At 47.8% G+C, this 491,408-nt stretch overlaps 1 protein-coding gene, 2 long non-coding RNA genes and 1 pseudogene across 13 annotated transcripts; 2 read left to right on the forward strand and 2 right to left on the reverse strand.

Annotated features, from left to right (window-relative positions):
* The first annotated feature begins 205,244 nt into the window (after positions 1 to 205,244).
* Klhl29 (kelch like family member 29) lies at positions 205,245 to 487,353 on the forward strand. Of its 9 annotated transcripts, none has more exons than XM_026391300.2 (14): positions 205,245 to 205,517; positions 282,843 to 282,950; positions 358,691 to 359,020; positions 426,137 to 426,278; positions 429,287 to 429,796; positions 465,721 to 465,859; positions 473,083 to 473,285; positions 474,481 to 474,740; positions 477,023 to 477,221; positions 477,385 to 477,567; positions 477,763 to 477,943; positions 483,795 to 483,988; positions 484,328 to 484,472; positions 485,247 to 487,353. In XM_026391300.2, the coding sequence occupies exons 3-14, from the start codon at positions 358,736 to 358,738 to the stop codon at positions 485,428 to 485,430; spliced, it is 2,625 nt and encodes an 874-aa protein (XP_026247085.2). In that variant the 5' UTR covers positions 205,245 to 205,517; positions 282,843 to 282,950; positions 358,691 to 358,735; the 3' UTR covers positions 485,431 to 487,353. The 9 variants fall into 9 exon arrangements, with proteins under 9 accessions (XP_026247085.2, XP_026247289.2, XP_026247366.2 ...); XM_026391504.2 differs by lacking the exon at positions 205,245 to 205,517 and adding an exon at positions 237,772 to 237,825; XM_026391432.2 differs by lacking the exons at positions 205,245 to 205,517; positions 282,843 to 282,950 and adding exons at positions 326,015 to 326,102; positions 346,867 to 347,023.
* LOC113184845 (uncharacterized) lies at positions 303,190 to 325,836 on the reverse strand. 3 transcript variants are annotated; one of them, XR_013342276.1, is made up of 4 exons: positions 325,748 to 325,836; positions 323,318 to 323,579; positions 321,974 to 322,177; positions 317,151 to 320,072 (listed from the first exon to the last, which is right to left on the reverse strand). It is a non-coding gene; the product is annotated as an uncharacterized LOC113184845 (long non-coding RNA). The 3 variants fall into 3 exon arrangements; XR_013342275.1 differs by lacking the exons at positions 317,151 to 320,072; positions 321,974 to 322,177 and adding an exon at positions 303,190 to 303,957; XR_013342277.1 differs by lacking the exon at positions 321,974 to 322,177.
* Positions 340,923 to 348,759, reverse strand: LOC113184913 (uncharacterized). Its single transcript, XR_003301078.2, has 3 exons — positions 348,561 to 348,759; positions 346,431 to 346,499; positions 340,923 to 345,531 (listed from the first exon to the last, which is right to left on the reverse strand). It is a non-coding gene; the product is annotated as an uncharacterized LOC113184913 (long non-coding RNA).
* On the forward strand, positions 402,306 to 402,868 carry LOC144249826 (DPY30 domain-containing protein 1-like; annotated as a pseudogene).
* Positions 487,354 to 491,408: the final 4,055 nt, after the last annotated feature.

Below are 491,408 nucleotides of genomic sequence, written 5' to 3' on the forward strand. Positions count from 1 at the left end.
TCACAGGGGACCTGGAGGAAGGGGCCACAGGGAGGGCTAGAGAGCGATGGAGGAAGCAGGCTGGCCTGAGGATGCAGCAGGAGGTGACACGTCTCATAGGCCTGTTGCTTGCTGACATGGTGACCTCATGCAAATTAGAAAAGTCAGGCCTTGCTTTCCCAAGACCCTTTATGGCCATCTGCTGGAAATTCTTATAATGGTGACATAAATTTCAGATGACTATGTGACTATTGCTCCCTGGGGTTGTACAGGTAACATTGCAAGATCAAGTGTGGAGCCCTGCCACACGGTGCCCAGAGCAGCACCAGTCAGGGGTGAGCCACCAGGCCAAGGGACATCACCCAGAACCTGAGGAAGTTCAGACTCTCCCTCTAGATTTCCCTCCACTACTTGAGCAGATACCTTGTCCCACATCAAAGAAAAGGAAGGGGTGTCAGGACAATGACCCGGGACCTGGAATTCTGTGGTCCTTGCCTTGTCTCTGCCCACATAGGTTCTTGCCAGCCTCTCTGCCCCAGCCTGGTCTGCGGTTGCAGACCATCCCCCCAGGCTTGCTCTGATGTCCAGAGCCTCCATTGCAAACGCACAGTACAGAGGTGCTCAGAGGACAGGACACACTTCATCTGAACAGCAGGTGCTGGGGGATCTGAGGGTCCTCTGGTCCAGTCCCTGACTTACAGGGGTGAATGAAGGTACACTGGGGTGAAGAACCTTGCACCATTCCTTGTTTTCTGTTAATAGGGAGCCAATATTACCTCAGGGCTCTTAACTCACTGATCAAGGTTCACCCCTGAAATCTGCATTTGGGGACTTCAAGGTGCACCAGGAAGCATTCCAGCAGAGACATAAACTGCTTGAAGGTTCACAGACGCCATGAGCAGGACCTGACTAATTAAGAATCAGAGCTCTAGACCTGAAGCACCCACCAACACTCACACACACACATGCACATAAAACCCACACATAACAGAAACTGACCAGCCAGACCCTAGCAGTGGGCAGGCACATACATATATACACTATACATGGTTGCACAAGCTGGCTAAAATAGTAACAGCTCCCACTCATTGAGAAATTTATATTCACTATCTAATTATCCTCCCAACAATTGCACTTGATAGTCCCATGACACAGACAGAAAACCCAGGCTTGGAGAAATAAGTAACACACCGAAAATCACACAAATACAGAGTGAGGTCTCAAATGGCCTGATCCCAAAGTCTATGTTCTCTCAATTGCACCATGATGTCTCATAAAGTGGATATGTCACCATGATGATTCTATGCAATGTTAGTAGAGATAATGATCATAGGGTTGAAATGATGACGATGATGATAGCTAACTTTTAAAGATACTGGGTTCCAAGCCAGATGTTGTTCAAAGACATTCTCATGAACTAACTCATTCTTTCAGTAATGCCATGAATTAGGCACCATTTTAAAGATGAGAAAGCAGCCAACTGAGAAGGGAGGTGAATTTCCCAAGGCCCCATGGCCAGTAGGTGGAAGAGCCTCGAATGTGAACTCAGTCACGTGGTCTCGTGTGGATCTGGGTCAGGAGGAAGCTGTAGTCAGCCCAGCCAAGCTCTGGATCGAGCCCTAAGGGTGACCCCTTCCATCCTTCCAGGTGGGCTCTCTTGGGAGGAGTGGTCCTCAAGGCCTCTGTCCTTGGCCTCTGCTCACCTTTGCTGAATGTGCACTTCCATTTGGCCTGTTCAAAAGCCTAGCTGCGGGTCTTCCGAGAAGGGAGAAGCAAAGGCAGCTGGCAACACTGGCCCCAGCAGCTCAATATCCCTGGGGAAAGGAGGAGAGTCGACCCTGCTTGCTCAACACCCAAGAGCTTCGTCTATCCAAAGCCCAAAGGACAAGGCCATTTTCCAGGTGGCTGAGCTCCAGGTCTCAGGAAAGCAAGGCAGCTGTCCCCACACCTCACAGAACTGCTGGATCCTCCTCCCACCAAGTCTTTGCACCAGGCCTCCCAGGCTCTTTGTCTTCACACCCCCCCACTTTCCTCCGGGAACAGCCCCTCTCCTAGCCCCTCTCTTTCAGCAGATCAGTCCATTTTGTATGAGCAGAAGAGTGAGGAAGAGATCAAGCTACAGACTGAATGCACAGCCCCGATAAGAGAAGCAAGAAGAACCATCTGTGGCACAAGGGGCCGAGGAGGGGATAATAGCCCAGACCCTCTGCTCTGTTCGGCCACACAATGGGCTGCATTCAGCAGGCGCCCTTCTGGTCTCTAATCTAGCGGGAAGGGCATATGTGCAGTCTATTAGCATTTATTTTCCCTTTCTGCATTGTACTGATAACCCAGTTTCTGACCCAACCTCTTGCTTTTCTTTTCACTCCACATTATAATTCTGCTTTCTTAAAATCCTATTCAGCTATAAAAAAAAAGAAAGAAAAAAAAAAAAAAACCTCAAACTCTTACCTTTTCAAAGCACATCAGTAATTTTTTTTCCCAACTGAACCAAGGTGACTTCTACAAAGACTTCACCATTCTGGATCCTAATGATGGTTCAAGAGCTGAGGGACAGGTAGCATTCCTGGGGCTGTATTTATAAATTCACTAATAGAAATCAACACAAAGAATGAGCCTCAGCAGTGAAACAAACAGCTGTCACAGAAACCAGGTACCCGGGATGGGCAAATGCTCCCCATGGGCTCTGTTTTCCAAAAAGCCTGAAATTGAAAACAACGCAGACTGACTGAGGCTGGGCCACCCTATGATCACCCAGTGGTCAGCACCATCATTCACCCCACCATTTGTTTTTAACAGAACTTGCCCAAAGGAAAATAGGGAGTTTAGTCAATAATTAATGATTCTGAAAGCAGACATTTCACGAAATCCTCTTAAGCTCCTCTTCTGAGAAAACTAGCAAATTGCTTGTAATCATAGAAAGTGGCATCCTCTGTAGCCAATGTCCTTTGTTCATTACAGGAGTCTTCCAGACAGGAGTTAAACACATTGATCATTGGAACATTCTAGAACAACAACTGCATGAACAAGAACATAACTGAGAGTGACCACTGAGTGAAATGTGGAGGTTACCATCAGAACCTGAACTTTATGCTATGCCTGTGCTGGTTTTGTGTTGTCTATTTGTATTCCTTCTATGACTTAACAATCACCTACCAACATAACAAAATGAATAGGCATTTCCAGCCCAAGGGAAATCTCCTGGACCCTACAGCTATGCGGTAAGGCTGTGTAAACATTAAGAGAAATTCTGATTCACAGCTTCATCTTCAGGGGTAACTTCTTATACAGTATGACCTCCCACCACCCTTGAGAAATGTAAAAATCTCCAGGAAATTGGCCACATAGCTTTATAAGGAAGAACAAGAACACAGGAAGAATAACACCTCATTTCTGATCTGGGTAGGCTTTTGCTTTTCCTGGAAGGGTTCCAACTTCTCAAGACCACCGCTAAGGGGGTAAAGGATTGATTTCAAAGACCAATATACCTGGTGCTAATTCTGTGTTGGTCCAGGGAATTGGAGGAGAAAATGTTCTGGCTATACGTGCCCAAGAAAGGCATGGGACTGGGGCCATGATTTCTTTTAGTCTATATAGTCCTCAGCAGATGACCTAAAAAAGCAGGACTTGAATGTGGAGTCATTTCTCTAAGAGTGGAGGCTGTGGTTAGTTAACATTAGCCATTCACTCTTTGTTCAACAATTCCCAATAATTCTCTGGGAATGACTGGAACACAAAAGATACTGGGTTGTGGATAGGACATGGCTGGGCCCAAATAGGAACCAAGCACTAGCTCTCAAATCTCCATGTGCCCATTTAGAGCTGGAGATGGAGCCGAGGCTGGTGGTAAATGAAGCACCTGCCTGCTCCTAAGGATGGTCTGCAGAAATCCATACTGGCCAGGATCTATATCTCAGAGGCCCATTGGAGCCAGGCAGATAATGTAAATAAGTGAAATGGGCTGAGAAAGGCCCTTCTCTGGCCAACTGGAGAGCAGGGCCCAGCTGGAAGGCAGCATGTTAGTATGTTCCTAGATAGGGATGCAAGTCCCCTGTCGCCAGACAATTCAGACTTTCAGGAGATACAGAAAATCTATTTTGTTTTATGTTGTCAAGTAATTCAAAATTTTTAAAATACTGTACAGGCCAGATAAGGACTATGGGTTATCGGTAGACAAACTTGGTCCAAAGAATGTTAAATTCATGATCTTTATCATTACCAGACATCTCTCCAGTATCTGTTTGAACCAAGAACTTATTTCTCCAGTGAAATTAAGTAAATAATTCTGCCTCTCAGAAGCGTGGTGCCACCTGTGTAGAAGATATTTAATTCCCAGCTGCAGTTTCAGATGTTTTCTTTCAAAGTTCTTTGAGCTAGTCAAAGTGCTCTAAGCAAGTAGGGATACAAAACTGATAGACAAGGCCCTTGCTCTCACGGAACTCACATTCTAGTGGGATGGGCAGAGAGAGGCATAAAACACATATTCATACATACATACATACATGCTGCTGGAGTTTGGATCTAGAAAAATCTCTCAAGGTCCACATGGTAAAGGCTGATTCCCCCGAATGTTGCTACTGAACTTTCATGGAACCATTAAGAGGTGGGGCCTAGTGAAGGTCTTTGGGTCACTGGAGCTGTACTCTTGAAGGAGACACTGGGAAACCACCCTCTTTTTCTTTCTCTTTTGCATCCCGACCATAAGACAAGCAGTTTCACTGTATCCCACAATTCCACCACGATATGCTGCCTCACCCTAGGCACAAAGCAACAGGGCCAACCGATCATAGCTTCCAAACCTATGAACAAAAATAAACTTTTTCGGGCTGAGATTGTGGGCTCAGCAGTAGAGTGCTCAGCACGTGTGAGGCACTGGGTTCTATCCTCAGCACCACATACAAAATAAATTAAATAAAGGTATAAAATAAACATTATTATAAAAAAACATTTCTCTTTGTAAGATGATTATCTCAGGAATTTGTTATAGTGACAGAAAACTGACTAACACATACATACTTAGATTATATTATACATGCACAGATATGTACGTGCATCACACACCCATGGATTCACATCATAGGTGGATTGATGTATGTGACATGGATAAAGCCAATAGTAGTGGGAAATTGAATATGGAAAATAAAAGAAAAAAACATTAAAAAATGGTGCTGAGACTGGTAGCTTTAATTCAGGTGAAAAAAAGGAAAGTAGAGGTGTGAGAAGGTTTGGGGAAGAATCAACAGTCTTATATTCATTGTGTATTAGACATGCAAGTGACAACAAGAACAACTCTTTAAGACCATATCTATTGAAAAGAAACATCAACTGATGGACATTATTAGGACTTTTTTCAGGTTTTGGCTATTACCAAGAAAGAATCTCTGAATAAAAACAAATAAAATAGAAACATACTTGATTGTTTCCTCAAGACTTCCTAAATATTCAGGAAAAGTAAAAATCTACAACTTCTTGTAATAACATTGATAATCACTTGATCCAGTAGAAAAATCAACACAGGAATCAGAGTTCATGCTCTATATCAGAATGTTGTATTAATAATTCCAGAACAATTATGATTTTATGGAAAAGTTGTGGGAAATCTGATTCATTTTTAACTTTTATAGTTCTGTTTAGACATCTTACTAAAAGCAAATGAACTAAAGAAAAGAATATTTCTGTCCCTTCACTAGAAATAGGCCCTGCGGTCAGCTTTTCCTGCTTCATTATCATAGGCACCAAGGGTAGCTTTGACATTAAGAGCCAAAGAACAGGGGAGCACAATGTGGTGGCCTCTTCAGCCTGCTTGGGTCCCAACACACATCCTCCTGAGTGCATGGTCATATCTGTGAGTGTGAAGATCTACATCCTGAACTTTATTGATTAAAATTACTCTAAACTGGGCTGGGGTTGTGGTTCAGTGATAGAGTGCTCACCTTGCATGTGCAAGGCCCTGGGTTTGGTCCTCAGCACCACTTAAATAAATAAAAATAAATAATGCTACTTTAAAAAACATTACTATAAACTGAACATTATAGTTTAAAGCTGAAATATCCCTAAAGGCTCTTTGTTGAAGGCTTGGTCTGTCTCCACCTGGTGATATTACTGGGAGGTGGCAGATCACTGGGGATGTGCTTTTGAAGGGCACCCTTTCTCTCTGTCTGTCTCAGCTTCTTGGCTTCTACGAGGTGAGCAGCTTTGTTCTGCCACACACTGCAGCCATGATGTTCTGCTTATTTCAGGTCCAGAGCAATGGAGCCAGCTGACCATGAACTGAAATCTCGAAACCTGTGAGCCAAAATGAATCTTTCCTTCTTTAAGTTAATTTCTTAGGTATTTTGTCACAGCAAAAGAAATCTGCCCAAGACACTATACCATAAGAACAGACACATAAGCTTTAGTATGGTGACCATACCCACCTAATAAAACTCGGAGGTTCATAGTAACTGCGGTACTCTGCAGTAGCTGTGACTTTTGACAGGGTGCACATTGCCACCACCTTCTTATTTACTGAGCCCTTTTGCCCCACTCCCAAGGCAGTTTGTCAAGGCATAGGGCTTTTTTAACACTCCTTGCAAAGAACAATATGTGATGTCGAGATACTAGGAAGAGAAATAGGGCCCTAAACTCAAAAATAAGCAGATTGATTCTTTAAAAAAAAAAAAAAAAACTTCAAACTGAGTAGAAGGTGTTCTTATGTCAAAGGGGTAAATAATGTTGGGGATCATCCACTCCAGTTGTCACTGACCACAGAAGTAATAATAAAAAGATGGCCTCAAGAGTGCCCTATACTTTGTGAAACTGTGCTCCTCCTCTCTCCAGAGACTGCCTCACCTTAGCAGAAAGGCATCAGCAGAATTCCTTGGCCTCTACTGTGCTGCAGAACTGGTTCAAACCACTGCTCCCAGTCAGGGAGAAATTCTTGCTATATTAAATGCCCCATAGCCAAAAAAATCAACCCATTCAAATTAATATGCCTCTCAATATTGCTTTCCAAATGGTAGGAGCAATGATCTGGAAAAGTGAAAACCTTTATTTAAGAAGGTTGATGTCTGCCTCTATATAGACGGATTTTCAGATGTCAGAAGAACAAAACGACCATTGGTTTGAGTTAAGTAATCTTTCACTTTTCAGACATGAAACTCGCTATTGCCCCAGTGAAGTCTTCTAGAGAGCAGATGGATGAAATATGAATGTCTGTTTAGGATGTAGAGTCACAAGGGAGCATCACTCCCATCCTGACATTATAAGACAGATAAGCTATAAAATTATAGTTTTTAAGTCCATCAGAGAGCTGAGGATGTCAATAAGCCTAAATGAATTAAATTCCAGAAAGCGATAAGCCCTTTCCTAGAAAGTAGAGATCCACAGCTACTCTCATTCTTTGTGGAGTGGCAGGAGGAAGAATTCAGCACAGACAAATAAGAAGAAACCAACCAAGCATTTTAGAGCCCTGTGTGAGCTGATGACACAGAGGTCCATGATGTCCCTTCCACTGAACAACTCAGCACACATGGCTCAAATCTGTCCCACTGACCTATACCAAGTGGACAGAAGTAGTGTCTTAAATGTTGGGGCCAGGAAGAGAAAGAGATCCCTCTCAAGGCTTGTGGGGCCTTCCCAAAGAACAAGACAGTGTGACCTACTGCAAATTGGGAAGAGTAAGTAAAGAGAGCCGATAAAAATCTCCCTGAGACACCATAGGTGCCCAGAGTCATGGACTGAAAGCTGGAACCAGACAGGAAGCAGAGCTGGAGGAAATCCCTTCAAGTCTCTGAGGGTCTTCACACGGTACACAGCAGCAGCTCTCCAAGGCTGGGAGGGGAGTACCTTGACAGAAAGGGAATCCGCAAAGAATAGAAAGGTAGAAACAGGACCAGAAAGATTAGACAATTCTTTACAGTGACCCCAGAAGTTGGAAGGGGGCTATCAATAGGGCAATCTCCCACTGTTTAAAAAAAAAACTGTATAACATTTGAAGAGTGCTCCAGAATGTCAGCTCCTCTCAGCTCTCTGGCACTGCTACAGGGAGAACCTTAATCACATCCCCAAAACATTTAAAACTGAACATGAAGGCAATCTACCCAAAGTTGCAACAGTTCAGGCCCATATCAACTATTAACTCATCCTTCTACATAACAAACATGATGGTAAAAGGGGCTTGCCCTTTTCTGGGGACAAAATTTCTTGCACTTCATATGTATATGGGCTAGAAAAATATATATATATAAAATTAGGAGACACCTAAAGAAGCAAGAAAATGTAATCAGAGTCAAAGAACAGAGCAATGGAATCAGATCCAGAGAAAGTCCAGAGATTAGATTTATCATAGATTGAATTTGAAAAAAAATTAGACTATAATAAATATGCCAAGGGATCTGTAAGAAATTGTGGATAATAAGTGAAAGAATAAATAATTGATTAGGGAGACAGAAGCTATAAAAAAGAATACAGTGGAAATAAGAAATATAATCTCCTAAATGAATGACTAATTTGATAGGGTTACAAAGTGGATATAGTGAAAAAGAAGATTAGTGAACTTGAAAACAAGACAATAGAAATTATCAAAACTAAAATGTATAGAGAAAAGATTGAAGATAGCAAATGATGAGAGCATCTGAGATCTCTGGAACAACACTGAATGAATGATGATGAAATTACAGTCCCAGAAGAAGTTAAAAGATGGAATGGAGCAAAAGCAATATTCTAAAAGACATTGGCCCAGAATTTTATGACAATTTTAAAGAGATCAACTCAAAATTCCAAAAAGCTCAGCAACCACTTGCAGGTAAAAAAAAAAAAAAAAAAAAAAAACAAAGATAACCATCATCTTGGCAACCAGTTAAATGCTGAAAATCAGTCAACAAGAAGAGCTTAAAAGGACCTAGAGAGGGCCTCTTACATACAGGAAACCCAGTATGTGCATCCATCACGAATAGTGGCTAATCAGTAGAAAACAATGTCATGACTTATGTAAAGGATAAAAAAAAAAAAAAGGAACACTGCCAGCCTGGAATTCTATATTCAGCAAAAAATTACTAGAAAATGAATGTAAAATACAGACTTTTCCAGGTTGGCAAAATCAGAGAATTTTTTGCCAGCAAACATGCAGTTTTAAGAAATTTAAGAGAAATACCACAGGCTGTGGGATATGTTATCAGAAAAAAATATGCATCTTTTCAGAAGGAAAAAAAGGGATAATAAAACATAAAAATATGTGTGAATAGTTTTAATTGTTTCCTAAATTCTCTCATTCTCCCATCTCTTCTATCTTTCCTTCCCCATTTAAACACACACACACACACACACACACACACACACACACAGAATTTTTAGCAATCTATAGACCATATTAAAATGTATTATGAGATGTATAACATGCATAGTAAAAATATAGAAAACAAAGAGCAAGAAGGATTTATGGAAAATAATCTTGTAAATTTCTTACATTAATGAAATTATATATGATTTGAAAGTAAACAGTGATATGGTAAAGATGAATAGTGTTATATCTGGACCAATCTTTCCTGAAATAACACAAGTATAACTAAAAGGACAATAGAAAAGATAGAGTACTAAAATGCCTCTCTGTTCATACAAACCAATGAAGAAAGAAAAGGAGAAAAATGCACACACAAAAATAGAAAAATACAAAATAATAGCATCATGATAGAATTAAAAAAAAAACCATATCAATAAGTATATTAATTAAACACTCTTATTAAAAAGGATACAATCTTTATTTTGCCTACAGTATACATACTTTAAACATAAAGACACAGATAAATTGAAAGTAAAAATATGGAAAACTGTATGCCATAAAAATACTAAGCATAGAAAATCTAGCATAACTGAATTAATAGAAGATAAAGTAGACTTCAAGACACAGTGTTTTCCTGGATATATAAGAGGACATTTTATAATTATAAAAGGTTCAATTAAATCTTAAATGTGAAAGATCCAAAAATAGCTTCAAAACATCTGGAGCCAAGGTAACTGTACAACAAGAATAAATAGACAAATCCTCAAAAAATAAATGAAAATTTTAAATTCACCCCTCTCAAAAAATGATAGATTAAATTGAAGAAAAAAACAACGAACACATAGAACCTATAAACAATCCAATCAACGAACTTGACAGAAGCAACTTTTATAAAACAGTGTGCCAAAAACTCTGCAATACACATTTTGCAAGTATGCAAGGTATGTTCCAAAAAATCATATAGTAGGCCATGAAAACAGTGTCAGTTAATTTCAAAGACTCAATGGTATAAAGAGTATTTTCTCTAATGACCATGGCATTAAGTTGTATTCTAAAACAAGAGCATATCAAGAAAATCTCCCAACATTTAGAACCTATATGGCATCTACTAAATAGCTCAGGCATCAAAGAAGAAATTACAAATTATGAAATGTTTCAAAAGGAGTGACAATGATTTCAAGTTTGTAGGATACACATGAAGCAGTGCTTGGAGGGATATGCATAGCTTTGAGAATTGTACTAGTAAAAGATGGAAGACAGTAAAACAGGGATCTAAGCCATCACCTTAAGAAGCTAGGAAAAGAATGAATTAAAATCCAAGTAGGCAAACGAAATGAAATAATAAACAAGGACACAAATAGTCCAATGGAAATTATCAATAAAAAAATCAACAATGCCGAAAGTTAGGTTTTGAAAACATTAATACTTATATTATGTTCCTCAGTCTAACTGATCAAGAAATAAAGGAGAAAACAAATGGCAAACTACCAATATAAGAAATAACATAGGAGATATCTCCATAAATCATACAGACAACAAAATAGATAAAGGTACAACTTTATGTTAATAAATTTAATGAGCTAGCTAAAAGGGAAAACTGTTGAAAATTCAACCTAAAATGTACACAAGGAGAATTAGAAAATATAAATAGGCCCATATCTATAAAACATACTGAATTCATCACAAATTTTTTTTCACATGTGAATTTTATTAAACATTTAAGAAAAAAGTAATAAACTTTAACACTTAGAAAAATGAAGTAAGAGGGAGAAAAATACCAACTCATTTTTCTAAAGCCAGCATGACACTGATATCAAACCACTGCAAAGATATTTCAGGAAGAAAGATGTTACAATAGTATATTAGTCATGAACACACATATTCTTTAAGATAAATAAACAAATTGAATTTGGCCATAAATATAATTCATCAAGACAAAGTGGGATTTATCCCATGTTTTTAAATTTTACATCCAAAACTCAAACAGCATTAATTCACCACATCCAAAACTCAAACAGCATTAATTCACCACATTCAAATAAATGAGAAAATCATTATAATTTCAATAAATGTAGGAAAGGTGACAACATTTAGATCCATTGATAATAATTCTCAGCAATCAAGGAATCAAAGAGAACTTCCTCAACCTCATGAAGGACATTTGCAAAAAAAAAAAATCATATATATATATGGTGTTAAAATCATACTTATAAATGAAACATGGATTTGATTTTTCCCTAAGATCAGGATAAAGCAAAAATGCCCTCTCTTACTACTCTTGGACATTGTTCGAAAAGCCTCAACCAATATAATAAGGCAAGATGATCAGATAAGTAGATAGATAAATAGATGATAATGATTGGAAAACAGGTAAATCTGTTATTATTTGCAAGCATCATGCTTATGCATACAGAAAACCCCATGGCATCAACAAAAACTGTTAGAACTAAAAGCAAATTTAGAAAAATTTTAATATATGGTACTAATATATAATAATATGTTGTTTTGTCCTTATTTACCATTTTATTTCTTTAGTAATAAAATATTTAAAATAATATCAAAAACAATAAATAACTAGGAATAAATCAAACAACGATGTACAGGAATATTTCACTAAAAACTACAATTCTTGGCTAGAAACAGTATTATAAGACTAAAACAAATGAAAAGATATATACCGTGTTCATAGATTGGAAGCCTCAGTATGGTTGGAGAAAATGGCAAGCTGAATATGAGATGGCATAGAAAGGCAAGGGCTTTTAAAACAATATTTTTAAAGTAGCACTAAGAGGACTTATACTACCTGATTACAAAACTTATTATAAAGCTAAAATATGAAAGAATATAGTATTAATATGAAGATAGAAACAGAACAATGATACTAAATACAGAGCTTAGAAATCAACCCACACTGATATACTCATTGGATTTTTATAATCAAAATCAATTCAATGGAGAAGGAAAATCTGAAACAACTATGTAGCTAAATTGTAAAAGGAAAAAGGATCTCACCCCTTACCTCTTTTAATCATAGAATTTAATTCAAGAAAGATCCATAGAGCCAAACACAAAAGCTAGAACTATCAAGCTCCAAGAAGAAAAAAAACACAGAAAAATATTTCTGAGAGTTTGGGTCAGAAAAGGTACAAGTTACCAATACACACAATAACACGGATGCTTCTCAAAACCATGAGGCTAAGTAAAGTAGTCCAGAAACAAAAGAATATCTACTGCATAATTTTATTTATGTGAAGTTCAAGAACAGGTAAAATTGATCTAAGATGATAGAATTATGAAGAGGTTGCCTTGGGCAGATAATACTGAAATGGGAGAAGGAGAAGTTTCTGGAATGATAGAAAACCTTTATGTGTTGTTTTCAGTGGCAATTACACAAGGAGACACAATTGTCAAAATTCATCAAATTGAACCCTTAAGACCTTAAGCATTTCATATTATGTAAATTAAATATCAATAAAATATGGGTGGATGAAAATATGAAAAGATATTATCCAACTCATTTTTTGAACATTTCCATGTGGCAGATGGAGATACTGCTAAATTGGGGGGGGGGGGGACAGGTTCAGGAAATGGAGAAACTGTTGGATCTCTTTGGTGTGTCTCCCAGCAGCTCTCAGGAAGGGCTGGATAATACAATCTAGAAATTCCAGGAAAACCAATGCCCTAGGGATACAATTTTGATCAATAAAAGACAGGAATGGGTGGGGGGTGGGGGGGGACTATAGACGAATTTCTTTCCCTTCCTCCCTTCCCATTTCCCCCAGAGGACTATTGGAAGGTGCCCTCATTCCACAAGAGCCCTCTGAAGAAATCAGAGACAGAGATGCAGGCTGTGTTTCTCACCCTGGCCACCCTGGGGATTGACCCTCAGAAGCTTGGTCTAGGCTCTGACTCCTAGGCCCCTGGGCTCATGCTAACACTAGACTGCTTTTGAACAGAATAACAAGAGTACTTTTTCATAGCTATTGTTTTTTGCCATGTGTTTCTCTAAGTGCTTTATCTAAATTAACTTTATCTAATCCTCAGAGTAGCTGTGAGGAGTAAATGTTTATTATTATCCTCATCTTGCAGGTGAGAAAAAGGGAGGACAGAGAGGTTAGTAACCTGCCCAAGGCTCCATAGTTACTAGGTGGCAGCGTGACAAGACTAATTCCAGCAGCCTGCTTCTCAATTCCACTTCCTAACCACCATGCTGTATTTTCCCCTTAATATTAAATGAGATCAAAACATTGAGCATGCCCGGCACAATGCCTGTGATAGCATAAGCTTGTTAAAGAAACTGAACACCCAGGAAGAGGCTGGAAATACAAATCTGAGGCTCAAACTGGACCTACACATTGCAGGTACAGGCCTGCAATCTCCCCACCTCGTTCCTTACTACAGCTTCATCTGACCCAGTGCATGGGTGAGCATGAGCACCTGGAAGCACACTCACCTGAGGCAGGCCACAATCAGGAAAGTCACACCTACCACTATCACACTGGAAATGGGAACGGAAGGCAACCTCTCTACTCCTCTCTCTCCATCCCTCCCCCATCCCCACAGTCCTTGCCAAGGCACTAAGAGACTTGTCACAGGATAATGAAAAACTGAAATGTGACGGATTCAATTACGATTTATATTTTCACTTAACAATCAATTACATTCCCCTTATTGGTGGAACATCATTAAGTTATGATAACCAGCTCTGGAGAGAAATCCTCTTGGGGAGGGGAGCAGCTGGTCCAAAGAGAGCTGAATGGGGTGTTTAGTCTCCCCGGAATCTGGGGAAAGGGAGAACAGGTGTGGAGCAAGAAGACTGGATAAGGAAGGGTCAGCTGCCCGGGACTGCCCGGGAATGAGAGAGGGGTGTTTGTCCTCTGCCTGTCTGTGTGGTGAAGGGGCAAAGGGACTTCTCCTCCTCCTGCCCCTGTTCATGTGTTTGTGGTACAGCCCCCGGCTCTAATATGAACAACAAAGGTGAAGTGTCTATTGCAGCCCAAGCAGCAACATTCACAGAGCAGAGACAAGGACCCTGGAAGCAGTGCTCAGCCAACAGGCCTCGGAGGACTGGCAAGAGCTCACAAAGCAGAGGCAGCTTCTTGCAGCATCCTCTGCTGAGATCCATGGAGAGGTTCCAAGAAGGGGCTGCACTCACCCCCAGGTGGGCTTTGAAGAGCTCAGAGCCTCTGGGAGGCCACATCTGGGAAGCCACAGTGATAAACCCCGCACAGATGGAGCTGCCTCCCAACAGCAGCAGCCCAGGAGGAGGAAAATTGAAATCCCCAATTTCCTTCAGGAGGATGGGAAGAAGGGAGGGAATCCCAGCGCAGGATCCCCCCCCCCCTCTCTCTCTCTGGTTTTATTCTTCACAAGGTGGAGCCCAGATGGGTCAGCCTCTTGCTTCCATATCTCCCCTTCTCCACCTTTTCCAGCTGCACCTAGAATGAGTTTTCACACACACGAATCTGACCAGGTCACTTAAGGGTTAAAACACTTCATTGATGTTAAGTAAAACCCAAATTCCTTAGCATGGCACTTGAAGGGGATCAGAATTTTCCACACCAAAATATGCCACTTTGGCAAAAGGATTATTTGAGCTGAAAACCACTGGGAATCTACAGATGCAGGAGAGGAGTTCTTTCTCTTGCCCTTACCTGCCTGGAGGCAGGGCACAAATTTCCCTTGGGGAAGGGGTTTCACTCTGGTGCAGGGAAAGGGCCAGTGCTCCTCACTAGAGGGGGAAGTTGATGGGAAAATGAGTTTCCAGAAACAGATCTTACTAAGTTAACCCTTATCTTACACTCCTTTTCTAGTCGTTTCCTCACAACCTATCTTTGGGAACCCCAATCCTTTTTCCTTCGTTAAAATTATTTGAGTTTCACTTCTTTTCTGCAAATTCCTGCTTACATCACTGTCAATCAAAATGGTGTGCCTTGTCTCCGGTTAATCTGCCTCTTGTTAGTTTAATATACAAGACACCACCCACTGAACCTAAGAGGACAGAGGTAAAGTTTTTCCTCCCTGACACATTGAAAGTCCTTCCCCAAATTGCTTTTATCTCACACACTGCACTTGTCTCCATTCCCTAACCAGTCTTAGCTCTTAAGTATCACCTGGATTTTAGGCACAATCTTGCACCTTTCCACTTTCTCTACTTGATCCAACTCCTATTGAACCTTTGAAGTCCCTTCTAGTATTTCCTCTCCTGAAACTTTCCTTCAACATCCCTAGACAGTTGATGGTTCCTCTACTTTGCTCATACGCTATTATAATACTGATCACACAACCACTAGAACACAGTGAGGGGGGAAATCCCAAAAGCCCTCAGGATGGACTGCCTGGATTCAAATCCCCAGTTCTTCCCCTTCCTAGCTTCATGCGCTCCAACAGCTTATCCATCCAGGACCTCAAGTTCATCTGCTATAAAATGGGGTTGATCTGGCCTACATCTTAGGTTGGTTGGGAAGGATTTAATAAGTTGCTGCATGACAATCCTTTGGCTCAATGCCTGACACATAGTAAGTGTTCAATAAATGCTGGTTAGTGGTTATTTGACTTTTGATGAACTAAGAGTTTTATGAAAATGTCAGTTAAATCTTAATTATCTTTGTCCTCAGGGTCAAAAAAGCCTATCACAGCATCTGATGTCTCCTAAATTCTCAAAAGAAAATGGAAATTGTGCCAAATGAATGAGCAGCCACTGTGTGCGGATGTTGTGGGAACAGAAGCTGCTGGTGTTTGGAACTGTGAATGAACAGTTTTGTGGAACATTTCAACTGCTGATCTTGTCAGATGTGCTTACATGTTAGTATTGTGAAAACATTTTAAAGGCTGATACTGCCAAATGCATTGAGGAACCACTGTGAAGGCTGACATTGTCAAATGGGGTGTCAAATATGTTTATATGAAAACAATGTCACAGCAATGTATGTGACATATGGATCTATATTAGAGCTACTGTACCAAAGGACAAGGTTAAAGCAAAGCGTGGTCCAAATAAAACTCAAAGGTTTACCTTTTTGCTCATTAACTTAAAACTTCAATGAATCCAGAAATTAGGCACATGTTAATTCTTTGCAAAACACCGTTGGTGCTGGATGGGAGGGTAGAAGTTCAGATCAAGCATCCCAGGAAGAGAAGCAAAGGTGTCTGCCACCCACAGTGAGGAAGGCCCTCCTACATGAGGCCTCTGCACACTTTATATACCCTGCCTTCACAGAGCCAGCAACTGTGCGGGTGATGAGAAGTGAGGCCCAGGAGCTCAGAGGGCAATGCCAGTCTGTGGTCGCAAGCGCTGGGATCTGCCACTACTCAGGCCAGTCCCAGTGAGGATCAGACATGAACCACACTCTGTCTCCTGCACAGGGGTCCTGAGCTGGCCGTGGCAGCAGGTTCCTGCATGATACAACCCAAGCCCACACCTTACCCAGAGCTCCACTGTGGTGCCCATCCAACTTCCAGGGCTCTGGAATTATCTCTTGCACATTGTATCACTTTTTGTTTCTGAAAGGTGGCCATTACCATCCAGCTTAAAATCAACATAAACACAAAAGACAAAAATCCCCTTCTGTTTGTACTGCATTAACTCGTCTATTGTATCAGGTCAGAGAAATTATAGTGTTGTTTTAACTCTGCTGGTCACATCCTATCTGAAATCAAGGGTCTGGGTTAGAAAAAGAAAGACTCAAAACTTTTGCCAATGTATATTAAATAATGACGATTTTTTCCCTGTGTTTACAATGTTTAAATCCTCTGTCACATTAATTCCAAATCTGGGAATTACCTCTTGGGAAATTATCCATGATGTGATAAAGATAGCTATAAAAGATCTTCACTGCAGTGTCATTTAAAATAGGAAAAATGCCTAAGCCGGACAGAATAAATATCCAATAATGCTAGAAAAATTAAGTAAGTTAAGAACATATAATATGACATGATATGATATCTGATATGTATCCATTGAAGTTTGGGAGAAGGTCTTGATATGGGACACAAATTTTACACACAACATGCATATTGGTGTAATTAGGCTGATGATATGAAACAATACAATGGTCCTAGCTGGTTTCATGTCTGATTTTGATGCTTCAACTTTGTATGTTTTATTCTCCCCTGTGTTTTCTATATTTTCTTAGTTTTCTACATTTTTTACTGATGCTAATATACATCCTTGAATTTATACAGTGTTTCCTCTTTTTTTTCCTCTCCCAAATTACTATTAAAGCAAAGATACATCTTAAATGAATTATAGTAGTCTGCAGGGGCAGCTGCCAAAACCAAATGTCATGGACTGGGAAGCTTACACACAAATTGGTTTTCTATCAGTTCCAGAGGCTGGAAGTCTAAGGTCAAGGTGCAGGCAGGGCTCACTTCTCCCGAGGCCCTTCTCCTTGGTTGTCACTGTGACCTCACATGGCCTTTCCTCTATGGGTGCATAGCCCTGGCATCTCTTCCTCTTCTAAGGACACCAGTGCTGTTAGATCAGGCACCATCCTGATGAGCTCATTTAACCTTGCTTACCTCCTTAAAAGCCTGTCTTCAAACATAGTCACATTTGAGGTTAGGGTTTTAACATAAGAATTTGGAGAGGACACAAGTTGGTACATAAGATAGATGGAATCTTAGAATAAGAAAATGCAGTGAACTTCGATACCATAACAAGTGTTCATTGAAAGAAACAGGAGACATGGCTGAACTTTCCCCATTGCTGGAGTGCTTTGAGAGCCTGCCTGACCACCCCAGAGACTGGAGCATAGTCGAGTGTGAAGTTAGGCCCAGAATCCCTCCTCATCCACATGCCTCTCCCAGCTCAGAAGGACTTCACCATATTCTTATATCTCAGCAATAATGAGTCCCCATTCTCTCACAGCAACACCTCTGAGTGCCTGGGGCCCCCATCTGTCTCCACGAAGTGAGTCCTGTAAAGGAATTTAGTCTTTCCTGGGTAATCCTTTTCTCTCTAATCACAAAGTAACCTTCTCCTACTTACTCCTCTTCCTCCTTAAAAATCAGCTGTCCTCTTCTCTTCTGGAGAACCCTCATTGACTACTCTCTCCTCAATCAAATCCAGGGCGGGTGCTCCCTCTGAGCTCCCAGTGCCATTATCAGATTTGCTTTATCTATCTATTCATGAACCTTACACACACACACACACACACACACACACACACACACACACACACAGCCACTTAGTGCCAGAAGCTCAGTCTTGGTCAACTTTCTACCTCCTTGGCCCCAAACAGCCACATATTAGCTATGCGTCCTTGGGCAAGTTACTGAGTACTTTACCTGGGTGCCTCCCATTCCTCCTCTGTCAATCACACCACCTCAAAGGATTGTTGTGAAAGTTAAATGGGATGATGAAATTTACAAAGTGCCTGGCTCACATCAATGCTCAGGAGTGTCTGACTACCACTATGCAGCTCAAGAGGGCACCAGAAAGGTCGTCTAAGCAGGAGCTCATCATCCTCCACCACTGCCTCAACCCCGTGAGACGTCCCACAGGTCCAGTCACAGGAGTCACTTCTGAAAGAAGATTTAAAGTGAGTGAGTGACTTGGGTCTTTCACCAAGGGGGCACTGGATTTTATGTGATAAATAATAAGAGAGCTCCTAAGAGCTTAACCATAGATAATCATGGATGGAAGAAAGAGATGTCTAATGCCTATATTGAAGATGGAAAGTCAACCCTGTTCAACTCCAGATCCTTAGACCCAAATGGTCTCTTCAAAGCACTTGTCCTGCTCAACAAATTGCCTGCAAATATTCAAGCACCTCCTTGTGCAGAGCACTGAGGAATCATCACAAAGCATTCAACCCACACCTCCAGGAGTGTTCCTGCCCCAGGGCACACAGGGTAGATAAGAGCCACCACAGGGAAGGGCCACCATGGACAGCAACAGCCACCCATCCTGACTCTGGAACCCCTCTCTGGAAAGGATCTCCATAAGACTATTCAGAAGGAGGAAACCCATGTGAATGACGACACTCACTGCAGCACCACATATAACCTTAAGAATGAAATAACCACGTGAGGTCCGCTTAGCGTGCCTGGAATTTACAATAGAATATCCTATAGTCAAGAGGAGTCATTGCCAATCTATCATAGTTAAAGAAGAGACCAAAATTTCATCTGCAACTATACTTATGTTCGTGTGAAAATATATATGCTGTGGCCAGAACACAAAATAGGCCAAGAATCCAGTTATTCTGGGAGGAAGGAAGGGAACTGAGGAACTTGGAATGTGTTTTCCATCTTAAAAAAAAAAAAAAATTCCTCAAAGCTTTTATAGGAAGGGCTATCTGCTGAGATCTTCAGGGCCTGTCCCTGCTGCTTGGGAATGCCTTCTGACAGCAGAGGTCTGGGCATCTGGCCGCCTCCGCTGGCTGTCATCATTCTACATATTCTATAAAATTCACAATCAAAAGGGTTCCCCAGGAAACTCTCCCAAGTGGATGAGGCCCATGTCAGATGGACACTGCCTACTCCCCTCCTTAGAGAGTTTACCAATTTTAAGCTGCTTCCGAAAGCTTTGCTTTGGCTTTCTCCTTGATACTTTATTAATTCAACTAATCGATGTGTGCACTCTCCGTGTTTTTGAAGAGCTTCTCCAGTTGGTTCCTGCGCCATGGCAGGAGGTACTCCAGGTCCAGGGCGGCCCCTACCATGAAGCAATCCAGGCATATTTGCTGGTGATGCCGGTCAGAGCAGGGTTGGTTGGAACGATGGCTAGTTTCCTTAGTTCCATTTCAATAATTAGAAAATGTTTCTCAATGTGGCAGGATATGAGCCCTGAAGCAAGCCTCACCTCCTCTTCCGTTCCCATCCCTTAACAGGTCCTTCGCCAAATGTCATAGCTACCTGCTACTTCTGGTTATTAAAAGTCACATAAGTTTAAATCTTCACTATCAAACTGAATTTAAATCTCTTCTGTCCCTCCCCACTCCCAGCAAGGATGACAGGGACCCATGGCTGCTCAGAGTTCTGGGGAACTCTGGTCCCTCAAACTTCCAGCCCCTTCCAGGCCCAGTTACTCTGGTTCGGGAGTAAAAAAAGCAGAGAGCAGAAATGCCAGCTTTGCCACTCAACTCTGCTGATGGTCTCAGCTCCCACCGAGGAGGCTCTGGACAGGGCCACTCCCCTCCCCAGCACACTTCCCTGAGATGGGGGACCACCTCCAGCTCTTGTCACCACCATGCTCTCTAGTCCACCCCCCACCACCAGCAGGTTGTAACAGCAGACACCTCATGTCCACCCACCTGCTACATCACCCACCAGCCCTGGGGAAACTCATGCCCCCAAACAGCAAAACCCAGACATCTAGTCTCCTCTGTGGGAACCCTGTGTTCCCACCACCCTCCCTGATGACGTCCCTCCTCTCCTGCCCTTTTAGGCACAGAGCCAGTCTGTGGATCCGCAGGTGTTTAAGGTGGAAGAACACAAGCTGCTGCCGCTTCCAGGTGCAGGCACGTCCATTCTCTTGAGGCCCTTCACCTGAGGTGGGGACTTGAAAGTGGAAGGTGAGGGATTCTCCTCTCCTGATGAGGGAGGCACTATAACAACATCAGCGCATGCTCTCTCTCTCTCCTCTGGTCCCCTCATACAGAAACTAGGGAGGGGCTCGGGACAGACCTGGTGACAGCAGGACTAGGACTGCACCCAGTGTTGGCCATTCTTATCACACAAGCACAAGGTTTAGAACCTTGTTCTGGGTCAACAGGAAAATCTGCTCCACTTTCTGTCACATGTATGCTTTCAGATGTGGATCCAAATCGGCCTTCATTTTTTTGGACTTAGTCCACTTTGTCACAAAAGGACTTAAAGGCTTTGGTTGAAGTGTGAAGTTCCAAGGCCAGCTGAAAACAAAGTAGGACCCAGAGGAGCCTGCTCAAGGCCCAGCTGCAGAGCCCGGGCATAGCTCGGGTCAGGTGGGGACAGAAAGAAGCACCAGGAGAGCCCTGATCTATGGCTCCGCCCAGCACGTGGACACACCGAGAGACCTCCAAGGCTCCATCTGGGCTCCGTCCTCGGACCCGCCTTAGTGAGTCACATCTGACCTCATCCAGGCAAAGCATCTGCGTCTTTCTCTGGAACTAGAAACTACTAAACCTTCCTCAGCTTGGGTGAGGGCGAGGAGTCTGGTGCAATGGGGGCCTCACTCCTGCCATTCATAAGCTATGTGTGCCAGTCAGTCACTTCTTGGGGCTTCAATTTCTGTAGAAGGAGAAAATCCAACTCTACCTCAACAGGATGCCAGAGGACTAACTGGGTTGACACTGTCTGCTCTGAGGCACAGGAAGGTGCTGGGCACAGAGAGGACAGAATACATTCCAAACCTACCTATCTACCCCCTAGAAAGACCACAGTGAGTCAGACACACACAGTCCCTCTGCCACCATATCTATCCATCATCCAGCCACTTCTCCCAGTGACCACTGCACCCCTGTGGCCCAAGCTGTCCTTGTCACCTACCTGGCCCAATGCAATACATTCCACTGGACCCCTGCTTCCGGTCTGGGCCCCACCAGTGGGTCAGAATGATCCTAATGAAAGGTGAGCCAGGTCACAGCACACCTCACTTGAAACCCTGACATGGCTCTTGTGTTCTTCGGAACAGAAACCCAAATCACACATCTCAAGGCCTACGTGGTCCTCCCCAGGGGCTCTCCAGCCTAGTACTCTCCCCTTCCCTTTCTCCATCCTACTGGCCTATTCAGACCCAGCATAGCAGACTTATTCCTGCCTCCGGGCTTCTGCCCTGTATCACCCCTGTGCCCAGAATTCCCCTGCCCAATATCTGCACTACTATCCCTTACTTCTTTCAGGGCCTGGGTTCAATGTCACCTTCATGAGGTCTTTCTTGAGCATCCTGTTTACAATCACAAATTCCCTACCAGCCCCATAGCAAGTGCCTCTCCCACTCCCATTGCCTTTATCTTCCAACTTACCACATAACTTGATAATTTATTTTATTGCTCCCCTCTTTTTCCTCCCTGCATATATATTAAAATTTGAGTTCCCTGGGGGCAAGAATTTGTGCTTGTTTTATTCACTACTGTTCATCTCCAGCATCTAGGACAATGTCTGGCACACAGTAGGCGCTCGATACACACCTGTTTCATGACTGAATGAATAACAGGACGGGAGGATCGATGAGCAGGAAGTGGAAGGCCCAGTTAACTGCTCAGAAGGCCGCCTCCCGTCTCCCTCCAGCTGAGAAGAAAGTTGAGAGTGAATCAGAGGAAGGATGAAGTCAGCTTGGAAGAGAATCTCCGGGCTGAGTAATTGGTCTCCGCCCCGGCCTCATCTCAATTTAGACCCAACACTGGAAATTCATTTTGAAAGCATCCTCTTTAGTCATTCCAATCACTTATTTCCTCTAAACTCCAACTTGTCTGGGGACCTAAGTCCAAAGCCCTGGCAAATAGAAGCTGCATCAAGCACAAGCAGAAGTTCAATGGCTCTTTAACCATTCTGACTTCAGAGAGCAAACGTGCTGCCTGCAAGCCTCCCGGCTTCTCCCTGCGGCGCTCTCTGGCACCTGCCGTCTCAGGCACGCTTTGCCTAGAGCCTTGGCTGACACCTTGAATGGAAGGGACGCAACTCTTTCATATATATGGGTCTCTTCTCCTCACACAAATGGCAAGCAAGGAACAGCTGAGTGTAAGATGACTATGATTAACTGACAAGTGCTCGCTCCATCTAAAGGCATTTAGACTAAAATAAATAAATAAATTGCACCGTTCAAGTCAAACAAAACACTCTACACCTGAAAACTGCCAGTTTGCGGCTCCAGTCTTGATTGCCAGCTTAGCTCTACAGCAATGTGGAAATATAGTAGGCACTTAATGAATACCTCTTAACTGATGGCTGACTTGATATGAAGTACTCACCCAGGTCACAGAAAGCAGCCTAGGACAAATACTAAGGAGTCCTGTTTCAGGGAGGGATGCTCTCGTTTTGCAGACGCAGTGTGTAGAACACTGTTTCTCACTCCTCTCTGCCTGATCTCTGGTCCTGAGGGCATGAGGGGTATCTGTGAAGTGCACGGGGCTGAGCACAGACTATGTCTGACTATGGCAGTGATGCAAAGGGCCACAAAGGCAAGAACTGGGGTGAAGAGGAAAGAGGCAGCAGCTCCTGTGCCCAGCATAGCCTCTCTCCCAGGGTGGGTCTCAACTGGTGTTCAGAGTACTCCCATCAAGTCTGTACAATTGAGACTTCCCGGTCACAGCAGTGGGGACACACCCACCAACCCCACCAACCACACACCAGCCTTCCTTCTCCCTTTTCCTAACTCCACCTTTGCTTAACCTACTCAGTAGCCTTTAGAAATCCTCAGGACATTTGCAGCATTAAAACAAGTGTATTTCCATTTTATTGCATCTGTATTTCTTGTAAAGAGCAATTTCATTTTGTGTCTCCATTGTATTCAATCTGACTTTTGCACTCTGAAACTTCTTCAAACAAAGCTCTGCTTGTGAAGCAAGAACCGCAGCTGACAGCCTCCTGATCCCCAGTGCTTTTTGCTTTGTTTTGTTGCTTTTTTTTTTTTTAAGAATGAGAAAAATGCAAGGCTCTACCCTAAGCAGGCCAATCCAATAGCTTCTTTATCCTAGTGAAAGATGGAGCAGTCCCACCAGCTCTGGTAGTTTCCCTCTGTCCACTCCAGAGAAGACAAATCCAGAGAGGACACTCAGGAGCTGGTGAGTAAGTGAACATCTGGATTCACAACTCCTTGAAACATCTTTTGATCTAATCTATAACCTCCATCCCATTCATTCTCCACATTATTTCCAGAGGCGTCTTCTGTCTCACTCTCAGACTCAAGACCCTTCAATGCTCTCAGGGTGAAGCTGGTCTTGTCAGCTGACAGGGGGCCAAATATTTACTCACTTCATCTCCTGCATTCACTCCCTTTCACTCCACCCTCCAGCCAGACCCACCTTCTTTCATTTTGGGTATATGACACATTTTCTACCACCCGTGACTCCTTGACCCTTTGTCTCTTTGTCCAGAACATTCTTCTCTCCCCCAATCCACCCACTTCTTGGCCAGTCTTGATCTTGGATGAGTGAAGAAATGGGTGAATAAACAATGAGATCAAACAGAAATTCCATTCTGGGAGTTCAGGAGAAATATTTAGTCTCTCATGGAACTTGGGGAGTCACCAGGTGGCCCCTAAGTCTTTCAGCCTGTGATGGAAAAAGTACATCTGCTAATGGGTAGGGGAGAGCTGGAGGGTCTGCCAAGGCCTCAAATATGTGTACCTGAAAGAGGTGGCACTGGGATGACATGCCCAAGAGAAACAGGACCAGAGAGCTAAGCAATTCCCCTTCCTTTCCTGGTTTCCACCAGCATCACCCTCTGCCAAATCTTCCCCTCCGTCCTCTAAGTAGCCACACCCCACCTAAGTCTTTGGGAGTGTTCGGCAGTGGGACCACGCCCCCTTGAGCGGGGATTCTGACCATCCAATCAGCAACGGTCACTGGTCCTACGTTTGCAGGCTGACTAAATCACTTCATCTGGGCTGAGTGATTATGGAATATTTGGATCAGTAGAACCAAAATAAAACCCACTGAAGAAGAAAACCCCAGGTTCTTTTCCTTCCCCCATTATCCGGCTTGGCTAATGGGGGAAGGAAAAGCTTTGCCCATACACGTGGTATCCCTCCACCCCCAGGGACTGGGCCTGAGAAAGCTCCTAGGTGTCTGAGGAGGTCACACCTGCGTGTGTCAGTAAGGAGACAGGAATCTGTTCAGATATGAGAACACGTAGCTGCCTAGTTTTGATCAGAATTTGCAGTGTAGAAAAAGACAAGAAATGGGAGAAAACAAAGATTTTACTTAAATGGTTTTTCTCAGTTTGAGAGCTAATAGGAACAACCCCGTCAAGGGTTGAACTGTGTTTAAAATCCATTGTTGAAAGCCTAACTCCCAGGACCTCAGAATGTGACCTTATTTGGAAATGGGGTCGTTGAAGATTCAATAATTAAGATAAAATCATTAGGGTGGCCCTAATTCAGTATTACTGGTGTGTGTCCTTATAAAAAAGGGGAAATTTAGACTCAGATTCATGTACACAGGGAGAGAAAGCCATGGGAGATGAAAGCAGAGATTAGAGCGATACTTTAAAAGTCGAGGGATGCCGAAGAGGGCCCACAGAACACGGGAAGCTAAGGGAGGGGCCTGAACAGTCTTGCTCACAGCCCTCAGAAGGAACCAACCCCGTGGGTACATCAGTATTACACTTCTGGATTCCAGAACTGACAGACACCAATTTCTGTTATCTTAAGTTCCCCAGTTTGTGTGACTTTGTTACAACTGCCTAAGACACTAATACAGACTGCCAGCAATTATCTAGAAACTATTTCTCCTACTTGGTGTCCATCTTGACCACAGCAAAATCAACCTTGAAACTTCAGTGGACCACCACAACCCGCTGGTCTCTGAGGGCTTTCAAAACTGCAAGTTTAGAGTGAGTCAGATGCTCTGCCTCGCTCCTGACCTCGTGGCATCTCCTTTTTGAGGGTGGGGCGAAGGAGCTGTCATAGAATAAAGAGTCTGAGCTTTGAAACCAACCAGACCTGTGCTGGAACCCTTTCTCACCACTGAGCAGCTGTACACAGCCGCCCGATGTTCCTTCTCTGCAAAATGGAACCAACAGGAAAGCCTGCTTCATGGGTCCTTGTGACAAGCACACTTGAGACAATGCTCCCTGGTGACCATGCCCCTACAGGTCCATCACCCCTCTGAAGCACGGTGAGCACCCCAAAATGGGAGTTAGTGTTACATGCTCGCCAAAGAAGATGAAGTTAAACTAGGGGCATCCCTTAGACCAACTAAGCCCTTAAAGTTAATAAATAAATAAATAAATAAATAAATAAATAAATAAATGCAACAAATGCCAGTTACTGACACAGCCCAGTGGGCTCCTGGGCAACGTATGCTGGCCCAGCAGAGGGCCCGCCCTGAGAGCAAGGAAGAGGAGTGAGCAGATGGCAGTGATCAGCTACAGGGCTGGGTGGAGAATACAGGTGTGAGGGAAGAGGAACAAGGGAAGCTGGAGGTCAGACCAGCTTTGCACGTGTCTGACAAGCAGCACCAAGAGGCATAGCAGCCATCACCTGAAGGTCGATCGGTCTCTCCCCTAATTGAAAGGACACAGAATTCCCACCCTGCAGGGCAGACCATGGCAGCCTGCTGCACACCTGCCAGAGCAGAAAAAAAAAAGGAGAACTTAGGTAGGTCACACCAAAACTGGAAGTTGACAGGAAGTATGGGAATGTACATCTTAGGAACATTGGAGATTTCTAGTGTGGAGCTAAGAAAAATCCACCTTTGGAGCAAATCTACATAATACTATGCTGGTAACTGTTCAACAGCTGGTTTCTGGTGGCATTGCCAATGTTCATGGTGCAAATATCCTCACCACGGCCAGTCAAAGGCTACTAAGGAAACATCAATCAGTTCATCAAATTCCTGAAAACTTAATCAGATCTTGTAAGCCTAGGAACTGGCAACAGAACATGCTGAATCTAAGTACGTGTGCAGACCCTTTATCCTAGTTGAGGGGGTCAAAAACATGCTACTCCCTACCCTGCCTTCTGTGCCTACCCTCTCTATCCATAGAAGATTAGCAACAGACTTTGTCCTCTGCTCAGTTCTTGGCCTGCTCTGGTACCTGTTCATGCTGCTTAATAACTCCCTTCCATCTACTCCCAGAAGATGACTTGGTAGTTTAGTAAGTGACACTCACTTGAGGCATGAAACTGAGTCCCAGCAGTCACTCTGCAGGTGAGAAGGTGCCTCAGGAAGCCTGACCCAGTGCAGGAATACACAAGCTGTCCCAGGAAGTCTATCAGGGTTGGGCAAGAGAACCCCTGAGGCACCCTTAGTCATGCTCCTACAAACTTAGGGCCAGTCCCAAGGTTGCCATGTGCTCATCAGCTCCTGTTCCACTGGGTGTCCCCAGGAATGGGTCCATGTTTTCCAGCTCCTCCTTATTCATCACCAAGTCCTCTGCCACACTGACTACAGCTTAGAAGGTGCAATTCTCATGGTTGGTGAGAAACCGGCAGAACTGGTGTTCTAGACCCATGCAGTCAGCATTAGGTCATGACACAGTGGGCCATTCACACTTGGTCTTTTCTTTCCTTGGCAAGGCCCATTCTGGGCTGACATCTGCCTGTAGGCTACTTAGAGGGCAGTTCAATGGATTTACAGTGGAGTGTTCTTTTCTTCTCAGGTAATTAGATCCAGAGGAAAATGTGATCACCAGCCAGCCTGCCCAGATAGTGAATGATGTAAGCCTTCAGCCCTGATAATCTCAGTGAGCGTGTAGCTGCCTGCAGCCCACCCACCAGTGAACACTGCTCACAGGTGAGTGAGAGGGCCCCAGACCCAGGTCAGGGAAGCTTCTGAACCCAAAGCTAACTGAGGTGCTCAAGACTATGCCAAGCAGGGCCAGAGCCCAAAAGTGTCTAATCTGCCCCCAACAAACTCTCTGTGACCTAACCTAAGTCAACTTAATCCTTGGGGCTTCAGCATCTGCACTGGCCCACTGATTCCTTCTTGTCTCTGTGCAAAATTATTAGGAGGAACACACAGTGCAAGTGGTGTAAAGGTGCATCAGAGGTGATTTACAATCAGCATTCCTTAAGATGTTGTTTACAAAGGCAAAGTAACGCTGGGAATTTGCTGGAGGCAGAAATGGAGTTTTCACTGAAATGCTTTATTGATCACCCAACCATTGCTGACCTCAGTGAATCCCCAGCTTGTTTAGATGTAGCCAAAATGTTGAAGTGGCAGACACTTCCCCTAGTGCAACTCCCAGCTCGATACTACTGTTAGGATACTACAAATTCCCCCAGAGCACTGGAAATATTCAGATGGGAAAATGGTAGTGCGTGAAAAGGAGCTGAGACAGGCCACAATACCTGCGTCCCCAGCAGGCAGCCCTCCCCGGCTCGACCCGCTAGAACAAAACTGCAAATAGAGAAGCAGGCCGAGCTAGAAAGGAGCAGCCATTGATTGGGGGCCCGTCGGTCACTCCTTCAGTTCTAGGAGTGAACTTAGCAAGGGCCCACAGCCTGATGCCTCCATGTTACCAAGTAAAGAAGCCAGATGAAGGCCAGCAACTCTCAATTCTATGGCAACTGGAATCCAAGAACAATTATATAACCCCAGACCCATGGCTCACCTGTATTTTCCTTAAGCCCAACTGTATACCAGCTAGGCCCTAGCCCTTGTCTTGACACCGTGATCTCCCTTGGAGCATCTGTGGGCCTGGGCTTCTCTGGAGTTAGTACTTTAACTCTTTGACTCTCACACTGAAATGCTTCCAATTTTGAGAATTCGGAAGAGGAAACTAAAGTCTTTGTCAATCCAAAAGAACTTATCCAGTTTCCAGAAGTCCAAGACATCGCTGTGTCATATGACTACCCTCTTAAGTAGATTCTTGGAGCAGATAAATCACAAAAGGGCAGAATATGATATGCTAGTGAATTAACTCTGACATCTCATGCTCATGCCTTTGCACAGAAAGATTTCTCTCTATATATCACAATCCCATGGAATCATAAGAGTCTGTTTTTTAAGCAGTGATTCAGCTCTGAAAAACTGGTTCCACCCATGGACTTGTATCTGGTTGCATTGTCATCTGCACTGTCAAGTCATAGAAAACGAGAGAAGAGAGCACATTGCTCATTATGGCCACTCCTGGAAATACTTACATGCCATTGGTCAGAAGAAGTCACATGGTCTCATCTAACTGCAAGAGAGTCTGGGAAATGTAGTCCAACTATAAGCAGATAAGCAAGTGAACACTGGTCAGCACTAGCCACATGAACACTGATATGGTCCTCTTCCTAGTCACCACTACCAAGGCCACCCTCAGGACACAGGCCTGACCCAAGCCTATTGGTGTATTCCTAAGAGAACCCTTAATAAAAGCCTGTGGACATTGGCAAGTCACCATGATGGAGCAGGGAAACAGCAGAGCACACCTATCCATTGTCTTTGCCTCCTCGGTCACCTACACAAGGGACTCGTTACTCTCTGATTCAGGAAAATAACCGGAAACTTTCCCTACAACCACAGGCCCAAATCAGGGCAAGCTCTAGTAACTGGAAGTACCTCTTGTCAGACATACTTGATTATAGTTTTGTCTCTCAATGCTCAATTCCACATGAAAGACTTTTTAACTTCACATATTTTTCCAAAATGAGAAGCAAATCTGGAAGTTACTTGTAACATCGCCTTCACAGTCATTTACACCCTCAGCACTAGAACATTGGGTAGTGCCTTCCTTCTCTGCTCAGGAGGAGATGTGTCTGAGCCACATGAGTGCTGGAAGCTTAGTCATTTGATAAATAGGAAAGCCTCTGACAGTGTGAGTTGCAGATAAAAATGGGAACTCAACCACGCACTATTTATATACATCATTTTGAATAGATATTTCATTAAAGACTTTTCAGAGATAGTGTGTATATCTGATTTAAAGCAGTTAAGTAAATACAGCATTTGAGGGTTAAAAAATGTAGGTAGTTCAATTTGACATGTATGCCCCAAATGGAATCAACTCATATCAACCCAGTTCTTCTCAGACTCCATTCAGGAAGCTCAAATCCCATTTGTTTCCCCTTGCTTTCCTCAGCCCAGAGAAGCTGCCCTCCCTGTGGCTGTCAGCCCTGTGGGTGTGCTCTGTAATCCTATAGTGCATGCTGGAATGCAGTTTGAATGCAAGATGCTTCAGGTAATAAAGTTTATCAGAATGGCTTGTCATTATTTTTGCATCATTATACAATTACTGTGGCTTTAGAAGGTAATAAATCATTGCACAGGTGACAGATTGAAAGGCTAAGAAGGACAGTTATTCTCACAGATAAAATAAATGCTGCTACTAACGAGATGTGGTGACTTGGTGGTCAACCTTTTAAACAATGTCCTGTGGTCCTGCAAGGGCCAGTGGTAAAGCCATCTGCTTCTGAAAGTGTGCCAAACCATGGCCAAGACCACAGAGGAGCTGAAACTCCAACAGCTCCAAGAATGACACTGCAAAAAGTGTCCCAGTTTCACTCCTTGATGGCCCAGAGGGAACATTATAACATCAATAACCAAATTCAGGTGAGTCCAAGTTTTACTGACTCCATTATCAATGCCCAGAAGGCCCATTACTCACTCAACCTGACTCAGAGATGTCACTAAAGAAAGCTATGTCATTTGTGTTTGCATGGGTATACATGTGTATCATGTGTGTTTGCATGTGTATGGGTGTGAGTCATGTATGTGTGTGTTTGCATGGGACTGGGTGGTGTATCATATGTGTTTGCATGGATGTGTGTGCCATGGTGTGTTTATGTGGAACTGGGTGTGTGCATCCTGTGTGTTTGCATGTCGTGTGTGTGTGTGTGTGTGTGTGTGTGACTGGTGTGTGTTTCATGTGTATTTGCATGGGTGTGTGTGTTGTGTGTGTGTTTGTATGGTTGTGGGTGTGTGCCATGTGTGTTTGCATCAGTGTGGGTGTGTTTTAGTTGTCTGAGTACTAATCTGCTTCAGCACAATCTCCTATCACACTGAGTTTTATATTTTATATTTTTTACACTTAACAAAAAAATATCAGAGCTTATTTTCTGCAGACTATAAAAAAATAGCTCTCTAGACTAAAATCAAGCAGGAGATGTTTCAGTCCAAGAAGCAATATTCTGGTAGAGAATGAAAGAAGGACCTAAGGGGTTTGAAGCAAGAAAACCAGTTCCACTCCACTCTGTGCTGCTTGAGATGCTACAGACTCTCCACATTCATCACTGGGATCCTGGAGTATGGGGAACTGCTAAGAAAAGGGCTAGAGAGAACCTCTTCCAGAAAGTTTCAGTGAAGCCATATATTCAAGACCAACCTGTACCACAAAATGGTAAAACATCCTCGGTTTTGATGAGCAAGCCAAGCAGCTAGTGCATGGAAGTAGAACATTGAGTCAGTTCATTAGTCTCCAGAGACATGGTTCTCAAAATGTAGCTCCCAGACCAAGAACCATCAGCACCACTTTGGAACTTAGAAATATAAATTCTTAGACCCCACCTCAGATCTACCAAATCAGAACTCTGTGATTAGGAGCTAGCAATCAGTGTTTGAACAATCCCTCCAGATGATTCTGGTACATGGTAAGATTAAGAAGCACTGCATGAGAAATATGGAAAATTAATCTCAAGATCCAAAGAACTCAGTAGGACAGGCATCCAGGACCACCTGCTCCAAAGCACTGATTCAGCCTAATATTATGAATTTTTCCCTCATACAGGGCTGCCACATCTCGTTATGCAAGCTGGGCATTGTATAAATTTTCTCTGGCCAGGAAATGTTTAAAAGGGTAAAATACAGGCCTTACTTACTCCTAAGTAATGAGCCTAATGGGCTACCCAAGCCCTGAAGGGGTGCTTTTTTCTAATACAAGCCAAGGCATCATATAGAATGGCAGTTCATTTTACTTTAACTCTTTCTTCAAATAAATCTTAACCTTCATGGTGAGAAAAAATATGGTGGACAGCAGGTGGAAATCAGAATCTTCCCTTTCAGATAGACAGACAAGGAGCTTAACCACAAATGGTGATCTCATCCCCCACAGTGACTTGAGTCCACTAAAGCCAGGTTCCTATGGATCCTGATTCCCAGGAAAAGTGAATTACAAAACAGAGCTCAATAGCTTCTGGCCTACAATGCACCCTCCAGCCTGCACCTATCCTGTGGTCAGAGTTCTCCAAAAATGGAAGTAATTTTTGTCCCTATTAAATTCTGCTAAGGTCCAGAGCCAGGAAACCAGCCCTAATGACAACAGTATCATGTGGGGCCAGAGACTACTCAAAAAGATCCTTCCTCATCTGGGGAGAGGCATCAGTGTATGTTTCATAAGTCTTGGTGGCATTCTATAAAACCTGAATCCCTTCATCCACGCAACTTTGCAAGGTTCCAGCATCTCCCAAGACAGGCAGAGTCCTTTACAAATTAAATAAGGCAGTTACACACACTGAAAGAATGTCCTGGTTTTTCTCTGCCACCAACCCCTCCAGAGGCTTCCAAAAGGCGGCCTGGATTGTGTCTGTTCACACCATGACTTCATTCCATCAAGGAGAAAATACATGGAATTAAGGGGGGTGGGATAGAGAGGACTTCCAACCCTCTACTACATTCCCATCTCTCAGCACATGCAGAAAAATGATCATTTTGTGTGTTACACTCTGGGTAATCAATTCCAATCCCCTGGAGATTTCCTGGGTCTGCTAAGTACATTCATTCTCCTGTTTCTAATCTATTCCTTTGATTTGCACAACTTGAACATACTGTCATCATTTTAAAGGAGGGAAGAGAGGAGGAAATGAGAAAACAAGGGCACAGGGAACAGAAGGGAGGGAGGGAGCAGGAGCTTGATCCTGCCGTTCTCCAGCTTTAAAAACTCGCCTTTGTCTGTAGGAGAAAATGCCCATGCCCCACCCTGCCCCACTCAAGGCCTCAACAGCCTGGCCCCAGAACTTGCCCGCACTTGTCTGTGCCAAGTTTTCAAGGGCAAGTGTAATGACAATGATAATATATAACAATATCATCATTATCCTCAGAGCTGGGCTGCCCTACACTAAACACTAGAATGTTCCTAACGCTTCAGCTTGAAGACTCACAATAATCACACGAGTTCAGTTACTATTATTATCACTGTTTCACTGACGAGGAAATGGTGACCCAAAGAGGTTAAATAACTTGCCCCCAAATTAATTAGCTAATAAGTAGAAAATCTGGGATTTGGGCCCCACCTTCAGCCCCTACAGCCCCAAGCTGCTAATCACTGGGCCAAACTTTTCCTGACATGGAACTCCTGGGCCCTCTAGGCCCTTTGCTTCCTGCATGTTTTGCAATTAGAGTCCAGAGAAAGTCATCAGTCTGGAAGGAAAATTCCTCCCCCAAGCATGACTCTGCCCTGGTCCTCAGCCTCAGGTTGGAGGAGGCCTTGTATGCACTGCAAGTAGATATAAAATAATCAAGAAACACAGACAATCTCTGGTCCTAAGAACTTCCAAAGTCCCAGCACCTAGCCCAAGATTTCACAAACTATTTGCTCAATAAATACGTGTGGAATGAACATGTTCTCAGAGTCACATTCGATAAATCGTTGGGCCCTTACATACCAGGCAATGTGACAGGTGATTTCTTGAATGTGACCTCGTGTGAGCCTCACAGAACTCAGGAGGTATTTATAGCCCTGTCTTCAGATGCGGGCACTGGATTCAGAAAGGGAAGTGACTGTCATCTTGCCAGTGGAAAGCAGGAGGAAGTTAGACTCTTAGTCACAGCCAATCAGACCACTTTATACCCCCCCCCATCTCTAATATCTTTCCCCCATCCCCCAAATTTTTACTTTACTGCTGAATTTTGATCCCTCAAATAGAAATAGCTCCAGGAGGTTTATGAAGTGTTCTGGTAATGTTGCTGCATAACAAATCCCCTCAGAATGTAATGGCTTCAAATAACCACTACATTTTACTCACCATCTTGTGGCACAGGAATTTGGAAAGAGATTGGACAGTTCTTATTTGGGGGTCTCTTGTATACTTGTAGGGAGATGTCAGCTGGACCTGCACCATATGAAAGCTCAAAGGGACTGGATATTCAAAGTGGCCTCTTCACTTAAAGGAAGCGGACGCTGGGTACTGGCTGGAGGTCAGCTGCCTCTCTCCAGCAAGGAGGCCCATGGTGGACTGAACTCTGAAAACTCTTCCTATGAGGACCAGGAAGAAACTGTGGCTCTCAATAACCTGAGGCACCCAGAGTCATTTCCACTGCATTCTAGTAAACACCCATACACCAACCAGAGTCCAAGGAGAAAGGATCACTCTTCTTTGGAAGGAGTGTTAAAGAATTTGCAGATTTTTTTAATATCTATTGATCATTCATCCTGGTATAAATTGAAATCAGCCTGTATCCTTTGTGGGAAAGACCGTCTCCAAAGATGGCCATCATCCATTGCTTCTCCTACTGTGACATACACAACACTATAACCAGTAGGTGACATTTCTTTCCCTTTCCTTGGATGTGGGTTGGCCACAGGACCTGCCTTGATCTACATAGCATATAGCAGAGTGACTCTGCCTCTGCCGTTATTGGTCTAAACTGTACAAGGACCGGCAGCTTCATTCCCCCTGGGAGAAGGCAGACATCACATAGTAAGTCCAAATACCCTGAGACTACCTGCTGTGAGGAAGCCAAGCTCTAGCCTCATAAAGAGACCATGTGGACCAGAACTAGAAAACCCAAGTAGATGACCCCCTTGAGCTGCCCCAGCCAGCCCCTGACCACATGAGACTTTCCAGTCAAAATCAGACATGAAGAAGCATCTGGCTTCCTCCACTTTGCTCTATCCAAGTTCCTGGCCCACAGAAACACAAGGAAAGGAAGTGATGGTTATTTACACCACTAAGTTTTAGGATATTTTACTGAGTGTCAATAGATAATGGGAACACTTTCTAACCATTCCCCAAGACCAGCTATTGTGATTTTGAAGGGGGAGAACCTTGAAGGCACTACATTCAGAGTACTGACTGATGGGTGGGACTGGGTGCTGGGAGAGGATGGAACTGTCACTTGGACCAGACAGGGCAGCAGGTGGGGTGGGAGCTGGGTGAGATTGCAGAAGGGAACATGGGAGGAAGCCAAGAACATATCTGCCCTGGGGAAGGAGAGTTCTCCTTCTTTAACTTCTCCTTCTTTAACTTCTCCTCTCTCATGTCCACAGACTCCCCCTACCAAGCAGAGAAGTCAGAAGCTCATATATCAAACTGATTGGCTAATTTATTTTATTTTTACATGTGATATATTTCAAACACACTGAAATAAGAGAAAACAATTTAACAAACACTCTTGTACTTACCACCCAAAACTTAAATAGACTTTTGAGGAGAAGTGGAGAATCCTAATCAGCTTTTATAGCATTGCTATTTACAGGAAACTATGTCCCACCTTCTGAAAAACTGACCTGGCAATGAACCCCTAGGAGACTTCTAGCAGTCAGCAATGGGTTTGAGTATCTGCCTCTGGTAAGTCCCACAGCAAAACCAGTCAGTCCATCTTCCATTCCATAGCCTTCACCTTCTCCCCACCACTTTGGTGGCCAGAACAGTTACACAAAGAGCCCAGAGCAGGATGCCTTCCTGCTTAATCACTCCAATCTGGGTCATTGCTACTATTGTCTACCTTACCCATGACTGTACCTGTCCTGGGTTCCATCCCTGAGACAGGTGTTAGCCGGTCAACTTGGTGGACCATCCCAGACCTTTAACTAATAGTTAAGTGAGTCATGTTCCCAATGTTGACGTTTGCAAGTTAATAAAAGCCTTCTGGAAACAGAGCAGTGCAGGACACTGATTCTGGGCACAACTGTTTGAAGGGTGTTTATGGGGTGTACTGTAATCTTTCATTTGGACCTCCAGGTCCCCTCTCCACTCCTCTCTCCCTAGGAGGTAACCTATATGGATTAGATCATGGATTCCCTTGCTTCTAGCTTTCTAATGGGTTCAGGCAATGGGAGAAACTGCAAGAGATGGAAAGAGAGAGGAGAGTACGTCAGGGTATTTGTCCTCCTGGTTCCCTACTTGTACGGTCACCATGGACTACCCCAAACTGAAGTCTAAGCTCCTGCTAAGCAACCAGTCTACACAGCCTTTTCTTTCCAGAACTCCCTACCTTTGAAAGCTAGCAGAGGTAAGGAGGCCTGCATTATCCTGTGAGGACTTCATTCATCCTGCTACATTTCTGATAGGAGTCTATTAAACTTCCTTCAAATTCTTTTTTTAAATTTTTTTTTATTTATATATGACAGCAGAATGCATTACAATTCTTATAACACATATAGAGCACAATTTTTCGTATCTCTGGTTGTATACATAGTATATTCACACCAATTCATGACTTCATACCTGTACTTTGGATAATAATGATCATCACATTCCACCATCATTAATAGCCCCATGCCCCATCCCTTCCCCTCCAACTCCTCAGCCCTATATAGAGTTCATCTATTCCACCCATATTCCCACTCCCTATCCAACTATGAATCAGACTCCTTATATCAAAGAAAACATTCAGCATTTGTTTTTTTGGGATTGGCTAACTTCGCTTAGCATTATCTTCTCTAACTCCATCCATTTACCTGCAAATGCCATGATTTTATTCTCTTTTATTGCTGAGTAATATTCCATTGTGTATATATGCCACATTTTTAATCCATTCATCTATTGAAGGTAACCTAGGTTGGTTCCACAGTTTAGCTACTGTGAATTGTGCTGCTATAAACATTGATGTGGCTCTGTCCCTGTAGTATGTTGTTTTTAAGTCCTTTGGCTATAGACCGAGGAGAGGGACAGCTGGGTCAAATGGTGGTTTCATTCCCAATTTTTCAAGAAATCTCCAGCTTTCCATACTGGCTGCACAAATTTGCAGTCCCACCAGCAATGTATGAATGTACCTTTTTCCCCACATCCTCACCAACATTTATTGTTGTTTGTATGCATAATAGCCGCCATTCTGACTGGAGTGAGATGAAATCTTAGAGTGGTTTTGATTTGCATTTCTCTAATTGCTAAAGATGTTGAACATTTACAAGTAACCCAATCAATAAATGGGCCAAGGACCAGAAGAGACACTTCTCAGAAGATGATGTAAATCAATCAACAAATACATGAAAAACTGTTCCTTCAAATTCTTAATTGGAGTGTGCTATTCTTTTAGGAAAAGAATACTGATCCTGCAACAAGAAGTGAAACCCCTTGGTAGTCCTCAAATTTTACCCCCATCCTCTTTCTTAGATGGGTGACCCATCCGGAAGCCACCAATATACAGGCAGAGTAGCCTATCCAACATCCTGCAGGCTTTCAGCCACGTGTACCCCCAGCACTTCTGCTCTTAGCTCACCCAGGTACCTAGTAGTATGAAATTGCAGATGAATATATTGCTGTATTCCTGCTCCCACAAAATAAAGTCACCCCTAATTCTTACAGCTCTCTTATGTTTTATGCGTCTTCATAAAAGGATGGGACATATTATAAGCAAAGTAGGTTTTCTAAATATAGTCTACTCAGCATAGGGAAGGCTAAATTATTCATAAACAGACCAGAATATACAAGGCACACTAAACCCAAATCCATTTTTTGATTTTGGAATTTTTTCTGGGGTCTGTGCATTCAGTGTCCCTACATTGATCTATAACTGCCCCCTGATGCCTGCATTTGCTCAGGATGAAGATCTCAGGATCAGGGCCAATTACCAAGCTGTGATAACCTGGGTCCCACCCTCTGCAGGACACCAGCCACCACAAGGTCATCAGTTGTCTGTCCTGTGTATGGTGGTGCTCGAGGCATTTGCATCTCGTGAAAAGATCATCAGCTCCCTGCAGAGCACCAAGGATAAGCAAGCCCTAAAAAAGACATCATCCAAGCCCAAGCCAGAACAGCTCAGCATCCATTGCACCAGGAATAGCGAGATGAGACAGTGTGACAGTGACAATTAAAGCCACCTCTGAGTCCTAGATATGATCAATGCCAAGGAAACAACGTGTGAATCCCCTCCAAAATGGAAGTCTAAGACTGGATAGTTCATTTCAAGTTATTTTCAACCCAAGCTCTCTTCACACAGAAGCTGCTGATTGGATTTTTTTCTATAGTATGAGAATCACTGTTGAAAGTACAGATGTCTCTGAGACACTCACTACTGGTATTTTCCAAATAAGACAAAATACAGCCATGAAATAAAACATAGATCTCGGTTTTTCTCTTCTTCCTGAGTGTCACTCCAGGATCTGAAAACTTGGCAGCTACCATGACCTGGGGGGTTATGGGCACCTCAGAAAGTTCCATGAAAATTTGTTGGGAAAGAATATAATGGAGGAAAGCCTGCCAAGGATGGCGTTTCTATCCTAATAGTACAGAGAAATCTGTTACAAACAGACTATCTCACTACAAAAATGAATACCAATTTTAGTGAACAGTAGTTAGAAAGAAAGAGGTAAGAATGAGATGTGCAGGTGGAAATGGACAGTGAGATCAATAACATCTTTGTCCCCTCTGTTCCCTGAGGCCTTTGGAGATTGGGGTAACCTGCACTTCCTGGACCTGGGCACAGGCTGTGCAGATTTAGAGCACAAATCTCCTGCTGCTCCACTCATGTGAATTATTTGAGCAGCAGCTCTGGATCTTCCAGAACCTGAGGTCAGAGAGACCTCACTGCATAGATCCTCTAAATGAGGACCAGTGAGCAATAGCACAACTCAGTGTGCCTTGCGTGTCCTGATGACGAAGCTGCTAACAGCACGGGAGATGGGCCCAAACTTGAGGGTGCTTCATCTTGCAAATTATTGCCTGGCTTCCTTTCCAGTGAGGGAAGAGTGTGCTTTATCGATCAAAGAAAAGAGCCTACAATGATGGATTCTGCAGCACCCATGGAGCAATCAACCCTCCTGGAAGCTATTGAACATTTTGTTCCATTGCCTGCATCATTGGATGAAGAGCTCCCTGGGAAATTCAAGCCAGCAGCACAAGCTTCATCCAAAAAGAACAAAACTCTGGAGTGGCTCGAGGAGGCAGTGGGCCATGGTGGAAAGGGACCCGGTCCCCAGCCCCAGCTCCCCAGCTTGTCAGCTGGGGGGTCTTGGGCAAGTCTCTCAACCTCTAGACAAGAATGTTGTAAACAGCATTCAACAAGCAGCCTGTAAATAGCAAAATGCTACACAGCTGTAAGAGATAACTATTATTTTCACGTTGGAAACCATCAGTCTTGAAACTATGCTCTTAGGATTTTTCTTTAAACCCGTGGTTCTCAAAGTTTAGTCCCCTCATCAGCCCTGCCTAGAAACTTGTTCATCAGGCAAATTATCAAGGCCTGGTTTTCCCAAATCAGAGTTCTAGGGGCATGGGAGAGAGGGAAGGTGAGAAATCGGTGTTTAACCAGCCCTGTAGCAGACTCTGTTTCTGTACCCTCTCAACTATGAGAACCACTGCCTGAGGGAACTTGCCACTTATTGTAATAGGTGTGTCTCCTTCCCATGATGACCTCTGACTGCCTTTTTTAACCCACTAGGCCCTCAGCCAGGGACAAACAGCAGGTTGAGCAAGATGCAGGGAAGAGAAACCATGCCCTGTCCCTGCCTCTGGAGGAGTGCAGGCTAAATGGAAGCAAAGATGGCATCGATAGACAATTTGGCAATGACCAGAGGTCACCAGATTGTGTGTTCATCTGTCCTGCAGGGACAAGCACAATGATGGGAGCTGGTGGTTACGGGAGGAACAGTGGCTCTCCAGAGACATTACTGCATGAGGAAAAGCAGAGAAGAGGAAGGAGCTCCTCGTGTGTGTTTTGGGGGACAGGCGATACTGGGGGAGGCAGCAGGCATGAGGGTTCAAGCTGGAAGCGGGGGAGGTGGGATGCAGGAGAAGAACCAGCACACAGGGTCCAAATATTTCCCTTAAAGGCACCCCCAGGCTCGAGGCTGCTTTTCAGTTCAGATGCAGTCTCTCTTAAATTAGTAAACCACGCAGGCCCTTCCGAGTCTCATACTGTGCTTAATCTTCAAGCCCCCCACCAAATCTATCTTCTCCCCCCTGCCAACCACATCAGGCCTATAAATAGAGAAGTTTCAGGGGAAGGAGTGGCTGAAATGGCATGTTTTATTAGGATGATTATATATTATTTATGTAATAATTACATACATGATTATAGAGCATTATAATCATGACTATAGTCTAGCTTTATTAACCATAAAATACCATTTTTTGTTTTTAAGGTTTTTATGGTTTTTTCCAAAAGATTTTAATTATTTGTAATTTTATTCGAATGCACCCTGAGGTTTTAGGATGAAGGATGCTGCTCTAAAAATCTAATGGATAAATAAACATTTGACATCCACTATCATTTCAAGAAATTTAGTCTGCTATTACAAGTATGAAAAGGTTTGGCTCTCCTAAAGTGTGGTAGAGAAGGATGTCGTCGGGTTTGAAACCATCGTGGGTAAAATCGTTCACCAATTCATTCTTTCAATCAGCAAAAATGTACTGAGTGCCAGCCGTATGCCAGGCACTTCTCGAGGAGCACCAAGGAATGGACTTTGTCTATGCTAATGAGAGACTGAGCAGGTCCCCAAGTCCTGGACCCCATCACCAATTCACTGTAGACTGTATTTATTGATATCCCTCTAAAATAAGGATGAGAGTCAGGGTAGAACGCTCTCTGATAGCACTGTATCTTTAACAGGTATTCTGATGTGAGTCACTAAAAATGAAATAAAAAGAGAAAGACAACACCAAGGGGTTTGCTTCCTCTGGACCCAAACTGTGAAGGACAGGACCACAGCCTCAGAGCTCTGAAATGCAGGGGCCAGAGACCAACAGGGAAGTTCTCAGTGCTCCTCTGGATGCTTATCTGTCTCAGTTAACTCCCCCTCACACCTCATAGTCTGGATGGAGAACCCATTAGCCACTGTAAGACATAATCAGAAGCACCAAAATAAGTATTTGAAATACTTTAAAAACCATGCAAGCAATCATCGTGGAAGAAATGAGAATTTTGGGGAACTTCTTATACTTATTTTAAGATTTAATATTACTTTTTGTTTTGAATTACCCATCGAGGGCTCCTTTTTCTATCTACCAGTTGGTCCCCTAAAGTTTGTCTGAACAGGAAAAAAAGAATTCCTAATCACACTTGGTGTTCATTACTCACCCCAGTCTAGACCTCTATCAGGGACAATTCTACTAAAAAAAATAATGCCTATGTTGTTGGGTTTGGGGATGTTTGCAGAAAATCCATAATAAAGATCCTTTTAATAGGAAGTCTATCAGAATTCCTCCCAAACCATAACTTGAGTGGTAACTTCCCATCCTGTGCACCTAGGAGCAAAGAAGGATGACTGTGTCCATAACTCTGTGCAGTGGAGAATTGTTCAGATCTCCTCAACCTCCATCCAAATTCAGGGCTGACTGGAACTCCTGGCCCTGCCACAGCATAACTAAAGACCGTGCAAACCAGGGGAGACAACAAATCCATTTCTTAATCCCACAGCCAACAGCTAGGGCAGACATTTTGCTGATCACTTACTGAGTAAAGGATATTATGCTAGTTCTGCCTGGACGAGGAACCAGTGCGGTAGTTGCAGTTGATAAAGACACAACATAAATGTGACCCTGAGAAATTACATTTGAGGAAGCCAAGGAGTCTCAGAACGATTTTTCTGGCACAGACTAGCACAGAACATGGAGCAGCATGAAGCCGGAAGATGATGTCTCATGGGATAGAAATAAAACCATGGCAGTGAAAGACAAAGAAGGGGCAGACTTCCCTGAGTCAGATGTTTCTAAGAGATTCCTCAATTCCACTCCAAAAAAGCGACTGGAAATTAAATCAGACCCTGAAATGGGCAGTGAATAGAGTTACTTGCACATCTTCATGCTTAGGTTGACTTGGCTAGTAAACACTGCTCAATTCTTATTTCACAGTGTGAATGTCCTTAGTCATCCTGTGGCCATTCCACCCAGCTTGCCCTGAAGAGCCAGTTCCGGAGTTCTTGTGGATGACCGTCTCAATGAGGGAACTCCAACTGGCAACAATGGTCAGGATAACAAAGCCTCAGTTAGGCAGTCAGCTCACTTCTCTTCCAGAATAGGATGAAGAAGGCCCCATTCCTGACAAGGTATGCTTCCTTTTACACCATCCCAGATCTGAAGAGGGAATGGATGTTCCAAAGGAAACTTACTCCATCATTTTCAGGACATGTTACCAAAAGATATTTATCCTAAGAAGATACACAGCACGTCTTTCCAGGTCTCGGGCCCATCAGGTTTCTAAGATTTGATGCCAGCTCAAGGTCAGCCTTCATCCTTCCAGCCTTCCCTATTACCCTCTCCATCCGTGTGTGTCAGAGAATTCAGGCCAATAGTACTGTCCAATCGCAAAAGAATGGGAGCCACAGAGAATTTGACACTTTCTACTTAACCTTTACAAAAAAGTAAAATGAAACAAGTGAAGTCTATTTTAAAGTATATTTTGTTTAACCCAATATATTTAAAATACTATCATTTAGTGTATCATCAATATAAAAAAATAATATGTTTCAGACCTAAATCTTTCTATTGTACTAGATCCTTGAAATCCGGTGTGTATATTTGCAGGTGCAGCACAACTCCATTGGGATCTGCAGCATTTCATATGCTTTATGGCTTCATGCTCCATACCTGCCGGTAGCATTTGCCAGTGTGTCACTCCTGTGCTTCCAAAATGGCACAGAGAAAGGTGGGCCTCTGTAACCACAGACCTGGATGGGAGCCAATGCTCACGCCCTTGGCCCAGCATGTTAAATCTCTCTTCCCACCTAGGATCTGCCCCATCTGAGTTCTGCTGAAACAGTTAAATCCTTTTTAAAAATATCCAAGTGGCTGTCTTATTCTTCATATGAATTAGAAAAGACTATTTTTGAAATCAAAGAACAACCTTTAGGGGAAAGCAGGTCCTCATCAGTGACCTGCGGTTGCACTCTGCACCTAGGGAGCACCGGCCTCTACAAGGAGCGCTCGGCACGTATGGAGAAGGTGAATGTCGGGCCCTCCTCTGGCCAGCTAGCCAGTGCAGGTCAGGGGAGGAGACTCCAGAGCACAGGGAGATGAAAGTGGGCTCCTGGAGGGCTGAGCGTGGAAACGTGCTTGAGACGTTTCTTCAAAAATCAAATCGAGGGTTTGTAGGAAGATCAGAACCTTCGGCACCTGCAAGCAGTAACTAGATAACCATAAAATGATTCGGTGGCCTCTATCACCTCCGTGCAGGGCATGACGATTCCATCATTAGCACTCCTACCTGAAACAGCACTCCTACCTGAAACGTAAAGACAATGCCCCCAGGAGAAGTCAGACATTGCCACCCCAGAGAGAAGAAGGAACCTAGGCACAGGTTCTACAACAGCAAGTCCAGAAAGGAAGAATGGCAAACAGCCTGGGTGCCCTCTCAGGACAGGCATGGTGCTCAGGACGAGTAGGCATGCAGGAAAGGAACCAACGGCTAGGGCAATGACACTGAGAATCCCATGTTGTGGGATTCTGCAGGCTCTCTCAGGGCAGGTGGAAAGCCAGCACCCACCTCCATAAGGACAGGGTCAACTCCGGCTGACCTGAGTGAGACAGGAACAGGGTCTGGTTCATCATCCTACTTTTTCAAATGTTTAACAAACACATATTGAACACCAAGGTCCTAATTTAACTCCTTAAGATGCTCATCCATCCCCCTGCAAATAACCGTTTGAACTGTTATTTGGATTCCTTAATCTGTGAACCCTTTTTCTCCTGTCCCTGCTCAACCTGAGTCACTTGAGAGCTCCTGGTATTATCAAAGTTATGTGGGAACACAGAGCAGAGAGCAACCAACCCTCCTGGAGCTGCTGGGCCAGGCTTCCCAGCAGAGACATAAAAGCCAGGTCTTAAAGGTCGAGTGAGTTTGCCTTGTGGAAAAAATGAGAGAAGTGCATCCCGGGCAAGACACAATAGTTGTAACACAACAGAGAGGAGAGCAGGATGAGCAAGGTGGAATCCAACTGTAAAGTCCAACATGTGGCCCAATGCCAGCTCAGAGAATGGTTCTACACTGAGGGCCTCCTGGGTTGTGTAGATTTCTTTAGGTCCGTGTCAGAGATGGAATGTTTGACCTCCTGTAATGTCACTGCAAAAAAATCTGATGTCATATCACTTGTTTTTTTTTTTTCTAAACTGCCATGGAAATAATCCCCAAATTTGACATATCCAGACCTTCCAAACAGTCTCAAGTCTGGGAGCTATTCTCACAAACACCATAAGTAACTTCGACATTTTCCACCAACACAGCTGTGGCACTTTTAATGTTTACAATCCTGTGTCACCCTGGGTCTGAGATGTTCTTCCAATTAAACCCTGGTTACACTTCTCTTTCCAAGTGCAAAAGAATCCAATTAAAGTTAATGAAAGCAATCAGTCTGCAAGTCTTGGGGTGTTCTGCCCCATTTGTGAATACAGGTAATAACAGCACTGACCTCATGGAGAGAAAGGAGGCACCATCGTTCTCTGCAAATGAGCCAGACCTGAGCCAGCCATGGAAACCTGGAATTTAGAAGGTGGCTATGTTTGGATGCCCCCACAAAGCTTAGGATCCCATTAAGCAATAACTATGGGAGTTGGTCCTCTAAGGAGCTTCAGACTCATTTGGTTGCCATCTGGCTTGAGCTTGGCAGTGCCTCTTTTCCCATAAACCTGAAATCCTGCGACACCCTACACTAGTTTTCAGAAAGTCCTTCATTACATTATCTTTGATTTCTTAACTGGTGTCAATGAGGCAACTCTTATTCCCAAAGAATAGTACCCTGAGATCCTGACAGCCCCCAAGGCTGAATGATCATTTCCATCCCTCCCGCTATGTCTCGGGGTCGACCTACTGGGGTTCGGCTACAAAGATCAGCCTAGGGCCCTTCGGGAAGTCTCTATGAGGTCTACAGCTCTATCACAGGGTAGCTCCTGGGACATTCCCCTTACTGTACACAGATGTCCCAGAGTTATGAATGTTACTGTCCCATTCATTCCCAAGCTCCGTTGGTTCCTCACTGTTGTGTATTTATTCCAACGACCGACTCCACCGACTCACCCGACATTCATCTCTTGTCAGAATCATGCTGTTTTGACCCCAAAGCCATTTTCCCCACAACTTCTGCTTCCTCAGTTCACTGCCCTTCCGTGTGGGAATGTGACCCCAGCCCCGTCTGACACCGATGGATGAGCCAGTCCCTGTTCTCAGGGAGCTTGGGCTCTGACTGGGGAAACAGAGCCAACACTCGTGAGCAGTTGGAAAACTGAACAAGGCAGTAAATAATTAAGTGCTACTCAATTACATAATTGATTAATTATAACTAATTGCTACTTAAATGAACTGCTCTAGCCCACATTGATCTTCCTCAGCTCTGACCTCCTCCTGCAGCAGCTCTGGTCTGAGCTGCCAACTTACCCACTCGCACATTGTCCAGAAACCTGAGCCCAGCCTCTGCTGGGCAAGTCTCCCCTCCAGTGACTGGAAACCCAGGTGGCCAGAGCCATCTAAGGATAAGCCTTGGTTTCTTACTTCTCTGACTGTCCCAGCAGAACCAGGACATTCAAGCACAGACTTTTTTTGTTTTTTGTTTTGTTTTTGGTACCAGGGATTGAACTCCGGAACACTCAACCACCAAGCCACATTCTCAGCCCTTTTTGGTATTTTATTTAGAGACAGGGTCTCACTGAGTTGCTTAGGGCCTCGCCATTGCTGAGGCTGGCTTTGAACTTGCAATCCTCCTTCCTCAGCCTCCCGAGCTACTGGGATTATAGGTGAAGCATGAGACTCTGGTAATGTCAGGAACATCCCTGAATCACGGATCATATAGCCAACGTGCCCAGCCTTACATGCCTGTGAGTATAAACTAGAGTCACACATTGTCATTGCTTTCCCCCCTAGCATGTCACCAGATGGTCCCTGCGAGTCCTTTGGAAATGCCCAGGGGTGTACTTATATTCCTCTGTTGCTGAGCCACCAGGAGAATCCATTTACAGCCACATAGTCACTCTGTCCTGAGGGGTCTATCCTGGGGCCTCCAGCTGATAGTCATGCAGCCAGTATCTGAGATACTAGGGGTTAGAACCTCATGCTTTGCTGAATGATTGGCAGGAAAAACAAGTCAGGGAGTCACCTATCAACCAAAGTTGCCTGTACTTCTTAAGGTTAAGGGTCCCTCACTAGGCTTTGCTCATCCCTAAGAAACTGAAAGAGTCCACTATGTTAGATTTTCTAGGGCTGCCATAACTAAGTACCACGGATTGGGTGGCCTAAATAACAGAAATTTAACTTCTCACAGTTCTAGAGGCTGGAAGGCCAACATCAAGGGCTCAGCAGATTTGATTTCATTCTAAGGCCTCGCTTTCTGGCTTGTATGTGGCCACCTTCCTTCCATGTCTTCATACATGTCTTTTTTTCCATGAATGTCTCTATCCTAATCTTCTCTTCTTAGATTAGGGACCAACCAGTTGATCTCATTTATGTTAACCTTCTTTTAAAGGTCTTACCTTTATATATAGCCACATTCTGAGATAATGAGGATTAGAACTTCAACACAGGAATTTGAGGAAGAATGTAATTGAGGTGTAACATCACTAATAGTCTGAGTGCCTAATAAATGTGTGGGCTGAGGAATGGGGGGATGGACACACAGCAAGACACATGGATAGAAAAACAGGCCTAAAAGGAGTCTGGATATAGAGCGGAAGGTAAGAAGAGCAGGTTGGGAGAAACTCAGCCTATCCCGGGCCCTTCATACCCAGCCACACCCTTTTCCTTCTCCCTGGAAGGGGCTTGCTTTTTAAGATGACCTTTTCTTCTTCACAGGCCAAGGACAGAAGCATAATGTTGGTAAACTTGTGGAGAGCAATGATAAAGGACAGGCACCTGAGATGAACCTGTCTGTGGGTGCTGCTGTCCCCACAGCTTCTGGGTGGCCCTATTCTCTTGGACACAAAGGAAGAAGGGGATGGAAGACACAGGTAAGCACTGAGTGCTGCACAGGTGAATGAATGCCGCACTGCTGAGCACCCACAGGTGCCACCTCCACCATTTCCCACGGGACACCAGGATACGCTCTCCGACTCAATACTCTGAAGCAAACTTTTTAAGTAACCAACATCTGAAAGGGAGACAAAGCCCTAGAATGGGGGCCTTTTTCTCTTCATGTGCAGCAAAATCATTACTGTGGTTGAACGCGCGACACTCCCAGTGGCAGGAGAGGCCGGTAATTACGGTGGGGCCGAGAGAGCGCTCAGGGTCAGCAAAACAAAGAGGAGGAAATTGCTGCACAGATTGGCTCAAATATCAGACTCAACGAAGAAGAAAACACAATTTGTTCATTTGGAAAATGACTCCGGTGGTGTGAATACCCATGCATGGTTGGAATTCAGGGCATGACAGAGTGACAGACAGCCTATAGGGCAGGGTGTCTTCTGGGAGAAAAGGCTATGTGCTCCTTTTAGGCCAGAGATGAATTTGGTGAGCAGGGCAGTGGACAGCAGAGGGGACCCCTGATTGTAAGTTATAAGGCACGCAGGAGTTGCAGCATTTATAATTTGAGGCCCAGGCTCTAAGGGGCTCACAACTCTTTGTGGGGCCAGTGTCTCCGGGGCATCATATCTGACCTGAGATTCCAGAACATGCCATGCTGCACACATAGCATACCACCAGGGCACCAAGACTTTGGAAGGAGCACTGGTGGGCCATGGAGGTGGGTGCACATCTATGACCATCCAGGACACTATTTGCAAGCCCTCCTTCCATCTCCTCTTCCATACCATGGGACATGTGAACCTGTAGGGTCCAGTACAGAGGACAGCAGCAGGGTTGGCTGTAGATGAGAGAGACCTGACAGCTATGGACCATCATTGCAAGAGATTGCTTCTGGGTCAGGTGATCATCTACCTAGTTTGCCCAGGATAACCCAGGTTTACATTTATGGTTACAGCTAATCCTTTAACATACAATGTGTCCCCATATATCCTAATGCTTTGGAATATTCTAGAACACAATCCCCACCCACCCTTCTGTGTCTTAGCCATGACATTTACCAAGACGGGCCCAAGTCTGCCTGGAAAAGGTACTGTGGACCAGGGCCTCTGTACAGTGCATGAGGCTCCTCCCTTTAGGATTACAAATATAAGGCCAACTACAGGAGGATCACTTGGCCCCAGGTTGCTGTTCCAATACTGACCACTGTTTGTGGATGTTCCATGGACTGAGGCCCACTGAACAAGCCACTAGGGCTTGGCCAGATTCCTGCTAATGTGCCCCCTCCCCCCCTCCTTACTTTTGCACTTTAACCCCATCCTCAAATGTCACCTACACAGGTCTCTATCTTCACGTCCTGTCTGGGCTGAGATCCCAGAACAGCTGATACTAGAGAGAGCTATCTTCAGACAGAGAGACAAACAGCTATTTCCAAAACATAACTGGAGTTCTTGTCATCACTGGGCACTGGGAAAGCAGGCAATGAGAGGTGGCTTTGTGAATAAAGTGCTAAGTTGGGACTTGAAGCGCAGGGAAGGTTTAAGGCCTGCAATGGGTTCACAGCAAGAGGAAGGACTTGTGGGCAGTGGTGGCACCAATGAGGAAAAGGGTAAGAAACTGAACACCACAACTAACAGGGGAGGGTAGCAAGGCAGGCCACTGGACACCAGGCCCCGGACTCTTCCCCAGGGTCAGGAGGCCTGGCACCCACTTGCCAGCTCCTGGGGAGCCCGTCATCTGCATCCATCCTTTAGTGACCCTGCCTGGAATTTAACTGATTCCTAAATGTAATGCTGCTATCAGGGACAAAGTTTAGTCTTAGGTACTTAAGTCATTGAAATTTGGAAATAAAGAGCAAAGATTAAAATGCTCACAGTTTTTTAGTGAAATGGAACAACTTCATCATCTGCAGGAAACATAGGACATCCTTGGTCTCCTCCCAGGAGTTTCTAGCCAGGCTGCCCAGTGAGTGGGCAGGTGGGCTTGGCAGCTCCCAGGGAGGTCACAGTTCCCTGAACCAAGATCCTTCACTCACTTATGTGGTTTCTACTGGTTCCTATTGCACAAGAGCTGTCCTTGTGGTGTTAGGTCTTTAAAATTCCAAATTTGCTTGAATTCTTCCAGTTCTGTTAATGAAAGGATGCTCAGCAGCATGGAGGATGAAGTTAGGTAAGACCACTGGTGATTCTTTAGACCACCCGGATAAAGCACTAGAAAGTGGGTAATACCTACCACTTTAAAAATAGAAAGCAAATATGAAGGATTTTTTTTTTAATCTCAGCAGCTATTTAAAAGATAAACAGTAAATACAAGTGGAATTATACCAACTAACCGTATTACCAGCAGTCAATTGCTGTAGAATAAACATTCTTATTTCCAGGGCATTCTAATATATTCAAAGACATGGAGAATGGTACCAGAAGAATTTATCACTGACATTTGCTAAATTAGATATTCACGAGGTTTGCCTATATGGATGACAACATTTTTAGCACTTCAAGGTCCTTGGAATAAAAAGTCTGTATAAAAATTCAGGATGGTATTGTTATCATCAACACTTTAAAATTGACTGTGATTGTTACAGCACTTTTAAAATCAAAGAGACCTAAAAAGAAGGGGGGAAATTATATGTGTACTCTATATTTGAATTTTTATACATGAGATTTAAAACATAATATTGTGATGTTTACTTCAGATAAATTTGTTTTCACCAGACATTTCTTCTAAGCTAAAGTCAATGCACAGCTTAGCAAGACCCACCAGCCAAATAATCTCCATCAACAACCTGCCAATTAGCCAAGGCATCATGTTTGACAGTTCAGCTCTCAACCTGTTCAACCATGCATTCCATTTTGGCTGCTGTCCTAATTAATGACTAATTTATAAAAAGGGGATAATAATACATACCTCACACATGCCATATACATAATTGCAAGGATTGAACCAGAGCACACACACAGTACCTGGCATGGCGGGTGCTTGGTAAACGCTTAGATTTTCTGTTTTCTGTCCTTTGCAGACATTCTATCAACTCTTACAGTCTTTGTTCTTGTATTTCCAAGGCTGTTTAGAAATAAATAATAACAAAAATTAAAAGATTTTTTGTATGATCATATCTCCTAATATGAACATTTTGCAAAATCCACCAAAGGAATCAGAGGTCATAAGGCCACCATTCCACAATATATTAAGACCTTCTCTCCTCTCTTTTCTCCCATGACCACTCAGCTAGATTTATCCCTCTACTAATTCTGTTTACTAAAGCTATGTAATATGTTTTTAAGTCCACAGCAACCTCCAGAATTCACAGCCAGTGAATTCCTTAGGGCAAGGGCAATGACTTGCGTCTGTTTGAAATCCTCTATAGGCATCGTCATAGCTATCTCTCTGAAGGAAATTTAATGCTGTGCTACCCAAAGATATTAACAATGCCATGATATGGATTCTGGGCATCATGTTGGTGCCTCAAGTTGAGCTGGTTTTCTGAAAAATAAGGCTTATCTGGACTACCTCAGTCTAGACAGAAATGGCCCTTCCTCATCCACATGCAAACATGGGCCTGGGGCAAAGGATGTGTACCTTCAGCCAGAGACCCTGCAATGTTCAACACCAGCTGTTAAGAATGGCAAACTGAAATCTGTAATCCAGCTATTCAGTATAAATAAAGACTTCAACCTTGTTTTCTAAATTTTATTATATTTTAACTTATAGTATATATAATACTGTATAATATATATACATATATATATATATATATACATATATGTGTGTGTGTGTGTGTGTGTTACATGTATGCATACCAACTTATAGTAGCTAACACTTTATGGACACATGGAACCAGATTGCATGTAAATTTTCACTATTTTATTGTATATAGCATCATATACCAAGTACAGACATGGTCGTGTAATAACATGCAATGAAATGTATCAGAAAGTGGGCCATGCAAGACAAGATAATACAAATGGAAGAAATGATTTACAGTAGAAGGGGTAGAGAGAGAAAAGGGGAGGAGAGGGGAGGGGAGGGGAGGGGAGGGGGGATAGTAGAGAATAGGACAGACAGCAGAATACATCAGACACTAGAAAGGCAATATGTCAATCAATGGAAGGGAAACTGATGTGATACAGCAATTTGTATACGGGGTAAAAGCGGGAGTTCATAATCCACGTGAATCAACCGTGTAATATGATGTATTAAGAACTATGTAATGTTATGAACGACCAATAAAAAAAATAAATAAATAAATTTAAAAAAAAAGAATTTTAACATTTATTTTTTTTTAGTTTTCGGTGGACACAACATCTTTGTTTGTATGTGGTGCTGAGGATCCACATTCGGTGGACACAACATCTTTGTTGGTATGTGGTGCTGAGGATCGAACCCGGGCCGCACGCATGCCAGGCGAACACGCTACCACTTGAACCACATCCCCAGCCCCTCTAGACCTCTTCTTAATAAAAAAAAAAAAAAAAGAAAGAAAGTGGGCCATGTCCATCAAAGCCCCATTTGGTTACCGTAGCAAGACACAAGGGAATTTGAATCATCAGTTAATGTTCTCATCTGTGGGCAATTCCTAACCACAATTTAAGTTTAACCAACCCCATAACTTCGTTGGCTTTCTTCAGCAGAGGACCCACAATGCATAAAAATAAAGAACCTCATCCCAGTTTCTCTCCTCTAGGGAGATCTTTCTGTGAGGAGACATTACATGCTCAGATCCATGAAAAGTACTTGAATTAGATTTCTGTGATCATTTTTATGGGCTGAGGCCTTCTATGCATCCTGAGAGGCCAAACTTTCTCTTGGCAGAAACTGGAACCCTGTTTACTGCAGCTTGCTTTTGTCTTTGACCTTGTCCATCTTTCTTGTGATGTCATCCTGCCTGCAGATCAGGCATCGAATATGAAATTCTCTGTATGCTGTGGGTACTCAGCCCAGAGTATACTTTCATAATTTCCATTTATAAGCCAGTCCTCTCAATAGAAAACAAAACACACACATCATACACCCCACCCCCACATTCCCTTGGACACCCAGCTCTAAGTTTGACCCATCGTACCAAAGTGATGTGTATCTTGCTGTGATTCACATCCCCATGGATGATCTTTGAATAAAACTGTGATGAAAAAACATGAATGAAAGAATTAAGTATCTCAATTAGGGTTTTGTGAGTCACAAGTCTTATACCCAGAAGAGACTTTGGAGGTAACCCCCGGGTTAACCCCCCTCAATTTACAATCAAGGATACTAAGCAATAAGAGGTTAAGAGACTTAGCCAAAGGTCCCACTCACCAAACGCCAAACAGGAGCCCAGCCTCTGCCCCAGTCCTGCTCCCTAGACACTGTGCTGTGACCTCCATCCCCCACACAGCCCATCTCCAGGGTCAGTCACCTACTTCATCAATATTTGCCCAAACCTCTAATGTGCCATGGTGGTTTTTAACCATAAGTCTGTTTTGCCCAACTTCTTTGATAAGCAGCCTCAGGTCAGAATTCTACATTAATAATTTCATAAACAAATGTCTTTGTTAGCACCTTCAAAATTTGTGCCAGAAAAATAAACCTGAGTAACACTCCACACTGCACAGACCTCTAGTTACAATGCACTTTCGCTGGCCTCATAACATTGGTCAAGTAAGTCAATGAAGGGTTCATTTGCTGAGAGAGCCAAGCACAGGAAAGGAAGAGAGAGAGGAGAAAAGAAAGATCCCCCAGAGAAAGAGAAAAAGAAAAAGATTTTTTTAAAATATGGATGGGACTGCCAGGAAAACGTCTTTCTCCTTTGGGGGGCTGGGAGCTGAAAAGTCTTTGCTCACTTCTCTTTCATGATCTCCCTTCTGAGGAGCTCAAGCCTGAGCACCTGCCTGAGACAATCACCTGACCCTTCCGTGTTCTGACCTCAGAGTCTCCAAGTCCTCGTGCTGGAGTTTACAAATCTCACTCCAAGGACCTGCAGTGCCTGTGGCAGGGCTGGCCAGGGCAGGCTCCTTGTATTAGGCAGAAAATAGACTTCACAGAGGTGAAATCCAAGGAGAGGTTGCCTCTGGCCAGGGCCAGCCCCCTGTCTTCTGACCCAAATGGACTGACTGTGCTTGGAGAGCCAGTTGGAGCTCATGAATCTGAAGGCCAAGGTGCCTTTGATTCATCTATGATGAAAATGTAGCTATAATATCAGTAAAAATAACAGCACCCAAAATCCCACCACCTATTCACATCAGGCTTGCACTTCTCCTTCACCTGTATCCCCCCTTATCCATCCGTGGACAATTTTTACAGCTGTGAGAAAGTTCTACATGAAATAGGCTATCCTTTATTCATGAATTATCTGTTTCTTATTTCTTTTCCAAATTTATACAGTTTTCATGTGATAATGGTCTACATTTTTATAATCTTTATAAAGTAAGGGGGTCAGATTAACCTTAATTTTTTTAAAGAGAGAGAGAATTTTTTAATATTTATTTTTCAGTTTTTGGTGGACACAACATCTTTATTTTATTTGTATGTGGTGCTGAGGATCAAACCCAGCGCCCCGCACATGCCAAGCGAGCGCATTACCGCTTGAGCCACATCCCCAGCCCTATCCTTAATTTTGCAATTATAAATAAGGGGAACTTCCTGGTACAAACCAAATGAGTCATTTCACCAGGAAGAGCTAAAGGAAGCCATGATCTGTCAGCTGGAGGTTGAGATGCTGAAGACTCCAGCAATCGGGTAGCCTCAGGAAGCCAGGGCTAAGCATGACAGCTCAGAAACCCACCGTGTGCTTGAGGAGAGGGTCAGAGCATCTGTGGACACAAACCAGGCAGTTTCTCTGCTCTGTGAGCTGGGTATGGTTTATTACACTCAGCCAGGGCCCAGATAGTCTCTCCCTTGGCTCTGAACTTCTTGGTTATCAAGCAGATTTGGGTGATTACCCATCCTTCCAGAAGCATTGTCCAGAGAAGGGACTGCCCTGGGTGGTGAGCCCAAGCACTGCAGTAACCATGTAGGAATTTGCCACCGTACACATACAATCTGGCCTCTACTTACATGGGCATAGCCAGGATACTCCCCCTGAAGACCTGGCTTACTCTTCGTATCAAGACATCGTCAAGTTTGAGGTCACACATAACTGAACAGCAGTGACCATATCATGCTGTGTAACATCATGTAGGACCTGCCCAAGGGCAAGATGACATCCCTCTAGGGCTCAGCCTTCTCTCTTCCTAAAACATGTAACACTCCGTGGACATGGAGTAACTTGACCAGGTTTGTGGTTGTGGTTCCTTGGGGCTGCTTACGTTGCTTGGTCATAAATTTATGCTCTTCTAAATAAAGTTGATATAAATACCCTTGAGCCTCTGGCTTTTGTGTTTAAGGAATGCTATCATTCCCACATGACATCTTTTGCTCATAAGGCTGAAAAGTTCCAGAGCAGTGATTCACAATATGTCTGAGGAATCTCAAAGTGAATACACAGAGGTTGCTTTTATAATTTGGAGACTCAAACTCTGACATGTGCAGGCCCTAGGAGTTCCAGGGGCAGTGTCTGTGGTACCAGGCACCAGCTTCCCCACCTAGTGTGTCATGGAGCCACATTCCACCTTCCCCTGTCAGCAGACAGGCCTGGCCATAGCCCATAAAGTTTCAGCTGCTCTACATCACATTTTGGCAATGTCCCTCTCATCTCCAAATTCCCATCCCCTGTTAAATTTAAACTTGAATTATGTATTTTGCCTTCCCTCCAGATAACATTGTCTTCTTCAATATGAAATTAGATTGAGGTAAGAGAAATGATTGCTGAGTTGTTTGAATTTCAATCATGAAACTCAGAAGAAATGGTAACTCAACTCTTATTAAAAGTACTATATTCCATCCGAGATGGAACATACCAGAATAAAAATTCATGGGCATGTTTTATAGTATCTGTTCTTAAGACCCTGTAAAATCCAATGACATTTATTTTCTCAAGTATATTTCAGTTTTTAATAAGATTAAAATTAATATGACTGATTGTCTCAAGGAAAAATTCATCTTTTTATATAGCGGAGGCCAGTAGCCATGATCAGCCTGCCAAAGATGACCTGCATGGGGATTCAGAGTGATGCCAAGGAACTCATTGATTTCCCTGACTTGACTCTCAGCATTACTAAAGACTTTGGCTTGGGATCATTACGCTGGCTTCTTCTCCTGGCTAACTCACAGAAGAAGCTAGAGTCTCTGAGGAGCAACTCTCAATCTATAACTCCCTTGGCTGGAGCCTAAACCACATCTTCCCTGGCTCAAGGGAGGGTTTGGATTGCCTGTGCTTACACTGTAAGCTATCCAAAACAACTGTCATCTCCCTGGTCACCTACACACACACACACACACACACACACACACACACACACTTATGCAGAACATACACACCCTCCTTTTCCTAAATTTTCTATCTTAATGGATGATGTCTATATCCTCCTATCAACTTAAGCCCAAATCTGGATGATTCTAGACTTTCCCTTCCTCCATTCCTCAGTATCCATGAACTGTGAGCACTCTCTGTGCTGCCCTCTAAGTATCTTCTCCTCTACTTCATGACCAGCATTCTCATTATCTCTCATCTGAACTATTGCAATATGAGAAAAGTCTATAATTAAATGAAGGGGATTCCAAAATCCTTTAAAGATTCAAGCCATCAAAGCCATCCGTGGATACACTGAGCTGGGTTACCGGGAGCACTTGTGACCTTGAGCACTTCAGGCCTACCTAGACATATTCACCTGCCCATGAAAGAAGCCAACGAAGGAAGCCGTGTAATAATAAAGTTATGATCAGGTGAAATAACATCCCCAACTTAGTGCTCTAGAAAGGAAAATGCTGAAGGGCAGGAGGAGTTACCAGGAAGGCTTCCTGGAAGAAGCAGAAATTTGAGCCAAGATACCAAGGAAGAGCAGGACCAGAATACACAAAGGGAAAAGAACAGTGGAGCAGTTTTGGGAACCAGAAGGACCACGGGCTATTCAGAGAGTGAGGAGGGGGAAAATAGGATTAACCAAAATAAAAAGAGTCTCAACACAGACCAAGGCAGTTACAGTTACAGAAAGACTGAGGTTCCTAGAGGAAGCAGTCAATGAGTGTGGTCCTTCCCTATGCTGAGTTCAGAAAAGGGAAAATGGTGAGCAGCCAGTAAAACTCACCCTGTAATTAAAACATCTGCTTCTGGCTGGAGCTATCTCCTTGGCCGAAGCCCCAGTGCCTTTCCTTGGCCACTACCAGCTTGTCCAGTCTTCTAGGGTAAGTACAAGAAGCATCTTTCTCTCTCTCTCTCTCTCTCTCTCTCTCTCTCTCTCTCTCTCTCTCTCTCACACACACACACACACACACACACACACACACACCACTTGAAAAAGCACCCACTTAAGCTCTAAAGTTGATTAACTCCAATGTGTGCCGCCACATTGGACAATGTGTGGGATTAACAGTGGAAGGTTCATGAAGGAACTTGCAATAGGAAAGCTCTTTATTCATTGAAGAGAAGAGAGGGAGGGCCTCACCCTGCCCAGGATACCTACACACCCCCTGACTCAGGCACGAGCTAAACAGACCCATGGCGTTCAAGTCAGTACCCCAGCAATGGCAAAGAGACATTCAGAACTCACTTCCTGGGGCCCAGAGACAAGTCAATGGCAGAAGCCATGCTTATTCTTCAAGAACAGGTGCACGCTTGGTGTCTCCTAATCCACTGAGAAAATAAACCCTCAGGGCAGCACAGCTGGCCTCCAAGGTCAGGTGTACACCTCCAAGCCAAAGGAAGAGCAGCCAAAGACAGCTGGGCCAGAAGCTGAATCAGACAAGGGAAGGGAAGGACAGGAGGCTCAGCCTGGGAACTGGAGCTTCCCTTAACCTTCATGACTATCCCCTCAGCCTTTACAGAAAAGAGCCATGGCTGGCACTCGGGACATTTGTCTTCTAACCCCTTGCTAGTTGCTGTATTCAGGGAAGCTGCTTCCCAACCTAGGCATCAGTACACTTCCCAGGGAAACAGGAGCAAGAAGACCTGCCCTCCCCTGTCACTACCACCATCGTGTGTAGGGCTTGCTGAAGAGGAGAAGGGAGCAAAACACAAGAACAAGGTTTTGGGGGGTTTTTTGGGTTTTTTACTATGTAGTCCTTAGGGAGGGATCATTGTTATCACGTGTGCTCAATATAACACCAGACTAGAGAACAGAGGGCACGATCATGTGGAGTCTGACACTGCCCACATCGAGTTCACAATCTGACATGGAATAGAAGAACACCATTCAGAGACCATCATTAGACCAATTTAAATGATGCAATCCAGACTATTATGAGCTGCTGAGGTCAGAAAAATGGAGGACTCCCTGAAGAGTTTGAATCACAATGAACTGGACCACAAAAGGTGGAATAAAATTTTAAAAGATAGAAAAGAAAAAGAAGTCTACAAACACCAAAAGTGTAGGCCAGCCAGGCGTGGTGGTGAAAACCTGTAATCCCAGTGGCTCAGGAGGCTGAGGTTGGAGGATAACCAGCTCAAAGCTAGCCTCAGCAAAAGCGAGGCACTAAGCAACTCAGAAAGACTCTGTCTATAAATAAAACACAAAATAGGGCTTGGGATGTGGCTCAGTGGTCAAGTGCCCCTGAGTTCAATTCCTGGTACCCCCCAAAAAATAAAAATAAAAAATGTAGGCCAAAAGCCCAGCTTCTAGAACTCATTCATGGCTAATTTTCATGGAAGCACCCAGGGCTACCATCCTCTTTGTATATAATTTGTTTTTCTTTATGTACAAAGTTAAGAAATCTGAAAACTATAAGGAAGGAAAAAAAGAAGAAAATTAAGCTTTCTTGTGATTTCATCACTAGGGATAACCAGTGTTGGTTTATGATACATCTTAAAGTCTTTTTCAAATATTCTTCTACATCATTTTTAAATGCTTGCATAAATTTATCACATAAATGTAAACTAGAAAAATTGTCTGTCTATTGTTGGAATTTTAAGATGTTTCTAAATGATATAAACAATACTTCAAAGTTTGTGATTGAAAATGTGGATTCTAGATTAGAGTGTTTTGACTCAAATTCTCTCTCTCGTTTATTATCTCGTTTATTGGAGTGAGTTGCATAAACTCTGTAAACTGAGTTTTCTTTTTTAAAACATGGGGGTGAAAATAATGCCTAATACAGATAGTAGATACTTCATTTAGATACTTCATGCAAAACACAAAAAGTTTCCAGTACATGATAGAATCCACAAAAACAAATGTTATTATTATCATCATTATTATTCCCATATTTTATCTTTCAGCACATCTATGATTATATTACTGGGATAATTCCAAGTACTGAAGTCACTGGGAAAGATTCTGTCCACATTGGAGCTTTTTAAAATGTAATTCTAAATTGTAAACCAAAAAGATATGTACTAGAATTGGAATTATGCCTTCAGTCAATATGGAGTAACAAGGACTATCTGTACCCTCCTATCAGAAACAAGGGGGCAAAAAAAACTGTGAAAATGCAGTCATCATGTGTTCATCCCTGGGATAGGTTCTAAGAAACGTGCCATCAAGTGCTTTTGTCATTGTGTGAATATCGGAGGGAACTTGCACAAATCTAGAAGGTGCAGACTACCACTCACCTAGCCTACATGGTACAGGCTTTCAATCCTAGGCTACAACCTGTACAACATGTTACTGTACTGAATACCACGAGCTATTATAACCATGGTAGTGTCTATGGCATCACTAGGCAACAGGATCATTTTAGTTCCATTATCATCTGATGGACCACATTGGAATAGGAGTCCATCACTGACAAAAACAACCTACATGACTATAAATACAAAATGACGGTTTTCCTACAGTGGACATGAGGAAGAGCAGGACAGTGGCCTTAGAGAGAAAGGAAATTAGATAAGCCCTCTAGTTACCCTAGATAAAGCTTCCGAACAGTAGCACAGGGAAAAATAAACCCAAGAGAGTCCATCATGCAATGCCACCTGAATTGAAGAAACAAAGCAAGTAAGCAAAACTTGGTCACAGAAGGCCACAGAAACTAAAGTTTGCAGGGTAGAGGACTGAAGAGAGATACACAGAAAAAGAGGTCTGTTGAGTACCTCCCTTCAGCTCAGTGAAGATCAGACGTGGGAAACTACCCAAGACTGGAGAGAGAACCACCCCCAAAAAGCAGAGGGAACAATGGGAGGAGTTCATACAAAGTCAGAAGCACTCTGTGTTTCTACATGGGGAAACTGAAACCACTGGTGCCGGGAGCAGAGTGTTCACATTGAGATTGCCTCATTCATAGGGCAAAAATCAGGCCTGGATGAAGCCTACACTGATTTGCCTCAGTCCATTTCAAGCTGCTATAACAGAATGGTTCTGGAAGCTAGGAAGCCCAAGATCAAGGGGCTGCTTTTGTTGAGGGCCTTTTGCTGCATTATAATGTGGCAGAAGGCATCACATGGCAAGAGAAAGCAAGAAAAGATGGAGCTCATCTTTATAACAACTGCATTCTTGAGATAATGAACCCATTCCCAAGATAGTGACATGAATCCATTAGGGAAGGCAGAGGTCTCATGACCTAATCACATTAAAAAAAAAAAAAAAAAAAAAAAAAAAAAGCCTCACTTCTCAACACTATTGCATTGCTGATTCAGTTTCCAAAACATAAACTTTCAGGGACACATTCAAACCATAACATGGATTTACCTTTAAAAGATTTATAAAAACCAAAATGGTCAAACTATTTCCAAGTAATTTTATTGTGTCCCAGAATTTAAACATTTTTATAGAAATACAAAATGGCCAGCATAGAATAAGGTAAAAATAAATAGTGTCTGGGATAAAATTAAAAATTGCTAGAAAAAAGGAGAAAAAAATCAGATGAAAACATCCAGTAATGACACAGATGATAGAATTAGAGGGCAAGGATATTAAAACAATTGTTTTAACCATGTTCAATATGTTTAAGAAAGCACAGAAAGTCTGAGCTTAGTACAGCCATGGAAGATATTTTAAAAGATCAAAGTTGAACTCCTATAGATGAACAATATAATTTATGAAATAAAAAATTTTCTGGATGGGATTAACAGAAGACTAAAAATTACAGGGGGGAAAAAAAATTCTGAATGTGTAAAAAAGCCAAAGAAACTAACTAAATGAAACAGAAAAACAATGAAAAAATGTTAAAGAATTCGTTTTAGTAAAATTTTAAGTAACCTAACCTATTTTTTTTCCCTTAGGAAAAAAATGGTAGACTGGGGTTGTGGCTCAGTGGTAGAGTACTCACCTAGCACACGTGAGGCACTGGGTTCGATCCTCAGCACCACATAAAAATAAAGAAAAGTATTGTGTCCACCTATAACTAAAAATATATTTTTTTAAAAAAACTATTTTTTCCTTAGGAAAAAAAATGGGGGAGATACTATTTGGGGAGTTATTTATTTCTTCCTACTTTCTATGTTATAATTCAACTTGAAACTTTCTTAATAGGAAAGTCAACTTTTTTGTTTTAATTGGTTCTGCTTAGTTATACGTGACAATAGAATATACTATGGCATCATTATAAAAGCATGAAATATAATTTCTTCTAATTCAATCCCCAGTATTTTCCATTCTCCCATCCCCTGTTTTCTTTCCTCTACTGATCTTTCTACTATTTACTTGTACTTTATTTTTAATTAGCGTGTCAAGGATGCACTGTGGTATATTCATATATGCACATAGGAAAGTTAGGTCAGATTCATTCCACTGTCTTTCCCTATCCCATTCCTACAACCTTCCCTTCATTCCCTTTTATCTTCTCCTCTTATCTTTTATTCTTTTTTATCCCTCCCCCCCCTTATTTTTGATTAGCTTCCACATATCAGAGAAAATATTTAACCTTTGACATTTTGGGATTGGCTTATTTCAAATATAATGACAGTCTCCAGTTCCATTCATTTACCAGCAAATGCCATAAAATAATTCTTCTTTATAGCTGAGGAATATTCCATTGTGTATATATACTACATTTTTAAATCCATTCATCTGTTGATGGGCACCTAGGTTAGCTCCATTGCTTAGCTATTGTAAATTGTGCTGCTATAAACATTGATGTGGCTGTGTCACTGTAGTATGCTGATTTTAAGCCCTTTTGGTACAAACCAACGAGTGGGTTATCTGGGTCAAATGGTGGGATGAATCCCACTTGTGCAGTCTCTTTGTAATGTGTTTTTGTGTGCAGTTTGCCAATATTTTCAGAGTTTTTGCATCTATGTTCATCAGGGCTATTGGTCTGAAGTTTTATTTCCTTGATGTGTCTTTGTCTGGTTTTGGTATCTGGGTGATACTAGCTTCAGAGAAAAAGTTTGGCAGAGTTTCCTGTTTTTTGTTTCATGGAATAATTTGAGGAGGATTGGTATTAGTTCTTCTTTAAAGGTTTGGTAGAACTTGAGAATCCTTCCTCTCCTGGGTTTTTATTTGTTGGAAGGCTTTTTATAGCTGCTTCAATTTCATTACTAGAAACCTATGTTTAATCTTTCTATGTCCTCCTTGTTCAGTTTGGATGTATCATATGTCTCTATGAATTTGTTCCTATCTTTAAGATTTTCTATTTTTTCAGAGTATAAATTTTCAAAACAGTTTCTGATTCTCCTTTGGATTTTAGTAGCATCTGTGATGATATTTCCTCTTTCCTCTTGGATTTTGATAATATGAGGCTTTTTTTCTCTCTTTTAGTTAGCTTTGCTAAGGGTTTATCAATTTTGTTTATCATTTCATAAAACCAACTCTTTGTTTCATTGATCTTTCATATTTTTATCTCAATTGAAATCAAGATTAGTTCACCCTAAGTGTGATCAGTCATTTTTCTCTTACAGCTTTTAAAATTCTATCCTTAATCTGTATGTGAGGAATTTTCATAATTATGTGTCTTGTAGTGGATCTGTTGTGATTTTGTATAATTGGAGTCCTATAGACCTACTGCATTTGAATTTCCATTCCATTCTTAAAGTTTGGAAATTTTCTGATATTATTTCATTTAAAATTTGTGCATTCTTTGGTTTCAGAGGATTCATCTATCTCAATGAAACTTACATTTGGCCTTTTAATGTTATCTCAGATTTCTTGAATATTCTATTTATGGTCTCTTAGCATCTTTTCTCCATGGTCAACTTCATTTTCCAGATTACACATTTTGTCTTTATTACCTGAACTCTGTCTTCCATGGGGTCTAGTCTGCTGGTGATGCTTTCCATTGAGCTTTAATTTGTTTTATTGATTCCTTCATTTCAAGGATCTGTTTGATTCATTTTCAGAATCTCTTTCTATTGAAGTGATCTTTCCCATTTCCTGTATTCTCTCTCTGGTTTTACTCCTGACATCATCTTTTAGCTCTTAGAACACTTTAACTAAGAATTTTCTAAACTCTTTCTCTGACATTTTCTCCACTATGGTGTTGATGAATTCTGTTGTTGAAGCATTATGGGGTGTTTGGGATGGTTTGTTCACTGTCTTTTTCATAATGTTTGTATGTTCCCATCTGTCTGTATAATTCTGACTTCTTATAAGTGAAGGACTAGTATGTGAGCTTGTTTTTTGTTAAAGCCCTGGGTTGGATGGATATCTAGATAATGATATTTAATTCTATGTGTGACCTCTGCTGATCCCAATATCAGCTACACTTTAAGGGATATCACTGAGCCAATTTACTGTAATTATTTCTGAGCCAACCTTCATACTGTTGAAGCTTGTAGGAACAAAAACTTGTTGTGATTGTTCTCTGCAGTTTCTCAAATTCTGGTATAAACCTTTAATAAAATTATTGAATGGGTCAAAAAATTAGTAGTTATCCAAGTAATCTCCATACTGCTTTCCATATTGGCTGCAGAACACAGCCACATCAACATTTACAGCAGCACAATTCACAATAGCAAAATTGTGGAGCCAAGCTAGATGCCCTTCAGTGGATAAATGGATAAAAAAAAAATGTGGCATATAAACACAATGGAATTTTATTCAGTATTAAAAAAAAGAATAAAATCATGGCATTTGCAAGTAAATGGGTGGTGCTGGAGAAGATAATGCTAAGTGAAGTTAGCCAATCCCCCCCCCAAAAAAAAAACAAATGCCAAATGTTTTCTCTGATATAAGGAGGCTGACTCATAGTGGGATAGGGAGGGGGAGCATGGGAGGAATAGATGAATTCTAGATAGGGCAGAGAGGTGGGAGGGAAAGGGAGGGGGCAGGGGATTAGCAAGGATGGTGGAATGTGATAGACATCATCATCCAAAGTACATGTATGAAGACACGAATTGGTGTCAACATACTTTATATACAAACCAGAGATATGAAAAATTGTGCTGTATACATGTAATAAGAATTGTAATGGGGCTGGGGATGTGGCTCAAGCGGTAGCGCGCTCGCCTGTCATGCGTGCGGCCTGGGTTCGATCCTCAGCACCACATACAAAAACAAAGATGTTGTGTCCAGTGAAAACTGAAAAATAAATATTGAAATTCTCTCTCTCTCTCTCTCTCTCTCTCTCTCTCTCTCTCTCTCTCTTTCTCTCTTAAGAAAAAGAATTGTAATGCATTCTGTTGTCATTTATTTTTTAAATCAATAAAAAATAAAATAAAAAGAATACCATATAGTTAATTTGAAGCACTTATTTTGAGTAAAATACCCTTTGAGTTTTTCCATTTCCTTTAAACCAAAGATTGTTAAAGACATTTTAAATATATATATGTATATATATATATATATATATATAATTCTGCTTTAAGAAATAATGCTTTATACTAAAAAAATTAGTAGTTAAATTTAGTAAATTTACTATATCCTTAAGTGAGTGCTAAAAGGAGGAGGAAGAAAGCTTGAGCAAACAGGATAAGGAAAAAAGGAAAAAGTGAAAGAGAAGCTATAAAAGGGTAATGTACACTAAGATAGAAAGGAGAAATATATGAATAGGTGTTATTTAAGGTAGTAGTGAGTAGTGCAAGGGTATGAGTGGGGGGAAGAGAAGTAGGTATAAACTAGAACTAAGAAAACAGATATATGAAGATTGATTCCAATTAATGCTTTAAGTTATTAGATGAAATACATTCAAATAGGTTAGAGGTACAATGTTGGCTACTGGGCTAATGATTATCATTAAGTGAAGGAGTTTATTTACTGGGCTAATGATTATCATGATGGAAGGAGTTATTTGGATGATCTAAGTTGACATTAGAGTTGTTTATAGTCTTGGAGGGTGTGGTATTTCGAGTTGGCTGATTCTAATGTTGCAGAAGTTCAGGCTGTAGACTCTGAAGTGCCCCTGTTTTGCTGTGGGTCACTGGTGTACCTGTTCCCCTCTTCTAGATTCTTCTTGTGGTCGTGAAGGTCCTAGTAGCTGTCTGTGTGAGCCAGAACATTGGTTGTGGATTTTCTACAGGTGTTCTGTGGTGCAGTAGTATTCCACCTGCTGCCTCTGCTCTCTGAGATGCTGTAGTAAAGAGTCTCTGGTGGTTCATCTAGACTCCAGTTTCCACTACCCCAGGATGTGAATGGTGGGCATTGATTCCCTCTGCTTAATAAGTCTGGTACAAGGTCCTACAAGTATCCAAATAATGCCCTGTCACTTTCCAGTTGGAACAACAGTTCAGGCTGTGCACCTAATATGGCTGGTATCTGGGCCTTTCTGCTATGCAGCCTCTGGCAATTTCCTGCTGGTTCTGTATGCCACTGGATATTCAGGCAGCTTCCCTCTGGTATGTGCTGAAATCCTGGGGACTGTCCCTAGGCTTTCCACAGTGCTCACCCTACTCCCAACCCGTGCCAGTGGTAAGAGCCTGGTGAATGAACTTGCCTTTGTTCAGGGGCAAAGCTGTTTCATCATAGTCTCTGTCAGAGCCAAGCAAGCCTGCACTGAGCTTCTCATCCTTGCTTGGGTCACAGAGGCTGAGCCAGAATAGATGGCAGCACTTCCCTGGCCCAAGTCCCCACCAGTGTCTATTCCCATTGTTTACCCCCAAGAAGCAGGGGAGGGGATTTCTGAGCTCTAGGGCTAGTAGGGATCCTTCCAGAAGTTCTTTCTGACTGGATTCTTAACAGGACCACCTGCAGCAGGCTTCTCTCTGGTTCAATTTGATAGGATGCCCTGCTAATTTAAAAGGGTGACTGGTCAGTGGCAGGTTCCACAAGATGGCTGCAGGGGTAGAGGTGGGGAGGGCGTTCAGCTTTCTTTTCACAATTTGTTTTTAAGTGCTCTGTGCTGTTTTAAGGAGCTTTCTGCATTTTAATTTTTTTCCTGTCTTTTCAACACTTTTCCAATGGGCAAGCTTAAGAGAATGCCCACACACCCCCAACTTGTGTCTCTGATGCCCGCCCTCCATCTGCAGGTTCAGGTGAGGGTTTCTTGTTTTCTCCTCTGGTAACCTATCTTCCAGTCTCTCCCAGCTCAGACTATGCAGTACGGAGTCTTAAAGCACTTATTTTGTCACCCTCAATTCTGCTTGTATTCGCTATCTCCTTCCCGAGCTGTGAGGATATGGGGACTCTCTGCCTAGTTCATCTCCGCCATCTTCCTGATATGTGTTTAATTGCAAAATAAAAGAAAATGAGTCAGTAGAGTCTAAAATTTTAAAAAAAAATGCTCCAAGTTTTTCATAATGATGTAACTACAAAGGACGAACCTAAGCTAAGATCCAAAACAATCAACAAAGGCCAAAAATAAGAACAATGAAAACAGCTAGACCAAAGCATATCGTAATCAAGTTACTTAAAACAGACATAAGTGAAAACTTTAATAACATCCAGATGACTCACATTACATGCAGTAGAACAGGATTAGGAGGATGGTAGGCGTCTTCTTAGAAAAAAATGAAAGCCAGAAGACAACAGTGAAAAAGTCTACCTCACATTCTATAATCAGTTAAAATACCTTTCAAAAGTAAAAACAAAATACTTTGTGACACACACACACAAAAAAAAAAACTAAAAGAATTCATCATCCACAAACCTTTAGTACAAAATATGTTAAAGAAATATCTTTAGGCAGAAGAAAAATAAAACTAATGAAAATCTGTACCTACACAAAAGTATTAAGAGCCTGGTAAATGGTAAAGATAGCAGGCAACATTTAAAAATTATTCTTTATATCACATTTTTAAAAATCCTTTGCTGACTATAAAGCAATAACAATAATGCTCTATCATGGAATTTATAACATAGGGGTAAAATAATAATAGTGCAAAGACTAGGAAAGGGATATGGAGGTATACTATTGTAAGATTCTTATATAAGAATTGATTGATTTGTTCTAAGTAGACTGTGAAATTTTAGGAACGTGTACTATATACAAGAGTCTGCAAACTACAGCTCATGAGCCAAATATAACCTGCCACCTGTTTTTGTATAGCATTTTATTAGAAAATATACCCATTTATTTACATCTGTGTATTTTCTTACCCCTATTTATCTATGCTATGTCCATTCTACAGAGTAGTCGTAATGGAGAACATTAAGCCTACAAAGCTTGAAATATTTACTCTCTCTCTCTCTCTCTCTCTCTCTCTTTACAGTAATTTCTTATCTATTCCTATTGTAAAGCCTAAAACAACTACAAAAAATTAAGAAGTTATAACTAATAAGTCATCAAATGAAATAAAATAGGATCATGTGGAAAAATCAAATTAATACAAAAGAGAGAAGAAAAAAGAAAGCTGGAAGAAAGAATAGATGATATAAATAATAAACAAAAATAAGATTATAGAATTAACCTAACCACAATAATCATATTAAATATAAATGGTCTAACATTGCAAGTAAAAGCAGAGATTCTGTGATTGAATAAAAAAGGATGACACCTTGTATGTAGTTCTCAAGAATTTCCCTTTAAATACAAACATACAAAAGATTAAAACTCAAAGGAGAGCAACAAACATACCATGCTGACATTAATTAAAAGAAAGCTGGAGAGGCTATATTAATATCATACAAAGTAGATTTTTAAAACAAAGGAATGGTTATACATAAAAAGACTCCATTTATGAACCTAATAATGGAGCATCAGAATGCATGAAGAAAGCTTTGACAAAGGTTAATTAGAAATAGACAAATCAGCAATTATGTTGGAGGTTTAAGCACTCCTCTCTCAATAACTGATGTTATAACAATATACTATATATATGTGTAAATATACATACACACCACACACACACACACACACACACACACGTGTATATACACATATGTAGGTCAGGCACAGTGATACATGCCTATAATCCCAGCTACTTGGGAGGATTGCAAATTTGAGGCCAGTCTGAAAAATTTAGAAATTTAGTAAGATTTTTTAAAATCAGAAACAAGAAGACCTGAGGATATAGCTCAGCAGTAGAGCGTCCCAGGTTCAATTCCCAATTCTGGGGGGAAAAAAAGTATAAGAAAAGAATATTGTAAACAACCTGTGCTAAAAATGTTGACAACATAGATAAAATAAGATGAACATTTTTTTTTATAAAACACAAACCATCAAGGCTTATTCAAGGTGAATAGCCCCATATCTGTTAAAGAAATAGAATTTATCATTGATAACCTTTCACAATTTCTCCCCGTCAAAATGCTTAAACCCAGATGAATATAAAGGTGAATTGTATTCAATATTTAAAGTTGAAATAATATCAATTTCACACAAAGTCTTGCAGATCAGTGAATGTCTTGCCTCTATGAGATCAGTTTTACCTTGTTTCCAAGACCAGGTATAAATATTATAATAAGGAAAATTATAGATGAGTATCTCTCATGACATTGATACAAATCTTTTAATTTTTTAGAAAATTGAACTTAAGAAAATATTTTAAAATCACATTAAGTGATTAAGTAAACTTTATCACCAAATTGCAAGTTTGGCTTACATTAGAAATTAATCTTTACAATTTATTGTGTGATTAATAAAAAAAGAAAAACAATATGATCATTTCAAAAGATTCAGAAAAAGGATTTGACAAAATCTAACATCTATTATTATAAAAGCAAACAAATACTCAAAACCTAAGCAAAAAAAAAAAAAGAGAGAGAGAGAGACTAGAATTTCATCAACTATGAAGGATATGTAAGGAAAAACTACAGTTAAGATCATATTTAATGGTCAAAAGCTAAATGTTCTTGCCCTAAGATGAGAAAAAGAAAAAAGAATGTCTGCTTTCTGCACTTCTATTCAATGCTTTAACAAAGATTTTGTACGGTGAATTCAGGCAAGAAAAAGAAATCCGAATTTTAAAAAAAGAAAAGTTTCTGTTCTGACTGATGACATCTATGTAGCAAACTCTATAGACTAAACAAAAGAATTCCTGGAACAAAGAAATGAGTTTAACAAGGTTGAAAAATACAAGATCAATAAATAAAAGTGAATTTTATTTATGTATAATAACAGCAATCAGAAATAGAAATGTTAAAATAATATAATTTGGCCACGTGCCGTGGCACACACCTGTAATCCCAATGGCTCAGGAGGCTTAAGGCAGGAGGATCACAAGTTTAAAGCCAGCCTCAGCAACAGCAAGGAACTGAGCAATTCAATAAGACCTTGTCCTTAAGTAAAATACAAAATAGGGCTGGGGACGTGGCTCAGTGAGTTCAATCCCCAGTAACAATAATAACAATAATAATAATATCAATTATAGCATCAAAAATATGAAAGTTATAGTATCAGAAATATGAAATTCATAATAAGTTCAGCAAAAGGTTTTCAAAACACATGTACTAAAAACTACAAAACATTACTGACAGACATTTAAAAGGCATAAATGAATGGAAATATAAAACATTTTCAAGGGTCAGAAGACACAATACTGTTAAGATGTTAATTTTCCCAAAATTGAAGTATAAATTCAGCCCATTCTCAATGAAACCATAAGTCTTGAAACCACCTCATGAAGGTAGTTCTAAAATTTATACAGGAATCAAAAAATCTAGAATAGCCAAAACAACTTTTAAAAAGAGGAACAATCAATGCTGATTATAAAGCTACAATAATCAGTTCAGTATAGTGTGGGCATAAAGACAGAAACTTAAATAAGTAGATAAATTTAGATAAGTAGAGAATACAGGGGTAGCTATGCAAGTATATGGCCAATTGTTTTTCTACAAAGTTTCCAAAGCAATTCAATTGGGAAATTAATATTTTTCAATACATTATATTGAATAAATAAATAGCAATATGCTAAAAAGAACTCAACTCTTACAAAAATTAATTCCAAATAGATCATACATCTAAATGTAAATGCTAAAACCACTAAACCATAAGGAGAAAATGTTAGTACCCCCAGGTTTGGAAAAGTTTTGTTAAATGTGTCCCAAAATATATAATATATAAATATAAAACTCAGCAAATCAGATTTCATACAAATAAAAACTTCAAAAGTCATTGTGATGAGAATGAAAAGGCAGGTCACAAACTGGGAGAACATATTTACAAAACATATCTCAGAAATGACATATGAAAATTATATTAATTCTATAATAATAATGAGACAAATAACTTGATTTTTAAATGAGCTACGAAAATGATTTTTACTGAAAAAAGATACACAGATGGCAAATCAGCAACTCAAACTGTGGTCAATATCATTAGTTATTAGGGAAATAGAAATTCTGATTGTGAAGCACTTTGGATATCCCATTTTTTTTTTTTTTTTTTTTTTGGTATTGGGGATTGAACTCAGGGCCTCTTAACCACAGGGCCACATCTTCAGTCCATTTTTTGTATTTTTTTTAGAGACAGGGTCTTGCTGACTTGCTAAGTGCCTCACTAAGTTGCTGAGACTGGCTTTGAACTTGAGATCCTCCTGCCTCAGCCTCCCAAGTCTCTAGGATCACAGGTGTGCACTACCACACCAGGCTCCCACTTTTTAATAAGAATTTGGTACAAGTGGAATGCTGGCAGGAATATACAATGATGCCATCACTTTGAAAAACAGTTGGGGGATATCTTCATAACTTAAAAACACCTTCCATGTGCCCTACCTATTCTCCTCTTAGGAGTTGTCCAAAGAAAAAAATTAAAGCATATTTCCACCAAAGAGACTTGTACACAAATGTCCATAACAGCTTAATCTGTAATAGTGAAAAACTGGAAATCACCCAAATCCCTATCAACAGTTGATCAGATTGTGGTAATATCCATATGGTGGAGAACTTGTCAGCTACACAGAGAAATGACCTAGAGGCACATGCAGTCACATGGATGGATCTGGAGATAATCATGCAGAATGAAAGAAATCGAACAGAAGAGAGGGGGCTTGTGGCATAATGTTGCATTTATAAAGTGCTAGAAAATACTCTCTAATCCATAATGACTGAAAGCCCATCTGTGGTTGCCGGGATAGAGGGTGAGATGTGAAGGTGAGTGAAGGAAGAATTTCAAAGGGCAGCAGGAAGCTCTTGAGGACGCCAGGCAGCATTCGGAGTCTTTGTTGCCATGGCCTCATGAGTGAATATGCAGAGTAAATTTAAGGTGCCTATACCTCATATGCACTGTGCAGAGTGTCTCATCTTCAGGTTTCCCTGTGTTGATTATACCTCAGAGGGCTTTGAAAATATGTATGTTTTTATTTATTCTAAATTGTTATATATGACAGCAGAATGCATTTCAATTCATATTACACATATACAGCACAGTTTTTCAAATCTTTGGTTGTTGTACACAAAGTGGAGTCACACCATTCATGTCTTCATGCATGTATTTAGAGCAATGGTGTCCATCTCATTCCACCACTTTTCCCACTCCCATGCCCCCTCCCTTCCCCTCCCTCCCCTTTTCCCTATCTAGAGTTTGTCTAATTCCTCCCATGCTCCCCCCTATCCCCATTATGAATTAGCATCCGCTTATCAGAGAACATTCAGCCTTTGGTTTTTCTGGATTGGCTTACTTTGCTTAGCATGATATTCTCCAGCTCCATCCATTTACCTGCAAGTGCCATGATTTTATTCTCTTTTAATGTTGAGTAATATTCCATTGTGTATGTATACCACATTTTCTTTATCCATTCATCTACTGAAGAGCATCTAGGTTGGTTCCACAGTTTAGCTATTGTGAATTGAAAGTATGTACCGAACACATTGCCACCAAGTGTGTTTAGACATGCCTTTTGTCTTCTCCTTCACCAATCCTGGATATGCCTTTATTTTAAGCATTTTTGCCAAACTAATATGCAAAAGTAAAAGTATCTCGTTATCATTTTAAGCTGTTTCTGTGATTACAAGTGAATTTTAAAATATTCCCTTATTTTTTGCATTTTCACTTCTTTTATGAATTGTTTGCATGCTTTGCTCATTCTTGTTGGTGTATCTTCTTTGTTATTTCTTATTGTGATTATGCAAGTGTGTCTTTCCAGACTTTTCCTATTAAACAAAAATAAGATCATACTTTATATCCTATTTTGTAACCCACTTTTTACCCTAACATAATGCGGCTATCTCTCCATGTCAATAAATGTGCAGCTACATCATAGTGTTAATGGCTCAAGCTGCAATTCTTAATGCTGCTTCTTAGCTTAAATCATATTTCAGTTTCAGAAAATGGAATAAGGCTCTCCCTCATTTCGAAGGAAGTTGAAAGTAACTTCACAAATCACTTTTTTATTTGCTGCAACATCACAGAATTATAGCAGATTCTTCTCTGAGTGACAACTAGAAATCCTCCCCAGCCTGAAAGGGAATTTTATGAAACTGACTTTTGCTAACTTTTTTTTTAACAGTTCCTCCAGAACGATGCTGATAATGAAATTTGCAGCTAGCCACACTTTGCCTGACAAATTATAAAGAGATCAATTTGTTCCCATTAGTCTCCACTTCATTACTATCCAAGATGAGGTCTACTCCAGGAGATAGTGAGCAACCTTTGGCTCTACTAGAAAGGTCTCTTTGTGAAGATCTTAAGAAGAGCAAATCAGCAACCTTTCCTTTAAGTTCAAAGGGAAATAGTTTGATTAAAATTAAAAGCTATTCTTCTCAAAGGTCAGGCAAAAATTTGGTAATGTCCTATGAGAAATAAAATTACCATTTATTCAATGCAATACATTGCAGTGACATGGGGGCTGAGAATTTCCAAGTGGCACAGCTTTAAAATGAAAAGTTACGGTTTATCTAGCAATAGTAATCTATCTTCTTTGCAAGTTACCTTTGAGTGACACTTAATATCCCAGGCTCTGTCATCCAGTGGTCTGAAAGGCCTTCTCAAATTGGGATCAGCAGAACCTTACATAAAATCCTCATTCCATTCCCTTTTGGACTGCGCTTCAAACAAGCCAACCATACAAAGGAGGAAATATTCAGTCTGAAGGTCAGACTGCCTGACCGACCACACTGGCTGAGATTTTTATGTTTTGAAACCACTGATCAGAAACAAAGCTTTGTTTTTCGAAGGGAAAAGCATCAGGAATTGGGTTGAAGTAACCCGTCCGTGGCAGCCTGAGCATTTCAAGAGGATTCCCCACCCCCTGGACTTTTTTTTTCTTTTTTCCCTGATGATTAAAAAGCCATTGAGCATTCACCAAACATCAGGAGCTCTTCTGTGCCCTACATAATTCTGGGTGCTGGTAAGAATATGAAATTAGGCACAGGTGTCCACCCGTCATCAGCCGAGTGGATGGAGAGACAGGCACATGAACAGCTCACTCCCTGGTGAGGACGATGGGGTTGGGAATAGTGAGAAAACCAAGAATTCACTGCACCATCAAAACACAGGGGCTGACTGACAGGAGATGGAGAAGGCTCCTTCCGTGAAAGAGGCGCATTTCAGCTTGAGAGAAGGAAGTGCAGCTATTGAAGTCCACCCACCCTCTCTACTCCTTGATGCATAACGCCAATGCTAGAAATCACTATTGTGAGGGATATTTTAAAATCCCAATGATCCTTAAAATAAATCAAAGGGGGAAAGTACATTTCAAGTAGCTAGACTGATGATCCCTTTTTCCATAAAGGTGATAAAAGCAATTATACCTCAACAGGAAAGCTCTCAGTGTGTCTATGGGTGTTTCCTTCCCCAATTTAACACTTTATCAAGCACCATACAAATGTTAGAGGTTTCCAATAAACTAGAAACTCACAGCTCATTTCAAAGTGAGAGGAGTCATCTGCACAGCAGGAACTTTTCCTGTGAGGAAACTCAGAAGGAGAAGAAGAAGGGCACCCTCTAGGGCAGGCAAGGGGCATGGACCCCTAGGAGGTAGAGCAGCTCTCCTGCGGCCCTTTCTTGGAGGTCAAGGACAGGAATTTTGCAGGAATCGGAGCCTGTTATGGTTTAGATAAGACATATCCCCCAAAAGTTCACGTGTGAGACAATGCAAAAAGATTTAAAGGTGAAATGATTGGACTATGAGAGCCTCAACCCAACAGTGAATTAATCCCCTGACAGGAAGTAGCTGGGTATCAACTGCAGGCTGATGGGGTGTGGATAGAGGACGCAGGTCTCTGGGGGCATATATTTGATATGTTGAATTTAGGCTCTCTCTGCCTCTTGGTGTAATGTCTTGAGCCCTTCCTTTTACCACACTCTTCTGCCATGATGTTCAGCCTCCCCTCAGTCCTTGAAGAAGGAACCTGATGTTTATGGACTGAGATCTCTGAAACTGTGATCACCAAATCATATTTTCCTCCTCTAAAATTGTTCTTGTCAGGTCTTTTAGTCACAGCAGTGAAAAAACTGAATATAACAGAGCCACAGAGGTTGAGGCTGAGAGGTGAAGGAGGCTGAGTGGTTAGTGTAGCCATTCAATTTGTGGGTACCATCAGGGATTCAAGAAAACCTCTCAGTTACCATAGCTTTTTTGAGGTCTACAACCCAAGGGAGGACTTAGGCTTAGAGAATTAGAGCCCTGAACTAGGAGAGGAGACTTGGTGAGCAATGTCAGATCCCTTTGAGATTTGAGTTTGTTAAGAAGGCAGAAAGGATGTGTGGGGGGAAGTGGAACTAAAACCACAGGCTGAGAGACAAAGGAAAACCTGGCTGTCCCACAGTTATTATGCTGCCTCTGGAAGGCTAGTCTTGGAGCGCAGGCTGGGTCCCTGGGGCAGGGGCAGGAACTATCTATAAATAATATGGTGATGTCCTGGCCTTATCTTATAATCCTAGATTATTTGCAAGATCTCCTGTCAGACACTCTGGAGCTCACAATATGGGAGAAGGAGAGAGAGCTGGCCCCCTGTTTTTGGGACAAATATGTTAAAATAATTGAAAGATAAAAGATATCATCCCCATAATAATAACAGAATGAGGGGTAACTGGCATCCCTCAAGTAGAGACCAAGGTGGTACAAAATAATTAAAGCTATATTAGGAAAAAATATTTCTTTAAATAAAGGCAGAATTGAATCTGTACATTGGAAGAACATTCCACATATATCAAGTTGTAGGAAATTGGATGCAGAACCAGCACCACCAAGGGAGATCCTGATAAGTTGCTGAATAGAAAAAAAATAGAATTCCTTAGACATTTGAAAAAGAAGCAATAACAAAAAAATTATTTAAAAGGCAGATGAATAAGGTCAGCCTCCTGTTTCTTTATAGCAACATTAAAATCTAGAAAATGAAATAGAACACTGTGAATTTCTGTGGGGGGAAAAAAACCTGTGATCTGAACATTGTAGGCCTCAGCAAGGTGTTGCTCAAGTAGAAAGGTGTCAGACATGCATTCACAGGCCTGCAAGACTTCAGAGAATACAAGGCCCATTAGTCCCTTACGAAAAAGAAAAACTTTTTTTGATCACAAAAATTTGATGAATGGAGTTGTGACTAGTGGACCATCGTGAGCACTGAGCTTGCATGCTTAAATGGATCCTGCAGTAGTTGATTCTGTCAACTGGACGGAATACCCATATGAAGCATTATTTCCAGGTGTGTCTGTCAGGGTGTTTCCATATTGATGAGCATTTGAATCTGTGGACTCAGTAGATTGTCCTATACAATGTGGTGGGCATCCTCCAATCCCTGGAGCACCTGGATAGAACAAAAGGCAGAAGAAGGGCAATTTCACTTCTTCTGGCTCCTACCTGCACTCTGGAGCTGGGACATCTCAGCTCATCTCCTGCTCTTAGACTGGGATTTACACCCTCAGCTCCCTTGGTTCTCAGGCCTTGAGGCTCAGACTGAATTATACCACTGGCTCTCCCGGGAGTCCAGCTTGCAGAGGAAGATCACAGGGCTCCTCAGCATCCATAGTCACATGTGTCAATTCCTTATAATCTCAGTGTCTCTCCTCTGCCTCTTTTTCTCTCATTATCTCTCTCCCCATATATGCATACATATGATGTATATGAATATGTAGAGGTTGATACATATATACATATATATGTGCTACACACACACACACACACACACACACACATCCAATTGGTTGTTTTGTCTGAAGACCCCTAATACAGGAGCCAGACAAAGAGATAGTTAGATAGACAGACACACATACATATATATGTGTGTGTCTGTACACATACCAATTAGGAGAAGATTTATAAAAGAAAGAAATAATATAAGCTGTATGGTTAATAGTGGTTATCTTTGAAGATGAAGGTCATCAAAGGAGATGGAAAAAGCAATTTATTTTTTAAATTGGGGTGTGGTTTACATGTCATAAAGTATATTTAAGTATATTTAATTAATCATTTGATTAATTTTGATCTATTTTGACAAATGTGTAAGCCCATGTAATCATTATTAAAAAAAAAACAGTGAAAAAATATAGAATGTTTTCACTACGCCCTGAAATTTCCCTCATTTCTCCTTCAGTCAATTCTCCAGACACCAGAAGCAACCATTGTTTGATTTCGCCAGCTGCTTAGACATTTTTGAAAATGATTCATAGGTGTTTTGTTTCCTTCAATTTGTTTTAAAGATTTGTCTGTGTTGCATATATTATACTTTTTATTGTTGAATAGTATTCCATGGATATCCCACAATGTGTTTATATATATATTCTCCTGTTGACTTTTGTCTATTATAAATGAAGTTACCATGCACACGTTTTAAAAAAAATATTTATTTTTTAGTTCTAAGTGGAAACAATATCTTTATTTTACATTTATGGTGTTGAGAATCAAACCCAGTGCCTCACACATGCTAGGCAAGTAACTCTACCACTGAGCCACAACCCCAGCACATTATTATACATGCTCTTCCCTCTTGGATAAATACCTAATGACAGATTGGTATATAACGTAGTTGATATATGTTATCTCCATAAGAAAAGGCTTTTCAGTTTTCCTAGTGGTCACATCATTTTGACAGTCTCAAGATTCAGCATTCTCTCCAACATTGTTAGACTTTTAAATCTTAATCAAGCTAGTGATTGTTAGGTGGTAACTCTTTACAATTTTAACTTGTGCTTTTCTGATAACTACTAATTCTGAGCTTTTTCTTTTTCTTTTTAATGTGCTTACTAGCAATTCCCACACCTTCCCTTGGAAACGATCTGTTCAAAACTGTTTTGCAAATATTTTCTCCAAGTTTGTGACTTTCCTTTGAACTGTCTGAAGAATTTCTTCGGAAGAGCAGATGTTTTTAATTTTAATGAAGTCCAATTTATCGATTTTTTTTCTCACTTTAGGTAGTTCTTCGAAGAAAATTTGCTTACTATGAAGTCAAGAAAATATCCTCTATCTTCTAGAAGCTAGGTAGTATTCACCTGTGCTTCTAGGTGTGGACACATCTTGAATAGCTTTTTGAGTGTAGCATGAGTTAGGCTTAAGGTTTACAAATTGTTTTTAATGTACAAATTAATTGTCCACCCTTGTGTAAAAAACAGAATTTCCCCTTCTCGTTAAATTACATCATCGTTATTAATGAAAGTCAATTTGCTACATGTATATGGATTATTACAAGATTTGACAATCTGTACCACCAATTCTTTTATCTACCCTAAGAAGAAAAGCAAAAGCAAAAAATGAAAACAAACAAAAAATACATGACTCTGATAACTAAAGCTTTATCAGTCCTAAAATTAAGTAGGATGTCTTCTAACTTTGTTCTAATTTTTTGAAAGGTTTTATCTACTCTAAATCCTTAGCATTTTCATGTAATTTTAAAATCAGCTTGTCATATTTTTTTTTAAAAAAAGTGAGGAGTATGATTTGATTGGGATTATATTCAAGTTATAGATCAATTTAAGAACAAACATTTTGGGGGTTTTTTTGAAATTACCAATTTTTTGAAATATTTATTTTTTTGAAATTGTACACAATAACTTTTATTTATTTTTATGTGGTGCTGAGGATCGAGCCCAGGGCCTTGCACATGTAAGGCGAGCACTCTACTGCTGAGCCATAACCTCAGCCCCTGAAATTATCAATTTAAAAAAAATTATTTTTTATTAATTCTAATCAGTTATACATGGCAGCAGAATGCATTTTGATTCATTGTACACAAATGGAGCACAACTTTTCATTTCTCTGATTGTACCCAACGTAGAGTCACACAACATGTGCAATCCTACATACCTGGAGTAATGATGTTCTTCTCACTCCACCATCTTTCCTATCCCCAAACCCCTTCCCCTTCCCTCCCTCCCCTTGACCCAATCAAACTTCCTCCATTCTCCCCACCCCACCCCACTCCCATTATGGATAAGCAACTCCTTATCAGAAAGAACATTCAGCCTTTGGTTTTTTTGGGATTGGCTTACTTCACTTAGCATGATATTCTCCAACTCCATCCATTTACCTGCAAATGCCATAATTTTATTCTCTTTTAATGCTGTGTAATATTCCATTGTCTGTGTGTGTGTGTGTGTGTGTGTATATATATATATATCACAGTTTCTTTATCCATTCATCTATTGAAGGGCATATAGGTTGCTTCTGCAGTTTAGCTATTATTAATTGAGTTTCTATAAACATTGATGTGGCTGCATTACTATAGTAGGCTAATTTTAAGTTCTTTGGGTATAGACCAAGGAGTGGGATAGCTGGGTCAAATGGTGGTTCCATTCCAAGTTTTCTAAGGAATCTCCATACTGCTTTCTAGAGTGGATGCACCAATTTGAAGAACCAACAGCAATGTATGAGTGTGCCATTTTCTCCACATCCTCACCAACACTTATTGTTGTTTGTATTCTTGATGACTGCCATTCTGACTGGCATGAGATGAATGATCTTAGAGTAGTTTTGATTTGCATTTCTCTAATTACCAGAGATGTTGAACCTTTTTTCATATATTTGTTGATCAATTGTGTACCTTCTTCTAAGAAATGTCTGTTCAGCTCCTTAGCCCATTTATTGATTAGGTTGTTTTGGGTTTTTTGTGTGTGTGTGTGTGAGTGTGTTAAGTTTTTTGAGCTCTTTATATATCCTGGAGATTAGTTCTCTATCTGATGTGCATGTGGCAAAAATTTTCTCCCATTCTGTAGGCTCTCTCTTCACTTCATTGAGTGTTTCTTTTTCTGAGAGGAAGCTTGATTTTGTTTCTTGTGCTTTAGGAGTCTTATTAGGGAAGTCGGGGCCTAATCATATGTGATGAAAATTTGGGCCTACTTTTTCTTTTATTAAGCACAGGGTCTCTGGTCTAATTCACAGATCCTTATTCTACTTTGAGTTGAGTTTTGTGCATGGTGACAGATAGGGGTTTACTTTCATTTTGTTGCATATGGATTTCCAGTTTTCCCAGCACCATTTGTTGAAGAAGCTCTCTTTTCTCCAATGTATGCTTTTGGTGCCTTTGTCTAGTATGAGACAACTGTATTTATGTGGGTTTGTCTCTGTGTGTTCTCTTCTGTACCATTGATCTACATGTCAATTTTGGTGCCAATTCCATACCATTTTTGTTACTATAGCTTTGTAGCATAGTTTAAGGTCTGGTATTGTGATGCCTGCTGCTTCACTCTTCTTGCTAAGGATTGCTTTGGCTATTCTGGGTCTCTTATTATTCCAAATGAATTTCATGATTGCTTTCTCTTTTCTATAAGGAAAGATGTTGGGATTTTAATTGGAATTGCATTGGATCTGTATAGAGATTTGGGTAGTATGGGTGGTATAATTGTGATAATATTAATTCTTCCTATCCAAGAGCATGAGCAATCTTTCCATATTCTTAGGTCTTCTTCTATTTCTTTCTTCAGTATTCTGTAGCTTTCATTGTAGAGATCTTTCACCTCTTTTGGTAAATAGATTCCCAAGTATATTTTTTGAAGTTATTGTGAATGTGTTAGTCGTCCTAATTATCCTTTCAGAGGATTCATCACTGATGTATAAAAATGCACTTGATATATGGGTATTTATTTTATATACTGCTACTTTGCTGAATTCACTTATTAGTTCTAGAAGTTTTCTGGTGGAGTTTTTTGGATCCTCTAAATATAGAATCATGTCATCAGAAAATAATGATAGTTTGAGTTCTTCTTTTCCTATTCATATCCCTTTAACTTCTTTCATCTAATTGCTCTAGCTAGAGTTTCAAAAATTATGTCAAATAGAAGTGGTGAAAGAGGGCATATCCCTGTCTTGTTCTAGTTTTTGGAGGGAATGTTTCCAATTTTTCTCTATTTACAATGATGTTGTCCTTGGGTTTAGCATAGATAGCTTTTACAATGTTGCGGTATGTTCCTATGATCCCTAGTTTTTCTAGTGATTTGAACCTGAAAGGGTGCTGTATTTTGTCAAATGCTTTTTCTGCATCAATTGATATAATAGTATGATTCTTTAAGCCTGTTGATGTGATATGACATTTATTGATTTCCATATGTTGAACCAACCTTGCATCCCTGGAATGAACCCCAATTGATTATGGTGCACTATTCTTTTTAGTATGTTTTTGTATGCAATTTGTCATTATTGAGAATTTTTGCATCTATGTTCATCAGGGATATTGGTGTGAAATTTTCTTTCCTTGATGTGTTTATGCCTAGTTTGGGTATCAGGGTGATACTAGCTTCACAGAATGAGTTTGGAAGGGTACTCTCCTTTTCTATTTCATGGAATAATTTGAGGAGTTAGTGGTATTATTTCTTCTTTGTAGGTTTTGTAGAACTTGGCTGTGAATCTGTCTGGTCCCTGGCTTTTCTTAGTTGGTAGACTTTTGATGGCATCTTCTTTTTCCTTCCTTGAAATTTAGCTGTTTGAATTGTGTAGGTCCTCCTGACTCAGTTTGGATTGATCCTATGCCTCTAGAAATTTGCTGGTGTCTTTGAGGTTTTCTATTTTACTGGAGTATAAATTTTCAATATAGTTTCTAGTTGTCTTCTGTATTTCAATAATGTCTGCTATGATATTTCTTTTTTCATCACAAATTTTAGTAATTTTTCTCTCTCCTTTTTTATTAGAGTGGCTAAGGATTTGTCAATTTTATTTATTTTTTTCATAAAACCACCTTTTTGTTTTGTCAATTTTTTGAATTGTTTCTTTTGTTTCAACTTTATTGATTTCTGCCCTGATTTTAATTATTTTCTGTTTTCTACTACTTTGGGTGTTTGTTTGTTCTTCTTTTTCTAAGGCTTTGAGATGTAATCACAGGTTGTTTATTTGTTGACTTTTTATTCTTTTAGTGAATGAGCTTAATGCAATGAACTTCCCTCTCAGCATTGCCTTCAAAGTGTCCCAGAAATTCTGATACATTTCATCAGAGTTCTCATTTACCTCTAAGATATTTTTAATCTCTTCCCTGATGTCTTCTGTTATCTATGTGTCATTAAATAGCATATTATTTTGTCTCCAGCTGTTCAAGTAGCTTCCTTTTTTGTTTTTTATCATTGGTTTCTAATTTCATTCTATTATGGTCAGATAGAATGCAGGGTAGTATCTCTATTTTTTGTATTTGCTAAGACTTGCTTTGTGGCATAATATATGATCTATTTTGGAGAAGAATCCATATGCTGCTGAAAAGAAAGTATATTTGCTCGCTGATGGATGAAATATTCTATATATGTCTGTTAAGTCTAAATTATTGATTGTTTTATTGAGTTCTATAGTTTCTTTGTTTAGTTTTTGTTTGGAAGATATGGTGAAAGAGGTGTATTAAAGGCACCCAGTATTATTGTGTTGTGGTCTATTTGATTCTTGTAGTCAAGAAGGTTTTATTTGATATACATAGATGCCCCATTGTTTGGGGCATAGACAATTATGATTGTTATGTCTTGTTGGTATATGATTCCCTTAAGCAGTATGAAATGTCCTCTTTATCCCTTTTCTCTAGCTTTGGTTTGAAGTCCACTTTATCTTATATGAGGTTGGAAACCCCTATTTGTTTACGCAGTCCATGTGAGTGATATGTTTTTTCCCACTCTTTCACCTTCAATCTGTGGATGTCTTTTCCTGTGAGATGAGTCTTTTGAAGGCAGAATATTATTGGGTCTTTTTTCTTTAATCCAATCTGTCAGTCTATGTCTTTTAATTGATGAATTTAGGCCATTCACATTCAGGGTTATTAAATATGATTTGTATTCCTGGTCATTTTGGCTTATTTTTGGTTTTTAACTTGACTTGGTTTCTCTTTTGATTGGCCTGTCCTTCAGTGTAGTTTCTCCCTTTGCAGATTTTCATTGTTGTTTTTCATTTCCTCCTCATGTTTTTCATTTCCTCCTCATGGAATATTTTGCTGAGAATGTTCTGTAGTGCAGGCTTTCTCACTGTAAATTCTTTTAACTTTTGTTTATCATGAAAGATTTTTATTTCATCATCAACTATGAAGCTTAATTTTGCTGGATATAAAATTCTTGGTTGGCATCCATTTTCTTTCAGAGCTTGGTATACATTATTCCAGGATCTCCTGGCTTTGAGGATCTGGGTTGAAAAATCTGCTGAGATACAAATTTGTCTCCCCCTATATGTAATCTTACTCCTCTTTCTGTGGCCTTTAAGATTTTATCATTATTCTGTATGCTAGCCATTTTCATTATAATGTGCCTTGATATAGATCTGCTGTAATTTTTACATTTGGTGTCCTGTAAGCTTTTTGTATTGGATTTTCCAATTCATTTTTCACATTTGGAAAATTTTCTGATATTATTTCATGGAAGAGATTGTGCATTCCTTCGGTTTGAATCTCTGTGCCTTCCTCTATCCTGATTAATCTTAGATTTTGTCTTTTGATGCTATCCCATATTTCTCGGATGTTCTGGTCATGGGTTCTTACCATCTTCACAGTGTGGTCAACTTTATTTTCAAGATTGTATATTTTGTCTTCATTATCTGAGGTTCTGTCTTCCAAGTGATCTAGTCTGTTGGTGATGCTTTCTATTGAGATTTTTATTTGGTTTATTGTTTTCTTCATTTCAAGGATTTCTGGGTTTTTTTTTTCAGAATCTCTCTTTCTTGACGTACTCTCTTGCTACCGTATTTTCTCCCTTATCTCTTTGTTGGTATGAGCAATGGTTGCCTGTATTTGTCTCTTATCTCTTTGTTAGAATGATTAATTTTTGCCTGTATTTGCTCTCGTATGGCATTCTTTAATTTGCACATCATTTTAATTACGTACATCCTGAACTCCTTCTCTGATATTTCATCTACTATGCTTTCAATGGATTCTATTATTGTAATACCTTGGTTTGTTTGGGGCACTTTCTTCCCTTTTTTATTCATGTTGTCTATGTGTCTTCCTTTCTTGCAGTGTGGATCTGAGGTATAGCAGTTTTTACCCTACAATCTTGTAGGGTCCCTGAAGATTATCTGTGCCTTACGTTGGTGTTGGGCTTCCAGCCCTCGGCTGGTGTCCCAAGATGGATGCTACTATAACTAAAGATGGTGATAGCAGTAGTGGAAGTAACTCAAGATAGCAGTGGGGTGACTCAAGATGGATGGGGCTGAAAGGGCAGGACTTACAATGGCTTTGGGCTGCCTGTTCAGAGATGCAGTGCTGTGGTATGCCATGCTGCAGCAGGCAGCTGCCTCCAGACCCTGTCTGTTCTCCCAAGGTGGAGGTTACAACCTGGGGAAGACTATGGCAATGTTCCAAGATGGAGGCTGGGGGAACTACGCCTTAGTAAATGGGGAACCTCAGCGTAATTGTCCACCCTGGGTAGGGAGGTCCTGGGCCTGACCTGGGTCTGGGCTCCTACACGGGTCTGTAGGGGTAGTCCTGGGCCTGACCTGGGTCTAGGCTCCCTTATGGGTTGGCAGGGGTGGTTCTGGGCCTGGGTTCAGGCCAGAACAAACATTTTAATACAACTGGGTCTTTTAATGTATTAACATGGCCTATTTCTCCATTTATTAGGTCTTCTTTCATTTATCTGCTCCATGTCTTTTATTAGGCAGTGTAAAGACCTAGCACACCTTATATTAAACATATTTCCATGTACTATATCTCTTAAGTTTAATTTTAGGTAAAATGATAGTTTCATTCCTTTTAATTTTATTATTTTTTTGCTAAAATACAGAGGTAAAATTAATTTTTTACCTATGGAATAGCTAAATTCATTCATTTGCTCTAGTTTCTTTTTTTTTCCTCAAATGGATTTCTAGGACTTTTCCACATATATTATCACATCTTCTCAACAGTTTTACTTCTTCCTCTCCAATTCTTTTCATTTTTTCATACCTTATTGTACTAACTAGGACCAATGTAATAAAGAAGAATAGAAGGAAGGGGGTGGGTGTCTTTGCCTTGCTCCTTAGAGAAAAGGAAGTATTTGATCTTTCAGTATATAATGTCCAATGTTTAATGTATGGTTTTGCTATCAGTTTTTCATAAATTCCTTTTAACAGACCACAAAGTTCCCTTTAATTTCTAGTTTGTCAACAGTTTTTATCATGAATAGATGTTCATTTTCTACATCCTTTGGTAAGACAATGTGGGAATTTATTAGTCTGATGACCCTGTGCCCAACATTGATTTCTAATGTTAAAAAAAACTATGTATTCTTGGGACTAATCATAATTGGTCCTTTTTATGTATTATTAGATTTTATTTGCAGAAAACTTGCTGATGATTTTTGTGCCTTTGTATGTAAGGTTATTGGCCTATAGGCTTTTGTTTGTTTGTTGTTTGTTTTTTGTCTTTTGTGGGGTTTTTTGTTTTTGTTTTTGTTTTTTGTCCTTAATAGGTTTGGCTCTTTGGGTTGTCTTTATTGCTTGCTTTCTATTTTCTTGATTTCTGCTTTAATCTCTTTTATGTCCTTCCATCTTAGTTTGATGTTAATTTAGTCTTTATTTTCTAGCTTCTTTAGGTAGAAGCTTAAATCATTGATTTTAAACACTTCTTCATTCCCAACGTAAGCATTCAAAGGTACAAATTCCCTTTACAAATTAGTTTAGCTACATCCTACACATTTTGTTTATTTATAATTTAGTGGTCATTTTGCTTGAAATATTTTCTCATTTTTCTTGTAATTTCTTCTTTGACCAATCAGTTTCTTATAAGTATAATCTTGTTTCCAAAAACTAGGGGATTTTCTATACATTTAATTTCAAACCCTTGCTATTTACTGAGTCCTGTTTTTTCATCCAGAATGGCTTAGGGACTATTCCATTTGCAATCAGAGGATGTGGAAGAATTTTTCTAAAGCTGTCAAATAGGGTCAATTTGGATGACATTGTTGTTCAAGCATTCTACATCCTTACTGACTGTTCCATCAATAACTAAGCTATGGATGTTAAAAATCTCAATTTATGGCTATTGATTTCTCTACATTTCTCTGTAGTTTTCTCAATTTTGGTTCAGGTATTTTTGTTTTCAGTTTAACAGTAGCAATTTGCTTCTTTTACAGTTTACTGTGGTAAATCTGGTGTACCATAAGCAGAACATATTTAAGGTGTGCAATTTGATAACTTTCCACATATGTATGTACGTTAGAAACCATTGCCAAAATCAAGATAATTAATGCCTCCATTATTCAAAAAAGTTTCTTCATGCCTTTTGTGCCAGGCTTTCTTCATTCTTTCCCCACCTCCAGTTATTTTCTCTCTCTCTCTCTCTCTCTCTCTCTCTCTCTCTCTCCACACACACACACAAAACACAGTTTTCATTTTCTATAATTTTGCATACATGGAAACATATAGCATATACTCATTCTTGTCTGGAATCTTCTACTCTGGAAAATTAGAGATTCATTCATGTTGTTTTATGTACCAGTCATTTATTCCTTTGTGTTGTTGAGTTTGTAGTCTATTACGTAGATATACTTATTTAGCTATTCATCTACTGATGGATATTTTGGTTGTTTCTCTTTTTTCTTTTTTTTTTGAGGGGGTACATAATAGTTATATAGAATAGTGGGTTTCATCTTGGAATATTTTCACGTGCATAAAAAATATTTTAATCAATTTTCTTCCCCACTTGATCATCTCAACAGATGCAGAAAAAGCCTTCTACAAAATTCAACACCCATTCATGATGTTAAAAAGAAAGAAAAGCTAGGCATGGTGGTGCACGTCTGTGATTCCAGCAACTCAGGAAGCTAACGCAGAATAGTCACAAATTCAGAGCTGGCCTCAGTAACTCAGTGAGGCCCTAAGCAACTTAGCACAACCCTGTATCAAAAAATAAAAAGGGGGCTGGGGCTCATCAGTAGTGCACTTGCCTGGCAGGTGTGAGGCACTGGGTTCAATTCTCAGCACCACATATAAATAAATACATACATAAAATAAAGGTCTATCAACAACTAAAAAATATTTTCAAGAAATAAATAAATAAAAAGGGTTGAGGAGTTGGCTCAGTGGTTAAGTCGCCTGGGTTCAATTCCCAGTACCAAAATTAAAATAAAAAATAAAAATTTTTAAAGTTTTAAAATATTTTAAAACGAAGAAACTAGGATACAAGGAACTTGCCTTAACATCTTGAAGGCTATAGATAACAAACCCAGAAGCCAACATCAGGCCGAATAGGTAAAAACTGAAATTGTTTCCTCTAAAATCAAGAATAAGACAAGGATGCCCATTCTCACTAGTCTTATTTAATACAGTATTTGAAACATTAGCCAGAGCAATTAGGCAAGAGAAGGAAATTAAAAGAATACATATAGGAAAGGAATAAGTCAAATTGTCAAAACATCCCTGTATGCAGATGATATAATCATACTTAAAAGATCCTAAAACCTCCACCAGAAGATTTATATAACTAATAAACAGATTCATTGAAGTGGCAGGATATAACATCGACATGCAAAAATCTATATGCAATAATGCATCTGCTGAGAAATAAAAACAATTCCATTCACAATAGCTTTAAAAAAATAGAGTAATTAGGAATACATGTAACCAAAGAAGTGAAAGATCTCTACTAGGAAAATCACTGGATGTTGAAAAAAAGAAATCAAAGAAGACACCAGAAGATGGAAAGACCTTCCATGTTCATGGATAGGCAGAATTAATATTATTAAAACAGGAATACTACCCAAAAGCAATCTACAGATTCAGTGAAATTCCCATCAAAATACTAATGATATTCTTCTCAGAACTAAGGGGGAAAATTCTAAAATGTATACAGAAGAATAAAATACCTAGAAAAAAAAGAAATTCTGAGCAAAAAGAGTTAAGCTGGTGGCATCATAATACCCAATTTCAAGTTATACTACAGAGCCAGAATAACAAAACATCTTGTTACTGGCATAAAATTAGACATGTAGGCCAATGGAGTGGTATAAAAGTCACAAACATAAATTCACAAAGCTACAACTATCTGATTCTTGACAAAGTCGCCAAAAATTTATGTTAGAAAAAAGACAGCCTCTTCAATAACTGGGACTGGGAAAACTGGATATGTGATATAAAGATTGAAAATAGATCCCTATCTCCCAACCTGCAAAAGTGTCTACTCAAAATAGATCAAAGGACTTGTAATAAGGCCAGAAATTTTTCAATTAGTACAAAAGGATATAAGAGAAACACTCCAACATGTAGGCATAGACAATGAATTCCTCAAAGGACTCCAATAATCAGGAAATAATATCAAGAATCTTTTGGGTTGTTCCTAGTAGTGTTGCTATAGACATTTCTGGACAAGTATTTGTGTGGATATGTACCTTCATATCTCTTGGATAAGAAGCTAGGAATGGAATAGGTGGGTTGCATGATAGATGTCCACATATTACAAAATCATCAAATTCGCAAGGCCCTGGACTTGATCCCCAGCATTGCCAAATTTTTCAAAAATGACTATAACATTTTACATTCTTTCCAGTAGTTAGGAAGAGTCCAGTTGCTCCTTATCCTTGCCAACAATTAATAGTCTTTTTTATTTTTAGCCATTGCAGTGGGTGTGTTGTGATATGTCACTGTGGCTTTAATTGCATTTCTTTAATGACTGATGATGTGAAGCGTCTTTTCATGTACTCATGGGCCATCCATATATCTTCTTTGGTAAAGAGTTTGCACAAATTCTTTGCCTGTTTTTTTAATTAGGACATTTGTCTTTTATAATTGAGTTGGAGGATTTTTCACATGTTCTTCATAAAAATTATTTGTAAGAATGTATTTTGCAAACTTTTTCTTAAAGTCTCATTTGGCTTGCCTTTCTTTTTTAAAAATAAAAGCTTTTCCTTTTAAAAATTTATGATTTTTATGTCTATAATTTTTTATTTGGAGGACACATCTAGAAATCCTGGCCAGCCCCAAAAGTACTAAGATTTTTCTCTTATGTTTTCTCTCCAAAATATTATAGTTTATGTGTTGCATTTAGGTCTATAATCCACTTCAAATTTATTTTTGTATATCATAAGCAGAAAGGGTCAAAATCCATTTTCCACATACTGTGCTTATTCTGTCACCATCTGTTGAAAAAAATAGTCATTTCCCCCTCATATTACTAGCCATTTCCCCATGGAGTGCTTGAGCCGTTATTTTAAAAAATCAATTGATCAAGTACAGGGACATGTATTTATCTGCTGTCCATTCTGTTCCATGTATTTAAATGCATATATTTATGTCATTATTATACTTTTTGATTACTATAGCTTTTTAATGTTTTTAATCAAACTTGCTTCTAGTTTTCAAAATTTTTGAGTATTCTAAATCCTATGCATTTCTGTATAAATTTTAGAATCAGCTCATAAATTAATAGAAGATTAAGACTTCTGGGATTTCATTGGACTTTTATGTTGAATCTGCACATCAAATTGAGGAGAACTGTCATCTTAAAACTACTGTGTCTTTGATTCATTACTGGACACCCTTGGTCTCCATTTATTTATTTCCTCTTTAATGCTTTCAACAATGCTCTATAATTTCAATATACAGTTTGCACAACTTTTGTCAAATTTATCCCTATGTGTTTCAAATTTTTAAACTACCATAATGGAATAATATTTTAAAATTTTTCAAGTAGGTGAACAGTACACTTTACTACTTTCTTTCAAATTTTCAAATTTCTTTTTCTTGCTTAATACACTAACCAGCTCCTCTAATGCAATGCCAAGGGCATATAAGAACAGACATTTCTGCTTTGTTTCCAATCTCTGGTGGAAAGTATTAATTCTTCTAGGATTAAGCATATTTGCTGTAGGTTACTTCTATTTCCAGTGTTTCATAGTTTTTACCATGAATATCATTAATGATATCATTAATGTATTAATTTAGATGTTCAGAGTTTTTTGTTGTTTTTATTCTCTTAATATGATGAATTACATTTATTGATTTTCAAATATTGAATGAACATTACATTTTGTAGTTCAACTTCATTTGGTCACAGAACATAATTCTTTGTTGAGTCAGCTAGCTAAAATTCAGAATTTTTCATCCATTTTTATGAAGGATATTGGTTTGCCAATTTCTTTCCATATAAATATCTATCTCTCATTTTGTTGTCAGCGTGATGATACTGGGCACATAGATTTAGTGGGGATGTGCTCCCTCTTCTATAATTTCTTAGAAGGATTTGTGCAAAATTGGTATTGTTATCTTTTCTTGGACTATTGGGGATGGTGGCACACACCTCTGGTCTCTGTTACTCAGGAGGCTAAGGCAAAAGGGTCACAAGTTCAGGTTGCAGCCTTGTTAACTTAGTGATACTTTGTCTCAAAATTAAGAAAAAGAAGGACTGAAGGTGTAGCTTAATGGTAGAGCACCCCTGGAATCACCAATGAAGCGATTTTGACCATTTTTTAAGGGAATTCTGGGAATTCCCTTAATATAAGTATTGACTTTCTTTACTAGATAAATAGCTTTTTAGATTATCTACTTCTTCTAGAATAAACTTTGGTAGTTTGTCTTTTGAGGAGTCTGCACATTTTATCTAAATTGTGACACTTACGAGCATAAAGTTGTTCTTACTATTCCTGTGTTACAGTTTAATATTTGTAGAATCTTTAAAGATGTTCACCCTCTCCTTTGAATTAGTGGCAATTTGTACTTTTTATATTTTATTATAGCTCCATATGGCTTCAGAATTGTCATTTTCATTGATCTTCTTACAGAACCACTGTTTAATTTCATTGATTATTATTTTTCATTCTATTTCATTTATTTCTGCTCTTATCTTCAGACTTCCTTTTGTCTGATTATTTTGGCTTTCATTTTCTGTTCTTTTTCCAGATTTCAATATATAAGCTTAAATCAAGGGTCATCCAGTCTTTTCATAAAGGAATAGAGAGTCATTATTTTAGGCTTTGAGATTCATACCTCTAATCACCTCTATTGTAGCATGAAAGCATCCACAATACATAAATGAATGACATGAATGGGTTCCAATAAAACTTTATTCACAAATAAAACAGGCAGTAGGCTGGATTTGACCCATCTGCTACAGTTTGACAGTCTCCAGTTTAGGTTGTTGATTTGAAGTTTTTCTTCTTTTCCAATATTCACAGTACTATAAATTCCCCTCTAAGTTTTGTTTTAGGTGCACTCCAAAAATTTTTAAATCATATTTTCATTTTCATTCAGTTCAAAATATTTTCTAATTAATTTTATTTCTTCTTTGACTTAAGGAATGTTTTAAAATGTGTTATTCAGTTTCTCAATATTTGGGGATTTTCCAGATGTCTTACTGTGATTGAGTTCTAATTTAAATCAGATCTGGTCATAGAACATGCTTGGCATAATTTGAATTATTTTTAATATAATAAGACTTGTTTTATGGCCCAGAATATAAATTTGGTGAAATTAAATGGATTTTATGGCCCATATTATAGTTTTTCTTGGAAAATGTTCGAAGTGCACCTGAAATGACTTTCTATGCTGCTTTCTTTGAGTGAAATGTTCTATAAATGTCAATCAGGTAGTTGACAGTGTTATTTAATCCCTCTATATCATTTCTGATTTTATGTCTACTTCTTAATCAAGTACCAAAAGGGGGAGTAATCTCAAACTATTGTAATAATTTATTGACTTATTTTGCTTCTATTAATTTTTGCTTCCTGTATTTTAAAGCTCAACTTTAGAAGCATAAACATTTTTTGTTATTTTCTATTGATACCATTTCCTATTTTTCAATAGGAAATGATCCCATTTACCATCAATACCTTGCTTATTCTAGTTTATATTACACAAAATAGCCACTTCCTTTTCCTTTTGATTATTGTTAGTTCCTATGGAATATCTTTTCTCTATTTTTTGCTATTAATGTATTTGTGAATTTTTTATAAAAAGTATCTTTGAGATTTTATTTTGTCTCTCATAGTTATAGTTATTTCCTTTCATTATCATAGTTAGCTGTGACCCTCATCTGGTTTTTAGGGGTTGTTTTCTATTTTTATAGCATGTATCCTAAGTTTATCACAGTTGTCAAGTAGAGTATTACCACTTCAAGTAATATATTATCACTTCATACATAACATAAGAATATTCCCCTTCCCTCCCAGGATCTGTACTATTTTATTTCTATATGTTATAAACCCCCAAATAAGATTTTATTACTTTTATTCTAAACAATAAAATTACCTTTTAAGGAGTTTTCTTAAATAAGAGAAAGTCTTTACATCTTGCCCACATAATTTTCATTTCCCATGTTCTTCATGCCTTTGAGTAGATTCAGATTTTCATCATGTTCCTTCTGCCTGAAGGACTTGTTTTTGTTTTTGTTTTTTAACTTATCCTGTAGTTCAGATCTGCCAGCAATAACTTCCTTAAGCATTTGTATGCCTGCAAAAGTATTTTTGCTGTGTATATAAAAATCAGCTATGTTTTTTCCTTTCCGTAATTTGAACACTTTGATCTACTATCTGTTGGATTGCATTTTTTTCCAATGAGGAGTCTGTTATCAGCCTGATTGGTGTGCCTGAGACTCTCTTGCTACTTTGAGATGTTCTTCATCACTGCTCTGGAGTACTTTGATTTTTATTCACTGTAGTATAGTTTTCTTTATGTGCTTGTACTTGGGATTTTTTTGAGAATCTTGAAACTATGGACTTAATCTTTTTGATCAAATAAAAAGAATTGTTTTTTTCATTATTTCTCCAAATATTTTTCTGAGCCCCCCTGTTTCAGGAACTCCAATGATGTGATGGACTCCTTCAAATCCTCCCACATTTTGCTGGTGCTCTGAGTCTACTTTCAGCCTCTGTATTTCTGTGTTGAATTATAAATGGTCTGCATGACTCTATCTTCAAATTCAGTTGTCTTTTTTTCTGAAATGTGATATCTGCTGTTATTCCCACCCAGTATCTTTTTATATCAAATACTGTATTTTGCATCTTTACAAGTTTAACTTGGGTCTTTTTCATGTTTTTCTTTTCCAATCTGGTATTCACAGCAGTCAGAAAACTTGTTCTTTAAGAGGTCAGATAGTAAATATGTTAAGCTTTGTGGGCCATAAATGCTGTGTTTCCTGCAAGGAAGGATGGAAGGAAGACAGAGGAAGGAAAGGGGAAGGGTGGTCTGTGGGTGGGAGGAAGAGAGAGAAAGAATTGATTCCTGGCCCTCAGATCACACAAAAACGGGCTCCAGACTGGACTTGGCCCAGAGGTCTTGCTTGAAAATACTTGCTCTTTCTTCCTGAACACAGGAGCACATTTCTAACAACCATCCTTGACTGTTCATTCAAACATCTGTGTCATTTCCAGGTCTGTTTAGATTGATTGATTCTCTCATTATGGCTATATTTTCCTGATTCTTTGCATACCTGGTAATTTTGGTATTGAGTTGCAAAAACCGTGAATTTTACTTTGTTTTGTACTTGATATTTTTGTATTTCTTTAAATATTCTTGAGCATTGCCCTGGGACCCAGTTAAATTGCTTGGAAACAGCTTGATCCTTTCAAGAATTTCTTTTAAGATTATTTTAGGCAGGACTAAGGTAGCCTTTAACCAAGGGCTAATTTTGGCCCACCACGGAAGCAATAACTGGATACTTAACAAGCTGAACACTTTGCCTGATGCCTGACCCTGCCATGAATTTTTCCCTGGTTGGAGGATGCAGTCCATTCTGGACCCCATGTGATCTAGCATTGGTCCTCTTGCTCCTTTCTGGTGGTCTTTTCTGGGCCTTGGGATGTTTCCTTGCAGGCATATGTTGACCATTACTAGGCTGAACCCCCAGAAGAACCCCCAAGAAATCTCGGGCTCTCTCTCCATGAAACTGTCCTTTCCCTACTATTTACCATTTCACATTTAAGATTACCTAGAAGAACTGACTTGACTTTCATTTCCAACTTTCCCTGCTACTTGTCATACATGTGTGGCTTTTCCTTTTTAAAATTTAGCAAGGTTTGCCTGGCTGGTGGTATTGCAGGTGGGATTTTCAGCATTTAAAAAAAAAATTAAGGGCTGATACTATATTTCAAATTAAAGTGTGAGCCATCTCAAAGAGAGTTATGTCCAATTATTCCAAATCATTTTGTCATTTGAACTAAACACAAATAGGTGAGAGTCGAATGGGAAGTCACGAAGTGGACACTGTGCTGCTGGCTGCTTCCTGCTCTACCCTCAGCCCTGAGTCAAGCTGTCCCTTGCATTATTTGGGGGTACATCAGTTGAAAAGTTTGAGAAGAAATGTCTCACAATACCCTTCTAGGACTCACCTGAAGACAGGCCCAGCCCCATCTGTGCTCTGATGAGCCCCCAAGTTCCATTTGGGGAGACTGACCCCTGGTCCTTCCATGCCTTTTCTACACACATAGGCAATGACGTCCAGGAGCCAGCCTAGGTAAAGTCCTCAGTCAGTCAGTGTTCGGGGACTTGACTTCTACTCTCAGTCTCCAAGAACCATTCTCTTCCTTGATTTAACTTCCTCCCACAAAGCAGTACAGCGCCATTGCCATCCCACCGTTCACACATTTGGCTACAAATTCCTGCCTCAGTCCCTACTTCCTAGCCATGCTTGAAGAACCTGTTCTGGTAACCACGTACGTGCTCAGTCAGGACTTCTAGAACACTTAGATCTAAGAAACGTAATATTACTTTATCTTTCCACGTCGTGTTTAACTGACTCTCGTTCTCAACTAACCAGGATGGGAGCTAACCCAGCCTATCATTTTAAGAGCTTCCCTCCCCTTTGCGAAGTATGTTTGTTCTTAAATGCTTGGAGCTTCTGCTGTGCTTGGAAAAGGAAGGGCGTTTTATTTGCTGATCTATGATTCTGGTCCTTACTCTTTTCATTCATCACCACATATGTGCTCAGGTCACTCCTCACCGTGATTTTATAAATGAATACAGGCCAGGCCACAGACACTCCTGCTGCTGGTATTAAGGCCTCTGTACCTCCCCTCCTTGGGCTGGCATGGGCGGCAATGTCAATTTCTACATTTTTCATAGACACCAAAACCCAAGGCCCCTTTCCAGTCCCCCCTTCTCCAACACTGCCTCCTCCACCTCTTGAACAGATGCTCCATCCCTAACACCATTAACCTGAAGCATAAAAGTCATTTACTCATTCCTGAGGACAGTGAGGGGTAGTGCATTCATTTAGGTTCTTGAAAAGCAGATATCAAAACAGACTTGGAAAGAGAGAGCAGAAGAATGAGGGGGAGATCTTCAGCCCATTAAATAGATCTGACATCTCCAAAAGGACAGAAGGGAGGAGGATTAAGAAAGAAAGAGCCTTGGACTGAGGCGCTGTCTCAAGAAAAGTTAGGCAAGGTCATTGGAAAGCCTTGGACCCAAGCCATCTACTGGAGCAGTCCTGCCTCTTGCTGGGGTGAGCTGCCTTGGTCTCTGAGTCATGCTCAGTCATGAGCTGGGAGCAGCCTTCACGAAGTGTAGACTTTGTGTCAGTGCAGAATAGATCCAAAAAGACCTTGAAAATAATTCCCAGATTGACTGTAGCTTCTTAATTCCATCTCCTATTAGTCATAGAAGTGAGCACCCATTGATTATCACCTGTGATTTATCCCTTCCACAATGACCAAGACACAGATCTCACCACTCTCACCATGAGCCACCCGGCCAGTGACCTCACACACCATTAAAAGCCCTCCCACACACTGGCTGTGCCTGTCTTCCATGGGAATGACAACTGTCACACAATACTTGACAGGCAAAACTCTTTGTTTGAATTGCATGAACCACAGAAAACCATACCTGCTATGATTAAAAACAAGTCCAGTGTTGTTATAAAGACCACTAAATACACTACCAGACACATTAACAGCAGAATATAGCTGCAGAAATGTCTGCAGTTGTGGGCATCATGGCTCTGGGTTTCCTGACAGCTGCCCAGCAGTAAGAGACTATGGAGCATTAAAGGATGTAAGCTTGCCCGGATGGGTGAGCATAGGTTCTATGCCTACTTAGATGGATCTCTGAGGGTGCTATTGTCTGAATAGTTGTGTTCTCACAAAACTCATGTGTTGAATCCTCACTCCCAAGTGGTGGTATTATGAAGTTGGGACTTTAAGAGATGGTTAGATCTGAGAGCAGAGCCTTCATGAGTCAGATTAGTGTTCTCATAAAACAGAACTCAAGAGAACTAGCTAGTCCCTTCCACCACAGGAGGATGCACTGAGAAGGTTCCATTTAGGAAGCAGAGAATGGGCCCTCATCAGACACTGAATCTGCTGGTGCCTTAATCTTAGACTTTCCTGCCTCTCTAACTGTAAGATATAAATGTCTGTTGTTTATAGTTACTGTTTTGTTGTTGTGTTTTGTTGTTGTTGTTGTTGTTATAACCACCCAAATGGACTCAGAAAGCAAAGCCGAATTAGCTCAATGGACCTTTCGGACTACATGAATAATTAACAAAGCCAAAATGGCAGAGACTATACCACCAGAACTTGGGCAACTTCACACATCCTCAGGAAACCTCCTAGAGGACCACACCTCATTGGGTAAACCCAGACAGAGAAGTAAAGCCAAAACCAAACTCCATTCTTTCTAGACACCCTCTCCTCTGTGTGTGTGTGTGTGTGTGTGTGTGTGTGTGATCTCTTGGGTCAGATATCTTGCTCTTTCAGCAAAGCTGTCATTATCTAAATCTGGCACGTAATAAATACCACGGAAGACCTAATTGGCTTTTGTTTCTGGTAATAAACTCTGCCTCCCGGTCATTCAAATGCCTTAGAAACAGCTTTCCACCAATGAAGTCTCTGTGGCCCTCCAGCTGTGCATCTGCCACCTGCAGCTGGACTCTCCCAAGGTGAAAGCAGGGCAGCGCCCACCCAGAGAGATCAGCCCAAGGCTCTGATGACCTCCTACATGAGGCCAGAATTCAGAATTAATGAAATAATTCCCAAGGATATTTATCAGTGGTATATCTGGGAGGCACTTTAGCTTGCAGAAGGAACAACTGGCTACTTTCAAAACTGTTTCCTACTTATTCAGTAAGTTGATTTATTCATCATCTACCTATTGAGGCCAAGCTCTGTGCCAAGCCCTCTACTGGGCATCTGAGGTATAAGATCAAGGATGAACAACGGACTGTGGAAACAGTCTTAGGGAGGAACCTGGAGCTGGATTCTGGTCATGGTAGTGAAAAGGAAGGGACAGGGGTGGATTCGAGAGATATTTAAGAGGATTAAAACTCAACTACCTTTGAGCATATACCATATACCAGGCAGAGCTCACTATATAATTTGCAGGACTTGTAGCATCATGAAAATCTAGGGTCACTTTTCCAAAAGTAGAAAATGCTTCTTTCTTCTTTGCTCTGTCTCTTGATCTCTCTGGATCACAACATAATTCCAGCAGGTTCAGCAAGGCTAACAGAAGTTTTTAAGCCAAAGCCAAGTAACAGAGAAAACTTGCTTTTTACTGGAATGGACACACATTGGGGGTATTCAGGGGGAAGTGTAGACCCTCACAGGTACCTGGGCCCCCACCAGGTGGCTCAGTATCACATTCCAACAAGCTCTCACTGGGCACAGAGGGTAGCAGAAATTTCTGAGTCAAGAGAATCCATGCTTCGGGTATGATGGAAAGGTGGGACCCCTAGTGCATGTACCATTGTAACAGTGGACTTCTGTGTCACTGCAAAACACAAGTTCAAAGATGGTATTATTAAAACATTCAAGTCAGCAACCACATAGCATCAAATCCCAGGGGCAGGGTCCATCTGAGCACAGGGCCTTTATTGCTGCACTGCTCCCAGGCCTGCAAAGCCAGCTCTGATGCTATTAGACTTTATGATACAAGAATGAGTGAGGCTCAGTTCCCACCCTACCTACTACCATGACAAGGCAAGGAAATATGGGGGACACTCTTGACACATCAAGGGAAGTTTGACAGAGCTAGTGAGATCTAATTGAAGTGTAAACTCTTATTAATGTTGGTGGAAAGGGGAAGTGGAGCAAAGGTACTTGCTGCAGAAGGAATAGCACTTGTAAAGTTCTCGAGATGAGGCAAGAGAGAGCAAGATACATCTGGGCAGCTGTAACTGCTACAGCTTGGAGAAAAGTAATGAGCAGAAATGAGACCAGAGGGGCAAATGGCATAGATCAGAAAGGGCCACAAAAAAAACATATTACAGATTTTTAAAAATTTATTCCAAAAATAAGGTGGGGAAAACTGTAAGAAATTTCAAGATAAGGTTATAGGCAAATTTCACTATGGAAAGCTTTCTTTATCATGCATCCTACTGGACTGCAACTGAGCAGAACTGGAGTCAAGGAGGCCACTTAGAAGACTGGCCCAGTACCCCTGGTGGACAGGACTAGCAAAGTTGCCATAGGATTGGAGAGAGATTGAGAGGGAAAAACTACAGGACATAATGGACCGTTGAACATACATAACAGGCAAGAGTCAGGAGAGATCACAGTGGAGGTCCATATTCCTGAGCTTGGACCCTGTGACTGGTGGGAGAGCCAGAGATTACAGGGAAGGGGGCAGACTACAGGTGAAGAGGGCAAGATATCAATTTTTCTATGTTCTGCTGTGGATGCTCAGAGTAGATCCAAGAGGGATGACTGTCGAGCACTGGGATAAAGAGCTCTGGCTACAGAGAGGATTCAGGCTTAGGCAGCATGCGATTATTTCCTGCTTGTCTTTGGTAATTATTGTGTGGTGAATTATGTCCCCCCAAATGATGTTGAAATCCTGTCTCCCAGGATCTATGAATGTGACCTTACTTGGAAATAGAGTCTTTGCAAATGAGAAAGTTAAGATGAGGTAATTAAGGTAGGCCTGAATCCATAGGTGTGTGTCCTTGTACAGAAGTAAATTTGCACATAAAGACAGACCCAGGCACAGGGGAGAAGGCCTTGTGAACAGGAAGGCAGAGATTGGGGTGATATATTCACAAGCCAAGGAGCACCATGTGGCCAGAAAACTGCCAGAAGCCAGAAGAACCCCCCCGAAACTAACACAATAAGGAATAAATGGGGAGGGGGGTCTTTGCAACAGTCCCAACATCCACAAGGGAGCACTTGCCTCTCTGGACAAGTAGCACCACCCCTCATGCTTTGCAGGGGCTGCCAGGATTGCACAGCAAGGAGTCTGGTCTGCAAGACCCAAAAAACTCCCAGGGAAGCGGGCTTGTTATCTGCCTTCTTTACCCACGGTCTAATTTTTATTTTCCTTCTCACATCAAGAGAAAGTTCAGACTCTCTAGTGCTAAGGCATCAGAAAGACAGTTTCTAGAAGACCACATGCTATCTCATGCTAGGTGCCAGCATTTCTCCTCTTGGAGTCCCTCATCCCTTTCTGCTGCAGATGTACCCCAAATCTGCTTCTTTGTACCCCAAAATCCTGATCTCCCAGCTGCTTCCTCCCTTCCCCCAGCATGGCTGCCCTCCTTCCTGCCTGCCCTGGTAATTCCCATCATATATCTCTGTGACTGATGAATAGGAAGTTAATCAGAGTGCAGTCGGCTGTGCCTTCGACTCATGGACTCATTTTGAGGTGTCTTAATTGAACCGTCTCCCTGGGAAAGATGAACTGTAGATAACAATCAGGAAGGCTTGTGCGAAAGGTAAAGAGATGATCCTTCTAAAACGAATATATGTCAGAGTCAGATGACAGGAACCTTAGGTTCACCCAAATCATTCAGTCAGCCAGTCATTCACTCAACAAATATTTACTGTGGATCCCACACCATGCTGGGAGCTGGAGGGCATGTGCTTGTCCTTAGGTCTCCAGGAATTCAGGCTTGGGGGGGGGGGGGGGTCACTGCCCTCAAGCTACTTCCTCTGCCTTTATGTCCTTCAGAAAGCTGAAGGATTCCCTAAGACACCAAAGAGCGGATAGGCTGAGAAAGTGACCATGTGTAAAAGTACTCTATGCATTAGTGTCTTCACCCTCTAGAAAGAACCTAAGGAGACTCCAGCAGACACTGGCAAGTTATTTTCCCAACTGATTCTCTTTTTTCCAAGACAGAGCTATCCGGTTACATTCCTGCCCTTCCTTGCAATTGGGTCTGCCAGCTCTGGCCGGTGGGAATAAGAGCAGAATTTATGGATGCTTCTCCATCCTAGGCCCAACCTAGAGAACGTTCCAAACAGTCTTTCCCCTCTTTCCCCACTCTACAAGCAAGGCCACAGACAAAACTTGGGAAGGCTCCAAAGCCCCAGGAAATAGAAGAGGTACAAGAAGGAAGGATCCTCGGAGCAGAGCCCCCACTGAGACAGCCATGGATGACCAATACACTGAATGTGAGATACTAAGTCTCTGAGATTTGGGGGTACTTGTTACAATGATTTACTTTCCCAGGTTACACAGGGCATGGGAGGAAAGGGATACTCCCTTGAGCATGCCCCTGAATCCAGAAACTCAGTTCCATTAGCACCAGGTACATTCAGCCCAACGCTCAGCAGTTAGCACACATCTGCAAAAGGCATGACCCCTTCAGAGAGGGCATCAAAAAGCAATGACTTCCTCTCACTGGCAAAAGCTATGCCCAGGTGAAGCCAAGCTCTGAGATGCAAATCTCACTCCCAATTATCTCAAAGAGCAAATGAGCCCATTCTACTCCCCCTGATCAAGGGAAATTAAAAGCTAGGTCTGCAGTCACTGGAGCCAGGGGACTTCTCAGACTCTCTCTAACTTCTGCTCAGACGTCTCTGGTCATTCAAAATCAGATAAGGACAAAGGCCAATTTTAACTAAAGGTAAATTCCATCCAGTGTCTGTGCTCAGGAAGAATAATTAGTGAAGGCAATCAGTTCTGTTTATTCTTCTGTCACAAGGACAAATCACTCGTTACCTTCAGCAATCTATGTATCACCATTCTAGATGTCAGGTCCAGAAAGTACTCATTTAGCCTGGGCCCCTACTATGAAATGCAACCCAGCTGATATTCAAACATGCATAAACATCATCATTTGCTAATAGTGGCTAATGGCTTTAATCACAGAATAAAACAAATCAATAATTAACCTTAGCAGTAGAAGTGCTACTGGATTCAAAAATAATGAATTCGCTAATGGCTCTTGCTACCATTAGTACATATATGTCAAGGTAAATATGCACAAGTATGCCCATTTGCAAGTAGCAAACCTATTCATAAATGATCAGATTATGATTCAAATTGGGCTATGTCTTGAAGGAGAGTAAAAAGTAACACATCCATCAAGTTATCACTAATTTATGAAGAAAACCCTAAGCTGATATTTAAAATCATTTATTTACCACTCCAAACTCCATTATGTGCCTGGTTTATGTAAGAACCAGGCAGCAAAGAATAGCAGAGTCGCCCCTCCAGTTTAGTGAGCCCAGGTTCCAGGAGAGAAGGTAGTTACAGCAAAACATGATCATGGCTCTAACCCAGGAAGGCTTGAAGCTGGGGCACACACGGACAGAGACACAGACCTGCAAGGGGTGGGGGCTAGAAAAGATCATTCTTCTGATAAAGATGATACTTGACTTAGGGCTCAAAGGACAAGTCAGGTTGACAGATGGACAAAGAGCAGAAAGCCCAAAGAAAAATAAAAGAACATGATGTGTCCAATACATGGCAAGTATATCCATGTGGCTACAAAGCTGGGTGGCTATAGGAAGTGAGGGTGCCAGGCTGGAGAGTCACAAGAAGTCCAATCAGAAGGCCTTGGTGTTTTGCTGAGTTTTTAATTTTTTTTTTTTTTTGCTTTGTTTTTCTTATAAACAATGAAAGCTATTGAAGGATTGACACATAAGTAATTTTAAGATACACCCGGCTTAAGAATTTTGTTTCTATGCCCTGTATAGTCAGTAGAAAGACGTTTTGGGTTTTACTTTTGTTGTTGTTTTGGTGGGGGTTTTTGTTTTTGTTTGGTAGCAGGGATTGAACTCAGGGGTACTTGGCCACTGAGCCACATCCCCGCCCTTATTTTGTATTTTATTTAGAGACAGGGTCTTAGTTCCTTGCTGTTGCTGAGGCTGGCTTTGAACTGATGAACCTCCTGCCTCAGCTTCCCAAGCTGCTGGAATTACAGGCATGCACCACCTCGACCAGCCCAGTTTGGGGGTTTTGTTTGGTTGGTTTTTACTTACTTTTTGAGACAGGATCTTGGTGTGTTACCAAGTTGGCCTTGAACTTCTGGACTCAAGCAATCCTGCTTCAGCCTCCTGAGCAGTTGGGGCTATAGTCATGTGCCAAAATAGGTTTTATTTGAGGAAATGTATGTCTATCTTGCTTATCTCAGCTCATAAGCAATTACCCAGAAGGCTCAAATGACTGAATGATTTTCACAATTTAGGAATTATTGAGCCAGACAACCTCTAGATTAATGCAGAGATTGCCACCCAAAGGCTGACCGGACCCATACTTGGATCATATTTACATGTGAATATGAGATATTTTGTTTTTAGCATAAAATTTGAATAGGCACAACATCTTTTTCAGTAATGTAGCAGAGATATGGCAGATGTTATGGTTGCCGACCCAGCAGCCAATGTCCTGTTCTTCCATGATGGGCAAGATTTTGTTCCAGTGACTCATTCCTTCTCTTCCTGACTTGGATAAATTCTGACTGGTTGAAGCCAACATGAAGTGGCAAAATTCTGACCAATGACAGGAAGATGAGATCTGCTAGGGTTTCTGGGTAAAGTTTTTCTTTCAGATATAAAGAAGTGCACCCTCTCTTGTTCTGTCTCAAGAACTGCTAAGAGGCAGTCATCAGGGGAACAGGGTGAAGCCGATTCCACTTTCTAACGACAGCTAACAGGAAAATAAAAAGAGCTGGGTCCTCCACTGTCTAGTTAAGTTACCTAAGTAGCTAACTTGGAGTGATCTTACCTTCAAAGTTCTTATTTGGGATAGTGAGTCCCTTCCTGCTTAAAGCAGTTAAGTCAGAGTTCTCGTTTATAGCCCAGAGCACGCTCCCCAGCTGGCACATACCAGGGCTGCCATCTTGGTTGTTTACACCAGCATTCATTCCTGCTGTTTAGCACATCATCCCTCCTTGTCTGGGGGACCTATGGGAGTCTCTGCACATGCCCTGAACTTCTGAGTTGCATGTTTCCAGTTAATCCAAAAGTTTGAGTCTATAATTTCAATGATAAGAAGCAACCAATCATAGATTGACTTGTTAATATTCATTTCTCACTTACTCTGTGCTAATCATTGTTCTGGATGCTGAATAAAACACCTAAAAGATATTTTTTTACTTCTAATACCTCAGAGTTTATGAGTCAATATGACAATAACAATAAAATAAGGCCAAAGTGTGACAAATGCATGAGAGCAGCTCTATTCAACGTCTGGCTTGAGTCTTTAGAAAATATTTGATAAAGGATATTCAGGAAGACTTCATTTATTCTAGATAGAGCCAGGAGGATTAAAAAGAATAATAATAACTAACAAGTGAGTAGTTGGTAGGGGTCAGGCAGGTTTCTAAGTTTTCTATATGAATTCACTTATTTAATCTTCATTTTCTATATGAATTAACTTATTTAATATTCATTACAACCTATAGTTTATCTTGTTTTTCCCATTATGGATGAAGAAACTGAGGTAAGAGGTTAAGTAATCTACCAAGATCACAAATGTCTTGGACTGTGGGGCCAGTATTCATGTTCATGCAACCTGGTACCAAAACCTACATTTTTCACCATCACAGAGGGACTCATGGTTAAGAGTGGCATGAACAAAGGGCCACACAGTGAAAAGCTTTCAAAGGAAAGTGCTGAGAGTAAAGGAATAAAAACTGGTTGGAACCAAATCCCACAGAACCTAGGACTGTGAGGTTTTACTGTATTTGGAAAAGATAAATTGTGATTGCTGACTTTCAGCTCTTGGAAAAGAGGGCTAACATTATTTATCTGCATTAAACAATCCGAACATAAGATTGAGAATGAAATTTCCAAGGGTCCCTCTGGAGGCAGGAAGGCCAAGGGCATAGACCTTGCAGAGTAGAGGGATGAAGAGGACGGAGCAGGTTAGGGGACGGCTAGAAAGTGATGCCATAAGACTTGGTGATTCATTGCGTATATGGAATTAGAAGAGAGGCACATCTCACTTGAGATTGGAGTGAGAATATGATGAGCTACTTTCTGAGTCAAAAAGAGAAGACTCAGCAGATGAGAAGGAGAAAACTCAGTTCAGGAACATTTCAAATATTTGGAACACTGGCTGATTAGAGAAGACAACCTACAAGGTGGTAGTCATAAACTACACAGAACTGACCAGGAGCTAATCTATGGAGCCACTGAGAAACCAAACATATAAAATAAAGCACTAGGAGCCCTGTGCTATTGGGACAGCCAGATACATCCTATCACCAGCATCAGTAGGTGCACCATACCATTACACATGGTAAGTCCCTGGTGTCACAGCGACAGACAGGTACACTCTGGTACTAATAGGCACACATGGTCACCATAACAGACCATCTGTGTTATAATGGGTAAATACGACAATGATATCTTGACAGACAGATACCCTGTGCCAAAATGACAGTACCATCTATCATGATGACACCCAAGCATATCAAGCATATACATAAGTATATCAACTTTTATGGTAAGTTCACCAAGTCATAGGACAAACACAGCAATTTTGAGTTGTCTTTATAGACAGCCTACCATCACATGACCTTGGTACCGTATTTATGCTGCCATAATGACATAAAGTTAGCACAAGAGAGAGTCTGTTGTATGTCAGACAAACAATATCAGAGCAAGCAAAAGACAGCACTGGTGTGACAAACTTACTGTGCCATTGTTATAAGGGAGCTTAATAGCTGCCACTCTTGATGAAAGTGATATTACTCATGTACATAGTTATAAAGCTCCTTGATGGCTTTAAGTGAAAGCAAAGATTTGCATTTTGCTCAGGCAGCCCTTACAATAAGTGCTAAGAACTCTTTACTCAGATTAGAGGTCCCTGTGATGATTGGCACAGTCACTATCTGGTCCCATCCCTACATGGAGGTAGCTGCCAGAGGGAAACTGCAAGCTCCTCTAGAGCAAGTGTTTTTCACCATTTTATTCCCTCTTTTTAAAAAGTTATGTGGCACTTGCTATGTGCCAGGTACTTTTTTGAGTGCTTTCATATTCTAACTTTGTCCTTATAACCATCCAATGAGGTAGAAATATTATACCCACTTCACTGGCAAAGAAACTGAAGCACCAGGGGTCCATACAGCTAGTGGGCAATGAAGTTGGGATTCAAATCCAAGAAATCTGGTCCCAGATCCATGCTCCTTATTTTATTCCAGGACCCAAGCTCTTAACTTCTATACAAATACAGACTCTTCATCTGTTAAAACATTCTCAGCTATATGTAACAGAACACAACTTGAACTGGCTTGAACATTAAAAGGAATTTATTGGCCTCCATAACTGAATGAGGTGTGGCTTCAGCCAAAGCTTGATTCAAAGGCTTGAGGAATGGCAGCAGGACTTAAACTTTCTTAGTATTGGCTCTGAATTCTGCAGGCTCTCCCTGATTGTTGCCAGATGGTAGCCCATAGCTATGGGCATTTTTCTTGTTTCTAATACAGAGGAAGAACAAGGTCCATAGGTCTAATCTCAAACAAGACATTGGGATGTCTCCTGCTGATTCTTATTTTTTGATTTATTTATTTTAATTAGGTATATGTGACAGCAGAATGCATTTTGATTCATCGTACACAATTGCAGTGCAATTTTTCATTTCTCTGGTTGTACACAATTTAGCATCCACCATATATGCAGCCATACATGTACCTAGGGTAATGATGTCCATCTCATTACACCATCTTTCCTGTACCCATGCACCCTCCCCATCTTTTCCTCCCCTTTGCCCAAAGTTCCTCCATTCTTCCCATGCTCCCACTCCCCTGTTATGGATCAGCATCCACTTATCAGAGAGAACATTCAGCCTTTGGTTTGGGGGAATTGGCTTACGTCACTTAACATGATATTCTCCAACTTCATCCATTTACCTGCAAATGCCATAATTTTATTTTCTTTTACTTCTGAGTAATATTTCATTGTGTATATATACCACATTTTCTTTATCTGTTTACCTACTGAAGGGCATCTAGATTGCTTCCACTGTTTAGCCACTGATGTGGCTACATTATTATAGTTTGCTGATTTTAAGCCCTTTGGGTATAGACCAAGGACTGGGACAGCTGGGACAAATGGTGGCTCCATTCAAAGTTTTCTAAGGAATCTTCATACTGCTTTCCAGAGTGGTTGCACCAATTTGAAGCCCCACCAGCAATGTATGAGTGTGCCTTTCCTTCACATCCTCGTCAACAATTATTGTTGTCTGTATTCTTGATAACTGCCATTCTGACTGACATAAGATGAAATCTGAGAGTAGTTTTGACTTTCATTTCTCTAATTACCAGAGATATTGAACTTTTTTCATATATTTATTGATCAATCATATATCTTCTTCTGAGAAGTGTCTGTTCGGGTCCTTAGCCCATTTATTAATTAGGTTGCTTGGGATTTTTTGATGTTAAATTTTATGAGCTCTTTCTATATCCTAGAGATTAGTGCTCTATCTGATGTGCATGTGGCAAAAATTTTCTCCCATTCTGTAGGCTCTCTATTCACCTCACTGATTGTTTCTTTTGCTAATAAGAAGCTTTTTCAATTGAGTCCATCCCATTTATTAATTCTTGATTTTATTTCTTACGCTTTAGGTGATTACTACTGATTCTAATTGGCCTGAATTAAGTCACCAGACTTTCACCAACTGAATCATATAACCAACTGCTGGAAGGATGGTCCATGTCAAGGCCTACACCTCCAGCTGGAGTAAGAGGAATTCCCTTCTAAACCACAGCCATCAGAAATTTCCTTTTGGCAGAGGAAAGAGGGGAATAAATCCTGAGTAGGAAACCTACAAATGTCCATTTTGCCATCTTATCCCTACCACCTAGATTAGTACCTAGCACAGAGTAAATGCTCAGGATGTTTTTACTATTTGGATACATGAATGGATGGAAAATTCCTAGTTAGGATAGAACTGCAATGGGTCAATTTCAAACTTTAGAAACTCCAAATTAGTTCCCAGGAAGAGTTGTTGGCCATAGAACCAGAGGAAGGAGGCACTGACTGAGAGGCCTGGCCTGAATGAGACGCTTCCCCCTAGGACTCACAAGTTTGCCTACAAAACATCTTTAGTGGTTAAAATTAGGTCGTCAGTTTGGATGACTGTTCTTGAGTCTCAGAGAGGAAGGTTGATTTACACCTCCTCAGTGAGCATAGTGAGTTCACCTGAGAGTGGGCCTCCAGATTAGAATTACATAAGGTTCAACTGCCTCTACCTTGAGCCCGCCTTGGTCCCTGGGAACTTCCTATGGAAACTATTGTGTCCCCACCTTTATTTGAAAGCCTCTAAGGTTTGGTTCAAGCATATTTTAAATGTTTCATTTTGGATTTGATTTGAGTATGTTTCATTCTGGAGCACTTAGAAGGTCACTAGGGAAGAAGAATATACTGTCCATTAAAGGGAAATGTGCTTTCTTCCTTTGCAGTATGGAACATAAAAGGCCAAATGCACTCAACCCTACCCTTCTTAAATGAATTGCCCACCTGTACAAATTGGACCAAGAATAATTGAAGGACCCTGCAGGCATGTGCATTATAGTGGCCCTGGTTCCTTCATGTCCCTCAACCATGTCTCAGCCCAATGAGGTTCTGCATGCTGGGTCCCACAGGTTCCTTGGAGCTGATTGATGAACAGCATATTTTGATTCAATTTTCAACTTTGGCTCCAATAGCCCTTGCAAGGCATGACTTGCCACAGTGGAACTTAAGATCTGTTCCATGTCAAACTCTAGTCCCTGCCTCATCATATCAAAAGAGACCAATAAGATGGAAAGAGAGATTCTTTGAATCATGGAAAACTCTGAGAAAGTGTAGTGTCAAACACTTAATAGTAAAATTGAGAAACATAAAATGCAAAAGCAGAAATAACTTGCCCAGAGCCACACTGGGATAAAAACCTAAACCAGAACAGAAACCTCCCAAACCCAGACCAAGTCTTCACCACAGTTCTGCATAAGCCTTCCAAGCATGATTTTGCAAAATGTCCATCACATTCCTTATGTTGCACCCCTGAAGGTGTTTTTGTGTCTGTGTGTATGTGCACACATGTGCAGGGGAAAGGCATAAGAAAGAGAGAAGATATGAATTCCTTCAGAGGACATTCATGGGACATAACCGAGTGGCCCTGCAACCTGGAGATTTCCACTTATCTAGAGAGATCAGAGAGAACTAAAGCTATGACAGCCCACTCTGAGCATCAGAACACAAAGCCATTCCTACTGAAAACCCAAAGGAGCTCAAGGCTCAGACTCTGTAATGCAATTTCCTAACATCTTTTCCCGCCTCCTGCAGAGGTGCCTCCCTTCCCCCAGGAGTGCTCCAGTGGTCAGACAAGCAAGGACTAGTGGCTAATGGCTAGGGAAATAAGGTGAAAATCTGTCATGCCCTCTTTTTCAGTGTCTCTGCCCTTGTTTAAAAGCTATTTCATTTCATTAAAAGACCCAAGACACTTGTAACTATATTGAAAATCAAAGTCACTTAGGAACAGAGAAAGCAGAGATGGCTAGAATCTGGTTTGGAGAGTGGTACAAGTACAGAAAGTGGTCACCAAAGTCACGGTGATAGCCAGCTTTTCTTGGTCATCCCTGCCAAGTGTGGCTGGAAATGGAGACTCTCTAGAACCTTCCTAACTCCCAAGGATCATCACTCCTCCACGTCATGGGAGCAGATAACTGATGGCTTGCTGTACAATGATAGCCAGACACACCTCAAAGTCTCTGGAATATGTCTCTCTCTGGACAAGTATTCACCATGTTCTGCATAGGGCTCTGCTCTTCCCTTTTGTTTTAAAGTCCCTTGAGGCTACAGAGAGAGAAGGCATCATCTTTCTATGCCCTCCAGGCCCTGCAGAAGGCTCTGCCCAGGATCAGGGCTCAGGTGACAAGGCATATGTGTTGTTTAACCTTCTGAGAAAGAATGCATTCAGTGATTATGATGTTGTGTGGGCATCGTCGAGTGTGCCTACCCAAACCAAGATGGCTACAGCATCATTGGGCAACATTACCTCACAGGGTCATCAAATATGCAGTTCGACAATAACCAAACTGTCAGTATGTGGAACACAACTGCATTTGAACCACATTTGCTTCATTCTCATCACACCTCCTTCTTAAGAGTCCAGACATTCAGCTCATGATACCTTTGTCCTGCTGGGTTGTAACTTGACTGTGAGTACGAACATCTTACCTCCACTGGGATTGAAACCCCCCAAAGGTAAAGCTATCCTTCCTTAGCACTTCCTGGTCTACTGCAGTGCCAGGAGGTAGAATACCCCAGCAAATGACTGAGAAAAGAAGCTTCTGTCTCAGTGGAGGCTCCACTGTCTACGTCCACCCTAGCAGATATCCAATGGATAGTCATCTATGGAAATGTCTGCTCAACCCTTCCTTTCAGAAAGCCACGGGAGGAATCAATTCATCCTCTGCACAGACGCACATAGTCTGTCTACAGAAATCTAGGACAAGAGTTAAACAAATCTGGTTAGAAACTCCTTGTCTATAGAAGTCACAGTGTGTTTTTCCAAGTTCAAGGAAAGAGAAGAGACAATTTCTGGTCAAATCTCAAGTCACATTAGGCAATTAAACTCAGGGGGCCTGTTATAAGGTCAGAAGTGAGCAGAGCCAACTTTCCAAACAAAGTTGGCATACATTTAAAGGAACAATGCTTAGAGTATCCAAAGATGAAAATAAATAACTGAAGAATGATGTTTCAGGAACTCAGATTTAACTCAGCAAGTGACAGTTTAGCAAGATGAACTGTGAGCTGGGCAACGGGACAGAGCGTGAGCTCATCCTTCAGCCACCCACAGCTTGACCCAGCCTGCTGTGGGTGAGGGAGGTGGAGCTCGGATCAGCTTTTTAAAAGGTGGAGAGAAAATGGATATGACTGGGCTGGCCCCAGGGTCCCGAGGAAAGACGTACTGGGATACCTAATGTTGCTGGTTCCGGATAAGACATGATTTTGAGGTGGGAGTTGTGGGGGAGGAGGCTACAGAAGAAGGATAGAAATACAATTTGTCAAGTTTTTTAATTGTGCTAAAAATCCAGTACAGTTTGGTTGAGTAAGGGCTTGAAGTTTCATCAGTCCTATGAACCATCCCCAGAGTGGAAAGGAAGGGGCTGGGGGTGATCATGTCAAGAAGTCAGCAATTTAAAAAATACTGTCCCGCAGCTGGACACAGCCAAGCTCGCATTTCAGTGCAAACTGCATTCCTTTTAAGGGCCAGGATTTTAAAGAATGTGCTTTCCAGCCTCTCCCACAAGCTCACACAGGCAAAGCAGGGCAGAAGGAGCAGTATGCAGCGAGATGTGTTTTTCTCATTACTCTCAGATGCTTTCAGAGGCTGGCTCACCACTCCTCCTTCTTGGCACCTTTCCCAGGCAAGAAGGCTTGGCTGGAGGGCTGCAGAGGGGAACACACAGTGGAAGGAGGGTGAAAGGAAAGGTGTTCTGTTCTGGTCTGGCTAGCCTGAGGATTCACTGAATAGCATCCGATCAGGTTCACAAGGAGTGTGGAAATCAAGGGGAGTCTGCTGCCCTGACTCAGAAATCCACCTATCTGCCCTCAAATGTTAGAAAGACTCAAATCTGAACATTGCTGGAGGTGGCTTGGCCTGCATTCATTCACTCACTCACTCATTCCTTTAACAAATGCCTCTCAAAACCTCTTTACCCAAGCACACGTAAAGGAAATTGTGTCAGCCCTGAAACCACATCTCCCAGGATCACAAAGCAATCACTTGTAATGATTTTCTGGTCATGGGCTATGATGCTTTGCTGAACTCTGCCATGTCTCTTCCTGGAGTTGAAAGGAGGGGACTGAGCATCTGAAAGACTAGGGATGTCCTTGGCCATATTTTATGCTTTCTGACACTCAAGCAGTAAATGCAGATGGAACAAAATTACGCAGAGCTCTGCACGCTGGGAAATGTCTGGCTAAACTGGAAATCCAGGTTCAGTATATGAAATTCCACTTTACACATATGCTTGACAGGGTGTCCCTATCCAGAATACTGATGATCAAATAGCCAAAGTCATGCAGAATAATGATTCCTAGGGTTTGGAAAAAGTGAGGAGGGAACCAGGAATGAATAAAAGGAAACTGCTTTGATAAGTGTGCACCATATGTGTGTGCGTGATGCAATATCACACTGAACCCCATTCATAGGTACAATTAATACATGTTAATCAAAAACGAACTTTAAAAAAAAAAGCTGAAGTCATTCCAACCTTTCATACACAATAGATCCTTCTGAATAAGTTTATTGGTGAGCATTTATTTGTTATTGTTCAGTTAAAGCTGAACTTTTTCATTATAACAATAGGGGTCCTTTGTGCTGGGAGCTTTGCAATATTCAGCTACTGAGATGAAAACATCTCCAGGTAATTTGACAAGTGATTTCTGCATTGGTACCAAAATTAATATAAAACTAAAGCATCAGAACTGTCTTAGGTGTCTTAGAAGCCCTTATCCTTACCCACTAGATGTACTCCCTGGTCACGGAGTCCAGTGTGCATGTCTTTTTTCAGTCTCTAAATTATTTCATAAGCATCATTTGCACCTCACAAGTGTAATTAATAATAGTCGTCACTCCCATTCAACTTACATGACTTTTGAGGCAGAAGCTATATATATATATATTGGGGGGGGTGTTTGTTAAGAGAATTTTGGATACTGAAAGACACAATCCATGTGACACCAATGACGAAAATCAGAGCGAATAACAGCAGAAATCCACAGTATCGAAAGGACTTCAAGACCCTTTATCTTCAGATGAACCTCCACCCAAATCAGGCCATCACCTCATCACCTGTGCTTCCTGAACTATGATGTTAAGATGTTAGTAGGTGTGAGATATTAGTAGGTGTTAAGATATCAACCTGTTAATAGATTTTCTGCCATAAAGGGTCAGCTGGTCAACTAAGTTTGGAAAATGGTAGATTAAACAAGACAAATAAATTGGGGTTTGCTGTTTTCTTGCTCCTGCTGCTTGTTCTCAATATGTCTTTATCATGGTGGCAGAAACCATGCATTCCCTGTGTTGGATCATTTCCATGCCCCTTTGTTGGGGACACCATTCTTCTGTGGGAACTATTTGTATAGAGCACGATTATCTCTGCTGTGGTCATGGATACTTTAAGAACCACCTTGGGGGCTGGGGATGTGGCTCAAGCGGTAGCGTGCCCATGCCTGGCATGCATGCTGCCTGGGTTCGATCCTCAGCACCACATACAAACAAAGATGTTGTGTCCGCCAATAACTAAATGAAATAAATATTTTAAAAATTCTCTCTCTCTCTCTCTCTCTCTCTCTCTCTCTCTCTCTTTCTCCTCTCTCTTTAAAAAAAAAGTATCTAAGAACCACCTTGGCCATATGGAATTTCCTTCGACTCACTCATGTAAAAGAACATCACTCTCTCCTTTGTATGTCCAAACTGCTCTAAATATAACACCCCAAACCCCAGATATTTTTGTCCTACATATAATTTACTTATTTACATATCCACATTTCCATCTGTAGCTAGGAACAGAACTGTCTCTCCTATGACACTGCTGTCTCCTTCTAAGTACTATGCACTCTTCATTCCATGTGTCCTCAATGCCTGGTACATGGTCATTAGTCATTAATCTTAGTGGGAACTTTGAATGAATGAATGAATGAATGAATGAATGAATGAATGCCACTGTGAACAGCAACCTGCTTTACTGAAAGTGTCAGGTGTAGCAGATTTTCTACTTGGATAACCTCATCTTGTATATGGTTAATAGTGACCAATTCATTTGGCCACATTGTCATCTGTTACTCAACATCCAAGTTAGATCACACACAGGTGCTCTGAAATAAGTCTTTGCCAAGTTCTGTGTGGTAAGTAAGTCCCCTCTGTAGTCCTCAAGTCTCTTCATGGCCTGGCACCAGCCTTCCCTCGTGTTCCAACTTTCCATTGCTTCCTTCCATAACCCTCCGTCTCAGCCAAACAGCACAATTGCATCACCTTTAAATCTGGCTGACATTTCCCTGCCCCTGAGCACTTCCTTCCCTGTTCTCTCCATCCTCTGTCTTTAATCAAATGTTCACCTCAAATCTACTAAAGTCTAGGCATTGCACAATGCACTGAGGTCACAATGATGAATAAGATGTGGTTGCTACTCTCCAGGAGATCCTGATAGCACACGAATAGAGACCATGCCATAGAGTGTGGAATGTGCTGTGACAGAGCTAAGAACTAGGTACTGGGTTAGCACAGCTATGGTGCTAGGTAAGAATTTCTGGAGGGGAGCAATTTAAGTCTGATGATTTCTTAAACCACATTTTGCTACTTGTTGGGTACAGTTATTAATCCCCAAAGACAAAAATCTTCTTCTCTTTTCCATGGGATAAACACACAGGATTTAGTCATTAGGCTATCAGGCATCCTTATCCAAGTATCTCACTGGACGAGTTAAACCTCAGACTGTTCTGCAGATAGTGACCATCTGAGACTAGAGAGGAAGTAATTAGGAAGTGGCTTACCAGGTAGCCGAGTGGTGCTGGTGTTGGCATCCTGAATCATCATCAAGCAGAGCAGAGGTCATGACATTGTTCTTGCCCACATGCGAGCACTCCGGGTGTTGTTCTAGCAGGAAGGTGAGACAATTAATTGCAAACCTTGGTCTTCTGGAGAAATTAATGAGTTCTGAGTTCTTACTTGCTCATAAGATCAAGAAAGCACCAGCCATAGAGCAAGTAAATGGGTGTCAGGGACTGAAGTCAAAACCCCAGATCAAGAGTGTAGTGATGGGGGAGGGAATGGTCACTGTCACTGCTATTGGTGTCATAGAGGCCAGGAAAGTACCATACAGACTACCAGACACCAGCTACTCATTTGGAAGAACTGTCCTGTGAAAACAGTTTAAAATATTGCAACCAATCCGTTTCACTTATATTTTCTAGTTTAATATATGCACAACTGTCTAAATAAGCATTAAAGAATTTTTCAATAAGTATAAATTAATAATTTGAAATTATAGAGCACTGTGACCACAGTAATTGGCAGCCTTTTTTTATTAAAGGTGTGTAGAATGATGATACATCTTAGAATCAATAGCATCTCAGATGCTATGAAATAAGGAGGCTCCTGTTTATCCAGTTAACCCACTGAATCCTGACCATAATTAAGTTTTCTCTTTGAGTTGAGTTGAAAAGCTTCTCCAGTCCATTAGCTATCCACCTGAGCTCTGGAAAATATGTCAGTTTTCTTTGTGTTCTCTGGAAGAGAACAGCAAAAGGTGAAAAAAAAAGTTAATATTTAATACTGACCTGTTATCCTTATTTCTGGCTTTAGGAATTAGATGGGAATGACTTCATTGCTCTGTAGGCAACGGTATTGATGAAATAGGTTCCACTCTGTGTAACAGATGTGCTCCTGGAGAATAGGGGTTTCATTTAGATTTTTTTTTAAATTCAATTGTGTTCCCACAGAAAAAGAGTTTGCTTAAGACATCACACACACACACACACACACACACACACACACACACACACAATTTTGCCTGAGAAGGCTACAAATAAGGATCACACGACTGTTAGAAGCAGAGCCCAGGTCTCCATGCCAGGTTTCCTGCCCCTGGTTTCCACCCCTGCTGTTTTGAAGGACAATTACCTCTTTAGATTTACAAACCCAGAAAAATTGCAAACCCTTTCCAGGTTACCTCTTGAACACGGAGCCACACAGTGTTACTAACAAGTATGTAATTCATGTATCTACAAGCCTTTGCTATAGGCTTTTGTGTCAAGAAATAGGAATGTAAAAAGCAGATACTCGGCCTCAAGGAGGGATTGCAATTGATGGGATTTTAAAAAATGAGAAAACGGTCCAGGTTCAAGGAAATGGTGTTCAGTCACAGTGTCCTAAGAGTGTTCACTGGGAGGATTTTCTCCTCCTGTCATTCTGAAAATCTTAATGGGTTTGAATTGATTCACTGAGCCATGCCATTGGAAAGGAAGGGAAGGTGTCAAGACCCCACATTTCCAGCCATGCATTTGGGGGCCAAACCAAAATGCACTTAGAACTCCGAGGTTTAAAAGTGTTTACACCAAAAAAAAAAAAAAAATCATTTGACAAGTCTTTCCATGAAACTACAGTGTTCACTGTCTTGCCCCAGTTCCCTCCCTATGGGATGCAGAGGACGGAGCTGACCTTGTCTTCAGGCTCAAGGAGTTGCTCCTGGAGATGCAGGGATCCGCTGTACACTAAGGGCAAGGGAGAGCCACCCTGCAGCTTTACAATTCCAAGGGTCCTGGCTGTAGTTGCTTTGGGATCTGTGTGTCGAATGCCATCCCACATCATCTACAAACACCTTCACTATGCTGAGGGATGGAGGCCAGTTGGCAAAAAAATAAAAATATGCCCAAGGAGAGGAGCACCCAGCACCCGCTGCAAAGTCAACCTGACCTCCTAGGGCAGCTCTCCCTGTGCCTGGAGCTGCAGGAGCCCTCCCCCCAGGGGCTTTCTGCTGCCTGGCAGGGATCACCTGGCTGCTCACTCTCTCTCTCCTTCCCTCCCTCCCTCCCTCTCTCTCTCCACTTACTACATAACTTGCACCACCATCCCAGAGGCTTTGATTGCTACTGGTCACTGTTGAAAGCACATAAGCAATGGTCTGAATCAGGGAATCAGAGAAGTGAGTAGGGAAGGGCACTGCTCTGTGAGACGAGGCATCGTGTTGCTGAGAACCCATGACAGTTCTGGCGGGGGAGGAAAACATTGGGGATACTGGAATGAGGCACCCGGCCCTTCAGTGAGCCTCAGTGCCAAGCTGGAGGAGACCCCCTTCTTGAACCTCCCTACATACAACTCCAAGAGTGGTCTTTTTCCCTCTCAAGCAGGCTTTTGTCTAAATAACCAGAAGGATCTCACTGTCGGGAGGGACCATGGCCCAAGGACAGGAGAAATGCTAGTGATTTAGAGGGGAAAAGGGATTGGAAATCAGTGAGGTGCTCTCCTAAGGACTGGACCAAGAGCTCACGTCCTCATCAACTAATAAGGATGTCACTTCCTGTGTGCCCCAGAGCAGTCGGCACTGCTCAGTGATATTGCTGCAGGCCCACCTCCCAACAGGAGGGTGCAGGGACAGAGAAAGGTGTGGAGTATCCAAGAATACAACTCTCCAACCCAAATCTCTTCTCCCACCTTTCTGGGCACATCTTTGTGGGCCTTCCAAAGTCCACGCCCACACGTTCTCACCCTGGTGAACCCCAGAGAGGTACATGGTTCAAGCTCAAAGTGGCCTCTGCCGTCAGCTGTAGACTCTCCCTGAGCCACACAGATCTCTTACCCCGAGCTGGCTCATGTCTGTCCTGACAGAAGAAAAAGGAGGCAGCCTCCCTCTCATTTCTGGCTTACAGGTTGCCCAGGGAGTGTCTCAAGGCCACAAGGCCAAGCTCCATAATCCCTTCCTTGGTCTGAAGCCAAACTATCAGGCACCAACACTTCCTTCTGGAGTCTTCCAACATAGAATTACTTATTCATGAAGTTATTTGGACCTAACTACTATACAAGCTTTCTCAATTCCTTGCCTCCCCTAATAATCTATCATTGGAATTATATATTTGATTCCCAACTATAAGCTAAGATTTACCTCCAGGGCCCTGATATTGTCTTAGTAAGTGCAGAGTGGAACTCAAAACAAAGCCAATAAAGGAGGCATCTAAAATTCCTTGGCACCACTCTGCAGTTGGAGTCTTATTTAAAACAACTATTCATTTTAATGACTGTTCAAGTTTATTTTCATAAAAATGTGTTTTACATAAGCCCCAAAGTTTCATATACAATTAATTCCCTTCACAAAGAAATTGTGTTTCAAACCCAGAACAGTCATGCTGGTCTCCAGGACCGTGGAGCTTGTTCCTTTCAAGTTGTAGTTGCCTTTTTAACACTGTAATTAAGCTTGGGGAAAAAGCATAATGCTAACCAAATAAATCCTGCCCTTCATACAATTATGTATGGTATGTGGGGAGAAAAAAAATGATCTAGGCTTTGTTCATCTTAAAATATACTTGGCAACCACTTCACTTAATAAGCGCCTTTCTCTTTCTGAGAACAAGAAAGTTGGGAAGTCCAAGCTCTAATGGAGAAATGCTGGCAGCCCCAGAGGGCGGCGACTGTCCCAGAGCGGAGACCCACACGCAAGGGCTCAGGATGCTGCTCTGGCGGGCTTCTCCAGGATGGAGTCTGTCTTGTCTTGAAGTGTCTCTCTATTAGTCTTCTTTTCTTGTTTCCACCTTCAGTGGAACCTAATTTTGACAAGATGAAGCAAGGCCCAACAGAGAGACTCAGAAACCCTGGTTCTCCTGCGGAACCTCGTGAACCCTCAGGGCCAGCAGACCAGCTTAGGTCTCCACCTGCCTAGTCCCATCCTAGAGGATCTGGCATGAGCTCCTGCCCTGCTAGCACCCCACCGCCATCTCTCAGCAGAGCCTGCCCTTCACGCCCATGCGCTTCCTCTGCATCTGCCTGACCAGTCCCAATGGTGATGAGTGAGACCCCCCTTGTTTCTCCCCCTCCTGTTCACAGGCCTCAGAGCACTGCTGGGTACAGACCTGCAATAGGGCCAGCCCCTAGGTTCTACCCACCCCATCCACCCTGGCTCCCACTGCGGGTGATCGAACCTCTCACCTGGACTATCCAAGGTCTGCTCCCCACAACCCAAACAGCAATACAATCAGAGTGATTGTTCCAAAAATATTCATCTGATCAAGTCATCTCCAGCTTAGCAACTTTCACAATTACCATTGTTACCCAGAGTGTTGTAGATGGACTATTATATCGACTTTCTTTTTTTTTTTACACATTTCTTAATTGGTTCATAATAGTTATACATAAGGATTTTTTTGCAAGTTGAGGTGGGTAATCAGGGATTGAACTCAGGAGCACTCAACCACTGATCCATATCCCTAGCCCTATTTTGTATTTTTTTTATTTTGAGACAGGGTCTCACTGAGTTACTTAGCACCTCACCATTGCTGAGGCTGGCTTTGAACTCATGATCCTCCTGTCTCAGCCTCCCAACTCACTGGGACTACAGGTGCACACCACCATGCCCAGCGTTAGGATTTATTTTGACATAATTATAAATGCATGGAGTATAGTTTGTTCCAATTAAGTCCCCAGTACTTACCTTGGCCCTTCCCCTCTTCACTCCCTCTGTTCCCTTTCCTCTCCTCTACTATCTATTTATTTACATTTTTAAAAAAATTAATGTCTTCTGCATATACATAATGATAAGAGTCCCTGTAGTATAGTCATATACATACGTTGGAAAGTTAGTTCAGATTCATTCCATTGTTTTTCCCTTTTCCAGTCCATCCTCCCTCTCCCTCAATCCCTTCTTCCACTCCCCTGATTCTCCTTTTACTTTAATGAAATTCCCTCATTTCTTTTATTTTTTCCTCGCTCTCCTTTCCCCTAAATTTAGACTAGCTTCCACATATCAGGGAAAGCATTCAACCTTTGACTTTCTGAATCTGACTTATTTCACTTAACATTATAGCCTCCAGTTGAATCCGTTTACCACCAAATGACATAATTTCATCCTTCTTCAGAGCTGAGTAATATTCCATTGTGTATATATACACCAAATTTTCTTTATTCATTCTTCTGTTAAAGGACACCTAGGATGGTTACATAATATGATTATTGTGAACTGTACTGATGCAGCTGTGTCCAAATAGTATGCTGATTTTCGATGTTTGGGATATAAAATGATAAGTGGGATAGCTGGATCATCTGGTGGTTCCATTCCTAGTTTTTTTGAGGAATCTCCATACTGCCTTCTAGAGTGGTTGCACTAATTTGCAACATGAATGGACCTTTTCTCCCACATCTTCACCAACACTTATTATTATCTGTATTCTTGATAATTGCCATTCTGACTGAAGAAGGTGAAATCTCCATGTGATTTGGATTCACCTTTCCCTAATTGCTACAGATGTTGAACATTTTTTTCGGATTTTTGTTGGCCATTTGTATTTCATCTTTTGAGAAGTGTCTGTTTAGTTCTTTTGCCCATTTATTTATGGGTATTTGCTTCTTTGGTCTTAAGGTTTTTGTGCTCTTTTATACTCTGGATATGAATGCTCTGAGGAGCAGGTGGCAGAGGACCTTCTCCCATCCTGCAGGCTGTCTCTTCACACTCTGAGCTGTTTCCTTTGCTCTGCAGAAGCTTTCTAGTCTGCCGGTGTCCCACCTATCGCCTGGACCTCGCCTCTTTTTCAAAGCTGACTTTCTAACACCTTCTTATATAAGACAAACTGAACCGCTCACTGATCCTGACAAAATCCTGAGAATTCCTTCTTCATATTGTTCCTTCTACTGGGAAGGCCAGGGCCCTGTTGTTGGTTTGTAGCCTACTTGCCATTCAAGGCTTGGCTCAAATGCCACTTCCTCCCTTTAACGAGAAGTTTTTCTTCCCCATACGAACCCTATAAAAGCCTGACATAGCTCACTTAGAGCTCTTGCCTGCTTCCACAGCAAGTAACAATCCCTTCTTACTGCTATTTCTGAGCGGAACTCGCCTGGCATACTGATCTACATGCTCCTTGAGGGCAGAAGCCACCTCCTGTCAATCTTTATTTCTCCCACCTAGTAAAGTGGCTTTCATCTAAGAGGCGTTAAACATATATTTGTTGACAGAATAACTGAGTGAAAGACTTCCCTGGAATTTTGTTTTATACAGAAGAAGGTTAGAGACAGAAGGAGAGAAATTAGTGTGCTTAATTTGTTCTAGATTTTTTTTAATCACATCAAGGTAAGTAGCAATCTTTGAAGTGTCCAACGAAATATCACTTCCGGTGCATGAGGAGAAGCCTTCTTTTTATCCCTATACTAGGTTGGGTCTCTCTTCTGTGCATGTACTCTGCTCTCTTATCTCACTCATACACACACACACACACACACACACACACACACACACTTCTGTTGTGAGTGGTGGTGCACCGGGAGGCTCTGGAGGAGCTACTCCTTCCCCACGCCTATTTTCTTCTAATGAAGTATGCCTCAACCAGCCTCGGGCTCGGGGCCTCTCACTCAACCGATACTGCAAAAAAGGCCCATTCTGCACACGGCTGCTCTTCCTGGCTGTGGGTTTTACCCAGGTGCAGGCTCTCCTGCTGCAAGTGGGACGCCTGCCTGGCCCAGCCTGCCTGGGACTGGTAGGGCAGCTGGACAGACTCAGAGCCAGAGCCCACATCCCTCAAGATATAAGCTACAGCCAGGCATGTGTGATCCAGCAGCTCGGGAGGCTGAGGCAGGAGGATCATGAGTTCAAAGCCAGCCTTGGCAACTTAGCAAGGCCCTGAGCAACTTAGCAAGATTCAGACTCTAAACAAAACATAAAAGGGCTGGGGATGTGGCAACCCTGGGTTCAATCCCTGTTATCAAAAAAAAATTTTTAATTATATATATATATATATATATATATATATATATATATATATATATATATTACATTGTCAAATAGGAGCTATTTGAGGGCTATTTTGTTTTCCATCTGCCTTGCCCTTTTATCTTGTTTCTCAGGCCTGAGTGAGAATGAGAAGGTCACTCCCTGAACCTCCTGCAGACCCTGTGCGCCCATCCTCTGGTGACCGTGGACTTCACGGGAGTTCCCTGCAGAGCCTGGGCTCTGTGAGGACGGTGCACCTCTCTTATGCCTCCCCAGAGCCTAGCCATGGCCCGAGGCGCATGCTAACCCTTCAGAGAAGGAAACATCCATACCATTGAGAAAAAGTCTGCAGAAGAAAAGAATGGAAAGGGGGATGGATAGAGAGAAGAGAGAAGGAAAGAGGGGCGCTACATAAGAAAGACTGGCGAGGAAGGGAGGACGAGAGCCAAGAGGCAGTGACTGAAGAGGGAGAGAGGGAAGGAGAGGAGCACTGGAGAAGGAAGCGGAGAGGAGGAAGGGCAGACCAAGACAGGAAGCCGGAGGCGCCCGAGGCGCTCTGGGCACTCCCCTCTGGAGAGCCAGCAGGAAGGGCCTTGAGGCCCCGGGCCCTCATCCTTCCTCACCCCCCACCTGGGCTGCACTCATCCTCTGAGACAGTGGGCAGCCACCGTCCCGCCTCTGTCCAGGGGGCTGCAGAGCGGGGAAACTGGGGTGGCAGAGGGGGGTGTTTGGGAAGGAGGGCGCTTCACCCATGAGAGGGGTTGTTCAGAAGCCGCCCCCAGGAACTCCAGCCTTTCGTGCAAGCCCAGGGGTGTCAGAAACCAACCTTGGAGAATAACTCCTAAAAAGCTTGGAGAACAACTCTCCTCAATCAAGTGACAGCCACCGCACCTCCTGCCTCACCTTCCCCAAGGCCACCCCGTGTTCTCCCCCACTGCCCCCCACCCGTTCCCTCCTCATTATCCTTCTGCTAATCGAGTAGAGCTGGGCCCTGGATCAAGACGATTGGTTCTGTAACTCACCCAGACGCATCTGAAGCTGAGCCATTTATGACTGCCCCTGGACGTATATCTGCATGATCTGTCTCCTCCTGGGCGGGCTCCCTGGCTGCCCCTGGAGTCCACACACACATCTCATTTTCAAGTGTGTTTGGAAGAAGGAACCTGAGGCCTGTTGTAGGTCTTCCTTCCACCACTTCACTCCCGGAGGCCAAAGGCTAAGGACAAGGGTCACACACATTTCCCAGGAAATGAGCGGGTGAATGAAGGCTGATCCTTTTGTATTCCTGTGATCTCTCCGAGAACTCAGGTCGTCAGGCAGCGCTTGTTGGTGAATGTTCTCTGGGACTCCACAGTGGTGGGGATTCTAAAAGGAAAGGCAGCTCTGCTGATAAGAAGCCCGTCACCTTGTTCATGTCCAAGGTGCCAGACCTACAAAAATGGCCTCTTGACACTGACAACATCAAGGTGCGTTGATGATGATTAGCATGGTCCTCATCAAGACTTAAGGGTTCTGCTCTGAGCTTCAGACAACATGAACAACGTGCATTAGTTTCCTAGGGCTGCGATCACCACGTAACACAGATTGAGGGGCTTAAGCCACAGAACTCATTTTCTCATGGTCCCGAAGGTTGAAAGTCCAAGGTCAAGGGATCAACAAGCTTGGCTCCTTCTGAGGCCCTAATGGTTGTGTTCGCCTGCATCCTGACACCGTCTCCCTGCTGTGTGTGCCTCTGTCCTCATCTCCCCTGAGAAGGATGTGGGTCATACTGAACTAAGGCCCACCCTAGTGGCCCCCTTTTATCTAAATCACATCTCTAAAGAACCTAACTCCAAAGGAGGCCACATTCTGAGGTACTGTGGTTTAGGCTTCAGCATGTGAATTGGGTGGGGGCACAAGTCAGCCCATAACTCACCCTGCCCCAGATTCTTTCCTCAACCCAGACCAGAGTTGCTAGCACAGAAAACTAAAGGCCTGGCTTCCAGTCTCTACCGAGAACATGGAAATCATTCCTGCATCTCAGGAACACAGCAATGGCCCAGCACCTCCCCCTTCACAGCCACAGCCCCCCCCCCCCAGGACGACTGATTGGAACCAACTGTCCACCCCATCGTGGGGCTCCCCGTCCTGAGGTGCTGAGACCCCTGAAAACATCTCCCCCAGAGAAACTGGCTCAGCAATCCAGGGCATGGGGAAACTGCAGGATCTGCATCGCTCTGCGCAGCAGAGTAACCTGAGGGGAAAAGGCTTCAGAAACTCAAGCAGTTGCTCCAGGGTTTCCCTGAAGCTCAGTCTCTGCTCAGCTGTGAATGGAAGAGATCATGGGCTCTACCTCCTCTAACCAGATGATCCTTAAGTGAAAACACCTTAACACATGTGGAAACAGGCCTGGCACCTAGTGGGTGCTCCACCCCTCAGGCACAGCAGCAGTGGTGGCCGCACGGGGCATCAGGGAGGGACTGCTCCAGCTTCACCTGCGTCCACTTTGAGCTCAGACCTTCCCGTCTGCACCATGTGGACGCCTCCCTCCTCTCTCCCGCACGTCACTGAGGACCAGCCCCAGCCTTATCTTCCCCCAGATGGCTTTCCAGAACTCTCTAGCACACTGCCTCCCTGTCTCTGAGCTCCAGTGCCTCGCACCAGCACTGTGCCCACCTGGCCCTGCACACCATCTCGGCCGTTCATCCTTCTGTGCCCTCCTCCTCTTCCCTGGAACCTCCCAGGGCATGGAAGCTCCCCTCCTGCCAGGCTCCCCCTTGGCCTTGGCCTTGGCCTTCCCACGGGCTCTGCCTGTGCACCCTCTGTGTCCTTGCTCCAACCGTGCCTCCCCCAGGGCGTCTCCTACCACAGAGCACCTGCTGCAAGTCCTGGTGGTCACCTGCACTGACATTCTGAAAATAAAGGGGGCTTCTGGCCTCTGTGTCCCCAGGCAGCAGTCACAAAATCCTCATCCCTCTGTAATCGTGGCTGCCACTCACTGAATGCCTACTATGTGCCAGGCACTGTGGCAGTGACTTTACACACACGGACTCCTGTCCCTACACTATGAGGTAAGCATAATGACCCCATTCTGCAAGAGAAACTAAGGCTCCAGGTTAAATGACTTCCTCTAGGTCATGTGCTTGTAAGGAAAACAAATTGTGACTTTCTGTATCTGGCTCCAAAGCCAGGTATTTTCTACCACACCAACAATCTCCAGTGAGTAAAATGGATATATAAATAATGATGGAGGGTGTCATGTGGTGGAATACTACACAGCTGAACAAAAAGACAAACTGTAAATTGTCCACTATGTTTAATGGTTGGACTCACAGTTTTATTTATTTTATGATGGTGCAAAAGTGATCTGCATTCAGCAGAAACTATACTTCAAGTTCCAATCTTTGCCTGGACTATGGATATCTGGAATAATTCTCTTTCTCCACACTGGGTAGTGGCAGGAAGCCATAGCTCCTAGTCAGCCACATGATCACAAGGGGGAAAATGGAAGTCTGCAGTTGCTGTGTGGCTACACTGTGATATATGCTAAAGCAAGTGTACTAAATGCATTTCTGACTTGCAGTATTTTGAACATACAAAGGAGTGAACTTCGCATGTTTCTGCAGGTGGCACACCTCAAACATGATTTTTCCTTTGCTTTCTTACTTTGCTGGTGCTCCTTTCTTGGCTTTACGTAGCTCCTCTAATCTCTGCTGTCTCTCCAAAGCCTGCCAGCCCCATCCCAGCTCCCCCTTGAAGCCGTCTGTCTTCGTGGGCTGCACTCATCAGACTCCCAGCATCTTCCCGTCTGTTCCACTTGGTCAAACTCTTAATCCCAGTTTTCTTCCGTTCTCTGTTATTTCACTGAATGTCTCTACTCCACTTGACCGTGTGCTCCTCAAGGACACAAGCCATGGTCTGCATTCACATCGACATCTATTTGGTGTCAGGCACATGGCTGGTGGTAAATAATTTTGTTGGTTGATTAGAAACTGCCTGGCATGGCCCAGGAGGGGCTCCTTAACTGCCGAAGCCCATCCTCCTTCGGTGGGAGGAGGAGCGCTGTCATCCCTGAGAAGCTCAAGGAGCCCCTGGCATAGGTATTTTCACTTTAAGAGGCAATGAATTCAGGGACCTGGGAAAGGTTTAAACATGAGTCTTAAATTATTTGCTCAGCTTTGATTTTTATTTTACAAGATGCCGGGGCAGTGCTGGGAGCTATTTGCAGAAGGGGTGCGTAAGAGAGATGAAGAGAGACTAGAAGTGGATTTACCCAGATGTTGCCTCATAGAAAAAAAAAAACGTGTGCGCTGGGCAGGGGCTTCTGTGATGCGGAGGCACCAGGAACTACAGGTTCTGCCCCTGGGCTCACTGGAGGGAGATCTGAATTCTGCTCCTGTGTTTTTGTCCCTCTGCTGGGATGTGTTGAGCTAAGCCACTACTGAGAACGGCCCCTCGGAGGAAGAGAAGGAAGACCAGCTATTTATAGGCTGAAGTCAGACGCGACCCACCTTTTCAGCCTGTAATTTACAGTATATGATGAGAAAATGAACTTCTATTGCCGCGGGAATGTGAAAAGACAGGAGACAGATTTTCAGCAGCTTGGGGTTTGGCTTAGGTGCTTAGGAAATGTCTGAAAACGGCCACTTTGCTTTGCCAGAGGATTGCTTTCCTTGGTCTGTTGTCACTGATGCAAAAGGTGCCCGGGCCCCGTCTCTCTCAAGTACTGATGGCATCTTCGCAGCTGTGGGGTGGAGGACGGAGGGGAGTTTCTGCACTTAAAATGGGGGAAGTGAGGTAGGTCCAGGAAAGAGTGGGCAGGGATATGGTGCCTGTTGACTTAAGACAGAGCTCTGGTTCCACACAGCAGTAAACGTGGTGTCTAAGAAGGGCATTAGGGGAAGCGGTGGCTTTTGTTGGGGGCAGAGCACATGGCCTGAGTCAGAAGCCCCTGATGACACTCAGAGACTGAAGGTAACTTTCCACCAATGGACACTACTCCTGGAGCTCTCTAGAGGACAGGCAAAACTCGGTGTGTGCTCAGCCAGGCAACCAACATCCGTGACAGGCTGGGCATGGAGTGGGGTATAAAGATGAGGAGTGTAACATGGTTCCTGCCCTGAATCTGGGATGAGACCGTCACCATTCCAGGCCTCTTAACCTCTATCCATCTCCAGTCCCCCACACCCACCAGGATGCTTCCTGAGGCGGTCTGTGGACTGTACCTGCATCTATGCTAGCTCCTGAGTGAGACTTTTGCCTTCTCCATTTATGCAGCTGGTATAAACTCCTGGTGTGAGACAGGTTTGCAGGGGAGGTGTGGGGAATGGGATGAGAAGAGATGGGGACAGAAGCTTGGTGAACACCAGTAGATGCAGCTAAACACCAGAAGGGAATCCTAAATGAACAGAGACAGACAGACGGATGGACATAGTCATTGAGGGTCATAGAAGGCAAGTGATCAGAGAGTTTCTAAGAGTTTTCAAAGCAGAATAAGGATTTGGCCAAGGGGAGGGCATTTCCTAGGGGTGAGTGGGGGTGGTTGGTGGTAGTGTGGACGGGAGATGGGAAAGCGTGATGGAGTGACGCTCGAGAGCTCTCTCCATATGTTCATTAGATCAGCTTTCAATCAGGTCGTCCAAATCGCCTATGACTTCACTAACTTTGTTCTTTTAGTTAGTTCCTTATTGAGAGAGTGGCTGAAACCTCCTATTGTGATTGCTGGTTTGTCAATTTAGGTTGATAATTCTCATCTTTGCTTTATGTCTTCTGTGATTTTACTGTTAGGTGCAAATGAGCATAGATTTATGAGATCCTCCGGAGGAACATTTTCTTTTGCTCTTTTGGTAGCGAACATCCTCTCTAATAATACTTTTCCCCTGCAACTCCAATTTAGTCAGGCTTCTTTTGGTTGGCATTATCTGGTATATCTATGTTCCATCTTTTTACATACTGTAATTGTCCTTTCGTTTGGAATACACCTCTTGTAAACAGCACATGACTAGATTTAGTTTTCCTCTGCAACCTGACAATCTGGGTTTTAATGACTGAACTTAATCCATTTAATTTCTTGTGTTCACTGGTATATTTAGATTTATGCTGTCATTTTTTCTTTGTTTTGATTTTCTCCCCTCCTTTCTTACTTTTATGTAGCATTTTCTTTATTCTTCCTTATCTCTTCTACTGACCTAATTTTAATGGTTACTTGAAAATCTCTTTCATGTATGCTTTACCCAACTAAGTTGATCAGTAGCTCTATAATTCTCATGAGAAAAGTAAAGAATTTAGAAAGCTTTAATAGTTCCATATCACAAGTTTCTTTGGTCCAATATTTTTGGTTTCATCTTAATTTTTAGGACCTCTGAATTCATTGTGAGTTTTCTTTTTTGGGGGGTGGTTCTGGGGATTGAACTCAGGGGCACTCGACCACTGAGCCACATCCCCAGAGCTATTTTGTATTTTATTTAGAGACAGGATCTCACTGATTGCTTAGTGCCTCACTGTTGCTGAAGCTGGCTTTGAACTGGCAATCCTCCTGTCTCAACCTCCCGAGCTGCTGGGATTACAGGCATGTACCAACCATGCCTGGCTCATTATGAGTTTTAATATTCACATTCTTATTGTTTAGGTTTATACCCAGTGAATATCAGAAAACTTCTTAACAGTTCCAATAGAAGTCAGAAGCAACTCTCTCAATAAGTGACAAATTAAAGAGAACAAAAACTAGTAAAGATACAAATGACTTGAATGACCTGATTAAAAGCTGATCTAATGAACATATGAAGAGACCTCTTGCGCCTCATTCCATCACGCTTTCCCATCTCCCGTCCACTCTCCCACCAACCACCCCCACTCTCAATACCCCTGTGAAATGCTCTCCCCTTGGCCAAATCCTTACTCTGCTTTTAAAACTCTTGGAAACTCTCTGGTAACTTGTCTTCCACAATCCCACATTTCTGTGTCTAGCTCACTGCTCAGGTCTCTCTCTCCCTTTCTTACATTTCACAATTCCGGCTTCAATTTCCTTTTTCTTAACTTTTACTCTTTATGTGTGAAGGAAGAAAATTATTCTTTTAACAAAGGTTGGCTAGTGGAAACTTCTTTCAGTCTTGACACTTATTCGGTGATAACTTAGCAAGGTATAGAATTCTAAGTGGATGATTACTTTTTATTTTTATCAGCTCTTTGAAAATAACAATCTGTTGCCTTCTGGCATCTATTGGCACTATTAATAAGTTTACAGCCGGAAGCAGTGGTGCATGCCTGTAATCCCAGCAGCTTGGGAGGCTGAGGCAGGAGGATCAAAGGTTCAAAGCTACCCTCAGGAACTTAGCAAAGCCCTAAGCAACTTAGTGAGACCCTATCTCAAAAAATAAAATAAAAAATAATAAAACGAGCTTGGAATGTGGCTCAGTAGGTAAGTGCCTCTGGGTTCAATCTCTGGTAAAAAAAAAAAAAAAAAAAAAAAGTTTGCAGATATTCTTTGCAGGTAACACATCTTTTCATCAAGTACTATCATCGTTGGTAATAGTACAAATTGAGTCTAAAATGCTGTTTTTCATTAACCTCACAAGAACATCACCCTGGATTTTACATGAATGAATTTTTTGGTTTTGGACTCTACTTTTGAATTATGATGGAGCGTTACTGAATAATTTTACTTACATATTTTTAGTTAAAATAAATAAAAGTTAAGATTTGAATATTTTATTCCCACCCCAAAGGCTCATCTTATGGTGAACCCTGTTTAAGAGTGGAGTGTGAACCGAATCATCCATTTTAAGAGATTTGCTGTCATTTTCAGTAGCTTGCCTGTGGGGAAAAAAAAAGGGTGGGAGGGGTGGGAAGTTATATAAATCTGATGTTTAAAATATAAGTGATAGACTTGACTATTGGTGATATCAGGAGAAAGAACCAGAAGAGAGAAAGGAGTCTGAATATTTTAAGAGAGAAGGATAAACTGATGAGTAGACATCATGAAGAGCTTTCCCCCTCTGAGGTGGGAATTCTGTGTTTTCTGCCTTTGATTCTTAAGCTTCCAGATCTTTCTTCTGAAGGTGAAGCTCACTCAGGTCACCCTTACCCTCTGCCCCCGGCCCTCATTTATGTTCCTTGATAGCTTCCTATTGCCTACAGCTTCCGGCATGGCCTTCAAGGTCCTCTTGTCTTATGATAGATCATTTCATTGATGGTCCTGTCTTCCATTTCTCCTTTCCACATGTTTTGGCTAGTGAAATAAATCTCTTTGCTGTTTTCTGAACATGTCCTACAGTTTCTCATCTCCTTATTTTTGGTTCACACTCCTCTTGTCCCAGGAGGCTGGTTCCATCTTATCTTCTCATATATCCAGATGTCTTCTGCTTAAGAGGAATTTCCCTCTTATGTATCCTCATGGAGATTGGGCCCTTCTTGGCAACAGTCCCCAAAGTCTTCTTGTATTTGGTTATCAGGTACAGCTTCTACTGCCAGACTAAGGACTTTTGAGGGTAGAGAATATGTCGTTTCACCTCTGTAACCCATCTGCTAGAGATGCCTCTGTATGGTCATGAAGGAATGCAAACGGGAGTTGTAATTACAGCAATATGAACATTGCAATCAACAGTTATGAAAGCTGTCTCTGCTTGCTGGGTGGCCTGCAGGTCTCATGGCAGAAGGGGCCTCTTCTGTAGAGTGTCGGTGAGCCCAAGCATGAAAGTTGGCCTCACACTGAGCTTCCCACTGATGTCTGCAGAAGAGATGCAGAGTTCATTCTGAAAACTATGTAACAGAGAAGGAGTGACATAGACCTAATTGCTTCCCTGTAGCTTTATTCCAAGAAGGAGATACTCCTGAGTTTGGCTACTAACTTTGGCTTGGAGTAAGACTGAGCCAGCCCACTCCTCCCTAAGATCTCTACCCTTCTCTGGGATATCTATAAATATGGGGGAGAAAGGGTGGGCTGGAAGATCTCCAGGGATTCTGTACTCTGACAGTCTTTGAACCTCTCCAGACAGGTTCTTCTTGCCTGCCATCTTCCTTTCCTTCCAAGCCTGATCAGTTGATCACATATGGCCCCTGCTGTAATCATGGAGGAGGCTCTGTCCTCCTGGTCTTAATGGAAAGCTATCAAGGGTCCTCATAGGCTTGACATTCGTGAGCCTCTGCCTGGTTTCTGAAGTTTCTTAAGGTTCTTTAAAAAGAGTGACACAAAAGTAACAAGTAGAAACCTTAGAATGTTCCAGAATTTGACAAAGATAAGGTAGGTCTCTTTGTGAAGGCAAGAGTCTGTACTATCCAGGGGGCACATGGAACCTGAGCGTGCTTTGTTTTTCATCTGTGATTCAAAATTGATGGCTGGGCAGGAAATTTCTAGGAGTTTCTCTGAGATTGGATACAAAATACTGACTGCAGGCAGGGGCCACACACTCATACTTTACTCCATGAAAAGACAGCAAAATAGCTTCTGAATTTCCTCTTCAGTGGTCAGCATGACATGGCTCCTCAACAGGCTTGGCATTATCCCCCACCAAAGATACTTCATCTTCTTGATAACCCCAAGGCCTACAGTTTGTTTTCTAGAAAAAAATCAGTGCCTTGGCTGGCTAGTGATGCCAAATCCTGTGCAGTCAATCTTTTTCATCTCTCCCAGGAGAGAGGGGGAGTGAACTTACCAGTGTGCACCCCCTGAGCCCTAGGACTTGTGCTGGGGCCTTTACATGCAGGGGAGAACACAGACGGTTCAGGCCCACCCTCGCCCCCTGGAGCTCATGATGGGAATCACAGTGTGAATAAGTTAAACTTCTGCAGCACAAATTAAAGGCTTTGTTCTAAGAACAGCAAAGGCCCTTGCCTGCAAGAGCAACTTCCAGCAGCTTCTCAGTGCTAGGAGTCAGCCTGCAGAGGGAACTGCCAGCAGGGGGCAGAGGCACCGGCTGGGGAGATTGTAGATAATTACTGGGGTGGAATCAGACCCTGAGCAGCTCAGTGCCCAGTCAGGCCAGCTGAGCCGTCACCCCTGGTTTCAGAGCAGGGCTTTCTACAGTGGCTGCTGTCTTCTTTTTCTGAATTGCAGAATGTGGCTGCATGAAGAACAAGATTGGGAAGAACATTCTGGAACTAGATTTCTTTGTTCCTTCACTACAATATGAGTTCTAGGGCAGAGATGGCCAGTTTCTGGGATCCATTTGAGCATCACTTACCAGACCCTTCCTGAGTGTTAAGCAGGCCCCATGCTGTGGCCACACAGAGATGGCACCTTGCCTCAAAGATGCCTGAGACTAGCACTGTAGCCAGAGGAACGTGAGAAACTGGGGCAGAATGTGATCGGTGGAGTACAGTGTGTCTCAGTCTTTTAAACATATGTCTCCTTTGGAGAAACATATACATCTTGAAAATTCTTTGAAAGTTTGTGTTTCAAAAGGAATAGAGTAGTTTTTTTTTTTGGTTTCCAAATATGAAATTATAATATTGAATATACTTTAAAAAATTACATATGTCCTCCCTGAGATGTTTTTAAATTTTTTATTGAGGTATACATATATGCTGCAGTCAATGAATTTTTACACACACAAGTGCCTGGATGAATACCACCCAGATGTAGAAGAAATATTTCCAGCATCCCAAAAGCCTCCCTCATGTTCCTTTCAAGTCAACCCTCCCCATCACTAATCCAGAAGTAACCAATTCTGACTTATATCAGCGTAGGTTATCTTTGCTGCTCTTGGACTTCATATGCACTGACTTCTCTGCTGACCAGTTCTGTCTGACTTCCTTTGCTCACCTTAGTAACAGTGCAGACATTCTTCAATTTATGATAAGCTTACTTCCTGTTAACTCCTTTATAAGTTCAAAATACTGCAAGTCAGAAATGCATTTAGTACACTTGCTTTAGCATATTTCACAGCGTAGCCACACAGCAACTGCAGACTTCCATTTTCCCCCTTGTGATCATGTAGTTGACTAGGAGTTACAGCTCACTGCCACTACCCAGTGTGGAGAAAGAGAATTATTCCAGATATCCATAGTCCAGGAAAAGATTGGAATTTGAAGTATAGTTTCTACTGAATGTGGATCACTTTTGCACCATCATAAACTCAAAAAACTGTGAGTCCAACCATTAAACATAGTGGACAATTTGCAGTTTGTCTTTTTGTTCAGCTGTGTAGTATTCCACCACATGACACCCTCCATCATTATTTATATATCCATTTTACTCACTGGAGATTGTTGGTGTGGTAGAAAATACCTGGCTTTGGAGCCAGATACAGAAAGTCACAATTTGTTTTCCTTACAAGCACATGACCTAGAGGAAGTCATTTAACCTTAGTTTCTCTTTCAGAATGGGGTCATTATGCTTACCTTATATTCTAGGGACAGGAGTCTTATAGTCTAGGGACAGGAGTCCGTGTGTGTAAAGTCACTGCCACAGTGCCTGGCACATAGTAGGCATTCAGTGAGTGGCAGCCACGATTACAGAGGGATGAGGATTTTGTGACTGCTGCCTGGGGACCCAGAGGCCAGAAGCCCCCTTTATTTTCAGAATGTCAGTGCAGGTGACCACCAGGACTTGCAGCAGGTGCTCTGGGCCAGGTGGGCACAGTGCTGGTGCGAGGCACTGGAGCTCGGAGACAGGGAGGCAGTGTGCTAGAGAGTTCTGGAAAGCCATCTGGGGGAAGGTGAGGCTGGGGCTGGTCCTCAGTGACGTGCGGGGAAGAGGAGGGAGGCGTCCACATGGCCCAGACGGGAAGTCGGCTGAATTGTGCATCCCCACGCCCCACACAGGAAACATTCATGTTGAAGTCCAAAGCCCCAGCTCCACAGACTGCGACCTCATTTGGAGACAGGGACTTTAAAGAGGTGGCCGAGGTAAAACAAGGCCTAGTCCCACGTGAATGGTGTCTTTGAGAAGAGGAGATGGGGACACTGACGCACACAGAGGGAAGACCGCCTGGGGACTCAGAGAAGAGGACCATCTGGGGGCCAAGGAGAGAGGTCCCAGAAGGACCTCCCTTCCTGTGCCTTGATCTTGGGCTTCCAACCTACAAGACTGCAGGAAAATAAATCTCTATAATTAAGCCCCCCATGTATGGTGCTTTGCTGGGGGAACCCTAGCAAACAGATATGTCCAGGTGCTATAGGAAAGAGCTATGGAGGCAGCCAGGGTTGTCCAAGAGTCCAGGCACAAGGCCATCTGGGTCTGAACAAGGCAGAGGTTGGGAGAATGCAGAAGCCAACGCGGATGGGAGGGAATTAGCGGTAACAGAGACCAGTCTGGGCGCAGGCCACAGACAGGTGAAATGAATGTCTCTGAAACCTGAGGAAGGACTCCGGGAAGGAGGGCTGCCATTTCAGTTCCATGAGTGGCTTCCACAGGAATAGGGTGCCCTCTTCCCATCCTTTCCCAACCCCTAGTCTCAGTGCAGCATGAGATGCATCAGGGAATAAGACGTTGATGAGCTGTCCTCTGACACCCTGTGCTCAGTGCTGATTGGAGCTCGGAGACTCTTATTAGAAAAAAGCCCTAAATCATAACTCCACATCTGCTCCAGTCCTTCTCGGCCCAGCTCTGAGCTGGGTGGGAATGCAGGAAGGAATACTTCTGGGTAAACCAGTCCTTAGGAAAATATATCTGCCTCTTCACCCAATCACTCGGTTCTGAGCACCTCGGCTTCAATCACTCACCACTCTAAGCCCCAGATGTCACAGCTAAACTGGAAGTGGGGGTCCGCCAATGGATTTGTAACTCATTGAGGGGAGGTGGCCCCCAGGAACATTCTGATCTCCCAGGATTCCAGTAAGCTAACAGTGTCACAGTGCTCACTCTGTGCAGGTACTAAGTGCTTTTCATATATTGACATACTCAATTCTCCAAACACCTCCACAGTGGCAGTGTAAATGGTGTCCCCAATGCAGCACCACTCTGCACAGAAGAGCTACAATGAAAACAAAAAATCTCAAGTGTTGGTGTGGACATGAGCAGCTGAAAAACCCCCTCACTGATGATTTGCAACCCCTGTGGAAAACAGCCCAGCAACATCTACTAACACTGAATACATACGTGTCTGTGACCCAGGGATGGAATGGAATATACCCAACACAGTGGGTGCAGAAGAGCACCAAAGGCATTTACAATGGCAGCAGTATGAAACTGGAATGTTCCCAGATTAAATGGGAATGAATAGGTACAATTATGCACAACAATCTGGAGGAATCTCACAAACATGATGTTGAAAAAACAGAAATTAAACACAAAAGACTACCTATTGTCTGACTCTATCTATAAAAAGTTCATAAACAGACAAAACTAACCCTCTATGAATTTGGAAGTCAGGTTGGTAGTAACCTTGGGGATGGGAAGGCATGAGGGAGGTTTAGGGGTGCCAGTGACCATCTGTTTCTTGGACTAGGTGTTGTTTGTCTGGGTGTGTTCACACAATGAAAATTCAATCAGTCAAAGACTTATCTGCGCACTCTTTTGAATGTCTATTATAGTTCAATAAAAAGTTGTTAAAAATTAAACCCCCACATGATAAGAAAATGAGTCTACAACACAGAAAACAGGGCGGGAAGGGTTAAAGTCACTTCCCCAAGGTCAGTGCCAGGATTTGAACCCCACTCTGGCTCTCGAGCCTCGGAGTTCAGTCATTATTCTATGCCATCTCTCACAAGCAGGTGTCCAAGCACATGTCCTGCCTTGACTCTTGGGAAGCCCCACAGAGCCTGGAGCACACTGCTCGCTATTTAATAGGTGCCCTGTGTATGTCTTATGTGGAATAAATCCCCCTGGGAAGCACTTCCAATGGGTAATGATTTCCACAAGTCACAACATGGCCACTGTAGAAGAGCCAGATCATCAGGACAGATAACTACATTTATATCATGGACATCAGACATTTTTCTTTAGGCCCAGAAGCCATTTTTCACCTCCCCATCCCATCCTTTGCAGAAGGCTCAGAATGGTCAGGCCCAGCCTGGGTTTCCTCTGGGTTGTGTACTTTGGTCTGCAGCTAATGATGGACTCTCCCTCCAGGGGTCCTGGAAAAGCTATTTCATCCTGGCATTTAGAAAGATATCTCCAGGCCTCAGGGACCAACTCACAGGTCAGGAGGCTGCTTGAAGGATTTTGAACACAGAATACGGGATGTAAAAACCAGGTGAAATTAAATTGGACTATCTTTTCTCTCACGAGGGGCAGGTGCCTGACTTCAGTCCATCCACTCACTAGCTCAGTCATTCACCAGGCCAGAGGCTCCAGGCCCTGACACCCAGAGGTAGATGAGACACAGCCTGTGCCTGCCATGGATTCAGATGGTGCAGAGAAATCAGATTTGGAAATCAGCATACTGACCTCTGTAAGCCTCAGCCAGTTCCCAACTCCCCGCATCACTGAGAGCTCAAGGAGGCAGGAGAGGGAGAGATTAGCACATTGGGAGACCTTTCTAGTGCTCAGCCACTTTTACTCTTTGCAGAAACATGCCACAGAGTGTGTGAGGGTTGCAGTGAGGGGTTCACATCAATGGCACAGGGTGACCCGGGAATGCCTTATAGATTTGATGCTCCAGCAGGTCACCCATGTCAAGGGCATAGGCAGGTAGGAAAGTGGAGTCCTGCCTAAAGGCCTTTCCCTACTACCGCTTCAGGCCTCACACCTGCCCAATCGACAGAAAACAAGGGACTCCAAGGCTACTTAGGACACCTCTGTCCATTTATCAGAGGCTCAAACCACAACGGCCCTGCTCTTCAGAGAGCACGGCTGCCCACTGTCCACTCCTCCATTTCACACTGCCAAGCAGAGCCTGCCCCCTGCCACCAGAGGCTCAGATCACAGATTTCCTCTCCTTCTATCACCACCTTGACTTTGCAGTCAGACTGGGATTACTGGTGAGAAACTGATACTGACCACCTCCTTCCCCAGAAAGACCCCTGCCTCTGCTTACTCCCCAATGTCTGGACATAGCCCTGGGCATATGCAGAGTATCCAGGGAGCCAGTATCCTTCCTCCTAATTTTCCAGGAGAGAAAAAAAAAACTGTTCCTGTCAGAAATGTGATAGAATTGTCAAAAGTACATCGAAATGGCTATATACATTGTGATCTCTAAGTCACAGTTCCATTTGTTCTGTGACAGTGTAAAAAATAACGAAATTTCCATCAAGATGGAAAATAAAATGAAGAAAGCACTTCAACAGTATTTGAAAACAATGTCTAAACAAAGTCCCTTTATTTCCTCCCTGGCAGTCTCCTGGTGGTGGCTCCTACTCATAGTTATGTCTCTCTCTATCTCTCCCCACCCCTCTCTCTCTCTCTCTCTCTCTCTCTCTCTCTCTCTCTCTCTCTCTCTCTTTCCCCTCTCTCAGCCAACTTGGTCCTTGTCATCTCATCTCCCTCTCCTCTTGTTCTTCTACCTGGGCCTTTTCCACACCCACCACAAACAGGGGTCAAGAGACCAAAACTCTCTGAATCTGAGAATGGCTCCACGCGGTGCCAAGAAGTGCCCAGTGTCTCCCTCAACCAACTCTGCTCAGGCAAATGCACAAGACACTAACCCAGGCAGAAGCCAGACCCTCCAACCAGGGGAATTTCACATTCAAGTTGACACGAAAAAAAGACTGGGGTGGACCTACACCTCTGGAAGCCACTATGAAAAAAATTCCCCAGAGCTGGTGGCTCCATTCCCTGAGCTCACATCGATCGTAGCCCTGACTGTCCAGGGCTCTGTGATTAAACCTCACAGTATGTGAAGGCCACAATCCACCTCTCCATCCCCCACCCCTGCCCAACTTCTTCCCAAGAAGAGAAAGAAGCTCAAGAAATATTTATTTAGTAACTGAACAAATGAATAAAGACTGACATGCTGCATGAATAAGTGAACACAGAGATCACAGGGAGAAAAGTGGTTATAATATTTATTTTTAACAGAAGCTGATGTATCTGAATAATACATGCACATGGTCCATATGAAGCTTATGTAGAACTAATGCATAGGAAGACAAAAGTCTCCTTCCACACCGCTCCTCATCCACCAGTCCTGCCTCAAGAGACAACGCTGCCGTCTCTCACCGCTTGCTTCTGATGTGAATCTTCAAATATATTTTTTCTTTTTTTAAATTTTTCTTAGTTGTAGATGAACACAATACCTTTATTTTATTTATTTATTTTTATGCAGTGCTAAGGATCAAACCCAGTGCCCCACATGGTGCTGGGCAAGAGTTCTACCACTGAGCATACCCGAGCCCTCTTCAAATATTTTGATGTCTTAATTTTAGACATCATACACTAATTTTCCATTATATTATATGAGGATTTAATGCCCAGATGCCACCAGATTCTCATCTCTCCTTCTCCCATTCTCCAGTGAAATTTATGTTATATGTTATTAAATCAATAATCAGTCACTTTATTTTGACAGTGTTACCTTATTTGTCAATATCCTCTGTTGCTAAGACAGCAAGTGGCTCGTGGTTGTATGAGGGAGAAACAATGGTCCTGGGCTCCAACCCCTTCATAGATGGCTGTCAACCAACCTCTATTTTCAGATCCCCAGCTCATCCCTCTCCTCCCTGAGGCCCTTCATCTCAGCTCCTAAACCATTTCTCCTAAAGAGTAAACTGGTGCACTTCTCATTGGCATCGCCCCCTGCAGACACTTAAATTCTAATTCCCCTCCTTATTTAACTCAGCTGCCACTCTGTTCAATTTCTGTTTTCCAAGTGTTTGTTGTAATTACCCATCCACTACTGTCTCCATTTCTATTTGCTTTCTCCCCATAGCTTTATAATAACCCTTTTATTCCCTTAGTGTCATTTTAGCAGTGTTTCAAAAGGGAGAAAAGGAAAATATATATTACATTCACATTAAAGTTGAACGACCTGCTATGGAAATGGGTAGCTGCACGGTCAGAAGCGAGTAGCTCAAATCTTTTCCAAGATAGCTCTGGCTGCCTTTCCAAGGTGAAGGGTTACAGAACATACTGTGGCATGCCACCCAGATCCTCTTCCTATGACAGAAGCACTCACTCCCCAAGCAGCTTGGAATGGGATCAGCTGAGACCTCTGTGTTCTGGGGGATAAAACAGATAAGAATATTGCTTAATTTATTCAATCAAAAGAATATAAGGCTAGATGATCAAGAGGGTGGAGGAAGTTGCCCTGATGAAAATTCAGGGTCCCTTAACCAATTTCTACACCTGGATTGACTCTTAGGCCCAAAGACCACTGAATAATGAAAAATCCCCAGAAGGAAGGACCCTGAAACTTTATGATGAGCTTATTTAGTAAGAATTCCCTAAAAAGAAGGATTGGCAAGGAAGCCATGCTCTGGAGAAAGGGGAATACCCAGACATTTCAAAGACCATGAACACAGTCCAAATTGATACTGATATATAGGGACCTGACATGGATTCATGGGTCACCATTAGAATAGAAGGAAAAACAGCATGTGAAATTTGATGCAGGTTCCAATAAGACAATCACAGTGTGAGCCCTGGAGTTCTCAAGCAGGGCATTCCAACTCACCCAGGATGTACACCACTAAAAACCTAGTTCTGGCATGATAGCGGGCTCTGACTGAGTCAAAGAATGTGACCATGGGACATCAAGAAGACCATGAGAGCAGGACCATGCATGATAAACGGGGTTCTGTCAGACCTCCCAAGTCAGGCAGGACCAGCAGCAACCCACAGTGAGATCAAGGCAGTACACCTGGGCTCAGTGCAAACAGAGCCCTAGGCCACAAGCAGGCTGCCTGGCAGATGACTCCAAGTCCCACCATCCACCACTGTTACTTTGGTACTTTTCCATCAGCCCCCACCTATGACCCACGAAGGGCACTTTACGACCTATTCATGAAGGCAGAAGTCTGAGCTCTCTATACAGAAATACCAGCTTGTTTTGTGGGTACCAAGCACAAATGGGCTGCCATAGTCAGGCATGGTGGCACACGCCTATAATCCAAGCAGCTCAGGAGACTGAGGCAGGAGGATCAAAGGTTTCAAGCCAGCCTTTGCAATTTATCAAGACAGTAAGCAACCTAGGGAGACTCTGTCTCAAAAAAAAAATGGGGGTTTGGGGTTGTGGCACAGTGTTTAAGCACCCCTACGTTTAATCACTGGTACCAAAAAATAAAAAAATGAAATGCCACTACAGTGTACTTTCCCTCAGGGTGGTCCCCACTAAAATCCACCTCTCCTGGGCTGCACAGATGTCTAAATGATAGAAAATGAAAGGTAAGTAGTATCCTCTTAGGTACTAGAAGACTCAAAGTCACCAAATAATAACCAAACAACCCCATTTTCATTTCAGAGTGGTCTGAGCAGACAGCTATAATGCATCCACCTTGGACAATAAACAAGGATGTGTTACAATAACCATTTATTCATTTATATTACCAGGAAGAAAGGACTTTTCATTCTCACCCATAGGAAGACTGATTGGTAAATGCTTGTTCAATATTTCAATTACATAAGAAAACTTAAGCTCAAAGATAAGGTCTGACAATTCCACTGAATCCTTTAGAAACTAAAATGGAGTTTAAATAGCATACCAGGGCACTAATTCCCCCAAAGGAAGCACAGGAAATCTTAACCCCACTCATGCTGCAGGCAAAGCCAAATCCAGCAAGACTGCAGACCCCACACTCTTGGTAGTTTTTAGACTGACACTTTGCAGGCTCACAATAGGGTAAAGGTGAAAAACAGGTCAAATTGTATCCATGAGAAAAAAAGAAAAAAAACTGAGGCTAAAGGAGAGGTATGAGTAGGGTTTATGTGCAATAGACCCTTCTATCTCTTTTCTACCTCAGTCAAAAGCAGCCCTCAACCTCTGTCCCAGAAACTCAGAGCAAAAAACCTTGGAGTGTTCTCTCACTGCACCACACCAACATCCAATCAATCCCACAACCAGCAGATTTCACTTCAGATAGGCAACTACACAAGGATTGCTTCAAAAAGCACTGTGGTATCTATCTCAACACTAGATCTAATAATAGACAGCCTCTGAATGAGTAATGGATGGGTAATATATACAATGCAGATACACTGAACAAAGGACCTTCACATTCTGGGTGAGATGGAGTGGGACAGCACAAGATTTCACTATGGTACTCAGAACACACACAATTTAAAACTTATAAGTTGTTATATCTGTGACCTTCCATTTAATGTTTTTGGACTACAGCTGATGGCAGGTAATTAAAACTGCGGGAAGTAAAAACACAAATAAGAGGGGACTGCTGCACAAGGCTTGCATTCTTGGCCATAAAACCCCCTACACAATTGCCCATCCTCTCTCTTCCCTTTCTCCAGTGTCCCTGGAAGCCATGTGGTGAAGGTGGCAGTACTATAAGAAGTCAGCTCCTTAGTTAGTACTTGAGGCAGAGCTGACAGAAGAGCTCTCACCCCTCAGTGGACTGTGACTGAATGAGAAATAGAACTGTTTTAGGGTAAGTCACTTGGACAGGGGACTCGATGCCACAGCATAGCACAGCTTGTCCTGACCAATGCAAATCTCTCCACCTCGCCCAGGTAGCTCTAGTCAACAAACATTCCATCTCAGCAGGATTTGGAGGTTGGCTGGTTAAACTAAGTGGACTCAAGAAGATATTAAATTCTACCATAAGGCTAGACCTTACCAGACACCCTTCTCGCCTAACTATAAAATGTCAACACCGAACATTTTCATGTGAATATACCCCTGCTTCATTTAGCAACGGGTGGTCCATAATAAAACATAGAATATAAATGTCTTATTTTATATTAAGTGGCATTATATCCATTGAACTGGACACACTCAGAATTTACTTTTTAAAAGGTTAATACTATTGTGTACCATATGACATACAAAGTGAGCACCACCTGATTTCACTCTAAGAGCAGCTGCTGCAACCTGTCCCCTTATGAATGTGCTTCCAGGACTAATGTTAAAATCAATCGGTCCCCATGGAAATGCAGTCAGTCAGAATTGGGCTGTCTGAACTGCTCACACACGGTCTTTGTCTACACTCATGTTCAGAACTCAATATTTAACTGTAGTATTAATTAATGATGCGCCTTGTAAACAACAAAGATCAATTGAAAAATTGCCCATAATCTGTGGCTAATAACAAAATGACACTCATCAGAAAAGCTCTCAGAGCATTTGAGAGATCACAATAAGCCAAGAAACTTGGATTCAGAGGATCCCCAGGCAAGAGATATGGCTGTAGTCTGGGGAGGTCAGGAACAGTGACATAGAGCATGCCCACTTAGCTTGGACCCACACACACAAATGCAAATAAGTGTTGTGCCACCATAGTGAAAATAAAATCTATGTGCTATCCTCCCAGTGACGGGACAGCAGAGGGTAAAGCAATAGATGTCAGAGGTTGGAATGATGGAGACCCTCGTTATGCATCAGTTAAACTCTCAGAACTGTCATCTGCCACGACGGAGAGGTAGGTCATGTGCCTGTTGAGTATATGGCTTAGGGAATGTGGCTGGAAAGAGCCAGAATTTAACAAGGGAATAAAAAAAATGTGAACTTAGGAAAAACAGTGGGTAGTTTACAACAAAAATGAAAGGCAACAGAGAGAGTCTAAGAAAGTAGCCCAACAGCTGAACCCGACAGTGAAAGATAAGACTGGAAGTGCTTTGAGTAACTGAGGCCTGTTGAGATTTCTCAATTAAGCAGAAGGACTCGATCCCACAGCAAAGAGTAAATTAAGGATGCTCTCTTCCCACCCAAGCCTGTTTCAGATGATCTCAAGATAGCTGCCTTTAAACTGAAAGACAGAGGGAAGAAGACAAATAAGCCAATAAATAAGGCTGGCTTAATCACATGATTATTTAGGCAAGAACTATGGATGAAGTTAAGGACACATGCAGTTATATACATGCAAGTAGATCAGATGCTTGTTGAGTTTTTGACAAAATCATATTGCTGAAAAAACTATAATCCTGGCCTTAAAAAAAGAAAAAAAAAAGCTTATAGATCTTAACTAACCTTAACCCTTCCATTTACACCACAAGGAAGCAAGCAAGAAGGGAATACTACCAGCTTCAGAGATGCCCAAAAAAGGGAAATAGACAAGGAAAATTATTCCAGAGAATGAAGCCAGGACAATGGGGATAGTGGACAAAGTGTTCCTCCCAGAGAACAGAATCGGGGCTCATGGAAGAACTTCCCTTGCTGGGCGGAAGTTCCCACGATGGACCTGTGGCGGCCGTGTCTTCCACTCCTCTCCTCTGTGATTGTAGCTTTGGTTGTGTTGACTCTGCCTCTGCTCCATCACTCTCAGTGACAGGCCGGGACAGGGCAAGGTGTGTGACTTCTGGGTCACACTGAGCCACACTCAGAACTGATGGTTCAAACTCTAGGAATTAGAGCTGATGCATGCATTGGACTTTGGAAAGAGAAGTAAGGATGGCCAAGTGTAGGACAAAGGGTGTGCAGAGATTTTGAGTGTCCATGGGGTGAGATTGTGGCAGAGGCAAGCAGCAGCCCACCAATTCAAGCTGCTTCCTCCATAATGCTGAGCAGCCACTGGGAGGCAGCTATCAGGTCAGGGACTGCACTTCCCAGCTTCCCTCTTGCATTTGGGTATTTCTACTCTTGCACTTAGGTGTATTTGCAACTTCGTTAGGAATATACAGAGAAGAGATGTGCAAAACTTCCAAGCTGGGGCGATAAAGAGTGGATGTTTTCACTTTCGCTCTCCTTTACCTCTTCTACCACTGGAAGACCCCAAGGTCTTAGGCAATGATGGAGCCTAAGATGGAAAATTGAACCATCACTTGAAGGAATTTACCTGCCAACCTGGTGCACCCAAAATAGACTGTTCTGTAGTGAGAAATATGCCAACTGTGTTAATCCATTGACATTTGGACAGTATCTGCCAAGAGCTAGAGGTACCCAACCAATATACTGACAGAGTATTTGAAGCAGAGTCTGTTCTCTGATTTGGCATTTACAGCAAACTTTCTAATGTGAGAATTTTTGCCAGCACAATTGAAGGGACCACATATCATACAAATTATCACACTACTCACTATAGCCTTTGATTCACTTCTTGAGTGGGTCATTTACTTGCCCTTTTATACATGAAGGAGGCAAAGTTTTGCATTTTACAGTGAACACATGTGATGATGCTGTCACTCTTACAACAGTTTCTATCACCTCTATACTGTGTCATCTGTCCCAAGCAGTTCATCAGAGCAGCCTGTCACAAAAGGTTAATTTTATGCTGGCTGCTCACCTGTGAGTATGGACAATTCCCTCTCGAGGGCCCTAGGGCACACTAATTGAGAACCACTTGGTGCCATGTTGGAAATATCCAGGCATCCCTCATAAGTTTCTCCAAGACAGAAAACGGGATCTCCATGAATAAATTGCCACTAGGGCAATTCTAGCTTTCACTTGCACAGGAAAGGAGTTCTTCAAAGGTCAAATTTGACTTTATGGCTCAAGGTGAAGAACTGCTGAAGTTGCTGTTTGCATTTCAGAGCGTTAGGTGTCCCTGGGGTTGGGAGGGGAAGTCACTGCTACACTAACAACTAGGACAAAACAGGAAGCAGCCTGTGGTGATGGAAGGACAAAAATCAGTAAATATAAAAAGATGAATAAAAATAATTAACAGCATAAATAAACAATTACATACATACGAAGAATCAAACCATCCAGTTCATATTAACAAGAGTTGACTTTTCAGGAAATTCTTGCCCAGGGAGGAAAAGTTGTTGAAACTACGAACTTGCCAGAAGATTCATCAATTCTTGAACGGGAAATATCAAATGGCAGCTCATACCCCAGGACCTTTGGTACCCTTCTCCTCCAACTCCTCCAATATGAATACTGATCCTTGTTATGGCCACCAGTTCTGAACTATCAGATCGTAACTCTTACCTAGTCCTAACAGAGATTGCAATTCCAGTGCAATCCAGATTCACAGTCTCAGTGGACATTCCAACTTGCCCTTCTCTGAGATGCGGCAAGACCATATCCTGCTGTTGCTCTCTTATCATGGTGCTATGAGCTGAATGTCTGCATCCCCTTAAAATTCTCAGTGTGCTGTATCTGAGGGTGATACCTGTGGGAGGTGAGTAGGTCATGAGGTCGGAGCCCTCCTGAGTGGAATCAGTGTCTTCATAAGAAGAGAGCAGCAAGAGCTCGCCTCCTCTCTCTGCCCACTGCCATGTGAGGACACAATGAAAAGATATCCATCTGCAAGCCCAAGAGAGGACCCTCACCAGACCCTGGATCTGCTGGCACCTTGATCTTGGACATGCAGCCTTCAGACTGCCTGTTGTTTAAGCCACCCAGTATGGTATAATTGTTATAGCCACCCAACTAAGACACACACACAGTAAATAATTAACTCAGCTTTGCTGATCAGTAGGTCCTTAGTGTGATTTGGGGGGAGTCGGCGCTTGTCAACATGTACAAACATACACTCTCTTCCTCCTTCCAAAACTAATTCACTGGGTACCTCAGGAAAAAAGTTTCTAAGCCTCTCTGTTCACTCAAAAGAAATCCAGACGCCTACATAAACACATCCTCCCAGTTATTTCAGACAGGACTAAGCCTGACATAGTGTGGCCTGAAGCAAAATAATAATAATAATAACCTGTCAAAAACACAGTCTCTTGTATCATTGAGACCCATCACTACAACTTTTGAAGATTCTTGAACACATCATTACAAAACAGACAAATGCATTCACTCTGGTCAATTAGGGGGGAAAAACCCACTTAAACAGAAAGAGTCAAAATGGGGAATAGGTGTGAAAGACAGGAAATCAAAAATTAAGAGTTAGGCTAAGAAGAGAAATCCAGAATATTAGAGCTATAGAGAATTTTTTGGACATTTTTATAAACTGAGAAATCATTTCTCTTCCTCCAATGGCCTGTATATTGAAGCTAATGCTAAAAGCATTAATTTATCATGAGATTTTAAAGATCTCTCTCTTGTCAGTAATGAAATAAGCACGTGACAGGGTAGCCAGACAGTTATTGTTTATAGGAAGATTATTATAATAATTAAGATTAATAGCAATTATTTGTCATGTTTGTGGATTTTTTTTTCTTGGGAAATAACTGAAGCCATATTAAATAACTAATTAACACATCTCCGTGTCTGGGTAAGAATGCATGGATTCACACGATCCTGTGTATTCTCCCGTGCTCCATAAGCAGATAAATAAATAAATAAATAAGGACGGTAAAGCAGCCAGTGAATGTTTTGAAAAGAAACTTCGGAATTAAACTGGTCTCTGAATGGGTGATGGTGCCTAAGACGGAGATCAAGGTCCACGTGCCCTCCTTCGTCACCACCTTGCTAATCCCACTAACGGGTGACCAAAGGCAGATTCCAGACCTCACAGCCTGCTTGTCTGCTTCTGTGTGTATTCAAACATAAAAACACATCTTGAGTTTAATACATATTATATGCTAACTTGAATAATTTTATCTTCATACAAAATGGGATTTTTTTACTCCTTGGTCACAGCACTCTAGGAGAAATCTTAACGCCTTAAGTATTAAAGCTGTAAAGCTATTATTATTGAATGTTTTCCAGAGCAACATGAAAATGGATAGGAAAATAATATTTCTTCCTATTGGAATTCTTTTTTTTTTTTAAAGGGGCCTTGCCATTTACACAGCTCAACACTGAAGGAGGAAAGTGGGGGTGGGGGGTGGGGTCAAGGAAATCTCCTTTTTCAAAGAATGCGGACTTGTGGTCATGGGCAGTGTCTTCACAAAGCAGGCAGGGCCACCCATGACACAGTGGGCCACCCTGAGCCTGTCACTAAGCAGAAACAGAACATGTCACTGGAGACAGGCTGGGCAGTTCCCTCTCCCAAAGCACCCCCTCCCAACAGTGGGCCTGGGGACCAATGAGAGAAGAAAGTCCAAGACAAACCAGAGGGTGAGCGGAGGGCTTTGTCCCTCCCAGCCTGGTCACGGAACTCACCCCTCAGGCACGTGTTTCCTGCTCTCATCACACACACACACACACACACACACACACACACACACACACACACACGGCCATCACCTGCCAAAGGGCAGAGACCTCCCTTTCCCTCGGGACCCTCATTTTCAACCTGGGAAATTATGTTCACTCCACAATGAGTGTGTGTTCATGCAGATGGAGGGTGGAGAGGAAGGGAGGTAGAAGAGGAGGAAAGGTGTTTATGGAGGCTGCTGAGACAGGCTGGGGCCCCAGCTCTGGGCTCAGAGAGGCAGCCCGGCCTCCGAGACTCCACAGGGAGTGCGGGGGCCAGGCGCGGAGGCTACCACCTGGGGAAAGCACACTGTGACGGAAAGACCCAACCCCAACAGTCAGAGGAGGAGAAGTGCATCGAAGGGCTCACGGTTTCAGAGGTAGGTCGCTGGCTCCTGCCTCAGGGCTCGAGGGGAGGCTGAACCTCACGGCGGCAGAGCGTGGCAGAGGGAGGCCGAGGGCGTGAGGCCACAGATCCAGAAGACAGACCCGTAGCCACGCCCCCCAGGAACCACTTCCGCCAGCCCCCCCACGCCCCCACCCCCAGCCCCCCAGCCCGCCTCCAGTTCCCACTCAGTTAATCCCAACAGGGATTAATTCACTGACTAGGTGAAGGCTGGGACCCCATCATTTCTCCTCCAAACCTTCTTGCCGTTGTCTCACACTGAGCTTTTGGGGGGACACCTCACACCCAAACATAACAAACACCCAGCCTTTGTCGAGTTCTGCTCTAAGCAAGAGCCAAGAGGGCACCCATGGGAGGAGGGACCAGCCTCCAACTTGGCCTTCCTCCAGGACCACTCCCTCAGCCCCACCACATGTGTGGCCAGGGCGGTTAATATTCCCCTTGGCTTCTCTAAGCCCAGACTTGAGTTTGCAACCACCCTACTATAGTTTAACAGAACAAAGGAAGTAGATATGGAGGGAGTCAAAGGGAACCTAAGACCCAAAATCCAACATACCCAGGAAGGAGATCCTCTCCTCACCCCTGGTAACTCTCTCGCAAGCACAGAAACCCTGGGCCACACCAGGTCTCTCTCCTCAGCCTGGCACACCCGGAACCACAGGCCCCGTCTGGATCTGCTGCTTCCCACTTCCTGGCCTGCCTGCCGGTATGCAGCATTCTGCTTCCTACCCTTATAGCGTCATTGGTTCTTTCTGCCTCAAAACTAGAACGATCCCATTCTGTAGGCCTAGGGGTTCCCTCTGGGTTTGAGAGTCTTACCTCATAGGATCATGATGTGCATTGGACATGACCACCACTTGATAAAAATCCATTCCTTATATATGGGAGATGGTCTGGTCTCCAAAGGGCCACGCTGTCTGTCCTAAAGCCTTAACCAACACCCACCCTGGAGAAGAGACAGGCAAGGGAACAGGTCTATTCCAGGTACTTGCCCTCCCCTGTAACTGATCAAGACAAAACCAGTGAATTGAGATCAGCTTCTGGGAAGAGTTGACATTTACCCCTGCTTTGGGGCCTAACAGGGGTGTCTATGGGCAGAAAGGGAAAGGGGGACAAATAAGATGAAATAGGATGAAAGGGATGGTGATAGAAATGCAAGACGTACTAAGAATTCAAAAGGAAAGGGAAAGAGAACAGAGGAGGAGCAAAGATGGGGCACCTTCTAAACCGGAGTGAGTTTGTCATCATCTTAAGCACTGAACCCTCCAAGGCCGCTTGCAGGCGTGGACTCTCTGCTTCTGCCAGAGAGGCTCCTCCAGGAGACATGGGCCAGATAGATGTGCAGTTGGGGACAGAGAACTGGTGCTCAGAAGAGGACGTGGGCAAGAGAGGAGGAGCTCACCTCGACAGCACAGGAAGGGGCATGTGACTCAGAGTGGGTGAGGCCACCAGGGAGAGGGAGCAGAGTGAGATGGATGCTCCTCAGAGGATGAGCCTGGAGAACACTAATTTTTAGGGCCAGGCAGAGAAAGAATGACAAAGGGCATGAGTGACAGAGGTAGAAAGAACGCAGAAGGCTGAGGGACTCAGAGACTACGTCAGGAGAAAGCTCAAGAACCAGAAGTCGCACTGGACAGAACCGGTTCCTGTGCCTCTCCTCGGTCCATCTTCAACCTGATGTCTCATTAATCCTCTGAAAATGCCATGTGGCCATGATGTCTGCTTACTAAGAATGCCTCAAACTTTTCACTTGAGACTGGCAGAAAGGGTCCCTCATGAACTGGTCCTTGCAAAACTCTCTTCCTCCTGTAATCCTCCCCTGAGCTCCCCTGCTCTAGCTAGATCACACTCCACCGTGGGCTCCACATCCCCTTTGCTTTCTCCCACCATCCTTTTATCCATGCTCTTCCACCTGCTAGAATAGCCTTCCTGTCTCACTGTCTTGCATGCCAGAGAAGTTAGTGAGCATGCTCCCTTTGGTCTGTCCTATGACTCCATCCATGCTGTCACCAGAAGCTAACACCTCTGTACTTCATACCATGATGGGGTCAGGCACGGGTAGATGGACCAGCCTCTCCTCTGACCACCTTGGTTAGATATTGGCCGTTTGATGGCAACAGCCATGACATGAAATAGCACAGAGACACACGAATATGTGAGTGTGAGATTTTGCTCGACAACTGCGGTAATCTATGTGCTCAGTTCAGGCCCAGAACTATGGTTCCCCAGCAGCTATTAAAAATCCTGTTGGCTTCTCTCTGGGTCTTCATTGTCGCTCTGGGTAGACGAAGACTATCTGGCATTTGCTGTAGCTGGCTTGTGGCTCCTCTGGCTACTGCCTGGAGAAAGCAGAGGCCTCCTTCGGAGCATTTAGAGCTCTCCCAGGGCGAGGCCCAGTATCAGAATTAATAAAAAGCAAGTTAGACTGCGTTGCCTTCGCCTCTGACACAGCCTGGGAATCCTCATCAAACAAACACCAGCGTGGGAGGAGAGGTCACTGTGGATATTCCAGTGCTAACATTCGAACGTTAATAACTTTACCGCGTAGATTAATTTTAAATGTCAGCCCACGTCGCTGTGTAAAGCTAAGGAGCTCGGGAAATAAGGTACGTTTTCAGGTTTCCTGACAACCCCAGCGTATTCCATGTTTGATCAGTAGCAGGGTGGGCAGGACCCGGGGAGAGGAGGGTGTTTCTTGAACAGTTGCTGCCCCTGCAATGCAAACATGAGGACGAAGCGGCATGTGAACCCATTCCCTGCCTAGTTTCTCAACCAGGAAAATGGCTGAGCTGACAGTAATGAGATTTCACACAGCACCGCAAGGCTGCGCGGTCTGAGACCTTGCCCAGAAGGCCAGGTTCCAAGCCCAAACAAATGTGTATGATTTGGTTAGGAGCCTCTGGAAAATAGCATTGGTAATGGAAACACTGGTAATGCACAGCTGCTGATCCTGCCCTGGGGCAGGAGGCAGAGCTGGGTCCCCTGCTGCTGGGGGAAGCTCTGCACAGGGAGGAGGGAGGAAAACGGGGGCAACCCTAGTCCAGGAAAGGGCTCCAAAGGAAAAGGCACACAAGGCAGAAGCTCCAGAGGGACAGGGTAAAAGGAACAGATGCTACACACAAAACCCACCCAGGGCTGCCAAGACTGCAATTAAAAATTCACATATTTTGGATTGAAATTCTCATATTTTAAGAGAACTTGGGCAAAACCCTCCTCCTACCAATATTAGCAATGCAAAACCAGCAGTCAAGACAGACCCAAATTATCATCCATTTTGCAAAAAGGATGAAAATTGTATAGCATGGAGTCCAAAATTCTTCATTGAAAACAATCATTAGAGTGCACCTGGCAGCCCTTGGTCCCACCCTGCCCCCCAGTCTCCAGGGACCCTGGACAAAGCAGCTGCCCATTCCTGGAAGAGCCCCAGGTGCCAAATCTGGGACTGTCAAAGTGACCACCAGTCACCAGGGGTTCCTCGGGACTCTCTTCCAGTTTGAGAAGCCACCCTTATGTGGACACATGTGCATACTGAATTCAAGAGGCCACCAATCCTGGGGTCAAACACAGTGAAGGGACAAACAGGTAGTGAGCCAAGTCTCCCAACCCAAGCACAGTCCCAAGTCTAATGCACCTGGACTGGGTTTCTGATTTTTAAACCATCAAATGGAGTGGGAGAGACAGGAGAAGAAGGGGTGAAGAAGGAGAACCACAGACTCTCAGAATCCAAAGTAAAATTAAACCCTCCATAGCCAGCCCAGCGTGAGTGTGCACTAACAGTAAGTCTCCAAGGAAGGATGCCTCGGACCTGAGCACTTCTGCCTCCAAAGTGAGTCTCAAATCCATCTCCCTGCCTCTTCCCTTCTGTTGCTGTCCCTATTCCAGTCTCTTCCTCTCAACCCCCAGAGTGATCATCCATAAGTGCCCATACTTAAAAGTCTCCATGGCCCCCACCACCAACAGAATTAACTTCCAGCCAGGCTCTCTGGGGGGCTGGTCCAGGTGGCAGCCCCTGCAGGGCAGACTGGGACTGAAAAGGAGAGAAGGCACAAGAAGGAACCAGTCCTGCCAGATAATAAAAAGATATTTATAAGAACGACTGTTACACTGATTCAAGGAATACAAGTGCAAATGTAATATTAATACAAATGGATTCCGAATTCCAGATAGCATGTTGTAAAGGCTAAGTGGAGTCTTTTACTTACAGATATAAGTAAAGATGGGCCTTTATTTGTGTGTCTGACTTAAAGCATAGGAGTTGCCATGATAGTGTCAGAACTTGCAACAATTGCCTGTCTCTCTTACCAGGTTGGCAGGGCTCCTGAAGGGTAGCTGAAGAGGCAGGAGAGAGGAGAGCTTCTGAGTGTTGGCACTAACTCTTGTATCTTAGGCTGAAACCTAGCCTGTTACTTCCCGGCTGTACAAAACTCAGTCATATCACTTAATGTCTCTGAGCCTCGGTTTCCTCATCTACCGAATGGTATAATAATAGAACCTACAGCACAGGTTTGTTAGGAGATTTCCATGAGATAATCTACATAAAACATTTCATCCACTGCCCCAAGACTCCATCCATGTCCTTTATGTTTTGGGAATTAAGAGATCAGGATTAAAAGGAAGAAAATCCCACCTGAGGTCACCTAGGGAGCTGGTGACAGAGGGAGGGCTGCACGTCTGAGCTCCAGATTCCCCACCCAGGTTCCTTCCCTTTGCTGCAGAGGCTGCGGCAGAAACATTACATCAGGAGCCAGAAGATAATAAACCTAATTGGGCCATTAGGACCAGTCACTTCCCTCCACATTGAGCCTTTGGGGGATGTTATGGGTGATCAATATAATAAATAACACTGCATAGTCTGAGGCACCTCTCAAGGGAACATCTTGGAAACCAAGAGGAGAAAAAGACTGAGATCATCACAAGAGATTCAGCTGAGAAGAATGAGTGCTGAGGATTCCTGGGGTTCTCCTCGCCTACTTGGCGTCACTCTGTGCCAGAGACAGAGGACACAGGGGGATGCCAAGGATGGAGGACAGGGAACCCAGCTGCCTCAGGTTCTTCAGCTCAGAGAGTTTGTCATCTGAGGTCCGCCTCCCAGTCATGCCATCCCTGCTGGGACCTGGTCCACAGGTAAGTGAGGTAGGCAAAGGTTTTCTTCCCTCTGGACTGGACCTAAAATGCCTGAGAAAGTCCCACAGGACACGGCCACCTTCAGTGACATGCTCACGGCATTCACTGGCTCACCAACACTAGAACCTGTCTGGGATAAATATTCCTCTGATTCCTTAGAAAAGCTCCGGGTTCAAAGGGCATTGTTGTTAGAACTTATAGAACCCGTGTACAGGGAGAACGAAGGGTCCTCTGGGAAACCCTAGCTATTCCTGCCTTGCTGTGCTGACCAATGCACAGAAAGGCACAAGTCCCCACTGTTCCCCTGGGATTCTTCTGCAAGTCAGGTCGTGACTTCAGATTATAGAAAAGACATTCTGAGAAGCTTATATTCTTCTTATATTCACAGATGACCCTCGTGGACACGAATCCAGACAGTGTTGGAAGTGAAAGGGTTGAACTGGAAGACTTTGATGGTGTCACTCTAGTGGAAGATAATCATGGCATGTATAAAGAATTGCTATGATGACCTATTGGCCTAAGGACTATACCATGGGCTTAGATGCCAATCTGTAGCTTTTGCATGCAGGCATTCATCCGATGGACACAGAGTCCTCATGTGTGAAATGTTTCGATGTTGCACCAACAAGGCAGAGAAGTCCAACACCAAAAAGGGCTGATTACAACTGTGTGCAGAGGGGGCCCCAGGAATACAAAGCTCCTCAGCAGTATAAGGACAAAGATTTGGTACCCAGGACCTCTACGCACATGCAGAAACAGGAATACAGAATTTTCTCCAAGTCAAAATACTAAAATCCAGAGCTATCAGGATAAGAAAAGTATGGGGGCGTTCCGGAGAAACCAAGAATCTTAACTGGAGCAGAACAGAGGGGGTTGTCTAAGCGAGAGGAAGTTAGATATGAGCAACGGAACCCAGGACGTTTTATTTGCTGCACTAGTTGTGCCTACCTTCCCTGCTGGATAGCCAGGCCAGATCTCTCTCACTGCGCTCTGCTCTCCCATCTCTATTAATGCCTCCACAGACATCCCTCAAGCCAGGACTGGGCTTGTGGCTCAGTGGTAGAGCGCTTGCCTAGCATGTGTAGGTTCAATTCTCAGCACTGCATATAAACAAATAAAATCAAAACTAAAAAATATGTATTGAAAAGAAAGAAAAGAAATCCCTCAAGGCCCTGGCCTGGGTGAGCCCTGACATCTCTTCAGGACACCAGGAATGGCTCTGTGGAGAAGCCCTTCAGTGCGGTGGCTTCTGCCTGAGAGCCCTCCATTACCCACTCACAGGGAGCCTGCACACACATCCATGAGTGATGTGTGACAAGGACACCACACCAAGGACAGCAAGGCCCCTGCCTACCCACATCTCACCTTGGGCCTCCTGCCCCTCCACAGAGGGCCTAAGGCAGGAAGGAACCCCGTATCTCAGCTTCTTCGCTGCTGCAATCATTTTCCCTCTGCATCCTCTCACATTGTCTTACACATGAGCTTTTGGGGGACACCTCACATGCAAACCACAACACCCCACAAACTTCAGTCCACACTGGTAGGCACGAACATGCTGGCATCTCAGAATTAGGCTGGTTAGGGAGGTGGGACAAGCAGCTCTGGGTTTCCTTTGTTGTCTCCCCGAACCTCTGAAATACCTTCTCCCGAAAGCATCAGGCCGGCAGGTCTGGTTTCTGTCTCTGAGACTGGCTGAGCTGCATGTGTCAGAGTCTGAGGCTTTGTCTGTGCTGTTCCTAGTGACTTTGGGACCCATCCAGATGTGCACCTGCCCCTACCCCTCTGCTTCACCTCCAGAGCCTGCAACTTTGCTGCTGAGCTAGTGTTCTGAGCTAAGAGCTGCTCAAGTCTGACCATTTCTATGATCCTGTCCCATGACTTCCCAGGTCCGGAGCTTGTCTGTGAATAATTACTACCTCTTCCTGGAATTATGATTGTTTGATTATACTTGTGGTTGCTTCTATTTTAACTGTCTTGGTGAATGTTTCCTGCCATCACGATTATACCTGTCTACAGGGGTGATGGTCAGAATATTTAACAACTGATGCAGCACCAACCAATCAGAACAGGTGCCTGCTGTGAACATCTGTTGCACCCACACCAGAACATTTCAGCGGGTTCCTACCGTTAGTTGAGCAGTTTTTATTTATTTTCGTATAATCACAAAAGTTTGTGGGGTGTTTTTTTCCGTCACCACCTTTAACTCTGCTCTGTCAAAAGCCTTGCCTGTCATTTAAAGACATCCTGAGTGACTGCTCTCTGTTCACTCTTAGTTACTGGGAGTCTGGTCCATTCCAGAGGCCCTCATCTGATTCAAAGACCCCAGTAGATAGGCTGATGGCTCCCAGAGCGGGTGCGCGCCTGGGCCTCTCTCTCACCCTCCCTGCCTCTGTCTCTTCTAGAGCAGAAGAGGAGGTGGCGGGTGGGGAGGAAGGTGTCTCCTCACACGGTCTCTGGTCTTGTCCTCCTCCATCTGTTTTTTTTGGCCTCTGGTTGTGGCTGTCATACATGTGTCCAGGGACAGGTGGTGCTTGTGTACAGGGTCACCTCAGCTCCCTCGTTACTGAATACAGCTCCCTCTGTCCCTATCAGCAGGCCCATACCCCACCTCTACTTCAGACAGCATCACTGAAGCACATGAGAGGCACACCTGGGCAGCCCAAAGGCCCAGGCATCCTTCCCAGGGAGACACACAAGCCATCCTACCCTCAGAAGACCCCCAGGAAACAGCCCCCATCCTCATTCTCCTCATCCTCTTCCTACGGACCACTTTTCTAGGCCCCATCCTTGAGCCCTGGCCTCAGAGATCTCCAGGGCAGAATCAGGAGCCAGCCCCTGTGTCAGGTAGACCCTAAAACTCGACAGGTCATGTGACAAGTTCTTCCAAGATGTGTCTGGCTGCCCTCTGCAGTCCTGAGCTCTGAGGACCAAGACATCAGCACCCACCCTCCCACCCACAACCCGCTTGGAGACCATCTCCTTTGGCTTCTGGGACACAGACCCTGTACTCTTTGTCAACTTGAGCAAAAGTTCCAAGAGAGAGAGAAAGAGAAAGAGAGAGAGAGAGAGAGAGAGAGAGAGAGAGAGAGGTGTGTGTATGTGTGTGTGTATCTTTCCTGCCTCCGCTGAGGCAGAGGGTCTTATGAGGGTAAGGAGGGTGCTGACTATTGGGATGAGGGTGTGTTCCCCTCTGAGGGAGACATCTGGTCCCCCATTGCTGGCAATCTCCATCTTAGACTGCAGGGTACTCAACCTCAGCTTTGGGCTGAGCCGATGATTGAAGGACATCTGGGAAAATCCCATTTCCCATCCAGGCCCCTCTATCTACGATTGTGTTTTGCCTCCAAAGAGGAATCAGCATGTGGAGTGGCAAAAGGAGAGGAGAGTTAAAACCGTGGGGTCCAGTTTGGTTGGGGACTACGGCAGTGACAGGCAAGAGCGGGCAGACCCGGGACACAGAAGGTCTGGGCTTCCCTGTGAATGCTCACCCTTAACCCTGGAAAGGACAGGGAGCCACTCAGGAGGCTAAGCAAAGGAGAGGTGCCTGGAACAGACGCTTGGAGGCTGAGGATGCGAGGAGGTGAGGCAACAGGTGGTGCTGGGCTGAGCCAGTGTGTGCGCAGGGAAGCCTGGAAGAGATGGAGACCAAGATCCCCGCACAGGGCCACACCTCCTACTGTGCAAAGGCTGCTCCTCCCTCTGGTGTCAGTCTCACGTCACCCACCTCTGCACCCTGCCTCTGATGTTCCCACATGGAATGCCTTCCCTTATTCCCCACATTTATTTTAACCCTCCTTATCAAAGCTCAATTCAGAAGCAGGACTTTCTGACTCCTATATCCTTCCTGGCTGTCCCCTCTCTAGACTTGGACCCTTACATTATAAAAGTAGACCTCAAGATGCCCTAGTTGCCTCTCCCAACCTAGGATCCTAGACTATTCTTGACTGTGTGTGGCTGCATGTGTATGCACACATATGCATAGCCACATGTGTACGTACAGGTGCGTGTGCTCCCTGGGTGACCTTCCTGTGTGCTCCAGTGGGCAGGGGGCTTTGGTACACAAGCACGTGCACAAGCTGAAGGTTCTCTGTCAATACTTGTCAATATATGGGATCCAGGACGACTCTGTGTCAGTGTCCTTGGTCAGTTCAAGATTTTTATCAGGAATAACTCATGTGGATACAGCAGGGGACAGTGATGGTCTGTGGGTTACAGAGTGCATTAGCGGCTGGGCTACTGAGGAAGCACCCAGATCCCTGCCATTCCTCTGGTCTCTAACTCACAGACCATGGGGAAAGCTGAGCAAGATCAGCTCCATGAGAGATTTTTCTCCCTTTTGTTGCTTTCCTTTTTTTTTTTTTTCTAGAGAAGGTAATATGGCCCTTCCCTTTCTTTAGTTTACAAAGATTTTATTCCTAAATGAATTATGAATAATTAAAACTCCACTCCATTTGTTCTATATTGTTGTTAATTGAAAAAATTAAAGATGCATGTGCTGCAACCTCCAAGGTGGCCCTGGGAGAATCCAGTGGACAGCTCAGGGGGGTGGTGGGGACATGTGCTGACACCTCCCAGGCCTGCTGCCAGCACTACCTCTAGCAGGGTCCCCAGCTGACCACCGGGAACACTTCCCTTGCCTGCCCTTACCACTTCCCATCAAGCACGCTGAGGATATAATGTCATTTCTTTCCTTAATGCACATTTCTCTCTCTTGCCCATGTAAAAGCCACGAGGTGAAACGAGGGTATTCATCATTTGAGAAATGGAGAAAGCTGCCCTCCTTTCTCTCCAGCAGCCTCTCAGGATGATCCAATACCCCAGAAGCCAGAGCGACCTGCTGGGTGTGGGATGTGACGTCTTCCAAGGACACCGTGTGAAGTCTGAAGTCTGATGGTCAGACTGTCACTCTGCCCAGCCCTGATCGCCCACAGCTGACAAGTACAGACCTGGAGCTGCACAAAGCAAGGTCAATGTCTTTCTCTTCAAATCTGTAGCAGGAGCGTGGTCACCTAACTTGGCAGGTCTTCTTCCCCATCCCCACGGCCCTCCCCCTTTCCTCTGAATGACTGTCTACCACTGTTTGGCTCAGCAGGCTGGCCCCACTGCCTGCTTAGCACCCAACTGTTGTTAAATCAATGAATGATATCCACAGGCCAGATTATCACCTCTAAATTCAGACGCAGAGTAAGCACTATCTTAGGCAGGGTAAGCTAACAGTTGTAAACAGCCACTCAGAATCCCAGGGACTCAGCACTTGTTTCTTCATTTTCCTCATGTAGCAGTCCTTTGCTCTCCTGGCTGGTTCTCCCCAAACAGCAACTCAGAGTTCCAGGGCCCTCCCTTCTGGCAGCCCACCCACTCCCCACTAGTTCCCCCAAGGATTCTCCATTGACTGGTGGGTGAGGAGAGAGAATGGAGGGCAGCTGCCACACTGTGCCACCATTTCCTCTTGTCCCCCTGGTGAGATGCAAGGACTTGCCAGGCTCACCCAGACTCCCGGGACTCTGGTCTCCAGGTCTTCTCCTGCTGACCGGCCTGGATGCTTTCATTGCCTCGTCTCCATGGAGTCCTGAACAATGATCTCACACCCTCAGAAGGGCTTCTCCAGCCTTCCCAAGCTCCCCCTGGCACAAGAAGAGCTATTGCAGCTGACAAGACCTCTAGCTCTGAGGAGAGAATGTGGCTGGGGCTCAGGGTCCCCATCCTTTAGGCTGGTGTCCTTTTACTTTCCTGGACAAAAAGCCCTTCCCCAGCTGCTCTGCCACCAGGGCCAGGCTAAGTGTCACTGCAAACATGAGTAGCCCATTCCCAGGCTGGCACACAACAGGTGAGGGCTGTGGACGCGGCTAGTCCCCAGGACATCTGCCCGCTGGGAGTTTTGTTTCCCTTTTCATTTTTGGAGATCCTGTGAGGGAAGGAGTTGGAAGGCACATCCAGGAACCCAGGGAGAGCCACATTTTAATTAGCTGCTTTTCTCCTTGGCTTGTGAGCAGCTCTTGCTCAAGGCTGTGCCTTGCTGGGAGTTCGGCTTTATGCGCTTCACTCCTCCACCTTTAATGTTCCCACGATCCAATTTCCTTTGCAATAAATAAATAAATAAAATTAAATGTTTTAGTTGAATACAAACCCACTCACTGCAAGAGGCCTGGGTGGCACATCAACTAGGAAACATTCGTTTTCTTCATTAAAGGAGTCAGTCCTTAATCTCCACATTTTCTTCTTCCCTGCAGTCTAGCCTGATCATATGGAAATGAAACTCCAGCCTCCTCTTGGGGGTAGTTCAGCCCCAGAAGCTCAGATGACCATAAACCTCAGCACTGGAGGAAGCAGAGGACATCAAGCATGGCAGAGCCAACCCAGGGCCTGCAGGAGAGCCAGCAGCAAGAGCTGTGAGGACAGGAACAGACTCCAGGCAGCCTCCCCTGGAGTTTGATTTCCTCTGCATCTCAGCAGCCCAGAAAGGCACCTTTGAGGTGCTCCACAGCACACACAGTGCACTCCTATGACAGCTTCTATACCGCTTCTAGAACAGCCTGTGTGACCTTGTGATGCCACCGTGAGCAAGGCCCCACATGAAGCCTACCTCCAGTATTTCTTCCACAGCTCCCAGGATGTCCCATACAGGTTCCTGGGAGGCAGTGGCTGTACCCCAAAGTCCTTTTCCCGCCTTCCACACTGGCAGTGCCAACAGCTGCCACCAGTCTGACTGGTTGGCGGGTGCACAGTTTGGAATCAGTGCTTTTCAGGAGAGTCCAGAAGGACTCCTACCTTCTTAAGGGAATTGGCTTCTACCTTCGAGTCTTTTCAAGATCATCTGGCGAGAGAAGAAGTGGTTTGGTTAATAATCCCTGTCCCACACAGTGCAAACCCACCAAGTTTGGCTAATCAAGGCTGAATCTGAACTATTTGCAAGGCTGCCTTAATTGGACCATTTATGGAGCCAGGGTTTTCTTATTCAACCACCCGCTGATGAGAACAAATGATGCACCCAGCCCTCCTAAGGGTAATGGAGTAAGAACAACCACAAAGCTGTTGGCCTCCTCTCCGAGAGCTCAGTCTAGCAAATGGACCAGACACACACGTGAAAAATTAGATGCAATATGAGCAATGTAGAGCAAAATGAGAAGTGTAAAGGAGGCAGAAGGTAAAACAAGAGCTATTTCCAAATGCACGCCCACCCTGTGCCACCAAGATCTTTAATTTTCACAACAACCTTTTGGAAAAAGGTTATTAGCCCCAACAGCAAGAAAACCCATGATTAGAGAAGGTAAGTGATTTTCCTGAGGTCACACAGCTAGTGAATGAGAGTAGAAATTTCGACCCCACTCAACAGACTCCAAAGCCTATGCTCCTAACCACTATGCAATCCCAGAGGACAAGTCAGGGCAAGAAGACTCAGAGGCAGCTCTCAGCTCCACGTAAGCATGGCTAATGGCCTGGGTTTCCCAACAATGGAATGGGCTATGTTTCAAGTAAATGAGGGTCCCGAGGCTGGAATTCCCCTGCTAAGTAAAAGAAAAATCAGGCCTGAAAGGAGGTTGGACAAATCCACTCCAGATGAGAGAGGCTCTCATTGTTAGGGAAGTGGGATTTGACAGGCCTGTAATTTGATAAAGTAGGAAGGTCAGAAAGGTTGCAACACATTGGCAAAGATGCAGAGTAAGGATCACAGGTGTGTTTGGAGAAGTAAAAAAAGCCATTTGGCTGACATAAAGAAGCTATGTTGGCCAAATCTCCCCTTGCAATAGACAAGCTAGAGTACGGTGCTTGAGTTGAGTTAGGGGGCTGGTATTGGCAATTGCCGGGAAGAGTTGTTCTAGAGTGAGCCAGAGTTCAGAGGTAGAGAACTCAGCCTTCAAGACCCTGGAGTCAGCCACCTCCACCCAGAAACAAGAAATCAAGTCACCGTGGAATAAGAAACTGAGGAACAAAAACCAGGCCCAGGCCGTGGTCTCTTGGAAGTGCCTCTGGCCACAATGTCAATGTTGTAGGTGTCCTTCCTGTAGCCACGTGGTTTAAAAGTGCAGGGGATGGAGGCAAGTGTCGGGCTCACTTCTATGCAGTGGGGCTGGCCTCACAACCACAGGAGACAGGTGACCCCAGAGGTGCCCCATCACAGCACAGCCAAACCCTGGGAGATGAATAGACAATCAGACCCTGAGACCAGGCTGCCCGGTACAGTCCAGAGCACAGTGACATGGCTGCTGTCCCAGAACATCCATCTGGGCAGAGACAAGGAAATTGCAGGCCTGAATCTGCTCTTTGCCATTTTCTAGAAAATGGCTTCACTGGTTCACTTAGAAAAAGAAGGAGAGGAAGGAATATGGGCCAATTCTGAGGGCTAATTGCCTTTGCTATCAACGACAGCCCTTGCTTTTTCCGGCAAACATTCTCTCCTGTCACTGCACTGCCAGGCCCACTCTCCGTTTCCAATCAGCCCTGAAAATAGCCCTTGATAGAGATAATAGGAAGAACAAAAAGAAATTTGGAGGAGCAGAGAGAGGAAAGCAAAGCCATGCCTAACCGGCGCCCAAGAGTTGTTTTCATAAGCACCCTCCAGTTAGTCCCTTATTTGTCTCCAACAGTAAGGTGTTAAATAAATCCCAGAAGCTGACATGGACCAAAATCAAGGATTCTTTGGCCTTCTAAGGTCATAGACTCCTTCCACAATCTAGAAAAGTCAAAGACCCCCACTCTTACCAGGAAAATGTCCAAACATAGGAATTCTGCATGTTAACTCAGGGCTCACAGATGCCCCTGGAAGCCCAACCACAGATTCTTTTTAAGGGATCGTGTATAATCCCCACCACCACCATCATGTGTGTGTGTGTGTGTTTGTGAGTGCGTGTGTGAATGCATGTCTACAAGGGAAGAGCAGAGCTGCATCTCTTCAGCCTTAGTCAGATCAGCATAGAGCCTCACAAGCCTTCCTGCAAATGAGTGTGAAAGTCCCACACCCGCCAAACTCAGCAAAGACAGGCGCAGAGGGAGTCAGCGCCAGCCCTGGCATCTAAGAAGAGCCTGGAGACGTGAACATCTCACCTACAGCCTTCAGCAAGGACAAGCGCATCACCTGAAAGGGAAACAGTGGCCATGGTCTGTGGAGGGGCTGTTGGAGCCTTGAGCCTCAGGCCTGGGGAGAGGGGCCTATCCAGGGCTTGGAAGCTGTTGGTGTACATGTGCATGTGGTTAAAGTGCAGGTTCTGACTCAGCAGGCCTGGGTTGGGGGCTGAGATTTTGCATTTCTAACCAGCTCTGAGATCCTGATCACTTTGGTCAATTTGAATAATTATCTGGTCCAGTCTGAAGCCATAGAGAGACCTCAAACCTCTGCCCTAGCAGACCTCTATCAAGATGCCCCAGGATACAAAAGTATCCTGAATTGAGAGGAGGCTTCCAAAGTGCCCCATGGGCAAGGGCTGGTGGACTGGGACTTCCTCCTAGGTAAAGCAGGGGTGGTGACTGGTGGATGGTCCCTCTCTCATCTCTGCCATCTCAGAGTCCAACCATTGGGGGCCATGTTCAAAGTCAGCATGCCTCATAGGATTGAATGAACTGGGTCAGTTTTCTGGGGAGGATGGGGCAGTGATGTGCACCCTACTATCCTGGACTTCTGGAAGGCAGGAGGGACGTCTGAAGGCATATTTGTGCTCAGAGGTCCAGGTAGAGGCATAATGCTGGTCAGTGGGCCTTTTTTTTTTAATCAACTATATAATTAATTTCATGCTGGATTCTGTGAGCAGGAGCCAGAGAAATGCTACTGGGTGAGAAGGAACTAGAATGTCAGAGAGAAGAACCCTTGCAAATTTTATAGCCCAAGCCTCTTATTTTACATATGGGGATGTTGAGGCCCAGAAGGACATTCAAGGCCACATGGTTAGCTGACAGCATGGGTCAGGACCAGAAAGCAGGTCTCCAGACCCCTGCCAATCCCCATCCTCTCCTGGGCCCAGCTAGAGCACACACTGGTTCTTAAGGAAGGTTGACGGACAGCTTGAGCCCAGTGAGCCTGCGGGAGCTGGGGACATGGGTTGGGTGCCCCCAGTGAAACCTTCCCAGGGTAGCCTATGGCAGAAAGGTTGGAACCAAGGGAGCCCAGCAGCCCAGGATGCAGCGGAGTCCCTTCTGTTTGGAATTAGAGTCCTCTGGGACTGGCCAGGCCTCCTCCCTAGATTCAGAGGTCATTGAGGACAGTCCCAGCCTCAGTCCTGCCAGCCAAGTGGCCTCCGCTCAAACTGGCACAGGTCAGCATATTGTGGGCGTCAGGGAGCACCCAGAATACAGCAGATGAGGGGCTGAAGAAAGGCTGGCCAGGGAGCAGCCTGACATGGGCCTCTCCTGACACATTACAGACTGTCAGCCTAATAGGCCTGGCGCCAAGCGCCTGGGGGAAGATCAGTTCCAATCAGGCCGCGATCTGTGGCCGTCAGACAAACCCAGGGCGAAGGCAGGAAATCTGGCCTCGGAAAGAGTCGGCCTGGCCCTCCTGCTGCCTGAAACGAACTACTCCTGGAAACAAGGGGAAGAGGGAGAGCTGTATTTTCCCCTCAGCCAGCAAAAGGGCCACTTTTCAATATTTTTTACCAAAAAACTCATTAAAGAAGATGCTGAAGGTTTGACTCGCTTGAGATGGTGAGATGCTCAGAGCATCTGCGAAGCTTTGGCCAATGTATCCCAGCCTCAAACTCCTGTCCTCAGTGTCCAGGGGCCTCAGGCCTGCAGTGACAGCCTCTGAGTAAACAGGTCCCTTATGAAATCAGAACCCACTCATGCAGCCCTACTGATCCCAGATCATAAACACCTGCTTAAAAGGAGTATCTGGGATATTACGGATGCCAGGCCATGACTGAGACAGAGCTACTGACCTTTCGGAAACACACACAGGAGCAGATGTACATCCCTAAGTAGTGGCTCGAATGATTGTCACTAATACTTAAGCACCTACTGCATGCTTCCCTGGGTCCTATGCAGTTCTAGGGCTCAAGCAGCCTGAGCTGCTGTTCTCTCATACTAACTTAAAGAAAGTAAAGTTTGTCCCCCTTTCTACATCCAAAACACTGCAGGGATTTGGGGATGGTGTGACTAAGTTTAAAAACAAGTGTTTTCATCAGTCTTTCAAAAAATGTGCAAGAATTCTTTGGAAATCTTTAGGTTGCCGCTCTGTATCAGCCGCCGGGCAAGCACTCCACAGCACTGAGCTACATCCCCAACCCCTCTCTCCCCCTTGTAGCATTTTTACCATATCCTCTTGCTCCCAACTTTAAAGCTGTGAAAGAAATCAGCATCCCACTTCGAGCTCACTGACACAGACCTCACTGCCCCTCCACATGTGCAGGAGTGGCTAACTCCCCCTCGGGCTCCTCTAGAAGCCTCAGTTTCCTCAGATGTTATTTGTACCTCTGATTTAGGATTGGTCTAAAAGTCGCTGGGCACAGGGCCAGCACCAAGGGAGCCCTCAATAAATGGAGCTATGTTGTCAAAAAGATGAAAGATAACAAAGCGTGGGTGAGGATATGGAGAAAAGGGAACCCTTGCACACTGTTGGTGGGAGTGTAAATTAGCACAGCCATTATGAACATCAGTACAGAGGTTTCTCGAAAAACTAAAAACTACCGTATGATCCAGCCATCCCATTTCTGGGTATTTTTCCAACAGAATTGAAGTCAGTGTGTCACAGAGACATCTGCACCCCCCTGGTCACTGCAGCATTACCCACAATAGGCAAGACGTGGAAACCACTTAAGTGCCCATCAACAGGCGAATGGGATTTAAAAAAAGAAATATGTACATACACATAATGGACTACTATTCCTTCTTTAAAAAAAATAAATTATGCCATTTGCAACAACATGGAAGTATCTAAAAGACAGTGTTCCAAGTGAAATAAACCAGGCACAGAAAAACAAATACCATGTGATCACATTTATTCTTTGCTATAATTTGAATATGTCCCTCCAAAATTCAGGTGTTGCCAATGTGACAGTATTAACAGGTGGAGCCTTTAAGAGGTGAATAGGCCCCAAGAGCTCCTCCCTCATGAATGGGATTAAGACCCTCATGAAACAAGAGTTTGAGAAGAAAATTGATTCTCTGCTTCTATTGGCTGATGGGGTCTTCGCAAGCTGCAAGTCTGCAGTGAAGGAAGCCCAGTTTAGTGTAAGCAGCTAATCATAGCCGGGAATGCCTACCAGCATCGACTCCAAGGGTTGCTTCCAGTAAGCTGGATGCTTCTCCACTATAATCAAGTGGCACTTTGCAACTTTGTTGGGGGCTGGGAGTGGGGGCAGCGGCGGTGGTACCAGGGATTGAACTCAGGGGCACTTGACTACTGAGCCACATCCCCAGCTCTATGTTGTATTTTTTTAATATTTATTTTTTAGTTTTCAGTGGACACAACATCTTTTTATTTATTTATTTATTTTTTTATGTGATGCTGAGGATCAAACCCAGCGCACCCTACGTGCCAGGCGAGCGCATTACCGCTTGAGCCACATTCCCAGCCTCCCTATGTTGTATTTTATTTAGAGACAGGGTCTCACTGAGTTGCTTAGCACCTCACTTTTCCTGAAGCTGGCTTTGAACTTGCAATCCTCCATCCTCAAGCTGCTGGGATTACAGGCGAGTGCCACCGCACCCGGCTTGCACTGTGCTCTCAATGACGGGCCATGCCCTCCAGTGTGTTGTAACAGGATCCAGCGGCTCACCGCCAACTTCTTCTCAGGTTCTCGTGTTGGAAATCTGAAGAATGAAATTCACAGGACAATGGAATGCAAGAGTGAAAAGAGTAGAATTTTTTTAAGTGTGAAAAACAGAAACAGAACTCTAACAAGGGTTACTGCTTGTGTGTGCCAGGCTAAAAGTTTATATAGCACTTGGATTGATGCTATTCTGCCAAATTTATGCTAATTGGGGTTTGGAAAAGCACTACTGGTTAGCCCTGCAGTCTGAACTTCCATTCAGGTCCACTCCACTTCCGTTTTCTCACTGCTTGTCAGGAATTAGGAGGTTAAGGTCATCGGATAGTGAATGCTCTGGGTTCGGGGCTGCAGAGCTGTGTGGAGCAGGTGTCTGTGCCAGCTGTGACTCGTGCTTGCCAAACCCACACTCCAGCTCACCCTGGCTTCCTCTCCACAGCTCTGGGAAAAAGGCTTGGCTTCACTTATTTAAAAATTTTTTTTAAAAAAGATTTCAAGCAGTGTTAGATCAGATTGCCCTTCTGCATCCCTCCATGTAAGAACACAGTGATCCTCCTCTCCAAAAGATGCAGCAATAAGGTGCCATCTTAGAAGCAGAGAGCAGGTCTCAGCAGACAAGCAAACATGCTAGTGTCTTGTTCTTGGATTTCCCAACCTCCACAAGTGTGAGAAAATAAATTTCTTTTTTTTAATAAATCACCCAGCCTCAGGTATTTTGTTATAGCAGCACCAAATAGACACATATGGAATCTAAAAAGGGGCATGTGGAATGTGGAATGTAAAAGTCAAACTTATAGAGGTAGAGGGAAGAATGGTGGTTTCCAGGGACTGAGGGGATAGGAAATGGTCTGGGAAAGAGGATATATCATTTGAGTGAAGGGGAATAAGCTCTGGTGATCAACTGCACAGTGACTAAAGTTAATAATGATGTAGTGTGTATTTCAAAATTGCTTAAAGATTGGATTTTAAATGTTCATACCCCAAAGAAATGATAAGTATGTGAGTTGATGATAGCCTGATTTGATCATTCTACAATGTACACATATAACATCACAATGTACCCCATAAATATATACAATTATTATTTGTCAATTATAAATAAATAAAATGGTAGCTATGACTGTGGTCCTAGTGGAGAGAGAGTTTAATGTGGACTCAGGCACCCAGTTTCCCTGGCTGAATCCTCTCTGCTCCTACCTCCATCAGGCATGGATGATCATAATAAACGTAGAACTGGAGACCACTGGGTTCCAGGTGTTCTTTGCTGATCAAGAATCGCCCTTGTTTTTGGACTCTACCATCCTAAAAATGACCCAGTGAGAGATGACATCCCAGTGCACGGTCTGGGTAGAAGGCCTTGGACCATGCCTGAGCTCTGTTATTGGACTGCAAAGGCTCACTGCTGTGTGTGATTGCTGGGTTTATTAAAGCACAACAGAAAATGACTTTGTCAATCATCTCCAAGGGAAGGGGGTCTGGCAGAATTTTAAGACTTCATTGGTGCTGCCATCGGGGCCCCATCGTTGGTACAGCCTATTTTTAGCATACATTATAGACACTCTCTTGCATTGTCAAAACTGACAGATGAGCATGCTCCTGGCCCCCACAGAACCACTCGCTCCATTGTGAATATGCTAGAAAATATTAAACGAGCTTCTCCAGAGCGCCACAGTCTCTAAACTCCATGGCTTGTGCCTCCATCCTCGGAACTCTGAGACAAAGGTGACTTGACCTCTGAACTCCATGGCAGAGGCCATCGTAATGGAAGACTCATCCAGGCAAAACTAAGTCTGGGGAGTCCACTTAGGTAAAACACTGGTAACACTGCCTATTATAAGAGGGACAGGATGAGATCACCCCTGGTCATGGTGGCCTGGAAAGCCACCCAAAAGTCCCCACCATCCTCTCTCATCCCTGTGTGCCCGCTCCTTGATCTCATCCCACTACAGCCATAACCTGGGGCCAGCTAGGGAGTTGGAAGCTCAGTTAAAGATGAAGATGAGCCCACTCCTCAGGAGCTGAGGTTTTCCTTGTCGGTTTAGTTCATTTGCCACTTTCGTTGTGGATCCCCGCCACTAGCTATGCCATATCTGACTATACTTGCTTCATAGCACCCAGTAGGTTATATTCTGCCCAAAGTGTTTTTTTCCTTCTCATCACCTGGCTAATTCCACCTTTTAGAGCTCTACAGGAATATCACGGCTACAGCCAGACTATCTATCCCTGGCCACTTAACCTAATATAGTCCTTCTCGTATTGGCTCCCAGAGCACGTTGATCTTTTCCTGCAAAAAATTATTGTTTGCATTTATTGCTCATTAATTTCCTTCATTAACTTGCAAGTTCTCCACCAGCAGGGACATGATCGTTGTGTTCACCACTGTCTACCAGCCCCTGGCACAGGCTGGCACAGGGTCCAGCACAGAGCAGGCATTCATTAAGTGATATTCTCTGAGTCAAATGAATGAATGCATGAGTGAATGAATGAAAGAATACAGGGGCCTGTGAAAGTCTAAGGAGAAACTTTTATCACCTGGAACAGGTAAAACACATGCTCTTCATGGAAATAACTGAGTAATGCAATTATCTGTCCTTTAGGATGACTGAGGAAGGGTCTAGCGATGGAAAGGAAGTCCAAAAATATGTCTTCAGACATTGAGGAGTGCAAGCAGGTCCACCATTCAAGGCCACCATAAGTCTTTCTACCCTAAAGAAGCAAATATCTAATCAAATTCAGGGATTTCCAGTCTGCTATCAACCAATGCTTGGTGGACCCAACACAAGCCTCCCTCTTCTTGGGAGGCCTCCCCTGGCCTCCCCAGCTGATTTAAATGTTGGATTTTAAGTGTTCTCACTCCAACAAAATTATAAGTTTGTGAGATGATGACCTCTTCTCTTCTGGGCTCCTCTGATACCTCATTGTGTCACTGTGAGGGCCTGTCTCATTTCACCTTTTCCCCTTGCTTCCCTAAAATGTGGGCTCTGAGAATCATCCAATGTCACTGTAACTAGGTCCATAACTAGTCGATTTATGAGCCATGATTACAGGAATAGTGTTTGTCAACCGAAACAGCCGATAAGAGCCCATGTGACACAGAAGAATAGGAATGTAGGGTAAAAATAAAGAAGAAACTAGCAAGCGGCGTTCTAGCCACCCACTCCAGAATAGCTTTGGATCTGGTTCCATTTCACTTGGTCATCTGAGCCACCGTGTGTCCCCAGTGTGTGCCAAGCACAGTGCTGGGGACTGGGTGGAGGATGGCAGAGGCAGGTGAGAGTAGGCAGGTCCACCAGGCTCTGCCTGGCAGAAGCTCCCACTCTAATTAGCATGAAAGACAGGCACTCAGGCACTGAAGCAGGCCAGAAAGAGAACTGAGAGGAACCTGAATGTACCTTATGCCTGGCAGGGTCCCCAGGGAGTCAGCACCTAGTGCTGGAATCCCTGGAACATTCTTCTCTTCCTGGGAGCAGGAGTGAATCCAAAATCCAAAACATGATGAATAAGAGGTAGAGCAGGCACAAGAGAAAGTGGCCCATCCAGATGAATGGGAAAGAAGAAAAGACGCACTGGGCCATCCCTCCCGAGGGGAGGAGAGCCGGGAAGGAGTCAGACCCAGGAATCCTTTTGCAAAGTATTCCTTGTAGAGCAGAGGCTTCCAGAGCACGTTGGAACCCAGAGACCCCACCCCAGGCAAAAGGAGGAGACATAAAACTCCTGGTCACCTCACAATCCTAAAAAGAAGAGGAAAGGAGGGGGTCCAGAGAGAGGAGTCGGCAACAGAGAGCATGTGAGAGCTCCCGAGAGAAAGGCACAACAGTAGCCTCCTACAAAATAGGTCCAGCCTTGCTCTCAATCCAGGGCAGCTGCTAGTCTTCTTTGGAGAGGAGTTCACTGTCCACAGCTGTGGAAGGTTCTAGATTTTTGTCCCACTTGCAAGTTAATCAGGTAGCTTGCTGCAGTGTTATGGATGTTGGCAAAAGACATGAGACTCCTGGGTCCGAAACAAAGCACTTCATTTCTCAGAATATAGCAAATAGCACAAATATCACATTTTCATGGACCCCTTGTGCCTGCCAGGATGGCCATGGGGAGGGTCCTAGATAGATGCGATACAACAGCCGGTTCCCTTCACATCTGAGGGATGTCAAGCTTCGAAAACCCAAACCCTTTGAAATGGTGGGAGATATTATCTGGTGGGAAATATTATCTGCACTGATCTGGATGATAAAAAATACCTCTTACCTCCAGAGGGAGGCACTATATCTCCCAAAGTTGTACATTATACAAATATCCCCAAAGGAAGAGTCTAGAACAAAGGCCATCAGGGCCTCTGTGCACAGGTGTGCAGACATGCCAGAAGCCCATAGAGAACTGTCTCACAACACTCAGAAGCTGCAACGTGAGAGCTCTACCCTCCCTTGACAGCTGCTATCTCATCTCTGGGGAGAGCTCAACAAGGAGAAGCAGGGGTGCTTGGAGAAGAGAAAGTTCTTGAGCCTGACCTCAGGAAGGAGTGACAGAGACAACCTCACACTAGGCGCTGGCTGTTCTCAGAAATGCCTCCTCTGAGTTCTACTGTAGAGCACGGGTCAGCCGGTGCGCAGGGAAGCAAGGAACTGCGCATGAGCAAATGGAATCCACCTGCCCTCCCCGGGGGGAAAGATGGTCAAAGGTTTATTTTAGGACTACCTAGAATCTGAGTCACATTTGAGGTGTTCCACGGCCGCTCATTACAAACCCTAATGTGTTTCCAATCCGTCTGTGTCACACCCTGCGCACACTCTCCCCGCCCCCACCCCCAATACTGGCATTCCAAAGGATCCCCGCCTCCCCCCCTCACGTCCTGAGCACATGTAGGGGGATGGGTACCCGGGAAGGTGCCCCTTTGCATGACACATGAGTAGTGATGAGAAAGTTCACCCTGGGCCATCAGTTTCGTCTTCCAGGTGCACTTGGATGGCAGGAGGATGGCCATTTTGGTGACTCTTGGCACCCTTCTGCCTTCTCCTCTTGGGGCCTCCCAGCAACCAGAACCACCAGGTTCACTCTTCTGACTTCCAGCACCCAGGCTGCCCTTTCTCAGAGAATTTACAGCAGGGAGTGCTCATGTATTGTCGCAGGAGTTCCTGCCTGAGCAGTCATTTCCCAGGATGTCTGCAGAGATTTCTGCAGGCCCCTATCTTCTCCCCCTCTCCCCAGGATCTCTTAAATAAATGTTATGTGATCAGTTACGGCATTGCCCCATTTAATTGATTTATATGCACTTTAAGAAGCTTTACACTGCACAGGAAACACATCTATCATAATGCTTGATTGGATTGCAGAAAGGAGAAGGGAAATTAAAATTTATTGAGCACTTATTTTGTGCCAGGTAATGCACAAGGCACTTTACATACCTTGTGGACTTGAATTCTCACCACATCCCTGCAAGACGGGTATTTCTCCCTATTTAGTGGATGGGGACACTGAAACCTAGTGACAAGAATGGACTTGGCCAAGGTGACAAAGCCATTGGCTGGAAGAAGCAGGATTCGCCTTCATGTCTATCCGACTCCAACCACGATGTACTGCAGGCGTTAAATATCAAATGTCTCTACGAAATGTATGAATAAGGAATATACTCCTTGTCGGAACATTGCTCCAATGAGGGAGTGAGATGTGATTTGCATTGTGTCCTTGCACCCCATCTTTTCCTATGACAGAATGCTCCCATGTGCACCACTTAACCCTGGAGGGGAAGGGGGGATCTGGGAGGATGAGTTATGCATGTTCACAAAGCCTGAACTTTCTCTCCTAATATTAGCACTTTCAGAAAAATTTAGCTATTTAAAAAAAAAAAAACTCTCTGAAATTATTTCTGTTCAACACCAAAGAGTAAAGAAAACATCCATCCATTCAATCTGTATTGATAAGAGACAATGTGTCAAGCGTGGACACCAAGAGACAGCAAGAACCAAGGTCCCTCAGAACTCAACTGCTGGAGGCCAGAGAGATGTTCTAAATCTGCAGCCAGCAATTAGGCCTGGTCCCAGGCAGGTGACAGGCAGGGAGCTCGGTGCCAGGCAGGGTCCAGAGCGAGGCATCACTGACAGAGCTGAGGAGCCCTGATCTTCTCTCACCCTGTGGAGGTCCAAGACCAAAGAACTTATCCCTTAACTAAGTAGAACTACACTGCCTCTATAAAATGTTATGTGTTGAAAATACACCCCTTATCATAACATTGTTTCATTTAGGAAATGCAATTTTCATTCAGGAAATGCAATTTGTTCCTCTTACCGAACACAACTTGAGTTCTTCCCTGTTTTATAGTGTTTCTTCTGCTGATTATCAGACTGTCACTTCTGGTGGTCATTGCCCCCACCCACAGAAGGACCTCGCCTTGCTTCTAATTCACTCTGGGTTTTAAAACAAGAGTGACACGCTTGTTGGAATTGAAGAGTCTGAGGTAAGTCCCCAAGCCTGGAGGTTAAATGATTAAATCCCTGGGATGCAGGGTTAATACTTTGTGACATCTCTTTCTGTCTTCTAGGGGAACATCTTGCTTCCAACCTGAGCCTTAGAGCTGTGATCTAGGCAAGGGAATTTACCAGATAATATGAAGGCTTTCTGCATCAGGATGAATCAAAACAAAATTGAAATAATCATGTGAGGGCGACTTTTAGGTGGGCATATTTTCACAACTTCAGGGGGGGCAATTGGATATTCAAGAATTAGAAGACAGAGCAAATGTGAAAACAAGTAGAACTCAACAGAACTGGCCTCCCAGCTTTTGCGTTTATTTAAATTATCCTAGAAAGAAATCATCTGTTCTACAGCCAACTGAAGGAAACTTCACTGTGGTTCTGCAGGCAGCAAGCTGCTCAGGTCTCACCAAAGAGTTTCCAAAACACAATGAGTTTTTACTTTTAAAAATGATCAGAACATTCAGTACACAACGAAAAAAAGGTAGCAACCACCCTGCTTGGCACCCTTTTCTCAAGTGTGAGTGTCAAATTCTTTAAAGCTTGAAATTAACAACGAGGAGCTGTGATTTTTGTGTTTGTTTGTTTAAAAGACCAGCCGAGATTTTTCTTTTTGCTTGTTTAAGCTTCATTTAATTCAAGCTCCAATCTGCCCCTCTTTGATTGCATTTCCAAATCCTAAATAAAAGTGATAACTCTTTCTGCCAATTGTAACAAACTGCTGGTGCCAGTTATTGCTTTTCGGAACAAAAAAAAAAAAAGCAAAAAAAAAAAAAATCTTTTAATACTTAGCTGACAGCTTTATCCAAAAGCGGGAGAAAACCCTGGCCTTTCAAAACCATCCGATATATTTGTAACAACCTCTTTACTGAGTTCATGTATCTTCTTTATTGTTCTTCATAAACAGGCTATTGGATCTCTGTAGCTTGCAATGTGAAAAATGAAAGAATTTCCTCCCATCCATGCCTCTCTTATCTCATAATTGTTTTGTTCTGAGAGGTAGGGGAGCCCCGTATAAATGTCTCTGCTATTTTATTTTGTCCTCTCCAAGCCCATTCATGCTTTTCTCCAGGGCTTTTGACTCCTTCTGTTCTGTTTCTGCCTGAACCTATATCTGCTTACTGTTCTCTGCATCAAACCCCACTCAGTTGTTTGAGATCTCATTTCAGAGGGAGAGGCAAGAGAGATAAGAGTCAAAGGCATTTTAGAAGGCCACTTGCCAGCATGTCTGTGCTGGGTGGGTGGGAGGTAGAGGTGCTTAAGTATGGCTCACCTGACATCACAGAGAACATCCCAGTTTGGGTCTGCAACACCCTCCCGATGCACGAGCTCTCAGCCTCTCCTCTTCTCCGTGCTTGCTGGAGGGCCCTGCCGGCTGAGCCTTCTCCCCGTCTGCTGCAGCTTCAAAAGCTCCTGGCCTCCCTGAACTCCATCTTCTCAGTCCTCCTCCTAAACCTGACATCTTCCCAGCACAGAAACATCCCTTGTTAGCAACAGACAAGACTGAGAGTGTGTAGAAGTAGCCTACTGTGAGGAGGTGGAATTTTGTTTTAAATAGGGAAGATTGTCCTGCAAACATGGAAGATGCACACTCCAGGAAGAGGCCGTAGAAAGGAGTGTGGAGGGGAAAAATTGGAAACTGTTTACTTGATTCCTGTTTATCTGATTCCCCTTCAAAAGGCCTGAGCAATGGAGTAGTTACATGGAAAGAATACCATGAACGTCCAGGAGTCAGGTTTTGCTGTGATAAGGCTGTGTAACAATAATCTCCAAATCTCAGTGGCTTAAAATAACAGGCATTTATTTCTTTTCACTCACGGTCTGCAGCTTGGCTGGGGTTAGCTGAACCCAGATGACCTCTATGTGTCTAAGGCCAGTTCCTCTCTATGTGGCTCTTCAATCTGGAGCCATGGCTATGCAGGGTAGTCGTCCTGTGATGGGAATGAGAGCCCCAGAGGACAAACGGGATCAATCTAGGCCATGGGACACTCTCACTTCTGTACACTGGTTTGTTCCCAGACCAAGTGTCTGAGGAAGTTAAGTGTCCAGTTTCCTGAAGTGGAAGAAAGAGTAAATATTGAGTGAATATCTGTTCAATAATAATCCAGTTTGCCACAATTGCCAGAGAGGGAAGGGAGGCACAGAAGGAGAGAGACTTACAGGGCCAGGAAAACTGCTTCAAGGAGGCAAGAAGTAATAGGCCCTTTGGACTAAAAATCACCGGCTTTTCCTACCTGACCTGAGTAGCTGGAGCTACCCTACAAGGACATTTAAAAGTCACTTTTAGATGTGTGAGCATTTCAGGGCGAGAACAACTTTAAATGCCATCTAGTCCCATATCCTCCTCCTCAAGGGGAGTTTCTAGTAGCATCACCAGGGATGGGGAGGTCACTTCCTCTGAGGAAACTCTACACACACAAAGTCAGTCTTTTCCTAGCCCAGATGGCAATGCCTCAGGTACCCACACCAGCTCTTGGGGGTTCCCAAGCCTTCCCCTGCTCCAAGTGAAAGGCCAACACCGAGTTTCAATTCCTTAAAACCCATGGTTTCAAGTACCATGTTCACCAAGCACGTTTACCATTTTGTGATTGGGTTACTATTCTGAGGACCCAGTACTGTGCCCAGAGCTTCGGGACATCAATCAAAGACTGACAGGTTATATCTGACTCAGGTGGACTTAAAGTTGCCTGCAGTCGAGAGCATTCTTACACATGGGGCTAAACTGTCATCAACCCACTCTTTCTGGGACACTTATTACTCACCTTGCATCCCAGTAGGTACCGTGGTGAATAAATTTGACATGATCCCAGCTCCTGTGAAGGCTACTTGTAGAGACAGATAGTAAATAAATCAAAATAAAGGCCAAAAATATTGGGGCAGGGGAACTACTTCAGATATGGTGGCCAGGGAAGGTCTCTCCTAGGAGGTAACATCTCACCTGGGACCTGAAGCACAGGAAAGAGATTGACCAAGGAGGTGGGGGTGGGGGCACTCAAGGAACTCCGACTGGGCAGGGGTTGAGGATGAACCTGGGATGTTCACCAAGCTGAAGCACAAGGAGACGGTGGAGGATCAGAGACTCTGGCTGGTTGTGAAAGGAACACAGAGGTTATTCTAAGTATGGCAGGAAGCCATTGGCGTCCTTGGCAGGTAATGGCAGGATACCTTTGCCCACTGTGTGGGCCTGGATGATATAGAGAGGATTCATGGAAGTGGGCAGTCCTTAAGGCACAGCTCAATGGTGAAGTCTCAGTATTGAGATGTCACTTGGATCCTGAGCCATGTCTCTGGCATTCCTGTGCACGTATGAGTGCAGGTCTAGTGGAGGGAAGGCCTAACTGAAGAACTTTACATCTGTCCCAATCCAGTTTCTCTTGATCCAACCTGACAGCCAACTGGCCAGCTTTCCTTCCAGAAAAAAAAAACATGGCTGCAGCATTTGTACCATGATTTTATCCAAGCCGAGAGAAACTGTGACTTAAACCATAAGTCACTTAAACAATAGCCCTTGGGGAGATCTCCTAAGGTAGAGAAAGTATTAAAATTCAACAGTAGAGTCTTCAGGGGCCATAAGTTTCAAAGCCAGTTTATTTTCCAAAGCAGCCAGTCCAATAGCTAGGAATAGAGCCTGGATGATGAGTAGCAGGTGTGCAAAGCCACACTTTAGGGAACTAAATGCCATCCTAGTGGGCATTGCAGAGCTGCCACCTGCCTGCAGTCTAACACCCCTCGAATATGACCTCATCCAACCCAGAAGGTCAAGGTCCATGTCCTGCTTCTGCAAGATCTCATCGGCATGTTGTTCAAGACCACCTGCTTGGTGGACTAGGGCCACACCAGGATCACTTTGCTTCTGTCTTCTCCCCGCTTAGTACCAGAGCAGCACGGGCCACTGTGGGGCCTGGATGATATGGAGAGGATGGGTGGAAGTGGGCAGTCCCGAAGGCACAGCCTAATGGCGAAGTCTCAGTATTGAGATAAGAGGGAACTGTCAGCACAGACAAGGCCGGCCAAGGAAGTGCCGTGGACAATTAGAGCCCTGGAGTGGTATACACTTGGATGCACAAGGAGACACCAGGAAACCTGGGGAAGCTCACCTGACAGGTATAAATATAGATGTGGATACAGATTTAGACGTAGATATGGATATAGATACAAATATAGATCTTCCCCAATAGGTAGTGGGTGATCTGCCTTGAGGCACAAGGAACTCTGGGAAATGGCAGCAATGATTTGGAACCACACCAAGGTGCAAGCCTGGCCTTTGCAGAGGGCAGAGGTAAGGAGAGCCTCGTGTCACTCTATGCCTTTCTTTGCCTCTTCTCCTGCCCGGCCTCAAAGGGGCTCTGTCTTTGCCTCAAGCCATGAACCTTCCCCTCCGTGACTTGGTCTCCTGACTTAGCTGAATGACATGCAGACTTCAGAGGATCAAAGGAGCCATTCAACTTACCAATCCCATTATTGTATTTCAGGAGGGGCAAACAAGGTTTAAGTCAATATGCTTAGTATAATCCTATATTTAAAAATATGTATGTATCTAATGGGAGAGTATTATTGGTGTGCAGATGGGGGAAATGTGTGGCACCTATTTGTAAGTTCATGGTCTCTAAGTGTGTCCATTCCCTTTTATGCTCATGGAGACCTTCTACATGAGACACTGTACAAAAACGAAGTGTCCAAGTTTTATCAATGTAATGGAACTGATTTGACTTTTTTCTTCATTCTCTCTTTTTTTTTAGCATCTGTATTCTCTCATTTTTATTTTATTTTTTGGGAGGGGGTACCAGGGATACTCAGGGGCACTCAACCCCTGAGCCACATCCCAGCCCTATTTTGTATTTTATTTAGAGACAGGGTCTCACTGAATTGCTTAGCACCTCACTTTTGCTGAGGCTGGCTTTGAACTTGTGATCCTCCGGTCTCAGCCTCCGGAGCCGCTGGGATTTCAGGCACGTGCCACAGCGCCCAGATGTATTCTCTCATTTTTAAAGTGAACACCTAAGAATTATGTATAAAAAAAAAAAAGTACGTCCACCCACTTGCTCCTCAGTTTCTCTTGCTGCAGTGAGGAACCCCGTTTGAGAACCAACCTTCAGGCTTTTACAGTAACGTTAGGACGTGAAGTTCCTGCTCCACCACTCCCCCTCTGGACCCAGTTTCCCCTCAGTGCTCAGATGAAGCCCCCTGGCCTTTCCAGGCCCCCAGGAACCTCCAGGGCCAGGACTGGGCAGCTCGGCAGCCCCACCCCCAGCCCACGGAGATAATGTGACTCTCCATTCATGAAGCCCTGGAGAGATAGCAAAGGAGGGAAATGGAATTTCCACTCAATTAGTTGGTGATAATAATAAATGAGATCTTTCCTCCAAAGACTTGAAATCCATTGGGTCATTTCAATATGCAAAATTGTTCATTTCAAAAATCCTCTTAAACGATGTGAGTAGGTGGGGGATTAGTAATCAGTAACCCCATTTTACAGATGGGGAAACCAGCACCCAAAAGAGAGCGGGAATTCCTAACCCCTCATAGAGCAGGCATCCTGGCTCCCCAGCCAACACTGTGTTTGGAGAGGGGGCAGTCACAGCCTAATGGCACCATAAGCACAAGACCAGAGAGCCACACAGGTCCTCAGGGGCCTGCGCTGAAGGCACCACTGTGCTCTCCAAACACATCTCTCTTCTTGCTCGGAGTTCTGAGGACCAGCCTGATACCTGTTCCTCCTTTACTGCCTTCTCAAGACAGAGCAGAGTGGGGACAGGGTCCAGATGACCTTCTGCTCCCCTCACTGAATGTGCTCAAGACAGGGTGCCCCCAAACCTCCCCACACTTGGCAGTGGATGATGAGTAGATGTGCTGAACCTGGCGGAATGGCTTCCCTGGTCCAAGCTCTTACATTCGCCAGGAGAATGTGCCCACCGGGAAGGCTGCAAGGCCATCCTTCTCCTGCTCTGCCTCTGACTGTCAGAGCTCCCAGCCTCCAGGTAACCATGGTAATCACCAGCATTAACCGCAGCAGTGACAGGAGCCTCAGCAGGCCCACTCTGACCCACTCCCGCTGCAGATGGGGCACCATCTTCCTGCAGCTTCTGGGGGGAGCTGTGGGCAGGCCCTGGTGCACAGCCCTGCACCCCTACTACCCACACCTGGTGTTTGTGAAGGGGTCCAGCTTCCTGAACCCAGAGTCACTACTGGAGAAAGAAAATGGGCTTCAAGCTTGCTTCCACCCATTGCAGGACCTGGGTCAAAAGAGGTCTAGGATATGGTCCAAGAACTTGGTGGCCATGTCAGTGGAGGCCAATGACCAGGGCTTGTTCTCTTTATACCGTACATTTCCAGTTTTAGCCCTGAGCCCAAAAGGAGCTGCCACCTCAGGAGGCCAGTACAGCTAGAATCAGAGATAGCCTCTCATGCCAGGAATCAGGGGCATCCACAAGTCATCTTCTTCTGCCTTTATCTAATGTCTTGCCAAGAATCCACAGCAGAGCCTGTCTTGACAAATCCCAGCGCTGGCCCCCAACTCACCACCCTCCATGCCCCTCAGCTCCACTCGTCCCACATTCAAGCCAGCTCTCCCACTTTCCATGTCTCTAACTCTGGCAGCACATCCTACCAGCCTGCCCTGTCCTCACCCCTCTGTCCCCTTTCTTCCTATTACGCACTAAACTGCTTTTCCAGGGTGGCACCGAACTGAACCATTGCTCAAAACCAAGGGACCTGTCCCTTGCAGCCCTGAAACTGTACACAGGGAAACATGACCTCCTCCATTTTTGTGGTCCTTGTGTACTGGAAGCAAAGGTCAGCTTCTCTTCATGGAGTCCCTGCCCTGCCCAGCACCCCCTCCTCACCCCACCCCCAGGGTTGCACAGGCCTGAGACTGCCTCCCAAATTCCTGGCCCCCCCACCCCCCCCCCAAAAAAAAAGAGTTCTGCAAATTGTGCCAAGCAGTGCTAAGGATTCTTGGGTCCAGCTTCTTCTGAGAAATCTTTAAATGGAAAGGGCAAAAGCAAAGGAAACCAGTTTCCCAGGAACCCCCAAAGCCCTGGCATCGGCCCAAGCTTTGCGGCCCCGAGAGCCCAGCGCTGGTGACGAGGACGACGCGGTGCTCCCTCTAGTGGTGAACGTCCCGCACAGAGCCCAGCGTCTGTCAGGAGCCTGGCCTGCAAGTCGCTCTCCTGCCAGGACCAGGCAGCCTGGGAGGAGGGTAACTGCTCAGCATCTTCCTTGTGCCAGATGGGAGAGGTCCCCTCACCCCAGTCTCAAAGTCACTCTCAGCCAGCAGTCACAGCCAGATTCCCCTGGACTGGGAGAGGCCACCACACTGCACTCTGCCCTGGTTAGGCCGATGACAGGTCAAGAAAGCTTCCTGGCTTGCCCCAAATCAAGCTGTGTACAAAACACAGACCTCTGAGCTGCTTTGCAGAGCTGGGCCGTGTCTCATTTTTTCCAGCTTTAGCTTCCCAGGAGGCTTTGCCTGAGCAGCCCTCCCCTGCACCCCACAGCTTCCCAGCCTCCAGCACCTGCCCTGCTGGGCTACCATAGTTGAGGCCTATGCCCCGACCTTAACCCCGTGGGGACTTAGTCGCTTATTCATTTCTGCACCCCCAGCATCCCACAGAGTAATTATCCACTGAAGTCATTCGGGAAGGAAAAAATAAAACACTTATTTGCTGTGGCAGAAGAGGTTTCTCCTCCCTAAGACATTCTCACCAAAGCCTTGTGATACCCAGTCAGTGTCCAGTGAGCCACTTGCAGTCCCCTTTATGCCTGTCCCTTTACACACCTCTTTTCTACCTGCTCCACCTAAGCATGGCCCATCGAGGATAAAGGCCACAAGTAATTCATCTCTGGGTCAGGGTTCCAGAAGAATGCTGAGAAAAGGTTTCAGCATGGGAGGCAGAGCGGGAAGGAGAGAGGGAGGGAGGAAGGATCCAGCTCTAATCAAAGTTGGCATTTGATACAAAGCCCCTCTCACCGCTTGCTCAGTCATGCTATCACCAGAGAGCCAGGGGTGCTCTTAGTTTAATTTAATTAATTTATTAATTTTAACAGCTTTATTGAAATATAATTCATATACCATTAGAATTCACCCATTGAAAATATAATTCAATGCTTTTTCGTGTATTTGAAAAGTTGTACATCCATCACCGCCATCCATTTTAGCGCATTTTCATTACCCCAAATAGAAACTCCACATCCATTAGCCAGCACTCTCCATTCCCTCCAAACCTGGGAGCCCGAAGCAGCCAATAATCTTTCGGTCTCTATGAATTCACTTATCCTGAGCATGTCATAAAATGGGATCATACAACACACTCTTACAAGACCAGCTTCTTTCACTTAGCATGATATTTCCAAGGTTCATCTATGTTGTAGTATATATCTGTAGTCGTCTTTTTTTGCTGAATAATATTCCATTGTATGAATATATATGCATATTATTTATCCATTTATCAGTTGATAGGCAATTGGGTTATATCCATACTTTTAGCTATCATAAATAATTTTACTTTTAAAATATTAAAAATCAAAACTGTTTGATACTTTCCTTGTACCCTAAGAGAGTAAAAGGTTGTGTAACAAAAAATGGCAAAGATACAATAAAATCTAAGGACGTTCTTATTTTGGGGGGCCTTATTTATGTTGGGCTGTATGCTAGGTATTTTCAACATAACATGATCTATTTTTTCATATTTTTAACTATAGATTGACACAATACCTTTATTTCATTTATTTATTTTCATATGGTGCTGAGGATCAAATCCAGTGCCTCACACGTACTAGGCAAGCACTTTACCACTGAGCTATAACTCCCACCCCACATTATCTATTTTTAACCAAAAAAAAAAAAAGAGCTAATTTTTGCACAACCAGTTGAATCCCATGTTCATCTTTAAGCTTCTTACAGCCAAGGCCAAAAAAAACAGTACAAAGAAACATATATTGCATAGTTGGCCCACTGTCACTACTGTTGGGTTGGAGACTTCTAAAATCAGGAGAGCTGCTCTTTTGCTTTTGATCAAGCTTAGCACCTTCCTCGGCATCCTTGTTTCTGTACCCAGTTAACCTCTGACATCACTGATATAATTCTCTAGGAGGCACATGATCTACACAGCACTTTCTCCCCAGGAGCTCTTTGAACCCAGGATGGTAAACTGAGCAGTATTGGTAACCCCGTCTCGTGTGTCTTCAGTTTCCATATCACAGGTCATATACAGCAGGCCCAGAACTCTGCAGGCCTGGGGACACCACGGGGAACAAGCCGGATCAGACATTCCTCTACAGACCTCATGGGCCAGGCAGAGCCGGGCCATACTCAAGTGGACCACTAAATAATTCTAAGATGCAGAGTGCTGTGAGCAGAACTAAGACAGAGCTGGGATGGAAAATATCCAAGAGGACAGAGAGCATCCCCATGTGGAGTGGCCAAAGAAGTCCTCACTCTAGAGGTGGCTTCGAAACTGAGACCCTGAGAAGGAGCCAGTCACGTGGTCAGAGGGAAGGTGCGGTTCATGGCACCTTCACCCGGGAATGACATGGGCAGGAGCTTTGGGGTGGAAAAGAACCTAGTGTGGCCCAGGAACAGGGAAAGCTGCTGAGGGTGGAAAGGGGAGGAGGCACAAGACAGAGTCACAGAGCCATCAGGCTGTAGAGATCAAGATATGCTCAGATTTTATTCCAAGTACAATAAGAATTCAGTGACAAGTCTTGGCAAGAAGAGTGATGGAGTCCAATTTCAGTTTTAAGAAGACTGCTAGGGAGAGAATGAGTCAAAGAACAAGAGGTGAAGCAAGAAGCCCAAATGAGATAGGGGCTGCCTGTCAAGCCAAGGGTGATGGGACCAAGGTAGACAGAAGCAAGGAGACTCGACATCTGCTCTGGAGTAGAGTCGATAGGAATGGTTACGAATTCATTAGAGGGCAAGAGGAGGGCAGGAAGAGGGAAGAGTCACAGGAGGGAAGAATCTCCTAGGTTTGGGTTTGTTGGAGCAGATAAATGAGAGCGCCACCTACTGAGGTGGGAGAGTGGAGAAGGAGTGATTCAGGAAACAGCCAGGGGTGTGTGTCCACACAAAGCCTGCATGGTCCCTGACCTTATGGTCACAATGAAGGAGACTTAGGCAGCTGGCCTGACACTAGAGAGCAAGTGGGCTAAGTCTCAAGGTGGGGAAAAGTGTTCCCATCCAACAGTGAGACTGGATGGCCCCAGGTGACTGTGATATGACCCACCAGCAAAGAGACTGGGGTGACACTAGGGTCTAGGACAAGGCAGGAGACTGAAGCGTCCATGCGTTCACACTCAGTTACAAGGGAGAAGGAAGCATTTCCAACCAGCTTTGACCACGCCCATCGTCTTCGTCCAGCGGTCGTCATGGTCATCATCTTTAACATCATCCTGCTAATAGAAGAAACTTGTTTTGCCCCCAAAATAATAATAATAACTACAGAATAATTCCCAATTTTTATTTTATTTTTTTTGAAAAATCATCATTTACTAAAGAATTTGCCCTGGGTCCACTGAGGAAAGATGGCAGGCATATGGCCACTTTCTGAGATATGATCACATTCTTTCCATGATTTTACCAGAAAACCTGGGTAAAAATAAAAGACTTCTGAAAAATCCCAGAGATGAAAGAGGTAAAGAGAGCTGAAACCTTTGCTGATTCTGAGCAGGGTGACTCACCCTCTTCTCTCGGCCTCAGGGACCCTGTCTTAGAGGGAGAGTGGGCAGTGAGCATGGGCTCTGCTCAGAGAGGAGGAATTCACCAGGTTTTGCTCCAAGGATTGGCCAAAGGTCCAATCATTTGTGAATGATGAGGACGATTCAGATATCAACCAAGTGGTGTCAGTTGGGCTTTAGTTTATGGAGGGAAAGAAAGATCCCATCCATCACCCAGTTGTCAGTCATTGATCGCAATGATGGCCTGCGACCCAAGGTGGACCACGTGAGAACAGAGACGCCAGGAACTCCCAGGCCTCCTCTCAAGAAAACCAAAAAGCAACGGAGGCTAAGGCAAGGGCGCACGTGGCGAGAGCAGCAGAGCCAGGCTGTGCGCACCAAGGGCCAAATCCTCCCATCCCGCATGGCAGGGCATGGAGGGGAAGGATGCCCCGTGCAGGGCAGGGAGGGCAACCACAGAGCAGGGCACAGAGTCCAGAGTTGAGAGGATCCCCCAGGACTCAGAGGATGGGATGTGGGGTGGGGCAGAGGGAGGGGGCCTGCGCCTGACACCACAGCAGAAGGCTGGGTGTTGGAGGGCAGCAGCGAGAGCCGTGTAGACAAGATGCAGGAGGAAGGGGGACCCAGTAGGCTATGCAGTGAGAGGAGCATGGGGAGGAGGGCAGAGAAGAGCAAAGGCTCTGCACTTGGGTGGGATCTGATCTGACTACAGCCTGTGTCTACACCTTTCCATCCTGCACCCCCAGGAGCCTCTCAACAGACCCGGCTGAGCTCTGTCCGTACTCCACGTTCCCTCTCCAAACCCAAGGGTCCCCATAGGGTTCCCTTTTCAGCTGGTTGAGCTGAAATGCCATTCACTGGACTCATACTTCACCCTCCTGTGCCAAGTGTTGGGTCTGGAGGTATGGGGAAAGGGCAGGTTCACAGATTCTGAATTTCTATTCCAAAATAAAACATATGCCCCTCCTCCAGCCCCAAATCCAATTCCCCAGGATAACTGCTTCTCATAAAACCTTGGCATTTATACCAGTCACTTATTTATATTTATTTTAAAAGACCATAAGGAGTGCACAAACCACCTTGTGGCTTATCCATTTACTGAAGGGTTGGCCCCAAATTAACAAAAATTTGTTATTTTATTTAAAAATATTCCTAAAGGGTGCACTTCAGGATACCCTTGTTTGAGGGCATGTAAAAAGATTCAGAAATTAAGATAGTAAATGTAAATGTGCAACCTTATCCACTTGCCAAAATTCTATTGGGAGTACTCACCAGGCCAATTTTTGGCAAATAGTTCTGTTTAAGTGGGCTCACAAGGAAGCTCCGTGGCCTGAGGCCTTGGGGTCACTCATGTAGCTTGGCTGCAAGACCTGCTTGGACACACAGAGAGGGCAGGAGGCCCAACCTAACAGGGCTGGGCCTCTAGGGACCTCGCTCCAGGAAGGTGACTGAGTTACTGTGACCCAGGGGCTCTTTGCCAACACTGATGTCATCGAGTACCATGGTCTTTGGGAAATGACATGGAAAAATTAGAATTATACTCTGGAAATGTAATTTGACCAATCCAGTTTTCTGTTTGTTTGTTTTCCTTTTTCTTTGCCCTGTATCCATCCCTTCTGCCAGGCTGGACCAAAAAGTTTACTGTCCACCGAAAGTGGAGGAAGGCATCAAAGGAAGTCACAGAGCATAGAAGCAGAATATGATGTAAATATGCTCCCAATTAACTGAAAAATGAAAGAGAACATCCTTCTATGGCAAATGAAGGAGACAGGAGAGAGGAAAAATTAAGGTAAAGAGGTCAGATATGAATTTCTGGTTCTCTCTAGGGGTTGCAACCTCTGGAGGTAAGATAGAAATTGATAGGGTCAGCCAGACAAGTTCACAAGGAAATCCTAGCAGACTGCCCATAATTCCTGGCTTCTCAGGCATATCCCAGGAAAATAAGAGGGTCCTCAGAAAAATCATCTTTGGGGAAAGATGTCCTGCATGGTGCAAGGTGGTAAGTTAGAAATGGCCACCACCTCCTCATCTCCTCTTATGCTAAGTAAGAATGCCACAAAGAAACCAAGAAGCTACCTAATGCTAAGCCCCCAGGGTCATTCACCATGCCTGCCCTGGGCCAAGGAAATAGATTACAAGTTACCAGCTGGAGTGCATATTTCAGCAATGCCACCAGGGAGGACCGAGTTGCCCTGGGGACAAGTCGGGACGAGCTCAGTACATGAAGCAGGCGAGCCCATCAAAGCCAGGAGACATCAAGTTGTCTTGAGCCCAGAAAGTCTCTTGGGGAAAACGTGCCAGAAGGGCAGGGGAGTGTGGAAACCTACTTGAAGAAGGAGTCAGAGACCTCAAAAGGAGTGTGGATTTTCACTGATTCATTATTTCCTAGAGTGTGGGGTACAGGGAGCTCTTCTAAAGTAGAAGAAATCAGGCTACCTTCCATTGTCAAGGTTAAAAACTGGCTTTGGTGGTGGGCGTGGGGGGGGTGGTATTTGTGCTTTTGTTATCAATGCTATTTTCCCTGCCATCAGCAAGGAAGCAAGATCAAACCAGTTCTGGAAAATTCAAAAAGCTTTATTTTCCTGCACACACCAATATTTGACTGTTAGATTTCAGCCCCTCCACAGTTGCAGGTCTGTTCTGAATAGGCACACCCAGCAGCAGATTCTCAGGCTTATGGCAGTTCCCTAAGTCCACTCGGGGGCAGCAGCTTTGTTCCACTGGGGGCAGGGTCAGCTCTGTCGAAGGAGGACTGGCAGCAGCCACAGGTGCAAGGACAAAACCTGGTCCTTAGCAGAGTGACCTGCAAGGATCAGTCAACTATTCAATCCAAGAGAAACGAAGTCCCAGGCAGGAAAACCAGGGTAGACCACCCAGTTTATGGTCCAGAGAAAATTGCTAAAGATTTCAAGGGAAGACAGCAACTGGGGAGGGTTGATCTCTGCTGGACATTTCTCAGCAAAAATAACGTCAGCATCACCCTCTGCAACAGCGCCCACCCACCTTTGCAGACTTGACTCCTAGAGAAACAAAGACATCTAATTCCCCAAAGAAGCCAGCCCCATTGTTCTCCCGCTTCTCCCTTCTCATGCAGCACAGGATGAGAAGAGATAATGGATTCGAAAGCACATCGTAAACTGCAAAGTGCTATACAAAAGCTGGCATAATTATTAATATTAGCGGTGGGTTTTTTTCCAAGAGAGAAAGAGAGATGCCAGCGTGTGTGTGTTGATAAATCATGAAAAGGCTTCCTGCCTGGGCTGCCTTCCCTTTCTCTCTTCCTTTGACCTGGGAACTTCTCCATATACCAAATGGGTCACTCCGATGGGGGCATTGTTCATGAGAGCAGATGAATATTCTGTGCTCCTCTGGGTGCCTGGGACACAGGAGGCCTTTGCTTAGGACCTGTGGAAGAGCTGAAGAGACCTGGAAGGGACCCCCCTACACTGACATGGGAGTGCCTGGGTGGGTGGGATTAGGACCATGGCAAATCCTGGGAAGGCTGCATCTCATCATCTATCATCTGGGGGGTGCACCACATCCCAGATGTCACAGGGCAGACACAGAACTAAAGGGCAGGGGCCACCACTCCAGTCCTTAGCTGCCACGATTCAATGTGTGACTTGGGATGAGTCCCCTCCCTTCTTCAGGCTTTAGTTTATTCATCTGTAAATTCTGGAAAGTGGATAAAAATGTGTTTTTGAATGGGTGGATCCATATCCCATGATTCCAAACACTCCCCTACTCTCCTGGGCAATGCAAACAAAACAAAAGCAGACAAAATAATCTTTAATGATTTAGTGAAAAAGAGCAGCCCTATTCTTAATGAGATTCCAATGAGGTTAAGACTGGTTTTTATTAGATTCTGCAATTGTTTAATGTTATTAGAATATTGTTTGCAGAATGATTAAAAATTATGAATAAAATACAGGTAAATGATTCATTTACATCTGAATCCAAAGAGGTGACAGAGCCACCAGAGGATGCAGAATGGAGTCAAGCAGTAAGAGAGTGACAGGAAATGGGTCCAGAGCATACGATGCTGTGTCAACAGACTTGCCACCTACAGCCTCAAGAATGGGAATAAAGAGCAGGTGATGAATCTGTGCCCTTTGAACTCTGACTAGGGCCAACATAGGTATCTCCTACTTCATGTGGAATCACAACTTGCAAAAAAAAATTAAAACACAATCATTGCTAAAATCATACTCAGCATAGCTTAATCTTGAATCTTTTTTTAATATTTTTTGTTGTAGGTGGACACAATATCTCTGTTTACTGGTTTATTACATGGTGTTGAGGATCCAACCCAGTGCCTCGCATGTGCTAGGCAAGTGCTCTCCCTACCACTGAGCCACAACCCCAGCCCAATCTTGATTCTTTGACAATTTTAGATCATTAAAGTTTAAAATATACACACAGGCTTAGACGCACACACACACACACATACGACTTAAAGAACTATTAGAAGTTTGGGTCTTGATGTGGAAAAATTTAATAAGCTCCCAGACTTGAGCTGCTCCCCAGAACCTGAGGGTGTCAATGAATGTTAGGAGGAGGAGGAAGGGGGTGATGGCAGTGATCACAGTAATGGCAGGTAATGGCGGAAGGCAGGCTAGGGGAAGACCAGACCCGGACTGCAAGCCAGTGAGCCCTCCCTGAGCAGAGGGACATTTGGGCCGAGCAAAGAAGGGACAAGGGCTCCACAGGGTGCCTCCTCCTGACCACAGCGTCGTAACCCTAACCTGGTGGTTGAATGCTGTCCTAGCAACCATCTCTGTCCAGGCCTGGACCTCAGCCCTTCTTGTCCCATTTCCAGGCTGCCCTCAACTTTACCACCTGACTCTCGGCAGCGCTGAGTGGTGCTCCCCTGGGAGCTGCTTTTAAAAATAAACCTTTGATTTGAGTCTGTTCCCTGGGCAGCTGTCCCTTTACCTACTAACAACGCCTTTCACCATAAACAATTCTGAGAAGCGAGCAACACTAGCCTCTTCACAGACGGATCAAGCGGTTGCGGGTAAAATGAGTAGGACAGCTGAGTCCTCCTCTAAAGGAGAGGAAACTGAGGCACTGTGAGTAAAGTACCCTGTCAGTATTCACGAGGCCTCCAGTAAGCCACAGGGCTGAGGAGAAGACCAACTCTGTCTCTTTCTCAGCCCGCTTCAGCCAGGATTTGAGGCTGTGTGGCCCACAGAGCTGTGAGCTCCACAAGGTCAGCGACGTTGGCTGTTTTGTTCACGGTTGTGTTCCTTAGAACTGCACTCACCTACAGTATTGGCCAGCGTCTCAGGAAATCTTACTGGATGAGAAATCATGCTATCTTGGGAGGTAATAAAGGAAATGGAGGCAAATGTGTTTCAATGCTGCTTAAATCGTGTATGTTTGATAGTAAAGCATGTTCAAAGAGCAATGTTCACCAGTTAAATCAGCCAAGATGTAAACGGTAAAGCAGGAGAACTCAGACGGAGGGTATTGAATAGCGGTTATTGGTGCTGCACTTGATGAGAAAGGTAGAAGACAGCAGGGGGCGCCAGGTGCCCTGGAGAGGAGCACAGCAGGAAGCTACTGCCGCCTGTTTGGCTGGAGAAGCAAAGAAAAGCCAGAGTCGCCTGGGCCCAGGTTTGGGATCTCCCAGCAGAGGCCGACACCACGGCCAGTCCATCCAGGAGGAGATGGGACCTTGGAAGGTACAGCCTGGCCAAAGACTCCATCCAAGGCCAAGAGGAAGGGTGAGAAATACACTGGCTTCTTTCTCCCTCTTGCCCTTCTCCTTCCAGAGCTGCTGGTTGGGCAAACCCAGCCAGGAGCCAACTGACAGCAGACCTGGACGTTCAGGCTGAATGTGTGGCCCGGGACACAGAGTTGAGCAAGGGAGAGGGAGAAAACAGGCCCCAGAACAGCAGAGACAGATTCTGAACCCAAGACTCGAACTTGGGCAAAGGAGGAGTCTGTTCCTTCAGACTTTTCTTATGTGACAGTATTTTTAGGCACATCAAGAGGGTGTTTTGGATAAACTTGAGAAGTAGCCACCTCTAGACTTGAAATTCCCATTTGAACTAGTTGGATGATGCAGGTTTAGGGGGGAAAGTGCAACAGGAAATGTTTGCACTCATTTTCATTTAACACTGGTGTGCAGGTCCTGGGAGGCCCAGTGCCTAGGGCTCCTGCCTGTGCAAGGACACAGTTCCAATCTAGTCCCCTGCTCACTGAGCACTGGCCCCACAGATGCAAGACTGGTCATCATAGAAGAGGTTCTGCAGCCCCAAGTAGAGACGCATTGCTCAAGTAGGCTAAAGTGTCTGACCGTGCCACCCAGAGTCCTCGATACAAGTCATCAGGAACAGATGGCCTTCAGAGCCACAGGACCCCATAAACCTGCCTGGTCCTGCTTCTCCCCACCCCTACATCCTATTTCAAATGAAGATGCTAGAACCAGGGACTGAAAGATGTTTAACCACAGTCATCAGTCCCAAAGCAGGGGGGTCAGAATACACTCAGATCCAGGGGAAGGAGAAAGAAAGAGAGAAAGCGAGAGAAAGAGTGTGTGTGTGTGTGTGTGTGCGTGTGCGTGTGTTGTGTGTTATGTATTTGAAACTAAATGTATCACAACAATATAAGGTAAATAGACTTTATTTCATAGAGTTAGCATTATAGTAAACAGTGATCTGATTAAGAATGATTATATTTGGCATAACAGTCTCGATTTTAAGACACTTGTAGTTACTACTTACAAATCTTACTCAGCAGAGCTTACTAACATATTTTTGATTATGCTGAAGACACCAAAAGACCCTCCCCCCACACACACTGGGGATGCCTCCAAGAGCTGTAGGATATACAGCTGAGTGTGCGATGGCCTCAGGACATGTCCTGGAAACCACTTTTAAAAATAAATCTCTGGGGACTTTGCCTTCTGTCTGTGACAGAGTAGCTTGTGTCAGGTTAACTGTCCTGCAGAGAACAACTATAAAAGCTAAATATATTGCAGAAAACAGCTGCTAGGAGTCATCAGAGAGTCGTAAAGACAGCCAGGACTTTAGGGGCCAAGATCCCAGAGAAGAGCGCAATGCAGGGAGTAAACCCATCATTTCCATCACGGCTTCCCTTTGGGGTGGTTGCCAGTCCCCAAGAGGAGCACTGGTCTAGAACCACGGCAGTCTTGCTAGTCTTCGCAGACAAAATCTAGAGTTCAAGACTCCCAAGGCAACTGATGTGATTCCGCAATCTGTATTTGGGGTAAAAATGGGAGTTCATAACCCACTTGAATCTAATGTATGAAATATGATATGTCAAGAGCTTTGTAATGTTTTGAACAACCAATAAATAAATAAATAAATAAATAAATAAATAAAATGAAAAAAAAAGAAGATGTAGAGATAATTTAAAAAAAAAGACTATCAAGGCATCCAGAATCCTGGGGACCCTTATCCTGGAGAAAGAGACCATGTCAAACTAAGCTAGTTGCTCTGCGTGTGGCTTCTCCTTGAGGGATTTTCTGATTCCTAAACACTGTAGGTGACAGACAGGAAGCCAAGACACTAAGCCGTGAGCAGCTCCTAAAGGGCTGGGAAGCGGGTCCGAGTCGGGGGCAAGCTCAAAGTGACGGGGAGGAAAATGCTGATGTTGAATTCCCTCCAAGGACAGTCTTGGTACCTAGCCCAGGTTTTCAGTGGAGCAGTGGAGGGATTATGCACTAAGAGGAAAGAGTAGTCAATGCCTCAAATCCAGTCTCCAAATAGCTCAGTTCTTAGCTCAAGGTGATCTGCCCCCTCTTCACCTTCCTGCTAGGAACAGAAAAGTCCTCTGTAAAGGAAGGCCACATTGTCCAGAGCCTCAACACGTTTTCATTCCCAATATCTGGTGTTCACTAGAGCCTTACCTGCCACACCAGGAAACACAAAATGAAACAAACCGGCTTTAAAAAAGACTTTTAAAAAGAGATAAATAGGTGTTCCTGATTACCAAAGACTTTAAATACCTAAAATCAATTAATATTTTAACTTTGATTAATAATTTATCGCTATTCATAAATATTTTCAAAAATAGATAAAAGGTGGAGAATTAGGATCTATTTAAAAAGAAATAAATAGAAACGCCAGAACTAAGACTGACCACAACAATTAACGGATGGGTTGGAGAGCAGAAGAAAGGAGAAGCAAACTACAAGAGAGGTCCACAGAAAATCGAGCAGAGGAGGAAGGATTGAACGTGGCAGGTGGTGCGCACAGAGGGAGGGAGACAGAGAGGGTGGGGGGCGCCTAGGAGAGATGAGGCCACAGTGGAAACCAGCACATGCTGACCTTGAATCCCAGCCGGGGAGCAGAGAGGAAATGTAGCAAGAAAGAATAAAAAGACTAAGAATGGCATTGACACACAGATTCGGGAGCTCAACAAATCAGACACATAAAAACAAAGGAAGCCATTCCCAAGCTCATTATAGTAAGGCTCCAAAAAAAAAAAAAAAAAAAAAAAAAAAAAAAACAAAGACAAGAGAAAATTTTTAAATAGCTAGAGAAGAGAAAAAAAGATCCATTAAAGAGCTACCAGAAGACCCACTCCACACAGGCAACAGAAGCCAGAAGACAACAGAAAGACAAGCTCAAATGCAGAAATAAAACAACTCCTCATCTAGAAGTCTCTACCCAGTGAAAAATAAAAGCAGATACGTCAGCAAATAAAAACTAAGAAAATGTGCTGTTGACTTATACACACTAAAAGAAACAGTAAAGGAAGTTGTTGAGACAAAATGATCCCAGTTAGAAGATCAGTAATGCGGAAAGCAACAGAGTGCCGAAAATCACAAACGTGAGACTAAATCTTAATGAGTGGAGACTGCATAAAACAATAAAAATACTATTGTCTTGTGGGACATCAAATACATAGAGACATAAAGTGGAGAACCAAAATAGCATGACAGGAAGAGAATTGGGTAAATGGAATTAAAGTTTTGCTGGGTGCATATATTATCCGGGGATATTAAATTATTAATGGAAAGGTAGATGCTCTTAAGACATATGGCAAATCTCTAGCAGAGGTCAGTAAACTATCACCAATGCCCAAATTAGGTACATAGCCTGTTTTGTACATCTTGGGGGCTAAGAATGGTTCCTACATTTTTTTTTAACTAGTGAGAAAAGGAGGAAGAGCAGGGTGGGGGAGAGGAAGGAAGAACAGGAGGGAAAGTTGGAGACGTAGGTGACCCTCAAAGACGACAGTATTTGTTATCTAACCCTTTGCAGAAAAAAAGTTCCACAATCCCTGCTCTAGGGTAGCACTGAACAAATAATAAAACAATGTATTACTACACCAAGTGCAGTGGCGCCTGCCTATAATCCCAGTGACTCAGGAGGCTGAGGCAGGAGGATTGCAAGTTCAAGGCCAGCCTCAGCAATTTAGCAAGGTGTTAAGCAACTTAGTGCGATGCTGTCTCAAAATAAAAAAATAAAAATAAAAAGGATGGGGATGTGGTTCTGTGGTAGAGTACCTTTAGGTTTAATCTCCAGTGGAGGGGGGGGCAGATGGGGGGAGAAGAGGAAGAAGAGGAAGAGGAGGAGAAGAAAGAATGATTTAAAACTAACAAACTAATAGAAGGAAAACACTTTATTAAAAGAAGGCAGCAAAAGCAAAAGGGGGGGCCAAAACCAAATCGAGCAAATATGAAGCAAATAAGAGGATGATAGAATCACACTAAAATACCAGGAATTTTTTTCTAAATTGAATGGATTCAATTTCCAATTAAAATAAAAAAGATTGTCAAACAAGAAAAAACACGGCAACACAATCCAACTACACATTGTTTCATACAGACAGAGAAACTGAACGTGAAAGGATATAGGACCACATTCCATGGAAACACCCTGAGCTGACTACCAGGAAAAGCCCGGCCTGGGGTGGGACGTCCTCCCAGGACAAAGACGAACACTTCCAGAGGACCAGAGTAGCGGGAAGATTGGCTAATCTGAAGTTCTTAAAACCAAAGCCTCAAACACACGAAGCAAAGGCCAATCCAACTAAAAAGAAGAGCCCATCCGCGATGGTGGCAGACATCCTTGGGTACATCGTCGGGCAACTGATAGAACAAATCTTTGGACAATAAACCAGGAAAGATGAAGAATTGGATAACACGATCAATAGAGAGACTCAACTCCAGTGACATATACAGAATGTGGAGCCCAAAGACAGCAGAATTACGTAATCATGATATTTTCAAGAGTGCAAGGAACATTTAATAGAATAAGTGAGCAAGTTTGAAGTCATATGAAGTAGGTCCTGTTGGAGAATGAAATACACTAGAAATCAATAGGAAACGCATTTAAGATACCCAAGTGTTTGAAAACTACTGAACACTTTTACATCAGCCATGTTTTGGGAGAAAAAATAAAACAAAAATAAAAATTAGAAATTTCAGTGGAAATTAGAAAATATTCTGAACTGAATAATAATGAAGAATCAACATGTTAAAACTTGGAGAATAGAACCTATACAAGGCTCAGAAGAAAAGTTTATACATCTGAATGTATATTTTAGGGGGGAAAATGTCAGAAAATCAAGGAGCTAGAAGAAAACATCATATTTAAAGTAGATGGGAATAAATAATAATGATATAAGTAAATACATGAAATAGAAAAATATACAACAGAGAAAAAATCAACAAAAAACTTGATTCTTTGAAGACTAATAAAATTCACATATCCTTACAAAGACTGATCAAGAAAAGAGAAGGAGCAAACTACTAATATAAAGATTGAAAAAAAATGTTGTCACTAGAACATCAGAGAGACAATGAGATGATGTTATGAACAATTTTGTGCCAATAAATTTTACAATTTTGGATGAAATAGGCAAATTCTTCAAAATACGCATATGCACACAAACTTGCAATGACTGGTACAAGAATTAGAAAGACCTAATGGTGGAATCCTTTAAAGCTGAATATTGCATTCCCATGATCCAGCTATTCTACCACAGTACAGAGGTCTGTCTATGCACTGGAAAGTTCAAGGGGACACTCTCACTAACAGATAAAAATTTGGAAGATACCCAAGTGCTCATCAATAATAACAAGCCAAAATAGAACAGGTATGCTCACACAATGGATTATTATACAACAATGTAAAAACTGAACGACCCTTACAGTCAACCACAAGGACAGGGTTCACAGATGACTAAGATGGAGTGGGAAAGGGTGCATACGGTGTGTTTCCATTTAGATGGCAAAGCTAATCAATTTTGATAGGTGACAGATGTTGGTCATTTTGTGGAGGTAACACATTGGAGGCATCTACGAGAAGCCTGGGGGTTGTAAGGCACTGTATTCTATCTTGATCCAAGTTTTTGCACTGTGTAAAAATGTAAATCAGGCGGTGCTCTTATGCTCCTGCACTTTTCTGACTGTATGATAACTTCAACTTTGTTTAAACTTACAAATAAATACTAAATCAGTCGGTGTTGCGTGTTTGTTTCTGGGTATCTGTCTCTTTCTCATTAAAGGAGATAGCAGCACAATCTTTACCCCTTGTATGCTCTTCCAAACAGAACTTGAGAACATTCTAAGCTTCCGACCTAAGAGCATGCTTTTTCCTATACCTTGACTGCAAGGAGGATTTCCCTCTTGCATGGGAATGAACAATTATCTTATTGCCCTACAGCCTAGGAGGACAGTGTAAGATGAAGAGGAAGGGGATTTGACCTCACCCAAAAGCCACATCCAAGATATCCACCCAAGGTCGCCTGACTTGCTCAACAGTGGAACTTTAAGACCCGGGGTTTTCTAGAATGGTGTTTGCAACAAGAACCACAGGAAAAGCCATTACTGAATTTCCTCTTCACCTCTCAGGTCTTGCATGAGTAAATGGGACCTTCCGTACCAGGCCAGGCACACACGTCCTTCCCCCAAACAGAGAATTCAGGAAGGAAAATCTGACTGGAAATAAATAAATTAAATTAAAAAGATAAAGAAGGTAAAGCTGTTTTGCCATGGTAACTAAGGTTTGCCCATACCTAGATGTACTTCGTTGACTGAAGTGGTGTTGTGGGTGTAAGTGATTTTGAAGAGCAAATTAAAAAGATTTTTTTATGTGTCCCAATAGACAAAAACATGGCATTAGCTAATGGCATTTGCCATCTCTAAAATAATTACTTTTGTAATAATCCATTTATTAATGAAGTTATCCACAAAATAGATAATGATTTTTTTTTAAGATTTCAAGCACTGAGGTTCTTCCTTCTGCTTCATTTTGCTTTTTTTTTTTTTTTTGCAAAAGCATACCATGAAGCAAAATTTGCTGACAGATTTTTCTTAAGTACAACAGTTTCAGAAATGCATGCTCATGTAGGTTGAATAAACCCACATTCATTGTGCTGTGCCCTTAAATTATTCTCTCTGATAATGGAAATGTTCTAAAACTGGTTGTGATAACAGTTGCACACCTGGGTAAATTTACTAAAAATTCATTGAGTTGCACACTTAAAATGGATGAATTTGGTGGTATGTAAACTATAACTTAGTAAAACTTTGTTTTTTTTATTTTTAAAAAATCAATTGAACACTTTAGAAAGTTTTTTTTTTTCTGTTTCTCCCATCTTGTCAGAGAGATGCTGAGTGTTGAGAAGAGAGCATTCCAGGGAATAATGGCAACTATACAAAAGCTAATTAGCTCCAAGTATGGGAAAAGAAGATTCAAGAGTCTTAGTGAACCACAAGTTGAACAATGAAAAATGGTCAGCAGTCAGATGTTAGTTTTAAGAAATAACATCCCCTTCCAGGACATGTTCTAAAAGTGGCACCTCTCATACCCTAACACCAGAGTTCTGGCATAAAAGTAGTGGCTAGGTACTCCCAGATTTGTACTTTCTCACTTGAAACTGATTACTCTTAAGACTTCCTCTTGTCTTCACCGATTACCACCCTGTCTGTGTCCAGACTGAACCCACAGGCACATGACCCTTCCCCTCTCTGAGGACTGGGTCAGTGTCTGGCATCGAACAGGAGCTCAGTAAGCTCTGCTTTCCCAGCCCAGCACCTGCAGTACAGAAGGTTCTCAAATATGGGACTCCCCTTCCCTTCTAGAACTTTAGGTGCTCCATCAACACCAACCCTATGACAGACTTGATCAACTCTGCCATGGTGCTGCTGGGTGAACCTTCTAGAAATCACTCATTCAGGAGGGTCAGCGGGTTGAATGGGACATGAACCCAGTGGGTGGGAGCCCCTGCACTGCTCTGTGGCCACCCCTGACCACCACGGTGGGTTCAGAGCCCCTACTGCCGGGTGAGCCCTTCCCCTACCCCGTGGACTCTCGCCCACTCCCGGGGGCCCACAAATACTTCCTAGTGCCACGGTGACCCGTCCAGCCGACCACATCCCACACACAGCTCAGCTTTGTCCCAGGACCCAGCAAGGCAAAGCCACAGGCATTGAGAACTGAGCTGCAGAGGGTGGGAAGGCCACAGGGCCACCTGTGGCTTCAGACAAGGTGACGCAGGCAGGAAGGAGGACCAGAGACAGATGCGCACTCTGTCCCAGACCCACTAGTGGCAGAGCCAGAAGAGAACCCAAGTCTCTCGACTTGGCTCAGTTTCTTTCCCGGGTTGGCTGGTGACCCTGACCAGTCTCTGAGGCTCAGAGTCTCCATCCACAGAATGAGGCCCTGGCCTTGCTCTCTCTCTCTCTGCCCTGCATTGGGGCAGACGAGGACACAGACATTCCAACTGGGAAGGAATGTTCCAGCACAAGGGTCTGACCTGGAGACCTGGACAGGCAGTGCGGGCCACAAGGACTCCAGCCAGGCCCGGCGCTCCTGGTCCCCCAAGCCAAAGGCCATCGTCACAGACTGTGCTGCCGCCGCTGCGTTACAGAATCACTGGGTTTTTAACCTGCATTTCTGGAATCCTTTTGCACTCTCCCTGACAACTCTGTTACTTTGGGTTAAAAACAAACTTTTGCAGCTGTGTAACCTTTAGTCTGCAAAGATTGTCAGATCTGAATTCAGAAAATAACACTGCTCCAAACTCCCGTAGCTGAGAAGGCCCAAGGTGACAAAATCCGGGAGGGGAAAAAGCTGTTAGCTGAAGATGCTAAGGAGAGAGCAAGGGCGGGGAGACCAGTTAAATTTAATATTAGCCAGACACGTCGGACTTCTGTTCCATTTTAGAAAAAAATAAACTACAATAGGGTCACCAGTAAATTAACACCATTAAAGGAAAGCAATTATTTGGCTCTAAGAATAATGACAACATGCACAGTGCAGACTCACAGGGATTCAGGGCCAGGCTTTTAGGTCAGAACAAGGTTCTAATCCCAGTCCCACCTTCTCGTGGCAATGCTGTGTGTTTACTCAACTTCTCTGTGCTGTTTCTTCATTTAAGTGGAAAGGATGCCAAACTCTTCCAAACAGTCAGGGATTAGGTTAAATGAAGCAATAAAGGGCTGATGGTATACAGAATAGTGGATGCCCTGAAGATGTCATCACCAAATTCCCCCAAACTGGACTAGATCACCTTAACTGGCAAAAGAAACTTCCACAGGTGTGATTAAGGACCTTGACATGGAAAGATGAACCCTGACTGTGCAGGTGGACCCAGTGCAATCACGGGAGTCCTTCTGCAAGGGCGCAGGAGGGTCAGAGTCAGAGATGGCGACGTGATGGCAGCAACAGAGGCCAGAGGAGGATTCTGAGATGCTTTGCCACTGGCTTTGCAGACAGAGGAAGGGGTCAAGGGCACATAGGATGGGGGCATCCTCTTGAGGCTGGAAAAGTGAGAGAAAGGATTCCCCCTGCAGCCACCTTGATTTTTGGGTTTCCTTCATGCAGAACTGCAAGGCAGTCCTTGATTTCATCGAGATGTACTGCGGCAGCCAAGGCAAATCAAGCAGGGCTTTCAAGTCTGCTTGAGCACCAAGCCGGGCACATTTTTAGTTCTCACAAATGGCAGCCAGTTAGTAATAGCAGCTACTGCTCTCTGGAGGGTCCTTAGTGGTCCTTTTGTCCCCTCTCTTCTGTCCATTCCATGAGGGATTGTCTTCCCCTGACTCTGTCACCTCCATTGACAGGTGCCCCTGCCCTCCCAGCAGCCCACCCATTCTGGACTGCCGGGAGATGGTAACAGAGAGTTCATTCTCAGGGGGATATGAAATCTGGGGCCTTTTCCTAAGCCTGGGCCCTAGATAACTTCTGACACCCCTTCAGATTACAGCATACAGCTCTCAGCTAACCTTGGAGGCTTCTCAGGCTGAACTCTGAGTTTCCCAACCACCAGACCTTTCTCAGTTCTTTAAATATTTTTCAAATGACAGGACTCTGTATTCCCTCCCGGTGACAGGCTGATCATCGTCCTCTGGACACCTTCAGGCATCTCACAAAAGGGAATTCAAAACCAAATACCACCTTCCAGGTGGGGAAATCCTGGGGGGCCTGGAGAGCACCCCCATTCTGCTTCCCTCAGTTCAGCCTGAGATCACGTTGGGCCTCGAGCAGCCACACAGCACTGCTGACTGGTACTGCGCTGCTGGGCACTCCATCTCCTCTCTTTCTCAGAATGCAGCCAATGCCTCTCAGCCCTGACCTCCATGGGGTCTGTTAGGACGTGGGTGTCTGATCCTACTGCTTCTTTTTCATCTCACATCAGGACATTTAGCTTAGCACTGCACTCTGTTCTTTGGGCCTGGTCATGTCAACCAAAGTATTTTCTATGTGCCATCTCAAAATCTGCTAAGTATTAACTAAATCATCTATGTCTGCAACCCTAGTAAAAATCTCAAGTGGGACTTCAACTGTGGCCTTTAATTAGAAATTTACTTTCACAATGACTTTGATCAGCATCTTTGAGTACCGCCATAAAACAATTCCAAATTCTCTGACTAGACATACTAGTTTCCAACTGAAATTACAGTCATCCCTCAGTGTCCTTAGGGGATTTTTTTCCAGGACCCCTGCAAATTCCAAAATGCACAGATACTCAAGTCCTTTATATAAAATGAAATAGCATTTGCATATAACCTATATACATCCTCCTGTATTAGTTAAACCATATCAAGATGACTGATAGTACCTAATGTGATGCAAATGCTGTGTAAATTGTAAATCATTGTTATGCTCTATTGTTTAGGGAATAATGACCAAAAAGACAGACATACATGTTCAGTACATATGCCATTTTTTTCCCAAAATATTTTCAATCTTCAGTCTGTTGAATCTGCAGGTGTGGAGAGCCCACTGTACTTCCCTTTCTGCACAAATCTACCAAGAGATTTCCTGATAAATACCAAGATGAGGTGTGCTTTTCCTCTACCATAGCTACACAATTCCCTGACATAATAATCTAGCAAGCCTACCACAAAACTGGGAATATAGTTATCCAGTTGTGACTTGCTCTTAAAAAACCCACACAGGCTTCTAGAGAATTCTACTCTATTTTTCGTATGCTCACAAATCGGCGTTAACTATTCTGATCAGGGAACTTAATGAGAATGGATAGGACATCCCCACTTCTGCGGTTGCAGAGTCTTTCCCCCTCTTCACTAATCAGAGCTATATTTTGCCATGTCTGCCATTCCAGTTCTCTTCACAGCCTCCATGTTCCTTAAGCCTTATCAGTAGAGGCTCTACAGCTTCAGCGTCAAGTTCTCTTTACTCCCTGGAGTGTAATTTGTCCTGGCCAAGAGTCTTGTGTGCATTTACAGCAGCTTGGTGCTGTTAGAAACTCTTTATTCATCCTGAACTTCAATTTTCCTTTCCCAGGTTTTCTTTTTCTTTTTAGTCAGTTGAGTATTCACCTTGGTGAAGATGAAGAAGGCAAAGTTCTGCTTCCCCTCATTCCCATTTTAAAATGCAAAGAGCATCAAGGTACTCAGTCTGCCTCATGCCCACGAGTGGCTGGATCCCCTTTGCCTCCATCGGTGATTCTCAAACTTGCTTCTTAAAAGAAGGCAGATTCTCCAAAGCTCTTCCCAAAGGCTGAGTCAGTGGCTATGTTAGGAAAAGACTAGATGGTAAAACAAGTCCAAAAATCTACTGTGGCTCATTTATGGAATTTATGAAGCCCCCACGTGAGTGTCCAGATCGGTGCATGACCATCTCCAAATAATAATTCAGAGTCCCAAAATTCCTCAATTTTCATGATCTGCCATCTACAACATGGGACTTTTAGCATCCCTATTTGTCTGCAGCAACATGAGAAGGTATAGAGAAGGTGAAGGGAAATTTTTAATGGGTCAGATCTGGAAATGGCACAGGTTACTTCCATACATATTCCACTGTGCTAGAACTCAGTCATGGGAGTGTACCTAACTGTGAAGGAGGATAGAAAACACTATAGTCCAAAGGATGGTGGGAAATGTAGTCTGGCTGCAAAGGATGTTGGGGAATGTAGTCTAGTTGCAAAGGGCCCTGGGAAATGTAGTATATCCCAAGAAGAAGAGAGAATGTCATGGTGAAAAATCGTCAATGTGGATATAGGGTTGGACTAAGAAATCTACATTTTCAGAAGCCTCCCAAATGAGGTTGGGGCCCTGCTTTGAGCAACAGTGCTCTGTTCACCTCTGGTGCAGACACCTACAGTTCCTTGCCAAGTAGCCCCTGTAGTCCTCACTATGATACCTCTCTGCCTTGCTGTAATCATATAAAGCACCAGGAGCTTCCCCAGCCCTCGTGCTCTTCCACACCCCTGGGTTGGGAGATTCTTGTCTTCTCCGTCCTTTCTCCTGTTGCTAACTTGGCAAATCTCCATTCTTCCTTCATGATTCAGTGTGAGTGTAAAGCTTCCCCTGACCCACCTGCTCCCAGGTAGCACTGATGGTACCTTACCCAATGTTTCTCTTCTACCTGGGCTGAACCTCCTATGCTGAATGGTGGATCAGTTACATGCTTGCCTTCCCATTAGAGTGGGAGATCCTCAAGGACAGTGACCTTTTCTTAATTATCTTTCTAACCTTGGCACCTGGAATCTTGCCTGATACCTGGTAGCACTAAGTTAGCATCCACCCCACAGAAGCCCTTAGTGTCAGACAGCTTACCACAATCACTAATCAATGACTTCCTTGACTTTCTGTTCAGCCTAAATAAGAATAGCTTTTTGTTGTTATCCTTACAATGTTGCTGCCTTGATTCATGGAACCTAATTAGCAAACTAGAGTTGGGTGATGCTACTGTATTTTGGTCCCTTTGCCACTGTACTCCAAGATGGACTTCCTCAGTGACCACTCTGATTCCATCTTACTTTTCTTCTCTAGGGGCACTGTCAGTGATCGATTAAGAATTCTAGCAAGAAAAGATCTCCCACCTTCTTGAGCCATCTTCTCTTGAAATCTCATCTCCCCTGATTTTCCAGGGACATCCAAAAGCTTAAATTTCTGAAGTCCTGGAAAGACAATCAACTGTGTCAATTCCTCCACTCTCTGTAATTCATGCAATCTAAGATGATGTGTCCAGTGATGCCCCTTCCTGGTATTCACAGTGTGTGTGTGTGTGTGTGTGTGTGTGTGTGTGTGTGTCCCTTCTCACAGGAAATTGAAGTTCGACTCTGTGGTCTCACAAGATTGGGTTGGCGCTCTCACACACGCTCTCCCCCCGACCCTCACCACTTGCTACTCAAGCAGAAACCAGCTGCCATGTTTTGAAGGAGCCCTATAAAGAGACTCACACAGCGAGAAAATGAAGTCTATAGCCAACAGCCCCGTGAATGACCTTGCAAGTGAATCCTTTAGCCCCAGCTGAGCCTTGAGCTCATTGTAGCCTCAGTTAATGTCTCACTGATGCCTCATGAGAATCCCTGAGCCACAACCACCCAGCTACACTGCCCATGGATTCCTGATACTGTATTAAAAAAAAGGATGTCTTTTGTTTTAAGCTGCTAAATTTGGGGAAAATTGCTTCTGCAGCAATAAATGGCTAATCCCATCCAGTTCCTGTCATTCATTCTAATCTTTGCTGCCAGTCCCCTTAAGGTCTGACTTCAGTAGCATGAGAGATGCAACTGACAGCCAGGAATGCCCAGAGCTAACTAGTGTGAGATACTGCCCAACTTCCATTCTGGTTTGGAAACGTGACAGCAATAAGCCAGCCTTATCTTCCATCCAGTCAAATGAATCAGACCCTCTAGTGATCAAGGGCATCTGCCCTTCCCCCTATGTCTGCATTGAAATTTTATATTCTCGAGATTCACAGATTTCCACATCTTTGGTTATAAGGATTAAAAGAAATGATTTAAACTGTACCTGTCATATGCTAAATGCTAAATGAATATCTATTATTGACATTTTTTATAATTAGCACATCATTTAATGTACTGTCACCCCAACTCACAGTTCTCTGATTTTGAACAACACATACACATTGACTGCCACATGTCATTCTTGATTCCCAGTAAAAACAGCCTTGATGATAATGATTAGGTCATATCTGACACCATTTTTAAATCTTACATTCAGTTTAATTGGATTTACTTTGTTGATTGGTATATAAATATCTCAGATTCCAAACATTGTTCTGATTATTTCCAAGTCTTTCCTCCCAAGCTTTTCCAACCCTGCCTATTCTAATATTTCAATTCTGATTGTTTCTAGTGAAATTTTACATTAGCCAGAACTCTAGCTAATTTGAAATTGTCCTGAAGCTATGGCTTAGACATTGGTGAGATGATACCTGTTGCTGTCAAGCAATTTCACAACCATCTCAAGGAAATGTGTCTGCTTTGCCACCCTTTTCCTGAATCTGCAATAAGCAAATCTATAAAGGATCGAGGTGTTGATTTATATTTTTTTAAATGAAAATCTTCTGGTAAATATTTTTCAAAGATTTGAGAGTAGTGAGGAATGTTAACGTACAGGCCTATGGTAAGTAGCTTTTCACTTTTCCATATTTAGTAGCATTTGTTTCCAAAATTCTAGAGCTGAAACCTTTCATCTCAACAACAGTATATTCCTCTTCTTGTAAGGGTTCAACATGTAAGCAGTTCCTATTCAAAGTACTTTGTTAAATGACAAAAACGGTGCTTCCTTTATACAGTTGTGACCTGGAGCATCTTTCTCATCTCCCTTTGGTTGTTGTCTGTTCTGTTTCAATCCTAACGTCCTTCTTTTGCCCCATATCTCAGCCTGTAGGTTGCCAGAGACTTCTTGGAAGTAGATAATTGACAGGCCTGGAAAAAAAATCATAATATGTTTCTGAGCAGTTGTATGTAAATGGAATTTCTAGCAAATCAGCCACAGATTTAAACATCCAAGAGAAGAGTTTCACTTAGGGGAAGCCCAGGCCTCCTTTTGGGATGCAAACTAGCAATGCCTTCTGTTTTGTAATTTTGAATTTTCATCTCATATTTTCTTACAGCAAGGTACTCCTGGACCAGATGGTGGCTTGTATCGCAGACTTTGGGCTATTTTAAGACCCTCAGTAAATATTCAGCAGGCGCCCTGAGTGGAGGCCCTGTTGCTTTTCGGTAGCTGGTTAAGTCATCAAGTACCTTGTCACCCTGGTTTCCTTGGGTGGAGCCTCCACACAATGTTGTTGGCATTCCTGCATCCACTGCCTGCAGCTTCACGCATCCTAGTGGGGATCAACATGAACATGCCACACAGGCTTCCATATTCACAGGGACCCTAAATAGCTGAAATCAGTGGATATGACACATTGAAAGCTGAGATTTATCTCAAACCCTGTTGGCTGGGGGAAGTTCGACTCTCAACACTTCCATCTGTGGGGAGAGTAGAGAATGTGTTCCCTCAGGAGGGCAGCCTTTTGCCTGTGAACGTGACAGGCTACCTTCACTTTGGGAGCATGGGGACACACTCCTGAGATGGAGCCCTGGACTTAGCTCTGACCATTAAATAGCTGGTGGATATGAGATCTGTTGCCCAAGTCTCCTCACTGTTGTCCCCTTGCCTCCTGCTGTTCTCCCTCCACAGTCCATGGAGACGTGACACATAGGAGCCAGAGTCCAGATGAAGAGCAGAGGGCTGCAGGGGACCCTCTCCTAGAGATCAAGGCAAAGTAGTCATTTACCCTGGGTAGACAGTCACTGTCCTGCCTCTGTTCCAGAGCTTCAGAGTGACCACACTCAGGACATGATCCAGCCCTTGGTCCTGCTGAAAACTCAGAGGGAAATGGAAAACCGTGGCCCCAATAGGTTCTGGAGATGAGTGAGGAGAGACAAGCCCCTTACCTCTTTATTCTTCAAAACAGCTCATAAATGCCAAGAACTATCAGGGCTCAATCTTCTCTCGACAGAATTTTATCCTTAATGAACCTTTCTCAGTCAGTGAAAGAACTCTCCAAAATGCAATTAGATTTTCCCTACCATCTCTGCTACCAATCACTTGGGTCTTATTTTTATACTTTCTTATTTAAAGTAAAGTGGACATTTGATCACTATAAACAAATCATCGACCAATAAATATGTACTGAGCAACCACGGAATCCATTCCTCCAACCCCCTGTGGATGAAGAGTCACATTATCAATGGAAAGAGTAGAAGTCACTCTCTTAAAACACCCATGCAGTGTCTCCTGCCAGTTTGGGAGTCAGAACCACCCAGGAAAATTGTTAGTGGCTCTGTCTAATTAGCACTCCTGCCACCTGCAAACAAGTGGTACTAAAAAAAGGTGCTGAATTCCTGCCATTGAGAATGCCAAAAAAAGACACCAATAGTTTCATTCTGAGTCTCAGAATCTAATATTTCACTGATTCAGGCAAAGAGAGGGATTACACTTTCGTTTTCACCCCAGAGAAATGACTGTTAAAAACAAGTCATGTTTTAGAAACTACCTTATGGTGATGGGTCCCCCAATCCAGTGGTCCTATCTCCCCTAACCTCTCGGCCCTGCCTGCCTCTTGGTCTGGACTGGGCCCTTCTGCCTGCCATAGAAAGCTCTTCCTCGTCTTTATCTGAGACCTGCCCCCTCCAGGAAGCCATCCTGAACAGTCTACCTCTTGTGGATGTCCCCTGACCCTCCAACACTTGGAGTCCTTTCCTCATAAGTGAGCACTAAGTTATAGTTCTCTATGGCTCGGCTGTTACCTTAACCCCTGTCAAAAACAAGAACCAAGTATTTCCTTCAGAGGCCTCGACCCCTTCTGGGGGAATAAGCAGAGTAAAAATGATCAGAGTATAAACCACCTGATACTGTCCCTTGTCTTCCTGAGAATCCCCAGCACAGGGTGAACACAAAGGAAGATTTCAGTAAATGGCTGATTAAATGATTGGCATGTGCCTTTGTACACATCACAGAGCAGAGTGGTCCTGGTGAAAATTCAGCTGCTGTGACTTCTTCCTATTTTAACAATGTCACAGGGTTGAAATGCTGGACACACAGTAGGTGCTAAATCGATTTTTATGGATTGATTAGCCACTGGAGGGACAGTGGGTCACGTAGGAGTTATTAATGTTTTTGATGCCAAATGGGGATGGTTTTAGCAGAACAAAATATTAGAAAAACAAAGCAGGAAGCACAAAACCCCAACCAGCACAGAGGCAGGTCGCCGCTCTGTTTATATCCACCATGCTCCCAGAAACAGATGTCCTGTCAACCTGAGGGTTTCTGACGAGGCTTCCACTCTTCCAAGTGACCTGTACATTCAGCAATCAAAGGTATGCTTGCCCCTCTTCTGCGTGAGTCCTCTGTAGTCTAAGACTGACTCCCAGTTCTGGGTCCAGGACTGGCTGCTGATAAAGGCATAATCAGTATCTGCTATGTCCATTGCAAGGGGACAGAGCTGGCCTAACGACTAAAGACACTGCATCTGTATGTTGACTGTGATGAACAAAGAGAAGTCTTAGAATTAACCAGGCCCAAATTCCTGCTCCACCACCTGCTTGATATTGATTGTAGGAGCTCATTGACCATCTCTGAGACTCAATTTGATAATAGCTGTTTTACAGGTTGCTCCATCCTTGACCAGACATGATGAATAAGAGCACCAGATACAGTGCCTGGCATGCAGTAGCCACTGAGAAAGTGATCACGTTGCTGCGATTATTGCTATGAATATAAAATCGGGGGGAAAGTCCATCTTGGCCAGGACAGACATGTATGTCACCCTCAGGCAGTCCTGATGTGGTTTCCTCTAGATGACAGTAGGGCTTTCCCAGCACAAAGTCTTCGTCCACTTGAGGGCACAAACAATGGCCCATATTCTGAGCAGGAAATAATGCTGTGGAGCACCCCAATCTTCATCTCTGCTTACTATGAATCCACTCCTTCATAACCGATCCCCTTGGAGTGTACACTTCAATCCTGATCCTAAAGCCCATCTTGGGACTTACAACAGGGAGTGGTGGCTTTTGAAGTGCACCCTACAGAACCGATCGTGTATTTCATGGAGAACCGATCGGGTATTGCATGGCATATGCAATACCCAACATGACCCATGTAGCATGAGACACATGGATGCCAAACATGGAATATATCCCATGGGCACAGAGCAGGGAGTGAATAACCCAGAAAAGATCCAGACACCACAAGATCTCTGCAGAGAGAAAGGAGATCCTTCATGCAACACAGATCTGGTTTATGTTAGCAAACCCCTAGGTGCATTGAGATGGATGTGAACTACTATGCTCCAGGTGAAATGGAGCTCACTTGAAGACGGTAGTAGACCTTTTATAAACAGCAATGTTCACATCAAACAGCTCCTAGCTGGGCAGAACCCCATGGAAAAGGAAGACCTGGTTTTGACATTAGAAATCCTATTTGCCTGCAGGCTCTTGGGATGAAAAGAGGGTAGGGTGAGGAGAGGGTAGACAAGCCCACAGTGATTCTAATTCAGTTTTTCTCTTTCTCCCTGATAAGCTGATACCCCCATGAGCAATTAACAAGCTTTAAACCTGGAGATTTTGCAAACTCCAGATTCTGACCCTATGCATCACTGTAACCAAACAAAGTCCTCCCTCTGGATGAGGATTCTGCACCTTGTCTCTTCTCTGATAATGCCAGCATGGCGACTGAGAGAATCCTTCTACCTTCACCTAGAGAGGAACCCATGAAGGATTGTCTTCTTTCTCTTGATTTTCTTCTTTCTCTTTTCTCTTGACCAAGCTTTAAAATTATCCTAAGACATTATGATTATCCCAAACTGCCAGATCTTAAACTATTTTATGTCTCAAATAATCCCTACCCTTCCAGTGTACTATCCATCCTCTCTTCTTTCACCTCTCACTCACCATTTTATAAGCTTAGTATTCAAGCCACATCTATCATTTAGTTCAGGTGTTGTACCCTTGGGAGTCATCCTCCCCACCCCCACCCTATCCCCCTTTGAGAAGCCTCTGCCCCCCTCTTAATGACAGTCTGGGAGGGTGGGTTCCTCCTGAAGGGCTCTGCTCTGTGCCCTCCCCACCCCCAAGCCTCACACACCATCTGATTTTTTCCCAGGAAATGCAGTTACTCTAACACCAAAGGGCCATTTCCCTGGTGTCCTCATTCCTTTTCACTGACAGTCTTCCTGCTACCCTCAGTAGATTATTATTATTTATTATTTATCAGTCACGACACTGTACTGTGCTTCCTACAAGATATTAAAGGAGACACAACCCCTGCTCTGGGTTTACAGCCAAGGACAGCAGAGCTCTGGATCAGACATCACAGGATGGAGTTGAGAGCAGGGGTTCATGGCAAGTTCTCCCTCTGCGTCCTTCCCCAGACCTGCCCTCTCAGTTCAGGCCCATCTTACTGAATCTCCCATCCCCAGTTTCTAACAGACCTGGGGGCTCAGAGACTTTCCCTGGGGAAGTGGAGGCAGGGTATGGGAATGAGGATGAGGCCCACAGGCCTTTACTTTCCAGCTGAGGGTGGAAGGTGGGAGGGGGAAGTAGGAGGGGAACCAGGGACCTTTCCTCTGAAACTCAAAACCAAGTGGGGGCGGGGCATGCGAGGAGAGGGGCAAGACCTAGAAGGGGAAAAAAAAAGAAAGAAAGAAAAGAAAAGAAAAACAGACCTAGACAGTTAGCAGGGAGGAAAGTCTGGTGCGGAAAGGAAATGTTCTCTCTTAGTGGAAAATCCCTTAGCGGGGGTGGCCACAGGCCTCCAACCAAACTTTCCTCTTAGGATTGAGCAGCATGTGTAGAGGGACAGGTAAAAGGCGGTGGAGACAGACAGAGAGCCAGCTCGGGTGGGTGGAGTGTCAGTGTAGGCAGGAGACACTAGTGGGCCTGAGTGGAGCTGTGGCCCTGCAGGAGGGTCGATGTGAACAGGAAAGTTCTTGTACACTGAGGAGTCCGGGCTGACACCCAGGGCTGGGGGACAGGACTGGCGAGCCTAGCTGTGGTCCTTCAGAGATAAACGGTTCCTGCTCCTTCCCTCGGCTGCGGTGTCACAGGGAGGGAGGAAGCGGAAAGAAGATTGGACTTTTCTTTCTCAAACTTTTCTGCCGGTTTCCTCAGGTGTTGAGAGCAGACCGGGAGCTCGCTTTGGTCCCGGTCCTCCAACCCTGGGCCGGGGGAGCCCGAGGCCCGGGCCCAGCAGTCGCGGCCACGCGCTGTGCGTCTGTCGGGCGCGGCCGCGGAGCCCGGCGAGCCGGGAGCCACCGCAGGGGGCGGGAGCGGCGGACGGACTGATGGACACACCCGCTGGCACTCCGCCCCGGCCCGGCGCGCCGCTGCCGGGGATCCCTGGGGCCCGGGGAGCCGCGCGCGGTGCCTGGCCGGGGGCGCCCCGCCTCCCCCACCCTCCGCCCCCGCCCACTCGGGCGCCCGTGATTGGCTCCGCCCGCCCCTGGCTGCGCGCCGAAGCCCGCCTCCCTCGCAGCTAAAGCAGACGGTACCCGGAGCGGAGCGAGCCAGAAGGGAGCATGGTCCCCGCGCCGCGGCCGCGCCAACCCCCGCGCCGCCGCCGCCGTCCCCGCCACCGCGGATCTCGCCGCAGCTCCAGCCCCGGCCCCGGCTCCGCAGCGCCCGCCCGCAGCCCCGGCGATCGCCGCGCCTGAGCGCAGCCCCCGCCCGGAGCCCGAGCCCCGAGCCCGGAGCCAGCCCCAGCCCCGCGGCCGCCGCGGCTGCGGGGAGAGGGCGGGGGCGATGCTGCCGGAGCCGCCGCCGCCGCCGCCGCCTCGATGAGAGCCGCGCCGCACCGCGCATAGCCGCACAGGCTGACAGGCAGAAGGACCGACTTCCCTCTCCCAGGCATCCTCCCTGGGCTGCCGGGAGGCGGCGGCGGAGGAGGAGGAGGAAAAGGGAGAGAAGAAGGAGAGCAGGAACGCGAGGAGGTGGACCTGGATCCGTTTCTTTCGGCCAGGACGCGAGCGGCCCCAGCTACCGCTACCCGCCGGCGCCGTCCCCTATCCATCAGCCCTCCTGCGCCCACCCGCGACCCCGGGATCTCTGCTCGTCGGGCCGGGGCCGGAGCGGCGCGGCCGCAGGTAAGAGTCGGGCCAGACTGGGGCTCCAAGGATGCGGCGCGGGGCCCCAGGGTCCTGGCGGTTGCTCGGGCCGGGTCGGGCTTGGGAACGGGGCCCCGGAACCCGGAACGCTTGGCTGGGCTCTGGCAGCGGCGGCAGGAGCCTCCCGCGTCTGGACTCTCAAGGCTGCAGGAGCCCTTGCGCCTGCGCTGCTCCAGAGGGGAAAAAAGGGGGGAAAAACTTCCTGCCCCCGGGTGTGTATGCAGGGGGCTGCCTGGGGGTACTGTCTCGGCAGTGGGAGATACTGGAAGGGAGTGGGACCCCCGGCCCCGGCAGCCCCCGGCTGGGCCCGGCAGCGCGCGCCCCTCTCTTGGCCACCTCCCCCTGCACGGCCCTGGGCCCCGGCCGGGCTGGGGGCCAAGAGACAGTGGAGGGCTGGTCCCTGGGGTGGCCGCGCGTTCTGCCCTTTGGGGAGATTCGCGCCGCTGTGCAGCGAGAAGACAGGTGGGGGTTTCTGCCCCCTCGCGTCCTCAGACCTCACATTGGGGAACCGGGTTTCTTCACTGGATCCCAAGTAACTTTGGAGGTAGAAGAGCTTGAAAACCGTGGAGAGGGAACCCGCACAGATTTTGTTGTAACCCCTTCCACACACACACACAGATACACTTCCCCCGACACCTTGCCAGCGTGTTGCGGGGGGTGGGGGTCGTGCGGAAAGGATAGCTTCGGGGGTGGCGAGGGGCGAGAAGGTGGTGTCGGGTAGGGAGGGGTTGTTTATGTATGGGATAGTGGACCAGGAGATGCGTAGTGTGGGAGTGTGGACCCGTGCCCCGACTGCAGCGGGGGATGCGGGCTGGCCACAGGCTCACGTCCCGATCTCCGTCGCCTGGAGCAGGCAGAGAGCTCGAGGGTTATTTGCGGTCGCGCGCCGGTGGCCGCGCTGGGCAGCATCGGCCCCGGGCCCCAAGGGAGAGGCATGCTCGCCTCTAGCCCGAGCGCGGAGCCAAGAGCTGGGGAGGTCCGAGGCGGCTACCAGAGCAGGTCGGGTCTGCGTTGGCTGGGGAAGGCGGGGACGCGCTGCCTGCCTGCGGCCAGCCGTCTCCGCGGAGGGGGTGGTGGCAAAGCGCGAGTCTCAGATGCCTAGGTCCTCCTGCTGAGAAGCCAGTTGTCGTCCCTGGGCTCTGGAACTGAACGGCAGACGCGGTCAGTTGGCAGGTTCTCCTGTGGGTCCCCAGGGATGCTGATGGGTGAAGAGCTGCCGCTGCTGCCAGCCGTGACACTCTTCGAACATTCTCCTCTCTCCCTGTGGTGCTTGCGCCGTGGCGCGCCCCAGGCAAATCGTGGAAGCAGGTATTTATGTAGCATTAGACGAGACCTCATCGCTGGAGGGACTAGACGTTGAGGACACCGAGCTGCCAAGCTGCCGCTGCCCTCGAAACTTCCACGCATCAGCTCGGGGGACATTCATGCTCCACTGCTGCAGGCTCAAGATCCTTATCAACTGAGCAACGCTGGGATTCGGACTCCTCTTGCAGTGACAGATCTGTCCTGATTACAGCTGTATTTATCCTAATTTCGGTCTCTTTAAAGTCATTTGTCTAGTCACTATAGAGTTCTTTCCTAAGCCGTGTGGTCGTCTTAGCCTTGGGAGGGCAGATTGGAGGAATTATTTCAGTTTAGAATGAATAACCGGAGATTTAATTAGCCCACCTCATTCCTGATTATTTTAATTAAAGCGGAATTGTAAAGCTAACTTTTTAATTTTTTAAGTGGGAGAGTGTTGAACAATTTTGTAGATTGTTCTTCCTGACACTTATAGAAAATGTGTTCCCTATTCATAGGTGAATACTTAAAGGGCTGGTTGGAATGCATGTATTTGATTAATCACACCATATAGGTGTTTATAAAGATATGGAACTGTGTGCTGCCAAAGAATATAGTCTCAGTCCCATACATTGTTCTGGAGTGCATTTGATGTATCACCTTGCTGTAAATCAGGGAATTTCTCACATATGTACCCTCAAACCCTATATGAATTTGGTGATGTTTAAATTGGTTTATAGGTTGATGCATTGGACCAATTTTAATAACTTTTTTGCACAAGCATCTTATAAACCATATTTGTCCATGATCAAGAAACATTTTAATCTGTTCAGTCTCTCCATTTCTAGTGCAGTTATGAGAATTTATAGGTCTCCAACTTTCATTTGTGAGCAACAATCCAAATGAAATACCTAGAGTTTTACTGAAATAAAATATCCTATGGTAGCCATGGTAACAAATAGATTAAGGGTTATTGGTTTTCAACAGTATGTAATGGGGAGTGGGAACTCAGTGTTGTGTCTCTTTAATTATGTTTCTAAATGAGGGGTGGTCATACTTCTAGCACTCAGTGTGGGAGATAAGCCAGACCAGAATTCAGTTTTGTGAGAGGTTTATTGGAACAAAGACTAGTAGAGCCCAAGAGGATGACTTCTGCTAACTGCAGCTCCTCATATCCGGGAACAAAATGGATAAAATCTTTTTTGTTTTTTTCAAGTAGATGAGAATTGAATCAGTCCCTTTAAGATTAGAAATTGTATTTCACTTATAAGCTATTACCAAAGGAACCTTTAAATCTAGCCCCTGTTTTCTAGGAATAAACATGTTAGAAGTGTGGATGGAGTGTCACAGTTGTTATCAACACCTGTCAGTCTAAGTGAGGCATATCATTAGTCTATTCAAATCTTGCCTATTTCAATATTCATGCATTTCCATGGTGATCCATTCCGTTTTTGTTTACTTAGTCAACCTTATAAATCTTTGGCATCAATTTCAGTTGTGCCATCTTTTTTTTCCTTTCGTTTATCAATTGATTTGGCTGTGAATCATTCCTAGTTTAAAGTGTTTCCTCCCCCCCCCCCCGGGCCCCCAGGGTTTCTAAAAGTTTACAACATTCCCAGATACACACAGATATAAAGGGGTTAAATTTTTTTCTGATAGTCAAATAATACCACCAATGCTAATGTAGTTTTTTAGCATCTTGTTTTATGTGTGTGTGTGTGTGTGTGTGCGCGCGCGCGCGCGTGCGCGAGCGCTCGCATGGGTTATTATTTTTTTTTCTTCCTGCAGGTTTACTGTAAAACCTTCTTGCTTTATGGACCGGTGACGTCAATTCAATCCAGCAGAATGGAATAATGGAATAAGTTTTTCCTTCTTCTTTTTTTTTCCTCTTAACCCCATTATAGTTCAAGGATTCTTTGTGTCCTCTACTCTGTCTGGCTTGGTGAGACTTCAAGGCTGTGTATTAGAGTAGGCCTTACCTTCTAGGATATTTTCTCTTCTAGTAGGACCAACGCCAGAAGGTTCAGGGATATCAGAAGGTTTTCCAAATGTAATATACATTTCGTCACAGCACATATTGTCCCTAGGATCTCAGGAACATTATATGTCCATGGAACAGACAGTTTTACTTAAATGCAAGTGATAATTTTGCTCATCTGCTTTCAACTTGGCTTTCTAATGATGCAATCCCATGCTAATCACAGCCTGTATGTTTCAGAAATATCAAGGCAAGCATTAGCACGCTACTGACTTATTAGGATCGGGCAAAGTAATTGGAACACTTAAGTTCAAAGTCAGATGGAGAAATGGAATTATAACCAACCTTGTGATTCTATAATCAGTCAACTAAGTGCCTACTTGGGGGTGGGAGAAGGAAGAAACACCGTGAATGAGAAATCCAGTCCTTGGTTGCTGTGGATAAGGACAAATCAAGCAGTTACCACATAAGACAACTAGAGAAAAAGAAATCTCTTTGTGGACAGATTAAACAGATATTCCCAGGCCTTTCTTATTAGCTTTTACTGTGTTAGGTACATACAGTCGTAAATGTTTAGAAGTGGGAAGATATTTCTACTTTGTACAGAAGATCTGGTCATTTGATTATTGCTCAAAAAAATCTAGGCTCATCTCCTAATATGCAAAAAAAAAAATGGGTGCATAATCATACTTTCATTTGCAGCAAATTCAATTGAGAAATGGTCTTAATAATTTTTGTTAAGAATCAAAAGTGTGTCAGAATTCTTTACCTAAACCTTGGATCAGAAGTGATGAGATCTGGACCATCCTGAAATCAAAGTCTTTAGTTCTTCCTACAACAGATACACACTTAGTTTCCCAAAGTGTGAGGTCAGAAAATAGCAAAATTGAGGCTGCAAATTAAGAGGAGGCAAGTTTATCGCTGGAAGTAGAAACAGAATTCTTTTGAGAAATGAACCTCACTGTTTGGAGATATTTCCTTCAGGGTGGAAAGGTGGGGAATTCTTGTTTCTTACGGGACCAGTTAGCTGCTGCATAAAATTCAAATGGTTCAGACAACTGTGGAGCTCTTGAGCTGTAGGGGTAGATGATGACTCAGAAGCTGGAACAAGAACCATGGAGCATGGGTACAGCCAGGGATCTGGTTTAAGCTGAGAGGACAGTTCCCCCGATGTTGAAAGGCTACCACTGGCCCCACAGGTGGCCATTGTTATAATTTCTATTACAGACATTTGAAATTTTTAAATCAGTGACCCATTTTAGGACACACGAAGCATACATGTGCATATTCATAGGTACTCTGCCACTTTCTTTTTTTAATTCTCATTAAAAAAAAAAACAAAGTTTACCATCTTAATCATTTTTCCTCCTACAGTTCAGCAGTACTATTCACATTGCCATGCAATGCGTCTCTAGAATTTTTCCCTCTTGCAGTACTTAAAGTAGACTCCATAAACATCAACTCCCATTCTCCTCTCCCCCTAACCTGGCAACTACTGTTCGCTTTTCTGTTTCTATAAATTCGTCTGAAATAGATACCCCGCGTAAGTGGAATCACACCTTATTTGTCTTTTTTGTGACTGGCTTATTTCACTTAGCATCTTGTGTTCAAGGTTCGTCACATGCTATTGCATATAATGGGATCTTCCTCCTTTTAAAGGCTGAATAATATTTCATTGTGTGTATGTACCACACTTTGTTCATTCATTCATCCATGGATGGACATTTAGGTTGCTTACACCTCTCAGCTATTGTGAGTAATGTTGCTTTCAGTTCTTTTAGATATCTACCCAGAAGGGGGATCGCTATATTCTGACTTTTAACACCAACAAATGCTGGTCTTTTGTTGTAAGAGACTTGGTAGGAATGCAGTCAAACAGGACATCAAATGATGAATGCAGTGGATGTTACTGGAATTTGTTCTTCCTTTTCTGTGTGTGCATTGCCTTGCAAGTCTCTCCAGTCACTTATGCTTTGCTTCGGGACTTTCCTGTGTTGCAGTAATATCACAGAATGGGTGACAGCAGGGTCTTCTGGTCAGAGTTGAGGTCCGGTTACTGGTGCCTAGTAACTTTTTTTTTTAATATTTATTTTTAGTTATAGTTGGACACAATACCTTTATTTGTTTTTATGTGGTGCTAAGGATCGAACCCAGGGCCTGGCGCTTGCTAGGTGAGTGCGCTACCAATGAGCTACAACACCAGCCCTGGTGCCTAGTAACTTTGACCTTGGAAATATCTTTTTCTCACTAGGCCTTGGTTTTGTGAAAATGAAGTTGATAATAGTACTGTCCAGGGTGGTTGTGAGGATAGAAGGAGGAACCCCAGTAAAGCCTGCATCCCAGAGAAGGGCATTAGGAAGGAGAGCTTAGGGGAGCATCAGTGGAGGGGGAAGCAGCAACCCCTAGAGATCTCAGCAGCAGTGGGCACCTAGCCTGCCAAATGTTTTATGGTATGCCAGGGTATGTATACATATTGTCTTCAATGAGTCTCATTATCACTGCTTATTCTGGAAAGCATAGGAGGTTTGCATCACAATTCCAACCATTAAAACTATCCTTCAGTTGATTTGATGTATGAACTTTTTAATTCTTTTTTAGTATCATAATTTTAGAATTGTCATGGATTTTAGAGGTCAGCTAATCTACCTATTATTCAATCACCAAACCTTTATCAAGCCCCAATAATATAATAATAATAGCTTCCAGTTATGGCTGCCCACTATATTTTAGTACTTTACATATATTATCTCTAATCCTCATATCTATGCGGCGAGGTAGGGATTATCCACACTTTACAAATGAAGATGAGGCTCAGAGGTAATCAACTGGCCCAAGGCCACAAATTTAGCCACATTGTACAGCTGGGTTTGAACACAGATCCGTCAGTTTTATCAAACTGTGTGTGTGTGTGTGTGTGTGTGTGTGTGTGTGTGTGTGTTTCTCTGATACTCCAGACTGGGTCTCAGTGCATCTACCACTTTACACTGCCTGTTATGTACGAGATACTTTGTTATCAGTGCTAATTAACACTTTATATAAAATAATTCCGAGAGGGAATGTGAACTTTAGAATATTAACCAGGTCTGACCAGCATTCATGGTACTTTTTGGATTGACCCAGCTGCTTCCATTTATTCTGGTTCCTGGAAGACTAAAGAGGAAAAACCTTTAAATGCTTGAATGGCATCTGTTTCTGTACTGAGCCAACACAGTAAATAAATAGCAAATCCAAGAGTTAAAAACAATGTAGAAAGGGTAAAGCTGCATTCAGACCTACCCAAACTGACCTGGACTTGTTTGGTTTTACATGTCAGGTCCCAGAATTCTTTAGTAAAAATGTTAGCCTGGAAACATTTATGCCTAGAGAAGGTATCAAGTAATAAACATCAAAGCTTACTGAATGGATTTTTGTTTTCACTGAGTAGCTGTGTAGTTACATGTTCTGGGTTTGTCATGGTGTGGAATTTTAGATGCTATATTTGGGGCTCCCTCTATTAAATATGCTTGTTGATGAATTCTAACTAATCTAAATGGAATCTTCTAGGATTTATGACTTGAGACTTTGAAGACTAATTTTTCTCTTGGAGCCGCGCCATTCCAGTGATAACTTGGATCCATGTGGCACTTTGGGGAATCGACACCAAGTCCGTCTTTAGAACATGCTTACTTATAAGGTGTCATTCTCCAAGTAGATTTTAAAATTTGTGGTATTTCACAGAAGCATCATTTTAAAGAAAAATAAAACACTTGGAAATCACAAAGACAGCTACCGAGGGGCAGTAACACTATATTTGCCAACCTTTTCTGTCCCGTTTTCACTCTTGACATTAGTTGTTTCTGGAGACAGGTAGAGAGTATGAACTGAGCCTGGAGCACACACCACAGGAACACTCTCTGTTTTAATCCTTGCAACCCAGGTCCAGCCAGACTCAGCGGCAGAAAGGCACCATGACGGTGTGGCCAAGCAATTGCACAGGAAGTACCCGGGGAGGGCTGGTGGCTGCAGAAGGCTGCTGTCCCTGAGCAGGCCCAGGCCTCTCCTGTGGACCTGTCCATCCAGCTACACCCCCTCCCCTTTCTTCCTCCCTGGCTTATTTCTACAGGAAAGTAAAATCAAACACGAGGCTTCCTTGTCCTTAAGGCATCCCTGCGAGGCTCTGAGAAGCAGTTTGAGGAGCAGAGGCCGTGAGGGAAGACCTGCAGGAAGACTCTGCCTTTCTGTTTTGTGAAGAGCAAACGCTAGTCAAAGGCTTAGACCAGATTAGAGACTCAGGTGTTAGAACATTCATGCTTTCCTTATGGTCATTTAGTAATATTAAGTGGTGATGGGGAATAGAGGAAATTTGGATTTTTAAAAAAGAAACAATTTTACTTTTCTCTTTTACCATCTCTTTTCAAATCTTGCAGCTGTAGGCACTCACTTTGGGATCAAAACCATAGCTGCACTTCACTTCCCGGGGACCCTTAATGATACATATCCAGCCCCTGGAGCTTCTAAATGAATATAGATTCAATACACGTTGACGGAGAAGACACCGTGGAAAGAGCACTCCCTTTCTTGTGACATCTTGTCTGTGGCTCACCCTGTGACCTGGGCGGCATCGTTCCCATTTTGTGGATGACAAAGCATTTGCTCAAGTTCAGACCCACTAACATGGGTGATGGGCCGGGGATGTAAAAGTCTATCCTTCACACTGCCCATGGAGGAAGGAGAAAACCAGATGCCCTTTTATGTGGTGTATAAATTGCTTATTAGAATAACAGAGTAATCCCAGGGTTCGCCACATGGCTCACTATCACAGGTGACAATAGGAAGTCAAGGTCCATCTAATCTTCTCTGAAGGTGTGAAATACATGCAAAGAAACAGAGACCTGTCAGTGTGATGCCAAATACCTTCACACTAGAACTTACTGCCATCGTCTTTGTAAACTGAGCAGAAGCTCAATTCTGAGTTTCTCGACAAGTCTTAGTTCTAACTGACTTTTTTCTTCGTGGTAGTCAGAAAGTTCCCAAGGCTGTGCTCACTTGAATATAAGACAGTTGAATATTTGAAGATTAAATTCAGTTCCTGCTTGCAAAGTGATTAAAACGATGCCAGCACATGCCGAATTGTGGGAACCAGTGGTTATTTCTGGACTATCTCCGGAGTTGTGATCCATGAGGGCAAGGACTGTCTTTATCTTTAGCCTTGGGCCTGGCACATGTCAGGTATTTATTAACAGGATCCTCTGGGGACTGCCCAGTCTAACCAGGAAACCCATGGATAATAATAGGTCAGAAATTTCCTGAGAAATTATAAGACAGTTCAGAACAAAGAGAACTGCATTGTGAACACTGCTGCGGCTACAGCCCCTTGGGCCAGTCTCTCCAAGCCAGCAGAGAGGAGTAGAAAACGGTGGTACTCCAGGCACAGTCCCACACGGGTGCCAGTCCACACTGTTCCAGTCTGGGCCAAGATAAATTGAGAGTGAGCATTTAGAAACTAGGATTGCCTTTAACATTGCCTTGGCAGCCAAGAGCATGGTCCAGGGCTCCTCTTGGTGAACAAGGCATAGACCGGGCAGTGTCGAGCTCACGTGGTAAGTTACCAAGAAAGCTGTACACAGTGTGAGCTGTGCCTTACCCATGCATGGCGAGGCCCTCACTTCAGTTCTTGAGAGATTGCAAATAAATAAAAACCCCAAACTGGAACCTTCATCAAAGATAGGGGTAGAGAGCCCAGTGGAAACATAGATGCAGTTGTCTTCACAAAGCCTGGCCAGGGATTTTAGAATACCAGGGACTGGAATCCCTCATCAGTGAGGGTGACTTTGCCACCACTGGGGGAACAGGTGGGCAGACTCCTGTCTAATCCACTGGTTGCAGGGCTAGCTGCCTGGTGTCTGCTGCCCAGAACATGATTGCCATTTTGGTTCTTCACTTTGTTTTAACCCTTGCAACCCAGGGTCTTCACTCAGAAACCTTGCAGTGTACCCACCCACGTCCATCTAAAGGCCATTTTGTTGCAATACTGCACTGTTCTGGCCTCTTGGGACAAAGCTAGGTTATTTTATCATTGAACTAGCTTATTGGAGTGATTTGAAGAAATATCAAATAACCTTCCTCAGAAAACCACACACAGGTTTTCTGAACAAAAACAAAGTGCCACAAAATTTGGGAAGTGCGAGTGCCACATTTGGAAGCTGGGCTGGTCAGACCAGGAAGCTGCCTGCAGTGTGAGTGGCTGGCTGGTCCCTCTAGTGAAGAGACTGCTGTAATCTACTCGGTTCATGCTGTTCCAACCAGCTTTAATCATCAAAACTGAAATCATATTCAAACTGTGAAACGAACGTAGCTCTTGGTGAAGCCTCCATGTGCCGAGGAAAAGCGTCAGAGCGTCTGGATCTACCAGGCAACACGCTGGGGAGAAGGAGCTCCTGGACTGTGTCTCAAGACGTGGGCCTCTTTCCACCAAGATGTGATTCTTCTTTCTTCCCTCAGGGGAGAAAAAATGATTTTCATGAAAACCTTGTTTCATGGAAGTCAGTTTGGCTCTCTCTGTATAGTTGCCACCTCCCTGTGACACCCCTAGGTTTAGAGGTCCGGTGATGCAGGGGATGGGGCTGTCTGGAGAGAGGGGACGTGGTGGTGAGACCTGGAAGGACCAGGGACTGGGACACAGGAGGGGAAGGTTGCAGGCAGAGCCACATCCAGAGGGCAGCTTGTGCTGCTGCTGTGTGGCCACATCCGAGGGCAGGGCCACAGCCCTGGTTTCCAGAGGAGGGCTGCGATGAGCACCCTGCGGCTCCTTTTGTGCTGTCCCTCACATCTCTGAGTGACAAGGGGATTTCAGAAGGATGGCCCTGCTCAGATTTCCGCCTAGGAATTTAGAGCTTCCATCTGATTCTGCAGAAAACACTCTCAACACACACCAAAACAAAATGAAACAAAACAGAAAAATGGGGTTTGTGTTTCTGAGGAGTCCTGGGGGAGGCTGCAGGAGGGGATGGACACTCACCGAACGATGAAGTCACAATTTGAGAGCTGTAACTGTCGCCGTTTTTATTCCTGCTTGCCTCCCAGAATGCCTGCTCTCCAGAAGCATTTTTTGATTTCTGAAGTAAACACCTGGGCCGGGTCTGGGCTCCTTGGTCCTAGGAGAAGCAGGAGATGGTTGCCTGTCTAGCCCTTGCTTCTGTGCTGGGTGTGACCCATGAGCCACTGGGGGTGGAGCGGAGAAGAAGGGACATCAGATTTATATCTTGGGACTGAATGTGTGAGGGAGAGCCGGACTTGGTTCCCAGACCTTCACAGTTACAATGAAAACCATTGACTCAGCAACATATGAACCAATTAAAAAATGGCCAAAAAACTTGAATAGATATTTCTCCAAAGACGATATGAATGGTTAATAAACACTTGAATAAGATGCTCAACATTACTAATTATTAGGAAAACGCAAATCAAGACCACAATAAGCTGTCACTTCATACCCGTTGGAATGACTATTTGAAAATGAATGGAGCAAAAAAACAAAACCAGGAAATAGTGAGTGTTGGTAGGGACATGGGGAAGCAGGAAACTTTGTGCTCTGCTCGTGGAGATGCAAGCTGGTGCAGCCCTCTATGGGAAATACTATTGCAGTTTTCAAAAAAACTAAACAGAGTTACCACATGATCCAGGTACACCCCAAAGAAGTGAAAGGTGGGACTGAAAGAAGTCCGGGTGGCTTGTAGCACAGTATTCACGATAGCCCAAAGGTGGAAGCCACTTAAGTGTCCATCAATGGTTGAGCAGAGAACCAAAGTGCAGTCTATACATACATGCATTAGAATATTATCCAGCCTTGTAAAGGAAGAAACCTCTACATTTCTGAACCTTGAGGATATAAGGATAAGTGAAATACACCAGGCACAAAAGGGCAACTCCTGTATGATTTCACTCCTGTGAGGTACTTAGCGTAGTCAAGTTCATAGAAACCGAAGCTAGATGGCGGTTGCCAGGGGCTGCAGGAAAGAGTTTGTGTTTAATGGCTACAGTGTTTCAGTTTGGGAAGAAGATGGTCTGGAGATGGAGGGTGGTGATGGCTACACAACAGTGTAAGTGTACTTAATGCCACTGAATCATACATTTAAGAGTGGCTAAAATGGTAAATTTTATAGTAGGTGTATTTTATCACAATAAAAAGATAATACATTTCCAAACATATCCCCAACTGATTTTTCTTTGTAAAATTCACTTAGGACAAAAAAAAAAATGCATTCAACAATTCAACAGTTCTTATAGGGCCCTTGCTGTATATCTCACCCCCATGCTGGGCATTTATTCATCTATTTATTTATTTATTTAAGTTATAATAGTTGAGGTAGTACAATGAAATCCACAGACTTAAATGTTCAGTTCACAAAAGATTTGTAATAATTACATGTACCTGTGTAACCAAAACAAGAGAGAAAGCATTTTCATCATTCCAGAAAGTTCCCTGAGCCCCTTTCTAATCAATCCCCCTTCTCTTCACCCCAACTACTTTCTTATTCGACTCATTGGATGACGGCAAACCCAGAGGTGAATGGTCTCCAGATAAAGGCATTTCGTTGATTTTCATGGGAAGAATGACAACCAGTAGACCAGACACTTGTTTTGCCATTAAGCAGATTTCTTCCCTGAAGGCCATCCTGCAGGAAGCTAAATCACCATCAGGAGGCTGCTTGCTGACTTTGCACTGGGGACAGGGAGTTGGCAGATGGCTGTAGAGGTCACTGTCCCTGAGAGATGATAGCCTGCTGCACCCATCCATCCCAAGCTCAGAAGGTCACCTGCAGAACTAACCAGATACCTGGGCAGGGGAGGGTAGAGCAGCCTCTCTGGGTTACAAATACATCCCCAGCTCTGCTTCTCCCTTTCTGGTTTGGAGCCTTGGGGCTGGATGACATGTTATTTAGTCATTTTGGTGACTTTAGTCTGGAACTGAAGCTCAAGGGCCCAGCTCAGCAAGTCGGGGCCTTATGAGTCCTGCCCACCTACCTATGGGCACAGGAGACCTGGGATGGAGAAAAGACCTGCTCTCTAAGTGAATCATCTCCCTAAAGTGGCTGGACTGGCAGGATGGTGCACTGCTAAGCAGAAGGACTGCCCACTAATTCCAAGCAACTCCTTTCTGGTGGCCAATGTCACCCTCAGTTCCCCTCTTTCCTTTTCCTGCTCTAGAATTTTTCTACCCAGTTCAGATCCTGCCGGTCCTCCTAGCTTCCTAGGTGGCAGTCCCCTTGCTCCTTGGGATTTCCTGGCACCGTTGGGGCTCCCGATGTCACGGCCTCACAGCTGCCTGGAAGTCCCAGCTGACCTGACCGTGAGCTCCCGGGGGAAGTGATTGCCTCACCTTTTGTTTATATTCCTTTGCTGGTTTTCCTATAAAGATCTAGGCCAACGCTGGGCGCATTTTACAGTTTGAACCTGTGAGGCACAGAGAAGAGGATGCCATGTCTAGGCAGAGCTGGAATTGGACCCCAACCACCCAGCACATGAAAGAGTGTCAGGGAACGGTGCAAGGACAGTCTGGGTGAGGGACTGTCTCTGGAGAGTCCAGTGCTGCTTCCAGCTGTTCTGGGTGGAAGAGTGCCAACCCCATAGCATTTTCTCTCTGGCCCTGTTGGCTATTGTCACATGCAAATAGTGATGATTTCCTAAAATGTGTGACCTGATAAGGGATCCCTGCACCAGGGCGTGAAATGACTGTGCATCTGAATCTGAGCCAGGAAAGATAAACTTTGCTTCATTTTCCCACACCGGATAAGAGTCTTTCCAGGACACTAACCTCATGTTGTTAAAACCTTGGGGTCCCTGATGAAAGCCCAGCCTCTGTTTGGCTCCCAGGCCCCTCCCCCTCCCCCTCCCTCTCCTAGGTTACCTTCTGTCTCCCCCATCCCCACCAATGGCTGACCGCCATTGAACCCCCACAGCCTGGCTTGTGTCAGGGAGAGCCTGTTCTCTGATATGTGCTTGGCCACAGGGACACTGGCCTCAACATCGTTCTTTGGTGGTTCTGTTGATCAGGAAACCATAGGAAAATTATTAAAAAAAAAAAAAAACCTTCTTTGGAGGTTGAGAATAAAGTTTCTAAAGTGACTTTATCATAAGTTTGGTCATTTGAGGTAATGATTTTTAATTAAGAAGGAAACTTGGTTAACTAAAAGAAAGTAGAGACAAAAATATATGTTATATGATGTCAAGCATATAAAAACAGAGGACATAGAGAAAAGGCTGAAAATACACCATAATGTTAACTAACAGTGGTCATCTTTGTACTCTTAAATTTTCCAGTTTTTAAAAAATAATCAGTGTGTTTTTCATTTTTGGAAAATAAAATTTACCTAATCAGGGAAAGAAACCTAATATTAATAGCAAGGTTAATTCTGCTACTTCTTTCCCCTCCCAGAGAGAGCAATATGTGTTTGCATACATGCCCACATTAATACTAACAGAAATAGAAAAAGGGTAGGTTGTAACATAGAAGAAATTTTAAACAACCAGTTTTTAAAAGGGGGAGAAGAGCAAAATGGTTTTCACATAATCCCCTATACAAAATGTCCCTCACAAACTTTGATGGGGCAAAGAGGAGGGAGGGGTGGGAAGGGGGCAGGGGAGCAGGAAAGATGGTGGAATGAGATGGACATCAGTAGGTACATGTGTGACTGCACATATGGTGCGACGCTACATCATGTCCAACCATAGAACTGAAAAGTTGTGCTGCAGTTGTGCACAATGAATCAAAATGCATTCTGCTGTCATATATACCTAATTAAAATAAATTAACTAATAAAGAAAGAATTTTAAAAGATGTCCCTCACAATGAATCTCAGACTGCCCTTAAAAAAACATTCTCGGAAATCTGCCCCAACTTGGGCTTCTTGGAGTTTTTTAAGTCTAATTCTATAATTAATATGTTCTAAGATATTGTTTGTATCTGATATTTTCTAAAATTTCTTACACTGAGAAACTATTATTAGCTCTGATAGAAAATTTTTGTACTATTCCTACTTTGAAATACAATTTTGATTTCTTTTTTTTTTTAAAAAAAAAAAAGTGGCTAAACCAGGCTTCAAATGTAAAAGCCTGCCGGGTGAAACACCATTCTCAAATAACTGTGCCCCCAAGTGGTCGCATGTACCTGTAAATTACATCCAGTAAAAAGGCCACAATTAACCAGGCCCTGGACTTCAGAGTGTGAAATTTAATAATACTGATGAAAATAATAATACACTTTTAAAAAGACAGAAGTCAGGGAAAGATGAAACTCTGTGTGTGTGTGTGTGTGTGTGTGTGTGTGTGTGTGTATGTGTGTGTGTGTGCAAAGACAAGGAAGAATTTTCTTGATGTTTACCTTCCTGGTGCCCCTCCCAGAAAGTGGAGGGGTGCATGCGCATGAGTGTGCACGTCTGTATATGTTTTTATTTGCAAAGGGGCCAGGCCAGAAGAACTGGGAGAAGGTGTGGGCAGAGCCCTCCCAAGAATTCGGAAGCCTTGGCATCGTCTTTCTCAGGAGCATCCTCGATGCCTTTGATGGCCTGCTCCTCTGCAGCAATAGCTCCATGATAGTCCCCTTGGCAGTCTGCCAGAGGCTGTAAGCGTACAGAGAATTGTGTTTTAATAGAAGGCTTTACCTCTGATACAGATTTAAAATGAGGAAGAAACTTTCTGTACCTCCGCCAGAGCGAAATGCATTTTGCTTCCTGTGAAATGCAGGTGATTACAAGCTCATCTTACATAATTTTATTATTTTCAATTGCTGCCCGTCAATCTCAGGTGATGGGTTCCTGGGAGCAGAAAGGAGGCAGATTCTGGGTGATGATTAGGGGGGGAAAAAAGTCACCCAGTCATTATCAAATTGCACAGAAGTTTAGAAAAGAGAATAATTATCTTTCTGACGATGCTGTTGAAGATCTTCAGAACCCGCTAACTTAGACGTGCAGGAGTGAATTGAGGACTGCTTAGCGGTCTCTTGGAAAACGCATTTTCACTTTAACAAAGGGTTGAGGTTTGAGACTTTAAAAAGAATCTTTAAATCTAATAAAGGGATTCTCTTGTATAACCACATTTTCAGATGACTGTGATACTACTGAGGTGGTCCACTGTCACGCCCACAAGAGGGCATTTTCTCATCAACTACTGCAAAAATGATTTGTTTTTAAAGGGAAGCTAAGAAGCCTGGGGAGAGGAGAGTGTTAATGGGAAGGGAAGGAGGAGATGGAGAGCTGCTTGCTATTGAGTCCTTGTCGTCTGCTTCCACTTAACGTGTCCTGCCGATGGGGGAGCCAACGATAGCGGCCAGGCCAGGAATTTTGCTCTGTGTTTACTTACTGGGTTTTTAATGTCTTATCCCCACAATGACTGCGGACCAATGGAATCCTTTACAAGAGTTGTCTCCAGGCACAAGATACCCCATGCCAGTATAGAGCTGCCCCCATCCATGACTTGGAGGCCAAATTTGATTTTCTAAGATTTTTAAGACCCACCAGAGCCCAACAGCACAATGAGCCCATCAATTCTCTAGATCCAAGTTCCTTCCTTTATACCCACTGAGTACCTACCCTCTGTCCACATTGAGCCAAACTAAGCCTGTCCTCAAGGAACACGCATCCTCCATCAGGAGACTTGACAGAAAAAAAGGGAAACAAATGCATTCTAGAGGGCAATTTACGTCATGGTAAATGCTCCGCAGAAAGACAATGGTGATAAGGAAAAGAATAGCCATGTTGGATTGAGCAGTTAGGCCCGCTTCTCTGATGAGTGACAAATGATACTCTGATTTCAACTGGAATCAGCATGATTTGTTACTAAGGTAATAAATCCTTCAAATTCTCTTTTTCTCCAGAATTCATAATGTCCTCTATTTTATGGACCTGGGAACCATGAAAACAAAGGAAGCAACATGCAGTTGCCTGTTACTCGTGTGTTAAATGACACTAAAGAATTACCATCTACTAAAAAACAACACATATGTATCACCAGATTAGGAAGGATATAACCTCAGAATATTGGAGAGGGAAATTAATTTTGTGTTTGGGTCAATTGGCTACATTGTCTGGAGTTTTCTGGGTTCTGGTGGACTATGAGGATTTCTTATTGAGTTGGTTCTGGTCAGAGGCCAGCAGGCCCTATTCCACAAGTCCTGCTCATGATACCTTCAGATTTGTACCCAGCCGCCAGGTATCTCTGGGGGCACCAATTCTGCCAACCTGCCCAGTTGACAGCCACAGCCTAGGAGACCTGAGAGCAGGAGGAGGCATGCCGTCCCCCCAGGGTTCTGCAACCCCAGCCCAAGTCCTTAGAGCCCTATGTGAGAGTTTCTGAAGCCAAGAGTCAAAGCTTTTCTTTGAACACTTGCTTTGAGAGATTGAGCAGTATGGCCTGGGCAAATCAAGGAGTGCTTCACAGGGGAGATAAGCCTTGAACTTGGCTTTAAAGAACTGGTGGGTATGGAGCTAGGGTTGTAGCTCAGTGGTAAAGTGCTTGCCTAGGGCGTGTGAGGTACTGGGTTCGATCCCCAGCACCACATTAAAAAAAAAAAAAGAAAAGAAAAGAAAGCTATCTTGTCCTTCTACAACTAAAAAGAAATATATATATAAAAGAACTGGTAGGTATTAGAGGAGCTTGGATTAGAATAGGTGATACATTCATTTTTTTAAAGTTAATATGGAATATATTTTGGTAACTGAAGCAGTATCCCCATATAAAGATTTTAGACATAACCAAGTAATAATATCTAATAACCTATCATCTAGAGATGACTATTGTTAATATTTTATTGTACTTTTTTCCAATCTTCTTCTGGCTTTGCATTTTTGTAATAGTTAGGAACAGGCTACCCATGAAATTTTGCATCTTGCTTTTTTTACTTGAGTGTATGATGAATATTATCCTGTGTTATTAAAAATCATTCTTAACCATCGCAGTCGAATGGCTGTGTGGTATCCCCTGGTGCACTCCCGTGGCTGCAAATTTTTCTTCCTGTAACACTCTTGTGGTTATTCTTCTATATCATTTTGTTCACAATTTTGGTATCAGACAGATCTGCCAAGACACAGCTCTGAGGGTAATAGTGGGCATGTCACACTATGTACCCAGTTCTCTGTCTATACATGTCAAATGAAAATAAGACTACCAAGCTCATAGGCTGGTGGTGAAAGTTGCATGATGTCATGTTTCAATAGAGTTCTGGAAACAGAATTACCAAGGCTTTAATATTCTTTTCAGTTGTAGATGGACAAGATACCTACCATTTTTTTTAATATTCTTTTTAGTTGTAGATGGTCAAGATAGCTTTATTTTCTTTATCTGTTTTTATTTGGTGCTGGGGATCGAACCCAGTGCCTCACATGCCCTAGGCAAGTGCTTTCCCATGAGCTACAACCCCAGCCCCATTTTTAAAAATTATATAACTATCCAATTATAAAAGTAATGTTCTTTATGAAAAAAAATTTTTAAAAGAAAACCATGTATAATCTCATTACTCAGAGTTGAAAAACAATTAACATTTTAGAATCTATTATTTGTCACTTTAGCAGAATTGGGATCACGTTACATATACACATATATCATTTGTCTCCGGCTCCCCCACCCTTAATCTTGTATTGATTTTCCCTTGTCATTACTTATGCAGAAACATTATCTTAGAAAGTTGTGTTTCATTATATTCTGTTATATTAATGTGTCATATATTATTTAACTAATTCCTGTGGTTGGATATTTAGATAATTCAGTTATTTGCTAGTATAAAATAACATGGCAGCAAGATGTTGTTGAACAAATGTCTATGGACATTTTGGATGATTTCTTTAGAATTAATTCCTGGAGCTGGTTATTACCACACAAGAGCTGGACATATACTGAAGATATTGGTCTGTGTTGTCCCTGAGAGACTCTGCTATTTTACTCTCCCACAAATGGCATGGAAACACCCATTTTACCCGACTTCTGCCTATAGAATTTTTTTCCTTAAGTTGTAGCCCGTTGGGGAGGTGAGTGATGGTATTTTGTGGCCTCAATTTGTGCTTCCTTGATTACCAGTGGACCACAGCATTTGTTTCTTGTATATCCTGTCCTTTGCCTCTTCTTCTATTTATATTTATCTTTTTTCTTATTGATTTGTAAGAGCTCTTTATGCATAAGAGGATATTAACCTTTTGGTGTAATGTTGGAAATATCTTCCCAGGTTCGCCATTTGTCTTTTAAATTCACTTATGGTTTCTTGGCTACGTAGAAGCCGTTATTCTGCACGTCCTGTTCATTGGTTGTGTTTGGTTTTTGTTTTATTTTATTTTTTCCCACTTTGATGTTTCCTCTTGTTTTTAATGCTTTAAAAAATCCTTCCCATTCCTGGCTTTAGATATCTGTTCATTTGCATTTTCTTCTGCTTGTTCCACGATTCATTTTGTAGATTCGACTTTTTATCCTGTTCTCTCATTTTGTTCTGAGATACAAGAGGAATTTAACTTTTTCTTAATAGCTCATTCTTCTAGTTCTGTTTAGTGAATGATCTTTCTTTCCCTACTGATTTGAAACGCTATCTCTCATGCACTAAATTCTCGTAAACTAGAGCATGTTTTCAGGCTATTTATTCTGCTTCATTCTGACCTAGTACTAAACCACCTTGTTTTAATTACAGACACTTTACTTTTGTGTTTTAAAATCCGGTAGTACAGGTCATCTCTGTTATTATTTTCTAGGACATTTTTTGACTACTATCTCTGGCACATCTAGCATCCCAGATGAACTTTGGAATCATTTTTGCCAAGTTAAAAAAATACCATGTTGAGTTCACTTTACACAATATCTGCCTGAATTAGATGATAGCTATAAATTGATTATTTATAAAGAATTGACATCCTGCCTACAATATTGAGTCTTCTCATTCAGGAATGTGTTCTTCATTTACTCACTCTGTTTATTTGAGTTTACGTTCATATCTCTTTGTAAACATCTGTGGTTTTCTTCCTGAGAGCTCTGCACTGTTCTTAAAGACGCCATTCCTAGTTGTTGCAGGGAGAAAGAGATCTGTCTGTCCCACTTTCCTTTCTAATGAGTTATTAATGATAAGAAAGCTGTTAATTTTTGTATTTTTATTTTATTTTTTAAAAATACTTATTTTCTAGTTTCAGGTGGACACAATATCTTTATTTTACATTTATGTGGTGCTGAGGATTGAACCCAGTGCCTCGTGCATGCTAGGCGAGCGCGCTACCACTGAGCCACAACCCCAGCCCCTGTGTATTTATTTTACATCTTGCCAGGTTACTGACCTTTCTTATGGATGGAACTGTTTTTCGAGGCTTTCAAAACTTGCAGATTATTTTACTCAATGATTGTATGTTCAGCCCATAGTATCCAGGAAAGTTTATATTATTTTCAAGAATCTTCATTGATTGGGAGGAGAATGGCATCTCGTTATGTCTTATATGCCATTTCAATGAAATTTCTTCCTGACTCTAAATGTGAGTCCTGATGATATAATTTACTTGGAACTACAGTCTCGGCATCCATAATGCTTGCTTTTAGGCCTCTTCGGAAGCAAGAGACAGGCCTGGTGGCTCCCAAGGGCTGAGGAGAGCAATCTTCATTTAAGTGTTTGGGGTTCACAGCCCTGCCTTGTGGGTGGAGTGAGAAGAACTGATCATAAAGAATAATTTGAGCACTAACTGGAGACATAGGCCCCAGACTGATTGGGGAGAACCTTGAGCTTCACTTCGCCCAGCTGTACACCAACAGCCAAACTTGAGTGTGAAGAAACAATTCGACATTACCTGCCCCACTGTTGCTCCTGGAGGACACCCAAGATTTCCGGGTACAGTACAAAGATAACCCCACAAAGTGAGCAAGGGAGAAGAGAAAGGCCAACCAGAAAAACAACTGGAGTGTCGAGATACTTCAGTCTCACAGCTGTACCCAGCTCCCATCACGTTGTCATCTTCTCCAAATGCAGGCCTTCTCGCTCAGTGGTGGGGAAGGGAAGGATTTCTCCTACCCCGGTTCTCTCTAGCATATGGCTGGAGGTGGGGGCGGAATCTCCCCACGTCCCCACACAGACGGCTTGTGAATGTACCGATCTTGTGCATTTCCTCTGTTGGACGAACAACTCATCTTTTACTCTTTGCTTTTTATGCCAGTTTGAGAAAGTTGTTTTTCTCCCGTTTGAAAAAATCTTCCTCGGAAGGAATATGTTGCCATCAGCAATTCCTCGGTGTTGTAACCGTCTCCTGTGAAACCAGACTGGAAGGCAGCCTGTCGTCCCTCCATAAAACTCCAACCCATTACTCATGGTTCAACGAATACCTGAGTGCTGCCCGCGTGCTGGGCACTGTACATGGTGCTAGAACTGGACAGTGAGTGAGAATGGGCCTGGTTCTTCCCCTCATGGAGTTTCCAATCTGGTGGGAGAGACAGATGTTTATCAGAGAGTCCGGGAACCATGAAGGAAGCTAGGCTGTGCTGTTGCAGGGAACCTTGTCTCATCTTCCATTCAGAGAGTAGGTGGTGACTGATCTGGGATTTAAAAGAATTGTTAACTCTCAGATTTAAAAGGAAGGGCGGGGCAGGAATGGTGGGTTCCACGAGGAAGGGAAAATGGGTAGGAGAGAGTATGGTGCTTTCAAGGGAAGTTAAGAAGGCCAGGGAGGCTGGAACTGAGGAAGCCAGAAAGAAACCAGAGAACGAGGCAGGGAGACGCCATGCAGGGTCTTGTCGGTGACATAAGGACTCTTTGTCTTTATTGCAAAAGTACAGATTGACTTTGGTGGTTTTGTAAAGATGGCTTTTGCTACCATATGGATACACCTGAAGAGCGCTAAGGGAGAATATGGGGTGTAGCTAGTGAGGACTACATGAACCCAGGCCACAGTTAGTAGCAGCTGTGGGACCAAGGTCATGGTGCAGACAGACAGGCCGTCGAGCAGGGAAAGGACCTCTGGGCAGCCAGGGCGGAGGGGTGTTGAAGGTGGGGAAACAAAGGAAAGGATGTGTCCAGAGTGGAGGGGTTGCAATTAAAGGCATTGGAGATGCTGGGGATGGGTCAGGTACGTTGGAGAAGATGGAGTTTTGTTTGGAACCAGGTGTAAGGGTCCCAAGACATGGTGAAGGTAGCAGGTAGCCAGTTACGTGTGTGGCTCTTGTTTAAAGGCGAGATCGGGGTCAGAAATGCACATTTTAAGGAATCATTCACGTTAGTTCCAGGGAGAAAAATGTTGGTGGTTAGGGACAAGCTATTGGCCCCTGTCCTCTTGGGACCCCTTGTCAATTCTGGCCACCACTCCTCTCTTTCCCAGGTATGGAGGAGGGGACTTCTTGTGTGTCCTGCACCATGTGCCGCCACAGTCAAAGCTGAAGGCAATTGAAGGGGCATAAACACAGAGGCCGCATGTCTGAATGGTCCCATCGACACACGCTTGCTCACTCTGGCAGGTCCCCTTGAGGGGCGTCACTGAGTGCAGAGAGGGAACAAGGCAGTCTCTCCCACCCCTCCCCTCCTTCCCCTGGAGCCCTGCCTTCCTCCCCACGGTCCCTCAGTGCTGAACCATGAGCTTTCAGAGGCATTGTCCCATCATTTTGTTCCTTGGGCCAAGAAGAAAATTGTTTTCTTTTTCTTTTTTTTTTTTAAAGTATTCTCTTTTTTTTAACATTTATTTTCTTTATTTATTTTTGTGTGGTGCTAAGGCTCGAACCCAGTGCCTCACACGAGCTAGGCAAGGGCTGTACCACTGAGCCCCAGCCCCAGCCCCGAAAATTGTTTTCCTAAACTCGAGATAATTCATGTACTGATTCATTGACTAAATATGTTTCACACTGCTGCTGTGCGCCGGGTACTGCAGCATCGGTAACAGTGGTGAGGGAAACGTGGCCTTCGGCCTCCCGAGGACCTCTAGCGTAGAAGGAGAAAAAGATAAAACAGATGGGATTATAATGTTGGCGTGACGAAGACTGAAAAAGAGGCATGTAGAAGATTCCTGTGAGGTCAGGTGAAGGAGGCCTGTTCAGTGGAGTGGGGAGAGGGCTGGGCATGGGCCAGGTAGCCTTGGGTGGGGGCAGGGCAGTGGGGGAATTGGGGCACAAGCAGCAGGAGGTATTTGAAGAGTCTATGTGGTTTCCACAACTGGAATATAGTGTGTGTGTGTGTGTGTGTGTGTGTGTGTGTGTGTGTGTGTTGGAAAGGTGTGTGCATTTGTGGGATCAGAGTCAGGTGGAGGGGCCAGGTGAAGAGTCATGGGGGTCTGTACATGGGAGGGGGCGCCAAGATGAGCAGTGTCCAGATAAAGCGGGGCCTCCAGAAGAGAGTGTGAGGTCGGCCAGATTTCCTTCTGCTGTGTGTGCCAGAAGAGTTTTCTCAGCCCCATCCCTTCCTGCTGTCAGGAGATGAAATGAGACAAAAATATCCTTATTCTTCTTGCATTGGGAAATGAAGACTCGGACTGGGATTTTAACAGGTACCGCTGGTTCTGCCTTCTCCGCTTCCCAGATGGGAAAATGGCAACTCCCAACATCAGCAGTGTTGGATGGTGGGTTCTGAGGGTCTCCCTGGGCTCTTTTGGCAAAATGGAACCCAGATCTTGATCTGAGTCATTTAGGCCAGTGCTTGGGTCCAATCTAATAACCTTTGGAGGAGCCAACATTTTTGTTATGACTCTTTTCTATTCATTTCTCTTGGCCTGACCTCTGGGTCTATTTCTATTTCTGTTGGCATGACCTCTGGTTCTCTTCAGGTGTGTCTCACTTCCGGGCTCCTCAGGAAATGTCACAGGGCTCTGACCTAAGACAGGTAGGCTGGGCTTCCTCAAGCACCTCTGCATGGTTCCAGGCTCTAGGACACCATGGGGCTGTTGAGTGACCAGTCACCCACACCTGGATTTCCTCATAGTTTATCAATAGTGGAGACATTTCAGAGGATGAATACAAACAAGTCCATGCCATTGTTCTGAATTCAGATCCCAACCCTGTTGGTGATCCCAAGACCTGTACCCCATCAGCTCTTTCTTGGATACCCAGCCCAGTTATCTGTCAGCACTGAGGGACAGCCGATGAGGAGAGGAGTCAGCCTGACCCATGCTTATAAGTGGGCCTGTGTTGCTGTTTGGACCGAGTCTTTCTGCAAAGTTGAGGAGAGGACATGGGACATGAGGATCAACGAGGGAAAGGGGCCCTGGACACCCTCTCCACTGCCCAATCCCTACAATGGGGATGGAGCTTTGAGAATGGGAAGAAGTTGCCATGGACCAGAAGCATCTTGAAAGGTTTTCCAAGCAGCAGGGCCTGGACAAAGGAGTTTCACAGGTTCTTTCAGAAGCAGATCAGCTTGCATTTGTTTGGTAGTTGAAGAAGATGGTGGATACCATTGTCAGGCCAGTGCTGCAGGAAGCCTTCACCAAGCCTGATGTGGCTGGCAGGTGTTCACGTGAGGTTCTGAGCCTCACTTATCTCCTCCTCAAGGGGTTCACAGCCTGGTGCCCTTTCACAAATGGAAAAATGGCTGGTGTTGGGCCTGTCGAGGGAGATGGCTGGGTTGGGCTGACTCGGGCACCCTTCTCTCTCTCTGCTTCTGACTGTTTGACTGTTTCCAAGTCACCTTTAATGTCGTAAACCACTGCTTGTCACTTTGCCAAATTCCTGTGCTCTTACTTAAGCGTGATTCACGCACTGGATGTTTTTGACATTTGAAGATTACTTGGTTCTTTGGGCAATTTTCTTGTTTGCCTTCAAGAAAATGCCTGCAGTTCTCTATTTCATTTGGGGAAAAGGTGAGGCCTAGGATGCATGTAATGAACTGGTTGAACACTATGAGGCTTTGGGCCCAGTGACTTGTGGGATGTGTCTAAGATGTGAGGCTTTTGCTACCCACAGGATCTAGGCTGCTCCTCAGCCTCACATTGGGGTTCATTTTTAAGTAAATATAATTCATCTGAAAAGTCACAGGGGCATTGAGTTGGCCAGAGGAGGCCCATCTCAGTGCAGAAGCCAACCGGGGGGCCAGCCTATGAGTGTGGAGATGCTTGAGTGGGACCAGGCCTTCCATTTCTGTCCTAACGATGCCCATATGCTGTACAATTTTTTTTTTCTTTGTGGCAAAGGGCTGGTCATTCCAGATCCATAGACGTGGTTGTCACAATATTGTCCTTTCCACTCAGTTGAGCTAGGACTGCCATTACCAGGGACAGGTTAATTAAGATTTCATATAATCATCCACTCGTTTGATAAGATCCGTCTCTCTCTCCCGCTCTCTGTTCCCTCTCCAATGCCAGACTGAGCTAACACCACTACGGAAACAAAGAATGACCTGGTGCCTACCTTGAAAGAGACCATTAACCTCATAGAGAGGACCCTAGGTTCATGGCTGGGTAGTATTTGTCTCGAAATATTTGTTCCTTTTCCCCCTTATTTAAACTGTCCATCTCTCCCCGCCGAAACCCAGTGCTGACCTTGGCATTAGTTTGTCCTGGGCATGAGGCTCTTAGTTTGTCCCTGGCCACACCTCCCTCCCTTTACATGGTCTCTCCTTCTTTCCTCACCGTTTTGGTGGGAAGATTAGATTATTTGGGGGTAAGATGGCACCAGGCAAGGAGGTGGTGAGCTGAGGTGGTCTTTGGTCAACAGCAAAGTAATTTCACATGGTGAATGATCTGAGAAGAGGCTGCTGTTCCACAGCCATCTGTGAGTCCCTCCGCCCTCCCAGCTGTGTTGTTCCCGGGATGGAGTCCACTCCACTAAAGGACCGGAAAACAGAACTCTTGAAGAAAAGATAAAGGATTAGGGATAATTTCATTTTGCAAGAAAGAGGCCTAGGAGGGACTTAATTGTCTTTGAAGGATCCTCCTGTGAAGGACAGAGATGAGTTGTTCTTCATCTCACCGAGAAAGGGAAGGCAAAGTGGATCTCAAATGAATGAGCAAAATTTCCAGTTAGTTAGGGCCAGTCCCCCATGTGGAGGGCTGGGGAGACTGGGAGGGCAACGTGGGTGGTTCTGGAAGGAGTTTTCTGGGAAAGAAAAAAATTTAAAGTAAGGAATTAACACGGACAGCAAGACTATAAGACCTCGGAAGGAGGAGAGGTCACCATTGGCCGAGGAAGCAGGAGTGGACAGCAGTTGAGTGACAGTGAGAAGTGGGTCTGTGCTGACTGTCCTTCTGGTGGGGTGGAAGCATCTCAGCTGAAGGGCAGGGTTCAAGGAGGCGGAGCAACACAGTGAATGGGGCAGGAGGGGACAGCTCTAGCCTTTCCTAATGGGCATGGGGAGCCATTGGTGAGGCTTCATCCTTTATCAGGGGCTCCTGATTCTGTTTTATGGTCCCCTAGAGGAGCAGAACAGTGCAGTCCCAAACTCCAGTCTGCAGAACCTTGCCTGTCTCCGACTGGTCTGCAGCCAAATGGCAAAAATACAGACACTGTGAGTTTTTCATAGAACTAAATGCATTCCATTTGAAGTTGTCCTTTATTCTAAGATTATGATCTATCCATAAGGATTCTTCGAAGCAAGCGATAGAAACCAATCCTGGCTAATGGAAGCAGACAAAAGAGATTATTTAAAGGACAATAGGCAGCTCAGGGCCTCCAGGAGGGTGGAGAACCAGGCTCGAAATCCACATGGCCAAGAATGACTACCAGTCGTGCCCAATCTGACCTAGGGAAGACCCTGCTACTGCCCTGCTGGTCAGACCTCCAGCTTGTGCCACCAAAACAACAGCCACAGATGGTGGGTACTGCTGCCTCAATGATGCTGCTCCACCACCCTCCTCTGTGTCACAGGACACAGTGTGTGTCCTCAAGTCCAGGGGTGAGACAAGGGAGGCAAGCAGGCTGCCATTTTTAACTTGTAGTGGAAGGTCGGCTTTACCTCTGGGGGAAGGGCATTCCTGGACCCCGGGCAGGTGACAAGAGCCAAATAGAACCACTGAGCGTTCTGGGTCTGCCCTCTTTGAGAGAGTGTATGAGTGTGTGTGTATGTGTGTGTGTGTGAGTGTGTGTATGTGTGTGTCTGACCATGTGGGAAGGTGTTAAAAATGTTCTTTCTTCCATGAAGCAAAGGTGACTAGTTGTTTGTTGTGTAACATGTTATTGTTACTTTGCAGACTATGAACCCAGCCACCGATCATTTGTCCCCAGATGTTTTGGAAGTTTAGTAGTCCATGACATCCAAAAGACGGGGACTTTCACGCCAGACCACCTGGGATCAAGTCTCAGGGCTGCCACTTACTAGGCAAATAGACTCATAGGAGTGACATTAGCATTCTAGGCTTCCATTTCTGGGTAATAAAAATATGTGCAATAAAGATAATAATACTCCTCGGGGTTGTGGTAAGCAGTGAATAAGAAAACATGGATAAAATGCCTAATCAGCAGTCAATAAGAGATTAGTGACGCTGTTGGGCTGAAGATCGAAATTGATCAAAACTGCTTTCCAGGGCTAGGGGCGGTGGCATGTGCCTATAATCCTAGAGACTGGGCAGGAGGGCAAGTTTAAGGTGAGCCTCAGCGACTTAACAAGACCCTGTATCCAAATAAAAAGGGCTGATAGAGTGCCCCTGGGTTCAAGCCCCAATACCACAAACAAACAAACTAAAAACTAAAAACAGCTTTTTTGAGGCAGATCCAAAATTACCCAGGGCACCTTGGAATCCGTTCTTGGCCTGCTGGAGGCACACAACAGCAGTAATCGGCCCCTGGGGATATCCAGAGTCCCTGGGGAGCCACGCTTATTTCTTCTCTGTTTACACCTGTAGGCTGGAAGGAAGGTGGCGTCTTCCCAAACACTGATGGGTCCCATATTCCGAAGCCCTCACCCCGCAGAGCCCCACTTCCAGAAGCCCCACCACCTGGAGGGATTTGGTCTGCTGAGCACCCGCTCCTCACCCCTGACCTTTGTCATGACAGGCTGCTACACTGTCCTCTCCAGCTCTAAGCCTCGTTATCCTCACCTGGAAATGGCAAATGACTGACCAGAGTTACTTGGGTGGTGAGTTGGTGGCAGAGACCAGTGTCCAGTCCAGGGTCTGCTCACGCAGACACAAGGGATGCTGCCAAGTTACGGTCCAGGGAGAGACTCCAGGGCCCTTCTCCCTGTGGGGTTCATGTCCTGTCTTTCATGATGTTCCCAACTCTGCATCAGTAGTGCCTCATAGATCCATGGTCCATGAATTTTTTTGGAACTCTTCCTGGAAGATCTGGGGGTTTTGGTTTTTGAATGCACTGCTGCCTATTGGCCATGCCGAGTGTCTCAGGATATTGGCAACTAAATATGCCTCATGGCTCCAGGGCTCCCAGCCTGGGTCACTTTTCCTCCCCCTCAGGGTTTCATCCTTGTTCTCTCTCTGCATATTTTCTCTTGAGCAATGTTCTGTTCTTAATAAAGTGGTTCCCAAATCCACATGTTCTACTGGCCGTAAGATCCAGAGGGTCATCTCCCCTGGACATCCCACAGGCACCTCCACTTCAGTCTCCTAAATGCATCTCAGCCCGTCTTCCCGCTCCATCCCGTCTCTTCCTCCACCTGTGCTCCTATCTCATGGCTAAGCCAGAAGCCTGAGAGGCTTCTGGAACCCTCCTCCCTCTGCCCCCAACATCCAGTGCTCCCCAGGCCATGGCCCCTCTTCCTGACGCTGCACCTGACCTCTCCTCTCCAATTCCCGTCAAGACCCCCGGCTGGGTTCAGGCTCCATCTTCTTGGATTTGTCAACAACCCCCCCACTACACACGCCTCTGAACCTGTCCTTTCCCATTCATTTTCCATCTGTAGGCAGGATGATTCATCCAGAGTATAACCAGCTCTCTGCTAGAGCCCCCCTTTGAAGACGTGCATTTGTTGTGGCATGCCACGTACAGTGGTGCAGAGAAGTGACAGTGGAAAATCTGCCTGCAGGGGTCGCCCTCAGGTGAGGACAAGTCAGACCCATCTTTTCCTCCGTTAGACCGTGAGTGCCCGGAGGGCAAGGTTCCCGTGTGCAGCCCTGTAAGCCCAGTGGCCAGCCCCAGTCTGCCTCAGTCACACCACGAGTGTCCGGGGAAGGGGAGAAGGAACCCACCTCCTCCACAGTGTGGCCCTGCCTGGAAGGGCCTCGCCCCTCCAGCCCACCCTCTCTCTGGCTCCCCTTCCCACCCCACTGGGAGACCTCAGCAGGGCCAGGCCCTGAGTGCCAAATGGGATGGATGGGGCAGGGACACTGTTAGAAGCCCCCTTGAGAGGGTATGTCCCAAGGCTGGCAGTCCTCAACTGGATCTAGAGGTAGATCTCGTCCCCCTTCTGCCCCTGTGTCCTCTAGAGGGCCCTCACGGGGAGTGGCAAGGGGCAGCCAATCGAATGCTTTGGTTTCAAAATATTAGGCTTCAGTATGATTAAGTGCCTTGGCATTTCTGAGCTAGTTTACAGTAATCAGGCATTTGTTAATGTTCACTTTCTCCTCCATGGGCTGTTGCTGACACAGGAGCTTTCTTTGTTGATTAGATTTTAGCCTGCGCTAAACAGTAACCAGTGTGGGGTGGTGGGGAAGCGAGGACTCCAGCAGCTACAGTAATGTGCAGAACAGAACAGGGAGGCCAGCTCTGCTCCTTCGAGACTCTGTTAGCAGCCTAACCCCTGAGTCTCAGCTATTTCATCTGTGAGACAGGGACAGCCATGTCTCCTACTTGAGAGTCATTGTGAGGATTACAAAGGAAAGCAAGGAAAGCCGAGGGTTGGCCTCATGGTCTGTGCTTAATAATTACTAATCCCTGTGTCCCTGCCCCTTAGTGCCCAGGTGAGGTCTGACTTGTTGGAACGTCATTCTCACAAGGGGCCTGTGTTGGGCAGCTTGCCATCACCATGACAAATACCTGAAATCATCAACTTGTAAAGAGAAAAGCGTTATTTTGGCTCATGGTTTCAGACTTTCCAGTCCATAGCCAGTTGACATTGGCCTAGGACAGGTTGCTCATTATGGCGGGGGGCACATGGTAGAGCAAAACTGCTCATCTTGAGACTGAGAAGTTGAAAAGAGAAGAAGAGAGGCGTGGGTCCCAGTATCCCCTTCAAGGTCATGGCCAATAGACCTCCCACTAGGCTCTGCCTCTGGAAGTTTCCACCACCTCCCACAGACACCACGCAGGGGACGAAGCCTTGAATACCTGGGCCTTTGAGGGGCCACTTAGGATCTAAGCTCTAGCAGGGCCTAATGGCATTTTTCAGGGTAAAGGAATCTACAGGTAGTAAGTGGACTTTCCTTTTCTCTGGTCTTGGAGACTATGAACACTAGCAGACTGTCCTATTGGCTAAATTAAAATGGATGGAGTCAGAAAACTAGCTACTAGAGTCCCAGGCTGGTATGGTTCACCCAAAAAGCGCAGCTTCACAAAGTGCAGTTTGTGACTTGGAAGTCCGAGCTCAGCAGACCCAGGGCCGGCTGCACCCCCCTCAGAACTGTCCCTGCTTCCCTGTCTACTGTCACCCTCTCGCACCATTTTTGCCCTGTCTGGAGCCAGTGAAGGCAGAGGCCAGATGAAGCACCATCCCGCTGCTCCCCTCAGCTGGAGGGACCCGGGTCCGGTGGGGACAGCCACAGGTCAGTCGGCTGGCTGCTCTCCATGCCCACACTCTATGCGGCCCCAGCCTGGGCCAGAGCGACTGCACGAGGCTCCCTCTGCTCTATCCCTGCCGCCCTGTGCTCGGTTCGTCTCCCTCTGGTCACTCTGGACTTGGGGTTTCATGTTATTTTCAGGACATCTTCTCAATTTCCTTCTAGAAGCATGTCTTTGCTCTATTCAGAATAGATTTCTATTTGCCCTTTCCCAGAAAAACGTTGAGCAAACCGAGTGTTGAGGAGAGCAGTGGCCTTAATGAGAAGTCCAGCTCCGGGTTCAGCACATTCCGGGCGGCTGAGCTGGGCCAGGCTGCTCTTTGGGGAGCGACCGGTTTCTCCTCCTCGTGGTCTGCTTCCTCCTCCCTGCAGGAGATCCTGTGACTGGCTCCTAGGTAGTTTGAGGAGAGGAAAGGACTAGGAGTTCCTGTCCCCACTCGGCTGTTGACTGCCTGGGTGACTTTTCGCAAGTTCTTTCTCGCCGCAGGAACTCGGAGGCGTCATCTATAATGCATCACAGGGGCTAGATCACACTCTTCAATCTTTTCACCTCATGGAACATGTGCAGAAAGCACATTTTTCCACACACAGAGATGCAGGCTCCTCGCGTGACCAGCCTGGGTTCTGTGTCTATCCAGGCACGGTCGGGGGCTCACAGGTCATCCCATGGCATCCATTGCCTCGCCCCCAGTGGGAACCCTTGGGACTTGATGCCCACTACATGGTCATGGACCCCTCCCCCCAGCATCTGTCACATAAAGCCAATTCTTCAGCCAGTTCAAAGCCGTCCACGGCTCGAACTCACCCAGCACGACTCTCAGTACCCAGGTCCCGCGCTGTCTTCAAACTCGCATCAGGACCATCTCTCACCTGAAATTCTTGCTGCCAGAGGCCCCTTTTTAGCAAATGGGTCAGAGACTCACATAAGCTATGTCAAAGAACAAGGGCTGTTCTGTGCACTGCAGAATCCCACAGGAACTCAGGTCTGGCCTCTCCAAGGACAGATCATCCTGTTGGTATCCCTCTGCCGCCTGTGGGCATTCATGCGTCTTTATCCCAGGGCTCTGCGGACGAGGTGACAGCTGCTCTCAGCCCCAGCTTTTCCTTTCATGTCTTAGTTATGTTGTTGCTGCTGCCCACTGATGGTTAATGTGTAGTATTTGGAAAAAAATTCCAAAGGAAGAGAGAACAGTGGGCTTCGCTAATGGTCGCTGCCCCACTGGGGCAGATTTCTTTGTGCCCAAGGGTCTCCTTGAGTGCTTATGGGACTGTGGGCTGACCACTCTGGGGTCAGGCCCACCTCTGGTCCCACCTGTGTCTACCCCTTGTTGGGGCCCTTCTCCAGTAAGGGGCTCTGGGTGGGGCAGACACCATGAGCTCTAGCGTAAGACTCATCCTCTGGCCATCCCCACCCCTAAATCTCCCCAACCTCCAATTCCCAGCATGAATCCCATGCCCAAGAAGACCCGCCTGGTCTCTCCTTCTCCTGTGACCATAGTGAGGCTGGACCAAGCCCCAGGCCAGATACCTCTGCTCACATTTCTCCTTTAATTCAGTCCTCACCACAGCCTTCTGGGAAGTGGGTATCCTCCCACTCTGTCTTTACACATAGGGCAGCTGAGACTTGGAAAGGTTTTGGTGACTCTCAGGGGTGCAACCCAGGCTTGAGCACACCCTGTGACTCTGTCCCGGGTTCTTTCCATCCTCTGCCAGGTCCTTGGAACTGCTCAGCCTTCGCGCTCCGCTCTTTGCTAGACACTTGCTGGAGCTGTCTTGTGGCACCACCTGGGGCCCTGGATCTTGGCCTGTGGTTTATTCATTGCTGACGGGTTGCTGACGGTGTGTGCTCCCCCTCCAGACACGCAGTGCATGGGGCCAGGCAGGGCAGGCGGCCTCGGGCTTACCTGGAGGGTGGAGGGAGATGGAGATCAGGTTCTTACAGTCCCTGCCTCCTCTTGCCCTCTGCCTGGCTCCCTGCTCCTCAAGGGAGAATACAAATAATTTCTGGTACAAAGCATATTCTGCTTGGCCTGAATGTTAGGGAGGAGGTTTTTACACAACAATGAATGTCTGTAGTGTGTCTGAGTGTGCCTGAGCATGCCTGTGTGGGTGTGTGTGTATGAATGTGTCCCTGTGTCTTTCTGTCTGAGTGTGTGTGTGTGTGTGTGTGTGTGTGTGGGCAGGCAGGGGCTGTGCCCTGAGCCCCTGACAGATGACGCCGTGCTCCTCCAGAAGCCTCTCATTTCCCATTTGTTTTGTGCCAGGAACGAGGGATCCAGTCCCTCGCCCACACCTCTGTCGGTAAAATGCCAACGAGCCATTTATGTCCCTGTTTCTTAGAAAATGAAAAACTCAAGTCATTCAACAAAAGCAGCCTATGAATGGGCCTGGCTGACTGGCCTTTCAGGACCTTGGGGCTGGCATCTGAGAGAGGAGGCTCCACCAGGCCCCAGCCACCCGCAGAGGGGTAAGCCGAGTGCACCGGGGGCCTCAGGCCTGTGGGCTCCAGAAGTGGCTGCATGTCCAGAGAGGAGTGTCGCTGCTCATGGTGCCCAGCCTGGGCCTGGGGAGGTATGGGAGAGCTGGGGACAGGAAGGCCCAGCCTGGGATGGGCTCGTTCTGTTGGGTCAGAGGTGGGTGGGAGCCGGCACCGGGGCCTGGAAGGGGAGGGCCCACGCTGAAAGCCCCAGGGGTGAGAACGTGTTGGAGGCTGATGATGAGGGGCTCTTCTACAGGGGACGCTGACACTCCCCTCCAGCTCTGCCCAGGGTCAGGGCCTCCTGGGTATAGGTGGAGTAGGCAGGGTGTGTGGGTGGGGTTGTAGGCCTCAGCAGAGGTCCTGGGTTTGACTGGGCCTGAAGGTGGGCCCTGGGGAAGCTGCTTGGTCTTGGGAGGGGTTTTGGCCCACCTACTTATTATTTCTTTTCTCTGGAATGTAAGAGGCTGTGTGAGTTTCCTAAACGGCCTTGCTGGGCAGGGGTGGGTAGGCCTCCTCTGGGGCCTTGAGGCACCTGCCTGCCGCCGCAGGCGCTGTCCGCAGCATGCTCAGCTTGACCGACTGACCTCCTGGGCCAGTTCCTCATGCTCCAGGCACCTCTCTTCACACGAGGGGCTCCTGCCCTGGCCCACAGCTGCTCCTTGGCTCTTATATTCACGTGCTCTGGGAGAACTTCCTAAGCAGATGCACAGTGGATGCTTTTTCCTCTCAGATTCTCAAAGGACTTAAAGAACAACTCTGGACTCATGTTTCCCTCCGAGGGAAATGGCCTCCATGACTTCTGCAGTGTTTGATTCCTCGACATCTTGGGAGTCTATTGCTCTAGGGGTTGGTCAAAGAGACCCAGGCTCAGAGTAGGCTGGGGGGGTGGTCCATAGGCACTCCATTAAAACTCATCTGTCGTGAGCGGGAGTATGTGACCAGCCCCTCTGGAGCTATGGCTCGAACTCAGGGGGCCTCCTCCACCGAGAGCATCCGAGCCAGGTAGCCCCCCAGGTAGCGTGGGGCCCCAGGACCGAGGCTGCTTCAGATGCATATGAAACAACAGCAGGACATCTTCCCCCAACCTGTCACAGGTTGTCTGGGTTGCAGTGGATCCCAGAGATCACATTCCCAAAGTGCATCCTTCAAGTCCTATTTAGAGGCTCTCACCTTCTAGAAACTTCTGAGATAGATCACTGCTCAGACCTTTCCCCTGCCCTGCTTACCATTCGTACTCCACGGATGGGTCCCCCTCTCCCCTCACTCCCTGCCTGTGCAGCCCTCCACCCCTCACAGCCACCACAATCCTGACACTCTGCCTGCTCCCTGAAGGACAAAGTCACTCTCGATGCTTTTCTATTGATGACAGCACTATTTCTTCTTCAGGATGGGTCGTCCCAACCAATACTTCTAGAATAAGTTCTTGGGGGTTAATATTGTCAAAGTAGGAAATGCGTCCTATTTGAAGTACATATTTTAACATTCAGTAAATTTAGTTTCCCCTGAAATGGAACTTAGGGAGCCTCTGGGTGCCCGTGCACTTGCGTATGTGTGCGTGTTCGTGAGCAAATGCACAGGTAATGGGAATCACACTCAGTCACCAGGCAGTCTATCACTTTGTTTCACTTTGACTGCTATGTGCTGTTCAGAGTCTTTATTATTTTGACATATATAATTTTATTTATAACTATAGTGAACCACTTTGGCTTTACAAAGAGACAAAGACAGGAAACATTAAGAACGTTGATGTTAAGACACTCTGTGTTAATAGAAGCCTAAGAATGATAATTCTGCAAATTCACCTCAAGCTTATTTTTACCAGATCCATAAGTTTCTGTCACCTGATTCGGGTTCTTATATAGGTCATCTAAATGTCTTTAGTACATCAAATGAGAGAAATAGGGAAAGGGGTACAGGAGGGGAGTGGATAATAATAGAGGTAACCAGCTTGCCTTTTTATTAATTGGAAAAAATTACAACCCAGCAATGTGTTATTGGGAAAAAGAACTTTCAAATCTCTGAATTCTGCTTTAATCTTATAACTAAGATAACATATGAACATTGCAAAAATTCTGCAGTTGCTGGGTGCGGTGGCACACGCCTGTAATCCCAGCGTTTGAGGCAGGAGGCTGAGGCAGAAGGATCGCAAGTTCAAAGCCAGCCTCAGCAAAAGCGAGGCCCTAAGCAACTCAGTGAGAACCTATCTCTAAATAAAATACAAAATAGGGCTGAGGATGTGGCTCAGTGGCTAAGTGCCCCTCAGTTCAATCCCCGGAACTCACCCACCAAAAAAAAAAAAATTCTGCAGTTGATTTTTCTGAAGCTCAAAATGCTTGGATTCTAAAGATCAGGTCACAACAAAGCAGTTTTGCCTATTTTTTGAAGCTGATGCACCTAATTAAGTTTCAATTATATTTTAAATATATGTTGATCCCAGAATCAAAGTGTCATTTTTTTTTATTTGTCAACTAATCTGTCTTTCCTTGCATAACTGGCTTAAAGGAAATGAAATGTTATATGCCACTTGTTAAGAGGGAAAAATGTTGAAACATGTCCTTCTGTATAATGAACATTATTAAAAATTGTCTTTTAATGCTCATTTAATATAATCTTTGAATAATATACTCATATAAAATATTTAACTTAAAATCTTTTTTTACCGTAAGCCATGCAAAAATGATAAAATGACTTTTTTAATTGTAGGGGCTTTATGAAATTATAGATTACTGTGAAAGGAGTTCATTAGTCAAAACCAGGATTAGAAATACTGATCTAGAAACACAAACCCCGGGGGCTCACAGTAGGGAGCAGGTCAAGTGAAGAGAGGAAGGGAGAGAAGGGAGCACAGGGACAGGATACTGGCATGGGCGGGTGTCGGGGGGTATGGCTTCCTTATTGGACTCTAGCAGATAACCCTGTGGCCCACCACCTGCCAGACCCAGACCCTGCTTCACATGCCCAAAGCTCACTAGATGTGAAAACACCTACTGAGGCTGCTTCCTCAAACACACTCCCAATGAAAAGTGCATCCCACAAAGAACACCACCCCGACCCCTGTCCTGTGTCTGTCCTGTTGTAGGGGCCAAGCGAGCGGAAGCTATTGACGGGAGGAAGCGGTGTCTCCCCACACAGTGGCTCTGAGAGGGGCATCCTTCAGCCGAACCCCAGCTCCGCGGCTTTGCCAATTTGCCTTAGATGAGATCTGGTGTACTGGGTGCAGGCGAAGTCATTTCTGAGAACTGGCTGTCACATGACTTGGCAAGACAGTCACAGCCGGGCAGGATTTCATCCCCTGCACCATTTGTGAGAGTGGGAAGGACCCAGCACACTGGTCACCCGGGGCCAGCTGTCTCCCTTTTATAGGGGATAAATCAAGGGCTCGAGGTGGGAAGAGCTTGCTGGGGGCCTCAAAGCATCCCAGGAGCGACCCAAGTGTGCCGCCTTCTTCTGGGAATCTTTGAGAGGGGTGTAGGTCAAGTATGTGTGCATTTAAGAGGAAACTAATCACAGAGGATGATGGCACCCTCTTGGGCCCTGGAAAATTCCTTTGAGCATGGGGAGATGGCCTCCGGGTCATGGGAAAGGCTCTTGCGAGGGACAGCCAGGCTGTGGGAGACAGCCTGGAAGCAGGACCAAGGGTATGTTTGGAGCAGAGGATTAGCTTAGCAATAGCAGAAACTCCTGTGGTCAGGGCTCTGTAGGTGTTTTGTGACCCATCCTGTGGGAACATTTATTTGTATCTATTCCAGCTGGTTGACCTGCCACAGCCCATCCTCAAATGTATCAATCCAAGGTACTATTATTTATAGAATCATTTTCTCCGGAACTCCCCACAGGCTCCCCTGCCAAGTGACTTCTTGGCCAACGCTGGTCACCTCCAGGGGCAGGACCACACTGTCAATTCCAGCAGGTGCAGCCTGGTGGTGGGGAAGCCTCCACTCCACTGAGTTCTGCCCCCCAGTTCTGTTTCTTTCTGTCTCTTGGCCCACCTGCCACAGGCCAGCCTTTCAGACGTGCGGACAAGGGTGCCCTCCCCGTTACTGTGAATAGCCGCCAAGGCAGCGACTGTGTCTCCTTCCCCTGGTCTTCACTCGAGAGTATTCATATCCTCTTGGCATCTCAGTCACGCATCTCCAAATGGGCTGCAGTTTGTTGACATCCCACAGAAAGCACCGCCTGAGACAGCAAAGGGCAGGGCTGCCAGCTCTGTGTGCCAAGATCTTGGTGCACAGCAGGTCCCAGCTACCGCTGACGGCTCTTCTGGAAACTTCTGTGTTGTAGCAGGGGTGATACAGTTTGCCATGAGGGCGAGGGTGCCCATGAGGGGCCAGGAAATCTCACTTCTAAAAGGACCATATTCAGAACATTCAGAAAGAACATGTCTTCCAAGGTCATCTGTGATTCTACCCAGAAAAGTAGCATCACATTTTTACAGAGCAATAGGGACTGGAGTCATTACCATGATCATACCTGTGCCTTTTGAGCTAGGGTTTCATACCCAGAGGACCCCACTCTCTCTTCCAAACCAAGAACCTCATTGGAGTTCAGGTTCCCTGAAACTTCACAGGAAGGTGCCAATGAAGGACACAGCAGAAAACTGGAGGACCCAGTTCCAAAAGGGGTAGCACATTTAGAGGTTCATTCGGGGCTGAACTCTCTATAGTTATAGCTCTCTCTAGTTACACCAAAATGGAGGAGAACGTGACAATATGGCCGTTGTCACAGGAAATGAATAAATCTGTCCAAAGTCACTCTGAACCGAATGCCTTCTTTAACCTGAGCTGCCAGCAAAACCTATCCCGGTGGGAAGTCGTGCTTTTGAATGATGTGTCTTGATGAAAAATTGATATGGGTGGAAGTAACATTTTTTAAACTTCGGGGTATTAGCAGTAACTTTGCGTTCCTGGCGAAGCTTGTGGGGGCGGTGTGTTCTGCATGCCCACATCATGTTTATTAGTTTATAACCGTCTGCTGTGGCCCTCCATCATCGCCGCAAAATTGCAACCTTTCAGCCCCTGCGGACAGTCACATTAAAATGGCTTTGAGGGAAAGATGGCTCATGCGGTCAGGCATTTTGATGTCACACTCAATTGGCTAAACATAGTCATTTTGGGTTCTATTATTGACTAATTTGGGTAATTCACCTACTGGGAAATATTTAAAGATAAAAATGTAAAATCCTGTCAGCGTATGAGCGAGGTCCTTGATGTCAGTTTTGTGACATATTTTTAAACACTGGAAGCTGTTCTGAGGAATATTCTGGCATGTTGTAGTTAAGTGAAACAATGTTGGAAGCCCATCAGCTGTCTGTCTGCCCTTCTTCCCCTGCTCACAGAGGTTCCGATCAGGGTAGCTATTTTACACCTGGGCGGCTCCAGTTTAATGGAGAATGCCATTAACGAGCGAGCCAGAGTGTGTCCCCGTCTGCAGCCTTGATTAGCCATCAGCACGCTCGCAAGCTCATTTCTTGATTGGTGTTGAAATATGTCACACCCTGATGGAGCGTGGCAGGCTGTCACTGCTGATGGATTAATGACAGAGCACCTGCCGCACGTCCTGCTCCACGGCCACAGCCCCAGAGCAGTGCTTGGGTGGTGAGGCCTCACGGCGCTGTGGGACTGCTTCTCTGTGGCTCTCCAAGTAACGCAACTGCCATTCTGAAAGTTGAGGAGACAGAAATGAGGGGCAGGGAATCGCCACCAAGGCCACCTCCCCCACCGTCCTGCTGTGGAGTCATACATTTCCTTCTGGTGACTTTTCAGTGTATATCCTGCAGTATTTTCTTCCACACTTAGCTCCGTCGCAGATGCTTTGTCTCTGTTAACTGCCTCGTCTCCATCCTCTTTCTGGATAGGCGTCAATGAACCCATTTTATAGGGGGAAAAACCCACTGGAGGTTAACTGAGTTGCGGGGTGGGTTCGGTGGCTGGAGCTGGGATTCCAAGCCGTGCTGTGCTGTGGGGCTCCAGAGCCTCCCCTTCTTCTGCTCTGCCGAGGTGCTGGAGTTTCATCTGTTTAAAATCCGTTGGCTGAGCCACCTCCTGCTGGGCCTCACCTCCAGGGCTTCTGACTTGGTAGATAGACGTGGGTGGGGTCTGGGAGTTTGCTCTTCCGACAGACTCCCAGCAACACCAACACTGTTGGTGTGGGGACCTCACATCGAGAACCGCCACCGCAGACAGTGTAGGCCTGTGTAGGCCCGGTGCTGTATCCTGATTTCCCTGCACATCCTAAAAGAATTCCCCTGCGTTGCCATTTGGCTTCCTGGACATCATTTCCAGTGGCTACCTGATATGATGAATGCTCTTTAAGTCTGTTTGATGCTGGTACTCACAAACCTGCCATCAGCCCAGAGCCCTGGAGAATCACCCAGTTATTTTCCTCCCTAAGAGGAACTCCGGACCACATCAGTGCCAAATACTATTCCCAGTTACCTAAGCCCACCATTCTTCAAGGCCTAGTTCAGCCGTCACCTCCCCCAGGAAGCCCACCTGCCTAGCCAGCCTGCAGGGGTTTGTTCTTTGCTGAGCTCCTGATAACCTGTGCTACTGTGGCTGATGGGATAATTTACCTGGGAAGTAATATAGTCTCTTCTGCAGAATAATCCTTAGGTTCCAAAGCCACCGTCTGTCAGCCCTACTAGACCTTGGGAGACATTTTATCTAATAGTTTTATTTCACAGTCGATGAAACTGAAGCCCAGAGACAAAGAGAATTGTTTTTGGTCACACAGCACTTTGTCCCTATAAACTCCATTTTGAATTGATTCATGAAAGCCATAGGTTTGCTTTCTTTTTGTTTGCCTTATAGTTGATTCACATTCACTGCTGAAAATGGCTTCCCAGCTATCCCTACACTGAGCAAATGCAGACTTGATATGAGCAGATGCAGCACCGTGCAGCCCAGGACTGTCCCCCGCAGGCATCCACTGAGGCCAAGGACCCACCAGCTCTTAGGACTCTCTGGGACTGAAGCTAAGTTTGCAGGTGCCCAGAGTTGGCGGGCGGGTCCTTCATCGACATGTAGGACCCTGCATTCAGAGCTCAGGGTGGACAACCGTGGTGGAGTGAGCATGGTGGAAGGAAGCCCCCGTCCACAGGGAGGAAACGTGCCTGGGGGCCTCTGTTTTTATCACCTAACAAGGGTCTTTTCTCCAAAGTGGGCTCAAAACAGGGAGAGAATGATTACTCCCAACAGCTCTCTAGTTCAGGGCTGACTGCTTGAGGGGCTCTTGGCCACCCCCACCCTGAGCCTCCCCACCTGCAGCTCTCCCTCTGTCCTTGATGTGAATGTGGGTGAGATTATTCTTCATTTCAAACATACTCTTATTTTTTTCTTATTATGAAAGCAATATATATATGTTCATTATTTAAAAATCAGAAAATATGAACAAAAGAGAAATAAATGGAAATAACTCATAATAACACCTGCCTTGGAGATAACCACAGTTTCAAACTTTGGGGATCCATTCCAGATCACTCTTTCTTGAATTTTCCTCTCTCTCTCTCTCATTTAAGGTTTTATGCACATGTAAACACTCTATTTAGTGTTATAGGGCTTTTTTTTTTTGTCGCCATAAATGAAACCATGCTTATGCATATTGCAACCTGCTTTTGTCATTTAGAGTGTCTTAGGCACCTTTCCACATCAGTGCCTGAAGATCTAACTCATCCGTGTTAAATAGCATTCAATAATTAATCATGCCAAAGCACTGATTGACACAATCCTCTTTTGTTGGCTATTTAAATTATTTTCAAATTTTGCCCTGTGAACAATGCACGTATCTGTGCCCTTGCCCAGTTACCTCCAGTTATTTCGCAGGTTATTTTTCAAATGGCAAAGCGTATTTATTCATTTGTTAAAGCAAATATTTACTGAGCACCTGCTACGTGCCAGCCACGGTGCCACATGCTGGGGATTCAGTGGTGCACTAGACAAGATCCCTGTCCTTGCATTTCTGGAAAGGAGACGTGGTTCCTAAATAAGAAACATGTAAATTTGAAAAATCATTGCAGATTGTGATAAGCACTATAAAAATCCACAGGGTGGTGTGATGGGGTGATGGAGGAAGGAAGTGGGGAGCCACTGGGCTGGGAGTCCTGCAAGCCTCTCTGAGAGGCGTGTGTGAGCTGAGGCTGCAGCGGAAAAAACCAGGGCCGGACAAGGTGAGCGAGTGCTGAGAGGCAGGAGGGGCTGGTGTGGCCAGGGATGGGGAGGAGGCAGTGGGGGGGGAGGGGGGAGTCTGGGGCACTGGCCTAAGAAGAGGTTAAAGTTTGCTGGAGCCAGGGCACTCAGGACCCCTCAGGCTGCAGTCACTCTGCAATTTCCTTCCAAGAGCAATCGGGAGTGGGGGGATGTGGAGACAGGAACGGATTGGGGATTTATTTTGGGCATGGTGAGGGAGGTTGGGTTCCTCCGTAAGGGGCTTGGGGCTGATCCCCTGCTGATTTCCAGTGTGTGGCCTAATGAAGGCAGAGAAGGCCTGCTGCCCTTTGGCCAGTGCCTACTGTAGGTGGGTCTCAGGGTCTGCGAGCACCTGTCTGCCCCTGCAGTGGATCCACAGCCTCCCTGCTCTGGGCAGAGGCTGCAAAGCACATCCCAGAGTCCTTCTACACAGTGACCAGTGCACCTGCATTAGGGTGGCTGCAGAGCCATTTGGTGTCTCCCTGATGGGGGTGGGTGGGAAAGAGGACAAGCTAGGTCCATTGTTCTGACTGCTCTGCACCATGGCTCCCAGGAGGGAGTGCGGCTTAGGGGAGGGGGCAGCACTAAGCACAGAGGCCATGGACCCCCATTTTACCTGGCACTGCTGTCCAGGTGTCCTGGCAACTATGGGACATGGGACAGGGAATAAACTGCAGTCCCAGCAGCAGATGGCAGGAGAGGAGCCCTGAAAGGGCCCTCTGTGGAGGTGAACAGATTCCCTAGTCAGGTTTTACAAAAAAGCAATAACGGTGCCTTTAAAAAGACAGACAATACCAGTGCTCCCACCAGTGGGTTCCAGCTGCCTTCGAGGGGTGTGTCTGCGGTGTGTGTGAGTATGTAGCACTTAGAAGACAGTGGGTCATCGTCCAGGGCCAGGACCCCCATGCGGAGATAAAGCTGGGAGCCAGAGTTTTGTGGGAGAGAAAGGCCTCATCTGAACCCTCCCCTCATCCGGGCGCCATTCAAGAACGCAGCCCTAATTAAAACCCAGGTGGTTGGAGACACTAATTCAGAGTGGACCCAAGTCCTCCCGATTTCATGCCTTTTAGACAGGAAGAAAGAAAGAAATGGAGAGACTGAGACTCTTTCCTCCAGGCTGTTTCTAGTGAACCAGTTACTGGGATTTTATACACATTCTCTACAAAAGGACAAATATTTGGGTCAGATGAAGTGGTTTTGCAGGGGGGCAGGTTTTGACATACTGTAAATAGTCACCCATGATGGGGTGAGCCTGGCTGGGCTGGGCCCTTACTGTGATTAAGTCCCCGTCCCCCTCAGGCCACTGGCTGTCAGTCCAGCTGTGACCTGAGCACTGCGTCCTGGCACCGTGTGGAAGAGGCAGGCTGTGCCCACCAAGGCCTGGGGGAGGGCGGCGCGCGTCGGTGGCTCTGTACCGCCTGTCTGCAGGAGGTTCTGGGAAGCAGGGAGAAGGTCTAACCGGGACTGGCCGGTGACAATGACATTAACAAGAGCCATCTGCGCTCTCTCAGAGCTGGCGGAAGCATCACCGTAGCTCCCTGTTACTCGGGAACTTGTCGAGGCCACACTATGCCTTGAAGCTAGCGAGGGGCTTCAGCTGGGTGTGACAGAAGGACGAGGCACCTGTGGTGACTCACTGGGGAAAGCACCTTGAGAGGTGCAGCATTTGAGTGTGGTCTTTGGAAGGGGACACATCAGCATCTGTGATGGGCAGGTGCTCTGAGGAGTGGCAACAGAGTGACCAATGACATAGATAGAGACATGGGTGCTGCTGGGAGGCTGGGGGTGTTAGGAGGTGACACTGGAAGGCAGAGTCCGACTTGGAGTGACCTTGAAGGCCATCCTGAGATGCAGCTCTTCCAGGTTAGCAGGAGCCATTTGGGGGTTCTGGGCACCTGAGCGATGGATCACAAGCACTCTGGGAAAGATAGTTCTGTCAAGTTGAGGATGGACTGGGCTGGCCAGGCCATCGGGAGCCACGATGTCCAGGTGGATATGACCGTCCTTAACCAGACAGTCATCGTGAGCATGACAAAGAACCACTAGGCCTTGGGAATCAGCGTGGGTGACATGGTGAAGGAGAAGTCAAGTTCAAATCCCAAGTTTGGGAAATGAGTTGCTGTTGCACGTAAATCAATTTTCTACTCCACTAGGTTTATTCATTTAAGTGCCCAAACTTAAATTAACTCTTTTTGGATGGAAAGCTTTCTAAATAGTGACCACCGAACATCACCCTCTGCCTTTTTAAGCAGTGGAAGTAGAACATGTTGGAACCAGAGTTTGATAGGACGTGGCTTTGAAGAGCTGTAAGTCTCCCTCAGCCTCTGGTCCCTCGAGGCTGGTGAAGGTGTTCAGGTCCATTTGCCCCCACACCGAATGGCCCCCAGGCTGTTCTACTTGGCTAGTTCTGGGTCTCCTCCTTTAGAAGGAAGGAAGAAAGCGGTTGCTTCGGTCCCTGCCCTTCCCTTCTTTGCTATCAGCTGTTGTCCCTCAGTTGTGGAGTTTTTAGGAATCTCCTCCTCCTGCTATTTCTAAGCAGGAGGTTAGAAACCTACAACTTCTCAAAATAAAGCACAGAGCCACTGTGATGGCCCCTTCCTTAGTCCACGGGTGGGTTTCTCCTAGGTCTTTCCACTTGGTCACTTTATTTCAGACGGCTGAGCTCTGAGTGCACAGTGACCTTCCTGCACTCCCTTGGGGTGAGTATGGACCGAGCGTCTAGTATGGACCGAGCACCTATGGATTTAAGGGATGTAACAGCTGTGTTTATTTTCCTCCTCATCAAAGGAGTTTACCATTAGTCCTTGAGAGCTGGGGTTGGAGAGCCACAGTCCAGAGCCAGCTTTTCCTCCGGTGAACATGCTGCTTATTGTGTGGCAATAGCCTGGGACACTGAGCGGCAGCCTGTGCTCCAGCATCAGAATAACTCTGCCTTTCCTCGTTGTCTGTGGATCGAGGCAGGGAGCGCAGTGCAGATAAAAGCAGATGAGTCACAGGTGCGGATCCGCTGGGTGGCTTTCGTTGTTGGCAGTATAAAGCCACAGGTGTGCGTGCGGCGCTGGGGAGCAAGAGGAGGAGCCTGGCTGATTGTGAGGGTCTCAGGTCAAGTTCGTTACATGGAAACTTGAAAAAGCTTCGGAGATGCAGCCAGGTTTCTGCAGCCATAGAGAAAATGAAAATGATTTCGCTGTTTGCTGTCAGGGCACCATTTAAGCCCATGTCTTGCTAGGTCAATGTTTTCATGCCTGGAGCGATAAATTAAAAAGATGCCTTAAACTTGGGTGCTGTTTCTCCGACTAGAAGCTGGGTCTGTTTATTCCCTCACAGTTGCTAGGAGCATTGTAGACCAGAAAGAAGGGAATGTAGGATGAGTGATTTTTAAGCATATTTTCCAAGAATAATGAAACCACAAACACAAATTCCCACAGAGCAGAAAGTAACTGGTTTCCAGCCGGTGTAGCAAAAGCTCATGGCAAGATCAAGACTCTGAAAATCAATCCCCTGTGCTATGGTTCAGCCGGGCTGCTGGTTGATTGAAAGCCTGGTTTGGTGGAATGTGTGGGCATGGTGTGTAGTAAATGGGCCAAGTCTATGCAAACCAGCACCTGAATCAGATGCCACCAGAATTAATGCCAGGAGATTGATGTTGATTTCTTGATATATGAGATTGCAACTGCCTGCAGTCTTCTGGCACCTCCTTCATTTTAATGTAGGCTGTGTTGATTTAATCCCCCTTTTAGATGAACTCGGGGTATCTGTTTTGCTAGGAAGACAAGGAAGAAATCTTTGTCTTTTATGTGGATGATCTTGTTTTGTTTTCACAAATTCAAAAACAGAGGCTTAAGAGACAATAGGCTCCGCTGTCTGCTACCATAAACAAGGGTTGCTGGATAATTTGGTTAAACCAAAGTCTACACTTTTGGTCTATATGCCTAGCATTTAACGGGCTTATAGCAAACAACCTGTCTCAGGTTATATATTGCTATACAAAAATCCTCACCAATACTTAGCAGCTTAAAAAGAAACATTTATTCGAATGCTCAGGATTCTGTAGGTTGGGTTTAGCAAAGCTTCATCTGTCCTGACGTCATCTAGAAGTGGCTTGACTGAGGCTGAAAGATCCGTTCCAACCTAGCTCCCTCACATGGTGGGCAGGTTGGAGCTGGCTATTGGCTGGAGCTCAACAGGAGCTTTGACCAGAGCTTCAGTTCCTCTCCATGTGACCTCCCGCGTTGTTTTGGGGTTTTCAGAGCCTGGTGATTGAGTTCTGAGAAAAAAGATCCTAAGAGGACAATCCCTACATGCACTTACCAAGTCTCTGCATGCTTGATGCTCATGGGCCAGCACAGTCTCACGGTGTGCCCCCCAAAGATGCCCACTCCCTCATCCCCCAAAACTATGGCTAATTACCTTACCGGGCAATGGAGATTTTGCATCACAAGAGTCCTTGTGGAAAAGACACGGGAGTCAGAGGAAAAGATGTGATGAAAGAAGCAGAGGTTAGAATAATGCAGCATTTGGCTTTTTGAAAATGGTGGAATACAGAATATACAAAGAACTCAAAAAATTAGACAATAAGATAACAAATAACCCAATCAATAAATGGGCCAAGGACCTGAACAGACACTTCTCAGAGGAGGACATACAATCAATCAACACGTACATGAAAAAATGCTCACCATCGCTAGCAGTCAGAGAAATGCAAATCAAAACTACCCTAAGATACCATCTCACTCCAGTAAGACTGGCAGCCATTAGGAAGTCAAACAACAATAAGTGCTGGAGAGGATGCGGGGAAAAGGGCACTCTTGTTCATTGCTGGTGGGACTGCAAATTGGTGCAGCCAATTTGGAAAGCAGTATGGAGATTTCTCGGAAAGCTGGGAATGGAACCACCATTCGACCCAGCTATTCCCCTTCTCGGTCTATTCCCTAAAGCCCTAACAAGAGCATGCTACAGGGACACTGCTACATCGATGTTCATAGCAGCTCAATTCACGATAGCAAGACTGTGGAACCAGCCTAGATGCCCTTCAATAGATGAATGGATAAAAAAATGTGGCATTTATATACTATGGAGTATTATTCTGCATTAAAAAATGACAAAATCATAGAATTTGGAGGGAAATGGATGGCATTAGAGCAGATTATGCTAAGTGAAGCTAGTCAATCTTTAAAAAACAAATACCAAATGACTCCTTTGATATAAGGGGAGTAAACAAGGACAGGGTAGGGACGAAGAGCTTGAGAAGAAGATTTACATTAAACAGGGATGAGAGGTGGGAGGGAAAGGGAGTGAGAAGGGAAATTGCATGGAAATGGAAGGCGATCCTCAGGGATATACAAAATGTCATACAAGAGGAAAGGAGGGGTAAGACAAGATAATACAAATGGAAGAAATGATTTACAGTAGAAGGGGTAGAGAGAGAAAAGGGAAGGGGAGGGGAGGGGAGGGGAGGGGGGATAGTAGAGAATAGGACAGACATCAGAATACATCAGACACTAGAAAGGCAATATGTCAATCAATGGAAGGGAAACTGATGTGATACAGCAATTTGTATACGGGGTAAAAGCGGGAGTTCATAATCCACTTGAATCAAACCGTGTAATATGATGTATTAAGAACTATGTAATGTTATGAACGACCAATAAAAAAAAAAAAAAAAAAAAAAGAAAATGGTGGAATAGACCACAAGCAAAGGAATGCAGGTAGACTTTAGAGACTGGAATAAAAAAGAAAACACGCTTTTCCCTGGATTCCCCAGAAGAAAAAACTTTGCCAGTGCTCTGATTTTAGCCCCATGAGACACATTTCAGACTTCTGATTTCCAGAACCGTAAGATAGTAAATTAGCATTTTATAAGGCACTAAGGTTGTAGTATTTTGTTAGTAGCAGCAGAAAACTCATGCACGTGCCCAACCCCAGTGTTAGTGTGTGGGGAGGGTCACATGCAAATTCATGAACACAGAGCCTTGTTTCACTGGGAGTCACCAAAGTCACCATTTACCATCCAAGCCAGAATAACACTAGGGTTTCTTCAAAAGTTTTTTTTTTTTTTAAACCCAACATTATATATTTTGTGGATGCCTTGGAATTTTTTTGGTCAAAGTGGACTTGTAGCTATCTCTGCTTTATAGTTCTTCCAAGCTAAAATGGGGCACTGCCTGTGGAATGTAATACTGCTCCAGGATTCTTGTGTTACCGCTGCTCTAACGTTCCTTATCCTTTCCCTCTTTTTTTTTTTATGAAAACATTTAAACATAAGAAAAGTTTAAAGAATAATATAGTGCATTCCTATATTTAATAATTGTTAACATCTTTCTATATTTGCTCAAATGTGTATGTGCATACCTGTAAATTAGGAAAGTGTGTGTGTGTGTGTGTGTGTGTGTGTGTGTTTGCTGAAGAACTGTTCAAAAGACACCTCACCCCTAAATTCTTTAGCCTACATGTCATAAATATAAGGACAATGCTGTCATCACACCTAAGAATATTAATAACTCCCAACAATCATCTGATGTTTAATCAACATTCAAATTTCCCCATGACCAAAACAATTTTCATAATGTTTTTGATCTGTTCATCTCTTGCATTTAGTTGTTATGGTCTTTTATAACAACCCTCCGCCCTTTTTTTCTCTTTTCCTGACATTGGCTTTTTGTAAGCCATCAGGCCAGTTGTCTTGTAGAGTGTGCCACCTCCTAGATGGGCCCAGTTCTCTCCTTGCAGTAGTGTCTGACTGGTCCTCTATTCTCCTGTCTCCTGTAAATTGGAACTTTTGTCCAAACACTGGGCAGAGTCAGCTTGTACACGTTCAGCAAGAAACTTTAATAGATGTCCTGCATATGACGTCACATCCAGATGCACAGAGAGGCAAGCGCCCCTTTGGTGAAGTTGATTAAACTGATGATCATGAAGTCATGTCATTGTGATGCTCAGTATAGCAGCAAGTATCTGGGGGGGGGGGGTTCATATTTTTGTCACGTGGGGCAAATGCTGTTTCCCAGTAACTTTTCACCTGATGGCCTTTGCAGACCTTGATAACCTTCTGTGGAGGTAAAATGGTGAGACTTTTTTCTAATCCTATTATTCTTTCTACCTTTGTTAGTTAAAATTTTTGTGCAAAGAAAAGGCCGTGTATCCTTTGAGCTCTCCGTTGCTTTTAGGCACAATATTCCCAGATGGACCTCTGTGTTGGCACTGTTTTGGATTTAGAATCAGTCGTTTTCCTGAGGAACCCCATTTCTTTTTAGTGCAGAATTTACAGCCAGATCTAAGCACCAGAGATTCTCATTCTAGGACCTTTGAGTGGCTAGAACTAGGAAATATATTTATTTAATAAATTATGTGTCAAAATAGATACTCCAGTTCAAACTTCACCTACGAAAAGAGATACCCCAGTTCAAACTTCACATACACCTTTTCCTTACCTTTTAGGACTTTTTTAAAAAAAAAAAAAAAATATATATATGTATTTTCTCAAACTGAAATTTGGATTAATTTTGTTTTCTGCACAATGTGAACCTTGTGCATGTTTTGAAGGTCAAAATTACCTGATAAGGTAACCTCGTAGGAATCTGAACCCCAGCGTCTGTCACATCCATCCTGCTCCCCTACAGAGGTAACTGGTTTGCCAGTGTTCCTCTCTCCAGTGCAGCCTTTTGTAAAACAGCAGGTTGCATATTCACAGACATCTCTCCTCCTCCACAGAGAGGAGTGGCGGGCTCTGCGTGCTGTACCTTACACGGTCGTCTTCCTCCTCTGTGGGTAACACTCCACTGGGGGGCTGCACAGAGTGGCTTCAGCCTGTCCCCTATTGACTGGCACTTGGGTTACTTCCTGTCTTTCGTGTGACCCACAGTGCTGCCGTGAGTAATCTCTAGTGTCACACTGTTCCATCCATGTGGAGGTGAGCCTTCCAGTGAGATTGATAGGTGGAAAGATAAAAACAGATGTAATGTTGTCAGGCCTTGCTTCGTTCTCCTCTCTGGGGGTTATGCCATTTAGCATTCCCGTCTCCGCAGCCCAACCACAAAACACTTGTCAGATTTTTGGCTCTTTGTCAATATGATGAGTTTGAGAAGTGGTATTCCAACTTAGTTTTGTATTTATCTTATGACGAGTAAAGCTGTGCATTTTATCACAGGTCTAAGGGCCATTTCTCTTTCTCTTCCTGTAAACTGTATATGTCTTTTGTTCATTTTCCCCAATTAGGTGTTTGGCTTTTTTCCTTCCCAGTTATGAGACCTTTTCCTTGTTTTCCAAGAGATTAGGTCTTTGTCTCTGATTTAAGTTGCAGATGATTTCCTGTGTCGTTTGTCTCTTAACTATTCTTAAATGTTTTTTTTTTTTTTGCCACGTATCCATCTTATTTTACTTTGATAGAGACAGATTTATCAATTTTGTAAGCAAATTTATCAATCCTGTATTTTGAATCATAATTAGAAAGGTGTTTCCTCTCCTTTGTTATCAAGAGATTCATGTATGTTCTCATCTAGCACATGTATAATTTATTGTTCAATGGATGTCTTATCCAATTGGAGGTTTTTTCATGAACTCTATAAAATATGGATTCAATGTGATGTTTTTCCAAAAGGCCATCCATCCCCCCCTACCCTGAAAAGATTTGAGGGCCACCTTTATCATATAACAAATTTCCACATGTACCTAGGTCTGTTTACCAAATTCCATTTCTGTTTCATTGATCTATCAGACCTGAAATTCTTTTTTAAAAAAAATATTTTTTAGTTGTAGTTGGATACAAAACGTTTATTTTATTTATCTTTATGTGGTGCTAAGGATGGAACCCAGGGCCTCACACGTGTTAGGCAAGCGTTCTACCGCTGAGCCACAACTCCAACCCCAGACCTGAAATTCTTGAAGGTCACTTTGACCTACCTCTGGGGACAGGGCATCCCTGTCAAGTTCTTCCACTGCCCAGAGCCAGCCCAACCAAGATGCAGAAAACCTGTAACTGCACACTTTGCCTGCAAGAAAGAGTAGCTGCGATCCATGCCACAAGATCTGTCATTGACAACATATCAGACTCTCTGCAACCCAAACCCTACCAACAGCTTTATTAGGGGCAACAGCATCTTCAGGAATGGGTCTGGGGACAGCAAGTATATCTCTTCCTCGGAGGTCCATGCTGTCAGAGCCTTTCCTGGGTGGCTCAGGACTCGAAGGGTACCATGAGCCAGTCTATACTATTTTGGCTCCCTGTGAAATTGCTTTTGATGAGCAACACTGTAGTGACAGGTCAGGGGTCCTTTATTGAGACATAAGCTAAGAAAAAAAGCCCTGTGAAACTCAAAGGTGTTGAGAATTCATTAGATCATTCTTTCACTTCTGGTTTTATCTCACTTTTCCCGTATTTACCTTGATTTCCTGACACTACTTTTCTTTTTTATTTGTATGCATCTCTGCAAGTTGTTTTGGAGTAGAGAGAGATATTGAGGGAGGAGGGGAGGAAGGAAGGAAGGGTACCACAGGAGACCGATGGCTTTGTGTGGTTTAAATATGTAAACAAGGCACAGTCCTTGGTTTCAGGCTGGAGTGACTGCACTCTTCAAATTAACTACTCATGAGCAAGTTTATCTGCTGCAGAAAAACACCTTTGCTTCCAGGTCAAGTAGGTTTCATTCTTTAAATTCTATCATTCTAGATGCAGATGGATATTTATTAAGAGGAGTTCAGACAAGGGTTTCGGTGACCACATTCGGCCTGAGGCATTGGTGTCTGACTTTGCTAAACACGTCCACCCCTCACTCCTCTTTGCCGTCATGGGTGTGTGTTGGAGTGAGTGCTACATCACCCCTGGGACCAGATGCCCAGCCCACTCTGGCGTTCACTGAACTCCAGCTGGTCTCTTGCTTTTGCACGCGATGCATGCCTCACTCCCCTCTGGGTTCCCTGGAGGTCCAGCAACCCTTCCAACCGTGCCACATCACCCGGAGGAAGAAGCCTGGCCTGCCTTTTGCCCCTTAAGTCTCCTTTGCTCCTGTCTCCCATCCCTGGGCCCTGCCTGTGCCTAAGGTGGCTAAATTGCCCGCATAGCCCCCTATTTATCCCAGTATCTCTGAATGTCTGTACCTTTTGACATAGAAATGTTACTGTGACTGATGTGGGGTATTGAATAGCATTGGAAATCTGAATTCCTTATTGATCTGGTCCCAAAGTCTAGGTTAGGAGATTATATGCCTGGAGAAAACCAGAGGCTCAAGGTCTGTAAATTCACCCCACATGACAGTGGGGATAGCTCCTACTTACACAAGGCCCACACCTGGGGAGCAGATGATAGGAAGTGCAAGCCTTTGAAAATACTCAGGCCCAATTAGTACACTAAGGGCTCCCCCATTCCTGGAAGATCCACAAGAGAGGTACAAAGCCTAGAAAACATGTCCCCAAATCAGAATGTAACTGGATATCCCATAGTCCTGAGTCTTTTGACTCTGGGTGGCTTGACACCAGCAGGTGTCTGGATTTACAAATCTAAAAGAATAAAATTAAAACTTTCTGTACATCAGGCACTGTTCTAAGTGCTTAATTTGGGTAAACTGGTCAAACCCTTGTGCAGCCCCTTGAGGCAATTGCTGTCCGTATCCCTTTGCAGATGAGGAAACTGAGGCCCATGGAGATAAATGTATTCATGTATCCACTGCAGTTCAGATGCCAGGAAGCAGAAAACTGCCCGCCTATTTAAGCAGAGATTAATGGAAAGGACTGGAAGCTTCCAAAATTGTTAGAATAGACTGAAAATCTGGATCAAGACTCAGCCTCTCTCTTGCCTTCCCCATCGGTTGAGTTCATGCCAGGGCTGACCGAGTACCCGTGACATACATGTATTCTCTATGTTGTCTTCCCTCAGCAGGTCTACAGCCAGTCCAAATATGTGTATTGTAGAGTCTATAGCTAGACTCTGAAGCCCTTGGAGGCTGGGATCAACAATCTCCACCTAACATCTTCTGACTGAGTGCATCAGTTAGCTATTGATACAGCCGTGCTGCATAACAAGACACCCAAAGCTCACTGACTTAAACAACAAACACGTAGTACTGCTCATCTTGCCTGTAAGTTGGCTGGTTCTTCTGTTCTTAGCATCCATGATCATCTGTGGGTCACTTGGTGGCTCACTTATCTTAACTGGGGTGTCTTACCTGTGTGGAGTCAGCTGGCTGATCTCTTATGGATAAGCCAGCAAGCCTGGCCATTATGTTCTGATAGCAATTCCTAAGAAACAAAAGAGAGAGTTAAAAAATGCACATGCATTTTCTCAGGGCCAATAAGATGGTCATGCTCAGGGTTACCTTGGAAAGGATACTACAGAGTCACGAGACAGAGGGCTTGGGGCAGGGAGGCCATGGATATAAGTATTCTCCCTTATAAGGGGCCTTTGGCACAATATGCAACCTCTCAAATGAGCCTGTGTACTTAGGACCATACCTTAGAAGTCATTGGCTGGGTGGAGGGTGGACAGAGGGCCATGCCCTCTGGAAGCTCACAGGTCCAATCTACTGCAGAATTCAGCCACCAGGGGCTACCTAGCAAGATTCTGCATAAAGGAAATCGCCTGTTGCTTTGGCTGGCTGGGTTCTGTGCCCGTCAGGCCTCCCCAGCTGACTCAGGGACACAGCCATTAACTTGCGGGGCCTCTACTTAACAGAGCCGCTTCTCAACAAAGACAGTCTTTTGACATCTCAAGCAGCACGCTCCGTGGCCAATTAAAAGCCTCATGTCCTCAATGTGACAAATACCAGGGAAAACAATTCTGCAATTCAGAACACAAGTGGGGGAACATGCAGCAGCGAGTTGCTCGCGACTCCGAGGCTGGCCTTGTACCGGAGCTTTCATCTGCTTCTCGCGGAGGCAGAACACGACTCTCCCAAGATTTCCTGGGTCGCCGTGCTGCGCCACTGAGCCAGACGTGCCGCCACCGGTCCAGGATGTCCGCCCAGCTTCACAGGATGGTGTGAAGGGTCAGGCGTGTTTTCCTGTAGCTGAGATTTCGGCCTGCACGTCTTACGCCTTCTTAATTCATACTTAATAGCCTGACCGACACCCCCGTAGCGGCGCTGTGAGACAGATCAGGAGGCCACGGTGCCTCGCTCAGCCCGGATCCTGGTGTCTTGGGGCCTCAGCCCTTCTGTGCCGAGCATGAGGGGCTGTCCCCCAGGCTCCAGGCCTCAGGGGTCAGTTAGCAGCTCTGATAATGGAAAACTCTATAAAGAAAACGGATATTCCTCCCAGTGTCTCGTTTGTATCCATTTCCCTTTGAAGCAAAGCTGCGTTTTCTCCAGGGGCCTTCAGGGAGCTGAGCTGTGTATTCTCTGGGTGGCTTCTCAGGAGGTTTGTTTTAAATAAGTAGGGAATTATAACAATTGTTTTATTGAGATATTATTCATATACCACAATTCACCCGCTTAAGGTGAACGATTCACTGGTTTTTAATATATTCACAGGTGTGTCCAACGTCATCACCACCAATATTAGAACATTTTCATCACTTCGACCCTGTACCCATTAGCAGTCATTCTCCATTTCTCCCTCCCTAACCCCTGGCAACCGCTACTCCCGGTCTACAGATTTCCCTATTCTACATAATTCATGAGTGGAATCATATAATATGTGGTCTTTTGTGATTGGGTTGTTTCCCTTAGCATACTTTTTTTTTTTTTTTAAAGTTTAGTATTTGAAGACAGATGCCTTGGTTTGAATCCTGGATTCCCAGCCAGGTAGCTGTGAGGTTTTAGGCAAATGATTTAACCTCTCTGTGCTTGTTTTCCCATCCTAATATGGAAACAGTTCTAATGCTCATTCTGCTCATGGGTCACTGGGGCTAGTGCAGGGAAAGGCTTTGAGCTGTGCCTGGGATATAGTAAGGGCCCAGGAAATGCGAGTTCTTTTCATCTTTCTGGCGTGGCCTCCCCGGGAGCCCTTTGTAGCTCTGTTTGGGGGACCCTGCCTCTCCCTTTTCATCTCCTCAGCACACATTTCCTGCGGTTCGCTCAACTCTCCCCATATGGGCTGCACCGTGTCCTGGACACTAGGGAGCCCTGCCTGTGCCTTGCAATTTCCCACCAAGTCTAGAAGCTCCTGCATCCACCCCTTTTCCCAGGGTAGTCCTATATATCCTCTTTGGGGCTGAAGTTGTGCCTTTAAGGGAGGAAGAAATTTTGCCCCCACACCCCCGTCTCCCAGTGGCAGCGGCTGTGCCACTGCCTTGGCCCCTGAGCTGCTCTTGATAGCAATGCATTGCCCTGAGTGTCCATTTGTGACCTCCAGCTTGGGGCCTGGCACATTAGTCCATTTTCCTCCTTGGGCTGTTGACCCAGAAAAAAATTTCCTGCTTGCCTGGGCCGCTATTGGGTAGGAAGTTGAGCATCACCTGGAGGGTGCGTCTGGCCCACCCGTGCTCTCAGCCACCCCCCGGCACCCTTAATATTTTTACTCAGAGTTTGGAAGGAAAGTGAGTGTGACCACAGCCCTCGTGGATGGAGGCATTATCCACCCCACTCCTGTTTTTAGAAGTGTCTCTTACGTACCATTGTGTAGCAAAGCGTTTCACATTATCAACTCGAAAAATGATGCAGACACATTCAGGAAGGTCACAGGATAGACCTCTTACTGGCTTCCTTTTGGAGCATCCTTCTGCCCACCACCAGAGGAACAGAACTTTGCAAGAATAAGTGGACGCTTGGCGGACCCCGAAGGCTGATCCCACACGCGCACCCCATGCGCTGGAGCTGGGCTTCCGAGTAACCGCTCCATTTATACTGGGACTGTGGTTTCTTTGTGCATTTTTATGTCTTTTCCATGTCTGGGTTTCCATGTCCCCTGAGAGGCTGTAAAATTCTGCAGAACAAGAGCTATGTTGTCTCCTTTTACAGGAGTGTGCATTTTGTAAAAAAAAAAAAAAAAAAAAAAAAAAAAAAAAAAAAAAAAAAAAAAAAAAAAAAAAAAAAAAAAAAGTAAAAGTAAAATTTTTAAAAATGTTTATGCCTGCAGTGTTCTTTTATTGACTTGTGGGTCCAGACAGTGTCTCTGGAAATTGTCTGGCAAACACTCCCAGCCCACCGTTATCAGCTGGTTGAGAAAACCCTCAGCAGCTCAGTCCTCGTGTTGGGGAGCCATCTTTTGTCTCCAAAGCTCCCTGTGCTGTATGATGACAGAAAAATGTCACATTGGCCAGCCTAGGGCTGAGGGGCAGGATCTCCCTGAAACTTCAAGACTTGTCTGAGAGTGGGTATCCCACGTTGAGGTTTTTCAGAAATACTATTGAAAATGGGGATTCTCCAATTTATAGCATTCTCCTCTTTGCCCTGTGGAAACTCGGGAGTAAGATCCTACCTGGAAGAGGCATCCCTGCCTGGAATGTGGAGGCCCTTTCCCCACTGAGAAATGGAAACCAGCGTCCCGGACTCACGGCAAAGACCCTGTTTCAATTAAGCTAGAGAAACGCCATTTATTACAAGCATGTTTCCATTCCAGGCTGTGCCTTGAAAAGGTCAGCCTGTATGAATATTTAGAAAAAGCAACATCATAAAATAAGAAGGACTTGGGATTTGGGTGTTTTTTTTTTTTTCTTTCTTTGAAGAAAAAAAAAATCAGCCTCATTGGTAACTTATACTCGGCAAACAACGGCACTTTCATTTAACCTGCATTTAGTCTTTTTAAAAGAAGCTATTTTGGAATTGCAGGAGAGGAGAACTCCTATGTCGACAGAATTTCACAGCATTCGAAACCAGAGGGATGCGCCCTACTACACCTGGGACCAAGGTCCATCTGCTGTCTTCTGTCCATGGAAGAGGGCACGTTGGAGGACTAGGCCTGCTTTGAAGAGTTCATTTAGTGTCCAGTAGTTTCATGGTTTTTTGTCTGTGTGTTTGTTTGAGCGGATGGCTACTTTTTTTGTTAGGGTCTCTTAACCTGTGACACATCTTTTAAATCAGTTCTTCCTTTAAGGTTTCTATTGCCCTCCCAACCCGGGCCACAAAGTCCAGCATCCCTAACCTCACTCCAGGGCCTTCATGCTCTACCAGCTGCAGCCTTTCATATTAGCCTCCCAGCTCAGCCTCCCTCCTATCCCATCCCCATAGTAGGGAGACTTAGTGGATTATGTTGTAGGATGAGCTTAGGAAAGGATTAAACTAGTATGTTTGTTCTTTATTTCATATAGTAATTGTTTTTTTTTAAAGAATCTTATTGTTATGCTTAGTAGGATGGATTTTATTTAAACCTCCAGGCAGACTCCATTGAAATTTGTCTAGAAAATGTAGAGTCTTGATGTTTTGTATAACCTCGCTCTACTTCCTTTACAAAATCCTGGTCTTATTTTTTTAAAAGATGCAGATTATACATTTTAGAGTAGTTATTTAGTCAGCCTTTTCTGTTTCCTCATATAATCATATCAGAAAATGGAATAATGATTCCGTTATTTCATTTACACAATCTCTCTCGAAGGCTGGGAGGCTCTGCTCCTAGGTTTCTCTGTGATTTTTTTGCAATTTCTCTGTTCTTGCATTTCCTTCTACTCTCCTGGCTTGCCCAGGTCTCTTCTATAGTGAAGTGGGGTTTTTTTGTTTTGTTTTGTTTTGTTTTAACTCCAATAAATATTTCGAAGTGCCTCCTGCTCACATCCCACCAGTGCCCAGTGTCCAGTGCGGCCGCGCGCGGCTGCTCCCCTGGGTACTTGGAATCAACTTGCATGGAGCCTTTCAATTAAAGAGTCAGAGGGCTTTGTTTTGAGTTTGACAACTTGTAAAAACAGAAGCTGGGAAGGGACCCATGTGTTTTTATTGTTTTTTTTTCCCTCATGTCTGAAATCTCTGCAGTTGTAGTCTCATTATTGGGAATTAAATAAGATCCTCTGTTGATACTTCGTGAAAGTTTGCTCTTCTGGGTCCTGATCCTGGCAGAGCTGTTGACGTCAGTCTCTTACATAATCAGTCACAAAGTTTGGGTTCCCTCATAAAATTGGACCGCTCGGTGTGTGGCCTCTTGGGGCTGATTTATAAAGCTCTATAAAAAAGTTAGCTAAAAATATATTTTATGACTGTTCTGCATTATAATTCAGAGTTACAGTTCACGTCGAAAACAATATTTTTCAACTGGAACCGAGTTTAAGTTAAAATTGCCGTTGTGTTGGTTTGGTAGTTCGCTGGCTGGTTGATTATCGCTGTTATATTGTCCTTGTTGTTGACTTGTCCTACTGGTTTTGGTGAAGGCCTTTGTTAAAAATAATTAAGTGGCTATCCATGAATGTAAGATATGTGGGGTAATGAATTGGGCTCAACTTTCTGCTCAAGAACTTTCTCTGAGGACAGGTGGAAAATTTTACCATGGAGGGATTGAAAACGGTGTCAACAGGGGGTGGCCTCCTGGCCCCCTCAATTCTCTGACTCATTTGCCAATCGGATACTGTTATGAACCACACTGTAACCCCCAAATTCCTATGCTGAAGCCCTCAGAAAGTGACCCAGTACCTCAGGAAGTGACATCTTTAGAGATGGGGTCTTTAAAAGGTGACTAAGGTTAAATGAGTCAAAGGGGAGGGCCCCAATCCAATCTGTGTCCTTATAAAAAGAGGACACATAGAGGGACACTAGGGATTCGAGTACATAGAACAAAGACCAGGCAAGAACACAAGAGGGTAGCCACCTTGCAAGACATGAGAGAGGCCCCCAAAGAAACCCAACCTGCTCACACTTTGATCTTGGACTTGCAGCCTCCAGAACCGTGAAAAAAAAAAAAAAAAATCAATTTCTGTTGTTTAAACCATGGAGCCTGTAGTATTTTGTTACAGCAGCCCTAGCAAACTAATACAGCCTAATCCAAGCCTGTGTTAAAAGAGCCTCTTCTAAGCAGATTTGTGTGTGTTTTCAGGGACCAGCATCCTCCCAGTTCTTGTAGCTAAAGAGGCCGAAGCAGAGAAGCCCCAGACCCCAAGCCTCTGGCACAGTGGGACAATGACAGCAGCAAGACTGAGCAGGGGCAACCTCCCAAGAAGGCCCTGCTGCAGACCCCCACCCCACAGCCAGTGTTCATGGAGCTGTGCCAGGCATCTGGGGAGACCCAGGTGGAAGAGTGTGTTCAGGGGTCCTCAGGGCAGTGGCTTGGCCTTGCTCTGGAGGGTTCTTTCTCTCTCCCATGGCACCTAACAAAACATCTGAGCACTAAATCTGAAACTCCTTCCCCAGTGAAGCCACGTGACGTGCGTCTAGCACCCGCGCGAGCGAGGAGCCGGAAGCCTTCCCGCGCCAGCTCCGCGGGTTGCTGGCGATTTGTGCTTTGCTGTAAATGCACAGGCTGCGATTTCTGTTCCTGCCACATTGAACGCTTCAGCCTGATGCAGCTCTGCCGCTGCTGAGGGAATATTTGACAACTTATTTATGAGCACTGAGAATCTGGAGTCTTCCCTCATCCAAAAAAAAAAAAAAAAACGGGGGGGGGGGGGCGGGGCAGGCAGCCTCTTCCTAACTTTGAAAATTCCCCAGGATGCAGCTCCAGAAGTGTCCCTCGCAGAGGTCAGGATCCCTGGATGGGTGCTGCGTTCCTCGTGCTCCTGGGCTGGCTCAGAATGTGCTGATGCGACAGAGAGCAGGCAGAGGGAGAAGGCAGCAAGGTCAGCCCAGGTCACCCGAAGGCCGCTGCAGAAGCAGGCCTGCGTGGAACACAGCAGGGTGGCCATCAGCATCTTGGGTGTCCAGGGCAGGGTGGCAGGAGTGTTGGTGTAGTCCAAGGCCCTTCCCCTGGCTTCTGCCGAGATCCCCTTGTGTGCCTGCTCCTGTCCCTTCCTGTCACCAGGGGGCTTGTGACAGAGACAGGAGGAGGAAAAAGTAGGCCCTGCCCTCGGGGAGCATAAGGGACAGAATGTCCCTTGTGTGTACACAGTGACCAGTGTGGACCAAGTTGCCTTGGCTGAGCTCACATGGGCTCTGCACAGGTCTGAGTGGGGGCGTGGAGCTGGAGGGACCTAGGGGAGGGACAGTGAGGGATTCTTAGCTCCTCCCCTTTGATTCTCCTTTGACTGGAGGGAGCCTGGTATGGTGGGGGGCTCCTTCCCCACCCAGCACTCTGCTGTGTGGTTGTGATTTCTTTGGATCCCTGAATTCACACTGGTTCCCTAAGTTAGAGGTGGCTCTGAAATTCCCTTTTCTTTAGGGCTTTAGGGCAGTCCTGAGGATTGGGACAGGGCCCCACACCAGCCGCTCCCAACAGGAATTTCCCAGGGCCTGAAACAGGAAGAAGGAGGTTCTTATAGTCAGATGAAAGGCGCTCTCCTGGCCTGGAATGTCCCATGGGCTGAGAACCCAAAGAAAAATTTCAGAATTCCCACTCCTGGGGAAGAGCATGAGGGTTGACGTGTTGAGAGCTGCTGTGGGGACTCCAGTGTGGGTCTTCAGGCGGCCAGTGTTACCCCAGAGAGGGCCCAGGTGAGCCGCTGGCCCAGCAGACTGCAGGGATCTGTAGAAGCCTGTCCCCTAACTCGTTCATTTAACATATCCATGTGAAATTTCTGCTAGGCACTGGTGCTCTGGACTAGAGTTGGGTTGGAAGACATTTTGCAAAGTTAATGTTTTAGACTTTCAGGGTTGTATCATTCCTGTTGTAACTATCCAGCTCTGGTAGGGTGAATGCAGCTATAAATAACACATTAACACATGGATATGGATATAGCTTTGTTCTAAAAAAAAAAAAATTAGCAAGAAATAGGTGGATTTGGCCCAGTGGCCATGGTGTGCTAGCCCCTGGACTCATACACCATGCTAAACTCAACTGGTCCTTATACTCCAGGCAAGGAAGGCAGAAACTAGTCACGTAGTCACATTTGTGGACACTTCTTATGGCTCTCTGGAGAGGTATGGCGTATGTTCAGGTCAAGCAAGGCTCTCTCGGGAGTTGATGTTTGAGTTAGGATCTGAACCAGCATTAACCAGGTGAAGAGAAAGAGGAAACAGCATGTGGAAGGGGCCTGTGGCGTGAGAATGGAACATCTGGGAACTGAAAGAAAGCCAGTAGGTGTAGCATAGAGGAGAACAGTGACATGAGAATAGGAGAAGAAAGTGGTGGCCAGTCCCTGCAGTGGTGGCCAGTTCCTCAGGCCATGGGTGGCTCCTGCCTTTATCTGAGACTCATAAGGGATTAAAGCAGAGCATAAATGGGGTCAAATTTGTATTTTGGAAAAAAAAAAATCTCTCTGGCTGCAACATGCCAGCAGATGGGGGAAGAGCAGATTCAGGGGGACCAAGTAAAAGCGCTTGCAAGAGGGGGAAGTGGCAGTCGATGCAGCAGAAAGAGGATATGTCAGAGGGGTGATGGTGGAGGCGGGCGCAGGGTGAGAGCCTGTAGGTGGCTCCGAGGTGTAGGGGTTGGCAGCTCTGTGATTAGTAGAGCCATCTACGCAGACAGGAAGCTCCGGGGAAGCCCATGTGTCTTTGTTTTGATCTGTCTGGGTCAGAGAAAGGGCCGTGATGGGTTGAGTTCCCTTTAAGACATCAAATTAGAGGTGTCAGATAAGCTAGTGAGATGTACAGATCTGAGCTCCCAGGAAAAGTGGGTTCGGAGATAAGATGTTTTGAGGAGTCATCAGCATATGGAGGGGAGGGAATTGAAGCCTTGAGAAGGGATCCAATCACCTCGGGGAACAGAATAGAGTTTTAAAAAGAGGGAAAAAAAATTCTAGGGAAACATCCTCAGGAGCTGCGTTGTTGAATAGCCAGGGAGAGAAGGGTGTTCCCAGAAAGTAGACTAAGAAATAGCAGGGAAATGGGAGACGGCTCTGTCATGGAAGCCGGGGAAGAGCGTGTTTCAAGCAAAGCCTGTACCCAGCCTGCTTACCCAGGTGTGGTGGGACTTGTCCCAGCAGCTGTTCTGATGAGCCAGTGCATCCACTGTGATTGGTTGATTCCCAGGACATACTAATCCTTATATATCTTGATTAAGATTCCTGCTTTCAAGGGATGACCACCAGTGTGGAAGGGTTCTGGTTTAGCAAACAAGATATCAAACATAGCAACATTTGCAAAATAGCAAACAAGGGTTCTGGGATAGCCAGCCAACGACTAGAATAGGTCCCAGAGATAGAGAGTAAGGTATAGTAGTCTGTAGGTTCAATGGGTTTATAGTTTGGTCTAGAGCAGTGCTTCTGAACAATACATGATTTTATCCCCGTCCTCATCCTTCAGAGACATTGGGAAATGTCAGGAGATATTTTTGATTGTCTTGGCTTAACAGAGAAGAGGTACCACTGGCATCTAGAGGCCAGAAACCCTGCCAAACATTCTGTGTGGCACAGGATACCCACAACAGAAATTATCTGGTCCAAAGCATCCCTAGGATGCAAAGTGCCTTGATAAATGTGTGTATATTGTAACTACCGGAGCTCAGAGGATGGGCAACTGAACACACATGGTAGAGTGGCCAAGCAGAAGCTGAGGGCAGACAGGACACATAGAGGCCACAGTGTGGACAGGCATGGAGGTAGAAGGCATATGGTGCTCGGTTCAGGAGCCTCCAGTACTTTAGAGCAGAGGCACCATGGCCGTAAGGGCAGAAGTTGCTCTAGTAGGGCTGCGGCCATAGAACCCATGCCAAGCGTCTTGGATTTTACCTATTCAATGGGAAACCACTAAAGGATTCAAATAAGAGGAAACCAGATTTGCGTTTTAGGAAGACCATTTTCATGGCAGACAAAATCAGACAATCATCACCACCGCTGACTAACGACCTACTGTGCGCTGGGTGCTTTTCTGAATACTTTCTTGCATTACCTCATTCAGTCTCCCAACAACCCTATGGTGAGAGACCTTGTTATCCCATTTTATAGCTGAGGAACTGAGGCAGAGAGGTCAAGTAGCTTGCCTCACATCTTACGACTAGTAACTGGAGGCGCTAGGACTTCCTTCTAGGACAGCACATAAACAAGTCTGAGACAGCCTTTGGATCTGGCCTCTGGGATCAGGGCTGAACATCCACAGAATCTCAATCATTATTCCGGAACTTCCCGTGACTGCTCCAGAAATTCTCCACCTCCAATTTTAAGGGGTATGGCCTTGAGGCCAGCCACTTAGCTCTCCCTGTCTCGAAGTTCTCCTGTAGCTGTTAATTTTTCAGGCCGCTCTGGCTACAAAGGCCCATCCACAGGGAAGCACTTGAGGGAAGGTGCTAGTGGGAAATGAAGTTCACTGTGGCCTGCCTGGGACCTCCAAGGGCACTGATGACTTCTTTTCACTTCCTACCCCGTATGACCCTTTGCCTTCTCCGGGAGGACACACCATCTTACTAGCAAATGCACCCCTTCTCCTTCCTTTTTGCTGGTGGGGAGGGGATAGTTTTGCCTGACAAATAAAATTTAAAGGAAGTCTTTACTCCAAAGCTGCTTCATTAGCCAGCCCAGATCCTGCTTTCCAGGGTCTTCCTTACAGCATCTGCCCCTCCTATTTGTTAGGAGGCCCTGGTTGGATGTGACAGCCCCTCCCTGCCCAGGACTGACAAGCCCTAAAGTGGGGGAGACCTGATCAGCGCCAACAAGGGAAAAGAGATTTTTGCTGAGATCTGTTGCTCCAGGAGGCCAGGAGTGATTGACAAGTGGGGCTGGATGATCCCATCTGGCAAATTTCAGCAGTGCTCCTCCTGTTTAGAATGAAGAGCCGAGGCACGTTTTTGGGTCTATGTAGGCTTCTAAATAAATGCGTCTTAATTCTTTTTACAGCAGGGTTGGGCTTCTGGCAGGGCTGAAGTCATGATACCTGCTCACTGTGATCTGGAGGGAGCACCTTCCCAAAGAGAAGGCAGGCACCTTTAGCACACCGTGGCTAGCAGGGCCCACTGCAGGTGGGTACTTTGAGGGTGGTTCATCACCTGTTGGGTTCACAGCCCCAAATTACCCCCACTTGACAGATACAGAGCCCTAGGTCTTGACCTCCGTCACAGAGGAGTCTGTGGAGTAGCCAGCTCTGATTTCTTTTTTTTAAATTTTGATTTGTTATATGTGACAACAGAATGCATTACAATTCGTATTACACATACACAGCACAATTTCCTACCTCTGGTTGTACACAAAGTAGAGTCACATCCTTTGTGTCTTCTTTCATGTACTTAGGATAATGATGACCATCGCATTCCACCATCTTTCCGACCCCTATGTCCCCTCCCTTCTCCTCCCTCCCCTTTCCCCTTTGCCCTAGCTAGAGTTCATTTAATCCTCCCGTCCCCCACACACAGCATATTGTGGATCAGCATCCTTAAGTCAGAGAAACCATTTGGTTTTTTAGTTTCTCTGCATTCTTCTCTGTTTTTCTTCTTTCTCTGGACTTCATTTCTTCCATCTGCAAAATGAAGGGATTGGTGGACTAAAGACGGTCCAGTGTCCCTAGCAGCCTTGATCTGTGGATTAATGAGGCCTCTGCCAGAATGGCAAAAAACTGCCCACCCAAGAAAATTAATTTCATGCCTAAACACAAAGCAGTTCCCCACTTTCCCAAAGAAAAGGTCTTTAAAATATTTTTTAGCCAACCCAAATACATGAATTTTGGAATATAGATGCAATACAAACATTGTGTATTTGTACTATTTAATTAATTACTTACATATGTTTAAAATCACAGACGTAAAGTGCTAATTTATAAATTTGTCTTTTCTGCTTCTCTTTCATGAGTCATGATTCACACTTGTCCTATGTAGTTTCACCTCCATTGTGTGTGTTTATTTCTCTGTATGTTTTTGTTTTTGTTTTCTTTTTTTTATCACCACTAGAGCAGTTTTCTGAGTCTTCTGACAATTTTTCAGAGCTTCATGATCCTCACTTCCTTCCAAGAGACGCACTTTTCAAGTCGGAGGATTAGGCCTTGCCTGAAAATTTTATTCCAAGCCACAGGTCCCAATTCCCACAAGTTGAAGCAGTTGTTTTCTGTTTTTTTTTTTTTTTTTTTTTTTAACTTCTTTCCATTTTCCTCATAGGTGAATATTCGCCATCTCTTGCCGCAATTAACCATTGGTGGGGTTGGTTTTAAAGTGTTTCTAACAACATCCAAACACTAAAATTGTGAACTTATAATCCCAAGAATAATGCCACATCTATGTTCACTAAACTGATGCCTTTCTCAACAGTGGAGAGTCTATTAATTGATGTAGTAGATATGTTGAATAGGAGGCAGCCTTGTTTTTGAGGGATGATGGGGAATAGGAGAGAGATGGCTATGCATCTTGCATAGACAAAAATATTTAATATGCAAAATTCTCACTTAAAAACCTATCAGCTGCTGGGAACTATGGGACATACCTGTAGTCCCCGCTACTTGAGAAGCTGAGGTGGGCAGATCACTTGAGTCCAGGACCTTTGGTGACATAGTAAGACCTCATCTGAAAAAACACACAAAAAAAAATGTTTTGTAAATCCGTGGGCTGGGGGGTGTAGCTCAATGATAAAGTGCTTGCCTAGCTTGTGTGAGGCCCTGGGTTCAATCCCCAGCACTGCAAGAAATTAATTAATTAATTAAAATTAAACCCATTCGATTGTTATGTTATACACAGGAACATTTCTTACTGGCTACTGGGTTGCCAGTGTCTGTGAATACAGACAGGGGTCCCCAAGGGACCCAGGTGACAGAGATGAGGCTGGGTCTGCTGGATCCCAACCCCCCAAGAGAACTCTGGCCCACCTTTCCCCACATTCCCAACACCAGGAACCATGAGCCCCTTCTGACCACCTTTCTCCTGACCTGCTGCTGGGCTTTTGTATAGTTTAATGAGCAGAGAGTCATTTGGAAATACGCGCTGTGCTCCACAAAAGGAAATAGTAATATAATCAGAAATGATTATATTTCAGCACTTCAGCACTATTGCTACTATTAATGTCCATTATCACTATATTACCTGAAATGTGTTTAACAATCACAGTCACTAATCAAGGTGCCTGTCCTGGAAAACGTGCATTCTCTCCATCTGGGTCATACTAGGCATTGTGCCGCTCCTGTTTTAAATGTTTTCCAGATAATTGGAACCTGCTACTTCATACTTTGAAAAGGAATGTGGCCGGTGAAGCCCCGAGAGGTTCGAAGCCTATGTTTCCATCAGGGAAATAATGCAATTTCCATGCAAAATGATTATAATATTATTCAGTGATTACACGGGGGTGGGGGGTCGTCTGTTTGTGTTAGACTTTTGAAGGTGGCAAATTGAATCCCATCCAGGTAATCAGAGGTTATGAGTCTCCAGCACAGTGTGTTTGCACTTGGAAGGGGCTCATTTCCCCACATTCCTCTGAGCCTTTGCTGACCCCTTGGGGTGGACCTGCAGGACCAGGGAGTTCATTCCCTACCAGCAGCCCTCAGCCAGTGACAAATGGGCATTGGAAGAAAACAGTCCCGCATCCCTGCCCCTCTGGTAGGACAACTCTGCAATGTGCTTCTCCCTGCCTCCCGGAGCCCCCCCCAGTGGGATTGGCCTGCTTGCTCATGCTAGTAACCTGCTCCCTCTAAGGTCCATCCAGGTTGGCTTCCTTCCCATACTGTCTCATGTCCCCAGGCCCCTACCTGAGCTTCCAAAATCACTGTCCAAATAAGTCACCTTCCTCAAACCACAACCAGGTTCCACTTGACAAGAGAGGCACACTGGCCACTCCCAATCTCCCATCTCCCTTTTTTTTTTTTTTTTTGTATTGGGGATTGAGCTCAGGGGCACTCACCACTGAGCCCCATCCCCAGTCCTATTTTGTATTTTATTTAGAGACAGGGTCTCACTGAGTTGCTTAGCACCTCACCATAGCTGAGGCTGGTTTTGAACTCACAATCTGCCTGCCTCAGCCTCCTAAACTGCTGGGATTACAGGCATGTGCCACGGTGCCCAGCTTCCTATCTCCCTTTCTGAGGGTGTCTGGGTTCCTATGTCCTATAACCCATTTGTAGAGAACCTTGACAACACCCAGAAGTCTTAGTGTTTTCAGGTGAAAAAAAAAATGAGAAGTCTGAGTGTTTCTTTTGGTCAGGAAGTTGACAGGCATAATTTCTTTTTTCCCACCTCTCTTCTTAAATATCAGCCCTCCATTCAAGTGAGACAAGATGACTTAATCCAGGCTGTATTTTGAAATGCCCATAATCAGTGCCCTCATTCTGAACATGTATGTATGGGCCCTGAGATAATTTATGCATAATTTTAATAGATTTGTCAACAGCAGGCCTTCCTCGTCTAAGCAGGCTGCTTGCAGACAGATCACTTCATTTGCTCCTCAGTGTTATTTTTCATATGGGGTTGCTGCTCCGCCGACAGAGAGCAGATGAGCCCATGACAAACACGTTTGACGGGGCATCTACTGTGGGCCCGGGCCAACTCCAGGTTTCCGACTGTGGCAAGCAGCGTGTGTCTCCTGCTCCCTCCGAAGGGTCAGGACATGCACTGAAGTTGCCGTCCCCCGCAGTACTCCAGTGCTCCTGGGAGCCCTGGCTTCCTGCTGTCACTGAAGGGTCACCTGCCACCAGTTCCCACTTCCTGCCTCTGTGGGTATGTGTGGGGGTACCTCGCCCACCCAGAGGGCAGGCTGGAGATGTGGGGAGTTAAGACCCCCAGAGCACCCCCGACCAATTAAAGGTCTGAAGGGATGAATAAAAAAATACCCAGCTTCCTTATTCTTGGTGGTCAGTCTAAGGATGCGCTACATGGACTCCAGGGTCCCCAGCAGGACTGAATCCTGGGTTCCCACGATGGCATCCACTCATTGATGTACCCTCCATGGCTCTTCTCCTTCCTCCCAGTCCGACTCCCTCACTGTGCTTCCTGGATCAATTCCCAAGGAGACCACTTGCATCCAAATCCTGATTTCAGGCTCTGCTGGGGGAGGACCCAAACTAAGACACGTACCCCTCTGAATATCTTCCTGTTGGTCTTCCAGGTGCCGCGGTCCTCCAGGTCCTAGCTTCAGCCCTGACAGGAAGCCTTCCTGGCCCCTCCAGCCCAGAGCTCTCTCTCCCTGGGCCACCATCCGACCCATCAGCAGAGTTAACTCTGCCCTTTGTGCAGCCCATTGTTCTGGGGGTGGGGGGATGGGGCAGAGGCTCGCTTGAGTGTTTGGCTCAGATCTGAAGGTGTCTCTCCAGGTCCTCAACTGGGAGTGAGGACCAGCAGAGGCATCGAGCAGAGCGGAGGATGGGTAGGTAGACAATGCCAAGAGTACACTCTCTAAGGGGGGTAAAAAAAAAAAAATACCCCTCCTTCCAAAGATTAATGCAAGCCCTGATGGATGACTTGGGCCATTTCCGTCCATTGTGGTAATTGCAAGGAGAGTACATTGTGTTCCAAAGGGAAAATGTTCTCTGGATGTGGTGATCTTCGCCACACCGGCTTGTGACAGAGAGAACCACATCAACTTCTAAATTTTCTCAATGGAATGCAATGTGTAATAAAATATAAATAGGCCTTTAAGAAGCATCTATGTGTTTCCTTTTATCAACCTTTAGATGCATTCAAGCCAAGTACAATTTTATATGAATTCTAGATGATATGTAGTATTTTTATTTGCTACTTCATTGCTAAATGTTTCATATAAAACTGAAGAGGGAAAAAAAATACACAGTCCCACATATAAAAGAAGGAGCAGATGGCTGAATGTGACCATGGGAAGAAGCAGAGAATGGAGAAGGATCCAAACGGAGGCCCTCATGTACTGGGCGAGGACCTGAGATGGAGTGGAGGGAAACTGGTACCTGTGGTTACCTGTGCTCATTAGCCATTTGCTTCCACTGTGTTTTGAGGAGGCCATTAGTATTCACAAGAATCCACAGGTACCTTTGTTATGTTTTTTTTTTTTTTATCTTTTAAATGTACATATAAATGAGTATGTATTATTTATAGACGTCTTTGGATTTAGAAACATCAGGCTTGAAAAGTAATGCAGCAAGGAATATTTGATTTAATGCTCACTAGAGAGGGGAGGGGGGGGACTTTCTGCAGGAGGGAAGCCTGGGCTGGGAGAAGTTACCTAACCTTTCTGGGGAGCTTTCCTAGAAGCTGTTTGGTGACAGTTCATGTGTGGAAACATCATCAGGTGAAAGACAGGACCGTATCCAGGGAGCTATGGAACTCAAGTTCTCACCCTGGCTCTCCTAGTGACACGCCCTGTGACCTTGAGCTTGCCAGGCACCCTCATTTTTACTGGCTTCCCTGCCTGCATCTGGACCAGAGGTCATGCCAGCCAATGGCCTTGGATGCACTCACACCGATTGCTCTGGACTGGGGCCTCTGTTACTGCTTTATTTTGCAAAATAGCCGTGAGGTTGGTGATCCATAGTTTCGTGGGTTATTGGGGAGGTGGGGTGTTTCATTTTTGCAGTGCTGGGGATGACACCCAAGGTCTTGAATATGCCAGGCAAGTGCCCTGTCACTAAGCGGCACCCCGACCTGCACAGGTTGGTGGTGTTCAGGTGGCACAGGAAACCAGGGCACCACCAAGCCACTCACCTACACATGTCGGTAGAGATCAGGGAAACGGAGTTAGCTTCTCCTTCTATTTTCAGTTCCTAGGTTGTTTCTACATTGGCCAAGAAAAGCAGAGTACTTACAGAAATTCCTGGTAATAACTGCTTTCTGCTTGGGTATGGAGAAACATGCCTGTCTGTGGTTTATTTTTAAATGGATAACTCATCAGATGTGGGGAAAATGTCCTATAATCTCCACAGACTTTCTTTCACAAAATTTTTTCCTCAGAGTGTGCACAGACAGCCTCGGATCCATTCAAAGAAAATAGCTCTTCCCTGGGTGAGGAAGCAGGGCCTCCAGACCCACTTGGGGCCAAGAAAGGGATTTCAGCTGCTGGCCCGGAAGACTTGGGTTGAGAGGAGAGGTGGCCCTGGGAATCCAGCCTCAGAAGCCTCCGCTGTTGACTCTGGACTTTGGTTTGCTGCTGGCTGGGGAGCAGGTGAAGCTGGGGGCCTGGTGGCGGCTGCAGGAAGACTCAGCACTGAAGACTAAGCACTCTTCTTACCCTGGAGCATTGAACTCTTGGAAGAACCCTGAATATTTAGTGATACTTTCCCCATGGTGCGGAGGAGGAGGCTGAGGCAGGGGAGGCAGTGAGGGAGACAGGTGCGGTCAGTGCCATTAAATGGCAGAGCTGATGGAGACCCAGGTCTCTCGGGTTATGTCTCCCAGGCTCGTGCCACTGCACAGCTCGATCCAAGCCCTGTGCCGGGGTCAGACACAGAGGGAAACTCAGAATGAAGCTCCGATTGTGCATGGAGGCCACAAGCCCAGCTCTGGAATTCAGACTTAGGAAAACGGATTCGCAGGCCTCTCTGCATCTCTGTGAAGGCCAAAAAGCACAGAGAGGCCCACAGCCCACCTGATGTTCCCCCGTGAAGCCACTTCCCCCCATCACTTCTCTTCACAGCTGTCAAGAGGTAAAGGCCCCAACAGGCAAGGGATGGCGAAGGACCCTGAGCATTAGCAGCTACAGTTACGGCCAGACTGGCTCATTCCAGACCCTGGGAATGGGCTGGAGGGGTGGCTGTCCCTTCTGCCACCATGAACATCTCCAGCTCCGTGACATGTACAGCTGTGGTTTGGATAGAGGGCTCTTCTGATGTGGGGTACAGGTCGTGGGACCAGCAAAAAAGACAGACCTCAGGCAAGAAACCCAAACAGGGAAGAGAAGTCCTACTCTCTCTGGGCTCTGCTTGTGAGATCCAGACCTGAAGCAGGCTCTTGGCTAGGCATGCATTCCCGATGCTGAGGTGATATCTGCCCCATGGAGTGGGGAGGGCCTAGCCAGGGTCCGAAGCCGGCCTGGAGAACAGGCTGGGACCCTCTTGCCCAGCTACGTGTTGCTTTCTTTCCTCCACCTCCTGGCCTGTTGTTTGGTTTTACTCCCCAAGACTCTCTGCAAGTCTTGTTTAAATGTTAGAGCCTGGCCCCAGGAGGGTCAGGGAGAATCCAGGGAAGAGACTTGTCCACATTTCAGAGTTTTAAAGGGGCAGCACCCATGAGGCCCACACGGTGGTGGGAGCAGGCCATGGGAATCACCCCACGTGGAGAACCGGGTGGACTGGAGAAGGGGACCCTGCCTACCTCTCCACACCAGAAAGAGAAGCCATACCCACCCTGGCCCTGCTTGGCAGAGCAGCAGCTGGCCTGCCTGTCAGAGAATTAGGGACGTCAGCGCTGCCCCAACCCCCGGGACTCGCCAGGCGGTCTAATGAGGCAGAGTAGATGCAGAAGAGCTGCGAACGGCCCGCAGCTTCAGGCAAATGTGAAGCGTCATCATGAAAAGCTTAAATTTATGGGTCTGAAGGAGAAGCAACATCTGGGAAGGAATTATTGCAATTTAAAGGGAGGATGCAGGCCTGTTTATAAGAGCGAAATCTGGAAGCAATGTCTGATTTTTTTTTTTAACTAGTTTGTATTCCAGTCATGAAACTATAGTGTGGATATCTGCCAGATGTTCAAAGAAAAATTGTAGAAGATGAGTTGCATCTTGTAGCCATTTGCCTTCATTCAGCAGAGCTTTACTGAACATCTACTACATGCCAGCTGCATGCTCTCTGGTGACATCTTCACTGCCTCCGTGGGCGGGTCAGGCTAGAGGAGATTGATTTGGCACCTTCGGCATCATGAAGCTTTCAAGAAAACACAAGGGCCATCCCAGATCTGATCCGGGAACAGGCAGATCTGAACTAACCAGTGGTGGGGACATGCACTGGCACTGAGTAGCACAACCAGGTTGGGGGGGGGGGGTCTTAGTTAATTTAATTCCTGAGGAGTCTGCTGTGCAAAAGGAAAATGGTTTGGGGGCTTTCATTTGCAATTTTGTTTCTGAAATGTTTCAATCTGGGTTTCTGGACTTCCTCAGGCTGCAGGCACCCCATTTTCCTTATTTACATGTTCTCCTTGCCCCAAATCAGTGAGAGGATTAGGAGAGCAAGGCTGGCCCATCTAGATGGCCCCGTGGGTGACACATGTGCCCCTGTTGTGACAGTCTCCACGAGTTTGCCTAAAGAGTCTCCCGACTCCAGAGAGAGACAGGGAAACTTCCAAAGAGACCTTTGGAGGAGGAGAAGCCCTGAAGGTAGGTGAGGGGGGGGGGTGAGGCTGGTGTGCGGCATGTCGAGGAAGAGCTGGGGTATCTGGGCCACAGGACACGGGGAAGAGTGCAATTTGCCTGGATTCTCCAGGATTCAGGACCACGAGTGCATCTTGGTTGGGGAGCACTGTGACCATTCTTAGGGTTTAGCACAATCCCTCTAGTGACAGTGAAGCCACTTGGGGAACTGTCACCTTTGTAAAGTCTGCCATCGTCCTTTCCTGCCGCTAGACAGTATGACTTAGCTCAGGCTGCCATCACTAGATACCACGAGACTGAGTGCTTCGCCACAGAAATGTGTTCACAGGTCCGGAGATGGGAAGTCCCCAGTCAGGGTCCATCACGGCAGGTTCCGATGCAGACTCTTCCTGGCCTGCAGAGGGACACCCCCGTGACCTCAAAAGGAGGCCAAGGGGGTGGGGGGCAGCCGTCTGATGTCTCTTCCTCTTTCATGAGGACATCAGCTTGAACCTTCTGTAGAGCCAGGGCTCCATCCTTATGACCTGTTGACCTTGGTAACTGCCATGAAGTCCCTACCTTCAAATACAGCCATGTTAGGAGTTAGGGCTTCAGCACAGGAATTTTGGGGTGCACAGTTTTGTCCATAGCAAGGTGAGGAACCAGGAGGCCTCCCCCAAGGCATCAGTAGTTGACAATAGAGAGAACTGATAAATCAGCTCCGTTTTCTGAGTAATGCTGTGCGTTTGGCAGGAGTGAGAGGGAGAAGGAAAAATTGGGTTTTTGTGGTCGGGGGAAGGGTACCAGAGATTGAACTTGGGAGCACTTGACCACTGAACCACATCCCCAGGCCTGTTTTGTATTTTATTTCGAGACAGGGTCTCACTGAGTTGCTTAGCAGCCTCCTCGCCACTGTTGAGGCTGGCTTTGAACTTGCTGTCCTCCTGTCTCAGCCTCCCAAGCCGCTGGCGTTACAAGCATGCACCACTGTACCTGGCTAGAATTGGGGCTTTAATGACAGAAAGTCAGCAGTGCCATTCCCTGAGATAAGGGTTTAGAACTAGCAGATTTTGGAGAAAGCCGATCAGTTCATGCATGCAGTCTCAATGGAGCAGGTAGGGCAGAGAATTGCCCCCAAAGAAAGTGAAAATTGGTCCCTAGAGTTTGGGTGAAGGGTGGAGAATCTTAGCTATCACCATCATTTGTAGCTCTCCAAAGTGCTCCAACAAAATCTTGGTGCCTAGAACTTAATTTCTCTTGTTGGGGAGAATCGAAATGTCATTGAACTTAATTTTTCTTGTGTGGGCTGAAGGGGGCAATAATCAAATAAAATTGAGAAACACTGAGTTGTTAATTGTGGAGAATTTGGGAGCAGGGCCCACTGCTGGCAGAGGTCTGTGGCGGGTAGGAGCGAGGGGTGTGTTGAAGTGTCTCTGCTGTCAGGGGTTCTGTGCAGGGTGAGGGGTCACTTGGTAACCTGGATCCCACCAGGACATCTTGTTGCTAAGAAACGGGGAGGGTCACTAGGAACCTACTGGGATGAGGTGCCTTTATTCAGCTCAGCGTGGTGACTACGAATGAACACAGGACAGCTCTCATTTCTTCACCACGGGGTCCCCAGGAACAGAGCGTCCTGAGAATCCAGACCAAAAGCATGGAATGGAGGCTCAAAATCGGGAATCCCAGTTGAGCCTCCCTCATTGACTTTGTCTGGACAGCTTATTGGCCGTGGACCTCTGTTTCCTCATCTATAAAATGGGGATACTAAAAGGAACCAAATCCCAGATTGGTTAGAAAGGGTGAGTGAGCACATGGTAAACTCTGAGCCTGACCAAAATTCCACTGTGGTTTCTGTGTCAGGCGCCGTGGCCTCTGCCAACGTGGTCTTGCTTTGATGAATACGGGCCACGGTACACTTGCCAGGCGGTGCATCCCTGGCAGTTGAAAACAAGTAATGGATCTCAGCAGAGACCACTTCTGGCCCTTAATGGAAATGGGAAACCTGCACTGTGCTGGGTGGGCTCTCCTCCTTTAAAAGCAGTGCCTTCCGGACCCCTAAGTCCATGAACTGTCATGAACCTGATGGATAAACCTTCGAAGCACGTTTGTTTTTGTGTTGGCAAGATGCCTGCAGGCTTCGGTGAACCCAGAGTTGATATTATTAATGGATGGACGGTTTTTCTGTCTTAAAAGAGAGTATGGATAAGTGTTCCTCTTGCAGGATGCATTGAGAACAGACCCTGAAGCCCAGGGCCAAGGCCGCTAGGGAACCCTGCAATGGAAGGGCCTGAGGACTAGGCTTGGGCTATAGCTTGTGGCCTCCAGTTCCTTTGCTTTTATTTTGCAAGGAAGAAAGAGCCTGTTTCCCAGTTTGCTGAGGGGTGCTCAGCCGCTGGGCGCTGGAATCATAATTGAGCAGTGTGGTTGAGTCAGGCAGGGCTGCTTTCTGATCCTGTATCAAACTGGAGACTGCACTAATTGGTTTCTTCTCTGTAGACAGTTTCTCTCCAAAAAAAAAAAAAAAAAAAAAAATCTGGAGTCTTTTATAGAGACATAAAAAATCCTGGGACCCTTGTTTATAATTCTCTAATCAATTTGGTTCCTGTCAGGAACCATCTTTACTTACACTGAGTTAGAACGGATCTCAAAATTTTTCTTTGAGTTCAGTTTTGAAGATTTCCCAGCATTTAACCCAAACAGCCCATTCAGTCTTACTTACACGTGGGTCTTAATGCCTTGTCAAGGTCAATCAGCATCTCTTCAGTGCCTTGGGAAGGTAAAGGTCATAAGACCCCTTTCACACTTAGTGACTGATTACAAACTGCTTTTTTAAAAAATAGAGTCCTCTATCCTTTGGCTTTTGAAATTTATCTTTCTTAAGGTGTAAGCTGCCCTTTGATGACAAAATTAATGGAAGGGAAAAGGTCAGTTTGATCAGAGATGTCAAAAATCAAGACCCACCAGGTGCAACTTGGGAGGCTGAGGCAGGAGGATTGCAAGTTCAAGGCCAATCGCAGCAGCTTAGTGAGGCCCTAAGCAGTTTAGTGAGACCCTGTCTCAAAATAAAATATCAAAAGGGCTGGAGACGTGGCTCAGTGGTAAAGCGCCCTGGGTTCAATATCCAGTACCAAAAAAAAAAAAAAAAGTCCCAAGGTCTTGTCATCTCACCTGGAGATGGAAGATCCTACTTACCCACCTGCTGTGATTTCTTAGGCTTGTTCCTGAGATTCCTTTTCCCAGACCATAGTCATTAGAAACATAAGGGTTTTATAACACTAACCTGGAAACCAAATTATTACTAGAAACAGGGTTCTAGTAATTTAAAAATCACTTTAAGTGCCAAGCATCTTGCTAGAGAAGAATGCATTTAGGTGAGTGGAGGTAGCTTCTAGGCTCCTAAGAAGAAAAAGATTGAATCATGGATCTACTACTGTCCACCGCCATGCGACGGGTGCCCAGGAGGCCGTGGAATCCCCAGGAAGCCCCAGAGGATCTAACTGCAAGAATTGGAGGTTGAGAGGATGCAAAAAGAGCAAGAAAGGAAGATGTGGAAAAATAAATAAATAAAGTCTGAACATTCGCTAAAAACTGGTAGATACCCTCCAGGGAGGAGTTTCTGGTTGGTGTGGACCAAGGTGTCACCACACAGGAGTGCCGGGTGACAGTACCAAGGTGGTGATGCTGCTGAGGAGAAGCAAGGGGAGGATTCATGGACCCGGTTCTCTAGTTTGAAAAATGGGAAGCAGAGATTCCTAAGAATTAAATAGTTTGCCTGGTGTCATAAAACTAAGTGACGGTGTTACAGAATTCCAGTTCCTGTCTGCTTGGTTCCAGAGTCCTGCATTCAGCCCTCTCTACATTTGTATCCATTTGGGGGTCTTAAAAGGAAATAGACATATTCCTTAAAAATACGTCATTCAAAGAGAATTAAATTAAAGAACTAGTTACAAAAGTGCAGGTACAGTATAAAGAAGCCACAATGGTCAGGACCCTGAGGCTGATAAATGGAGATGGGGGTGATTTCTGCCTCAGCCTAAGCAGGTAAGGGGAGGAAGCTATGACTGAACCCAGAGAGAAAGGCAAATGGAGCCGCCTGTGCCCATGACCTTCAGTGGAGGGACTTAGCCAGGCTGACACAGCAGGGAGGAAGGCAAGGAGGACAATGTGTAGCCAGCCCCCACCACTAGCCCCCACTGTGTGGACTGACCCTAACCAGAAGTCAGAGAGCTTCAGAGCTGCGTGATGCCCTCCATGCAGGTCAGGTGAGCCTCCCAGAACCCAGGACAGGGTTGGAGCCCCGGAAGCAGACCTGGATAAATAGAATCGATCCAGCAAGCCTACAGTGGCCCACGTGTCCATGCGTGTCGGGATCTTTGCATTAGCACATTTGAAGAAGGTCCCAAAGAACCCAGCTTTGCATGTGGTTTGTTTTTGTTTCAGTGATCTCTAGAACTTGCCTCTGGGCCTCAGAGGAGGAAGGAAGGCTGCTGTCCCCACAGCAGGCTGTAAACTGCCCTGTGGTCCTTCCGCAGCGCTGTCCCCACAAGCTCCCACTGGCCTGTACTGGGTTCATTCAGCACAGTCGGGCTCCAATCTGAGATGCAGGCATTAGCTGGCCAGAGGGGGGTGAGGAGAAGGAACACAGATTAACCTGATACTGACCTCTGAGAATTTGGTCCCGAGAGATTGAGAGCCCCTTGTGAAGCTTGGTAACCAGGAACTTCTGCTCTCAGTTAACAGGCCCCACGGTGGCCTCCATGGCCCTCTGCAGACTGGGTACGCAGGTCTTGGCTTCATGTCCACTGGAAGCTCCCTGGCCCAGCCACAGTGGCCTCCTTGCTGATGCTGGAACACACAGTCGTGCTCCCCTGAGGCATCTGCCCCAAACACCTGCATGACCCAAATTTTTTAAGAAGCCAGGGGAATTGGGGGAGAGGGACACTTACCAAGCTCGGACCAGTTGGGAGAATTCCCTTATTTCTATTCTACATGCAAGGACCCCCCAGCCACTGAGATTCTCTATTTAATGAAAATTATGGAAGTAATCTTTGTGGTGATTCTTCAGAAGAGTTAATAGGGGTTTTTTTTCAGCTTATTTTGGTTATAGTTTCCAGTTTGTAAATATGTTTATGCAATCTTTTCCACCTTCCCCAAATTCTCTTATTGATTCATTAGATTGAATCAATGCTTTCTTCTGTCTCAGTTCTTCCTATACGCATTCTTCTCAGAAATGTAACAAAACCCTTCAAAGAAAGAGTGGGTGCAATTGTCATGACTCGGGAGGCTGACCCTAACCCTGTTTAGCCTGCACCCCAAGCCCCCAAATGCATTGCCCATCCTGCTCTGTTTCATCTCTACAATTAGTGCTTACAGCCTTCTCATGTGCACTAGAATTTTCACTGATCCTAAGTTCCCCATTCTTTGTATGTTTTCACCCACTAGGATATGAGCTCATCAGGGGCGGGAATATTTTCATTCATGCATGCATTCCCAGTGTGAACCTGGCCGAACATACAGCAGGCACTCAATAAGTGCTTATTGAATGAATGAATGAATGAGATTCACAAGAACCTAAAAATGGTTTGACCACCCTCTTCCAGACCTCTCTCTTCACCAACACCCATCTGCTGAAGATCTTTCCCAGAAATATATTGATCTTCTCATCGCCGGCATTGCCAATACCTTGTGGCCAAAGCGATCTATGTCCCTGAATGCATCACACAGGCTTGGCGCAGGAAATGAACTTGGGACTTTGGCTTCGTGTCAGAATTAAATGGTGACCTTGGCTTACTTTGCCTCCCCACAGAGGTTATTTCTTAATCATAAAGAGAACACTCTGTCCTTGGGAAAAGTAATATTTTTGCCACCTCCAGCTTTCAAATGGCTATTTGATATGGCTCACGGGTGTCCCTGTCAGTAGCAGCTGAAAGAGCTCCGGTGGAGAGGACCTGAGAGAGACCCGTGTGGCGTTGTCAGAGAGAAGCTGGCCATGAGGTGGAATTAGTTTACAATAACTTACTTACCTGTCCAAATCCTTCATATCACATTAAAGCTTTCCCCTGCTACCCAGGACCCTGGAGGGCTAAGAGGAAAAAGGAAAATCAATTGATAATGATACATTCCGTTTAAAAAAATATATATTGATTCCCAGGTAATGACAGTGGCGTGTTTTTGCAGGGGAGGATGCCATTTCCCAGCCTGGCGATGGCTTTCTCATATATTACATTTGAAAGAGCAGACGTGGAATGGCCCTGCCTCCCCATAATAGATAGCCCCTTTCTACTAGGTATTAAATCTATATATATATTTTTAAATTCTCTCTAAGGAACCCATCCTTCGCCTCCTCAAGGTCTTCTTGCCCATTGTCTAAAAGAAGTAATGATTTGTTTTTGTAATTCTCAAGTTTGTGTCCTTTTCAGCATTAACGACCTGAATTTCTTATTTTTCCCTGTGGCTGGAGTTTCTTTGTTTGGATTAGGTGGAAGGCAATGCCATTGTTCTCCCTCTTATCCAGTGATAATGGCTCAGTGATGGGGATCAGGGCTGGCTGGCTGGGGGACAGAAGAGGGACACCTCTCCTCTCAGGTGCTGCTTGTGCCTGTTGTGCCCCCTTATCTTGAGGGTACAGCAGTAGAGATGATCCCCAGGAGGTGGCCCAGCATCTGGGAAAAACCCGAGGTGGAGACTAGCATCCATTTAGGGTGGGGACATCCAAGACACTGGAATTCAAAACAGGTCTTTTTGCAAAAAGTGACTCCTGTTCCCCACCCCAACCCCACTCTCTTTCCCTCTCTTTCCAGACCGTCTGGCTTCCCCGTGATGCTCGCACTTGGCTGAGTGTTGGTGGCCGTCCAGGTTTTTGCATCCTGGGGACGAATCCTGAGCTTGCCAGAGACGGGCGGCGCAAGGTAGGTCTCTGCTCAGCTCACGTGGAATAAGAAAAGCGCCCAACCTGGGCTCAGCTGCCTGTTTCCTCGCACACTGAGTGTCTGGGGAAGAGGAGAAATACAGCAGGGCCTCACTCTTTGGGTTGGTAAGATTTTTTACCACCGGTGTATGATCCACTTATTATTTGTTCATCGTTAAAAGGTTTTTAAGATATTATTTGTTCATTGTCAAAAGATAACAGCTTCCTAAGGGCAGGGGGTACAGCTCAGTGTTAGAAGGAGTACTTAGTATACATGAGACCCGGGGTTCAAGCCTCAGTGTGCGCACACACAAAAGAAGTACCTAAAATTTCATAAATGTCTTATATTCCCCAGATATAATCATCTTAGTGTGTACACAGGCCTATATGTACATGCATACATGGATCAGACTGTATGTGCTACTCAGAAAAATGTTATTTTGACTCAACCATACACGTGAAAACACCTTTTTATAGTAGTGAATCGTGATCTATGTCATTATTTTTCAAGGCTTCATATTATATGGATACAATAATATGCATAATTTACTTGATGCCCAAATGATGGACATTTTGCATGTTTTGAATATTTTGCTGTAGCAAATAATACCACAAGAAACATTTTTGCCCATGTGCTTTGCATAATCATTTGATTATTTTCTTGGGTTAAATCTGGCCTAATAGTTTTACTGTGAATTCTGAAATTCAAGATCAGGCAACCACTCCTGGTTGGAGAATCTGGCCTACCTTGTAAGGGTGTGAATCTTACGTAAAGAATGTGCTTTGCTCTAACACCAGAAGGCCAGGAATGTGCCCACAGAAGCAGCGGAGCCTGCAGCTGGAGTTGCCAATGCTCACTCCATTTACTGCCAAAGGGGGAGGAGCTGGAATGAACCAAGATAGTGGGGGAATGGACAGAGGGACTTAAGACAGCTGAGGCTCAGCTGGCCCAGCCTCACATTTCCTTGCAGCACTTGAGCATTTAGAAGTCTATGGATCCCAAGCCAGTTGAGGTGGCACATGCCTGTAATCCTAGCAGCTCAGGGAAGCTGAGGCAGGAGGATCGTGAGTTCAAAGCCAGCCTCAGCAAAAGTGAGGCACTAACCAACTCAAATAAAATACAAAATAGGGCTGGGGTTGTGGCTCAGTGGTCAATGGTCAAGTGTCCCTGAGTTCAATCCCCAGTACCAAAAAAAAAAAAAAAAAAAAAGGAAGATATCTGTGGATCCTAGCAGCCCAGGAGGCTGAGGCAGGAGGATCGCAAGTTCAAAGCCAGCCTCAGCAACTTAGCAAGGACCTAAGCAACTTAGTGAAACCCTGTCTCAAAATAAAAAATAAAAAGGGCTGAGGATGTGGCTCAGTGGTAAATTGTCCCTGGGTTAAATCCCCAATATATTAAAAAAAAAAAAAAAGGAAGAAGTCCATGGGCCAAAGCCACTTCTGCAGGAATACAAGGGCCCAGTGCTGGGTGGCACAGGCCATAGTGGCTCCAGGACTGCTGCATGCTGACAGGAAGTGTCTTGGCATCTGCCTGTGGCCGGCTTGTGACCTACGCCCCAGCTTTCCTCTGCATCAGAGCAGAGCAGAAAGTCAGTAGGGGTCTTCTATGTGCCGGTTCTCTGCTGATCAGAGAGCCTCCTCTTTGGACTCAGAGACGGTGAGGCTGAGGGTAGCCCATCTCTCCCAGAACCTTGTACAGAAAGGAGACAGTGCAGCTCTGGGATCCAGCTGGGGGTAGCCGAGGCTGTCAGCAGGAAGTGGAAGGAGGCTCCAGACTGGGACCAGATCAGCTGCCAAAAGGGAAAAGCCCCCACCACCCAACTGTGCCTCCTGCCAGCTGCCACCCAGAAGCCCAGTGGGGGCAGCCAGGGGAGGACAGATGGCTTCCTGACCTAGGGATCTGGTGGGCTGTTGGCACAAGCCTAATGGCACCACGGACTAGGGGCAGCTGGGCTCATGCATTATCCCTGGCCCTGGAGACTGTGAGGTCAGAGAAGGGGAGTTGGAAACATGACAGTGAAGCCTGAGTTTGGTGACAGTAGCCCTCCCAGCTCCAAGAGGGCAGAGATGAGCAAGCATCTGAGAAAAGGTTTGGGAGTTGTGCTTCCTGGGGGACCGGCTGTGACTGTGGCAGGGAGGAAGGGGATAGGAGGCCCCAGGGCAATGAGCTTTGGTTCCTTAAACGACAACTCTTAGTTTGGGGCCTTCTGTTCCCTGATGCCCACGCAGAGTGACACATGGCTCTCATTCATCCCAACCTTGGATGAGAATAGGTTTCTGATGGGGGGGTCCTGAAGGTGGTCTCAGCGGGCATGCCTGATAGGGTGTACTCTGTGAGCATCAGACGGAGGTCCCCGCTGCAGATTCCCGTCTGTCTTCCCTACCGCCTGGCCACGTCCTGGAGGGTGGGTTCTGTGTTCTGCCCTCCATACTTCCCCCAGTGTCCTCTGGACTTTGAGAAAACCTACCCCTGCAGGCAGGCAGGACTGTCCTGAGAGCACCCAGGCCCCATGGCCTAGTGCAAGGTGCGCTCTTCCCTCCTGAGCAGGACTTCCACTGATTTCTGGGAGGACAAAAAGGTGCTGTGGCCCACTGTGGCCCCTGGTGACCAGTGGAAGCAGCTACCGCTTCACTGTGGAAACTGGGCCAGCTCACTGGTTCCTGTGCACCCTGCTACAAAACAGGCCAGTCCAGGCAAAAGCATGGTGGGAGCTATCTGCCTTTCAGAAATGTCTGATGAACGAAAATCACCCAAGTAACCAAGGGCCCCAGAACCAGTCAGCAGGGGTGACATCTAACTCTGCACCACAGGGGACAATAAGCAGAGGACTCAGGGCAGAACCAAAGGCTGCTCCCAGGATGGTACCAGCAGACCCCCAGCCCCCGGAACAGATGGAAGACGGGTGCCAGGCTCCTTGGCTCTGAGGAGTCGCCAGGTGCAGCCTCCCCTGCCTCCGTCACTGGGACTGTGGGACCATCTCGGTCCTGCCTGTCCAGACCCCTTGCCCCTACCCTCAGCAAACAAAATGCCCTGTGTGTCCTGCATCCTCGGAGGACATTGCCATGTCTCCAGAGACAGCAGGACTTGGAGCTGTTCCCTGTGCCGCGCCTTGGGCTTCCTCCAAATCGATCTGCAGGTGTCCTCTCTGACCACACTCCTGTCCTCTGCGACACTTCACTCCCGACCAGGACAGCCTTGCTTCATTGAGACCTCCAGCCTTCTTCCTCTCTGTGGCCTTCTTCGTCTCTGCTGCCACCTTGTCCATCTCCATCCTGCTGCTTGTCCATCTCCATCCTGCTGCCGTGGCTCCCACCCCAGGACAGGCCTCAGTGCACGTGGCCACCAGACCTCCCAGTGCGGCTCTGAACACCATGTACATTCAGTTGCCCGCTTATCCTCAGACTGTTGCTGCCTTTCCTGGCCTGCCCTGGGGACCTCTGCAGTCCCCTCCTCTGCTGAGCCTCTGGGCTTTCTGGCACCTTAGAAGTCCATGCGTCCACGCCCATTGGCAGGGCACAGTCCCTCAGCTGGACTGAGCCAGGTGGCAGCCCTGGCCAGGCAGCTTCTGTGGCCGCTGCCTGCTTGCTGCCCTTTACCTCTTTCCATTGAAGGGTCCCTGAGACCCCAGGGCCCTGAATACCTCCACATGGACAAATTGCTTCTCTCCTAGTTTCCTGGGTATGTGGACCTCCGGCCACTGTCACTGTCCTCATGGGGACTTCGCGCTCTGGCTCCCATGAGTGTGAGAGTGTGCCTGCTTCAAGGTCTTCCTCCACTTTCCATTCTGCCATTGTTCTTACTCCTTCTTCCTTAGCTGTCCCCAGCCTTGACTCCCAGATGGCATCTCGGTCCCTATGCACCTGTCACCTGCCCGTCCAATTCCATGCTAGACTCAGCCTGTCCAAAACAAAGCTGCATCGTTGCTGTCTGTGAATCCCTTCACCAGGGAGGCCTCTGCCCTCTGCCTGCTGTGACTGAGTCTCTGTCTCCTTTCCTCAGGGGGCTTCTCTTCCTTCCCAGACCTTCAGCTCCTTGAGGACAAGGACTGCCCTTTGTCCTCCACAGGCCCTCAGCAGGGCCAGGAACCTGCATGCATGCATTGTAAGATCAGATGATCGTTCTCCTTCCAGAGATCACAGAACTGCAGGGTGCTCACGGACAGTGGGGCGGAGGGGACTCTGGAATAGGAGGCAGGCCCCTGGCTTCTAGTCCCAAATCCACCCAGAACTCTGTGCAAGCCCCATAAAACCTTCCTCAGCCTTCTCATCTGTAAAATGGGAATAACCAGGACCCTCCTACCACTCAGGAGGAGACTGAGAGATTGAGTGGAGGCCAGCATTGAGCAAGTAGCAGAGCCTCCTGGGCCCGCCAGCAGAGCAGTGCTTGGCCCTCTGTGCACCAGGAACTGGGTGGGTCCTCCCCCTGGTATTCCCCTTAGTGTTCTCACGAGGAGGAAGGGTTGTTGACTCAACTCAAGGTGTGACCAAGTTCCTCTGCTCTCCACCTTGAGGAACTGAGGTAGAAGTTACAGAGATTTTCCTGGGTGATGTGTGATTCCCTCTACTCTGTCAGCTACTCTCAAGTCTGGCCCCTGAATCAAGTCATCCCCAAGCTGGGTACCTGGAGAGTGCTGTGCTGTCAGCCCTGTCTCTGACCCCACTGCAGCTCTGTGGGCTGTTGGGGCACCTGCTGCCCGGCAGATCTCAGTGCTGGGCCCGCACGGAGGGTTTCCTGGCAGCTCATGTTTATCCTGTCGCTTTTTAGAGCTCCAGCAGAAGTGTCTCTCATTTCACCACATTCTCTTCTCCCAAGCAACCATCCTGGCATCTCCTACATTGAGGATCATAATGGATCAGCTTTCTGTTTGCCCCTTCTGAGTCCTCCGAACATTAACCCTCAACCACACATCTGTGTTAAAGTCACTAAGGGAGACCCCCCCCAAAAAAATCCTCCCACCCGGCTGCATACCAGCCCCATTAGACCAAGATCTCGGGGAGGGGGGCCCAGGCATTTGTATTTTTGTGAAGCTCCCCAGACGATTCCAAGGGGTGGCCAAGGTCAGAAGCATGGCCGAGCCTGGAGGCAGATTTGTGGCCTGCCTGTAGCTCAGGTGTGGGACTTTCTAGATGTGATTTCATGTAGGCGACACTCCCTGCTCCATTTCCGAGCCTGCACTTGTTCTTGCTCCTACTTTGATTTACGATGTCTTCAAGTATCCTTTTAAGTCCCCTGCAGTCCTCTTTGGAGCTCTGCTGGGTGAAAACACACAGAATGGAAACCTTGCACTCTTCCCTGGGACCTGGGCCCAGCTCCTGCCCCAGTGGCCACCTGCCAGCTTTCCCAAGTCCTAGGAGCTGGGTCAGTAGCCTCTGTTCCGGGAATCCCACTTTGGGGAATTGCAGCCAGTTCTGCCAAGAGCCCTCCAGGGCCTCATAGCTGAGGTTTGGTGGGTTCACAGCATCTATGTGCTGAGGTGGGACTGGGAGGAGGCTGGTGATGGCCGGAGAAGGCTGTCAGAGTGTCACTTGCCCGTGGCTGACCATGCTACCCTTCTGTGCCCTCCTGATCTGCTCCACTCAGCCCCGCACCCAACAGCAAGTGGAGCTAGTGGTTGGAAGGCAGGAGATGCACAGGGTGAAACTTTCCCCCCTTCCGGAAGCCAGGAGCCGAGGACCAGTGTGCACAGGAGCAGTTCCACCTAGCTGCTGGCAGGGTGAGTGGAGGGCATGCGGCAGTTCATTCTGCCTGCAGAACCTCATTTGGCACCTGGGCCAGAAATAGCTTATCCACAAACCTCTGAGTTTATTTTTGTGGCAAAGTTTGATTTTCCAAGCAGACTGTCTCCTTCCTTACCTTGCACCTGCCCCAGTGGCCAGAGCCGCCAGGAACAGTTGGGAGTTTGTCCCCTACTAAAGACACCTGGCAGGGGAGGCACGGGGGCTGACTCCCAGCCTGGGCTCTGTGAGCTTTGTCCAGGAGGGGCATCTCTTTCTGATTTGCACAAAACAATGAATAGGCTAATAATAGCAGCCTTGCCAGCATTCTGCTCAGGGAAAGGACCACGGGTGCATTTTTTGAGTGGCCATGCTCCTAAAACTTGTGGACTTCTGTCTCTTGTAGATGATCTCATTTACTGATGCTTAAAGGCCGCTTGAAAATACTTTGAGCTTTTGTCTTCTGATCATAAGTTTCTCTCCCCTTCCTCTCCTCCCTCCCCCTCCCTCAGACATATAGTACTAGGACTCGGGGGCTGTTGTAGGATAGCCAGCACCTAGGGAACCCAGGCTGTCTCAACATTCATTCATTCCTTGTAATGTTTACTGGCAGCCACGTTGTGTATTATTCCAGATCTGGGGGCCAGAGAATTCAGACAAAAGCTCTGTCTTCCAGAAACTTCTATTCCAGTTGGGAGACCTGAAACGAAACATTCTTATAATAATGTATGATCAATCTAACAGGAAGACTTTATACAAAGTGCTATGGAAGAATCACTCATTTGCTCAACAAATATTTCTTAAGCATCTACTATAACGCTAGGCACTGGGATGAGCGCAGTGACCATGTGAGGGAAAAATCCCTGACCCAGAGCTTACATCTGAAGGACCTGGGACCAAATTGCCGTGTCAGGCTGGAGACCACTCGGCTCACTCCCGATTTCATCTCGGCCACTCGGAGGCTCATCGGTTACAGCTGCCAGTAGGCATTTTCATGTGAACTGGATGCCAAGATGAGGGGGCAGATTTAAGCCTCCCTCATGGAACTCAAGTTCACCCACATAAGACAAGACGCAGCCTAGCAACCCTGTGGGTCCTTCCTTTGATTTGTAGCAACTCATTTAAATATAAGCATCTGGTTCATAAGGTACAACAACAACAAAAATCATTAAAAGCATATTTCTGCTTTTAAAAAACAGTGTAATAACAGCACAGGCGGCAACAATTAACCTGCCCCCCATCCTCCCCCAGGTACCCAGGCAGGTGCTGAATGTGGGAAATGGAAATCAAAGCAGGTTCTTCCAAGTTCCCTTCTGCAGTCAGTGCTCAGGATGTGCTTGAAGCAACCCTGTCAACCAGCTGAGAACCTCGCCCCGCCACCCCAGCGCGCAGAGGAGGTTTGCTGCCTCTCCATCCCAGAATAAACAGTGCGATTATTTATTTAGGACCAGTTCAAGGCTTTCTGACACGTCTTTGGAGTGTTCTGCCATCTTGTGCAGGTGTGCACTGAGCTGAAGCCACTGTTGTGTGTGGATCAGAGAAGAAAATCTGCCCCAGGCCAGCGGGGCTTGCCTGGCCTCTGCTCCCATCCAGACTCAGCTAACACTCTCCAATCAGCAGGTTGTCTTGTTAAGCGGAGTCTCGAAGAAAAGCCTCCCCCAGCTCTGTCTCCTGGAAGAGTACTCCCGTGGGAAATCTTCCTCCTGCAGGGACTCCCTGACACTGTTACTCTCCCAGCACCACTTGGCACTGAGTTTTGGTGCTGTCCTTTTAGCCTCCAGGGTACACCGGACTCAGCCCCCAACTCCTGGGCACACCCCAGGGCCAGGAAAGCAGCCTTACAAAGCTGAGCAGAGCTCACGCAGCAACGTCAGTTCAGTTCAGTTCGGGAGCCCTGGCTGTGCTCCCAGCCCTCCACCCACTCCCCTCCTGTCACAGAACACTCTGGAGGGCAGCGACTAGGACTCAGTCTCTGGGCCCCTCCCCAAGGCTTGGCACAAAGAAGGCTTGCAAATGTTCCTGGGATGGACGAATGGTGGGAAGCAGTTCATTCAGCCTGTCTAACGTGTATGCCCAGGGGGCTGCCACACCGGGAGAGCAGCTCGCAACGCCCACTTTAGAGCAGTAGGGGTGGGTGACGCACTAACCCTGCCCTTCCAAGGCCACCACCCCCTGGGGACACCATGTACCCAGCCAGGGCTCTCTTTTAAACTGTTCCAGCACAGTCTGTAGTTTAAGAGGAAAACAGCCTCCCCAGACCTTGCTAGAACCATGGTCTCACTATGCTCAATTTCACATTCCACCATGTTTAAAAAGTGCATTCCACATTCCAAGGGACCTCACGGCCTTCACACACACATTCATTCATTCATTCATTCATCCTGGAAATATTTCTAGTGAGCTACAGAGGGCGGTGGTCAGGAGCTCAGTTGCTGGAACCAGACTTCCTGGATCCTCTTCCCAGTGCTGCCCCTTCTCAGCCACTCGACAGCAGCACAGCATCTAGCCCTCTGGGCCTCAGTTTCTTCATCTGCAAAATAAGGGTTAATGATAATGGCTACCTCACACGGTGGTCATGGGGATGAGAGTTAGCATAGGATAGCACCTGGAGGAGCACCCCCAGTGTGGCCAGTACAGGGTTGCCGTTGTTATCCTCATGGGCAAGGACCCCAGCAGACCCATGGACTTAATTCTTGCCCTCTTCAGAACCAAATGCACTTCCCAAGAGAGATGTCCATGTGTCCACCTCCTGCCCTCCATAGTCAGAATGTGTTCTGTCAGCAGGGGACTTCTGCTCCCAGGTAGGTGGCCCCTTTCATCCTGAACAGCCACTGGACTTTATCCTGTTCCAATTTCCTAGAGGCCACCCTGGCTAGGGTCCTACTCTTGTCTGGAGAGGAATCTCCAAGCACCTATCACACCCCATTTTCTCTGCCCCACAACCCCTAAGAGGGCCTGAACTGCTCAGCCCATAGAGTGACCCAGAAGCCTAAACCCAGACAGTGACAGATGGCCATCAGGTGGCAGCCCCATCCCATCTGGGGCTGCCACCAACACCTTTGAGACCTGGAATGTGTACTGCCCCTCACTGGGTTCCCTCTTATTTATCTGTATCATGAGGGGGTTAGATCATGACCAATCCCAGAGAGCCCGTCAGGCTCTGTCCCTAAGAGTGACACTCTGGATATGACCACATGGGAGCTTCTGGGACTCCACAATTAGCACTGTGGCTTCAGAAGGTATGTCAGCACGTCCTTGGGGCATCTCTCATTAACAATTATGAAGTCATTATCTGGTAAATAATTCATAACCCGAGAGATGGGATAAGCCGCCAATAAACAATAATCCATTTAGAATGAGGCTTGGCGGGGGCCAGGGCCTCACAATGATCAGCTCTGGCCTGAAAGGCAGCTCCTCCTGGCCTCTGGTGTTGCTTTGCCTCCACTCTGAAGCTGTCCCCCACCAGCTGGCCCAAAGGCATTGGCAAGCTCCCAAGCTCAGAGCTCAGGCACAGTGTCTGTGACAAGGGCCAAGCATCAATGGCTGTGCTGAGCAATCTGCAAATGTGCCTTCTCCTGGGTCCTCCCCGCAACCCTGCCAACATAGATACGTTGCTGTCCCATTTACAGGGGAGTAAACTGAGGCTTAGATGGGCTAAATGATTTGCCAGGATCTTTTCATCAGAAAACCCTGGGTGTGGAAGTAAGGCTCGTATGATATGACAGCTGTCACTCTTGCCAATGTGTCCCACTCCCCCTACTATGATCCACAGCGTTTTTTCACTTTTCCAGCCCTTGTCTATATGACTGTGCCTCCCCAGGGTGACGGTGAGCACGGGAAGCCTGTGTCCCCCTCTGACCTCCTTTACCCAGACAGGCTCACAAAGGCACAGCCACAGCTTCATCTGTCTGACCGGCCAATTAGCTAAGTCAGTAGACTTCTTAGTGGTGTTCGGAGGCCAAACCAAAGGCATTGGGGAGGGTCAGGAGAGGCTCAGTGTCTTCAAGATGCTAACCCTGAATTTCCGTCTTCCGGCGGACCTGTGGATTTCTGCTTGCCACGGAGAGACTGCAGTCTCTGGTCATGCTCTCTTGGGGAACTCCATCCTGGCCAAGGGGCTCTTGACCCAGATGCCCTGAGCCCTGGCTGCAGGCTGAGAGCACCCCTTCTTCCACTCACACCGTCACCCCACCAGCAAGGCCAGCACTACTCCAGAGACCTCCTCTGAGGTCCCCCCAGGGGCTCCAGACTTGGAGAATGACAGGGCGTACTCCACCCTCATCTTCTTTCTCCCAGGTGGGGGCCCAGCAGACACGCTGGGCATCCATGCTACAGCAATCTTGCCAGGCCTGGAGTCTCAAAGGGTCTCCGTACTCCTTTGTAGGCAACCAGAGCTGCTCTGAGTTGAGACTTTAAGGAACAGGGTGGGGTTGCTGGATGCATGGCCCCATGATTGTCACAATCTGGAATGTAGCACAAACCACTGCGGCTGGGCCATGTGCTAGAAGTGGCCACAGTGGTTCTCAGGAATGCTCATTTCTCAATAACTGCGGTAGCCAGCCCGAGGTGAGGCCCCTTCTGGCCTTTTAACCTCCCCTCCCACAGTCAGCAGAGTGGTCAGGACTGGCCAAGGCATGGGCAGGTGAATGGGTCACTTGCTGCTTTCTAGAACAGCTGGAATCCTCCTGTCCCTTCGAACAAACTCACCTCTCGGGAGGTCTGGCCCTGACTTATTGGCAGCCTTCCACAATGACATATCCCCTGCCCTGGTCCTAAGCTCCTTGCATCCAGGATGGGGGGACCTTCCACCCTGAGCATCCCCTGCCTTCTGCCCTCCAGCTCTGCATGCTATTTGGTGCAGAGCTAAATGGAGTAGATCAGGAGGGCACAGAAGGGTAGCATGGCCATCCATGGGCAAATGACACTGACAGCCTTCTCTGGCCATCACCAGCCTCCTTCCAGCACATAGATGCTGTGAACTCACCAAACCTCTGCTATGAGGCCCTGGAGAGCTCTTGGCAGAACTGGCTGCAATTCCCCCAAATGGGATTCCCAGAACATAGGCCATTGACCCAGCTCCTGGGGCCAGGGAAGAGGGGTAGGTACTGGGGCAGAAGCTGGGCCCAGGGAAGGGAACAGCATAAGTTTTCTGTTCTGTTTAATCTAGCAGAGTTCCAGAAAGGACTGCAGGTGATTTAAAAGGACACATTAAGACACCATAAATCAAAGTAAGAGCGAGAACAACAAGTGTAGGAGAGGAAATGGAGCAGGGAGTGTCGCCTGCAAGAAACCACATCTAGAAAGTCCCACACCTGAGCTACAGGCAGGCCACAAATCTGCCTCCAGGCTTGGCAGTGCTTCTGACCTTGCCTGCCTGTGGAAATCGCCTGGGGACTGATAGAAACCTTCTACCTCTTGCAAAGAAGAGGGAGGAGCATGTCCCCAAATCCACCAGCAGGGTCTTGCTCCAGGTGCTGGTACTTTCTCTTCCTCTAGGGCTCAGCAGCTCCTGCCTATCAGGTCAGGATTTGAATGCTTTGGTTGCAGACTGACAGAGAACGAAACTATGATTTAAACAGGGGTAAGGGTAGTTCTCAGCGCCGGCCATAGGAGTGAATCTTGTGTCACAGAGCAGAGAGCATGGCATTTCTGTGAGTTATAACCGAAAGTACGACCTCTGACAGCCCCAAGAAAAGATGCAGGATGACGCACGTGTTCACAAGCACTGCGTCTTCGCCTGCTCAGGGAGGGTGCTGCGGGCGCTAAGTGATGCTCTTGGAAGAGAAGTCATGGCAGGCTTGGAGTCAGGGAGAGGGGAGGGAGGACTTGTGAGGCCGGCTGCCTTCCTCCTCCTTCCACAGTAAGCCCTGGGGATGAATCGTCCCTGTCACTAAAGCCTCTTCCCAAAGATCTCCAGGGAAAGAAATTCCATCAGCTCCCAGAGTCCTGCAGGCTTTCCTTCTATCTGACCTAAATCTCCCTTGCTGCAATTTAAGCCCATTTTCCCTTGTTTTGTTTTGAGTGGAAATGGAGAACAGCTAGTCCCCAGCCGCCTCCAAAGGCAGGGTGAGTCACAAGTCCCAGTGTACCTCCTGCCATGCTGAAGCGTTCTCAGAATCCTGTCCTGTTGAATCTGTCCCCAAGGAAGCCTCTCTCCTCCCTCCTAAGCACAGCTTTCAGGCGAATGCACGAGACAAGACTCCATTCCAGGGGGCCATGCTGGTGGCAGTAGCCCTTCTACAAGCACAGCACCAACGTGGCCCCTGAGGGGCTAGGGACGAGGGCATGTGTTGGAGCAGCACAGTTGAAAATGGCAAGGCTAGGGTCTGGCCAGGGAGCCAGCGCGTCACAAGGAGGGGCTGTCTAGTCCTAAAGGAAGGAGTGACTCACCGAGGAAAAGAGGGAGGCCTTTCAGGTGGTGTCAGAGTGCTCATCCACGCCAGGTCCCACGTTTGGGCTTGAAAGGACAGTGCCCTTAGTTATCCACCCCTGTGCACATGACTTACGCTGGATTTCCCAGCCTGCCTCAGCTGGTGGTGAATCAGGAATTCCCATCCCTAGTCCATGCACTCACTTCGTAAGCAGCCATGGGAAGGGGGACCGCCCCCTAGCAAGGCACCTGTGCAGGTTCATATTTGCTTTGGAAGTTTCCAATGGCTTCTTGATCTCCTGGACCAGTCAGCTTTTGTCTTGTTTTGTCCTTTTTTACTTCTGGGAATAGAAACCCCCACACACATACTTCTTTCTGTTAAAGGTTGACTATTTTGTAGACCATTGAAGCCAGTTCCTGGAAGATTTGGATTCGTGGCTTAAAAAAAATCTGACTGGGAAGCGGTAGATCTCGACAGCTAGGTCACTGAGTTTAAAAAGCAGTGATGCTGAGTGACCCTGACAGCATTGGGACAGCACATAATGAATGCAAGAGAAGGATTTTTATTTTTCTTAGGCCATCGGAATTAAAACCTTCCTACTCTGGAGGAGAAATGGAGAGAAACCAAATCCTTTTTCCTAAGCAGTTATCTAATGTAATACTGAGATGTGACCAAGGTCATTGGACTTTTTTTTTTCCATCACTTGGTCAAACCCCCTCACCACCACCACCACCTCCCCCGCGGAAACTACTTGGCTCCCATACGGTGGGGGGGAGGGGTGCTTCATTGATTGGATTTAAATAATGGAATTGCCATTAATAACTTCCATAAAAGATGATTGATTCTGACTTGGATTTATGGGAAGTTGGGACTTATGAAAGTAAACACAGCGGCAGGCGTTCAATATTAATGCTAGTTTATGCGCCACCTTCCTTTCAGGACTGGTTAAATGGACGGGCTCCCAGCCTAAACCCCTCACGCCAGAACTGGGTCACAGGGATACCTGTAGGGTCAGGAGGGCCACCATGGGCTGGCCCAGGAGGCCTCACCCTCCCACCTTCTTCACATCAGATCCAAGGGTGAAATGCATTGCCCAGCTTCTGGGGAGACCAGCAGCCCCCATCCCTGCTTTATGGAAGCCCATTGCCCTTAAGAGGACAGAAGATTCCAATGATCAGACAGTGTCTTCCTGTCCCTGCACCCTGCAGGTGGGCATGTGGGTGCCAGCAGCCCCTGAGCTTGTTCTCAGACCTGCAATCACAGACGGACGGGCAGGGATCTTCAGGGCAGCCTGGGGGCCAGGCGGATTTTCTCCAGCTGTTCTTTACTCCTGCTGGGAGAAGGCAGAGAGGAGGCAGAGGCCCTCCAGGAAAGGAATAGCAGGGTCCACAGTGGCCTCAGGAAACTGAAGGGGCTGGGGATGTCAGTCTTAGTCCCAGAGCTGATAGCGCCCACTGGTCAAGGCGCCCACCAGCTGGGCCCTCAGCCAGCTCCTAATCCGCTTACTCTCAGGTGGCTGCTTTTCATCCCAGCAGAGCAGTTGAATCCCTTATCACTCTCTTACAGCCCTTCAGGTGCTATTGATCTCCTGTCCCTCACCTATAAACTGGTGACTCCCAGATCTGTCCCCAGGGTTCTGTCCAACATGTCCACCCGCCCCTCCACCATGATGCCCCTCAGATGCTATGAGATCTCATCCTCTGTCCTCAACCCACTCCTCTTCCTGCCCACTCTCCACCTCTGGAATGGCAACACCCCCTACCCCGTCTCTAGTCACCTGTCCGTCTCCACCCCTCAGGCTTTGTCTGCTAATCGTCCCTCCCTGTCCTTCCCCTCCGTCCCTGCTGCTCTTGGATTCCTTCAGCAAGCTCTCCCCAATTCCGACCTGGATAACTGCCGAGGTCTCCCAGCCTCCAACTTTCCCCCTCCTGTCCACTCTGCAGACTCTCCCCACCCCCAGTCACATGGCCAGTCTCCCCAGTCCTTGCAGGCTAAGTACAGACCCTCCTGGGCCTCCCCTGTGCTGAAAGCACACCACACGAGCACACACTAGTACTTCAGACCTCTTCACTGTGCTGTTTCTTCTGCCTGGAATGATGTTCCCGTCACCCTCTCTGGACTTGCCCACCAGGTCTCCTCCCTTTGCTCCCTGCTGTGCTGTCTACACTGCTAGTGCAGGAGAGGAAATGAACCTTTGAGGGCCTCCTGTGTTAGACATGACTGGGGTTGCCAGCCTTGCCCACCCCACCTGCTGAAAATACCTGCAGCTCACCCACCACCCTGATGTCTGATGGTAGGACACGTGACCCAGCCCTCCAGCCTCAGCTGACTATAGCAGGACAGAAACCGGAAGCCAAGGATGTGCTTCCCTTGGCTGGCCAGCAACACAGGATCCACTGGTTCTGACTTTAAGAAATTAGCTGAAATAATCATATTTCTCTCCTCTGGAGTGGGAACTAGGAAACTAAGAAAACAAGACAGGTCCACCTGGGGCTGGCCCTTTAACCCCATGGTAATGCAGATGCAAAACTCTAGCAATTATTCTGGGCCTCTGTGCATCCCAGAGTTGAGTTTCAAAGACTGATTGGAAAGGCAGGAAGAAGGGAGATGATGTCCCAAGGAAAGGGGTACATGGAGCAAGAGGGACAGAGCAACTCATGGTGAGTCCCTGGGGCTCTCTCGATGCTCCTGACCGCTTCCAGCATTCCTCCTTTCACATGAGCTGGTGTCAAAGAAAAGAACTCTAACTAGCACAACCTCTTGAGTGCCTTGCAGTAACCCTGCCACGCAGGAGTTATTCACAGTTTTACAGATGAATCAATTAAGGTTCAAAAATATTAAGTAACATGCTCAAGGTCCCGTAGCAAGGAGATGATAGAGCCAAGTGCAGACCAGCCTTCCTCATTCAAAGTAATCACTCCTTCCAGCACGGCATCTCATCTCCCACTGTCTCAGAGCTGGGGACCATTTCATTGGTCAATGTGCCTGTCCCCTCTGCCCATGCAGCTGCTGGCACATGACAGGCACTCAGGTAACCAGTACGTATATTTCATCTTGATGCCGTCTGCAGAAACAGCATTGAATTCTGGACCCCAAAGCCAGAATTCAAGTCCAGCCCCTCCCAGACGTAGTGTGTAACCTTCGGGGAATCACGTTCATCTTTCCCTGGTCTTCAACCATGGAAATAGTCCAGGGCGTAATGGGCAGTTGGATGAGATGATCTCCAAGGTCCTTTCTTGCTGCAACATTTCGAGGCTCCATCGCCCTTGCCCTGCCTCCCTCGTGGAATGGCACGAAGTAGAGCGCTTGTGCAAGCACCAGGCTGTGTTTGCCCCAACCCAATCTTGCAAATAATGCTGCCCTTTCCCGCCAGCTCAGCTCCCAGGAGGGCCCAGGCTGGGGGCTGTTCTTTCTCTGCTGCTTGCTGCTTAAGAGGGATTTGTGCCATGGCTAGGCGGGCCACGATTTTCATATAGCCCCGATGGCGGCTTTATCTAATGAGAATGAGATGCTTACACATATTTTCATTTTTAAAAAATCGGCTATTAATTTGTCAGAATTATTCATATTTTACTGATGATATTTTCCATGTATCTAATCAGGGAGCTCATGAATAGAAATGAAACTATTTAAATACAGAGATGGTGTACATTGTAAGATCTTGTTTTCTCAAGCTGTTTCATAATGTAGTGAATACATTTATTTCTTCTAAAAACAGGTTTTGCAACCATCGAGAAACATTTTTGAAATCTTAGTTTAAATATGACTCTATTCAAACATGCTAAATTGGCGTGCGCGGTGTGCGTGTGTGTGCGCGTGCACATGTGTGCGTCTGTCTGGGTGGTCACTTGAAGCATGTGCACTGTTCTCTGGCCTTCTCTGGAGGGAAGGAGATCATTTTTTGTTGAGAAAACTGGAAAACCCATTTGGGGTCAAATTTTCAGGATAGATAGATGAAGAAGTAGAAGTACAAATTGAAATTGGGCTGAATAATATTCAAGATAATTATTTGTACAGTGTAGACTTTTAAACTGCTCAAAATTCCAGCAGCACTTACCTACATTGAAAGAGGTTTAGAATCATTAAACAAAGCCAGATATTAAATATACTACTGCTATCTCTCGAAACATTAGCAAGTAATGTAAAACACATGGCATCTACTCAATGGAAAATCTGAGAATACAAATTATAATAGTTGTCTTATAAGACCTCTGGGAAGCTTGAACTAAATTGCTTAATTCCATTAATAACAAACTATTACTCTAGCTATTAAAGTAACATAAGGTAATAGAGATCATGTCGAGAGATTGTGCCGAGGCTCTTTCTTCACCTAGCACAAATTTATTCAGGGGCATTGATAGATTTTAATTGACTATGGCAACTGAATAGCAACAAAGGAAATTGAATGTCTTTTGAAAAGCTCCACATTTTGTAGAAGCAAATAGCAACACCAAAATGAGGGTTTAGGGGAGCTCGGAGAGGCGAAGAAGGACTTCGGGAACATCTGTCCCCGTCGCTCCTCCGCAGGAATGCTTCCCTGTGACCTTAAGGAGAAGCTTCTTGGGAACAGCAGCGCCACAGGCTGAGCATCTTTTCCAGCTCCGTGCATGCCAAATCTAAATGAGCCCAGTCGGCTGCTGCGAGAACCGTGCTTTGTCATGAATATCCATCAGGCACCTGTCCAAGACCCAGGACGGGAGGGACCTCCTTGCAGACTGCTGAGTCTTCTCCGGAGAGGGCTGAGAACGGAGTCTCTTTCACCTGAAGGCCTGGCAGTAGAGTGGGTGACTCCTTGTCGTGACTCTGGAGCTGGGGATCTCCCTCTGCTCCCATCTAGTCCATGATGGCTTCTGGTGACCTGTCACCTACTTTTCTTCTCCACCTCCTTCCACTCCCAGCTCTATGAGGGTCCCACTCATGTTGGTCTCACACTGGCCTGGCTCTGGCCTGGTTCTGGGAGACAGGAGGCTTGTTTCATCTCCTCGGATGCCTTCCCATCTCAGCCCCAGGTCCAAGTCCCTGGGGCTCTTGTGCTCTGAGAACTGCTATTGGAAGGAGGCCACGGTGAGAGGCTACTGCTCAAGGTGGAAGCACGTGGCAGTGTGCTGCAGAGGGGTGCCACTCTCTTCCGTTGTCTGTCTGGGCTTCAATCTTTGCTTTTGTGAAGTCCTGAACAGCATCTCACGTAAACCCATAAAGTACATGCTCATTCTCTTCTGCCCTGGGCAGCATCGAGTGCACCTGTCAACTCTGCTATATCCCCTGGGACCAGGGACATTCTCTCTCCCACTCCCCATTGGTCCCGGCTTCTCCCAGGACATCGCCAAGGAGCTCTGGCAGCATGGCCCGGCATACCACCTCCACGGCACCCACGGCTCCCACAGGGTGATGGCCTTTCTCAGGTTGTGTCGGTGGAACTGGGGCTCCCGGTGTGTTGCCCAGGAATGGGCTCTGGCTTGTGGCTGTGGGCACCTACTTCATTGGCACTGGGAGAGCCTAATCCTGCCGCGACTGCTACACACGCATGTGTTTGAAAACCTCCTTGGCAGGCAGGACCTCCTAATTTTTTCCACTTCTTGTGATTAGCGTTGCAGACTAATCCCAGCACCAGACTCAACACCAGCTGTTCTTCCCCCACTGCTTGTTTTTACTTATAAACTAAATCCAGGAGCTGCTGCTGATTCTGCTGGCCCCACTCTTCCTTCTGCCCAAGCTGCAGCCAGTCACCTAGGACATGACCTCAGGTGAGTGATCTTTCCACCTGGCTGCTTGTGTCCCGCTGCCTGGGCTTTGCTGCTGGTCTTGGGGCAGTGAGCTGCACACCTGATGCTAAGCAGCTCTTCAGCTTACCCTATCTGCTATGATGTCTGCATAGCAGCAGTCCCCACAGCCAGAATGATCTTAGAAATTTGATTTCACAGCCCTGGATACCTCAAACAATTTGGTACATCATTAGAGAAATTCAAAATATATACGAAACATTTAGATCTGTTTTCTAACCTAACAATGAGACAAACACCCGTGATCCCATTCTACCTCTGAATCTAAGGCCTAGAACATCATCAAACTGTTGAAACAACCAGTTTTCCTGCTCAGTTCATTGCAAGAACTTAAATTTGGAAAGAGGTATGCAGGAAGCACACAGCCACAACACCTCCCCCTTCAAGAGGCAGCAAGCAAGGGCTCAGGGGGCTTCCGACATGCAGAGAGGGCCAGAGCTGCCCCAGGGCATCCAGAGCCCAGACCAGGGAGCTCTCTGCTTTGTGCATTTCTTTCCGTCTCTCCCTCTTCCCCTGACTTCCCTGGCAGGGCTGCCAGGAAGGTTATTGACTGAATGCAAACCCAGGGGCTCGGGCTTCTGCCTTCCTACATGCTGCCATTTGCATTTCTATGAGAGTGTCTTTCATACCTGGAAGGTCCTACACATGGGGCGTATGGCAGATGGGACATTTGCCCTCCAAACACCACACAGTATCTAAAAGAATTGTGATTGTCAGAAATATCATATTCCTGTTGAAAGCACATGAAATCAGCTCCGTAAATTGGGAAACATAAGTCACAGTTATATTTGTTCTGCAGCCATAGAAGAATCATGAGGCCCTCGTAGGGCAGGGAAAGAAACACCATGAGCCCTTTAGAAATGACTTCATGTCCAATCATAGCCACCTCTGCCCAGCCGCGCTGTCGCTCTTGGTACGAAATTCCTGACTCCCTTTAGCCTTGCACATTCCAGCTGGGTTGGTTTCTTTCTTAGCAGCTGTAATTACTTGAACACAAGATGAAAGTAAGTCACCTCTTACTAGGGAGGTGACTTACTAGGACTAGGGAGGGAGCCAGATTTCCTGGAGCCAGCAGTTACCCAGCCCTGCCCCTTGGATGAAGCAGAGAGCTTGAGCTCCCTCTACCGTGACCCCCAGAGCGTTTCCAGGTCCACAGGCTGTGGGGTGTCCAGCATTAATCCCTCACCTGCGATGAGCCTCCTGTGTGCCCAGGTTACAGAGGTAAACAGGAATCACCTGATAGGACCAGTCAGGTGCTGTAGGGGCTGTGAAGGGAGAGGCATGGAGGGCTGGGCAGTCAGGGAAGGTTCCCTGGCCCCAGAGCACCTTCTGCTGGGTCCTACAGACATGTAGCCTGAAACTCTGTGGAGAAGGAAACTGTGGGCCAAGAAAGAGGCTGGACAAAGGCTGAGGCTTTGTAGATGACATGAGGGGACCCTGAGCTGAGAGCACAAGGTAGTTACTAGTGGGTTGTTTGCTCTGCACTGAGATCTAGGGAGCCAACCATGGAGGTGCCTGCATTCTGGAGCACTGAATGAAGAGCATTCTGGGACAAAGATTGGTCCAGAACTCAGGATTTCAGGCCAGAATCCCAGGATTTTTTTTTTTTTAACTTTACAGGTATATGGTATGTGTACGTAGTGAAAGGGTTATTGTAGTCAAGTCAACTAACATATCCATCATCTCACATAATTACCCTTTGTGCGAGTGTGAGTGTGTGTGTGTGTTAAAAACACCTAAAATCTACTCTCGTAGCAAATTTCTAGTATTCAATATAAAAATTACACACTGATAGTGATCAAGATCCTGTGGGTTCTCAAACACTGAGCAGGATAGGTTGGTTGGTTGGTTTTGGGATGCAAAAGTCATCCCTGGGTTAAGGAGGCCAGAATTTCCACGAAAACCAGAACGTCTGGAATTGGGCAACCGTATATCTCCCTGCCTGGTGCTTCCCCTGCCTGCCCTGCAAAGCAGCAAGTTGGGGCTAAATCCCCTGGTGCAGAGGAGGCCCCTCCTCTAGGGCTCAGGAAGGGCTACACAGTTGGAGAGCAAAGTGGAAGGACTTGGCCCTGCTCTGGCCAATACCTGGTTTGCTCAGTGCCTCCTCCGTTGGGAAATTCAGAAAGGTCAGAGACATCCTGGAACAGCCCTGTCATGGAACAGCCCTGTCCACAGCCCAGAACCTCCTCAGTAATGGAGATGTCCTATACTGTGCTGTCAAGTGCTATCGAGTGCTTAGGATGTGGCTCATGTGACTGGGGAAGTAAATTTTTAATGCCATTTAAGTTAAATTAATTTTAATTGAAACAGTCACATTGGCTAGTAGGTGTTGTATTAAGCGGAATAACCCTAGAAGACTCCAGGCAGAGCCCGAGTGAGCCTGCTCTGTGCCTCCCAAGACTCTAGATCTTTCATTTTGTCCCTTTCTATTGCTCAAAGTGACAGAGCATACAGAACTCTCAGAGAGAAATTATCCTGAAAATCAGACTGAATGGGCTGAATGCCTACAGAAGTCCCTGCGACCAAGCATGTTCCCTTTAGTGCTTGTGAGAATTGCATTAGACTTAGGAGGAGGTCACACCAGGGTTCCCCCAAAGCCCTTTTCTCTCCTGCAGCATGAGGTTTCCTCTACTGCAACTGCCCAAGGAAATGGTTTCGCAAGGTTTTATTATTTTTGGATTTGGGGGACATATTCACTGACACCCTGCCTGGCTACCCACTTTCCATTCCATTTCTTGCTGCTATAGGCTCACTCCAGCCCAGTGTGGTGGGGTTTCTTGTAGCTGGAGAGTAGCATATTGAACGTGCCCTCTGACTCCCTTCCATGGGATGATTGGGAGGGAATTGTGGGGCCCCTGGCCACCACTCACAGGAAGTGGGCAAACTGGGGCAATTTGATGTTTATTAAATTCCTTTGAAAATGCCTTTCTCCTTTTGATGGAAGTCAAGACGACTGGGATGTATATTTATTCTCTTACTTCAGAGCTGGCAGACCCAAGCAATGGCTGGGTGTTCAGGGGCTGGAGGAGGTATCCTGGCTCTGGGTAACCATAATCTCCATCCCATCTGAGCAATCAAACTTCTTTCTGGGAGTTGGGCAAGGATGCCAGGAAAGAGAGAGGCGGTTGGAGCAAGTCAGAGCCTGGAAGAGAAAAACAGAACCTCAGCCCCTGGGAGCTTAAAGCAGCTTGCCTGTCCCCAGTCCTGGAGAAGTCAGATACGACTCTGAGATCCAGAGTCTCCAGGCCCTTTGACTCCTGGGGGATGAGAGCGGGGGTGAGGACCGCACAGCCATCACGGTGTTTGTGAGGATCTTTGCAGTGCTTTGGGTTCTTGAACTTTAATCCTTGAGGCTCATTCTCAGGAAATAGACTCCTTGTCCACTGAGATGGGGGAACACATGAGCAGGAGGTGTTCACTTTTGCTAGGGTAGACAGGTTATCAGTGCGTTGAAGTTCATTTGCCTTGGGTTTAGCACTGCAAGAGTCATTGGTTTAAACGACACTCCCCATGCACCTGGGAATACTTGCCCACTTGGACAGCAGGTCCCGAGCCCTCCCCGAGCCAGGTTACAGTGACCGAGAATCTCCCTGCCTTGAAGGGAAGGCTCTTCCCAACAATTCTCAGCATGGCCAGGGAGGGACAGAGGAGTGAGGTTTTCAGAGCATCCCCGGGGAAGGGGACAGGGTCAAGGAAGGTCGCTAGGTCAAGAAAGGGCACAGGGTGGTGTGTTCTTAGCAAAGGTAAGCAGAGGCAGGGAGTCCAGCAGGGCTTTGTGGGAAAGGAGAAACATGAGACAAGCAGAGGACTTCAGAAGTCTGGAAAGAGTACAGAGGGATCTTCGAGAGTCAAACCAAAAAAAAAAAATGGGAAGGGAAAAAAAAAAACACAGGTAAATGATCAGAGCCCTGGAGAACATTTGACTGCCACGCTTTCACTTAATTTGGTATAACCTTGTTGTGTTTAAATCTCACGAATTTGTGCTGCCCACCAGTTTCATTTTATTAGATCCTACTTTTGTGGTTTTGACAATCAGGACTAATGTTAGGAAAACCGTCCTCAATACACAGAGACCCCTTGACCACCAACCACCTGCCCTCCCCCAGCAGACAGGTGGGGAAACAGGCTCTCTGACAGCAACAGGAATACTTAGGTGCTGGACAATGACTGTGACTCAGAAGCCACTTTAAACACAATTTTCTCTAATTTAAAAACTTATTGGGTGCTTTGAAAGTTGATGTCTAGGTTTAGTTTTAAAAATAAAATAAACTGGACATGAATTTGGAAACATAGTTTAGTTTTTCTAAAAAAAAAAAAAAAAAAAAGAAGAAGAAGCCTCTTAAAACCTGGTTGCTTTTCCCAACTTCACATGCTCTTCAATTAAAAAAATAAAATAATCGGGATTTCAAATCATGCACATGGAGTGAGTCGCTTTTTCAAGTTCAGTTCACGAGGTTGCACTTTGCCATGCTTTTCAAGATTTGAATATTTTGATAAATCATGATTCTGCTACTGTTTAATGAGAACAGAAGTGGAAATAGCATCTGTTTGTCTGCCGAGCGGCGTCTCCAGGCCCGGGCGTGCTGTCTGTGAGAGCGGTGGCCAGCCTGGGGAGAGCTGATGAGCGTCCTGATGAGCTGAAATTGCTTCCTGCAGTCGTTTGGGGCGGCAGTCCTGGGATGAACTGGGTCATGGTGAAGATCTGGGACAAAGGAGTCACTTGGAGATTCTGAGTGGCCGATGGTCAAGTCAGAAATCTCCAGCTCTTCCCAGCACGATCTTTCAGGCCAGCTTCTCCCCGTTCAGATTGGGATCTCAGGGTCTGTTCCTTGCTAGACCGTGTGCTGCAGCAGGGTGTAGTAGGGGCTCATCCAAGTTGAATCCAACCTAACTGTAGCCACCGCTGAAGGTGGTGTGGACACAGGCAGATCCTCTGGGTGGGGAATGGAGACAGCCATAGACAACCAGGGCCATGGCTCTGCAGTGTGGGCACCCAGGGCAGGACTTCTGGGTTAAAATGCTTGATCCATTTATCACTCAGTCCAATCACTGATGTTCAGGTTTAAAGAGTTTAAAATAATTGAGTGTTCTTTATTTACTGAAGCTTTAAAGTGCTATAGTATCTAAGTTTTCTTTCAAACTAGTAAAACGGAAAATGTTTTGCATTTTAAACTGTTGCTGTCCTTATCTGGAAAGGCAATTGATCGGGCATTCTTCACCAGCGCTGACTGCCTGAAGCTTCTCTCTAGTAGCGTTTTTAACATAACTCCTGTACAACGAAGCGTCCGGGTCTTAGGCATACAACCAGTCTTAGGGTTCAACCAGTTTTGCAGGGACTAGTGCAGGCCTTTGTAACCCACGTCCCTCTCAGGAACAAGAAGACCACCACCACCACCCTCCCAGCAAGCCCCATCCAGAGGCCGCCACTGAATGGTTTGTTTTAACATGCATTTTAATGTGGTGAGGTCTTTTAAAATACCACCTGCATTTTGAAACTGAAAAGGGCTGCCTCCTCCCGGAGGGACTGCAGTCGCCAGGCCAGGGAAACGTCCCAGGCTGTGGGGCCCTGGTTCAGAGTGAGAGCTTGGGAAGTCGCGTCCCCTGCTTCGCCCCACCCCTGGAATTCAGACATTCGCCAGACCCCGAGAACCATGGGTGACAAGAAGCTCACTCCGGGACTTTTCCAGGATGGCTGGCTTGGTTGTGTCTGCTGAGAGAGGCCCACTCATCGCCTGCTTCATCAGCCCCAAACACAATTCTGCCCCCAAACAAAGAGAGCAGTGTGTTCCTGAGGTGCTGCGGGCAGCTCTGGGGCTCCCAGGTGGGCGCTGCTCCTGGGAGGGAGGTGGATTTTTTCAGCAGCTCCCCCACACCCACCACCTCCCTTTTCCTTGACCCCAGACTTCCTGGCTCCTCAGGAGGGCACCACTCACTGGGGGAGAGCACAGGGATGGCTTTGGCTTCTGTGTCCCTTCATCTCCTGACCCCCAAGAAATAAGACTGCAAACCCATCATCTGACCCGTTGTTCCCCGTCTGTGTTCAGCCCTTCCTGGGGTCTCCAGCCTCAGGCGTCAGTGGTATTCAGACCACCGTTTGGCCCCTTTGCTCATCTCTTTGGATGATGTGCGTCGTGTCTCCACGATGCTGCTGACCACTGCGTGTTCTTACTCTGGCTGCGCCAGGCTCCCACCTGCACCCTCTCACCTGTTGGCCTGTCCAGCTCATCTGCCAGGGGCACTGTGCTAGCCACCGTGGACACTTCCCCATGGAGCAGCCAGGCTGCAGGCTGAGCTCCTCCTGGGTCTCTCCCCTGTGACCCTCCGCAGCTGACGGCTTTGATTTGGTTCAAATCCCACCAGGGCTTAGGTGTGAAGTGGCTGACCTTATCATTCCTTTCTTCCTTTTTCTCTTTCTTTTCTTCCCTCTTTCTTCCATTCTTCCTTCCTTTTTTTTTTCTGTGCTTCTCTTTTTCACAATTTTATTTTCCTCTTTCACCAGAAGGATTTTAATCAGAAAAAAAAATAACTTTAAACTGTGTGTGCTTTGTTTGAATGTCACAGTTGTACCCTTTATTAAATTACCCCAGGGCATACGAAGGAAAGATGTAGCAATTAAAACACGTCGGACCGCAGCAGGGAAGGGCAGAGGCAGGTGGGCGGATGCAGGGTTCTGCCCTGGGCTGGGGCTTGCAGGACACAGATACTCCTCGCTCTGTCTCTGATGTGGCTCTGACCTTTGATAGGTCATTCTCTTGCCTGTGCCTCAGTCACTTCATCTGAGCCAGGGGGTTGGAGTAAATGGCCACTAAGGTCACTTCCAGCGTGACCACCTGTGGCTCCATTGGTCCTTGTCTATTTGCCATGATCACTGCTGATCGGACTGGAAACCCTTCGTGGGTTTCAGACACTTGGACTGGAAGATGTAGAAAAGCCCAGCGATGTTGGTGCTGTTCTGTCAGTTGTGTGTGGCTCACCTACACCTATCAATGTTGCTGCCACCGTCTGACAAGCAAGACTGCCACAGCCTGGGTTATCCAGGATGCAGAACCCTGGCCTGGAGTCCCCTTCACAGTTTGGTAGAAGCTGCCCTCCATCTGGTCTCTGGCTCCCACCCAGCCCCTGGGGGATAAAATAAGGCCACGGGGGAGAAAGGAAGCCCCAGACCCTAAGCAAAAGCAGCTGCTAGCCAAAGACCAAGGAAAAGGACAGAAGATCTCTGACCCAGCTCACAGTCCACTGCCCACTGGCCGTCTCTGCTTACACCGAGGAGGGGCCAGCCTCCAGGCCCTATGAATTATAGAACGCGTGCTGTGTCTTCCCTTCCTCTGCAGGGAGCCTCTCCTTCCAGCCCCCATGAGTCCACGGGCTGGCAAGACCACAAAAAAGCACTCTCACAGGCTGAGAGCAGAGGCCAAACTGCATTCTAGGTGTTTCCTGAGGGCCTAGTCAGGCTGTTCAAGGAAGCACTGGGATACCCTGCAGGAGCCAGGCAGCTCAAGCCAGGACAGTGTCCTTTAGAACAATTCCAGGTCATCAGGGGCGATGAAGGCATGTTCCAAAACCTCTGTGCGGGGGACAGACAAGGCCTGATGCATTTCAGAAGTGATTTGCATCCAGAATTGTTTTTTTCCATGCTAAGGACTGAATTCAGGGGCGCTCCATCACTAAGCTACATCCCCAGCCCTTTTTATTTTTTATTTTGAGATAGTCTTGCTAAGTTGCCGAGGCTGGACTCAAACTCCTGCCTCAGCCTCCTAAGTCACACTGGGAATACAGGCATGTGCCACCACACCCAGGGCCCCTCACACACAAATATACATGTAATGTTTTTAAAAAGTAAAGACACAAATGTTACACATCTGGAATTTTCGCATTTGGACAAAGGTCAAGCAGAGGTGAGGACTCCGGAGGCTTATGAGCCACATCTTTTCACAGCAGGACCTCGAGGCACAAGGAGGAGCTCCTGGGAAGGGGACAGTGACCTGGGCATCTACACTGGCCTTCCCACTACCCACTGGGGGCTCCTTCTTCCATCCTTGTCCTAGCCCCGGGGGTGAGGAGCCTGGAGCTCCAGGCAGGACACTGTGATCTCACCAGCAGTGAAGATGGCCCAGCAGCCACCCCTAGGGTGGCCACAGTGTCTCCATCCAGGGAGACTGGAGCTGGGAGTCTAAGTGGCTGGAGTGAGGCCCAGCTGTTCCTGTGAGGGCCATGGCTTCTGGGTACACTCCAGGAGGGAGAGCTGTCCTTGGGCTGGCACATGGCTGGAAACCTGGTGGTGGCCATGACCTGGTCTCCTCCCAGGCAGCCCACCCACAGCTCCCCGGGCGAGCTCTGGGCAGCTGATGTGCTACCTACCACCACGAGGACATGGTCATTTCCAGAACACCCTTTTGCCTTTCCTCTTTGCTGGGAACAAATGCCCTTGGTCTCCTCCCCTCTGCCAGGACGCCTTGTCTTCCCTCGGGTGGACTGTCATGTGTGGTGGTTGAGCATTTCCGGCCCTTTGAGGTTAAGTGTAGTTCACACTGTTGTCTACCTACTGCTGCTGCAGGCACCTTTGCAAGTGGGGAAACTGAGGCTCCTGGCCCTGAGGAGAGAATTCGGGCTCCATAACTCAGAGTATCCAAGGACCCTGCCCCAGAGTGTCCACAGCCCCCGTGATGCTCCCATCACCCCCGAGGAGGTGTGCCCCCAGGGTTGTGCTCAGAGGTTCCGTCCCCTGGATGGGATACAGGGCTCAGCTGGCATCTTTCCTGCAGACTCCTCAGTGCTTCTCAGTCCCTCTCCCCTCCCCAGCGAGGGTGCTGCTCCTCCCTGCCATTGATCTCCTCCCCTTGCTTCTCCAGGTAGCCCTGCAGTTGGGTTGCCTGGGTGGCTCTCAGTGCAACTGGCACAAGGATGCCCCATCTCACACCCACAGAGGGCTCCCCAAAACCCAACCCAGGTCTGTTACCCAAGTCCCCCCAGATATCTCCAGAAAAGCCACCTACAGAAAGTTCCAGAGAACAAAACGAAAGCTTCTGGGTGCTCTGAGGGCATGTGTCCACGGGTGGCACATTCGCACTCCCAGGACAGACGTGAGAGAGCGGCCGTGCGGGGTTGAGGAGGGAGGCCAGGGAGCCCGGGCAGTCGGGGCCTGTGTGTGCTGTAGGTCTGCGTCCTAAACACCTGGGCTTCCGAGGACACCTGACCCAGTTCCAGAACAACTTCTCGGGCCTGGAGGTCTCAGAAGAGGATGTTCCGTCTGTCACTGCCAGTGCCAGGCAGCTCCTGGCCTGGCTAATTAGGTCAGCCTCCCCCTCCTCACACAGCCGGCCGCCGGCCGCCAGGACCAGGCTCGGGCTGAGGAAGGGCTTCATTATGCAGCTCCGTGCCAGCCTCGCCGCAGCAACAGGAGCACTTTGGGCTGAGAATCCCTGGAATCCTTTCATCTTCTCTTTTAAGAAAATGATGAGAAAACAGGCAAACTTCCCTGGGAGTGGTGGGCGGGTCCAGAAGTACTCCAGATGGACATGATTGGGCTGGTTTTCCTACAGACCCGCAGCTTCGCCTTTGTTCACAGGCCCCATCCCACAGTCAGCAGCGGCCTGTGGGAAGGCTGCGTCCCGACCTTCCGCCACGAGCTAGATGCAGACCCGTCACAGGCCGGTATTGCACACCGAGAGCTGCTTGCAGAGAGCAGGGGACCTCTGCATGGGGAGAGACAGTGGGACATTTGCCCTCCTCGAAAGCCACCACTCCTGAAGCAGTCCCTCGTTATTTTTTGTCACTCTACCCCTTGTCAAGGACAAGGACCTGACGCTCTTGTCTTGACCACTCTGGCCTAAGTGTGGGTCCTCTAGGCCATTTCCTTCTCTGTGGCTGCTGAGACGATGCTAGTGCTAGACGTGGCACTAGAGGCCACGGAGGGCAGCAGAAAGCTGAATGCAAAGAACAGCACAGAACTGAGCATCTGACCCCCGCGCACACTCTCCTCTCCTCTGGGAACCGCCGGCTGCTGCTTTCTTGGGTCCAGCTGGATAGTGGGCTTAAAGACCCAGGAGAGCTGCAGAGAGGCCGAGCACCTCAAGCCTGCCTTCTGGGTCCAGCCCTGCCAGGCCCTGGCCTCCAGCCCTTGTGGGGTGGAAGACATCTCCCTTCCAGGACTTCCCAGAACAGGATTTAGGGAAGGGAGAACACCGAGCTGATGCTAGAGAATCTTCTACGTTCAAGTCTTTGACATTCTTTTTGTGGAATGGGGGGAAGCTGTGACTGAAGCCAGCGGAGGACTGACTCCGAGGTCCTGGGCAAAGTCACGTGAGGCTGTGTGGGTGGCCGGCACAGGGCACACCGCTGCTCTTACTTCTGTGCAGGAGATCAGCTTTCTTGGTACAGGGCCTTGCCTGTGAGCACGGTGAGTGTCAGAATCCCATGGCATAAGGGGCAGGAAGATAGCAGAGACCCGCAGGATGGTTCAGGTGAAGAAGAAACCGGCTGCAGGGGAGCAGTCTCCATCCCAGGGCCTGTTCGTAGGACTGACCCACCAGATCATAGGTTGCCCTCTCTCAGCTCCACCTGGGGGCTCTGTGCCAGCCCCAGACTCCAAGCTGTGTGACAGCAGGACACACATCTATCTGTCCTTCCTGCTTTTCCTTTACAAGCGTAACAGCAGCAACTTGCTTTGGGAGATCCCACAGCACCAGGGACTCGGCCTTGCTGACTTCACAGAGCACAGGGTTGAGGCTGCCTTCCTTACGTCACATTTTCCAAGTCTGATCTGAGTGTGACTTCACCCAGCACTGGGCTCAAGAAACCCAGACTGAGGACCCAGGACGTGGCTCTGTGGGCGGCTTGGAGGGGCCAGCGCACTTGGGCCAACCTTCGGGAATTTAGAGATTCATCCAGAGCAGCAGGCCGCATTCTGCAGCACTGTCCGTCTGTCTGTCCGATCTCTCTTGGACCTGACTTTCAGCTTCCCACCTAATTCTCAGCTCTGGGCTGGGACAGCCATGCAGAAGACAAGTTGAAAGCCACCAGTAGCCGGCACCAGGGACACCGTGCATGGTTCAGCACCCAGTCCAGCTGTTGCCAAGTTGAGGGGTGCAAGGAACCATTTCATATGGTCCCAGATTCTGTGGGTCAGAACTTCGGGTGGAACACAGTGGGGACAGTCCATTTCCACTGGAACCTCAGCTGGGAACGCTGGAGGCGGGGGTCTGCCTGCAGAGGTCCAGGACCTGCAGAGGTCTCTTCACTCGTGTGGCCGGACAATGCTGGCCTTCCAACAGAGCTATGCTGCCGGGGGTCCTGGCGGGCAGGTGGGGCTGTTCGCCTCTGAGGACCTGGCATCAGAAGCACACCTGTCACTTACACTCTATTCTGTCAGTTACAAGAGAATCAAGCCCACCTCAAGTCAAGAGGAGGGAATGAGACTCGCCCCTTGCTTAGAAGCAGTGAGGTTCTAGAAGAACCTAAAATTACAACCTGACCACAAGGCCTCTGCCGCAGGTCCCTCCACCTTGAAGGTGAAACCCGAAGCATTGACAGAATGCCTCTTGGGTGATTGTGCTCCATGCAGACCCCTGGGGTGTGACCACTTGAGGATCCCATCCTGGGTTCCCATGGTCCATGGACTCAAAATAAGTCATCCAGAAAATCATTTCCCAGCAGCTGTCACTTTTTGCAGGGACAGTTAACATAAAGCACAGCCTAGTGCAGTGAAAGCCCCTTCCCAGTTGTGCAAACAGCAGCATGCCGGAGCTGGTTCTACTCTTGGCTCCGCCCCTCCCTGTGTGTCTTTGGTTAAGTTACTTAAACTCTCTGTGCCTCTCTTCTCTCATCTGTTCCATACAGGTGATGAAAAGTTAACCTCTGTCCCTCCACCGTGAGAATCACATGAACTGCTGTCCTGGACATGCCTGGTATGGTGCTAGGCACATGGTTTCTGCTGTAGAAATAAAGGGCCTCTCAGCTCCTTCAGGCCTGGAATGTGTGATAATGGGTGCTTCTGACTCTCCAGCCAAGGAGAGGGCAAGGGCAGGAAGCAGCTACTCTGGGTCCAGGGGGACAGGAGCTGGTGGAGTCCTGGGGACATCGTCATTTCTGGTTGTGTTGCAAGGACTCTCGTCTGTGGTGAGAACGGCAAGTCACACCCACATGGGCTGCAGTGTGCCGATGTGGGTGGGGCCATGGGGCTGGTGGCAGGGTCCAGAGTCTGCAATGGCTTTGCCCTTCCCCTACCTTTGTGTGTGGGTTTTTTTTTTTTTTAATAAGTTCATAACTTATTCTGATCCACGGATTTGGGAGAGCGCGGGAGAGGAGCCCGATGATGTCTTTAATTAAATATTGCCACTCCCTCCTCCTTAAGGTCATTACAGTCAATAAGGGGGAGGAGAAATCTCTCTTTAGAAGGCCTTTCAAAGGAAAAAGAAAATGAACTACTGAATGCAAAAACATCCTTATCTAGCCAGCATCCTTCCCTCGGTTGTGATTTAATACGTGCACCGTGCTATACAGAAATACAAAGCAGCTTGGGAAGAAGTCTCAGCCCTAAGAATCTTATGGTATTAAAACTCTAGTAATCCCACACAAGAGAAAAATACAGCAAAGCCTGAGCTTGGCCCCTGCAAACCAGCGCTCTCCGCCCCCTGTGACCCAGGGGCTGTGGGGCGTCTCCAGAGAGCCCCGCACACTGCTTTTGACAGCTGAATTTTATTAACTGTTTTTTCATTACTCCTGACGGACTTGGCAATGAACTCTTATCAGTGTATTGTGGCGAGTACAAGTCAATTAATTTCTTTTAAATAACTTCAACTGAAATCCTATTTGATTTATATTCCAAAAATGATTTCCATTCTGCTCCTTCCTGAGATTATAGTCCCGGTGGAGTTAATCACATGGCTGCACAGTCACCCATACCCCTGGGAGAAAACAGGATCAAGGAGTTGGGGGGAATGAGAAGAAGGTGGAGCTGAGAGCATCCCAAACACCTTTTATCCAAGGGAGGCCACGTTTACATCCTGCCTTCGGAATAGCGCCTTCCTACTAGTTGTGATGGGGAGAGCTGAAGAGCACCGCACTGTCCAGAAGGTGGGGAGTCTTGACCAAGAACCATGACCGACCGGGGCCGCTGGTTGCTCTGGTCAATGCTGAGCTGCCCGCTGTCTGGTACCCAGAGGTTTGGGGGCTGGTGCCCAGAGCTGTCACTGTGAATGGGTAGGGCGGTCACACCTTCCCAGAGGAGGTAGTGTGAGCTGAGTGGCATCGGGCACAGAGGGCAGAGCTTAGTGAGCAGCCGATGACAGTGTCAGGGGTTGGAGCTCCAGAAGGAGAGTGGCACGGACGAGGGTCTGAACAGCAAGTGCATCTTCTCACAATCCCAGGGGTTAGATTGTCCAAGGTCAGAGGTCCACAGGGTTGGTTCCTTCCCAGGGCTGACAAGTCGACTGGCCTCAGAAGCTTCTAGAGCATTTGATAAAACATGTGAATTCCTAAACCACCAAAGCAAAACCTTTAGAAGTGCAGCCCAGGACTTGTCATTTACATAACTACGTGAGTTCTGCAGGAGACTCTGGTGCCCACCAGGCTCTGCTGTGCACAGAACACCACGGCCTCAGTTCAAGGCCCTGTGATGGAGGAAACAAGCCCACACGAGACAAGCAGGAAAACATCAGGCAGAGCGTGATCAAGGGCCCAGCCAGTTGGAGGGCAGAGGCTTAGGTACCTGGAGGGGGAAGGAGGTTACCATGTGGGGAGAGGGGGGGGGAGAGAGTTCCCGAGGGCCATGTTCGCACGTCTCCTCTACACGGAAAGCATCCGGGCCAAGCGTTACAAACACGCAAGGGCAAGATTCTGGAAGATGCTGCCACCTGTGTAAAAATGTATCTTGGTGTTGAGAGCGTCTTTGAGCCGTATCGCTTTTGTCTTTATCAAAAAATGCATTCTGTGTTTTCTGAAGTGTCTGTTGGCTGTCTGGGCATGCATACCGGTGCCTGACACCTTGACATCCACAAAGGCCTGCGGCTGGGAGATTTGGAAGTTCTGTTGGTTGGGGGCTGAGCGGGCCCTGTCTCGGGAGGGAGGAGCGGAGGAGGGAGGAGGTGGGCAGACCAGCAGGTGAACTGCAGCTGAGCAGGGCCTGGGCGCCACTGGTGACTTCTGACTCCACAGGTGAGTGTTGCTGCTGTTGTTTTAAGTGGCATTCATCCTACCCCTCTTCCTATACATGTATTGATCCTGGCCAACACAGACATGACAGGAGACCGGACGGCAAGAAATATGTCAGGACTCACGGTGGAAAAGAACGTGCATGGAGATGGCAGACGCCCGAGTGCGTCCTGTGAATCTGGAGGTGCTCTCCACACACCGGCTGGGTGACCTGGGCAAATGAGCTGCCTTCTCTGTGCCTCAGTTTCCCCATCTTTCAAAGAAGGATAATAAGAATAGCGAACACACAGTACGGCAGGGGATTAAATAGATTAATTATGAAAGGAGTTTAGCATAGTGCCTGGAATATGCAATAAATGTTAGCAATCAATATATATTTTTTCCACCTGGATGAGTGATGTTCTGCGCATTTACTTCAATCAAGATATCATGGCTGCTCTCGGAGGACTGAGTAGTCACTAACAAATCCATTTTCCTTATCGCAATCTGTATAGCTCAGTGAGCTTTCTGCTCTCTGCTCCAAGCCAAGAACAGAGAGCTTTGCCTCCCAGACTGAAATGATACCTCCGCAGGCACAGGGCTCTGCGGACTTCTCTCAATCCAGAGGGGTTGCATGTTAGTTAAAGGGTGTCTCTTCCAGCCCCTGGAGATTCCAGGAACTAACAGCCTGCTCTGCTCTGGTGACAACGGTGACGGTGACTTGCTGTGCTTTTCTGTCTGCTCAGCAGGGGCTTTGCTTCCTGTGAGGAAACACTCCTGATGCACACTCTTTACTCTGCCACAATTTCCCTTAAACCAGGTCCCTGGAGGCACAGGACCTAGGGCCAGAGAGCATGGCCAGAGTGGCATGGTGCCGGCCACGTCGGTTACCCTTGATGGGCCTCACACGTCAAGGTTTCCAGGAGAGTGGGTGACACCTCCGGAGAGCACGTCTCTTCTCAGGGATCCCGCGTTGCACCCTGTTGGAGTGGGCTCAGCTTCAGCCTGCACTGCTAAAATCATGGTGCGTGTTGAATCAGGGAGAGGGGGAAAGGTCAGAGGCAGAACTTGCTGAGTCCTATTTGTGGATTAGTTCTTTAATCCAATTTCCTTTTCCTAAACAATTGTATAGAAACCTGACAGCAACAATTTAACAAAAGCAGGACTCCCTGGTTGGAGCAGAAGTGGCCCCTTCAGGAGCCCCTAAAACACCCACCTGAAATCCTAGGATTTCTCTGAACCCAACTTGAAAACTCCTGCTCTCATCTGGGAATCATCCTTCCCTTCTACGTCGGTACCTGGCTTCCAGCTGTGCCCTGCACAGGGAACAGGGTGCAGGGGAGAAGGGACCACGTAGGTCAGAACAAGGCAGGTTTCATTCTGAATGATCCCTGCAGACCTCTGGGCTCAGATGCACTGTGTGAACTCGCTTGTCTGCACTCCCCCATGTCTGACTCCCAGAGCTACCTGAGGCCTGAGTGGGTACGTTGAACAGCTTGATGGGTTAACGCAGACTATCTCTCGGCCCACTCTGGTTACAAGTCTCCTCCTCCCTCCCACGTCACTCAGGGGACAGGAGGACAGAGGGACGAATCGGAAGCACCGGGCCTTAGAAAGTGGCAACAGGAGAGGAGCCGGGGGCAGGACCCACGGAGGATACCTGGGTTTGTTTTGCCAGGGGAACCTACAAATCCCCAAAGGCCTCATCTGTAGACTTTTGCTTGTAGTCCACAGCCACCCAATTTTCTATTATTATTATCTTAACACCACATTGGCCCTATTTTTAAAATCTGCTGCACTTGGGCAATTTTGTCTGACGTCAGCTAGCTGCCGGCAACGCTGCTTGAAAACAAGAATAACCAAATCTTCTAAGGAGTAATGCTGAACCTGCTTCAAACGCAATAAATCACAAAAACCATTGTTTACGATAAGTGGTATCTGATTGCTGTTAGAACCTGTGTTTATTGCTTTTGTGCGTTATGGTCTCTTGTAATTTGGACAGCCAGAAATTGTATTCCTTTATGCAGCGCGTAGGAAGGGTTGGTAAGGAGGGAGACATGTGTAATTATGCTGCCAGGGAGTGGGGCTGGGGAGCCTCCAAGGAGCATGAAATGCAGTTGCCTGTTTCTCGTGTGGGGAGCGGTACATCAGGCTCTCCGTGTTCCTTGTTCCTGGAACCCTCCTGGCACCTTCCGAGACCTGGGCAGGGGAGGACAAACAGGAGGCAGACTTGGAGCCACCGTGCTCCATCAGAGAGCCCTTAAATGGCCTCGGGGAGCCAAGTGCGGGTTGGGCAGGCAGCCATGAGCCCAGCTGGGCTGATGGTTTTCCCTAGAAATTGCCTTGGACGCCCCTGCAAGTGTCTTCCCTTATTCTAGCCCATTCTGACAAGTGCCCACTGGGCTTCATGGGTACGGGCTGACAGCAGAGGTGCAAGGACAGCTGATGGAGGGATTCTCTGGCACCTCTGTTGCAAAACTTGAGAAGAAACTATTTGACCATGCAGCCTGGGTCTCAGCAGAGCGTCAGGTAGTCAGTTGAGGACGTCGTCTCTTGGTTTCTTTGAGGTGCTGTTGCCAAGAGGGGTAACGACTGGGCATGGGGCTCTGTCATTCTCATAACTCAGAACCTCTGGCCTCTGAGAAGAGGATCTTTGGTGTCTTTGACATCGGCCCTGCTCCATCCGTCCTGGCTACTTTGCTTCAGGGCTCCCCCGACTTGGAATGCTCACTCTCGTGTCGATTTTACCTGGGCAAGACCCGCCGATCCTTCAAATTCCTGCACTGCCATCAAAGACGGTCCCTGAATTCCCTCCTCTAATATTCTCAATCTCCACAGAATTTCTCCACCAGCTCCTGCCCCACCACCACCCCCAATCCCACAAGCTCAAAACTCGAGTCCCTGCAACTCATGGTTCATCCTGGACAGGCCTCTTTCCCTGACCCCAGCACTAGCTCAGCACACAGAGGCCCTCAGAACTATTTATTGAATGAATGAACTCGAGAGTCACTCAACTGTCAACACTTCACCTTCTGCATGTTTCTCCAAGTCATCCCTCTTCCCTGTTCCTACCATCCTGGCCCCTGGGAGGGTCCTTATTGATTCTCAGTAGGCCCTTTCTGAACTGCCCATCAACATCCGCCACCATCCTCACACTCTAGGAGCTGGTGTCTGGGGCCATGTCTTGGTCTCTCCCTGCCCCCACCTCTTCCACTCACCTCTGCCTGTTTTGCTTTATTTGCCCAAGTCCCTCCCCATTCCTAAGCACACCTCTACTACCTGTTTTTAATCACAAAAGATGTGTTCTACACACACACACACACAACACACACACACACACACACACACACACACACACACACATCCTTACCCTTCTTTACCTGGCTTTCCCTCTTTGGACTTGACTTAGTCCCCATCAGCCTCCAAAAGCCGATTCTGACTGTGCCTACAGGCCTTGCAGGGGCTGGGGGAGTGTCTCTCCTCCCACAGCTCCTGTGTTTCTCTGTAATAACTCCTCTGTTTCCTCCTAAAGGCAGGAATACTGCATAGTCTGTCTTAATAGCCCCAGCACCCAGCACAATGCCTGGCCTGTAGATCGTCCATGAATGAGGCTCCAAATGGAACTGACACTAATACTCAAATAGCACAAGAGGATCAGAGAGTTTATTTCAGCACCAAATCGCACGCAATTGTGTGTTGGCTTAAAGCAAGTTCAAAGATGGCTCCCCAATGGACGTGCACTATAGGGGACACGCCATCCATCAGTGCCTCCCCAGCCATCCTGTCTCCCCAAGGACCTGAGTCCTCACTCAGAACAAAGTCTCAGCCTGAGGGGTTATAGCCTTCCACGGTGTCTGAGCCCAGAGCACTCACTCCTCAGTGGCGGCTCCCTGCGCGAGCACAGGAGGAGCCCGGATGACATGCTGACGGGTAGTTACCCCACAAAGCCTGGGACTGGCGAGTCTGCTTTATTAAGGAGATGAAGGGGTCATTCGTGATTCCAAAGCTACGGGTTCTAGTCTGACCACCCAGATCCTAGCATTAATTAGACACTGAGCTGGATGGCAGCATCCCCCATGCCCCTTAGTGCTTAGAAGGGTTGTCTGAGACTCCTGGGCTGCAACCTGAGTGTGACCTTGGATCCCCCTCTCCAGCCCTCCCAGGGCTCCACTTTCAGGAGACCCTGACTTCAGGTCCAAGAGCACCTACTGGGCGGCTGATCTGCCCCACGGGACCCACTGAACTACTGCGCAGGGCCAAGTGTCAGGATTTCCAGATCTATTTTAACAAGCCTCTCTCTCTCCCTCTCTATCTTCTCTCTCTCTCTCTTTCTCTCTCTCTCTCTCTCTCTCTCTCTCTCTCTCTCTCACACACACACACACACACACACACACACACACACACACGTCAAGCTCACTGTCAACACCTACAAACAGGTGCTTCCTACCCAAACTGCAGAACCTCAGGGGACAATGAACACAATTTGGGTTTTTGTGCCACGGCTCAGCAAGCTAGATTATGATTGTGTTGGCTGCCACGGTCTGGCTGGGCGCCCCACGATTGGGGGCAGCTTTGTCTGTGCAGGAAAGTACCCTCTCAGACAGCCAACTGCATGGCAGACTTTTGGGAATTCACGCTGCTCATGAACAAGGGGGATGTGGACCCTCAGGTCGGTTGGCCAATCAGCAGGTCCTCTAGGGCTCTAGTTTAGGCCCAGGCTAGGCCTTGGGAGGCTGAAGAGGGTCTAGTGGACATGCCCCGGCTCCCCAAGCAGGGGTAGAGGGTCCCTGTGCAGACAAGACCAAGTTTTGTGTACAGCGTCCACTCAAGAGGATCGAAGGCCATAGACAGCTGACTCGAGGGAACGAGAAGCAGCACGGGCTTTGTTGGGCTGGTGACCAGCATACCAGGAGCAGAAGCCTGGCTGCCAAGCTGTGGCACAGAAACTACGGAGCTGGCTTCTGTCAGCTGCTTCACAGCACGGAGGCCACAAAGCCCAGAGAGAAGGCACGTGCAGAAAACGTGTGCTTCTCAGGCCACTGTCGAGGTGAACGGCAGAGTCGGATCCTTGCTCAGTCGCTCTCCTCTAGCCCGGGGGCCTCCCATCTGCTGACTTCTTTTTTCTTGAAACTTCGACACATAGCAATTTGACAGAAAAAAAATTTAAATGAACCTAGTTAATATGAAATTAGAAATCATCAGTCTTTCCAAAATCTCTTTCCTTCTCTTCAGCAGAGCAGATACAGGACTGTCATGGGTTTTCTACTTTTCTCCCAAGGGGATTCCATGTCTGAGTCTCTGTGCGTCATCAGAGCCCATACCAGGTGTCCAGCTGACCACCCAGGGGCCCTGGTTCCTAGGCCTGAGTGGACACACCAGCTCCCCACTCCCTCCATTGGAAGAGCACATCAGTGCAACATCTTATTCCTCTGGAGAGACTTTGGCTTTCCAGGCGCTGAGCCCTGGGAGGAGACTGAGATGCGAGAGTGAGGGGAGTGATTTTGTTTCCCTCAGACCCTGTAGGCTTCTGTCAGCAACTACGTGGATAGTTTACTTTTTACCTCTATCTCAGTTTTCTCATCTATAAAATGGAGACAATAGGAATTTGTATTTTGCAGGGTTATTGTGGGAATTAAATAAGATAATGCGTGGCTCATAATAAATGATCAATAAAGGGTAGCCTAGAAGTAGGAATTACAAATACTATTTTAACTATTACTCTTGAAGAGCAGGTGCCATGTGTCTCTTTACCAGCACACCCATGACTTTGAGGAGCATCCATTTAGCTTCTGCAAGCTCTGGCCTCAAGTCAGAAAATTCCTTCCTCAGCCCCGCTGTGAGGATCCAGAATGGAGGAGCTATGAGAGATGGCCCCTAACCCTTTTCTCACATGACCTTGACCTTGAGTTGTACAACATTCTCAGGGGCTTTTCCTATGGCCCGTTTTTATTTTTCTTACTTGGAGTAAGGCATAAAAGCTGAGCCCACCTGGCAGACGGGGACCAGATAGAGCAAGTGGCCCTCTGGGGCAGGCCAGCATCTGGGCCAAAGAAATTAGATGGCACAGCTGTGAGAGGCGGAAACCCCACTGCTACATCGGAGGCCCCAACGCTCAGGCCTGACTGCCTGTCGGCTGAGCCCAGCACTCCGACTCTGGCCCTTGTTTCTGCCACTTCCTTAGCCCCGAAAGACAACCCAGAAATCCTGCCAAGATAGGTCCAGGCCCTGCCATCTCTCTGGGGAGCCTCTGTGTGTCCTCTATCCTGGTGTGGGCTTTCTCTCCTCCCAATCCCCAACACTGTCTCTCCTGGGGTGCATCCTGGCACCCTCTGGCCTGCACCAAGGCCTGGGACACTTCTCAGCCATCCCCAAAGTCTATCTGTGCTCAGCTCTCATCCTCATTGGGCCCAGCTCACAGCTGCCCACCCAACATGTCCATGGTCCTGGGTCACAGCCATACTCTGCCCTCCATAGTAACTCCTATCTCCTGACCCCATATCATAAATCAGGTGACCATCCCCCCAAGAAAGTGGCTCTGGATGCCCTGACCAGGCATCAAATGCAGCCAGAGTTCTGTGTCCTTTGAGCTCTTGGAGAAATACTTTCTTTGCAGTAGTGACTTGCCCCAGGCAGTCCCCAGGCCAGATAAAGGGCCTGGTCCATGGGCTTTGGGAAGGCTACTGCTACATGTGGAGACCGTGCTCGCCTTTGGGATCCTGCACAGACAGACTGTGGCCTGAGGTGCACCTTCCAGGCTCAGCACTGTTCTAGGGCTCCCTGGAGCCTATACCCAGAGGCGGCGGCAGGAGCTGCAGTCACTAAACAGGCCTGGACCTCCCTGGGGATACTGACCCTGACCGCCTGACCTGTTCCTCCTCTGCCCTCAGGCCAGTGCCCACCCACTTGCTGGGCCCCTGCCCAGGACACGTTTGCAACTAGCTCCAGCTCCCCCTTGCCAGCCTTGGAGACCCCTCCAGGGCCCTGGCCACAGCTCCCACCCCATCGCATCCACTCCTCCTGAGCATTCTCACCTGCTAGCTTGGCCCCAGAATGCCGCTGTCTCTAGTACCCCGTTGGCCAGTGCACCATGGTCTCCAGGCAACTGCTGCCACCCCTCCTAGCCCAGGCCTGTCCACAACAGAACCTGACCCTAGTCCAGAACGGGGTGACACTCCAAGTGGGGACTTTCAGCAGGGGGGGGGTGTCAGCATAAATCCCTTTGGGGTGTCATCCACCTATGAAGGAAGCCAGGTACACAGTTGCAGGCAGAGCAGGGTGAAGCTCAAGACCTCTCAACCTCATTGCATGTAGTCAGGGACCAGCTCCAGGGTGGTAAAGCCCTTGCTAAACAAACTGTAGTCCAGGCAAGGCTAGAAGTGGGGTGCTGGTGGGATGTATGCTGAGTCGTTTTGTCAGGTTTGACATCTGTAGTTTTGCAGGATCTGGAGCAAGTCCCCAAGCTTCCCAGGACCTCAGTTGCCTGACCTGGGCAAGGGAGGGCTGCAGGGAAAGGAGCCTGAGGGGGCCCTTCCATCTGGCTTTCTGAATTCTGACTACTGAAAGCAAAAGCAAGGCCCTCAGAGCAGGGTGCAAGGGAAGAGGGAGAATAAAACATGCAGCCATTTGCTTGTGCCGGAATCCAGGAGCAGACTCCTAGAATTCCCCACCCCTGGCCAGAAGCCGAGGTCAGACTACTGCATGATTGATACCTTGTGCCTGAGACCACCAGAACCCACAGGGAAGGGTGGGTGCTGGTGATGAATCGCACAAGCCTTTTCATCCCGTGCACTACTTACACACCCAATACTTCAGGAGGGGAGGGGACTACTCCTGTTTCATAGCATATTCAAGTTTAAGGTCACTTTTTCATACGTTTCTTCTTAGTACGACACAAATCCTCATTATGGATATTTCTGTGTTTTAGCAAAAGGACCCATAGTCACAGTGCTGCGATCCTCAAATAAAGTTCAATTCATTTTCATCTCTCTTTCCTTCCGAATATTATTGCCGGAAATGTTACATTATCATAAACCAGAGTTCAGGATGCGTGTAGGGTTTCAACAATTGTCACTTTTCTCTGTTTACAAATTCTGATTGCTGCCCACATTTTACAAAGGCAGAGTATTTCCATATTTGTAGATAGTTTTTCTTTGGCTATCCCTAGCTCAGACACAGCCCTGATGGTTAGGATGTCCTGGGTGATTCTGTCCCATTTCTGCCTGGCATGAAGGGCAAAGAGCCTGGGTGAGATGTTTGTAGGGAGTGGGGTGAGGTGGGACTGCTTCAGGGGGGCTCCCCCAGGGGACTCTCCCTTTGACAAGCCTGAAGGACCCGGGGAGCAGGCTCTGGGCCCAAACCCTGATGGCTAGCCTTACCTGCACATGGAAGGACAGATTGCTCCCACACAGACGTTCATGCATTAGAAGTCTCCAGGTAGTTTTTCTTTTCTATTATCCATGTCACACACCTCTGGTAGAATGGATGCCCCTTCCCAAAAGGATCTCAGAGTCCAGTGTGCTGGAGTGTGCTGAAGCCACAGGTGTGGCCTGCCCTTAGGCCCATCTGCTGGCATCAGGGCCAGCTGGGTAGGCGTGAGCTCTGAGGTTACTCAGGCCAGGCTGCTCTCTTGTATCCTACCTGGAGAAAGAACCCTGCTTTGGAGCAGACAATTTGTGACTGAATAGCACTTATGAACTATGTCAGCTTGGAAGAGGGTCTTTATTCCTGTGCAAGATCTATCCTCTGCAAATGGAGTTTATAATAACTGCAGCCAAGCCAGGAGGGCAAAGCTAGATCAAACACACCAAGCCCCTCCCCGTACTTGGCACCTGGGAAGTGTTTGTAGGGATGGTGGGCTGTGCTTGCCTGCATTCCTCACCTTCATAGTTGCTTCCTTTGGCTTCTCCTCTAGGTCTTCCTCTCTTTGGCTTTTAATCCCATTAAACCCTAACCTTCTTTTCTTTCAACTGTGTTGGATAAATCTGTCTGGAGGGAGCCACTTACTCTCGCCCTTCTCCCAAGGCATGTTGGATGAAGGGTGCATCCTCCGCACAGCCCAGGCACTAAAAACCTTCTAGACATCCTTCCCATAGCTAAGAGGAGGAATCACTTGTTTCCCCATTTCTTGGAAGGGATTAGACCCAAAAAGTTTAAGCAGATTGTTTGAGGACATGCAGATGATAAATATCAGAGCCAAGATAAAAGGCACAGTTGGGTTCCAAAGCCTGTGCTTTAAACTGACCTGAGCCCTGAGGGTAGTGTTTGTTCTGCAGCTACAGGTCAGTGCTCTGGTCTCATAGAGCTAGTTAGGCCATTGGCCCCTGAACAAAATGACCAAAGCTCCTGGTTCTGGCTGAGGTTATGCACCTGCTTTTCAGTCTTTCTGCCTCCCCTCATTCTCATCCACTAAACTTTCCTGAAACAACAGCACCTCTACATACACACACACACACACACACACACACACACACACACACACCCGACATGCTTGTTAGAATTGTGTGCAAAGGAGCACTCATAGGCCATGAAATAGACTGCTGGGGCTCCTCTGTGAACAATGAGCTTCTGCACTGTGATGCCTCAGGTTTGTTCTAAGGCTTTGTTTGATTGCTACTTGAATTTTGGTTATATTTTGGAATAAAGGAAGGATGGTTGTTTAGGGGTTTTTTGTTGCTTTTTCTTTCTTTCTTTTCTTTCTTTTTTTTTTTTTTTTTTTTTTGTTTTCAGCACTGGGGGTCAAACCCAGGGCCTATGAGAGTTAGGCAAGCACTTTATCACTGACTACACCCTCGGCCCCAGGATGTCTATTCTTATTTCTGGGAAGATTTGAGGAAAAACTTTTACCTATTCTGAAGTCTAATCAGAAAAAAAGGGAGGCAGGAAGGTGGGGTTCTCTTCCCACGGAGTGGGCTAGTAGCACCAAAAGCACCCAAGGTCTTGAAGGACCAGATTAGAAACTCAAGATCCAGCCCCTGGGGAGGGAACCCACACCCTGGGTCCAGACATCTAGTTCTTATTCCTAAGTCCAGTGTCAACATGCTTCAGATGAAGTAAAGTCATCTACCATCTTGAAGCCAAATCTGCCATCAAATGGTTCCATCTGCCATCAGATGGACATGCAGCATTCTCCCCAGCCACCCACAGAGGTGACAAGTGCCCTTGTGAACATGTGGACTTTTGTGGACTCAACTTTGCCATGCTAACTGCAGGCCCCAAGGATCTGTCCACATGAACAAGTGCTGCAGCTGGATCTGGAGGGCTGGGTCAGAACCCTAGCATCTGCCTGCAGGCGGCTCTGGGCATCTGGGGGAAGGGGCATGGCTTCCGGAACTGCAGGAGGTAGGAAGGCAGAGGCATTGTGACTTCCACTGGGTCCTTTTCCAGCACCAGTTTACACTTTATTCAGCAAATTTCCAGCTCCCAACACATGCCCCCTGGGTGCCAGTCAATGGTAACTCAGTGCATGTAGGCTGGGGCAGAGGGGAGAACAATAACGGAGCTCAGGTATTTGCCCCAGAGAGTTTCCCAACCTCCCAGGATCCAGCCTCCATTCTAAAGCGAAGGACATAAATGCTAAACTAGGGGGTTCTTGTCAGTGCTGATAAGGAAAACCAGAGAATGCTGGAGTCTCATGAAGAAAACCCTAAGATTGTAGGCTTATCGCTGCTGTAGCATAACACAGGAAGTGTGTTAATTCTAACCTCCGTGGGTTCCCCCTAAATCCCTTTCAGCTGAGGCTGGCAGGGTGAGCTGCCATCCTGCAGAGACTGGAGCTTGGACTGACTGGTTTGGATTTCTTCCCTTACCTGGGCTTCACATATCCAATCTCCAATTTGAGGGGGGACACAGCTTTGTCCCCTTCACCTGCCCAGCTGCCTTCTCAGTTATTCGGTCCACCAAACAATGGCCAAAAGCCTACTGTGTGCAGAGCCCAGTCGTAGGAGCTATGAAACGTCCGAGTCCAGCCAAGTTCATCTCTGCAGAGCCAATACGCCAAGGAGAGCATAGTGATTTATAGGCCAAGCCTGCCAGCCGACCTTGTCCCCAGCAAAGTCTCATTTCAACAGGCTTCTCTTCTAAGCGATTATTCACTGTTTGTCCTGCTCGGGCCTGGCACGCTTCTACAATTCCTTTTACCAAAGAGGAAGCCGGAAGCTTGAAGTAAGTACTTATCTTATAAAGAGAAGGTCCGTGGGGCAGGCTCGTGCCTCTTTTGGGGGCTTGCCTGGACACCTCGGTGTGGCTCTGTAACAAGAATGGATTTGTTACAAGATTGACTTTTCTGCAGCTCCTCCCCATCCGGGGCTTTTTTTTGATCCCCAACCACCCCTTTGAGGCCGATGAGGGAAGGCCAAGCTCAGGGGGAGGTGGCATGTTGGGTCTGTGCTGGAAAGTGTCAGAGCCCGCCCTGCCCCAAGTGCCCAGCTCTCGTCTGCATCGCTTTCCACTACACCAAACCCAGAGCTGGAGGGAGGGCAGAAGAGATGTCAGGGGCGCGGTCCCCACGGGGCCTTCCTCCCTGGCTCCGAGTGCTGAAGAAGGCTCAGGAGGCGATGCTGTGCCGACCTGCCCTGGACTCCAGAGGTGCCGAGGAGAGAAGCAGCTGCAAGTCATGGTGACGGATGTTCGCAGCTCACGGGTGGGTGACTGTGTGGGCACTGGTGCCAGGGTGGCCACATGGCTGGCAGGAGGGAGCAGAGCGTCACATTTCAGCAACATGATCTCGGCCCAGTCCCAGGAGGAATGTGTGCACAGGTGTTTGTGGTCTTCAGTTCAGAGAGGGGCTGGGGACAGTGGAAGGACCAGGCGGCAGGGGGGACCTCCCTGTCTCCGTGGGTTCTCTTCACTGCCTTCGCCAGCCCTTTGGGGACAAGCAGTGCTGTGTGTTCTTTCCAAGTCTCTAATAAGAAAGCCGGGTTTAAAAGTCCAAAAGTTGCTGAAGGACTTCGCAGGGAGAGGAGGGCATTTGGTATAAAAATGTTGCGGAAAACAAAAGCCTTGCAGTTCTCTTCTCAGCAGAATGGGAGTCTTGCTCTAAGTGGGAAGGGAGGCCACCGACGTTTGCTGGAGATCTTACTTGAAAGTAGGTTTTCTTCCTGTAACTGTTTATCCAAACTCTCTTAGACGTTGGTTCTCAGCTGGGTGTCTGAGTGATCTCCAGAATTTGATGACATTCTGGCTCATAAGAATACAGACTGTGGCTTTTGATTAATGTGATTTATTTTTAAACGATTTCTCTGAGCCAGTTGAGCAACCCAGGTAAGCCATGGTGCTGGTGCCGGGAAGGGAGGCCAAAGGCATGACTTCAAGGTGCTGGGAGCTAAGTATTCCTGCCTAGACACGTAGGAGGGAGGAAAAAGAAAAAAAAAACAAAGACGACCCAGGCTCTGAGGATACCGGCTAGGGCCAGGCCTGTGCCTGGAAGAGAAGAACTTTCCCTTTGTTCCGTGGCCCACTGCTTGTCCCGAGGCTGCATGGTCGGGAGGGCAAAGGCGACTTTTGGGGCTTGGCCCAGAAGATCTATTTCCTCTTTTCTTGTTTTCTGCTCCACCACGTGGCTACAGACCGTGACATTTCTGTTCAATGCTGTCAGAGCCTTGGTCTGAGAAGAATGTCTGTGTACTCGGGTCCCTTGGCCAAGAAGGAGCTGTGCCCAGGGCCCTCTGGCATCTGCTCAGGCCCCAACTCCTTTCCTCTCCCACATGACCAGCAGCCAATGGACAGTTCCTCCCAGCCAGGCTTGGGACAGAGCTGAAGGGGTATCGACACTCAGCCAGAACCCGGACCCTGTCTGGGTCTTGCATGTCCAGCTGAGGCAGGGCATTGGCTTTGTCTAGGAAGGGTCAGGTATGGAACCAGGACTTGCCTCCCTTCTCTGAAACTTAGTGGGCAAATAGCCATGAGCCCCAGCCCCTGCCCTACCCAAAGAGATCCTGCAGAGCCAGCCACCGGCCAGCTATTTTTAGAAAGCTATCAGGTGCACAGGATGCCCAGTTGCCTTTTCCACCTGTTGGGCTCAGTACAGTGATCAGTGTCTCGGCCCCAAAGTCTGACTGCAGCCTGGGGCCAGCACAAAGCTCCCTCCCAGTGCAACTTCGCCATGGTTCTGGCCTGGCCTGACCATGGCAAGTGACGTCTCCATGATCCTTGGGCCCTGGGCCATTTTGTCCTTGGAAGCACAGATATTGGACACTAAAGCTTGCCCTCCTCTGCTTCCTTGAAAGGCAGGGAAAGGCCTGTAGGAAAGACAAGTCAGGAAGAATCTTGAATTGTGAGCTCCTCATGAGGAGTCTAGAAAGTTCTGGAGTCGTCCTTCTACCAGGAAGGTGCACAGAGTGTGCAATGAGTCTGGGGCATGCCCATGTGCACTTAGTAGTGCATCACCCACAGATGCAGGGTGGCCAGGACATGCCCAGGAGAAGTCATAGAGGAGGAGATACAGGGACCAACCTTGAGGGACACACAGGTGCGGCCAGGGACTGCCGAGGGCAGCAGAGGGGCTTCGAGATTTTCACTCAGCTGGAAAGAGGGACAATCCACACTGTACCCAGGAACCTAGAAGAGGCATGAGGCTGGTGCAGAGGGCTCTGCAGGGACACGGGAGGTCAGCCCGGAGGGTGCCAGGTAGCACTAGGTGTGAAAAACCACGAGTGTCAGGGGAGGTGTCTGATGATCAGAGCAGAGACAGAGGAGCGTGGTGATCTGATGGCCAGTCACCCTGCTCTCTGCCCAGCAGAACATCGTGGGGTCTCCTGATCATAGAGCAGCAGCAACAACAGGTTCACAGCAGCATCTTCATCCCCCAGTTCACAGGTGAACCGCTCAGGTGAGATGAGCGGGGGCTGGGACTGGCCCGGCCCAGCATCGGGAGCCTGTTGTTAGTGTCTCTTTCCAGTCCCACGTTTGGTGGCATCGTGAAAATGGTTGCAGCGGGAGGATCTATACAGCCGAGTCTGGCGAGCACTGCTCATCAGGGTCTGGGTGTTTTTGATTCCGTCTCCCGGGGCCCAGCCACCAAGCCAGGCGTTAAACACTTACCAGCACAGCTCTGGGTACTGGGGAGTCCCTGCAGGGTTTTATGCTGAGGTCTACGCCAGTCAGATTAGCAGTGACCACGCACACGGTGCCTTTGCGGACATGTGTGATGCCTTCTTCCCTGGGGAGGAGCCTGGAGACCGGGAGCGGGGATGGGGCCTTGGACCTTGGTCGGCCTGTTCTGAAACCACTCTCCTTTGGACTCCCAGGCCTTGGACGCTCCTCACCCAGAGCAAACTTGCTTCCTTCCTGCCTTCTGCTTCATCGCCTGAGTAGACTTGGCACCAGCCACACAGAACTTCTTTCAGCTCCTTAAATAGGACCCATTTCTCCTCTCTTCCAAGGTTGGCTCACGCTTATGCCTCCCGTGGTACAGAGGAGTCCCCCGAGCACACCCCTGGAGGTGGCCCTTGGTTCATCAAGTAGTGGCTGAGGGCAGGCGCTGGGGTGCCACCCGGTCCTGTGCACGCATGTGTCGGCAACTCCGTGGCCTGCTAGCAGGCTCTCTGTGGCCTAGAGAGCATCTGAGTGGCTCTCAGAGGCTGCTGAGACAAAAGCTGCTTAGTCCCGACTGGTGAGAGCGGCAGCACTGTTCAATGCTTTGGAGCTACAGAATAGCCCACAGCAACCTTGTAAAACCAGTAGCACTCCCATTGTAGAGAGGAGGAAACTGAGGGCCCCGTTGGTGAACTCACATCCCGAGGTTCCATAGAGCCCAGGCCTTGAGTCTGAGCCCCAGGACCATAAATCCCAAGCCGGCTCTGAGGGCCTCAGTGGTTGATACAAAGTGAACTCAGACACCAAGAGTGGAGCAGGCCCCTCTGGGAGAAAGGGGTGCCAGGCCTCTGTGCCGCAGGCCCACTTGACTCCAGAAACTTGTCCGCACACCCCGTCACTACTGTCTCTCCAGGACTGGCTTCTCAAAAATGGACATTAACCGTGGCCATGAATACAATGCTGCCTTTGTTGCTCTTTTGGAAAAAGAAAGAGCTGGCTTCTTAGAGCTGTTGTACTTTATTTTTCTGTAAAGAGGAAATTAATTTTAGTCTTTCTTTTTGGTTTAAAATGTTGTTCTTTGCTTTTCCGCCCTACAATTTAAAAGGAAACATTTGTCTGTTGAGAAAAGAAATGATAATTATAGACTAAAAATTGTTTCTATTCTGATTTGAAAAAGTGACAAAATTTTTTTTTTTTCCATTGCACAGATGGGGCCCTGCTGACAGAGGGTGTTTAACAATGAGGCCCCGGGCTAGTTGGGGGCTCGGAATGGCACTGGAGGTGTCTTTGGGTGTCTTGAGTGTCACGGGGGCAAAGTGCTGTTTCCAAGGCTGGTCTTCATTTCCAGAACTGGTTAGTGGCTCACTGCATGAGATTGGGACACACCGGGCCCTCCTGAGGTTCACCTGCGGGAGACAGAGGGGGCCTCTGAGTGTCATGGCCCGTGTCAAGTGAGCTGTTTGGAAGACGAGGCCAGGGGCTCCCTTGTGTGGCCCCTGAGTTCAGAGAGTCACCTGGCTTTATTTCCTTAGCTGACAGTTTTGCCTTTCAGCCTCACAAAATTACAATTGCTCCAAGTCCTTCGATCAATAAAGCAGGAAACTGATTAGACTGTGAAATTAAACTAATAATGCCATGCTATTAACCCTCAATCAATGGGGAATGAGCTTGAAGTGAAGGCTATTTCCTAAACCGTATTACCCCTGGATACATGTATTTACTTTCTGGAAGAAATCCTAGGGGCGCGCATCCCCAGACCATCCTTTTCTGCAAAAGTAGTGTGATTTGCAGTGCTGTCGTTGACCACTGAGAAAGGGCTGTCTGCAAGTGTGGTGTGGTAACCAGAATATTCAGGGAGAGCTGAGTCTGCAGGCTGGCTGAGGCAGGGCAGGTACTTGAGCCTTGGAGTGACTGAGTGGACCTCAAAGTGTCTGATGTGGACGTGATTCCCATGGGCCTCTAACCCGTGCCTGCCTGTTGTCTCTAAGAACTTTTCTTTGGAGTTAATACCTAGTGTCTTAGTTTGTTTTGTGCTGATATAACAAAACACCACAGACTGGTTGTTTGGTAAACAATAGAAATTTAATTCTTAAGATTCCAGAGACTGAAAAGTCAAATGCCGAGGTGCTGGCACTTGCCATATCATCCCATGGCAGAAGGCACCGGAGCAAAAAGCATGCAAGAGAGAGGGGAGGGAGCGAAACCCATCTTTTTCCAGGAGCTCGCTCACTCAGTGACCTCCTTGTCTCACGATGACATTAATCCATTTGAGAGGGTGGAGCCCTTGTAACCTCAACACCTTCCAATACATCCCCTCCTCCCACCACTGTTGGGAGATAAATACCTAACATATGGATTTTGGATCCCCTGTGGCTGGATCAGGGACCCAAGTACATAGAACTAGGGTGGAGAGCTCCTTTTAGTCTCAAATGGCTTTAGGGTTCATGCTACCACTGTGGACACCACCATGTGGTTTTGCAGAATCCCTGTATGTTTGACCCATGAGAAAGGGGTCAGTCTGCTCATTTTCCTCCCCTTCTCGTCCCTCCAATGTTATCGCCCCCAAGCATAGGCTCAGGATGAGCACACTTGAGAGTAAGGGCAGATGTTGGAGCTGTTTTCTTGTATATCTTGACCATCGTCAGGGCCCAGTTTCAGGAACAGTGTAGTTCTAATCTAGAGACACACAGTGTCTAGCTTGGACTAGCACCACCTGGGAGCCTGATTCTGGGGTCATGGAGTCTGGGCCAGGCCTCCCATTCCTAAACTGACCTCTGGGCCTGTCCATCAGGACAGCCTCCTGAGGCCACCTGGGTAGCCAGCATTTGCAGACTGGGCTCTGGTCACAGTATAAGGAAGGCTCATTTGTCACATCCCAGGCACTGCATCTCAGGTGTGTCCAAGTCCTGAGAGGCCACTGCCTGTCTCTTACCCAAGTGGTGAGCATGGGTTAAGCTGGACCTCAAATAACTCTCAGGACCAGTTCACCGCAGAGCATAGACCTGGCCCTTTTCCGTGTGCTCCTGACTGCGTAACCCCAACCCTGCAGAGCACTGAGGGCTGTGGCTGTTTCCCCGTTTAAGGGATGAACAAATCAAGGCTGGGTGATCAAGGACCTCAGGTGGTCACACAGCTAAGAGGCTGAACCAGCTCCGGAACCCTGGTGCAGAGCTCTTTGGCCGCCAGGGCTCTCTCCAGGGAGTTGTTCAGGAATTAGCATAGGCTTGTCCTCCTCTGCCTTTGCCACTGAGACGAGGAACTAGCATGCCCTGCCGTGGACCCTCCCCAGGCTCTGCCTCCCACCCAGCCTGTCAGTTCCATCGCAGTGGAATGTTGCCAAAGATCAGACCCCCTCTCTAAAAGTGGTGATGGTATTTAATAACTAATTACTCTAATGATCCTGCAGAAATGCTGGAGACCTGTTTTAGGAGAGATGTCAATTAGAGCCATCTGCACGGTGAATAAAGGAGCCCTACCCCAGCTGTACTGTTGAAACATGTTAGCGTTTTCCTACCAGCGGCCATATGGTACTTAACGAAAGTGAATTGTTCACACTGCACAGCCCGCGCCTCCTGATGAATACTAGCATTTTGTTTTGGAAAATAGTTCCTCCATCGTGTGGAATATTTTTCAATGCAGTAAGCAGCAAGTTGGAAGCCAGTGAGCCCTAGAATACAAAAAGATTCCCATCACCTTAAGAAGCCCTTCCCTCGGCCCCGCCCAGCCCTGCCCTGCCCGCTCAGCTGCCCACCTGGGCCCAGTTCTTAGCATCTGTTTCTGAATCTGCTCTGGGAGCCAGGGCCACCTCTGCTTTTCTGGCAGGAAGTTAGAAGTCAGAGGTCTGAAGCTATGCAGACAGGGCACTGAGCTCTGTCTGGAAAGGCACAGGCATCGGCAAAAGTCCCCCAAGAGTTTAGTACAAAGTGTTTCACTGGGTGTGTGGCTTCTAAGAAGGGGGGATTTTCTATCTGGGGTCTGTTCATTTGAACAAGTGTAATGTACAGATTGCCACCAGGATGCTCAGTGAGGTGCAGAAAGAGCTGGGACTGTCTCAGGACCCGGTAGAAGCCTGGCTGAAAGCCTTTCTGCTCCTTGTTACCAGTACAGACAAACCTCCTATAAGTTGTGACCCAATGCCATGGACACATGGGAGCCAGACCTCTGGGGCCAAAGCCCAGCCACTGGGGGCTCTCTGAACTAAAAACGTGTGTGTTGGGCTTTTTGCCTTGGATATTGCACAAGCAGACAAACTCAGGCCTGTCTTATCCTGAGGCTCAACACTGCCGTCCCTCATCAGGACAAAAGCCAGCCATGGTGTTCTTCCAGATGGTGCCAGGCAAGGGACCCTTCAACACTGGGGCTCTATGGCTCTAGTGAGCTGAAGGCCCTGCCATCAAAGCCACCAGGAAAGAGCTGCTTTATTGCAGCCTGCTCTGGGACCAATAAGATTTCACTAGCCAGCAATAACTGTTCCGGAACTTTCCCTAGAACTGAGGACACTCATTAAAGCTTAATAGAAAGGAAATAGAAAGGACTGCAGTTGGCTATAGGGACGATCTGGTACAAGTCCTGACACCCGAGACATTCTTCACAAAGCTGAGGTCCCATAAATCTCACTTATTTCCAATTTGGCAGCAACTGATCCCAAGTTACAATAATGATCCTAAGTTCAGCCGAACACGTCCTTAAAGGAAATCCTTCTGGGGAAAAAAATAGCAGAAATGAGCTCACGGGCGTCCCTCATCCCCGGGCTGTGCTGTTCACCTTCACTTTTCTGCAGGGGCATTTCCCCATGTCCCATAACAGACGTGGACCTGACAGAACCAAGTCATGGTGACTCCCTGGTAGCACCCCAAAAAGGGACCTCAGCAAGGTGACAAAACAGGCCAGAAGCCGTTCCATTTGGTAAGCCGGGTACTTAGCTGAAGGGTTAACCTTTCCTTTGGAGTAGGGTGGAGTCGACCAGGGCCAGTGTGGCATGTGCCTCCTGGTCTGAACAGGAGTGCTGTGCTCAGACACTGAATTTGATCAATTGCATTATAAAATTTAAAAACAAATTTAAAACCCTATTAGCTCCCTGTAATGGCCTCCGCCTGCAGAACCCAGAGAGCAGCGGCTCCCTGGCAGGCAGGCAGGCAGAGTAACTCGGGTTGCGGTGTGCTTGGCTCACAGCGGAACGGAGACTGGGGAGCCTGCGCAGCATGTGGCGGGCCCACACACCCTCTGTGTCACAAGCTGCTTCCTGCGCCCCGGGCGAGACCCAGGCCATTGCCAGCGGGTGTTGGAGGGATCACATCACCAGGGTTAGCCTCGGTCTCGTTCCAATGTTCAAATCTCCATTTCATTTTCTTTCAAGGCTGAATGAGACTCTCCTTTCAAGAATGAGCCACAGTAGTGACGAGACCATAGGATCATCTTAATTTGGAACTGAGGCCTGGGGGCAGGGAAGCCCAACAAGTCTAGAGGTTCTGTGGGTGGCCCCGAGAAGCAGAAGGAGGCGTGTGCCCAGTGTCAGCCATCCCACCCCTGCTCAGGGAGGAGGCTCTGGGCTGGGAGGCTGTTTGCGTAGGCCTTTGCAAATGGAGGAGCCCTGGGAGGGAAAGAGGAGCGTTGGCCTGGTTCCAGGTGCCAACTGCAGAGAGCTGAACTTTTGCTGAGAAGGGAGACAGCCCTGCAGCTGTGTGTGCACGTGGGCAGAGGCGGGACCCAGCTGGCAGTGAGAAGGTCCCGGGAGCAAGGGAGGGCCCCTCTCTGTGTCTGCAGCTCAGAGACCCCTGAGCCCAGGAAGCGAGGTGCTACATGGCAGGTCTTCTGGCAGCTCAGGAGGTTTTCTGCCAACCAGCGGCCAGTCCTTCCCAGGCACAGAGTGGTTTGGAGATACTTGGGCAGAAGACAAACACCCGCCGCAGGCATGGCTGTCCAAAGGCGGCAGAGAAACCGTGTGTGTACGTGAGTGTGTGTAGGGTGAGTGTGTAAGAGGGCACATGGGTGTGGGTGCGGTGGCACACACATGTGTACAATGCTGTCCCTTCTGCTGTGGCTGCCCACTGGCCATTCCAGTGTCCGTGGGGTGATGTGGACCCTTGGATCCAGGGGTATCCATCTTCCAGAGAGCTCCTTTCAAGAGAGTAGGAAAATGAAAACTCACTTAAAAAGGGGGCTGGGGTTCCCCCCACTTTGGGGAGCCAGTCAGCAGGTTCTGGGCCAGGGTACTAAGGAGACTTGAAGCTCCCCGCCCAGCAGGACACGTGGCCTTTGGTGTCAGAGAATATGTGAGCTTCTCCCAGGAGTTAGGCAGCAGGCCAGGGAGTCCCGAGCATGGGCACAGCTTCTGTGTCCCTCTTGGGTACCTGTGCCCTGGCCAGCAGGTAGTAGCCAGAGAGACCTGGGTGCTCCCTGTGGGGAGGTGCGTTTGGGCCTGGCTGGGTAAAGGCAAAGGAGACAACGTGTGTGATAGTCTGAGGACTCCCCTGTCTCGAGAGGCCAGCTGTATAGATAAGAATTGAGGGCATTTACAGAAATGGAAAGAACAGAATCTCCTTTTGATCACCCGCTGTCCACACTCATGGGCAGTCAGGATACTAACTACAAACCAACTCTGCTTTCAACCTTTGTGAACCTAGTTTAGGCTATTTTATATAAATAAGACTGCTTTTAGGAGAAAAAAAAAACAATTTTCCTAATTAACTTTATTTTAAATACATGAGATTTTCCTAGGGCATTAAAGAAAAGAGAAATCTGTGTGTACACAAGGCAGCATTTTCAAAGGTCTTTTTGGGTGTATAATACTGCTCCTGCTATTTTAATTAAAATTTGAACAAACTGAGAAAGCACCCGTCACTGAAAGACCTCAGTTTTTGGAATGCCACCAGGATAGCCATAAGACCCTTCCACTTCCCCACTGGACAGCACCTAATTCTTCCGTTTTAGCGCACTTCTCCCCCCAGTACGGTACACAGGACAACATGGAATGGGACTTGGCCACCATCCAGACCTCAGGTCAAACCCAGGTGTGAGGCTTTCTGAACCTGGGATGTCACTGGCCACACTGTGCTAGTAGGACTTCTCTGTCGGGTCCACATCATCAGCATCCCCTGTGGATTCAACAAAGCCGTGTACCCACAACATCTAGCCCAATGCCTGATACTTGATAGGCATTCGGGAAATCATTGTTCTTATTCCTAGTGTCTTTCTTGACACACCATGTCTCCCCAGTCTTCTGTCGAAATCTTGTGCGTGCTTTTTAAATGGCCAGCTGGAAACCCCATCTCCAAGACACCTTGTTTATCAGCCTCAGCCAGAGCACGGGTTTCTTTGAGGCATCCCAAGATGCTAACTTGTGTTCCAGCCTGGATGTTGTTCTCCCTTCTATTCTGCTCAGAATCTCCCCTGCTGCACAGAACCTCTTACCTTTAGGAACCACTTCTTTACCCCCTTTTTTTTTCCAGGGCATTTCCCAGCCCCAGGCGTGGCCCAGAAAGAGAGTTTGAGCCCAACTTGTAGAGTAAATGTGTTTTGAGTTACTGAGTGGAGCTGAGGTCACCTCATCTGCTTTGGGATCCAGGGCTTCAAGCCTTCCCTTGCCAGGCTACTGTGGGTGGCTAATCAGTTGCAGAAGTAGAAATTAAAAAGTGTCTTTTGTGGCTAACTTGGAGATGAAGGCATCTTGGATTTCACAGCTTTGAACCGCCAACAGGTTTCTTCAGCCCTTCAGCCCTTGGGAACTGCAGCGCCATCAGCCAGCTATAAGAGAGGCTATGGAAATGCAGTCTGGCACAAAGGAACCTTCTGGAAACAGTCTGTATCTTTCTTAATCGGGGTGGTGGGTACATATGTTTGTTAGAACTCATCAACTGTGCTCCAGATCTGAACAGTCACCTTATACAGATTATACCTCCATAAAATTAATTATTTAAAAAGAGAAAGAAAAAAAAGTGCAGTCTAAGCAGATAAACTGGGCACCGGGGCCTGTTCTGGTCTTCCTGTGGTCTTGCCTCTTTAGTGGGAGAAGGGGCACTAAGAAGTGTGGCTAAAGCCAGGAAAGGACAGGACAGCCCCTGTAATCCCTTCGGTCCTGAGCTGGGCCTGGTGCATAAGGTACCTCCCAGTCTTCCCCTGAGACCCCGCCCTGGCCTGCCGCTTAAGACGTCAGAGTCAAGCCTCGAGGGGTTGAAGTGGGGTCTCCTCCCACCAGAGGGGCTGAGCTTTAAATCAGTGTGAAACTCAAAGCCACTCTGAGATTGGTGCACCCATCCGAGAAGCCAATAGGGAGAAAGAGCCGGTTTTCCATCAATATAGGAATGGATGGATAAACGCACGTGGCACAGAGACACCTCGGAATATCATCCCGCCTCAGCAGGGAAGGATAAATATTCATGGATAAACATCATAACAGAAATGACCCGTGTGACCTTAGGCTAAAGTGACATAAGCAGGAAAAATGTTGTCTGATCTCACTGACATGGGGCACGTGGAAAAATCAAATTCATGGAGATGGGAGCAGAGTGGTGGTGGCCAGGGCCTGGGGAGGGAGGGAGGGACAGTCTACTAAGCGAGGACATTCAGCTCCAGAAGATGCAAAGTCTCCAGAAATGGGTAACGGTGATGGTTGCCCGGTATTGAGAACTGTGCCCGGGATTGAGTGCCCCTGACATGAACGTTTAAAATGGCTAGGATGGTGACATTCCCCATATATATATTCCACCCCAGTGAAGATCCACGTCTTGAGCCTGCCTTCCGGCCCCCTATAAAATTTGGCATCATGTGCCCTGTCGGGCCAAGGATTTAGTGTCTGATCCTTAAGACAAAGGTTTAGAAAAGAGGCTGTCTCTGAGTGCCGATCCCTTTCTTGGAATCCGAGTGACGCCCCTTTCAGTGACAAGTGTCCTTCCTGAATGCCCAGGGTCCTTTTGTCGAGACAAAGGCACAGTCACTCCACTGGTTAATGTGATTTCCTCTTGTTGGCTCTCAGGCAGCGGCTGGCCTCCACCTGACGACCGAGGGGTGAATCTTGCTTTATCGCTCCGGCAACTCCCAGCATCATAATTGGGGTGACCCTGTCCTCGAGACCCAAGGGGCTCAGAGCTGCAGAAATTAGAGCACATTCTATGGATGGCAGCCTGGCTGTCAGGGTGGGTTGGCTCTTGGCCTGTAATTCAGAGTGACACACGGGCACTTGTCACAGCAGGGAGCCGGGTACCCGTGCTGTCAGAGCCATGCTGGGCCCCGTTGAGCACAGGGTGGAGGGGTTAAAAGAGGCTGCTCTGCCACCTTCACGTGGGGCCCATGTTTGTTGTGTTCTTTGAATGAACGACCTTGCCCCTCACCGGGGGTAGCGCTTTGCACAGAGGAAGGCAGGCCTTGGGGGCAGCAGGCTGAAGGGGGCTGGGTGGCCTTTGTGTTGGCAAAACAAAACCTGATTTTTGAGTCCCAATATCACTCCATCAAGGTTTATGGCATTCAGGCCTTTAGGAGAACAAAGAGGACCTGTCTAAAATGCCTGCGCCCGTGTTCTGGAAAGGACTGCACACTGTTTACCCCAAGGCTGGTGTCAATCAATACATGCCACACACACGGTACGGAAAGACAGTGACGTTCTCAGACAAATCTCTTGCTTCTCCTCTTACCTAATGAAATTGTGAAAAAGAGCGCGCGCGCACACACACACACACACACCACACCACCCCACACACCACCCTTCTCCCTGCTCTGGGGAAAGCACGGCTGAGCTACACCAGGCTGGTTCCTTCTGTCTCTGTTCTCCACAGAGGCTTGTTCGGACGGTGCTCCTGTCCCACACCAGTCCACCTCTGGTGTCACCTTCCTGCGATCTGGCCTCAGAATCTCTGCTTTTGTCTTTGTTCTGAGCTTCCTCTTAGAGCTGTAGGTGGCTCTCAGGTTCAGCTGGTGACTGCTGCTGCCACCACTCCCATGAGCAAACGCTGCAGCCTCCTGGAGGCTCTGGCCTTCAAGGAGGGGTCTGCTCTCCCGACGTGCCTTCCCCATGGTACCGCCACACAATCATGCCACTATGGAGAAGGAAAAGGCATTTACAGGCCTTTGGGAAGGACAAGGGACTTCTTTTTTGTTTTCCTTGAAAAGCTGGGGGTTGAACCCAGAGCCTGGCACACCCTAGGCAAACACTCCACCACTGAGCCCCAGCTCTTTATTTTATTCTGGGATGGGTCTTGCCAAAGTTCCCAGGCGGCTCTTGAATTTTGGATCCCCCTGCCTCCACCTCCCAAGTGGCTGGGGTTTCAGGCAGGAGCCAGTGTCATTCCTTGATGGGGTTTGTGCTGTAAGTTCCTGCAGTGGGCAGAACCGGGCACTGGACCACAGAACAGGACAACCTGTTCTGTGGAACACAGTCAGACGTCTCCAGCAGACCCAGAGCAGGCGTCCCGTTGAGCCACTCGCAGCCAGCAGCATGGCAGCTGCATTAGCCTCAGAATACAGAAACACAGCCATATGATACACCAGGAGTCAGCTGTGGGCCAAATTTGGAGCACAGAACTGTGGGGCTGAAGGAAGCAGGAGGTCTCGGCTGAGCATTTGGGAAGGGTTGCTTCATAGGCTCTTGGCTGAGGTCTGGGGCATTTGGAGTTTGGCTGCTTGCAAGAAGCTACAATTCTGATACCCTCTGGGCATGTGACACTGGGGCCAACAGAGGCTAGAGAGGAGAAATGACACCTCCAAATTCACACCACCAGTCGTGACAGAACAAGGCTAAAACCCAGGTTTCTTCCAACACCTGGCCCAGGAGTCTTTCCCCCACCCCCTTTTTTTTGGGGGGGGGCACCAGGGATTGAACTTGGGGTCACTCAAACACTGAGCCACACCCCCAGCCCTATTTTCTATTTTATTTAGAGACAGGGTCTCACTGAGTTGCTTAGCACCTTGCCGTTGCTGAGACTGGCTTTGAACTCGCGATCCTCCTGCTTCCAGCATCCTGAGCCCCTGGGATTACAGGCGTGTGCCACCATGCCCGGCCCAGGAGTCTTTTGGCCGTCCTGAAACAGAATGGTGGAGTGGGGAAGGAAGCACGGCCCCGCGGACTCTGCATTGCTAACCACCTCTCAAGAGCTGCTGCTGCGGCAGCTGCTGGGCCTGGAACCCCACTTTGAGAAAGATGCAAGCCGTCAGCTTCACCTGCAAGGAGGCCCAGTGACCTTGGTGCAAAGTTGGATTCCTGATTCCACTTGGTCCACTGCTGTTCTGTGTATCTTTACCTAGATATCTAAAAGCAGTTGACCTAGACCCTCAGCAAGGAAATTATCTGTCACCCTTTGTCAACTCCTTGCTATCCAGATCCCAGGTGCTCTCTGGCATGCAGGAGGCTGGAGCACAACTGAAATGTGTATTTCAGATACTAAGAGGGTGTGTTCATGGCTGTGAGGAGGGTGAACATGAGGAATGATCTTTGGTTGTGAAGGGGGACATTGTGTTACTTGTCTGGGCTGCAGCCAGGCTACCTCTAGTATAGAGTTGGTCCTCAGAATTTGTGACAAGGGGACAATTTGTATCATTTCTCTCTTTCAAAATAAGAGGCCCTCGGTGGCAAGATTATCTGGGCACTGCCTTTTCCACCTTGCTCACCGATCTAGAGTCAAATCTCCCAAAGTTTCAGAGCCCAGATTGAGAAAAGAGCAGATAATACCTCTGAAAGATTGACAGCATAAGTAGGGAACCCCACATGCATACACCCCAAATCCTCTTCTATCTTCACCATTTCTCAGACTTTAATTCAGAATTGTTCTTTTAATTTATTTTTTTTAAAAAAAGCGCAAATTGACTGTAAGATTGATGATCTGGGTTATAAATTCTGCAAATTTCTGACCTGGCAGGGGTAAGGAGAAGGGCTGGGAAGGATAATAACAGTAAGAAACTCTTGCTAGAAGCTTGTCCTGGCCCATTTTCTGATGCTTTAACAAAATACCAGAGACTAGGTAATTGATAAAGAAATGAGGTTTATTTTGGCTCATGATTCTGGAGGTAGGAAAAGTCCAAGAGGATGGCACTGGTGTTTTCTCAGCTTCTGGTGAGGGCGTCTGTGTCACTGCATGGTAGATAAGCAGAAGAGACAAAATACAGGGCTCAGACTTGCTTTATAACAGCCTGTTCCCGAGGTAAGGAGTCTGGTCCCACAGGGAAGGAAGGCACAACCTTAAAGGCTCCACCTCCCAACGCTGCCACAGTCGCAGTCAGATTCCAACATGAGACTCAGAGGGAAAAAACCATATTCAGATCCGAGTGAAGCTGATCAGAGGTGACACCTGCTAAACTCTAAGTCGCTTACACACTTAGAAAGCACAGCAGCCCGAGGCCCAGGAGTATCGGGACCCTGACTCCTTCGGTCCTGGGGACCAAGCTGTTGGACAGCCCGGGTGTCTCTGTGACGTCACATTCTATTCAGCATTTTGCGAATTTTGCTTCAGAGTATTTTGTCTTTTAAATGGCTGAAATATTTTTGTTCTGTTTAAGATTGGACATTGAGAGATATAATATCTTTATCTCAAAAACTTCTCTGTACATGAGAAAAACGAGGCCTTTATGGATGATCCTAGCCATGACACCGCACTGTCCTCAACTGCCTCTTCCTGAATCCTTCCCGGGTGCGTTGCCTCTCGTTTTCCTCTTCTTCCAGCGTCTTCATGGTCGTATTCTGCACAGTTCGAGCCTCGCCTTACTTTTTCCTTACTTTGACTGATTCTCCACTCAACCCCAATGATTCCAAAACCTCGTGTGTCCAACTCCCAGCTTCCCATGAAACGTTTGTCCTGACGTCCTCCTGCCTCGACTTCCCTATACCCAAAAACAAATCTTCCATTTTCTTCTGGAACCTACATCCTTTTCTGCATTCCCTACTTCCGCGGGTGGTCACACCAGCCCCCCAGCCCTATCTTCTCATTTCCGGCTCTTTCTGTTCTCTTCTGCCACAGAGCAGACCGTTCAGGAAAGTTTTCTGAGTTCCTATCAGATCCCAGGGATCTGGATCTGTTTGGATCCCTCATTTTGTCCAGGGGGACAGAACACACTGACTTGTCTGAACTGGTCATGTCCTTGCCCTATTGGTGGGTCAGAACCCCCCAGCCATATCGCATGGGTCCACATGGGGGAGATCCTATCATCAAATGAAAGGGTGATGGATATCAGACAGGCCACCGATTTCACAACTGGATTCTGTTGGCTCTTTCTCACCCTTTTCTTCTGTCAGTAATTGACCATGTGCTTGGCAAAGTATCCAATCAGGTGCTCGACAGCATTTGGTGTGTTAATGATGAGGAGTGAACCAATGGGGGGGAGAGGGGCGGGGAGCCAATGGTTGAAAGATGGAAATCTTTCCACCCAGCTTCAGGGAAGGCAAGATGGGGGAACCAGGCCCCAGATCTCAGGGGACTCACACCCCTGCTCAGCAGAAGCCGATGACTGTCTGTGGTCCAATGTCCCCTTGAGGATGGTCCAGCCCTCAAGGGCAGTGTTTGGCCAAGCGCACCTGTGCAGCCCCTCCCAGCCCCTGGCACAAAGTTGAGTGCCAGGCAGGCCTGGCTGGTGGGCTGCGTGTGAGTCAGACAGCAGCTCTGTTCATCCCCTTTTTAGCCAGACAGTAGGAGCTGGTCAGTAACAGTTAATACTTCTGGGTGACTGAGGTCGCAGCTCTCCTGGGTTCCTGGTTTCAGGAATAGCACACCCACCCTTCTTACTCAAGCCATTTACAATTGAAGACACATCAGACTTGTAAAAAATTAAAGCCACAACCAAACACACACACACACACACACACACACACACCAAAGGAAAAAGGTCCAAGCCAAAGGACTGGTGCCTTCTTTTCGTGCAAAAGGATTTGTGGATTTTGGCCCCCCATCCAGAGCCTGGAAACATCTTCCAGAAGCTCCTGTTTCTGGCGGTGACCACGGTGGTCGGCTGCTGGAACTGACTCGCAAACTGAAGAATTCATCCTGGGAGGGGCTGGGGCACAGACTGCCTGGTATGATATTGTCCTACACCGTGGTCTTGGGAGGCAGCAGTAAGGCGTCCAAGGGCTCAGGCAGGGAACCAGGGCAGTGTTTTCTTTTCCATCCCTGTCATCTCTTGTCTAAAACAGCCTCTCAGAGTTTGGCAATCATCTTTCTTCCTTGGTTGTTCCTTTCCTCATCCTTGCTTTAATTGCTTCTTTCTCTATGCATGTGTTTATTAAGGAACAAAAATGAGCTGGGCATTTAGAGGACTTATTTCAATCCCATTAGACCCGCCCGACTGGAAGATTGGATGCCCGGGGCGGCTTCTGCGGATGAGAGGGCGCAGTCCATGCAGGGATTAGCCCGTTGGCTGTCCCCAGGTCTGACGGGAGGCCCTCCTCCTGGGTCTCTGGCTCTCTCTGCTGGACTCTTGTTCATTTTCCGTGGAGCCTGTGAGTTCTGATGGAGGCGGCCTGCACTCAGGGTTGGGCTATTCAGGGAATTGCTGAGTCTCCTGCTTTCTGGACCTGACCTTTTCTGCAAAGCACGTGCTGTTCTTAGGGCTTGTCAGCATTTGGAAGGAGGCAGTCCCCTGGGAATCAGTGTCCCTCTTGATTCTCTCCCCAGGAAGGAGGCAGGGAAAAACCCCATCCTGTGGTGACAATTTCCCTCCTGAATCCTCACCTCGCCAAGATATAAGTTGTTAGGACCTGAGGAGTTGAACCTGGAAGATGGACTCAGAACAGCTGCCTGAGCTTTGCACCTTGGAGGAACCATGTCTAGTTACCACTCAGACAGTGCTCTCTTGGATGAATCTAGGCTCAGACAGTGCTCTCTTGGATGGATCTAGGCTCAGACAGTGCTCTCTTGGATGGATCTAGGCTCAGACAGTGCTCTCTTGGATGGATCTAAGCTCAGACAATACCCTCTTGGATGGATCTAGGCTCAGACAGTACCCTCTTAGATGGATCTAGGCTCAGACAGTGCTCTCTTGGATGGATCTAGGCTCAGATAATACTCTCTTGGATGGACCTAGGGTCAGACAGTACCCTGTTGGATGGATCTAGGGTCATTGTGACCTGGGGCAAGTCACTTTCAACTCTTGGTCTGTATTTCCTCATCTAAAAAATTAAGATTGCCTAAATCAGGGTAGGCTAACTCTGGAGCAAAGAATCCCAAATTGTAATGGCTTCATCCAAAATAGGAGCTTCTGTCTTTCTCAGTTTACAGTTTGGGGTGGCCCAATGGGAAAGAGCTGGGCTCCCTCCGAGAGCCCAACAGGGACCAAGGCTCTTTCCGTGGTGTCGTCCTTGAGGCAGGCAGGGAAAAGACAGGGTGAAGAGGACACCCCTGCTCTAACCAGGCAGGCTTGGAAGGATCCAAGTCGCGTGTGCACCCATTCTGTGCACACTGACAAGAACATGGCCCCTGGTGGAACCAAAGGACTCCATCAAGTTGTCCAGCTATGGTCCCCAAGGAAGAGGAGGACACGGACACGGGAGCTCCAGTCTTCTCTGCCTCAGAGATGAGATGCAGGGCCCCTCCCTGGGCAGCGTGCTAGGTGCAGTCACCCTCCAAGCCCCACGCCCTGCCCCCGGGAGGCTCAGACACGGCCATTTTTCTTCTCTTTCCCCCACTTGAGGTTTATGCAAATAACAGGCCAAGGCAAGAAATTAAATGTATGTCCCTCACCTCTGAAGTTCCTTATTTCCGTGTTCCTCATAGTGTAACATTTCATTAGACCTTCCAGATGGGGAAAGAACAAGCAGATTAAAAGTCAGATAGTGCCTAGAAGCCTGCTTCATTGGTTTCGGGGACGGCTGGAGCTTCAAAGCTATTTGGTATTTCCACTGCCGAAAGGCTCCTCGGGAGCAGTTGTGTTTTAATAAATGGCTGCTTGAGTAATTTTCCTCGAAGGAATTGCATTGCGGATATGTGCGCTCCTGGGTGGGGGGCAGTCCCTCCTGGCGCTCCTGGTGCTGATACGTTGCAGATTGGATGCTTGGGGCCGCAGGAGCCTGTCGAGTCTGCCCACCCTGTGCTGGTGGGGTGGGCTCGGCTCTGGGCCCCTCTAGACTCTCCGGGACTCTGTGGAGGTGCTGGACAGGGAGAGTGGGAGCCTGGCCACACCACATGTGGGTCTTGACCACGTTCAGAAGGAGCTGATTTGCCCAACCAGCCCCACCTAACCCTCCCTGAGAGCCACCGGCAAAAGGAACCACTTGAAAACCCAGGGAGAATTCATTCTGAACTATTGCTGCCCCCACCACAAGTGGGCAGCCTGGTGGGCATGGCAGGTAGCAGGGCAACAGAAGGCCAGTCCAGCATTCTCCCCCTGTGTGAGTGAAGCTGGGCTCGGGAACTACGCTGCGGTGGGTCTCGGTGTTCATTCACTCACTCGGTCTGTGCTGAGCTCCCCAAGAGGTCAAGGACTGTCTGAGCTGAGACACAGCAGAGAGCAGAAGCAGCAGAGATGGTGGTGGCAGGCGAGAGCGGGACTCGAGAGCCACGTGGCCCAGACCCAAATTCTGTCTCTACCACTTTCTAGCTGGGTGACTTTGGGCAAGTTGCTTGACCTTTCTGTGCCTCAGTTTCACCATCTGGAAAATAGAGATCGTCACCATAAGAGCTGCCTCCTAGAGTCATCATGCAGATTAAATGAATGTCAGGGTTCATAGGATGGCCCAGCACCATGGCAAGAAAAGGGAGGGTGTCTTCTCTGATCACAGCGGAATCCACCAGGCGCCTTCTTTAAGGCCAGGAAGTCCTGGCACAGCACAGTGGGGAGGCCTGGCATGCTGCTCCTGGGCATGGGTCACTTCCTGTGTGACCAGAGAAAAGAATCCAGGCTGGTCCCCTCCTGTGACAGGAGGAACACTGAGCTCCTTTTATCCTAGCCCAGAAGGACCTCCAATGGTACCAGGCTGGCATCTGACACCAGAGTCCCCCCAGCCCCAGGCAGGGGACATGGCTTTATCTGGTCTCCCCTCCTCCCTCCCACCCGAGGTCAGATCTCTGCAGCACTCTTTGTGGAACCCCAGACAGTGGGATCAGTCCTGCTGTGGGCCCGCCACGGGGCCCGCCCTCTGTAAATGGACAGCTTGTGCCTGCAGACTGGGCTGGGCTGAGCCAGAACAGATGGTCATCTCCCCCGCTCTCCCAGGGGCTGCTGGGGCCGAGACCTGGCCTATTCACCGCTCTCATTCGGAGGCCCTGACCTGTCCTCCCAGTCCTCCAGAGGGCTCCCTCCCCTGTTCCCTGGGGAGAACCCTGGGGCTGAACTCTGTGTAGCCAGGACCGCACAAGTGTCTGTGGGAAGTGGATGTGACTGACGGCTGTGAGTAGGACTTCCACCCAGGAAACCGTGGGGTTGGCTAGTGCTGTGTTTTCCGAGCTTGGTATGTGATCAGGCACACAGGAGCCTGCAGGATGAGGGCTGGAAGGGATGGGGGCCTGGGGACACCAGGAAGGCTTCTTGGAGGAGGATCCACTCACTTACAGCAGAAGGTCAAATGCCATGTTCTTGTTGCCCAAGAGTCTCGGATGAGGCCTTAAAGAAGCTGCCAGCCTGTGGGGTTGAAGATAAAAATGACATAATGACATAATGTCAAGAGAGTGTGCCGATTGCTGAGCTGGCGGGTACCACAGAGTTCAGAGGAGGGTTCGGCCCAGCTCAGGGATCCTGAAAGACACACACAAACACACACACACACACACACACACACACACACACACACACCTCCCTCTTCTCCCCTAAACCATTTCTCCTTCTGGGCACCTGATAGGGTCTCTCTTCCCTATATGTTCAAAGTTAGGTGTCGCCACGGGACACACTTTCACCAGTGACATGAGGGCAGAAGGGATGGGCACCCATTCCAAGGGAAATCCTTAGGAATCAGTGTGTGAGCCCCTAAGCCTAGTTTCCCTTTCCACAGTGGCCAGCAGTGCCCGGGGGTGACCACGCCGGCAGCTGGGGTCTTGAAGAGAGAATGCCCAGGAGCAGGACTGCCTTTGACCAGCTGTGCACAAACAGCAAGAACGAAAGCAATGTCATTGCCGAAGCCACTGAGACCCAGGGGCTAGTTCATCAAGGTAGCACCACCCACCCGTCTAGGCTGAGGCAACCATGATGGGGTCAAGTGTCCAAAATAGAAAACTGGCCCTGCTGGAATCTCTGAGCCATTGGCCCTTGTTTGTTGGGGCCCCCAGCCCCAGGAATGGAGATCTAGGCTCTGGCTCACCTCCGCTCTGGCGCTCACTGGCTGGGTTGTCCCTGCGGTGGAAGGGGTAGCTGATGACTGCCCAGCCTGCCTCCCGGGCTGCCCTGAGGGTCCCGCAGGTGGGGAGAGGGAAGTCTCCCAAAACCCAGAAACTGGGGAGCAGCCTGCTTCCCTCAGCTTCCCTGTCTTGGGCCCTGGGGGTCATGGCAAAGGTCCCCCTTGTTCAGAGCCAGGTGGAGGCAGGACAGTCCGGGAAGGGAGGACCCAAGGAAACGGTGCTGATTCCTGCTGGTGTGCCTGGGGCCCGCGGTCCCAGGCTGCTCGTCAGGGGTGGAAGTGGCAGCCTGGAAGCAAAGTATCCCTGCTTGGTTAATCTAAAAATAAACAGAAAGGCAACAAAAATCTATGTTTCAATTACTGCACACAAGCTGTTCAAACAGCCAGCTCTGCACTGGAGATGTGAACTTGTCAACAGAGGCTGCCTCGTTTGCATGCTTGGGTGGTGACAAAGCACGCAGCCTCGCAACAGGCTGCCCTCTGGTCTGGGCTGCCTTTTTTTTTTTTTTTTAATTAAATTAAAAACACGGACATGGAATCAAGACAATGAAAATGTGAAGCAAGTACATCAAGATAGACACAAAGACAAAGAAGCCCCTGTGGTCTCGAGACAGCCTGGCACTGGGTACTGAGGTCAGCAAGAGTGTGGGCAAAACAAGAGGCTCATGGCCAAGACAGGGGACAAAAGTCTGTCTCCCAAGTGGCCCAAAGCACTCTTCCCCTGGGACTCACTGCTCCTCCTAGAGGAAGCCCCTACAAGCAGTGTGGGTCTTTGGTTCCCAAAGCCAAAATGACAGTTTGGGAGGGGTGGGGACGCTTCCTCTGTGGAAGGGAGATGTCTCTGCACGCTGCATGCCTGGCCCCAGAGCTGGGACTTCCCTCCCTCTGCATTTCCTCTCACTAAACACAATCTCCTCTCTAAAATTAATGCAGCCTCAGGAAGCTGCACAGCCTTAGGGCTCCAGAGCCACCCTGACCCTCCCTGCCTACTCCAGCCACACTGGCTGCTCCCTCCCCAGCAGCTCCATGTTCCTCGTACCCTATATTGATCCCTGTGCACTGTCCTCCTGAGCAGCTGGGTCCCCGAAGGCAGGAACCAGCCGTGCCCTGTTCGTACTTGCCCCTCAGTGTCTAGCACTGAGCTGGGTCACGATGGGGAAGGACGTAGTCATTGCACTTGCTGTGATTTAGCAAACGTGAATTAACTCAAGGGCATGCCTAAGGATTTGCGTGGGTGGGAAAGGCGGGTGTGAATTCCCCACGCAAGGAGGTAGGGTCTCAGAAGAGGAAGTCAGAAGTTGTGATTTCCCAGGCAGAGATTTGGATCAGCAAGAAGCCCCCCCAGGTCTCACCAGAGAGCAGACGAAAGCTGGATGCTAGCACTTAATGCGGGCGATGGTTCCACAAATCCTGCGTGCTGAAGTGGCTGTCGGTTCCGCATTTGCTCTGGACAGGGATTTTAATGTCCCCAGCCCTGCGAGCAATTCTGCAGCCATCAGCCCAGACGCTAGTTACTTGGTGAAATAAAAGAGCGGTCGAGTCTCTCCCAAGGAAGATAATATCCTGTCACAGGCAGTATGATCTGCCGGCCATGTGACGGCCGTTCCCTAATGTTTCCAAATAGACTTTTGAATAGACTCTTGTCTAGAAGAAAGCAAATTGCAAGAGCATTTTGGCAGCCAAATAGAGAGCACGCATCAGTCTTTCTTCTTTGCAGCTCTTGCTGCTGGGTCTGGCTCCAGGCACCGGGTAGGATTCATTCATCAGCTTGGGTCACTGACGAACACCATTTCCTGTGAAGCGGGAGCTCGTTGAATTAGTCAATTCTGCAAGATTCAGAATAATCAGGCATGTCTGCGAGGCAGCCCCGAGCCACTGGGAGGCCCACTTGGAGGAGGGAAGTAACTGCAAAATTCAGCTCCAAAGACTTTGATCCAGGGTTTGCAGGACTGTCGGGACACAGGGCTCCAATTTCAGGGTCTCCATCCTCCATGGAGCCACAAGAACAAGGAATCGGAAGGAGCCAACCATGGTTATTCATAATGATAACTCTGGCTAATTCTCATCTAAATGATCAAACCCTACCCGGCGTAACTCCCTCATCGATCCTGTTGTTTACAAGTCCCTAATTTATACACGCCTCCCCTCTTCCCTCAGTTTATGCTGATATTATGTTGCCAACTGTCATTTCCAATATCTTTTTTATTTTTCATTATCACCATTATAATGATTTACACCAGGAGCAATAGCACAAATGCCTAGTCAATTAGTCCCGTGAGAAAAGTCTCTGAATCGTGTGCTTTTTTGAAAAAAAAAAAAAAATCACTACATCGAAACCCACAGCCAGAAAGTCTCAAAGCAAAGGTGCTCATGGGAAGGAGGGATCTGGGAGCCTTGTTCTTTTAATATTGCTCATCTCAAACAGGTATCGGATACCACCTTTGTGAAGCAGGGAGATTGCTTTTTGTGAGAGAAATTGGGCCCAGAAAAGGAATCGGTGACATCTTTCCTGCAACCTATCATCAGAAAAGCATTTTGAACATTTGTCATTTTAGGTCATGTATTAAGCCCTGTAATTATAGAATATGAGTTTTCCAAAAAAATACCCTGACCCCCAGGGCCATCCAACATATTGGAATGCCTGATTCTGGGTGGACCCCCGACCGCATCTCAGACTGTGTTCAAACGACAACCTGTTAAAAATGCAGATTCTGACTTGAGGGTGCTGGGGTGAGGCCTGAGATCTGCATTGATAACAAGCACCCAGGTAGTAGGAACTGCTGGCCCACCCACCACAAATTGAGGACGCAGGACTAGATCATTGTCCCCGTCCCTGAGCTTCCTTTTGTCCCTCCTCCTTACTTACAAAATTCCATGTTTCCCTGCCTACACCATTGGGATGCTGTCAAACAAACGTGTGGTGGCTTCGAAAGACACCCATGTGGATGAGCACTTCCCGTGGGCGCTCGCCTCTGAGCACGTGGAGAAGCGCATATGGCAAATGCCCAGTGGTTATCTTGGTCCTGTCTTGGGGTAGATCCCCAGAAGTTGATTCTTTTACGTAACTGAAACTTTGTAGCCTTTTTCTATCCCTCCCTATTTAAGTGTTCTTACTGTAAAAGGGAAAAAAAAAAAAAAAAAAAGAAGGCAGAGGGAATTTTTGAATGTGACAGGTATGTTGGTGGCCTGGATAGCGATGGGTAGATGGTTTTGAGCATGCACATTGATCTCTGAACACATCAAGTTGTGTACATTAAGTATCTACTGCTCTTTGTGTGCCAATCAAACCTCAATAAAGCAGCTAAAATAAATAAATTAATAAGAACCGTGTGGAGGAGAAGAGCTATGGCCCCCTAAGGCCAGACAGCTGTCATAAATCACCACTGCTGGACGTGTGACACAGGGGCTCCCTTCGCACTCCCTGGGGGCCAGTCTATTGAGTGAGATCTCGGTTTGCTGGGTTATTTCCCTCCAAGTCCAAGGACAGACTCAGGCCGGGCAACTCTGCAGTTAGCTGGCATTGGAGAAAGAAAGCTCCCTGTCTTTTTCAAGCAATGAAGATGACACCCTAAAGCCTCTGTTACAAAACCTTGGGTCACCTCCCTTGGGTCCCGGGGTGGAAGCAGAGGTCAGAGGGATGGCTCGGGTTCCTCACTGCATCTGTGACATCCCTGGCTCCCCTCTTCTCCCAGCCTGGGGAAGGCTGCTTGGCTGGTTCCACACCCTGGAGCCTGTAGCAGGTCTTGACGGAAACTTCTGGCTACTAAGCCAAGGGCTGGGCTGAGCCACTCCAGCCTGGCACCCAGATTGGACAGTTTCCCACTGGCCTTGATGGTGGGGTGGTCCTGATGATGATGACGGGGGAGAGTCACACAAGGTCCCTTGTGGCTGGACAGGGTGATATGGAGGCAGAGGGCCCTTTCAGAGCAGCGCTCTGCCCCCCTAAGGCCAGACAGGTGTCATAAATCACCACTGCTGGACGAGTGACACAGGGGCTCCCTCCCCACTCCCTGGGGACCAGTCCACTGAGTGAGATCTCAGTTTGCTGGGTTATTTCCCTTGATATGTTAAGGAAGGGAACTAAAGATAGCCACCCCACAGGTTACTCACCCCAGCAGAGGGACAGGTGAGCTGGCACTAGCCTGTGGTACCCCAGAGCTTCCTTGGCTTCTGCTGCCACCAAAGAATTTAAACATGGGGCCTAGCCAAAGCAGGCACCTGTGTGTGACCCACACATTTCACATCCACTTGGAGGCCTCCCCCTGCCTGGAGAATAGCTCACTCGTTCTTAAGGCAGTGTGTAGGGCCAGGACTCCCAGGCAGGTATATCAGAATTCAGGAGTGGCTCCTGTCAGGGCTGTGCGAGTGCAGGTGGGCCCCAAGGACAAGCCTTTCCTAAATCTTGACACCATACTCCTCACTCACTTCAGCCTCATCCCGCCATGCCACGCGCTCTGTGCCGCAAAGGGCTAGTCCCCTTGGTCTGGCCAGCCCTGTGCTCTGTCTGCTGCAGTGGAGGAAGCAGAGGGAGAGAGCTGACCCTGACATTAGGAGCAGAGTCCAGTCTTACATGGGAAGTGGAATATGCCAGTCCATCGCTGAGACTGGCTTCTGGCGCAGGGAAGAGAGGGTCGGTCAGAGAAGGCCTCCCGTGAAGAGGCCAGGTGGAGCCCACCTCAGCCTCAGCGGGAGGGAGTCTTCTGAGTTACTGGGGGCTCTGCAGGGATGAGGGTCAGGGAGGGCTAACCAGCCCCTGAAAGCAAGGGGCATCCCCCAGGGGCATCCCCAGCTCCCACCGACAGCCACAGCAGGCCGGCTTCTCCAGAGGCACGCCGAGAGTTCCTTTGTGTTGCATTTGCCAAGATGGTGTTCTGGCCTCTGCGTAATGTTTTGTTCCAGAAGAAAAGCTAAAAGATGCAGAGAGGGAAACGAAAATAATAAAGATGGGCACAGGCTGTTCCAATTGACTTGGCAGCACGTCTCCCCCAAATGAGGCAATCATCCATTTTCCAGCCAGGCCCGGACTCCGCGGCTCATTCCTCAGCCAGCCTCCTCGGCTCCCCTGTCTGGAGGCAGCGCGGGCTCCCCTGCCTTCCTGTGGATTAATCACGCCTTCGGGGCCTCACAGCCGGCAGCCCACTCCTTCGGCATGTCTTAATGATAAGAACGAGGAAAGGGTCATTAGCCACCTGTGATCCTGTGTGCAGCGCATACACATGGCGCATGTTAATACGCATGGGCATCGCCCGCATCCCCAACACACAGCACGTCGCTGGACCCAGACCACAGTCACTCTGCTCACACGTTCAGGTGGACACAGCAGCCTGTTCGTGGGCAGGGCCTCTCAGGGCCAGTGCCCTGGACTCCTGGACACTGTCCCCGGGCTCCAGCCCCACATGGACGACACAAACACTCTGTGATTCATAATTATTTATTGATGAATTATTCATGTTGAAGGTTTTCCAGGCAAATCTGTAAAGCAGGGCTGCTGATGGGGTGTCTAGCAAGTGTCCAGGAGACAGAGCCCTGCGGCCAGCTGGTAAGACATCAGAGATGTTGCTGGGTGCTGGGGCTGAGCCTGGAAGTCAGCTGATTACCCTCGCGTGGCTGTCCTCAGGCCCGGGGAGCCCAGACCTTCCCCAGACCTGAGCCGGGGCCATGGTGATGTCCCTGAGCTGCTGGATGAGGCCCATCCGTCAAGGCTGGCTCCGGGGTTAATGACACGAGGTCCCATGTCATGGATATTTAGCTGGGGCTGACCTTCCTCCTGCTATCTGGCGTCTCCTAGTGACTCGGTGAAACCATCCGACGAGGTCTCTGGCTGCCTAGCACAGGGGCTCTCAGTAGCTCTGTGTGTGCCTGCAGATACCAGACAGAATCATGCCTCCTGGTCGACAGTCCCCTGGATGCTCATTGTGGGAGGGCCCATTCCTGCTGGCCTTGGGACTGCCGCCTGTCCTTTTCGCCTGAGCGGGAGGATAGGACCATTAGCCAATGACAGCTCTTCAGCCCGGGCAGAGGGTTCACAGCAGGCATTGCTTGATCCCAACAGTGATCCCGGGGTAAGACAGTGTTGTGGATCCCATTTTCCAGATGAAGTAGAGCAACAGGGACATCAGGGGTTAGGGATAGACCGTGGGTGAAATCTTGGGAAGGCTAGAGGTCAGGGACCAAGGCTACTTTGTCTTCTCCATTCGATTCTCCTTAATGAGCTGTTTCCTCCAAGAGAATAGAAGAGTGTCTAGGGACAGGTGGCCCTTCCTTCCTTCCTGCACATCCCAGGTACTGGCTTCTAGTGTTGCTGGCCACAGGGACAGCTTGGCTCTCCCTGCCAACAGAAGGGAAGCCACTGGCTTTCATCCGCTCCTGGTGAATGGAGTGCACCGCTCCTCAGGAGGGGAGGAAGCAGCAAGAACAGGCCCTTCACCCTCCCCAGAGGCCAGCATTGGAAGTGGAAAAGACCCTTCCCACAGGGGACTGGGATGCTAATAGATTCACCCACATAGTGGCCTCTGGGACACTTCTGAGAGATGACCTGAATTTTCAGGTAGTTGGGCTTCTTTTCTTCAGAGCTAGTCAGTGTGGCGCTTTGCATTTTAGGGTACTGGGGAACTTGATCCTTAGGTCTGGGCGTGGGCCTGTGCTTGTTGAGGCCTCTGTAGGTAGCTGTGAGCTGGGAGCTGGATCGCAGTAGGATCGATGTCTAAATATTCAGGGAGGCACTTTGGCCCATCGGGAATGCATCACAGTGACGTGCTGACCCCCACTCTTTATATAGGCCCCAATTCTGTAAGGAAGAAAGGTGCATCCAAAGAAAAGGAAGTGGAGAATCCAAGGCCTGACCCGGCTTCCCAGCTGTGTGCAGGACCCAACCTCCGGCCTCTCCTGGCACATCCTGGGAACATCCTGGGGATGTCCCGGCACAGGCTGCTGCAAGGATGAGCATGTGTGATCATGGGCACATGCCCATTCTGCACTGGTGGGCCCTACACATATGAGACTCCAGGAAGCAGAAGAGGAGGTTCCACCCTCCCCGGGAAGGACTCAGTCTTCCTCCCCTTTCTCCCGTAGACCAGCATTCCTGGGACAGTTCACAGGACAGATTGCAGTGGAGAAACGGTTTTCTGAAAAGAGGATCCTACAACCCAGAGCCGGGTTGCCCTGATAAAATACTGATCTCTGGAGGCCTTTCAGCGTCCCCCCAGGACCTGCACAACCATCTCTACCCGTTGGTACCCAAGGCCACGCCGGCCTCCGTCCCAACACCAGAGTTTCTGGATTCCGGGGCTCTTTCTCTCCACAAGTGCATGTCAGGTACAAAGGCCCTGGCGGGGCGCCACCCACACAGAGGCAAAGCCTGGGTTCTCTAACTGTCCTCTCCACACCGAGGGACAGCTGCTGCCCGCACCCCTCCCTTCTTGCACAGGCAGCCCGCCAGGGGAAGGTGCTCACCTTGACAAGGGGGCATTTTTCTGTGTTTTAGTCTCTAATTGCCTCCCCCGTCTGGTTGGAGGCACCGCGTCCACTCAGGGCTTCCTTCCACCGCACGTGCGCTCCCTCTGCCTCCCCCGGCACCACCCGGGGCACACGTGTGCGCACACTGGACCTCTGTGACACGCTGGCTCTGCGCCCGGCAGGAAATACTTAGGTTGCCACCTCTGGAGCTGGCGCTCTGCCGTCTCGCTCAGAGTAAACCGTGCAACACATTTCTTTCATTCGTTTGAAAGGGAAAATTAAACTGAGGAATGAAGTCTGACCCGAGCACTGGCATGCAAGCCGTTGACCTTTGTTTTGAATACGTTTAATGAGACTGAAACCAGATTGTGTGGCCTCCAGCTGCCAGAGGCTTCACCTCCTCCCTGGCATTTGAAGGAGATGGAAGAGATGGCAGTGGGCTGAGCGGGGAGGGCCATGTGGGTTGCCAGGGCTGGGCTGTACCTTGAGCACTGGAATAGAGCCGAGGAAGTAAAGCCATGGAGATGTCCAGAAGGTGGTCCCCAGTAGCCACCGAGAGGGTTATTGGCACCTGAGGTTTTATTGGGGCCAGGGGACCTGATCCCAAGCACACCGGGCTGCGTCTAGCATGTCTCGGGACAGACACAGCCACCCTGAATGCAGCCCAGCATCACCAGCTGGGAGGAGAGGGGTTCACCTGTGAGGCTATGTTGTAGGAATGAAGGGACCGATGGAGCGTCAGACCAGACGAGGCAGTGCTGAGGGTACAGACTTCCATCTCGGTGCCTCATAGAGTGAAGACCCATGTCCCAACTTGGCAAAGCCTGAAGTGGGAGGCAGACCTCTTCTGAGAGATAACAGCTCTACCTGGAAGGTGTGGCCTTCAAGGTCCCTGTGGCAGGCAAACAAGCTACAGCACTATAGAATGTTTGTAAAAAGCCAGATCTGGAAGCCACCCCCAGGGTCCTCACTCATTATCTGCCAGATCCAGGTGGATTAGCCCAGCCTGCCTGCAAGTGCTGGGAGTGGTCTTCCTGATGACTCAGACAGACTTCGTGTGGTGGATACGTAACATCAACTTTGTCCATTTAGGATCTAACCTAGGGAAGCAGAGTCCTTGACACAGTGACAGTTAACACGAGTTGTGCCTTGGTGGTGAATCTTGGGAGATAACCCAAGCTGTAAGGTCCAGCAGACACTCAACGTGCAGAAATTCTCCTCCAGGGCCATCCTTGGAGGCTCAATTACTAGTTTCCTAGGAAGACAGGACATCTTCCCACTCTGGTGCCTATGAGGAATCGTGAGTCAGAAGCTTCAAGGTTTCCGTGTCTGAGGTCTTCCCATGTTCGCTCTTTCTGGAAATGTTCAGCAATTAAGAAACAATAAATGTTTGATCACAACTGTGCTGGGCACCCTTCTAGGCCAGATACCCACTGTGTGCTGAGTTGCAAAGACAGTAAGGACCCGGACCTGTTGTCAAGGTGGCACATACAGTAGGCATAGATGCTGGGATGATGGTGGGCGCCGAACCCTCAGTGGCTAAGAGAAGGGCCTCTCACTTGACCAGAGTGGACAGGGTCAGCACCTGGAAGACCTGGTGCTGAGCTGTTTTAGAACAGGTCTTAGCCAGGGGGAGGGAGCAAAGGAGTAGCATGGACACGGACCCTGAGCGGAGACAGGGTGTTCGGACTGCAGGATCCCTCAGGCATTCTGGGTGGGCGGGCATCGCCTCTGGGCTGGGAGAGTAAGAGGGTGTGTAGAAAAATGAACCGGCCCCATCTTCTGGGTCTCAGGAAGACCGAGAGCCTTGTCCTGAAGGGTGGGAAAGTAAATCCTCATCAGACTTGTGATTGTAAAAACTCAGACAGGCAGCGGGTGGAGAACGGATAAGAAGCGCCAGCAGGAGAGTCGAATCAGTCCATGTGGGAGACAGTGTACGAGGGATTGGTGGGCAGAGTTGAGGGCCACCGGGGCAGTGGAACCCAAGACCTATTGACAAATAGGGGATGGAGATGGGGAGACAGTTTGGCCTCTCTGAAACAGGGAATTCCTGCGGCTGGGTGTCTGGGCCAAAAATCAATGAGTTCTTGGGGGGACACGTGTTTGTGTGCCTGAGGAACAGCCAGGTGAAGCTGTGCCGGCTGCAGGATCGCGGGGGGGGGGGGGGGGGTGTAGGAGGAGAGCTGGAAGCGTAGCCCTGGGAGTCCTAGGTAAGGAAGGGGTGCTGCATGAGCTCAGCCCAGAGGAGAACCGAGGGGAATGTGTTACCCGAGGAGCCCTGACTTTCTGGGAAGAAGCAGGATGCCATAGAAACCACAGAAGAGGGTTTCAGGAAGAGAGAGATCAGCTACAGCACATGAAGAGAGCCAAGGGGGACAAGGGCATGAACGGCCACTGGATTCAGCAAGCAGGTGGCTCATGCCCTCAGAAAGCACAATTGTCCTGGAGTGGCCAGAGTGAGAGGCACATCACAGCAGTGTCCATTCAGAACAGGAGGAAGAAAACTCAAACCAAATTTAGACAACTCTCTCAAGAAGTTCCCCTGAAAAAGTATGTCAGGGGTGGTCAAAGGAGGAGTTGATTTAATTTTTTTTTAAGATTTTTTGTGACATCGTGTGGGCCAGGAAGCACAACACTGGACTAAATGGTGAGCCCGCATTTAGCTTCACAGGTGATGATCAGCTCCGCCTCAGGTGGGCTGCAGGCTCAGCCCAGGCTGCAGGTTAGATTCGGGTCTGCCTCATGTGCGTGGGAGAGCTGGGCCCACCCCACGAGTAAAGTATGGTCGCAGGTGACCTAGGCCAGGCCCTGGCTTCATGGCCCTAGTAATGGGCAACTAGGGATGTGCAAAGGCAGAGGAGGATCAGGTTTTATAGACACTTAAAAAGTAAAGTGGCCTGTCCACCCACTAGCCAACAATTCCAGAGCTTGATTGGCAGGACAGGAAAGGAGCCAAGAGATCTGATCTCCAGGAGCTCAAACCCACCACAGACTGGAAGTGGTTGGAAAATGAAACCAAGGAGAACCGGGTTGTACCTGAGCCCTGGCCAGGGCTGGGCGTGCGACATTCAGGGCAGATCCCAACTCTAAGCCACTGTCTATGCCCTTTCATGCCTTCCCCCCTCCACCACTGTCGCTCTGTGATCAAGACAGCCTCCCCGTGTCTTTCCCTCTCTCTTGACCAGGGTGGCATGGGCAGGAGCCAGCCAAGTCATGGTAACGCTGAGCAGGACGCAATCTCGGTGACGCAGATGGCCCTTCCGATGCCGTGGTGTGTCTAGGTCTCCATGACAACGCTGAAGGGCCTTCTGTTCAGACACTCGGAAGCCGCGTAGGAGATGATCTGGTGAACAGGGGCCAGGGTGCATGGGCCCAGGTGCCCTGGGTGGTGGTTTTAAAGGAAAACTCAGCTCCTGGAGGGTCAACTTCTCAGAGGCATTGAGCCAAGGTCCTGGCCTCTTCTCAATTTCTAGTTCCCTGACCTCAGGGGATCACTTATCCTCAGCTCCCTCGTCCACAAATTGGGAACCATCTGTGTCCTGCCACCTCATAGGATCAAATAAGGCTTCTGTCCAGGGCTTTTTGCACTATGAAGTGAGTCTACAGACGTGGGTCACATTACCTGTGGTAGAGGAATGTGTGGCCCGAGGGGTCTTCCAGATCTTTTTGCACAGTGGGAAGGGGAGGGATAAAATCCCAATCCCAATTAAGATGCGCACACTGTGTCATTCAGAGCAGTGTGAACTGCAGTGAAAAAAGCGTCACTTTAAATCATGGCTGGGTTCAAACCCTGCCTACCATGCTTGCGCCACGTGATCTGGACAAATCATTTCCTTGTTAGTGAAGTGGGGCTAATGAACGGCCCGGCTTTATGGACTCGCTGTGATTCTGAAATGAGCTATGTTTGAAAACCCGTCATTGAACCCAAAGCAGGGGCTGAATAGATGCTTCGGTGCTGGCTGCCTCCCTGCCTCAGAGCAGGGCCGCTGTTGGTCTAAACCGCCTTCCTCTCCACTCTGTCCCCTAGGTCCGGGCTCTGTTTCCCTGCGAGAAGCCGCTGCGGCCCACCGAGATGTCCCGGCACCACAGCCGCTTCGAAAGAGATTACCGGGTGGGCTGGGACCGCCGCGAGTGGAGTGTCAACGGGACCCATGGGACCACCAGCATCTGCAGTGTCACCTCAGGGGCCGGTGGCGGCACAGCCAGCAGCCTCAGCGCCCGGCCGGGCCTCCTGCCGCTGCCCGTGGTGCCCTCCCGGCTGCCCACGCCAGCCACCGCCCCGGCTCCCTGCACCACCGGCAACAGCGAGGCCATCACCAGCCTCGTGGCCAGCTCTGCCTCCGCGGTCACCACCAAGGTAAGACCTGGTGTCCTCTCTGGACATGAGCCCGGCACAGGGGTCCCTGCCTCCCTGCAGGCCCAGGACAGCCCTGCAGTTCCCCCAAGTCTGCATTCCCCAAAGTCATGGCCTCCCTGGAGGGGCCTGCTGTGGCTCCTGAGATGCCATGCACTTTATTTTCTATTGAAGTCGCTCTCCATGACTGACTTGTAGGAAAACAGGCAGGTGCTGAGAGCGCCCATTGTCCTGCGCTCAGGCTATTGAGTGAGTAAAATAGCACTGGAACTCCAGGGTGGCGTTGCAGGTTCCCTAAACAGGAGAACCGGGCCCTGCAAGTCCCCACGGGGCCTCGGTGGCTGGGGTTTGCAAACAGACCCCGAGCAGCAGGAAGAGTCACCCAGGGTCACAGCGTGACATTGGTTTGCCATGTCCCTGGGCATCCTCACACCCAGGGTCTCCTCCGAGCCTCACCACTGGCCCGTGAGGTCAGGCTCCTGTCACACCCGCCCTGCTGTGGAGGATCCTGAGGCACACCATGCTATGAGAGCTGCTCCAAGGATCCAGGACTCACCCCAGAAGTTGCCTCAGGGGTATTGGCTCCGGGTTCTGTTTTTTTCTGGAAGAGACAGCTCCAGCCTCGGGAATGGCCGCAGAAGCCAGTCTGGGCACTAAACGAAATGTGGACCCGGATGTTGCCAAGGCTCTTCCCCCTCTTGCTCTCTGCTCAAAGCCCCTTAGGCTGCCTGAGTCCCAGAGGGACAGCTGGTGGCCAGCACAGGAAGCCCATTCATCCACCCCACCCCTTCAGCTGAGCAGGGGCTCCACAGGCCAACTTTGCCTCTGCCAGCCATTCAGAGCCACCTCGCAGGAACCCTCTCAGGGCGTGTGTGTGTGTGTGTGTGTGTGTGTGTGTGTGTGTGTGTGTGTGTCTGGTCTTTTCTTTTTCTGCTTTCACAAAAGTTGTGGGGGAAATTAAAGGCGGGAAACCCCGGGCCCAGCCATTGTGAGGTGGCTGTGGTGGTGGACGGATGCGCCCCAGGTGTGCTGCGCCTTTGTCTCTGTGATTTTCAAAACCCCTTTCAGCCCTGCTTCCCATTAATAACTAGAGTGCTGCTGGCTGCAGCGCCCGGCGGAGGCCAGAGACAATGGAGCCGTTGGAGGGCGGCTGGCGGTGCTGACATCTTGCTGCGGTGCCTTATTGATTTTATTTTCCTGTTATGAAAACACCACCCCACTGAGGCGGGGAGGGAGGAATGTCGGACAGGAGAGGAGATGAACGAGTATTTGGGTACTCTGCCCCCAGGCCAGCCAAACACCTTCTCCCCTGGGCGCCAGGCCCCGGCCTGCTCCAGACTGGTGACCTCTGCCCAGCTGCCGGCCCAGCCACCACATCTGGCAGGCACTCTGCAAGGCCAGCTGTTGGCCATATGGAGAAGGGCAGCCTCTGGAGCTACCAGCCCAAGGGCTCCGGGGGAGAGCGGCTGGACACAGCAGCCTACTTAAAGGCTTCTGTCCCCTCCAGATGGGTGCCTCTTTGGGGACAGTGTAAGAGTATCCTGAGGCAGGGGTTGAGGCTCTGCCAGGCAAGGGTCAGGGCTGACCGCTCTCTGCAGGGCTGCCCGCTCTCTGCAGGGCTGCCCTGCCCTGCCCACGTGGCTCCTGGTTGGCTCCAGAGCAGCTCAATATCCACCCTCCCTGAAAGACCAGGTCCCTGACACAGACAGAAAACAACAGCTTGGACAAAGACTGAGCCCTGTGACCAGGAAGGGCAGAGAGGGCAAAAGTTCAGGCCTGTGAGGATGGCCAGAGGTGACCACAGAGGAATCAATTCCATCTCCCTGGGTAACCATCTGCAGCCCAGTTTCATTCCTGCAGGGGCTTGTTTGTGCCTGATTATGCCTGGATTCTTCAGGGCACTGGGGGGGACTGCGTGCAGGGCCAGAGGAGGCCATTGGGCGGCTTCCCCCAGGGCACTGCCATGTGATGTGCGCTGTGAGGCCTCCCGCCATTCTGGCCTTGCTGCTGCCCACGCAGAGTCCTGTCCTCCTAGTCTATATGTCTAATGCCGTGCCAAGACCACCTTATATGACAAGCAGGCCCAAGCCCCGGTTTGGGTCATTTCCCTGGTCAACCAGCCAATGGCTGGCTCTTGCCCTCAGGGTGCTCCCTGGCGAATAGCGTAAAAGCCATCTGTGGCCTGGATGGTGTGAACTGGATGACTGACAGTGCCTCTTCTATTGGAGTTATTGACAGAGGTGGCCAAGTGGGATGCAGGAAGCCAAACTTTGAAGACAGACTTCCCGGATTTTCATTCTATTGCTTGTTTGCTGTGTAACCCCAGAAAAGTTACCTAACCTCTCCAGGCCTCACTCCTGTAAAATGGGAACAGGTGGCAGTGCCTGATTGCCTGAGTTGTTGTGAGGACTGTGTGAGTGGAGGTGCTCAGAACAGAACAGGACCTGGCAGGTGGTGAGTCTTCTCCAGGTGCCAAGATCACCATTATCACCAGGTGTGGTCCATGGGACCAAACTGTGAGGACAGTGTTCCCGTCTAGCCTCACCAAGAGGAAAAGGTCAGTCTTCAGATAAGAAGCAGGAGCCTGACCCCACACAGGTGGGGAGGAAACTTGTGTCTGAGTGGCTGGGACTCAAGGTGACTTGTAAGCAAGAAGGAGCGGAAGGGAAGAGGGCAGCTCAGGGGCCACAGCTGCAGCTGAGTCAGACACCTGGTAGCCAGGTGAGCCAGGGAGATTTGCAAGCTTTTTTCAGCCATGAGGCCCTTGTCTCAAGGCAAATCCCAGGAGGCATGCAGGATGGAACCCCACTCTAGCAGAGGGTAGGTGGGAGGGAGCCACGTGGAAGCTGGGAGCAGAGCTGTATCCCTGCTGCCCGGAGCATGTCAAGGCTACTTGAGAGACCAGCCTGGCTTCCCTGGTGAAGGCTCCCATGCCCTGAGGAGCCAGGACCACCCCAGGACTCAGGTCCCCAAGAAAGCTGATTCAGGGACAGGGATTAGTGCTGTTGGGCTTTGGCATCCCTCTTCCTTTGCTTGGGCAAGGAATAGGATGAACTGCAAATGCCCTGGTGTTCGGGAGCATCCCCTGGCACCCTGCACCATCAGCCTCCCCCGCCAGCCCTGGGCCTGGTTGCCTGCTCCTTCCCGGCACTGGGGTGTGTGCTGCCAATCCAGCTCTCTGGAATGGAGAAGACTGGCCACGCTCCCAGAGGCTGGTTAGTAAGGTGAGGACAATTCTTTTTGGCACTGCTGCCCTCAGGCCTGAGTTGATTTTTCGGTTTCTTCATTTCTCTTTGGCCTAAACATTTCTTGCATGTTTTGATGAAAGGCCAGTTGGAGAAGCACAGACTTCTGGGCCACTAAGACACCAGGAGGGTTAAAAGAGCTACCAGGACCTCCATGACACAAGTTCCCAGAGCCCAAGAAGAACAGAGGGAACCACACGTCCAGACCCCAATTTTGCAGATCAGAAGAGTGAGGCCCAGAGAAAAAAGCAAGTTACCTATTTACCAAGGCCACCCAGTGAGTTAGAAGCAGAACCAGCCTGGGCCAGCTCTCCCCACCCCAGGCTGCCTGGCAGCATGCATTCACCATGGTAACCATGATTGCAGCATTATTATGGTGGCTTTGCCATCTCTCATCCACCTAGCTGAGCGCAAACTCAGAATTTCAGGCCAGAAAATAGATACATTTGCCTCTCCTAGTAAAGGAGGGAAAATTTAAACCAAAGATTATGTCAACTCACACTTTGCAGCTGGTGAGAGCTTCAAACTCCTGAGCCAGACAGAACTGGGACTGAATCCTGGCTCTGCCACATAAAAGCTGAGCTTCAGTTTCTTTGTCTATAAAATGGGAAGAGTAACAGTATCCTCAGAAGGATGATTTAATAGGTATAGAAAAGTCTAAAACAGTATCTGCCGCTTGGCAAGAACTCAGTCAACCAAAGTTAATTTTAAAAAGTTAAGCTAGAGGTTGAGTCTATCCAAGGGTCTATGAATTTGGGAAAAACCAGCCCCCTGACCCAGTGATTGGTGCTAGCAGGCCAAAGAGAGGCTCCCTGAGAGATCCCCATGCCCTTCTAATGTGGCAGGAGGTAATGCTGAGGAGCTGGGACAGCTCCCGGTTCCTGGCTCCCCGCTGGCTCTCTAGACTCCAAGCCTGAAGTCCCCAAGGGTGGGTGCTGCCAAGAGGCAGAAGCAAGACTCCGTGGCCAGGCCTGTTTGTGGATGGAAGGAGGCACCAGTGCCCCGCAGTTGCTGCTGCATGAAATTTAAATTATTCTCAGCAAACCCGCTTGACAGATGAAACAGAAAAGGGACGGCTTCATAAAATGCAATTTTGTTCCTGAAAGAATGGACTCTGCAGATTCCTCGCAGATGCCTGTGAAATGTATGGGGGGCCTTTCCTCTTCGTGGTCAGGAGCACTCAAGCTGAAACATTCCCATCGGCCCTCAGAGCTAAGCCCTGGGAAATAAATCTGGCTGGGAAGCAGAACAACAGAGAGGGGCGGGGAAAGCCGCTGGCTCCATCCACAGAGCAACCAACACCCGGGGGGTTGACACTTATGAGCACTGGGGGCTACTTGTGGATACTTGTCCTCGGGAGACAGCGATTCTCCCGTGCACCTCAGCTTCTCAGGGAAGGTGATCTGGGACCTCCAGGGGGTTCTTGTGACTCAGTACACGGCCCAGTGCATAGCGCCCCCTGCTGTCCCAGGATTCTGGGGTCCGTGAATGGATAAAGGAGTTTTGCCAACCCCCGGTTCCTCTTGCATTCACAGTGAAAATCCAAGGCTGCTGACTGAGCTTGGTTGGGAGAATGATTCCAACCCTGTTGCGTGAATTTCCAGACTGAGAGCGATTTTATCCAGAAGGCTGAGATTTGCTCCATGAACAAGTATTTGTGATTTCCCTTGTGATAAATTATCCCTTGCGATAAAACATCGTGAGACAACTTGTACCTGTTAGCACTGAGCTAATGGCTTTTGCCTGTACTTTAAGTAGCAGTTACACTTTGGATTGTATCTTCATTGACTTAAAACTCATCTGTCAGTCGCAAAGTTATGTACGAAACTGAGAAATGTCACATCTACAAAGCACCCATTTCAGAGCCTACAGTTGGAGGAGGATAGACCTGAGCAGTTGGAACTTCAATTTCTGATTAAGGAGGGGCGTCAAGGGGAGAAGACTATGTATTTTTCTACTTTCATAAGAGATAAACCATAATCTAGACAAAAGACAGCAAAGAATTACAAAGCAAAGATGTCAGAAGGCATCCTGGACCGGAGCTGGCTGGGTATATAAGTGGCTTTGCTGCATAACAATCGCCCCAAAGCTTTGCGGCTATCTACATCACAACTCTCAGTGGGTTGGCTGGTCACTTCTGGTCTGGGCCGGCTCAGCTGGTGTCTGCTGGGTTCTCTCATTTGTCTGTGGTCATCTCTGTGCTGGCTAGTGGCCTAATGATTGGGGACAGTCTCACTCACACATCTGTGGTTGGCTGGCAGTCAGCTGTGGCGCCTGGGTTCTCAGGGTGGCCTGCCATTCTGCATCTGGCTAGCTCCAGTTCATTCGCGTGGCAGCTCAGGGTTCCAAGAGCAGCAAGAGAGCAAGGTCGATGCACAAATGCTTTTCTAACCTTGGCTTGAAGCTTGTTTGCTGAAATCCCATTGGCCAAAGCAAGTGGCAAAGCCAAGTCAGATTTAAGGAGACTTGGCCTCTGGATGGGAGAGGCTGCAACACCACGGTGAGAAGGGGAAGCAGCTAAGAACAGGAAGGATGGTGGTCATTTTTCCAGTGTGCCCTCCAGTGTTTCCACCACACTTACTTAGACACAGTTATTCCCCTGCAGCTTTCAGCCAAGGCTCACACGTCCCAGGCAGAAGGGATAGGATCCACCCACTACTTTGGCCAGCCAGCCAGGTACAGGGAATCAATCGGTACACACCGCTGTGTTACACACGTCCCATCTGCACAGAGCACCGTGAGGGAGGTTTCCAAGAGGACACCTGGCAAGGGCTGTGGGGCTGGGGAGCAGGCTGGCCAGCGAGCTCTGGGAGACCTCAAAAGTGCCTTTGTTTTCCAGAACCTACTGTTGGTCAGGACTTGTCCCTCAATCCTAAGGCTACACTTGACCCTCTCATCGCCCCAGAGTTGGAGGAACTAGAACACCACTGTTTCCCATAAATACAAAGAGATATCTGCCAACTTACAGATTTAGAATCAAAACTCACTCCTCCAAGGAGACCACCTTCGTGGCCCCTGGCCAGTGAATCTCTCCCTGTGAGGACACACATGGGAATATGAAATCTGGTTACCGAAGAGCCTGAAATCAGGAAAAGGGAGCCAGTGATGTGACACAAATGTTTAGTTAGCCACAAATTCAGATGGTCTGCCGCCTCTTTCTCCCTAATAGGATAAATCCCATGCAGTTTCCAAAAACACCCTCAGAAGGGCCCCTTCTTCAATTAAACTAGGTTTTCCGCAAACAGCATCATTCAAGATCAACATAAATCTACTTCTTATTCTGTTGTAATGGTTTTCTCTGTTTCATTTAATTACTCATGTTGAAATTAAACAATTTTTTTTCATTGTAGAAGGACAGTGTTTTAGCTACATTATGGGTTAAAGAGGCTTTGGAGAACTAGTCTGGAAGTCTCATCACCATTTATAACGTCATTTTTTATACGGAAAGTAGACTCCAAAATCTAAACAGCCAAATTACAAATGAACTTGCAGTACCCAACCCATTTGTTAGAGGAGCTATCTGTAGTGCTAAAAATAACTTGGGGAAATAAACACCAAAATAGAAAAACTTCATGCACCTCACTATTTATTACCATCAATCCCATAGTTGGCTTCATGCTAGCAAGGGGAATGTCATTCAAACCCAGACTGACCCGTCCCTGTTCCACTCACTCCATCTCACTGGCCTGAGCCCCCTCTCCCAAGGCACAATGCCACCAAGAGACACTGCAGAAGTCCTTGCCGAGAGGAACTGATAGTTTAGCAGATTACCCATTGGTTTCACCACTCTATTCGCTGCCATAAAAGAAAGGGTTTGGGAGGATTCCATGCACTACTTGGGCTGCAGTCTCAACCAGTGGTGGCATGTTGATGCATGCTGTGAATTTGCCTCTCTAGAACCCATCAGCCAGACACCCCGTTTTTCTCTGGTAAATAAAGAGCCCTGAGAACTCAGCAAAGCGTGGGGGCAGCACATCTGTACTCACTCAGAGACTGCTGCGGCTGCACACCTGTCTGTTGATGGGAGGAGAATTCCTGCTTCCCAGGAGAAGGTGGCTGAATACCTCGCACCCCTCTAGCACCAGGCAAAGGGCACTGGGGAAGGAGCAAGGTGCAGGTGCTGGCCAGTGGCCGAACTGTTGGCTGCTGTCTGCCACAAGCCCTGAGGAAAACACTCCTGTTGGCCATCGAGACCTGCTCCTGATGCTCAAGTGTCTCAGGTTAAATTTGCTGTCCCCTACTCCGACCCTCTTTTGTCCTCAGAGAGCCACCGGTAGGCTCCATTTCCCACTGACTGTGATGAGTGGGCTGGCACCTCCCACTCCAGAGGGGTCCTTCCTTGGCCAAGAGTGGACTTTCCAGCTCTCCCAGTCCATGGCCAGCCCTGGGCAGCTCCACTGATGTCTCCGGGGTCATCCCTGCAGTCCTAGAACAGCATCTGTCTTGAGAAGCTTCTCTGGCAGAACGTGGGAACCCTCTAAGCACAGAGTCACCTTTTTCCAGATTAAGCCAACTCAGGGCCAGACTGACATTGAACATGATCCAGATTCTTGACGGTCTAGTTAAAGAATTCCTGCTGTGAGTCAGAAGCAGCCCTCGACTGGCAGTTGGTACAGGGTAGGCCTGGGGAGGTGAGATGACCATGGCTGCCGGCAGTTAGTACAGGGTAGGCCTGGGGAGGTGAGATGACCATGGCTGCTGGCAGTTGGTACAGGGTAGGCCTGGGGAGGTGAGATGACCATGGCTGCCGCGAGTCACGAGCCCTCAGTGGGGGAGTAGAGCTAGAGAATGGGCCAGGCCTATGAAGCCACCTTCAAGCCTATGGCAGGTGTTGCTGGCTATCTGCCCAGGTCCATTCTCTCCCTCTTCCTTCCTCTTGGAACTCCTTTTCTGTTCAAGTATCTACCAGCTCCCAGGCGTCTGTTTCTGTCCCCCATCACTGTGTGGACCTGAGCCACGAGTTCACTGGGGAGCTTCACCCCCGTTCGCACTCTGGTCAAGCCACAATTCCCCAAACACGTGAGGACCTCTCAGGCCCCGGGGCCTTTGTACTCACTACTCCTTTTTCCTAAAATTTGCATTCCCTTTCTCATCTCTCCAGGGGGAAAAAAAATCCTATTCATCCAACACTTGACAACCCCAACATTACCTGATCTTTGGTGGGAAAAATTTTTCTTTGCTATTATTTCTCTTATTCCAATAACACTTCCATTTATGTCCCTACTATAAAAACTATAATACTCTATGATACTTAAGCAATTATTCATTTGTCTCCTTACTAGGCAGTGAATTCCATATGAATAAGCACCAAGTGATGCCCAGCTTACGGAGGTTCTCCGTACCTGTTTGAGGACAGAATGAATGATTTCATTCAGATGAATATTTCGTTATTCACTTAGCCGCTTCTGTTGGGTTAGGGAAGATGGATGCTTTTGACATCATCTTTACCTGCCTGCGACTGAGGGAACAGGTGGAGAGCTGCCAAGTGAGGCATTGCTGGGGCTGCCCGTGGTGAGGATGACGGAGACAGAGCCCACAGGGTGAGCCTGAGTAGAGCCCCATTGGGCTCACTGTTGGGACCTGTGTCTAGATGACAACACGTGAGGTTGGCAGGACAGATTTTATATCACCAAAGCCTTTGCTATATTTAGGCCCTAGACCCCTTCCCATAGCATTTGGGGTCTTGGTATCACAAAATTATCCTTCAAAGATCTGCATTCCAGATTTTTCTCCAACTTGCCTATGAGCATCTCTGCAGCTTTTTGCTTGTGTTGATTTTATTTAAGGTGCACATGCAGTCATCACAAAGCACCTTGTCAACACTCCCTTCTTGAACCCCTGGTGCCATTATTTTTACTCCCCTTGCTTGAAACATGAGATGCAGTACCTTACCCAGAACCACCCAGCAGGGGTGGCTGCACCCCTGGGCAGTCTTGTTCCAGCACCCAGGGGTATATGGCTCTGTGAAGACCCAGTCCAGAAGAGCCCTGGGGAAAACCTATTGAATGAGCAATGAACAAACTTTCAATAGCCACCCCCCCCATGCTGGTGACATCACCGAAGGGCACAGTTACAGGCTTCCCCACACCCATCAGCAGTGTGAAACAACTGCACACGTGAGAACCAAAAGGTGTGTGGTACACAATTACAGCACAACTTTTCATTTCTCTGGTTGTGATGTAGCGTCGTACCCTATGTGCAGTCACACGTATACCTAGGGTGATGATGTCCATCTCATTCCACAGGATGCACAGGAGATTATAATTATTCATTAATTAATAAATAATTATTTTTTTAAAAAGATGCTATAGGACATGGTCCCGCCCCCACCTCCTAGATACCGGCTACAGGTCTCCTGGCCGATAACTTTTTTCCTTAAAAGACAACCTTTGTGGAGCGGCACAGACTCTGCTCAGGTGCAGGATCCTGGGAGCGCTGAGCTGGGGCCTCACCCCTCTTCTTCTCGAGGGCCTCTTCTTTTGCTCCAAGACACAGTGCAGGGCTGACCACTGAGCTTTAGCAGCTGCTTTCACCTGCTTTGACCTGGTTCCGTCCCAAGGGCAGCCCAAGTGACCCAAACTCACCAGGTATGGCCAGGGTGGCTTGGACCCCCCCGACTCCAGGGAGCAGCTCCCTCTTGTTTGTCTCTGAGCCATTCTCAGTGGGTTGACGCCTGCGCTGGGAAGTGGGGGTGTCAGGTCAGAGCTCCTCCCGTTTCCTGCCATCTCCCCTGTGATCTCTGCACTGCTTGGGGCAGCTGGAAGAAGGAGCACTGCGGTTCTGGCTTTTATGTCCACACACCCCCTTCCTAGGGGCATGTCTTCCTGGGCTTCCTGGGAGGTGGAGGCCTTATTTGAAAAGGTTACTTTGGGTGGCAAACTGGAGATTGGGGTTCAGGGCCCATTTGCACACCACACCTGCTGAGCCACCTGAAGGCTGAACACATAAGTCCTCTCCGACTCATGTCCTTGACCTATCAGCTGGATGTGAGAGTGCCCGCTGTCCTGGGTCTTGTGAAGCATGAAGCAGGAGCACTCTGTAGCCATAACTGCCCTGACCCATGGAGACGGACTGGAGATTCGAGACTCCAGAGGCTGGGGCAGCCAGGGGAACTTATTGCTTAGTGGGTAGAGTTTCTATTTGGCGTGATGAACCAGCCTTGGAAATAGACAGAAGTGATGGTCACATGACACGTTGAATGTAATGCGTGCCACCGACTTGTACGCTTAAACATGGTGAAAATGGCAGACTTCTAGGCTCTGTATATTTTACCATGGTGAAAAAAATTAGAAATCAAACATGAATTTAAAAACAAATGCTCTGCTATGGAAAGAAAGAGAAGGAATATCTGTGTAAATTCGGGGAGAGTTGACGCATCAAGAAATTTCCTGTTAAAAGAAAAGGCAGTGCCAGTCACAGGAACAAGAATGGAGGCCAGCCAAATAATGGCACTTCACACGGACCCACATGTGCTTGATGGGAATGTGGGGGAAAGTGACGAATGGCCCTGCCCAGGGAGGCACTCTGGGTACCTGTGGGATTAGTGTCGCTGAGGGAGGAAGCCCCAACAGAACTCCTCAGGTAGCAGACGGTGGAGAAAGGCTCTGCCATTTGTCCTTCCCCTTGTGACAGCAGCTCCACAAGGCACTGGGCCACCTAGGCCCATGGTCCTGCCAAGCACAGTGGGAAGCCCAGCCCTGAGCAGGAGGGTTCTGGTGAATGCTGAGGCCACCCCCCGGGAACTCTGAAGCTAGAACTGTGGGTCTCCCTGCCACGGGAGCCTGGGAACCCCCTGCCCTCAGCAGCCATCATAGCCCTCATGGCTCTCGTCATCACTGAAACTAGTGCTTACTGAACGCTCAGCAAGAGGCAGCCCCAGTTCTAAGTGTTTTTACCTGCTCACCCACTTCGTCCTCATATAATCCCCAGGAGGTGACACGACATCCAGCAAAGGGCTGTCTAGCTCTGGAGTTGGGCTGGGGACCTCTTCAGGGTGAGGCTGGAAATGTGGGGAGGAGGCCTGCCTAGTTTGGGCTGGAGACTGCCGTGGCTTGGGAGTCCGGTCAGATTCTGAGAAAGCAATGGAGGAAGGCACACTGGTGGTCCAGGGCTCTGCCCACCACCCCAGGACCCCTGACCCCAGTCAGGAGCACCTGGCAGAGGACCCACTCCTGTGCCACCACCACCTCTTCCATCAGAAATATGCTGAGGGTGTGATTTTATCCCCTCACAATATTAGGCTGAGGAGATGATATTGGGCAAAATATATTGTACCAATAATTCATATTAATGGGAATTCAATAGTGGCAACTTGTCATGTGCTGAGATTAGAAGGGAATATTGTGAATATTGTGTTACAAAGGCATTAAAGAGACGTTATGAATTAGATTTCTTTGTACCACATCGTGTTCCTTGTAAATAATTGAGGAAGAAGCTGGTGCTCAGGATTTGGGATGATCCATTTTTGAGATTGCAGCAGTCCGCTCACCGGACTCATGGGCCCTGTCGACCTGACGTGCCCTGGGGAAGGTCCGTACCTGGCAGGTCTGGAGGCTCCACAAGCATTATGCTTCCTCCTGCTGAAATCAGTAACTGCCACATCAACACTAGACTGTGATGTTCTTGCAAAACCTTCCCAAGTCTAGCTATTCTGTGTCCCTCACCTCCCACCCCTGGAACCTCTCTTCACAGCTGGAGCCCAGGCAGGCTCTGGTGGCACCACCGTGTGGCAGCAGCCTTCCCAGCACTGCTTGCACTCACCTCTGATCCCCTGGGGGGCAAAGACTTGAGCACCAGCAAACCCAGGATCAAGCACAGCAGCCTATCCCCGGCACAAGAGCCCTGGCTAGATGACACTCAGCTTCAGCTGGGCTTCTCAGCCCTGGTGTCCTGTCCTGAAGGACTCTGTCACCTGGTGCTGGGGGTTGAGCTCCTCTAGGCTGCAGGATGGAGGATTCGCAGGATGGCCTGCTGTGGTTCCTTCCTGTAGTGCAGACACTGTCGTCACCACATGGCCCCTGCAAAAGACAAACAGAATTTCCTGGCTGGAGCCAGGTCCTGTCTCCTGTTACAAATTCAAGAACTTGGCTTGGAGCAAAGGAATGGCTGCCCTTAAGGAAAATCTGAAAGGAGAGCAGGGGAAGAAGCACGGAGTAACCGCCCATCCTGCAGGTTCAGGCAGAACAGGGCAACCCACCTCCCGTCTCTGGCTTTGACCGTTCAGAATCTCCTCCATATCTGACCCTGCCCCTCTAAGGATTCTGCAAGCTGAAGAAATGCTCCTGTGACCAGGGCCAACTTCAGGGACCGCTCTGAAGGAACTGGTCATTGGTAATTGGCACGATTCTCCCTTGTCACTTGGCTGTGTCTGTTCAGGATTTCCCATTGACTTCTGTCCTATGACATGCCTGAGGGCGACAAGACAAGAGGCCGCTGGGGTCGGAGAGGCAGGCAGAAGTTTCTTCACACGCAGGGTGAAACCATCAGTCGGCTAGTCGGCCACATTAACCCATCCCAGCTGGGTACTGAGTGCACACCAGACTCAGGAGTACTTAGCACACTCCTTGGCCAGCACAGTGATGGGATTATGAGCCCAGACTAATCGGATGACCCAGATTTGAATTCTGACTCTTCCACTTTTTAGCTATGTGATCTCTACCAAGTTACATACCCCCTCTTCTATAAAATGGGATAATAATGCCATGTATTTCCTTGAGTCATGGAAGAGATTAAATGAATTAACAATGCAAAGCACTTAGAGTGACACCTGACATCTAGGATATACTCCGGGAGCGTGATCTGTTGTTACTTTGACCATGACCTTCCTTGCATGGCCTTCTTCTCTCTACTGACTGTCTTCTCCCTGGAATGTGGTCCTGGAGACAAAAGACCTTGTCTTCTTAGGTTTTAAACCGCTAGCACCTCACACTTGCCTGTTATATGTTCAGTAAATATGTGTTGAATTATCAAATTGAATTGTGGGTAGAAGGTGTAGTCATGGAAATCCACTAAAAACTAGCTGTGCGCTGTTGAAAATCACATTCCGCTTTGCCACGGTGGTGTATTCTCATTTCAGAGCAGCTCTGTGGCTGCCTCTTGTTCTCCATGTGGCATCTCAGTGACAGTAGTCAACTGTCTACAAACAAATTAGATGTATATTGAAATGCATGTAGCACCTCACTGATTAAAGGAATCCCAAAGTAAGGCGTTTTGCAAAGCACTCGCTGCACTTGCATGAAATGAGAAATCACCTACTCCATCTCACGATCCCAAACCCAGAGCCCAAGCCCTGAATAGTCCTGGGCTCCGACCCACATTCTGTTTATTGGCGGCTGTGGTTATAGTTGTGTTTTTATTGTCCTTTTCTTGTTTTGTTTTGTAAACCATTTATGGAGGGCCAGGCACTGTGCCAAGAGCTTTACACATTTTGTCTGAGTTCTTTCAACAACTCCATGTGGTGAGCCGACATTGTCCCCGTTTACACATGAGGAAAGTGAGTCCCCATGGACTTTGGAGAAGGTCGCTCAAACTCTAGCTCCTAAGTGGCAGGAAATGAGATCTGAACTCAGACTCATTCCTTCCAAGTCCACGCCTCTAGCTCCCAATTCTCTTCCCTGGACGTCTGCCCTTATATATCCACCAGGCGCTTGCAATGCAAAAGGCCAGAACCAAGCTCTGTAGCTTCAGCCCCAAACCTGCTGCTCACCCTGCATGCCCGGCTCAGGGGCCAGGCCACCAGCTGTGTCCACCAGAAGATGCCGCCCACCGAGACTCTTCCCTCTCCCTCACATCCTCATCACGGCCCATCTGTATCCAAGGTCCACCTGCAGGTGTTTCTGGAGTCAATCCTTTTTCCCTCCATTTCTCCTTCTGCCACAGTCCGGGCCCCCATTGTATCTCACCTAGGAACAGAGACAGCCTCCCTGCCCAGGTTCCCCCCACCCCCACCCCCAACAATCTGCTCACTCCCTGACTTCAAAAAAAATATTTTTTAAAAAAACATATAGGTCATTCCATATTGGCCCTGAAGATGGAGTGACTCGAGGCCCTTGGTGATCCCCCCTCCACTGACCTCCAAGCCTTATCTCTCACTTCTGCCCTCCTGCCCCCTCTGGTCCTGCATTCTGGCCACACCCAGTCTGACACAGGTGAGTCCAGCTGGAGCAGGCGTGTGGCCCTAGGGTACTGTTGGAGGTAGACCATGGCTTGGAAAGAACACAGACCTTCAAAACAGGTACCTGGGGTTTACATCCTTGGCATTCTGTGGCTTCATTTTCCTTATCTGTAAAATGGGGACAGCAACAATACTATCTCACGGGAGTTAAATATGAATTAAGGAAATTCCAGGGGGTGGGAATCTAGTGCAGTATTGGGCAAACAGTAAGAGCTCAATAAGCTCTGGTGATGGTGGCAACAGGAAATGAAATACAAGTTTTGATGTGGACACATATCTTAGAAAACAGAAGGCATAAGCATTTGAGCAATGACGACTCTGGTTTCTTCCCAGATGTCGGACACCTCCTGCATTGTGGCCCTGCCAGCATCAGCTCTGGCCTTTTAGGGTGCATGGCTGGTCCTTCCTTCTAGTCCCCACCACCCTGCCCACACCCCTCTCTCCACCACCTGGCAGAGCTTGGGTTCTCTTTTATTTAGTCATTCAACGAATATTCATACTTTGTTAATTTAGAAAGTCCCCTCTGGTTTGTATTGCGATTCTGTGACCCTGTTGATGATGAAGGATACACCCAGACCTGGGCAGTAGCTGTGCATGTGCCTCATGCTGGGCCCGCACGTGTAGGGCTGCGCTGTGGTGCCAGCAGACCCCTGGGGCTGCTTCCTAGTGCCAGGACTTGCCATCTGAGCTCCACCTTTAAAATGCTCCTAAGTAGGTTGAGTCCTGATTACCTTCAGGGAAGCGTGTCCTCCACCCTCCTCCACCCTCCTCCAGCCTCCTCCAGCCTCCTCCAGCCTCCCCCAGCCCTCTGCTGCTGCCCTGGTGCCAGGCCAGGGCCAAGGAACCAGAGCCTCGCTCAGCGGGAGCTCACTTGCTCCAGCCTCTGCCTCCAGTGCCTCCTTCTCCAGGAGCTTGCCGGTCGGAGCAGGCCACAAAACAAGGAAGAAAAATCTTTTTAGACTGGAAAAATAGGGCTGCCACTGTTTTATGGTGGGGTGGTTTATGGTTTTCAAACATTTTAATTAGTTTCATTTTTTAATACAAATGCACCCTGATGTTTTGTGCAGGAAGGGCACCGTTCTTAAAAGCTCAGAAATAAAGTAGGAAAATGACAGATGGCCTATTAAAGCGTCACGTTCCGATGTGTTATTATTATTATTGTTATTTAACATTTCTAAGCTCCAGCACTTTGCCAGGAGTGGGGTGGTGGTGAGAGGGCCCAAAGTCCCTATAGCTCAGGGAGGTGGCATGAAGGGGAAGAGGGGGTGCTTCGAGGATTGGCCTGCAGTTTCCTGCCTCACGGGGGAATCAGGATGCCAGTCACCTGGTCTGTAGACTGAAGGCACAATGGATGGTCCAGGCTCAGTGCTCCAACCCTGCCCTTGACTGGCCCAGGAACTTGGGAGCTTTCCCAGCTCCCCCATGCCACCCAGCTGTGTTTTAGAATAGGCCACTTCCACAGGAATCACTCTTCTTTGAAACATTCTGTTTTAGTTAAATTTCTCACTGCTGGGACCAAAAGACCCAAGAACAATTTTAGAGGAGGAAAAGTTTACTTGGGGCTCACAGTTCCAGAGCTCTTGGTCCTCAGATGACAACTGTTTTGCTTTATGTCTGAGGGGAGGCAGAACATCAGGGCAGAAGGTGCAGAATAGTCACCAGGAAGCAGAGAGAGACTAGGCTTGACTCACCAGGGACAAAATGTCTACCCCCAAAGGCACAGCCCAGTGACCCACCTCCTCCAGCCACACCCCACCTGCCTACAGTCTCACCCCGTTAATCCCTGTCATCGGATCAGTGCACCGATTAGGGTAAAGCTCTCATAACCCAATCATTTCACCTCTAAACCGTCTTGCATTGTCTACACACATGAGCTTTTGGGGGACACTTCACATGGAAACCATGGCACATTCCAGTCAATGAGAAGGCAGGGTTTTACTCTGGGGGTACTCTCCATGTGGTAGGATAATAGTAACCCGCCCCCCCACACATACACACAAACCCCACCCTGGCCATATGCATCCACCTGGGATCTCTAAATAGGACCTTGTTTGGAAATAGGGTCTTGGCAGATATAATGAAGAGAACGCTGGAGATGAAGTTGTCCTGAGTTGGGGTGGGGCCTAGGGTGGGGTCTTTGTTAGAGAAAGGTGAGAGAGTTTCATAGACACACAGAGAAGAGTACACGTGAAGAGGCAGGGACCCGGTGCTGCCATAAGCCAAGGAGATAGTGGCACCAGAAGCTGCCAGAGGCAGGGGTAGATTGTTCCGTAGGGACTTGGGAGAAACGCCACCTGGACAACACCTTGGTTTTACCTTGGTTTTTACCTCTGGTCACGGGGGCACACCTGTCCCCTCAGAACATGAAGGGGCCTCGTCTCCATGCGTGGCGACCACAGAGACCCTCCGCACGCCCTCATTTAAAGGGAGCCCACAGTGGGCCTCTTGTTTTGCTGGAGGGAGAAGTTGAGGAGGGATGTTCTCTACTGGTTTTTCCCTCTCCAAGAAGGGAACTCCAAGAACCAGGAAGGAAATTTCTTTTTTTTTTTTAATCGATTTTATATTTTTAAATACACGACAGCAGAATGCATTACAATTCTTATTACCCATACAGAGCACAATTTTTCATATCTTTATATATAAAGTATGTTCATGCCAATTCATGTCTTTATACATGTACTTTTTCTGCATTACAGTTCTTATTTCTCATCTATACCACAATTTTTCATATCAGGAAATTCCTTAAATCAAAACACCACACAGGCCCCACGAAAGCTCCCCGCGGAGGCCACACCCCTCTTCTCACTGTCGTTCATTCAGAAGAAAACTCTCTTGGCTGCCATCTGTGCTCTTCTCCGTCTCACTGGAGCTGAAAGAGGGAAGATGTGTCCATCTATGGACTGGGTCACTCTTCCTCCTCCAGGACCGTGCTTGGCGGGCTCCTTTGCAGCAGGTCCTTTCAGAGTTACCAGGACAACCCCTGTGGTCCAGGGCCGGGCCTCCTCTGCGGGCAGAAGGCCTCAGCACACCCACACACCCGCCAACAGGAAACTGTACCCAAATGTCAGCAGGGCCTGGGAGCCTCTTTTGAAGCCCCGGCATCCCAGGCCGACTCAGTCGGCCTTCCAGGTCTGCGCTGTTTTTCCCCAGCGCTCCCTGGAGGCTGGGCATGAAATTAGCCTGCGGCCCACTTGTTTACCCAGCTGCTGCTGCTGCAGCCCAGCCCCATTCTGGGGCAGGCCTCAGCACTGCTCAAAGGATATTGACTCTTGGAGCACTCAAGGACGGGAAGCAATGCTGTGTACCCTTCCCCTGGAGAAAGACACCCCCTCCCAGGTTTGCCCTCTGGGGTTTAGAATGTAGGAACACAGATGCAGGGACAGCTTCGCTTGGAAAGCATTGGCCCTGCCCAAGATCATGCTGGTCACTTACATCCTGGAAATGATTTAACCACTTGGATTTCATTTCTTTGGAGGAATATGTGAACAGTTTGGGCCCCCTGTGGCCTTTGGCTACGTTGTCACCCTAAACTGGCCATGCTAGAGGGCGTCCTCAGGTTTACTCTGAGCCTAGAGGCAGGGTGGCAGGGATCACTAAGGAGGGCAAAGTCGGAAGGCAGCAGCTTTGGTCTAAAGTTACACTCAGCCTGGGAAACAAGGAGATTAAGCAACAGACGTTGTCTGTGGTACCACGCCCCATCAAGGAAGCCGCCTTGAGGGGGACACACGCCCAGAGGACGCTGAGCAGGCCCTGCGCGGAGACCAAAGGGAGGAAAGAAGGACCGGGCTGGATCCTTCTAACGGGCAAGGGGCTGCTTGGGGAGGCGGCCCGTGAGGTCAGGGTGGTTCTCCCGAGTGTTCTGCAACATGGCAGCTGAAATCGGTATAAGAAAGGAGAGAGGTGACAGGAGGTGGAATCCGTTACTGAAAGATTCTTGGAGTCTGGCGGTGATAGCTGCAGCTCACTGCTAACCGGGAGATTTATGTGACAAGATTATCGATGGTATTAAGCACATTTAGAAGAGAGGATTATACCTACTTCTGGGTCACTTCTGTGCCACCAAGCCCCGGTCTGGCCAGCATGCTAACAGATGGACGGCCGGCTGCACGGCTGTGCAGAGGTGAAGCTAAACCTTCGGACAGTCCCAGGAAGGGGGAGGCTCAGAGGAGGAGTTCCAGCCTGGGTGGCTAAGTTCAAATCCAAGGGAGGGATCGGGCTTTGGGTCTCTGCCCGATCCTAGGAAAGCTCTTTCTATTTCCACCTCCTCCCTTTCTGCTTTCCAGTCTCCCCACCCCCGCCCCTACCCCTGCCAGCCTCCCCAGATTTTTGGCTTGGTGAACTCCCTCACCAAGAAGAGGGACCCATATGTAACTGGAAGCAAGAGGAAGGTTTCGGGAGGCTTCGAGGGGTGACAGGAAGGAGACGATGCCAAGCCCACCAGCCACCCTGTCAGAAATGAACTTCAAAGCAATAGCAAGAAGGGGTGGCATTTTAGTGGCTCTGCCCCAGGAAAGAGTTTCATATTAGACCAGGCAAAGCCCGGGGGAACAGGCTGTGGCGAGCCATTCCTGGTGACCTTTGGAGGGGACAGCTGGAATGTGGCCTGATGGACTTTGTCTCCAACTGAAGTTCATTGGGGAGCCAGGACCATGCAGAACCCAAGTGGGTGACCAGCCTCCAGGGAGGCTTACCTCTAGGGGACCCCCACCCAGGGCTCAGGAAATGTTGTAGAACCCTTGATGTTGAGGAAACTGTCACTTAAAAAAAAAAATTGTGGTAGACGGTACTTCACATAAAATGCACTGTTTTAAACGTACAGTTTAGTGCATTTCAGAACATTCATGAGATGGTGCGACCGTCACCACTACCCAGTTCCAGAACATTTCGTCACCCCCAACGGAAATTCTGTACCCATTAAGCAGTCACTCCCTATCCTCCAAGTCCCTAAAAGCCTGGCTTTTTAAAAGGATAAGTGGATGTCCACTTTGCCAATGTGGTGGGAGAGAAAAGCACCCTGTGCTTGGGATATCTGTCCCCTGGGTGTCCCGCAGCCTTTGCCCAAGGGGTGGTCCTCTCTCTCAGCACACAGGACGCTGGGCTTAGTTGTCTGAGCCTCTCTGTGACCCCCGCGCCTACCACAGCAGCTGGCACCCGGCAAGTCTTGGCCACAGCTGTCCCGCAGAAGGGTACAAAAGCCACTGGATCAGTAACAGCTATGCTACTTCCTGTTGTTTTGGGGGGTAGCTCCGTCCTCACACTGCCGTACTTTTGATCCCTGCACAGAAAGAAGCAAAACCCAGAGCAGGAAGAAAAGGCCTTTCGAGTTCCTCCTTTTAATTAGACGCCGGTTAAATTGCAGCAATTTTTGCACCGTGCCTTCCTCTCAGCACGGCTCTTCGAGGAGCTCCGAGGACACTGCTCACCGAGGAAGCCAGGAGTTCATTTTATTCTTTTCCTCCTTATTTTTCTTTTGAAGGCCAATTTACTATTTTTTTAGACCTTCTTTTGCTTTCTGCCCGTGCCGTTTGTAGAGATTTGTGTACGTAACAATGCTGCGTTCACAAAGCCGGTTAGCGGGGCGGAGTGGGTTCCCCCCACCCCACCCCCTGGGCCCCCCACTAATCACTTCTGATGGAGGAAGACTTGGAGAATCAATGATTCCGCCTCAGAGTCTGAACAGATTCGCGTTCTTGCGCCCTCTTACAGGGAGACAGAAGCCACCCGGGGGAACGCAGCCCCGGCCCCCCCTGCAGCCTCCCCACCCCGCCTCCTGCTCCCTGGCGGGACCTGGAAAGATCAAAGGGACAGATGACAGTGCTTGGCGCCCATTTGTCACTCCATTGGAGGGAACCATTGCAGTGTTAACAGTCAGGCCTGGTCCCATGTTTCATGAATATTTTAGAATGTTTGCTGGCAGAATTCTAACTGTGCTGTGTCCTCTACGGTGTACGTGCCACCCATGTTCCAGGGTTTAATCGGAGCTCTGGGGGAGGGAAGAGCCACTTCTCCATTAGATTCCTTTATTATCCTAAAACACGCCGGCTAAGCTGCTCCGTGTTCGGGGTCTAAAGTCAGCCGAGTCCTTATCCCTGCTCCTGCCGGAATCCTGACTCGTGCGCAGGGAAAGTGGTTTTGTTTCCAGTGACTGACAATTCGGGGGCTCCAGAAGGAACAGCCTGCGTTACACGTCTTTATTGGATTTCTCTGTGGGAGGTTGTCTAAAATGGGTTCCCACCCACCCTCTGTCCTCCTCGTCCCCTGGTGGCCCAGCCATCCCACCAATGCCGCAAACCATTGCAGTTCCGGAAGGCCTGGTCCCTGCGGGGCACTTTGGGCTGGCCCATGCACCTCTAGAATGTTCTGAGGATTCCCTTATGTGCCCCGTGGGCGGTGGCAGGATCTGTTCCCTGTGGCCCGCCACCGCTCACCTGGGAAAGGTGAATACCAAGTGGACTTCCGGAAGGAGGCAGAATTGGTAAGAGGCTGAATGAGGCCTGACTTCTCCTTTGCCCAGTGGGAAAGGACCACCCCCCCAACTTGGGAGCTGGCAACAGACACCTCCTCATCCCGCTCAGTTCCCATGGTGCCTCCCACCTCCCTGGGCCTGCCCTGGCCTCCCCGTGGGACCTGGGCCTTGGAGACACACACTGCAGATACAGAGGAGCCTTTTCCTTTCTGGGTGGTTTTTTCCCTTCACACCAAGACAGTCCTTCTTCTGGGCTGTCCTGGCCTCTGCCCCAGGGGCCCACAGCCAGAGTCCAGCTTCTTAGCCTGTGGTCAGGGAACTCCTGCTTCCTAAGCCCCTAAGGTGCTTGCCTCACAAGCAGGTTCCCAGACATGGCCTCTCCCACCAGCGCTTATTGATTCCCAGTCTCCAGGGCTCAGCCTGGATTTGCATTTTTAACTAGCTCCCCCGGGACTTTTCCTGCACTGAGGCTTAAGGCTGAGCTTGTTCCAGGCTGGACTGCCAGGTGGACTGGAGACCAGAGAAGAAGCAAAGAAAAATTGTGCTGGCCGGGAGCCCACACCAGGCCCTGGGTGGGGATGCCCCTCCCCGGGAACACGGGTCAGGCCTGGTGATCGAGAGGGCTGGGCCTGGAGGTCCACATTCTCAGCCACTGGCCCTCCTGGCCTCGCCCCAACTGTCCCACTTACACATCATCCTGTAGCCCCGGGTTTTCGTCTGTCGCTGGCTACACGTGTTTTCCCCGAGGCCCAGGAAGCATCCTATTCCCTCCTTCTCTCCTGCCGCCTGCCGGCTCTGACGTGTTGACGGTGCTCAGTGAAGGTCTGCTGGTCTCATATAATCAAATTGCCGGGTGGAGGCCTGGAAGGCCCCGTGACCTCGGTGCCCCTTTCCTGGGCGTGGGCCTGGCCAGCGGGAGTGGAGGAGGGCCTGGCCTGCTGTCTGCAGACCTCCCCTGGTGAAGGAAATATTGATTCTGCTGTTTGTTTTGCAAGGAAGCTGTCCCCACAGGGACAGCCAGATCTAGTGCAAGTGACATGGAAACTCGGGAAGAGGCAGCGCTGGCAGCCGCTCTATTAATAGGGCAGCCCGAAAGGTCCAGGTGGAGGAGCCGGCCTGCGCAGCCCCTGGAGCTGGGGCCTTGGGGTCCAGGGTTACTTTGGAACCCCACACACCTGCCCACCAGCTCTGCCCTGCTGCATACTGCCATGGAGATGGGAAATGTGGTGGTATCATTGACAGGAACCTTTTCAGTGGAGCAGCCCTGGCCAGAACTCCTGTCGTAGCACAAGGGTCAGCAGACAGAAGGCACATTTGGGACCTGCAGGGAAGGAGTCTTTTCCTCTTTGCCTCGGAGGAAACTTTGAATGAGCAAAGATGGGCCAAGCCAAGCAGCCTTCTAGATGTTACATAGTCTAGAAGCCAAATCCAGCTCCCCAGTTACCCAGAATAATTTTCTGAGGGCCCTTCCCAAATTTAAGACTCAACAGCTCTTAAGGGAGTGATGGTGTCTATAAAGGAAGGAGAAGTGAAGTTGCCACATTCAGCTATCTAAGCTGTGCACTGAACAACAATCAACATCCTGGTTCCTGCCATTTGATGACAGCCTACAAAGTCATGCAGCTGGCAACCAGGGAAAGCCCAGCTAGCCCTTCTAAAGAGAGTCTGCCTGTTGAAACCCCTCCTTTATGAACAAACCAGAAACCCTGAGGGGGCAGGAGCATGTCCAAGCCATAGCATCTAGGGCAGGGCTAACTGCACGACTGGCCCAGCTCCTTTCTACTCCTTGTGGCCCTTTCTCTTCTATCCTCTATATTTTCCTTGCCCTGGGACCAGCAAGGGGTGTAGCCTCGAAGAAAGCCCACATTCTGCAGTTTCTGCGTCTTCTCAAGCAGCATTCTGAACCGACCTGTCTGGTTGGGCTGGCCCTGGTCCACGCTGTTTCTTCAGGCTGTGGCCCATGTGTTTTGTCCATTTCATGCCCCACCTCCAGCTCTCCCCAGATTGTTTCCTGCAGGCTTGGGTTTGACTTTGGGGGTTTTTTTGTTGTTGTTTCAGGGAGTTTTTTTTGCATCTGCCCTCGCCAAAGTCCGTGGGTTGCTATTCAAGACCTTAAAACTCAGAGACTCTTTGGTGCCATAAATTCCATCCACACTCCAGGCGGGCTGCCCAGACTCTGCATCCCTCTCCAGATCTATGCGAGAGCCCTGGGTGGCCAACTGTGTCTGAGATCCCCACCCACGGGGAGGCTGTAGCCCCTGGATTTCAGGGGCCGTGTCTGAAGTTGTCGAAGGCCCCAGATAACCTTTCTAGGACCCAGTGATTTTGATGGCCCAGGCCTGCCAGGTAGAAAGATATGCCCTGAGTTAGCAGCAAACTGAATTGTCCTTATTCCCCAGAGACGGAGGTGAGGCCACTCATTTATTCATTCATTCACTATATATTTATTTAGAACCTACTGTGTGCTAGATACGAAAGGAGAGAGGGAATCCAAACAAATCTCTGTGACTTGATGGAGCCTACCGTGCTCATGGGTGGAGACAGATAATAAACAAGTAAAGGTCAGATGGGGAAAGGGGCCTGAGAGATAAAGGAGAGAGTGGAAGGTGGGTGTGTTGGGTTTTCAAGCAACGTGCTTAGGTGATGTTTGAGCAAAGACTTGAAGAGGTGATAGGGAGCTGCATGGATATCTGGATGTCTTAGTCTATTGCTGCTGCTGTAACAAAATGCCTTAGGCTGGGGTCACTTATAAATGGCATAAACTTACTGCTCACAGTTCTGGAGCCTGGGAAGTCCCAGATCAGGCCCTGGTGGATTCAGTGTCTGGTGAGGGCTACTCTCTGCTTCCAGCATGGCCCCTTCTCACTCTGTCCTCACATGGCAGAGGCCAGAAGGGCCAAGCAGGGTCCTTCAGGGCTCTTTTATAAAGGCCCTGATCCCACTCAGGGCCTCTTCCCTGTGACTTGACCACCTCAAGCCCCACCCCTCGTAATCCCATCCCCTTGGTTAGGTTTCAACATGGGAGCTGGAGGGCATGCTCAGATCATAGCACTGCCCAGAGCATCACAGGATGTCCCAGGCTTTCCGTGTAGACTGAAAGGGGCGAGGACGGAGCCAGGACTCCGTTCACAGCCCTCACATCCTGTCCCTCTCACTTCCTGCACCAAGCTCTGTCTGCTGTGGGCACCTGACGCCCTTCACCTCTCCCATGGCTTGTCACTCCTCAGTCTTCCTGGGTGTGCTATCTCAGAACCCACGTCCCAAACCAGTGTCATTCCTGTACACCCCGCACACACACAGCCCATGACTAACCCAAGTCCGTCCCATCTACTCACTCATTCCTCCAGGTTCACGCTGGCCTGCTGGTCTGGGAACTCTGATCTTGACCTGAAAGTCTTTGCTAGGAAGGTTTTCACCATTCAGCTCTGGAGGGTTGGGTTGGGTTGGAGTAGTGGAGACTGAACCCAGGGCCTCACGACCACGCCCTACTGCTGAACTACACCCCGAGCCCAGTTTTGTAGGTGAAGACTGTTTTCTGGACCACTCGGCTGGTCTTCTCGGAGCTCTGCTGACCTCCACCCTAGCACTGGGAGACTTTGTCTCTGTGTCTGCCATGAGCTCACACAGAAATGAGCAAGCCGGAGAAGGAAGGACACTCAGCACCTCGTAGAGCTGGAGTGGACTAGAGCTTTCTGGCAGGAGGGGTGCTGCCCACGCTCCTGGAGTCCAGGGCTGGAGACGGTCAGACACAAGCTAGTTACTGAGGAGGGGGCAGCCGTCCTAGGTGGGAGCAACATGCTCTCATCAGGGTGACTCTCTTGGGGGCTACTGACTGTTCGGTGGTGTCTGGTGTCAGATTCAAGGTGAGGAGTCCTTCCAACCGCTAGGGACATGGGTGGGTTTCTCCACTCTTTTCTACCTGGGAGAGCCGAGGGTCATGTCCCGAGAGTGAACATGAAGTGGGTTCAGTAGGTTCCCAGGCCTTTCACTCTCCCTAAGATACAGGAGACCCAGGGTCCCCTTGGGTAGCAGACTGTAGGAGACCATTTTTCTCATGGTGGCACCTCCCAGCCCTGCTTTGGGCCCGTGGTGAAGGGCAGAGGTGAGAGAAGGACATCAGATTCCTCAGGGGATATGGGGTCAGGACCACAGTGAGCCAGGAAACCTGTCCCCATCTACTGTTCCTTTGGCACTTAAAACCCAGACTCTGAAACAGTGTCACACCCAGGCAATGTCCCCCACGGGCGTAGATATCTCAGTCTGTGCTGCTCAGAAGCACTGAATTCCAAGAGAGGAAACTCATTTTAAACATAAGGGACAAAGAGAATCAGGGCACACTGTGGCCCGGAGTGTCAACAGGTGCCCGTGGCCCACAAGCTCTCTTTTAGGGCCCCCTCCCCACTGAGAGGTACCAGGAGCGGGGTTCTGACCCTTTCCTGCCTCTTCTTCACCTGAGCCCTGGTGCCTCAGTTTCCCACCTGCCCAGCCACCACACAAGCCAGTTACAGGACTGGAATGGGAGGCAAGGTGCGCCGTCCTAGGTGGGAGGGAGAAAGTGGAAGGTCAGCTGATGAGTGTATCAGGCAGAGCAGTGGACGGCACCTGGTTTTCCTGCAGGACACATGGCCCTGTCGTCTACCTAACTGGCCTTGTTCAGGGAGCCCAGGGGAGCCGCAGGCTTCAGGGAACACGTAGTGATTTCTTGGTCAAGCCGGGCGCTCAGCTGTCCAGGGGTGGAGGTGTCCCCATCTGGAACTGATTGGCATTTTCCTGAAGTCAAGGCCACCTGCAGATTTCCTGCCGGGCTCCTCTGGGCCCTGGACCGGCTCCCACCTGGACCTAAGACCAGGGACATTTCGTTCCCCCTGGATGGCTCCCACTGCAGACACTCAAGAGCCCCCCCCCGCCCAAGGCCAAGGCCAGCCGGCTTCCCATCCTCTTTCTGTAAACATGTTAGAAACTGCCTTCCCGGGTTTCCGTTCTCCGCCTCTCCTGCCATTTTCTGGCCTCCCCTGATTCAGCCTCCAGGATTGACGTTCTTCTCCGGTCTCCATGAGGAATTGGTGAGACAGAAAAGGCAGGAAATTAACGTCCCAGCCTCAAGGCTCCACACAGCATTAGACGGAATTAAAGTAGAATAATGAGTCGATCCACATACAATTCTGTTGTTCTTTGATTTTCCTTTCAAAATTCATGTAGTGAACGCTCCCGCCATTCCATACCGTCTTGGGCCGGGAGACGCGCTGGCGTCCTGAATGCATTTACATACCAAATGGGTTTTAATTTCATATTTTTGCTTAAGGTCAGGACATTTATTTATTATCATTATTTATTACTGAAGCGCGAGTGGTTTTAATTATTTTAGTGTTCCTCCTACAAAGCAGGATAGCTGCTAGCTACGGAACATTTTCCGTTTCCGCTCACATAAATAATATAGTTTTTAATTTCATGAAGATTTAGTATTCATCTGCTTTGTAAATTAAAGTCATCGTTTACCACAACAGAGATGGAGCGTTCGGAACGTCCTGGTGGACTTTCCCCATCAGCTTTTTCTCGTGATCACTTTTCCCTAAGTTTAGTTCCCTGACAAGATGCGCCAGGCCTGGGAAGGGGTCAGGTACCTGCTCTACCCAGGGCTGGTGCCAGAGGCTGCAGGGGTGTGACCAACTGTGGAGCACACAGAAGCACAAGGAGGAGCAGGCAGGAGGGCAGTGGCCACCAACCACTGAGGTGTGACCGTGGACATGCAAATGGAGGAGGGGTATCCTGATCTCTTGGGGGAAAGAGTCCTCATAAGAAGCAATGTCCCCCAGTACAGCCAGGTGACTCGCCCAGAGTCAATCCAGCCTGGAACTGCATGGAATCCTCTCCCCAGAGTCTCTCCCATCCATTCCCACTTTTCCTTCTGACCTCCTTGCTCCCAGGGAGGCTGACCGGTCAGTAAATGGGGAGCTCCTGGGGTTAGGGAGCATGCCTACACCATGGCTGCCTGTCTGGAAACCCCTCTCCCTGCCTCCCCGAGGCCCTCCCCTGGCCATCCCTGGGCTGGCTTCATCCTCGGAAGCAGCAACCAGATGTTTTCACACTTCCATTGTTTGTCACGAGGACACCGTTTCATGGCACCAAGTCCACATTCGCTGCCAACGTAGCCTCTGGAATGTTCAGGCTGTTTGGGGTTGCCATGGAGAAGCTGGGCCTGTTCGTGGTTTGAACTGTGCTGCATATGCTAGAACACCCCTGCCCACCAGCCAGGCAGCAGCCTGGGACAGGGCAGGGCAGCCGCCTCACACACGGGTGCCCTTCCTGAGCCACAGGCACCCTCGACTGGGACCCAGCTGAGCAGCTGCATCCCATCCCTAGGGCTATTAGCAGATTAAAAACATTAGATTTAAATGACACCAGCTTCATTCTGTGCAGGTTCTGCTCCAGACTCCAGCTACCAATCAGCCCTTGTGAGACTCGGTCTCCAAGCAGAGGACTTGTGTCCTGGTGACTATGACCCAAGGGAGAGCAAGGAGCCTGTATCATAATGGCACTCGTGTTGGAGCAGAGCCGCTGAAGCTGCTGGCAGACACACGGGTCTATCAGGGGCCGTGGCACACTGTCCTTAGCACACTGTGGCTTAAGTTTAAACAGAAAAAAGACCTCACGTTGAGTCATCCTTCTCCATAACAGAAGAAGAGATTGTGTTAGCAGGAACACAGCTCTTTTGGGAAGTACACCCCCATTGTGGGAATGTGCCTCTTTAGCACGTCTCTGATCCCCGGCATCTCCCTCTAAATGAGGGAGGCAGAGAGACTGATGCGGGGACAAAGCCGTCTCTCGCGCACAAAGGCAATTTTTTTTTCTTTGTCTCAGAACCAGTCTCCCGCAGGAGGACACAAATAAATAGGAAATTCCTGGTACGAACTTTACCCATTTTTCAGATTTTTCTTCCTTCTTACTCCTGGCACTACTATGAGAGCTACTTCTGGATTGTACCAGCCAGATAGGTGCCTGGGGATGCAGGGAATCTCTGCGCTGTCTTTAGAATCAAAGAGAGATAATGGCGAAGTCTCTTCCCACTGAAACAGGAAGTAAAACACCCTTTAGAGTTACATTGCTCTCTGCTTTGTACAGGGGCCTGCTTTTAGGAGATGGGCTGACCCTAAAATCCAGACCCACATAAAATAAAAAGTCTCCAGGGGAAGCTTCCTGTACCAAGGTGCAATTTGGCATCTGTTTACCATTTTCCCTGCAGCACAGATGAGGAGGTTGAGGTCACGTAGCTGGGGAGAGGCAGCAACTCCTGCTGCCCTCCCTGATGAAAGTATCCTTTCTTCTGCTCAACCCAGCACATGCCCCCAAGGACCCTGTGATCTGGCCACAGACAGAACTAGGCAAAGGAAAGGTCAGGGAACAAGATAAGGCCATCTGTGATTACACTTCCTGTTCCAGCAAACATGGTGGCCATCCTAAAGGAGGCTGGGAGGACAGAGACTGGTACGGACAGACAGAGGGAGTGAGGGGCAGTAGGATGGCTTAAAGACCAGCATGCAGGATCAGAAGGTGCCCAGCCAAGAGTGGGGAGGGCAGAGCTGCAGAAGGGAATGGGAGGAAAGGGCAGGGGCTCGAATACCTGGGGGACATTACAAGGGGGAGTCCACAGGTCTGGGACTCCTCCAGATGCCATTGTAAACTTGCTGTGCATCCATGCATCCATCTTTAAAATGAACATCCAGCCCTAACATGCTGACCATGCTGGGCAGGAAGTGGGGAGCCCTCGTAGGCTCTTCTATAAAGCAAGTGCATCTTCCTACCCCATTCCCCCAGCCTTCTGTAGGACCCTGGGCCTGTTCCCCTCTCTGGGATGGCTCCTCCTCTAGGTGCAGGGGTGGGCATGAGCAGTCTCTGGACCTGGTACTAGAAATAAGTCTCCTTTCCCATCCTGGGAGCACTTGGTTCTGCAGGACTCAGAGGCATCAGAAGACAGCAAGAGATGAGGCTGGGCCCCTCTGCGGTTCGAGGTTTGGAAATGGCATCGCAAGCAGCAACAGTCACCAGACTGAGCCATGAGAGATTGGTAATAAGAGCAGCAGTAAAGATGGTTGGCATTTATTGAATCTTTACTACCTGCCAGGCATGAGTGAGTGCCTTGCACACATTTTGTATCAAATCCTGTGGTGCAAGTATTATTATCCCAATTTTATGATGAAAAAAAAAAATGAGGGGTAGGGATATTCATTTACCAAGACCACTTGCAAAGTGAGTGACCTTACAAGATTTTGTAGGCAGGACTATTGTATTCCAACACAAATTGTAGCAGTTTAACATCCTCGTGTTTGCCTCAAACAAAAGAGAAAATTCAGTTGGCATTCATTGTCCATGCGTGCATGCACATACACTCACACATGCTGTGCACAAGCATGCACACCTCTCCTACCTGTGCCCACTTTCCCTGATGCACAGAGCTCCCTGCAACCAGAGATGGCTACATAGGAGCCATCTCTACACAGTCACAGAAAAAGCCAATTGCCCCTCTCCAAGGACAGAGCACAAACTTGCAAGCCCAGCAGGGTCTACCATTGAGCCAACTTGCAGTCAGTCCATGCAGAGCCAAGGCGGCCAAGGCCAAGGCTCACTGGGTTGTGCTGGCAGCTTGGGTTTTCCATCATAGTGGGCTTCCCTCCCTCCAAAATTGGAATGGGGGACTGGATGGCTCAAAATGACCAATATTGCGACTAGGATTGAGGGTATAGAAGTGGAGTGCCTATGTCTGCCGTATCATGGGAACGGGGGCAGAGAACCTGGGCACGGGGAAGCCAGACCTGGCATGGAGCTTGCTTGGAGGTGGGTCACAGGAAACCCCTGGTTTCCTGTTCCAGGAACTCTTTCCTATTTAAGGAGTGCTGTTACTGAAGCAGCCACATTGGTGCAGGCAGAGGCAGAGAAGCAGGCAATGTTGGTTTCCAACTTCAGAGAACAGTGAGTTTAAAAGTGCATCCTGCCCAATCTTCAGAAGCTTCCGGCAAGGATGCTGGGCTGGCTTCACGCATGACCCACATGTGCCGCACCCTTGCCTAAGTCTCCAGGCATGCCTTGGTCCCCATTTCCTCTTCTATTAAGTAGAGAAAATAAAATAATCCTCACAGGGGGGTGTAGAAAATGCCCACTGTTTTCCCAAATGAGGGAACTAGTCTTTTCTCATCAGTGATAACAAGAAAAAAGTCATGGAAGGAAATGTATATTTCCTTAGCTGCCTTTTCAGTTATCATTGACTCCCAAAGTCAATGATATATTTAAATCATATCGATTTTATCTTTAAATATTTCAAGATAAAATCAATATAATTTAAATATATCACATATTTAACATTAAAAATATGAATGTTTATATCTTACATACAAATATGTATATTTAGTAAATTATTATTGACCTATATTATAAATATTTAGTCTTAAGTACTTTTATGTACAGGGGCTCAGTCACAGAACGCATGTGTTTTGGAGAAATCAGAACAAGAGAAATTACAAATGAGGGTACAGTACTCACTCTTAATAGCACACATGAAAAAGCTGGGCGTGGTGGCCTGTAGTCCCAGCTACTTCAAGCCCACTTGAGCCCAGGAATTCAAGGCCAGCTGGGTAACATAGAAAAACCCCATCGAAACAACAGCAAAAATAGCATACATGATTTTTTTCCTCTCTCACATTTCTGCTCTGAGGTTAGGGAGTGTGGGTGTTACTGTCTGTGATTTTAAAACAGGGGATACGCGAGCCCTGCCTCTTTGCTGGGCACCTGGGTTCCATGTCCCTCCTCCGTGCTCCTTCCAAGTTACCGTCGCATAGAACATCTCCGGGTCCCCTGCAGCTGCCCAGGTTCTTCATCCCATGGCCTCCCAGGGTGTCCCAAAGACACTACCCTCCCCTGCATTTTGCAGCGTGTGTACATGCATGTCAATCAAGGGACTGCACCACATTTACCAAAAGGTTCCTTTTCATTTTAAGCAGGGTTGGGGTAGGACCAAGAGGGGAATTTGTCCTCACACATTAGCTGGAACGCAGCCCAAGCTGGAGGTCGGTGACATCGAAATAATTGGAGGTAAGAGCTGTGAGGCCATTAAGATAAATTTTTGACATAAAAATGTAGGCTGGTTCATAAAAGGTTGCAGTGACAATAGGTTATAGTGACAACTTTTCAACAACTGTATAAGCTTCCAGATGGAGACGGATTCAGCATAATGAATTACGGGCCGTCAGGATAACACCATGTTCTTTTGTAGGCACAGATCTAAGGGGAAAGACGGGCCTGTGCTAAATAACATCATTGGAGAAAGAGCAAAAGGATTTGAGACTTAGGGACTCAGGCTCTGAGGCTGAGACCTGGGTCTCCCAACCTGGGTGCCGGGTGCTGGTGGCTCTACTCTGGTCTAAGAAGCATCTTCGTTGCTGGATTCCAAGCTGACCTCCTGGCAGGACTCCCAGGCCTTCCCGAGAAGGGGGCCTTGTTCCTCCGCCAACTCTGCTGTTGGTGCAGTTCTGCCCCTTTTGGTTAAATGGCCCCCAGATGAGAAATGTGAGACCTTGTTAAGTAAGATATTCTCCTGAAACTGCACTAAACACTTTACATCTCTTATTTAAACCTCACAGCAACTCAGTGGAGCAGATATTTTTTCCCATTTTACAGATAAGAAAACTGAGGTCTAGAGAAGTTAACTCTATAGCTAGCACATGTTCAAACAGTTTGGAGTCCAGATTGGGATCTCTGTGACCCCCAAGTCAGGGCTCCTAACCGCTCACTGAGCCATACTGACCATGAACACACCCACACTCAACATAAAAAGCAATGATGGAAAATGGAGATGGGGGTGTGAACACCTTCCAAAGCCTCGAGGGGCTCAGCAAGTGAGGATGCAAGATTTGTTCAACTGCTGACATTCACTCTAAATGGGCTTTGGTTGGGAGTAAAGCATCCTTGATAGTAAAGTATCTACATTCAGTGACTGCACTCTGGGCCTGGGAATTGATATGAATTATTTGCTAATGGCAGTTAGAAGAGATGAAGTCATTTACAGGGCTGTAAAGGAGCAAATCCCACCCTGGAGCAGGAGATATATTCCAGCCTCCCCTCTTCAGTGGTCTGTCATGCAAAAGCATGCAGGTTTGGGGTCTTACAAAACCATAGTTGTGATTGTGAGTGACCCCTTTAGGTCCCTGCCTAAGATGACAGCAGAGCCTTCAGGGACCACCTTGGGCCCCAGGGGGAGAATCAGGACCCAGCCAGACTCGCAGCACAGCTATGTTCCCCACAAGCTGGGATTTCCTTACAGCTTCCGCGGTTCTGGAACAAGAACCAGTTCCTTTAGGTGAGACCACTAGAGGGAGGGTGGGAGGGATACTCTTGGCTCTGTGCCAGTAAAGAGCATGCGTGCACCTCCCCCACCAGGTAGTGCAGCTGGGTGGTTAGGTTCTTAGGCTAGCCCACCACGATGGCTGACTTGGTGTAGCCCAGTGAGACCCAGGGTTTTCCAACCCCTACCCTAGCAAGTTATTTTTTGATGTCCTTCTCATGGGGCACTGCCCACATGCACACCAAGACTTCCAAGGTCCTGGGAACAACATAGGCTCAGTTAATAGCTGCTGTTTCCATGTTGAGAAGCAAATGGCCCAGGACTGAGGCGGGGTAGAAAGAGCAGAGCGTGGTAGCCGTGGCAGTCACAGCCACGAAGAAACTCACTCACCCAGGGACTGGGGCAACAGCAAGGGCCCCCAACTGTGTCCCTGGCCCTCCTGTGTCTTGCTAAGCAGAATGATCGCTGCTCTAGGGTCCCCAGAGGCTTGCCAGGCTGTGTCCAACTTCCCCAGAATTGAAAACAACCAGAGCTCAGGGACTTTTTATACTAACAAATCAGGGGGCACTGCAGAGCGGCCAGCCAGTGGGACTTGACGTGGTCCCTGTGTCTCCTGAGTCATGCCCCCTCCCCCCACACCCAGCCCCAGGCTCAGCAGGCGTGTGTGATCTTTCTCCTTGGGCTTTTCTTAGTAACAGCACTGGCTGCTGCTGATCACAGAGCCTCCTGAAGACATTCTGTCCTGGCTGACCCCAAAGGCTGCCCCTGAGTCAGCGAGTCCACTCCCACCCAGCAAGCTCCTCCCTCCTCCTGCCCTGGATCCTGCGGAGGTCAGGGGGTACCTTTAGGGAGCCACGAGAGGGTCAGGAAGGCCGTGACTTAAAAGCAAATAAAAGTCCTGTCCAGCCAAGGACAGCTCCAGGATGTTGTCCTAAGTGAAAATGTTTATTCAGACGCTGGGTCCTTCTGTCTCAAGGATCTAGTTCCTGGGTTGAGGAAGGGAAGAGTATGAGGCTGGTCTCAGGGACTGCCCAGGCTCAGCTGGAGGTCGGGGCTGAGGGTACCAGTTGGCTCAAAGAGACCCGGAAGCTGGAGGGATCTGCTCAGCCTGGGTCAGCTTCCACCTGCCCCCAATTCCGCAGCCTCTGGAGCCGTCTGATTTCTTGGGAAAGATATTGCAGCTCCGGCCCTGAAAAATCACTGAGGAGGAACCAGCAGTCCCCGTGCCTGGCCATAGGGTGGGCAGTCAGGAGTGAGGTCCCAGGCAAGACTGGACTTCTCAACTGGGTGACTCCCCTCCCCCAGGGCTTCAGTAAGAGCTTGAGGGAGCAGACCCCAGGTCTAGATAAAGCAAAAGGCTCAGGACCTTGGAGCCATGGGACACCCCCAGGCTGTGGGAGATGCAAGGGCTACTGGGGCCTCAACCTATAAACACTGATCGTCCCCTTGGGTTTGGCCAGAGCCTCTCCTCCAACCAGCAATCAAGGAGTTTCCTGGGTCAGATGCTGAAGACCAGGATGGAAGGGGGTCTGGACCCCAACTGCATGACAGGCCCATTGGCCCTGAGGGTCAGCCTGACCCTGGGCAGCTGAATTCTCAGGACCTCTGGCTCGTCTTGATTCTGCGTCTCAGGATAAACACCTTGGATCCCAGAACTGAAGGGCCTTTGGGGGGTCTCACACCCAGGCACTTGCATGGCAGGTGGGGTCTGAGACCCAGGCCTTTTCAATGACTCTGGGACATTTGGAACAAGAATTCTGAGAACTGAACTTCTGAAAGAGGGAGGTGGAGGAGGCGCAGCCAGGACGACTATCCTTTCTGTGGTTCTGGCACAAGAAAAGCCATAGCACACCGAGTCCCCTCCCTACTGCCTCCCTTTCCCAGGCCAGCCTCACTTTGTGCCTACCCTGGGGAGCAGCCACCTGGCCAGGAGCCTGCGGGCTCAATGTCAGACGCCCTAGTGCAGCTTCACACACAGTCCACAGAGAAAGAACGCCTGCAAGCAACTCCTCACATAGCTTAGCCCAGGAGCCATTCGATGGGGTCCCCATGGTCACCCAACATTGTCACTGTCCTTTCTCCTCCTGGGGAACCATGCTCAGAGGAGGTGCCCAGAGGATTTGTGGCGAGATGGAAACAACACAATGAAGTCGGTTCCATGAGGTCAGGCCTGAGTGCCTGGTGGACAGCCCTCGTGTGGGCCTGATCCTCAGTACCCAGGGGCTAGAACAGCCCCAGAGGAGCCCCTGATGCTGTCCAGCATGAAGTATCTACAGAAAAGACCACTGGACAATTGGAAGCGAATTCCTCTTCTCCAAAACTGAGGCAGGTGTTGCCGCTAACAGTGCTTGCTGATAAGTGGTCCCATTGGGACACAAGTGTCACCGAAGGAAAGAATTGACACGATAAAAGTGGCCGATTTCTTGGGAGACGATGTCCCTTCCAGGTAGTAGCAGGAACCCTGGAGGTGGACACTGGGAGCTTTTCCCTTCTGGACATGCCCTGAGATCTCAGGCCCCTGGAGTCCCGGGTGCCCATCTAAAATGGGAAGACTAAGTCACCGTGGGTCATTTTAGGGCAATTGGCAAGAATGAGAAGAGAAAGGAGGGCATTAATGGATGTGCACTTTCCACGCCACCCCTCTGAAGCTTGAGGGGACCCCTTCCTAGAACGCTGCCTCCCCCTTCTCTGCCTGGCTGCCTCCTCTCTGCTCCCTGGCTGGCTCCTGGCCTGAGGACCCATCCTGACTGGTGCCCTCTGCCTCCACCTTGGGCTGCAGCCAAGGCCTGGTAAGCATCTCTGCAGAACTGGCACCTCCGATGCAGACACAGGAAGAGCCTCCCTGGTGGTCAGCTCACCTCACCCAGCCCCACCTGCTTGAAGGAGGCCTGGCCCAGACTGACCTGCCCCCGATACCATCACCCATGGTCTTACTAGACCCTGCAGTAAGTCCTCAAGCACTGAGAGGACAGCAGGGCCCTGTCCCTTGTTGGGTGACTTCTGCCCCATGTTTGAATCCCTGCTGGAGAGGCCTCAAGGGGTCCAGACACGGCCTCCACGGCAGGGGGTCCCTGGCTCCCTGGGGATTGCTGTGTGGTGAGGGACAGGAGGGAGGGAGGAGTCCCTTGCCCTTTGGTTACCTTAACCAAAACCAAGATTGGGTCACGTTTTCCGAACATGTAAATCCTTACTGACGGAACTGTCAGTGAAAATTGACACGGATCCCAGCCTCTGGGCCTGAAAGAAAGAGGATTATCATAAAAGCAGGAAAGTTATCCAAACCTTTCGTCTTCTCAGGTACTTTGGCATTGCAAAGACTTTCCAAATCTTCAAGAAAATGTTCTGTAAAGGACAAGTTAGAAAATATGGGAGTGAGGGGTCAACCTGTGATAGCGTGTGATGTGTGTGTGTGTGTGTGTGTGTGTGTGAGAGAGAGAGAGAGAGAGAGAGAAGGAAACAGTGAGCAATTGATTCCAGAACATTCCTTAGAGGCCCGTGAAGGTGGTGGAAGCAGAAGCTACTTCCTCTGCATTACAGCCTTGCACACAGTAGGTGTCGGTGCTGAGGAAGGCTAGAAAGCCTGTTCCCTGGCTTTGTGGAGGTGCAGGGGTCTCTGAGGTCTTTGGTTGGGGTCTCCTCGTGTGATTTCCTGTGGTTCCCTCTGATTGCCTTTCCGTTAGCCAACTTTAATTCCCTAGAGCCAGAGGATCTAAGGCATGGTGTGGGGCGCTGCCCCAAAGCATCTAAGGGATATGCCCAAAATTCTGTGTTCGTCGTGACCAATTTAACAATTAAAGCTTCACTTTATGAAATTCCTTTTCTTATAAAATGCAATTAGCAGTTTTAACCTCCTGAGGGAACAATCATTTGCTGCTTGATGTGAGTCGGTTTTAGCACAGTTTTTCTCCTAAAGCTAGACTGAAGTAAGAGAGGAGGGGAAGAGGAGAGTCACTCCATGAGGGGCTGTGTGGCCACAGAGTGGGCACTTGTGGGCATGTAAGGGAGGGGAGGAGGGATCACAAAACCCACTGAGCTGATGCCACATGGCAGACTCTGTGCCAGTATCTCAGAGGCCCAAGAAGTCGTTAGGGCTTGTCTTAGTCCCTGCTGTGACAGAACGCCATGAACTGGGGGCTTTTAAACAACAGAAATTTATCACAATTCTGGGTGCCGGGAAGTGGGGACCCATCTCCTACTTCATGGACAGCCCCGTCTCACGGTGCCCTCACTTGGTAAAGGGGTCAATTCTGGTCTCTTCAGCACCTTGTGAAGGGGCTTTGTCCTCCTCTTTTCATGAGGTCTCCACCCTCATGAGCGAGTCACCTCCCAGAGGTGACCTCCTAATACCATCACGTAGGGGATCAGGTTTTGACATGGATTTTGAGGGGGCTGCAAACATTCTGATCGTCGCAGGGCTTCACCACTCTCCAGACAAGGAGCCAGTGGCCCGGAGACGGGCCACACACTGACGGCCACACGCTGCCCCAACACACAGGAAGTTGGGATGAAGATTTAAAGAAGGTCACTCTGACCCCCCCAGGAGAATTTCTGCCTTCTGCCCCTGTAGGTCGGCCGAGAGGCATCAGATAGGAAACCACTGGAAAGGATAGGGAAATGCCAAAAAGGAGGCGGAAGACAACCTGGGATCCACTTCACTTTTTCAGTCTTGGGCCAAATGGAAAAGTTACTTTTAATCAAATATCTGAGACCAAATCATATCCTATTCTGCACAGGCTTGCTATCTAATTCTTTAGAGGGCTTTGGATTTCTTTTGTGAACAAGGTTTTCTCACCCCACAATTTATGTGTTTGGTCAGTTTAGACTCTCACACACTCTTCTCCTTCCAGGTCCCCTTGAATTGACCCAGGATGGGGAGGAAGAAGGATGTCCCAGCCTAGATGTTATCTCTAGTAGTTGACAGTTGGCTCAAAGCATCACCTTTTGGTGTCCACCCAAAGACAATAAAATCCATCTCCATTCCTGGTGTGATGGGGAATAAAAAGCCAGGCCCAGAAATCTCTTGGAAGGTGTTCCTGTGTGCAGACGGGAGTGTAATGGTGTCTGTAAACATTAGAAAAGCAGTATCTGCGTGGGGAGTTTTAGTCTTTTGCTTTGTTTCCTCCTGGACATATCTATAGCGTACCATCTGTACCAGGAACTCACGCACATCCCGCGAGGTCTCTTACCCACTGCCCTGAATCACAGCTGAATGCTTGGGTTTTGTGTACATCCTTCTTCCCCAGCAAGACTGCCGTCTCCTTGGAGGTAGGGTCCAATCTTCTTCCTCTTTGTCTTATCTTCAATGCCTGGAATATCATAGGCGCTCAGAAATGTTTGTTGTTTTGTTTTCATTCAAAGTTCAAGCTATAATTCACAAAATACACACCTCACATTTGCTCTGGTAAATACATCCGCTAATTGAAATGCATTCGTTTGGAGAAAGCAATGCTGATAGGAACCAGATAACTGGAGAATTGATGATTTTCTAAGTGCTGTGAACCCCTTAGGATGTAAATTACAATATGCAGCATTTAGATACCAAAGCCATTGGGGGTGGCACCGAGGCCCATCCATTCTCACACACAGCACTCGGTGCAAACCCCAACTCATATTAATTAAAAATTCTAAATCACACAATTTTTTTCCTGCAAATACTTTTATGCTTTGTTTTATTTATCACCATTAATAATAACAATAATGATAACAATAATAATAAAACTACTATGTGATTAAGGTGCAGATAAGCAATTAGGAAACAAAATATTTACAGGATTTTAGGGAGCTCTGTGCTACAAATGGAAATAGAATAATTACAAAGGAGGTTTGTACAAGCACTGGTTCCGGAAGATTCTCCAACTGGGAGTTGAAGTCAGTCACCGGGTTCTATTTTGTCTGTAATTCTGTTGACCTGTTCCCATGACATCGGTCATTAATCATTCATTCATTTGACAAATGGAGTCCCACTCTGGTGGTCTGGGAGTGGTTATAGACAGGTAATACATCCATTACGGCGGGGTGGGCTCTGGCCAGCAATGGCATTGGCGGACAGTGTATGCTTTGGGGCAACTTTCCCTGTGGATATTTTGTCTAAGCCAAGACCTGTAGAGTAAACTGGAAATATCTAGGTGGAAATGGACAAATGGAGGACAGAGAGTTCCCTAGAGAGACCCAGTGAGGAAACTGAGCTTGGTACTTATTTTTTTCCTTGGGTACTAGCAGCCGAACTCAGGGTCTCACGCATGCTCACATCCCCAACCCAAGGTTGATACTTTGGAAAACTGGAAAGTAGTTGGATCCTTTTACCGGAGAAGGTAGCCATTAGACAGGAGGAGTTGGAGATGCCAGTTGGGAGCACATCTTGAGGGCAGTGGGGAACCATGGAAAGATTTTCATGAAATAGCGATCAAGTGTATGCTTCAAAATCCTCCACTGGCCAGTTGTGGGAAGAGGAGGCAGGAAGCAGGGGGTACAGTATAGAACCCAAGGCAGATGGTGGCTTAGATACCAGCAATGGCAGTGGGAAAAAGGGAAATGGAAAGATTTGAGAAATCCAGGACAGGTAATAACAGGCATGACAACAAATACTTAGTAAGATCTACACTATGTTCCAGGACCTCTAGCAAGCACTTGGCATGTTTATTGGGTCAGTCTCTAAACAAAACCAGTGAGGTAGTGTCTATCATCCCAATATAAAGGTGATAAAACTGAGACCCAAAGAAGTTAAAGTAGCCCAAGACTGTGCCACTAATCTTAGTGGCAAATGTCAGTCAGACTCCATTTGGCTTCTGTTTCATTCTAGAGCTCACAGTCTGAACTACTGCATTCTGTGACTTGGGGATGCAGGTTCTGCAAAGGAGAGTGGACTGAGCATCAGGCTGTTTGTGTGACAAGTAAACCTCGGGATTCACATGTGTTGGATGCAGTGGAAAGTCCTCATCCCTTGCTGGCCCTCTCCCTGCCCAAGAAGCCACTATAATGGAAAACTGGAGATCATTAGTTTACAAAGAGAAATGGTTTGGTTTTGCTCATGGTTTGGAGGTTCCTGTCCATGATCAAGCAGACCCATTGCTTGGGCCCATTGTCAGGGTGCTGGTGGCCACAGCAGGGAGCACATGGCAAGGCAAACTGCTCACCAGTCACCAGGAAGGAAAAGAGAGTACGGGAAAGGCTGGAGTCCCACGGCCCCCTCCGGGGAACGCTTCCCATGATCTAAGGACCTTCCAGAAAGCCCCTCCTCCTAATGGTCCCAGCACCTTCCCAAAGCACCGCCCCAGAGACCAAGCCTTTAATACTTGGGCCTTTAGGGGACACTTATCCAAACCATAGCGAAGGGCTCTCTCACACATTTGGAAATGCAAGCCTTCTACTGGATGCTAGGGATCAGAGTCTGGCCTGGGCTGGGGGTGAGCAGATGCAGTTGCTGGGCCTACTGGACCCATGGCCTGACCTGAGTGCCAGGCCCGATTCCCACTGCCCTCCCAGTGCTGAATTGCACCCTGATGTATTTGCTCTGGTATGGTTTGGAGAAACAAGTGACTTCCCCGCTTCCTCTCTTGTCCCAAACTGTGTGAGCTATTGTGCAGAGTCTGCTGCTGTCCGAACAGCTTCGTGGATGTCTTCTCCATCTTTCACCTAGAATGCCATTCAGAGCTTGAAACTTCAGAAGGTTACAGAATGAACTGCACAAACAGATAGTTTGCAAATATGGTCATCTCCTCAATTTCCTACTTCCCCTCAGCCCCCTTCTGATCCTGGAATTCTCAGCTGCATCAGTCATATCATGAGAAGATTGTTCTTTGTCACCACTCCAGCTTTGGCTTATGCAGGGCTTGGTCCTCTTGATCCTAGGCCAGGAAAGGAGCTTTGTGGAGTAGAGACAAGAGCCCTGGAGTGCTATACAGAAGCCCTGACTCTGTCCCAACTCACCACGGAGATGTGGCCCAAGTCCCCTTCCTTTTTGAACCTCAAAATGCCCCTACAAAGGCAGAAATTCCAAATCTTTCTTGTTGGATAAATCTTTGTAGCAGTGGAGTCAAAAACTAGATTCATGCACTCGTTCACCAGCTATTTATTGAGCATCTAGGATGTGCCAAGTACACTTTCATATGCTTTGGAAAGACCAGTAAATAAAACACAAAAATTACCGCCCTTGTAGAGCTTACCTTCTAAGGGATAGCCAGACAATGAAGAAAATACTTAACAAAAATATATAGTATGTTAGTTGGTAATAAGTGTTAGTGAGTTCTGTGTTCAAAATAGTCAATGAAGGAATTCAGCCCACGCCTTCCACTGAAAATAAGAAAAGTTGGCAATGTGTAATGGCCACCATCTTGACGGCACTGGAGAACTAATGAGATGGTGAAATGCTACCGAGTTAGGATCTGGGGAAGGAAAGCGACCCATGGAGGTAAGCTTCAAGTTTACAGCCAGTTATCCCCTAGGATTATTTTCTACTTCTGAAGGGGCAGTGGCAAGCTGAGCAGGACTCCTTGCAGCAGCCTTGCAGTGTCAAAAGGCCCAGATTGGGATCCAGAGTCAGCCAAGAGGCCAGTAGGTACAGTGACTCCTTCACTTGCTTTGGGTTGGGGGCTCTGAATGCTGCATGTTGGCTTTCTCTGGAGCTGCCTGTCTGTATCAAGTCACTCTGAATTAAGATGATCCCGTATTGTTAACGTATCCAACAGAAGTAAACAAATAATCCTAGGAGGAAGATAACATCATGCGAAGCATAAAATTATTTTAAAACAATGTGATGGGGCTGGGGTTGTGGCTCAGTGGTAGAGCACTTGCCTTGCATGTGTGGGGCACTGGGTTCGATCCTTAGCACCACATAAATTAATAAAATAAAGATATTGTGCCCATCTACAACTAAAAAATTTAAAAACAATGTGATGACAGAATGTGGAACACAACAGAAAATAACCAGACACAAGACGGCAATGTTAACAACCACCCCTAGATACAACCAACAGGGCTTCAGATATATTAGAGTTTTCAGATTATTTTAAAATAGCTACATTTTACCATGTTTAAGGGATTAAAACACAAAATTGGAGTTTTCAGCAGAAAACCAGAAACTATTTTTTTTAAAGAACCAAGTGTCAATCATCTCACAATACTCCTTAGCAACTCAACAGTAGTTTTAGCAAATGCAGCTGAAGAGAGAATCACAAACTGAAAGACGGATAAGAAAAACATCCAGCATTAAGTACACAAAGACAAGAAAAATACAGAAAAAAGAAGCTAAGAGACACTAGAGTCATGACAAGAAGCTCTGAAATACGTGTAATAGAAGTCCAGATAAACAGGAAAAAGAAAATTAGCAAAAAGCTATGATTCTAAGGACAATAGCTGTTAAATAAATACATCAAGACCAACCTGTTAAATAAGACATCAAGTCACAGATTCAAGAAGCATTAAAACTCCAAGTAGGCCAAATTAAAAGAAATCTACATCAGGGTTTTCACAGAAAGGTGAATGAAAACGAAAGACAAAGAGAAAAAAATTAAAAAGTGGAGGAGAAACACAGATTACTTTAAAGATACAGTAACTAGATACATTACTGACTCCTCCGCAGAAACATCGGTCATCCAAAGACAATGGAGGGACAATTTTAACGTGCTTAAGGAAATTTCCAGCTTACAATTTTATACCATGTGAAAACAGCCTTAGAACAATAGCAAAAAAAAAAAAAAAAAAAAGGTTTAAAAAAAAATGATCGGACAGGGGCTAAGGCTATAGCTCAGTAGCACAGTGCTTGCCTAGCACATGTGAAGCACTGCGTTTGGTCCTTAGCACTGCATTAAAAAAATAAAATAAAGGCATGCCATCTACAGCTACAAAAAATATATATATTTATTTAAAAAAAAAAGATGTTCAGACAAACACACACTGAGATAATTGGTCAACAGACATTCTACACTAAAGGAAATACTAAAATGTATCCTTAAGGCAGAGGGAAACTAATTCAAAGGAGGAAAAGTTGTAGTTTAGGGAAGGAATTAAGAACAATAAAAATATAAAAATAAGGCTGTTCGTAATTGTATGAAGCAATGCAAAATAGACTCTACACAACAACATGGAGAAAAGTAAATGCAAAGTAGCAAAGAAATGAGGGGGTGGTAAATGACGTTTGATTACTTCAAGGCCCTTGAGTTGACAAAGAAGCAAGTTTAAGCATTATTAGGTTTCAATAAGTCAAGGTTGAGAGTTATTATGTCTACGGATATTACAATGAAATAACATAAAATACTTAATCCAAAAGAAGGCAGATTTTTAAAGGGAAGCATGGAACAAGTGAGGCAAACAGAAAGTAAAAGGATAAACTTAAACCTGACTGTACTAATCATTACATCAGATTCTATGCTCTAACCAAAAGAAAAATTTTAAAATTCTAACTGTACGCTATTTAGAGGGGGAAAAACATTAAAAGCAAAAATATACAGAAAGATTAAAAGTAGAAGAATAGAAAAGAGGATATAACATGCAAAAAATCAGATGTCGCTAGCTACATGAATATCAAAGAAAATTGACTTTAAGACAAAAGAATATTCCATAATTATTTTTAACAACCCACCTCAGTTCACCTGGAAGATATAGCAATTACCAGCATCTGGGAACATAGCACATAACCTCAAAATAGATGAAGTAAAATTGATAGAATTACAGGAGGAAAAAAATTTTAACTCCACAATCATAGTAGAAGACTTTTAACACATTCTCTAAATAAGAGAACAAAAAGTAAGTAAAAGTAATAAGGAAAAGCAGACAAGATTTTAAAATATAATATGACTTAATGGATACATACAGGAAACTCTACACAAAACATAGAGAAGGCACATTCTTTGGAATCACACACCTTAATATTTATAAGCACAATAAAGAATGTTGGGTGTGCTCTGCTTCTTGATCACCATGATGTAAGCTGCTTCCCTCGGCCACACATTCTACCATGATGTTCAGCCTCATCTAAAGACCCTAGAAATGGAGCCAGCCTTCTATGGATGAAGACCTCTGAAACAGTAATGCTACACCCATAAATTAAAACAGAACCCGGGAAGTTGGCCTGGTCATGCATGCCTGTAAACTCAGACACTACGGAGGAGGCTGAGGCAGGAGGATCACAAGGTGGAGGTCTTGCAGAAGTAGCAAGAGTTCACCCAGCGGATCCAATAGAATATTTAGCATTGTGTATTTACAAGTATAAGGAAAATTTAACCATGGAACAATTGAGGCAACAAGAAATGGTGGACTTGGAGCATGAAAGAGAATTGGCTCAGAGGGAGCAGGAAATTATGGAGTGGCTCAAGGCAGAGGAACTCTTGTTGCAGCAGCAACAACTGGCATTACAAATGGAGTTGGAAATGCAAAAAAAAAAAAAGAGAGAGAGAAAGAGAGACTAGAAGAACTTCAGAGAACTCAAGAACAATTAGAGAAGGAGATGAGAACAAGTGTGGAAAGTATGCCTAAGAGTGAGGATACTTTTTATTCAGAGGAAGGATTTCTAGACACAAGCAAAGCACTTGCTGAAATTAGTGATAGATATGGAGCACCTAACTTGAGCAGAGTAGAAGAACTTGATGAATCAATGTTTTCTGATGTCGCATTAAACATTGATCAAGATTTGCAGGATCAATAAATCTAAGAACAATAAAAATTGTCTGCTTATTTTAAGTTCAAAAAAAAAAAGAATGTTGGGTGTGCAGTTTTAAATAATAGGATCAGGAACAAGGTCACTGAGGTGACCTTTGAACAGAGACCTAAGGAGATAAGAAAGGATGACTCGCATGTAGCAGAAGAAAGGACCTTGCAGACTCAGGCTGAGGCAGGCATGGGCTGGTGATGGAGCAAGTAGCAAGTAGCCACGTGACTGCAGCAGAGCCAGCCAGGTGAGAAGCTATGACAGTGCACCTGCACAGTTGAGGGGCCCCTGGGCCCAGGCACTGAAGACTGGAATCAGGGGTCCATTGCTGCATGCAGATGCAGGCCAACGGCGCCTCCATCAAAACAGATTCCTCCAAAATTCTGCTTAGGCCATCAGGTCCTTTCTGACCCTGTTGCTAAGCCCTGGAATATGCACTTCCTTTCTCAGCTCAGCTCTTCCTCGGGGTCCCCTCCAGTCACTTTTCTGAGACTGGTAGGCGTTGGTAGGGTAAGCACTGCGGGCCTGCGGGGCGCCAGGCCTTCTCAGGTACTAAAGCTCGCCTTCACCGCCTGAGCAGCATCATTCCCATCTCACAGAGGACAGGAATTCATCTGGGACTCTTGCTCTTTTTGTAAACACACTCCACGCTCTCTGAAACTGGACTCTCTGTGTGTGACCCTGATTCGGGAGCAGGCAGCTGTGCCCCGTCCTGCCCTCCCTGTAGCTCTGGGCCCATGTCTGTCTGCTGTGCTAGGCTGTGAGAGGTACCTAGAGAAAGCGGCTTTGGTCATTGCCTGGGAGGTGCTGGGCTCCTACCAGCAGCCAGGCAACCCCTGGAAGGGGCACACGAGCCTCGTCTGGACCAGGGGTTCTGGGCGGAGGGAAGTTGCTGCGGCAGCAGCTCCTGAGGGCCCTCTGAGAAAACCCATTATTCTGGTCTAGGTGGCTTCACGCCCGTAGGCCGCTGCACGCTGCACGCTCGCTCCTCGTTCGCAGTCGGATGGTCACCCACTTGTTAGGGTCACTGCACCAACAGGGCTTGTGCTGAAGACACTGGATTAAAATGACCACATCAGTGTGACTGGGCCCACCCACCAGCCCTGGGGCGCTGTGACGTCACTGTTCCCCTGGGTGGCAAGCCTCTGCTCCTTTCTGTCCTATAAGCAAATATTCCCACCCCTGCTGCTGGGTCCCACAGGATCCCCGCTGCTTCTCGTTTGGGAATTGGGTTCCTGGTGACCTCTGCTTTTCCAGGCTTGGTGCCCTTTGTTCCTTCTCTTTAGGGATTGCAAGGGTCAGTCCCCCTGGGCAAGAATGGGCCTCTTATCGTGTGTCACACATGCACACCCCCACGCTACCCTTCTCCCTCCCAGCTGCAGCCCACACAGTGGCTCCCCACCCTCTGCCTGGCCGCCCCAGGACCAGACGGCTCTGTCTCCTGGTGAGCCCTACAGAAGCTCACACCCCGCCTGGCGTTCATGCTACTCTCCAGTTCCAGGATAGAGAGGCTGCCTAGGTTGCTAACTCCCATTTTACCCAAACTAACCTTCTTACAGCAGGAGCCAGGGTAAGATGAGAGGGAAAAGGCAATCATAGCCACGTAAACTAAAGAATGAGAGATTTAATGAGTCCCTAAATATTGTCCTCGACACACTCCCTGTTCCACTGGATAAAGAAAACAGAGGTGCCCGCAGGCCTTTTTAAATCAAGATTTTATTAAAAAGAAACATGGTTTTAATCATCAAGCAAACAACTCACAAAGACATTTTCTAGAATAACGAGAATAATAAAAGCTATCACTTTTGGAGGTGGGTCTGTGCCAGGCATGTGGTTTTAGCGTCCATCATCCTTATTGATCCCATGAACTATTTACGATGGGCACTGTCAGGAAACAGGTTCAGAGAAGTCTAGCAACCTGCCTATGGACACAGAGCACATGAGGGGATGGTTCCCTGGTTTGCATCAGGTCAGTATGACTCTGGAACCTGTTCCCAGGGTCACTCATGGTAAGGCCCACCCAGATCTGGGCAGGCAGCACATAGGAACTTCTGTTTTCCAAAGCTAAGGGGAGACTCTCTCTTGTTCCTGTTCTCCTTTTCTGTCTTGGTAGGGCATTGACCGAGTCACAGCATGTTTGCCAGCCCCCTCTGAACTGGAAGCTGGCGAAACAGAACTATCCTGTGAAAACAGGAACACAGTTTTATTTACCAAAGGTAAAGGAAACTTCACTTCTTGGAAGGCTTCAGTTTCCTATCTTTGTCCCCTCCTCTCAGCTCTCTGTGATTGCCCACAACATTAACCTTCAGAGAGAAACGAGGATGAATAACGGGCCAATGCATGTTATCCGATCTCCTGACGCCTCGGCCTGGGCCAGGCAGCAGCACCTGATTCAGACCCTTGGTGGGCGTCACAGGACACAGAGGTCTCCGCCAGCCTCGAGACGCCTGCTGCTTGTGCCGGCTGGCTTTAGGTCATCGGAAGCCCTCGTTCTTAACAATTCATTTAGCTGTCCCTCGGCCCAGCTGGCTTTGCAAAGCTCCTTGCTCGCGGCTGTATTAGGAAAAAAGGCAGGCAGACGCATTCCGGGCAGGGCTGGTTATTGCTTCAGAGACAGGCGGTGTTATTTTCAGGGCTACTGTGTTAATGGGGGAAGGCTGTTTCTTGGAAAATATTGCCTTCAAGTCCTGGGACTCTTTTCAGGTTATATAAAAGAGCATTAGGAAAATACTTGGAAATGCAACAGCTTCCTCACTTGGGAGTGTGGACGGTGGGGGGACGGACGGGCCCTGCACCTCCAAGCAGCAGCCACGCAGAATAAGAATTGTCTGCAGTACCTTCCTCGCCAGCCCGCAGCCTGGATAGCATCAGCAACACTAAAGGTTACAGCTTTTCCTGTGATATATTGCTTCTTCAGAGAGTATGAAAGATGTTTTGAATCTATTTTTTGAGGAATCTTGAAACCGCCAGTGGAACATTTTTGATGTTGTGGGTAATACGTAAAACAGCAGCGTGGGAAGGCTGGGCCTCCAGAGGCACCCGGGGGCTGGAGGCAAGGAAGACACTGCCCGGTGTGGTTTTAGCAGTTAGGAAGCAAGCTAGGCAGAGCAGATACCTAGGTGTGGGAGCAGCTGTGCCTGGGGAGGGAGCGATTTCTTTTATTTGCTGGGGGGGTGGGGGGGCAGGGAAGAGGCAGACACTGCATCTCCAGGGAGTGGGCAGGATATATGGGAAGGGAGAGCCAGAGTCAAAGTTCTGTCGTGATGGAAGGAATGCTCCAGTCCTGCTTAACATTCTTATTGTTTTGGCTCCCCGTGCCCCGGCCCCCGCCTGCCTGGACTCTCCCTGCCCTGACCACAGATTCACATAAAAATTGCCACAGGAGGCCATGTAATTGTAAGACTTGTACTACATGGTGTGGTGGTTCCTTTGATGTGTCCACTTGACTGGGCTACCAGAGTCTGCGCCCTGATATCTGGCCAAACATTATTCCGAGGGTGTCTGCAAGTGTCTGAGGTTGAGATTAACAGAGTAAAGTAGGTTGCTGTCCCCAGGCCTGTCATCAGACGGCCCTCACAGAACATAAAGTGACCCCTGGGGAGGGGAAACTCCGCCCGCTGAACTGTGAAGCTGAGGTGCGGGTCCCTCCCTGCCAGGAACGGAGCTGAACCAGCAGCCCCTGGGTTTGGCCCTTCCTGTTTTCATACAGGAGTTTACACCTTGGTTCTCCTGGGTCTTGGGCCCTTGGACCTGCACCATCAACTGTTCTTAGGACTTCTCAGTCTCCAATTCCTTATAATAAACATCCAGAGATGATATCAACTAAGGCAGGAATTGAGATCTTTCCTGAACCCGTAGCTTGACCAGATCAGCCTCGTCCTCTCTGAAAGGAGAGGGTCACTGAATCCCCAGGTGCTCAGAAGGAGGCCAGCGTCTCCAGAAAGCTCTGCAGACTCTACTAAGAAAGTCAGAGGCTGTGGACTGTGTGAATGCAAATGAGGATGCTTTACACGACAGTCCCCTTCACAGGCCAGTGCTGACCCTTCCCCTCCAGGGCACCAGGACTTGGGACCCCTCAGTCTCTCCCCCAAGCACAAACCTTTCAGCCACAGGCTCCGCAGGGGAAGGTTCCAGCCACAGCCTCTGCCCCTTGCTCCCTCTCTGCTTACCCTCTGCTAGAAAGTGAAGGAAAACATGAAAAAATGTTTATCAATATCAAGTCTGTGACTGTCCCCACATCAGGCGAGGCTGTGAGTCTAATATGTCCCCCGGGGGGCACCTGCAGCGCTGGGCTGAGAGCTGGCTTCTCCTGTAGTGTTAGGAGCTTGCTTCCCATCTGGGGCCTCTGAGTGATCCGGGCTTGGGTAGAAACAGATCAGGGAAATGGGTCCCATCAAATAGGCCCCAGCCATGACTCCTCTGGAGTCCGAGCACCCAGTGATGAGGACTGAGGCTGCTTTTAGACCAGGGCCCAGCGGAACTCAAGTAGGGGGTGGTCTGTGATGACAGAGATTAAGATCTAGAAATACAAACTGCAGGGAGGGAGAATGCAGGGGCGGCCTCCTCCCCTCCATGAAAAATCCATCCTTGGTGTCAGGACTCCCTAACGACAGCTTCATTAGGAAGGACTCAAAATTTGCTTCGCCCTAGAACCACACCAGGAAGAGAGGCGGAGGCACAGCCGGGGTATGGGTGAGGCCCACAACTGCGCAGTCCAGACTGGCCGGCCACCCTCTCAGAACCCGCAGAGAGGCTTCCCTGTCACGGCCCTGAGTTCACACCCTAAACGTTTACTTCCCACCTGCTATGTGCTAGGCCCTACCGTGGAGCTAAGGCACCATCTCTATTTCAAGGACTTCAGTGTCATGGAGGGACAGATGAACAAGCAGGAATCAGCATCCCGAAATGCCCGTGCAGTGTACTGAGTGGCCAGAGATGTGTGGGACCTGGCTGAGAAGAAAGCCACCCAGGAAAGGCTTCCCAGGGGATGACACCTCAACTGAGCCCTCAGGAACCAGAGGGATGAGCCACATGCCGCAGACAAGTCCTGACCTTGCAGACAAGACGTGGCAAGCTGCATGGGTGTGTTGGAAGAGACACTGTGCCAAGCTGGAGTGGCAAGAGGTGACACCAGGGAAGCCTGCAGGTCACATCAGGGAGTTCAGACTTGACCTCTTAGATTAGGGGATCCTCCAATGCTGTGGTCATATTTACCTTTTAGAAAAATAATAATCATAGAAAAATGATTTTTGCAACACGCAGAATAGTTTAAGGTGGAGCCCACAGGTGATACGGGGGGACCCAGAAAGCAGATGTGACAGGCAGGGTGGCCACAGCTGCTAGAAGGCATGCAGGCATCAGCAGGGTGACTGGGGGGGAGGGTAGTTAAAGCTGAGTCCGGGGTTCCTGCTTGGGGCCAGGCAGGAGCGGCTCTGGGACAGACGGTGCAGCACAGGGAGCAGTTCTGACATGGAGAGGGAGAGATCAGAACCCAGTTGAGGACACACTGAGCTGAGGTACAGGCAGAACATCAGAGTGGAGATGCCACTAGCTGTTTGGATATGTGAGTCTAGAATGTCAAAGTGACAGCTAAAAATCAGCAGTAAATCCAGCAGCATGAGCAGGATCCCATCCCAGGGTGGGAGAAGGGGCAAGAGAACGTCCAGAACTCTGAGAAAAGCCAGTACTTAAGCACAGAGGGCACACCACCTAGACGGCTGTATGACCTGGCCAAACGAGCCCCGTGGACGGTGAGCACTGCAGCTTCCTGCAGGCCCAGCGCTGCCACTGCCTTCCACCCACGTGGTAAGCCAGAGTCCTAGAACAAAACCTGCCTTCGGGGAGCCAGCAGGACCCTGTTCCGCCACGCCCAGGCTAGCTGCTGGAGGCACACGCTCCCAGGGTAGGAGCAGCCTTGGCGGGGTCCAAGCACTGCCAGCCCTGTTCCCCCCCCCCCCCAGGAAGGACCAGTGTTTACCAGTGAGGGAGCTGGTCTTGCAAAACAGCCAATTCATGGTCTCAGCCCGCTCTCACCCGACAGCAGCAGCAGGAGCTGAAGAACCTGAGGTCTTGTCCAGATTAGGCCGGGCTTCCAGAATCCCAGGCTCTTGCCCTCTGGGGAAGCTTGGCAGGGGTGAGAAGCAGCAGCTGTGAGTGTGTGGGGCTCCTGGGAGGAGGAGGAGGAGGAGGAGGAGGAGGAGGAGGAGGAGGAGGAGGAGGAGGAGGAGGAGGAAGGAAGGAAGGAAGGAAGAGCGTGCTCAGCTCTGATGCTCACAGGACAGACTCCTCCAGGTGGGGAAATGTGAAGATGCTGAGCCCCCCAAGAGAACAAGCAGGGGCGTCAATATGCTTTAAGCTGAACAGAGGGAGCTGCCAAAACAGTGCACAGCAGAACGCCACCCCTCTCCACTTTAGGGAGCACTTCCAGACAAGCTGGTGGTGGTGCACCCCTGGAGGGGTGAGGAGGGGGATAAAGCACAGCCCGCTCTCCTTGTCTTGGGCCTGCTTGATGAACCCAGAATGCTGTCCCTTTATGGCAGCCACAGCACATCCCCAGGGGATGGGGGGCTCTGCAGAGGGCCTGGGGTTGGAGCAGTAGAGACGGGTGCTAGCCTCTGTCAGGGTGCATAAGAAGACAAGGGGTGTGAACCGGTGGGGACGCCTGTGTGAGGATATGGTGGCCTCAGGTGTGCAGGGCTCTGTTTCTGCTGTTATGCAAATGTGTCTAAGACTCACCCACCTGCAGAATAGCCCTTCCAAAAGGCAGGCACACAGCAGCCTCCTGCAGTGCAGGAGGCACTGGGCTGTGCTAGGAGCCACATCCTTCCAAGACCCTCATCAGGCCTGGGATATAGAGGATCATAACTGCCTGAGTGAAGATGAGGAGCCTGAGCCTGGAGACCTCAGACATGGTAATGAAGGAACAGGACTCCGGCCCCTCACTCCCTGGGCCTGTGGTTCTGACTCGCTGACCCGCAGAGGCACTTTGCTCCTATGCCTAGAACAGCACATGGTCCCCTCCTCTCAAGCTCACACCCCTCATCCTGACGATCTGCACTTTGCCCCACCATGGACCACATGGCTGGGTAGGATACTTTCCTATCATGGCACTTGGGCTCCCTGGGTTGCACCCAATTTCTTGCCTGACGCTCCACCACCTGATCTGCTGGAGAGCAGAGCCTCATCCCACTCCAACCATAAAGATGGACATACGACGGCAAGTCCAGGAGGATGGAGCATAGCAAACTGCAGCTCAGGACCCTGCATCCTGCCTGCCTGCCTGTCCCTCAAATCTCCCACCCCCAACATGGCTTATCCTCTCAGCACTGGTTCGGTGGATGGCACCTGTACCTGGAATGGCCCGTGCATCCTTCCTGGGCAGCTGAAGGCTGCCTCCCAACCCTTCACTCATCAGGCCTTTAAGGAGCACCAGGCAAGAAGCCAGCCATCCACGTGGGCAGGAGCAACCACTGGAGGTTCTACACGCAGCACCCACCATGCTCTGGGCTTGGTGCTGAGTCCTCTGCACATACCAGTCGATGGTCCATGGTGTGGGTATTAGAATTGTCTCTGTTTGGGGAGGTGAGACAAGGAGGGCACACATAGGTCCTTTGCCTCACCCCAGCTCTCCCCACTTGTCAGTGGCAGAGCTTGGACCTGAACCAACAACCTAGCTCCAGAACCAGCTCACAATTGGCCCCCAGACTGATGAGCCATGCCCTGCCCTCAAGAGCTTGCAGTCTAGTGGATGAGACGGGCTTCCGCACAGTACTGTGAGGTGGCCAGAGCTGGTCACAGTTGGTCCCGAACACAGGGAGGAAGCTGATCTCAGGTCTCTAATGGCATGGTGGGGACAGGCCCTGGGAGCCTCCCCCCCAGGTTTACCCAGGAGTGGCCTGGGGAAGAACCACTGTTGGGGGAACAACTTGTTTGCCTGCCCCTTCTCGAGGCAGCGGGCTCTGTTTTCTCCCGCCTGTAATTGTTACCATCTGTTTCCCTGCATCGTGTTTGTTGATGTTTTCTTGTTTTAAAACTGAAATGAGTCAGATTGGAAGCTGATTTAGGAAAAAGTGTCTGGGAGGGAAGCTCACAGTGGCCTTGGGGGACTCCATGTTTTGGAGCCGTTGGAGAAGAAAAGATTCCACGGGGCAGGCAAGGGGTCCGCCAGCTACCCTGCCCTGCAGGGTGCGCTCTCCTGCAGCCACGGCAGGCAGGGGGCTCGGTGGGCCTGTGTGCAGTGTGCGTGGGGGAGCGCACGTGGCACCTACGTGCACGTGTGTGCACCTTGAAGGAACGCGTGCGTCATTTGGGGGCGGGCTGTAGAGCAGGGTGGAGTGGGGGTGTTGTTCAGAGAAGGCAGCAGCTGGAGAAAGAGCTGCAGGCTGGCCAGGCCCAGGTGGAGGTGGGGGAAGCTGCCGTCTCTGCTGCTGCTTAAATGTGATCTCAACTAGATCCACAGACTAGCTCCCGGGAGCGATAGAAAGGGGTCGTGATGCAGGTGCATCACTTACTCAGGGGTGTTTATAGACAAGTATGTGGGGACAGTAGCCCCCAGAGTGATCCCCAAGCTCTGCAAAGGGGTCCTTGGTATTCCAGGTGAGCTGCGTGTGCTGGGTTCTAACAGCGACGGCCTGTGCTGGCCGTCTCTGGGGCATTCATGGACCAGAGCATGTAGGTCTTCAGCCTCCTGCCCACCCCTACTCCCTTAGCTGAGCTCAGGGGCTCTCTAGAGGCAGGGAGGCTTCCGTGTACTGGAAGGACCAGGTACAGAGCAGAATAAGACAGGAACAGGCTTCCCGAGCCAAACAAAACGAAGGCCCTTGGTGCATGTCTTTGTCAGAGATTTAAGTCAGTGCCTGGGCCACCACACTCCCAGTTCCACATCAATATCTACCTGTGACTTGTACTCTTGCATCTTAAATGTGGTAATTTAAGCAAAAGGAAGATGCCCTGAGACATTGACCCTGGACATCCGGGTCAGCAAACCCACCACTGACCCTGAACATCCAGGTCAGCAAACCCACCACTGTGCAGATACTTGATCTACAATTCAGCCCAGCCACCACCAGAAGGTGCAATGACCTAGTTTTTGGCCCCATCGAGGACCATCCTGTTTCTGAATGGGGATCCAACCTGCTTTCCACCTCTTTGTCCTTTCTTGATAACCCACTGCCTATGGGAGATTCTCTGGTGGCAGCAACCAGAGAAACTTTTAGATTTAGTCTTCAGCACGATGGCCTTCTTGACAAGGCTCCTTAGTTTGTCCATGTTCTTGGATCCCCCCAAAAACAACTGCCCCTTGCTGAGCCCCCTGACTTTTGCCAGGTGCTGTGCAAAGCCCTGGAAGGAAGAGATTTCCGCTCTTCACTGAAACCCATCTTTCAAAGGAGGAAATACTGTGCCTGTTTTATAGAAGAAGGAGAGAAGCAGGGGCTCAGAGAGGTAAAATGACTTGTGCAAGGTCACAAGGCCAGTTAGTGGTAGAATGAGCTTCAGAGCCAAAACTTTTGCTCAGAGCACTATACAGGGTGAGGCAGCTCTGGGAAACCGGTGATTGTCACCAGGTTACGAGCATCCTGGATGTAGGGGCATCCAGGTTGCCTGGGTTTTCACCAAAACTTCTTGGATTCTGTTCATGCCCTTGAACATTTACTCGGAACGTCTTCCTGAGAAGCCACATGATCTGGGCTCGGCCTCACAGCATGAGGCAGGGTGTGGAACCCTCTCCACTTACTGTGATGTTTAGGAGCAAGCAAAGGAAACTTCTCTTGTCTGCATATTTAAGCGCTTTTATTAAGTGGAACAAGCTATTTCTGAACACGAGAGTGGCCAACAGCCTTAGAGGAAATTAAAATGAACCATGACAATGGAAAATTGCACAGGGGCACGGCGGATTCTCCGGAGATAAATACAACAAGCCTTTCAACAGCATTCGAGAAAGACTAGAGATCATGGAGATTATGTTGTGAGGGGGGGAAAAAAGCAAACCATCCGCAAATTAGAGTTCAGGCTGGTGGGAGAGCTGATCAGTATGCTAGTCAGGTCTATGGGTGTCTCTCCGCACTAAACACACCCCCAGGGTCTGGTGGACAAGAAGGAGCCGGAGAAACCTCAAGCAGATAGATCAATTCAGGCAGCGCTTCAGAACACCCACAGCGTGCATGGACTGAATCCTGCCCCCCGAAACTCCACAGGTTGAAGTCCTCATCCCCTAACGTGATGGTATTTGGAGATGGGGTCTTTAGGAGATAGTGAGGTTTAGATCATAAGGGTGGGGTCCTCGTGATGGTATTAGTGCCCCTCTAAGAAGTCTCTGTCTCTTTTTGCCGTGTGAACACACGGTCAGAAGGCAACCAGCCACCTGCCAGCCAGGAGGAGGGGTCTCACCAGACCCGGCCATGCTGACCCTTGATCTCAGGTGCCCCAGCCTCTAGAAGTGTGAGAAGCATGTTTCTGTTGCTTAAGCCACCCGGTATGTTATTTTGTTATGGGAGCAGAAATAAACACCCAGGCCTTGGCCTCAAAGAACTCGCAGGCCCTGAGGGGTTGTAAACTGGCCCATCTGAAGGTTCAATCGATATCAGTTATTAAGATTATGATTGGAATTCCTCCATAGCCTGTGCACTCCCTGAGGCCAGAGAGTACTCACGACTGTATCTCCAGCACAGGAAAGCTTCTCCATGTGCCCGGGGTGAGGGGTGGGTGGGTGGGTGGGTGGGTGGATGATTCAACTGAAGGTGACGAGCCCCACAGAGAAGATGAAGCTTGAGTGGCCAGGTGGCACTGCCCTTGCAAGTGAGGAGATTGACGCCTGCTAAGGGGGGGTTGTCAGTGGATCCCTCTCCTGGACCCTGGAATCCACAGCAAGCAGCCTCAGACAGGAAGCCCACGTGCCGTCTCTCAGCAGTCTCCAGGGTTCAGCCAGGTCTCACTGCAGGAGTCGGCAGAGAGGCTTCCTCTTGCAGAGCAGAACCAGAGTCTTGCAGTGACTTAGACACTACAGTGGCACGTGTGTGCCTACTCCCTCCTGCTCTTCCTCAGTGTCACTCCCAAGGAATCCAAGTCCATCTGTCTATCCAACAGGGCCTGCTTCTCCTGCCCTACCCATTGCCTTTTAAGATTTTTACATAGTCCCTCTTGCCCCTGGGCCTCCTGCAAGTGTGGATAGACGCTCTCTGCCTCGCACGCTTCCCAAAGCCCAAAGAGATAGGCTGGTGCTGAACGATGCCATTTCTTTAAAAAAAAAAAAAAAAAAAAAAAATCATTTAACCACCTCAACTCAGACCCAGGGATCCGCAGCTGAGCTGGACCAGCCAGAGGGAGCCGTTCTCCCTCAGCACCTGCCTGGCCACACATTGCTCTCTTTATGGAGAGACTGGGAAATCAGAAAGCAGAGTGAGTGTCCAGGAGCCAGGAAATGTCAACTGAGCCCTTCCTTGCATGCCTCTGGAGTATTCCATGGCAAGGCTGGTCGGTGCATCCAGTTACAAGCCCCACACTGCAACGGAACCCAGACTTGGGCCCTGAGACTCACGCTGGGACCCTGACTTGCTTCGGGGAGTCTTTAAGTCCCTGCAATAAAACTGTCTCCGCTGCCTGGCTCCTTCGGCTGTGCCGCTCTGTCTGAGGAGCTGCCTCACAAGGACATTTGTGCTGCATTGTTTGTCTCTTTGTCCTGCCTGCCCCTCGGTGTGACTCTGCCACAGTCCCCTCTCTTGTGAGGCCTCTAATGAGGTCGCTGAGGATGTCTGTGTCAGGATTGAGCTGCTGGGCGTTGGAGTTGCTTTCAGCTGACTTCCTGCTCGAGGAGCCAGTGCTGTGGAGTCACACACAGAGGGCTGAGAGCTGAGGACCGGTCCCTCTCCCCGGCGAGTCTTTGTTTGTAATAAAAAAATAATAATAATTACGTTCTGTGGAGGCCCACCACTAGGAAAGGGGGACTTCAGGAGGTTTGATAGTGGGTGGACTCAAGCTTGGAATTCCTCCTCGCTAGGAAGTCTCCTAGGCACCAGGGCGGCTTAGTGGATCCAGGCTTGGCACCTGGCAGGGGACCGAGGAACCCCTGCGGGGGACAGGAGGCCAGGTCAGCCCTCCCACCCTCACCAAGCCATTCTAGAGGGCTGCCTCCCCAAGGTGCTTGGGCGCTGTCTCCAGGAAGGCCTCAGAAACCCGGTTCAGAATTAATACTGGGTCCAGGCCTCTGCGAGCCAGACCCCGTCAGTGGTCAGTGGGTGGCTGGGTCAGGGAATTAGCCCAGCTGCCCGGGACAGGGCTTTTCCTCCGCAGATTCACTGCGGATTTCAAATGTGAACACGACAAAGGATCCCGGAAGCGGGTGCTGTCAAATGTGTGACTGAGAGGCGGAGGCTGACCCTGGGGAGGGCGAGGGGTGTTCTCAGAGTCACCGCCTGCAGGGCCGGCATTGGGGAAATGTCCCATCAAAGGCCGGAACAGGAGCTGCCCTGGCCGCGCCTACCTACACGCCCACTTTGGGGACAAGAATGAAACCGTGGCCAGGATAGAGAGGAGCTAGCTGTGTGTCACCGTGGCTGAGTTGAACGGGAACAGGCAGGTGGCGGGCCTCTGAGCAGGACAGGCAGGTTGCTGTTGGGGGCACCGCGAGGGCTGATTGAAGGGGGATGAAAGGCCCGGCCCGGCTCGCAGGGCTCGCAGCAGCTGCCCGGCACTCTCCCCTCATCCCGTGTGTCCGTCTGGCCACTCCCTCCCACATCACAGGCGGCTCCTGAGGGCCAGGCCTGCCCTGCACCTTCCACAGAATGAAAGGAAAACGTATCAGAGGGGAACTGAAGCCCAGGAAAGGGCCTCTTTCTTTTCAAAGACTTTCGTTTGTGATGGGCTTTTTTTTATATATAGGTGATCTTATTTCAAAGCCCCTTTGAAAAATTTGTGGGTTTTGTAATGGATGAAAAGTTACTTGGAAATAGGACTAAGAAGTTTTCGGTTGAAAGTTGTTAGAGGAAAGTTGAAAGCGTGGAGTTGTAAGGTTCTGCCGGATTTATCATTTCTTTTGTCCACGGGGCCCCTCCACGGGGAGAGTGCTTATAGGAAGGGACCGGGGGCCTGGACAGGGCACGTGCCAGAGAGCGGCGCAAAAGCCAGCCTCATCCGTGGCTGGCGCACGTCTGCAGCGAAGGCCATCTGTGCTCAACTTTGAGCATAAACGTCTCCGAGGAATAGGCTTTGATGTTGGACAAGGGAAAAGCAAATATACTTCCAGAATACTGTAGAAAGCCGGGTTCTATCAAAGACAGTGGCTACCGCACTGGTGTTTCGTATCAGGAAAATAATTATGAAAGAAGATAGGGCCCCCGCAGGCCTGAGAGAGGGAGGGGGCCCAGTGGGAGCCCCGAGGCCTGTCCATGTTTGGCAGGAGGAACCAGCCGGGAGAACAAGGAAGGAGCCCGGACATTTGGGTGAAGAACCAGGAAAAGCTTGGAGAAAACAGAAACAGCAGGAAGGAGGAAGCTCAGAGTGAGCGGGTGGGAGAGGTACCTGGGGACGGCCTGAGACAGAGCTTGGTCATCTGAAGAGGGTGGGCCCACTGAAACGCAGGGTAAGGAAGAAGTGGGCAGAGGCGAATGCCCAGGCGCCCAGGCTCAGGGAGGGGTGGCCACGGAGGAAGGGGTAGAGGCTGACAGATTCTGGAACGGCAGGTGAAGGGGTCAAAGACTTTTCTCAGCCCCCATGGTGGGAAATCAAAAGAAGCTCACAAGAGAAAGAAAGAGAGGAATCAAATGCTAAAGAAAGAGAGGGATAAAAAGAGTGGGCCCTGCAGTGTGCCACCAGCCCAGGAGGGGGTAAGGTGTCAGATTGTGCAACTCCGGATTGAGACTGAGGGACTGGCCCCACCAGAGAGAGCCCAGATCAGGGGAGCACATCGGTGGTGGCTCAGAGTTTGGGGTCTGAGGGAGCAAGATAATGGAGGACCCGAGCCGGTTCCCGGCTCCAGTGTGCCATCCGGGTCAGCGCAGGTGACCCAGTTGGGCTGGACACAGTAAAGGAAAGGAAGCAGTGTCCAGTGTCCCTGTGGGCACCCATGGGAGGGTTCTAAGTGTTGATCCAACAGGGTGGTGTGGACACTGCCTTGATGTGAAGCCCACTTATGGAACGGTCAGCCACAGGAGGAGCAGGCTGAGGAGGTGTAGCTTGCGCATTTCTGAGGGTCTTAGTAGTGCTATGGCTTGGACATGGTTTGTCCCCCAAAAGTCACATGCTGGAAGCTGAGTCCCAGTGTGGGGTAGTGAGGTCGGGAACTCCGAAGAGGGGGACCCAGTGGAAGGCTTTTAAGTCATGGGACTCCTCTTCTTGAGTGGAGTCATGCTATCTCAAGGGATTGGGTCAGGAAGGAGTAGATTCGTTCCCTGGAGAGTCACAGAGTGAGCTGACCCCTCCCCAGTCCCTGGCTTCCTGTCTTGCCATGTGATATCTTCCACATGCACTCCTGCCGTTATGATGCCGTCACCATGAGGCCTTCACGAGAGCTGAGCAGATTGCAGACACCATGCTCCTGAACTAGAGAACTGTGAGCTAAATCAATGTCTTTTTTTTTTTTTAATGTATCCAGGCCCAGATATTTTGTTATAGCAACACAAAAGAGAACTAAGACAGAAGAGACATGGGTCAGAGTCCCAATCTGGCAGACCCTAAGTATCACTGAACCTCTCTGAGCCTTCTTACTCTCATCTGTCAAATGAAAGGATGAACACAGAATTCCTTGTGGAAGGAAATCCATTCATGCCCACGCCTGACATGTGGCAGACAGTGGATAAATTTGAGCTTTAGGACGATGGCTGTCTAGGTAGCCCCATTACATCTATCCTGGCACCCACTTATAGCTGGGGTCCTCATGGTGTTCTAGGCACAGGAAATGGTTGGAGGTTTCACCTTAAAGTATCTACAGATTCCCTAAGGGCTGTCCCCAAAGCCTGGGGTCCCAGGGTAGGGTTAGAGCTGGGAGGAACCCTGGAGAGTTCTGTATCCCACCCTAGCCAAGGCTGTCCCTGGGGGTCTTTCCCTCCTTACCCAGCCACTCCCTTAGCCCCATTATATCCTTTACCCCCACCCAGGCTCCCAGCAGGATCATTTACCCTCCAGAGACATCATCATATTCCCTAATATGATTGGAATCTGAATATATATTTAAAATGACAAGATTGAAATTAAAATTTAAATAAAGAATTACTTTCCTATAAGTTGCTCTGAAAGCAGTAATTTAGCAGCAAATTGATAGAGAAAGGTAAGCACTGGTCCTTTAAACCATCATGCCGTTTCCGGCGTACGAGCCAGAAGTGTCTCAATTTAACACATCATTGGTCAGTATTATTAGAAATTTCACCAGGCTCCGGAGCACATTATGGAGGGGCTCCAAAGGGGAGGCCAAGGGTGCCAGCCTGGGGCCAGGGTCCCGAGAGGGCAGCCTGGTTAATGAGGACAAGAGGGGCTCCTGAAACTCTCCCTCTGCACCTAGTGGGGTTTAACTGCAATTCTCCTCTTGATTGCAGTTCAGTTTCCACAGTGAAATAGGAATGGCGAGACCCTAAGAGGTCATTTGCTCTTACCGGAGACCATAGATTTGGAACATTGTTGTCTGTCAATACATCCTTCTGACCCCTCCAAACCTAGGTGCAGAATAAGAATCTTTTTCTCCCCAAGGCGCTGGCTCCCATGAGCCACTAAGCAAGACTCCAAAATCTGCCCCAGTCAGAACCTGTTGAGCAGCTACAACCTCTAGGGACCCCAGACTTGAACTTGGCTTAAAGACTGTCATTGCTCTACAGATTAAGGCCATGGGCTCCCTGCATCAGCATCACTATAGGCTTGTCAAAGAAGCACATTTGAGGTCCCCCTGTCCTGGACCAGCTGAATCGGAGCCTCTAGGAGTAGGGTCCAGACACCTGCATTCCTGACACGTCCCCCAGATGCACTTTTGTGCACTCGCATTGGAAGTGCCTGCGGTGGTGGTGGTGGTGGTCGGATGCTGTACCTGCACTCAGCGACCAGCTGCCACCTCCAAAAAGTCCAGCAGTCCAGGTATAAACCCATGGCCTATCAAAATGTCCTAGACGCCAAAAGATCTCCCAGGCCAGAGCTCCACCAGGGGAATGCCATTCCTTTACAATAAGAATTGCCTTGGGCTGGGGTTGTGGCTCAGCAGTAGAGCGCTCGCCTGGCACATGTGAGGCCCTGGGTTCAATCCTCAGCACCACATAAAAATAAATAAATTAAATAAAGGTATTGTGTCCAACTACAACTAAAAATAAAATATTAAAAAAAAATTAATAACATAAGAATTGCCTTTCCAGGCTTCACCTTTGTGAAGAGGCCCCACACTCCACCTGAATATGACTGCATTTACCAAAATCTGGCCTCCACCATCCCCCACAGGTGGACCTGGGTACCAGGAGGACCCTAAGTTCCTTGCAGGGGAAGAGACGCTAAAATAAAGGGAAAGGTCCACCCTCTGCAGGGGAAGGCCTGCCCGCTATGCAGGGCTGGCACTGGCAACCGCTGTGATGTGATTCCCCGGGGCAGCCCAAGGCCTGGTGGGTAGAGGGGCCTGAGCCCTATTCCCTTCTGCCAGGTACAAGCACCTGTTCTGGGATTCTCAGAAGAGCTGTGGGAATGGTCACCCTCCAGAGAAAGAAGAAAAAGTAAATGACAGCACTCGCCTTTCATGCTGGGCTGAGGACAGCAGAGCCCCCCATCCACGTGCTCCTGACTCCGTGGGCCTCTGCCACCAACCTCTGCAGGGCATAGGTTCAGAGATTGCTTGACCTCCAGGCTGCTATCTCACCCAAGTGTGTTTGAGTGGCAGGTCACATGCCTGTGCCTCGGCTGCAAGGAAAGCTGCAGAGCGAGTTTTCTGACGGAGTGTTTAAAATGTGCCGGGCAATCAGAAAACGAGGCAAAGATTCGCAGCAGGGCCCAGGCCAGATCAGCGTCCCTTATCCCTAGGAGGCTGCTGAATCCAGAGATCCAGAGCAGGGGTGTCGGGGTGGGCGGGGCAAAGCTAGGATTGCCCAAGCTGAGCGGATATTGCAGGGAGTCTTGAGACCAAAATGAGGCTGTGGAGCGAGGTCAGGGTGCAGTGAGCTCCGGTTCCCCGCTGGTGCTGTCTCTGCCGCAGCCTGAGCTTCCCGGCCTTTCCTCCAAGGCCACTCCACTCCCACCACCCCCTCTGGAGGATGTGCTTACTCTCAGCATTTACGCAATTACAGTCCCTCCAGTACCTATGCTACTCTCGCAGAACACAGAGGGACGCAGACAGAACGGCAGAGCGTCTGCCAAGAGCCACACACCAATGACTTCTTGATCTTTTGCTATTTTACAATATACACAATAGACTGCATATCCTACTGCCCCCTCCCCCCCCCGATTTTTTTCTTTTTTTTTTTCTCCTTCTCTAGTGACTTTAAACAACAACATTTTCAAATATCTCACAAATTTGTGCATGGAAGCTCAGAGAACTTGTGGTGCTGGTGGTGTTGATGACAGTCACTTGGTAGCGATCACTAATAATTAGTCTGGTCTCCAGGGTCCAAGAGACCAATGCAAAAGCTCTGAAAAGGATAGGCCAGAGATGGGGATGTGGCTCAGGGGTAGAGCACTTGCCTTGCAAGTACAAATCCCCCAGGTTCAATTCCCAGCATTCACCAAAAATGTGTGTGTGTGTGTGTGTGTGTGTGTGTGTGTGTGTGACATAGAGGCACATCTGCCTGTCAAGATAGTCACAGGCCTGAATACCCACATTTTTATTTGATTGCTCGGAAGCTCAGTACTATGCTAACGGCTAAGAGCCCCTTGGCCTGCATGTCTGCAATTTTCTTCTGCGCAGCAGTAACTCTTCGCTTTCCCTGGTCTCGTCTTCCTTTGCATTTCATCATGATTTTATTGTACCTATTCTTGTCTGTGGCCCCAGTCCCTCTATTATCCAGGTGGGAGTGAGACAGCACTGTGGGTCTGTTCCCTGCCATCTCTTTCAGTGTGGTCCTCGTGCGTCCCTGGTGTCGGAGTCTGATTGTGCTTGCTGTGAATCCCTCCAGGGCAGGACTTTATGACTATCACTGATCCCAAGTGTCTGACAGCGCTTCTGGCCCAGAATAAGAATGGAAATAAACTGAGGCAAGGGCAGAGAGGACTCTGGGAGCCCTGATGGGGAGGGGTCTCACAGCTGTGAGGGATGAAGCTAGCAGGGTGACTGTCATGCTCAGTGGCACTCAGCAGGGGCAGCCTCTGCCTACTCTGACACTCACACAGTGTCAGGGCCTCAAAGCCGACAGATCCAGTCTGGAAGGCAGGCTGATGGCTGGTAGAGGATCATGAGCACAGGCACCATTGTCCACCCATGTGACCCCAGAAGTGGAGCCCGGAGCTGGACCCTGTCAGATGTATGTAGGCTGGAAATGTACAAGTGGCTTCAGGACCCTTTGGTGCTGACCTCAGCCCCAGGCTGTCTGCCTTTCTGAATCTTGCTTAGCTTTCATGGCCCAACACCAGCCCATCTCTTCTGGAGGCTTCTCTCTGACCTCCAGGCTCTGTTAATTCACACTTCTCTGATTTCTTGGGAAAACAGTGGAAGACGCTGTGCTTTGTCCCCTCCCCCCTCCTCTGCCTTTCAGCATCTCACACCTTTACCATACCAGGCGCACAGGAGGGGGCCATAGGTTCTGGGCATCAGTCAGTGGATTGGGTCAGCTAGGCCTCCAAGCAGCTTCCAGAAACATCCAGGGAAGTAGTGTTAGGGGTCCCAGCACAGTCTGGAAACTTCACATCCCTAAGGAAGGGAGTCATACTATGTTATGTCTCTGCTCCGTGACCTGCGCACTTCCCTCCTCCCAAAGTGAGGAGCATTCACCAAGCAGCAGTGCTGAGCACTGAGATGATCATGGGCACATGGAGTGGAGGGTGAATCAGCAAGGCCTGGAGGGCCCCAGGAGTCTATATCCCTGTCATCTTTCCAACCTCCCTGATCACCTCGATGCCACTAGCCTATATAGCACTGTGTGCAAACTAGGGAAAAGTGCTCCCTCTGGGTCGACAAATTAGCAAGAGCCTTCCCCTGTGGGGTATTGCACACTTGTGGGTGCAGGGTGGAGCACGTGCCTCCCTGGCCAGGGGTCAGCCCTCACAACCCCCTCTGCCAGCATCTTTGCATGTGGTCCATGTGTAACTGGTTCCCCCAAACTGGTAAAATGCCACCCGTATGTCCTGTGAGACTGCTGCAGGTGGGTGGTCCCCTGCCCCCAAGACCAGCAGACACCTTCAGCCTGTGCCACCGCCTCACAGGGAGCTTCAGCCGTAAAGGACCTGGGTCTTTAGTGTTCATCAGTCGCTGAAAGAAGCAGGATGCTGTCAGCCACCGTAAAAATGTGACCTTTGAAAATTTACAAGAGCTTGGGTTTAAAAAGCTGCTGCGTTAATGATGCATCCCATTAGCATCTCATTAAAGAGAAGCCGAGAGAACTGTTCAGGCCTGATGATGGGCAGATAGGGCCACTCTGTGGGACTGGGCAGGGGGAGGGTCTGCCTCTGCTCTGCCAAGCACCACCAAGTCACAGGAGCAGAAGCCATGCCAGGGATGCTAGGGAAAGGTACAGTCTGAGTGGCTTCCCAGGAAGCAAGGTGAGGCCTGCTCAGCCCCACCTTCTTCCCCCTGCCCAGGGCTACCTTGTCCTGGTTGGGTTTTGTGGCTTTTGTGTAGGGGAGCCCTCCTCTCGGGAGATCTGGCACTCAGGCTGGGGTGGAGTCTGGATCCACTTGTGGGGATTCTGAACCATTGGAGAGAACAGGTAGCAGGACTTGAGTTCAGAGCTGGAGCCACGGACCCATTCTTCATCCCAGAAACCTCCAGAATCTGAGGTCTGGTTTGTTTTACTTTGGGCCTGGAGCCCTTGGCAGGAAGAGGGGCCTGCCTTGGACAACATGCACCAGTCGGTGTATTGCCCACCGGGAAGCCAGGCTCCTCATAGGACATACCCCTGTGCCCAGGCCTTTTCTGGAAGAAGTGGAAGGAATGTCCATTTCATTATTTTAATAAAATTAAATCCCCGAACTGCAAGTTGCTTGCAGTTTCAGATGTTGCTAGCGCAGTGTGGAATGTGAGTAGTCTTATTTATCTTTCCTAAAAAAAAAAAAAAAAAAAAGACTGTTTTTCTTCTCACTGCAGAACTGCTTTCTTGTACATAAGAAATCGCTTGTAGAGTGAAGGAACTCTGGATTGTTCAGAGGGGAGCCAGGGGAGGAGAGGGGCTGTGGGGATGGGAAGGATGGCAGAATGAGACAGACATTATTACCCTATATACATGTATGATACACTACGGGTGTGACTCTGCACCATGCACAGCCAGAGGAATGAGAAGTTGTGCTCCATTTGTGTATAATGTGCCAAAATTCATTCTATCGTCACCTATAACTAATTAGAACAAATTATATATATATATATATATATATATATATATATATATAAATAGAAAGGGATCAGGGGAAGGGAGGGGAGGAATAGGGGAGGTACTGGGGAATTAAATTGATCAAATTATACTGTTTTATTGTATGCAGGTATGGACAGATTATAACAAATTTTAAAAAGAGAGAAAAAATATATACATATATACACACATATACATTTAAAGAAAGAAACCGCTCACAGTATTCATGAAAGACACGGCCATGCAGGCCCCTCGAAGCCCCTGCGATCTCCTCCCAGCCACTCTAGGCCCACCTCTGCCCCCAAGAGCTCCTGGCCTCTGTCCAAGCTGTCACACGTTCCTACCATTTGTGCACCGGAGTTCTCTGCTCCACTGGTGCAGCCGCTTGAGGGCAGAGCTGAGTCTCAGTCACCTAGGTCCCCACTGCCCTGGCCAGTGCGTGACACAGAACCAGAGTCCAGTGCCGAAGGAACAGACCAAGACACAAAATGAGCAAGTGAGCAAACTGGCAGGAGTGTTTTGGAACCACAGGCTTGAGTGATGTGTGCCGACGGAAAAGTGCTCAATTTTTCCAGTTCAGAAACTCCCCTGATTTTAAGGCAAACATGGGAGCGAGAAATTTAAGAGGGCAAAACCTGGTGACCCAAACTCGAGAAGACCCCAGCCTCCTCTCCTGGTAGCAATGGCCATTCCTGGGTGAGTTTCTGGCACCCCCACCCCCACCCCAAGTTGCCATGCGAACCTGCAGGGCAGAAATGGTGGCCGAGGGAGGATTCTAAAAACCTGAGCTGCCTCTTGCCTGGGAGGCCTAAGGGATCCCGACAGCAAAGACAGGCTGCAGCACCCCCTTCTGGTAGGCGGGGGTTCTGAATTGTCAGCGAAGCGGAAAGGAGGCTGGGGTCTCAGCATTCAAACTGGACCCAAAATCGGGCCCCAGGGTAGGGGGTGCTTCTTCCCCTTCCTATGCCTCTGGTTGCAGGAGAAGCAATCTTTGTGCTTCTGAATCCCCAGGACCTCGGAGCCTGGAAATACAGGCTGCAGAGGGAGTAAGCTGGCTTCCCTTGTCAGGGAACACATTGGAAGCTGTCTGGGAATGCTGGGAGAGCCACACTGTGTTCCCTAACGCTGCTGGCGAGCATGGCTAAATCCCCAGTCCCATCTCACACCCCGGCCCCCAGCTCCCACAGACAGAACCGGGGCAGAGGCCCCTGGTGAGGACGCTTGTCCAAGGAATTGTTCTTTCCTCAGAAGAATCTCTCCTCCTTTGTTTCTTGCTCTGTTCACAGAAGCGGAGAATCTGAAATGCAGGCCAGAGATAAAGTGCAGCTTAATGCAATCAGCTCGGCACAGCCTCAGGTCCTACCGGGATGTGGCTCCTGCTCCTCCCAGCAGGCCCTAATGCAGTCACTGTGTGCCATCTGCATTATTCAGCAAAGCCCTAAGAAGTGTGGCCGCGGCCTCCTGGCTCATAGCCCCTGACCTGGGACACAGGAGTCACTCAGTCAGGGGCCCAGCAGGGAGCTGAACCTCCTACCATACATCACTGGGCCTAGTGCCATCAGAAGCCACCACAAGAACTGTAGCCCTCACCTACAGATGTCCCTCGGGGCTTCTTTGCTGTCTGGGACTGTCTCTGGTTGGCAGCCACCTCTGCCCATCACCCCCCCTCATGCTCCACCCCATGCCTGGGTGGGCTCTGGTTACCCTCCTGGGAGCCACAGTTGTTCTTCCCAAAGCCACCTCCACAGAGACCCACGGCTCCTCACATTCAGGTACACCATCCTGGCCGCTCCAGCATGTTTTTAGTATTTTTTTTTTTTTGGCTAATAAATAATGGCCATAGTAGAAAACTTGGTAAATACAGCACAGTCCAGAGACAGAACAGAAGTTACCCATTATCCCTACTCAAGGACAACAGCCCTGCTGACATTTTGGCCATTCCCCTCCTGCACATGTTGTTTGACGCGGAGACATTCACGTAGGGAGGTCATGTGTGTGTCATTTTGTGGCCTGTTTTTCTCATTGAACATTGCAGTATGAACATTTTGTCACCTCATTAAGAATGATTCTTAGTGACTACGAGATTCTTGGTGACTCAGTCATCTCCCATTGTGAGGCTCTCACTCAGGGAGGCCAGTGCTACCCTAATTTTGGAATCCACTCCAAGGCTCATTTTCACTTTAAACTATGGCTTTCCATTATGCAGGAGCCAGGGGTCCCACTGCCTGGGGAGGGTCTGAACTGTGTCCCAACAGGCCTCAGCTCCCACCCTCCCCACCCTCCTGGGTGGGATTTGCACCTCAGTGGCTGGTGTCGGGGCAGGAAGGGAATGTACAGTGACCCTCACTTTCCACCTGATGGTGGCACTTTGCAGAGAGAGCAGTTGGCCATCGCATTATGAATTCTGAGGAAGTGGACACCTGTCAAAAGGTGGGCACTTGGTGGCTCTGGGGCTGGGCTGGGTACACAGTAGGTGCTCAGCACAGGCCCTGGTAAGTCAATAACAGTTGTGTTGTGATGGTTTCTCGATGACAGAGCCTGGGGTTTCATGGCCCAGAACACACTCAGCTATGGTAGCGCAGGTGGAGCAGGTGGCTGCTGCGGGGCCGCGGGGGCCCTGGCCTGGGGCTTCTGGAGCAGTGGCCTCAGCTGCTGCGATTCTACCAAGATAACCTGCAATTCCCTGTGGGGCTGGAAAGCTGGACCAGGGCTCTGCCTCTGGCCCCAAGTTCAGTCGACAGCCGGGGTATGTTCAGGAGAACAGGTCCCAGGCCAGCAACCCAAGCCAGACTGCGCTCACCCTCCTCATCTGTTTCCGCAGGCTCCTGGCATCTCCAAAGCGGACAATCAGTCCCAGGGACTCGCGACCAGCATCCGGTGGGGGCAGACGCCCATCAATCAGTCCACACCCTGGGACACTGACGAGCCGCCCTCCAAACAGATGAGGGAGAGCGACAATCCAGGTGTGTACTTTGTCAGCAAGCAGGGACACCTGCCTGCTGGGTGCCCGCCTCTCCCAATGGGTCCTGCGAGCTCAGGGGGTGGGGTCCCTGGAGGTGTTCTCTCTGCTCTTGCTGTTCTTCTGCTCCTTTCTCTGCTACTCAAGAAAGCAGGTGGGAGAGCAAGGGTGTGCGAGAAACACCACAGAGGTGACTTGGATCAGCTCCAGTTATTTTGATTAGTCATTCCCAAACCTTAGTACTGTGATTCCTCACGCGGCACCTTCCAGGGAGGTCTTGGCATGTCCATGGTAAGTGGAACTGGGATGGCACAGCCCCAGGGACTGGGAGCTCCCCACGTCCTACTGCATCCCAGTCCTCCTTTGGACAGCTGTGACCAGAACAGATGCCCTCCATTTCACCTCCCACTCGCCCCAGAGCTCCCCGTCAGGAGTCACAGAACATCATCCCTCTGTGCAACAGCCCACAGATCTCTGAAGACCCCTTTCCTCCCCCCTCCAAGTCTTCCGCAGGGTAAACACACCAAACCCTCCAGCCATGCCCCAGAACCCATGGATTCCAGTCCCTTTACCTCTGGGCAATTGCTCCTCGCTGCATCCTCCTTGAGCACAGAGAACACAATGAGGACCGCCCACAGGGGCACCTCCTTCCTTCCGTGTCCCCTCCACTCTAGTCATTGCAGCCTTGGATTGCATCTGCTCAACCCACAGCCACATCACAGGCCGCCTCAGCAACAAAACCCCAAGACTGTCCTGAGGCCACTGCTGTTCACCTCCTCACAATCAGCTGAGGCAGCTGGGTTTGGAGACCCAAGGGCAGGCCCTGTCAATCTCTCCCCAAGCAGCTCCTTGGGTCTGTAGGACCCCTGCTTTCCTGGCTGCCCTGTTCCCAGTCCTCATGATATTGTATCCTCTGTAGACCCAGTCATGGTGGATTTCAAGCCGCCATTTAAGTCATAAAAAGTGGTGATCAGGACCTGCTGCATGGGACCAGAGACCTAAAGGGAAGAGCATTCACCCTTCATCAATGAATCCTGCAGGGACTCCCCCTCTGTCTTCACCACAGAGCTGCCTGGGCCTCACCAGCTGGGCTCTGAAGGTCTAAGGCACTTTTCCAGGCAGAAGTGAGCTTCGGCTGACATGCCTGGGCCTTGAGACACCTAGGCTGACTCACTGTGATGCCACCTCCTCTGCTTCAGCTTGGGGACAGTCCCCCTTAGCGATCCATTCTTTAGAATCTTGCCAGCACGACTTCGCCAATGTTTTTTGGCTTCCAGTTTTCCCCAACCTCTCTCATTATCAAAATCATAAATATTTCCTGCATATTTATGATGTGCCTGGCTCTGTGTGCCGTCTCAATGCTTGCAGCAGTCCTAGGATGTTGTGTTATCGTGCCTGCTGCCGATGAGCAGAGTGACTCAGGAATGGCTTGTCCCCAGGTCACCTAGCTAGGAAAGGGTGGAGCCAGGGCTAGGCCCTGCTCTGAGTCCCCCAGCCTCACCATGCACCATCACACTGACAGCACCCTCTGGTGTTTGGGAGTCACCCCACCATCTGGGCACCTGCCCGGCCTCACCATCCTGTTTCTGGGATGGAATTTCCCAGTCCTGCTTTCAACCCTCCAGGACCCCTCCTCTCCAGCCTCAGTCTGCACTGCCATGCCAGAGGAACCAGGGAAACCAAGAGAGCGACTGGGCGACCGAGACCCAGACCTGCTCTCCTTCCGTCAGAGGCAACCAGACTGGCCTTCCCTGTCCCTGTGCCCAACAGCTTCACTTGCAAGCCCCAGGGTCACCTCATATCAGCCCTGCTCTGCCTGAGCTGGGCACAGCTGACCTTCCTTTTGTATCACATCTCAAAAGGTGTGTCTGGACCCTTGTGTTCAGCCAGAATTTCCCGAAGAGACAGAGTGGGCTCCTCTTGTTTCCCCAGGGGCCGGCTGTGCCTAGCAGCCTTTCCACGTGCCCCACCCCGAGACCCTCCTGGGAGCACCTGGCCCTGCTCAAAGCTCTGGTGTCCTCCCTCAAGGCCCAGCACACACTGTCCCCACCATGTAGCTTTCTCCCCACCTCCCTCCCCCGGGGGTTCTCCAGAAAGGGGGAAGAAGCACCAACATTTATAGAGCATTTACCACGTGCCAGACACTCAGCTGGTTTTATTTTTTTTATACATTTTCCTCCTTCAGTCCTTCCCGTAGCCCTAGAAGGTAGGCGTTGCCAGTTTGACTTAACCGAGAAGGACGAAGCTCAGAGAACAAAGGCAACTGCTGGGTGGTTGGCCGGTCAGTGGTAGAGCCGAGATTGGAACTCGGGTCTCTTGGAAGGCCTCTGCTTTCTTCCTCTCTGCTCGGTCGCTTGCTGCTCACCTCTCCCAAGCAGCTCTTCTTCCTTCTCTGAGCCCCACAGCCATCAGTGCATATCCCCGTTTTAGTTAGCGCTTTTGTTGCTGTGACCAAAAGACTTGACCAGAACAACACAGAGGAAGAAAAATTTACTTTGGCTCACAGTTTCCAAGGGTCAGTCCATGGTCAGTTGAGTCCATGGCTCTGGGCCCAAGATGAGGCAGAACATCACAGAGGAAGGATGTGGCCAAGGCAAGCAGCTCAGGACATGAACCAGGAAGCAGAGAGATCTCTTCACCAGGGGCAAAATATAAATCCCAAAAGCACATGCCCAGTGACCCGCCTCCTCCAGCCACACCCTACCACCCAGTTAATCCCTATCAGTGGATTCATCCACTGATGATGTTAAAGCTGTCTAATCATCTCACCTCTGAACCTTCTTGCACTGTCTCACACTTGAGCTTTGGGGGAGCACCTCCTATCCAAACCATAACCCCCCTGAAAGCCCAGGGCCTGGATCCGTAATCACAGATTCTTAGCTTGTGAGTCTCTGGACCCAGGTATCTCATCCACTGCTGTGGCCCCAGCCCCCAGCTCAGGGCCTGAGGCAGTCGGTGTTTGTTGAGTGAATGTGTCACCAGCAGATAACGTTTCTTTTATCTCCCTTGCAGGCACGGGGCCATGGGTGACCACGGTGGCCGCCGGGAGCCAGCCTGCCCTGATCGCACACTCCTATGGAGTGGCCCAGCCTCCCACCTTCAGCCCAGCTGTGAACGTCCAGGCCCCCGTCATCGGGGTGACCCCCTCACTGCCTCCCCATGTGGGGCCCCAGCTCCCGCTGATGGCGGGCCACTACTCGCTCCCACAGCCACCCTCCCAGCCGCTGAGCAGCGTGGTGGTGAACATGCCTGCCCAGGCCCTCTATGCCAGCCCTCAGCCCCTGGCAGTGCCCACGCTGCCTGGTGTGGGGCAGGTGGCCCGTCCAGGACCCTCCGCTGTGGGCAACGGCCATATGGCAGGGCCGCTGCTGCCTCCGCCGCCGGCCCAGCCGTCCGCTACTCTCCCCAACAGTGCCCCCGCCACCAACGGGCCCCCCACAACCGACTCGGCCCACGGGCTGCAGATGCTGCGGACCATTGGCGTGGGGAAATATGAGTTCACCGACCCGGGGCACCCCAAAGGTAAGTCCTGCTGCCCACACACCTCTCTGTGTGCCTGTGTCTGTAGCTCCCTGCCTGGTCACCCCAACCTAGCCAGGACAGGAGCGTTTGTGGCAGCTTCTTCACTGGCCTCCCCAAGCTGGAGGCTGCAGTGGGGCCTCCCCCTGCCCAGGAGGGCCAAGCCTCAGACAGAGGCCAGGCGAAGGGCAAGTGTGGAGGGCAGGAAGGAAGGGGGGCATCGCATGGGCAAATGAGGAAAACAGGAGGAGGAAGGAAGGGAGAGCCTGCAGAGTCCAGAGCCCTGGGCCTCTCTCCCCTCTGACCCCAGGGCCAGGCCAAGATGCAGACTGAGCAGGAATCACGGCTCCTCTGGGGGCCCATGGAACAGACATTCAGAACACGGACTCTCTGAGACCCTCCAGGGCGCGCTCCCTCCACACAGCCCCCGGATGACAGCAGCACCCAAGACTTTTAGACAGGCCAGGCGCCACCCCAGACCACCCAAGCCACTTGAACTTGGGGGTTCAAGGACCTGTGGGTGGCTCTGTGAGACCCTGGGAAAGAGCAGCTCCTGTTGGCCTTCAGTGAACCCTCTTCCCACAAGCCCAGGGGGGGTCCTCCTAGGGAGCTCAGAGGTAGATAGATCCTTGGGAAGGGAGCACAATGGCATCATGGTCCTCAGTGCAAGCCCCAGCCGCAGGGTCAGAGCACCCGGCCTCAGAAGCAGGCCTCGCTCTTGCTGCCTGTGGAGGGTTCCATCCAGGCTGAGTGTGTGGGAGGACAGAGGACCGGGCACCAGAGGGATGCCTTCAGGGTTCATCGGCCCTGGATTTGTACCCCAGAGAGGCCAGGTCCTTGTTCTTGCTCCAGGCAGAGGGGAAGCTGTCAGCCCTCAGCCAGGTACACACCCTCTGGGGGCAGGAGGAGGCAGAAGAGTGCACAGTGGCCGCCTGCCCAACTGGGGCCACCAAGCTGCCTGAGAAAAGGCCCCTGGGGGTCCTGGACGTGGTCCTGTCCCTGTCTGGACACAGCATCTCTGCCTCCTGTTAGAGAGCACATCTCGGGGGCCCTGCTTCTCAGCAGAACCACCAATCCAGTTAGCCACTCTCCTTCGCCCGCTCTCCCAGGTCTTGTCAGGTGTCCCCACCACAAAGCCACGTCTAGATCTCTGTTGGGTTTCACTCCCAAGCTGATTGAACCTTGACTGCCTTTGTTTTGGAAATCAGCGCTAGTTTTAAATGACAAAATTATGGAAAATTACATCTAAATTCTGGTAAACTTGCTTTGTTTAAGATCTTAAAAAAAAAAAAAAACAACAGTAAATCAATTTTTTGTTTGAATTGTTTTGGTTAAAATCCCTCTCCCTTTAAAAAGAATCCCCTCTCCCCGCCCCCACCAAAAAAATAAAAGCAGCTCTCAGTTCCTAAGCCACCAGGTCTGACACACTGAGTCACGGGAGTCCTGGCTGTCCCCAAGGCTGTGCCCAAGTCACTGGGTGGCTCTCCCCACACTGCATGGGAGGCCTCCCAAGGTTGGCAAAGGATCTTGCTGGCTCGCCATGTTCCAGGCACGCACTGAGGAATGGAGTTGTTCTATGTAACTGGTAACTGGCCCAGATGGCAATAGAGTCCCCCATTGGGGCTCAGCCCTGAGCTGCCATCCGCCTCGCCAAAGCTGCTGGGCACAGGTTTATCTGAACGTCCCCGTCCTGGCCATGTGAGATGGGGAAGACACCGGGGTAGGGATAGGGCTGGGCTGCTGGTGCTGGGGCCCCCTGGCTCAGCAAACCCTTGCAGAGGTGCTCAGTGGCAACTGTGCAGGGCCTGAGGGTGTGGCCTGTCCCCTGCGGTCCCAAGCCTTACAAAGAGCAGAGAAGAAAGAGGGGCCCAGTGGGATCTGCTTCACCAGGCCCCATGGGCAGAGTGAGTCTGAGTGAGGGTGGGAAGGAAGGGGGCCCAGAAGTGGCCATGGCCCCACCTTCTGGTCACCATCCTCCAGCTCCGGCCAGTGAGAATGAGTGACCCATCCATGGCACTGATTTTCGTCGGTTGCCAACAAGCCGGCTGTTTGGCCCTCCAGGGCAGACAGATGCCCTCACTCTGCAGGAGGAAGGACCAGGAAGCCCGCGCGCTAGACAACCTCCAAACTGGAGCCTCAGTGGGCTTTCTATTTTTTTTAAGTAATTTCTCCTTTCATTGCTAGTCTTAAAAGCCTTTATTGCTGAAGCTATAATTTGTCTGTCAGATCTAATGTCAAACAACTCCATATTTTTTAAAATAAGAAGCCCAAATTTTGAAACCAAATCTTTGAAACTTGCCATGGGAGAGTCAGAATCCTGACGGGACCACGTGGGTTTGGATTTGGGTCACTTTTAATTTTGCCCCTAGGGATTTTACATCTCTGAAACCCAATTGATTTCACACTCCTAAATGACAGACAGCTGGCTCCAGGCGGGAACAGGAGGCGCTGCATGGTGGCATCAACACAAGTTAGAATTCCACTTTAAAAAAAAAAAAAATAAGTCTCCCCTTCTCCGGTTCTTCATTTGAAACCTTGCCCAGCATTATAATAAGATCCACCGGAGAACGCCTCTCGATCTAGCTCATTACGGCCCGGCGATTTCTGCCTACCATTGTTTGACGTGACAACCTGGCCTCTCACGGGGTTGAGTAATTACGGAGAGATCCCCCTCCATGAAGAACAGGTCCTGCCAGCCAGAGGGATGGGCCACTGGTATTTTTAGACTTCATTAGTGCCTTGATTTAAAATTTCACATTTTGTTTCTTGTAATTATCTTTCAATCGACTGAGCGAAAATTTCAGTCAGGGCTCTATTAGTCTGCTTTCCCAAAAAGGGCGTTGGGACTTTAATTTAAAACTTAACCAATTGAAAAATAAAGGTGGTGTGCAAAATGCCTTTTGATTTGCAATAGGTCAGGCGATTGTCTCTCATCTGTGACTGGAGAAGTTGGCTTGCGCGCGCCGTTCACTTTAATGAGTGTTATTTAAATGCATTGAGCACATATAGATTTTCTTAAGAAACTTACAAGATAAATCTTTCTCTAAGAACAATTTGGGGGTGGGAGCAAGCTGTGGGACTTTTTTTTTTAGATGATATATTGAAAGCTAATTAAAAATAGATTTCATGTGTGCAAAGTGATAAGGGAGGAAAACAGAATTAGTTTGGTTTGAATCTTATTATGAAATACCTGAGATGTCGGTCTAGTTGGATTCAGACCCCAGAGCTAATCCTTGGGGAGAGATGGGGCCAAACTCAGGCCTCCCAGGAGAACCTGAGATCTGATGTCACTGCTCCTGGGGACCCTTGAACCCAAAAGAGTCCCTGGGAATCACAGCAAGGGTGGAAGCCAGGCGTGTGGTGATCTGTGACCCTTGCCTTCTTCCATGAAGGATTGTTGGTGGCTTAGAGGGAGCTGGAGACCTCTGAAAGCCCAGACCCTGGGCCTAGAGGTGAGGGCAGAAAGGCTGGTGTGCTTTACCTGCACGTCTCGGGAGAGGGGCTGGGCTGCACCTGTTCTCATTTGCTTCGGCACCAAAAAGCTAAGTCCAAGCTGACCCAGGTGGGAGACGTGTCTCTTCTGACTCAAGATTTCGCAGGCCTGGGTTAAGGGCCGTGAAGATCCATTTTCAGGACTTCGTCTCCCTGCCCAGGGGCTGGGGAGCCATAAGTCCTTCTTGTGGTTCCAGTTTCTGCTTTCCTGTTCCTGTCCCTGGACCTCCACCCCACAGAGCTCTGTCCATCCCCAGTCCTGCTGGCAGGGTGCTGCTCCTGATCCCACAAGTGGCCAAGACAGGACCTTGTTAAAAAAAAAAAATGCTTTTGAGGCATAAGGAATAGTTGGATGACCGGGGAAGTCCTGACCTCTTTGAGCTTCCCTTTCCTCATCTTTAAAATGGGGGTGACAAACCACCCTCCTTGGGCCTCTAGAGGATTAAACGAAATTATGACCTGGCCATGCACAGCACTGAGCTTGCTCATGCCAAAAAACAGCTGCCACCACGGCTGATGACACTGGCCCCGGGTCTGGAAGGTCAGCAAAGAGGGCAGCTGAGTGGGGTGGGAAGGCAGGGCCCTCCCCAGTGCCGCGTTCCCAGGCTGGCAGCCCCGACGAAGCCACTGAACAGGAGAGAGGTGTGTCACCTCTCCGGCAGGTGAATTCTGGACTGCTCTTCCCAGGCATGGAGGCCAACACAGACCTCCTCTCTCCTGGCCCATCCTCTGACCTGTCCAGAGCACACAGCTTTGGGAAGGAGCTGACTGCACCATCAAGCTGTTTGCCCCCACCTGTGAGGCCACACTGAAATCGCCCTCCCACAGACCTGTCTTTCTGTGCCTGCGTCCTAGAAGTGCCATCATGAATCTATCCAGGATTCAGAATCAAAGTCACTGAACAGCCTTTAACTGGCCCACGGTGTATCCCTTCAGCCCAGGCTCCTAGGTGCAGCCAGAGTGGTCTTTTATAAATGCAGGCTTGGTCCTACCATGTCCCCATAGAATGTCTCCAACAGTCCCCACCTCTTTGTTCCCCAGTGCCCACCATTGCAGTGGAGCGGCGGAACCCAGCTCCTGCCCGCCTCCTACCTCATCGTCTGCTGTTCTGTGCACAGGCTGCCCAGGAGCCACACCAAGCCTTGGGTTCTCTCCATCTTTACCCATGTTCTGTGCCTTGAATAGTGGCACCCCTCAGACAGCTTGTCCATTGCTCTGCCCTCCCCGATTATACTGTGAAGCCCCGGATGGTTCAGGCAAGGACTTCATACAATTCCCACTTCACCCCAACAGCCAACCCAGCACCCGGCTAGATGCACAGGGAGGGTGTGTTGGGTGAGGCTGCAAAACACTGGGCGAGGAATTGGCGGTGCGGCATCCCGGAGGCCCAGGCATTCCAGTTTGCCAAGTGCAGTCCCCTTGCCCGTCCCCCCCTCTAGGAACATAAGTCCACCAGAGCACATCGGATCTGGAATTCTACCTCTGTCTCCTCATATATAAAAGGGAGATCATGATTAGAATCTGATTTTTACCGTCATGAGGATCGAGTTATTTTGTATAAACCTCTTAGAGTAGTTCTTAGAGTGAGATGATCACTATAAAGTTGTTCACTGTTAGTTCTACCACCAGTATGAGGGTCATCCTTCAGTGCCCGTGGTCTTTTAGGGGCCCAGGTTAATGTGACAAATCGTAGACCAATTTGCCTTCCAGAGTCTTAGGAGAGTACCTTATGATATTTAAAGAACCTAGTTCCCAGGGGTCCACTCTGAACAGAAGAAAATCCCCCTTTCCAATTGTAAGGTCCTCCACCATCACCATAACAACCAGAAGGAACCAGCCTGCTGCAGGAGCCTTCCTCATAATTCCAGGAGCTGTATGTACATCCACCCTGTGACCTTCAACTTGATATTAGAGTACAAGGACACACAACAGGTGGGTCTTGCTCCATGGCAGCATCAACATATCAGGTGATTGGAATTCTCTGATTTCTACAGACCAACCTACCCAGGCAGGGTGAGCTGGTCAGGAGCATATAGCTGGCAGCATAGAAGGCGGTCAGGAGCCCAGAGTCGGCAACTGTCTCCTTGGATAGAACTCAAGTTCCGCTGCCCACTAACCCAACAGACTCGTGCCAGAAATATTGGTGTCTCTAAGTTTCCACATCTATAACATAGGGCCATTCCACAGACCTGCTGTGAGTAATAGATAATTTACGTCGTCTTAACACAGTGCCTGGCACACAGTAGGCTCACTATCATGTTACCCGTCATTATTGCTACGGCTACTGTAAATCCTAAAGAATGCTAGGGAATAACGATGGTCCAGAGAGCACAGGGCTCCGGACCTCCCGGGGAGCCCAGCCCACCATCGCCCTAACTCTCCCTCCCAGCCCCACACCAGCCCGAGCACCCTCCCAGGGGTAGGCACGTCCGAGCCTGGGCACTGCAAATGCCCGTGGAGTGTCTCCTCCTCACCTGCCCAGCCCTGCTCAGGAGCCCTCCCCGCTTCCATCGCTCTGTCCTCAGGGTTTTGTTCCTCATTAATTGGAGAGTTGTCCAGGGCTTAACGGTTAGGTTAACAGATCATTTAACTGTGAGCGAACCAGGAAAGCAGCAAGATGCGGTGCAGGCAGCCAGACCACCCAGAGACAGGCCATCCTGGGAACAGGAGGAACCCCAGCCACCCCACTCAGTGACGCCCAGGCCGAGCGAGGCGCCCAGGCCGAGCGAGGCGCCCAGGCCTCTTCTCACAGTGCTGCAGGTGCACACAGCTCTCAGCCTCCAACCGCTGCTGAGAATCCTTGAGGTGACAGATCCTGCTCTGGCCCCCGTCTAGTTTTCTTTTCTTTCTTTTGGTTCCACAGATTGAACCCAGGGACATTTAACCACTGAGCCACATACCCACCCCTTTTTTTATGTTTTTATTTTGAGGCAGGGTCTTGCTAAGTTGCTTAGGCCTCATTAAGTTACGAAGGCTGGCTTGAACTTGTGATCCTCCTGTCTCAGCCTCCGGAGCCACTGGGATGACAGGCCTGTGCCAATGCACCTGGCTATGAAAGGGATCTTCAGACAGGAGCAAGGGGGGGGGGGGACATGTCCAGGTATTAACCCATGGTAGGACCTGCTACCCTGGTCCCAAGCTCTGCCATCTCTAACCAGAAGTGACAGGCTAGGTTCGTGGTCATTGGCACTCAGAGGCCACAAAAGAGCTTGAGTCCTGTTACCTCCCTCCCTGCTGCACCACCAAGTATTTATTGAGCAACCAATGTATGTAGTCTGAGGCACCTACTGTGTGCAGAGCCCACACTTGGCTTCTCCCATGAGTCGGGCAAAAGGGACAGCCAGCGTTCCAGCTGAGCGCCCCAAATGGGTCATGGTCCTACTGGGCAGGGGTCCCTGAGGCAATGCCCAGGGTTCCAGACATTTGCCAGGCCCTGGGAGAGAGGTAGGAGTCGGCCCTGGAGGAGCCTGCACTGCACTGGGGAGACGAGAAGGTCCGAGTGATTAGAACTTCAGGGACTGGAGAAGATCAAGAGCATGTGGACGGGCCTCTGAAGGCAGCCCCGGTGACACAGGAGGCGAGGGGAAGGAGGTGGATCTACAAAGGCCGGGTCTTAGGGAAGAACGCTCGGGCGAAGCACCAGAGACCCTGGACTTTTTCAGTGGATTGGTCCATCGTGGAGTCGCACACACACTCCACTCAGATGGCCCACGGCCTGTCCTGATTTCACACAGGGTCCGCGAGCGATTTTAGCCCGTGACTTCAAGTCCCTGTCTCCGAGAGCTTGGCAAAACCCAGGAGCTGGCCTGGGCTACGGGGCTGCCTCCTTTGCCTCCCGTCAGTGGGTAGTGACCCGGGGTCTTGGGCCAGAGTCCATCTGTCTCCAGGGCCATCCTGGTCTTGCAGGGTGAAGACCTTCTTGATCATCAGGGGCTTTGCCTGGGTAGGAGACCTGGTGGCCATTGACCCCTGACAGGGAAATCAGGGCACATCCAGGGCCCAGAAGTTTTTTGTACACCTTTCTTTCTCCTTGTGTGTGTGTGTGTGTGTGTGTGTGTGTGTGTGATGATGAGTTTCCAGCTGCCTAACTACTGTCCAATCAGCCAGCGTCCGGCCCCTGTGAGGGGAAGGCAGGCTCAGCAGGCTGCCCCCCGAGTTCTCAGCACATGGGGGGGGGGGTAAATTCTGAAGGCAGGATCCCCGGGCAAGGGTGTGGCCTACCTGCTCCCTGTCCCTGCACGATGGGGACTGGGAGGACACATCGTGCCCCAAACCATGAAGCAAAAGTGAAGAAAGCAAGGCACAAAACCCAGTTTAATGAGAAACAATTTGGTGGAAATTACATTTCATTCAGGAGGACACTCACTATTCTAGAAATGTAAAAGCTAAAAATAATGCGAGAGCGATATTTTAGGAACATAAGACATTATATAAATTGCTTGAAGAATAAATGGCCAAAAACTTGTCATCTATTGAAATAGTTGTCATTGACTGCTTCCTTAGCGTAACTCTCTTCTTAAAAAAAAAAAAAGAAATATGTATTTTATGCACATGCACGCACCCATGCACGTGCACACATGCACACACACACACACACACACACATTATATCACACACACCCCTCCCTACCTTAGAGGGAAGCCCATGTATTTCAGTACATCACCATGTAAAAATGTTCTTTCCTTTTTTATTTATTTACTTATTTATTTTTAGTATTGGGGATTGAACCCAGGGGCACTCTACCACTGAGCCACCCCGGCTAAGTTGTTTTTTTTTTGTTTTGTTTTTTTCAGTCAGGGTCTCACTAAGTTGCTTAGGGCCTTGCTAAATTGCTGAGGCTGGCCTCAAACTTGCAATTCTCTTGCCTCAGCCTCCCAAGGCTCTGGGATGACAGGCGTGCGCCACCGTTCTCAGCTTACTTTCTAAATCTCCCAACAGTTGGGTGATGACCAAGCGCAGTCCTGTGAACTGTCTGGTTTTGCCCAATGGTCTCTGCCTGCCTTGACCTCCCCTCTTCCAAAAGAAGTCTCAGCTGTCATGGCCCAGTGCCTCAGACCTGGGTCTACACACCAGGCAAGCAGATTATATTTCACCAACTTCCAAAAAGTCCATGTTGGGACTGTCTACTAAGCTGCTGGGGCGGCTGCCACCACGAGATGCCACAGATTGGGCCAGGTAAACTACAGAAATATATTTGCTCCTGGTTCTGGAGGTTGGGGGACCAAGATCAAGGCAAAGGCAAGGTTGGCTTCTCCTGAGGACCGTCTCCTTGGCTTCTCTCAGTATCTTCTCGTGGCCCTTCCTCTGTGCGGGTGCCTCCCTGAGGTCTCTTCCTCCTCCTGTAAGGACAGCAGTCCTGTGACCAGGGCCCATCCCAGGACCCCCTCCCCCAATTACCCCGGGAAAGGCCAGCTCCAAATACAGCCACACTGGAGGTCGGGCATCAGCATATGAATTTGAGGAGACGCAATTCATAAGTCCACCCCATTGGCAGCGTCCCTTGACCCCCGCGCAGGGACTGTGTACTTACGGCGTATGACTTACCCTCACTGATGTCACCATGGTTTACCTGCAAACCGCTCACTCTGCTCCCTGCTCACCACGCACCATTAGAATCGTTTATATGTGAAGTTCATTTTTACTTCCTACCTCCTTGTGTGGTGCTGGGGATGAATCCAGGGCCTCGAGTGTGCCAGGCGAGGGCTCTCCCACTGCGCTGTACCCCGGCCCTGGAGCTTCGTGGTGAGAGAGCTCTCAGAAGTCAGCTAGGAGAAGCAGGAATCTGCCCTCATTGTTGGGGACACAGCAAGAGCCACCAATTGCCAGACAGTCTGTCCTCTTAAATGGTCCAGAGCTGTCCTCCTGTAACTTCCATGGGGCTGCCGTCTGGGGCCCTCCGGAGCCCAACTGGCCCCTGTTTCACATGACGGCACTTGAGACTCTTGAAGAGGCAGCATTTCCTTTTCTGCAGACCAAACATCTCTGGGCTGCTCACTCTGGAAAGTCCCCTTCACCATGTGGGTATGCTCCCTGGTCATGTTCCTGCTTGTCGAGTACCTACTAAAGGGACACCAGGTGACAGGATGGGTGGCCCAGGGAAAAGCAACTGTCGCTTTCTTGGACCTGAGCACTGCAGATACTCTAACTTTCCTACAGTGGTTGTGGATTATCTGTTTGAAACACACACTCCTCTACACATGGGCACATGCAGACCCTCAGGCTTCAAAGTGAAGGAAAGAAAAAAAAGAAAAAAAAAACCTCTCAGGACTCCTACTGTCCACTGAGCTGGTTTTTTGGGATCCCCCTCTCAGAACTGAGATTGCTGGGCATTCCTTTTTATACGGCACCATCTTAGCTCATTCCCCTGCCTTTGGCCAAGTTAACTGTTCCACTGAGATGGCTCTCTTTGGTTGTTGAGGGTTTTTTTGTTGTCTATTTTTATTTGTTTGTTTGTAGCACTAGGGATTGAACCCAGGAGCACTCTACCACTGAGCCACATCCTCAGCCTTTTTTATTTTTCTTTTGAGACAGAGTCTCCCTAAGTTGCCCAGGTTGGCCTTGAACTTGAAGTACTCCTTCATCAGCTTCCCAATAACTGGGATGATAGGCCATTATACCCAGCATCTCCACCAAGTTATTTGTTTAAGTTGTTTGCTTTTGAAGTCTGGGAGTTAGGGATATCTCGGCCCGACCTACCGGGCCCCATGCCCCTGCCGTGCTCTCTGAAGCAGCTCCCCACCTGCCTCTCTGGGAATGGGAACTGACTCCCAGGCAGCAACCCATCCCTCCAGCCCCTCCACCCTCCCGCCACACAGGGAATGTCAGAAGAGGATGTTGCCTAAAAGGTCATTTAGCAAAAGCTCAGAGGTTCAGAGGCATCCCTAAAATATCACATCCCCCCAAAACTGTCACTAGAAATTCCCCATGAAACCACCCTCAATCCCCAGGTGCCCTGAGTAATTACTTCATCTGCTGCTAGGAATTTTCCATCCTAGAAGCCTTCCGTCCTTCTTGAGATGAGGATCACATAGAGACAAGCCCAGTGTCTATGTGACTGGGCTGGGCCCACTCACGTGCCTCTGCACCCCATGCAGTGTGCCACCAGGTCACTGGGGTCAGAGAACCCCACCCCCCACCCCCTCCCCCACCAGGAGCCCTCTGTGCTCAGGAGCAGCTCCATAAGAAATGGCTGCATGGAAGGAAGAGTGGAGACAAGACACACACATTCACAGAGGAGCCAAGTCCTTCTTGGTGTCACATGGGCAGGACCAGCAATGGCCCAGAGCACGATTTGACTAGGAGACATTGTCCCCAAAGGAGAGAGAAAGATGACAAGGGCAAACTCTAACTGGATGATGCCCCCTGGCCCCATTACTTCCCATAGCCAGGGGCTTCTCTGGGAAGGCCTGCTTAGTGAACTGTCCTGAGCTGTCCTGCCCCCTAGGTCCCTACAAATAATGGCTGAGTAGCCATCGATGCTTGTTCGTTAGAGTCCAGAGCCTTTCAAGAGCCAAGCCCTATGGCCCAGTAAGCATGCATCCCTTGCTCTCTATTCAAACCTGGCAGAACCTGTTGCCAAGGGCATCAGAGGCATCTAATGGGGAGTGCCTTGTGACAATTCAGAAAGCTCCCGATTCTTCTGGCCATGGAAATAGGCAGGTTTCAGAAATTCTGATTCATGCGGAAATAATTCCTATATTTTCCATCTTTCTTGTACATGGAGATATTCCTTACCATCAGGATTCCCAATTTAATGCCACTGGGGTCCCAGAAAGCAGAGAAGGAGACATGTGGCCTCAACCTGGGTCTTTGTAGTAAGGATACCACCCACGAATATAAAGTTGACCCTGGTGAGAGGCATCCGGCTGTTGGTCAGGGATGGCTGGTTCAGGGAAGATGGCAGACAGAGCCAGAAGATGCAGCCTTGCCTTCCAGGACACAGAGGTGGGGAGTGGGTGTCTCGTAGGTACCTGCCTCTTCGGATTCAATATATATTTATTCTGCATTTATGTATTCCTGGGAAACTGCCCTGCCAGGCAGAGTCATTGGGTGGAAATGCACTTGCCCAGATACAAGTGGTAAAATGAGAGTCAATGTCAAATCTACCTGCCTCAAATTTCCTACCCTTTCCACCACGTCACCCCTTGATGCTTCCTATTGTGTGGTCTGTATTGTCACTAGGCATGTTGGGCTAAGAATGGGCAAGTCCCAAAGTGGCTGTTTTATGTCTCCTAGACTCATGTGTCTATAGTTCTCAATATAAGTAGGTGATTCTTGGGTTCTTACCTTATCTCCAAAACTGTTATGGGATGGATGGATGGATGGATGGACGGATGGATTACAGGAAGGAAGGAAGGAAGGAAGGAAGGAAGGAAGGAAGGAAGGAAGGAAGGAAGGAAGGAAGGAAGGAAGGAATTCCCAAAGTAAACCCGCAGGGGCACTGGGCCCTCTGAGGAGGTTGCAGGCAGAGCAGCGGCCACTACAGAAGCTGCTGGAGCTTGGGAGGCAGGCAGCCTGGGGATTCTTTCCTGTTGCTACACCTCCCACGCCTTCTTCAAAGTATTGCCAATGCAATAAAGTTAATGGAGCCAGTCATCCTATGAAGAAGCCAATTCCGAGCAAAGATGATACATCTTTGAAGTTAATGAGGTCTATTAATTGAGCTTATGCCCTTTTAAATGAATGAAATTCTTGAAATCTACCCAACAGCCGCACATCCATTTAGGAGTAGTTATTGACGCCTCGTGTCTCTGTCACCAGTGGATGAGGAGCCACCAGCGTGGAGCTGCAGAAACTGGCTTCCTGCCAACACGTAGTACAGCCTTCAGCTCCTGGGCAGCTCACCAGATGTCACATCTGGCCAGCCATTCTTGTCCTTAGTGAGAACAGGCCTTGGTCCTCGAATTAGTCAGTAGAGCCAGGAACTGGATGACCCCGTGATACATAACTTGGGGAGAAAGGGATCCGATGGATTCAGGAATCTTTTGAGGAACATCCACCTGAGCCCTCAGCCTCCAGACAGGGGGCTCAGGATTAGCCGGAGAGTACAGCACTTCCGAAGTGGCCACTTCACACTAGGGTGGGTGGTGCCTGGGCTCAGGAAATGAGCCGCCATGGTTTCCAGGAAGCGTGCAGACGTCGAGACACAAGGCCTTCTGCAGTCTGCCCAGGAGCTCTCACCACGTGGCCCCCAGGCCCTCTGCACACACACCCAGGCGCTGCCCAGTTTCTGTCTCCTCCCCAGCTCACAGGGCTCACGGTTGCTTTAGAGCACAAAGTGGCACTTGTTGTGCCCACAGAACATCTGCTGAAGACAAACTTGTGTTTATAGCTCTTCATTTCAAAGGACTGGCCGCGTTATAAAAAGAAAGGGACCATCTGTCCCTCTTCTGGACCCCAGCGCCTCTTGGAAGAGATTTCTGTGCAAGAAGGTAGTGAGAAGTCAGCGTCTACTTCAGGGAACTATTTTGGGGCCGGAAAAGAATAATGCCTCTCCGCAGAGGGAACAGGGCCCACGGAGGGAGGACAGCTCTGAGGAGGACCTGCCGTGGCAGACGCTGACAAGGAGGAGGCCAGCTGTGGTCTAACGGAGCTGCCCAGATGTTCCTCAGTGCAGAGATCCTGAAAGAGAGGACAGTGGGATGCGAAGTCTCCAAGGAAGGGCCAGGAGGTAGCACATCCCCGGGGTGACGTGAGCGGTGTCCTGGGCAGTCTGCTACTGCACACAGCCAGATGTCCTCGGTGGGTGTCCCTCCCCCTCCCCCAGCCTTTCTTATCTGCAGAGGCCCTTGCCACAGTTCCATGTCTTATGACAACTCAGGCTGAGTGATGGCCTGGTGGTGACTTCTCCCAGAGGGCCAGCTTTCCCACACGTCTTTGAAGTCTTTTGGGGATTTGTCTGTCCCGAACCCTTCAGCACAAGATACAAAAAAAAAAATGTCACCTGAAAGTCCAGGAGAAGCCTGTGGAAGTTGAGGTGCAGCTGAGGTTAACATGGGTGGAACTTCCAGAGGGGAGGAATTTCCCAGGCTTCCTGGCCCAAATCTTTAAGCAAAGCCATCCCCGGGCTGGAACTCCCCAAGAAGGGCTGGTCTTTCCCTGTCTTCCCACTGCCATTTCAGATCATGGCTTCTGAACAGCTACGTCCCTCTCAAACAGCAAAAACTTGGACTTGTTCCAGAATCTGTGAAGATTCCAGAAATCTGTGGTCTGTGAAACTCTAGGTTTATTTTATTTCAGATCAAAACCTGTTTCTAGCCAGGCATGTTGGTGCACTCCTGTAATCCCAGTAGCTCAGGAGGCTGAGGCAGGAGGACCACAAGTTCGAGGCCAGTCTCAGCAACTCAGCAAGACCCTAAGCAACTTAGTGAGATCCTGTCTCAAACTAAAAAATAAAAAGGACTGGGAATGTAGCTGAGCGGTAAAGTGCCCCTGGGTTCTACAGGACACCCCTGCTGGCTCATCCTGGACCCAGTGAATTGACAGCTTTGCCTCATCCTGGGGAAGATTCACAAGTTTTCCTCACATCCTTAAATGCACTGAATTCCCCCCATGGCGCACATGCATTTCAATTTTGAGAACAAAGACGGCTCCTAGAGTAGTGTATTCAGGACTCTCAGAATCCTAAAAGGTCACACTCCTTTTCTTCTTGCCTCTTTTCAGTTCTTTTCTGTTCTTATTGATTTCTTTGGGCACATCAGAAAACACAGTAGGCAAAGCCCACCACATCCATAGAAATAAAATATTCTGCAGTCAAACCACACACCATAAAGAAATAATTGCAGTCTGTATATATTGCTAATGGACATCTCTCAGCAATTCCCTGTCTCATAAGCTTTAAACACAGACATTAGTATAAATATGCAGAAATCCCCATTCGGGCAAATTGCTCTGCATTTCTGAAGGAAAGGAAGATTAACCATGTGCTGATATCTCTGAAGGCGCTCAGCAGAGCAGGAAAATCTTCTGGCCTTCTCTGGGAAGGAGGCTTGGGACTCCAGGAGACCTGGGGTGAGAGCTGGAGGCCCTACTGGCATCCCCTCCCTCCGCAGGAGGGTCACCTCCCAAATTGCCATCACTGTCCCCTGAGAAGCCTAGTTGGTCACACTGAATCCTGCCTCCTGAGCCTTCCACCTCCTGAGGAATGACAGGCGCCAGGGGTGGTCCAGGCCTCTGAGGTACAAGGTGTTGGGGAGCCTGGGGCAGTGCAGAGTCCGCTGGGCTCCAGGCCACCTTCCTCCGGCCTCTCCCCACCCCCCTCCTCCTCCCCCTCATCTGTCTCCTCCCACCCTTTCTCCCTCCTCCTCCCCCATTAGCCTCTCCTACCCTGCGCATGCCCACTGAGGGCCCCATGTCCCCCCACCGAGGCCAGCAAGGGTTGGGGTCCTCGTCTTCCAGGGCTCCGCAGCCACAGCCAACTCCAGCCTGTTGGTGCGGGAAGGCCCCTCCCTTTCCAAAAACACCCTTGGCCCCGGACACCAGAGAGGGAGGACACCGCCCGTCAGCACAGGTTGCCGCGGGGGCCTGACCGGTTGCTGATGGGAGCAGAGGCATCAGAGGCAGAGGGGCAGACTCCAGGCCCCTGCAGCTCAGGAAGCCTCCGTCCCCTCCCGTGGGCTCTGCTCAGGCCACGGGTTGCCTTCGTGGTCTCTGGCCTCTGCTCCTCCCCTTAGAGACCAGGGCCTCGGAAGCAGCTGCCCCAGAGGAGGTTGGCACGAGGGGCCCGGACCGCGGCTGAGCGGAGGGAGCCTGGCGCAGAGGTCTCTGGTCCTTCATTCTGTGTCCCCCTGCCTGGCCCGTGGCGTAGTGAAAGCAGGGGCACAGGGACGCAGCACCCACACTCTTGGGGCGGAGGGAAGGGAGTCCGGCCTCTCTGAGCTGGAGCTGCAGCCTCGTGGCCATGCCGTCTTGGACTGGGCACCCCGTGGAGGGCCTGGGGGCCAGGTCCTCGGGAGAGACCCAGGAGGCCCCGGGGCCTGTGACATGGTTTTCCAGAGGGAGTTCTGAGGCCGCAGGAGAGTGAGCCCTCACCTCAGCTAACCCTGGCGCACGGGAAGCCTTCACTCATCCTCCTCCCTGCTGGCATCTTGATGGGCTATTTTCATGTCTGTCTCCCCCACCCGACTGTGAGTGACTTTAGAACACCCCCGCCTCTGGCCGATTTAGCAACTTCATGTGAAATGTAAAAACGTACCCTTTTCTCAAGACCTGTGCCTACCACCTACCAGAAAACTGTCGGAGTAACTCGAGAAAACTGTGATGCCTGTGGGGTGAGTGGCGCCCCCTGGAGTTGTGCAGTGTGCAACTTGAGCAATCTGTACCTGACAGCCCTGGGGGACTGTTGAGGTTATTTCCCTCCAGGTGTACTTCTAAGCAGGTCATATGCATTGGCCCATTTAACCCTCGAAATTTCAAAATCGGTGCCATCATGACCCCCACTTACAGATAAGAAAGTGTTGGCTCAGAAACATGAAGTTCCTTTCTCATGTGTACCCAACCAGTCAGGACAGAGTGGGGATGGACACCAGGCAGTCCTTACCCAAGTCTAATTCTTGGTCCTACCTTCACTTTGCATCCTCAACGCCTTGCTTCCGATCTGGCCACATGAATGCTCAGCAAGTGTACGTTCCATGTGAGGACACAGGGGGGCCTGGTTTAGCCGGGGTCAACCTCCCCCCATGTCCCCACCACTGAATCTCTACTTCCCTGTTTGGAAAATGAGCAGTTGGCCCCTGATCAGAGGAGATGCCCTCACACACACTCAAACTGCCCAGCGCTGAGGAACCCCGAGGAGCCCTGAGGAGCTGTGAGCTGGAGGCCTGTGAGCTGTTCTTCACCATGACCCTTCAGCTCAGCCCATCAAAACCAGCCTCCTCCCAGCCCCAGGCCCCACACCTCGTCTAGTCAGGCTCTCTGTGGTCTCAGGACTCCCCAGGTGACCCCCTCACCCCCCGTGGCCCCCTGGCCACTCTCCACTCTGCACACAGCAGTCTTTCCAAAGTGCCATTTGACCAGAACCTCCCTACCCAAAACCCTACAGGGGTCCTGTTCACTGCCCCCAAATCACTCCAGCCCCTGGGGCCGCTGCATGACAGCTCTGCGCCTGCCCGTCAGGCCCCCACCACACCCCTGCTCAGACCTGCCTTCAGTCCACACCTCTCCCAGAAAACCTCTGCCACCTCCTTCCCGGGCCAGCTCCTTAGCTACTCATTCTTCTTCCAAAACCGGGGGTCCTGGGGACAGGGCCGACACCAGAGCCCAGCGGGTGAGGCCCCACCATGACTGAGAGGGCGCTGGACACCCACTCAGTCTAGCCAAGGGACTGTTCTGCCCAGCCCCAGCTCCCTCCCACCTCCCGCTCTGCCCACCGGCCCCATTCTCCATAGGGAGGCCTCATCAGGGTCCCCCAACTACCATCGAAGACCCCCTGCAGCTGCCAAGAGGAAAAGAGTGACCTCCCAAGGAGCGGCAGGAACGGGTGTGGATGTGCCCTGGGCAGAGGCCCGTGAGGCAGGACCATTTCAGAAAAGAAGGACATTCTGTCCAACAAGAACTGGTTCTCACAGCCAAAGTGGGAGACGTAGCCGCCCCCAGCCCCCAAGATATGAAGCTCAGAACCCTGAGAACCCAGCTCCTCCCAGGGGCGGGTGGTGGCTAGGGCCCACAGAGGAGCTGAGGGTTGAGACCCGAGGCTAGCCTTCCCCCACCCACACCCAGGCAGAGAGAAGGAGAAAAACCCACACTGGGCAGTCCCCAGCACCCAGGAAAGCCAGTGCATCCCAGGCACAGAAGGCACCTGCACCCTTTGTGCACCCCCTCCTTCCACTCAGGGCTGGCCTACCCTGCTGAGCTCTGGTTGGGGGTTGCCTTGGTGCCCCCTCCAGACATGGGGGCCGTGGGGAGGAACATGAGGGCAGAGTCTCTCTCCCAGATGAGGTCATTTACTGGAAGGATACGGCCTTACCCACTGGGGAGTAGAGGTGCCCTGACTGACGCCTGTCCTGGGAAGGACCTCAGGGACCATGAGCAACCCTGGCCTCTAAGAGCAGGGAGGGGAGGTGATGAGTCACTGTGCCGAGGCTCTGGAAAGCTGTCTGCTGGGAGCTCTGGGAGTGGCCAAAGCATAAGTGAGGCCCTCTCTGCATGACTGCCCAGTTCTTATGCACCTGCTGAGATGCACCTGCCCTTGAGAAGGACGAGACACCTGGCAAGTCACTAGACACCCTCTATCTCCACCAGGGCAGGGCTTCCGGTCTGTTTTGATCATTACCTATTCCCAGTGCTCAGCACACAGTGGGCGCTCAATAAGTACTTGTTGGATGCATCAGTGTGAATGAATGAGCCAATGACTGAGCACAGCTGAGAGTGATCCATGCTGTGGGCAGAACTGAAGCATAAACCCCACAGCGCCATAGGCACATCAGAGAGTGGGGCCCTGGGGGACCAGACAGTTTGAGCAAAGGCCAGTATTAGAGATGGCTCCCAGCTAAGCGTGGGGGCGCATGCCTGTAATTCCAGCCACTCGGGAGGCTGAGGCAGGAGGATCGTGAGTTCAAAGCCAGCCTTTCAGCAACACTGAGGTGCTCAGTAACTCAGTGAGACCCTGTCTCTAAATAGAATACAGAATAGGGCTGGGGATGTGGCTCAGTGGTGAGTGCCCCTGAGTTCAATCCCTGGTACCAAAAAAAAAAAAAAAAAGGAAAAGAAAAGAAAAGAAATAGAGATGACTCCCACGTTAGGGCGTCTTTAGGCAAAAGTCACCCTGAAGAAATTTGTCTTCTTTCATTCATTGGCTTTATGGGTTTGTGTAATTTAATACTCTGCCCTCTCACATCCTCTGTGGTCCAGATAATTTTTGCAGGTCTTAACCTTATTACCTTCCTATTGCCCACTGACCATAGGTCATTCACCTTTTGATGGATCCTCACTCTGTGCAGGGTCACCCCATGCTCTTGAGCAACGATCAAGTGCGCCTCTTTCTCCTGAAGGGGTTTATAGAGATTGTGGGTTTGGGCCAAGATAAGCCCCGGGCCGCAGGCCTTGGCAGTTTCCAGCACTGCAGCTTCTGGGGTCTGGAAGTTGAGCTCACCAGCCCTGTCTGGGGTGTCAGCCCCTTACCCCCCAGTGGGTCCATCTTGCCTTGATCCCTTCCAAAGACCTGAGGTCCCTCAGTGCCTCAAGTGTGAAGCCCAGACCCTCTGACTGGCTCCAGACACCCCTGGATTTTGCCTCGGCCCCTCCCCCTGGGCCTGTGCCCAACCTCACCACTTGCAACCCCTCCTCTGTCTACATTACCACTATTTACTGTGCTGTGAGGGGCTGGGCCTCTCAAGTGACCCCTAAATCTTCCTGGGCCAACCCCTAAAAAGGAGTCCAGGATAAACAAGAAGCTGCAGAATAAAGTTAAACTCTGAAAGCAGAAATTTGAATTAAGAAGAGCTTGATTCCCAGCAGTTCGTGAGGCTGAGACAGGAGGACAGTGAGTTCAAAGCCAGCCTCAGCATCGTTCAGGCACTAAGCAACTCAGTGAGACCCTGTCTCTAAATAAAATACAAAACAGGGCTGGGGATGTGGCTCAGTGGTGAGTGCCTCTGCGTTCAGTCCCCGGTACCCACCCCCCAACAAAAAAAAAGAAGAAGAAGAAGAGCTTGATTCTGCTCAGTTTTGTGCTATCTGTATGGCTTCAAACAATCACTTTCTCTGAATCTCATTGTCCTCATCTGTACAATGGGTACGATCCCTCATAGAGATTGCCCTGAGGATTAGGGGAGTCAAGGGTTTGTGGGGGGAAGCACGCACCATGGGGCAGGCTTTTGGAGGTGCTGGTATCCACCCACCCCTTAACCCCAGCTGAGGACCATTAGGGAGGAGCCACGGGGCACAGATGACCGCTGTGGAGTCAAAGGGATGGCTGTCATTTAAAGTGGCCTCTTTTGTTTCGGGGGTTTTTGTGCCAGGCCTCTGTCCTTTGATTGACACAAGCCCCAGTCCAGCACGTCTCTGATGACAGCTGGGAGGAGGTGGCTGCGCAGGCGCAGAGGCAGGGTGCCCATCCCCGAGCGCAGAAGCCCCCGGCCGCTGACGCGCGCGAGGCCGCCCTCCCCCCGCCCCGCCCCGCCCCGCCCCGCCCCTCCGGGCCCCGCCCCTGGCGCCGCCGTCACGTGGCGGTCGGGCCCCGCCGGGAGGTTCCCGCGCGCGGAGGTGGCGCGTCTGCGAACGTCTATTTGCATCTGCGCACGCCGGGTATTTATAACTTCTCTTCAGCCAGTTCCAAGTTATTGATGTCTTAAAGTGACTTTAATCTGAGCCTTCTTTTCTTCAAATGGGCTTTTGATTTCCGGAGTGATATTATACATGGCTGTAAGCTATTGACTGAGCGATTGCCGTTGTGTTCTCAATGTGCTGATGCTGAAAATCTGCGATATAAATAAACTTCCTCTGGTAGAATCATTATAAAGCACAAGCAGCAGAAATTTATGGAAAGAACAGATTAAATGCTTAGACTTAAATTCTTCAGCGTGCGGCTTGCCCTAAACTGCTGTGTCTGGAATTTGGGCTGCTGATTCAGGTGGAAAAAATCAAACGGACACATCGCTTGTCGGTGCATTTTTACTATGATCTATTGTGTTGCCAAAAGAGAAAGCTCAAAAGCTGCCATTGATAATCCTGGTTAAAACTTGGAGCATAAATTATTGAGACGTGTAGTTTCTTTTCCGAGTGGTTGGGGATTGGGGCGGTGGCATAGTAAAGAAATACAACATCAATATGTGCTTATGCATTGTAATGTGGGACATTTTTATGTCCATAATAAAACATTCCGCCTACAACTATGTTTATGAAAGCAACAGATAGGAAGATCCATAATGCCACTTAATAGAGTTAATCACCTCCCATGGGAACGTTTTAAAAGGCTTTTTATTGCATGCTGAAAAGCCCTGACCATAATTAATACTCGGCACACTGTCAGGTGCCAGTCAGAGGGCTGGAGGCAGCGAAGGGAACTTTCTAGATGCTGGGGTTGAGAGGATTCTCAGGACTCTACCCAGCTGTCAGAGCTCCAAGGTTTAAATTCAGGACTCTAGCCACTGGGCTGGACTGTGTCAAATGCTGGGCTCTCTGGCTGGGACTTGGGGCTCTGAATTATAAGCTCTGGGCCCAAGATGTAAATTCTGAGCTTAGCCTGGTGTCTAGGGTTTTGGCTTTGGGCTGTCAACTCTAGACTCTCGGTGACCCTCTAAGTAAGATGGCCTCACTGCCGGAAGCCAGAAAAATGGAGTAGGTTAGTCTTCTGTGAGCGAGGTGAATCCTGTTGACCACAGAAGTGCCCCCAGTGTGCTCTCTCGGCACCCCTCACCATTCCAACCAGTTTTCTACCAGGGAGAGGGAAGCACTGAGCATGCCCACAGCTGGCCTGCCCTGTGGTCAGTATGAGAGCTGCTCCCTCAAACCAGTAGCCTGCCATGGGACAGACCCCATTGTCAGGGCCCACAGCCGATCAGCCTGGAGGCTCCGGGGCTAAGGACGCACCCTTCTCTTCCCAAAGAGGTGCTTTTATCTCCTTGACCCTCATCCCACACAGCTGAAAGACTAGAACACAGGGAATCTCCCAGACAGCTCAGGGAAGCTGAGGAGGTGAAGGGTCAGCCTGAAATAATTAAAGAATACATCGCCCTTTCATATCGTATTCAAGCCAGCAAGGGAGAAGCGGGCAGGAGGGAGCTGGTGCTCTCCCAGGCCTCGGGCCTCACTGAAACCTAGGCAGTGATTCTGGAGCATCTGTTCTGGAGTTCCGGAGCCAGCCCGTCCTGTGGGGGAGGGGGACTTCCTGGATGTGAAAACTCTTTGTCTTCTTGGAAAGTTGGGCAAACCGAGAGTGGCCTGTGAGGGCAGGGAGGCCGAGCCCTGTCTCCCAGAACTACACGGTAGACTTCTTTCGCTCTCTGGGCCTGGAACCCCAGCGTGTGTTAGGGCTGGGATGGGTGGGTTGTCACCAGGGACTCAGAGAGTTTTGTGCTTCAGAGGTTACTGTAACAGGTCTCTGCTGAGTCAGAATCACACCTGAACTGAATTCTGGTACCCAACTGAGACTGGCACTGAATTTCCATTGTGGCCTGAAAGGGTTGAAAGCCCTCTGCCTCCTTCCCACCCCCAGCATGGCCAACAGTGAGAGCGATGCTTAGTGAATTTGCTTTTTCTCAATATGGGCTGCATTTGGGGTCCAGTGGGGACACTGTCTACCCTTGCCCTCCCGAAGACGAGTGCCTGGTAAATACAGGCCTCTCCCACTCTAGGTTGAACAAAGTCACAGGGTAATTGGGAAATAGTGAAGCGTGGGTAATATGGAGGAAACACTCAGTCCTTCCATTAGTCAAAAAAAATGCATTGTCACCTACTGGGTAGAACAAACCAGACCCTGCCCTCGCATTCCAGCATCCTGCAGCATCGCAAAGGGTTATGGTGTCTCCCTTCCAGAAGCAGCAACTATTAAGAAATACCGATTCTCCCAGGGCGGAGACAGGTTGAGCTAGGATCCCCACAACTCTGAGCACAGTTCTCAGGTGGATCTTCCCAACCACCTGGAGTCACTTCCTAACCGCGCTCTTTCCCTAGCAAGCTCCCTCCACCCCCCACAACACCTGGGGGAGTGTGCCAACCTCAGGAAGGACACAGTGAGGGGAGTCCTCAGGAAGGGAGAAGCTCCAGGCTTTTCCAGGGAGCAGAGCAGGGAGCAGCCAGCTGCAGAACTGGCTTACTTCCCCTTGAGCAACACAGCAAGGGCGTCCGGGAGTGGCGGAGACTGTGGCTGCTCAGCAAGGCCTGGGATGCACAAACCATGGCAGAGACATGAGAATGCCAGTCTCTGATCTAGGCCAGCTTTCTTCTGAATTCCACTGTGTTCTGATTAGGTAAATGAGCTGTAGGCTGTGGTCAGGCAGACAGCATGGGTGGGGCACCCTGTCTAAGCAGAACAAGTGCCCAGCTATGTGCCAGCCCACCCAGACTGGCACAAGGCTAAAAGCCCTTGGTGATCATAACTGTCCCCTCAGCAGCTTTCAGGCACCTGCCACAGCCCCTCTCCCTGCTCTCAATGCTGGTGGCATTGGAGTACCCACTGGGCAGCTGGCTCTGACCCCTCCTGGCCTGTGGCCGGGAGGAAGCCCTGAGGCCTGAGTGCATGGGGGGAAGGGGACTTCAGTGGGCAGAGCCAGGCTTAGTGAGGTCACCTGGGGGACTTCTGGGGTAAGTTTGCTAATAGAGATGTTGTTCTGGGAGGTCATGATACCACCTGTCATTAACCCAGGCACCCTGCCTGGGGTTCTCACCAAGAAATCATAGGTGGCTGCTTGCAGGCAAGTGAGTGATTTGCAAGGACCATGAGAATATTTGCATAAACATATGTATGGAAGTGTGTATTTATTTGCATTCATTTGCATAAATTGCTGGCTCTCGGAGCTGTCGAGCTGTCGTTCCTTAATTTTATTTTATTTTTTTCGGTAAATGTCCTTGCGCTCTGAGTGCAGATCTGGACACTTCAGGAGTGAGAACAAAAAGGCAAAAACAACAACAGTACAGAGATTGGAGGCCAGAGGTTTTCAAACTTTGCTACGCATTAAAATCTCCTGGGAGCCTTTAGAAATCCTGGTGTCTGGATCCCTGCCACCCCTCATGCTGTCAAATCAGAGCCTCTGGGGATGGAGCCTGGGCATCAGCATTTTTTAAAAGCTTCCAGGGGGATTAAATGCACAGGCCAAGATTGAGAAGCAATGCGCTAGCTCAGGCCTATGTCAGATCAGACCAGCCTCGGATTCCTGCCAGTGGCACCAAGCACCTCAAGCCACCTTTCCAAGCCTTCATGTGCACAAACACTTGAAAACATACATGCATTGAGGGGTGTGAAGTGCTGATTCCAACTAGCACACAGTGGGCTCTCAAACGGGCACCTTGCCCTTCTGCATCATCACTGCCACTGCAATGTCCTCCTCTAAAGACCTGAGGATCCAGAGTCCTGGCTGCTCCTTCTGGCCCTGCCACCTAGCTGCTCTGAACTAAGTAAGCCTCAGGCTCCAACCAGCCCCAAGAAAGCTGAGAGCCCGGGACTGCTCTGTCTGTTCTCCAGGGTGACTATCAGGCTGGTGAGTCCATCACTGCCCAGGTGCACAGGAAGTGTGTGCCTGCAACTGGGAGACCTGGGATTCTGGAGCAAGCCCACCCAGCCCTGCCAGCCTCCCTGTGTTTCCCTCTCCAGGCCAACAGAGAGCCAAGCACAAGGTCTGAAGGCTTAGCTTCTTCTCTGCCTGGTAGGCGCTGCCTGGGGGAAGAGGGATGCTGGATTTCTGGAAATGACTAAAGTCCTTCAAGGTGGTTTTCGCCAACTATCACATTTTTCTCACTGTTTGGTGCCTTCACCGCCAATCGGTGATCGTCGCCGCCCAGCCAGCTTCCCCAGACCGTGTGCTTTCCTTCCCTGCCTTTGCTTGGGACAGCTCTTCCTTCATGACCGATGGCCCAGATTCACCCACCCGAGACCCAGCTCGGTGCCTTCCACTGCGCAGCACCCCTCTGCAACCCAGGAGCATGTCTCTCCTCCCTGGGTCTCTCGTTCAAACTTGACCTGAAACTTGTTTGAGGCCAGAGCTATGCCAGGCCCTGAGGACAGTTGGATATGGGCCCTGCTTTTAAGAGCTCTCCCCTTCCCCAGCACCACAGAAACAGAAGGCAAACAGAAGGCCTTGGTCTCCTGCTGGGTAGGTGCCCCCATTGCAGGGTGCTGCCCAGGGCTGTGCTGCAGATTTAGTAATGGGACACCTGGGCCATCACCTGACTGCACAAGTTCAGGAGGGAGGGTAGTGTGGGTTTCAGAAGCTCCAGGAGCAGAGGGGAGCAGATGGGAATTTAGAGGGCAGCTTCAGTGTCAGCTAAGGTGGCTGAGTTCACTTCTCACCTGGATCCACCTTTGCTGGGGCAGGTGGGCTCCTATCTAGGACCTTGGCCAGCCTGATAGCCTGGTTTGCAGATGCTCCCAAACCCTCTGGCCTGGAAAATCCTGCCCCATAGTCTGGTTGTAATCCCCACTCACCTGGACCAGAGGGCCTGCCCCATTCCCTCAGCACATTCCACTCACTTCCACCCACCGAAAGCAGCATTTGCCCTGAGAAGGAACCAGTCTGGACCTCACAGTAGAGCGGTAGAATCTCTAGGGAGCCTAGAAATGGCTTCCTTTCCAATAAAGAGCTTCGACACAACACCTACACCACTATTCACCACCAAGGCAGAGTTGGCAGGAGGGCCCTAACTGAAGCTGGCAGGGACACTCCAGGTCAGGCCAAGCAGCGTCTGACCCATCTCGGGGCCTTGGTCGGGTGCTGTGACTACAGTGTGAGGGAACCCTCTGTGAGTTTCTGTGTGCCACAGAGGACTGTGGACGCAGCTGGTCAGGAGCCCCCATGTAGCTGTAGTGCCTCAAGGCCCCCAGGGCCAGAAGGAGTCCTGGCTCTTTCCTTTTTGGTCAGGGTTGTTCACTCATTAAACAGGCATTCCTCTGCCTCACCTGGTGCTTGGTGTGGGGGCCCCTGCCCTTGAGCATCTTCTGATGTGGAGATAAGTAAGTGGACTTGGAAGAGTGGTAAGCCAAGGGTAGTGGCTCATGCTCAGTGACAGACGGTGGCTCTGATCTTGCAGAACGGATTGGTATTTTGGGGAGGGGTACCAGGGATTAAACTCAGGGCACTCGACCACTGAGCCCCATCCCCAGCCCTGTGTTGTATTTTATTTAGAGACAGGGTCTCACTGAGTTGCTTAGTGCCTCACTTTTGCTGAGGCTGGCTTTGAACTCTTGATCTTCCTACCTCAGCCTCCCTAGCCACTGAGATGACAGGCCCGTGCCACCACACCCGGCTAGATAGGTATTTTCTGAAGAAGGAATTCCAGGCCGTGGGGGTGGCCATGGAGAGGTCTTACTAGTTCCAACCCTCTTGTGACCATGCTCCAGTGTGGGTACTCCTTTCCGTCATGACAAGAAAACTGCATGAGGACAGGGATTCAAGCTGTGAGGACCCTTCTGTCTCCCCACTAATACAGAACCCAGCATACTGTGGTGCTCTGTAAGTGTTGATGCCTTCACTGCCTATCTGTCACCTATGGTCACTGTGACCCATGCTAGACACAGACTGGCCCAGCAAGATGGGGCTCAGCTTTCCAGCATATGTGTCCAAGCAGGGAGTGGTCCCCACCACAATGTGCCCACCCCAACCAGCCTTGGCCCAGGGGCCAGTGACCAGCGAGGCTTCCCCAGGTGTTCAGTCCACCCCAGGCCGAGGCCCCCAGAACCAGGCGCACAGTCAAATACACAGGCCTGGCCCCACCAGCAAACCACAGCAACTATTGGGTCACTACATCCAACGTGTTTATAAAAGTAGAACTGGGCATTTATAATAGGGTCTGGTAGATTCCTTGTGTAAATAGCTCCTGGTTGCTATGACCAAAATACCTGACAAGAACAATTTAGAGGAGGAAAATTTATTTGGGGCTTACAGTTTCAGAGGCCCAGTCCATGGTCAGCCTACTCAATTGCTTTGGGTCTGAGGTGAGTCAGAACAACATGGCGGAAGGGCATGGTAGAGAGTAGTTCACCTCAGCCAGGAAGTAGAGAGAAAGGGAGGGGCCCAGGGACAAGATATAATCCCCAAAGACATTATTTAAGTTTCTTTCATTCACACTCCACCTTCCTACAGTTACCACCTAATATTCCATTCGAATTATTAATCACCAAATGGATTAATCCACTGATTCGTTTACAGCTCTCAGAATCTAGCATAATCTAATCATTTCACCTCTGAACATTCCTACATTGTCTCACACATGAACTTATTGGGGAATATCTCATATACAAACCATAGCATTCAGCTTACCAGGAAAAACAGACTGTCAAGCTAAATACCTGTAGGGAAGTGACCCAGGCAGAGAGGGGTATCATTAAATCCAGGAGCTTAGCTGAGATAACAGGGACAGCATGAAAAGTCCCATGACAGGGAAATCAATCTAGAAGGTCACGGAGTGCAGGCCCGTGTGCCCAAACAGCCCTCCCTACCTGGACCTGAGGTCTCTGATTGTAGATCATCAGTTGGAGCCACAGTGTCCATGGCTGCACCCCGGACCACTCCTGGTGTGCACCAGCGGCTGCACCAGGGCTCTGGAGATGTAGGCTGTGACAAAAGATGTTTCTACACATCAGAAAATAGAATTTTGCAGGCAAAGAACATATACATGGAAGAAAGAATTGACACAGGAAGCTGGGATTTCAGGAGGTATAATATGAAGGAGAGAGTGGGGTCCTGCCAGTAGAACCCACCTGTCAATCCTTCCTAGACCAATTTTGGGGTGCTTCCTCATAGGCTGGGGCACCACACATGCCCATATGATAGGCAGAGCAGGTGTGTGGCACACCATGCCTTGTTCACAGGGGCACCAAAACAGTGGTCCACCCCAGCTGGATGAGGGGGTGGCTTCTCCCCAGTAGCCATGGGTTTCCCCCTGGGCCTGCACAGAACCTTGAACCCCCCACACTGTGCAGGGCTGGAAACTGAGTACCAAAGGACACAATCCACTTTCTCTATTTTTTTGTGCTTTGTAGGATTTTTCTACTTTTCCTATAATGATTATAGAGATTACTTGTATGATAATAAAAGATTACTAGTTGTATGAAAACCCAGAAATTACTCCCAGGCTTTCACCTGCTCTGAAATAGCAGGAGGCAGGTGTGTTGCCCAAGCCAGACCCAGTCAGGAAGGCTGGGTCAGAGAATAGGGACAAATGTTCTTTGAGTAGACTATGGAGGGCACAAGGTGGGCAGAGAAACATACACACACAGATGTACACACACTCGCTCTCCTCCCCTGCCTCCTCACCCCGCATCCTCCCAGGCCACAAATTCCCCCTCAGTGGGATTCAAAGTGTTCTGAGCTGATATTAGCCCCCAGCATCTGGGGTTTCCGTTTCATTTCCCTCTTTACCTGGGTAACTGAATTGATTGTGCTCCCAGCTCCAGTTCACTAATTCTTGCAAATCCTTTAAAACTATTGATTTATTTGCTGGGACTGTGGTTCACAGAATTCTTGGGAAATAATGGCTTTTGCTAAGGCAGGCGGAGGAGACCCGTAGCTTTCCCCTTCTGCTGGTGTCTCTCTCCTGCCAGTTCCCCCTCCACCCCTGACAGAACTTCCTCCCACCTCGTCTCTGAGTTGTCCTGACAACTGTCTTTCATTGAATTGCCAGCTCCCCCATCCTGGGAACACATTCCCAGAATGCACCAAGTGCCCAGCATAGAGAAGATGAGATCACCTGAAGTTCTCACAATCTGCCACTGAATAGACTTGGTCAACTGCTCCATGGCACCCCCTAACCTCTGTAGTGCTCTCCCTACTTCCTGGGGACTTGGCGCTCTCCAGGGTGCTGAATGTGGCTCCCTTGTCTGGCCGCAACTATCTCCTGGCTCCAAAGGGCCTTGACCTCATTTATCACCAAATTCTTCCAAGATCTATCCTTCTCCTGAGATCTCTCAGCCCAGAGCTCCCTCCCCATGCTATTTTTATCCTCTTCTGCTCAGAGTATCACTACTACACCACTGCAGGCTCCATCCTCCAAACAGGGGAAAGAATTAAATGGAAGCTTCTTCACTGGTCACAGGAAGGACCAGTTGATGCTCATGTTGATCTGGTCAGGGCACTTGCTCCAACTGCAGCCTCAGAGTTTGCCCCATGACCTTCCCTACTCAGCCAAGGGGTTTGCCCCACCCTGACCACCCTCTGGCTCTTAGAGCCGGTGCAAGGATCCGGACTCTGCCCCCACCACCCCCATTTCTACTCAAAGACCAAGAGGCCATTGCCTTTGACTCCTACCCTCTAGGCAAGGTCTGTCAATGAATGTGACTAGTATTGGCTTGCGTTTGGGAAGATCCTACCACCTAGGCACCTTCAGAACCTGGAGCACTGAGAGGACTGACTTTCTCTGGCCACCAGGTGTGAAGGTCCCTGTTCCACAGAGACCCCCAGGGACTCCGTGCTAAACCTGTGCTCAGTGACTGCTGAAGTGGTCACCAAAGCCATTTAAGGCTCTTCAAAGCTATTGGAGCTGAACAGAATAATTAAATCTCTCCTCAAAACAGACCTAAAAAATGAATGTGACAATGCATTGACAACTGTAGATTGTCCTTCAATTGTGGGATTATCACTGCTGTTACTAGCACAGATGTCTCCTGACGTCCAAAGGGGCTTGACTTTTACATTCTGCCCCTCTGACTCCATACAACTATGACATTTCAAATTGTTCAGCTGGATCTTGTTTAGGGGAAGGTGTTCTCACCATCTCTCACACCTCTGCATGTGGTCTGCAACCCACCCTGAATTCCAATCAGAGAGGAACTTTTTGTACAAGACGTGATGCCAGAGGCTCCGGAGGCCAGAGAGGCAAGCCCTCCAGGGGCTCACAGCGCAGAGAGGAGACAGGAAGACAGAGGGATGGATGGGGCCTAAGAAACAAGTGGAGGGGAAGATTTTGACCAAAGGGCAGGAAGAGAGAAGCAAAGCAGAGGAACAGGATATACTGGGCATGCAGTTAGAGAATGGGGACGTGAAGAGAAGACGAAGCTACACACAAAGGGAAAAACAGGTCACAGGGCAGGGTTGTAGCTCAGTGGTACAGTGAGTACAGTGGTACAGTGTTTGCCTACCATGTAGGACGCCCTGGGCTCAACTCTCAATACAGGAGTAGGGGGGTGGAGTGGCTTCATGAGCCATAGTGAAGAGTTCAGAAATAAGGGATCGAGACCTTCCTTGACTGGTGGACCCTAGAGGAGGAAAGGGCTCTGGAGGTCACAGAGGGACTGTGGTGACTCTACTACTAGGTTTAGGCTTCCCAGTCCTGCTTTCCCCAAGCCCAAGCTGGCAGCTGTCTCTGGTCAATCTCTGGACGTAAGGGACACAAGCACAAATCCAGGGAAAGATCAAGGGAGGTTTCTGTTCATCTTATGAAAGTTTTAAACAATTCTAAGGAGAAAAATGCAAGTGACTTTTATGTCATCTTAGAGGGCATAAGAATGTTCCAACTGGAGGGTACACTTCAGTTCCAGCCAGAAAACACCTATGGAGCACCCAGTGTGTACAGCCCTGGGTCAAGGCTGTAGATGCAAAGATGACTTTTGTTGCCACATTTTGCTGCTAACGAACCAGGTCTTGTCCCCCAGTGTTGTACGACGTTAAGAGGTACACGGGTGAGGCTATGGCAGGAGTTTCCATCTGGACAACAGGACAACGGAAGGTGTCCTCATCAATACTCTAAGTCCAAGCAAGAAGTCAGTCTTTCATGTTTCCCCTCCCTAAAGGAGGGTCTGCCTGCACGGGACCTTTGACATCACCCAGCCCAGCAACGGGATCAGGGCCAAGGCTGGTACAATATCCCTCCAGCTCAGGCTGAGCATTCAGCTTGCAGGCAGTTTGATTCTGTCTTACCTGGAAGCTGGCACCCACCTGGCCCTCAAGGTCAATTCTCAGGCCAACTCTTCTTTGGAGAAGAACTTGGGAGAGAAATGCATACCTGATCAAGTCAGGAATAAGGGAGGAGGAGGAGAGCAGCATTCAGCATGGGAAGCGATCCCTGAGACTCCCAGTGCTCCCAGATTGGTCTGGCCATGCTGAGCATCCGCTGCAGGAGGCTCTGTTTGTGCAAAGCCCCCATTTGTCCCCACAATGTCAGCCCACGTCGGCTCCTCTGCTCCTGGATGAATTACCCTCTGGGAATTCATGACAGAGTCTTCGCTGGGCTTTCTCAGTATATTTCCCAACTGCTCTGAGTTTATAATTTTTTCAGGTCCTTTATCAAATATGTGTCATAAATACCAATGGGACTGGGAACATTTATCACCTCGCTGGATTCCTACTTGAGCTCTGAAAAAAATTATTTGGCCACACAACCTTTCTCAGGGCTCTGATTTAATGGACTTCTCTGCTGCAAAGCCACTGGAATTCTTTGCCTTTTAATATTTGACATCTCTTCCTCTTTATTACCACCTCGAACAGCCCTTCTAGTCCCGCTGGAACGGGCCCATTAGTCTCTGACAAATAACTTGTGTCATTTGGTGAAAAATATGCAGAAGTTTGGCTGCAACTTCATCTCCAGTCTTGGTTCTGTCAGGGGCCTTGTTCTCTTCTAAACAAAGCATCTGACCCCAGGCAGACCCTCCTCGGTGTCCCTGGTCCTTCTCATGTCCCCTGCTTCTGGGTCCACAGAGCCATTTCACACCAACCACTTACAATGGGGTTGGAAACTGGGGTGGCTAGAGATGCCCGTAACTAGGTGAAAGAATTAGCCTCAGAAGCATCACACACAACAGCTAAAGAGTGGTAGGGACCCAAGTGTCCATCCACGGGTGAGTGGATAACACAATGTGCTGTCTGCATACAATGGAATAGTAGTCAGACTTTTGGAAAAGGAAACTCTGATGTGTGCTACAACATGCATGAACCTTGAGGGAAATCCCCTAAGTAAAGTAAGACAGTCACAAATGGATAAAATGCTATAGGATTCCAGGTCGGAGGCATGCAGAGCCGAGACAGAATGGTGGCCAGGGGCTAGAGGGAGCAGGGAATGGGAAGTCGTATGTTTAGTTGGGAAAGATGAAAAGAGTTCCAGAAGTCTGTCTGCACAACAGCATGAATGGACTTAATACCACTGAACTGTACACTTTAAGATGGTTAAGATCGGACATTCTAACACAGTTTTTAAAAAATTAGCCTGAAATCGAACTAGCAAAGAAGAAACTGACACCAGGAAAATTCTGGGAGCACTTGAATCCTTCATTTATTTGGGTCCTCTGTATCAGGCTCTCGCCACATGACAGACAATTCTGAAACTTAGTGGCTTCAAATAATAACCATGTTATTTCAGTGATGATTCTGGTTTGGTGATTTGGGCTCAGCTCAGCTGATCTTGGTCAGGCTGGGCTGGTGTTGGCAGGGGGTAGCTAGTCTAAATGACCTGTCCAGGATGACTCATCTCTGCTCTAGCCAACAGGCCGTCCCCAGTTCGTTCACACAGTGGCGATGGCAGGGGCCTCCAGAGACTGAGCAAAAGCCAGCAAAGCTTCTTGAGGCTGTGGCTCACACTCACACAAGGTCATTTCTACCACCTTGTATGGTCCAAAGCAAATCACAAGGCCAGCCAAGGTTGAAAGGGTGGGGAAATGACCTCCACCCCTTAATGGGGAAAACTGAAAGAATTTTTGCAATCGACCACAAGGGCTCTATATATGCCAGTCCCTGAGCTGAGTGATGCAGATAAAAACATAAATAAAACACAGTCTAGTGCCAGAGGCAGGCATGTAAATAAATAATCACAACACACAGCGTGCTATATAGAAGGCAACCCAGGAATCTATGGGAGAGTGGGGGGAGGCAGGGGGCAGGCGGGGGGAGGAAAGAGTCAAACAGGCCTGGGCAAAATCCTGGCAGTAAAGGACCAAGAAAGATCTGCACAGGGGAACACAGGCTCAGTGAGGGCACCTGTCTGGACTTAGGGAGGCTTCACTGGGGAGTAAAGGGCCCCGGGAAGTGAGGAGGATCTGGGGTGGCAGGAGGCCTTACAGGTGCCTTGCTGTCCCCAACCCCCTCAGCCTTGCTGGGCTCGTGTATGCAGAAGCTGATGGCCAGGTTCTGTGGAGGTGGCTTGGCAGGGACAGGTAGAAACAGGAGCATCCTCCAGGACAGCTGCAGAGACTCCAGTCCAGAGTACGACAGTCAATCAAGTGCTCTCTGTCAGGTGGTCTAGCAGGGACAGAGCTCCCCACTATGTGGCAGGGCTCATGGCAGCCACTTCATGGGAAAGGCCAGGGCATGGGATCCTGCAGGCACGGCAGGGACATCCCCACCCAAAGCCAAGGGGACCAGAAAATAGTCTCTGATGGCAGTCATGGGTGGGGGGGATCTTGAGGCCAAGGGTACGGTCCCCAGGTGAGCCCAAGCTGACAGACCCATCACTCATGGTGCCCAACTGAGCCTTCTCCTGAGGAGGACCAAAGGTCCCTGGGCTGTCCTCTCCTCCAAATTCTGGAGCCATTGACTTCTGCAGGAGCAGGGAGCCTGCTTTGAAGACCCAGCCCTCCCCCACCAAGACTTGCTTGTTGGAGGGTTTCTCACCAGGCACCGGGGAGGTTAAGATGCATGTGAGGCCAGCAGGTCCTGGCTTCCTCCTGGGGGGGTTCTGCTCCCTCTGACAAGCACAGCCGGACGTGGCCCCTCCGGGCCGGCGCAGCAGGCTGCAGCGGCACATACCAACTGATCGATACTTTGAATGCACAGGGGCCTGCTGTGAGAAGGAATCCCCTGGTGAGCACTTTCATAAATTGAAAGATTCTTCTGGAAGTGAATGATCTTCCCCCGCTATTAAATCCAGATTCCTGAAAGGGACTCAGAGAGAACAGAAAGCACCCCCATGTAGGACAGTGGCACCTGGATCTCCAGGCACCTGACTGGCCCCAGGATTTCTGGGGCAGCAGGTGGGCTGTGGACAGAGTCATTGCTGGGACCTTGACCCGAAGGGAAGATCTTGAAAACATCAGAACATGTGGGTCCAGCAACAGGAGCACCAAGTGCACCGTTGGTTTGCCTGGCCCCCGACGCACCACCTCATTCCTCAGACATGGGGCCATGCCTGGCCCTCACTGCAGCATGGAGACCAGGGGACCACAGAGCAAGAGTCTCTGCCCCTTTGTGCATAAAGCGATAGGAGCCCAGCCGGCTCGGGCAACCTGCCCAGGGTCACATAATCACTTAGTGAAGAGGCCAGACAAGAACCAGGATCCAGGTTTTTGGAATCCCAGCCTGGAATTCTTTCCCCCATACACAGGGTTCATGGTTTGGGAATTAATTTGATTGGGGGCTGTTTTTGGAGTCCACATGTATGAACAGAGCCCTCCCTGAGCCGTCCCTTCCCTGTCCTGCCTCTGTTCACACCACTGTTCCCATGGCCTCAACTGTAGCCCAGCCTCTAGCCTCCCCGTCCTGCCTCTCCGCCTCCTCCCACAGGCCCACAACTAGACTCAGCCTCCACTCCCTCCCTCCCTCCCTAGATGTCCCAGGCTTCCTCTCACAGTCCCCTCCCACAGCACAGCAGCCTAAACACCCTTCTCTGTCCTTCAGTTAGTGTTGCACTGAGGACCTCCCCTTCACACCTGGAGCCAGGCGGGCATCACCATCAACAAGAGCTCCCCGTAGCTCCCGCAGTGAGCCAGGAACGCTGCTAACCACCTACCAAGCGCCATCTCGTTAACCATCAATAAATGAGGGGACCAAGGCCCTGGGTGTCTGTTCTCCTTCCCAAGGCCACACAGCTGGCTGGAGGCCGAGTTCTGGTTCGCCCTCAGGTCTGGCTCTAAGGCCAAAGTCACCATGTGGGTCCTTCCTGCCTCCCATCCTGCCTCTGTGTAGGATCACTGGACACCCATATCTAACCTCGCCACGACCCCTGCACAAGACCCCCGTGCTCCCGCAGGCCCCAAGATTAACCTGGATTACGCCCTTGGAACCTGGCAACCTGGTAGCATGTCTCATTGTTCCCCAAGCTATTCACTGCCTGTGTCCCACATGCCACACATCCTTGACTTTGGTCTCTGTACCTTGCCAGCCTCTGTCTGGAGTGTCTGCCCCCTGCTCCAGGTCCAAGCATGCCCCAGGTGGAGACCCCAGTAGGGGCCCCCCCACATGCCCCTGTGGGCACTCTGCCAAGGCCCCAGGTCAGCCTGTAATGGCGGGAGTCTGAGGTCTGGCACTGCCTGGGGCACTCTGAGAGCACATTCACTACCTCAGTCCCCGCGTGCAGCTTGTTCTCTGGGGCCCGGCTTCCTCGGCCTTCCTCCTTAGCGCGTGTGCTTGCTAAGACCGCCTGCCTGACCGCCAAGGCCCAAAGCCCGGGAGCGGCCCGTCATGATTTTCACCAGTCTCTGCAGGCAGAAGCTGAGGCCTCGGTCCCCACCTCACAGGTCTAGAAGCAGAGGCCCAGAGATGCCCAGGGGCTCATCCAGGGACATGCGAGCTCATGGCATGTGGGACAGACTGGGCCCAGGGGGAGTCTCAGCAGGTGGCCAGTGTTTGCCCCTTGAACAGCAACAGAAGCAAGGTGCACCAGAGCGAGATTCTTGAATACAAAACAGGGTTCAGCATAGTCCTGGAAGGCTGGGGGAGGGGGTGCAGGGGGACTTGTAGAGTGGGGCTTGGCTGCCATAGGCTGTCATCTCCCGTTTGCTTGCACAATGACATCTAGGTTGTTCTGACCCAAGGACCAGGCCTCTGAAGCAGCTGTTAGCCACGCCAAGGGCAGGCTTTGTTCAGGGGTCCTGTGGCAAGCAGGTGGGGAGAGGGTCACCTGAAGGCCCTCACTTTTGCAGAGGAAAAAGTATAAAATAAATAAATCAAATGGGGCAGCCGGCAGGCTCTTCCCTCCTTCTCCCTCCTAAGCCTTGGGTGGGTCTGGGAGAAGCGTCCAACACCCCCAGGTCTGGAGCCCATGGCCTGGGCTCCGTCTGTGCCAACCCCAGGTGGCCAAGATTCCAGGCAAAGGTAGGTGTACACCTGGGTGGGAAGACCCCAGAGGCTACTTCCTGGGACCTGCAGGGGCTGCAAACCAGCTTCCCAACGTTGAACCCCCAAGCAAGAGCGGGAGTCCTAAGAGGCTGGCCCAGAAAATGGGGGGTGCGGAGAGCCCCTGTCCCTTGCTTGCTCAAGAGTCCCTCTAAGTGTGACTGGATGGAGGTGCCTGCCAGGCCCTCATTGGCTTGCTCGGGGATCCCTCCCCAGGAGGCTCACCCTCCACCCCGGCTGTGAGTGTCTAACAGAAGGGAAACCGTTTTTGCAGGTTTTGTGGTTTTTTTCCTTTGAACCATGTCCAGCCCATCTTACATCACAATGCCATGCTTTACTTGGTCTCCAAGACATCGGCACCCATTGGCATTTGGAGAGCTTGTTCCGTAGTTAAATAATAGTACGGAGTCGTCTGTGATGATGTATTTTCTATGTTTCCAATCGTCAGTATGGGAATCTTTCCCCCCAAACTCTCAATTTCTGGGGTTGATTTTCTTTACTCATATTTGGTTTGTTTTTTTCTTTTTCTTTTTGTTTGTTGTTCTGTTTTGTTTGGGGTTTTTTGTTTTTGTTTTGCTTTTTAAAGTTGTTATTCCCTTGGTTACGTAGCCCCTCCCAGTGGCTGCTTGTTGACGCATATGTTCGTGACTTCTGACTGTCAGTGTTGAACCAGTCTTGCCAAGAAACAATATCAAGTATTTTCTGTTTCTCTACTTCTTGAAAAAAATATTTTAATTTAAAAATTAAAAATTAAAATTAAAAAAAAAAACTCTTAATGGGAACGTGGCCCTGTCTGTCTTCTCTGTTCTGCAGAAATGTTGAAGGAATTGAACCAGCAACGCAGAGCGAAAGCGTTTACAGACCTGAAAATTGTTGTTGAAGGCAGAGAGTTTGAAGTCCACCAAAATGTTCTAGCTTCCTGCAGCTTGTATTTCAAGGACCTGATTCAAAGGTTTGCCTTCCTTCCAGCTGTGGTCGGGTCTGTTCCTTTGTAGGACGCTTTTGTGTCGCTTTTCTCCTCCCCTCTCTTGCAGGTTCCTGAAGCGTGACTCCCTGTCACAGAGCCAGTAGCCATCTCTCCTCCTCCTTCCCAGTGTCCTCTCACACACAGCCTCAGAGCAGCCACTGCCCTAGCCCCCACACACAGCCTTGCTGGTCACCAGGGGCCTGCCAGCAGTAGACAACTCCCCTCCTTGCCCCAGGATCCCATGCTCCTAGTGGCTCACAAGCCCTCCCTGAGATTAGGAGGACAATAGACTCCATTTAAAGGACCATTACACACTGCCCCCCCCACTGGGCGAGCTCAGGGTCCTCAGAGCCATCGTCACTGCTGTCGATGGCAAACTTAATGCCAGGAGAGCACATCGACCAGACCAAACCATCCCTACCGGGGAGCATGAGGCGCCCAAGGGGCTGCTTTTGCCCAGCTCGAGTAGGGGAGAAGAGACCTATAGCGGAAGCCTCATCCACGCCGCATGTCTTGCTACCTGCACACTGAGCCTAAACCGGCGCTGTCTGAGCACAGACCAGGTGTGTCCTAAACACGGTCTCTCAGTCTCTGCCCTCCCTTGCCCAGCCCCAGCCCCTCCTGGCTATTTCTCCCTGGATGAGTCTTCACAGGTGCGTGAGCATCTTTTTTGGTTTTCTTTATTTTTTTTTCTTTTTCATTATGTTGATTTTTAAAAAACTTGTCTGCTTCATACCCTTGCAAAGAAGTCAGGCCCCTCCTAGCTCCTGGGCGAGGGAGAGCAGCCGGGGCCAGCCCAGCGTCACGCCACGTTTCTCTCACCCATCAGCAGATTAATGCCGCTGCTCATTTTGCCTTGCAGCCTCTCCGGGGCGGACGCTGAGCCGGGACAGTGCTCAGAGGGGGAGGACAGACCTCTGCTTGCTTCCCAACGCTGTCTTGGACTTGCCAACTAACCCCAGAGCGACTGTGTTTTGTTTCAGGACGGCACACTGGCTGGCATCTCCTTTCCAACCCATGTGTCCTTTGGCGTAGATCCGGGTGGGCTGCCCGGGTTCGAGGCCTGTCCAGCCACGCTGGCCCTCAGCCACACAGGAGGGGCAGGCTCTCTGTGACGTCCTATCTCATGGGCAACTCGGTCTCCTGCCCCCAGTTCTTGGGTTCTCTCTGTCCAAGCACAAGAGCTAGAGGCACGAGTCTGGGGTGAAGGGCCACATCCAGTGGCTTCTTCAGGCCAGGGAGGTCTTTGTGCGCCACTCTTGACTCATCTGGTCTCTGGGTCACAGATGAGCATCCTGGGGCCTTGGCCTTGCTCCATGGGCTGGGGAGCACAGAGGGGGCAGGCTGGTACCATCCCTGGGCTGGTTATGGGGTGTCTTTCACTTCCTTCAAAGACCGCACGTTAAAGCCAGCTTCTGCCACGCAGCAGAGAAGAGGACCCTGGTAGGCGGGAACCTTTTTGGAGAGAAAGAGCCTTCTAGATAAGGACGGTGGGGACAGAGATGAGCCTGAGCTAGGGACAGGGGAGGTGGCCTCCCCAGAAGTTGCTACAGTGGGCAGGCCTGACCCCATGCTAGCTCTGACCTCCTGGCCTGGGTCCAAGGTGGGAGCCCTCAGGGACAGTGGGGACAGGATGCCCACCTGGAAGCAGGAGAACACCTCCGCAGCCCTGAAGGGAAAGGACAGGTGTTCCGGGCCACTGGAGGACAGAGGGCACCCTTTGGGAGCTAGGAGACCTGGGTTCTACCTTTGTTCTGCCGTGGTCCCATGACCTCAGGCTAGTCATGTCCTCTCGGGCCGCAGCTTTTCTCATCTGTAAACAAGGATGTTGGCCAAGTGATGTCCAAGTCTGACCCTAGGGTGACAGTCATGAGGTGGGCAGGCCAGCCTGGAGAGGCTTCCCAAGCATAAGTTTCTGGACATGAGAGGGCGAAGTGTCAGGGGCATCAGAGCAACGAGGGCAGGTCCACAGACCAGAGTCGGAGCTGAGCTGGGGAAGGTGACCAACTGAGCATCCAGCAGGTGCAGCTTCAGCAGCCAGGAGACCACCTGAGTGGTCCAATTGAGGAGCATGGGAGGTGACCAGATAGATGGATCCGAACCCAGACAGGGCCCAGGGCTGGAGAGTAGGGCTCAGCACCCAGGTCCCGTCACTCAGAGGGGAGGCTGAATCTAGCCCTGAGGCTGGGCTCTCGGTGTGAGTGTGTGGCCATTCTAAACTTGACCCTTGTCTGGCCAGGGGCAAAGGTTGGTGGCCAACCACAGCCTCCTGAGGGAGGGAAGCGGAGTCTTCCCTGGAAGCCCATTTCCTTCCAGAGCCTCATAAAGTCATGGCAATGTCACGCTGTCTGTGGTCAGAGCAGCTGATGTCACCTTGTTGCTTTAGTCCCCTTTGTGCTTGGAATAGCCTTGAGGGGCATTAGCTCTGTCCTTGGCACTGTACCAGGGGTCCCCTCTCAGGGAGCTATGTTCTTGAGAGGGGAAGGAGTAGGGACAATATGTGGGACACAGTGTCCTGGGGCTTATCTTTTTTTTAATATTGATTTTTTTTAACAGAGAGAGAGGGAATTTTTTAATATTTATTTTTTAGTTGTAGCTGGACACAGTACCTTTATTTTATTTATTTATGTTTATGTGGTGCTGAGGATCGAACCCAGGGCCTTGCATGTGCTAGGCGAGCGCTCTCCCACTGAGCCGCAGCCCCAGCCCTTGGGGCTTATCTTTGGGGGTCATGCTGGCCTGCCCTGGTGAGCACTGACAGGGCAGGTGATCCCCGCAACTCTGCTGTCCCAGGCCTCCCACCCTGCCCAGGCTTCTCCTCACATGTCCATGCCCACAGTGAGGCCATGGCACCTTCCCTCCCTTTGTCTCCCTCCTCTGACAAGGGAGCCCTGTAGAGAGGCCAGGACTATCAGGATCCCCACTTTACAGATAAGGAGATTGAGGACAGAGTTAAGTTACCAGTCGATCTATACTTCAAACTGAGGTCTGATGCCAAAGCTCTCATCAACCACTTGCTACTCCAGAGAGCAAGAACATAGCTGCAAAGTCTGAGAAGAAGGAAAGCGAAACCCCCGGGCTGACCATGCCAACAGGGACTCAGGAAGAAGGAATGCAGACTGTGTGCGTGCCTGCGTGTGTGTGTGTGTGTGTGTGTGTGTGTGTGTGTGTTCCAAACACTTGTAAACTAGCCACATGACCTCCCCAAGGAAGACAGAACCCTCCCTGGAGACAGGTCCCCTCAGACTAGGGTGAGGTCCCAGTGAGGGTGGAGGCTGGGGACCCTCCAAGAGGAGAGATGTCAGGAGCTCAGTGCAAAGCTGAGAACCCTAGGCTTGCCCACGTCCCTTCGTAGACTCATCTGAGTCCCTGAGACATTAGGGGTAAAAACCCTGAGGGGCAAGCTGCTGAGCCCTTAACTCTGGACCATGAGGAGGGAAATTGTGAATCCAGCCCTCCTTTAGCCTTGGACAGGCCCTGTTGTGGCCTCCCCAGATCTAGGGCTTCTCACTCCCAAAGAGCAGGCTGCAGGTCTGCCCTGGCTTTTCTTTTCTGACCCATGATGGAGAAGTCCTTCATTTATCCTCTGAGGACCAGAAAGGATGGCACCATTCTTCAGCAATAGCACAGTCCCTCCTTCTGCCCTCACCGACACTTCCCAGCACGCTCCCCGGGTAGAGCTGTGGGAGAATGTGCACAGCCATGGCACAGAGGAAGGCTCCCGCAACACACGAGTGGGGACAGAGACCTGAATCAGGCAAACTGAAACCTGGCAACGGAAATCCTCACCCACAAAGCTGTTGGCATATTTGACATTTGAATTCTATTCCCACTTCCTACTGAATGAAAATGGATAAACAAATTAGCCATTTTTCTAAGCTGATTTTCCCAAAGCCCTGTGTCTAGGATCTGGGCTTCTCGTTCCCGCTCCAGCCATGACAAGGGAAGGGAGGGCAGACACTGGCTCGAGGCCCCACATGTGGAGTGGTACAGAAACAGATATAAACCTACCAGCCAGGATGCTCACCCTGAACCTCCTCCCCCAGGAAGCTGGGTGTTTGTGGGTAGCAGCACCTGCCCTCTTTCTCTGGTAGAAGAGACAAGAGTGGCTTAAAAATCAAATACCAAGAAGAGGGATTCACACCTCTCATGCTAGAAGAACGAGGGAAGCCAGACCCATCACCACCTCCCAAAGGGTGAGCCAGGGCCTGCTTGAAGTCCCCAGAACCCAGTGCGACTTGGGCATGCCTTCTGTGTTTGTGCCCTGGAGCTCAGAACAGGGTGCAGGATGGGAATCACATCAGAGGGCAGAACAGTCGTGTCCCTCACCTGCCCATCTCCCCTCCTCCGACTCACAACTGCCCCACAGTTCCCTCTCCCAGTTCCAATGTGCAAAGTGTAAGCATCTGACCACTGAGCTGTGTGAGGGTGGATGCGGGACGCCACCCCAAGGTCTGGAAAGGGCAACTTCTATTCCAGGGGAGTCCACTGCTAGCGGTGGGATTTCCAACATCCTGCTAATTAGAACTAGGCATTCCTGGCCCTTCCTCGGACCCAGCTCTGCCAAGAAGGGGCTGTGTCCAGCACCCTGGGTTCTCCTGGGCCAGGGACAGACAGCTCTCTGGGCCACACACCAATGCCTGTGTAGACATAATGTGCATGCCAGGGAGATGCTCAAACCTTGTCTCCTCCAGGCCTTGAGCTAAGCTGCGGACAAAGCCTCCCCCTCACTGCAAAGGGACCCTCTGTGGCTGAGTGGGATGATCCACACTTCTGGCCTGGGGCCTCCAGCCACTCCCTGCAGATCCTTTGCCCAGTGGCCTGCCACTCTCCATAGGAGCAGAGCCTTGGCATGCACCCCATGGCCAGGATCCCCCACCTGACAGTACCAGTGACAGCCTTCAGCTCCCGCACTCCCTGTGACAAGCCCAATGCTCCCCAGCTGTGCAATTGCCTCCCTGTCCCAGAATCCCTATACCTGGCTCAGACTGTGGGTGACACAGGCAGTGCCACTCAGTGCAGTCATGCTAGCCCCATCCCAGCCAGCCTCAGGGCCACGGGCTATTTATCTGCCCAGCGCCCTTCCTCTCTGGGTCAGCCAGGGTCATGTGTGTTTCAGAGAGTGTGTGTGTGTGTGTGTGTGTGTGTGTGTGTGTGTGCACGCACACATCCTGAAGTCCCAACTCGTCACTGAGTTGAGCTCCTGCCTGGGGACTCCTATGCAGACAGCTGGGCTGGCCAGTGGTAGAGGCAGCAGTGACTCTGGGCCTCGAGAGAAGATGAGCTTTGGCCTCATCAGCCCTGCTGGGCTGTGGCCCAGAGTGACCTCCACAGAACATGGAAGGTGGTAGAGGAAAGGCCAGGCAGGGCTTGGAGGAATGAAGGCAGAGGCAGCAAAGACTGGGAGCAAGAAGTTGACCAGATGGCCTCTGAGGCCTGGGGCAGTCAGGAGTTCTGTGATTTCAAGTGAGCATATCATCAGCTATTTTTATACCTCGAGAAGCCAGCCAGGCAGGGGATACACCCCAACAGCAGAAGACTGGGTGTGAGAAGTCACTTCAGGAGTCACTGTGTATATCCGGGCGTGGGAGGGCCTCTGCCCATTCTCTATGTGGCCTGCACCTTGCCTACTCAGCTTCCCAGGCTTGCCCAGGACTCAGAAGCAGAAAGGCCCCTGGAGCCCCTGATCGATGAGCCATTCTATGGGAGGGCCCAGTACAGTACCCCTAGGAGGGATCCCCGACACTGGCTCAGGCAGCAGGGCTGCAGTGTAACCTTCTCTCTGCTGGGCGGTGTCTGGGTTTTTAAGTCCTAACCTGAGAGAATGTGCACTAGCTGTAGAAATGCAGGAACTGTCAGGTAGAGAAGAGACACATGGGAAGGGTGTCACCCAGCCTCTGTCATCTTAGTTCAGTCCTCTCGTTTTACAGAAGAGAAGGCTGAGGGCCTGAGAGGCCCATGGCTGCCTGCCTGTCCATGGCAAAGCAGGGTACCCAGGTCCCCTTACTCCCCACCAGTGCTACCCACCCACCCAGGCTCACAGCCTCCAGCTTCTCTGTGGCCAGCCGGCTCTCTTGCCAGACACTCCTCCACCCCCACCGTCAGCCACAGGTGCACCAAGGGACCAGTCACAAGAGTCTTGACCCCAGGCCTCCTGGGAAGTGAGTGGGTGGGCCACAGAAGTCATTGCCAGCCACAGCCCCAGGCAGGACCTGGCCTGGTGAGAGCAGCCAAGGCGGGTGGCTGAGCCATGGCCTCTGCGACACCTGCTCCTGACCTAACGTTGGGGGTGTTCTTCCTCCGGCCTCCCTCTGTGTCGGTGTCGTTTTGCTTCATCTTATCTGTTTCCTTCCAGGTCCGGCTTTAGGTTTTGTATTTCTGTAGACACCAGATATAAACATACTGATATATTTGTGTCCCTCCCCTGCTCCCCCAGTTCACAAGCCCGATGCACACTCTACACGCAGGCCACTCTGACCTCTGACCCCGTGTTCCATGTGGCAGGAGGGCCCCGCCCCGGGCCAGGCCCCAGGTCATGGCTGCTGGCTGTCTGTGGCGGAAGTCCTTGGTTGTTCCCTCTCCCCCTCCCAGCTCTAACCATTCTGTCCGTCTATCTCGTCTCGTCTTCAGTTTCAAAGCAATGTCATGAAGGGCTTCCTTTCCATGCCTAAAAGGAAACAATATGTTTTCGGAAAGCGCTGGGGTTGGAGGGGCTTCGGGGACCGCTTGGGGCCCCGGTCTTTGGGCTCTCGGAGGGAGCCTCCGGATTGGTGGGATGCCAGCCAATCAGGAGCCTCCCGAGCCTCTGCCGCAGGCCAGCCGCCACCTAGGTGTTGTTGCAGGCGGTGGAGCTGGTCAGCCTGGTGCAGACGCCAGGGCCAGCAGGGGCTGAACGTATTGTTTCCCTTTGAGGCCAGTCCTGGTCCTCGTCCCCATCCACAGCTCATGCTTTTTGATTTGCATCTTTTTTTGCATGGACATGCCGAGTAGTGATAAGCAGGGTTTTCTGTTCTTTTGGGCGCCTCTGGTCAGACTCTTCTCTTTCAGATCCCGTGTCAGGTCATTAGGTTCAGGTGTGTCATTTGCTGTGTCCTTTGAGTCCTAAAACGAAGGGCGTGACCGAGGTATGCAGGGAGATCTGACCCTGTAAGGAAGCGGCGCATTAGCCGCAGGCTGGCAGGTGAGGACACCCTGGTCTCTGTGCCTAGGTCGGTGCAGGATGGCAGCCAGGGCGGCCGGGAGAAGCTGGAGCTGGTGCTGTCCAATCTGCAGGCAGATGTGCTGGAGCTGCTGCTGGAGTTCGTCTACACGGGCTCCCTGGTCATCGACTCGGCCAACGCCAAGACTCTCCTGGAGGCAGCCAGCAAGTTCCAGTTCCACACCTTCTGCAAAGTCTGTGTGTCCTTTCTCGGTGAGCCTGCAGGGGGGCATATGTGTACTTTGGGGGCGAAGAGGGCAGATGTGAGAAATCCCCAGAATCAGCGATTATTGAGAGGGAATGGCTGAGTGTGCCCCCAAATCACTCTAGCTGTGGGAGAATTTTGCCAAACAATTTTTACATGAGCATTTGGATAACCTGACAGGGACTGAGGGGCACTCTGTGTCACTTCCTGTAAGCAGCAAAAGGTCCCTGTCCCCCAACAGGTCCTGCGAGAACCAGTGATCCAAGAAGCCATGCAAACAATCTGTTCTTGAGGAAAGCCTGTCCTCTCTGCCCTGACCGCTAAGCCCAGAACAAAGCAGCCACAAAGCCCTTGCTTTCCCTTAAATGTATTAATGCCTGGGCCACCCCAAATGCCCGGACAGTCCTAGACAACTGAACTGTCCCCTCAGTGCTCAGGACAGGCATCTAGGTGTCAGGGGCTGCCCCAGGCCACTGTCCCAGAGCATGCTCACTTTGAAGCTTGGTGCTGCCTGGCTGAACTGAGAGCAGGGAGAGGGAGGGACGAGGACAAGTGCCACAAAGAACCTGTGATTTTGTGCCCAGCCAGACTTCGGCAGCCTGGGGTGTGGCATGCAGAGAGAAAGCTAGGGACTGGACTCAAATGGGAGCAGGTTAGGTGAAGACAGCTAGGGGAACCCAGCAATCTAGAAAGGTCAAGAGCCACAGCCAAAGAGTGAGGCTCACACACTAAGGGGCCTCCTGGGACCCAGACACATCTAGACTGGAGGAGCCATTAGCCAGATCTCAGAAGAAAAGGCAGGACTCACTCCAGATTCTAGGGAGTCAAACTCGGGGAGGCTTAGGCCCAATGGTGGCTTGTGAGGGAGATGGTGGGTGGTTTGTGACGTGACTTAGGAAGCAGTCTGTGACCTCAGGAATACTGTCAGGGTCACAGAAGACACCATGCCCAGGCCAGAGCCAGGCTTCGCAGCCCTGACCCTCCCTCCACACGCAGTGAGGAGGGACGCCCCACCCCCAAAACCTCGCTCCTTCTGCCAGGACCTGGGAAATGAATCTAAGGCTCAGGGACACAGGAAGCGGTCTTCTGGGGACTCTGGGTGCTGGAGACCTGGGCTCAGAGAGAGACACAGTGATGGGGTTGAGAATAAGAGGCAACGTTTCCAGGGCCGTGGGGTCAGTGGTTGTGCACTCTCATCCCCAGAGAAGCAGCTGACTGCCAGCAACTGCCTGGGTGTGCTGGCCATGGCTGAGGCCATGCAGTGCAGCGAGCTCTACCACATGGCCAAGGCCTTTGCGCTGCAGATCTTCCCTGAGGTGGCGGCCCAGGAGGAGATCCTCAGCATCTCCAAGGACGACTTCATCGCCTACGTCTCCAATGACAGCCTTAACACCAAGGCTGAGGAGCTGGTGTACGAGACGGTCATCAAGTGGATCAAGAAGGACCCTGCGTCACGTGCACAGGTGGGTCTGCCCATCCCTGCACTTTCTCTCTGGGTTTGGGGGGCTCTGCAGTGACGGGGCCTTCAGCAAGGAGGAAAGAAGGTGAGAGCCAGGATCACCTGCGTGACCAGCAGGGGGTGGAAGTGAGCCGGAAGATTAAGGTTGGCCCTGTCCTCCCGCACACATACCAGCCGCAGAGAAAGAAAGGTTTAGAGATGAACATGAGTCATCAGAGGGTCCTTCAGAACTGCCATTCCACCTTGAAGGAGACCCAGGCTGCCCGCAGGGCCTCAGGGAGAAGTGGGTGCCTGAGCAGGGTGCTTGGGCCTCCCAGGAGATCAAACTCAACAGGAGGAGCACCCAGCCATGCTCTGGTTATTAAGTGGGTGGAAAGCACCTAGTAGACCAAATGGTACCCACACAAGAGATGGGAGACCACTGCGTGCATGGCAAGAAAGAATATAAGGCCCTCGGAGGGAGCAGCTGGAATAAACAAAGCTAGTCTGGGGAGCAAGGGAAGGACGCCGTGTCTCCAGAGTAGGCCCCAAGTCACAAGGAGCCACTGGGTCTCTGCACACCCCATAAAGCCCTGGCTGGAGGTCCTGCTCAGAGGGAATTGCTTTGGTTCTCATGGATGAGGAACCAAGGTGTCGGCGCAGCTTCAGGAAGCTCTCAGGAGTGTTCAGGAGGCACCCAGAGAACAGCAGGGGGAGCAGTGGCCCAGAAGTGAGGGCCCAAGCAAGAAGAACAAGACGGGAAGCCACACCCCAGAAGAAGCTGAGGTTGAGTGGCAGATGAGAAGGGCTGTGACGTTTCACTGGGAGCAAGAAGAAGGACAAGGACAAGACGGATGGACGGGGTGTATTGGGTGGACAGGGATGATTTTCCCCCACACCCATCCAGTCATTGAGCCTAGGAGAATGAGCTCCATGGACTGATCAGGTAGGGAGGGAGCAAGATTTATTTTTACAGGAAAGAAGTTAGCTAATAACGTGACTGCCACAACTTGCTACAACTCCCCAGTCTGTCCTTTGCCCAGAGCTCTTTCCTGTACTTCAGACATTTGTCTGCAGTCACCTACTGGGCATTTGAAGCAGGGTGTCCCCAAGCCCATCTCACTCACCAGGTCCAAATCCCACACCTCTTCCCATGTTCCTTATTTCAGTCCTGCTCACAGCCGGAGACAGGGCCTGGGTCCCTCCCACACTGTCCATTCATTGACCACTTGGTGCTCTATTCTGCCTCCTTCCTCCCTCTTCGGTGGATGATTTCCCCTCTCCCCCCAGCAACCACATCTCACCAGGATTGGTGTGATCATCTCCGCAGTGATTTCCCTGCCTCCGTCTTACTCCTTCCAAATCCGTTTTCCACCGTACAGACTGTGTGCTAAAGAGCAAATTGGATCACATCCTCTCTCCCTTTAAAATTCTTCATTAGTCCCACATCAACTTGCAGGAGAATATACACGGTCTGGCCAGGGTGAGGTCAGACAGGACCGCCTCCGAGAACCTCTGCAGGCTCACTGCTCCCCACACTCACAGCTCAACAAAAGCCTTTTACATCCACCAAGAACAAACCCCTGTTACTTCCCGAATGCACCACTCCCTTTCCCTCTCCCATACCTCTATGGGCTTTGAAAGTCCGCCTCCCTCCACCTTCCACCTGGCAGAGGTCACCAGTCCTTGCATACCCAGCCCAGATACCATCTGCTCCACGACGCCTCTCACTCCTGTGCCCATGGCAGCCTTACCCCCACTCAGGCTCCTTTTCTGCAGTGCCTTTTATGTAACTGCACCCAGTTAAACTGTGGACACCTTGAAGTCAGTGATGGGGTCTCACAGATCTCTGAGTCCCCAGTAGTGAGCTTAATGTGTGACACCAAGTGGTCACTAGTTATTCATTGACTGAAACAAAGTGGAGTGGCCAGCAGTGTGCCAGACAGCAGGGGAGATCCAAGTCAGTCCAGAAAAGCCTTTAGCACAGGGGAGAGGGTCCAAGAGCAGATTTGAGATGAGGCAACACCATGAGAGTTCTGTTGCTGGTGTGTGTGGAAACGAGGAGCTGATGACTTGCATGGAGGGTCCACCATGGGCCAGCTGCAGCCACCAGGCCGCTGCCTCTGCCGCTGGGTCCCTTGGTCTCTGTCTAGGCTGGACAGGGCAGTGCCTGCACTTCTATGCCACTCACCGACTGGAATTATCTGCTTTGGGGGACTCCACACCTCTTGTTTCCTTCCTCTCCTTACGACTTACAGGAGGTGGCTCCCTCCTGGGAGTCTGATCTGTGTCTCCCTCACCCTGCAGTACGCAGCCGAGCTCCTGGCCGCTGTCCGCCTCCCCTTCATCCACCCCAGCTACCTGCTCAACGTGGTGGACAATGAGGAGCTGATCAAGTCTTCAGAAGCCTGCCGGGACCTGGTCAACGAAGCCAAACGCTACCACATGTTGCCCCACGCCCGCCAGGAGATGCAGACGCCCCGGACACGGCCCCGCCTCTCAGCGGGTATGGAGGGACACGCCCGGGGCCCCCACACCCCCACACACCCCCCGCCAGCAGCAGGTGCTGTGGGGTCAGCCGGCTCCGGGTGGTCCCCCAGAGAGAAGCCAGGCACAGATGGTGATGACGTCAGGGTGTGTCCCAAGGGTGCCCATCCATGTCCCTGCAGGTGTGGCCGAGGTCATCGTTTTGGTTGGGGGCCGTCAGATGGTGGGGATGACCCAGCGCTCACTGGTGGCTGTCACCTGCTGGAACCCGCAGAACAACAAGTGGTACCCCTTGGCCTCGCTGCCTTTCTATGACCGCGAGTTCTTCAGTGTAGTGAGTGCCGGGGACAACATCTACCTCTCAGGTGAGGCCCTCAGGGCTCGGGAGGGGACTGGACATGGGCTCACCTCTGCTCACATGGCAGGGCTGAGGGAGGCCAAGGCCCACAGGTATCCACTCTCAGGTGAAGCCTTCTCCCTCTGACCCTGGGAGTGGGCCTGTGGACCTGGGGCCCTTCCTTAGCCCCTGCCTGCTCTCTGTACCCCCGTGCTGCCTGCAGGTGGGATGGAATCAGGGGTGACGCTGGCTGATGTTTGGTGCTACATGTCCCTGCTTGATAACTGGAACCTGGTCTCCAGAATGACCGTCCCACGCTGTCGGCACAATAGCCTTGTCTACGATGGGAAGATTTACACCCTTGGGGGACTTGGCGTGGCAGGCAACGTGGACCATGTGGAGAGGTGAGGAGGCCACAGTCCAGCGGGGGCATTCTCTCAGTCATTGAAAGTCACCAATACCCACCCAATGCCAGTGTTCTGCAGCCTGGACTGTCCAGAGGCCACCATCCCAGACTCTTCAAACAATGGTGGGAGAGGACACAGGATATGAGCTAGAAGCAGGCAGAAAGACATCTGCGGGGCACTCCTGTGGGTATCCCATTTAGACAAGATGAACACCAAGACCCAGTCACAAAAAGGCATGGGATGAGCTTGGCTATACTGTCCAGACAGTCAGGGGACTCCCTGGACTACAAGCACCAGCCCAGAGATTGGCTGGAATTCAGGGGCAAAGCTGGGACCAATAGCCAAAACTGGGACATTCCAGTGACAGTGCTTCCTTGTCCCTACCAAACAGGGGTCACATACCAGGAAGCTCCCTGCCTCCCTCCACCCCACACATCCCAGAAATCTGTAGGAATGAAGGGTCACTACACATAAACTGAGTGATTTGGGGGCACAGTCTGGCCAACCTTCTAGAATTCTCCAGAATAAAATGTAAGCCAGTGAGCCCAGACTCATGTGTGTGTAAGCCTGCCCTCTGCTGGAAGTTCCAATTTGATTTCCTCCCCAGGCACTTGTGTAGGGTCAGGTAAAGGAACAAGGGACAGAGGTGGGCACTTCTCTGGGGGAAGTACTGAGCTCCTTTCCTCAGGGTCAGGGAGACTGCTCTCACGGAGCACAGACACCTGGGGGGAGCTTCAGCACGAGAATGGGAAGGCCCCGTCCTGCTTTTGGAGAAGCCAGTGCCCCAGAGAGTGACAAGGAAGGCTGACCTGGCCCCAAATTATAATCCAGGAGGTCACAGTGAAGTTCATCAGAGTCCTTCCCCCATATCCCTCCTGCAGTCTGGCCACCACCCCGGCCCACGCCATCAGTCACACCACAAAGCACACCTTCCCATGTGACAGCTTTTGCCTGTGGAGCCACACATACCCCCCCATTCATATATTCCCCCCTTTGGAGGCTAATTGGACATTTGACAAATGTTACAGCCACAATGGTTTCAGAGTGAGACAGGCTCTGAATGTTCATTGCGGGCTTTTAACTCCCCCAAGTGGAGCCCAGAGATGGCTCAGTAACGACACTTAATCGTCATTGATTTGAAGATAATAGGGAATCCCTATGTGGTCATGGGGGTATGAATACTGCTGTTGGACGTGGACCAGCCTTGACGCTGGGGCCTTCACTGCGACCCAAGCCTTCCAGAAGCATCAGCTTACCATCATTTGTCACCCAGTAATAAACACATGAAGAAGGAGACATTCTCTCTGGAGGAGTAAACTGAGCTGGATCCGTTTCCCTGTCTTGCTTGCCTTTGTCAGCTATTTTTAATCTCCTAAGTCATGGTTCCTCATTTTGCAAACTTACACTTGTTGATAAATACGGGAATCTGTTGGAGGATCAAACGCTCTGACTAAGAGGTAGAGACAAGCTCCACTTCTCTCTGGCCCTGGAGCTCTTCTCTAAAGGGAGTTGGGGGACAGTTTGACTTTGGGGTGAGGAGGGGGACTGAGCCTTCCTGATGGATGAGAAACACCAGCTCGGCACCATGTGAGTAAGCCCACCTTGGGAGCCCCCGGTGGGTAGAGGAGCAGTCCAGGACAAGAGGAAGCCCCAAGGGGTGCTGAGCTCTCCTCAGCCCACAAGGATCAGTCAGCTGTCCTTGCAGGGACAGGAGGCGTACTTGAAGACCACTGGGTGGTATGCATGTAAGGTGGGTGGCAGACGCAGGGATAGGGACACCTACTGCTTCCCAAGGAGCGTAGCCCCTTTGGGTCAGTCATTTTCTGTGCTACATGGTGGCAGTGATGAGAATTCAGGGTGATAGGAAGGTCAGTGTAATGGGGACAGACATGAGAGTGCTTTGTTCCCCAGGAAGCACTAATGGTACAAATTGCTACTATATTGATAATGAATGAGATATATGTTGCATTATAATTATATTACATTACTGTATTACAGGAATAGAGCAAGATTATATAATTATAGATTAAAACAACAGTGCCATAGACAAACCTGTGTTACATCATTATATAAATAACTGGGTCTAATATTTTATAGTAATATATTGCAGTAGCTGTGGTTACTGGATAAATGATAGTGGAGCGCCTCACTCGGCGGGGTCATTTGCATGTCATTAGCATATCCTTCTCAAGCAGGAAGCTGACAGATTGAGCTGACGGGAGGGCTCATGGCTTGGCAATCAGCCACCTGGAATAACAAGCTCTCAGGAAATTTGTGTTTGTCGGAATGTGCCATTATACTGAAAGACTGAGGACTAACAACCACATAATCTTCCTCTGTCTCCCAGCTCTTCTGCAGGAGTTCTTTGGATCTCTGCCATATTGGCTTAAAAAATAGATATCTGAACTTCTGACACTGTCCAAAAAGACACTTACTTCACTGCCTATTAGCCACATATCATCCATCTGTGGCTGAATGGAATCAGCCCTGCTGCCCTTTAAGATACTTCAGTCTCTTCTCAAATCCAACCAAGCCCAGTGCTGTAGGCCATGTGGCTGTCCCCTCCCCTACTCTCGGGGCCAGAGGCCCAGGCCACGCAAGACCCTCTTTCTGGGGCACTGAGCTCTGACCACATTATAGGTCCTCTCCAAAGGAGGCTCACAGGGAAAGTGGGCACAGTGTGCTTCCCAGGAAAGTATGCGGGAAAAACCAACTCTAGTGCTGCAGGAAGCTGACACTGGGCCCCACCTTGGGCCCAGGCACACATGGAGCAGTGGACAGCATGGTGAGTGGTAGATGCCACCCCACTGGAAGGTCTGGAGTTAGTGCTGGAACGGCAGGAGTCAGACAAAAGCCTTGTGAGGGCCGTCAGCCCCCAGGGAACACTTCACAGTGACCCTGATGGGGGAAAGAAGCTGCCCCTTGAAGAAAGACCTCGAAGATCCCATCCCTTGGCAAGGATGCTTACTCCCGGTTCCGCCCTTCCCAGCAGCTGCTCCCTGCCCGTGTGTCCCTGTCTTGAGCTCAAGTTCCCTCACTTCTCCATCCTTTGCTACTACGGCAGGTGTCTGGCAGATGGGCTCACCAGCACTTTGCCTTCTGCACACCTCCCCTGGGGCTGGTGGGGAAAATCCCACGCCCTGCAGATTAGCTCCCCCACACACTGAGGCCAGCTCCACCAGAGCTAGATGCTGTGAGGCAGTCTTGTTAGGTGTCCCTGGCTAGCCATTTTCCCCACTCTCAAGAGCAGACATTTTTCCTCCACACCTCTCTCCTCAAAGTTCTGACCCACACACCAACTCTCCCTCTGACTCCTGCTTCCCAGAGAAAACAGAGCCATCAGTCGAGACCTCATGTTTTCCTGCCCTCACTCCTAGAGATGTGTGGCACTTGTTCCATCACGCCTCCCTCTTTCCTGCCCTTTCTGCATTCAGTCTGCATTTGCCGGATCTACTAGAAGCCTTTCATCATCAGCTCTGGCCATGAACTTGAATTCCTGGGCTTAAGCAACCCTCCCACCTCCTGAGTGCTGAGACTAAAGGCACACACCATCACACCCAGCTTCCTCTCTCTTTCTTATACAGTTGTCCCTTGGTACCCACAGAGGATTGGTTCTAGGGCCCCTGAAGAGTATTCACATCTGAAGATGCTCAAGCCCCTTATATAAATGGCATAGTCTTTGCATATAATTTACATACATCCTCCCATATACTTTAAATAATTGAATCATTATTTATCATACCAATACAATGTGAATGCTATGTAAATAGTTGCTATACTGTACTGTTTAGGGAATGACAAGGAAAAAAATGTCTATACATGCTTAGGACAGACACAATTTCTTTTCAAATATTTTCTATCTACAGTTGGTTGAATCCGTGGATGTGGAATGAACGGATATGGAGGACCAACTGCATATTTAATTTTTCCTTATCCAGTTGGGCTCCTTCCTGTCAGCATGTAAACACAATCAAACCTTGTCTCCAAAATTAAAACAAAACCTGTGGTGTGCTGGAGCTGGTTCAATTGAGAGTCAATTGTTAAAACTTCAGAAACTGCACTAGTTGTCAATCCCAGCTATTATTGCAAATTAAGTTATATACACATTCAATTATATATAAAGAAGAAAGGTGATCCCTACTCCAAACTCATCGCTTCCTAATTATCTACTGCTGTCCACTCTTGAGGTTCTTTGTGCAGTGGTACCTCCGTATGGAAGAGAGTCTGGACCGTGGTGGCCACAGTCTGTCTTTTCCCTACTCTGCTGTCCCATGGGTAGCTTGAAGGCAGGCATGGGAGATTCACATCACAGAAATCAGCAAGTGCTACATGCCAAGCCTTTTTCCACAGAGAAGTGGTTGGTAAACATCAATCGAGGTCCACTGACAGAACCCCCTCTCCACTCCATATTCCTTTCTGGTGCCACACTCTCCCCGCCTCTTCCCAGCTAAGTTTCCTCCAGAGTGGTCTACACCCGCTGTCTCTACCACTTAGCCACACATAACTGCTTCTACACCTCTCATTCCGCCTAGGTGCCCACCCTTGACCACAGGACACCAGGGACCTGCTTGAGACTTTGTGTCCTCTCATCCCACCCTCCACACCCAAAGCCCATTACCTCTTATTGCACACCACTGGCTGTTGATACTCCAGCTGCCCTTCTGAGGGCTCCTCTCAGCTCTCCTCTTCATGGCCAACCCCCTACCCAGAGCATGTCCTCGGTCTTGCACCCACTCACGATGCTGCAGGACACTCCTTAGTTCCGGTTTCCACCTTCACCAGTGATCCCAAAGGTGTTTATTCAATCCAGACCCATATACCCAACTGCCCATGTGACATCCTAACCTATGGCCCACAAATACTTTAAATTCTTTTCAATTAAAACTGAAATCACTTCCTTCCCCAACCTCAGTCCTGTCCTGCCAGTAGTGCCACCTCTGTCCAGTTTTCCTAGGCGCAGACCCTGTGTCGTCCTGGGCCCTGGCATCCTGACAGTGATCCTACCCTCTCTCCACCTCTCCTGCTCGCGCTTCCTTAAGCTCTTGTTAGCTCTTGACCCAGGCCACTGTCACTTCTCACCAAGCTTCCTGTAACACACCCATCTAACCAGTCTTCCTCCTCCCAGCCTCCTCACTGAGGTTCACTCTCTACCCTGTAGACGCAGCTATCTCTCCTGAGTCTAGGTTTGATCGTGTTATTTCCTTGCTTAAACATCAGGGCCTCCCACTGCCCTCCAGACAAAGCCCAAGCAATCCCTGAGTCTGGCACAAATGGCCTTTTAATCTACCCCAAACTCTAGCCACTACCTGACAAATGCTCCCAAATGCCTGTGTCCACTCCTCTCCCTTCACCAGGACTGTTTCTTGAGCCCATCCACACCTGCTCCTTCCCCAAAGTTGGAGCTCGATCCCCCTTCCAGGCACACCCCAGAATCCCAATTGCAGGAGGCCCAACTCCACCTGAACACCGGCTGGGTGTCCCTGCTGCATGCGCTGTGGCCCCTCACCTCATGCCACTTGCCGTCCTGCTGACACAGCAGATGCTCAGGGCAGGACTGCCACAGGGAAAGGCAGGACCAAGCTGGATAGCGCAGGCTGGCGGGCCACAGCCAGTAGCCCCAAGTGAGCAGAGTTAGGAGTCTGCAGAGAGGTTGGGCAGGCAGAGAAGAGGTCCACTGAGGCTCCAGAGGAGGCCAAGAGTGCCAGTTTGGAGTGACCCTGGGAGGTCTCAAGGGACTCACCCAGAGCCCTGTCACAGGCTCAGGTTACACTGGTGATGCTGCAGGCAGGAAGCAGGTGGCTATGACCCCCACCTTGCACAAGCCCCTTCTCCCTTCTTCTCACTACAGGTATGACACCATTACCAACCAGTGGGAGGCGGTGGCCCCTCTGCCCAAGGCAGTACATTCGGCAGCGGCCACCGTGTGCGGAGGCAAGATCTACGTGTTCGGCGGGGTGAACGAGGCAGGTCGGGCCGCGGGTGTCCTCCAGTCCTACGTTCCACAGAGCAACACATGGAGCTTCATCGAATCCCCGATGATAGGTGCGGACCAGCAGTCTCCTCAACCCAGGCCAGTGTGGGGCCTCCACCTCACTGACTTATTCCATCTCAACATACAGGCCTAGAGTCAGGCTGAGCCCAATAGTTGCGCAGATTCAGGTCTGAGGGGGGCAGGGGTGGGTTCTCCCCAAGCCCAGGTGCAGCCAGGGGTCCCAGCACCTGGAGAAGGGCAAACTGGTCATGGTTCCAGGTGTGCCTGGCTCAGGCCTGTCCTCAGGAAGTCTTTCTAGCTCCTTCCCGGGGGGACAGGGGGCATCTGCTGGGAAAAAAGGGGGAGGAAGGGTTGGATGAAATGACCTGCCTGACCTGCTGTCTTCACAGACAACAAGTATGCACCTGCTGTCACCCTCAATGGCTTGGTGTTCATCCTGGGTGGGGCTTATGCCAGAGCCACCACCATCTACGACCCAGACAAAGGGAACATCAAGGCAGGCCCAAACATGAATCACTCTCGCCAGTTCTGCAGGTAAGAGGCTCAATGGGTGTTGTGAGGGAGGAGGAGAGAGATGGGGGACGAGAGGAGAGGTGTGACCACAAGATTTATCACCATTCCAATGCCAAAGGAATCTCCTACCCAGAGCAGAGAGACAGAGGTCAGGGCTGGAGTAGGGTGTGGAGCATCCAAGAGCAGCCATAGCAGCCCCTGGCTCAGAAGCCCCAGCCTGAAGCTCCAGCTGAAATTAGAAATGAAATGTCTCCTAGAGGCATGGAGGCCATCTTTTTCCTGGTGAAAGGTGAGGTCCACCATCCCCTAAAACTGCCTGCCAGAGCTTTGCAGGGATAAGTGGCTTCTTGGGAGGATGCTGTAGTCACACACATGATCCCTATGCCTCTCTGGAGGTTCAAAGACAAGAGGCAGGATTCCCAGTCACGTGCCTAGCTGACCCAAGCAGCAGGAAGATTCTGTGTGCACAACACAAGAAGATGCTCAATAAAGGCTCAGCGACCTGAGCGGAGCACCTATAAAGAGACAGCTCCTCTCCCAGGCTCATTAGTCAACTGGCAGTGCTGGGAAGGAGGCTAGTGAACATGAACACCTCCATGCTTGGAGGGAGGTGTAGCAAGATGTCCTGGTTGTCCCTGAAGGCGAGGCGTTTTGTGCCAGCCCAGGTCAGAGGGCAGAGACAAACTTTGCCAGAGGGTGCAGGCAGCCTGCAACAGACTCAGTGTCTGGAGTCTTATCTCCAGGTCCAAGTTGGAAGCTTAGAGGCCTAATTCTTTACCCGCTCCCCTCTGACAGCGCCGTGGTGCTTGATGGCAAGATTTATGCTACTGGAGGCATCGTGAGCAGTGAGGGGCCCGCCCTGGGCAACATGGAAGCCTATGAGCCTGCAACCAACACCTGGACCCTCCTACCCCACATGCCCTGCCCTGTGTTCAGACATGGCTGTGTCGTGATAAAGAAATATATTCAAAGCGGCTGACATCAGCTCAGCGCCCGTGACAAAACTGTGGACAACTCTGGTGAGGCAAATGATATACCCAATGATAATTTTTCAGCAACATCAATAAGAGGCCAACAAAACAAAATCAAGGAACTCACTGCGCTAAACATTTTTGAATATTCTCTACATTGAATGTAGAAAATCATCCTCGCCTATTGGGTGAATGGGGCACAGCGCTCCAGGCTGCAGGAACCTGGAAAAAGCCGGGGCTTGCTGGTTCCTGGGGAGGCGCTTGCTCTGAATGGGGGCGCTCGCTCTGCCCGGTGCAATAGTTTCACATATTTTTCAACTGGGAGGGAGAAGCTGTTTTTTTCCTTCCTACAGAGCAAGCTTGATCCCTAAACCACCCTAGATCAGTTATCCTATGACAATATTAGGCATCAGGCTCTTTTGGAATAAGATCAAAGTGTCCTTATCACTTTGATTCCTACTTTTGTTTTTTAACCAATCTACACTTTCAGTGGCCGAGAGAAAATGAGGGACAGGACGGTGCAGCACGAGGCCTAGGAGGCTGCTGGTCCCCACTGGGACCGAAGAGAAGTCCAGCTGCCTGTGCAGAGCCAGGGGTGGCAGCCACAGGGACTGCTGGGGAGAGCCGTCTGTCCTTCATGGGTTTTTCTACCATGTTTTTGCTGGAGGAGGACAAGGTGGCTGTGCTAGCTTTCTCCTAAACAATATGAATTATTTAGATTTCCAAGGCATTTTCTTGATAAACAAAAGGCTATTTTTAAGTACTGAGAGAAAGAGGAGGCCACAAGAGGGAGGATGTGGGAATTCCCAAAGCTCTTTGTGGGTAGTGCCAGAGGGGGGCATTTGCTCTCATTTTTCTATGTGCAGAATAGAGGATCTCTCCTGGGGTGGGCCATGCCCCCACTTTATTTTTGGAAAAAGTAACTCCCAGACAGCCCCGTAAAGACTGTGCCTCATCGAGGCACTGACTGAGGAAGAAGGGTCAGTTCCAGAAGGATGTGGTTCCTGACACCAGTCCAGCTCCCTCCATGAGGTAAAGCTGGGGACCCAGGCTGGGGGAAGGGATGGAGGGAGGGAGGGAGAACAAATGTCTACAAAGCACAGGAGACTATTTTTGATATTATAGCTATATATTAAGGCACCTGCCACAAGAGCTCTCAGGATGGGGACAGCCTTCTTAAGACGAGCCATGACAGCCGAGGCCCGAGGGGCATGAGCAGAATCACTCTTCTTGTCACGTATTAACCCGAGAAAAGGGAAGCCAGATGGTGGGGGAGTCACTCCGAGGCTCAAAAGAAGGCCTTCCCGCTAGTCCTTAGACCCTCAAACCTCTCCCGGTCATCAGTTTCCATTCCAGGGCAGGAAGAAGGCCGCCGCCGCCACCGCGCTGTTTAGTTGAAGTTGGTACCAAATACACATTTACCATTTTTCTATCTGGGAGGTCAGCTTGCCATCACGTCATCATAAGAACTTTTATAAGGAGAAAGAAGACATGCTTTCCATCTTCCGTATGTGATGACACAAAATTCCAGTTCCAATGTCGGGCATCAACTTCCAGCACTACAAGCGTGGCTCCCACTTGGACAAGATACCGAGCTTCGTTATGCAGTTTTTAATATTATTTATTATTTTAAAAAGTAATAAGCACAAAACTACATACATTGTATGTCATTTAAAGTATTTATGTCAAACAGGGTGCAAGTGTGAACCCAAGGACTGGAGCACAAATTCCTAACTGCCTGGGGCAGGGCTAATGTTAGCATTGGTGTGCGTCTGCCTCCAAGGGAGGTGCTAGCGGTCAACAGACTCCACACGGATGACACTGAAATTCCGTTTCTCTCCTCATCTATCACACTGGAGCAAAACTGGCTATTTCTGTGAATGATATAAAACAGGGTTCTCTGTAATGGTATTGTACATAGTATATGTTTATTGTTAAGTTCTTGTTATATTATAATAAATATATTTATAGATCTAGACTTGGAAGCCAACGCAATGTCTTTGTGTGCCATTATGTTTGCCACAGTGACATGAAACCTCTGCCTAGGCCTGATCTTCGTTTCAGATGTCAGCAGTCTGGGTTCTCTTAGACTTTCATGCAGATTTTGATGATTAGAAAGATGGGGCTCCTTAGCAAGGCCATGTAGGGAGCTAGGAAGCCAACAGTAAAGGACAACTGGAGGTCAAAGTGGAAAGGGTATGCACACACTCTGAACAGACTGTGAGGCCACTCCTTTAGTGTAAGTTATCTTCTTATTACACTGGTGCATCTAAAAGCCTCAAAGCCAGCTTCCCACTGTATCACTCCTGTGCCTGGGGCTTTTTTTTAAAACTGTGCCAGAGCCACATGGCAACTCCAACCATCAGCCTAAGAACACATGTTTTCATGAAAAACATTCGTTTCTCACCCTAAAACCCAGTCAGGGTAGCCGCCTTCCTCCATTGGCTGGATACATCCTCGAACCTTTTGCACATACCTATTTACTATGCCATGGACACCCATGTGAGACTTCCCAGGAAGAGAAGGTAGACTGCCAGATGGGATTGCTCACTGCAGGAAAGGAGTTCAGATTTAATAGACTGCTTCACCAAGGGAGGTTTCCTAGTATTGCCATCCATGCAAAGAGTCTCACATCCTGAATCTTGAAATTGTACCAAGATCCAGTGCCTCCTTGAAAGAAAAAGCTTAAAGAAGGTGGGTCAGGTACGTGAGAGAGGGGGTTCTCTTGAGAACTTGACTGGGGCCTCATGATGAGTGGGCCACACATTTCTCAATACATAATTGCAATGAAATCCTCAGGAGCAGCAGTCCTAGAGGAAAGGATGGAGCCTGTCTAGAAGATGCCCATCATTTAGAGCTAAAATTATAACCCGGGGGTGGGAGGAATCAAGCAATTATTTTGTTAGTTCCTTCTTGTCTACCCCATTTCTCTAAAGGAAGGGAAATGTTCTCTGGGCCTATGAAGAATCTGCATACTTTAGACTTAACTCTGGTTAGTAAACATATTACATTTCATCACAGAAGATGTGTGTGCACCATATTAGCCCACATACCATGAAGAGTGTCCAGGCATAACCATGAATCTGGCAACAATGCTGAGAAAGTTCTTTGTAACAGCCACAAACAGAAGACAGTTTACATTGTGTGTGTGTGTGTGTGTGTGTGTGTGTGTGTGTGTTTTCATTAATTTTTTTAAAACACATAGCCAAAACAAGAAGTTAGGAAAAATATTTGCACACCATATGATACAGAATTATCTTTATTAAAAAGCCCAAAATGCAATAAGAAAATGTTAAATAATTCCAGCAAAAACAAACAGGTACTAGATCTCCAATAAATACATAACAAAAAGTTCAACATTTGTAGTTACCAAATAATAAAAATCAAAATAATTAGATAATATTTTGTACCTACTAAATTAGCTCCTTCAGCCTAAAAGGGGGTACTCCAGGTGCTGATGAGGAGCAGTGAGATCTGCAAGGTCCACAAACAGCAAGATGGCAGGCACCGGGTTATCGGGAGTCTGAGGGATGTTCATCCCGAGCCAGTGAATCCATTTCTGGGCAATCATAAGAACATAATACAAACTATGGGGAAACAATGCAAACAATTATAATACTAATACCCAGGACTTCACGCATGCTAGGCAAGTGTCCTAACATAGACCACATCCCCAGCTCCTGCATAAATATATACATATATTTTTTTAAAAAATAAGGAACAAAAAGTAATCTCTCCCCTATTTTTCAACCAGAAATTTTCTTTTGTGAAGATCATCACAAAAAATGGGAGAATTAGAAAGGGTTCAAAGTAAAGTAACCAAGAGAATTACAATAGGTTGCCATGTATTTTAGTGCTAAAACTCTGGAATGAGCTACCAAGACCCTTGTGAATGTCTTCTCTAACCAAATCTTAGTAACTTTTTATCCTCAACTACCTTAAAAGGCACAGGGCCTGGTCTTCAGTCTTTAAGAAGTGAAGGGAACAACTGGTCAATCGATCTGAGGAAACAATGGCAGCAAAGTTAAGTGACTTGTCCTGTAACCAATAGGTATGCTCCATGTTCTCTACATAAACACCATGAAATTTAATCCTCAATCATCCTGCAGGAAAAAAAAAAAAGAAAAAACATCCTTCAGGAGTGGCCCTCCTCATTCTACAGCTGAGCCCACAGGACTCCATGACATCAGGCCGAGGTGGTCTACGGTACATCAGTGTTCCAATCTGGCATAGTGAGACTCCAGAGAGCCTGTGACAACCACATGGCCCCCAAGGCTGCCTGCAGTTGCTTAGCTCCTATGACTCCAAGACCGAAGCTCCATCCTCCTTCCCAAGCTACTTCAGAAAGGTGCAGTAGGAAAACAGAGGCCTATGTGGATGAATAGGCATTCACCTCCTTTAGAAATAGTACTCTTTAGAAGTAACTATTTGAATGCACACAGTAGGGTTGAGTTTTTGCAGACAAGGACATAGGCGCTTTGCACTGGTGCATAGCAGCAGTCACATTAGCCAACCCTACTGGCAATCATAAAAAAATATTTTGAGTCATGAAAAAGAATAAGCAAGGCCACAATTTTGTGCACTGCTTTAGCCATCCCTGTTGTCTACAGATGACAGTTTTTGTTAAAGGGCCTTCATTTATTATGTGTACAGTCTGTTCTTGGTGAAGCTAGCAATTGCTCAAATTCAAGCTGTGTACTGGAGCAGCCATTAGTACTGCCTCCTAAGGATTTCAGCCCTGGGGATTTTGTATCCCTGTCAGTAAAAAAAAAATTAGTCATTGAAGCTCTTCAGCTCACCTCCTACATTCCCCAGTCCCTTTCTATCATAACTGTCTCATTTTAAGCCCTGATCTCTTCTTGCCTTAATTGATGCTATAACCCTCCTTTTGTTTTTAGTAACAGCTTGTTGACATATAAATCACATAGCAAATTCAAGACTAATTTAGTGGTTTTAGCATATTCACAGTTGAACTCATAGCCCTTTAACAAAACACCACCACTGCACCACATTCCATCACCCCAAAAAGAAACCTGCACCCATTAGCAGTCACTGCCCATCTCCCTACCCTGGCCCCCCGCAACAACTAATCTCCTTTCTGTCTCTACAGATATGCCTGCAATGGACATTTCATATAAATGGAATCAAGTGAATATGTGATCTTGTTCCTGGCTTCTTTCACTTAGTATAGTACTCTCAAGATTCATCCATGTTGTAACATGTATCAGTATTTCTTTTTATGATCAAATAATGTTTAATTACAGATATATAAAATGGATACAATATGAAAACTGATTTTCACATGTTCACCAGTTATTAGACATTTGGATAATATGAATAATGCTGCTATGAATAGTCATATACAAGGTTTTCCTTGCTATAAACTCTATAGTAAAAAATGGAATGACATTCATTTTAGTAAAGTGAATGTAGCAGTTTTCCCAACTTGTTTAGCTACAACCCTCCCCATCTTTCTTCTCTTCTAAATTATGAATCAAGCTCAAATAATCAGATAGGATTCTCACCAAGTTGCTTAGCACCTCACTTTTTGCTGAGGCTGGCTTTGAACTTACGATCCCCCTGCCTTCACCTCCTGAGGCACTGGGATTAAAGGCATGAGTGAGCCACTGTGCCAGACTACCCTTTTCATTTTCTGAGACAAGGTCTCACTAAGTTGCTTAGGACCTCACTAAGTAGCTGAGGCTGGCTTTGAACTTGGGATCCTCCTGACTCAGCCCCCAAGTTATTGAGATTACAGCATACACCACTGTGCCCAGCAAAATCAGTATTCTATGAAGTTAACAAAACATTTTTCTGAATACAGCATAAATGTTGCTCAGGAATTGAATCCCCCAAAATTTTAGTCTTACTCACATTATAATAATTTTTAAAAATTGGACAAAAAATGAAATAAACACATAGGAACTATTCTACATATAAGCTAAAACACTCAACCCACATATGCAATAATAGTTGGAAAAGTGTG

This window comes from Urocitellus parryii, chromosome 12 (genome assembly GCF_045843805.1).
Source record: "Urocitellus parryii isolate mUroPar1 chromosome 12, mUroPar1.hap1, whole genome shotgun sequence".
NCBI classification, from domain to species: Eukaryota; Metazoa; Chordata; class Mammalia; order Rodentia; family Sciuridae; genus Urocitellus; species Urocitellus parryii.

Bases quoted from the DNA above. Each gene is read 5' to 3' on its own strand.
- Klhl29 (XM_026391222.2), top strand. From the start codon at position 326,314: ATGTTGGGTCTGTGCTGGAAAGTGTCAGAGCCCGCCCTGCCCCAAGTG. The intron at 465,860-473,082 runs GTTTGCCTTCCT...CTCTGTGCCTAG, and splicing joins TTCAAGGACCTGATTCAAAG to GTCGGTGCAGGATGGCAGCC. The intron at 477,568-477,762 runs GTGAGGCCCTCA...TGCTGCCTGCAG, and splicing joins GGACAACATCTACCTCTCAG to GTGGGATGGAATCAGGGGTG.